This window comes from Staurois parvus, unplaced genomic scaffold, assembly GCF_062004578.1.
Source record: "Staurois parvus isolate SC_StPar_1 unplaced genomic scaffold, SC_StPar_1.0 ptg000147l, whole genome shotgun sequence".
NCBI lineage: Eukaryota > Metazoa > Chordata > Amphibia > Anura > Ranidae > Staurois > Staurois parvus.
In genome coordinates, this window is record NW_028317943.1 from 11,338,718 (window position 1) to 11,915,433 (window position 576,716).

Sequence of the window (576,716 nt, forward strand, 5' to 3'; positions counted from 1 at the left end):
CCCATCACAAACAAATACATATGCCTCACACCTTTCCATGTCTGCCTATGAGTTGTGTATTTGTTTGTGGGGGTTGCTATGATACAGTAAATACATTTGGGTGTTTTGTCTATTATAGATTGTCTGTTATTTACCATATTCCAAGACAGCACAAGCAAGTTGATCCTGAGGAACCAATCTGTATGCAAAATATTCCGATCCACCAAGACTTCAATGATTTGTACTATAGAATGGACTTGTTTACTTCATTGGATATGTTTTTTATTGCATTACATTTTAATGTATTAATAAAATTGTATGTGTTTTTATTGGATATTGTTTTCTTGGTACATTTTAACCACTTGCCTACTGGACATTTAAACCCCAGGCCAATTTTCAGCTTTCAGTGTGGTTGCACTTTGAATCAAAATTGCGAGCATGCAACATTGCACCCATATTAAATTTTTATAATTTTTTTCACACAAATAGAGCTTTATTTTTCTGGTATTTAATCACCACTTGGTGTTTTATTTTTTGCACTATAAACAAAAGAAGAGCAAAAAACAGTTTTCCTTTGTTTCTATTATACAATTTAGCAAACAGGTAATTTTTCCTCTTCACTGATGTGAGTTGATGAGGCTGCACTGATAGGCAGCATTGATGGGCACTGATAGGCAACACTGATGGGCACTGATGAGGTGGCATAGATAGGCAGCACTGATGGGCACTGATAGGCTGCACTGATGAGGTGGCACTGGTGGGCATTGATGAGGAGGCACTGATGATGCTGCACTGATATGCAGCAATGATAGTCACCGATAGGAGTCACTGATGGGTGACACTGCTGGGCGGCGCTGACTGACAGCACTGACTAGCAGCACTGACTGATGGCACTGATTGGCAGCACTTATGGGCTGCACTGATGTACACAACTGCTGGGCAGCAGTGAGGGGTGGCACTGCTGGGCACTGATGGGTGGCACTGATGGGCCCTTTTGGGAGGCACTGCTGGGTACTGATGTGCACTGGTGGGAGGTACTGCTGGGCACTGGTGGGTGGCACTGCAGGGCACTGATCATCAGTGCTGATCTGCTTAGTGACAGCTGCCGGCTATCGGCAGTACTTTCCGCATGCTGTGACAGCATGAGGAAAGTGCTGCCGATAACCTGCAACTGTATTTACTCCATTATCTGCTGTGTCATTGGACACAGGTGATCATGTGTTAAAAGGCAGCTGTGATTGGCCTTTTACCTCATCACTTGATCAGCTGTGTCCGTAGGACACAGCAATCACAAAGATCGCTGGGGGCATGCGGGAGGGCGCGTTCTGGGAGGACATCATATGACGCCCTCCCAGAACTGGATAACCGCGTTGTAGCTGTCATTCGACTATAGCACGGTTACCAAGTGGTTAATATCCCCACATTCCAACCATCCAATGGGGAGGATGGAAATTCTTCTTTTCTTATAAAAATTGTTGTGAATCTGGGGAAGGTGCCTTCTCTCTATCTACAGATGGTTTCCAATCAATTTGCGTAGTATCATAAAGTATAGAAACTAACTATTCCTACACAGACTGTCAGCTTCCTGAACTGCTCCAACAACATTGACAAAGGGTTCCAGGGGACCCATGCTCTTACAGTGAGGGACCTGGTATATTCTAAAGCCCCTAAAATTTTCATCAGCATTTAGAACCTTTCAAATCCACTATACAGCAAACTCAAACCTCATCCCTATTGTATATAAAATACTTTTTGTAGCACAATATAAAGGCTTTTCTCTCCTTTAATTGTCCTTCCAAATAGAGTATGTTGCCTTTTTGTCAAGTGGACTGACAATAAACAAGTGGAATGCGATGAATGTTACATTCACAAAGCATTTAATATTTACAGGTATTGCTTATGCCAAGAAAGAAACAGCACTATAAATAGAGGATTTTAATTCTGCCCAAGCACAACAATAAAACATAATTGGTCTTATTTTACTTATTTTACCCCATAATTTGTCTTTTTTAACAGGTATTCCACAAGTGTCTCCTATTTGCTGTGCGGCCTAAAGGTAGGACTACACAGGTGATTACATTTCCTTTCTATTTAGAGAATTAACCAAATAATGACAAATCTCTCCTTAGCAGTGCATTGATTTCAGTGTGCTGTAAGGTGGTGACTGCCAACAAGTGGTTAAATCTCTCATTAACAAAGAGATTTAATCACCCATGTAGCCCTAGGGTAAATAGTGAGCATTAAACACAAGAAGCGTTTAATCTGTAGAGGCATTGCTTTTGCCAAAAATGAATAATGAGCAAAAAAAAACACATGCTTCTTGCTCAGTACAAAACGATAAGTATAATTTTTTTACAAGTATTTCATCATTGGATTTGCTTTTTAATTTCTGCTAAACTGTAGTGTACACAGCTTTCTCTTTGTGCAGCCCAGAGAGTAGATTTTAAATTAAAAAGGCCTCAAATCTCAGCAGGCACGGTGTTTGCCAAAAAAGGAGTTATGCACCAAAAAAAAAGCCAAAAAAAAAATACACACACACAGAGAGACCTTTGTTCTGGCACAGTACAGCAACATGGTAGTAGAGGATATTTTATTGTTGTTGTGTTGTTTACTAGTGTTTTGCAAGTTTTACTTTTCAGCAATTCCACAAAAATGCCTGTTGATCTGACTAGAAGTTCCGTGTACTTGTAATCTCCTGTGCACAAAACTGAAAACTTAAACAACACTATCAGCTTTCCCAGCTATCTGATATTTGAATTACATATAATTCCAGAATACATCCTTCCAATTGTGATGAAGATAAGAAGAGGGGGTGGTGTATTTAGTCAAAATCAAGAGAGCAAAATAGGGTGACAATACTTTTCCTCTGTAGATTAAGTACAGTAAGTGAACAATGTCATCATATGACAGAAAGTGCTTTATTGTCAGAATGGGCAGGTGAAAACAAAGGGATAAAAGCCTAAAAACAGAAAACTAACTACTTTAGAAAACTTAAACTTCAACTCCCATTTTACATGCTAGTTTCAAGCACGACTCATTAGGTATTAAGCAGAGATGGGCTCAGATATGTGTGGACATCAGACACCAGTCCGAACCCGCCTAAGTTATACTGCCAGGAAGTTGTCACTGTGGAGAGCCAATTATAAGCATTGGCAATGGCATTTCACAATTTAAATTTAATTAACACTTTTTTGCTAGGCAGCCTGACAAGTGGACATGAAATACATGAAGCATGTACTCTGTACAGGTAATCCTTTTACCAACAATGGCTACCATCAAAACACGTCTTTTTCTTAACCAGCAACAAATCTTTTTCTTTTTTTATTTCTTTAAGTACATGCACAATTGTTCACTAAAGACCTATATAAGCTTTAATAGGTTAATCTAATGTCAAAAGTCATTTTCAATATTTTAAAATCTGTAATTTTATTAAGGACCTTGTTGAGGCATTCCCTGTAATGGAATGAAAACTCTGTCTCGCAATTGTTCTTCTGAATTGTCACTCGCTCACACAGGCTGCCAATGGAAACTGTAAGTGGCTGCTTTAACAGATACTATGCAGGCATGATTTACTATTGTCAAAATCAGGGAAACTCACCATCAGAAATGCCATGCCTTAGATAGGAATTGGTAGCTAAGAGGCAACAGGAGAGCTGCTGCACTGATATGAAGCAAAATAAGAAAATAAGTATTTTATTTTAAAATAATTGAAGGTTTTGCATAGACAGCGATTTAGCATACTAAATGATACATGGTAATTTAGCAAACTACAGTATATGCTTGTCATCCATTTAGGACTGCCATCTACTTTAGTCTACAGGTAGAGAAGTCTACTCTAGGTGATTGTATTTTAATGTGATTAAGAGATAGTAAAAGAGTTATGAAGTAATCTCATAGCATGGCATCAGCAAGTTAACCGCTTCCCTACTGTCCTATAGCAAAACTACTGCTACAGGGCAGCAGGGCTGCACAAAATCATGTATAGATACGTGATTTTACATTTCCAGGTAGGGGGCGCACGCGTGCTGCTCTACCCATACCACTATTAGCAGCTGCAGATGTCGATCACTAGGTCCTGGCCGAAGATTCCCCTGCCGACACCCGGCGATCGCCGAGTATCACTGACAGGGGAGAGACCTGTGTGTAAACAACACAAGTCTCTTGCCTGCCAGCAGTAACAGAGTGCCATGTATTTCTCTGCACAGCAGAGAAATACACAGCAGTATGCTTCCCTAGTAAAGCACACACAGCACACACAGTAAAACAGCACACAGTTAACCCTTTGATCAACCTAGATGTTAACCCCTTCCTGCCCAGTGTCATTAGTACAGTGTCAGTGTTTTTTTTACTAGCCCTGATCACTGTATTCATGTCATTGGGATGTCAATGGCAGTTAGTCAGTTCTCCCACTGACAGAATGCCTGCTGCAGTCCCACTATAAGTTGCTGACCACCACCATTATATATAAAGAATTGTTTTTAAAAATTCCAGTATATGTACCGCCATTTGTAGACGCTCTAACTTTCACATATACCAATTAATTTACATGTATTGGGATTTTTTTTTATAGCAAAGACATGTAGCAGAATACATTTTGGCCTAAATTTATGAAGAAATTAGATTTTTTACTGGATATCTTTTATAGCAAAAAGTCCAAAATATTGGTTTTTTTTTAAATTGTCGGTAGTTTTTTGTTTATAGTGCAAAACATAAAAAACCACACAGGTGATCAAATACCACCGAAATAAAGCTCCATTTGTGACAGAAAAAGGACATACATTTCATTTATGTACAGCTTTGCATGACCGCAAAATTGTCAGTTAAAATAACACAGTGGCCTGGTCAGGAAAGGGGTAAATCCTCTGGAGGGCAAGTGGTTAAAGATGACCTCCAACCCCATTATTTTAGGTTTGTATAGTATTAGGTTTAATATATAGTTTTAGGTTTATATAGTAAGAGGTGGAGAATTTGCTCCAGTAATAAATGTAAAGATAAATATAAAGCTGTGTGACAGAGCCGCATTTCATAGGAGTAACAGGAACAGAGCTAAAAAAATGGCCACGCTATCCTCTGGAAAAAACCTTACCACTTCGCCAGCAGCTTATTTTTGCAAGTAAAGAAATGGGTGAAACGTGACAAAATGTTCTTATTCTTCCCACTGTAATTAAATGTGTTTTGGTTTGTCTGTTTCCTCATTGGAGAAATTTGAAATCACTTCTTGTCCAGATAGAAACACAACAGGGACACAAACAGCAGTATAACCCTGATAAAGATTATTGTGTTTCCCGATTCAACCCAAAACAAAGATTCCTACTGTATGTAGATATAGCAGGTCAGATTAAATATATCTCTAAATAACTCAGGAGATACAGTTTAGACAATTGCTGTCACTTGCTTTAAGGCAAAAAAAAGAAAAAAATAATATTTCACACATGTTGTGATCCAAGAAAGATGATAATATAAAAATGGCAACATTACTTTAGGTTATAGCTAGAGCCTCTGCAATAGAATGAGGGTGGGGATTTGGAATGAAGAAACATGGAAATACATTTTAGAGAAGCCTGAGAATGAGAAAAAGCAGAAAATGCAAAAATGAAAATATAGTTACTGTATATATCAGGGGTCTGTCTAGTATTGTGTATATTTGAAGAGTAAGAATCATAAGCTGCAACAAAGTGTTTTCTAGCTGTGAAACATATTAGAAATGTACAGAGAAAATAAGGTGGCGTGCAAGGCACCAAAGTTCAAACAATCAAATGCTAAATTGCACTGATCTCCTAAGAACTAAATGTTACAGATACCTCAAAACTTTGCATTGAGGCTAACTGGGGTCAGATATTAACCTTGTATAATTAATTTGTCCATCTTTACATCAGGTCTTGGCTGACTACCCAGAAACACTCACTTCAGCCCCTGGACCTAGAGAGATTAGACTAATGCTCTTACCACAGTCATGAGACTCTACTCTCCATCTATCCAGAAGCCTATTCACTTGCCATTCATATTCTGTGGGGCATGAGAGTAAACCTTAACACCAGAAGGAAACTATACTTGCACAAACAGAACTACAGCTCTGTGTAGATAATGGCTTAAGCGTGTAATGAACCTGAAACCCAAGCAAGATCAGGGGACAGGGGAGTTATTTTTTTTAGTAAAAAATAGTAGACATGAAAAAGCATTTATTGAAAGCATGACATGTATTTTAATTTAAAGCTAAAATTAACTTGACTAGAGAATACATTTCCTTCTATGCTTTTGTAAAAATCTTGTCACCAAAAACACCATTTCTCTCAAAATAATGCACAGCCATATGGAAACATTGAACATACTAAGTTAATACTCTAGGCTGTTTTACCTTAGTACAATATCTATGCTTAGAAACATCAATATATGCTTCTGAGGATAGACTATAAAAAAAATACACATGAAATTTACATCTAACAACCTTCAGTATTAAATAATGTAATGTACAATAAGTTTAGGTCATTAACTTAATCTTGTGTTAGTCTAAAAAAAGAAAATGGTGATGTCAATTTGATATCAAGACTACATCAAATGCTTGCAGCAGGGGTATCAGTGATGGCTTTTTGACTGATTTTCAAAAATACAGCTGTGTCAGTCTGGTTAAAATACTATTGCATTTGCAAATTGTGATTGCACTTCAAACTAATTTTTGTTGATCTATATGGCGACTATATTTAACATCACATCAAACATTTAAACAAAATAAATAAAAAGTAGGTGTTCAACTAAAGCAGAGGTTGGAATTGAAGCAGTTGCTCAGGGTACAGGGTAAATAAAACAAGAATATAGAATCATAGTGAGTAAAAGATAAAGTAACCGAAGGTCACTAAATTGGTGCATATGTCTAATAACTGAATTGTCCTTTATAACTTTAATATGTTAACCACAATTGACACTATTATTAATGATCTAACATTCAATAGGAACATGTCATGATTATAACAATGGATAAATCTTAGCTACAATAGGATGGTATCAAGTCCCACTGATTTGGGTGGGTGTTAAATGCCAATTTCAAATTCTAAAATATTCCACAGCATTGTTTCTGTGCCTTCATAGCACACAGTTAATTTTTTGTTCAAATGGTGCTGTTCAGTAGACATGTATGTACAGTAAAACCATGTCACTAACAAGTACCATGCTCATTGCTATCAGGACTACATTTCCTAAAAACACTGAAGTCATAAGTTCCCAAGAAGGCTGTAGGGTAGACGTGTATGCAGTTTTGTAGACTCCACAGCTGCTTTGAAAGAGGAGAAATAGGTATAAGATTCAACTGGTGTCATATATAGGGGCAGGAACAGGTATGAGGCATGTCTAGGGTCTCTCCAGTTTGTGCACAGGATGTCTGTTTTGGCATTGTTTGCAATCTACAACACAGAGAAGGCTGGCACTCATAATTTCAGTTAGCATACTTTGAATGTTGAGGGGTAGGATGCACCTCACAATAAAGATTTTTTGGGGATAGGGGGTATCCTTTTATTCAAAACAACTTATAGCTCATGTTCTGGGTAACAGACCAATAATAATACTGCAGGCATGTTTAGTATCAGTTAGATTTTCATGTTTGTCTGTAGCTGTGCTTTAAAACATACTCTGGGCCCAGGTTGCTATAGCTGCATTCCCACAGAAGGAGCCAAAAAAGAACAAGATAATCAATGTGCTAAAACAAGTTTTTTAGACTATTATTTATATTTTAGATACTGTTACAATATACTAAAGTTCTAAATTTCAAGTCAGTGTGCTTTAAAGTAATGGCACCCTAAACACAGCAAAAATGTAACCCACACTTCTGTATTTGCACAACTCTACAACCAGTATCCTTACACAACTCTAGAGCTGCTCTGAAAAAGTTTTGAATAGTAAATTCAACAAGATGTAGTTCAGTTAAATAGAATGATTGTGTCTGCATTGGTCCATTAGCATCCCAGATGGCTGGAGCTTTTTGCAGCTCTGTTCCTTACCAAAACCTTAAAAAATACTATTTTCTATGTTTTGCTTTTTTCTCTTTTTACAACAGAAATCCAGTTTACAAATATCTGAAAGAATATGTAATCTAAGGTCAGAAATGTACAAACAACTTTAAATCTTGGCTAGTCATATTTTCACATACTGACTACAGATTTTTTCATATATTCAATGAATGTATACTGGTACAACTTTTATTTTGTTTAACAGGTATCAAAATCCATCATTTATACTCCATTAATGTTGAAAATTTAGCTATCTTCCTTTACTATTCCATCACTTTTATTCCCTGGATGATTAAGGCTTTTAGATTTAATGCATAATGTTGCTTTTAAAGAACCAATAAAAACAAAATTATAAAATAATAAATATACATTAGTGTAGTCAGACACTAAATATCATTGCTTGTAGTTTGAGATTTGAAAACATTTGTTATATACAGTAAACTAAAGATATATAGATTCAGTCATCCACACATTTTTAAATTCCAAACTTTGAAATCTTTAAATGCTGTCAATAACTCAATCCACGTTTAGAAATATCAGGGCCATAAATACCCATTATCACAAGTTTAAATGATTTCTAGAGGATGTAAAGATTGTACAAAGAAAAAATAGTTAATTAAAGGGAGTTTCGCTCTAGGGAAAAGTTGTGTGATTAAGAAATGGAAAGGTTTTAGAAGGTCAACTATTGTCATTGGTCCTTCAACAGATCTATCATCAAGGGTGGCCTTCCCTTTATAACCAATTTATGCAAGTGGTTACTTTTTGGTAACCATTTCATCAAAGGACTAACAGAAACAATGCATTTTTTAGATCTCCTCTAACTAATCAGTTTCACCAAAAAGACCAAAAAGATTGGAAATTATTGATTAATTTATCACCATCTAAGTTTGAAGCATACTGTATACATGATTAATCAATCCTTTCAGTTTGATTATTGTAATATGTGAGCATGGTGATTAAGAAATATTCAAGCCAAATTTATTTACTTATTTAAAACAAATATATTATGTTAAGTAATATTTCTGTTTGATCATATTAGTAATTGTAATAAAGAGAATAGATTTTGACATTTGGCTTGTTTAAATAATGATTTGGAATTTAAATATTATTAAAATATTCTTTTGATGTGGACATAAAATTATTGACAGTCACAAGTAAAAATAAGTATAATTCTTAAAGTTTGTGTCCTATTGAACAAATACTTGATATCTGACTACCAATATGTTAATAGTCAACAGATTACAAAATGTGTTGGATCAGTCTTCAAGTTGCAAATACGAGATTATCTGAAATAAAATATGGATAAGGTTTCCACGTCTTGCTTTGCGTTCACGCTGAACTAGTCATGCACTTGGCAGTTTGAATGCCCACTGCACAGTCTATAATTTCACAAAAGGGATTTGGTGGTAATTGTGCTCTCATTGTTTTGTATATAACAAAGTTCTGATAGTTCTATTGTTAAGAAATTCTTGCATCTTACAAGGTTTACAAATTGTGTTCCATCATAGATCCCAGGTTTGAATTCCTTATATTTTGTCCAGCTACCGTGTCACCTGTAGAGACAAAGAAAATATATATTAAAACGCTCTTATTTACTTTTAAGAAAATTATCAAAAACACATTACAATAACAGACCAAAGGGAACATTTTGCTGAAATTGTCAAATTTCCAAAGAAATGAATTAAAAAGGTTGGAGTAAAAATGGCATTAATCAGTAATCAGTGAGTAATATTAAATTCCACCTTCCTGGAAGCAACTAGATTCTGTCAGTCAAATTAATAAGAGCAAACAGAAGAGGAAATCATGATGGCTCATTACAGAGGTATGTAGGATAGTATAGAAAGAAAAATCAGCATAAAGGAGATACAAAGAATCAAAACGCATTGCTGATAGAAAAGTGAAAAATAAAAATAGAAAAAAGGAGGCCAAAAAAATTATCAGTTCTTCTAAAGCACTGAAAGAGGAGGAAATGGCTAAATCAGTTAAGGAGGAAAAAAACATTTTTAGGTTTAGGTAGGTAGATCAGTGACATGAAGAAAAGATACTATGAGTTCACAACAGTGAAAACTGGGTACAGTACAATACTTATGAAGGCCTGGGTGTGGCAAACCATTTCATTACTTTTGTTCAGTCTTAGAAGTAAATTACCTTAACAATAACAAATTAGAGGATCATATTGGTTCTAGTGGTTAAGATCCATTTTCTGGGTTTGTAGAGGCAAAGGTAGCAGATGAAGTGGCTCACCTAGAGCTTAAAAAAATCAATAAGTCCTGATGGTATTTATCCCAGAGTTCTAAGAGAACCTTGAAGTATATTTGTTGAACTATTAACTGATATTTTTAATCAATCTCTTTTAACAAGAGAAATTCCTCATGACTGACAGCTAATTTTGTACCTATCCACAAGACAAGTAACAAGGAATAAGGTCAATGACTTTAACATTTGTAGTATTAACATTATAGTAAAAAAAGTTTCAATGATTGTTTTATATAAACAAAATTAGCAAGGCAGCAATGTAAATCAAATACTCATGAGTACTAAGGAATCATCAAATGTGATTATAAACACACAAATAAAGTGCAAATGTGAAAAAAAAATAACGTGCATATCTATAAGGTGCGTATATAGTTCATTAAATCATGGATCCTGAAAAATTAAGTGCATAAAAAACACAATTCATCACAATAAATGTAAACTCAGTCCATCCATATGTGAATGTGCTTCTGGAAGCACTACCCACTCCAGAGTGTATGAAAAGTGATTACTCCATACATGTAATGTGCTTCCTAGAAAGTCAGAATCCATCACCAAGTGCACCCTGCTGTCAGATGCCTCTTACCAGATGTGCCATCAAATTATAAATGGTCAAGTTCGCTTTATACAGTTCAATCCACAAATATCCACTGGCTCGGCAAGAAGCACTCCACAATGGGATCCCATTAGCAGCGGGAAAAAAAAATGTACACTTCCATGGTGAAGTATGTATAAAAAAAAGGCTTCACATCATTTATTTAAACTTCCAAAAGGATTTCCATACAATGCTCATAACCTCGCGATATTCAAGGTAAGCGAAAAAAAAAAGAGAGAAAATGAAACAAGAAGATATAAAATAGCAGGTCGATAGCTTGCAAAGTAAAAATGGTGATTACAAGTGACCTGGTGCGTGATGATGTCACGTGCAGGCCACTCCCAATGCTTTTAATCAGAATGATATCTTCGGGGGACAGGCTGACATTTGATGATTCACTAGTATTCAGAAGTATTTGGTGTGCATTAGCGCTGCTTTTAAAATTTTATGTATGTTAATGACTGGTATCACAGTTATACAATTGGCTGCTTAGTATTTTATTAGTGGTGACATAGCGTGGGTTTATTTTATTTCAATGATCGTTTTGCCTGTATAGCTTAAAAACTGGGCATATTCTAGCACCTTGGGTGCACAGGTGGTGTGTACAGCCCACAGCTAGCAACCCTCTCACAATCAATTACAGGCTAAAATGTTTTTGACAGGGCTGCTGACAGAGGATCATATGTTCTACCTGTTCCTTCCAGACATGAAATATTTAGATTGTATAATATATGAGTATAAGCACCTGGGCTTTAAAACATACAACTTGCTGGACCCCAAGAAGCGTAGCTTTACTTAGGGAGATCATGTTAGACTAATCAGAATATATTTTATCAAAAATGTTTTGGACCAAGGTGGTGCCGTGGCCTATCTTGATTTAAAAATGTTTTTAAAATTTTATGAATAGCAAGAATATCATTAAAATTTGTATCACGTATCAGGGGTCATGTGCATCAATAAAGATAACAGTGTGGACAACTGTCTTATAGCACAAGGGTATTCTGCAATTTTTTGTACATAATGACTTGACAAAAGGCAGACCAGCAGAGATCATTAATGCACTAGTAGTGTAGTTTATTTGGATATCCAATGCTACATTTTTTACCATTAGTGTAAGGAAGGATAAAGGAAAAGAGAAGGATTGGTAGGGATTCTGTTGGGTGAAGCTGTTGGGAACACCAATGTGGAGAGAATAGTGAATAGGGAACTGGAACTTTTACATTACCGCTCTTGTGTGCCCTGCAGTCTCCTAGTTTGCATGCTACCTTTGTGCATAAAACGAAATATGTTGAAAAAATTTAATAAAGGGGCAGACTTGCTGGACTACTCAGTTTTTTTTGACCATCACTTTTCTATGTTTTTTGTGTGTATTGCCAGGGCAAGATTTAGACAAAGTGGAAACGCTTATGAAATCATACTGTACTGCCAGCACAATATTAGAGCACAAATAAATTTGGTGCCGTATTACCAGAGGTCAAGAAGTTTAATATAACCAATGCCACAGTGGTGCCATATTTTAAAGAGGCAAGATCATGTCTTATTGCTAGAGTAAAGTGGTGGCTTACTACCATATTGATTTGATGCTATCAGACTCATGCTGTTCCAACTTTATTACTGCTAAATATCATAGTTTAGTACCATTCCCGAAAAAGAATCTCCAAAATCTAAAACTATCTGGAAACAGCTGGTTAGCATTAAAGTGACCCAAGGCCTCCAAAACATTACTGACTGTGATAGATGTATAAAACTGTCTGTGGTTAGCTTTTAATAGGAGCTGATGTACCCTACTACATGTGCCATAGACAGATCCTTTCAGTGGTTCTAGATGTCAGTAGCCATTCCATTCCTCTGATAGACAGGGTATGTAATGCATGTGCTCATTCTTCCTGGATTCTCTTTGGCTGTTGCCAGTTTACTTTGATTAGCTGTTAGCTATTAATCAGAAGTTAAAAGAGCTTGTTAGAAGAATACAGTAGAGAGGCTGCCATTTACTTTTTTTACAGCTGTCCAACAAAGAGAACGAGAGGTTGAGTAGACTTTAGGGGTGGTATCTTTAATATATTTGGGAACTTGGACAACAAAGTTACTGTCTCTAGTAAATGTTTCTTTGGTAAACTGCTATTAAACCTTTTTATACACCATGGCACATCTTTCACTGGTTGGTTGCAAGTGATTGCTTGGGGGACATCACAGAGTTTGCAAAGCAACATGGGAAAGTTTTATTCAAACAAATTTCAAAAAAAGCAACACTGCATGACAAGTCTAAAGGCTAATTTTAACAAAAGTGCTCCAAAGGCTTAACTGATCACTACTTAGTGAAACCAATTTACGAATTGAGTATTTGACTTCTCTTTCTCTGAAACCCATTCATTTTTCTTATTATTGTTTCCCTTGTATGCTCCAAAAAGCTTTTCCGATAAGTGTCCATGCTTATATTGTTTAGAGATCGTAATATAAATCTTAAAACTTGTAATAGCCTACTGGGCATTGAGCCATTAGTACGGGCATATTAACACTATTGCACTGCATGAGAGCAAGCATTTCAAGCAATAACTCAAGATATGCTGCGTGTTAATGTGTATTGTGTTAAGGCAGCACCTTCATTTAAATAGGCTGAATAATGTACCAAAAAGGTACATGCAGCATCCTTGGCAGTGCACTGTTTGTTTGCATGGTGCTTTGGGGTGCAATTCAGAAAGTGTGTTACTGCAGCGAGATAGTATGAATGGACACAAAAAACGAATTATTTACATTTGGGAAATAAAACTAGAGGATGTTTCATAAAGATAAAGGTAAAATCACTCCAAACTTCACTTAAAGATTAAGATGACAAATTCTTTAAAAATAGGCATTCCTTTAAATTTTACAACATTCATTAGAAAAACAGGTGTTTTAAAAATACATTATTTCAGTGACCCTGTAGAAGGCATTTCATAAAAAAAAAAAAAAAACTATACTCACAATAGAGAAAAAAAAAATCTCTTGGGATGTAGTGATTACCCAATTATATAATTGCAGAACAATCATGTCAGGCATCTCTCAAAGGAACAAACCTACAGATGTTTTTATGTTCAGCATTGTATTTACACAATAAGATGTTTTTCAAAAGCCATTTACATTTTACTTTCTTATTTTTGAGAGTTTAACATACCAATATATGTATTAAAGTTTTCAATTTTAGAATTTTTTTTTGTGTGCCGCATTGCTAATATCTTTTTAAGGTTGATTTTCAACTAGCACTTTTAGTTTTGAATAGAGTGAGCAGCAAAGAAAGAATCTGCTTGGGTTTGATTCGTTAAGGGTTTAGTGATTAAACTTTCCAAACCTGAACTTAGAGGTGAATTCCATTAAATTCTATAGAGGGGAAATCTTGTTAAATTATTTTCATTTTAAGGTTAAAGACAAACTATTATGGAAAGCTAGGCACTGCCATTGGGCACATGTTTCAATGCAAAAAAAAAAAAAAAATTTAAAAAATACCATACAGCAAGTCTGTTTATGTGGCTTTGGGGCAATATAAAAAAAAAAAACACAATAACTGAATAAAGATTTGGGGTGCCTTAAAGCTGTACATGGTTTTACAAAACAGGCTCAGTGTCAATTTGACTTAGGAATTTATTTTCACACAGCAGCAGCCCCCCAGCTTGGCTTTTTCCAGGTAGTTTTAGCAATCCTATATGCTTTCATCAAGCAGTGATAGGCATGCTTTGGCCAGCTGTTCACTGGGTCAGTTGTTCACTGTGGCTGTTCTCAGTGATGCAAAACTGTTCTGCTGTCTTTGTTTCTATCAAGGCCTTGTTAGGAATTAAGGTGGCATGGATAGGCAGCACTGATGGGCACTGATAGGCTGAACTGATGAGGTGGCACTGATGAGGCGGCACTGCTGGGCATTGATGAGGAGGCACTGATGATGCTGCATTGATATGCGTCAATGATGGGCACTGATAGGCGGGACTGATGAGCGACACTGACTGGCGGCGCTGACTGATGCCACTGACATACAGCACTGACTGATGGCACTAACTGGCAGTACTGCTGGGTGGCACTACTTGGCACTGCTGGGCGCAACTACTGGGCAGCACTGATTGGTGGCACTGCTGGGCACTTATCAGGACACTGATAATCAGTGCCCTAATAATCAATGCTGATCTGCTCTGTGACAGCTGCCTATTATCGGATGTACTTTCCTCACGATAAGACAATGTGAGGAAAGTGCTGCTGATAACTGATAACTGTATTTACTCAGTGATCTGCTGTGTTACTGGACACAGCTGATGATGTGGTAAAAGGCTGCTGTGATTGGCCTTTTACCTCATCATGTGATCAGCTGTGTGCATAGGACACAGAGATCACGGAGATTGCCAAGTGCACGCCGCTGGGGGCACGTGGCAGGGTGTGTTCTGGGAGGACGTCGTATGACGCCCTCCCAGAACTGGACAACTGCACTGTAGCCATCATTCGGCTATAGCATGGTTGGCAAGTTTAAGCACTATTCTTGCATTTTTTGTTTCTTTAAACTATGCAGCAGTATGTTGTGAACAAAAGGGAGCTCTAGGAACAGATGACCAGTAAAAAGTTAATCTTGCACTATGAAGACCTAAAATATAAAAAAGCCCTATCAACATAAAATTAAAAAACTCAGCATTCCGCCTCTGAAACAAAGCCCACTTTTTAAAGTGTATCTGTTAGCCATTGCTTCAATCACCCTGCCCAGTTATAATAACTTCATCCCTTACAGAGACACCCTAACATATCTATATTCAAAAAATATTTTTAATTTAGCTTTGTATAGATTGAGGAAGGATTAAAACTCTGCTCAGTGTTAACTGCACTCAGAGGCTACATTGGAGAGATTCCAGACCTGGTGTCTGGTAAAAAGGTTGTTCACAAGACAGGAAATGAGGGAAATCTTTCTAACAGCAACACATAATTTATGCTAAGGAGGGGAATGCTAGACCCTCTGTCAGCTTATTATTGTTGAGTAAGTTAAGAACTGCAGCAATACACAACTCACAACATTCCAGTCCAAATACATATTTATTCCAATAATAAAGTATTTGTAAATCCAATACGTTTATGGAGGTTGTACTCCTGCCGCTTCATCAAGGCTGACATACAACTTTAAGAAAAACATTTTATATTATATATAAATATTTGTAGAGAGAGTAAAAAAAACTTAAGAATCAGATACTAATTAGGACTACATAAATTTAAAGTAATGAATATACCAAGATATGAAAACACAAATGAGGGTAATACGATTCTGGTAATAACAATCTGGGTTATTTTAAATCAATAATAATCATATTAATAACAAAATTGATTATTATGTGGTGTTAAAAAAGTGTCAATAATAATATAATAAATTGTACACAATATGTATAATGAGGGGAAATCTCTCTTACAGAGTTTAAGGTACAGTAAAACTGAACAAGGGTTCTAAGTTTTTCCATTTTATCTAGAGCTAAAAATAAAGTATTTGGTTTACATATATTTTAAAGGGAAGTCTTGCAGCAAAAAAGCAATTTACCTAAATAAAAACCTTATCAACATAAAATAAAAAGCAATCTCAGGTAATATAAACATGCTTAGAAAGCACTACAGAGACACTGTTACACTGGGACAAAGTGAGAGTTAAGAGCAACTACAGATGAAGCACAGAATTAATACTCAGACAATGGACAATTGTGTCATATTCCTACTAATTTCAGATAAAAGCTTCTAATTCTAATCCTGTATGTACCGGTATATTACAACCTTAGCAGACATTCTGATTAATGCTGCTAGACATGATAGAAATTAAAGGGTCTATTAATAAAAAAAATGCCATGCAAATGTTTCATGCATTTGCTTAGCTGTCATGAATAATCCCATATTTTGCCTAATACATTTATTTTCTTTGGGTTGCTGCTCTGTCTAGTGGCCAATATGTTGTATTTTCCTGAAATACCTCAAATCTGGAAAATTCTGTACGATGGTCACTAGATGGATCTGATAATAGGAAATAAATTTTCTCAAAATACAGGATTATTCATGACAGCTGAGTGAATGCTTGTGACATTTTCACAGCAACTTTTATTTTATAGAGTTTTTTCTCTACACTGAAATTTGGTATAATCTGGAAAATTATGAGCATTTCAGCAAAACGTTGTCATCTCAGCTAAATGCTATGGCATCAGTAGGTATATTTGGCATGATAGTCGTTTGTTTCTCACATGTTTAATGACTGTCCATGTGTTGCCCATTTGTTTCCCAAGTATCATAGCAGTTATCATGTTTTGCCCATGAATTGCCACATTTACCATTTGTTACCTGTGCATTATAATGGCTGGCCATTTGTTGTCTACCGATGGTCACAAATGCTCATTTGTTGTCTGCCGATTGTCACAAATGCCCATTTGTTGTTTGCATACTATCAATATTGCCCATATATTGCCTGTGTATTGTTACAATTGCCCTTTTGTTATTTGTGTATTGTCATGACTGCCTGTTTGGTACCCATGTATTATCAGTATTGCCTGTTTATTGCTCATGTACTTTTAATATTTCCTGTTTCTTTTGTGTGCTGCTATAACCCTTCAATTCACATAATTTACTAATTGGTTACAAGGGATAGCTTTGGGGGATGTTACATGGTCTGCAATGCAACATAGGAACATTTTCTTAAGCGTAGATAGTTTTTGTTCAAGCAATCAAATTTCTCCTTTTGTAGCACCACATGACAGAATTAGAGGCTAATTTACAGTATAGTTGAAAAAGCAGCAAAGGTGAAATTGACAATTTCACAGAAAAGTCAGTATAGAAAAAAAAAAGCTGCTCATCCTTAATGTCAGCATATCTTGGGAAAAATGTTATAAGGCCAGGTTAAATTATCATGGTTGTTTGCTTCTATTCTCTCCAGAACAAGCTGTCATCCGAGGTGTCTGGTTAGTGTATAGACATGTATACAAACATGCACATCTGTGCTCTAATCTATAATTAAAAAAAAACATGTTGAAGATGAGACCATGTATACATATTTACCACCACTTTACCTATAATACCAATGCATGGGTTTAAAGCACAAACAAAAGAGCATATGAAAAGGTGTAACAAAGGTAGTCGATGGTAAGAAACGGGAAAAACATGGACAGAAGAAAGGACACTGGGTCCTAGCCAGAGGGAAAAATAAGATGAGGAACACATTCCCTTACCATACATAGAGAGAAAGCACAAGGATAATATATTCTAAAAGGTGGAATAACCCTATTAATTGGGTTTTAAAACTTTACAATGTTGTTTACATTTTAAGAAGTTTGCTTATCCATACAGTTTAGAATTGTATGTACATTTTGGGATACTATTTTATTAGTCACATTTTAAATATTTTTTGAACATCACTGACACCCATTATTAGAGATGAGCGAATCGAACATGACGAAGTGGAATTCGTTTCGAAGATTTGGAAAAATGTGATTCGCGACGAATCAGAAGATTAGCAAACTTCGGATGCACGAATCGAATTTTCCCAAAAATGGCGGCGACATGTGTGGCGACAGGAGAAAATGGACAGAGAAGATGGGGCGGGGATCTCTGGGAAGGCGCGCAGACAAGGCACGCTGACCCATAATGCATTCATGAGTCATGAATCATGACATGTGATCGCATTAGCCAATCAGCAGCCAGCCAGCCAGCACTGTGTAATGGTGGAGCTATAAATCGCGGCCATCTTCGAATTCTCCATTAGCCTCCGGTCATTCAAGAGAGACAGACCTCTGTGTATTGAGGGACAGAGTTAGGGCCACAGAGACTTTAGGGCCACAGAATCGTTACTCAGGGCCACAGAATCGTTACTCAGGGACACAGAATCGTTACTCAGGGACACAGAATCGTTACTCAGGGACACAGAATTGTTACTCAGGGACACAGAATCGTTACTCAGGGACACAGAATCGTTACTCAGGGACACAGAATCGTTACTTATTGTACGTTCAAAGAGTTAAATCCATTTAGACGCCGGCTGGCGGTAATATTTTTTGGGTGATTAGTGCATTCCAGTGACACAAACGTACAGTTTCCAGCCAACGGCAAGCTGCAATTGACCAATTGTGTACAATAAACTGACTTTCTGCTTCACAACCACTATTGTACGTTCAAAGAGTTAGATCCATTTACACGCTGGCTGGCGGTAATATTTTTTGGGTGATTAGTGCATTCCAGTGACATAAACGTACAGTTTCCAGCCAACGGCAAGCTGCAATTGACCGATTGTGCAAAATAAACTGACTTTCTGCTTCACAACCACTATTGTATGTTCAAAGAGTTAAATCCATTTAGATGCCGGCTGGCGGTAATATTTTTTGGGTGATTAGTGCATTCCAGTGACACAAACGTACAGTTTCCAGCCAACGGCAAGCTGCAATTGACCGATTGTGTACAATAAACTGACTTTCTGCTTCACAACCACTATTGTACGTTCAAAGAGTTAGATCCATTTACACGCCGGGTGGCGGTAATATTTTTTGGGTGATTAGTGCATTCCAGTGACACAAACGTACAGTTTCCAGCCAACGGCAAGCTGCAATTGAACGATTGTGTACAATAAACTGACTTTCTGCTTCACAACCACTATTGTACGTTCAAAGAGTTAGATCCATTTACACGCCGGGTGGCGGTAATATTTTTTGGGTGATTAGTGCATTCCAGTGACATAAACGTACAGTTTCCAGCCAACGGCAAGCTGCAATTGACCGATTGTGCTAAATAAACTGACTTTCTGCTTCACAACCACTATTGTACGTTCAAAGAGTTAGATCCATTTACACGCCGGGTGGCGGTAATATTTTTTGGGTGATTAGTGCATTCCAGTGACACAAACGTACAGTTTCCAGCCAACGGCAAGCTGCAATTGAACGATTGTGCAAAATAAACTGACTTTCTGCTTCACAACCACTATTGTACGTTCAAAGAGTTAGATCCATTTACACGCCGGGTGGCGGTAATATTTTTTGGGTGATTAGTGCATTCCAGTGACACAAACGTACAGTTTCCAGCCAACGGCAAGCTGCAATTGACCGATTGTGTACAATAAACTGACTTTCTGCTTCACAACCACTATTCTACGTTCAAAGAGTTAGATCCATTTACACGCCGGGTGGCGGTAATATTTTTTGGGTGATTAGTGCATTCCAGTGACATAAACGTACAGTTTCCAGCCAACGGCAAGCTGCAATTGACCGATTGTGCTAAATAAACTGACTTTCTGCTTCACAACCACTATTGTACGTTCAAAGAGTTAAATCCATTTAGACGCCGGCTGGCGGTAATATTTTTTGGGTGATTAGTGCATTCCAGTGACACAAACGTACAGTTTCCAGCCAACGGCAAGCTGCAATTGACCGATTGTGTACAATAAACTGACTTTCTGCTTCACAACCACTATTGTACGTTCAAAGAGTTAGATCCATTTACACGCCGGGTGGCGGTAATATTTTTTGGGTGATTAGTGCATTCCAGTGACATAAACGTACAGTTTCCAGCCAACGGCAAGCTGCAATTGACCGATTGTGCAAAATAAACTGACTTTCTGCTTCACAACCACTATTGTATGTTCAAAGAGTTAAATCCATTTAGACGCCGGCTGGCGGTAATATTTTTTGGGTGATTAGTGCATTCCAGTGACACAAACGTACAGTTTCCAGCCAACGGCAAGCTGCAATTGACCGATTGTGTACAATAAACTGACTTTCTGCTTCACAACCACTATTGTACGTTCAAAGAGTTAGATCCATTTACACGCCGGGTGGCGGTAATATTTTTTGGGTGATTAGTGCATTCCAGTGACATAAACGTACGGTTTCCAGCCAACGGCAAGCTGCAATTGACCGATTGTGCAAAATAAACTGACTTTCTGCTTCACAACCACTATTGTACGTTCAAAGAGTTAAATCCATTTAGACGCCGGCTGGCGGTAATATTTTTTGGGTGATTAGTGCATTCCAGTGACACAAACGTACAGTTTCCAGCCAACGGCAAGCTGCAATTGACCGATTGTGTACAATAAACTGACTTTCTGCTTCACAACCACTATTCTACGTTCAAAGAGTTAGATCCATTTACACGCCGGGTGGCGGTAATATTTTTTGGGTGATTAGTGCATTCCAGTGACATAAACGTACAGTTTCCAGCCAATGGCAAGCTGCAATTGACCGATTGTGCAAAATAAACTGACTTTCTGCTTCACAACCACTATTGTACGTTCAAAGAGTTAAATCCATTTAGACGCCGGCTGGCGGTAATATTTTTTGGGTGATTAGTGCATTCCAGTGACACAAACGTACAGTTTCCAGCCAACGGCAAGCTGCAATTGACCAATTGTGTACAATAAACTGACTTTCTGCTTCACAACCACTATTCTACGTTCAAAGAGTTAGATCCATTTACACGCCGGGTGGCGGTAATATTTTTTGGGTGATTAGTGCATTCCAGTGACATAAACGTACAGTTTCCAGCCAACGGCAAGCTGCAATTGACCGATTGTGCTAAATAAACTGACTTTCTGCTTCACAACCACTATTGTACATTCAAAGAGTTAAATCCATATACACGCCGGGTGGCGGTAATATTTTTTGGGTGATTAGTGCATTCCAGTGACATAAACGTACAGTTTCCAGCCAACGGCAAGCTGCAATTGACCGATTGTGCTAAATAAACTGACTTTCTGCTTCACAACCACTATTGTACGTTCAAAGAGTTAAATCCATATACACGCCGGGTGGCGGTAATATTTTTTGGGTGATTAGTGCATTCCAGTGACACAAACGTACAGTTTCCAGCCAGCGGCAAGCTGCAATTGACCGATTGTGTACAATAAACTGACTTTCTGCTTCACAACCACTATTGTACATTCAAAGAGTTAAATCCACTTACACGCCGGGTGGCGGTAATATTTTTTGGGTGATTAGTGCATTCCAGTGACATAAACGTACAGTTTCCAGCCAACGGCAAGCTGCAATTGACCGATTGTGCTAAATAAACTGACTTTCTGCTTCACAACCACTATTGTACGTTCAAAGAGTTAAATCCGGTTTTATTTTTGGGGTGCTTATTGAATTAAAGAGTATGTCAGACAACACGCAGAGGAGTGGCAGAGGAGGCAATTTTTCAGGAGCGAGCAGACGTGGCAGCAGAGGAAGGGGTCGAGGCAGCACTAGTCGCAGCCAGAGGCCAGTGCTCCCGGTGTCATCCAGCGGTCGTGTCTCCACCGACAACCCTGCCGTCATCGATTGGTTGACTCGGTCGTCTTCCTCTTCCCAGGTCACCTCTGACACCTACAGCCAACGGTCGGTGGGTACGTCAGACACAACCGTTAGTTGGCATGGCCCGGGAGCAAGCCCACTGAAATCACATGTCCTCGACCTGCCCCTGTCCTTTGCTGTTCCCTCACCAAGCGAAGTATCGCATGCTGTGGGCTCAGCCCCACTGTACAGTGAGGAAGAGCTAACAGAGGGCGGTCAGGAACGGGGGGAGACATCCGCCTCTTCAGCAGCCAGGCGAAGAAGTACTGGCGAGGAGAGTGGCTCGGTAGCCGGTCTAGAGACAGGTCTGTCTCCTGACCCACACGCAGCCGAGGGGGCTAGTAGTGACGCGGAGACCCTAATTGATGATGATGAGGCTGATCGCACTTGGCAGCCTCGTCGTCATCAGGCTATTGCTTCCGCATCATCAGGAGAAGAGGGTGCCAGCTTGCCAGCGAGCAAAACAGTCGGTGGGTTCCTCAGGAGTCAGCAGGGTCGCAGCAGTGTCAGTGGAGGCAAACGGCCACGGAGTAGAGCACCAGCTCCACTGCAGCCTACCACCACGGCCAGTAGTGGTGCCGGTGTGCACGGAGGAAGTAGCAGTCAGCCAGTGAGGAGTAGCGGGGGCAAAGTTTCCTACTCGGCGGTGTGGCAATTTTTCGTCAAGCCGCCCGAGGAAGTAAACATAGCCGTATGTCGAATATGTGGCCAGAAAGTCAAGCGTGGCCAGGGGGCCCATGTTGGGACTACAGCGTTGTGTCAGCATATGCAGCGTCGCCATTCGGTGGCCTGGGAAAACCGTGATAAAGATACGGCGGTTCTGCCTGCCCCAGCCCCCGCTCCATCACCCGCTCCGTTACTTGCTCCGTCACCCGACGTCAATCGCCCTCTATCAGCCAGTCAAGGCTCCAACACCTCTGCTGAGGGGAGTTGTCACTCGTTGGCATCTTCCGCTCGTTCAGATGCTCCTTCTCCTGCTACTCCTCTTCACGGATTCCGTCAGCAGTCTTTCTTGGAATCCGTTTCCAAGAGACAACAGTTTGCGAGCACGCACCCGACGGTGCAGAAGCTGAACGTCCTCCTGTCCAAGTTGCTGGTGCTGCAGTCCCTCCCTTTCCAAGTGGTGGACTCAGCACCTTTCCGAGAAATGATGGCTTGTGCCGAGCCGCGGTGGAGAGTGCCAAGCCGGCATTTCTTCGCCAAAAAGGCAGTGCCAGCCCTGCATTCACATGTAGAAGAGATGGTGGGCCAGTCTTTGAGCATGTCGGTCTCTGCCAAAGTGCACGGCAGCGCCGACGTGTGGAGCTGTAACTACGGTCAGGGACCGTACATGTCATTTACGGCCCACTGGGTGAACGTGGTGCCGGCACAGCCGCACCAGCAACTTGGACAGGTCACGCCGCTTTTGCCTCCACGTTTGCACGTCCTTGGTCCAGCAAAGATGTCCGCCTCTACCACCTCTTCTTCCGCCGTGTCCTCAGCCGCCACCCCCGTGCCAAGTCCCATTACCCGACCGGCATATCACATGTGCAGGGCGCAACGGTGTCACGCTGTGCTGCACCTGGTATGCCTTGGCGAACGTAGTCACACAGGGGAGGAACTTCTCAGTGTAATGAACAGAGAAATCGACAGATGGCTGTCTCCGCGCAAACTGAAAATCGGAACCATGTTGACCGACAACGGAAAGAACATGGTGTCTGCTCTGCGTCAAGGAAGGTTGTGCCATGCGCCATGCATGGCTCACGTGTTCAATCTGGTTGTCAAGCGGTTCCTAAAATCCACCATCCCACTGCAAGACATCCTTAAAATGTCACGTAAACTTTGCATGCATTTCAGCCATTCCTACACCGCAAAGCACACCCTCCTTGAGCTGCAGCGGCAGAACGGAATTCCACAGCATCGCCTGATCTGCGACGTTGCAACAAGGTGGAATTCAACCCTACATATGTTAGACCGCCTTTACGAACAGCGAAAGGCCATCACCGATTTCCTGATGTCACAAGCGGATAAAGGTACTCCCCTGTGTAACTTAGATGTCAGCCATTGGCAGCTCATGCGTGACACCTGCCGCTTGCTCAGGCCCTTTGAGGAGGCCACGCTATTCGTGAGTCGGCAGGACTATGGGATGAACGACGTCATTCCTCTGTTGCACGTCCTGGAACAAATGCTGTTAACAATGGCTGGTCAGGGTGCGGTAGACGTGGCGCACAGATCTCAACGCCACATGACCCCTGTGGGGGCAGGACAGGAAGAAGAGGAGGAGGTAGAGGAGGACATTGGTGCTCAGAAATTATTGAGTGAAATGGGTGGTTTTTCCACTCAGCGGACAGGAGTGGAGGAGCAGGAGCATCTGGTAGAGGAGGAGGAGGAGACAGAGGACCCAAACGCACCGTGGCAGTATTTCTGTGGAGATGGAGGCAGGGAGTCCCTCGCATTCCTTGGCATAAATGGCCCATAGCATGCTCGGTTGCTTGCGTAGCGACAGCCGAATAATACCCATCAGACAGAGGGATGACTTTTGGCTGTCCACCTTCCGCTTTTTAACCGAGGCCTGTGTTTGGCTTCCGAATACTGCTGCATCCACCGCCACCCTGCGCCATGTGTCTCTGTCGTCTGCTCACGCTGCTGACGGCTTCCGCTTTTTAACCGAGGCCTGTGTTTGGCTTCCGAATACTGCTGCCTCCACCGCCACCCTGCGCCATGTGCCACTTTCAGGTCTCCTTACACTGTTGGTGGGTTCCATTTTGTGATAGGGTGCTGTATGGCCTTCCATTGCTGCTGCCTCCACCGCCACCCTGCGCCATGTGCCTCTGTCGTCTGCTCACGCTGCTGACGGCTTCCGCTTTTTAACCGAGGCCTGTGTTTGGCTTCCGAATACTGCTGCATCCACCGCCACCCTGCGCCATGTGTCTCTGTCGTCTGCTCACGCTGCTGACGGCTTCCGCTTTTTAACCGAGGCCTGTGTTTGGCTTCCGAATACTGCTGCATCCACCGCCACCCTGCGCCATGTGTCTCTGTCGTCTGCTCACGCTGCTGACGGCTTTCGCTTTTTAACCGAGGCCTGTGTTTGGCTTCCGAATACTGCTGCCTCCACCGCCACCCTGCGCCATGTGCCACTTTCAGGTCTCCTTACACTGTTGGTGGGTTCCATTTTGTGATAGGGTGCTGTATGGCCTTCCATTGCTGCTGCCTCCACCGCCACCCTGCGCCATGTGCCTCTGTCGTCTGCTCACGCTGCTGACGGCTTCCGCTTTTTAACCGAGGCCTGTGTTTGGTTTCCGAATACTGCTGCATCCACCGCCACCCTGCGCCATGTGTCTCTGTCGTCTGCTCACGCTGCTGACAGCTTCCGCTTTTTAACCGAGGCCTGTGTTGGCTTCCGAATACTGCTGCCTCCACCGCCACCCTGCGCCATGTGCCACTTTCAGGTCTCCTTACACTGTTGGTGGGTTCCATTTTGTGATAGGGTGCTGTATGGCCTTCCATTGCTGCTGCCTCCACCGCCACTCTGCGCCATGTGCCTCTGTCGTCTGCTCACGCTGCTGACGGCTTCCGCTTTTTAACCGAGGCCTGTGTTTGGCTTCCGAATACTGCTGCATCCACCGCCACCCTGCGCCATGTGTCTCTGTCGTCTGCTCACGCTGCTGACGGCTTCCGCTTTTTAACCTAGGCCTGTGTATGGCCTTCAATTGAAGCTGCTTCTGCTCCGCCACTCTGCCATTGGACTCTTGATAGTCGTCTCCCCACGCTGCTGCTGGGGGGACTTTTTAACATAGACCATATAAATGCTGCGCTACATTCAAAAATAAAAGTGAATGTGGAATCCAATGACATAAATCAATAAAGTGACAATAAAAAACCATATAAATGCTGCGCTATATTCAAACTAATTAAAGTGAATGTGGAATTAAATAACTTAAATAAAACAATAGCAATAATAATAAATATAATAAAAAATTGTGCTTAGTGATAACACAAAAATAATGGCAAGACACAAACTAAAATCAATACGCATGTGCATAAAAATGCACATACATATATTACACGTGCAAAATGTGAAGTGAGGTCAATCTAAATAATACACACAAAACTCAAAATCCAATAATGGAATATTAAGGTGAAAAAAGTCCAATAATGGAATATTAAAGGTGAAGAAATTTTGGTTTTGGTAAACTGTGTTTCCAATATGCTGTAAGGTGACCACAGGTGAAACAAAACGTGCAGGTATCTGGGTGTAGATAACTTGTGAATCCAACCACCTTCTGGATTAGCCTCTCACCTCATCACTTCGACCCTTGCGGGTCACAGAGCAGTATGGATCTCTCTCACAGATCCTCCAGGCACCACAGCACTCCAAAACCACTTCTCAGGATACAATATTCCCACTCAGCTCTTCTCCAAGTGTAGATGAAATATCACTTTCCCAGAATAAAACAAATGGATCCTCCCATAGTGTAGTAAGTTTATTATACCATAGGAACATCACATGTATAATAAAAAAGCACTCACGTAGCAGCCAGTCCACATTAAACCCTCATGCTCTCAAATGAGGATATGTGTATGTAAGTTGGGTGTACAGCTGAGTCCACAGGTGTACCAAGATGGCCGCCACGCCGGAAATACGTCACCGCGCTACGCCGACGCGTTACGTCACAATGTCACGTGACTTCATCAGGGCCTTCAATTTTAGCTGCTTACGCTCCGCCACTCTGCCATGGGCCCCTGTACCGCCTCCTCATGCTGCTGCCAGGCCCATAATCTGCCATGGGTCCCCGTACCGACTCCTCATGCTGCTGCCAGGCCCGTAATCTGTCATGGGCCCCTGTACCGCCTCCTCATGCTGCTGCCAGGTCCAGAGTGTGTCATGGGTCCCTTTACGGCCTCCCATTGCTGCTGTCTCCATCGCCACACTCTGACATGTGCCACTTTCAGGTCTCCTCACACTGCTGGTGGGTTCCATTTTGTCATAGGGTGCTGTATGGCCTCCCATTGCTGCTGCCTCCACCGCCACACTGTGGCTCCACACTCTGGTTTTGGCCCCGTGACTTCCCAAATGAGTGAAGTGTGTGGTGATTCTAAGATCGACGGCACTCATCTGCATGTCATACTGACTGACAGTATTATTTCTCTTCCCCAGCAGACTCCAAGGGCATTTAAATTAAAGGTACAGTGTTCTGCACTAATATAAAGGCTCTCTGAAGCCTAGAAACACCCTTTTTATAAGTTAAATTTGCAGCGAATATATTCGCCTCGAATCGAATTTATTCCGCGAATTCGGCGAATCAGCCGAATCGAATTTTTGAATAATTCGCTCATCTCTACCCATTATGCAAATTTAAAAATATCCTGTATAATGAAGCTGTGAATTTTCAAGAAGTAACACTGCAGTATGTTCACATTTCATTATCATAAGCCAGACAGGTGCAAAATATCTCTTGACTTGTGACTGCTCGGAAATTTGATATCCTGTCCATACTAACTATAAAAAAGAATCTGAATTTGTTACTGAAGTAAGTTCAACTCCGTTTTGCATGATTTTTTTCTCTCTGTTCAAGTTGCTAAGAACAGCCCTACACAGTTTAAGATATATTCAATTGGTTTAATGTTATTCCATTTCTTTATTCCTTATTTGTTACTAAAACCAGAACACACTTTCATCATCATTATGGAAACAACAGCCACTGGTGTGCAATCAGAGTTCCCCTGAGGCACAACCGGCTGTTGAAATTATGATGTATTTTAAAGTCAGTATGGTTGGGAATTGAAGAATTCTCAGCAGTGGAAGGCGTAAGTCTACTGAGTCATTTCAGTTAAGTTAAGGTTCATATATAACTTCTGTAAAGGAGCGGTTTTCTTCCACAGTAGAAACAAAATGAGCAAATAAAAAATGTATTTACTAATTTTGTCTCAGTGATTTTAATTTGCCATTCCTCTGATCAACACTTCAGAACATATGTTATTTTTATTGATGTCAAATAATAAATTTGTGTTGAAGATCCATTAACATATATCATTATAACATGTAAAAGTGTGTAAAAAATTGTTGAAAAAAAGTTAATATTCTACCAATATAAAATGCTAGATTTAACCAGTTAAAGACCTTGTGTAAATTAAGTAAGCACTGTAAAAAACATATACCCTCAGCCCCTCCTCCCTACACATACACACACACTCTTTGCCCACTGTTGCTATAGTCCTAGTGTGTATTGTAGCAATGTTCACTGCATCCCCTCTTAATAAGGGATGTAACAATTTTTCATTCAGAAATCAAATAAAACAACATAAATTTGTTGTATTTTATTTTTTGTAGTCCTTCTACACTGATTAAAAGTTTTGTACCATTTGTATGCAAACACATTTTATATTTTCATTCCATGTCATTTGCATTTTTGTAGCATCACATTAAATACAAGACACAAAATGTAAAAAAAAACAGCATTCATTTCTAAATAATATTTCCATCTTTTGTACCAGATATGGAATTGTAATGTTATTATTTATGAGATCCAGCATAACATTTTACTTTATCTACAGTAACATTGGTTGTTTTAAAACTATCAGTCAAATTACAAACAAAAATTTTTTTTTCTTTAACTCATTTTTAATTAAAATGCACATAAAATTAAATAATTTGTGGTTGACAGCACCAATTTACACTATATTGCCAAAAGCATTGGGAGTATCAGGAGCTCAGTGAATAAAAGCTTGGTACCTTGCCACCTGTGCAATAAGCCCATCCAAGACTTTTCCTAGGTGCTAGATATTCCACAGTCATCTGTTAGTGGTATTAAAACAAAGTGGAAGCAACTGTGAACAACAGCAACTTATCCACAAAGTGGTAGGCCACGTAAAATAACGGAGCAGGGTCAGCTGATGCTGAAGTGCACAGCATGCAAAAATCGCCAACTGTTTGCACAATCAATAGCTAAAGACCTTCAAACTTCATGTGACCTTCAGCTTAGCACAACAGTGCATAGAGAGCTTCATGGAATGGGTTTCCATGGCCAAGCAGCTGCATCCCAGCCTTAAATCACCAAGTGCAATGCAAAGCATTGGATGTGGTGTAAAGCATGCCACCATAGACATGTCTGGGTTTGGCAGTTGCCAGGAGAATGGTACTTGGCTGACTGCATTGTGCCAAGTGTAATGTTTAGTGGAGGGGGGATTATGTTGTGGGGTTGTTTTTCATGGGTTGGGCTTGGCCCTTTGTTCCAATGAAGGGAACTCTTAAGGTGTCATCATACCAAGACATTTTGGACAATTCCATGCTCCCAACTTTGTGGGAACAGTTCGGGATGACCCTTCCTGTTCCAACATTACTGCACACCAGTGCACAAAGCAAGGTCCATAAAGACATGGATGAGCAAGTTTATGGTGGAGGAACTTGAGTGGCCTGCACAGAGTTCTGGCCTCAACCCGAAAGAACACCTTTGGGATGAATTAGAGTGGAGACTGCAAGTCAGGCCTTCTCATCATCTGACATCAGTGCCTGACCTCACAAATGCGCTTCTGGAAGAATGGTCAAACATTCCCGTAGACACACTCCTAAACCTTGTGGACAGCCTTCCCAGAAGAGTGGAAGCTGTTATAGCTGCAAAGGGTGGACCAACTCAATGGACTAAGACTGGGTTGCCATTAAAGTTCATCTGCATGTAAAGGCAGGTGTCTCAATACTTTTGGCAATATAGCGTAGATACCAAACATGTCAAGCCTTAAAATTGCATGTACCTGTGAAATCACACAAATGTTATGGTACCCAAAATTCTCATAGATGACAATTTAAAAGCCTTCACAACTTATCAATTTAGAATTAACTCTTAAGACATCAACATACCAAGACATTTTGGACAATTTCATGCTCCCAACTTTGTGGGAACAGTTTGGGGATTGCCCCTTCCTGTTCCAACATGACTTTGCACCTGTGCACAAAGCAAGGTCCATGTTAAATAGTAATTCTAAATTTATAATTCGGCACTTATAGGACTTATATTATATTTATGGAAAGCTTGCAAAATATTAGTTTTTTATGATTAATCATAATATTAAAATGTGTGGTTGACCTTGAACAAGTGATAGTGTTGAATTCTTCAGTTATAGCTGAGCCAGAAAAATGTCAGAGTATTCGGAGTTAAGTTAACTAGCTAGAAGCTGAGTATTTAGGGTATTTCTGTAGATGGGCATATCTGGTTAGAAGATCTATGGTGTAGGGTATCCTGGGAGTCAGAAGTGAACCAAAATAGAATTCATATGAAATAGTATATTTTAGTAGTATCTGTGTGTATTTAACCACTTGCCCTCTAGAGGATTTACCCCCCTTAATGACCAGGCCTCTTTTTGCTACTTGGCGCTGCACTAATTCAACTGATAATTGCGTGGTCATGCAATGCTGTACCCAAACAAAATTTATGTCCTTTTTTGTGGTAAAAAGAAAAATTCTTCTACTGATTCAATATGCCTCTCAGCAAATAGTTTGGGGTGTCTACTTTCCAAAAAAGGGTCGTTTTAGGGGGTGGGGCATTTTATGCCCAGCATTAGAAGTTTATGCCACACGTCACTCACTCTTCTGAAGATCTCTTCTGAAGACTGAGCCTTTTCTGACACTTTTTGTTCACATGAAAAAAAACAGTATTTTTTGCTAGGAAATTAATTTAAACCCCACACTTTATATATGTTTTAAAGCAAACACCCTAGTGAATAAAATGGTGGGTTCTGCAATTTTTTATGTCACATAGTACTCGCGCAGTGATTTTTCAAACGCAATTTAAAAAAAAAATGCACTCTTTTTTACTTTTAATGCACAAAAACACAAAATATTGGCCAATTATTTGATAAAATATAAAATATGAGGGTATGCCAAGTAAATAGATACCAAATATGACATGCTTTAAAACTGCGCATGCCCCGTGCAATGGCAACAAACTGCATACGTTTTTAATATCCATAGGCAACGTTTTAAAAGCATTTACAAGCTACCATTTTAGATTTAAAGAGGGGGTCTAGTGTTAGAATTACTGCCCTTGATCTGACATTCGTGGCAATACCTCACATGCATGGTGCAACCGCTGTTTCCATACTGGCACAGGGTCAACGCTCACGAACGCAGATGCGCGCATGCACGGAGGGGGGGGGGGCAAGGGTACCTTTTTTTAAAGTTATTTTGATTTTTTCTTTTTTATTTCTTTTTAAACTGTCCCCTTTATTTATTTTTTTATCACTTTTAATGCTATCACAGGGAATGCAAATATCCCCTATAACTTCTATGGGCATTGCCATATATTCTTTTTTGAGAAATCTGGGTTCTATCATACTCTAGATATCTCCTCTGCCCTTACATTATCTAATCAAACCAAAAAGGTGTGATCAGATGCTTTCCCAATTTACAAATGGCGCTGTTTATATCCTGTGAAACTAAAGTGATAAAATGCTCGTAGCTTCTGATTTCTTAGGCTATAGAGATGATTGGCATCATTTTGGTCTCTAATCAGCTCTATGGTCAGCTGGCAGAAACACCGGCTGCATTCTCAGGTTGCCCTGATGGCACGGGACTGCCCGAGAAGGCCGTGGAAGGCAGTGGGGGAGGGGGCATCGTCTCCAGCTGCTTGTAAAAGCAATCCTGCAGCTAATTAGTCACTAGGATTGCTTTTACATGAAAGCCGATCACCGGCTGAAAAAACTATACCAGGATGATGCCTGCAGCTGTAGGCATCATCCTCGTATAACCATTCAAAGTCCAGTGATGTACCAGTACCTCGATTTATGAATTTAATTTGTTCTGCAGGACATTTCATATAGCGAAAAATTCGTAAAAAGAAACACTGTTTCCCATAGGAATGCATTGAAAACCATTTAATCCGTTCCGAAGGTCAGAAAAACAGTAAACGCTACTAAAATACTGCATGAGTTATTTTATTAACTCAGCCGGTATTTTAGTAGTGACAACCATGTGTTAATGTTTCAGCTGTCAGCAGGGTTCCCCACTGACAGCTGAATGTAAAAGATTTGCTGGCAATTAAAAAACATTTTTTTCATTCAGCAGTCACTTTCCCCATCCAGCCAAAAGAGAGAAAATTTCCTTTAGTTTATTTCCTCAAGTTAAAAGAAACAATGTTTCCTTTCAGTTTCTTAAAAGATACAGAGTATCCTTTAGCTCCGGGGAAACTGACAGCTAATGTTGTGAGCTATAGTGCAAAAAAAAACAGCAATTGCATTTAAAAATCAGCACTGACATTCACTTAATATTGTGAAAAAAAAATTGTAAAAAATTCGTAAACCAAGGCATTATTTTCAATGGATTTTCATTTGTAAACCGAAAATTACGTTAACAGAGGCATTCGTAAACCGAGGTATTACTGTATATGCTATGTTCTTTTTTTGTTTGTATGCAGCCTTTGGACTGAATGAAAAAAAGAGAAGAAATCTCTGCCAGAAAAAGTGTGTGGTATGCCCACCATTAGAATATACCGCCCTGCATCCACCCACTTCTAATGGTGGGCACACATTGGGTCACACTTTGTCACATGCGCCAGTTCCAAGATTGAACAAATGTCTAAATAGGGGCACACTTGAATAAAAATTGTCCACGTATAAGTGGTACCCCATAAGGAAAAAGGATGACACCAAGTCCCAAACTATCTTGCCACTGCTCCCCATGTAGTCTGGGCATCTGGGGGGCTCCATCTTTTCCCTCGTAAATCTGAAACTTATAAGTATAGCCTGTTGCCCTCTCACAGGTCTTCTATATCTTGACCCCATATCTGGCAGGCTTGTTGGGGAGAAATTTTTGAATGCAAGGCAGCCAGAAAAATTAATGAGGGACTCATCAACACAGATGTTTTGCTGGGGAGTATAGACATCTGCAAATTTTTGGTTAAGGTGATTTACGAGGGGCTGAATTTTGTGTAGCTGGTCAAATTCAGGGTCACCCCGAGGATGACAGAGTGTATTGTTGCTGAAATGCATAAAACACATTATACTCTCATATCTTTGCCTGACCATGGCAGCAGAGAACACTGGCATATACAACCACAATTCATTTTTTTAGTAATGCCCATGTTGAGGGTTAGGCCCCAAAAAAATATAAATTCGGAAACCGGAATGAGTTTTCATGCGAATGGTCTGGCAAAGTTTGAATTTGTGTTGGCGGCGATAAATTGTTGTACCTATAAAATGCTTTGATCCACAATGAATGCATACAGATCTTCCATGAAAAACAGCTCCAAAAAATCAAGGGGAGGAGTTAAATTTGCTATTTCCACCTGAATTCCGGGTTGGGCAGTGAATGGGGGAAGTACGGGTGCTGCAGAATTTGTGGACTGCCAATCGGGATTTGCAAGCACATCCGGAAGGATACTAGGGGCTCTATGGGCCTGTGTGCGAATTCTTTGTGGCTGCGGAACAATACTTGTGCTCGCCACTGCACCAGCTTGTACTACACTTATGGTACTCACCACGTCACCAAGTCATGCTGCAGTGCTGGTATTATTAATATTATACAGGATTTATACAGCGCCAACAGTTTGCTCAGCGCTTTACAATATAACGGGAGACAATACAGCAACGATACAATTAAATATAAGAGGGTTAGGAGGGCCCTGCTCCTTGGAGCTTACAATCTAAGAGGTATGTGAAAGGCCAGGATGTACTAGGCCACTAGTGCTTGCCAGTTCCCCAAAAGGTAGTGCGGCACTAGTACTGGCACTATGCTGCATATGAGAGTCATCAAAATTTACCGGCAAGTGCTAAGAGAGATCAGGCCTGATTCTGCGAACACTGCGGTTTTGTGTGCAATGTATGAAGTGACAGTGACCTACTGACACTGCACTTGCTGGGGGAGAAGGGGGGGTAAGCGTAGGGGGTAAACGCATGTGCTGGCAGGTGCCGGGGCTGATCCCAATGTGATCCCTAATGGGAATGCTGGTATAGTGCTGATCTGATCAAAGATATTGATCCGTTCAGACACTATACTAGCAATGGAGGTTTATTGTGTATGAGCGTGTTTTCTGGCAATCAAGGGGTTAAATGTGATTACTGGTGTACTGACAGGCAATCTGACGCCATCTGGGAGGGGCATGAAAACCACAGGAGCGCGAATCACATATATATTTGTGATTTTGCACACCTGTGCCGCCCTGTAGCAGTATTTCTGTTCTAAGCAGTTTGTGTTACGGCACTGTGTTATTTTAACTGACAATTGTGCTGTCATGCAACACTGCACCAAAATGAAATTTACATCCTTTTTCCCCACAAATTGGGCTTTCTTTTGGTGGTATTTGATTGCCTGTGCATTTTTTATTAGTTGCGCTATTAAAAAAAAAGACCGACAATTTTGAGGAAAAAAAACAATATTTTGGACTTTTTGCTATAAAACATATCCAGTAAAAAAAATAAAAAATCAAATTTCATCATAAATTTATGCCAAAATGTATTCTGCGACTTGTCTTTGCTAAAAAAAAATCCCAATACGTGTAAATTAATTGGTTTACGTGAAAGTTATAGCATTTACAAATGGCTGTATAGATACTGGATTTTTTTTTTTTTACTAATAATAGTGGCGATCAGCAACTTATGGTGGCAATCAGCGATTCATGATGGTGATCAGCGACTTATGGCGGGACTGCGGCAGACATTCTGACACTGGGGGGGAGCTGATTTGTGGTCACTGGCATCCCCACTACCTGGGACAAGACTGCACCCAGACCCAGCATTGAAGTATCCATTTGCACCAAGAACTCATTCTGAAAGTCTGGAGCTATGAAGAGGTCACAGCACTTTAAACAGCAAGAAGCAAATTTCAGTGACACACACATGCAATTTATTTACAAAGAATATGGGGTTGATTTACTAAAGGAAAATAAGCTGTTCACTTTGCATGAGAAGTTGCACAATGCAAGGGAAATTTCCCCAGAGCTTGGTTAATTTGGTAAAATGTCAATAAAAAAAAAATGCTCAATCACATGCAAGGAAAATGAAAAGACAGCATTTTGCTTACACCTGTTTGGATAATGGAAGTCAGCAAAACTTCACCTTCAGGCCTGGAGCAATAAATTGCTTCTCAGGGACCTAACCCTCTCTCCAAAACAAAGTCCACACAGGCTGTCTCACCAAATATTAGCGGTCTTTCAACACAGGAAATTTAGTGATCCCTAGTCAGACATTCGCAGGAAATTGTTCCAGTCCAGATAGGTGGACCTTCTTCATCTGGGTTTGTTACCTAATCAGCCAACCCAACAACTTTGGTTCCCTCACTAAATGAAAAAAAAAATATTCTGTAAACTGCCTGACTCTTAACTTAAACTGTCCGACTCTCAGGGATCTCTTGATACCAAGCCAAGGTCAGGTAGACCAAGCAAGATTACAGCCACAACTGTCACAAGAATTGCTCAGAATAGAAAGAAAATCCCACAGGTAGCCTCAGGAGAAAAACAGGCTGCTCTGAAAAAAAGATGGGGTGTTTTTTTTTTTGTTTTTTTTTTTAAGGAGCACAATACGACAGTACTTGCAGTTACAATATGCCCGACAACACCTTGACATGCCTTACCACGCAATTGCACAGTAAAGGTTTCTTTCTGGCAATTTGACCATGCAGCTAATTTTCATTCAGGTATTGTCCACACAGGTGAGGTTCTGCAACCCAATTTACTCTCTCCCAGGCTGTGGTATGGTGCTTCACCATGCCAGACTAGCAGTCTCCATCTGCTTCCCACTAGATACTTGTGAACAAATGTCGGCAACAAGGTGAAAAGTAAAATGTTCCATAGCATGACCCTCTCTAATGCGTTGCAGTCCAGAAAATACCTTATTCATAGCCTATATTGTTGTATTGTGCTCCTTGAAAAAAAAAACACTGTCTTTTTCAAGCCTATATTTCTCCTGAGGTTACCTGTGAGTTTTCCCTTGTATCGCAAACAATTTTTCTGGCAGTTTTGGCTGCAATCTTTCTTGGCCTACCTTCCCTTAATAAGTGATTGAACAGTGCTAACTGACATATTCAGGGCTTTGGATATCTTTTTATATCATTTTCCATCTTTATAAAGTTCCATTACTTTGTTATGCAGGTCTTTTGATAGTTCTTTTCTGCTCCCCATCGCTCAGTATCTAGACTGCTCAGTGCATCCACATGAGAGCTAACAAACTCACTTACTATGTGTACACAGAACTAATTGCAATTTAAAAAGTCACAGATGTAGGAAATTAACCATTTAATTGCCATTTTAACCTGTGCGTGTCACCTTGTATGTCTGTTCCAAGGCCAACATTCTAAGGTATGTAAACTGTTGATCAGGGCTATTTGGGTGATTTCTGTTATTATGATTTAAAAAGCAGCCATTATGTGATAATAAATGGCTTCATATGATCACTATCTCTAAATCTATCTATCTATCTATCTATCTATCTATCTATCTATCTATCCATTCAGTCGTATCCAACCCTTGGCGATTGCATGGACCATCACTCGTAAGCGACTTTTTCCATGAATTCTCTTCACAATTATTTTACACAGTAGGACGCCAGGTCTTTCCCCAGATCCCTAAATAAAAGACAGTTTTTTGGCATGATCAGTCATATTTTCAATATAAATGCCAAAATTTCACGATTTCTGTCAGGGTGTGCAAACCTTTGAGCACAATTTTAATACACAATACAATTCAAGGTGGAGGGTACAGACTGCAAAATGGTTTAGATCAACAATTATTTAGGTTCACAAATATATAACATATAATACATTAATGTACACCACAGTGTGTTGCAACTTCTTATTGATCAATACAGATTTACACATTAAACTGGACTGCACATTTCTAACAAAGAATGCCATTACCTCACTGCATAGCCAAATACTTAACAACTAAGAAATCATAATACAATGCATAATACTGGAATAGTTAGATAAGCAAAAAACAAATTGTCTGCAAAGACCAGCAAGAACATAAAAAAATGAGCTATGATAGATAATGAAACTAGTTCCAATGATGCATTGCTGCAATCTATGCCCTGATAAATTACTAATGTATAGACTCCCAAACAATGCCCATATAATGAGAGCTAAGTGATATTCTATTGATTGTAATCTTCATTTTGTAAATGTTACCTTCGTTGACCTCACTATAGCAGCTCTACTTAGGAAAGTATATGGGGGTATAAAAAGGAGCTATATTTATTTCAAAACCTAGTCAGTTCTGATATCCCTGAATGGAAATAATGTTAGGGCTGTACAGGCAGTTATATTCTCATTTTAAGCACATTGAAATAACCCCCTAACAAAGGATAAAAATGAACTTAAAGGTGCATTAATGAAGAACTGTAAAATCAGTTGTCCAGCAATTTGTGATTGTTAGAGATTATATGATTATGATACACAACCTATTTAAAATTTTCTACAGTAACCTTTAAGCACACGTGTCAAACACAAGGGGTGTGTTTGACACCCTGCTTTAGCATATCGAGTTTAGGAAAAAAAGAATCAAATTTATGTCAGTTTAGCTAGATGGTCAATTTTGAAACCACAAAATAAAAGTGTTGGAACAATTGGATCCATATTCTATTATCTTCATATTATAACAAGCTGTTATAATGCAAGGCTTCTTTAATTCAATCAACACACCTATATATGTCCTACAACTTACCTTTGTTGTTTTCACTTTATTACCTGAGGCACAACTCCATCCCTTTTGATCAGGTAGAACTTTACATTCTTCTCCTTCGAGACATGGTTGCATCTGACACCACCATTTCAATTCCACAATAGATGCTGAAAATCGCAAACAATATAATATTTATTGTAAGATATAAGTATACATTAGTTTCATCATACTTTTACAGGTGAGTAAATATTGCAAAATGCATACTGTTGAATGGCCATTAAAATAGGTCAACTGTGGGTGAGTGAGTTCTGCAGAATGAGACACACATATCTACCTGTTTATAGGGCATAGCAGTGAAGGCTTAATTTTTAAACTGCCACAATTCCATGAGCTGTGGTTACATGGGGTAAATCGGTTTATTTTTAGAGATTAATTTACTAAGCTAAATATCTTTTAGCACAAAGGCTGTACCCTACAGATTCGATTACAAGTTTGAATCTTTGAACTGCTTATTGGATAAGTTTATCGCCAGTAAGTAGAAATAGTCTACAGGTGTCACTCTCTTGTTACATAAACCATTTGGGTAGATATCAGTGGTGTGTCTCTAAAGACAATTTTCACGGTGCTTTACTATAATGTTGTATTTTATGTTTAGCCTGTAAATGAACATCAGAGGGCCAACCTCAGTAAAAGTGATAATAAATTATAGGTGGAGTAATATTGGCCTTTTATATTACTTTGGGACACTAATGAGGAGATCCCCATACTACAATTCTATGTCAGTTGAAAAGGAGGCTTGCACACCGCTGGTATCATCCACAAGAAACCTTATTGGATACCGCTCAGCAGGGCTTTTTTTCTCAGAGAAGAGGTGCAGGAATACTCCCCTTCCGAACCCCCCCCCCCCCCGTGTCCCCACCCCAATTCACCTCCGAGCACTGTTCGTTGGTTCCACTACCAACCTCACAGTACTGCCCCTTTTAGAGAATACAGAACCAAGTATAATTTTTTATATTACTTTGGGACACTAATGAGGAGATCACCATATCACGGTTTGGATTGTATTCTAACTTATCTTGGTGTGTCACTCCTCCTAGATATCCTATTCTATAGTTGTAATATGCAAAATGTGAGACTTGTGAAACTGCCTGGCAGGCTACCACACCTGAGGACTGTCAAGTCTTAACAATGGAGATCTGAGGGACATAATTGCTAGGTGCTTTCAACTTCAAAATATGGAAATTTAGCCTTCTCAAATTATTTAATAACTTACATCTGTAATAGGTAAAGCAGTTTTAAACCCAAAATAAAATAATTATTATATTGAAGCTCACCAATGCTTACATTTAATGACTGTATTAGTTTCCTCTTTTGGCTTTCTTTCTTCTATTATCTGGTGATCCAGCCAGTAAATCTGTTGCTTTTCAAAAGCACAAGCTTTTCAACAGCATTTATCAGCTTACATGGATGAAACCATCCATTTACCATTGGCAGTGGTAATTAAAATGATCATCTTTTATTTATAAATGCAAAACCTTTATCCCTAAAGGAAACAAATGTTTTTTGTAACTGATTAAAATGTAAACTGAAGTTTGGATTCAATTTGTTATTTATATTCAACTCTCCAATCCCCCCTAGACTGACAATGCTGCTGTCTGCTGTGTCCTGTGCTCATTCCTCCAAAGTGGTGTCTCACTAGTACAGGAGGTGTGTTGCTGGCCAGATCACCAGTTGAAAACAGAGGGGGGGGGGGGAGGCCAAAGAAAATAAAACAGATGCAACCACTACATCTAATGTTTGGTAAGCTGAAAATTGAATACATTTTTGGTTTTGGGTTTAATACCAATTTAAAACAAAAAGGGGAGAATGACACCAGGTAGCTATATTGTGTAGTAAGTTAGTTTTAATGAAAATACCAGTAAGAACAAAGCTATTGCACTCACAAGTGTAAGTGTGTGAGGGTATATCTCTCAGAGTCAGCAACCAAAGCATAAAAAGATGTATTGGATGGAAGGGCTAGATGAAACAAGCTCCTCTGCATGGAGAGCCACCAAAGCTTCTAAGCTGCCGGGAGCCACTGGAAAAGAAGTCGGTGGAGCTTTTGTGATCCCTTCAGGCTGACAAAGGAAGTGTGCTGTTTTCTGAAACACCTACCCAACATCCTGTGCAATCACATGGAGCTCAAACGTTTGTGGTTGTGCAGGGTAACACTCATCTCCAGTGATCACAGCAGCTCCAGTGGCTTCTGTTCCAGCGGCTCCCTGCTGCTTTGGTGGCTGTCCATTCAGAGGAGTTTGGTTCTTCTAGCCCTTCTAATCAAACCATCCATCTACACTCTGGACACTGACACTGAGAGATATGCCCTGACACACTTATACTTGTGAGTGCAATACTGTAGTTTTGTTTTTACTGGTATTTTCAATTAAACTACCATAAGTTGCTACACTACAATATATGGCTACCTAGCATTATTCACTCCTTTTGTTTTAACTATTATAGATGTTGGTTCTCCATGTCTGAGTTTGAAGAGGTAGCCTTGATTTAGCCAGTGCTAGAGTCTATGTTTAATCATCAGCTACATTTTCGGAATTTGTCTGAGGCTAGACTCTCACTTTTGCAAGCTTGAGGGGCGCATTTGCATGGGCATGGTAGCCCATTCATTTGAATGGTCTGCTGTGCCTGCATTTCATGCAGGAAAAAGATTTCTGCATCATTTTAAATGCACCAATCATATGGTACTTTTTCCTGCAGTTTCCACACTCACAAACATGCCGCCTTTTTAGATGTGTGAGGGTGCTCTTAAGAATGAATTGCATCTGTATGGATTTTTAAAGGGAAGCGCTTTTTGGCTGCAGGTAGTTGTGGGTTCAGGAATTGCTTCAATTCCAGCTCCCGCAACCACTCATTTCTATTTACTATTTTTACCTTTTGTTTTAATTTAATCTACTTGGTTACATTTTTTCAGTTTGTGAGTGGAGATTTGACATCACCCATTTATATAACTTAATAGGAAGTCATCTATTTTTGGTGTTCATTCCATTTTTTAATTCAACCCTTTCCTTCTACTTATTGATATTGTTGGGTTGTGGCTGTGTACCATGGGCAGTCTCTTTTTGTTTTCTATTTAATAAACTTGACTGACATACCATCAACACAGGAAGGAGTAGCTCTTGTTGTTCCTGCTACTTGTCCTGGGAAACATGAGCACTTTACTGTTTGTGACCTTTCTTCTATTTTGTTCTTATTGCAGCATCTGTGGAGAGCCACAACTTCACATGTTCCAGTTCTGACATGCTGGGCTGAAGAAATAAATTATGAAATGTTTACAATACTGACAGCATTGATGATGAAATAACATTCACAACTTTAAATTCATCAAAATTCATTTATTTAGAAAGAAATGAATGAAAATGTAGTTTTTGAAGACACAAGGAAACAAGTCCTGAGAGGCCACCAATGGAATGTTAGTGAAATTGTGAGGATATAGCAAAACTGCTTCTGGCGCACGGGACAAATTGAGTATATAAAATATTGAGTCCTGCTAATTAAGTGAAAATAATGAATACATACATATATATAATAAACTCACCATGTGCATGTGTAATAATAGATGATCAATCAAAAGATAAAAATACTCTTTCATAAATATGCATCAATGTGTCCAATTACTATAAAGTCCACATGATGAAAGAAAATGTTCACTCTCGTGCTAAATCCAAAATGCAAGCAAAGGTGAGTCAATATTCCACCACCACAGCTCATTGAAGTTCATGTTCCAAAGCCACCAGCACCAAAGTACAAATGTAGGCTACCAACAGTACATGATCCTCTAACTAAAGAGAAGTCGAACAAAGCTTATGGGATAAAGAATATGTCAGAGCCACATCACTCCTGCTGGTATTCCTCAATAGCAGCAGTGGTCCTCATAAATATCCTCCTCCCACCACCATCCACAGTTTTAGTGCTACATTAAGTCCTCAGGAATACAGTAGATTAATCATTCGAGTTCCTGGATGTTTTCCCTTTTAATCCAAGAGTATTTTTTTCTTTAGGAGATGTCACTGTTTCACACATTATACAGTTTAGCATTTGTAGCTTTCCCTAACGCATTATACATATTTTTTTTCCAAGATAGATAAGGCTTTCGTTTGTGTATACATATATTTTTTTATTTCATGTTTTTGTTTTTTTTAAATTAGAAAAAAATAGATTTTCTTGTCATGTTTCTCAACTCAACATTTACGTAATTTTCACACATGCAGATATTTAATTCTAAATATATCATCAAAGTCTGCCAATTAAAACTATATCATATAAGTGTAAATTTAATTTACTGTAGAAGAATAGTAAGGCTCAAAATGAACATATGTGATTTACTTTTTAAAATGCTTTATTCCCATTTTGATACTACATTGCTAGGCAAGCCAGGACAAAACAGTGCCTTGTGTAAACTGTTAGCACATCATTAAGATAAGATCAGGTCAGGATGGCAAGGGTACAAATTACTATGACAGCAGGTGACTTTTTCAAAGGGTTGCTAAAAATCCAAATGACATTGCATTCATTTCTGTATGCATTTTAAGCTAGTTAAAAGTAAACACAAATGTTATCAAGATCATTGAACATAATTATTAGGACCTTGGGGAATCCAGGAAAGGATTTTTTCATATATATATATATATATATATTTATTTTGTTATTATTATTAATTTATATTTGTGTGTGTGTGTGTTTTTCACAATAGCTGCCTGACTCACAACTTTGCTGCAGTTAAAATCCCACCACCCATTCTCCTGTTTATAATAACATATTTCCAGTGAAGGAGTGGTATTTTTTGTGTGCTTCTGCCACACCTTACTCTAGTCACCAACTCATTACCTCTGCCCTTGCTGAGAACATTGCAGCTGACAAACCCCTTCCCCCTTGCAAGCAATAACATCCCTCATATGCTGAACCACTGGGGAGCACAGAGGCAAACATTCATTTGCTTTTAGCCAAAATAGTGATTGTGGCATAGCTGCTCTATTTTCCCGAAGCGATCCACAGTAACCAAGATAACAACATGCCCTTTTGCAGGAGGAAGGTCTACAATGAAATTTAGAGCCAGGTGTGTCCATGGACTCTTAGGAGTTGCAAGGGAAGACGTAAACTGGAGGGAGGACATGGAACAGGCAAAAGACCTTAACATATGAATGGGCATCCATTCAGAGGGCAGACTACCAAAGACTGCCAGAGACCAGAGAAAGAATTTCAGTGATATCTGGGTGTCCAGCCAACTTGGAGTAATGAGCTTCTGAAAGGACCTAGAGCTTGGTAAGTGCAATGGTACAAACAACTTTACCACAGGTAGGTATCTTGGAGCATGAGACATTGCTTCAGATATAGAAACCAACAGATCAGGGGGAAGTACGGCTGAGACCTGAGCAGGAGGCAGAATGCTGTGGTGTTCTGAATAATCCTTGAGGTTCAAAACGGGAGAAAACATCTGGCTTAAAATGTTTTGTTCCTGAGTGCTAGGTGAGGATAAAATAGTGGATAAAAAGAGGGACCACCAAGGGACCACTAAGGCATTTAGATGACTTGATGTATTCCAGGTTCTTGTGATCAGTGTAGACTACAAATGGATGAAGTGCCCACTTCAGCCAATTATACCTTTACCCCAAAAGGCCCACTTGGAGGTCAAGAGTTGGCAGTTCTCTATATTGTAATTTAACTCCACACTAGATAACTTTTTGGAAAGGTAGGCACACACCCCCTAGGAAGAATGGTTCCAAGCTAGAGGTCAATAGTAGGGTAATGTACCAGGAAGTCGTTAACAGAATCCGCCATCCCTATCCTCAAAGCTGGGTTGCTCCATTCAGTGTTAGGTGCACAACATTGGAACTCCAAACAGTAGTGTTCCATTGAACACCTCCCTTGCTTCAGGAATCAGGCTTATCATAAGAGAGGCCAATGGCTTTGAAAAAACCATCTACAATATATTAGTTAGTGAAGGAGTATATGCAGATAAACTGAGTCTAGGACTGGGGGATCACATGTAGCAGGGAAATAATTATCCATACTCACAGGACTGAACCTGTAGAGTGAGACCTAAGCTGGAAGAACAGCTTACAACTATAGATTATTCTGGAGAAAAAAAAAGCAGGTTAATTTTACCAGAAAAAAAACAATCTGGCATAATGACTTTAATTTGGTCAGGCAAGGCAGGTGGAGAGCAGGTGCAGGGGTAACTTCTGAACTTGGCATATCAGCTTGCAAAGTTCTTTAGTAATAAATGGGCCTGCACAGGATCCAACATACGATATTAAATCCTCCTGAACTTCTATTAAATAAATCATGACCTCAAAGTAAGCTGCTAACACCAAAACCTATACCTAATAGGTGTATGTCAGGGCTCCAGGGTGTGACCAGAGGTATGTGAACTGACGCAGGGAAATGCAGGCTTCAGATATGTTATAACAATATAATTTATTAACACTAACAATACATAAACGCAGTGCAATACTAAAACATAACACAGTGCAAACGAACCAAACCAAACCACCCACAGATAACAATCCATACAATGCAAGCGTCGTCAGGCAGGCCGGGTCAATAACAATTGGGCAGGCAGGAACAGGAGGAGCAGGCAGAGAGTAGTCAGGTCACGAGCCGGGTACAGCAACTAACGGGCAGGTAGGTACAGGGGGTCAGGCAGAGAATAGTCGGGGTCACAAGCCAGGGATCAAACACGAGAAGTCAGCAGAGGTCCGGATCAGGCAGGGTTAGCAACGAATCAGTCAGAGAGGGCCAGGGACAGGAACAGGAACAGGAACAGGGATGCAGGTAACAAGATACAGGGGCCCAGGAAAAACACACACCAAGGCCCAGACTACAGGTCTGGCCATCCCTTAAATACACCTGCATAATCAGCTTCAGGTGTTTGGCTGGCTGCAGGGTTGAGTCTCTGATTGCTGAGAGCACCCGCTGGCCAGCCCTGGTACTGCAGCCCACAAGGCAGGTGAGTCCCACCATTACTGGCAAGTCCATTCTTGACAGTGTATGTGCAAAATCTGAAATAATAAGTGTATCGCTAATCTAAATATCACATAACAAGCATTTTATTTTCATATTTATTGTTGTGTGATATTTAGATTAGCGCTACACTTACTATTTCAGATTTTGCATAGGATCCAACATGATTCTGAGGTCAGGGAAGGTGGCAGATAAGCACAGTCCAGTAAACAGTTCAAGGTCAAGTCAGGCAGCAGTGTGAAAGATTAGTCAGTAAACAGAGCAGGGGGTCAGCAACAAGGAATCTAATGTCAGGTCAGGTAGAGGAGCAGACAGGGAGGCAGGAAGCAATAAAACTATCACAAATCCACAGAAAAGCAAACACTGAAGAGCGGGGGAGGGCAACCGGAGTTGACTGCTGCCTTGAAACGGGGATGCTTGCCCAGGGAACCAATCAGAATGGACAGTGTGTCAGGCCAGAAGAGGAGAGTGGCCACTGGTTGCAAAGGAGTGGCAGGCGCAACTCTACTATCTGTATTAACTTAGTACTATTTCATGCTAATGTTTCGTTATTGAAAATTATTCAATCAACATTCATTTATTCATGTCTATCAATTTATAATAATCTAGTGATATTTCTTTTATGTTTTTACTGAAATTTGGACAATAATCATTTTTAGTGCAGTTACCTTAAAAAGAAGTACACAATGATTATTTTTTTCAAGTTCATGTGGAACAGTTCACAGGTATGTACTGTATGTGGGGGGGGGGGGGCAGTATCCAAAGCAGTTGGTGAGATAAATCTCTGTTCTGGGTATGAGAAACAGCATAATACTTTAAAAAGTAAATTTACATACTTATTATCTAACCATATACAAATGCCATGTGTAGTGAATAATTTAAATTTGGCATCTCTGCAGTCAACATATTTTTTTATAAATAAATGCAGTAATATTGACAATTTTGCAGTAATACTAAAAGGTGTAAAACTAGCCCATTTTTATCCATTTGTCAGTATTTATATAAACAGTGTATCAATTAAAACTATGTAATGAACAATGTAAAATTATATAGGTATGCAAACAAGAGTTATTGTCAAATTAACCAATATAAACTGAATTTGCAGTGGGCTGGGGCTCTAGGCTTCAATGACATACTGTATGTTCATTAATTGCTTTCTCGCCGCCCTATAGCAGAAATACTGTGCGCAAAATCACATATATATACACTTGATTTTGCATTTCCAAATAGGGGGTGTGCGCGAGCCCTACCTGCGCCGCTATTCATGGCCTCGGCTGTCAATCACTGGGTACCAAGTATTACTGACCTGGGGGAGAGAACTGTATATAAACAATGCAGTGCTTTCCCCTGTCAGCTCCTGCACACTGCTTTGTATGGCTCTGCATAGCAGAGCCATACAAAACAGTGTGCTTACAGTTGAAAGCACACACACAGCTAACTGTGAAACAGCACACAGTTAACCCTTTGAATGCCCCACATGTTAACCCCTTCCTGCCCAGTGCCATTGATACAGTTTCAGTGCTTTTTACTAGTACTGATCACTGTATTGGCACCACTGGCAATGTCTAACACCAAGTCAGTTCCCCCCAGTGTCAGAATTCCTACCGCAGTCCCGCTATAAGTCGCTGATAGCCGCCATTACGAATAAAAAATCCAGTATCTGTACCACCATTTGTAAATGCTACACCATTCATGTAAACCAATTAATTTACACGTATTGGGATTTTTTTTTTTTTTAGCAAAGATATGTAGGCCTAAATTTATGACGAAATTTGTTTTTTTGTTTAATAGCAAAAAGTCAAAAATTGTTTTTTTTCTCAAAACTGTCAGTCTTTTTCTTTTATAGCGCAGAAAATAAAAACGCACGGGCGATCAATTACCACCGAAAGAAAGCTCTATTCGTGGGAAAAAAAGGATGTAAATTTAATTTGGGTGCAGCATTGCATGACCACGCAATTCTCAGCTAAAGTGATTCAGCGCCGTAACGCAAAAAATGGCCTGGTCAGGAAGGGGGATAAATCCTCTGAAGGGCAAGTGGTTAAAGGGTATAAGCAGCTATTATAAAGTAGAGATGTAAAATATCAAACAATTTACACGATGGGCATCCACAATCCACTTTATAGATGCTGGACATTTTTATATGTTTATATTTTTATATGTTAAAAGCATGATTTTTTGCTAAACAGTGATTCAGTAATGGAAAGTTAGCATAGGTCATGTGAACAGCAACACACATTTATTATCAAGTTTTATGCTTAATCTGTAGCTGTATTTGATAATGCAAATCTTATATTTCTAAAGTGAACAAACTATTAGCTTTAGAGGATTGATCTATGTGCTCAGGAATGATTGGTTTACGGACTAGCATTTATTACTAAAGAAACATATGCCGCAAAGCTTTGGTATTCTCATGTTTGACATTTATGAACAACAGCACTTTCAATAATTTATTAATACTCTAATTTGTACTTGCAGAACAGCATAGCAAGAGAGTCCAAATCAACAGATTTTGAAGGCTAATAAATTTCAGGTTTCGTACATGCCCCATAACAAGTACAGTTTTCCAGTTAACTCAATTGTAGGATTATAAACCTGATTAAAGTGGTGTATACATTTACTAGCACATACAGTATAACATATCAAAAACAAGCTTTTTGTATACTTAGGTTTATATAATAAATATTTAAATAATATATAAGTCCCTAATTACTGTGGATTACTCATTTGTAAAGTTTGAGGTAACTTTCCAAGAAGAGAGAATCAGCCCAATCCCCAAGTACTAAAACTATAACATGTGAATACATGATTGGAATGAGAGAGTATTGAGCATCCTTAGGATCTATTAAATATTAGTAGAACAAATATGAGGGAAATCTTTAAAGATTTTTTTTTCTTTTGATAAAGCAGACAAGCATTAAAACCCTTACAAAGTTATTTTTGTGCTGTCTGTGTTCTGCCGGGAAGATTTCCCTTCACTTCTTGTTTTGAAAAGGCAGGGAAAATTTAAAGCAAGGAAAATTGATAGTTGTCACCAAAACATTTGCTATCTTAAAATTCTTGCATTCTGTCTTGGTGACTATGGTAACCATTCAGAGGTTGCAACTGGTCTTTGCTACCACTACATAGCTGAAGGAAGTCAGGCATTTGCAATTTTTAGGCTGGAAATACAAACGATGATGGAAACCTCATAGGCACGAAGAAACTGTTGGGCAGGTTTAGTTTTGCAGAGGAGGATAGAGACAAGGAGAGGCTTTCAATATGCTTTTCCAAAAGACCTAACTTACTCTGCTGAAAATGTAAGTGTGCTATATTTAGCGGTTTACTTTAACAAGGTAGAGGGCGCACTTGAGTCACATCCTTAAAAGGCTGGCACACTGGACAGAAGCCTGAGCAACATTTGTCCATATGTTGCCAAGTCCCCATGTTTTTCAAAACCCTCCTGTCAAGGATACCAAGCGCTGGTATCCTGTGAAACAGGCATGACCAGAAATGTGTGGACTTGCACAGGAAACACCAGGCATAAGTATGGTATAGATCATGTGATTTATCAAGGATAAAGTAAATAAAACAATATAAACACGCATCCAATATACCAGAACGCCATGAACCAGAACCAGGGAAACTAAAGAGTGAAGTGCTAACATTGAACAACTACCTAAACTAACTAAATAATTATATACAGGCAGTAGGCTATAACTGAGCAGTGTAGTCAGTGTCAGAACCAGAGTCAAGCACAGGAGATCAGCCAGAGGGAGTAGGGAGCAAGCCATGATAGGGAGAGAGTACTTGGGAACAGTAACAAGCATGTAGGTGGAGGATCAGGAACAGGACTAGGACCAGCAGCAGCAGAGTACAAGGTACACAAATCAGGGGCACATGGGCAGAACACAAAGGCAAGGGGAAGTAGCACAGGAAGGGCTAAAAATCCTCCCAGCAACCATCCTCAGGTGATGACTAATTAGTAAGAGCTACTAGCTACTAAGAGACACCCACTGGTGGACACCGGAACTACAACTTACAGGTCTCAGAGCCACAGTGCCACCAGCAGGTGAACCAATTCCTGACACCTCAACTCCAAGCTGCTCTATCTGATATTGGCAGCAAGCACTGTTCCTGGCATGGTCTACCTGTTGATGCTGACTGCAGGCACTATTCCTGTTATGTGCAACTTGTTGCTTTTGGCCGCAGGCACTGTTACTGGTATGCTCAATTTGCCAGGCTCTGCTCCTTTGAGCCTCTGTAGCTGGGCACAACCACCAAGAGTAAGCTCTATTTGCCAAACTCTGCTCCTTAGAGACTTTTTAGCTGGGCACAACTTTCCTCCTATTCTTGATTTTCCAAACTCTGCTCCTCTGAACCTCTGAAGCGGAGCACAGCTACTCCTCACACTCTGTTCCACAAACTCTGCTCACAGAACCCTTGCAGCTTGTGGCCTGGCCACCTCTGCCAATGGTTCAGTTGTATCTTTCTGCTACATCTGCAAGTATTTGGGAAGCTGACTTATGGGTGGGACTCCAAATTCCCACATTAAGGGGGACTGGTGAATACAGACTATGCTCCTCGGTGAACCCAGTCATAGTCAGGGTATGAGTCGATTCACTTTGGCACTCCTGTTCCCTCAGTTCATGTCTATAACCATAATGCTTGCAAAATATCTTCATACCCACTTTCCCAAAAGGTTGCCTGTATTTAAAATATATATATACTGTAGATATTACTAGTGGCCATCAATAATATTGCTATTCCAGTTTACAAGATGCTTGGATAGATTTTTAATTTCCTGCAGATATCTGTAAATGATACACTATTGGCAAAAGGTATGAATTTCTATGAGTGTTAGATGGACAATGTTCCTGGAGCCTGGAAAATACTTCCAGAAAAACTCCAGAAAGTGCATGGGTGAAGTAGGTATTTTATCCTATCCAGTGGTTTACAAGTGCTCAGGGAAAGTCAGGTTGTTGGATGTGCTATAATATTGGATTACCTTGCAGCTTCCTGTGGCTGATTGTGCACCTACTCTGACTTGCATGGCATATCAAGTGATAGAACACCAAGCCGGCTTGAAGTATGGTCCTATCGTGGCCTTAAATATGTCTACCATATTGAAAATAAAGATCTTAATGCAGCAGACCATAGCAGATCAGAGTGATGTTATACACACTTTCAAGGTGCTCCGCTGGCTAAACTGTATCTTGTTTCAAATATCTAACTCCTGAAGAATTTACTAAGCTGGGGTAGGTGACAAAAACACAATGGCTTACACTGCCAGAGATCACTTTTCCACTGATTGTTCTCTTGTACTGGTAGTCCTGAAACTTAAAATCTGCCCTAAAGAGAGTATGCTGTCTATGTAAGCATACACATCCTGTGATATCAATTAGCTGTCAACTATTAGTGGCATAAGTTATTGAAATGAAAAAAACAGTTTTATTTGGAGCAAGCAATTATTTTGTTTTTTTACAAAGTCCTTTTTGTATTTCAATGGTTTTTATTAATTTATAAACATTTCAAGAAAACGTGAGCAAGAAGACACGCCTACGCAGGGGTTATCATTTGCACATAAAAAGTAGAAAAACCAACACCAACAGAGCAAAAGGTGCGCCCACGCAGGGGCTGTCAATGGCACATAGAGCACAAAAATAGTGATATAACACTGACCATAGCTCAAAGGCAGCTATCCACCACCTCACAAAAAAACAAACAAAAATAGAAAGGAAAAGGAATAGAAAAGGAAGCAGAAAACAAGACCAGAAGCAGGGATCCGGGAACTCCAATACTGAACAACATTACAACCCCAGACTAGCCAGGGGGAGTGTGGGAAAAGCATATGTCAACCACGGCTTTCATGTTTTCAAAAATTTCCGTTCAGAGTCATTGCAGATACTCAACATCTGTTCATTGAGTATCAGAGTGGTCATACGGTCCCTCACCCCTTGAAGAGGGGCAACAAAATCTTTTTTAATGCCCCCCCTCATTTTTCCATCAGTGCAGGGATTCCTCACCTAAAATGTTTTTTAGTTCTACTTACTCCAGAACCCCCACCCTGTACAGAAACTGTTGAGATTAACAAAATAAATAAAAAGATAAACAACATCAGACAATACTGACATTTAACTTCTACAGGGAAAAACTTTCCTGGCAACCAGGTAGGTCTCAGTGAACAAAATGGTTTGTTCCTAATCATTGTCCCTGCTGTATAATTAACCTATTTTAGACATAATCAAAGCTATCAAGCAAGGCTCATGTTGGCATAATATGTTCCTAGTATCACTAACGGAGTTAATGACTGGGATTTTCAGGGAACCATAACAAGTATTTTTGTACACATTGCTAGATAAAGCATCACATGTCAGCTTTTTCTGAAAATTACACAGTTGAGCCATCTGTATATATAATCATGTGCCCATTGCCTTACAGAATAAGACAAAATGCATTTTTACACATGACAGGTTGTAACTGTATCATTCAGAGTTTTAAATGGAATACAATCATATATATAACTGGATATACATGGAATCCGTCGGGATACCAAGAAGGGAGCTGCAATAGCTAGTTTGATTTAAAAGGGCATGTTCGTGGGGTGTCATCTTCACTTTTGTTTTACCCACCCTAGGTTCACACAAATTCAATTTGCAGAAACACACTACAGTCCATTTAACACGGTTTCCTATGGATCTAGTTCACATCAATGCGTTTTGAGCTGTTGCGTTTTTGATTTTTTTAATTGCTTTTTTTTTTTCTTTGCTAATAGGAAAGTATGACAGTTCTGCCAGTCCCCCACTGTATTTCCACTGTCTGCATTGGTTTTATCTTGGTTCGGCTGCACTCCAAACAAGTGGATTGTTTGGAGTGCAGCCGATCGGACGTCCTTTGTTTTCATTTATGACAGTTCTGTTCATGTAGTATGACTTTGATGCAACTTTGATGTTACTTGAGTGCCAGACAGTGGAACAAACCGTCATATTTTCCTATTAGCCAAAAAAAGCATGCATCAAAAATGTGTGTTCAAAAATACAAAACACACCACAAAATACTCCAGGAAATCGTATCAACCTGCATGGATGTGAACCCAGCCTTACTGTTCCTGATCTGGAACAAGTGCTTTTGTCCTGACATCTAAGGCTTCTTTCACATGAGCGGTTGTTCTGCCGCTTGTAAATGCATGCTAGTTTATTTTGCAATTCCAACACTCCTGGCACAGAGATCACTTGCATTTGTACATTGTGTTTATCTGCGATTACATGCGGCTGCATTTAGCTGCGGTAGTAAATTCTTGCCTTTTCTATAGCAGCTGTTTACTTATTTTCTCTTTGTACTGCGATTAACTGCATTTGTGTACAGATAGCTGCAGTACATCGCTCCTGGATGCTGTCAACTTTGTTTTTGCTGGATGCTGTCAACTTTGTTTTTGCTAAATGCATAAAACCGTATCTTATGAAAACGTTGCTAAACGCAATTTGTGAATGGAGCCATAGGGATGCATTGTCTTCATTTAGCTGTGGTAAATAAGTTCCTCTAACCACAGCTAAAAGCTGAAAGGCTGTGTGAAAGGAGCCTAATACCCCATGCTAGCTCAGTGACTAAGGAAGGAATGACACAAATATGGCCTGGCGGGCTAGTTTTAAAGGAAACCTACCATAAGAGAAACATGGAGTTGTCATTGCTGACTGTCCTACTCAAATAAGGAATACTGGCTCTACTCTGACTTTCAAAATCAACATACTTGTTCTGGGTCAGTTTTGGCCAGTACTTGACTATTTTCTGTTTACATATTGTTATTTATTGCAAGTGTAGTAGTTACAGGAAATATGATATTCCACTACCAGAATTCAAAAATGTTCAAGGTTTCATCAAAATTTTCTATACATATGCAATATTTGCCCCATAATCTGTGACGCTGCACAGTAATTTCCAGCTCTTCTTTTGTGATTGGTGATGGTGTTTGTGGCCAAGCTAGTGCTGGGACAAGGTTATTCAGTGCCCAGGATGAAGGAAGCAAACTGAGCCCCCTTCCCAGGAGGAAGGCAGGAGGGGATGGCTCCAATAGTGGCACATACAGCAAAATATATGTAATGTTTGTGGCATGCTCTGAAAGAGTGCCAATAGCTATGGTACACTGCAAAAAACCTAAGAGATTAAAATCATTGCACAAGTATTGGGCTAACAGTAGTGAAGGAAAAAAATTCCCCTGTGCCTGTGGGTGTCACTGGAAGGAAAAAAAAATCCCTGCATCAGTTTTGTTTCTAAGAGGAAAAGTGGAACTATCACTGTCGGTGGGGAAAAGATGTTGGTCTGAGGAAGACTGATTGGTATCTACAGTATGTCAATGGGATGAAGGAAGGGAAGGGAGCTGGGTGCATGGAATTAAAGGGATCTAGGGGGCTCTAAGAAAGGAAAGGAGGCTGAAGGGATGGTATGGGCTCATTCAAATGCGTGGCTATCATTGCTGCACTCTTCAAAGGCAGTGGTGGTGAGGAGACTATATGTTGCCTTCTTTCCACCTGTTTTGACCCTATACATGTGAACCCACCTCATCGCAACTGTGTGCATTGTATGTGGCTGCAGGAAAGGTTACAAAGAAGCTCTATACATTTGAATGATTCTCATTTGGCAACGGTACCACCCACCGAATATGAATTGTTGCTTAATTTTTGATGCAGCCGTGAACCAAAACATCACAACCACAGCTTTTGTACAGAATAAAATTATCCCTCCTGTACTGCCTGCTGAACCCAACCTATTTTAGTAAATGGAGCCATGCTGCAATGTGATTGTGGTGTGGTTGTGCAGGAATTTAATGATTTAAAACAGTTGGTGAGGAGGTTTTAAAATGCCTTCTCACTGCCCATCAAATGACCTCTGAAAAGGGATCTACCATGGATTGCTCTTCAGAGTACTACTGCAAGTGTAAAACGAGCCCTGAAGGAGGGAAGAGCCTAAGGGGCTCTGTGGAAAGGGGAGGGGGGACTGTGAAGAGGAGAGGTCTAGGGCTGAGATGCCCATCTCCACGTATTCTCAGTTCATACTTCAGTGTTGGTGCTGCATCCGCTGGGAATGAAGGCAGCTTTTCCTTCTTCCCATCTCAGGTCATGTGATATGTCAGAGTAGACAGGAAGATGGGTAGTCTGCCCTTGGCTTGCTTTTGGGTCTCCACTGTCAATGTTCCTTGCATTCAAAAATCCTTAAAAAAAGAACTTGTTGATGAAAGAACAAATGAAAGAAACCACAATGCAGAGAGTGTCAGGTAAAGGGTAGACTGACACTGCAGGGAGATTTAACCAGATTAAGACCAAGTGCTCTGAGTCTCTGTTTCCCGCAATAATTCTATTTTCTGAAAAGAGATTTAAGAAACAGGGAAACATCAGCATATCTGGGGAAATCTCAAAGTCTGTGAGCCAAATATTGGGGTGGGGTGATGGATGGGAAAGGGGAAGGTCTAATGGCTGAAATGGTAGAAAATAATAAGGGGCACACGTACAGTAAGTCTTTTTATCCAAATATGAAGCTAACAGTGCTGACAGGCCTGCAGAGAATTAAATAATAGTAAGATGGTCCTCTAAAGAAATAGCACTGATTTTACAATACAGAGGAAAAGAAGGGGCCTTTCTGATGGTACCTGGACTACAATCAAGTATTAGAATTTGTGGCCAACAAATGGGAAATCTTGACAATGTCCCCAGCATTCACCTTTACAGATCTTAGTGTCCCTAGCAGTGACCAGTATAGATCTCCCTTTCCCTAGTAGTAACCAATTCAGATCTTAGTTTTCCCAGCAGTTACCAGTACAGATATCAGTATCCCCAGCAGTAACCACTACAGAACTCAGTGTCCCCAGTGGCGACCACAACTGGTCTCATTTTTCTCAGCAGTCACTAGTTCAGATTCCAGCTCGCCAGCACTCATCTGGCTGTTTTACCTAGGGTAAAGTTCATAAACCAACCTTGCGCCTTTCCCCACACAGAGTGCAGGACAGAGGAGCACCGGGGAAACCTCGTCTGGTGGAGAATGGACACCGAATAGTGTCCTCTGAGGTACCAATGCATTTTAAATGGCTGTGAGATTATCTCTCAATGCATTTCACAGCATGGAGTTTCATCAGAAGAGCAGGGCTCTGGAATACATGGTAGGATTGTAGTCTTAAAAGGCACAAATTGGACACAATGGTTCCTGTAACATATACATGCTGTGTTTAATTGGAATTTGGTAAGGTGCATGACCTGAGGGATGAGGAGTTTGGAGTGCACAAGGTGAAGGCACACATTCGGGGTGATCACATTCACATACAGAGTGCGAGTATAGTATAATGAGCACTGATTTTATTTATAATAACAATATCACACTATTAAGTGTTTTCTGTTTTGGAAGAGTTTATTTGGAAGGAAGATATGAAGTGAAGAGTGATGGAAGGATATATATATATAAATGCAAGAAGAATTTGGATAGAGGATATCACACTCTATGCGATTTGTATATTTTTTGCATGGTGAGAGAGAGACACGTTGGAATTATATTGAAGACTTTGGAAGACCTATATAAAGAGATAGAAGGGCTTGATCAACTTCATCCTTTGGCAAGAGTATAAGGGGAAGAGAGCATCGTGTACATGGAATGTGTCCCAGGGCTGTGAAGTTTACATATTGTGGCCATTCGTTTTGCGCTGGATATTTAAAGTATGCAGCCTTTCCTCACACAGCCTGAAATCTGGAGATCAGTGCTTCCTATCTAGGCCCAAGTCTTGAGACCGGGTAAATTGTTTCACCTCACCAAGAAAAAAAATGGGGGGGGTGTCAGGTGCATAGTCCCTATGCCTTCTCCTGCCCCACCCAATGACCCAGTAGCAGAGCAGTACAGCTTGAAATTGTATGATGGAGCTGGAGGGAACTCTGAGCCATGTTTCACTCTCAGTGGAATGAAGGGGCAGGCTGAGCCTGAGGAAGCACCTGGGAGCCTGAAGACCAAATTCTCTAGCCCAAAATAAAAAAATTCCCTAGGCAGGAACATCAGGCCTTTGAAGAAATAATTTATTGCCCATGTTCTAGGAAAACTAGATTTTTTAAATAAATCTTTATGTCCAGCCTAAATTATTGCATTTATGTGAAGAAAAAGCATAAGCCCATTTATTGTATCAGGTATACAGTGCTGTACCAGGGAAAACATCACTACATCTAACACATAATCCTTCAGTATGCTCCAAGGTTAAAGGATAAGTTCACCTTTGGAACATGTTACATATTCACCCATTTTTAGGGTGGAACATGTAACATGTTCCCATAGCTGAGCCCGCCTCCCTTTGACAGATAGTACAGGGAAACTTATCCCCATACTATCTGTCAGATTTTTAAAACAGAGCGGTCATGTGGGGCTCCACCCACAAGGCTGCGTCATTCATTCACAGACGTCCGTGAATGAACTGCAAGTGCCGACAGCCTTAGTGGCTGTGGGCTTGTAGTTTTCAATGAACTACCACAGCGCTGTTCATTCATTGAAGCTTCCTGTCAGAATATCTGCTTGCTCTTACATCCTGTATGGCAAGCAGATATTTTGACAGGTCTGCAGGAGACCTGCATGGCATCAGTGATCTACTGATGGCTGGTGCAATGTTTTCCAGGCTCCTTTGGCCAAAAATAATAAATGCACATTGTTTTACCTGTAAAAAAAAGTGCATTTATTGTTTTTGTCCAAAAGGTGAACTTATCCGTTACGTTAGCTGTAACCCATGGGTAACATGTTTACTCATGGGCAAAAAAGACAGATGATTGTACTGCCTTCTGATATTTCAAAATCCTATAAAAAATATCAATCTCATTCTGTTTTTTCATTACAACTATTGTTGGGTTCACTATGTACCTGTTGAACGAATTGTACACAAATATCTCTGAATTTTTCTATATAATTTTATACATTCCCCAGAATTTTCAAACAAAAGCAAGACACCGTTTAGTGCAGATATAGCACCAACATGTTTCCAAGCGCTGAAGATTATACTATCCTTAGTCTTTTATGCAACTCTACTTATACCCTTATAGCTAGTTCAGACTAGTAGGTGATAAGTTATTCTTAACAAGCCTGATATCCTTACAGACATACAGTAGCTCATTACAACACATTCATCTATCATTAAGTATTCTATGAATATGCCTCTTAAAACTTGGTTTCGTCACTAAATTAGCTCAGGATTCAGTAATGATTTCCAGTGTCAGTATTTAATTACAATCCTTAAAAGTCCTCGGAACACATTGTATTGTAGACAATCATATGTGTCCTTGCACTATTATTTCATCATTTAATAAAAATTTGTACCTCCTTTCACAATGGGCACTGTGGCCAATGTCTTTTGCACATGTTACCTTTATTGTCAGATTGTGATTCTAAACACTGAAGTATATATATTTTTGGAGACACAATTTTTTCACCCAAGTTTCTTCTTTTATGAGACAAATGTATAAAGTAAGTTTTAGAAATACATTTACATACATTTTTGCTAATTCTTTTAAAGTTTGGAATCTTTAAAGTTTGGTGAAAAGGCTAAAGGTTTTTTGGACAAAATTACAGAAAAAAGTAATCCTTGATGAGTTCCCACATCAATTTCACACTTTTTGTTTATTAAACACACCTGCACAGGGGACATTGGGCATATTAAAAGGGCAATTAAGTTTTCGGTGCAATATAAAAAGAGATTCCTGAAGACCTCAGTAGAAGACATCAGACAGAAGAACATAACACTATCAACAACTATTTAAAGATTTGAATCTATTAAAAAAAAGGATTTACTTAAAATAGACAAACCACAGCAATGTGGCCTCCAAAAACTCGCTTTGCAGGTACACAAATACCTTGGACCTACTATGAATGAAAGAGAGGAAGAAAAGGGAAATGTAAAAGAATACTACCCTCCCATGGCTACAGCAAAACAAATAATAGACAGGGAAATAATCTCTTCACTATTTTTTTTAAATAATATTAAAAAAAATAAAACACAATTACTGTGCTCTAACATTAAAGCTGGGGCCTAGCCAGTCAAAGGGGTTTGATCCCATCAAATCAAACATTTCTTGAAAACTATTTTTTTTTTGTCAAAAGTGCTTCAGTGAATATTATATCCCTCTTTATCAAAGCTGACTTTTGGCTTTGAAAAATGTACTTAAGCTGAATTTGGACAAGTATATTATAATTATGCCCTGCCCTGCTTTTCTCCTGCAGAGTTTCAAAGAGTCATAAGTTCCTTTCCATGCCATAAATACGCTTTTGATAGAATATTTGAAAGAATTAAAGGCATACTTATACTTCTACCCTTACTCCTACTTTTGTGCACAATTTAACCTCTTTGCATTCTCTGGTTCCTTTAGCAAGGCCAAGGAAATGGCACTGGTAATTTTCATCACATTACCAAAGCCTGAGAGGACCTTTCTGCACCTGGCAATTTCAAATTGATATCTCTACTAAAACAGATTTAAAGGTATACATGAAGGTCTTGTCTTTTAGGTTACTCCCAAGTCTGAGCATGACTGTTCAGGCTAGATTTGTCAGAAGCAGACAAGTTGCAGATGGAACAAGATAAAAATTCTATTCTAATCCTATTCTAATCAGGTTTTCAAATCCCCAAAGAATGCCTGCTCTGCTTTTACCATTTGATGCAAAGAAAGCATTCAACACAGTACACTGGGTGGGGGAAGCAATCAAGTTGAATGACAAAATTATTTCATAACAGCAGAACAAGGCAAATGCTTAATCTTATTGGACCTGTAGAGTTCCAGCAAATATCTCTCTTCTCTTAACTTTAAATGCAGAGAGTGTGTTCAACAGACTACACTGGGGGTAGAAGCAATCAGGATGAATAATACAAATAAAGGAATAGAAGAACAATAGACCAAATACCACAGACATCTGTGGTATGACTCAAAAGACTGGCTTCTTTGTTTACAGTGTAAAAGAGTCACTGCATGTAATTTTGTGACTTGTGAATTTCAAGTCTTAAATATGAAAAGTAAACCTCAATACTTCTTCCATCTGGGTTTCCCTATTACCTTATGATTTCCTTATGACTGGACAAATAGCTAAAATGTTTAGGTGTTTTGATAGTCACCCCATTCTTTATCACAGATTTCAGTAAACCCTAAAGATTTCTCAAAATTCAGTTCATTTTGGGCAGGCAATATTGCTTTCTAAAAAAAAGCTTATGTTACTTAAATTTCTCTACCTATACAGAGTTTTCTACCCTTAATTCTTTTATCATGCAAATACGTTCATTCGGAAATTTGCCTAGTCTCTTTCTATAATCCATTAAAAATTGTGGGAATAGGAAAGAAGTACTGTAAATAAAATATCTTAGAACTTATAGTCATTAAAAAGTTAAGTTGTACTTTCATTGTAGCAATTGTACAAAATGCAGCATTCGTTTGAGTCCTGAAGAAGGTTGTCTTATAAACACCCAAAATTTATTGGCTGTATTTTTTTTTAATTTAAAACAGAAGTATGGGATTCACAGAAAAAAAAACTCACCTAGGTGGATGTCCACTGCCAGTTCTGCACGGAGAACTGAATAATCAAACGCCTCTGATCGCTCAGTTCGCAGGTCCATTCTGAGCAGAGGGCAGTGGCTGTCAGTTACCGACTCTGCTATGCCCCTCCAGCACTCACTGGAGTGCCGGGCTGTGGTAGGGGTGGGAACCATTGGCTCCGGCTCTCAGCAGCTCCCTGTGAGGCTGAGCCAGCTGTCAATCCAGACTTCTGGGTGGATCCCTACCATATGGTTGGGATCTTTTCAGAGCCTGGGCCGGCTTTGTGACGTCAGCCAACAGAGGGCTTTAGCCCACTTTTGGCTGAAAACCGGTAATGGGAGTGCATAACTAAATGCACTTCTGTGATCTATAGGAAAAGCATAGCTAAAATAGCTTTTGGCTATACTTCTCCTTTAAAACACAAAAAGTCCTACAATGCAAAATCAAATACACAGCAACTGTGACTGTACCCAATCCTACAAAAAAAAGGAAATATAATAAATAATAATATAATAATCCATTAAATTGCTCTAATTCTTTTTTTCCTTAATTTAAAACCCCCTCTCCAAATGATAGCGCTCCAGCACACCATGTGCAAGCCTCAGAAATGCTAATGCAAGCATGAATGCTTTTCAAAAGCAGGCGCTATAAAATATTGGAAAATCTCTTTCAAAATACAAGCCTGGTTTTGACGAGCACTGAGCTCCCCTCTATATCACTAGAATTAGCTGGGAATGTGTATTGGTAAAGGAGTGGAATCCTTACAGTTCTTTTGATTGTAAATATGAAAAGCTTAAGTGGACCATTTCCACACTTTTATTTCAATTGCAATGCACCCCGAGAGTTCTATGAGATGAATAAAATATGAACTTTGATAAAAAATCAACTGTACTGGGAACATACGATATTTGAAAAACCTTAAAAAAAAATCTCCAACTAAAGCAAATCCCAAACTTGACACATTTTTTTAGTATCCTCAACTACAAAGTTACCACCTCTATCTTAATATGGGGTTACCAGGTAGTACAACGTATATTTCCAGTACATAGACAGCTATCAAAGCCAGGACAAATGTTATTTTATATATTTTGTAAAATGATTGCATTCACAAAAGTTTATAGCAATTTGTATTGGGCTAAACATCTTTTATGATGTAATTAATAATATAAATTACAATATAGCCATATAAATTGCCATATTAAAAATAAGAATACATAATATTTTATAAGCTACATTTTAATGCAATGTTTACTTTGTGCTGATGGTACTGCTGAAAAAAAATAAAATTAAAACAGTTATTACCAGTTTGTTATATTAATGAAGTTGATACAGATAAACTATACTAAAAAATATAGCTTCTTTTAAATATTTTAAACAGTCATGTTGTTTTTATTAAGCGTTATCTATATATTTCATATAAATCTGTCAAAAACATGAGCATTGACAAAACAAAGTATAAGTGTATCTTATGTTTATTTTACATTATTATTGAATGAGGAATCTTATCTTTTCAGACCTTCCTAATTGGATTAACTGCCTATCTGACCACTATTTTACATATAGCACTAGCATCTATCGTGAAATATTCCCCATAAACATACTAAAGTGTGGGGTCTTGTGAGCTACTATAGTGTATGTAAAAGTGCTAATAAATCAATTCCCCCTGATGAAGTCACGTGACCCAGTGACGTAACGCGTAGGGGAGGGGCTCTGACGTCACGACGCTTAAAGCAACATACAGCAAGTATTCAGCAATATTGAAAAACCTTACTGTGGATTCAAATTTTAACTTTTAATGTGGTTTTAACTTGTAATACATGTGAGTGCACTGCTTTATTTGAATAAATTAACTTTTAGAGAGGCACTATATCTTTAATTACATTTCATGGCCAATACACCTATGGACAAAAATCCCTAAGGAAGGAAGGAGACCCCCTAGTGGGAAGAGATACTCCCATCCATCCATTCGGCTCCAGGAAAATCCATAAGGAAGCGAGGGGACCCCCTGCTGGGAAAAGGGAACACTCTGTCCATCCATCCTTCCATCCCAGGGAAAGCGGCATAATCCTATCCATTTATCACTAAGTCCAAATAAAGGGACACAAGCTTTTTATGACCTCACTTAAAGGTTTGGTCATATACACCAGGTGAGAGTACAATCGGTGAAGATGCACAATATATTTTTTAAGCTTGATGAACTGCATGGTTATTATTTCGCACCACAGCCAAAGAAGAAGTATCAAAGGCACGGACTCATTAAGGACAAGATTGTAGTAGCAATATACAGTAATTGTAGTGATATTGTTACATATGCTTTTGATGCAGGACTTTTATTGATTTTTTTAACACTTATTCACTCATAATCTTTGCAACTGTTAGTGGAGCGCTACACTATTTTTGATTTTATTCCCCAGAAGCATGTTACTGAGAGAGAAAAAAGCTGCTACTGACCGTCTTATAAAACTTTTGCCGTTTGCCATTTTAAAACGTTTGCCTGGTAGTGTCTTCAAGATATGCCTCTAGCTTTGCATGCTTGTTCCAAGTTACTCAGAAATTATTGAAGCGATTGGAAAAGTAACACAGCATATGTGAATCTAGGCAATCAGCGCAGTATGTATCATAAACAAGTGAATACAAACAAAACAAAAAACTATAATGCCGCTAAACATCAATAGTGCTCTTTACCACGCCATATACTTTGAGATATATTGATATATTACTCAAAAATGCAAAATAATAAAAGTGAAAATGAAACGTTCACAACAAAGTGTGAATAGTCCTTCACCAGTAGATCAAATTCTTTAATAATCGTTTAAAACAAAGTGCATCTCTATATAAATAATTATAAGTGAGTAATATTGCGCTACATCATTTTTCTATATATCTAAAAGTAACAGAGCATAGTTATAATTTTAAAAAGTTCAGCAACAGCAGCCAGTATATATTTCCTTTAGGTTTCCTATGAAAGTATATTCATGCTCAAATTTTCAGCATATTCCGCATGCCTAACTGTGTTCAGTGTTCATTCCCACTTCAGCTCAGGTAGGTTTTGCCCCCTTCATGACGAAGCCATTTTTTGCTATTCAGCACTGCGCTACTTTAATTGGCAATTGCACGGGCATGCAACTCTAAACCCAAAAGATATTTATATAATTTTTTTTAACACAAATAGAGCTATATTTTGCCAGTATTTGTTCACCACTGGGTTTTTTATTTTTTGCATTATAAATTAAAAAAGACCAAACTTTTTTAAACATAGACTACCGATCCCCAATAGGACTTTAAAGGTATTCATAAAAGCATACATACGGCTTAAAATACAACATATCACAAAGAGAATATAAAGAAGCTGTCATAAATAGCATCATATAAATTGGGGATCGGCAACCCATCGATCACGGTCTACCTGTCAATCGTGGGCAGGTGACAGGTAGGCCACGCACAGGTCCCTCTTCTCTCTTTCCACCAGCCTCCTCTACTGCTGCTGTCATTCTCGGTGCACAGCAGAGCATGGAAGACAGCACAGCTAAGGACGGAGAGCAGGACCCACAGGTGATTGGTTGCTAGGGTGGTCCTAGCAACCAATTACCAGCTTGGTAATATGAAAAGTTCCTTTGGCCAGCTCCCGCCCTCTGTCCTGAGCTGCATGCTCTGCTGTGCACTGAGAATGACAGCAGCAGCGAAGGAGGCTGGGGGAAAGGGCATTGCTGGGGGGGGGCAGAGGTCACTGCTATGGGGAAAGGGGGGCAGAAGACATTGCTGGGGGGGAGCCAGAGGTAATTGCAATAAGGAAAGGGAGCCAGAGGACACAACTAAGGGGATATGGACTCTGGCTAGGACATCCCTTAATCATTTTCTGGTGAAACCTTTCCTTTGTTGATTTGGATGTATGCTTTGGGTCATTGTCATGCTGAAAGATGAAGTTTCTCTCCATGTTCAGCTTTCTAGCAGAAACCTGAAGGTTTTGTGCCAATATTGACTGGTATTTGGAACATTTTATAATTCCCTCTACCTTGACTAAGGCCCCAGTTCCAGCTGAAGAAAAACATCCCCAAAGCATGATGTTGCCACCACCATGCTTCACTGTGGGTATGGTGTTCTTTTGGTGATGTGCAGTGTTGTTTTTGTGCCAAACAGATCTTTTGGAATTATGGCCAAAAAGTTCAACCTTGGTTTCATCAGACCAGAACACATTTTCCCACATGCTTTTTGGAGACTTCAGATGTGTTTTTGCAAAATTTAGCCGGGCTTGGATGTTTTTCTTCATAAGAAAAAGCTCCCATCTTGCCACTCTACCCCATAGCTCAGACATATGAAGAATACAGGAGATTGTTGTCACATGTACCACACAGCCAGTACTTTCCAGATATTCCTGCAGCTCTTTTAATGTTGCTGTAGGCCTCTTGGCAGTCTCCAAGACCAGTTTTTTTTCATCTTTTCATCAATTTTGGAGGGATGACCAGTTCTTGGTAATGTCACTGTTGCGCCATATTTTCTCCACCTGATAACTGTCTTCACTGTGTTCCATGGTATATCTAATGCCTTAATTCTTTTGTACCCTTCTCCTAACTGATACCTTTTAACAATGAGATCCTTCTGATTCTTTGGAAGCTTACTGTGGACTATGGCTTTTGCTGTAGGATGCGACTAAGAAAATGTCAGGAAAGACCTACTGAAACAGCTGAACTTTATTTTGGGTTCATCAGAGGCACTTTAAATGATGGCAGGTGTGTATTGACTCCTATTTAACATGATTTTGAATGAGATTGCTTAATTCTGAACACAGCTACATCCCTATTATAAAAGGGTGTGCACACTTATGCAACCACATTATTTTAGTTTATGTTTACTTCCCTCCCAAAAAGGATTTCAGTTTGTTTTTCAATTGAGCTTATAGGTCACATTAAAGGTGGAAAAAGTTCTGAAATGATTTATCTTTGTCTCATTTTTTACATCACAGAAACCTAACATTTTAACAGGGGTGTGTAGACTTTTTATATTAACTGTATGTTGTATAGATTTAGTATAATGTTTTTTTAATTATGTTATAGAGACATGAAATCCTTAATACCTCTGAGGAAAAAGCTGCATATCTCTGAAACTCATCGGCTGTTAGGAGACTCAATTTATACGATGCTATTTATGACAGCTTCTTTATATTCTTTTTGTGGCATTTGTATTTGTCTTTATTAACTTTGTATTGTAAGCCTATGTATGCTTTTAATCCAGATTTTGCAAATGACCCACAAACGTTTTCTTGTTGGGATATGAATGCCTTTAAAGTCCCAATGGGGGATCAGTAGTCTATTTTCTTCATGGAGTAAGGATGTGGCATTGATTGGAGCTCACCGATGACTGATTATTAAAAACATTTTTAAAAATACAATATTTTTTACTTTCTGCTATAAAACATATCCAATATAAAATTAAAAAAATCAAAATTGGTTATAAATTTTGGCCAATATGTAATCTGCTACATGTCTTTGGTAAAATAAAATCCCATTAAGTGTATATTGATTGGTTTCCATGAAAGTTATAGCATCTACAAAGTATGGTATATACTGGATTTTTTTTTCTTTTTAATACTACTAATGGTGCTGGTCAGTGACTCATCATGGGACTGCAATAGTGTGGTAGGCAATCTGACATTACCTGACACTGGGGGGTGAACTGAATAACTGCCACTTACGTCACCAGTAACTCTAATATAGTGATCAGTGATATTACTATACACTGTCACTGTACTAATGACACTGGCTGTGAAGGAGTCATCATCTTGGGAGATCAAGGGGTCAAATGTGTGCTTAACAATGTGTAATACTTGTAATGTGTGTTGATTTTACAATCAGATCTCTTTCTTATGAAAAACAAATAGATTGTTCCCTCTGTACAAAGTCCTGTGTTGATTATCAACACAAGGCCCTGGGCTGTGATTGGACACAGCCAATCAGCAAATCCAGGCCATGAATCATTGACCGGGATGTGCTGATAGACTACCGCTGTTAGTTAAAACCTTTTTTTTGTTGTTGTTTTGTGAATCCACTTCAAAGTTTCATACTTGCCAGTAACATCACTTCCTGTTGCAGGCTGACAATGCTAAGCCACTGCCTCACAATTAGTCTGCCAGTTAGGTTTTCAAAATTTTCAGCTGAAAAAGTGGCAGGCTGGCCAATAAATTTTTTAACAGATTCACTAAAAAATTAAAAAAAAAGTCTAACTATAGTGAAAGTCCATTCATACCAGATCCTAAACATACAGAAAAATAAATCTTGGGTTTACATACACAATAAATAGAATGACATTGAGTTTCTCCCCATTATTATGTATATCCCTATTTCTGAAATACAATTACAAAATAAAGGGGATTTAACAAGACCACTACCCTTTTTGCAATGACCGGAATGGTTGAAGATGGCTTTCCCATCTACTAGTATAAGGTGTAATCAGAATATTTCTCTTGATATTTTATACTGATACTAGTGCACAAAAAAAAACTAAAATAAATCCCCTAGATACAGTAAGAAGACATTCAAAGAAGTGTGAAAAAGAGCAAAATTATAATAATCAAAACATTTTAAAATTACTAGTCATTCTATGCTCCTATCGAGTCTGTGAGCAGCTTGGAGACTGACAGGTGGGGAAAGCATATCCAGGACTGTCTGGCCTACACATGTGGGTCATCAAGGAAGACTTTGAGAGAGTTGGAAGATTCTGAAGGGACAGAGGTACTCATCAAAATAGACAAGTTTTGTTGAGCTAAGCACGTAGCATACTGTATGTGAGCAGCCAACAGTTGCAGTCTGGTGACTGAAGGAAGCAGAGATGCTGATGCTGATGCTGAGACTGGGGCAGTTGTGTCCTACAGAGGAAGAGACAAAGCTGTGTGACAAAATAGCCAGAAGTCTGAGATACATTGGGGTTTATTTACTAGACCTGGAGAGTGCAAAGTCAGGCTCACTTTTGCATAGAAACCAATCAGCTTCTAACCTCAGCTTGTTCAATTAAGCTTTGGGAATGAAACCTGGAAGCTGATTGGTTTCTATGCAGAAGTGAGCCTGACTCTGCACTCTCCAGGTTTAGTAAATAAACCCCATTGTGTCTGTTGTTTAACAACCCTTGCATTGGCAAAACATTGTGTTAATTTTACATTTTTATGAATGAAAATGGGCAAAAAAGCCCTAAAAGGAATTCTGTTGAGCGGACTGAGTCCCTGGAAAGCTCTCCATAAATCTCACTTGAGGTGATTGTAGCCGTATTAGTGCACTTGCAACAGAAACAATTGAGTACTGACGTGATACTTTTTTTATTTGTACTAACATACAATTTTGAGGACAAGCTTTCGGGATATGTCCCCTTCTTCAAGGTCCAGGCAGTGCTACTCAGGTACACTGATTAGGCTGCACTGATGGCTGTGGTCACAGGTATGTTGATAGGTTGCACTAATGCATGCACTGACAGGGACACTGTTGGCTGCACTGGCAGGTACACCAATGGCTGCACTGATGGGCTTCACTGACAGGTCCACTGATGGACTGCACTGATGGGCTTCACTGACAGGTCCACTGATGAGCTGCACTGATGGGCTTCACTGACAGGTCCACTGATGGGCTGCACTGATGGGCTTCACTGACAGGTCCACTGATGGGCTTCACTGACAGGTCCACTGTGGGCTGCACTGACAGGTCCACTGATGGGCAGCACTGACAGGTCCATTGATATACTGCACTGACAGGTCCACTGATGGCTGCACTGATGGGATGCAATGACAGATCCACTGATGAGCTTCAATGACATGTCCACTAATGGCTACACTGACATGTTCACTAATGGCTACACTGACATGTTCACTAACGGCTACACTGCCATGTTCACTAATGGCTACACTGACATGTTCACTGATGGCTGCACTGATAGATCCACTGATGGCTGCACTGGCAGATGCACTGATGGGTTGATTTAACACATGCACTGATGGCACTGACAGGTACTCTTTATTAGGGCAGTGTGGTGCACAGTAGTAAGGGAGTTAACTGGTAACTCACTGTTCCCGGGCTCTCCTCCTCACACAGGATCTGTGTGTGAGGAGGAGAAGCCAGCAACAGAGAGCTACCACTGTTTGTTTATATTTATGTTCAGCTGATACCTGATAAAGAGCCACTTTCATTGGCTCTTTACCCTGAGCAGGGAAGCACTGTGTCTGAATGACATAGCTCCAAAGTGACCGCCATGCTGCACACCCCCGGGGGCGCACACAAGCGGCGCAATGAGCAGGACGTCATAGGACTTCCACTCAGAGGGATGAGCGGCCCGACTGGCCATCAATTTGCTATAAGCCAGGCGGGAATGTGGTAAAGAACAAGGGAAAGGAATGATCTTATATTAACTGTTAACTTCTCATGACTGTGGCTATTTTTATTGCACTTTAGATGGTTACTAGCAAGTCAATAACAAAAAAATCTAACCCCCACTTTATCTTGTCACGTGCTCTTAGAGGTATATTTATAAACCAGCACATCTGACATTCACGAAACTTTCACTGCAGGTGAATTTTTATGGTGCATATGTTTTAAATGACAGTGAATGTTTGGTAAAAGACACTTTGTAAATATGCCCCTATTAGAGTTCCCTTCTATTATACAAATCATCACCTCACACCAACCTTTCTAAGGTCCACGGATGGCTGCACTGATGGGATGCAATGACAGATCCACTGATGAGCTTCAATGACAGGTCCACTAATGGCTGCACTGACATGTCCACTGATGGCTGCACTGATACTGTACAGTTTTCTGTAAATGTGGCCTCACTTTCCTGAGGGAGCCTAAGAGCAGAAAGATCTTGCCTGACAATACTGCTTCTCACCAGCCTGCATACGCACAGTGTGAAGCACAAGGCGATAAACCTCTGGTCTCTCCTTGTAACTGGAGTAGCTGTCTAATTTTGTTTTTTAGGGTGTCCGGGCAAACCATAAGACCCCCAGCATCTGGTTACTGCACACTGCCAATCAATATTTCTGCTGTACATAGAATAACTTCCTTGCAGCAGCAGATTTATACAGAACATGTAAATACAGAAACCATTAAATATTAACTGCACATTTGCATTAAAATGACAAGAGGGCAAAACAAATAATAACCACCCCAGTTTTAAGTATGAATGGCATATACTGTTTATTTTCAGGTTAAAATGCACAATTAGAAATGATGTTACTGCAGAACTAACTGCAACCTTAAAACTTAAAGCAAACACGAGGCAATAATTTCATGATCCACATACTGTATGTTTAGACAGTTCCAGTTCCCTACTATCCTTCCAATGTCCCCCACCCCCACGTGTATTTCAGAATTTTTCAGGCTGATCACATGACACACAGAGTCATTTTCCTCTTCTATTGCTCTGGGCGGTCCTCAATGGTGTAGAGATCAGTGCTTACATAATGATATCAGCACTGGTCTCTGTATCATTGTACTGTGAATACTCTAGGAGGAACAAAGAATCGTTGCCTCCATGAGAGCAACTGAACTTAAAAACTGCTACATTCCTGTCTGGGCATGGCAGTGAGTGTCACAGACATTTCTTAGGTGTCAGTATTGCTACCGCTAATCTGTTATTTGCTATAGCAATTTTGTTCATTCTGCTCTTGCTTCAGAAACTGTCACTGCTAAAACAAATAGTGGTGGCTACCTTTTAGCATGTTTAAAGGGCTAGGGGAGTTAAACTGGTTCTGCAGCTCAACTCAGTGAGGATACAAGGGCTAATCTACCAGCAACATGGGCTAATCTACCAGCAACAGTCCACAACATGAGCATGGCAGCACTAGACTGATTGTATAACCAACATTGATTAACCTCAGCTGCATAAACCATTGTAATGGATAATGGCTATGCATCTTTTGGTGTACCTGCAGTTACTCAAGTGCTAGGTTGAAAAAAAGAGGCTATAGAAAGCCAGGTGAAGTGATAAGAGGGTGCAGAATGCCAGGCTAGGGCGAAAAGAGCATGAGACTTTGAGAGAGGCTGCAGAGCTCAGGACAGAGAGCGAAGCTGCACAGCAGCAAGAAGTGGGGATAACTAAGCACTAGCAATAAAGACAAGATCAGTCTCTTTTCCCATGAGCACAAGAAAACACTTTTGACTGTGATGATAATGTGGTCTGATGAGCTCAAGACTGTGTGGAAGGAATATGGAAGTTGTATTGAACACAGTGCCAGGCTTATTTTTTCAAAATACACACATTAATGACAAAATGGTCAGATGTAAAACTTATGTCTGTGGTGGACAGTCAGAGATGGTGAGTCTCTTAAAATAACCCCTGAATGGAATATAGTTCAGCTTTAGACATATTGACATAAAGCAGAGAAGGTGACAACCGTCACACAGACCAGTTTAAAGCACAATTGGCAGAAACCATCCCCATGCTAGAATCAAAGCTTAGATGTTCTTAACCCTCATTAGAGTCTTTAAAAACTGCTAATGGTGTTATGACATAAATGCTCTGTTGCAAAACATTCTAGGATACATATCTGTCCAACTGAGAGCAGTGACTTGTAATAACAAACTGATTAACTGTACAGAGTTAAGATTCATGCAAGTTCGATAATTCTTGCTAAAATGGAGTTATAGTCAGAAACAGTGAGTACACTGATGTATGAGAAGATGCCAATCACTTAGGCACCAAACATGCCCATGCTAAAATGTTCAGCAAATGAATGAATCACATTAGGCCTCCTAAGTGATATATTTTGATCATGTTTGGTCTCTATAAAATAATTTTTTCTTTCTGTTAAATAAAATATCAGCTGTCAAATTGTAAGACCTGTTCATCTTGAAATATTCATATAATAATAAAGGCTGACATTCAGGATGTCTGCTTAGCATTATAAAACACCTCAACACTCCTTCAGCATACCCCAGAGATCATTTGATTGGTTATGCTTATTCTGTAAACACCCTTTTCAGGGTTGCAGTTGCAGGTTACAGTTAACCTATTCTAGTGATCAGTCCCCTGAAGAGTAGACTGTCATCCTGTGAGTTGGAAAATCCCTGCATAGGGTGAGACTAAGAGTGCAAATCAACCAAACTATACTTGGACCTTAAAGTGTTACTAAACCCAGGACCCTGCATTCAATATATCTGGTCTCCCACAGTACACACTATATGGGAATGCAATTATTGTAGTAAATATAAACTGCCGAATACCTTTTCTCATCAGCAATATATTTCAGTCTTGTGCCTTCTATCAGTGTCCAGCTGAACAGTGGTCAAAGCTTGTAGGAGGAATTTTCATTCTGCTCTGTCCTATGAGGCTGTATAACCCCTGACCCTCTTTCTGGACAGTGATGATTGGTCCTGTGCTGATTACATGTACACTCTCAAAGAAAAACAATTCTCTAGAAATACACACTAAACTGAGCATATGCAGAGTGACTCCTAGAGCTCCTTTTTACACAATGTGGAGGATTAACCGCTTAGGTTCCACAGTGAGTATAACAAGCATGCCTTACTGCATATACAGACTGATTTTACTGTTCTGTTCAAAAAACATAATTACAGGTTTTATTTTGAAAATGCAATTTAACAGTAGAGCTTTAAACAACTAAAGATCTTTGGCAGCAGTTTTCAATAAATATTGTTGGGCTTTACATTTGTCTTCATGCAGCTTTCACATCTTCCCAACCTAAAATATTTACCATCTTAATAAAAGCTGTCCAAGTGTGACCTACTTTTTTGGTGAATTCCTCCAGTTGTCAGTTTTCCCCAGATGGTTCCAATAAATATTATCATAAGAATTGTCCCCTTTGTTGCCTTCTGCAGATATCTTTTATTCATTCTGTTACAATAATGAAATGTTACTTTAGCAGTTATCAAATCTACAACATTAACAGTCAAGTTAAACATTAGGGTATTACTGATACCTATAAATACTGCACAATCATAATAGATCCATAATAATGCAACACATAAGCATTTAATTTTTTTTTTAATTACTAATTGTACTTGAGTCATACAATGTATTATCAGGAACACAAAAGTTTCTGCCACTATGTATTTAAATGGTAATGAAACCACAGAATCTTGAGGAACCCATGTAAAAAAAGCAGTGAACACATAAACTTTATGTAGATAGTGTTCAGATGACTAATGAACCCAGAACCCTGCCAAAAGAGTTGTAATTCAAATGACTCACATTCTCTGGCACAGTACATTACAGGGTCACCTTCTTTTTTCCAGCCTTGTTATTGAATAATAAATGGATATCACCAAACTACATTCCTCCTCTTAAGTAGTTCTCTCTAGTACCCTACTCACCACTTAGGATAAGTAACCCGATCAGTCATACAAGAAAAAAAAATTGTATCATGCAATAGTCACACAATTCAATTTTTCCACGCTCAAATCAAATGGCACAGACATTTAGTGTAAGTTCATTTTTTTATGTAAAGCCAAAACATTATTTATTTTGGAAAATGTGGGGAAGGATTAGAACCCTTGAAAGGACTCTCTGCTCTCTGGGGCTCCCTTTGAGATTTTCCCTATCTTGCTTTATTAGTGACAGTGGCTTCATCATACTTTACAAATATGTTTAATGTGTATTTATTTTACAGTTATTATTTTATTGGAAACCTGTCAAGAAAGTAACATGTTGGCTTCCACTGCTGATCTTTCCTCCTGAAACTTCTAGTCCCTTGGCTTTCATGCAGGTCCAATTGCTTTGAAAAGCTGACCAGAAGAATTATTCACCCAGTGCATTTAGAACTCTTGACTGCATGCATGTGACATGACGGGAAGACAAACAGCATTTTAAGAACATGGCCAGCAATGGAAATCTACATATATTCCTGATGATAGGTGTTCTTTAACAGTGATACTATTGCAGTAAATTTTTTGCAGGCATATTCAAAAAAAGATTTATCAGAGTTTCCAGGATAAACATTATTCAAGCAACCAAGCATTGTATGGAAAGTGACTTCAATTATTTTAGTTATTATCTTGAATGTATTCCAGTAATTATCTGTGAAACACATTTTGAGCAACTTACTGTACATGGAAAATTAATCGGATTTTACTGGGTCTGCATTTGTGACAGAAGTAATTAACAAGTTGATTCACTGGAATAATAATCCATCCATATTACTTAACTTTTGGATAATCCTTGAAATTTTTAAATACATATGTCAGAATGATGTTGTAAGGGTTTACTGGAGTATTTCAGGATGCCTTTATAGCATTTAATACAAAGATAAATCTGTAAAGCCTATTTGGTAAATCTTTAGCAGAATATGTAGTATATAAATGTAGACATTGTGAATGCTGCCAACTACAATTTGTTTAATCCACCCCCTGAAACTATTTCTTTACAGCCTTATTTTACCCACATTTAAAGAAAAAAAACATTGTTAAAGCCTAAGGTTGAATTGAAATTTAAAAAAAATGCAACTTCAGCATTCAAATTGCTATTTAAATGTTTTATTCTATATTAAAGAATCAATCCACTCAAAACAAATATTTAGTGTGTGTGAAGGGAGGCCAGTAGTCCATCCCTTGCCATGGAGCCTTCCGAGGTTTTGCATTGATAGCTATAAATTTTATTAGGAAAATGCAAAAGAAATGAATTAGAAATTGGGCAGTGCATCTCTCTCATGAGACTGTAATTGTAATTTAGTGCCATTGATGACCTGATTCACAGATAGAACTTTTCTTATGGCAACTCATACAGCCATTATGTGTGTGAGCATTCAACCAGAACTCCCTGAAATATGGTAACTTAGGATCTAGGATCATCTAAAGTCATAAAAGTTTAACCTAAGATTCAAACATTTCTATCAGAAAATTATATGAATCTTAGGTGAAAGTTGTTTGAGCCTTGGGTGAAGACATTGATAAGACCCCTTTATCTGTGTGTATAACAGAATATTGGCTAATATGACAGACAAAGTGGTAAATGAGAGTTTTTTTGTCTCCAAGAAAGTGGAAAAAGGCAGTTCAAGGAAGCCTGGTGAAGAAAATAGGTTTGTCTTCCTTTAAAATTGTAAAATTCCTCTGTTAGGTCCGAAGTTCCACCTGTGGAAGAAATTGGGTGTTTCTGTAGCCTGGCCACTCTGGTCCACAAATCCACCTGCCAGGATACCTGGCTAGTTATAAAATGGCAGGGAGCCTCAGAGGAAGGGGGCTGTACAAAGCATTATTAAAAACTTTGTGGAAAGAGAACACACAGACTGTTTTCAGATAGGTTTCTCTCACTTTCAACAAATTATGATTTAATGGAATCAATACACTCATCATCACATATTTGTCTTCACACCGTTTTTCTCTAAGGATCTGTTAAAACCCAGCAAAAAGCTCTGCGCTCCCTGTTTTTCAATTTTATTCTTCCCAGATGGCTCCAGGGAAAGTCCTTTTCCTCTATATCTCTTCTCTGTGTAGTGCTCACCCCCCCCCCTTATTTGTCCTGGGATCTCTCCCCAAGCTAGTGCAATGGCAGCCAGGCACACCACAGCACTCACCTTTCTGGCTCAATGAACAGTCTAAGGGCATCTTTTAATGCTTTATTGCAAGTTGAACTGAGATAGGGTGCAGGTAGCTCTGGGATACTCTGGTTACAAAGTAAAATAATCAGAGGACACTCTTCACCTTGTCAGACCACTTAGTACAGTCCCTCTAGTAATAGCTAAGGAAATGAGTAGCACTAAGACACCATAAGGAATGTTCCAATCCAAGCAAGTACTGACACTGATACACAGAGGGATAATAGAAGCCAACAGTCACTAAGTTGTACATTCAGGACCTTTCTCCCATGAACTTCCCAGACCAGATCCTCAGTAAAATTCCTTCATGAGCTCCAGCTGTCTTCAGGCAATAGTGTAGCTGGGACCTCAATGAGCTACTGTAAGAACGTTTAGCTGCATTGCCCAGCAGCCCTTCAGGCTGGGACATTGTCTTCCTGGACAACTACCCCAGCTGCCCCAGCTTCAAACTAATTTTGCACTCCCCAGCCACATACTGGGCATCCTCTCCCAGGGATGGGCTGAAACCACATAAATATAGGACAGCTCAAAACAATCTCACACTGCTCCACTGACTACAGGGGAGCCAAAAAAAAAGAAATTTACCTGACCTTTCTAGCAACCTATCTAGGAAGGTGCTACACTCATAAACTGAGATGTTACCTATAGTGGGACAGGAAGGTAGAGGAAGTCCTGTGATCAGTTTAGGTTCTAACCTTTCTCTACTCTAAAAGTGATATTATTCTACTGGTCTACTGCTATTATTTGTATTTCCAGATAGATTGCCAGATGTTATTACATGTTTCCCCAGTAAAATTCTGAATTGTTACAGTGTGCAGTATGTCTGATGTACCCCTATATAGTGCTGCATTTATTGCTGTTGTAAAAATATATAGGATAATAATAAAAATATAGTTTCTGATTTCTTCCTTTCCCTTAAAACTGTTATAATAGAAAAATGGACATATAGCACAAAAAATTAGTTACAAGCACATGTTCTCTTTTACCAATAAACACTTATAAAAATATTTTTTTATTTTGCCAACAACCACTTTTTAGGACCAATCACTTAAGTTGATAGCACAAAGTAATAATCAAAAATAAGATTTTTTGTGTTATTAATGCAGATAAAAGGAACAAAGACTTGTGCTGGTGTACTTTCACATCTTCTGATTTACTACTCCTGCTTAAAAAGCCATTGACAGCAATGAATAGCTCACATTTCCAATAAAGAATAGAGAATGTTTTAACCATCTCAAGTGCACATCTCAGGGATCTGCAAGAAAACTGTACCATGCTAAATGCGACTCTGCGGTGAAACAGTGATTTCCCAAGAGCACTCTCGTGAAGGATATATTTCAACAAAGTGCTTGTTTCCCAATAGGAGAGGAAATGTGTTTTGATCCTGTTCTGACTGATGCACAACCCAAATCTTGCAAATCTTGATCAACAGAAAAAGAAGCAGGGAAAGCATTATAAAATTGAAGCCAAGTAGAACCTAACCTTTCACTCTAGGCATGAGTATGAAGTCTGTGACAATATCATAGGTATTTTCCTTTAGTCTGTTGCAGTGTAAATTCACTTAAAGATATTGACCTTATGTTTAAGTGTTCTCCCTCTGGTGTAATTGAGTATTTAAATAAATATTTGGAAATCTAAAAGTAGAAATACGTTTGATTACAGATATTATGAGATGTGAAATATCAAACAAGCCTTTAACCCCTGAATTATATATACAAATGATTGTGAAATGGACACAAAATGCTTACACATCTTAAAAAACTGCTGAAAAATGTGGGCATAGGGAATCCATAACTGTTAGGGGGATGAGGAAAACGGAAAATTGAATGACAGATACATACCATAATTTTCCTTTACTGACGGGCTCCATGTCAGCACAGCTGGGTAAGGGCCCCACCCCTCCCATGCTTCCAGGACCCAGCCTAAATTTGAGCCCACCCGCAGCCTCAGTGTTCTGTAACTAGTCCTACCAAGCTGGGTGGGAATTGAGCTGACATGGAGCCTGTCAGGAAAGGAAAATTATGGTATGTATCTGTCATTCAATTTTCCTTTTTCCTGACAGCTCCATGTCAGCACAGCTGGGAACTAACTAGCCACACAGAGGAGGGATAATGCTACACATTCTTCAATTCTGGCTAAAAAGCAGAAGCCAGGATGCCTCTTGCCAAACTCAACTGTCATTAAGACTGCTCCTATACAGTAATGATTCATGAGCATATACAGTATATTTACCTCCACGTAGCTGCCTTGCAGATAGTGTCTGGGCACACTCAGCCTGCTGCCGCTCACAAAGTTGAGACCCTTTGGGTGGACAGTGAAGTGATGCCCCCTGGTACAGCCAACCCTTTCAACTTGGCCAAGGAGATGAGCTTCGCCAACCAGGAGGCAATAATCTTGTTGGAAGCCATAAAATCATTACAAGCTCCACCTGCAATGATAAGTGCTTTGACTTCCTGATGAAAGATGTCACCTTGATGTTACAGCTTAAAGCTTGACCCACATCTAAAGGGGCTAACCTCTTGGGTACTTCCCAAAAGGGATATAGGAAGGACAGCTTTCCATGTGGTATGGACTATGAAGGCCACTTTGGCACAATCTTGAGCATCGCATGAGTACCACCCTATCCAGGATGAACGTAAGAAAGGGTTCTTTAAACCCCAGGGTCGCTAATACGGACACTCTTCTGGCTGATGTAATTGCCACCAGGAAAGCAGTTTTCTGCGAGAGGTAACACAAGTGGCCATTTTGATAGAAGGCATCTGATGCAAACAAGTCCAACACCAATGGGAGATCCCACTTCACAAACAATCCCTTAGGTAGGTTTCAACCAAGTTGCAGCTTGAAGGATAGTATAACTGTGTGTTGGATGCCCATTGTATGCCTGGGAAGGCAGAGATAGCTGAAATGTAGTCCCATAGAGTACTTGTGCATAAACCTAAATCAAGCCACGCCTACAGAAACTTCAAAATGTGACAGATTGTGAAGAGCCCAGTGTAAAACCTTGATCAGCAGCAATCCTGTTTATGTCATATTCCACTATAAGTACTGTTAGTGCTGTTCTTCTTTGCTTTCATAAGAGTATTCACAACCTTTACAGAGCCCCCAAGATCTATTAGCCTCTGCCTCTCAAGACCCAAGCCATGAGGTTGAGCCTGTCAGGTGTTGGATGAATGTGACTTTGGAGAATCAGATGAATGTGACTTTGGAAAATCCAATCTTACCGTCAGAGAGTGGATCCTTGGCACTCATAAGGAGGGGGGCAGAGGGTACCAAGCCCCCTTCGGCCAATTATGGGATCACCACCAAAACTATCACCTTCCCCTGCACCAGCCTCCACAGGAAGTTGAGAATCAGAGGGAGAGGCAGAAAGACATAAGCTGTCCTGGAAATCCACTCTGTGATCAGCACCTCCACCCTCTGGACCCTCTGGACTCTGGAATAGAAAGAAACATGTTGTTGACTGAGGATGTGAACAGGTCTACCTCGGGAAGAGATTACCAAGCCTGTTAGTTCTCAAAAGATTTGCAGCAGTCTGGGCCATTCATTGTCATCCAGGATTATCCTGGACAAATTGTTTGCCTAAAGATTCCTCCAAGAGAGCACATAGGCAGCAGGTAGCTGCAGCGTATTGACTTGGGCCTTCTTCAGAAGGGAGACACTAAGTGCCCCCTTGTTTTGCTGTCTAACTTCACCAGGACAGGTCCACCCTGGATGATATCACCGAAGGCTTGGAGAGCCTGAAATTAATTTATTAATTCCTTCTTTGCTGGTGTCTTACTGCACCACCAGCCACTAGGTCATCAGATGGGAATGACATAGCAGAAGATTCTGATTCTCCAACTACAAGTTTTGGCTCGCTTCCATACAGGGTGTAATCCATATCTTCTGACATAAGCCCTCTGACTGCTACCAGTCCAGAAACCCAACTTGATAGGGGGTGTGAGTTCAACTGACTCTACATGACCTGCTGGATCTGAGACATGAAGGATGAAAGATCTCCCAGATATGTCCTGAAATGCTTGCCTTGAGTGACTATGTGTCCGTCACCAAAGCTGTACCTATGTCCAAAGAGGAACCACCAAGTGCCCATAAGAACTGTATGGATGGTACAAATCCCAAAATAACAGAAAGCATCTTGACATGAAGCTCTTCACTGACTTCTTGGATTATGTACTGGCTTTTTCTTTGACTCCCAGACAAAAATGCAGAAGCTACCCTCCCTGGAGTGAACGTGGAAATGGACTCTTGAACGTCAGTCTCCTTAAGCTCAACATCTTGAAGCAGGAAGCCAAACTGGCCACTATTAATTCAGACTTCACCTTCCAAGATCAAGAACAATGCAGTTATTGAGTACGTCCTTGAAGGCCACAGCATCTTCTAATGGTAAAGTCATGTATCTGACCAACCCCATAAGGGACACACTGACCAAAGGGGTGATTAAAAAACCTTGACATCCTGCTGTGACAACATGCTCCAATCTTGTACAACAGGCACTTGATTCAGTCACTATAAAGGAATTGTCAAGCACTCCTCTGGAGGCACTTGAAATACTTCCACAGCTTTGCTTCTATTTAAACTTGAGGTGATTGTAGCCGTATTAGTGCATTTGCGACAGAAACAATTGAGTACTGTCTGTGGTAGTCTTTTTATTTGCACTAACATACAATTTTGAGGACAAGCTTTCGGGGTATGTCCCCTTCTTCAAAGTCCAAGCAGTACTATACAAATCACAAAGTTTCAGCAGAATATTAGAAGGGTTGAAAAAAAAAAAGAGGCTAGAGATAAGATACAGCAAAAGCGAGGGGGGGAGGGGGGAATACTACACTCACACAGAGGGAGTAAAGCTTGAGCTGATAGCCATAAAACTGTTGGATAATGAGTGAGGAATCCCATGTCCAAATTAAGGCCGTTATCTCTTGTATCAAATAGAATTATCATTCTTAGTTCAAAAGTTTTTCTTTCCTGAATGGATTTGAAATTTCATTTAAGAACTAAAATATTGAGGTCTCCCATTGTGTGGCTTGGTTGTGCGAAATGGTGTCCTATAGGTGTGCAGAGGTCATTTTCTTTATGTTCCTTGATGGTATAACTGTGCAAATTCATCCTTGTTTGCAACTTCTGTCCTGTTTCGCCAACATAAGATCCTTTGCTGCATTTTCTGCACTGGATAAGGTACACAACATTACTGGAGGTGCAGCTGTATGATCCGGAAATATTGAAGATCCCATTTCAGTGTCTGACACTTTTTGATGGATTGATTTGGTTGCACAGTTTGCAGCATTTTCTATTGCAGGGTGTGCTTCCATTATTTGTGACATCTTGATCAGAAGGAAGTTTCCTACTGATTAGTTTATTTCTGAGGTTGGGGGGTTGTCTGAAGGCCAGTATTGGGGGTTGTTGGAATATTTCTTTCAGAGTTCCATCCTCTGTTATAATGGGTTGTAAATCTTTGATTATTTTTCTTATCCCTTCTAGTGATGGGTTGTATGTGGTTACTAGAGGTACACGGTTGTTTGTTTTTTTCTCCTTGTACTGAAGCAGGTTTTCTCTTTGGGTTCTCAAGGCTGTGTTTATGCCGCTGTTGCAAAGTAGTTGTGTGTAAGTATGAATTCAATGAGCTGTGTAACATCCTCAGCAGTGTATTTGTGGTTTGGTGAGGATGATAAGGATCTGTGACATGCAGCTAATCTATCCTTGTGAGGGATATTACTATACAGGGATACTACATCCATAGTCACTAGAAGTGTATTAGATGGTAATTGCTGTATGTTGTTGATCTTGTTCAGAAAGTCAGTTGTGTCTTGCAGGAAACTAGCAGTATTCATGACTAACGGTTTTATAATTTTTTCTACAAAGCCTGAGATTTGTTTGGTGAGTGTATTCATACCTGTTATGATGGGTCTGCCTGGATTTCCTGGCTTGTGGACTTTGGGCAGCATGTAGAAGTCCCAGATTTCTGGATGATCCGGAATCGCATTTATAAGTTCTGAATGTAGGTGGGCTGGAAGTATTTTAATGAGACCTTTTAATTGCTTTGTAAAGTCCTGGGTCGGATCATAATCCAGTTTTTTATAGTAGATGGCATTTTCCAGCTGCCTCTGACCTTCTTGTATGTATTTGTTTGTAGCCATCACAACAACTGCTCCCCGTTTATCCGCTGGTTTGATGGTGACGGCCTGATTATTGCGCAAATCGTGTATAGCCCTTCACTCTAGTGGTAAAAGATTGTACAGAATTTTCTTTTGCTGGGTAGATATCAGGGATGTAGCTTGCAATCTGAAGCTATCAATATAGGTGTCCAGTTTGGGGTTGTGTCCTTGTGGAGGTGTGAATCACCTGTTCTTTTTCTTTGTGTAGCACTCCATTGTCCTAGGATTCCTTTCATTATTGTGGAAATATTCTTTGAGCCTTAGTCTCCTGAAGAAATCCTCCATATCTGACAATAATTGTAAATGATCCAATTTGGTGGTTGGGCAGAATGTAAGGCCTTTGGAAAGGATGGTTAATTCTGGTTCAGAAAGTTTATGATTTGACAAGTTGATGATTCCAAGTTCCTCTGTTATATCCACATTTTTAGTCAGGTCAGCAATTATACAAGGGATACCTTGGGATTCCGGATTAGATTCCAAGTCACTGATAGTAGGAGGTATAGATGTTGGGTTGCTTTTATGTTTAGGTTGTATCCAAAAGGTCTGCTCTTGGTGCAGCTTCTGAAGTTTTTTTTGTGTCGCATTCATGGCAAGTTTTTGTGTTTGTCTTTGTAAAGTTTCCAATTCATTCTTGATTTGGTTAATGTTGGTAGGGTCCATTGATGTTAGGGTTTTAAACAAAGACTGCTTTTGTATCCGAATAGTTACCCTTTTTCCATACAGTTTGTGAATGGGGTGATTCCTTAATCTCTGGTGCGTCTGCAAAGTCCTTCTGCATAAGGAGAGTTGATTGTATTTACGCAAGGATTTTTAATCTGGAGGCCTTGTGGTATGAGATTCCTCTTTTTGCATCTTGAGAGAAAGAAAATATCACTGTTGATCTGTGTTTCCTTTGTGATTAGGTTGGTTAACTGCTTCTTTATGCAGCTATATGCAGTATCATCCATTTTACTTGAGGTGATTGTAGCCATATTAGTGCATTTGCGAGAGAAACAATTGAGTACTGTCCGTGATACTTTTTTTTTGCACTTTAAGGGAAAACCTACTTCAGTACAAAGAGAAAAAAACAAACAACCGTGTACCTCTAGTAACCACATACAACCCAGCACTAGAAGGAATAAGAAAAATAAAGATTTACAACCCATCATAACAGAGGATGGAACTCTGAAAGAAATATTCCAACAACCCCCAATACTGGCCTTCAGACAACCCCCCAACCTCAGAAATAAACTAATCAGTAGGAAACTTCCTTTTGATCAAGATGTCACAAATAATGGAAGCAAACCCTGCAATAGAAAATGCTGCAAACTGTGCAACCAAATCAATCCATCAAAAAGTGTCAGACACTGAAAAGGGATCTTCAATATTTCCGGATCATACAGCTGCACCTCCAGTAATGTTGTGTACCTTATCCAGTGCAGAAAATGCAGCAAAGGATCTTATGTTGGCGAAACAGGACAGAAGTTGCAAACAAGGATGAATTTACACAGACATACCATCAAGGAACATAAAGAAGATGACCTCTGCACACCTGTAGGACACTATTTCGCACAACCAGGCCACACAATGGGAGACCTCAATATTTTAGTTCTTAAATGAAATTTCAAATCTATTCAGGAAAGAAAAACTTTTGAACTAAGAATGATAATTCTATTTGACACAAGAGATAATGGCCTGAATTTGGACATGGGATTCCTCACTCATTATCCAACAGTTTTATGACTATTAGCTTAGCTCAATCTTTACTCCCTCTGTGTGAGTGTAGTATCCCCCCTCCCCCCTCCCTCGCTTTTGCTGCATCTTATCTCTAGCCTTTTTTTTTTGGACTTTGAAGAAGGGGACATATCCCGAAAGCTTGTCCTCAAAATTGTATGTTAGTGCAAATAAAAAAAATATAAAAAAAAGTATCACGGACAGTACTCAATTGTTTCTGTCTTCTATTTAAACGAATTTCATCAACCTTACAAAAGGAGGAATCAACAACCTGGACAAAGATCCAGGTCCTCATCTTCTTGTTCAGAAGGAACTGATGGATTGATTGGCTTGAGAAGGCTCTGAGACCAGTTATAATGGCCCTAAAAGGAAGACTGGACATTGCCAGAATAGATGGCCCTTGCAGAAGGTGAATTCAGCAATTCCTTTAGAGTGGATTGACCACATGCTTAAGTAATTGTGACAACTTGGTCACCATCATCTTAATCACTGTCTACTTAAAGCAAGAATCATGCAGTCGTGTTCGTCCACATGTTCTTTGGATGAATCTGGCAAGTGTTGATTTGACTGAGAAGGTTCTGAGACTGCTGATTAGGAGAATATATGACCCCTTCACAAGGTGAGTGGAAACAACTCCTTTGGAAGATATTGATCACATAGTCAAAAAATTTGATAAATTGTTGGTGTCAACTTCGTTATCCCTGGTTTCTTGAATCAGCAGGGCTCATATAGCCATGCTCACCTGAATCTTCTTTTGGAAGATTCTAAGGAGGATTGTTTGCCTGGAAGGCTAGGAGACTGCTCATTGATAGAACAGATAACCCTTACAGTGTGGGTGGAAACATTCCTTCAGGACCAGTTAACACTACATGAGTTTCAGTTGCTTGTTCTCTGCATCCAAAATGCACAGAAAGTAGGTTATATGGTTGACAATGTCATAGTTCACATCAGTGCTTGCAGTTCCAGTGCATTCTGGTTGCAGAAAAAAAACAAAATTAGAACATGCTGCATTTTTTCTGCACAGAACGCATCAAAAACACACCGGAACTCACCATCAACGTACTACAATGCATATGCCCCTATTTAAATTGAAGAAAAAAAGGGGAAACAATGAACTGGAATGCATAAAAAATCTACTTCAACATGTCAAAAATGCATCAAAAATGCATAAAAAACATGTATGCGGAAATGCATCCAGAACGCATCTGGACTGCGTTGTATACTGTGAACCAGCCCTTAGAGCATATTAGCCTCATGTGACAACCTGTTAGGTGTCATCTTTATCCTTGGTTGTTAAAACAAAGCAGTATTCATGCAGTAATATATAATAAAACCACACCTAGCTAAGTGTAATCACCCACAGACCCAATGCATAAATACCTCCCCCTAGAGGATACAAATGTAGGTACAGGCAATAGTTACATAGCCATAGTCAGTCCGGCCGAAAAAAGACAAAAGTCCATCCAGTTCAACCATATAAAAAAAAAAAAAAAACTATAATCCGACACCCACAATCGATTCAGAGGAAGGAAAAAAAAAACCCAGCAAAGCACAATCCAACCAGCATCTGCTGGGAAAAAAATTCCTTCCTGATCCCCCGAGAGGCAATCGGATATTCCCTGGATCAACTTTACCTATAAATGTTAGTATCCAGTTATATTCTGTGTATTTAAGAAAGAATCCAGGCCTTTTTTGAAGCAATCCACTGAGCTGGCCAGAACCAACTCCTGAGGGAGTCTATTCCACATTTTCACAGCTCTCACTGTGAAGAAACCTTTCCGTGTTTGGAGATTAAATTTCTTTTCCTCCAGACGTAAAGAGTGCCCCCTTGTCCTCTGTGATGACCTCAGGGTGAATAGCTCTACACCGAGTTCACTATATGAACCACTGATGTATTTATACATGGTGATCAAATCCCCCCTTAATCTCCTTTTCTCAAGAAAGAATAAATTCAGTTCCTCTAATCTTTCCTCATAGCTGAGCTCCTCCGTGCCTCTTATCAGTTTAGTTGCCCCTCTCTGTACTTTCTCCAGTTCCCCAATGTTCTTTTTGTGAATTGGTGCCCAAAAATGAACTGCATATTCCAGATGAGGTCTTACTAATGATTTGTACAGGGGTAATATGATATCTCTCTCTCTGGAGTCTATACCTCTTTTAATACAAGAGAGGATTTTGCTCGCTTTAGAAACTGTAGCTTGACATTGCATGCCATTATTAGGCTTGTGATCTACCAGAACCCCCAGATCCTTCTCCACCATTGATTCCCCCAGTTGTACCCCCTTGTATGTATGATGCATGAATATTGTTACCCCCAAGTGCATAACCTTACATTTATCAACATTAACCCTCATTTGCCACATAGTTGCCCAATTAAACAGTGCATTGAGGTCGGCTTGTAAGTTGGAGACATCCTGTAAGGACGTTATTCTACTGCACAGCTTGGTGTCATCTGCAAAGACTGAAATGGGATATTCAATCTCAGACCCTATATCGTTTATAAATATATTAAAAAGTAAGGGTCCCAACACTGAACCCTGGGGTACACCACTGATGACCCCAGACCATTCAGAGTATGAATCATTAACCACTACTCTCTGAATATGGTCTATTAGCCAATTTTTTATCCATTTACATATGGATTTTTCCAAGCCCGTAGACTTTACCTTACAAATTAGCCGTGTGTGAGGAACTGTGTCAAATGCTTTTGCAAAATCCAAGTATACCATGTCCACCTCCACCCCTCTGTCCAAGGTTTTGCTTACCCCCTCATAAAAAGAGATCAGATTTGTTTGACAACTTCTGTCCTTCATGAATCCAAGCTGTCTGTTGCTTAAAAATTTTTTTCCAGCAAGAACTCATCTATGTGGTCTTTTATTAAACTCTCCGGGATCTTCCCAACTATAGAAGTTAAACTAACAGGTCTGTAATTACTAGGTAAAGATTTTGACCCCTTTTTAACTATTGGCACCACATTGGCCTTACGCCAATCCAGTGGTACTATGCCAGTCATTAAAGAGTCCCTAAAAATTAGAAACAATGGCTTTGAAATGACAGAGCTCAATTCTTTAAGGACCCGTGGGTGTATGCCACCCTGTCCAGGTGCTTTATTCACCTTTATTCTGTCTAAATATTTTTGGATCATATCAATTGTGAGCCAATGTGGATCATCTGGAGCTGTGTCAATACCTTGGCTATTATGGACAAGAGCTCCCCCATGTTCCTTTGCATATACAGAGCTGAAGAAGGTATTAAATAAATTTGCCTTCTCTTTGTCCCCAGTCATCCACTCTAGATTACTTTGTAAAGGGCCTACATGCTCGGACCGAACCTTTTTACTATTAATATATTTGAAGAATTTTTTGGAGTTGGTCCTGCTATCTTTTGCAATCTGTCGTTTGTTTTAAATTTTTGCAGCCTTTATATCCTTTTTGCATATTCTGTTATATTCTTTGTAATGTTTAAACGATGATAGTGTTCCTTCATTTTTATATTGAATAAAAGCTCTTTTCTTATTATCTATAGCCTTTTTAACTTTGGCCATAAGCCACATAGGTTTGATTTTTAGCCTTTTAAACTTGTTGCCCATGGGAATATATTTTGCAGTGTGCTCACATACAGTCTTTTTGAAGAACTCCCATTTCTGTGATGCTTTCATCAATGCCAATATTCCCTCCCAGTCTAAGTCTTGGAGAGCAACTCTCAGCCTTTGAAAATTACCTCTCTTGAAATTGAGTGTTTTTATTTTTCTCGTATGTGCTTGCTGTTTACAGCTAACAATAAATGAAATCATGTTATGGTCACTGCTACCCAGATGTTCTTATACATGGACATTCGTAATAAGCTCTGCATGGTTTGAGATTACCAGGTCCAGCAGAGCATCATTCCTAGTAGGGGCCTCTATGAACTGTACCATAAAAATGTCCTGTAGTAGGTTCAAAAAGGTTTGCCCTTTAACTGTTCCTGCAGTACCATTACTCCAGTCAATTTCCTGGTAGTTAAACTCTACCATTATTATCACTGTCCCAGCCCTTGCAGCCCTTTCGATCTGTGTAAGGAGCTGAGTTTCCACTTCCTCATTAACACTAAGAGGCTTATAACAAACTCCAATTATTACCTTTGTAGTACGCACCCTCATGTGCAGTTCCACCCATAATACTTCAGCCTCATCACACTCTCCATCAACTAGATACTCATTCACACTCGCTCTGAGATCACTTTTCACATAGAGACAGATACCAGATATAAGAGAACATAGCCAGGAATATTAATGACCCAGTCATGTGAAGAATGCCAAGATTCAGCAATACCAATTAAATCATAGCTCTCTTCATGCAACAAAGCTTCCAACTCATCTATTTTGCTTGGCAGACTTCTGGCATTGGTGAACAAACACTTTAATTGATTGACACCTTGTTCACACGTATTTTGTGTATTTTTAATTTTCATACAAATAGTACCAATTCCACTGGTTGTTTGTAACATGGGAACCTTCTTATCTGCCATATCCTTCCCCCCATCTTTCCCCATTCCACCCACCAATAAGTACTGACCCCTGTCTGATCTGTCTACCCCGTTATAATCAAATTCTCCCTCCCCCCTCAATCCTAGTTTAAATAGGCAGGCCATCTCTAGCATATAGGTTGCACCCCAATGAAAAGTCAGCCCAGTGCTCTAGAAACTCAAATCCTTCCCTCTTACACCAGGTCTTCAGCCATGCATTGAGTTTTCTATTCTCCCCCTGTCTTTCCTGAGTTGTGCATGGCACAGGTAATATTTCAGAGAATATCACCTTTGAGGTCCTTCCCTTTAACTTGCAGCCTAGTTCTTTAAATTGATTCTTAACCATCTCCTGCCCGCCATATAGTAGTATGACAGACGCAAGGCGGTTCTTTCATTCTGGGAGGACATCATATGACGTCCTCCCATTCTAACTGCGCATGTGCGGCTCCTGGAGCGCGCAGCATGGCGATCGGCGGTGCTCTGTGTCCCTCGGACACAGCGGATCACCGATCCATGGAAAGAGCTGAAGATGTTGGCTCGGTCATGTGATCAGCTGTGTCCAATCACAGCTGATCACATGTAAACAGGGAAATGCTGGTTATCGGCATTTCTCTCCTCATGAGCTGTCATGCTGACAGCTTGTGAGGAGTGGAGAGCAGGTAATCGGCATTCCTTGAAGGGGACATGTACACAGATCATCAGAGCACTGATGATCAGTGTGCCCTGATGATCTGTGTAGCCCCAGCAGCACCACCTGTCCGTGTCCATCAGTGCCAGCTCTCAGTGCTCATCCATTCCACCTGCCAGTGCCCATCAGTGCCACATCAGTGCCACATCAATGCCACATATCAGTGCCCATCTGAGCTGCCTTTCAGTGTCACCCATCAGTGCCAGTCAGTGCCACCTATCAATGCCAGTCAGTGCCACCTATCAGTGCTGCCAATCAGTGCCACCTATCAGTGCCAGTCAGTGCTGTCTATCAGTGCCGCCTAACAGTGCCAGTCAGCGCCACCTTACAGTGCCAGTCAGTGCTGCCTATCAGTTCCAGTTAGTGCCACCTATCAGTGCCGCCATATATGAGTGCTGCCTTTCAGTGCCCATCAGTGATGCCTGTCAATGCCCATCAGTGCCACCTACCAGCGCCTCCTCATCAGTGCCCATCAGTGCCACCTATCAGTGTCCTTCAGTGCAGCCTATCAGTGCCCATCAGTGCAGCCTCATTAGCGCACATCAGTGAAGGAGAAAAATCACTTATTTACAAAATTTTATAACAAAAACTAAGAACAAAACTTTTTTTTTTTCTAAATTTTCAGTGGTTTTTGGTTTGTTTAAGAAAAAATAAATAACCCAGAGGTGATTAAATACCCCCAAAATAAAGCTCTATCTGTCACAAAAAAATTATAAAAATGTCATATGGGTACAGTGTTGCATGACCGCGCAATTGTCATTCAAAGTGCAACAGCGCTGAAAGCTGGAAATTGGCCTGGGCAGGAAGGGGGTATAAGTGCCCTGTAGGCTAGCGGTTAAGGAGCCTCCACCTTCCATGTATTCTGTCATTGGTTCCAACATGAACCAAGACAGCTGAGTCATGCCCAGCCCCTCCCAGTAATTTATCAACCCGGTCCACCACATGCCGAACCCTGGCACCAGGGAGACAGCAAACCATTCGGTTGAGGCGATCTTGGCGACAAATTATTCTATCAGTCCTTCTGATCATAGAATCCCCTACTACCACCAGCTGTCTAGGCCTTCCTGCACTACCCTCACCATCCCTCCCAGATGATCTGCCCTCCCGGCTGTTAGGGATAGCAGTGACATCCAGGGCTGCCACCCCTGAGCTTGCCACCCCCACATCTTCACTCAACTTGGCAAATCTGTTTGGATGCTCAAACCCAGGACCGGCCTTCCTTTTCTGTGAACCCCTATCACTCCCTCTTGTTACAGTAACCCATCTTCCTACCTGATAATCCTGAATAGCCCGTCTGCCCTCATCAATCCCACATCAATCCCATTAGCTACCTGCTCAGACAGCAGAAGACCCCTTTCAAGGTTGATAGCTCTGCCCAGTGTTGCAGCTTTCCCCTCCAGACCTCTAACACAAGATTCCAGAAGGTCAAGCCCCTTACATCTGTCGTAGCAGTATCCATCCTGGAGCTGTTGCTCCATTGCTGCATACATGCGGCACACTGTGCACTGCACAAAACCCTCAATCCTGCTAGCACTCATATCCCAGTTACAATATTAACAGGAAAGATCAGTTGTCACTTACAGGTTAGTAGACTCCTGTTATAATCTCCTGTTTTCAACTCCGCTCAAAGGTCCAGCAAGCAAAATACAGGCAAGCTCAAAAATGAGCAAGCTCAGAGTGAGCTCTACAGCAAGTTATATAGGACCTGGACAAGGAAAGGTCACTACTGTATATAAACAAATTAGTCAGTGTCCAACCAAAATAAATAATGAGTCCTTCCAAAGTTCTCTGTATACCCTGATAAAGTCTTCTTTAAATCCACCAGTTCTTGGTGATCCTTAAAATCTCCAAAATTCCTCAGAGCAATACGTCTTCTTCTACCCTCAGTACCAGATTGACAGGTACTGTAAGCTTTAACTCAGAATGGATTTCTGTCCAGGTTACAGTACCAAACTCCAAAATCAGCGATGTAAGTACCCAAAATAAAAGTAAAGGTTCATCATGCAGAAGCTCTTTAAAATTGTACAAGACTTTAATAAAAGCACTTACATAATATGCAGAGTTAATGCAGCAGTGAAGATAGCCTTTGCAGAGTAAATGCAGCAGCAAAATTGGCCTTATAGCTTATTATTCTCAATGGGAAGTCCAGACCTCATCCAAAATGGCTGCTACGATACTTTCGGTAACATCTGACATCACTTCCTAGGACTAAGTCTGAACCGCACCTATATGACCACTCTAATAGCGGACAATAGGGTGAGACTTGGCATCCAATTTGCAAGTCACAGGGCATGCAAATCGCATGCCAAGTCACACCCCATGTGATCGGGGTGTTAAGCAGCTGAAAGAAAAACTCCAATAATTTAATGAAGTAGAAAACAGCTTGCTTAGTAACAAACCCTACAGGGCTAATCACTGCTAGAGGGATGCCGATACTTCAGCTTCCAACCATAGCCCTGAAGTCCCCAGGTGGTTAATGAACCAAACTTTGCCCTGCCAGAGAACAGGACATGATGAAAATGTTGTTAAGAAAAGCAACAAAAAGGTAGAAATCTACAATAATATTCTGCAATGTACACAAACCATCCAAGGGAACTGTTGACATCATAAAGACCTTCTCTCTTTTTTTTTTTAGAAACTGGAGACCACAAACAAATATTAAATGGATGTCCTATACTCCAACAGGCAATGCTGGCTACAGTAGTCATCCACAGGCAACTCCTCTACCTTCTCTAGGAATGCTGGTCTTTAGAGGGGGTTGGCATAATGGCCCAATAGTAAAGCAAACATGAGAAGCTACCAACAGGTAATGCCATGTGTGACCAGACTAAGTATGACTTTGTACACCTTTTATGCAGAGTCCTATCTGTAGAGGAGCTCAAGGTATGCACAGGGGCTGCAGGGAGCAAGGCACAACAATACTCAGCAATGCAGCATTCATTTGGATACAAAGCATTTTTACATTTAGCTCACCCAACCTCTTCCCGACTGTAAACACTGGCACTGCGCAGATGTACATGCCTACAAGAGACTCTGCTTACACTGCTGCCCACTTCACATGGACCCAGCGGACCCCAGACAAGGCTGTTAGCCATGATAAAAGCCACCCCGTGGACCAGCAGTGGGGCTCCCTGGATTATGGGTCATTTAGCCGGTACACCAGGGATCACATCCAGCTGAAACCCACATGCATGGACGGACAGCCAGCCCTTTAGACCGGCCATACAGAGGAGCACACCTAGGTCCTGCACATGGGAAGAAAAAAGAGGACCGCTGAGGCTGCAGGTGGGCTCAAATTTATGAGTTAGGTCCTGGAAGCATGGGGGGCATGGCCCTAACCCAGCTGGGGTGGGGCCCATACCCAGCTGTGCTGACATGGATCTGTCAGGGAATATGTTTTGTAATGCTGAAGATGATAATGATTAGAGATGAGCGAATCGAACCAGGCGAAGTGGAATTCGATTCGAATTTCAGGAATATTAGCCTACTTCGGGTGCGCGAATCGGATTTTTCCCGATCAGCCGGCAAAAGTGTCCCTGCAGAGAGCTCCGCTATTTCTGACAGTTCTCTGACAGTTCCTTCACATGTACAGCGGTTGAAACATTGTATCTATTTGTTTCCATTTAGGATACAGATGTTTTTATTCGGAAACAGATACAATGTTTCAACCGCTGTAAATGTGAAAGTCAGAGAACTGTCAGAAATAGAGGAACTCTGCAGATACACTTTTTGCCGGTTTGGAATTATTCTTATTTTCATCCTACTTCTTCTTCTTCTTCTTCTTCCTCTTCATCCTCATCCTCAGAAGAAGAAGAAGAGGATGAGGATGAAGAAGAAGAAGAAGTAGGATGAAAATAAGAAGAATTCCAAGCCGGCAAAAAGTGTATCTGCAGAGCTCCTCTAAGTGTATCTGCAGAATAGAGGAGCTCTGCAGATACACTTTTTGCCGGCTTGGAATTCTTCTTATTTTCATCCTACTTCTTCTTCTTCTTCCTCATCCTCATCCTCATCCTCTTCTTCTTCTTCTGAGGATGAGGATGAAGAAGAAGAAGAAGAAGTAGGATGAAAATAAGAAGAATTCCAAGCCGGCAAAAAGTGTATCTGCAGAGCTCCTCTATTCTGCAGATACACTTAGAGGAGCTCTGCAGATACACTTTTTGCCGGCTTGGAATTCTTCTTATTTTCATCCTACTTCTTCTTCTTCTTCTTCTTCTTCCTCTTCATCCTCATCCTCTTCTTCTTCTTCTGAGGATGAGGATGAAGAAGAAGAAGAAGAAGAAGTAGGATGAAAATAAGAAGAATTCCAAGCCGGCAAAAAGTGTATCTGCAGAGCTCCTCTAAGTGTATCTGCAGAATAGAGGAGCTCTGCAGATACACTTTTTGCCGGCTTGGAATTCTTCTTATTTTCATCCTACTTCTTCTTCTTCTTCCTCTTCATCCTCATCCTCTTCTTCTTCTTCTGAGGATGAGGATGAAGAAGAAGAAGAAGAAGAAGAAGAAGTAGGATGAAAATAAGAAGAATTCCAAGCCGGCAAAAAGTGTATCTGCAGAGCTCCTCTATTCTGCAGATACACTTAGAGGAGCTCTGCAGATACACTTTTTGCCGGCTTGGAATTCTTCTTATTTTCTATTTCAATGGTTTTTATTACATTTTTAAACAGTATAAACAGAGGCAGTAAAACACGCCCACGCAGGGGCTATCAATTGCACAGATAAACAAAATGCCAAATAAAAAAAAAGGGGAAAAACAATGCTCTAATGCCAACAGGGCAAAAGGTACGCCCACGCAGGGGCTATCAAAGGCACATAAGTTACAAAACATTAATGTAACTGATTATAACAACTAAATGCAGCTGTCCTAGTCACACCAAAAACAGAGAGAGAGAGAAAAAGGAAAAGAAAGAAAAAAAAAAAAAAAAAAAAAAAAAAAGGGGGGGGGGGCAAAGAGCAGGGATTCAAGAGCGCCAACACCGAACGCCATTACATCCCCAGACTAGCCGGGGAGAGTGAGGGAAGGGCATATTGCAACCACGGCTCCCATATTTTCAAAAATTTACGTTGGGAGTCATTGCGGATACTCGACATCTGTTCGTTGAGCATCATAGTGGTCATACGATCCCGCACCCCCTGAAGAGGGACAAACGGACTCCTCCAGGCCTGAGCAATTGTTCTAGTGGCGGATAAAAACAGATAGGAAGCCAACTTCTGCTGGTGAGCCAAGAGGCCCGGTATGGGGCAATGAAGCAAAGCATACCGAACATCCCGGCGTATGGAGAGATGGAACAAAGTGAAAAGGAGGCCAAATACACGAGACCAAAAACGAAACAGTCTCGGGCATGACCACCAGATATGCAATACATCACCACGATGACCACAACCCCGAAAACATCGATCACTACAGGCAGGGTTAGCCCGGGCCAACCGAGCCGGAACCCAGTACCAACAAAACAAAACCTTATAGGCTGCCTCCAGTGTGGTCGTATTAAATGAGCATTTAGCTATGAGTGACCAGGCCTTATTCCAGTCCTCCGGATCCACAGCCACTCCCAGGTCGCGCTCCCACTGAACAACATATGAAAGAGAAGTATGCGATGAGCGTCTGTTCAGAGCTGCATAAAGAAGGGATATAAGGCCCGGAGCGCCCGGACGCTGTTGGCAAAGCTGTTCAAAGGCAGATTTCTGGTACGGGAATGCAGAAGTACCCCGCAGCGAGAGCAGCCAGTGTCGCAATTGAAGATATCGAAAAAATTCCGCTGGGGGGATATTCCGGGATTCCCGAAGAGAGTTCCAGGTGGGAAAGGACCGAAAAATCAAAAAGTGTCGCACCTGCGAAAAACCATTAGTCACCCACCAAGAAAACGCCCCTGGGTGATCCAAACCCGGCGGGAAAAGAGGGTTGTTAATAATAGGTAGCAAAGGCAGAAAAGGTGACATCAGACCACCAGAATAACGTACCGAGTCCCAAACTTGTAGGCCATGAAGTAACATCGGACTCAGTGCCATAGGGCGCAGGGCAGGGGGAAGCCATAGAAGCGTCGACAGTGCGATAGGGGCACAATTAGGTAGTTCCAACAGGACCCAGAGGGGGACGTCGGAAGAGGCGTGCAACATAGACAGCGAGGCAATCTGGCTCGCTTGATAATACTTAGTCACATTAGGCACCCCAAGACCACCCTGAAGTCTATGGGCAAAAAGCGTACTTTTGGATACTCTGGGGTGCTTATAGATAAAACGCATTAACTTCGCCTGAAGCAACCTAAGAAAATGAGGGGGAACCCGCACCGGGAGTGTGCGAAAATAATACAACAATTTCGGCAAGATGGTCATTTTCACCGAATTAACCCGTCCTATCCAAGACAGGTGCGGAAATTGCCAAGAATGCATAAGAGAGGATAGAGAGCTAAGCAATGGATAATAATTTGCAGCAAACAAGGAGTCATAAGTGGGGGTCAAGCGAATGCCTAAGTATTCAAGAGAAGAGGAAGCCCATTTGTAAGGGAAGTGGGATTGTAGGCGCGAAATCAAATCCGAAGCCAAAGTAATATTGAGGGCTATAGTCTTATCCAAGTTGATACGGAGACCCGAAATCAAGGAGAAGCGCTCAAGAACCTGTTGCAAATTAGGAAGCGTCAGAATTCTTCTTATTTTCATCCTACTTCTTCTTCTTCTTCTTCTTCCTCTTCATCCTCATCCTCTTCTTCTTCTTCTGAGGATGAGGATGAAGAAGAAGAAGAAGAAGAAGTAGGATGAAAATAAGAAGAATTCCAAGCCGGCAAAAAGTGTATCTGCAGAGCTCCTCTATTCTGCAGATACACTTAGAGGAGCTCTGCAGATACACTTTTTGCCGGCTTGGAATTCTTCTTATTTTCATCCTCAGAAGAAGAAGAAGAGGATGAGGATGAAGAAGAAGAAGAAGAAGAAGAAGTAGGATGAAAATAAGAAGAATTCCAAGCCGGCAAAAAGTGTATCTGCAGAGCTCCGCTAAGTGTATCTGCAGAGCTCCGCTATTTCTGACAGTTCTGTGACATTCCCTCCATACAGCGGTTGAAACATTGTATCTATTTGTTTCCATTTATGGAAACAAATAGATACAATGTTTCAACCGCTGTATGGAGTGAATGTCACAGAACTGTCAGAAATAGCCTATTTCTGACAGTTCTGTGACATTCCCTCCATACAGCGGTTGAAACCGCTGTATGGAGTGAATGTCACAGAACTGTCAGAAATAGGCTATTTCTGACAGTTCTGTGACATTCCCTCCATACAGCGGTTGAAACTCCTTCTTCTCATCCTTCTCCTTCTCCTTCTTCTCATCCTTCTCCATCTTCTCATCCTTCTCCTTCTCCTTCTCATCCTTCTCCTTCTTCTCATCCTTCTCCTTCTTCTCATCCTTCTTCTCATCCTTCTCCTTCTTCTCATCCTTCTTCTCATCCTTCTCCTTCTTCTCATCCTTCTCCTTCTTCTCATCCTTCTTCTTCTTCTCATCCTTCTTCTTCTCATCCTTCTCCTTCTTCTCATCCTTCTCCTTCTTCTCATCCTTCTTCTCATCCTTCTCCTTCTTCTCATCCTTCTTCTCATCCTTCTCCTTCTTCTCATCCTTCTCCTTCTTCTCATCCTTCTCCTTCTCCTTCTTCTCATCCTTCTCCTTCTTCTCATCCTTCTCCTTCTTCTCATCCTTCTCCTTCTCCTTCTTCTCATCCTTCTCCTTCTCCTTCTTCTCATCCTTCTCCTTCTCCTTCTTCTCATCCTTCTCCTTCTTCTCATCCTTCTCCTTCTTCTCATCCTTCTCCTTCTCCTTCTTCTCATCCTTCTCCTTCTCCATCTTCTCATCCTTCTCCTTCTCCTTCTTCTCATCCTTCTCCTTCTCCTTCTTCTCATCCTTCTCCTTCTTCTCATCCTTCTCCTTCTCCTTCTTCTCATCCTTCTCCTTCTTCTCATCCTTCTCCTTCTTCTCATCCTTCTCCTTCTCCTTGTCCTTCCTCATCTCCAAGGGCATTTAAATTAAAGGTACAGTGTTCTGCACTAATTTAAAGGCTCTCTGAAGCCTAGAAACCCTTTTAATAAGTTAAATTCGTAGCGAATTAATTCGCATCGAATCGAATTTCTTCCTCAAATTCGGCGAATCAGCCGAATCGAATTTTTGAATAATTCGCTCATCTCTAATAATGATCATAATGACTAATTATTTGCATTTTGAGCACTTGGTGTTTCTAATAAGGTATATTAATGGACACGCCATAAAGTGAACCTGTCAGTTCAACATTTGCATTGCATTGCTGTGCACTTGTAAACTTCTCTATAGAGCTCCAGAGAAAGCCCTAAACATGACTTGCCCCCACACTAATAACAACATCACTTCAAAGTCGTACCGCAGACATTTAATTCATTTTTCCATCAATGCATTGCTCACTACAACAACTTGTAGGTGCATGTATTGTGGGGCACTGTGTAAAGATTGCCTGAGATCTGACTTGAGTCTTAAGTTAGTTGGGTTGATTAATTTAAATCAAATGGGCCATTCACATGGATAGGGAAATTTCACTTTCAAGAGAATTTTTCCTTAGCTTAGTGAATGCGAGGAAATTCACTTTGCGGAGATACCCAATTCCATTTGAGAAAAATAAAAAAGTGTTTTTGCGTGCACATGATTGGATGATGGCTGGCAGCAAAGTTTCACCTCATTCAGTAAGCTGAGGGAAAATTCCCTTGCAAAATAATCGTCCTATTTGCCTTAAGTAAATCCAAGTAATCTGGAATGGAATATTCACTAGCAAAAAGTATAGTGTATAGAGGAATTCCATGGGGCACATATACAGCCTGCGTTAAAAACATTTTTTCCATCTGTTTCAACATATGAATACATTTCTCTATAGACTTACAGTATATTCCGCTAAAAACAAACAGACATCCCTTTTTTGAAAATTCAGCATGAATCTAATAGTGTGTTTCAATACATACCTCTGAGAGTGTCAATCTCTCAAGTGCGTAAAACCATTATTGAATACAGGAATGGATTCACAAAACTTTGCTATAATGCTATTGTATTAATTGGATTTAACTCATGATTTTCATGCTGGATTTCCATTAAAGGATTGTGTTTATATTTGTAAAATAAGTTCTCATTGCTTGGTTTCTTGATGAAAAATACATGGATGATGATGTTAAGAATACCCTAACAAGGGTTAATATACAGATATGAAGTAGGTCATTGGGGTGAAGCCCACTAAGCAAAGACTAAGGACATTCCACATATTATCATGCGTGACTATAATTATGTTTTACAAAATGTAACATGCTCACAAACTTACCTCCTTCATTCAAAATCCAGATTCCCCCCAGGCACACAGGAAATGCTTTAAACATCTGGAAAACAAATGATAAATTTATTGTTAGGAGGTAAAGCACACAAGGGTAAGGTTACTTGCTAATATATTTATTGTTTACAGTTTTACTATTGTCAGTAATATCCAGCACTAATTTGAACTCTTTTGCTCCTTCTTCCAACTATCATGTTCTCCCAGTGGCTGCGTGGGTTTCCTCCGGGTACTCCAGTTTCCTGCCACATTCCAAATACATACCAGTAGGTTAATTGGCTCCTGTCAAATCTGGCTGTAGTACGTGTATGTACGAATGAGGGCCGGGACTGATGGGAATGTACAATATACACAGTATATATTACTGTAGTAAATAAAATACATAATAAATACAAGAAGCCAGCTGTGCGGATGGTAACTTATAACATAAAAATAATAGTGCATAACTTAACCACTTGCCTACTGGGCACTTTTACCCCTGTCCTGCTCAGGCCAGTTTTCAGCTTTCAGTGCTGTCCCACTTTGAATGACAACACTGTACCCATATTAAATTTTTATCATTTTTTCACATAAATAGAACTTTCTTTTGGTGGTAATTAATCACCACTGGGTGTTTTATTTTTTGTTAAACAAACAAAATAAGAGTCAATTTTGAAAAAAAAAATAAAGTTTTTCTTTGTTTCTTTTGATTGTTTTATGTGCTTTGATGAGGCTGCACTGATAGGCAGCACTGATGGGCACTGATAGGCTACACTGATGAGATGGCACTGGTGGGCACTGATGAGGAGGCACTGATGAGGCTGCACTGATAAGCTACACTGATGGGCACTGATAGGTGGCAATGATGAGTACTAATAGGCAACACTGAAGGACACTGACTGATGGCATTAACTGGTTGCACTGACTGGTGACACAGATGAGCACAGATTGGCAGCACTTCTGGGCACAGATTGGCAGCACTGCTGGGCACATTTGGGGCTGCACTAATAATCAGGGCACTGATAATTAGTGCCCTGACTATCAGTGTGAATGTCTCCTTTCACAGTTGCCGGTTATTGGCAGTACTTTCTTACACTGTGACAGCATGAGGAAAGTACTGCTGATAACAGGCAAGTGTATTTATATGTTGATCAGCTGTGATTGGACACAGCTGATCACCTGGTAAAAGGCCACTGTAATTTACCCTTTATCGTGTCATGTGATCAGCTGTGTCCAAAGGAGACAGCGATCACAGAGAGAACTGGGTGCACGGCCTCCCGGAACTGGATGACCATGCTGTAGCTGTCATTCGGCTATAGCGCGGACAAGTAGTGGTTAAAGTGGTTGTAAACCCTCACCTCACATATATTCAGTGAAGTGAATAGCCTCAGATGCTACACAGAGATTAAACAAATACATAAGTTAGACCTGTTTATCTGCAGTCGTCTCTCTTCTACATCCCTTCAAAAGTGCTGAATTTGATAAAAATCCTTCTGCATCTGTCAGTAGCACAGAGGAGGGTGCAGGGAGCTGCAGTTAGAGCTCTTGTACAGTATGTGAGAGCTGATTGGAGGAAAGGGACACATCCCCCTTCACACACAGCACAGGAACAAAGGAAAGATGCAGAGTTATATTGTGAGAAGTAGACAAGCTTTGTGCTGAGCTCTCCTCCCTGTCACCGTTTTATCTCAACGTGATAACAGAGGAACGAAGCACCAGAGAGAAATGACACTCAGAGCTTTGGAGAGAGACAAGTAAACACTACGGATATACAGAGGTTAGACAAAAAATGGAAACATTACATGATTTGCAGGTGTGAAAGTCATCACATGTTTTGTGTTGAAAGCGGAAGTGATGTAACATTCTTTTGCTTCCACTGTGTGATGAGACACCTAGCTAACAGGTGGGAAGCCTCACTTTCATCATTCACTGCAAGCGCTGCTAGTAATATGAAGTCATGCCAGAGCTTACTGAGCTTCAAAGAGGGAAAATTGTTGGTACCCACTTGGCTGGTGCCTCTGTGACTGAAGTTTCCAATTTATTTATTTTGTGAGGTACAGTATCAAAGCTTATGTCGGCATATACAGTTTCCAGGAAAACATCTGATAAGCATAAGTGCAGTCGACATGGTGAACTGACAGGAAGAGGCTAAAAGGAAATTTTGCAGAATTGTGACCTAGAATATGAAAACAACTACTGCAAAAGTGACTGCAGAACTCAATTTCAGTCCCGTGAGATCCTTACAGTACCATCTTTTACTCTTGCTGTTGGACTAGGAGAGAGACCATGGCAAGTACTGCTTCTATCAATCACAGCTAGTGATCCAATTAGGAGAAGGTGTGGGGTGGAGCTGAGCCCCGCTCTGTGTGAATGGTCAATGTCCATTCACAGGAATGTGACTCGGGAGCAAGCTTACTTGAGGCTTGCTATTGGGGGCACTCAGCAGGAGGGAGGAGCCAAGATCACTGGTGGAGGGGCAAAAATAAAATGATCAGGGCTGCTCTGTGCAAAACCATTGTACAAAGCAGATATGTAAAACATGTTTATTTGTGTTGTTTTTGTTTGTTTTTTTCATTACAACTTTTAGAATCACTTTAATTTTACTGCTGATAGCAGCAATGAGAAGTTTGTTTCTGGGAACTGGGATTCTTCTGGGTACTTAACAGTCTCAGTTGCAGGGGGGGTCTTTTTAGTAGTTGGTTTATCTGTAGGGGTTGTGTGCTGCCTCAGCTGGCACTTAGTGCACCAACTGCAAATGTAGCTCCTACCTGTCCAATAAAACCAGCGTTGCATGGAGTGAGAACCACTGTGCTACTACACATAAATGAGGGATTTTGAATTAAACTAGGAATTAGCTTACATTTACAAGCTTCTTGTGATCCTAACGTACAAGTGTGTTTTGGTTTTCAAGCATTTTTGCATTAAAGCATAGATGGGCCCTGTTTTAAAGGGAAACAGTTGTGAAATAAATGCCTATTTTATCATTGAAAAATGCAATCTGCTTGTATTGTGATGACGAAACTCCAGCTTTGGATACAGCATATGTGTTCAGGGTGAATTACTTTCTATATACAGTAATGACATGACAGCCAGGTAACTAGAGTTTTCAAAATGGAAGTAGAATTGGCAGCATATATTTCATGAAATGTTGCCTGTGTCTTGCTATGGTACTTTGTAAGTGTCTAACCCAGAACCATCATGGAGAAAATCCACGATGTCAGAAATCCTGATCTTCATACTTGTTTTAGTAGCGCAGAAATTATAAAAGCCACAGGGTCACAGTCGGGTGACAGTATCAGAAGGAAAGGTTAGCATTGGCAGTTAAATCAAGCCCAACCTTTTTATTTTTGTATACAGTGGGTAGGGGTTAAACATTCTGTCTGAGAAACTCAGAAGACACCCAGTTTTAAAAGTCCTTTCCCAACAGCTCACGCAAGTCTCCAAATTTCTAGGAAATGCTCTGCATCTGCCAGAGACTTTGGAGACCGTATATGTAGTCTCCACTAGAAAGGAGGTGATGTCACCAGAGAGAAGAGGAAATGGGTGAAGCATATCTCTTCAAAAGCAGGCAAGGGGGTGCCGTAAGCCGTGACTAGTGACAAGGGATTTGCAGTGACAGGGGGTGACAGTGATAGGGAACTGTGCAGCAAAAGGAAGGTGTGCAATGACAGAGGGAATGCAGTTCTAGAAGGGTGTGCAGTAAGAGGGGATGTGTAGTGAAAGAAGAATGTGCAGTGGCAGAGGGTGCAAGGTGTTGCCCAATATCACCTTGCAAATTATGTTTCCAGGCTGACATCTCCTACTTCTCTACAGCCAGAGAGTCCATTCTGCTACAATCAGCTTACCAAATAATCCACCAAAATCCATGTGGCAAGAAAACCTCATCTAAGACATAGCAACAGACCAAGTGGAAGTATTTTTTACATATGCTTGTCCTGGGTCATTGGCTCACTACAGTACATAGTAAAGCAAGCATAAAGGTGACAGCTCTGGAGGTTACACCTTAAAGAACATGTAAATTACATCAGCTTTACAGCTGCATTATTGCTATGAATGTACACAAAATATACTGCTAAAAAATTAAAGGAACACTCTAAAAACACATCAAATCTCAATGGGGAAAAATATTATGCTAGATATCTATACTGATATGGACTGGGTAATGTGTTAGGAATGTAGGGATACCCCATCATTTGATGGAAATGAAAATGATCAACCTACAGAGGACTGAATTCAAAGACACCCCCAAAATCAAAGTGAAAAAATAATGCAGCAGGCTAGTCTACTCAAAATGGTACTGAGTAGTTTGTATGGCCAGCACATGCTTGTATCAATTCCTTCATCCTCCAGGAACTGCCTCCATACTCTCACCACGTGAGGCCAGGCATTGTAGTGCACCAGGAGGAACCCAGGACCCACTTCACCAGTGTAGGGTCTGACAATGGGTCCAAGGATTTCATCCCAATACCCAATGGCAGTTAGGGTGCCATTGTCTACCCTGTAGAGGTCTGTGTGTTCCTCCATGAATATGGCTCCCCATACTATCACTGACCCACCACCAAAACAGTCACGCTGAACGATGTTACAGGTAGCATAACATTCTCCATAGTTTCTCTAGACCCTTTCACATCTGTCACATGCGCTCAGGGTGAACCTGTTCTCATCTGTGAAAAGCACAGGGTGCCAGTGGCGGACCTGCCAATTCTGGTGTTCAATGGCAAATGTCAATCGAGCTCTATGGTGCCAGGCAGTGAGCACAGGGCCCACTAGAGGACATCGGGCCCTCAGGCCACCTTCATGAAGTCTGTTTCTGATTGTTTGGTTAGAGATATTCACATCAGTGGCCTGCTGGAGGTAATTTTGTAGGGCTCTGGCAGTGCTCATCCTGTTCCTCCTTGCACAAAAGAGCAGATACCGGTCCTGCTGATGGGTTAAGGACCTTCTACGACCCTGTTCAGCTCTCCTAGAGTCTCCTGGAATCTCCTTCATGCTCTTGAGACTGTGCTGGGAGACACAGCAACCCTTCTGGCACTGGCATGTATTGATGTGCCATCCTGGAGGAGTTGGACTGCCTGTGCAACCTCTGTAGGGTCCAGGTATCGTCTCATGCTACCTGTAGTGACACTGACCCTAGCCAAATGCAAAACCAGTGAAAAATAGTGAGAAAAGATGAGTAGGGAAAAAATGTCAGTGGCCTCCACCTGTAAAACCATTCCTGTTTTGGGGGTCATCTCATTGTTTCCCATATAGTGCACCCGTTGTTAATTTGAAACTTAACTGACAAGATCAATATCCTAGGAGTTTAATGGACATAATGCTATACTCCAATTAAAAAGTATTAATTTAACTTTTTTTGAGCAGTGTATATATATATATATATATATATATATATATATATATATACCATATTATTATTATACAGGATTTATATAGCGCCAATAGTTTGCTCATCGCTTTACATTATAATGGGAGACAATACACGAGACAGTACAGTAACAATACGATTCAATACATGAGGGGTTCGAGGGCCCTGCTCCTTGGTTCTTACAATCTAGGAGGGAGGGGATAATGGTACAGGAGGAAACAACTGTGGGGGATGAAGTGGTAGGAAGAGTGGAGGAGTTCAGTAATTAGCTGAGGGCGGGGTAGGCTTCCCTGAAGAGATCGGTTTTCAGGGTGCGCCTAAAGGTGAGGAGAGTAGGTGATAGTCTGATGGATTGGGGGTAGGGAGTTCCAGAGGATGGGGGAAGCCCTGGAGAAGTCCTGGAGGCGGGCATGGGAGGAGGAGACCAGGGAACTAGAGAGTAGGAGGTCTTGTAAGGAGCGCATAGTACATTTTGGGTGGTATTTGGATATCAGATCGGTGATGTAGTTTGGGGCAGTATTATGAACAGAATTTGTACGTCAATGTTAGCATATTGACAAAAGTATTGGGACACCCCTCCAAATCATTGGATTCACATGTTACAATCACCTCCATGGCCACAGGTGTAAAAATCAAGCACCTAGGCATGCAGAGTGCTTCTTCAAACATTTGTGAAAGAATAGGTCACTCTCAAGAGCTCAGTGAATTCAAGTATGGTACTGTAATAAGTTGCCACCTGTGCAATAAGTCCATCCGTGAAATTTCCTTGCTACTAAATATTCCACAGTCAACTGTTAGTGGTATTATTACAAAGTGAAGGTGACTGGGAACAACAGCAACTCAGCCACGAAGTGGTAGGCCACGTAAAATGACAGAGTGGGGTCAGCGCATCCTGAAGTGCACAGGTGTACACAGAAGTCGCCATCTGTCTGCACAGTCAATAGCTAAAGACCTCCAAACTATGTGTGGCCTTCAGATTGGCGCAACAACAGTGCGTAGAGACTTTTATGGAATGGGTTTCCATGGCCGAGCAGCTGCATCCAAGCCTTACTTCACCAAGTGCAATGCAAAGCATCAGATGCAGTGGTATAAAGCACGCTGCCACTGGACACTAGAGCAGTGGAGACATGTTCTCTGGGGTGATGAATCACGCTTATCTGTCTGGCAATCTGATGGACTTGTCTGGGTTTTTAAGGTTGCCAGGAGAACAGTACTTGCATTGTGCCAAGTGTAAAGTTTGGTGGAGGGGGGATTATGGTGTGGGCTTGTTTTTCAGGGGTTGGGCTTGGTTCCAGTGAAGGGAACGCTTAAGGAGTCAGCATACCAAGACATTTTGAACAATTTTATGCTCATAACTTTGTGGGAACAGTTTGAGGATGGCCCATTCTTGTTCCAACATGACTGTGCACCAGTGCACAAAACAAGGTCCATAAAGACATGGATGAGCAAGTTTGGAGTGGAGGAACTTGACTGGCTTGCATAAAGTCCTGACCTCAACCTAATAGAACACCTTTGGGATGAATTGGAGCAGAGACTGCAAGCCAGGTCTTCTCGTCTGACATCAGTGCCTGACCTCACAAATGCACTTCTGGAAGAATGGCCAAACATTCCCATAGACTCACTCCTAAACCTTGTGGACAGCCTTCCCTGAAGAGTTGAAGCTGTTATCGCTACAAAGGGTGGGCCAACTCAATATTGAACCCTACAGACTAAGACTGGGATGCCATTAAGTTCATGTGCGAATAAAGGCAGACATTCCAATACTTTTAGCAATATAGTGTATATATATATATATATATATACATATATATATATATATTGGTATCAAAAGATTTCGAGACTAGTTTTGAAACAAGCAAACAGATGGCAGCACAAGGCTCAGAACATCAACCTTCATAAGTCAGTGTGCCAAAAGACATAGTCCTGTCTACATCAGGAGCTGTGCAACTGGTGCTATTCTGACTACGTGCATTACCATGTCTGCTTTTTCATCATGGACAGCAAGTTAGAACAAAGTGCAAACATCAAATTCTGCATGAAACGGCAAATCTGCCACAGAGACATTTGACATGGTTAGGCAAGTTCACAGCGATGCTGCAATTCAAGGAGGAGCCGCTCCTGTGTATATAATTTGAAAATTTTTTGTAGCGTTAGTTTAGTAGGACCCGAGTAGGGATTTCTTTCTTTATTTATTTTTAATATCGCTTTAAAGAAGATGTAAACCTATACTGAATGTAGATAGCAAAATGCTATGCATCTTGGATAATTTGGGATGGGGAGGAAAGGATCGGTATTGCAGCCTTTTTTCATTTTCTACCTGGCCTCATTCTCTACAGTGACAACAGGCTGCATGTGTTCTTTTCACAGGGCATATTCCCTAATTGTTGCTAGCTGCATTTGTTTTTTTACAAACATTCCCTGTTCATGTATACTACAGTGATAACAGGCTGCATGTGTATTGTCACAGGGAAAGTTTCCAGTTGTTTTTGGATGAAGTTGTTTTTTTACAGGCCTTTTTAAAATGATGATAACCAGGTACATGTAGACCCCGAGCTATGAACAAGATAGGTTCTGTAGGTTGATAAGTTGAATGTGTATGTAAGTTAGAACAGGTAAATTTTTTACGAGTAACTCCAGTCTAAAAATATTTTTTTTTATAGCATAGGGAAGGGTTAACACCCTTGTAATGTTTGTTTTGCTGTCTGTGATCCTGTTCTGAAGATTTCACCTCAGTTTCTGTCCCTGTGACAGCACCTCTTCTGCTGCTGGTCAAGTTGACACAAATAAAATCTTGGGCCCCTGGAGCCCGAAGCCCCTTGGGGCTCCTCAGGAGGTGTTAGGGGATTTTTTTCTGTCAGTGTTGGCAGGTGTTGTGGGGGGCAGTGTGTCTGTTCCAAGCTGTCAGTGTTCATAGTTAGTCTGGCTGAAAAAAGACAAAAGTCCATCCAGTTCAACCATTAAAAAAAAGTTATAATCCTATACCCACAGTTGATCCAGAGGAAGGCAGAAAAAAAAACAAGCAAAGCATAATACAATTTGCTCCTGCAGGGAAAAAAATTGCTTCCTGATCCTCCAAGAGGCAATCGGATATTCCCTGGATCAACTTTACCTATGAATGTTAGTATCCAGTTATATTCTGTGTATCTAAGAAAGGCCTTTTTTAAAGCAATCCACTGAGCTGGCCAGAACCAACTCTTGAGGGAGTCTATTCCACATTCTCACAGCTCTCACTGTGAAGAAACCTTTCCATGTTTGGAGATTAAATTTCTTTTCCCACGAGTGGACATCCCAGGGTGGTAAGGTATGAAGAATCTATGGTAGGTGACAAACACTGAGTGACCTAACTGAGCATAGAGATGTCTTATCTCAATTACAGCAGTCTTGTCCTGGCTATCAGGCAGTGCTGTCCTCATCCTTCTGCCTCACTCAGTGTGACAGGCAGCTAAGCTCACTGTCCTGGCCGTTGCCAGCTATACAGCACCACAGTACCATACCTCCCCTTCCCGTGCTGCTCTCAGAAATGCAGCATGCTAATATGACAGCAGGGAGCCTCCATTCATAAATACAAGTCATTTGTAACTCGAATGTTCGTAACTTGGGGACTGCCTGTATAATGCATTGGCAATGTACATCTACACAAATCCTTTGAGAGAATGTGTGACAGTGTGATTTACAGGCACACTCTTTTTTGACATTTCTGTGCCTATTAGCCCCTAAATTTCCAGAATGTAGTATCACATTGCCCTTCATAGATTTCAGCGGGGGTTGATTCTAAGTTCTGGCAGTTCTTGACAACTTCACACAGGATACTATGAATCCCCTGCGAAAAGAACCAGAACCAAGATAGATTTGCTCATCCCTAATGAAAACTAACAAATGGCTTTTTACCCATATTTTATGAGGGGAAAGTACAACCTGGGATTATAATTCACATAGTAAAATATACTGCATTCTCCCCAATCATGCAGAAGCTGAGAATTGTGTGAAAGACTCATTAGAATTCCCTCTTTCTGCTTGAGAAACAGAATAATTCATTTTTACTCATACATTTTGTAATATTTAAAGTAAGTGCTACATTTGGAGTAACAAGAATTTCTAGCAGAATGTCATCTATTTATCATCTAAATGCATATTGTACAACCTGATTTCATGTTATGTTATGATGAATAAACATAATATATTCAAAAATAATTAAGCATTATGTGTGAACCCATAGTAATAAAAACACTAATTATCAAAATTAGTGTGTTGCATCCATTATATACTGTATATTCAATCATGACATAAAAAGGATACCGAGCAAGATATTAGCAATTTACCAGAATGGGTAATCGGTTAAAGGGTTAGACACAGAATAACTATAACTTGCAGTTAACTAAACATTGCAAAGTTAGAAACAATAATGCAAAGCAGGTCTAGGATGGCAAAAAAAACATGCACTGCAGAACAACAAAAGCTGCACAAAGATGGACACTTTACAGTGATGTCTCTGTGACTCAGTCAGGGTAATCAGTTGCTGTATAGTATAAGACTCCATAACAACAAAAAGTCATGGGAAGAATCACTATGTCAGTTAAAGAGTTCAGAACACAGCTACTTGCATTTAACCCTATAGATAGCATCCTTTTCAGTAAGGTCTAGGGTAAGTTCCGCTCAGGTGAACAGCTAGAGGGATCCAAAGATAAGATGCCACCCCACTAGAAGTATAGTACTTTGGTAGCAGAAAGGGGATCCCTACAGTAGTTGGGTCTTTTAGAGAAATGGTGAAATATTATGCTCTTGTCCAGCTTCCAGCCAGTTCTGACAGTGGAGGGCCTCTCATCTGGCTGCAGATCCCTTGCTCAGCCACCTCTGCCTCATCAGGTATGGCCTCTCTGTTTTGCTGACGGCAGGATGCAGAGGAAATTATCTTCCCTGGACATGTCCAGGAATCCAGTGAGTTGTGAGAAAAAGAGTAGACATGTGCGATTCATTTCATTACGAATCAAAATTCAGATGAAATATTCATTATTTGGAGATTCAGAAGTACACGAATCTCTGAACCGCAATAGTGACATATTTTAATGAATCTGAAAGAAAAATGAAACAATGAATTCATTCTTATTCATTTGTTTCATTCGGATGACATGATGTGATAGTTTGGGCCTTATGTTAATGTTTGAAGCATCTGAATAAACGCAACAACGTAACGAATTAACAGAATTGATTTGGATCCATTTAGTTTTTATGTTGCATTACCATTTTTCATTATTAATAAAAAAATGTACTACAGGTGAAATGAAAATATATTGCAATAAATACAGTAAGGTATAAAAGTGAAATAAAATATAATGATGATTCCTGCTTAATGTGTTTGGTTAGATGGAGGTAGATTAATCAGAATCTCCGGATCATGATATTACGAATGAATCTGAAATTAATTTCATTCCATTAGTTATGTTATGATTCTTAGGTTCTGATGGATCCAACTCCATCCAACCCAAGCAGAAGGCATAAGTAATCTCCTGAAATAACGAATTAACAGGTTAAAACAAACATAGTCAATCTTTCTAAATAATTTCCAAAATACGAATTACTTCAGAACAATGAATATACAAAACGAATCTGAATATATGAAACTAATTCAAACATATAAAACTAATTCCAGAAGTGAATCATTCTAACAAAATGAATATGACCAAACAAAAAACTTAAAGCGTTACTAAACGCAGGACCCTGCATCCACTATATCTATTCTCCCACAGTACACAGTACATGGAAATGCAATTATTTTAGTAAATATAAACTGCTAAATATATTTTCTCATCAGCAGTATATAGCAGTCTTGTGACTTCTATCAGTGTCCAGCAGAGCACTGGTTAAAGCTTGTAGGCTGAGTTTTCATTCTCCCCTGATTGTCCTATGAGGCTACAGGACCCCTGACCCTCTGTCTGGACAGCGCTGCTTGGCCCTGCGATGATCACATGCACTCTCCCAAGAAAAATAAAACTTCTCTAGCAATACACCCCAAACTGAGCATGTGCAGCTTGCTCCCAAGATCTGTTCTCTCAGCAGATAGATTGGGGACTGTGGAAGAAGGGGAGGGTCAGATAAGTCAGAATCAAACATCCTTGTTATACAATGCAGATGATTAACCCCTTAGGTTTCACAGAGAGTATAACAAGCATGCTTTACTGCATATACAGACTGATTTTATGGTTGTGGGTTTAGGAACACTTTATTGGACAAATACAAAACAAATGTTTCCATTGTGCGTATCTCTACAAAAGAGTTAAAGGGTCCTACACCTGAAACTAAGCATAGTGAGTAAATGGGCACTCTGCTACAGTAATACGGAGCAACCAGTCACTGTTACTGTATATTGTACATTCACATCAGTCCCTAACCCTCAAGGATCATACAATCTAAGGTCCCTAACTCACATTCGTGCATACTAGAGCCAATTTAGCCAATTTAGGCAGGAGGCAATTAACCGACCAGCATGTCTTTGAAGTGTGGACAGAAACTGAAGTACCTGAAGGAAATCCACACAGGCACAGGGAGAACATGCAGAGTCCAGGCAGGTGGTGCCATGGCTGGGATTAAAACAAATGACCCAAGTGCTGCTAGATGGAAGTGCTAGCCACTTAGCCATTGTGCTGCCCAATCATATAATCATATATAATTCTATTATAGAAAGAGCTTGATTTTCATTTATTCTGATTGGTTTCATAACTGTGTATCTCAGCTGCTTGTCATCCAAGATGACCAATCACAAAACTGAGTGAAGAATTTCTCTCAAGGCACAGTAAACATAATAGATCAGAAAGACAATGCATCTGTGTCAAGTGGAAGAAAACAAATCATATAGCTGCTTAGAGGAACTCATAAGATGTGACACATTCAAGATGGCAGCTGAAAAAAATGTACAAATAAAATGTGAACTCTAGAAATGTTGCTGGAAGGCATGTCATTTGTTGTTACTTTTTAGTCTACGAAGGTAGGAAACATACATCAACAGTGAGATTCTTATGACAAAGTTCAGAAGTCAATTTTAACAGTGGGAAAGGAATTAAGCAAACTTTTGGAAGAATACAGGAAGAAGTGCTTTGAGTGAATTTATTTGATACAATACTCTTTTTAAAACTCAAATATGGTATTTCTGTGCATACTGTATGTAATGGGGATGAGAAAAGGTTTATTGAGAATGTAATGTGTATCTTAGCTTTTTTAATTCCATCCTCATTGTGCCTCATGTGTCTCATCCTGTGTGATACTAAGACACTCAGTTGACTGAGATAGGAGGGGCAAAACACGACAGTTGGCATAGGGGGCAGAAAGTATACATCTAGCTCTGGTCATTTATTGTTATTAACCACTTGCTCTCCAGAGGATTTACCCCACCCCCCTTCCTGACAAGGCCATTTTTTGTGATACAGCGCTGCGTTACTTAACCACTTGCCTACCAGGCACTTATACCCCCTTATTTACCAGGCCAATTTTCAGCTTTCAGCGCTGCCGCACTTTGATTGACAATTGCGCGGTCATGCAACATTGTACCCATATGAAATTTTGATAGTTTTTTTCTCACAAATAGAGCTTTCTTTTGGTGGTATTTAATCGCCACTGGGCGCTTTACATTTTGCGCTATAAATTAAAAAAGTGCAAAACATTTGATAAAAAAAAAAATGTTTCTTTGTTTCTATTATAAAATTTTTCAAACAGGTATTTTTTCTCCTTCACTGATGTGCGTTGATGAGGCAGCACTGATGGGCACTGATAGGCGGCACTGATGGGCACTGATAGGCAGCACTAAAGGGCACTGATAGGCAGTACTAATGAGGTGGCACGGATAGGCGGCACTGATAGACAGCACTAATGAGGTGTCACGGATAGGCGGCACTAATATGCAGCACTGATAGGCGGCACTGATAGGTGACACTGATGATGGGTACTGATAGACGGCACTGACTGGCATCACTGCTGGGCACTGACTGGTGGCACTGACTGGCACAACCCCTGGGCACTGACTGGTGGCACTGACTGGCAGCACTGCTGGGCTGCACTGGTGGGTGGCACTGGTGGGCAGCACTGGTGGGTGGGCACAGGTGGGTGGCACTGGTGGGCACAGGTGGGTGGCACTGCTGGGCACAGGTAGGTGGCACTTCTGGGCACAGGTGTGTGACACTGCAGAGTGGCACAGGTGGGTGCACTGCTGGGCACAGGTGGGTGATCTGCTGGGCACAGGTGGGCGGAGCTAGTGGGCGCACTGCTGGGTACAGGTGGGCGGAACTTGCGGGTGGCATTGCTGGGCACCGATCATCAGGGCACTGATCATCAGTGCCCTGATGATCGGTGCCGATCCCCGCTCTGACAACTGCCGGTTCTCGGCAGTACTTTCCTCACGATCTGACAGCGTGAGGAAAGTGCAGCCGAGAACCGGCACTTGCATTTCCCTGTGATCAGCGTGTCATTGGACACCGCTGATCACGTGGTAAAAGGCCGGTATGATTGGCCTTTTACCACATCACGTGATCAGCTGTGTCCGTAGGACACAGCGATCACGGAGATCGCCGGGTGCGCGCCCCAGGAGCGCGTTCTGGGAGGACGTCATATGACGTCCACTCAGAACTGGCCGGCCGCAGTTTAGCCGTCATTCGGCTATCTGTGGTCGGCAACTAGTTAAACTGACAATTGCGCCATCATGCAATGCTGTACATAAATTACATTTATGCCCTTTTTTGCCACAAATAGAGCTTTCTTTCATTGGTATTTGATCACCTCTGCAATTTTTACTTTTTATGCTATAAACCAAAAAATACTGACAATTTAAAAAAAACAAACTATATTTTTGACTTTTTGCTATAAAACATATCCAATAAAAAAAGTAAAAAGCAAATTTCATCATAAATTTAGGCCAAAATGTATTCTGCTACATGTCTTTGCTTAAAAAAATCCCAATACGTGTAAATTAATTGGTTTACGTAAAAGTTATAGCGTCTACAAATGGCGGTATATATACTGGAATTTTTTTTTATACTAGTAATGGTGGCAATCAGCAACCTATAGTGGGACTGCGGGACTGCGACTGGCATTGTGACACTGGGTGGAAACTGACTAACTGACACTGACATCCTCAGTGACACTAATACAGTGATCAGTGTTAATAAAAAGCACTGACAGTGTACTAATAACACTAGGCAGGAAGGGGTTAACTTTTGGGCGATCACAGGGTTAACTGTGTGTGCTGTGTGTGTGTGTGTGTTTTACTGTGTAAGCTGTTTTACTACAGAGATGTGCTGCTTTGTATTTCTCTGCTGTGCAGCATGTCCTTGCTGGCAGGAGAGAGACCTGTGTTGTTTACTCACAGGTCTCTCCCCTGTCAGTTCTCACAGTGAGAGCTGTGAAAATGTAGAATAGACTCCCTCAAGAGTTGGTTCTGGCCAGCTCAGTGGATTGCTTCAAAAAAGGCCTGGTTTGTTTCTTGGATACAGAGAATATAACTGGATACTAACATTTTAGGTAAAGTTGATCCAGGGAATATTCGATTGCCTCTCAGGGATCAGGAAGGAACTTTTTCCCCTGCTAGAGCAAATTGGATCATGCTTTACTGGGTTTTTTTTGCCTTCCTCTGGATCAACTGTGGGTATAGGATTATAACCTTTTTTTTTTTTTATGGTTGAACTGGAGGGATTTTTGTCTTTCTGCAGCCAGACTAACTATGTAACTATGTAACAGCGATCACCGGGTGCCAGCGGGGAATCTCCAGCCGGGACCCAGTGATTGACTTCCCTAGCCACCAATGGTAATGTGGGTAGGGCGGTGTGCATGTGCTCCCTACCTGGAAATGCACATCACGTGTATAAATATATATATATATATATATATATATATATATTTATATATGTGTGTGATTTTGCACAGCCCTGCCACCCTGTAGCAGTACTTTTACTATAGGGCGGTGGGCAAGCAGCTAAACTGCATGTGGCACCCTGCATCTTTGGACCAAAACAGTTTACTAAATTGCTCATTCATTTGCCAAGTTGCTTACAAGGAAGACTGGAAGCAAAGTTGATAATTTTTTAAATAATTTTCATTCTGCTGAAAACTGCAATATTATCCAAAACTCATACTGATCATTTGAGTGCCTCTGGCATTTGCAAAACTGCTAAAAGAGTAGAGTGACAGGGTGAATTACGTCTCCACTAAGCCCATATGTTGCAGCATGTTTATCCTCTGTTTTTTTGAGGTAAGAATAAGTTCAAAAAGATTGGGAATGGGAAGGTAACAGGGTCTAGGCAATCTGAGTGCTGGACAGTGCAAAGAATACAAAATAGGAGCTTGGCAATAATATAGTACCCTGACACTCTGAGGACAGGACTGAGGAGAAAAGTAACATAAAACAGGAATACAAGATCACACACAAAAGCACACAACTATATAATTAAGCTATCTAGGTATTGTCCCTGCACCTTGCAATGAATTGCTAAGTGTCCCACGTGTTGTAAATCTTGTCTGTTTGAAATAAGCCCCAAACGCTTTTCACAGTAAGACAGTGGTCATAAATTCCCCAACACGATTTAAAGGAATAAGGACCAATCAGGGCCCAGGAAAGAAAAGAGGAGCAAATTCAATCACATCATGTAGTCAGCAGGACTAAGGAAGGACAGAAAGAACAAGAGGAAACAGAAACCTTAACACAGGGATCTGAGCTCACCACCAGCTGAGCACCTGAAGGCTGACCACATTACAAATGAAGGAAAAGGCCACTGTTGGCCAACCAGCAAGGCAAAACTACAACTGGGTTTCTGACATAGGGTCTTCAGTGCAATGGGAGAGAAAGTCTATGGGAAAAAAAAGCATTTTTGGCCATCCTTCTCCTGACTTGCCCACATGGAAGATATAAAAAATATTCTTCCCAAATGTATTTTTATTACAAAATATATGAAAAATATTTTTAAAATACATTTCAAATATACTGTATGCCTTTAAAAAGAAAACTCTACATTTTTGGAATGCATTTACAAATATATGTAAAAATATATGTTAAAATTACTTTTTTATATGTTAAAAAAAATCTGAAGAATATATTTTAAAAAAGTATCTTTTTAAAAAATATATATATTTTTAAATATATTCTTCAGATTCTTAACATATAAAAAAGTAATTTTAACATATATTTTTACATATATTTGTAAATGCATTCCAAAAATGTAGATTTGTATTTTTAAAGACATACAGTATATTTGAAATGTATTTTTAAAAATATTTTTCATATATTTTGTAATAAAAATGCCTTTCAACATGCAGTATATATATATATATATATATATATATATATACTGTGTGTGTGTATATATATATATATATATATATATATATATATATTGAAATATATCAAATATAGCCAAATTTGTAACATTTCAAATATATGGCAGTATATTTGGGAAGAATATTTTTCAATTATATATTTCTTCCATATGGGTGGTCACAGGAGCACACCTAATTTTGCTCTCGTGTGACACAGAATCAGCTGATAGTGAGCTATTGCCATTTTCCAGCTGATGTGGCAGACCATTCCAGGCTGTCAGGGCTCCCGGGGTATGACCAGAGGTATGTGAACTGACGCAGGGAAACGCAGGCTTCAGATAAGTTATAAACAATATAATTTATTAAAGACTAACAATACAAACATAAACGCAGTGCAATACTAAAACATAACACAGTGCAAACGAACCAAACCAAACCACCCACAGATAACAGTACATACAATGCAAGCGTCGTCAGGCAGGCCGGGTCAATAACAAGCGGGCAGGTAGGTACAGGGGGTCAGTCAGAGAATGGTCGGGGTCACAAGCCAGGGATAAAACAGGAGAAGTCAGCAGAGGTCCGGATCAGGCAGGGTCAGCAACGAATCAGACAGGGACAGGAACAGGAATGCAGGAACAGGATACAGGGCCCAGGAAAAACGCACACCAAGGCAGAGACTGCAGGTCTGGCCATCCCTTAAATACACCTGCATGATCAGCTTCAGGTGTTCGGCTGGCTGCAGGGTTGAGTCTCTGATTGCTGGGAGCACCCGCTGGCCAGCCCTGGTACTACAGCCCACAAGGCAGGTGAGTCCCACCATTACTGGCAAGTCCATTCCTGACAGTACCCCCCCCCTCAAGGAGCGGCCTCAGGACGCTCCAAACAGTCCTAGCTGGGCAAAATGTTCCACCGCCCGGGTCTGGTAACTGGCGGGATATCAAAGACTGGCACATCAGGCAGGACTCCGGGCAGCGGCACACCGGGCAGGACTCCGGGCAGAGGCACATCGGGCAGGACTCCGGGCAGCGGCACATCGGGCAGGACTCCGGGCAGAGGCACATCGGGCAGAGGCACATCGAGCTGGACTCCGGGCAGCGGCACACCGGGCAGGACCCCGGGCAGCGGCACACCGGGCAGGACCCCGGGCAGCGGCACATCGGGCAGGACTCCGGGCAGCGGCACATCGGGCAGAGGCACATCGAGCTGGACTCTGGGCAGAGGCACATCGGGCTAGACTCCGGGCAGAGGCACATCGGGCAGGACTCCGGGCAGTGGCACATCGAGCAGGACTCCGGGCAGAGGCACATCGGGCAGGACTCTGGGCAGAGGCACATCGGGCAGGACTCTGAGCAGCGGCAAATCGGGCAGGACTCCGGACAGCGGCACATCGGGCAGGACTCCGGGCAGCGGCACATCGGGCAGGACTCCGGGCAGCGGCACATCGGGCAGGACTCCGGGCAGAGGCACTTCGAGCTGGACTCCGGGCAGAGGCACATCGAGCTGGACACCGGATCACCAGGCGGAGCAGCAGGCACCAGGCCACCAGGCGGAGCAGCAGGCACCGGGCCACCAGGCGGAGCAGCAGGCACCGGGCCCCCAGGCGGAGCGGAGGGCGCCGGGCCCCCAGGCGGGGCGACAAGCGCCGGGCCCCCAGGCGGAGCCGCAGGCGCCGGGACCCCAGGAGGGGCGGCGGGCGCCGGGACCCCAGGAGGAGCGGCGGGCGCCAGGCCCCAGGCGGAGCGGCAGGCGCCGGGCCCCCAGGCAGAGCACCGGGCTCCGGGCCCCCAGGCGGAGCAGCGGGCGCCGGGCCCCCAGGCGGCGCGCGATGGGTGCCGGGCCCCCAGGCGGAGCGGCGGGCACCGGGTCATCAGACACGACAACGGGCATCGGGTCACCAGGCATCAGGTCATTTGGCTCGCCAGCGGGCACCACATCATCTGGCAAGGCAGTGGGCACCGAGTCACCAGGCACGATAGTGGGTTCCGAGTCAACTGGCATGACCACGGGCACTAGGTCAGACATTGGATCGTCTGGCTCGACAGCGGGCATCGGGTCACCAGGCATCAGGTCATTTGGCTCGACAACGGGCATCGGGTCACCAGGCATGACAGCGGGCACTGGGTCATCAGGCATGGGATTGTCTGGCTCGACAGCGGGCATCGGGTCACCAGGTATGACAGCGGGCACTGGGTCACCAGGCATCAGGTCATTTGGCTCACCAGCGGGCACCGCGTCATCTGGCAAGGCAGTGGGCACCAAGTCACCAGGCACGACAGTGGGCTCCGAGTCAACTGGCATGACCGCGGACACTGGGTCAGACATTGGATCGTCTGGCCCGACAGCGGGCATCGGGTCACCAGGCATGACAGCGGGCACTGGGTCATTAGGCATTGGATCGTCTGGCTCGACAGCGGGCATCGGGTCACCAGGCATGACAGCGGGTACTGGGTCATCAGGTACCGGATCGTCTGGATCGACAGCGGGCATCGAGTCAACTGGCCTAATGGAATCATCAGGCTGGATCAGTTCATCAGGCTGGGTAGAAACATCATGCTGGGTAGAGGCATCAGGCTGAATGGAGGCATCAGGCTGAATGGAGGCATCAGGCTGGGTAGAGGCATCAGGCTGGGTAGAGGCATCAGGCTGGGTAGAGACATCAGGCTGGGTAGAGGCATCAGGCTGGGTGGAGGCATCAGGCTAGGTGGAGGCATCAGGCTGGGTGGAGGCATCAGGCTGGGTGGAGGCATCAGGCTGGGTAGAGGCATCAGGCTGAATTGTGGGCGCTGAGGCACCAGGCTGCACCACGGAAGGCAGGTTCTCAGATGGGAGGCTGACCGGTTTGGATACTGGCAGGATGGTATTGGTTGGAAAGAACTTTTCCTGGTTTTAGTTACCGGAGCACCGTAAGTAAGTGCAGGTTTGTAAACAAATGGAGCAGCTGGAGACAGAGAAGAGCTGGAGGATGGAACAGGGGAGGGAACAGTTGCTACAGAGGGCTTCTTTACAGGGTTAAAGGCAGGATAGGTGCAGCGAGTGGGAACAGGGTACCGACATGCGGTAGATAGCAGGGTATACTGGGCTGTAACTGGAGGTGCTGTTGGGAATGCAGGAATAGAGCTTTGAAGAAATAGATTAGAAGTAGCACTGGGTTTTTGCAAGCTGACTGAGGCTGGGTGCAACAAGTCTGACCATGTCTGCAGTATGGGTTGAACAAAGCTCAGCTTACACAAAGCCTGTCTGACCAAAGACTGCACTGCGTTTATACAATCTCTTAGTACCTGTTGTGAACATGCAGAATAATGCTCCAGAAAGTAATCCACATCATCCTCTAATAACCATACCAGGGACTCTACCTGGTCGGTACTAAATGGGGGCAAAAATTCATCCCTGCATTCGGGGGTACCAGATGAAACCAACTCAGCACAAACCTGAATCAATGTCTACACCTCAGAGAACTCTGTGCCCTGATCTACTAGGCAATGAGCGATCCGTATACATTCTAGCAGTTCATCCCTGGGATACACCTTCAGAGTTTGATAAGCATACTCTCTGTCATCAAACACTAGCAGAGATAAATACACAACCTCATCAAGATCCATCCTTCCCAGCAACAGGCCAAGATGGCTTCCCTGTGCAGCCACTTCTGGTCAGGATTGGCCTTGGTGTAATGTCAGGGCTCCCGGGGTATAACCAGAGGTATGTGAACTGACGCAGGGAAACGCAGGCTTCAGATAAGTTATAAACAATATAATTTATTAAAGACTAACAATACAAACATAAACGCAGTGCAATACTAAAACATAACACAGTGCAAACGAACCAAACCAAACCACCCACAGATAACAGTACATACAATGCAAGCGTCATCAGGCAGGCCGGGTCAATAACAATCGGGCAGGTAGGTACAGGGGGTCAGGCAGAGAATGGTCGGGGTCACAAGCCAGGGATAAAACAGGAGAAGTCAGCGGAGGTCCGGATCAGGCAGGGTCAGCAACGAATCAGACAGGGACAGGAACAGGAACAGGAATGCAGGAACAGGAAAAACACACACCAAGGCAGAGACTGCAGGTCTGGCCATCCCTTAAATACACCTGCATGATCAGCTTCAGGTGTTTGGCTGGCTGCAGGGTTGAGTCTCTGATTGCTGGGAGCACCCGCTGGCCAGCCCTGGTACTGCAGCCCACAAGGCAGGTGAGTCCCACCATTACTGGCAAGTCCATTCCTGACACAGGCTCTAGATGCAGGCTCTGGAAGGGTCCTGACAATATAGACAGGATACACCCAGCTGCCTGATTGACAGTTGGCTCCACCTTTCAGCATGAAGCTGAAAGCCGGAGACAACTGTACCTGCCCTCTTCCCAGCCCAGTATCAACTCAACTCTGGAGGAACAGAGCAGATATCAGTGACTGACATCACATGATCACCAGTGAAGTGATCACTTGGTTCTCAGGCCCAGAGCCAACCTGGGACAGCTGCAGCTTCACTCTGATGTTGCAGCATGGAGGTGACTATGTGTATGTGTGGTTTTTTTTTTGTTAACCCCAAATCCCAGGAAGAAGAAATTGAAAAAACAAAGAAGCAGTTAGCAAACATTTACAGATGAGTAAAAAAAAGACTGATCTACATTTATTTCCTAGTGTATCACATATTATCTAAGACTGTTATCATGTTCAATGTTTGTATATTCAACCATTATGGTATCCTACTAGTGGAGAGTAAAAACCAAAACAAAAGAGTAAGCTTCATGCTTTTGGTTCCCTGCATGCAGGTCCATGCCACCTTGTGTTTCATTCTCTGTTTGATTACTGTATATAAACCCTTGTTTGTATTTGTATTGCGCCAAAATGTTAATCACTGAGGAATACCTTGGCACCATTGAATGGAAAAAAAATAATATTAATAAGAAGCAAGTGAAGAAATGTGTAATATTATCAACCCATAATGTAATGTCAACAAATAATGTAGTTTTAAAACAATATATTGATTTTATATATGAAAAATGTTGACAATTTTAAAAAAGCACCAGTCATTTGTGCTTGATGAATAGTTTGCTCTTTTAATTGTTAATATTTTGGCTATTAATATTATTTAAGCTTTAAAAAAAAGGAACCTTATAACTTTAATCTGTTTTATATTTTAATCATGTATGTATATTGATTACATGATAAAAAAAAGATCTAACTTCATATATATTTCTAATGTTCCAATGTTAATTGCATATGTGATAAAAGTATGGTAAAGTGTACATGTAACATCTACAGGTATTGCTTACCCCTCTAAGAGACCAGAGCGCACCATCCAAAAAGGTGCCTTTAACTGCTTTTCTCTTCAGAAGGAACAGAATTACATTTGTTTAGGAATTATTTGGGGTCAGCATCCATCTAATTTCTGACACAATCATGCAAATCCTGCTGCCTGTGCATTGGCTGTGTTCACAAATGTCTTTTAGGCTACTTTCACACTGATCCGCTGCAAAAACACAGGAAAAACGCATAGGCATTTTTACTGCTTTTTCTGAGTATTTTTAAAGGACACATCATTTAAAAACTGCACAAAAAACGCTTCCCAGAGGTGGTTTTTAGGTGCTTTTCAGGTGCATTGTAGGCCTTTTTCACGCATTTTTCATTTATTTCAGTGGGTTGGGGGCTTTTTTTAGCTCCCCAAACATGCCCCAAAGATGCTTCAAGCAGGAGTTTTTACACCGCACCGCAAGTGCAATGCCTCAGTGTGAAACTTAACTTAACTGAAATTCCAGTGATACAATACCCCCAGACCGCTATAATACTACTTCCACCCTGGAAGCTTTAGATCTTAATAGTAGTCATTACCAGTCACTGTGAAATATAAGTACACTGTGAAATATAAGTACAAAAATATATAAATGTCTAACTCTAAGTCCCCAAGAAAAATATTATTTTCAAAATGTCTCATACACCCTGATGGCATCTGCTTTTAATCCACCAGTTCTTAATGTTCCACCAATTTTCAATGTTCCTCAAACCAATGTGTCCTCTTCCTCTCTTAGTACCTCAAAATAAATAAACTATACATAGTGCATTATCCTTATAACGCAAATCCTGGTGGTACGTAAGCCTCAAAGTGTTCAAAAACAAGTGCACCCAGTGATCATATACACATTCAGTGCCTGTAATTCCTACTCTTACCCAGAGTAGGTAGAAACTTGCTTATGTGATCAGCGATCCTACATACATTGTGAATCAGTGCCACACAAAACATCAATTAGTGATCATACAGTGCATTATCAAATAGTGTAACACCTGTCAACCCAAATACCTTACCAGATTTACAGGTAGTGCAGGCTTAACCAGTGACTTATGCTCCATGATCCTATTAACAATAAGTGGTCCACAATCCTTCATACACTGTGAATCAGTGACACGCCAAACATCAATTAGTGATCATACGGTGCAATCTCTAAATAGTGTGACTGCTGTCAACCCATGTACCTTACCAGATTGACAGGTAGTGCAGGCTTAACTCGGGCAGGTTTCATGCTCCAGAATATTTGTTATCAATCCACTGAAAAAGTCATGAAGATGAAATGCATCAGAAAGTGATGTCAGACGTTGCCGGAAGTGTCGCGGTGGCCATTTTGGATGAGGTCCGGACTGACTATAGGAAACAGTGAGCTCAAAGGATATTTTTACTGCTGCATTTATTTCATTTACTCTGCAAGTTGTGTAAGCACTTTTAATAAAGTTTTAGCAAAGTGTTAAGGTTTTACACAATGACTCTTCACTTTCATTCTGGGTACATAACATCGCTGATTTCGTACAAAAAATAATGGAAACCTCTTGCGCTCAGGGGTGGACTGACCATTTGGAAACTCGGGCACTGCCCGAGGGCCCGGGGTCAGTAGGGGGCCCATGAGATGCATATACTAAGATAATTATTTAAGAGGTTATTGGATAAATTAGCGTGTCACCCAATGTATGGTCTCCATTCAGTAGCCAAAAGAGGCATACAAAAAAAGAGGGTTGTGAAAAGAGATTCACAGAAAAGCGGCTACATAATGAACAGAACGTGACACTCAGGAAATAATTTCCAAAAATTATGCTTTATTACACATATATAGATATGACATATGGGCATTTGCCCTGGTTTACCATCACCTCAGTATGAGACAATACACACAGACCTAAAACCATTTAAAATGACACCAGAACCGGTCTAAATGTGTGTGTACAGCAGGGAAAATGGCTACATGAGTCTAGTGTCCCTGTAGCACAAACACATAGGTGAACACTTCCCTAGGGAGGTGTATCCAAAAATTATGCCATGGGCATACCAAAATAGAGGATATAAGGGATTAAGCAGTAGCCATTATGGCAAATCCCTATCAAGGAATCCAAAAATTATGCTATAATGTGTATATCACATGTATGCAATAGAGCAAGCACAATATGCGTCAAAAAGGAGAGTAGCAGGCCTCAGGCCTGTATGAAGAAAGACATAAATGTCAAATATATTATACAATACATTCCTGTGCCGGCACAAGTGGTTGGGGCCCATTCATCTGTAATATAGATAGCTGTTTCCTAAAGCTCTTAGATGGGAATATGCCCCATTTATTTCCAGGATGGAGGAAAAGATGCATACAGCAGCATACTGCTTGAAATGGTTTCTTCACCACCATTGAAGAAACCATTTCAAGCAGTATGCTGCTGTATGCATCTTTTCCTCCATCCTGGAAATAAATGGGGCATATTCCCATCTAAGAGCTTTAGGAAACAGCTATCTATATTACAGATGAATGGGCCCCAACCACTTGTGCCGGCACAGGAATGTATTGTATAATATATTTGACATTTATGTCTTTCTTCATACAGGCCTGAGGCCTGCTACTCTCCTTTTTGACGCATATTGTGCTTGCTCTATTGCATACATGTGATATACACATTATAGCATAATTTTTGGATTCCTTGATAGGGATTTGCCATAATGGCTACTGCTTAATCCCTTATATCCTCTATTTTGGTATGCCCATGGCATAATATTTGGATACACCTCCCTAGGGAAGTGTTCACCTATGTGTTTGTGCTACAGGGACACTAGACTCATGTAGCCATTTTCCCTGCTGTACACACACATTTAGACCGGTTCTGGTGTCATTTTAAATGGTTTTAGGTCTGTGTGTATTGTCTCATACTGAGGTGATGGTAAACCCCTGGTACCTTTTTCATAAGCTTTTTTGAGTTTGGGCAAGGACACAGGGGCCCCATGATCCCCTATTGCCCGGGGGCCCCATGAGTTGTCAGTTGGCCCCTGCTTGCGCTACTATGTAAACAATAGCATGAAACAAGGGGGCTGCTAGCACCCAACCCAACCATATACCAAATGGATAAGGAAGACAATAATAGATGTATTGATGCAGCGCTACCCTTGATAAACCTATATAAGACTACGTAAACATAATATTAAAGAACACTTGTAAAGTGACAAATCATAACAAATATATCTGGTGAATAAAATTAGATCGTAACGTGAAATGATCCTTAAGAGGATCTAAAGGTGAAAAACGCATGACCGCAACAATGAAAATCAGTGAAACTGAAAAAAGTCCAATTGAGACTAACAATATGTGAAGAAAAAATTATATACAGTGAATCCCTATAAATGGGATCAAGATTCTCCCAAGAAAATGGTGATCAACAGGCTATAATTCAGCCAAAATATATGTTGAAAAAAGTGACATCTGTGAATCCGAGAATGCGGGACAAATTTTCACAAAGTGACAAGTGCTGTGATAAATCAACAATATTGTATGTGAACAAAAAAAGAATTAAATGCAAATACGCATAATTGATGTGAAATCAAAAAACTATGAAAATAACCATAAGTCCAAAGAGAGAAAAAAAAATGTTCAAAGGTGTGTAAACACCAAAAAAAAATATTTTGACTCTTCAGACGTCTTTGGAAACGTGCAGGTGATAAAGTGGATAAGCAACCAATAGGAAATAATCCATAAGCAGTTGAATTGCCCCCTCACCTCCTTGCAGCGACCCAGGGCCAAAATGCTTGTTGAAATACCAAAAGGACCTTCCAATTTCAGATTCTCCTATCAGGATGATATCCCTTCATAGGTATATGGAAAGAAGCAGCAGGTCCCCTCCAGAGATGATAGAATCAGATACAGCCAGCTTCCATTAAGATAAAGACATAAAAGAGATCTCCCATAGTGTAAAACCTTTCAATTTCAATAATGAACACAGAAAGCCAATTGCCCACTCACTTTGAAATAAAACAAACAAGCTGTAAAAAACCTCATGCTATGGGTGTACTTGCATGGGTTATGGGTGCAGCAAGATTGCATCCACGCCGGAAATACGTCACCACGTCCCACGCATTATGTCCTGTTACCACGTGACTTCATCAGGGTCTGATTTTGGAGCACTGATAACAAAGATCCTGGAGCATGAACCCTGTCTTGAGTTAATCCTGCACTACTTGTCCATCTGGTAAGGTACATGGGTTGACAGGAGTCACACTATTTAGAGATTGCATCGTATGATCACTAATTGATGTTTGGCGTGTCACTGATTCACAGTGTATGAAGGATTGTGGATCACTTATTGTTAATAGGATCCTGGAGCATAAGACCCTGGTCTGAGTTAAGCCTGCACTACCTGTCAATCTGGTAAGGTATTTGGGTTGACAGGTGTTACACTATTTGATAATGCACCATATGATCACAAATTGATGTTTTGTGTGACACTGATTTACAGTGTATGTAGGATCACTGATCACATACGCAAGTTTCTACCTACTCTGGGTAAGAGTAGGATTTACAGTCACTGGATGTATATATGATCACTGGGGGCACTTGTTTTTGAACACTTTGAGGCTTACGTACCACCAGTATTTGCGTTATAAGGATAATGCACTATGTATAGTTTATTTATTTTGAGGTACTAACAGTGGAAGAGGACACATTGGTTTGAAGAATATTGAAAATTGGTGGAACATTAAGAACTGGTGGATTAAAAGAAGATACCATCAGGGTGTATGAGACATTTTGAAAATAATATTTTTCTTAGAATTGGACATTTATGTATTTTTGTAATTATATTTCATGGTGACCGGTAGTGTTTAAAATTAATACATAGATATACATCCACATACATAGGGAAGCAGTTTTCTTGATCTTTTCAGTCGCTTTTTTTAACGCAAAAATGCTTCAGAAACGCCTCAGTGTGAACGTAGCCTTACACATCAGCATCCTGCTGCAGCTTCTGATCTTTTGACTTGCTACAACGTTACAATGTTGCAGCCAGATCACTGAAGTGGTGCCATAAAAGAAACATTCTCAATTTATATAATGTTTCACAAATATAATTTTTTACTACAGATGGGTAGACTAGGACTAGAATTATGGAGGTTATATGGCTCTCAATGTCTTTGCCCCTTCCATAATATATACTTTGCACTCCCCTTAGAGACAAGTAAAATAAGCAGATCAGCAGATTGTAAATCCTAGAACGGACAACTTTTATTTACAATAAAATGATGCTACTACTCACTAAAGACTTGTACGGGGGTCTGTCTAAGTGAGTATATAACAATCATACAATACATTTATATATGTTTTTATATTTTTAGGTTGTTTAACTCACTAAATGCATTTATAAATCAAAGAATGTCATTCTTATTCAGTTAAACTGTTGAGTTATGTTTTATCTAACATGTGAACTCTTATTGCGATTAGAAGAAACAACAAAAGCTCTCCATGCTCCAGTGACTTGATTCGGCTTCCCTACCTGGATAAATTGAAATTACCTCGTGTTACTCATGCTAATCCACAGCAGGTGTTTCAGATTTCAGAAATAGCGCTGATCAAAGACTGCCTGAATATAAATCATTAAAAAAAAGCACAAAAGCAGAGCTACACAGGATAGCTTATAACTCTTTTTTTGTACATAAATATTACTAGTTTCACAACATAGCCATTCAAGACACCTACAACATAAACAGCATTGGAAAATATATTCTACTGCTGCCTGTGATGACATTTTGTAGAAATAGTACAGCGGTTTTCTTTCAGTGACTCAGAGATCTGCTGGATCAGTATAACAATCAGGTAACTAACATTTTCAAAAGGAGAGGTCAACAGTGGAAGTTTATATTTTTTTCTTAGCACAAGATAAATTGTGTTTAGGCAGCCCATTATTTTGAACGGACCATCTACAGTATAAATATACTGTAAATATCTTTGGACAGCACAGCATACTGCATTCACATCTGTGTATTATGGTACCGTGATGGGCAAATGCATTGCTTTACATTGTATGAGTGCTGGAGTGCTATTTGGAATGAAGACACAGTTGTTTTTGTTTACATGTTTCCCCTGGCAATGAAAAAAGGATATAATGTACCCTTTTCTCCCTTTAAGAGGAGAAGCAAACACAAGGATGGGCTGTATAGTGACTGATCACTGTAATAGCCAATCAGATGTTATCACAGCAATCAGGTGATTGGCAAACAGGCCTCTTGGTTCCCAATCAGTAGTATGGAACCTGAGGGACTCAGTAAAGCTAGGTTCACATCTGTGCGGGTGGAAAACTCATGCAGCCACACCACCCGCACAGAGGAATGCGGACCCACGGGCGGGTGCCCGCACTGCAAAACACAACCGTACTGGGAACCGAGGTTCCCGTGCAGACTGCATTTTCAGAAGAAGTGCAGTGACTTCTTCCCTGCGTGTCATGGGGCACGGGAGTCCATTCAAATGAATGGGCTATCGTGCCCACGCAAAACGCGGCCCACATGGTCACATATATGTTAACCAGGGCTGAGAGTCCGGTCCTTGTGCTGGGAGAGTGCTATGCAGCACGCTGCCAGCACAAACATACCGTAGGTATGTACTGAAATGTTTTGGAATTGCACTGTTTCCTTTATATTGTAAAGCGCTGCACAAACTGTTGGTGCTATATCAGGGGTGGACTGACAACTCATGGGGCCCCCGGGCAATAGGGGATCATGGGGCCCCTGTTTCCTTGCCCAAACTCAAAAAAGCCTATGAAAAAGGTACCAGGGGCATCTCATGGGGCCCCCTGATGACCCCGGGCCCTCGGGCAGTGCCCGAGTTTCCAAATGGTCAGTCCGCCCCTGTGCTATATAAATCCTATATAATAACAAAAATAAATATATTATGTTAAAACTACATTACTTGTTAACGGGTTTATAAATATTATGCATTTCTTCAATTGCTCCCTATTAATATTATTCATTCAGAATGGCACTCGCACACATCCCATCCCGCAGCGCAGGTACGAGAACCACATGAAAACGCATGGTCAAAAAGACCATGTGATTTCAGTGCAGATGCATTTTGAAAAAGGTGTATGTACGTTTTCCTTGTGTGAAATGCAGGCACAGCAGCCCATTCAAATCAACTGGCTGCTGTGCCCATGCAAACAGGGGCCACACAGGCCCTCACTACATGATTTCTATCCATATGCATGTATAAGTTAACACAAGTACTTGCATATACATGAGTACAGCAGCTTTCAACCATTGCCATCTGTAGGTAGCTTTACCTGTGGGCAGGCAGCATTTAGAAGTAGTTGGTAGACTTGTGTCAAAATCTGAAACAAAATGTTTAGCCATCTATGATATGACATTGATAGAAAGAAAAAAGCTATGACATGACATTGGGACAGGAAAGGCATGCTGTAGAAACATCTAGCACTGGCTTACCTTGGAATAAACATTATTTACTGGTCAAAGTTTTCCAACATGAAAAGTGGTGAAAATCAAAAGAGAAAAATTGGTGGAACAATTTATGAAATAAAACTGCCAATATGGTAAAAATAAGATTTTGTCTAGAACAACATTAACATTAAAAAGAAACTGGCAGAATGAATAATACCCATGGAAATATGCTAGATTTGCAAATTAATCTTTTCATTAATGGTAAAGCTCTGTCAGGTTATGTGTTTTTACTTTCCTAATCTAAATTGGCTTTAAAATAGTCATTTTATAAATCAGCATTTAGAAGCTACATTTTATATAAATTTGAAACATGATTCTAAAGCTCTCCTAACTCATTATTGTTAAACAGCCTTTTTTTATGTTTTTGTTTTTGCTATCAAGTTGTGCTTGTAACAGTGAGACTGATTTACTTAAGGATTTGAGAATGTTCATGCAATAAATTGTGTGAAGATTCTCTTCAGTTATCCAAACTAGACATGTGCAATTCATTTTGTTACTTATCAAAATTCAGATAAAATTTTCATTATTCAAAGATTCAGATGAATTTCCTAATCACAATAGTAACAAATTTTAGTGAATCCAAAATAAATTATAACGAAAACAACTAATTAATTCCTATTCATTTGTTTAATTTGGATGACATGATGTGGTAGCTTGAGCCTTTTGTTAATCTTTGAAGCATCTGAAACATTGTAACAACATAATGAATGATCCAAATTGATCGGATGAGAAAGGAACGGTAATTTTTGACTCTTGGATCATCCGATTATTTTTGCAATAATATTTTTCATTATTATAAAAAATGCACTACATATGAAATGGAAACATATTGCAAAAAACACAGTAAGTTTTAAAAGTGAAATACAATTATTTCCTTTTTCTACTTATTTGGGTTGGATGGAGGTGGATCCATCAGAATCTCCAAATCATAACATAACCGATTAATCTGAAATTAATTTTGTTCCATTTGTTACTTTCGGATGCACAAGACTCAAGTCAATAATGCCCAATCAGCTCATTCCATTTCTCTTTGTAGGCTGGACTAGCATGGGCATGATTCAGCATGCAAAATTAATTTCCTGAACTAACGAATTAACACGTTAAAAGGAAGATTGGCTCTAATCTTCCTAAATAACTTCCAAAAATATGAATCAATTCGGAACAACAAATATACGACACAAATCTGAATATACAAAACAAATTCTAAAAATAAATCATTATAACATAACAAATAAAATGAAGCTAAATGATTTACTTAACAAATAAATCTAAAACTAAACAAATTTTCAGTGCACATCTATTATCCAAACACGTGTAAAGAAAATCCTTTACTTATTTCATGTGCAGGTGATTAGATAATTGAAGTAAATATTTAAAAAAATTATTGTGTGAATATTCTCAAATCTTTTAGTAAATCAGCCTCAGTCTGTCCAACTGAAGCTCATTCCACACCTGTTTTAAGCTCAATAGCTGTCAACCAGAAAGCATCTAAGATGTACAGTAAGTGCCATACCGCATGTCAGATTCATTTGAAATGCTTTTATCTCTTATTTCAAAGAAAACTGACAATTCTTTGTTAAAAAAGAAAACTTTTAACTTTTTAACATTTTAAATTGCATCATTTTCTTAAACACATTTTGGTTTACTAAATCGGGGCATTATTCACAATCCACTGTAAAGTACCTTTTTGTTGAGATTGTTCTGGTTTACATGTACAGAAGTTCATCTGAGCACATCATACATTGTATTAGGTATAATACACTGGTCAATATAGAGGTGTAATAATTTTAAGATGCAGCTATTACAGGCAGTTGTTATATTCTACGCCACCCTATAGCAGAAATACTGCTACAGGACGGCAAGGGTGCGCAAAATCAAGTAGATATATACACGTGATTTTGCAGTCCCGAGTAGGGGGCTCACGCGCCGCTGTTCGTGGCCTTGGCTGTTAACCCCCGGTGATTCCCCGCCAGCACCCAGAGATCTCTGAGGAATTTCAACAAGGGAGAGACCTGTATGTAAACAATACAGATCTCTCCCGTCAGCTCTAACACACTGTTTTGTATGGCTCTGCTATGCAAAGCCATACAAAGCAGTGTGCTTATAGTGAAACACACACATAGTAAAACAGCACACAGGTAACCCTTTGATCACCCCACATGTTAACCCCTTCCTGCCCACTGCCATTAGTACAGTGTCAGTGCTTTTTATTAGCACTGATCACTGTGCTGGTGTCTCCGGGAATGTCAATGACACCAAGTCAGTTCCCCCCAGTGTCAGAATGCCCATTGCAGTCCTGCTATAAGTCACTGATCACCGCCATTACTAGTTAAAAAAAAAAATAAAAAAATTCCAGTATATATACTGCCATTTGTAAACGCTATAACTTTCATGTAAACCAATTCATTTACACATATTGGGATTTATGTTAGCAAAGACATGTAACAGAATACATTTTGGACTAAATTTATGATGAAATTTGATTTGTTAAATGTTTTTACTGGACATGTTTAACAGCAAAAAGTCAAAAATACTGTTTTTTTTTCAAAATTGTTGGTCTGTTTTTGTTTATAGCTCAAAAAATGTAAAACACAGTGGTGATCAAATACCACCAAAAGAAAGCTCTATTTGTGAGGAAAAAAGTACGTAAATTTCATTTGGGTGCAGCGTTGCATGACCGCAGAATTGTCAGTTAAAATAACGCAGTGCCATATCGCAAAAAATGGCCTGGTCAGGAAGGGGGGTAAATCTTCTGGAGGGCAAGTGGTTAATCTGTTATTATGATACTCTAATAATAAGCAGGTTGACAAAGATGTTGGACAACCAGTGCATTCTTCACTTAAAGATAGGACTCATTATGCTGGTGTGTAATTTTTAACATTACCCTTTTTGTTCATATTTTCTTTGTCCACTGTCATATTAAGTGCTTTTGCTATATGACAGCTTTTAAACTTTATTCTTCATTTAGGTTCCCCCATGATGGCATAGTTACATAGTTAGTCTGGCTGAAAAAAGACAAAAGTCCATCCAGTTCAACCATTAAAAAAAAAAAAGTTATAATCCTACACCCACAGTCAGGGGCGGACTGACAACTCATGGGGCCCCCCGGGCAATAGGGAATCATGGGGCCCCTCTGTCCTTGCCCACACTCAAAAATAGCCTACAAAAGGTACCAGGGGCATTTCATGGGGCCCCCTACTGACCCCAGGCCCTCAGGCAGTGCCCGAGTGCTCGAATGGTCAGTCCGCCCCTGCCCACAGTTGATCCAGAGGAAGGCAAAAAACCTACATACATACATGTAATATGTAATACCAGTCTTTTACCCATTAACTGCCTAATTCAAAACATACAGTGTAAAAATTATCATTATGTACAGGAATTAGCAAATGCAGTTTAGTGATGTATCCTTGTTTTACTGCACGCAGCCTAATGGATATCACTTTGAATAATAAGAGTTGTCAATAATAACTGGATACTGATAGCTTAGAACTCCCACCTTTCTTTTGTGAACTACTAGTACAATATGTTGTCATCAATTGTTTTGATTCTCCAGGCCTCCTTTCTCTTCTTTTTATAGTCTAGGACATGTCTATATGACATACAATATATTTTTACTCCATGTTGCACCTTAGATTTATGATTATATGGGCTTTTCTGTGAAAGCTATGGTCTCCAGGTGTTCATTTCAATTGGCACTTAGGTACAGTAGCCTGTTAACTTTAGTTGCTACTACGGTTTGACTACTGTTATGCTGTCTGCTTGTTTTATCTTTTACATTTTTCTTGTCTACAACTTTCACACGCATAAAGATTACCATACACACCCCTACTAATTTAAATTTGCAAAATATAGACACTTTTGCCTTCATCTTACATATTTTATTGTCTGGGTGTGGCTTGGTGCGCATAGTAGCTAATCAGAAGCCTGGTGACTCCCTTAACCTCTTGCCGACCGCGCATAGCCGAATGACGGCTTCACCGCGGCCGGCCAGTTCTGAGTGGACGTCATATGACGTCCTCCCAGAATGCGCTCTCCTGCGCGCCCCAGGGGGCGCGCACCCGGCGATCTCCGTGATCGCTGTGTCCTACGGACACAGCTGATCACGTGATGTGGTGAAAGGCCGATCCCACCGGCCTTTTACCACGTGATCAGCGGTGTCCAATGACACGCTGATCACAGGGAAATGCAAGTGCCGGTTCTCGGCTGCACTTTCCTCACGCTGTCAGATCGTGAGGAAAGTACTGCCGAGAACCGGCAGTTGTCAGAGCGGGGATCGGCACCGATCATCAGGGCACTGATGATCAGTGCCCTGATGATCGGTGCCCAGCAGTGACACCCGCAAGTTCCGCCCAGCAGTGCGCCCACTAGCCCCGCCCACCCGTTCCCAGCAGTGCCCCCACCTGTGCCCAGCAGTGCCCCCACCTGTGCCCAGCAGTGCACCCACCTGTGCCACTCTGCAGTGCCACCTACCTGTGCCCAGAAGTGCCACCTACATGTGCCCAGCAGTGCCACCCACCTGTGCCCACCCACCTGTGCCCACCAGTGCCACCCACCTGTGCCCACCAGTGCCACCCACCTGTGCCCACCCACCAGTGCTGCCCACCAGTGCCACCCACCAGTGCAGCCCAGCAGTGCTGCCAGTCAGTGCCACCAGTCAGTGCCCAGGGGTTGTGCCAGTCAGTGCCGCCAGTCAGTGCCCAGAAGTGATGCCAGTCAGTGCCGTCTATCAGTACCCATCATCAGTGTCACCTATCAGTGCCGCCTATCAGTGCTGCATATCAGTGCCGCCTATCCGTGACCCCTAATTAGTGCTGTCTATCAGTGCCGCCTATCCGTGCCACCTCATTAGTACTGCCTATCAGTGCCCTTTAGTGCTGCCTATCAGTGCCCATCAGTGCCGCCTATCAGTGCCCATCAGTGCCGCCTCATCAACGCAAATCAGTGAAGGAGAAAAAATACCTGTTTGAAAAATTTTATAAAAGATACAAATAAACTTTTTTTTTTTTTCAAATTTTTTGCACATTTTATTAATTTATAGCGCAAAAAGTAAAGCGCCCAGTGGCGATTAAATATCACCAAAAGAAAGCTCTATTTGTGAGAAAAAAATGATCAAAATTTCATATGGGTACAATGTTGCATGACCGCGCAATTGTCAATCAAAGTGCGGCAGCGCTGAAAGCTGAAAATTGGCCTGGTAAGGAAGGGGGTATAAGTGCCCGGTAGGCAAGTGGTTAAAATAGTCTAGACCACAATCCTAACTGGAATACAGAAATACTTTACCCTCAACTCAAATACCATTTCTTCACAAGTTGGACTAAGGGAGACGTACAAGTTAGTAAGTAGACTAAATAAAAATGAAGAACTATAGGAATCCCATAGGAAACTGTCACACGACAGCTGCTTGCCCAGTCAGCTGCAGGCCATGAGATTTCCCACTTTACAACTGCACACAGCAAAGTGGATAGGATTCTGGTGACATCAATTACCTAATATGGCCACATGGCCATATTGGGTCAATAATGTCACCAACATTCCTGCCCCTTTGTTACACGAGGAACAGAGATTTTCACAGCCACAGCTGATTGGGCCAGCAGCCTGCCATCACATGATACTTTCCCACAGGTTCAGGCTGAACTGAGTTTGACCTGGACCTTGGTCCATCCCTACACTAAAACTTATCACCACTGAAAGATTTGCAAATGATGTGAAAGCTTCAAAAACAGTCCTTAGCACTAAGGAGTTCATTTAAAAAGCAATGGTATGGCTTTACCATGGCCATTAAAATTAATGGGAATGGGAAAAAACAGAACAGCCAGGTCACATGATCTGTCAATGCCATGTGACCACGTTCTCTTCCAATCACATAGTCCTCTCTGCTGTATTAAGCTAAAAATACAACAATCTCAACACTTTAGCTTGCATTTATGAATTGGGGTAGATAAGTTGATTTGGATACTACACGTATTCAAGAAGAAAAGGTTTAAGGTGCACCCAAATATAGCATAATGCTAGAGAAGCTGACATGGATACAAAAGCGCCTGTTTAGCAGTTTCTGTCTTTATTTTTAGATTGCAGGAATATTTATTTCCATTAAGATTAAGAATACTCTTTCGGCATATTTTAGGCATTTTAGGATGTTAAGAACTCATTAATTATGTATTTCGATTTAGACTGGGAAATCAGGATTCCATAAGGTGCGCTAAACTTAACTAAGTATCTTTGGGTTACAGTGACCTTTAGCCACAGAATGTACCTTAAAGTGTTACTAAAGCCACAACAGTAAAATCAGTCTGTATATGCTGTAAAGCAAGCTTGTTATGCTTACTGTGGAATCTAAGGGGTTAATCCTCTGCATTGTGTAAAAAGGCTGTTTGATCCTGACTTCTCTGATCCTCCTCTTATTCCACAGCCCCCAGTCCTTCTGCCAATGTACAGAGCAGCAGTTTGCACAGAGGGTCAGGGGTTATGCAGCCTCATAATACAGTAAGAAGAGAGTGAAAACTCCTCCTACAAGATTAACCAGTGCTCGGCTGGACACTGATAGAAATCAGAAGACTGCTATATACTGCTGATGGGAAAAGGTGTTTAGCAGTTTATATTTACTAAAATAACTGCATTATCATGTTGTGTGGAATACTGGATATACAATTTTAGTTTTTTTTCAGGTATTTACCAAAACATATACAAGCTATAGTTATATATTAGATATGGGCTGAAAGTACACACTCTCAGGTTTAGTTTGAAATTATGTACATCCAATTTGGAGGAAGGGTTTAGGAATTACAGCTCTTAAGACTGGGTTTCCTCCTTTCTGATGCTTTGGTAGGCTCTAACTGCAGCTGTCTTTGGTTGTTCTTTAAATAAATTAGTCCAAAAGAGAATCTTCCCTCTTTTAACAAATAATCTACCTATATATAAAACAGCAAGACTTTCCCCATATAATTATATACGTGAACTAACACAAAATCATAAAAGTCCAGTGTCTCAATAATCAAAAACAAATCATAAAAGTCCAGTGTCTCGATAATCAAAAAATGGTAGAACTAAAAAAGATATATTTCTTGCAGTGTGGATTGTGTTCAATGATTTTTGTGAAAAACCTCAAAAATAAAGAAACTCACAATAGTGCATTACCATAACATAATCAAAGAGAGAAAAAAAAAAAAAAAAATAAAAAATATATATATATATATATATATATATATATATACAGTTGCAAGAAAAAGTATGTGAACCCCTTGGAATTACGTGGAGTTTTGCATGAATTGGGCATACAATGTGCTCTGAACGTCATCTAAGTCACAACAATAGAAGAACACAGTCTGCTAAACATAATACTACACAAACATTAGATGTTGTCATGGTATAATTGCACATAACATTCACAGTGCAAGGAGGAAAAAGTATGTGAACCTTTGGACTTAATAACTGGTTGACCCTCCTTTGGCAGCAATAACCTCAACCAAACGTTTCCTGTAGTTGCAGATCAGACCTGCACAACGATCTGGAGTAATTTTGGACCACTCCTCTTCACAAAACTGTTTCAGTGTAGCAATATTCTTGGGATGTCTGGTGTGAATCGCTCTCTTAAGGTCATGCCACAACATTTCAATCGGGTTGAGGTCAGGACTCTGACTGGGCCACTCCAGAAGGCGTATTCTGTGCTTTTGCAGCCATTGTTTTGTTGAATTACTTGTATGCTTTTGGTCATTGTCCTGTTGCATCACCCATCCTCTGCGGAGCTTCAGTTGGCGGACAGATGGCCGTACGTTTTCCTGCAAAATGTCTTGATAATCTCTGGAATTCATTTTCCCATCAATGACAACAATCCGTCCAGGTCCTGAGGCAGCAAAGCAGCCCCAAACCATGATGCTCCCTCCGCCATGTTTTACGGTGGGGATGAGGTTTTGATGTTGGTGTGCTGTGCCTTTTTTTCTCCACACATAGTGTTGTGTGTTCTTCCCAAACAACTCAATCTTGGTTTCATCTGTCCACAGTATATTTTGCCAGTAGTGCTGTGGAACATCCAGGTGCTCTTTTACAAACTTCAAACGTGCTGCAATATTCTTTTTGGACAGCAATGGCTTCCTCCGTGGTGTCCTCCCATGTACTCCATTCTTGTTTAATGTTTTCCTTCTTGTAGATGTGTCAACAAAAATGTTAGCATGTGCCAGAGATTTCTGTAGGTCTTTAGCTGACACTCTGGGATTCTTCTTTACCTCATGCAGCATTCTGCGCTGTGCTCTTGCAGTCATTTTTACAGGACGACAACACCTAGGGAGAGTAGCAACAGTGCTAAACTTTCTCCATTTGTAGACAGTCTGTCTTACCGTGGACACATGAACATCAAGGCTTTTGGAGATACTTTTGTAACCCTTTCCAGCTTCATGCAAGTCAACAATTCTTGATCGTAGGTCTTCTGAGAGCTCTTTTCTGCGAGGCATGGTTCACATCAGACAGTGCTTCTTGAAACCAGTAAACCCAAAACAGGTGTGTGTTTTTTAAGGGCAGGACAGCTGTCAGCAACACATCCAATATCATCACACTGATTGGAGTCAAGGTTGGCTCACTCCTGGCTCCAATTAGCTCTGGGAGAAGTCATTAAGCTAGGGCCTCACATACTTTTTCCTCCCTGCACTGTGAATGTTTACATGTTATGTGCAATTAAACCATGGCAACATCTAATGTTGTGTAGTATAATGTTCAGCAGACTGTGTTCTTCTATTGTTGTGACTTAGATGATGTTCAGAGCACATTTTATGCCCAATTCATGCAAAACTCCACGTAATCCCAAGGGGTTCACATACTTTTTCTTGCAACTTTATATATATATATACACCTATATATACACATACATGCACACACAAATGTGTATCATAAAATTGTGCAACACTAAGTGATATAAAATAGTGAAACACTTGTGAAAAACCTTCCAAAAAGATAATATAACACTCGTGCTCAAAAATTATGGAATCCTAAAGTGATCCACTCAGTGAGACTCCTACCCACACGTGACACTTCTAGTGAGTAAGGCAAATATACCCTTACCAACAGTAGAAAAAACCCACGCCTTTATAGTACAATTTGTAGAAATCCTCCAAAGGAACTTTCTCCTCCTCTCCTCCTTCACTTATTGTTAGGGTAATGTTGTAATGCCATCCACATTCACAGGTCTATGATCATGGATTTACCAGGCTCCAGTATAATGGAAATTAACCATGACGTACCTCCATGTATATTCAGAGTAGTAACATTTTAATGAATCTGCTTACATTTAAAGTTAAAAATTTGCGATTTGGAACAAAACCCCACTTTGTGGGGATTACCAGGCAGTTCCCACAGTTTCCCAGGCAGTTCACACACGAGGTATCCAGCGATTCCCCAACAAAGATGGCCGCTGTAACACTTCCGGTTCCTGCTCCTTGCGTATGACGTCACTTCCTCTTGACGCGTTTCGTCACATCCGGGACTTAATCATAAGAGAGAGAGACGTCCTGACACCTGGCCGCAATAAATACCGCTCCTCAATTGACTGACGATACTCCGATCGCCATATTGGAACAGGGAAACATCGCCCTTACTAAACCGCACAGCCGACTAACAGGAAATAAACTTCTTATGCAATCAAAAATGGGACCATACACAGTGGGACCACATTCAGTATAGCAGCTATATCCAATAATCCAAATCAAGAAGATTACATTAATGTATATCTTAACTAACAAATCATGATTTAAAACATTAATAAAAACAGATGTCTGCCAGGATATACATAAAGTAGGGGATATTAAATAAAATAATGTTTTTATTAATGTTTTAAATTAATAGTCTAGATACAGTTTATTATATGAGATGTTTGCCAGGATATACATAAAGTAGGGGATATTAAATAAAATAATGTTTTTATTAATGTTTTAAATTAATAGTTGTATTCAATGTGAAATCATGATTTGTTAGTTAAGATATACATTAATGTAATCTTCTTGATTTGGATTATTGGATATAGCTGCTATACTGAATGTGGTCCCACTGTGTATGGACCCATTTTTGATTGCATAAGAAGTTTATTTCCTGTTAGTCGGCTGTGCGGTTTAGTAAGGGCGATGTTTCCCTGTTCCAATATGGCGATCGGAGTATCGTCAGTCAATTGAGGAGCGGTATTTATTGCGGCCAGGTGTCAGGACGTCTCTCTCTCTTATGATTAAGTCCCGGATGTGACGAAACGCGTCAAGAGGAAGTGACGTCATACGCAAGGAGCAGGAACCGGAAGTGTTACAGCGGCCATCTTTGTTGGGGAATCGCTGGATACCTCGTGTGTGAACTGCCTGGGAAACTGTGGGAACTGCCTGGTAATCCCCACAAAGTGGGGTTTTGTTCCAAATCGCAAATTTTTAACTTTAAATGTAAGCAGATTCATTAAAATGTTACTACTCTGAATATACATGGAGGTACGTCATGGTTAATTTCCATTATACTGGAGCCTGGTAAATCCATGATCATAGACCTGTGAATGTGGATGGCATTACAACATTACCCTAACAATAAGTGAAGGAGGAGAGGAGGAGAAAGTTCCTTTGGAGGATTTCTACAAATTGTACTATAAAGGCGTGGGTTTTTTCTACTGTTGGTAAGGGTATATTTGCCTTACTCACTAGAAGTGTCACGTGTGGGTAGGAGTCTCACTGAGTGGATCACTTTAGGATTCCATAATTTTTGAGCACGAGTGTTATATTATCTTTTTGGAAGGTTTTTCACAAGTGTTTCACTATTTTATATCACTTAGTGTTGCACAATTTTATGATACACATTTGTGTGTGCATGTATGTGTATATATAGGTGTATATATATATATATATATTTTTTTATTTTTTTTTCTCTCTTTGATTATGTTATGGTAATGCACTATTGTGAGTTTCTTTATTTTTGAGGTTTTTCACAAAAATCATTGAACACAATCAACACTGCAAGAAATATATCTTTTTTAGTTCTACCATTTTTTGATTATCGAGACACTGGACTTTTATGATTTGTTTTTGATTATTGAGACACTGGACTTTTATGATTTTGTGTTAGTTCACGTATATAATTATATGGGGAAAGTCTTGCTGTTTTATATATAGGTAGATTATTTGTTAAAAGAGGGAAGATTCTCTTTTGGACTAATTTATTTGATTTTAAGCTTTCAGGGGTTGAAAGTTTTTTCCAATTTGGAATTAGTGTGGGTTTAAGGGCTCTTTGATTTGATATCATATTCACATTGTATTTATTCGGTTGTTCTTTGTTTGTGGGTCTTTCTGCCTAGTTTTGGGGGGTCATGCACTAAGTGAGGATGAGAATATTAGAAGAGCCAAGTATATGTTGTCTATAGGACAAAATGAACCATGAATATAAACATAATAAAAAATAGAACAATTGTACTAAAGCCTAGATATAATCTCTTCAATCAGACTATCCTTCTAACAAGGAATAATAATGGAGGGAGAATCAAGGATGTATTATAGCCAAATGGAAAAGATGACATCACAAAAGTCCCCCTTATAGCAGAGCCCAACCAGGGATGTACTATAGATGTATAAAATGATTGTAAGCACAGCAATTAGTGCAATATACACTGATAGGCTTGAAACGATGTATGCATGTTAATGACAGTTCAAATGGTAAGGCTTGAACTGTCATTAATAGAGATGAGCGAATCGAACTTGGCGAAGTGGAATTCGTTTCGAATATTAGGAAAAATTCGATTCGCACCGAATCCGAATTTTAGCAAACTTCGGATGCACGAATCGAATTTTCCCCGATCAGCCGGCAAAAAGTGTCACTGCAGAGAGCTCCGCTATTTCTGACAGTTCTCTGACAGTTCCTTCACATTTACAGCGGTTGAAACATTGTATCTATTTGTTTCCATTTAGGATACAGATGTTTTTATTCGGAAACAAATAGATACAATGTTTCAACCGCTGTAAATGTGAAGGAACTGTCAGAGAACTGTCAGAAATAGCGGAGCTCTCTGCAGATACACTTTTTGCTGTACTGGAATTCTTCTTCTTTTCATTCTTCTTCTTCTTTTCATTCTTCTTCTTCTTCTTTTCATTCTTCTTCTTCTTTTCATTCTTCTTTTCATTCTTCTTCTTCTTTTCATTCTTCTTCTTCTTCTTTTCATTCTTCTTTTCATTCTTCTTCTTTTCATTCTTCTTCTTCTTCTTTTCATTCTTCTTTTCATTCTTCTTTTCATTCTTCTTCTCATTCGTCTTTTCATTCTTCTTCTTTTCATTCTTCTTCTTCTTCTTTTCATTCTTCTTCTTCTTCTTTTCATTCTTTTTTTTCATTCTTCTTCTTCTTCTTCTTTTCATTCTTCTTCTTCTTCTTTTCATTCTTCTTCTTCTTCTTTTCATTCTTCTTTTCATTCTTCTTCTCATTCTTCTTTTCATTCTTCTTCTTCTTCTTCTTTTCATTCTACTTCTTCTTCTTTTCATTCTTCTTTTCATTCTTCTTCTTCTTTTCAATCTTCTTCTTCTTCTTTTCATTCTTCTTTTCATTCTTCTTCTTCTTCTTTTCATTCTTCTTCTTCTTCTTTTCATTCTTCTTTTCATTCTTCTCATTCTTCTTTTCATTCTTCTTTTCATTCTTCTTCTCATTCTTCTTTTCATTCTTCTTCTTCTTCTTCTTTTCATTCTTCTTCTTCTTCTTTTCATTCTTCTTTTCATTCTTCTTCTTCTTCTTTTCATTCTTCTTCTTCTTCTTCTTCTTTTCATTCTTCTTTTCATTCTTCTTCTTCTTCTTTTCATTCTTCTTCTTCTTCTTTTCATTCTTCTTTTCATTCTTCTTCTTCTTCTTTTCATTCTTCTTCTTCTTCTTCTTTTCATTCTTCTTTTCATTCTTCTTCTTCTTCTTTTCATTCTTCTTTTCATTCTTCTCATTCTTCTTTTCATTCTTCTTTTCATTCTTCTTCTCATTCTTCTTTTCATTCTTCTTCTTCTTCTTTTCATTCTTCTCATTCTTCTTTTCATTCTTCTTTTCATTCTTCTTCTCATTCTTCTTTTCATTCTTCTTCTTCTTCTTTTCATTCTTCTTCTTTTCATTCTTCTTTTCATTCTTCTTCTTCTTCTTTTCATTCTTCTTCTTCTTCTTTTCATTCTTCTTCTTCTTCTTCTTCTTCGTCGTGCCCTGTGACTGCCCAAATGAGTGAAGTGTGCGGTGATTCTAAGATCGACGGCACTCATCTGCATGTCATACTGACTGACAGTATTATTTCTCTTCCCCAGCAGACTCCAAGGGCATTTAAATTAAAGGTACAGTGTTCTGCACTAATATAAAGGCTCTCTGAAGCCTAGAAACCCTTTTAATAAGTTAAATTCGCAGCGAATAAATTCGCATCGAATCGAATTTCTCCCGCAAATTCGGCGAATCAGCCGAATCGAATTTTTGAATAATTCGCTCATCTCTAGTCATTAACATGCATGCATTATGTCATTCTGGGACAACCAGTTAGCAGCAATGGCTATTATTCTACCATTGTCAATAATTGTGGGATGGCATTCCCTCTACATGTTGGGGTAGGATGTGGTGAGACCTTCAAGCTTCACACTATTTACTATATGGCTTTATTATGGGCTATTAATTGTGAATACCATTACCATCTGATCAAGTCAGCTGGAAGCACATGACTACTACATCGTTTCAAGCCTATCAGTGTATATTGCACTAATTGCTGTGCTTACAATCATTTTACACATCTATAGTACATCCCTGGTTGGGCTCTGCTATAAGGGGGACTTTTGTGATGTCACCTTTTCCATTTGGCTATCTACGGAAGAGCTCATAATAATTATAACATTACTATCATAAGTGGACATTGGTACCTGTCTATTTATTATCCTATAAAGGAAGGATCCTGCTCATGCATATTATTTCTGCTTCTATGGGACAATTATATTATACATCCTTGATTCTCCCTCCGTTATTATTCCTTGTTAGAAGGATAGTCTGATTGAGGAGATTATATCTAGGCTTTAGTACAATTGTTCTATTTTTTATTATGTTTATATTCATGGTTCATTTTGTCCTATAGACAACATATACTTGGCTCTTCTTATATTCTCATCCTCACTTAGTGCATGACCCCCCATGGCACAGTACTTTCACATAGGTGCCGGGACTTCTATACGCGTGGCGTCACCTTGGATGATCACGTCATCTCCATCCTTCACTTTTTCCTGTTGGTCTTGGTGAGGTCTATAATCTCATGGTTTTATATGGTTGCTTAATAATTCTGCAATAAATGTTTGAACTGTTTTTCATGCAAGCCACAGTTTGTCCTCATTGGGACCCCTTGACCTTAGGGATCTCTTTCTTTTGGTCTCCCTTTTCTTTCCTATATATGGACCTAACTGTAGTGAATGCCAGAACCTGGGTTTAGTAACACATTAAGCAATACTAGATGTTACAAACATAGGGAAAGAAGAAGAAGAACAAGAGTTCAAGCGTTAGATTAAAATATGCTAAAAGATATTAGCATTCTGTTTAATAGCTAATAGTTGAATATTTATAATATCTTTCTCAGAATTCCTTGAAAAATGTAGGCCACAGTGTAGAATAATATTGCACGGTCAACTTTACACAAATGAAAGGCTTCTTTGCAAAATCCTGCTAACGGATAAGGATTTGAAGTGAGAGTATTCCAATGTGCCAGTTTTTAGCAACTTCTCCAGTTGAATGTATAGGAAAAAAAGCCATAACATCTTGATTTCAGCAACTATGATTAACTACTGTAACAGTGAACTAATAACCAACAATAATAACTAAGTCCAGATCAGCCTGTAATTATTGATAATAGCTAATCCCTGGCAAATTCGCAGTATGGGACAAGAAGAAGTAGATTTTAACTGGATTGTTGTAAGTAACAAGGAATTTCGTGATAAAATCACTTTAAAAAACTAAGGTCTATCAGATCCTGTATAATATTTATATGTATTAAACATACATAAGTACACAGCAAGCATTTAATCAGCATCTTTTTATCCAGCTTTTTCATCAAGTTTCATTACTCTTCGCAAAGCTCCAATACCAAAGTTTGACATTAGTAACAGGGCAACTAATGTTATTTTAAACGTTCCAAACAGCTATTCTGACAACAATTATTGTCTATCTTTCAAACTTACGAAAACCTGTCTGGAGCTACATTATGAATGTAACATTAAGAAAGCAGTGAGCTGAAAACACAATAATGTGAAATATGTAAATGATTTAGGAAATGCATTTCCCCACAATTGATGTGGATGCTTTAAAATGGGTTTTATTTATTGTGTAAATTACTGTCACCATAGTTGTATGATTTTATAATGAAGGATTATAATACAGCATGGTGTTTCCAACAATGTCCTTGAAAACAAATGCATTTAAAAATGTCCTTTTATACCAGTGAGTGTAATTTGACTTATGTAAAGAAAATGGAAATATTTCTAATCTGCAGTTTATTTACATAGTGCTATTTGTTTTTTAAAGGGACAAACCCCAGTTATTTACATTACCTTTAAGTTGAAAAACTACTGTCAGTAATTTACTTCCTATTTTCTTGCCTCCTTGGTTTCATCAGTAGTAGGTCTCCTTTGCATTTTTGCATACACTTACTCCATTCTTTATTTAATAGGATGTTTCAAGATTAATCAACATAGTTAATATTTTGGTTTGTTATTAGGATCAAAAAATATATATTAAAAAGCAATGGGTTGATTTACTAAGAAAGTAGAGCATGTTTGCAGGGATATATTAAAAACACTTCAGAATTTTTGCTCACATTTGATTAGATGATTTAAGTCAGAACAGCTTTATTGTATTCACTAAAGGAAGTAACTAGTTAACAACCTATACTAATTTAGTAAATCAACCTCACTGACTTAATCTGTCACCAACAAAGCAGTTGTTTTCATTAACCATCATAGAATTTGTGAACACCATGCCCTACACTTAGTGGTCAACTTCAAGCATGTTAAAACACTGATAATACAAACATTTACTGGCTGCAATTGATTTAGCAATAAGTAATCTTCTTTTTTATTTTCAAATATTTTTATTGAAAAGGTTTTTAACTTCAATACAGATATACAACAATAAAAATGTCAGGTACACATATACAGATTGAAAACATGAGAGGGGTAGGAAGGGGTTGCCAGTCCCCACCAAGCGGCCGGGGAACTTAATATCGTAGTCATATTTACATGAGAGGTATGCCCATTATTATGTGAACCATGTTGGAGTATATGGGTCTTAAGTGTGGATATAAAGTTAAGTGGGGAGTAGAAAGAGAAAGGGAGAGAGGGGAGGAGGGGGGGGGGGTAAGGCACCATTATTCTTATCTTAGAGGTATGTGTCCTATAAAAGTTAAAGTTAGTAATCAGGTAATTGAACAGGCGGAATGGTTTAACCATCGAGACCATTGTAATGTAAATTTATGGTACGTGGAATTTCGAATGGCCGTTCTTCGTTCCATCTCACACTGCAGGTTAAGGTCAGTCACCAGGCGTGACAGCAGGGGAGAGGACGAGGATCGCCAGAGTTTGGTGATGTTGATCTTAGCCGCCGCTAGGATGTGTAAGATAATAGTGCGTGAGCTTGTAGGGAATTTGTCTATATTTATATGAAGGAGGGCTAGGGCAGGATTTGGAGCCACAGGTATGTCTGTAATTGAGGAGATCAATTGGAAAACTTTATTCCAGTAAGATTTGAGAGATTTGCATGCCCAAAGCACATGGATGAGTGAGCCAGTTTCCCCACAATGTCTCCAGCACGCCTGTGATTGCTGGGGGTAATATATAGATAATTTAACGGGAGTTAGATACCATTGGTGGAGGATTTTCAGGTATGATTCCCAATGGGTACTACATTTTGACGCTTTATAAGTAATGTTGAAAATCGTTTCCCAGGGGTGTGGGCTTGTCGGGAGTAATAAGGTCTTTTCCCAATTAATCACGGATGAAGTAGATGTTGTGAATTGCGCTACTGTTAGAAGTGTATAAAAAGTAGATATTCCTTTCTTCGGATATATGGACCTATTTAGGAATTGATGTGCAGTAGCCGGGATTTCTATTTTGAGTGGTATGTTTGTTTTACAAAGAGAGTGGATTATTCGCATATGGGTGAATTGGTCTTTATCAGGGAGATGAAATTTCTTTTGGAGAGTCTGAAATGAGTCTGGGTTTTGGGTGCTGAAAAGGTCTTGGATATATTGTATACCAAGCATTTTCCATGAGACCAAGTTCAAGTGTGGGGATACGAAATGTAAGGATGAAAGCGGAGTAAGGATGTGAAGATTGTCCTTGTGAGAGCAAGTAAAGGTCAAAAAGTCGTGCCAAGCTAACAAAGAGGCTTGCACGCATGGGTGTGTATGTAAAGGCTTATGCCACTTTACACAAGGCAAAAATAAGGCGTCTGTCAGTGAGCATGGTGTGTGCATGGAAGCCTCCATGACAGTCCAAGTTTTATCTGGAGACGGGTGCCACCAGAAGAAAAGCTGGTCTAACAGTACGGCTTGATAGTACGATTTTATATGCGGGAGACCTGCTCCACCTCTGGTAGGTGGACGTATTAAGAGGTTTGTGGTGCATCTAGGGCGTTTGGAGTTCCATATGAAATTATTCAGGATTTTTTGGAGTTTGGAAAAGAAGGTGGAGGGGGCTGGAATAGGTAGAGTGCGAAAAATATATAGTATTTTGGGCAGTATGCACATTTTTTTTTTATAGTTGCTATTCTGCCTAGTATTGAAAGGGTATTTGTGCGAAAGCTTTTGAGCTCTTGTGGGATTGTGTCAAGTAATGGTTTGAAGTTAGTTGCATAGAGTTGGCTGAGTTTGGCAGTTAGCTTGATCCCCAAATAGGGTATGTTATATTTTTCCCATTTAAAAGGGAACCGTTTAGTAAGTAGTTTCTGGGTTGCAGTGGGTGTATAGAGGTTTAGAATAGAAGATTTGGGTTAGTTGAGTTTATAGTATGAGACTGCTGCGTAAGCATGGATATGTGTGCGAATTGCTGTAAGCGATTTGTTGGGGTTTGTAATCATTAGGATAATGTCATCCGCAAAGAGGCTAATTTTATGTTCGCTCTTGAGAAAATTGACTCCAGTGAAATTTGGATCGTTTCTGAGATTGGATGCTAGTGGTTCAATAAGTAACGCAAAAATTATGGGCGAAAGAGGGCAACCTTGTCTGGTGCCATTCGATATTGGGAAAGGTTGTGAAAGCGTGCCATTTGTAAGTACTCTAGCAGAAGGTTTGGAGTATAGGGAAAGAATCGCTGACAGTAACCAGTCTGTTATTCCGTATTTCTGTAGTGTATGTGTCATAAATTGCCAATGGATTCGATCAAATGCCTTTTCCGCGTCAAGCGAAAGTAGGAGTGATGGTTGTTTGTCAGATTCAAGGTGGTGAAGTAGTGATAGAATTCGTCGAGTCGCGTCGGGAGCCTGTCTCCCAGGGATGAATCCCACTTGGTCAGGGTGGATTAACGTAGGAAAGTATGGAAGTAATCGTTGAGCTATTATCTTGGCATATATTTTTAGGTCTGTATTAAGTAAAGAGATCGGTCTGTAATTCTGAACTAACTGGGGGTCTTTTCCTGGTTTCGGGATAGTGGTAATTATGGATTGTAGCATATCAGGTGGAAATTCTCCATTAGAAGCCACATGGTTATAAAGGGCGGAGAGATGTGTCTTAAGGTTGGGTGCGAACGATTTGTAATATTCATTAGTAAAACCGTCGTTTCCTGGTGATTTGTTCACGGGTAGACCGTTTATAATTTTCTCAATCTCTGCGGGTGAAATCGGTACAGAGAGGGAGTCTAATTGGGAAGCGGAGAGTCGAGGAAGAGCTGTGTGACTTAGAAAATTTGTGATGGAGGGATTCGTTGGTTGTATCGTATCTGGGTCATCCTTTATGTTATATAAAGTTTGGTAGTAGCATGCAAATGCGTTAGCTATGTCTTGTGGGTTCGATATTGGGGTTCTCGATTCTGGATGTTGGACTATGGAGATTTTATTTTTAAGTCTTTTTTGTTTGATGGTTTTGGCGAGAAGGGAGTTTGTTTTATTGCCAAGTGCATAGAATTGTGTTTTTGTTTTTTGAAGGTTCGTGTCATAGGAGTGTAGTAAAATGGCACGTAATTTATTTCTATCTCTATTTAGGGCCGCGGATGAGGAAGGATTCGGATTCTGTTTGTTAATTTCTTCATTTGCATGTATAGAAGCCTAATCTTCTTTTTTAAACATATTATTTTAGTAGCCAGGAAAATTTCTTACAATAATAAACAGGGGAATTGAAATCTTTATAAGGGCATAATGAAGTTCTGGCACCAGGCTTGCTCTCAACAGTACAACAGATCTTGCCTTCTTAATTCTCTGCTATCCACCAAACTTCACCCAGAAATGGCAGCATAATGTAATGCCTCTAATCAGAGAAAGTCATAGTGCCATTAAAGTATAACTTTTCACAAAGTAATTAAAATGGGCGGACAGGATCTTGAATGCAGAAGAAACATGTCTTGCCTTTTCTGCATTAAAACGACATACCTGCCTGTCCTTGTACAATGAGCTGAGCATGTGCAGCTCCCTGTACAAATTCAGCAATGTGGAATCTGACTGAACTCCCTTGCATGAGCAGGAGAGATGTCATCTTCACCTGGCCAATGACAGCGAATGGGGATGGAGACCCAGAAGTCAGCCACCTTAAGATGTCAGCGGCTGATCGGGCAGGTCGGAGATGCCGCATCGCTGGAGCTGAGGTGAGTATAGTTTGGCTTCAAATCTCTAATCGGAGGTAATATAAAAGCATCATTGTGAACAATCTATCTCGGTTGTAGTAATTACAGAATAATGTCAACCTGGGAAAATAAAATGATATATATATTTGTTGTTAAAAAAGCTGCATTTGCTGGGAACATTATTAGCATCAGTTGTATCTGGTATCAATAGCTATATGTGTAAATGATGCCTATATTATATTTTATAATTGGAAGCGCACATTTTTATATGTTAACCATATGTTTTGTATCACAGGTCTTTTTCAGTGTTTAGCCACACTTCAGTTATAATCCACTGAAATCATATTCCTATAAAATCTGTACTACTGACACTACTGAGAATTCACTTCAACATGTTACAAAGGTTCATCAGTACCATGTCTGGATGCTACATTCACTCAGTTGGTGGGGAAAGATCCAGACCAAATACAGGATATTCTTTTTCAAGATCCCAGTGCAAATCAAAACTTGCTCTACTCAAAGAATGGAAATTTGTCTTGTGAGTTTTGGAAATCTTTAACTGTTCCCGCAGATCGTACGTATATATGAGGCCTCTCAGCGGGTGGGCTTTACCGGCAAGAGGCTGCATATATGCGGCCCTATGTAAACAGTTTTCTGTGCTGAGAGCATATGTCCTGCACACTCCCAGCACAGTTACCGGCGGGTCCCTGAAAGCTTCCATGCCTACTTGCCATTGGGAGATTTCTGATCTTGTGACCGCTGTAGTTAACAATCCCATGATCAGAATGCCTGCCTCCGCCTCCCAGAAATCAAGGGCTGGGAGGTGGCGGTGGGAAGGGGTTAAATTGACTTTTGGCAAGTTATCCAAAGTGTGTTACCAAGGACATAGCAACAAAATGTCATTGCACCAATCCTCATTGAAAACCAAACAAGGAAAGAAAGATGTGGGCAACAAAAAATTGCAGATTTTGATACTTTAACTGTACATGGGAAAGTGTATAAAAACTGTTCTAGGAAGAAGCTATCTTACGATACCCCCCAATGCATTTCATGTACCTCACTGCATAGTAGAGGTACTTGTATATTTTTAATTTTGGGAATCTAAAACTTTGTTCAGAATAAAGGTGCCTATTCTTAGGTAGGGAGGAGCAAATCTGCCTAGGTTTGATTTGCAGGGTGTTAGTCAAATTCTGTCAAAAATCTATGAAACCCAAACTTAGCAGCATATCCCATTAAAGTCTAAGGGGAACAACTCTTGATACAACATTCTGGTCATTCTTAAGCCAAGTAGGCAAGCTTCTGTAAAACAAAAAAAGGGCATGCTGAGCTTGGCACTGCCATAGGAAACATTAAACAAAAAAAAAAAAAAAATATATATATATATATATATATACTGTATATATATATGTACACATACAAGATGTCTTAAATAAGTTTCCACACTTTTGTATATATACACTATATTGCCAAAAGTATTAGGACACCCCTCCAAATCATTGGATTCAGGTGTTCCAACCACCTCCATGGCCACAGGTGTATAAAAGTACATAGGCATGAAGACTCCTTCTACAAACATTTGCAAAAGAATGGGTTGCTCTCAGGAGCTCAGTGAAGTCATGTATGGTACCATGATAGGTTGCCACCTGTGCAATAAGTCCATCCGTCAAATTTGCTACGGAATATTCCACAGTCAACTGTTAGTGGGATTATACCAAAATTGAAGTAACTGGGAACAACATCAGTGGTAGGTCACAAAAAATGACAGAGCAGAGTCAGTGCATGCTGAAGAGCACAGTGTGACGATCGCGCATCAGACCCCTGACCTTCTCACCAAACTCGTGACCGAAGGACAAGCCAATATGACACTGCGATGTCACGTGCATAATAATGCCATACCCAGCTGCACTCTGCACAACAATTTTCCAGCTAATGGGACCACAATCTATGTACCGGCAGCCTGAATGCGATTGTTACGGGTCAGGTTAATTTCGCAATTAACCCTTCACACTGCCACCACCTCCATTTTGTACAGAGAAAGAGGAAACTCAGCAATACACTAGGATTATTGGTTAATCTTCGGTATACCGATATTTCCACAGACAGGTTATACAGAGGGTTAAACACTCATAGTAGCACTCTTCAGTGGCAGGGATTCGTAAGTCACACTAAAGAGCTATAGAAACAGTTCAACACTTTCAGAAAGTAAGATTTATTACTAAAAGGTCAAAAGGGTGCAGTCGAAATATTTACAGAAAAAATATGTAACCTATATATATATATATATATATATATAAACATACAGAGCACAACAGCACAGCAAACAGATAACAGAAAGAAGTTTAGGTAAATAAGTACTTGCCGAAAGCTGCCTGGGGTTAAGCAGTTTCAAGTCTGATGAGCTCAAAAGGATGCTTTCTGTGTCTCGACTGCTAGTTTCGTTGGTTCATCGCAGGAGACTCTGCTTCTCTCACTCTGCAAGATGTTAAACGCAGGAGATCTCTCGTACTCTCTCTACACACCAAACATAACAGCTTATTCCACCCAAAGTCAATGGGGTGTCTCTTACAACAGAACCCAATGGGCAGAGGATTGTTAGGCAGGGGGCTCAGCATCATACACTGATTGTATTCCTGAGGAAGGGGGAATGAGGGGATAACATTAAGGATTCTTAACAAAATAAGGATCGTGTCTGCCTCTGGTGGGCATGATTGTTACAGCTCCCCCCTCAGGTTGTTGCATAGTAGTTTAAGAGAAATACCAAAATGCAGTTTGGAGCAAAATGGAGAACCGCGCCTCTCCCTGTGTGCATGATTGTTACACGCAGTGCGCAGAAGTTGCCAACTGTCTGCAGAGTCAATAGCTAAAGACCTCCAAACTTCGTGTGGCCTTCAGATTGGCACAACTGTAGTGACAAATCACTCATTTCTGTCTGGAAATCCAATGGATGTGTCTTGGTTTGGCGGTTGCCAGGAGAACGATACTTGCATGACTGTATTGTGCCAAGTGTAAAGTTTGGTGGAGGGAGGATTATGGTGTGGGGTTGTTTTTCAGGGGTTGGGCTTGGCTCCTTAGTTCCAGTGAAGGGAACTCTTAAGGTGTCAGCATACCAAGAAATTTTGGACAATTTCATGCTCCCAACTTTATGGGAACAGTTTGGGGATGCCCCCTTCCTGTTCCAACATGACTGTGCACCAGTGCATAAAGCAAGGTCTATAAAAATATGGATTAGTGAGTTTGGGGTGGAAGAACTTGACTGGCCTGCACAGAGTCCTGACCTCAACCTGATAGAACACCTTTGAGATGCATTAAAGTGGAGACTGCGAGCCAGGCCTTCTCATCCGACATCAGTGCCTGGCCTCATAAATGCGCTCCTGGAAGAATAGTCAAACATTCCCATAGACACACTCCTAAACCTTGTGGACAGCCTTCCCAGAAGAGTTGAAGCTGTTATAGCTGCAAAGTGTTCTCCTGCTCAGTATTGAACCCTACGGACTAAGCCAGCTGTTATTCACAAGTATACCTTACAAAAAGTGATGGACTTCACTGCAAAGCAGCTGCAAGGTTGATGCCTTAGGGTATCTTAAGGTTGTCTCTTTTCCTGGCACTTTGAAAGATAGTTTTCTGACTTAAAACAAACTGTAAAAGAAAGTTTATAGGATACACTACATTGAAATTTAAATTGTAGAGAACAAACCTGTCTTGTTTGTGTCTGCACAGTTTGGACTAATAAGCTTGGATGCATCTTGCTGCTTTTCTTAAGTGTATCTGGGAAAATACAATTTTAATTTTTGTATAACAAAAAAAAACTAGCTGTCTAGTGTCTATGCTCTCTTCTCTCTTCAATCTGTTCAAAAAACACCTGTCTTGTTTGTGTTTCCACATTTTAGCCTGTTCTACCTAGCCACGTTTATTTAATATTCTGATGATGACCAATTTTTTTCCTAAACAATATATATGGCAATTTTTTTTGTAATAGGTAAATGTGGCTATGGAAGGGGGGTTGTGTTGCATCAAGGGTATGTGGTGTTTTGGATGCACAGCACTTTTAATTTTTTTTTTAAAGGATACGTTGAGATGCTGTGAAAAAGGCAGCAACAACTGATCCAATCAATCCAAGCTTAAGATCATAATCCAAATGATACCCAGATTTAAATAAAATCCAAATTAATAAAAAAAAAAGTAGCTGACAAATGAACAGCTAGCTATCAATCAGTTATAAGGACAGATATTGGTTGATAGGGCTCATTCAAATGGCAGAGTACTGTCATCCGCCATGTAGAGGCTGTCCATTTGGATCTTTACTCCTGCCCCATGTCAACTTTGATATGTGAATGTGCCTGTGCCAGTGTTAGGTGTACATCCACTTCCATGGGCTGCCTGCAGCTTCAAGAGACAGCACACGTATTTGCCAGTGGCTCCGCACGGAGCACAGTACTAATCTGCCATATAAATGAGCACTTAAAAGGATTTGGGGGTGTACAGATCAGTGCACACAGACAGAACACATATGAAAATGCACCCAGCACTGCAATTTAAAGAACTAAATCATAGTTTGCAGATGTAAACCCAACTACTACAATCGCATACATGCTTCAAAATGGTAAAGTTGTGGAAAGTCTATTTTTATTTTAATCACTAGCTTTCATTATACTAGCAGCTGGTGTTTGGGAAATTTGTGTTACTAACACTCCGCCCTGTCTTCTGCCTGTAAATTACATGTTCTCCCAAAGGAAACAATAGGATGCTATGCTAATGCACATTGCCCAGGTACATTCCACTGTTGTCACCATTTCAAAAAAGACCTTGGAAAAAAAAACAGTTGCAGACAGCAACACTTATGGAATATGTCCTGTGAAAAAACACACACAGCCTGTTATCACTGCAGGACATCAGCAGCATTGTTAGGGGGGCCTGGCCAGTGACCTCATCACTTTAACAGGGGGGCCCGGCCAGCAGCAGCTTCCAACCTCATAATGTAGTCCACATGTGCATAAATAATGTAAACATTTATTGTTCCCCTGTGGCTCCCAAGTAATACATCATATTCCCTGTGCTCCTTGCTGTGAAGGCCAGTTATAGACTGGGGCAGTGGCCATTTTTTGTACTAATAAATCATATTCTCTGGGCTGGGGGGCAGCCCATCAGTTCATCCAGAGGGGCCCGGGAGACTGTAAGATAGAAATACTTTTTTTCTTTTTCAGCACAGGCGGATTCACACAGCAGCCAGTGTGATATTTCCTCATAAATGACCAGCTCACACTCCCTGCTGATGGCGGAGTGATATAATCTTCTTCCCTGCCTTCTGAGAAGAGGGCAGGCTCTGGCTGAGAGGAAATCATCAGCATGGCAGGACTGTGGCAGGCTCAGGGCAGACTGAGAGCTATTAGGAGCAGGGGGAGGTCTTATTTCAGAGGGTGGCTGCACACAGTGAGTGACAGGAATATCTGGGTAGAATCCTCACTGTGTGTTCTCATCAGCCGGTGCTGTATGGCTCTGTCACAGTGTTACATAGATGTTGGGGGATGACTTTGTTAAATTCTGACTGTACTGTGTGTAACAGATTAGACTGTAAGTAATACAGTACAACCAGAAGTTACCAAAGTCATCCCCCAACATCTATGTAACACTGTGACAGAGCCATACAGCGCCTGCTGATGAGAACACACAGTAACCTGCTGATTTACACTCAGGCCAGTGCAAGGATTTGTGTCTACAGTACACTGAAGCATATTTGAGACTCCTCTCCCCCACATCCATTCAGCACAACCCCCCCCCCACACACACACACTATCTTACTGCCAATGTGACAGGAGAGGGATATCTGCTGCCCCCTACTGGCCCGCTGTGCCCCACCTGTCCCACTGCTTGCTTCCTGTCCTGCTGTGCCCCTCCTGTCCCGCTGTGCCCCACTGACCCTTCCTGTCCCGCTGCCCCCTTCCTGTCCCACTGTCCCCCACCTGTCCCCCCTCCTGTCCCATTGTGTCCCACCTGTCCCACTGCCCCCTTCCTGTCCCGCTGCTGCCTTTCTGTCCTGCTTTGCCCCTCCTGTCGCACTGTGCCCCACTGCCCCTTCCTATCCCACTGCCCCCTTCCTGTCCTGCTGTGCCCCACTTGTCCCCCCTCCTGTCCCATTGTGCCCCACCTATCCCACTGCCCCCTTCCTGTTCCGCTGTGCCCCACCTTTCCCACTTCCCTCCACCTGTCCCCCCTCCTGTCCCGCTGTGCCCCACCTGTCCCCCCTCCTGTCCCACTGTGCCCCACCTGTCTTGCTGCCCCCTTCCTGTCCTGCTGTGCCCCACCTGTCCCACTGCCCCCCACCAGTTCCCCCTCCTGTCCTGCTGTGCCCCACCTGTCCCACTGCCCCCACCTGTTCCACCTCCTGTCCCACTGTGCCCCACTTGTCCCACTTACCCCCACCTGTCCCGCTGCCCCTTTCCTGTCCCGCTGTGCCCCACCTGTCCCCCCTCCTGCCCCTCTGTGCCCCATCTACTGGTGGGAGCAGCATGGAAGATTAAGTTTGCCTGCTGGGGGGGGGGGGCATAAGACTAGTATTGCAGAAAATCTGAATCCCCAGCAAGTGGCTGGGGATTCAGACTTTACTGCCCCCCCACACCAAGTGCCCTAAGGCAGCTGCCTAAGTTGCATTATGCTGGCCCTGGCCTTTGATATTTGTATGCTTATTTCATATTATTATATAACACTTGAAAATAAAGCTGCATTTTGTTTTGAATCGGGACCAGGGGTTTAGTTGAGGGTGGAGTCAAAGGGGGCCCCATCAGTTTGGCTGTACAAGGCCCCATGATTTCTAACAGTGGCCCTGCACACATATATTCTGTGACAGGAAAAAAGATCCTTTACTGTCAAAAACTGACATTATCAACACAAAAGCTATACTATCCATGCCTTGTTTCTTTTTTAAATCTAATGATTTTTTTGCATCTTTATGAGATCACTATTCACAGTGAATAATATAAAGATTGACAGGAATTACTCATGGTTCGAGTAAAATATATAATGTGATTTACTGTCATCAGACTTAAAATGAAATTCGTTAAATACTCTTATTATATTGAGGTGAGAAAATCAGGAATTAAAATTAACACATTTGAGTAATAATGTTCAGACAGCAAATGTTGTTTTGCTACAGTTTGCCCACATATAAATGTGCTATGAAGAGACTTACTGTATTTATGCCTGAAAAATCTGTAACTTTCTGCTATTAACTAGTTTTCTAGTTAATAGCAGAGTTTTACTTTGACAAAGATTTGTACATGAAGGCTAATGACTTATAACATATACGGGCAGCACAGTGGCTAAATGGTTAGCACTTCCATCCAGCAGTACTAAGGTCATTGGTTCAAATCCCAACCATGGCACCACCTGCCTGGAGTTTGCATGTTCTCCCTGTGCCTGCATGGGTTTCCTCCAGGTGCTCCAGTTAACTTTCACACTCTGAAGACATGCTGGCAGGTTAATTGGATCCTGTCTAAATTGGCCCTAGTATGTATGAATGGAAGTTAGGGACCTTAGATTGCACACCCCTTGAAAGTTAAGCGACTGATGTGAATGTACAATATATATATGAAGCACTGTGTAAATTGACAGTGCTATATAAGTACCTGTAATAATAATATACTGTATCATCAAGTGGCTTGTTCTCTTAAACTATTGAGAGTTTATTCTTATGTAATTGCTAAAATGTTTTCTGTCAATTAAAACTGTAATTAGGATCTCTTAATCTGCTTTGAAAGTCCAATAATTGCAAGATTTTCAGTGCTGTACAGGTAATCAGAAATGTTTATGATACATAAGATACCGGTTATGAGATACGTGCCTAAATGTCTGGTTTGGTAGGCATTCAGAAACTGTAGGACAGATTTACAGTTACATTGTGGTAAAGCTTATTCAGCTTGGTTGGAGATTTTCAGCTGATTCTGTTGTGTACTGATTGTCAGTACAGAGATAATAGTATTTTTTTTTTGTCTGCAGCACATGCATTCTCTTAGGATATGAACTTGAATGGCTATATGAATATTGTAGGGGGGAAACAGGTCTTTTGATGGTTATTCAAAGTCTAAGTGCCAACATGTACTGCCAACCTAAGTATATCAACAGCAAACTACACCACATTCAGGTACTTAATATCTGTGTTTTTTTTTGGTCACGTCTTTATGTGTGTACAGTAGAAATGCCAGTGGATTTGCTGTTCCCTGTATACCATCTGTACTAATAAACCATTACCCATCTGTGCAGCATGAGTTATCCGTGAAGTCACCGCCAAGCTGTCCTTGTTGCCTGGCATAAATAGTACAATAAAGTAAACTACATTGCTAGATTCATGTTTATAGATTCCTAGAAACTGCTTTTATCAACATAAAGTAAAAGCACAGCAACACAGTTCATAGTCATATAATATTAATAAATGTGGTGTATCTAAAAAATATTAGTTCTGACATCTATTTTAAATTTTTTCCCTAAACACATAAAACAAAACACATTTTATGCAAGCTATATTTTCTTGAAAATATGTTCAGAAATATTTTACAACAGAGCATTTGTAAAACATACTGTACATAAGTTCACATGATGTATGACTGCGTAACAAAACAACAAAGGTAGAAATGAGAAAAAAAGGAAGAGATGGGAAAGTTGTATAGCTAGTCAATATGAGACATGGCAATATAATAAAGCAAGTATGAAGAACATCGTATTAGTCAGTAAGGGTATATACCAATATGTTGCTTTATTTATTGGACATGTGTCTTGAAGAAAAGGAATGAGTAAGCCAATCAATATCCATTCTGCTGCCATTTCACTCTACCAATATATACATGTCCTGTTAATCAGCAAATCAGCAAATGTATATTGGGGAGGTGAGGTTGGCTAAGGCTGGAGGGCCTGTGAGGCAAACTTGTCTACTTCTGGCTACCAGGCTAGTCTGCAAACCCAACACAGTAAAGGTTAACAGTCAAGAGATAATACAGTATGTGACCTTTCTCTCCAACTTCTATTAAAAATGTACACCTTTCCAGGGAAGTTCATGTCCAAGTAGCAAGCTAACCCAGGACATCAGTTTACAAAGAAAAAAACTGACCCTTTCCAAAGCAGTTCAAAGCAACCTAGAGCACCAACAGTGCAAAGTATCCTTATGTACAGTGCCATACACTCTTTCACATTAGTAAACTCTGCCTAAAAGCAAAGACTATTGGTTTGTATATACACTGCTCTGTAAAACATGTTCAATCTGGATAAAATCGATTCGCAACAATGCACTTCTCTTATCCCTACTGTCTAACCTAACAGGAGCCACATTACCCTCCCCAATCCTTCACCCAGTACATATAAAAAATGGCAGCTTGTTCCTTTGTGTGTTGTTTATATGCAGGAGGTGTTCTCATACACTTCACCCCTACTGCTTGGCTGCTGAAGGTGGAAATTGCTTCCAAGATGGTGCACTAGGAATGATAGGGAGGCCCATCAATATTACAGCAAACCCATGACACATGACAATAAAATTACCCAAATGGTAAGAGCATGGGAAACTCATCTGCAAGCATCCCCCTTGAGTAAAGCAACTTAAATATGCCGCTATTTCTGACTTGATAGTCATCTCTTTTGCCATGAGTATGATAGCGGTATTTACAATTTCTGTAAGAGTGCAGTCTCTGAGTGCTACTTTGTGCTGTTCGCACTCTCTTTTATGATTCACTTTGTGTGGACAAGAAAGTTGTGTGATCACAGATAAGGCAGAACTATAACCATGGAACATAGCAGCAGTCCTCCCTCACTCAGTTTAAAGGTGCCATTTTGATGTTGATTCAAGGGTATCAATAATGTTGTTATTATTATTAAGTTACAGGTGTGATTTTGTATTCTCTTTCCATAGGCAAATCTATTATAGATATACTTTGCTCTACAATTATTCAAACACATAATTTGAAACATCTAGATGTTTCAGTTTTTATATGTGCGTATTGAAGCTTTAGCCATGTGTAGCACTAATATTGTTATTATTATTATTATTATTATACAGCATTTATATAGCGCCAACAGTTTGTGGAGCGCTTTACAATATAAAGGGAGACAATACAGCAACAATACAGTTCAATACAAGATGGTTAGGAGGGCCCTGCTCCTTGGAGCTTACAATCTAAGAGGGAGGGCTGGTGGTACAAAAGGTAATAAGTGTGGGGGATGGACTGGTAGGAGGAATAGAAGATTCTGTTATTAGCTGAAGGCAGGATAGGCTTCCCTGAAGAGATAGGTTTTCAGAGATCGCCTAAAAGTAGGCAGAGTAGGCGATAGTCTGATAGATTGGGGTAGAGAGTTCCAGAGGATGGGGGAGGCTCTGAAGAAGTCCGGGAGACGAGTATGGGAGGAGGAGGCAAGGAGCTAGATAGCAGGAGGTCATGCGAGGAGCGGAGAGGACGGTTTGGGTGATATTTTGAAACAAGACTGGTGATGTAATTGGGGGGAAAGTTATAAATTTGTTTTATATGTTATTGTTAATGTTTTGAATTTTATCCGTTGGGCAGTGGGAAGCCAGTGGGGGGATTGGCAGAGAGGGATGGCAGATATGGAATGGTTAGTAAAGTGGATGAGTCTGGCAGCAGCATTCATGATAGACTAAAGAGGGGATAGCCTGCGATGAGGTAGGCCATTGAGGAGGGGGTTACAATAGTCAAGGGGAGAGATAATCAGGAAGTGAATAAGTTGCTTAGTAGTTTCAGAGGTTAAGAACGGGCATATCTTGGAGATGTTGCGAAGGTGAAGTCTACAAGATTTGGACAGTGATTGGATTTGGGGCTGAAAGGACAGATGGGAGTCTAGGATTACACCTAGTACCCTGGCATGAGGGGAGGGACTGATGGTTATATTATTGATCATGATGGAGAAGTCAGAGTAGGGGGCATGGGCTGGAGGGAATAGTATGAGCTCAGTTTTTGAAAGATTGAGTTTGAGGAAGTGGAGTGACATCCATGCCGATATGTCACTTAGTAGGTTAGTAATGCGAGAGGAGACTGAAGGGGTGAGGTGAGGGGTAGAAAGATAGATTTCTGTGTCATCAGCATAGAGATGGTACTTAAAGCCATGGGAGTTTATCAAGTGACCAAGAGAGCAGGTGTAGATGGAGAAGAGAAGGGGTCCAAGGAAAGAACCTTGAGGGACCCCTACAGAAACAGGAAGTGGAGAGGAGGAGACAGAGTTATAGGTAACGCTGAAGGAGCGCTGCGATAGACAGGAGGAGAACCACAGAGTCTCAGAGGCCAAGAGAGTGTTATGTGAATGCAATTTTTTCTCTATGCATACAAAGATTGTCACTATTATGTTTACAAACTTTTACTAAAAAGAAAATGAGATACAAAATATGTTTTAATTTCAATGTACAGCAAATATATCATATAAGAACCATAAAGGCTCAACACACAATAGTAGAAAGCTGCTGTATAAGTGTACGAGATATTTATATATCAACAATAAACAACATTAAAAAAAATACCAAGAGGCACTTTTATGGTACAGAGAGGACTGTAGTCATACCAATTTATCAAAAGTATAGTGACATCTTAAAAAAAATAATCATCATGATATAAATGAAATACCAGAAAATACTATACTAGATCCAAACATGACAGCAGATGTGGGTAGGCAATTAAAAAACCATGGATCCCATGTAGCATCAAACCAAGGTTTAGAGTTCTGAATAGTGTGAAATATTTATTCCATGAACATAGTGGCATCCTTTCGAGAAACAATTTGTCGGAAAAGGATATTCATAGATTTCCAATGAAATGTAATGACCCATTGCATAGCCATGCATAGGGTGTGTACCAGTCTCTCCAAAGATCATGAAAGATCAGAAATAGAGTAAAACAATAGGCATTGAGCCTGTGTTAAAGTAATTTGTTTCCCCACTAACTTAGGGCTAAGGTTGAAGAGCTCTTACCAAACGGGGTCTATTTTTTGCATTCCTAAAAGGTACTGTATGTAAATACGAGCTTGCCTGATGACAGCCCTGAAAACATTGTGGTGGGATCTGGGGGTAAATGGGGGTACAGTACTGCATATTATTTTTAACTATGGAATTCAGTGTTTAGCACTGTGGCTTAATGGCTAGCACTTCTGCCTGGCAGTACTAGCATAGTTGGTTCAAATCCCAACCATTGCATCTGTGTAGAGTTTGCATGTTCTCCCTGTGCCTGCATGGGTTTCCTTCCACACTCCAAAGACATGCTGGTAGGTTAATTGGATCCTGTCTCAATTGGCCCTAGTATGTGTATGCATGTTTGTAAGTTAGGGACTTTAGATTGTATGCCCCTTGAGGGTTAGGGACTGATGTGAATGTACAGTATACAGTATGTGTAAAGCACTGCATAGATTGACGGTGCTATATAAGTACCTGTAATAAATACTCAAAACAGTCATCACCAGTTTTCCTCTATCAGTATTACAATGGTAATGTGACCTTTGATGGATAGAAAATGTAGGTAACAATGGTAGCAGAGACATCCAACTGAAAACAAGGGTATTTCTGCAGGACTGACCCAGTGTTTTCAGCTTTTGTTTTCCTGAGCTCAGGACTAATTTAGAAGAATCAAAGCTGCTGACAGATAGTCAAAGGGCATGACAGGAGTCATACCCAAAATTAAAGAAGTAGACATCAATGAACTACTTCACTTAGAGTGGTTAGACTTATATACACACACATTGACACTTTGAATCAACAACTTTCAGGGCAGGTTGACATTGTAGGGAAGGACTTGGGAGAGCACAGCAATTATGGTGAACCTGGCTTACCTTGTAGTCAGCTAACAGTTCTACAGTACAGTAGGGACTGATTTCACCTTAATGGGGAAGGTGCAGCCTTTAGGAGCTTTTAAACTAAATTCTGGGGGGGGGGGGGGAGGCTTAAAGGTGTGTGGAATAAGGGGGGGGGGTGCAATACTAGATAGCAGGGAGAGTATATTACCTAAATCCGATGCAGGAAGTATTGCAAATACATACTGCAACTTAAAAACAAGCAATATTAAAATGCTAGACACTGATACAAAATGAAAAGGTATGTAGCCCAATATTAGGAGTCTAGAAAATAAAGTGTAAGTAAGTTTGAGGTAGGTTACAGAAAATAAGTGTTCGGGTACCACAGAAACTTTGAATTTCAGGAAGGCCAACTTCACTAACCTGTGCATCTTAATGGTCTATACTGGAACCACATATTCTCAGAAGAGAAATCGGAATGTTCTACAGCAGTATTAACCCCAAAAGCAAACATTTATTATAATGGATCTTACCAATGCTTAGATGTGTTGGTTGCATTACTTTTCTTTTTTAGCCTTTCTTTTATATTTACCTGGTGATCTAGCCAGTTAGTCTGTTGTTTTCAAATGAACAACCTGTTCTGCAGATGTAGCAGTTAGAGGATTGAGACAAAGCATTTACCACTGACAGGGGTGCTTACAATGATAACATTTTCTTTGTTTATAACCTTTGCCAAAGTTTCCAAAAGGAACAAAACTGTTGCTGTGACTGCTTATAAAGTGTTAACTGGAGTATGGCTTCAGTTTGTTATTGGATCTAAATCCGTTAGTGCGTCTAACTCTAGCCCACACTGACAAGGCTGCTTTCCAAGGTTATCACATCAAAAACTAATCCCCATAGAAGTATAGTGGTTACTTTTGAAGACAAAACATAGGGACTGGTATAGAAAGTTAATATGGTTTATTTGAATATAAATCCTTAATCAAAAATTTTTCATGTCACGTGAAAAAAAAATGTTTGTTTTTTAAATTACCAGTGTAAGCGACAAGCATTGGCTAGCTTAAAACATATATGGACATACATATAATACAGGCAAACAGACAAGACAATACATAAACAGATAATCAAAATGATTATGTCCAGACGCCATGATATAACCATACAAAGAATGTGCTGTGGCTAATGTCACATGTAACCATTAATAGAAAGGTAAATAATTTCAAATGTATGGGTATTGGGGGTATATGGTGGCCTCTATTCCAATAATAGGTCCATTAGATGAACAACAGATAATAGTGAATGATAGCAAGGACCTAGATGGTAATAATTGATTCAAGAGAGATGGATAAATAAATCACAAGTTTTGTTGTAATGTTGCAGTCCTTTCCATCCACAAATAATAGCCTCCTTGCCAGGGCAAGATGTGTAAATATACAGTCCACAGAAAGTGAAATAATGGTATAGTAGCCAAAACAGGATGAATAGTGTCCAATCCTTCTCCTTACCCCCGTGTTTACCACAGAGGTACTGCATAATGGATAGTGGCGGCCTCCCGATACATCTAAGGACTGTGGGACATGCTACAAACTACACAGTATGGACGGTAGAGCATTGAGGAGCAGTCTTACTGGAATAACTGCATACACAAGCTGGAGATGCATGGAACTGCACTCTGGAATGGTGGATAGGTAAGCCAGATTTATACTCGGTCATAGACGCTTTACATCTATGAGTTTCCCATTCCACTAAGCTACATAAGCCAGCTTTGCTTGTCTACATCTTGTTCTCTGCTCTGACCACTACCGCTATGCATGAATTGCTTTGCTTTCTAAGCCATTGCCCTGCATGTCCCTAATTTATTCCTGCTGTGTCTTAAACTGCTGCTTCATTAGTATTCAGGAGAAGGATTGAATGACATTCATTCTGTTTTGGCTGCTATACCATTATTTCACTTTATGTGGACTGTATATTTACACATCTTGCCCTGGCGAGGAGGCTAATATTGATGGATGGAAAGGACTGCAACATTACAACATAACCTGTGTTTTATTTATCCATCTCTCTTGAATCAATTATTACCATCTGGGTCCTTGCTATTATTCACTATTATCCATTGTTCATCTAATGGACCTAATTTTGGAATAAAGGCCACCATATACCCCCTATACCCACACATTTGAAATTATTTACCTTTTTGCAAATGGTTACATGTGGCATTAGCCACGGCACATTCCTTTGTATGGTTTTATCATTGCGTCCGGACATAATCATTTTGATTATCTGTTTATGTTTTGTCTTGACTGTTTGCCTGTAATATTTGTATGTCCATATATGTTTTAAGCTAGCCAATGCTTGTCACTTACACTGGTATTTTTTTTTTAAGTTTTTTAACGTGATATGAAAAATGTTTGATGAATGATTTATATCCAAATAAACCATAATAACTTTCTATACCAGTCCCTACATTTTGTCTTCAAAAGTAACCACTTTACCCCTTATATGGGGATTAGTTTTTGCTGTGATAGGCTTCATGGGTTATGAAGACAGCATCTAACTTAGGTGAAGGTTTACTGGGTTTACAAGCTTTAATTACCCTCTTATTGAGTTTTTGTTATTTGCTTTCCAAGGTTGTCTATGTTGTTCTTTATCCAGAGTGGGGGGCACTCTAATACAGGAGGTAAGCTGCAATATATTACATTTTTGGTTTTGGGTTTACTACCGCTTTAAGGATGTATTAAAAACTAAGTAATATAACACAACAAAAGTTAAAATGATGTGGCTAAACCCAAAACCAAAATATTAAAATGCTAATAAAAAAAAACTATCCTTTAAAAAAATACAAAACAGAAGTGAAATATTTGACATTTGATAGTTACAAGGAATACAATAAGAGATGCAAGAGAGCAATTAGGTAAGCTAAAACAGACTATGAAAAATACTGTGTTGCCCTCTTTTGGGGGCTATGAAAATGACTGTCCCCAACCAGGATATTGGGTTAAACTTGTAGGTAAATACGAGAACTAGAACCTTTGTTGTGTGGAAGAGTAGGTTTGATAATAAAGTTGGCTGTACCTCCACCCAGAGCATGGCCTCTGTGAACAGGGAAATTATTCAGTGACCCATTCAGAGTAAATAGGAGCAGAGGAACTACCGCAGACAACATATAACATTAACAATAAGTATATAGATGCACACCAATATGAAGATAGTGTGATCGTTATACAATAATTAATTATAGATTATTATTACTACATACATCCAATTTACAAAAAGGTATTATCAGCTAGGGACCCAAAAATAGTCTTGGTGGAACTGTGAAACACATATAGCCAGGTATATACTAAAGTTATTAATAAAGATACCTCCAGATGAATGTGGCAGCAATGTTCAGTTGCAGGGGCCCCTGAGGATTATTGTGATGCGCCATCTGTCTTGCCGTGTGTCAAAGACCTTAAGACAAGATCAGTGATGATCAGGAGATCCTCCAACCATTCTCCCACCAGCCTGGAAAGCAGCTTCTAACCAGCAGAAACCGTGGTCTGATACTGGAACTTAGAGTCTGTCTATCTACTCTGCATCTTAGTCCCTAGGGAATAATCTGCCATGCAACCAGACCTCTAACTATCTAATAGGCCAACAGAGTCCTAACTGGCACAGTGCATGTGACAAAACTTCTGTCACCAGTCTTTAAATACAGTATATACTATGGGCAACAATAGTAAACTATCAAGCATAGAAACACTTGCCTAATCACCCCTGCTTCTGGCCTGGATTCATAGCAGTTCCTTCCTAGTAGGACATGTGGTCTCATACTCTCGCTCTTTCTTTACTTCCTCCCTTTGGGCTTTCTAACCCAGCGCCACAGAGACAAGTGATTTATATAAACCTCTATGACATTATCAGCACAGCCACTTACAAATACAGGCAAAAGAGGACAGCAGATCCTTACAACGGTATATTCCTGAAGAAAATAAGACAAACCCCCATGAATTCTACAATTCTATTAATAGTAAGTGGGACACAACAGAGCATGTCAGCCCCAGGAAGGAAGTATGAGCAATTGATCACAATTGCAAAAAAAAAAACAATAGGGAAAGGGAAAACATGCTAAATGCAATCTTTTTTAATGGTTCAGACATACAAAAAAGGAGGGTTTTAAAGAATTAAGAAGTGCTTCTCCTGATAAAAAGGAAGTACCATTGTGGTTGTCAGAAATAGTGGTCCAAAACAGACAGAAAAGCTAAATGTAAATTAATCACCAGGACCTGATGGCATATACCCACAAGTCCTCATTGAGCTTTGCTTTGTGATAGCCAGGGTGCTCTTCCTGATTTTTAGATGACTAGATACTTCATTGACTGTAATGATACTATGGATTGGCATAGAGCAAATATGGCGCAAAAAGTGCTTGAGGGAAAGCTAGGGGATTCTATAGAAGAATTTGTCCAAAATAAATTGTATTGCTGGTAACAGCCAACATCGATTTTTCAAGGGCTGCTCTTGTCAAACCAATCTGTAGCAATTTTATGAGGAAGTGAGCAGTAGCTTAGTAGAGGTAAGGTAGTAGTTGTACTTTATGTTGAGTTTGCAAAGGCATTTGGCACTGTGTCCATAAATGCTTAATTTACAAACTGGGGTCAATAGATGTGGAGGCAGTTAGTTGGTAGAAACCTGACTTCTGGACGGGTGCAGGGAGTAGTGGTTAATAATTCAGTGGTTAGTGGTGTCAGATGGGAGTATTGACAATGAAAAAAAATTCTAGATGACTTCATTAATGGACATATGCAGACGTATCTGTATGTTCTTTAGGGGCCTCAAACTGACACACAGTCACACACACATATGTTGAACTGGGTGGACCTGTGTCTTTTTCCAACCTGATCTACCATGTAACTATTATATATAACATCTGAATGAAACAACTACAAGAATCCCAGAAAAAGGAAAGAAGAAACCTGTTAAAAAAGAAAGATTGTAACAGTATTGTTTTTATTTTAGGAAATTTGTCTGCGTAGCATACAGTAGATATGCCAGAAACCATAATAACTAAAAATAGTAATCACAAGACTGGTTCCACATTTAAAAACCCTGGATACATAAACAGAAACAATATTTTTATTACCCAAATGCTATATTTTGTGGACCCAAAGGGAACATTACCCATATCATCATTATAAACTGCAGCAAACCGTGCCATGACTTCCAGTGGAGGCTATGTTCTTTTATAACAGTAGGCTACATTCACTAAAGCAGATCGCATGCGGTTTTTAGGTGTCTGGACACATTTTCCCTAAATATCGCATGTGATCTGGAAATTGTCAATTCACTATGCTGTGTTGGGGTATTTACCCAAAACGCTCAAAACGCTTAGTAAATACTGCATGAAAAGGGGTTAAAATCAATTCAAAACAGGAAATAAATAATTAAATGCATTCGGTAATTAAGCAATGGTACAGGCATGCTGTATTTAAGGAATGCAAAAATATAACAGCCAATTCTGAGTAGTTTTGGATCAGTTCTCTCAAAAGTAATGCATAGAAACCTAAATATGGAAATAAGGAAATTATTGGCATCAATTTGCCTAAAGTATAACTAAAGAAAAAACATTATTTTAGTTTTAAATAGAGTGAAGGTGGATTAGAGCACCTGTCAGGTTTTAATTATTGTATGTGCCCCTGTTAGGGAGATTCAACCCCTCTGTTTGTCCTGTTTACCATTATCATTGAAAGTGAAAGTAAAAGAATATCCCATTTCCAAAACAAATTAAGGGAATCCCTTACAGTCCCCCAGGTCACTGGAACTAGTTTCCTCATTGAAAAAAATTCCCCTCTATTACTTTTCTGGGGACAACCCAAAATGTGGGATTTTCTTTTAATTTCACTTTCAATGATAATGGTAAGCAGGACAAATAGACAGGGTGATTCTCCCTATTAGGGACAGACAGCATTGAAAACCTAATAGGTGTGCTAATACATCTCCACCCTATCCAAAGCTAAAAAAAGAAGCTTTTACTTTAGTTATACTTTAAAGTGTTACTAAACCCACAACAGTATAATCAGTCTGTATATGCAGTAAAGCATGCTTGTTATACTCCCTGTGGAACCTAAGTGTAAAAATACTGTTTGATCCTGACTTCTCTGATCCTCTCCTTCTTCAACATATCATGTGAAGACACTCTGCACATGTTCAGTTTGGTGTGTATTGCTAGATAGGTTTTTTTTTTCTTGGGAGAGTGCATGTGACCAGCACAGGGCCAATCAGCACTGTCCAGACAGAGGTCAGGGGATTTCCATCCTCCTACAGCAGAAACAAAAATCCTCCCACAAGCTTTAACCAGTGCTCTGCTGGACACTGATAGAAGTCACACGACTGCTCTAACTGCTGATGAGAAAAGATATTTAGCAGTTTATATTTACCAAAATAATTGCACTTCCATGTTCTGTGTACTGTGGGAGACCAGATATAGTGAATGCAGGGTCCTGGGTTTAGTAACACTTTAAGTAAATACAAAATATTTTTATAAATGTCAAATGCTGAATGAAAATAGTATAAAAAAATCACACACATACAGTATATAAACATATGTGTTTGATTTGTGATTTTCATTCAATATTTGACATTTATAAAGAAATGTTGTATTTATCTAATTTCGCTTAGTTGTTTTGATACATCACATGTATTCTGTGAAATTAGCTTCCCTTTGGTGTTCCAGTCACATTTTTTTTTTCTTGTATCAATACATACTGTATAATGCAGAGACTGCACAGACTTAGTGAGTTTACATATTTCTATGGTTTCAACCATTTTACCTCTTTATTAGCAACAAAAACTCACAGCAGTTCTAATTCTTCTCTACTGTATCTATCCCAATGGATATTGCACGAGATAAAATACTGCATGGTTTCATAAGATAAATACCGCATATTTCACAAAAATACCTCATGTGGTATTTTAGAAGTGCTTTTTAGTGAATACCAAGAAACATTTTGAAAAATGCTAAATGGTATTTTACCGCATTTCTTAAAGTGGTACATACCACTTGGTGAATGGAACCCAGTATGTTTTATAGTTATGTAATTGAAAGATGTTCACCTTTCAAAATTCATGTGATTTTGTGTGTATACTGAAATGCTAATGCAAAGCAATGACAAAGACTACAATATCAGCTCATGACTTGAGGTATTTTGGAACCACTCAGAAGAGACCATTACCAGGTTACTGCCAAAGTGACAGAGCCATTACAAACATGCTCATATCATACCATAGCAAACATGCCACTGGTGCCTACAGTGAAAAAGTTACACAACTATTACAATGATAATTGATCATAGTTGTTGTAAAAAACAGCTACAAATACGTCACAGAAAGTCCAATTTTTGCTTATGTTCATAACATAGACTTTTCCCATAACACATTAGTGAGTAATTTAAAAATGCAAGGAAAATAAGGAAATTAATGAAAAACCATTACTGATTTCTGAACTAATGAATATGAGCAGTTGACTATGCCATGGTCTAACTAATGCATTAATCTGTTAGCCATGGCGCTAAAGCTAACTTCCATACTACAGGGTGCACAAATTGCAAGGACACCTGCAGGTAGCAAAGATGTGGCCACTCACATAATGTTAATGGTCTTCTAAGACAACGTTAAGGCTATGCAAATCCTTACTGAATAAAGCTGTGTGTGATGAGCTTTGATCATCATGATTCTGCTCTCTGCTCTCTGTTTGATATATGGTATAATTCGGAGGTAGCATCTCCTGCCTTCTTCAATTTTTAATGCCTATCTAAAGCAGATTAAAAAAAATGACCTGGGGGTACTATTTAATCATTGGATACTGGTCTGTAATCATCAAGGTTGTTGTGATCCTATTCTTTTATAGAATATAAATTAATCAGTACCCAACTGCTATTTGCATTTTTATAAAATTGTATTCAAACTAAAACATATATATATATATATATATATACACACATATTTTTATATATATATATATATATATATATATATATAAATATATATATAAAATGTCAGAATTATCTACAAAAATAAGCTGCATTGAATGAATACTTACTGTATTGTAAAGATTATTAAGTGTTTTTCATATACTTTACAGAAAGGTTATTTTAATCATCTTAGCAATCATTCTGCATGTGAACCAAAGGCAATACATTTATGACAACATAAAATAATCTACCACATAATGTAAATTTAATATAATCGCAATCAAATGAGTAAATGTATCATGTAACTTTCTTAGAGTAATTACAGTTTGTAGTGCCTTTTTTTCTCTCTATATAAAAACTAACATACTGATAATATTAATAATATTATTATTTATAATGCTTACATATTAGGTGTCTCCTATTGTGTATAATAGAGTATATAGGTAAGAAAAACATTATCATTCTTTTCTCCCAGCTTTAAATGTTGTAATGCCAGAAGAATGATTAGGGCACCAACTATATAGTACAGCTTTATATCTTTAACACCTGTAACCTTCCTACATTATAGGAGGGTATTAAAAAAGGAAAGTTGTTTTTGTGTAACCCACTGAAATTGTGTTTGGTTGATATGGTATAAGTTCTTTTTCAATAATTATATTATATTTCCTACATATAACTGGGTTTTAGAAGTAAACACAAAAGTTCCCTTTGGCATAATAAAAAAAATATTGTATGAGTAGGTCACCCTTATATCTCCACTCACAATTGGGTAATTAAAAAATGTCAAAATCACCTCAAATAAACAATTATTATAGCATTTCCAATGTGTAATTTTGCCCAGATAGCTGTCACGTTAAGAGACGGTAAAATCAGTAGCTGCAAGCACACTAAGGGCACTTCATAGTGAGTACATGATAAGCAGTCTTGTCTCCTGTGATTTGTTTATAGTCAGCTTCCAGTTTGGTCACAGTCCCATATTCAGAACCCATTTAGCAAACTTAAAAAATCTGAATTTTATGAGTTATAACAACCCTAAATAATATTTTTGTTGGTAATAGTAACTAAACAACATTAAAGGATAAGTCCACCCATTTTTAGGGTGGAACATGTAACATGCTCCAGCATCTGCAGTTTCTCCCCCAGATAGCCCCCTACTTGGAACAACGGGTGGAAGATTTCCCTGCACCCACTGTCACCTTTTTGAAAACAGCACGGACGTGCGGGGCTCTGTCCACACGGCCACGTCATTCACTCAGTTTCTTTTGAATATATAGACTACAAGTACCATCAGCCATTGTAGCTGCTGGCTTTTAGTTCTTAATGAACTACAAGGGTTCTTGTGCTCACTATGGCAGTTCATTGAACTTCCTGCTCTCAGGGATGCAGGCAGACAGCTATCCTGAGAGTCTGCAGAAGCCTGAGATAGTACCCGCTCCTTGCAGGCGCCTTAGAAAAATTAAAGAAATAAATCCACATTTTTTTTCCCTTAACCTGCAAAAAATGTACATTTATTATTTTTTTTCCAAAAAGATGAACTTCAAATTCCTTTCGAACTTTAAAATCCTTTAAACCATGTTTTTGTTAAGTGCCATACCAGCTATGTAAGAAGAGGGGACACAGTTGCTACCTAGGCTCCTTCAGGAACCTGGAATAATTAACACTAACTTTCCGATCTCCTTTTACCAAGGCTGGCTTAGTCTGAAGATGAAAACAGAAGCTAATCTATACCCCTGATAACGGACAGCAGAACATCACATGGTCCAAACAGTAAAATATGCTATAAACATTGAAGTAGTTTTTGCTGTGGCTTGGGCATATTGAAAGAGAATGCTAAGATGAATGTGTCTCTGAATAGGGTTAAATGACTCCAGACCACTTGCATTCAGAATCCCACCTGTAACTGGCTGCATGTTTTGCAATCTGAAATATACTAGTATTACAAAAATGAAGGCAATAAAAGAAGAGGCCTATGTCTCTAGCTACAACACAAGTATTTTTGGCCCAGCACATAGATACACATATGGACATTTTAATAAAGCAACAGCATGACCTAATCCTGGCTATATCACTACTTTTTAGAGGAAAAAAACAGCTGTGTGCTGTACGATTGTGCACACTACTTTTGTTGCTTCACACTGTGGGGTTGATTTACTAAAGGAGAATAGACTGTGCACTTTACAAAGTGTAGTTGCATTCTGAAAGTGCAATTGCTCCAGAGCTTACTAAATGAGCAGAAGCTCTCCTGACTTCCATCATCCAATCATGTCCAAGCAAAAATGCTGTTGTTTTTGTTTTTATTATTCTCCTTGCAAGTGATTGGGTATTCTTTGCAAAGTGAACCGTTACCTCATTTAGTAAGCACTGGAGCAGCTGGTCTTGCAGAGTGCAAGTGTACTTTGCAAAGTGCACAGTCTATTTGCCTTTAGTAAATCAACCCCTGTGGCTTGCATTTTACGATTAACTCATAAAACAGTTGCAGGGTAGAGTAAACATTTCAGTGTCCTGTGGTAAGTGAATAGTTGTGACTACTCACCATTTTAGCAACGTGCTTAGTGAAGAGTTCACTTTTCTGCCCAATACTTTCTGGAAAAATGAATGCTGCTGACAACATCTAGTGGCCTTAACACTGTGGCACATATTTATTTGAATATCATCCCTATAAAATGTAGTTTTAAAAATATTAACTTAAAACAAAAGCAATGCATTCCCAGAGGACCCAAGTTTTCTAAAGTCAGAGTATAGCAGTAGTCATCTCCTATTGGGAAGGCTGTCTCTCACTGAAACCACAGATGGAACCCACCAGAGGAAGTGGGAGCTGAGAGTCTGATCTGATTTATTCAATTTTGTGTAATTTGTGTATACTCTGTAAACAATGACTGTTTCACAACAAAGAGCTAAAAGATACAGAACAACCTGTTGAAAAGGAGCTTGAAAAGACACGGGAGAGATTTACTAAAACTGGAGCACTCAGGATCAGGTGTATCTGTGTATGGTAGCCAATCAACTTTTAACTTCGACTTTTTCAATTAAGCTTTGGCAATAAAACTTGGAAGCTGACTGGTTTCTATGCCAAGCTGCACCAGATTGTGCACTCTCCAGTTTTAGTCAATCAACCCCAATGGGCTATTTGTATTCAAAGCTCCTAATCCAGTCAGCCTCCACCCTATCCGCCTAAAGTGGAAGTACCTATAGGTGCCTGCAGATAGCAGCAGCCTCCAAAACCTTGCTGTTTATATCTAAATATGGCTGTTTATAGCTAAATATATGTTCTAACAGGCACATTTCTGACACTTCCAGGTAGTGTCAGAGCTGGTCACTACCTCACACCTCCACACATTCCTATTGGCCCACTATTATGGGTTTACTTACTGGCAAACAGGAAATGCAGCAAGCAACTGGCACTACCATGAAGTGCTGGAGCTTTGACTGTCAGAATACCCCAATATTCATCACTAACTGCAGGTCTTTGAAGGTTATGTCAGTTATGTGCAGAAACATCTAAGTGCCTCTAGGCACTTTATGCCTGCAGCAGATTTTTTTCCCTGGCAGATTATCTTTAAACCTACACCTGCAGGTTCATAATTAGAATATGAATATTTAATATTCAGCATTTCATATTTACTTGGCCAAAATAAGAAAACCTTTTTTTTAACTTTTAGTCCTGGCCTTGAACAAAGAAAGAAAGTGTACAAAACAATGATACATAGCCTTTATTTACATGGGGTGTATCAATGCATACCCCATGCAAGGGCAATGTTTGCACAGGTGTTCCGTGAATCCCTATGAAGGCACCCCCATTGATGTCAATTGGTTAGTTGGAGCTAGGACCCATGCTGGACTGTCAGTTTTAGGTAGTTCCACTGGTGAGTAGAGGGGTTTAACTCCCTTTGGAGTTGGCTCAACTTGTACATTCTTTACTCTCATTAAATGACTGTTATCCTCCCATCGAATGTGGTATTACTCTGGACACCGGGCATTCCCCTCTCCCTATTTAATTATTGTTGTCAATTGGAATACAGCAGCCACATGGACAAGGTTGCTGCTCCCAGTGTGGCATCTGTGTGCACAACCCTGAACACGGACATTGTGAAATACGTAAACACATCCCTCACAAGGGATATGCATTTCTACATCCTGTGAATGAGGCTCAACAGTTTTTGTAATTAAAGTTTAATGCACTACAAATATAGGAGATGCCATTAACTTAATCTCATTCTACTAAAAGATTCACATGCAGCAGAACACTTTTCTAGTAATAGTAAAACATCTATCCTGCCAACAAATAGGATGATCATAATGGGGATAATAACAATTTTTATTATTTTTACTATACAGGATTTATATAGCAGCAACAGTTTGCACAGTGCTTTACAACATGATGATAATACAGTATGTTCAAGACAGGGAACTGGAGAACTGGTGCACAGAATTTTGCTGCCTGCTAAAACCTTTATTGAAACATGACCCTGTGTTATTAATTATGACTTCTTGCCAAGCAAACCTCTAGCTCTGACACAAGATATTGACTTAAACCTACAGTGACTGTCACTTCTCAATGCCGACAATGTTTCTGACTGCAGCAAAACATTATAGCTTTTCAATACATAACAGATATGTTTGTTCTTGCTGCATTCCAATCAATACAATGAATAAAATCTGGTATGCAAAATTTTTAATAAAAATCAGCAAATTGTCAACCAGTGAAAAGAAAAAGTTAATCTGTCTCCTAAATAGTTATACATGTCTCTGCTTGTTAAAGCTGAATTCCAGGAATTATCTGTATTGCCTACTTACATTTCTTTAGTTTGGTACAATGTACAGTAAATATGTATATAACATACTTATTGGGCCGTTGAGGAAGTTAAAAATCCCTTTAGTAATCAGGGATACTACAGTGATAGCCATAATCTTCTGGCTCCAAATCGGGTTCTGTGCAAGCGGCTTTTCCTCTGTCCTCTGATCACGTGGGGTCACTGGCTCCACACTGCTGCCATTCATAAAATTTGTTGTATTTTTGTGTGATTTCAGATTGGATGAGGTGAATGTCATGATGTCACCACTGGTGCATTACACAGCAACCATGAGAGCTGGTTGATTTTTTCCTTTCATCAATCTTGGCTTTAAAGTTAGTGCGGGTCTTTATAAAGAAGCTAAGACTTCATGTAGGCACAAAGAGGTTTATGCACTTCCATAATGCCAGCAGTTGTCTTTGGCTTGATATTTGTCTATGCAAATACTTCAGATATTTTATGTAACCATTAGATAAATTGTTATCATAGGAAATATAGTAACTACAAAAAATTAGTAGAGTCACTTACAGTTTGGCATTGAATGTGGAAATATACAGGACAGTCCACCACCAGAAAGCCAAAAAGATCATCATGCACAGCCTCCTTAGCAAAACAGTATGTAGCGGAGTGCTCATTTACTCACCATGCTCAGATACAGGCACGGGACCTTTTCCCACAACTCCCTGGAGTCTTCAACTTTCTCAGAGAAGATCTGTTCCTCCGTTTCCCTCCCTCAGAAATTCATAGAGGCCACAGCTAGTGAGGTAGAGGTTGCTAGACAAGTATTCTGCAGACTCTGCAACCCAATGAGAGGTCCTCCACTATCATAACTAGTGTGCGGGAAGCCAAGCAAGAGTCTAACATCAGAAATTCCATAGTAGTTCTAGTAGTTCCTAGCAACTTAGTGGAAACCTTAAATGCTTTGGGTGTATATCCATTGCTGTGTTCATGGACTATGAATTTCTTAACAAACAGACCATAAACAGTCAGAATAGGAGATGAGGTATCTAATACTATTATTCTGCATAAAGGGGTACCACAGGAATATGTGTTGACTCCTGCCCTGATTACATTGTTTACACATGACTCTACTCCCATACATGCATCAAACACTATAGTGAAGTTTGCTGATGACACTACTTTAGTTGGATTCATACGAGAAAATGGCGAGACAGTTTATAGGCAGGGAATTCAACTTTTGGTTGAGTGGTGTACAAAAAACTATTTAATACTTAATACTGCAAAAACTAAAGAAATAATAATGGATTATAGGGGATCTAAAAAGACCAGTCATTGCCCGTTAAATATAGGTGGTGAGGAGGTGGAAAGGGTGGATACCAAAATTTTGTGGAGTACTTACTAGGAAGGAGTTGTCATGGTCTCGAAATACTAGTTTTCTACTGAAAATAAGTGAAACATAGATTGTTTTTCCTTAGGAGATTTAAACAACCAGGAGCCAAAAGGCTTCTATCACTGTAGCTTTAAAATCATTCTTCTCCACTGTGTTGTAGTATGGTAAGCCAGCTGCAGGGCAGAAGATAAGTGCCTGTCGGATCCCATCCCAGTGGATCAAAAGTACGGAGCTAACAAATTTGGACACAGCATATGACAGCCAATTAAAAAGTGGGCAAAAGTTATTAGTAGAGATCCAAACCATCCGGGTATTTGTGTATTTGTCCGGTAGCCATCAGTGAAAAGATATAGGACACTCAAAATGCACACTATTCGCTTAAAGTATAGTTTTTTTCCCTAGGGCTGTATTGTTCATAACCCCACCAGGTATAGATTTTCAGGAATTTTTATGTGAAATTTTACTTTTTAAAAAATGTTTTATATTTTGTTACATTTAAGAACAGATATGTGGATATGTGCTAGTAGTATGTATGTGTGGTTGTGTGGATAATTTTTTTTCTTTTAAATTGATGTTGTAAAGAGTACCTTGATAGATCTTGTTGTATGTATACAATGACAACAAAGTAATATCTTATCTAATACCATGCAGCTCCACCAAAAGACCTAGATACCCTCAATTTTTTCTACAGGCATGAGGGCAAAAGGAACATTCTCTCCAGTGCTGTCATAGACAGAAATAAAAAACTGAAAGAAGTTTTAACTCTTCACCATGCTATCCAAAACTAGAATTTAAAAAAGCATTTATTAAAACAAGCCCTGTAAAAAATACACTAGGTAAGAAGGTTTCACAATGGCAGGGTAAACACATTATCTACTACCAAAATATTTATAAACACAATAAGGTGAATAGAGATTTTGTTTTTTTTATTAACTGGTTATTAGCCCTGTCTAAATGCACTAAGTGAATGTGAGTAGAACAACCTGCCAATCAGTTAAACAAATGTTACTGAATGGTAAAAGAGCTTTCATCTAACAAAATAACTTACCTATGAAGCTTGGGCTCTAGCTAATCACTGGACAGTGGAATAAATATAGGCAGAGTCTCTCTGTTCCATGCTGCAAACCTGTCCTCTGGCTTTAAGGGGACTCTCTGCCAGAGCTACACTTTTAAATGTTAATTTTACAACTTTTAGTACAATTGTTCTTTAATTAATCCTCTCATCTTTGATTCCAGCCTGCCTGCTAAAATGTTACCTTCCTCCCAATTTCAGCCATTGATGGACATATCATGTACAGTATGTAGCCTGTGCAAGCACACAGGGGCTTCAAAGTCTTGGACTATTAGGCCTCATTCACAGTTGAGCATTTTTCAGCTTGAAGCTCAATGCTCAGAAACGCTGAACAAGGTTCAAAATCCTATTCATTTCAATGGCCTCTGTTCTCATTTGAGCGTTTTGTCACCTGTAGCAAAACGCCTCAATGCACATAATTATCAGCACACCAAGGTTTTTCAAACGTTGTCCAAAAGCTTTTATTGCAGAAAGATCACATCACAAAAGAACAAGTGCAATGTTTCAGAGCTGTGTAGAAACCCTTCATTAGGCATGTGACAAAGGGGTCCTGGGTGGTTCCAAAACTTTGCAGTTGTCCTTTTGCGATGTGATCTTTCTGCGTTAATAGCTTTTGGACTACATTTGAAGATCCTTGGTGTGCTGGCGAATATGTGCATTTATCAGTGATGTTTCCAGTATCCAGTTGGTAGTCGATGCAGCACCAACTACTGATGAGCCCTGTATCCAGAAATGTATGTGATAGGAATATAGGCAAGACTGTAGAAAAACAAAAAAGTACATGTGCTACTTTTCAGGCAGATTTGAGCATTTTTGTCCCCATAGATTTGAATGGAACAGCAAGAAATTAGAGCTTTTGAGTGTTTTTTCAAGTGTTTTTTTTTCAGGCATTTTCATCTCAAACAGCTCCCCTCACTTTTTCTAGCACCACTCCACATCTTATAAACAAACATCTTGTGATCAAAATGCAGGAAAGTCTGCTTCTGGAAGCTGAGACATTCATTGCTCTCATTCATGACCACCCCTGCATCTATGATCCCAGGGATCCCCATTATAAGATCCAGGCAAGAACCACCAGAGCCTGGAAGGAAGTGGAATGAAACTTGCTGCCCCGGTGGAACAGCTACATTGCTCCCCAGGTCAAGGAGAAAAGTAAAGAACTTCTGTGTACCTTAGCCATGTGCTTGATTCTGGTTTTCCTGTTGTATGTGCCTAGGACACATCTACACAGATTTCTATTGGCCACAGCAAAAACGCCTACAATATTTGCAAATCTGCTGAAACAAAATGCTTAAAAACTCCTGAAAAAAACTCTTGAAAAAACACCTGAAAATGCTCAGCTCAGTATGAATGTAGTCTTAGGCTACATTCATGCCTAAGCATCACATTTTCAAACGTTTTTTCAAGTGTTTTATTCAAGCATTTTTTTGAGCAGAATTGAAACCTTTTTCAGCTTTTGTCGGGCATTTTTCAACTAAAAGGTATGGAGTGCTATTGAAAAAGAGAATTGAGAGCTGCTGCTTGAGCAGAAAATATGCGACATAAGGCTTGAAAATATTTAATGTTGCGCTTTTCAGGTGTTTAATTTGAAGTCTATAGGGACAAAAAAAGCTGAATTCTGCCCGAAAAGTAGCTACTTTGAGCGACAGGCTTTTTGCTATAAGTGAAAGGAGGCTCAGATGCGAACAAGCGCTAATGAAAGCAATTGGTTTTTGCTTGTTGATCATTTTTGATCTTCAAGCTACAAGCTACAAAACGCTGAATGGGATATACCTTTGAGGTAGGGGCTGCCTCTACCTGTAATGGGTCCCAGAATCTCAGTGACCAAATGAATGAAAGTACCCTGGCTGTGTTCCAGGTCTGTAGGTGGTACTTGATGGTAACTCATAGCTCCAGCACAAAGGGTATATTAGGCATTTACAGGGGAGTTCATGTCTCACAAAAAGTAACCATTGACCACCAATAAATGGAGGCCCTTTCCCACTGACAACAATGAATAGGTGTCCTTCACCCAATGTCACCAATATAATAGGGCCTTCTCCCACTGAACAGCAAAGACACTTCACTAAACATTATTGCAACATGGTCCTTTCCCTTGGACACCAACGTAATGAAGGCATTTACACCAGCCACTTGGGAGAATTTCAGGTTTGCTGCTTCCATGGGTTCATGATAAATCCTGCACATGCTGAGAATCTGCTATTCTGGGGCAACCCAGGCCAGGAAATTGTGATTTGAATTCATGGGAAGAGTGGGTCTCAGACTCCCAGACTTGGAGGTGGTTTTGAAGCTCCAGATAAAAGGTGGTGCCTGCTTGGCATGAACATGGTACCAGCCATCAGGGTAAGATGTGCTGCCTGGCTAATGCATGTGCATGTAGGCATAGGCGTGCACATTTCTACAACCCCTGGCAAAAGTATAGAATCACCACTCTTTGAAAACGATCATTCAATTGTTTAATTGTATAGAGCAAAAAATAATCACAGACATGCCTCAAAACTATTTTCATTTGACATTCCAACCTTCTGGCTTTAACCACTTGCCTACCAGGCACTTATACCCCCTTATTTACCAGGCCAATTTTCAGCTTTCAGCGCTGCCGCACTTTGATTGACAATTGCGCGGTCATGCAACATTGTACCCATATGAAATTTTGATCATTTTTTTCTCACAAATAGAGCTTTCTTTTGGTGCTATTTAATCACCACTGGGCGCTTTACTTTTTGCGCTATAAATAAAAAAAGTGCAAAAAATTTGAAAAAAAAAAGTTTCTTTGTTTCTATTATAAAATTTTTCAAACAGGTATTTTTTCTCCTTCACTGATGTGCGTTGATGAGGCAGCACTGATGGGCACTGATAGGCGGCACTGATGGGCACTGATAGGCAGCACTAAAGGGCACTGATAGGCAGTACTAATGAGGTGGCACGAATAGGCGGCACTGATAGACAGCACAAATGAAGTGTCACGGATAGGCGGCACTAATACGCAGCACTGATAGGCGGCACTGATAGGTGGCACTGATGATGGGTACTGATAGACGGCACTGACTGGCATCACTGCTGGGCACTGACTGGCGGCACTGACTGGCACAACCCCTGGGCACTGACTGGTGGCACTGACTGGCAGCACTGCTGGGCTGCACTGGTGGGTGGCACTGGTGGGCAGCACTGGTGGGTGGGCACAGGTGGGTGGCACTGGTGGGCACAGGTGGGTGGGCACAGGTGGTTGGCACTGCTGGGCACAGGTAGGTGGCACTTCTGGGCACAGGTAGGTGGCACTGCAGAGTGGCACAGGTGGGTGCACTGCTGGGCACAGGTGGGTGCACTGCTGGGTGATCTGCTGGGCACAGGTGGGCGGAGCTAGTGGGCGCACTGCTGGGCAAGGTGGGCGGAACTTGCGGGTGGCACTGCTGGGCACCGATCATCAGGGCACTGATCATCAGTGCCCTGATGATCGGTGCCGATCCCCGCTCTGACAACTGCCGGTTCTCGGCAGTACATTCCTCACGATCTGACAGCGTGAGGAAAGTGCAGCCGAGAACCGGCACTTGCATTTCCCTGTGATCAGCGTGTCATTGGACACCGCTGATCACGTGGTAAAAGGCCGCTGTGATTGGCCTTTTACCACATCACGTGATCAGCTGTGTCCGTAGGACACAGCGATCACGGAGATCGCCGGGTGCGCGTTCTGGGAGGACGTCATATGACGTTCACTCAGAACTGGCCGGCCACAGTGCAGCCGTCATTCGGCTATCTGCGGTCGGCAGCTAGTTAAGAAACACTTAAAAAAATAAAAAAGAAAGAAAACTTAGTCCGTTGCAACTGCTTTTGCAGATCAAGCAGAGGAAAAAGGAAAAAAAATATGGAATCACTCAATTCTGAGGAAAATATTATAGAATCATGAAAAAAACCACTACAGTACACCACTAGCATTTTGTTTCACCATCTTTGGCTTTTATGACAGCTTGAATTCTCTGAGGCATGGATTTAACTATTGACAAACAGTATTCTTCATCAATCTGGCTCCAACTTTCCATGTATTCAAATAGATGTAGTACACCAGCGCAGTCAGTTCCAGGTTTTGCGTGAAGAAAAAAATGGCAGAACATGTTGCATTATGCTCATGATGGGATCCATAGTGAATACAACCAGATAAGATAGGTAATCTCAACACATACTGCTCTCTCTGCTTCTGCTCTCTCTATTCCTCTCAAAATGTCTGAAATAGTTAATTTGTTACTATTTTTCAGTGCATTCTGGGCATTTGGGAAGGTCTCCTGAGGTTATCTTTTAAAAACACTTCTAAACACAAACTGACATTTTTTAACCTACGTTTTCCAGCAGTCAATTTCCATCATTCAGAAGAGTTTTCCAAACACCCCGTGTACATGAGCCCTAATAGAAGTTGGCAAGGAATACTTGAAATTTAATGTGGAAACTAATTTGTGATTTTACATTTTGACCATAGATACACCTTAATCAATTTTTTCCACAGTTTGTACCCTACATGTAAAGGAAACCCTGCACTTAAATAAATCATTATTTAAAATCATCATGTCCATACCATGTCTGTACTTCTCTTTCAAACCATTGACTTTATATAAAAAAGGCATTTTTTGAATTCCAGTTCTTGCAGACTAAAATATTCTGACTTCAGTTTGCAAGCTTATATTGAATAAGACTGAAAATCAATAATATACATGTATCTATAACCTTACAAAAACATATAATTAATATTGTTTTTACGTTTATTGCACTGCTTAGTTCATTATATTCTAGCATATTCAGTAAAGCTGCACAAAGCAAAATGATTAGGCGAAGTGTGCAGTAACTTTTAGCACCCAATCATGACTATGAACCTGAATACGGAATTATAGGAATATGAACATATTCCTAACAAGCAGCAGAAGAGCTTGAAAACAAGCTAACCGTGACCCTTCTAGCTGCTTATAATGTGGAGTTTTTGTTTCTCAAAGGTCACAAAATAAAACTCTTAAAGAGGCTCTAAAGCCTAAAGTTTTTTCTTAACTTAATGCATTCTCTGTATTAAGGCAAATACCTTCAGTGTGCAGCTCTGCGACTAGACCCCCCCCCCCCCCCATAGTTACCTGAGCCCAATCTCAATCCAGAGCTCTCTCCCCCCTTCATAGTCTCATAGGCCACTGGCTCCAGCAGCTGTCAATCACAGCCAGGGAGCAGGACGGGGTCTGAGTCATGCTCTGTGTGTCTATGGACAAGCATAGCCAGCTTGGGAGCAAGCCCACATGTGTGCCCCCATAGCAAGCGGCTTGCTATTAGGGCACTCTGTGGAGGAGCATTGCCTAGTTACTTTATACAGCAGTTTAACTGCACTTTACATAGAAGGCAGTGGTAAGGATTCCCCTAAAGCACCTTATCAACAATGAAGTACTTACTAGGGAAAGGTAAGGGGTGCACTCTGTTCTAGGTACAGAAATCTGCATACAAAGAAACAGAGAGCTGACACTTTAATCATGCTTACCTTAAAGAAGAGTATCATTAAAATAGTCAGAGAATCCACTGATTACAACTGCACTTTTTATCCACCACTCATCTTGATTCTGCTTGTCCACCTGCTCACCTCTGTATCCCTCCTCCACCATTGCTCACCTATGCAGCAGTCATTCACCTCTGCAGCCCTACACACCTACACCACAATCAAACACCTCTCCACTCCCTGCAAGCCTCCTCCACCACCAAACACCTCTCCACTCCTTGCATGCTCCATCCTCCGCCATTGAGCACCTCTGCTCCCCCCTCCACCAATTACCTCTGCAACCTTACACTGCTCACATTCTTCCAATTGATGGCTCCAATACCTGATATGTGCAGCTCTGCATGGACTCTCTGCCTCTTGCTTCATTACAGCATTATGTGGAAGACCTGTAAATAATTGGAGGAAGCAAGGGTGAGCATCAGCAGCAACCTATGCCTAAGAGGTCTGCCATCCATAGTTAATCCTGGTGCACAAGGGTCAAATATCATCCAGTATCGTCTGGTTCAACAGAAACCTGACGACATTTGGCCCATGTGTACAGCAGCCTGTTCGACAGGAATGACTTATGTAGAATGTGCATCGTAGAAAAAACATCTGCTGATTGACATCCTGGGCAGTCCCCCTGTCAGAACACAGTAGCTCAGCAGGGAGATCGCTGTACTAATATTACATAGGTAGTATAGCGATTTCCTCCCAAGCTTCTTAGTTTTTTTCCATTCAGACTGCTGGGCTGAACGAAAAAAAAAACTCATAGTGTGTATCAGGCATTAAAGAATCAATGGCTTCAAAACACCTGCTGTGTGTTTACATTAGTGAGCTGGCAAAATGCCAGGTTTTTACAGGAATTTAAATTAACTAGGAAAAAAAATTTAATTTCAGTAAAAGTTTTCCACAGTACTTACTGCTTTGTTTTAAAGTGATTTTACAGCTTGTTCAGGCTATGTAAATACTTAAGATGTGTGAAAGTCACATATCTACAAAAAGCAAAACACTAAAATGCGTGTACAGAGTTAAACTTCCAGAATGTTTAGATCTGTAAAAATATTATGCTGAAATAAAACATTCTATCAGAATGCGAACAGTAAACCTGTTGACTCTTGCTCCCTTTCGCTTTCTTCTTTGCAGAAAGGCCTATTTTTTGCTTGAAGGAAATATAACCTGGCTGCAGCAAAGGAACCAGATTTGTAATCATAGTGTTCTACTGTATGTGCGGAGCTTGCTGTAGGCAACAGCAGTCATTGAGAAGTGTAATTCCCAGAGGTGGAATGAGAAAGAGTTTTTTTTTAAATTGCTTTCTTTACTTCAAGAATCCAAATGTCAAGGTGGTAACCTTGTGATTTCTAGTGTAGATCTGACCCTAAGGCCTAAACCCTTCCACAGACCTTTACTTTTTAAATGTAACATCTACTATATATGCAATGCCCTTGACATGCTGTAGAACATAATATGTGCAGTGCAATGCATAGAAGTCTAGAAGAATTATATATACAGTAAATGTTATGCTGAAAAAAATATTTATATTTTTTTCCTAATTTTTTCCCCTTTTTTCTTACTGTGAAATTTTGCAGCATTTGGGTTTCAAATGACCCAGAAGCCACAAGCTGGGTAAGGTTCCACTACAAAAGTATGTATACCGATACCAGGGCCATGTTCACACTGGACACATTGCCATGCTTCTTTTTTTTCAACAGCAGTAAAATAGAGACAAAGGAAAATACCAAAATATCAAAACTGGAGAAGCCAGAATCTGGAGCAGCTGCATAGGACAACCAATCAATTTCTAGCTTTCATTTTCAAAGCTTAACTGAACAAGATGGAGATAGAGGCTAATTGGTTGCTATGCACGGCTGCTCCGAATTGTATTTGCTACAGTTTTGATCAATTATCCACACTATTTTTACAGGGAACTGTTCATACTAATGCATTGAATTAGCAGTATGTTAAAAAAATTTACGTTGTGTTTTGAATGCCTTGACCTGCATTTTGACATTCAAATCAATTGAATATACATCTTAAATAGAACATTTATTAACCCAATGTTCATTAAATCATGCATTTCTGGTATTAATCCAGGCTAAAAAAAGTGCCCTAGAACACCAATCATCGGTTGCCACCAACTTTCATATACTCAAACAACTGCTTAGGATGACTGCTGAGTTTGTAGCCTGAGGTTCTGCACCAGAGTCAAAAGGCTATTAGCTGCTTTGTAGATTATTGTTTTTCACAGGTTATGACCAGGCAGTATATATGACTATAGGCTGAATTAGGGTACAGTTTCATGCCAATGAGTTTCCAATCAGGCAGGTGTTTCCCATTTGCCAGTTCCTCCCTAACTGAAACTCCTAGCTCCAAAATCACCCAAGCTTCGTGGTGTACCTCTTTTAATACATGCATACACAATTCAGTTGGCCCTTCGGAGTAAAAAAAATTCAGCACATAAATGGACAAATGAGAGGTGTGTGTTTCAGTCACTACCTAACATTTACCTGTCCTCTAATGTTTATAGCCACTTAAAGCAACTCTGTCGCTGTGTCCTGTAGAGGTGTAGGAGATGGCGGAAGGAGCCACGGTATGTGGCGATGGACCAGGAGATCAAAACCACCAGATGTGTTTCTGGAGAAGACAGGTTAGCAATAAATGTCTTCTCTTCAGGGTAAAAATGTTTTATTGTCTTTATTTGAGCAGCAGATCTCTTTTAGCAGCAGAGCTACCTATGTTTATTAATACTCCACTTTGACAAAACATTGAATACATACTGGCCTGAAGTGGTCCACTAAAAATAACAACAATATCCAGCACACTTTGTATGCCTCTGACAATAGGAAAATTAAGCAATTGCTTAGAAGACAATGTCCCTTCCAATTAAATTCCAGTATGATTGTGGAAAAACACTTTTGAAAAATTAAATCTTAAATATGTCATTTTATTTTTTTGTATATTATTATTTTTGGTGGCTGATTCTAACAAGAAATTTTCTCAGCTGTGGGTATCTAGCAATTAGTAAACGTTTTTGTCACACTCTTCTTTCCTACTGTGGAACACAATTGGAATTGGCAGGAATTCTATACTTTCATGCTTTTAAATAGACTAATTATTTTATCCATTTGAGCCACTTCCCTTGATGGCTGAAATTAAATTATAGATGTAACCAGTGTACCAATTTAATAAACTTTGTAAGCGACTCACAGGTGCTAATCTCAACAGTATGAGCAGAACAGCTTCATATACTGAGAATTATTTGGAACATATTACCACATTCTCTCTTGTATATTTACCAGCACATAAAATCAAATTTCTTCCTATTGGGATAATGCAATTTTTAAATGTCATAACACAAGAACAAAATTATGAGCACAATGACATTTTATTTTTGTGATTTTATTTACAACAAGCTGAGTTGTTTGAAAACATATTAAAGAGGCAGGCAGTATGCACAAAAGTGGAATGATTCTTAAAGTGTAACTAAAGAACAAAGAGCAAAATAATGCTGCTTCCTTAGATAAGGTGGCTACATTAACATTATTTTTCAGGCATTTTTTCCTTTATTTTTATCTGGTGATAATGCCAATAACAGGGTTCCTTCCTTAGCGTGACGCTTGCTCACTGTACTGCATCTGTACTCCCCTACATCCCACTGGACACTATTGTTCCCCTGTAATCCATCAGAAAAGGATTGTTCTACCCCATCCCAATGTGGATACTATTGTTCTCCCCACCCCTGGCTGGGCACTATTCTTCTCCCCTTTCCCAGCTGGGCACTATTGTACACCCATCATCTGCTCAGCCTAACATTTCCCTCCCCCTCTGCTAAGTACCAAGAACCCCCACCCACCCCAACATCATCATTACCCCCCACCCACCCGAGCATCATCATTACCAACTCACTCCGCCACTAAGCACCAATGCCCCCCCCCCACCATGCAGTAATGACACAAATCCATTCCACCCCCACTGACCACTACATCCGGGCATTCGTTCTGCCACAGACACTAACACCGGTCATTATTTTCTTCCCTCTGGCTGTTGCCTCTTGACCAACAACACTAGGTATTTTTTCTTCCTCTGACCACCAATACTAAGCATTTTTCCTCCCACTGATCCAAGGGGATTTTTTTCCAGGGTCACTGACTTCAGGGCAAAATAAGGGCCCTAAAATACATAGACCCCACTGCTGGACTCTGTACACTATGGTATACATTGTTGCTGACTGCTACACTCTATATGCTGTGTTGGATATGTCAAAAGTAGTTGTTTTCTCATTGCTGTGTAGTCTACAACTAATGTTGTTGAACTAATGAGTTCTTCCTTAGGGTAGACTCAGAAAAAGTGTTAGATCCTTAGATCTAAGATTTATTTCTTAAGGTTTGTGTAATTAGACTTTCACTCATAGTACAGTAATACAGTATTTTGTGGGTACAGGGATTGCAGACTATATACAGTAGAAAAGAAAAAACCTCAGCGCCCAGGACTCTCCTATTAAACACACAATTCCCCGTGAGATGCTGCTGTACACAGGTGCAAAAACAAAAAAAACTTATATCAGTAAATACCAGCGCAAACCCACATAATAAATTGCATTACCCAACCAATTAAACAAACTTAAAAACCGTGACACAAAACCACTTTTGTGCTAGTACAATAAAAAAACAATAAAATATATATAAATAAATATATAAATAATTTTTAAATTCATAAGTCCAGTGACAAAAAATCCCAAAAAATTAACAGTCCCGTGACAAAATAGGTCAAATTGTAATTATATTGTAATTTTCATTGGATTCTTCCGTGCCTTTGATCCCTTCACCATCCACCAGTGCAAAAAACCAACATTAACCGCACTCAGCAGATATTAGTGAGTCACACGCCTTTCAGGAATATTAAGGGCTCCTGGACCCCCTTTACTTTTTATGAGACCTCCAAATACTGCTTCCTCTTGTATATGGGTACCTCTTCTGGTTACTCCTCTCACTGAATCCCCCAAGGAAAATCAGGAAGAAGAAAAGACCATAGCGTGATACCGTAGTGGTTTCTCATCAAAATAATCTCTCCAGACCACTCACATTTTACCGGGATATAACCCGCATTTTATTTGAAACATCAACGATTTTCTTTAAAAAACGATCCACTTTCCAAGTTCAGCGACTTTTGCATAAAAGACCCCACAGCCTAGTATACAGCAGGATGGCAGACCTCAGATGCAGACTCATCCACTATGCTAAGATGGCCCCTTGGAACGCACCGCTCGGCGTGCGTTCCACTCACTGGAAATGACGTCAGACGCCGGAACAGGCAACCGGAAGTACATACAGTGTATACAATTGGTAGGCTTAGACACTATTTAACCATGCTCCTTTAAGCCATGGTCAATATTCAGCAAAAAAAGGCAATTTTGTTTAATCAAAATAAAAAGATGCTATACTTACCTGCTTTGTGCAATACCAGTGGTCTCTTACCATCTCTTCTGGGGTCCCCCACCAGCACTGTCCGTTCCTCCTCCTCTCTGAGTGCAACCTCAAGCAAGCTGTTTCTAGAGGGGCACCGATGTGGGTGCGCTCCCGAGCAGGGCTGTGTACGTCCATAGCACAGCAAGGCCACACACCCACTCCCTCCTCAAAAGGATATGACTAACAGCAGGAGAAGCCTATGGCTCCTGCAGCTCTTAGAGTCTCCTGTGAGACGAAGAAGAGGGAGATGTGGTGCTGCAGAGGAGACAGCACTGGATCAGAGGAGTAGTCAGGTAAGTGTTCAGGGATAAGGGAATGGGGAACAGTTAGTGGGGTGTTTTTATCTTAATGCAGGGAATGTAATAAGGTAAAAAAACAATTAGACTTATATCCATTTTAAATAGCAACTTTGGAAGGCATGTCCTAGGCTGCTAAATGGCTATAGAACACCTCTGTTTTTCCCCAACACTTCCCCAAGAATTGTGACTAAGCAATTCTGGGACCACTATAGGAAAGGAGTGATACACTTTGAGGTTGACAGACAAACTGCCAAGAAGTCAAGAACAAAGCACTATTGCATAGTTGTTAGAATGGAAATCTTGTTAGCCCAGGAATGAAAGATACCATTGAATAAATAAATGTCAGTGTGCTACTTTTATGATACCCTGACATTTTGCCAATATTCTAGACAACAACAATATATTTTCCTTTAAAATACACAACAGTCCAATATCTAAATGTGTAATAAAAATAAAATTTCTAAATAAATTGTTTTTATATTGTTTCTAGCTGGGCATGTTACTCAGCAATAGCCTGGTAAGTGGCATAGGAATAGAGGTTGCAGAAAAGTAGTTACACCCTACCGCCTTGAGGGTTGTGATTAAAATATAACTTTTTATAACATTTTTATTGCTATTTTCTCATATTTACCAAGTTAATAGAAATATTTCTGCCTCCCACTAGTAATAGCTAATTAAAGAGAACTTGTAAATTATACAAAAAGCAAGTAAATTTCCTTCCTTCTGCCTGTGCCACCAGAACACCACTATATTCAGTAGAAATTTTCTTTTGTAGTCTGCAGAAAAAATAAACTTATGGGAGTGTTGATCACCTGGTTCTCATTGGTTATTCCTGCTGACCTCCACTCATTACAGGATACAGCAATGGCCTGGAGGTCAGCAGAAGAAAGGTCAGCCAAAGGATTGGTATTTCTGATTATCTGGTCCTGGTCAGGCCAGGAGCTAGATAGCAGGAAAACAGTTCAGATGTGCTGATTGTGCAAATAGTTAAGTAAATAACAGCACATACCATGAGCAGAAATGTAGGCAGAGCAGGCTGGCTGGTAATTGTGGTGCACCACAGCAGATGTAGGTGGAACATCAATGAGACTATGTGTAGCAGGTCAGGATGGCTAAGTTGGAATGGCGAGGCTGGTAACACAGGAGAGTCAAGCAGAAGTATAGTCTAGACCAGCCTTTCTCAACCAGGCTTACCAGGCACCCTGGGATGCCATCAGGCTTCTTCAGGGGGGCCTTGGCGAAATGCCCAAAATTGTATAAAAGCCAGCAGGTGGATCAGTCCTGCCTTTTAGTACACAAAGCCACAGGTTTTCATTGTGCACTTTTATGACCTAGCTGTCAGCATCCTAACAACCAATGACATCATCAGTTGTTAAGGAGAACGTCGGGTGCATGCACATCATCCTTGTTTGGCTCTCCCCTACCCCTCTTTGTCAGCACTGGGGTAACATTAGCAGAGTGAGGGAGAGAAGATGAGAGAGACATTGGAATACTGGTCGGTACCAGTGTGCAAAGGTGTATTTGCCTTGGAAGAATAAATCACCTCTAATGTTAGGTGTACTGGAAGTGTGTAGAATAGTTTTTTACATTTTAGATTTTGGTGCCTTGAGATTATGCAGAATTTTAAAGGGTGCCTGGAGATTGAAAATAATTTTAAAGAGTGCCTTGACTGAAAAAAGGTTGAGAAACACTCGTCTAGGCAAGCTGGGTCACATATGTGTTGGTCAAAGTTTAAACAGTACCAATACAGCTGCAAGGACAGAGCAGGATCAGAACAAGCTGGGATATACACGGTATACACAAAGCAGATATCAGCTGGGTCGAGCAAGAGCACAAAAGATAGAATTTTCTATCACCAGCACTGGTGGGGTGTTGAGAAAGGTGTTTTAAAGGTAAGCAGTATTGAGCTGGCCAGTTACCATTGCTTCTCAGCCAAGGATAGTCTCAGGTGAATTTTACTCAGTCTTAAAGGGACAGCCTGAATCCTAGTAATGACATTTACACAGCTTTGCCATTCAGTACAGCCCTGTCTGGCAGGAACAGAGAACTCAATTTTCTGTTCTTCAGTTAGTCTGCAAATGGGCAAACATGTTTATTACTATGAAGATATAGGTGAAGTGTGTAAAATGCATCTTTGTAACACACATTTCTTTATTAAAATCTAATGTAAGATTGATTATATTGGTATTAAAAGTCTCTATATACCCATTTAGCAGCTGTAATAACCAGATCCTATTGCTCTGGGTTAGAGTACCAGGGAGTGTACTGGGCTGATGAATAAAAGAAAGGCTCTACTGCCAATAATGGCTTAATACACTGCATTTAGGTCATAGAACTACAACTTGAGTACTTCAAGATCTGAATATTCCAGCTGATAGTTAAGAATATAGAAACTTCCATACCACTAACCAACCTTTCCTATGCCCCTTAACATTATGGATGTTTTGGAGCATGGCAACTTTGAAATTATATTTTGGGTGCAATCATTTTGACACTAGGGGGTTGATTTACTAAAGCTGGAGAGTACAAACTCTGGTACAGCTCTGCATAAAAACCAATCAGCTTCCAGTTTTTATTTTGTCAAAGCTTAATTGAACAAACTGAAATTTGAAGCTGGTTGGCTACCATGCACAGCTGCACTAGATTTTTCACTCTCCAATTTTAATAAATCATCCCCAAGGCACTTTAAATGCAATACAACCTTAACCTTAAAACTCTGTATCACACCCAAAACAGTACATCCGTTTAGGACGCTATAAACCTGGTGCACAACATTTGGGCCTAGGATTTCCATGACGTGGACAAACATTAATTTAACACTAATCAACCATATCCCCCCAACTATCACCCAACACTCATCCTATGTATAACACTCAACCTGTCACAACAGCTATCTGCCCTACCCCACTCTGTCCCTAAACAGTTTCCTGGCCCCAGTAATAGTGAAAGTGGCACTGATGAGAGCTCATTCAGAGGGGTGATTAAGCCCATCCTCCATGCAGAGCTGCTGGAAGATTGCATGTGCATCCACCTTGGAGCTGTGTGAAAACAGCCCATAGAAGTAGATGCACACACAGTGCTGGAACGCACATAATTGCATGTGAAAGTATAACATGCAGACAGGAGCTTTACAGGCTTTAACAAAACCTGTACCACAAGTTGGACTAAATCAAAACCAAGTTAAAAAATATTTAGTTACAACAAAATGATTTATAGTTAAAAAAAATTAATTATGTTTCTGTTTTTTTAGGTTTTTCTTTTACTTTTCTACATTTTAACTAACCACTTGCCTACCAGGCACTTTCACCCCCTTCCTGCCCAGGCCAATTTTCAGCTTTCAGTGCTGTCACACTTTGAATGAGTATTGCGTGGTCATGCAATATTGTACACATATGAAATTTGTATCTTTTTTTGTGACATATAGAGCTTTCTTTTGGTGGTATTTATTCACCACTGAGTTTTTATGTTTTGCTAAACAAACATAAAAAGACCAAAAAGTTTGAAAAAAAATTTTTTCTTCTTAGTTTCTATTATAAAATTTTGCAAACAGGTAAATTTTCTCCTTCACTGATGTGGGCTGATGAGGCTGCACTGATGGGTACTGATATGCAGCACTAATGGGCACTGATAGGCTGCACTGATGGGTACTGATGAGGCGGCACTGATGAGGCTGTACTGATAGGCAGCACTGATGGGCACTAATAGGCTACACTGATGGGCAATGATGAGGTGACACTGATGAGGCTGCACTGATATGCAGCACTGATGGGCACTGATAGGTGGCACTGATGGGCACCAACAGGTGGCACTGGTAGGCACTGATAGGTGGCACTGAAGGTCACCAATTGGTGCACTGATGGTCACTGACTGGAGGCACTGATAGACACTGACTGGTGGCACTGATGAACATTCACTAGCGCCACTAATGGACACTGACTGGCGGCACTGATGATCACTGAATGGCAGCACTGATAATCACTGACTGGTGACATTAGACACTGACTGGAGGCACTGATGGACACTGTTGGGAAAGCACTGATGGACACTGTTGAGGCTGGGGGCTGTACTGGACCAATTACTGGCTCTTCTCTTTCCTCATGCTGTGACAGCGTGAGGAAAGTGCAGCTGATAACCAGCAAATTTATTTACATTGTGATCAGAACATAGGACAAAGCTGATCAGTGGTAAAAGGGAGCTGTGATTAGCCCTTTACAATGTCATGTGATCAGCTGTGTCCGATGGACAAAGTGATCACAGAGCTCCCCCAGGTGTGTGCCCCATGGGCCACATGACTGTCATTCGGCTATAGCCCGGTCATCATGGGGCAAAGGAAAGGATGGTATTCTTACACCCAAGCAAGAATTGTGAATCTAATTAACACAAATCCCCACTATCTGTCCCTAAACACTTTCCTGGCTCTGTGTCAACAACACCAGAGCTGTCTCCAGCTCTAACTCCAGCAGCCAAAGCTCACCCATACTCATGAAGACCCTGGTGAACCCTGGCCAGAGTATTTATATAGACCCCCACTTCCCAGGATGCCCCACATCTATGGTCACACCTCAATACTACTCTGTGGGCCTCTAGTGACTACATAGGGTACTACACTGCCTCCCCACTACAAGGGATTCCTAAATCTACTTTCCAGACCCACTATAGTGACAGCCAGTGGCTATACTGGGTAACTACACCAGCAATCCTGTGCCCATACCCTACACCCCTTGATGTAACCCTTAATACTAAGAACCTATGCACCTGGGGAAAAACACATGCAGTTAAAACCTTGTCTCATGATCTCATGATGTTATTTCTGCAAAGGGGTCATGTGGGGTTTAGAAATTGCTGACATGAGATAAAGGACTGGACAGCAAAAAAAGTGGTAAAAATTCAATCCTATACCATTTTTAAAAAATATATGTGTGAAAAGAAAATTCAACGAGATGCTCCTTGCTTTATTTTTGTTTTTCATCCTGCAGGGTTGTATTATTAAATAATACAAAGATCTCTGAGACAATACATTTGAAATTGTAACTCCTTCCCTTGCCATCCAGCTGAGTAGCAGTCTTTGAGTTCATACATCATTTAATAATCTGATCAAGTTCTTTGTGTTTTCCCCAAGGATTTCTAATTATGCCACTTTCAGTACTACTACATCAGCACACAGTACGCTTATATATCCTGCTGCGTAGATGAATGCCTTTTAAATAAATATGACAAATATATATATATATATCATCAGAAACAATTGCTTTTTATTTTTCTAGGCACAGCTAAATCTGCTTTACAGACAGATGTATACATTTACGTATATAGCCCTTAGTACTTTGAAAGGAAACCTATCATCATAGAACCAAGGCTTGTAGACTGAACCCCTTGCTACAAAATGTGAGTCACACGAGAACAATTATGCAAACAAGGACTACTGACTCACACATTCTGATCTCCATCAATCTGATATGGCCTGGCACATGGCTCTGAGTTATTGACTCAAAAACGTTTGAATGCAGTGCAGCAAAATAAGAGTCAGGCAACTGACATTTTCAGAAGGAGGTCAGCAATGGCTGTCCCTTTGTTGTGCTATCCAATATATTATATGTGCTACAGTGCTCAGCTGTATATACTTGTTGGGGCACCATTTCTGCCAGAGAATCATTGGCAGGATATGACCACCTAAAGTAGCCACAGACTCTTCCACCTTGAAAGATGACATCTTTAAAGCCAGGGTACTTAACAAGGAACCACTGCATTTGTTGAGGGCCAGGCAAGATATGTGTATGAATTTACCCTTCCAAAGTGTGGTCAAAAGGTTAGTGCAGCTGTCACACATGATCTTGCCTGGCTGGAGATAACAATTCCTAAAACAAATCATCAGTATGAAAATGATCAGTTAATATGTATCTGAATATTGCAACTCTCAACCTTTTATGTGTTTAGAAAAATGATTTCAATGGCCAATAATTTGCCTGGAGTAAGTAAATTCATTTTGTCTACCATTGTAACCCCCCCTCCCCGCACACACACACACACACACACACACACACACACACACTTTAATTGGGGTACACCTGATCTAAGGTTACAAATTTTACTCAAAACTTTTTTTTTATTCATGATGGACAGCAGCTTTCCTACTGGGGAATTTAGATCGCCAATTTCTATGATGTCGATGTGATCATATATTCTATGCCACAAATTATGTTTTGTCTCTTCTACATAGTAGCAATTGCATCCAAAGGGCAGCATATAAAAAAGTCATTTTGTTGACAGTTTAAAATGCTTAGGGATCAGTTGTTCATCATTGGAAAGATTAATTAAATTCTCATCCCAGATATACTGACAATAAATACAATGCCTTTTACACCACCTACATTTCTATGCATATTGGTTAAATGGCTGTATACCAACTTTCCTTTGATATAGGTGGCCCTCATGTATATATTATTTCCGTGGTTGGCTTGATTAGCTTTGTCACTTGAGTATCTGCTCCCAGAATATTTCAGTATTTACCTATACTATTTCTGATTTGCCTGTGCTGTTGAGTATATCACGATACATTTTATTGTTTGAATATTGGTTGCTGATTTTTTTTCTTAACCACTTGCCCTCCAGAAGATTTGCCCCCCCCCCCCTTCCCCACCAGGCCATATTTTCCAATACAACGCTGTGTTATTTTAACTGTCAGTTGCGCGGTCATGCAATGTTGTACATAAATAAAATGTATGTAATTTTTTTCACACAAATAGAGCTTTCTTTTGGTGGTATTTGATCACCTCTGCATTTTTTTTTTTTGCCCTATAAACAAAAAAGACCAACAATTTTTGAAAAAAAAAAACTTTTTTTGACTTTTTACTATAAAACAAAATAAAATGTCTTCATAATTTAGGCCAAAATGTATTCTGCTACATCTTTGCTAAACAAAAATCCCAATACGTGTAAATTAATTGGTTTACGTGAAAGTTATACCATCTACAAATGGCGGTATATATACTGGAATATTTATTTATTTATTACTAGTAATGGCGGTGATCAGTGACTTAAAGCAGGACTGCGGGACTGCGGCAGGCATTCTGACACTGGGTGGGAACTAACTGCCACTGACATCCCTAGTGACACTAATACAGTGATAAGTGCTAATAAAAAGAACTGACACTGTACTAACGACACTGGGCAGAAAGAGGTTAACATCTGGGGCGATCAAAGGGTTAACAGTGTGCTGTGTTGTGTTTTTGATAATGTGCTGTGTGTGTTTTACTATGTAAACATGCTGCTTTGTATTGCTCTGCTATGTCAGCTCCGCCAAGGGTCACCAAGTCCTGGCCGAGAATCTGCGGCCGGGACCCAGTGATTTACATACCACGCCCCCTACCCGGAAATGCAAATCACACATATACACATCCCTACCATCCTGTGCTTCTTATAGGGCAGTCAGGAAGCAGTTAAAGAGCAAAGAAACTCTTGATATCAGTTTTTTTCTGATATATTCTTTTGAGCATCAGATTACTATACCCCCAACCCTCAATCTTTGTCTTTGAGTGCATCAGCTTTTTCTGAAAAACTGCATGTCTTAGCAATATGATATCAATTTAATTAATGGAACCTGGTGTGCACTCGCACAAATCATGTTTCCAGCTGTAGAATTCCTGTATTAGGTGCTTGGTAATGTACTATCATTATTAACCATAATGGAGATATCTAAAAAGGAAATCTCCTTTTGGCTCATAGTAAACATGAAATTGAAATTGTTAATTTTTAGATTTTAATTAAGCTTTTCAGCAGGGGTCAATCGCCATCCCATACTAACAAAATATCTTCTACGTACCTGTGCCAGAAAAGAATATACTCTAACATAAGCACAAAGACAAAGATTCCTGTGAAAATTATTGATGTTACCATCCCCCCAGGTACAAGTTGGCATTAAACACAGGACATAGTATTCGTCCAATACAAATGTATTATGTTTCAAAAAATTTTATTTATACATTATATATATATATTATTATTATTATACAGTATTTATGTAGAACTGAAAGTTTGCTCAGCGCTGTACAGAGTAGTGAGGGACAGTACATGAGACAATACAGTAACAAAACAGTATACAAGGGGTTCGAGGGCCCTGCTCTTTCGAGCTTACAATCTAGGACATAGTGTGTGTGTGTATATATATATATATATATATATATATATATACACTATGTTGCTAAAAGTTTTGGGACACCCCTCCAAATCATTGGATTTAGGTGTTCCAATAACCTCCATGGCCACAGGTGTATAAAATCAAGCACCTACAGTAGGCATGCAGACTGCTTCTACAAACATTTGTGAAAGCATTGGTCACTCTCAGGAGCTCAGGGAATTCAAGCGTGGTACCATGATAGGTTCCTGCTATCCGTGAAATTTCCTTGCTAGTAAATTTTCAACGGTCAACTGTTAATAGTATTATAACAAAGTCGAAGAAAATGGGAGCAACAGCAACTCAGCCACAAAGTAGTAGGTCACAAAAAATGACAGAGCTGGGTCAGCGCATGATGAAGCGCAGTGTGCTGAAGTCACCAACTGTCTGCAGAGTCAATAGCTAAAGACCTACAAACTTCATGTGGCCTTCAGATTGGCACAACAACAGTGTGTAGAAAGCTTCATGGAATGGGTTTCCATGGCCGAGCAGCTGCATCCAAACCTTACATTACCAGGTGCAATGAAAAGCACTGGATGCAGTGGTGTAAAGCATGCTGCCACTGGACTCTAGAGCAGTGGAGACGTGTTCTCTCGAGTGATGAATCACGTTTCTCTGTCTGGCAATCTGATGGCCATGTCTGGGTTTGGCGGTTGCCAGGAGAACGGTATATGTCTGACTGCACTGTGCCAAGTTTGGTGGAGGGGGGATTATGGTGTGGGGATGTTCTTCAGGGGTTGGGCTTGGCCCCTTAGTTCCAGTGAAAGGAACTCTTAAGGCATCAGCATACCAAGACATTTTGGACTTTTTCATGCTCCCAAATTTGTGGGAACAGTTTGGGGATGGCCCCTTCCTGTTCCAACATGACTGCACATCAGTGCACAAAGCAAGGTTCATAAAGACATTGATGAGCGAGTTTAGGGTGAAGGAACTTGATTGGCCTGCAACCCGACAGAAGACCTTTGGGATGAATTAGAGCGGAGACTGTGAGCCAAGCCTTCTTGTTCGACATCAGAGCCTGACCTCACCAATGCGCTTCTGGAAGAATAGTCAATTATTCCCATAGACACGCTCCTAAGCCTTGTGGACAGCCTTTGCAGAAGAGTTGAAGCTGTTCTAGTTATATTGTCTCATGAGGACTCATTCAAAGGGGTTATTAAGCCCATGCTTCATGCAGAGCTGCTTGCATATTGCATGTACATCCACCTTGGAGCTGTGTGCAGGTAGCCCATAGAAGTAGATGCACATGCAGTGCTGCAACGGAGACAATCACATATCTGACATGAAGGCAGTAGATGTACAGCCTTTAACAAAACCCATGCCACAAGTTGGACTAAAACAAAACCATGTTAAAAAATATTTAGTTACAACTGAAATGATTTATAGTAAAAAAAAAAAAAAAAGTACCGTACTTGTGTTTCTGTTATTTTAGATTTTTCTTTTACTTTTCTACATCTTAATTAAAGCAAAGGATGAGATTATTATGCCCAAGTAAAAATTGTGAATTTAATTAACAAAACTGTCAGTCACATCATGCTACAAATGATTACATCTTGGCAGGTTGAAAATACTAAGAAGGAAAACAAAAATCATTCAGTGTGATCACATAATTTTCTGCATTAAATTGTCCTTTTTATATCTAACAGCCCTCTAAAAGTTGTGATTTTTTAATATATATGTATATATATATATATATATATTATGTGATAGGAAGTATATTTGAGAAATTCTCTGCAAGTATCTTATATCAAAAACGTATTCAATCCAAAGCTAAACATTAGTTCTGACTATGAAGGGTTAAATTAATTTTGTTTCTGTTATTTCGGACTGGTAAAGGAGTTTTAAAGGCATTGTTTTAAATTAAAATAATAAACATGTTATACTCACCTGCTCTGTGCAATTGTATTGCACAGAGCAGCACGAACCTCCTCTTCTGGGGTCCTCCTCTGGCGATCTTGGTCCCTCTCAGGGGCGGACTGACAACTCATGGGGCCCCCGGGCAATAGGGGATCATGGGGCCCCTGTGTCCTTGCCCAAACTCAAAAACCCTATGAAAAAGTACCAGGGGCATCTCATGGGACCCCCTATTGACCCCGGGCCCTCGGGCAGTGCCCGAGTTTCCAAATGGTCAGTCCACCCCTGGTCCCTCTTCTTCTGTGTCTGTTCCCATAGCAAGTGCTTGCTATGAGAGCAGATGTGCAGACTTGCTCCTGGGCCAGGCTGTATGCATCCACTGACATACACAGCATGGCTCAGCCCTGCCTATCTCTCTCTGCTCATAGGATTTGACCCTCAGGCAAGCTTGTGAGAGCGGGGAGAAGACTGGATTGATACAGGACTCAGATAAGTAATTGGGGTGGGGGGGGACACAGCAAAAGGCAAAACATTTTTTACTTTAATGCAGGGAATGGATATCAGATTTGTGTACAAATGTTTGAGATTTTGTCTTATAAGAAAGGTTTTGGCTTCTTTTGGTTGAATAACTGTATAACTGTGAGTTATACCCAGTGCCTGTGGACCTTTTTGTGGTAGATTCTCAACTCTAGTAAATTAGATCATTATAAGTACAATACTGATTATTTATAGAGCACATTGGTATGGATAAAGGCAACTAGTTTCACCACTTGCCCTCCAAAGGATTTACCCCCCTTCCTGACCAGGCCATTTTTTGCATTATGGCGGTGCGTTACTTTAACTGACAATTGCGTGGTCATGCAATGCTGCACCCAAAAGAAAAGTATGCCCTTTTTTTTCCTACAAATAGAGCTTTGTTTCGGTGGTATTTGAAGGCCTGTGTGGTATTTGATCTCCTGGTATAAAAAAAATACCAATTTTGAGAAAAAAATATTTTTTATTATTTTTTTGCTATTAAAACATATCCAGTAAAAAATTAAAAAAATTAAATACTGTGATTTTTAAATTTTTACTAGTAAGGGCAGTAATCAGTGACTTATAGCAGGACTGCGGCTGACATTCTGACACTGGGGGGAACTGACTTGGTGTCACTGACATCCCCAGTGACACCAATTCAATGATCAGTGCTAATAAAAAGTACTGACACTGTACTAATGGCACTGGGTAAGAGGGGGTTAACATGTGGGCTGATCAAAGTGTTAACTGTGTGTTGTTTTACTGTGGGCTGTGTTAGTGCTTTCAACTGCAAGCACATTGCTTTGCATGGTTCTACTATGCAGAGCCATTCAACGCAGTGTGCAGAAGCTGACAGGGGAGAGAACTGTATTATTTACATACAGTTCTCTCCCTCCATCGGTAATACTCAGCAATCACCGGGTGCCAGCGAGTAATCACCGACCGGGACCCGGTGATTGACAGCCGAGGCCGCGATTGCGTGATTTTGCGCACCCCTGACGCAGTATATCTGCTATAGGGTAGTGGGAAAGAGGGTAAGCATAAGACTGCAGTGGTGCAGTGGTCACTTATTATCTAGAGGTGATTATATTAGCTATGGTTACTTTCTTACTCTTTACATACACCACTTATATAAGCAGTGGTGTATGTGTAGTGGAAGGCTCGTGGAATGACAAGCCAAGAAGGTACTTGATAGTGCAGTATTTTATTTTGAGAATATATGTATATTAAGAAATGTACTCACATCTGGCCAAAATAAAGCAAAACACAGAAATCCAAAGATGGCCACCAGCCTTCCTGACGGCCTCGATGGCGTGACGTATACAGCTAAGCTCCTCCCAAAGTATTTCGTGCCCAAGCACATCTTCAAAGGGGCTTCCACGAGCATTCCAGGGTGGATTCCACTACATGCTTTGAGGGTCCCTGTCCATTGGTCATGTACATGTGAGCTGTCCTTGGAGAGTGTGCGTAGGATTCGCTAATCTACTTGTATGCTGACGTGTGCCAGATGATAGCCTTGGTCCTGTCCGCATCCAGATGACCTTGACGGGTTACACCATTTACACAAATGCGCAAAAAGATTGCGCTTCTGGTTAGTGCAGTCACCTTACCATTCTGTAAACACTCAAATCACGGAATTCACAGAATTTGATTATCACTTCAGTGGACTTCATATCCACCACCATAGTCACATGACTATAGTATGTTTATTATTGGACAGTGTTTACATTATTTACGTCACATTTGGACGATTCACGTGATTTCACCTTTACACCTGTTGGCGCCTGCACATTATTTCACTTGCATAATTTTAGCACTGCATCCCTGTTTTATCAGACCTGGATGAATCAGATGTGAGCAGACAGGGTGATTGGTACAGCTGGAGGGGGTAATTACTGGAATTGATCCTCTTTATTGCTCTCCCTGAAGCTGCTGAAAGCTGGCTTCTTTCCTCTCCTTCTCGCTGGCTTTCAGCTGTTGTAGAGAGAGCCATACAGGGGATTGGTTACAATAATTGCCCCTTTGGTGTACCTATCACCCTCCCTGTACACCATACGTTTTCCCCTGCTGCCCAGGCTCCCCTGTGTACCCCCACAGTGCTGTCTTCTTTGCTCCTCTCCTTTCCATTGGTAGCTGCAAGCACACAATAGGATCTTTTAGGATGGAAAGTGGGAGGCGAGTCAGGTAAATATGTCACATTTACCAGCCCCTTCCTTTCCTGAATGAACACAATGAGTGATCATTACCGATCATTTACTGTGTTCATTCATAACTGAAGCATAGTAAACTGTTTTTGTTTTGGGAGGGGGCTGTCAGGTTGGCTGTACGGGGCCATGTGGTTTCTAACAGCAGCCTTGCTGGTGACTGGTTGTCTGTCCCTTGTCTGCCTTTTTTTAGGCACAGCTTCTAGAGTTCCATTCCTCTTTAAAGTAAATTTTACAACCTGAATCTAGCAGTGCTCATTACCTTACTATAATGCTAGCAGTTCCAGGGGGTTGATTCACTAAAGCAAACAGTCTGTTGACTCTGTAAGGGAAGTTGCACTTTGCAAGGGAATGTGTCCCAAAGCTTTGTGAATGTAGTAAAATATCCTTTTGCAAAGAATAGCCAATCATGCAGAAGAAAAATGAAAAAATCAGCACTTTTTCTTGCACACGATTGGATAATGAAAGCCAGCAGAGCTTCACCTCATTCATTAAGATCTAGGGCTAATTGCCTTACAAAGTTCAGCTACCCTTGCAAAGTGAACAACATTTAGTAAATAAACCCCCTTGTGTGAAATGATGGGGAGTCTGTCGTTGTGCTGTAACAGTGTCCTTACCCTCTACCCTATGGTTTTCAGTACCTTTTTCCAGTGCTGATCCTTGTGTCAAGAGTTGGTCATAGTGTTTGGTAGAGGTCAGTTCTAATCAAACTTTGTGTTCAGTGGTGCTTCCTGCAGCCAGTGGTGTTGCTTTATCTAGTGGTGGTTCTGCATATCTTTTCAAAGAATATGTATTATAATTCTAACAGTATAATAAAATAAGGTACGGTGCTAAACATACATATTAGGTGAACAATATTCTTACTGTGAAAGAAATGTAAAAACCTAAAATTGATATAAATTCCAAAGTCCAAAGTCAAGAACAAAAAACAAAAAACAAAAGTCCCACACCAGTTTATAGATAAAAAAATGGTACATAGTTTGAGTTAGTCGGTATTATACTAATTTTTTTGTAATTTATGTGCCATTGATAGCCCCTGCGTGGGCGTACCTTTTGCTCTGTTGGTGTTAGAGCACTGTTTTTTTTTAATTTTCTTTTTTATGTGCAATTGAAAGCCCCTGCATGGGCGTGTTCTGTTGATCCTGCCTTAAACTGTTTATAAATTAATAAAAACACTGAAATACAAAAAAAAAGGTGTATAATCTTCTGGTGCCAAATAATTTGCTCCATGCAGACCCTTTTTGCTCCACTACCATAAGACAATATATTACACTCACCAACCATCCATGACCTCTTAATTAAAAGAAGGTCTAATGCACTTTGTGTCCCCAAGAGTTTGGAACATCAGTGTATATCATCTCAATGGTCTCCCAATTTACTCCATAGCCAAGGTTAGCAAGAATCAGGAGAAATGTTTCATAATATAGTAGGTTTATTAAAAAAATTAATGAAATCAACCAAATATGCACTCACATTAGTTGGTGATAAATCCTCAGCACTAATACACTCAGCTCAGGATGCTAGCACCGCTTGACAGGGAAGTCGGCGTCCAGCCACATCTGGGTCTGGGGATGTCACTTCTGCTTCTGGTTTGTGGAAAGCATGCCGACTTCCCTGTCAAGGGGTGCTAGCATCCTGAGCTGAGTGTATTAGTGCCAAGGATTAGACACCAAGTAACGTGAGTGCATATTTGGTTTAGCACCATACCTTATTTTCCACTCCAAGGGGCAGCTAACATTTTTCGTATTACTTTTATTTTTGTATGGCACACTAAATGGAGTAATTATTTATATTATATTGTATAGAACAGGGGTCTCCCAACTATGGCCCTCCAGCTGTTGAAGTCCTACAAATCCCATCATGCCTCTGCCTCTGGGAGTCTTGACTGTGGCAGTCTTGCAAGGCCTCATGGGACTTGCAGTTCCTAAACACCTGGAGGGCCATAGTTTGGAGACCCCTGGTATAGAAGACAAACTGTTTGTGTAAGGCGGTATATATCACTTTTTTGCATGTAAAGAGAAGGCGCTTAGTTTCTCATTAAAAAAGTCTGACAATATTGTAAGTGCTTATAAACAATATGTTGCATTATGTAATATAATAATAGGCAAATTAAAATGTCATGTTATGGGTAACATCATTTAAAAAAAAGGTAGTTGCTAGTTTAAATAAGGGTAAATGAGCAAGTGTGGAAAAAAGTATAACAATACTATAGGGTCATAAAAACCTACCTTTCTATTTCCAACATTGTGGGTTTTTCTTCTTAGTATCTACACTGATTTATGCACTAAAATCAGTTATAGTTTTTTTTCTGTCTTCCAAACAAATAATTTACTATGTATATAATTTATGTATTTGGTAATAAATAACAAAGCCTCTTTCTTTTCTATATTGTGTTATGAGTATGCAAGTGGATGTACAGATGCAAAGCAGTCCTTTATTCCTTGGCTCAACATCTAATCTATCATACCCAGAAGAGCTATTAAAGGATGTAAGTAGTATTTACTGTGAAATATGCTTCCTAAAACATACTGTCTGGTTGTATCCATGTTTTTTGTAGCTGTTTGCAAGCCTATCATATATGCATCAAGCCAACAGATGTTACTAAATTTTGCTGTAGATCTTAGCATGAGTGCTTTTAAAACTCCATGTGTGAAACATTGACTCTCCATGGTTTCAGTGTTAATTATGTTCAGCAGAAGTTTTTCTAGTAAACAAGAATGGCATTTTGCAGTGTCCCCAGATCTCTCTCTCTCTCTCTTTTTTTTTTGTTAAGCTTGTCCCAATTCCCAAACAGTATGTTGTTATCATCCTATTGTTAAATTATATTCTTATGCTAAGATTTTGGAGAAAAAAATGGCCAGTAATCTAATAAGCAACAATGCCTATAATGCTATGCAGTTGCTGTTTTAATTTCATGGCTTTTCAGATTTTAAAGGGGTTAATTTAGCAAAGTCAAACAGACTGTGCACTTTGTAAGTGTAGCTGGACTCATTTTCCCCAGAGCTTAGTGAATGTAGCGAAGCTCTACTCCATCATCCAGTCACGTGCAAGTATAAATGCTGTTTTATTCTCTTTTCCTTGCACATTATTCAGTATTCTTTACAATGTTTCAATACATTCATTAACCTCTAGAGAAAATGAGTGCAACTGTAAGTGCACGGTCTATTTGCCTTTGTTAAATCAACCCATTTGTAGCTCTTACGGAGTAATAGGCTTTGAATAGATGGGCAGTGACAACAAGTTTGCATTGCAGGAAAATCTAAAAACTCACAAACACATGGGTGATGTTCCCAAATATGGAAAATAACCATATTTTGTTACAATACAAAGTGGTTAGAAGCAGTGAGCAAATCCTTTTAATTTACTTCTGACAACCCTTTTAAAAATAGACAGGTCAGATTTATTTTACTTTAGCATTTAATTTTCCATTGTCTAAATGACTTATTGAACATGGCATATTGTAAGGATATGACAGCCAGATTAACACTGCAAAGCCATCACCATTAATTTTTCCATACTGCAGTGAGGTATGCACAGCAGGATATTCAGATTATGCTAAGCATAAATGAATGGGAAAATAATTCACTTTTTCTCTTTCAAGATGAAATTAACAATGTAACATAATAGAAGTCTTAAATCAGCATAAGATCAGAACAACAGTGAAACTGTATGTCTAGGATAAAAGAAAATGTTTGCTACAACCTTGCAGCAAAAACATGATAAAATGCAACATGTTACATTTTGGAAAAGATATTAATTGCTTTTCTTATATTAAGTAAGCCTTAAAGCAATAGCAGCACAGCCAAAATATGATTAATGTATTTCATTCCTGGTGCAATAGATTGCATTCCATGGTGCATTTATTATTGAACAGACAGTAATTGATTAATGGCTTATAAGTATTCAATGAAGATGTGCCTTATTTACTAAGCTTATGTGCATACACCAAAGCATCAATCATGAGCAAACAGGTGGTATCCTCTCAGTATTCAATATGCACCCAGGAAGCACAATGGCAGCTTATTGATAAGTTTGGTTTGCTATGAAGTCTAGACTTCAGTGTTTAACCATACACTCTGATTAAACTTTGGTATAAAAATGTAATTTTCTCTAAGAGCCCATTTGTACCAGTACTCAGTCTTTTCATATTAGCTAATTATTACATTGTCAGAATAATCTAAACCAGATTAGAGCCAGTTAAACAAGAAAATGTTCTTTTTTATAGCAGTGCCCCTAGCATCTTTTTAACCCCTTGCCCTCCAGAGGATTTAACCCCCCTTCCTGACCAGGCCATTTTTTGCAATACGACTCTGCGTTACTTTAACTGACAATTGTGCAGTCATGCAGTGCTGTGCATAAATGAAATATGTCCTCAGGGGTGGACTGACAACTCATGGGGCCCCCGGGCAATAGGGGATCATGGGGCTCCTGTGTCCTTGCCCAAACTCAAAAAAGCCTATGATAAAGGTACCAGGGGCATCTCATGGGGCCCCCTACTGACCCCGGGTCCTCGGGCAGTGCCCGAGTTTCCAAATTGTCAGTCCGCAGCTGTATGTCCTTTTTTTCCCACAAATAGAGCTTGTTTTCGGTGGTATTTGATCGCCTGTGCATTTTTTATTTTGTGCGCTATAAACAAAAAAAGACTGAGAATTTTGAACAAAAAACAATATTTTTGACTTTTTGCTATTAAATATGTCCAATAAAAAAAATTAAAAAGTCAAACTTTGTCATAAATTTAGGCCAAAATGTATTCTGCTACATGCCTTTGCTAAGAAAATCCCAATACGTGTAAATTAATTGGTTTCCATATAAGTATATATACTGGATTTTTGTTTTTTTACACTAGTAATTGTGGCGATCAGCAACTTATTGCAGGACTGCGGTGGGCATTTTGTCTCTGGGGGGGAACTGACTAACAGCCATTGACATCCCCAGTGACACTAATACAGTGATCAGTGCTAATAAAAAGCACTGACACTGTACTAATGACACTGGGCAGGAAGGGGTTAACATCTGGGGTGATCAAAGGGTTAACTGTGTGTTGTGTGTGTTTTACTAAGTGTGTTGTGTGTGTTTTACTAGGCAAACAAGCTGCTTTGTGCTGCTCTGCTGTTCTGAGCAATACAAAGCAGCTTGTTCATGCTGACAGGGGAGAGATCTGTATTGTTTTCATACAGATCTCTCCTCTGTCAGCTTTGCCAATGATTGCCAAGTCCCAGCCAATAATCGGCAGCTGGGACCCAGTGATTGACATGCCAAGGAGCCAATAGCGGCGCGGGTAGGGAGCGTGCACGTGCTTGCACCCTCTACCTGGAAATACAAAATCATGTATATAAGTGATTTTGTGCATCCCTGCCACCCTGTAGCAGGTACAGTATATAGGGCAGTCAGGAAGCAGTTAATACATGTTCTTAATAGAGGAAAGGAACTATCCAGTAAAAATGAAAGCTAAACCTTTAAATTCATGCAGGAAGGATTGTTTAACTTCTCCTTACTTCAGTTATTCATCCAGGCATCGCTGTAGTTCACCCCACTTCTTTTGGTTGTAATTTGAAGATATATGCTCCCCTGCTTCTGATGAAGGAAAGCTATTCCTAAACACAATTACTGCAGGCTAATTTCTGTCTGCCACATACAGAAAGGGTGATAAAAGAGGCAGAATAGGGCATTACTCACATGGGCATACTTATGCATACATCGTGTGAAGGGATCTTTTTTCCAGCACCAGATGCAACGGTGTCCCTGCATCTCCATGCAGGTAGTTCCATTCATATCTAATGGGACGCAGTGATGGAAACATGCAGCCGCATTTGCACTTCTGTCAAACAAGGACAAGAGGTTGTAGCCATGTAGCTGCTGTGTCCCACTAAACATAAATGGCACTGTCTGCACGCAGATGCCTGGAACATCCCATGCAGGTAAAGAAAGCCCTTTGCATGGATGTACGCATAGGTACACCTGTATGAATGAGACCTAAAGATGTTTTTCACACTCACCATTCAGATTTGAACCTGCCTGCCAAGTTTATACAGCACAGACTTCAGTAAGAGTTTTCTGGGTTCCGTCAGCAGTGGATTGCACAAAATTTGGATTAAGGTAAACTGAGTGATCTTGCAATGTTTGCTAGACAGCACAGTTGTTATTCTCATGCCTTGCAAAAATTGCAATGTTGACATATGTTAGTAAAACCGTACATATCATCACAACTACTTTGTACATCTAAGTTAATTATACCTTGTTTTTTTCAGGACTTTCATTTGGTGGTAAATGGTAATGAATATCTTCTGATTTTATTTGTATTATCAAAGGAAAAGTGGCCCAAAATAGTAAAAAATAAAAATCATTATTTTACATTTAGCTGTGTGTTTCTTGTTACTACCATAACCTACCACCAAGGAACAACCCAAAATAAACTTTCCAGCTCTTGACGATCACAGTGATACCATATATGTGTATGTTATTTGTTGTTTGTACCTGTAGTACAGCCCAGAAACAATAGTGCGCATTTAGTTTTTTTAGATGCAAGTGGAGTTCACTGGATTAGTCAACTACAGTCATTTCCAGCTTCCAGAGGGATTCCACGGATATAGTATATGCCAGGGGCGGACTGACCATTTGGAAACTCGGGCACTGCCCGAGGGCCCGGGGTCAGTAAGGGGCCCCATGAGATGCCCCTGGTACCTTTCATAGTCTTTTTTGGGTATGGTTTGAGTGTGGGCAAGGGGCCCCATGTTCCCCTATTGCCCAGGGGCCCCATGAGTTGTCAGTCCGGCCCTGGTTTATGCATAATTAGATGATCCTGTGTTCACAATGCATCAGGGCAGCTGCTTGGCCACGGGACTCAAAAGTAAGTAGAGATCACTGGAGTAGCGGCATCTACTACTGTGACTTCCAGCTCTCGGGACATAGACCAGATATTTATATACATAGTTACATTAGTCCAAGCTGAACCAGTGTAACTATGTATAGAATGCCATACCTGGAATTCTTCTTTAAGCAGTTATTTTATATGAAAGCCTAAATAGTTGAAAGCTTTTCTTTCTGTATAATTAACTGTTTCCCTTTAAATTCCTCCTAAAATCAACCATATCATTGACAGTTACGTAAATGGATACTGCACTGCATTACATTAAGGTTTAATCTTCTGAAATAAATGATGCTGTCACAGACATAGATTACATACACAAAGGCATGACCTTGCTGCACCTAGGCAAAATCCCAACCTTAGCCTTCAAGTTTAGTATTTTGCCCAGGACAAAGGTGTGGAAAGGGACTAAAGCACAAATGAGCTACAGCCTGCTTTTTATTTTTGCATCACAAAGCAAAAAGAAAAGTTTGTGCATTTAAGCTGAACCCCAGTCTAAATCTTCAGTCTACAGACTCATCTCTCTACTGAAAAGCATTACTCTAATTTCACTGCAAGCTGTGAGTTTCTCACAGTATGCATTATAAGCTTCAGCAAGTCAGCAAGAGTCCACCTAATTACCTGGCTGGAGGACATCTAGAATAATCTTGTCCTTTTCTACCCAGCCTTAATGTCTTTTACTTGCCTCTTTGATACATTGTATTTAATTCTTTCAATCATGGAGGCTCAGCATTACCTATAGTCTTTACCTAAGGCGGTCTGCATGCAAATACTGCCACCCTTTTGACACTCACTCCTCCAGGCCAATATCTGCATTCTTCCAAAGAGTCAACCCACTGCTTGCATCAGGGCTGAGTCTTCTTCAAAAGAGTGAGGCACCTTAATGGCCTCTACCATCAGCCTTGATCAACCTGCATTACATGGAGAAGCACAGTTTGTATGTAGAAGCACAAAAATTCATAATACTCATTAAATCTTTTTTTTATGGCTCAAGTCTTTTTCTGAAAAGTACAATTAAAATGATTTAGATACAGGAATTGCTGTTTTCTCATGTGACTTATTTTATCTTCTCTGAAAATGAAAACTATTTATTCAGTTCAAGAATTTGAATCAGATTATCAATCTGCAAGGCCAAACAAGCCATCTTGGCTTCAAACAGCAAGTTCAGTAAAAAATAAGGAAAATGAATTTACCAAAGGCTAAACTAAACAGACTGTAAATATTCCTTTTACTATTGTATTTGAAAAGTAAAATGAAAAAAAAAAAAGATAATTGTATTAATACACATATGTACCCCAAGATGACTGAGCCAAATATGAAACAGGAGGCAGGGTGATGTGATGTTTTGGGGAAGCTTTGTACAGCACCCTGCTGGCCATTCCCACCAGCCATGATCCACCTGCATTGCACAGAGAAGTAAAGTGACCCAGTGATGGCATCACTGCATCTAAAATAAGACATGTAATCAAAACAGAAAGGCTTTATTTTAAAAAAAATCATTTGCATGTTGATGAGGGAGGAAAGGTAAGATTTCCATAGTTCTGAGCTCATGGATATTAGATCTGCCTTTTGGTATTTGAATACATGATCCTTAACATTCTGTTGTTCTAAAACAATGTTTTAGCTCTCTCTAGATTCACACTGTAGACACAAGGGGGAGAGTTATTTACTAAAACTGGAGAGTGCAATATCTGGTGCAGCTCTGCATAGAAACCAATCAGCTTCCAGGTTTTATTGCCTAAGCTTAATTGAACAAGCTGAAGTTAGAAGCTGATTGGCTACCATGAACAGCTTCACCAGATTCTTTGTGCTCCAGTTTTAGTACATCTCTCCAGGGGCGGACTGACAAAGCTCATGGGGCAATAGGGGATCATGGGGCCCCTGTGTCCTTGCCCAAACTCAAAAAAGCCTATGAAAAAGGTACCAGGGGCATCTCATGGGGCCACCTACTGACCCTGGGCCCTCGGGCAGTGCCCGATTTTCCAAATGGTCAGTCTGCCCCTGACAGGAGCTGATTTACTAAAACTGGAGTATGAAAAATCTGGTGCAGCTCTGCATTGAAACCAATGAGCTTCGAGGATTTTTTGTCAAAGCTTAACTGAACAAGCTGAAGTTAAAAGCTGATTGGCTATCACGCAGAGTTGCATGAGATTTTGAACACTCCAGTTTTAGCAAATCAACCCCACAGAGAAGTAGAAAGGGTAAAAGCAGGCATGAATTTAAATGGCATAACACTGAAATTTAATACAGAAGACAGTTTAATTAACTTATTTTTCAATGACTAATTATTGCATTAGTATACTAAATGTGAGAGTTCTTTTAATATATATCTGTTGATGTTAGTACCCATTTCTATGCTAAGAAAAATTCCCAATTGGAAATGTTCCTGCAAATCTTTTTCTCTCCCTAAAGATAATGTTACTGCCATTCATATCAGGAAATCTAGACATGGGCATTTCCATGTATATTTTATCATTATCAGTCTTTTACAAAAGCTGTGTTTAGTAGGTTTCAGCAGACAATGTATATTTTATGATGTAGCTCTGTACGGCATTCAAACAGTTCTGTTAATGTTTTATGACCTCATATTTAACCTATTGCACCCTGCTAACCAAACAGTTTGGGTGTAAGGATAATTTTAACAACCTTATTAATAAATTATGATAGTTAATGAACAGCAGGAACATTTAGAAGCATAAAAATTCATAATACACATTAAATCTTTTTTAATATGGCATATGTTCTTTTCTGAAAAGTACAATTAAAATGATTTAGAGATAAGCATTGCTGCTATCTCATGTGACTTATTTTATCTTCTCTGAAAAAGAGAGTTATTTTGAGTTCAAAAGATTGCTTATCAAAGGTCTGCCAGGCCAGATTAGCCATTTTATCTTCAAACAGCAATTTAAGAAAAAATCAAGGAAAATTAATGGAAATTAATTTACTAAAGGCAACAATAAACAGACTGCATATATTACATGTAATTGAAAAGTGTAAAAAATAAAAAAGATAATTGTATTAATATACTTATGTACCCCAAGACACCTGGGCTACCTACGGGTATATGTAGCAGAAGCAGATCTGAAGAAGAAAAAGGCCCACTGCTAGGTAAGTATATTTTTGATGATTGTTCCTGGGTGATGCTTGGCAATCTGAATTTCCTCAGTTAACTTAAACACATATGTCTGTAAAATAAGAAAGCAAGACAGAAAAGGTTCCCAGCTGGTTTGCTAACATCTGAACACAGTTAAATGTCACCTTAACCAAACAATCAGGCCCTTAGATGATTGCTTTTTCACCTGACAAGCAGGCTGACAATTCAGTGCAGGGTAAGAAACCTATTACTGTCTATAAGGCAGAACAGTGCACATCTGAATTTCTTATTTTGTGTCAACTTCATTTGTGTCTTCTTTTGTGTGTGAGATCAAAGAGAATCCTCTCAGGTGAGTTCCAGTGGCTCTCTTATTCATCAATGGACACCCTGCTTCACTAATGGTCCATCATATACAGCAAACCTGGAGTTCTAATCATGTTTAGTGGTTGGGTGCCAGCCTTCCCACTTTTCCAAAAGCATTAGTGACCAAAGAGTTCAACCAATTTCTGACAGAGCTGCTTTGATATTTATATATATATATATATATATATATATATATATATATATACTGCTCACAAAATTTAAGGAACACTTTGAAAACACAATGGATCTCAAAGGAGAAATATATTCTGATATATATTCTGAAAAATATATATACTGATATGGACTGGGTAATGTGTTAGGAACGTGAGGATGCCCCATCATTTAATGGAAATTAAAAATATCAACCTACAGGGGATTGAATTCAAAGACACCCTAAAAATCAAAATGAAGAAATGATGCAGCAGGCTAGTCCATTTTGCTGAAATTTCATTGCAGCAACTCAAAATGGTACTCAGTAGTTTGTATGGCCCCCACATGCTTGTATGAATACAAAGAAACAAACAGAGGGCGCACAGGCCTAGTGCATTACCTATGAAAATTGATTTATTGCATAAAAAGTAATATACTCACAAAGGGATAAAAATCAAAGGCACATCATAAGAAGTAAAGCATGGTCCAATCTCCCTAGATGGTGTCTTCAAGGGGACTATTAGACCTCCAAACACTGACGCGTTTCGAGGCTTTGCCTCTTCCTCAGAGCCAGTGCTTGTATGCATGCCTGACAACGTTGGGGCATGCTCCTAATGAGAAGACAGATAGTGTCCTGGGGTATTTCGACCCGATCCAGGGGCGGACTGACCATTTGGAAACTCGGGCACTGCCCGAGGGCCCAGGGTCAGTAGGAGGCCCCATGAGATGCCCCTGGTACCTTTTTCATAGGCTTTTTTGAGTTTGGGCAAGGACACAGGGGCCCCATAATCCCCTATTGCCCAGGGGCCCCATGAGTTGTCAGTCCGCCCCTGCCCAGATCTTTACCAGGGCATCAATGAGCCTCTGGACAGTCTGAGGTGCAACCTGGCAGTGTCGGATGGACCAAAACATGATATCCCTGAGGTGATCTATTGGATTTAAGTCAGGTGAGTGGGGGGGGACATTCAATGGTATCAATTCCTTCATACTTCAGAACCTGCCTGCATACTCTTGCCACATGAGGCCAGGAATTGCTGTGCACCAGGAGGAACCCAGGATCCACTGCACCAGCGTAAGGTCTGACAATGGGTCCAAGGATTTCATCCCGATACCTAATGGCAGTTAGGGTGCCATTGTCTAGCCTGTAGAGGTCTGTTCATCCCTCCATGGATATGCCTCCCCAGACCATCACTGACCCACCACCAAAATTATCAAGCTGAACGATGTTACAGGCAGCATAACGTTCTCCACAGCTTCTCCAGACCCTTTCACATCTGTCACAGTGCACAGGGTGAACCTACTTTCATCTGTGAAAAGCACAGTGCACCAGTGGTGGACCTGCCAATTCTGGTGTTCAATGGCAAATGCCAATCGAGCTCTATGATGCCAGGCAGTGAGCACAGGGCCCACTAGAGGATGTCAGGCCATTCTCATGAAGTCTGTTTCTGATTGTATGGTCAGACATTCACACCAGTGGCCTGCTGGAGGTCATTTGTTAGGGCTCTGGCAGTGCTCATTCTATTCCTCCTTGCACAAAGGAGCAGATACCGGTCCTGCTGTTTCGGACCTTATACTACCCTGTCCAGCTCTCCTAGAGTTACTGCCTGTCTCCTGGAATCTCCTCCATGCTCTTGAGACTGTGCTGGGAGACTCAGCAAACCTTCTGGCAATGGCACATATTGATGTGCCATCCTGGAGGAGCTGGACTTCCTGTGCAACCTCTGTAGGGTCCAGGTATCGCCTCATGCTATCAGTAGTGACACTGACCCTAGCCAAATGCAAAACTAGTGAAAAACATTCTGAAAAGATTAGTAGTTATTATATTGCAGCTTACCAATTGTTAGATGGCCACCTTAATTTTCTTTTTAAGGCTTTCTTTCTTTTTCTATTTTCATCTGGTGATCCAGCCAGAACATGTTGTCTTCCATATGTATCAGTTACAAACAATTTAACACTGTCAGGGGTGCTTACAATGATCAGATTTTATTTATTTATGTAAAACCTTTTGTCCCAAAAGGAAAAAAAACTGTTTACTGTAACTGATTATAAAGTGCGTGCTTGAGTTTGGCTTCAATTTTTTAGTGTATTTAAATCTGCTAGTAAATGTAACACTACCCCCCCCCAGACTGACAATGATGTCTGATGTGCCCCCTGTGCTCATTCATCCAGTTTGGGGACACTCTAAAACAGGAGGTGTGTTACTGTCCAGATCACGAAGTGAAGATAGAGGAAAAAAAGCCTGAAAAAACCCAATGCAGCCAATGCACTATACACTATATTAAATTTTGGTTTTGAGTTTAATACTCCTTTAATTTATCAGAGGCAGTCTTCTGTTTATACGAGGTTTGCTTTAAAACCCACCACTGTGTGAGAGGAGCAGGCAATGTTCAAGAAAGCACTATAAGTAAAGGCAAGTTAATCCCAACTTTAAAAAAAATAATGGACAATAATCTTACTTCCATAAAGCTGAAATCTGGGCAGATATAAAAAGACACACATTGATACAGCTCTGCATTAAGTGTATGTACTTAACTTGACTTGGCATCAGCCTCCTGAAGTCCCTGTACAGCAGAGCTCGGAAATGGAGAAGAAGGCACAATAAAAAGGTTCTTGAAATAACCAGAAATCAACAACAAATCTATCTGGCTATCCCAGTAGGAAACTAAAAACTGTAATTCCCCAGAATAAAAATTACAATACCAACCAATAACAGTCAATCATCTGTTCCAATCAGGGGCATATTTGCTGTGAGGCAAACAAGGCATTTGCCTTGGGCGGCATTTTTCCAGGGGGTGGCGCCTCCCCCAGGCAGAAGAGCCAAGACAGATGGTGGAGGCAAAGAAAGGCAGGAGGGAGATCATAGATCAGGAACACAGGAGAACCAGGCACCGGGGAGGAGGTCAGACCAGAGCCAGTCACCCCATGCACCCCCCCCCCCCCCGGATCGGAGGTCAGAGGATTCACATCTACTGAGCAGTAGGACCACTCAGAACAGCCACAAAGGGCTCTCCCAGGAGCCAGTATCCTCCTCTTGGTTGCTGTCCAGGACTCTGGAACTGGTGATACTGGTGATACTAGCTCAGCTGTCTCCCCTTCCCTCACTGTCCTCACTGACTCACTCACAGAGAGCACATAAGACATGGGACACTGACTCTGCTAATCATGGGGCTCTGACTTCAGCCATAGGGGGATCTGAATCTGATAATTGAGGGCTCTGACTCTGGGAATGGGGGGGGGGCAATGACACAGACAAGGGAGCTCTTTGCTGGACTGGAGGTGACTAGGACAGAGGGTGAACTCTCACTACCTTCAGAAGTATAATGAGCTGGGTACTATTGAGGAGTACAGGAGGTATAGGGGGTGTAGTGTTATTTATGAGTATAGGGGGTATACTGTTATTTAGGAGTACAGGGGGTATAGGGGGTCTAGTGTTATCTAGGAGTACAGGGGGTATAGTGGATCTAGTGCTATCTAGGAGTACAGGGGGTATAGGGGATCTAGAGTTATCTAGGAGTACAGGGGGTATAGGGGGTCTAGTGTTATCTAGGAGTACAGGGGTACAGGTGGTCTAGTATTATCTAGGAGTACAGGGGGTATAGGGGGTCCAGTGTTATCTAGGAGTACAGGGGGTATAGGAGGTCTAGTGTTATCTAGGAGTACAGAGGGTACAGGTGGTCTAGTATTATCTAGGAGTGCAGGAGGTATAGGGGGTGTAGTGTTATCTAAGAGTACAGGGGGTACAGGGGGTCTTGTATTGTCTAGGAGTACAGGGGGTATAGGGGGTCTAGTGTTATCTAGGAGTACAGGGGGTATAGGGGGTCTAGTGTTATTTAGGAGTACAGGGGGTATAAGGGGCAGGGGCAGACTGACCATTTGGAAACTCGGGCACTGCCCGAGGGCCCGGGGTCAGTAGGGGGCCCCATGAGATGCCCCTGGTACCTTTTTCATAGGCTTTTTGAGTTTGGGCAAGGACACAGGGGCCCCATGATCCCATATTGCCTGGGGACCCCATGAGTTGTCAGTCCGCCCCTGATAAGGGGTCTAGTATTATTTAGGAGTACAGTAGGTATGGGGGGTCTTGTGTTATCTAGGAGTATAGGGGGGTCTAGAGTTATCGAGGAGTACATGTGTATAGGGGTCTAGTGTTATCTAGGAACACAGGGGTTCTTGTGTTATCTAGGAGTACAGGGGGTTTAGGGAGTCTAGTGTTATTTGGGACTACAGGGGGTATAGGGGGTCTAGTGTTATTTAGGAGTACACGGGTATAGGGGGTTTAGTGTTATCTAGGAGTACAGGGGGTATAGGGGGGTCTACTGTTATCTAGGAGTACAGCAGATATAGGGGTGTCTAGTGTTATCTAGAAGTACAGGGTGTATAGGGAGATCTAGTGTTATCTAGGAGTACAGTGGGAATGGGGGGTCTACTGTACAGGAGGGGGTCTAGGAGTACAGGGGGTATAGGGGGTCTAGTGTTATCTAGGAGTACAGGGGGTAAGAGGGGGTCTAGTGTTATCTAGGAGTACAGGGGGTATAGGGGGTCTAGTGTTATCTAGAAGTACAGGGTGTAGAGGGAGATCTAGTGTTATCTAGGAGTACAGGGGGCATAGGGAATGTGGTGTTATCTAGGAGAACAGGGGGTATAGAGGGGTCTGGTGTTATCTAGGAGTTCAGGGGGTATAGGGGTCTAGTGTTATCTACAGCTGTAGCCTAAAGAGGACGCAGAGTTTACAGATGAAAGTGTGAACCTTAAACAGGAAGGGGTGGGACAAATTAAGATGGTGGGAAACTCAATTTTTGTGTTGTCCAGGGCAGCACAAAACCAAAATACACCACTGGTTCCAATCCATACAACCTAAAGCTGTTCTTCAGGTTTCCTTTAACTTTAGTTTGTTTGGACCAAGCTGGTCCAAATTAATTATCTATTTCACTTACAGTGTCTGGGAGCACTGTATAAACTGTATATAGCCTCAGCTACATACAGTATACACCAGTGTGCCCCAACAGTAGGACAAAACCTTCTCGTCCCACTGTGCTCGTTGTAGTCCCACTGTGCTCCAGTAGTGGGAAGAGACATTCCTGTCCAACTCCTGAAACAAAATTGAGTTAGGCTGCAAGCTGCTCAGCCATTCAGAAGAAGCTTTGCATCCTATGAATGATCCAGAGAAGTGAGCTGCTGATGAAAAAAAATTCCACCTCAGCCAATCAGAGGAAGCTTTGAATTCATTGATAGAATGCAAGGTTTCCTATGAATGACTAAGCAAATGGCTCAGCCTCACCCATTCTGTGCAGAATTTTCCCTGAATGTCATGTGGGTAGGGCCACTCGTCCTGCCTGTAGGAGTACCTTTCACCATGCACACACTCATCAATACCTGGGACCAGCCAGGGTCTACGTTCATGTGAGAATCAAACATTATGGTGGCTCCCCGACATAGAGATGAATTGTGTCACTGTATGCAATAATAAAAGTATAGAGTTCCTCTGAAAAGTGCTGTCCTGTGTCCCTACATACCATAGTTTGAAGTATATTGCATTTAGGAGGGACACTGCTGAGCCTGTGCCCTCTCCACCAGTCCAGAATACCTCTGCCCCCTTCTGCCAGTGACAGAACTGGGTCCCACCATGCACCCAGAGTGGGCCTCATGTTTCCCTTGCTGATGCTTCCACTTCCCTACCAAGTGGCCAGGCTATGGATCTCCGTAATGCTGGCTCGGTTCTGGTTGTTACAGGAAACCAATAACTGGGGAGGGAGGCAGACCACTGACCCTCTTGCTTCACGAATGGATGCAATGTTCCTTGCACTAGTTCTTGGTTACCTGTGGCAACTACATTACTCCTGCTTGTCTTGCTGAGTAGACCTTATGTAGTGGCTTTGCTGCATACCCTACATGTGATTAACCCACCCTTGTTCTTTCATATGCAAGAAACCATTATGTATGTCCAACTCTAACTAACCAAAGCAGGCTGCCCAGGCTCATACCATTCCAGAGAGCAAAGTCCATTCAGCAATAATCCAGTGATTGAAAGTTCCTAGTCCAGGGAGAACCCTAGTTGGGTGGCCCAGAAGAGAGCCACATGCTCCAGTAGGAATACCTGTTGCAGCAGATCTTCCTCTGTAGCTCCCATGTGGAAGTGAGAGAGCTCTGAGTCCTGCCCTGATATTGAGGTGGCTTACGGCAGGGCAGAACTCAGAAAGACTAGGAAAATATTCTAGACACAGTTAATTCCTTCCCATCCTGGGCATCCTGTAATTGTCTGCATAACTACACAGTGAAATGAATACAACAGCAGAAATACATTAAATGACACCCCACAAGCACCTGCTTACAGGCTGGGCGTAGGTTGGGAAAGTCTCGTACTGCTGTTGAAACACAGTGCTGTATACTGTATGTAGCTAAGGATACATAGAGGCATATACAGCTCTCCCACCCGCTGCAACTATTAATGAAGTAAACAGTCCATTTGAACCAGCTTGATCCAAACAAACTGTTTAAGGTTAAATGAACTCTAAAACCACCCAACAAATCTGTGCTCAGTGTTGTGCCGCTAGACTGCGGATCTCACTATACCACAATACAAGAAATAAATAAACAAAGAAAACAAAAAATGGTGCACTGTCTCTTTAAATCAGATACTAAAGTGCAAAATGTGCTTAATATCATAAACCAACCAATGATGAATAAAACATAAATTAATGAATAATTCATTCAAATTAAAGTGTTAAATGCATTAATGTATAAATAAAGTGCTCTTGTGACCACAATTGAATGTGCAATCTTAATATACAAATTTATAAATGTCCATATTAAGTACCAAAAAGTCCACCAAAAGCCATCCCCCTGTTGATTTGAAGATTGCTAAGGGTTACACCTCTGAATGATCACCACCACGAACAGACAGTGCTTACCAGACAGTTAACCTCCACATTGTAAGAGCTTAACTCCATATAGTTCTCTAATAATCCTTATGCACAGCAATCAATGACAGTTAAGGATGGTCCCAAAAGACACATCTTCTCTCCACCATTTCCACCATGGGGAAACCATCAATGGCACTCCAAAATAAAAAAAAACATTTACACCATGGCCTACTTTCTGATACAGTGTGCTTTTTATTATAGTATGCAGTACTCACAAACATCACAATATGCAGGCATATAATCCAACATCAACCGCATAGCAGCGGCATGTGTAGTGACATCACAAACTGAACTCCGCCTGGTTTTCGTGGCAACTAACGTCATCACCAAGGGGTGGATGAGAGAAGGCAGGATCAAACAGCCTTTTTATACAATGCAGAGGATTAACCTCTTAGGTTCCACAGTGAGTATAACAAGCATCCTTTACTGCCAAAACAGACATATTATGGGTTTAGTGACACTTTAAATGTATTATTATTATCATTATTATACAGGATTTATATAGTGACAACAGTTTGTGCAGCACTTTACAATATAACACAGTACAATTACAATACAGTTCAGTACAGAAGGAATAGGAGGGCCCTGCTCATGGAGCTTGCAATCTAAAGGTAGGGGAGGTGATGCAGAAGGTGATAGTTACGGGATGATCTGGTGGAGGTGATTCAAGTACAGTTCTTAGGTGTAGGTGGGTTAGGCTTCCCTCAATAAGTGGGTTTTCAAGGATCGCCTAAAGGCAGACAGGGTGCAAGTTGACCGTATTATTAGCTTTAAATACAAATAACACACTGGGGTTGATTTACTAAAAACGTAGAGTGAAAAATTTGGTGCAGCACTGCACAGAAACCAATCAGTGTAGAGGTTTTTTTTTTGTCAAAGCATAATTGAGCAGCTGATTGGCTACCATGCACAGCTGCAGAGGTAGCTCTAGGCTTTGTAAGGCAAAACTTAGACATGAGACCCTACTCACGTCCATAACGTTGTCCTCTAGAGTATCCCTCCTTGTAGGCCGAACACTGAGGCTCCATGCACACTGGGCAGTTTAATAACACTGGTAACGTTAGCTGTGTAAAGTCACGTTAAAAATGTGAATTTTGCAGCATTTTTTAGCGTTTTTGCATTAGTGTTTATTGGCGTTTTGCCACATTTTTTGTGTTTTTTTGCGTTTGCGGTTTTTAGCATGTGTTTTGCCACATTTCTCAGCGTTAGAGCATTTTTACAGCTAAAAAAACTCCTCTAGAAACCCACTAGTTCTGGGGGTTTTTTCCAGCCAAAAAATGCCCCAGCCAAAAACGCTGATTACAGTCTATGTGTGCATGGATACATAGGATAACATGCTGGGGAGTTTACTGGCTGTAGAAAAAACATCAAAAGCCAAACACAGCAGCTGTAAAAATGTCTAGTGTGCAAAAGGACTTATAATACTGTCCTGTGGATGGGAGGGGTGACATGTGCGGACGCATCATCACTCCTCATTGACTGGCTGGCAAAGCTCCAGAAGGGTTACATGAGAGGTGAGTGTGACAGGGCTCTAAACACTATCTGAGCACAGCAGCTGGCAAAATTGGGGAACCCCTGAAATAATGTTCACATTTACAACTCATGGAACATTGGTATGATCAGCGAGCTGATGATAATAACAGTTATTTTTAGAAATAGCATTAAATAAAGGAATAAATAAATATTAGTAGTGTGAAATGTAGCGCTGCTGGCAGGAAATTGTGAATAATGAAAGCATAAAACATCAATCCATCAAATGCTAAACAACCATAGTAAATAAACTCATGAAAAAGTGCTTGATAATAAAATATAAGTAAATATATAAAAAAATAAATATATAAATTTAATTCAATTCCAGAAATTGCGTAATCTGACACCATATAATATAGATCTGTGCTTCATGTGAATTACATACATTATAGTGCCACCTCAGTGCTCTCAGAACTCTCACTTCCAATCCTACTGCGTGTTTATTAAAATATCTCCATTTTTGGTCACTATCTCCTCCAACCACTAGGGACTGTCCACTCCTCCTCTCCTTTAGTAGATGTTAGGGTAGCTTTAAGGATTCCACTGTTTAGGATGGTAATAGTTACCTCAGAGCTCAGGTTCAGCAGCTGAACAAGTTGTCCAAGGACAGATCACGTAATTTCTGGAATTGAATGAACTTTACATATTTATTTATATTTTTTATATATTAACTTATATTTTATAACCAAGTACTTTGTTATAAGTTTATTTACTATGGTTGTTTAGCATTTGAAGGATAGATGTTTTATGCTTTCATTATTCACAATTTCCTGCCAGCAGCGCTACATTACTCGCTACTAATATTTATATTGCATTGTGGGAACAATTGATGTTAGCAGCAGCACACGTAGTGGCAGTCACCAATAAACATGTATATTTTATTTTTAGCACATAGTAGGCACAGGAGGTTTTTATTTCACTGTACTAAATTAATAAATAAACCTACCTTTTTAATGTGAAACTTGTGTTTTCTTTCTCTGCAGAGATGCTCCATTCTGGGTCAAACTTGGGATAAACAGTGTGTGGGGGCAGCAGCCGGTCAGGATACAGGGGCTCAGGAGGGCACACTACATGAGGGGAAGCAGGGCACATTACATAGAAGTAGGGCACGTTACGTGGGAACAGGGCACATTACATGGAAGCAGGGCACATTACATGGAAACAGGGCACATTACGTGGGATCAGGGCACATTACAAAAGAGCAGGGCACATTACTTGGAGGCAGGGCACATTACAAGGGGAAAATGCACATTATGTAGAAACAGGGCACATTACATGAGGGCAAAGCAGATTTTGTGGGGGCAGGGCACATTCTGTGGGAACAGGGCACATTACACAAGAACAGAGCAGATTACGTGGAAACAGGGCACATTACATGAGGGCAAGGAACATCATTATGTGGGAGCAGGGCACATTACATGAGACAGGGCACATTACATGAGACAGGGCACATTACACGGGACAGAGCACATGGCACATTACATGGGACAAAGCACAGGGCACATTACATGGAACAGAGCACAGGGTACACTACATGGGACAGGGCACATTACATGGGACAGGGAACAGAGCACATTACATGGGACAGGGCACAATACATGGGACAGAGCACATTACATGAGTCAGGGCACAGAGCACATTACATGAGACAGGCACAGAGCACATTAAATGGGTCAGGGCACATTACATCGGATCGGACACAAGGCACATTAGATGGGACAGGACACATTCAATGAGACACAGCACATTACATGGGACAGGGCACATTACATATAACAGGGCACTTTGTATGCAACAGACTGTTGGGCACAGTGTGGGCGACATAGCTGGGCACGCTATTGTACCGGCTTCCTTCTTCTTCTACGTAGCTTCAGAGGCAGCTTTCAACAGTCCTCCAGTGATGCGCTGTTCCCTGCTGGCCCCTCCTCCTATCCCTTCCATCCCAGATGATGTCAAATACAATCTCCCGGGATGGACAGGAGAGGAGAAGAGACTGGCGGGGAACAGTGCATTACAGCCAACAATATGCCAGCCGCTTCCCTGCACGTGTCCATGCAATCTACCTGTCAGTTGCCTGCGAATGACAAGTAGATTGCCGCAGAACCCCAGTTAAGAAACACTGCTATAGAAAAATTAGGTGGCTGCGAGGCCCCAGTGACCGTGAGGCCTTAGGCAACCGACTAATTTAAAACACAAAAACCTGCTCTTAGATATAACCACGCTACAAATACAAAAAAAAAAACAAGTAAATCAGAAAAGCAGCTTGCACACAAAAGGCAGTATTGCAAAAGTGAACAAAAGAATTGTATTGCATAGAAATGTCAGAAGTAAAAATCCATATAAGTCCTCAAGTGAATATAACAAGTTGCAGGAGAAGATTCTGATGTCATATGCCGTTACCATACATCCGAAAAAATTTGCCACTTACCAGACCGTATAACACCGGTCAATATGCACAGTGTGATAAGGAATCAGTATGGCAGGTATTCTTTAAAGATCTCCAAAACTTAAAAAACTTTCATCCGATATTCAGATAAGGAGTAAAGAACAAAGGCAACTCATAGTGCAGTAATTCAATAAAGTTTTGGCAGATTTATTAGAAGATCCACGTACATTAAGAATTTAAAATAACCAGCATTGAATAGGAATTGTTTCAAACCAAAAATATGGCCGCCATCCCTCCAGAACGTGGTGACGTCACACGCCGAAGCTCCACCCAATGCATTTCATCAGGAAGATGTCGTCAGGGGCATGGCCAGCGGGATGCACCACCACCTATATATAGGACATGGAGGGATGCATTCCACAAAGTGGAAGGCATACCCGAAACAGGAAGGAAGAGTGGAAGGGACCGCAAAAGGGGCCTGCCCACACCTTAAGGCATAATACAGTGGTGGACATTAGACTAGTGAACATACAAAAAGGGGGAATATAAAAATAATGAATAACAAACTAAATTACTATAGTTTATTAGGGAGAATTATAGGTAAGGCTAATAAAAGCAATAAAACCAAGGTCTGATTTATAAAAAACTTAACAGACGTACAGAAGTGACATCACCGCTGGAGGGACAGGGCCATATTGTGGTAGAAGAACAAACTACAAAACAATTATACAAAACATGAAAACATCATAAGCAGAAAAAATATATAAATAGATAAAAAAAAAATTGTAAAAAATTAAAAAACAAAATCATCTTTTGTTAACCACTTCCAGACCGGACACTTTTACCCCCTTCCTGACCAGGGCAATTTTCAGCCTTAAGCGCTACACACTTTGAATGACAATTGCGCTGTCATGCCACACTGTACTCAAATGAATTTTTTACCATTTTTTTGAGACAGATAAAGCTTTATTTTGGTGGTATTTATTCACTGCTGGGATTTTTATTTTTTTTGCTATGTAAATGATAAAGTCCAAACATTTTGAAAAAAAGTGTTTTTTTTTTAAATTTTGCAAATAAATAATATTTCATCATAAATCTTGGCCAAAATTTATTCCATTATCTTTTTAGTAAAAACAAAAAATCCAAATTAGTTTATAACCAAAAAATTATAATTTTTAAATATTTTTTTTTACATTTTTATTTTTTTATATTATTATTTTTTATTTATTTATTTTTTTCTACATACTGTCACCCTAGCAGTACAGTGTCACCATGGTACTACTTGTGGGGGGTGATGAAGATTTTTTTTTTTACACTGATTGCTTTTACACCCATATAGGATGTAAAAGCAATCATTTCTCTTTCTCTCTGTCTACATTCTTGCAGTCATTAAGAAATACAGAGTGAGCTGTGATTGGTCACAGCTTGTCACATGGTACAAGGCTGTTGTGAATAGCCTTGTACCATGTGACCTCTGTGATCATTCACAGAATTCACACGTAGTAAGCAATGATGTCAGAAGTGACATCTTGCTTGCTACTTTGCATGTGATCACTGATTGGCCAATCAGTGATCACATGATCGGGACCTCGTACAGAGGTCCCGTCCGACGATCGGTGTTTCACTGTGTCCGGAGGACACAGTGGGCACCGGAACGCGGTGCTGCGCGCTCCCAGGGAGCGTGCACAAGCAGGGTGCGGGGAGGCCGTTTATAAACGGCCACCCGACCCTGCACTGCCACCGTCCGGCCGTTTATATACAACGGCCGGTTGGGAAGTGGTTTTTAATGAACGCAATAACGCCCCACTCTATGTTGAGGCCAAAAGGGACATAGGTCTTAAGGGAAAAAATCCACAAGGTCTCCAATCTGGAGATTTTGTGCCTAACATTGCTACCTCTCCAATTAGCAACAAATTTATCAAAAGTAAGGTGCCATCCGGAATTTTATTGTGGTGTAATGCATAATTCTTTGAAAGACTATGGTTAGGAAAACCCCTACGAATATTTCTGATATGTTCGTCCAGCCTAGTACGTAACATGCGCACCGTCCTGCCCAAATATTGTAACCCGCAAGGACACCATATTAAATACACAACATTCTTAGTGGAACATGTGATAAAGTGCCCTATATCATAAGTTCTAGAGGCACAAGTCGATTGAAAGGTAGTAAGTCTTCTAGACCACCTAATTTGCCTAATTAAAGAGCTGCCTCTGCACAGCTGCGCCAAATTTTCACTTTCCAGTTTTAGTAAATCAACCCCATTGACAACAAACTCTAGCTAACACTTTATAGTCAGTTACAGCAAACTGTTTTTTTTTCCTTTTGGGATAAAGGTTTTACATGAATAAATAAAAGCTGATCATTTTAATCACCCCTGCCAGTGGTAAATGGATGGTCTCATGCATGTAAGCTGATTCTCTCTGCTGGAGAGCTTGGCTTCTGAAAAACAGCAGAGTTGCTGGCTGAATCATCAGATGAAAACAGAAGAAGGAACGCCAAAAAAAGGAAACCAATTAATAAATTAAACACAAAAACAGTGAAAGTTAGATAAAAAAGGCAAACGTAAAATTATAATACATGCCCTCACTGCTTCATCAGCAGCCCTTGTTGTTTCCCTGCCTAGTCCAATAGATGTTTACAGTTGATGAAACTTAGGCAGACCAAATATTATGCAATTTGCTTTTCTTGCACTACTGGTTGAAGGAAAGAAAATTGCTCAATTTCCCCATAAACACATTCAGTGTTGATGGGGGAATCCCTCCCATGGCGCTATTGTGTTCTGCTGGTGGGGAGCCTTCCTTGCTGACAGAACACAATAATTAGTGTTGCTAGCTATAGTCAGCAGCACTAATCATTCAGGAAAATTCTGATAGGCTGGTTGTACATAAGTTGTTCAATAGATTGACTTGGTTACAACTACGGTGCCCATACATGGATCAAAATTTGGCCAGTTTCTGCTGAACTGGCATATTTTCAATCCATGTAACTGGCAAAAAAAAAACCTAAAATGCCAGTATGCCAAAATGAAAGTACTGTATATTTTTTTTTATTGTATTCATACATCTTTCCTAATGTGTATTCAAGTCCAAAGTAGAAAGTTTGTGATAAGTCAAAGGCAAGCGTTTCTCTAATTTAAAAAAAAAAAATACCCCCTATAGAAGCCCACAGTGCTGTTTGAAAAGGTTGTGCAGGTGAATTGTTGTCAAAGTGAATTTTAGCAAGATCATTCATCTCTAGTCAATAGCCTTTAGATGGATTTTCTGCTATGTTTACTGTATATAGTACAAAGAAGTACAATTTAAATCAATGCAACCCAACCAGAGCAAATGCCTGTAACTAAAGGAGTCTAACTTGCATGCAATATAAAGACTCTAAAATGTGCTTATTTACTTGTCAAGAATTGTACTTAAAGAACATCTGACTACTGCTCTATGTGTTAAAACTGCATTGTACATTCCGAAATATGTAGATTGAATTGTACATAAATCTTGACACGTTCAATCATCATCACAGTACCTCATCATAAAAAAATCAATGAGATTGTAAATATTGATTGGACAAGTTGTAACATTTTATATTCAATCTAAACAGATATAGAATTCAATAAAGTCTTAGCAACACTTTTCCGGCAGAATGGTCCTTTAAAATGGCCTTCAGAAATCCCTGCTGCCCATTTTGGTAGCTTTATCGTCACATGCAGCAGATTCAGGTAGTACTGAATAGCACCACGTTCACAAAGTACAGCTATTACTGCACCAAATTAAAAAAAAAAAATTCTCCAGTTCATAGATATAAAAACTAGAGGTAACTAAAACCAACTCTACGTTGGCATTCAGAGAAAGGCAGAGTGCATGTGTCTGTACACTGCTGTATAGCTTATTTGCCACCATTGCCCCCTCCCTTCCTCATCTGTCACTGGTTATTAAAGCAATACTAAAGGTTATTATTTTTTGGAAAATAACAAACATGTCTATACTTACCTGCTGTGTGCAGTGGTTTTGCACAGAGCAGCCTGGATCCTCCTCTTCTTGGGTCCCCCGCAGGCTCTCCTGGCTCCTCCTTTCTGACGGATAGCAAACGTTTTTTATAGTACCGCATACTCATTCACATGGGGGGGACATGATATGGGGACTTTGGTAAAGGTGGCTTCCAGATTCTGATAAGCCCCCCCACCCGCAGACCCCCACAACCAATGGCCAGGGTTGTGAGGAGGAGGCCCTTGTCCCCAACAACATGGGGACAACGTGCTTTGGGGGGAGCCCTCCTGCCCCAAAGCACCCCCCCATGTTGAGGGCATGTGCCCTGGTATGATTCAGGAGGAGGGGGAGCTCGCTCATTGCTGGCCGCTTGCTCACTGACCTGCCAGGCTGCATGCTTGGACAAGGGCCTGGTATTGATTTTGGGGGGACCCCCACACCATTTTTTTTCTAAATTTTGGCATGAGAGATCCCCTCAAAATGGGAGGGGGACTTCATGCCATTTTTAAAAAGAACGAACAGCAAGCTGCAAGAATTATGTCAAATAGTGAATGAACTATATAGGACTGTTCTTTACCACCAACATGGACAAATTGCAGAGCTTCTAGGTATTTGCTTGGCTGTATGCAATAAAAGAGTAACTTGGGTGTGTAATCTGGGACTAAGCTCAGATCACCCATAAAAATTGTCATAGACAGAGCGATTTTCTTTTCTGCACCCACGGTTTGCAGGAAAGAAAATCTCTTGAGCCCCTCATCTACACAGTGTTGATGGAGGACTACCTCCCACAGAGCCAGTTTGATTACTGCTAGCGGTTATAATAGCCACTAGCAATAATCTCATGTACAATTGGACAGACTGATTGCACCCAAGTTGATCGATTGATCAATTTGGATACATAAAGCCTGCCCATACATTAATCGAAATCTCTGCAGATTCCTGCTGAACCTGCCGAGATTTGAACCGCTTATGGCTGGCTTAACCTTCACTTCCTGCCGTGGAGAAACAATCAGAAGTGAGTGGAACTTTATGCAAAGTGAGGGGAATGTCCATCCTAGATTTCACCAAAACATTTATCCTCATTTGAAGACTTCCCCTAATCTCTTACTTTCTTGATAGCGCTAAGACTTTTTTTTTCCACTGCAGTGAGGTGAATTTCTTCAGCAGGGACAAATTCTACAACAGACCAATCTGAAACTAAAAATTAAAAGTTTTACCCTTACACACAGTTAAAGAGTCTTCTTCTACAGGTTGATTTTTAAAAATGTATTTCTAAGCAACAAAGTCACTTAACTCACAATAATTCACCAGAGTCCAGGCTTCATTTTTTCCAGTATGCATTTGAAAAGGAAAAGGAAATTAGCAACAATGAGAAGCTGCATTTATATATCTCTAGTGACAAATAAGCAACATAAGCCTGCTACAACATGACAGTACAGTTGGTTATGCAGTGGCTATTTTACCTGATATTCCTTACAAATACAAGTAATACAAGTAACTATAATGCAGAACTCTTGTCTGTGCATATGCTAAATCATAGCATATTCTGATTGCACTAAAGAAATTAGTCACAGATTATATTTATTCACCAGAGTCACATTTCAAATGACTGTCAATTAATTGTATTTTTCCTTCTTATTTTCAAATGGCTTGCTGAATCATATGTGACACAGTCAAATTTGGAAGGCGGCAGAAAGAAATCAAACCTCTACCAATTCAAACTTTAAAATATAATTTAATACCTTGTCCAGTTCAGATAAAGAAAGCATCAGTCACTTGGATGAGACCCATTAAACATGTCACCTGCACTATTTCACTCCAGTCCTCAGAGGGATTGTGATTTGGAATATATATTTATGATTTATAAAATTCTCCACCTTCTCTAAGTGTATTTGGCAGTTACAGAAAAATAATATTCTGCTTTGAATAACTTTAATTCAAGCAAAATATAAATATGAGGTCTTGGTTCTTACAATTTAAATAACTTTCTTTTCTTTTCAAACTATATCTTCTTTTTAAATATTTACAAAACTTCTCTTTAAAATGGAGAAAAATTATCTTTTTGACCTGCAGTGATCTTAACCTTTGTGTGTGTTATGATCTTGGACCAATCACCATTTACCATGGCATGAAATTAGATAAATAACATGTAATTTAAAAATGTGAAAGTAGTTTAATGAGCATAAGCTTACTAATACATAAAACTGTTTTTTTATCAGTACATGGGATGGACAAATTAACACATACAATATAGGAGAGATAAACTGAGTACACATCAGCACCATTCCCTGTATCATCCAGTACCACCCACTACCATAAGAAATCCGATGAGCCACAAGACATCGAAAAAAGGTAAGTAAAAACATTTCTGCATGTATAGGTACCGAGAGTCCACAAAGCAGTTTTGGTTTGAAACTGGCCACAACAAGCTTTATTGCACATCCATTGTTGGGTTAAGTAGGTTGCCTACAGCACAGAATTATACAGTGTAAACATAGCCTTTCCACCTATAACTACACGATAAAACTATTTTTTTTTACCCAGGAAATGGACCTTATGCCCTTCGCAGAACAATGGGGTTGATTTATTAAAGGAAAATATTCTTTTTACGTTGCAGGGGAATTTTTATTTTGCAAGACAATTTTCCCTTAGCTTAGTAAATGAGGTGAAGCTCTGCTGACTTCCATCATCCAATCAACATAGTTTGTTTTGTGATTGGGTAAGTGAAATTTCACCACATTTACTAAGCTAAGGGAAAACGCCCATGCAAAGTGGCTCCCCCAACACAACATTGTAAAGGCATCTTCCTTCCCTGAGCAATCACAGCAGTGGCCTATCTGCCCCAGATTTACACCAATGTTTCAAATAAATACCCATGCAATTTTAAGTAATACTGTTTTTCCAGTGCTCCTCTACAGATATACATAAACTATATATAAAAAGTGAATAAAAGAGAAGATGAAGAAATGATAGTGGAAGCAAAGAAAACAAATGTAATACAGAACATTAGGGTGTTTACAATGTACTAAAATATATCTTTAGATTGTAAGCTCCACGAGCAGGGCCCTCCTATTCCTTCTGTACTGAAATGTATTGTAATTGTACTGTCTCCCTTATATTGTAAAGCGCTGCGCAAACTGTTGGCGCTATATAAATCCTGTATAATAATAATAAAATATAACTACATTTGTCTTCAGCACCACATATTTTGGATCATTTACTGTGGATAATGCATATCTTGCCTTTGCAACCTTCCCAATGTATCCCACAGTTGTTGCTCCCATTTTTCATATCATCTTTAAGACATTGGCTAGAATTAATCTATTCAAAATCAATCAACTAACCGTAATTTTTAGAAAATGAACTGAGCAATTTTGACTTCCTCCTTTCATGGCACAAACACAGCCCACACCTTTACCTGTGCATTTTCATAAGTCCACAGTAAAAACAAATGTCTGGGAATGGAAGACTGGCCCATTCACTTCATTATTTCCTTTCCTGTTGTTAGTGTTGTGGTGGTGGTGACCAATGGAGCACCTGCCATGAATTTACCTGAGCAGAAACGTCTGCCTGGAAGTGTGCAGAGGTTTCATCATAGATCCCATTCTATTCATGCCTAATATCAGGCATAGCATTGAATCTCAGGAGAAATAGAGCTTTAAAAGTTTGAAAAGCAAATTTGTTAAAGACTTTAAAATGAACTAATAAAACAATTATGTGAACTGAAGAGGATAATGCTTACTATTTCTATTGACTTGTGAGTTACCAGCCTGCTTTCTCGAATTTCATACTAATAAACTTGGGACAGATCATTAATTAGTGATGAACAATGCTTGAAAGTACTACCTAATATTTTGCTAAAAGCTTGTGTATCAGTACTGCTTGGACCAAGAAGGGGAAGAACTTGTCCTACAAGTTTAGATGTTAGTGCAAGTGAAAAAAGAAAAAATCATGGACAGTACTCAGTTGTTTCTGTAATAGGCAATGTACATCATTCATTTACATTTCATTTAAATACCCGAATGTTATTGCCAGTATTTTCTTTTAACAGTGTAACTTATTGTTATATTTTCAGTTTAAAATCCTCATTGGAGACCCAAAAGAAAATTGTTTAAATTACAAAAAATACCCTGTGGATTTTTTCATACCACTTATTTTCCATGCTCTGAAAGATCAAAAATATATTAATTTAACCGCAATCTTCTTTAAGCACCTCCCGCCCGCCATATAGTAATATGATGGGAGCAAGGTGGTTCTCTCGTTCTGGGAGGACACAGCGGATCACCGATCATGGAAAGAGCCGAAGATATCGGCTCGGTCATGTGATCAGCTGTGTCCAATCACAGCTGATCACATGTAAACAGGGAAATGCCGGTTATCGGCATTTCTCTCCTCTCGAGCTGTCACGCTGACAGCTCGTGAGGAGAGGAGAGCCGGTAATCGGCTTTCCGCGAGGGGACATGTACACAGATCATCAGGGCACTGGTGATCAGTGTGCCCTGATGATCAGTGTAGCCCCAGCAGTGCCACCTGTCATTGTCCATCAGTGCCTTATGCCAGTGCTCATCAGTGCCACATCAGTGCCACATATCAGTGCCTACCAGTGCACATCAATGCCACATAGTGCCCATCTGAGCTGCCTTTCAGTGTCACCCATCAGTGCCAGTCAGTGCCACCTATCAATGCCAATCAGTGCCACCTATCAGTGCTGCCAATCAGTGCCACCTATCGGTGCCAGTCAGTGCCGCCTATCAGTGCCAGTCAGTGCCACCTATCAGTGCCGCCTATCAGTGCCATATATCAGTGCTGCCTTTCAGTGCCCATCAGTGATGCCTGTCAATGCCCATTAGTGCCACCTACCAGTGCCTCCTCATCAGTGCCCATCAGTGCCACCTATCAGTGTCCATCTGTGCAGCCTCATTAGCGCACATCAGTGAAGGAGAAAAATCACTTATTTACAAAATTTTATAACAAAAACTAAGAAAAAAATTTTTTAAAAAAAATTTTCAGTGGTTTTTGGTTTGTTTAAGAAAAAATAAAAAACTCAGAGGTGATTAAATACCACCAAAATAAAGCTCTATCTGTCACACAAAAAATGATAAAAATGTCATATGGGTACAGTGTTGCATGACCGCGCAATTGTCATTCAAAGTGTGACAGCGTTGAAAGCTGGAAATTGGCCTGGGCAGGAAGGGGGTATAAGTGCTCTGTAGGCTAGTGGTTAAAGTTGATTGAACATTTCCAGCATATCTAACCAATTTTATTTTTTCTTAGATCAAAGAAATGTTTCAAATATCTATCTATCTATCTATCTATCTATCTATCTATCTATCTACCTATCTATTTATCACCCGTTCTCTCATTAAACATTTCTCACAAGCTCACTACCTTGTGGTTATAATAGGCTTCTTGTTCATTCCCCACCTCCATAATGTAGTCTACAAAATATGCCTTGTCTTGGCTCATACATAAACTCCTGCAACCTCTGGCTGTTTTGGCCTTCAATTTTTTTTTTTTTATAATTTAAATATTTATTCATTTTTCAAGTAAACAATACACATTTCCATAATGTAAAATATAACATAACAGAATCTCATAAAACACTAATTTCGTATCATTTTCTCCCCTCAACTCCCTTCCTTTTAACCCTCCCACCTCCCTCCCAGCTTCAATATACCCCTGACATCTATCTGATCGACTTGTATCTCACATCCTCTGGATACCGAGGTTTGGAAAAGAAAAAGACAGAGAGAAAGGCTAATTACTATGATTTCTCCTTTTCCTTATCCTTTCCCCTTTTCCCTTCCTTTCTTCTTGTCCTCTCTTTCCCTTTTCTTTACGCTTACTTACTCAGTACCTTCCTTTACCTTTACTTTTACTGTTTTGGCCTTCAATTAATAACTTATTTAACATGTTAAACAGCTTCTCAAAAAATAAAAAAAATATATTAATAGCAACCCAATATTAGGAATTACACTAACATTTGCCACATCCTTGGCTATAATAACCAGCAGCGTTAATGTAAATTGATATGTGTCAGCTTATCACTGTATAGCTGCATTTTATACGGCTCCATAAGTATAGGCATCCAAATATAGTTAATATAATAAAGCAAGTGCACAATATTAAAAGCTTTTCAAAAGTTGAATCCATTGGAGGTTCATAGATTGTATTCCACAGGAGTTTAGCTGTTCATATTGTGCCACATATGACATATGAGATAAATAGCATAAAGGGTGTGAACATATGGTGTTGTAGATTTTAGCTTAGTGATTAAAGAAAAAGGCACATGCTTGCTCAACTGTCGCCTCAGGTAACAAAGCATGTGTTTATGAGAATAACACCATATGTAGTCTTCAAGTTTATCCTGGGAAAGTGGAGCAATTTAACAAGCCTTTGAGCTAGGTTTAATACAAGCTGCTGTGCTCACCAATCCCCAGTACTCCTATTGCCTATAAACTTCAAGATTTTCTAAAACTTTTAGATATTCATTCTAAAAAGAAGATCCAAACGTACAGTAAATAATCTTGTCAAAGTTTATTCATGTTTAAAAACCTTGTTAGTATGCATAGGTTTTAACAATATATGTACATGGAGGCAACCAAATCTGATGACCCTCTTATCTCGCTCATAAAGTCGGTCAGAATGAAACATTAAGCTGGCCATAGATGGATAAAATCTCAGCTTATTCAGCAGGGACTGGCTGAGATTCCATCCATCTATGGGCCAACTGGTTCGACCCAAGTCGCTTCCTCTATAGACTTGCTTAAAGCGGAGTTCCACCTGTTTTTGTGTTTATTAAAAGTCAGCAGCTACAGAAACTGTAGCTACTGTCTTTTAATAGACACACACTTACCTGTCCCTGGGTCCAGTGATGTGCTCACCTACACCGTCCCTTCTCTCCCTGGTGCCGGCATCACAACTGTGGGCACCAGGCTCCGACAGCTTTCAGCTTTACAGCCGGGTGCCCGCTGCACATGTGTGAGTCGCGCTGTGCATCCTGTAGTATTTTGGGACCTTTGAAGGTTCCCAGGAGACCGCAGGAGGAAGGAGGGGGCCATGTCAAACTGAGCCAGATGTGGGAGTCAAAACCAGGTACCCATTCCTTCCCAAAAGGTGCCAAATATGGCAGTGGAGGGGGGGGGGGAGGCAAACAAGCAGATCTTCCACTTTTGGGTGGAACTCCACTTTAAGTTGAAATTGATACATTAGGTTTTTCCTTTTCTCAGACAAAATGATCATGTTATTTGGTAGTGCTGACATGTGCCCTGTTATTTTCTAATAACAGGGAGATGAATCAATCAGTCTTGAAGGAATCAACTGTTTTTAAAGTTCAGATTTGTTGACCAGTGACACAGCATTCAGTTTACAGTAGTATCTACACATACTATTTTGTAATTAGTTATTATATTTACTATAAATTAGCAGTCATTGTTTTCTGCAAGAGACAAAAACTAAAGCTTCTTTTCTTTGCAACTCAGGCAAGAGTAGTCTACAAACAGAATTTAGCAGCATCTTCAACCCCTTTGCCTTGGTTTACTACTACCAGACATCTACTGTATATAGAACTTGAGGTCAAATTCCAGGTATCCCAGGTAGGTTTACTGCACTGGGAGTTTCACTTTGGATCAGTTGTGCCTGCATGTATCACTTGGGTGCATTGTTTCTTATTGATTATAATAAGGGAAAAATGCTCCATGTAGAACACATTTTGGCAGATTCACTGAATTGGAATGACTTATCTCAGGATCTTTAGGCTCCATTCACACTTGTACAACTCCAAAGTTGCACAACTTTGGAGTACAACTTTGGTACAATTTTGATGCAACTTTGATGCAACTTTGGATGAGTGCGACTTCTGTCCCTCTGCAAAGTTGAACCCACAGTTGCACTACTGTTGCATGTAAAGCATTCAGGTACGACTTTCATGCAACTTTTAAGGGTTAACATTGAAGTCTATGGCCCTCAAGTGGCAAGAAAGTCGGACCACAGTAGTGCATGAACTACTTTGCAGTCACACACGACAAGTCTCACAAGTGTAAATGGGATCTTAGAAAAAACTGGATAACAGCTGTATTAACTTTACCAAGATACTTGCAATGCATATAGTTGATCATAAGGCTAAACTTCAGGCAAACATCTATACATCCACAATTGAAGTACATACTGTATATACAACATTCTTAAAAATGTAATGACTAGTACTGGCTTCATTCAGTTCATTTTTTCACCAGTTGTTTCCGATGGTTAAAGTAGCTAAAGGCAAAACATTTTTGTTTTGGATAGAGTGGAGAGGAATTAAACACCTTTCAGGTTTTTATTGCTGTCTTTGCCCCCATTGGAGAGATCCTATATGTCTGTTTAGCATTATCACCAAAAGTGAAAGTGAAATCCCAAATTGTGGGCTGTCACCAGAACAGGAATAGAGGGGATATCTTCCAATGAGAACAATAGTTCTGGTGACAACCAGGAATTCTTTCACTGTCTTCTCACTTCCTGTTTTGGCTATGGGACAGAAAGTGGGGACACAGATGGCAAAAAAAGACTGACAGGGGTTAACACCCTTCCTTACTCCATCCAAAATTAAAATAATTGTGCCTTTACTTCTGCTTTAAGTTACAAAGTTGTATGTCCCTTACTTACTATGTGCCATTGTTTACAGTTGCTTGTCTATACTGTATTGAGCTGCAAAAATAAAGAATAAAAAAAATAGATGAGAGCTGTTTACCTGCCAAAGGATTTGTGTTTCTGTCCATCCAGTGCTGAGCAATACATAACACACAGCACAGTCAAACTGGTTGCCTAACTAGTCTCTTTGCCTCAGAGCACTGCCCTTCCTCTCTCAGGCTAGGTTCACACTAGTGCGGGTGGTTGCTGCTGCAGGACCGCACCTGTTCCTGCAGTCACAGCCACCCAGACAGGAAAACATGCTGCCGCTCAGAATATGCGTGGGGATACCAGTAATCCTAATGGTACCCCCATGCATGGGGGAACCACACTGAACTTTGCGTTTTATGAAAAGGTGCAGGGACCTTTTCCCCTCATTTTCAGTGGATACAGCAATCAATTCAAATGAATGGACTGTTGTGCATGAGCAACGTCGCAGCCACAGAGAAGCTGCATATATGTGAACCAGGACTTAGCCTGATTTGTGCAGTAAAGATGTGAGGGGCATTTCTATTGCAATCAAGATAAAACCATTCCATCCAATACGGTTAACCTTTTTTTTTTTAATGAACACATAACAACACTGTTTTCTATGCCTGGCTAAGGTCCAACTTTAGAAAGAATCATAAGCACTTTCACTCCTCCCTGTAGCAGTTTTACTGCTACAGGGTGGTATTGCTGTGTAAAATTGCATAAATAAACGTCATTTTGCACTGCCGCCACACGAGGGTGTGTGTGAACTGCCGGAGGAGACTTTATCTGTGAACTGTCACAGCACAAAATGATCTGCAAGCCCCAAGCAAGCAGTTGCTCGTCGGCACCTGCAGATCGTCACTCAAGAAGGAAGAACATGTTTACATAGCCATAGCATTGTTGTGACAGTGGAAAGTCATGAATCATTTTTCTCTGTAGAGCTGAGAACATGATTTATCACTTCTCAGTGAAAGCACCACCTAGTGCACACCAAGCACATAGCTAGACACACACTTAACCCTTTGATCACTCTAGATCAGTGGTTCTTAACCTGGGTTCGATCGAACCTCAGGGGTTCAGTGAGTCAGTCTCGCGGGTTCGGCAGAGGTGAAGACCCACACCCGACTCATATGATTCGTGCAGTAAATATTCATTATTATGTTTTTGTTTTTGTGTGAAAATCATGTTTTAATGGTTTTGTTCTTTGTTCTTAACGGTTTTGTTCATTTTGTGCACCTATGTATAAATATATACCTATGTTTTGAATTTTAAAAATCATATTTTATTTTTCCAATTAAGAAGGGTTCGGTGAATGCGCATATGAAACTGGTGGGGTTCAGTACCTCCAACAAGGTTAAGAACCACTGCTCTAGATGCTAACCCCTTCCCAGCAAGTATCTTTAGTACAGTGCCAGTGCATATTTTTAGCACTGATCACTGTATTAGTGTCACTGGTTCCCACAAAGTTTCAGTTAGTGTCAGTTAGTGTAAAAGCGTCCGCCGCAATATCGCAGTCCCGCTATAAGTCGCTGATCGCCACAATTACTAGTATAAAAAATAAAAATAATTACAGTGTATGTACCAGAGTTTGTAGACACTATAACTTTTGCACAAACTAATCAATATACACTTATTGGGATTTTTTACCAAACATATGTAGCAGAATACATTTTGGTGTAAATTTTTTAAGAAATGTAATTTGTACAATTTTTTGTATGTTTTAGGTCCCATGTACACGGGACACGTCTAAATAATGGAAACTGACTGCTGGAAAATGTAGGTTATAAAACGTCTGTTTAGCTGTGTTTGCATAATGCGTTTATATGCGTTTATGTGCGTTTTTCATTTATAAGCGTTTTTTAAAGATAAGCACAGGAGAACCTCCCAAATGCCCAGAATGCACTGAAAAGTGGTAAATTATTAACTATTTCAGACTGTTTCAGAGGAATACAAAGAGTAGAAGCAGAGAGAGAAGTATGTGTTGAGATTAGCTAGGTGCGAGTTGCTCATTAACATTTCTTTTGTTTCCAAGGGTGGGAAGGTGTCTGCTGGAGTGAGTCATAAAGGTCACCTGGCAGGGAGTCTTCATGAGGAATTTAAGGTGTAAATGGTCCTTAACATATCTTCTGTTTCCTAGGGTGGGAGAGGTCTGAGGTGTGAATTGGTCATTGCAATGTGTGACAAGCTTGGTAGGAACATGCTGTGTTCAGTGTTTTGTCCATTTGAGTACCTTGAAAACACTTTGTATGCAGGCTCTGGACAGCATCGGGAATTAGAAGAGTTAAAAAAAAATGCAAACGCGTATAAACATGATTTGCTGCGTTTTCCCGCATTTACAAGCATTTTGCATTTGAAACGCTGATAAAATTGACTGCTGAACGCAAGTTTTATGCATTCAAAAAAAACAACTGTAAACTTAAATGCCTGTAAACAACTGTAAACGAAGATGTGTACATGGCAGGGGCGGACTGACCATTTGGAAACTCGGGCAATGCCCGAGGACCTGGAGTCAGTAGGGGGCCCCATGAGATGCCCCTGGTACCTTTTTCATAGGCTTTTTTGAGTTTGGGCAAGGACACAGGGGCCCCATGATCCCCAAATGCCCGGGGGCCCCATGAGTTGTCAGTCCGCCCCTGGTACATGGACACATAGGAAAACATTAGGGTGAGTTCAGGGGTTGCTGAAAAAAACGCTGAACAGCTCCTAAACGTGAGTTTATCAGCTGCAGTGTACATGAGCCCTTATAGTAGAAAATAAAAAATACTCTTTGTTTGTTTTTATAGTTGTTGGTCTTTTTTTGTTTATATCACAAAAAGTACAAACAGCAGAAGTGATCAAATATCACCAAAAGAAACTCTATTTGTGGGTAAAAAGGGCATACATTTAATTTGGGTACAGCATTGCATGACCATGCATTCGTCATTCAAAGTAATACAGTGCCGTATCACAAAAAAGGGGCTTGTCAGGAAGGGGGGTAAATCTTCTGGAGGGCAAGTGGTTAATAATGTTTGGTAATGTTTTATTCTATGGCTAAGACATGCATATGGCCTCTCTGCTGAATTTACTGCAGTGCTGATATTCTTCTGATCAGGGAGCATGCGATGGAATATGAACCATAGCCTCATCATGGACAGAATGCACTCCACAGTCATTGCCAATGTGATTCATGTGAGTGCCAATAATTAAAGACCTGATATTACAGTCACAGCCAGTGCACTTTTGTAATTAATGTGATATCTATTTATGAATCTTTAACAGACTTTGCCATAAGCAAAAATAAGACACAACTGCTTTGCAGAAGGCATGAAAGGTAGTTTTTTCATTCACAGTGGATGAGCAAATAATATGTTTATGTGTCATATTTCTAAAAAAAAAAGGCTAGAAAAAAAAACTAAAATGTATTTTAAACAGGAATAGTTGAATTATTTTGATTTGTGAGCAGCAATCTGCTTTCAGACAGTAGCCCATGGGCTATTAAGTAAGCACAAGAGAAGAACGCTGAAGACATATTTTCAAGGGAACGTAACATACTGCATATGGCATTAGCGCAGGACTAGACAGAGACTTGTTTTAGGTTTAAAAATATAACATTTTCCAAAACCTGATGGATTGAGGAAGACAATTTCACACACATCAACAATTTTTTGCCAAATATTCCCATAACTGACATAAAATGCAGTGATGTAGAGATCTTACTGTGCTTGTGAAGGGCAACACAAAGCATTAGAGGACACTGAAATCTGGTGATTAACAAAACATTGTCTTGAAATAATACCTTCTGGATATTATTCTGCAGCTCCTCATCTACTGTAAAAGTGCAATTAATGGGCAACAGTGTTGCAAACCCATTAAAAGTCTCATACTTAGTTACAATGACACATCAAATCAATATAAAATACAGAGCTTGATCTGGATATGTCCTTGGGCACAGCTTCTGAGCAGAGAAACTTGCCATTAACTCAAGCAATATAAGAATTCTCAATGGTAATGGTCTATATGTATTAATATTTGTATTTATTTCCATTGTTTATAACTGTAATAAATTAAAATACTAAATGACTTTACTGTTTCTTTTAAAAAAAAAGTGGCAGGATAAAAGATAAATCAGGGTGTACTCAAGACAAATTTGTGATTAAACTGAGATGCATTGACAGAGATGGATACAGTATGTGCAGGCTACCTACTCAGTGCAAGGCAATGTAGACTATTTTCAGTGTGTGTGTGTGTGTGTGTGTGTGTGTTTAGCAGGGAGAGTTTAATAAACAGGTATTGGTTTGATATCTGTAAATAATTCTATGTGAGTTTATATTTTAAAAACCTTGTTCCTATGTGAAATGTAAAATCATATGTGAGGCATGCATATTTGCCTATTAAAAATACAGACTCTGCTTTCTGTTTGTAGTGCTACACTGTGGGCGTGCTATACTGGTTCTTCTTCAAATGCAAGTTGATGGATCTGCTGATTGCTGACCAACTACAAAAAAAAGTTTTGGCTATATGTCAGTCTCCCCCTGCGCAGAGATTTCCCAGCTTGTGGCTGAACAACCCAAGCACTAGCAGACTGAAAATGGTCACCTCTGGGGCAGGGCAATTGAACAGTTAACACTTTACACACCATATGTTTTACCTGAAAAAAATTCTGTTGAAAGTTGACTTTTAAAAATGTCTGTATCACTTTCTGAAATGCTGAGATAGGAACATAACAGAATTTATACTATGGTAAGTTCTCCAGAGAAGTTTTTTTTAATTTCTAGTTAAAGCATTCAGAGATTCAGTTTAGTGATTTTGAAATATCATTTTAAAGAATGAGAAAAGAAAATCAGTGCAATTAAGAGTTACAGAAAATATATTATAATACAGACATAGGAAACAGTAAAAATAAAATTATTTAAGAGTAAAAAAAAAATGATACAACTGGTCTTCATCACAGGGCAGAATTTGGATTACTTGAAAATCTGATTTTGGAAGTCATTGGTCCTTATGAATCACTGTATTCTTTTAGAAGGAACTTCATTTTGTTTTTTGTTTTGTTTTCTTTGTTTCTTTAAATCAGCAGCTACATACTGTATATTTGTAAAAAGAGAAAAAACCTCAGCGCCCAGGATTCTCTTATTCCACACACTATTCCTCGTGAGATGCTGCTGTACACAGGTGCAAGACCAAAAAACTTATATCAACTTATACCAGCGCAAAACCCACAAAACAATAAAATACCCAACCCATAAATAATAGTTACTAAATATCACAAACTTAAAATACACTGTGACACAAAAATATTAATTAAAATATTAATGAAATAAAAAAATATATATAATTTAAAAAATAATAAGTCCAGTGACAAAATCCAAAAAAACAGTCCCGTGAAAAAATTAATTATGTTATATTTTCATTGGATTCTTCCGTGTCAGTGATGCCTCCACCATCCACCAGTGCAAAAACCAACATTAACCGCACTCACCAGATAATGGTGAGTCAAACGCCTTTCAGGGATATTAAGGGCTCCTGGACCCCCTTTACTTTGTATATGACCTCCAAATATTGCCTCCTCTAGGATATGGACACCTCCTCTGGTTACTCCTCTCACTGAATCCCCCAGAGAAAATCAGGAAGAACGCCCTGTGGGTGGGGCGAACCGCGTTAACGTATTTCCGGCTGCCTGTCCCGGCATCTGACGTCATTTCCGGTGAGTGGAACGCACGCCGAGCGGTGCGTTCCAAGGGGCCATCTTTGCATAGTGGATGAGTCTGCATCTGAGGTCTGTTATCCTGCTGTATACCTGGTTGTGGGGTCTCTATACAGAAATCGCTTTATATGAAAGAAAGATCATTTTTATGAAAGAAAGATCGTTTTGCTTCAATAAAATGCGGGTTAATATCTGCTAAAATGTGAGTGGTCTGGAAAAATTCTTTTGAGATTGGAAATCACTACGGTATCACACTATGGTCTTTTCTTCTTCCTGATTTTCTCTGGGGGATTCGGTGAGAGGAGTAACCAGAGGAGGTGTCCATATCCTAGAGGAGGCAATATTTGGAGGTCATATACAAAGTAAAGGGGGTCCATGAGCCCTTAACATCCCTGAAAGGCAATTGACTAACCATTATCTGGTGAGTGCGGTTAATTTTGGTTTTTGCACTGGTGGATGGTGGCGGTATCACTGACACGGAAGAATCCAATGAAAATATAACATAATTAATTTTTTCACGGGATTGTTTTTTTGGATTTTGTCACTAGACTTATTATTTTTTAAATTATATATATTTTTTTATTTCATTACTATTTTAATTAATATTTTTGTGTCACAGTGTATTTTAACCCCTTGACGCCGACGTAACACAAATATGCGGCCTCACGGACCTGGGCTTTTTTCCGTGGGGCCGCATATTTGCGTACCTGTCTTGGTGCTGGGAGCGCGCCGCTCGGCGCGCTCCCAGCACCAAGACCGCGGTGTCACTGAGAGCCCCGGGTCCCGTTCTAACGATTGGGACCCGGGACTCCCGATTCCGGGTCACGTGATCGCTGTGATAGCCTCTGATTGGCTATCACAGTGATCAATCACTGTGCAGCCCGGCCCCCTTGTTTTCTCTCTCTCTATGAATGGAGAAGAGAGATACGTTGTATCTCTCGAACTCCTGACAGAGAGATAAAAAAAAAGTTTGTAAAAAAAAAAAAAAAAGATAAATAAATATTAAAAAATAAAAGAAAAAATAAAGAAAAATACCTAGATCAAGGTTTGATCTAGTTCAGTACCAGGGTTAGTGTTTGGGTCAAGGTCAGGGTCAGGGTCAGAGGTCAGGGTCAAGGGCAAAGGTCAGGGTCAAAGGTCAGGATTTTAAAAAAAATTGGTGTCAGTTAGTGTTAATGTCAATGTCAGTGTGTTTTATGTAAAAAAAAAATAAAAAAAAAGACAAAAACAAAATGCGCACTGTTGTTTCTGGACTGTACTATGGGTACAAACAACAAATAACATACACATATATGGTATCGCTGCGATCGTCAAGAACTGGAGAATGTATTTTGGGTTGTTCTTTGGTGGTAGGTTAAGGTCGTAACAAGAAACACACAGTTAAATTTAAAAAAATGATTTTTTTTACTATTTTGGCCCAGTTTTCCTTTAATAATAAAAAAAAAAATTAGGAGCTATCCATGACCATTTACCACCAAATGAAAGCCCAATTTGTCCTGAAAAAAACAAGGTATAATCCACCTGGATGTACAAAGTAGTTGTGACGATATGTACGGTTTTACTAACATGTCAACGTTGCAGAATTGTGCTTAGGCATTTAGATTTGTTTTACCCTTAGGCGTGAAGGGGTTAAGCTTGTGATATTTAGTAACATACTGTATATTGTAGCTGCTGACTTTTAAAAATCATGTAATTACCAGTAACTGGGGCTGAGCTCTGTCTTCCCATAGCTGGTTCTCCTTACTGCTGTGGTTTCCCAACGCCACCATCCTGAATATGGGAGCTGACTGTGGCTTGATGAGGAACCACAGCCAGCTCCACACTGCTTGTGTGGCACATTGTGAATGGTTCTACAACCTCCTAGAACATATGATGTGTCCCAGGGGACTGTGGCAAGGGGGGAGGTGGGGCAAGGGACATCACCTAGATTAGGACTGTAGAAGTGAGAGTAGGTACCAATAAAATTTGGTGCTCACTCCCTCCTCCCAAAAAAAACTTGTAACAGGCTGAGGGGAGCGAGTGAACCAGTGCAACTTCACATTTTTTATTGAAGTTCCCCTTTACTAGTTCCGATGGCAAAACAAGAGCTTGCAGCTGCTACTGCAACAGCTTTCTCTTGACCCTGGAGATGGTCTTGCAGAACTACCTCCACCCAATCAAAAGGTCTGAGGGGTGTATTGTAGATGTGCTGTAGTTTTTTTTTATGCCCAGAGAAACCATCCTTAAAGCCAACTAATGATGGTTTCTGTGACAGACTCCAGACACCCCAACTGGGTATTTCTGCCAAGAAGCTGCTTACCAAGCTCTGGAACATGGGATAAGTGACTATAGCTGTAGCTACCCCAGAGAACAAGACAACACTAGTTTTTGAAGTAAACAAGAAGAACTGATTTATTAGAGAAACAAGCTTCATTTATAAAGAAAACCGTCAGATAAGAGCTAATCACATTGTCATAGACAAGGCCGACCGCAGACAGTCTGGCATCCTTATAGGAATACATTATACATAGGAAACCATATGTTACAGTGATAGTTCTTTTGGGGTGATTCCGAGGGAGCGGTGGCAACCCTGGGATACCATTTGATAGAACTGGACCCCCAGATGACATGACCCAAAACGTGACATGTTCCGTGCACAGGGCTGGAGTGAGAGCTGGTTAACGGTACCTGGATGCCGTCCATAGAATAACCAGGCAACAGTTCCATAGCAGTGGTTACCAAACCCCAGTGGGATGTAACAGTGGAATTACAAGGTTCCCAAGCAAGCTCCCTCTCAGTAACCACCCCTGCCCATATTTCACCAAAAGGAGAACATAGTCTGAAAAAAAGAGTGATGTGTCACAACAATGGCCCTGTTCTCCTGTAGCCCCAAGTCTGTGACAGTTACATCCATAGAAAAAGAGATTTCACGAATATGACAGGTCATTGTTGTGTCCTTCTCTTTTGAGCTCTAAAGTGTCTTATTAGCTTTTGGACATTGTAATATAGGTATGTTTGATGTTTAACTGAGTGAAATCTTCTACATTAGTGAAACTACTTCTTAGAAAGGTAATTCCATTACTGTAGGAGTTATGAAATGTAACTGAAGCTTACGTTTCTGGAATTCAGTTGTGGGTCAACATAGGCAATTTCCTCAGTCATACAGACTTATTACTTAAACTGTACTCCCTTAAATATCCTTCATCCACGATACCTATAGCATTAAATAGTCTATCTACAGCACGCCTCTTAATTGTTAGAAAATCTGCATTGGTCCCTAACATAACAGAGGTTAAACAGCATTTAGATGTAATATTTGAATATGAGCGAATGATGGCATATAGAGGCGGATCAGCTGATTACTTTCACCAAAGATGGCATTTTTGGAAGCACTTTATGCCTTCCACTGGGTAACTTTAACGTGGTCTACAATTTCATTGTATGTTGTTTATCATTCAATGTGCTCTTGATGTCGTTCAGGATTGCCAGATTGTGTGCTGGACTGATACCCATATGTACACTATCTTTCTTTCTTTTTTCCTTTTTTCTCTTATTCTCTTGTTGGAAATTTATTGAAATCTCAATAAAGCATATGTGAAATAAACTGTACTCCTGACCATTTACAACAAAGCCTCATCAGAAATCCTTTGAAGGCCCTGGCTAGTGAAGGTTTTTCAAAATGATATACAGTATAATTGGCCAAATAATCAGACAAGGAGTAACTGGAACTTGCAGTTTATTAAACAGGTGCAAAGTTAAAAGCAATAATGAAAAACAGGTCCAGAATAGCAAAGAGCATGCAAACAGAAATGAGAGGAAATCTCTACAAAGTGTGGGAATCCCTGGTTGTCAAAAGGATCACTAGAGTTAGTTTTCTTATTGGAAGATGTCTCGCCTATTCCTTTTGCATGACAACCCAAAATGTGTGCTTTTCTTTTACTTTTGATGATATCAGCAAACAGGAAATATAGGGCGAATCTCCCTAACAGGGGCACAGCCAACAATAAAAACCTGACAGGTGTTCTAATCATTCTCCATTCTGTCCAAAACTTAAAAGCAGAGCTCCACCCAAAAGGCAAAGTTCCGCTTTAAAGACTGGTCCCCCGCTCCCCATTAAGGATTGGCACCTTTGGGGGGTGGGAGGGAGTGGGTACCTGAATTTGACAGGTACCTGCTCCCACTTCTTCTCCGATCGCCTAGGTGATCGGAAGTGGAAGGTGTCCTCCCTTCCTCCCTCCCTGTAGTCTTCTGGGACATGTGACATGTCCCAGAAGACTACAGGACCATTCAGGAAGCGCAGCACTACTCGCACATGCGCAGTAAGTACCCGGCTGTGAAACCACGAGCTGTCATAGCCGGGTGCCCACACTGAAGATGCCAGCACCCAGGGAGAGAAGACGGCTGGTAAAACGGGCTGCAGGGGACACACCGCGGGACCGAGGGACAGGTGAGTGTGTGTTTTTTTAAAAGTCAGCAGCTATAGTTTTTGTAGCTGCTGACTTTTATTTTTTGACAGCATGAGTGGAACTCCACTGTAAAAAAGAATTGCCTTTAGTTATACTTTATTCATTTATAATGTGTGTTCTTGCACTCCATGCAAGTGTGGATGCATCTAACACAACAATCCAGAAAATTAGGATATATATGTAAGAAAATATCAAACTGTGAAATGAAATAACACAATATTGATGACTAATCTCGTTTATAGGAATTAATTTGCAAATCTGGCATTTTTTTGCCTCGTATCAAATATGCTTTAGCTGTAAAGGGTAATTTGATGATTGAAGTGTGACTGCAATATTGAATTCCCATTGTCTTTATGACATTGCAGCTCATTAACACAGAAATTGATAGCAAAATATCCATACATGGAAAAACTGATGTTCAATGAATAATATATCACTAAAGCAGTGTTTTCCTAAGCTGGATAGAAGTTTCCAAAGGCAGTTCATAATACTACTACAGATTGTTACTTGACATTCGATCAGGAGACTCCTCCTAAATCTATCTCTGAACTTTTATGCACAACACACATGCTTCCTTGATGTTTAAAATAACATAATTCCCCACATGCATTAACATTCCAGCTGCCACCAGTACAGCTTTCATTCCGAACAGGATTGCAAGCCATTAAGAAATGTATTGACAGTCTGTAGATGACTATTAAGTGTGAATAAAAAAAACAAAACATTAAAATGCGTTTTTCTTTAGTTTTATATCAAGTCACACTGTTCTTGTGACCTGTTAATGCAATGCAGATTATAAAACACATTTGATTTTTTTTGAGTGTCTAGCAGCCAACTGTATGAATGCTGTCTAAACGATTTTTTGGAAACTGGCAATTCCAAATATGTTGGATTTCTGAGTGGCACCTTCGTCCAGCCCCTACTTCATTACAGGATGCAGTAGCACCATAGCAGTCAGTAAAAGTATCTAGTGAGCATAGTTATGGACCCGAAATCCATCTTTCCCAAAAGTGTCTGTTTCTTAAAATTGTTTTGGCAGTCAATTTTCTTCATTACAATGGAGATTGGTGGCAGTGGGAGGGATGAGTATTTGCTATCTTATTTGTCAGAGATCATTTAGTTTAGAATAAGTTTAGACTACTGTTTTCAAATCACGCTTTAAAGCAGTATGGTGCACACAACAAATTGTTCTTCATTTCTGATATCTACAATTTTGCATAATAGCAGCCATTTTAGGTTTAGAAACCTTAACAAAAGGTTAATAGCTCTTGCATTACAAAGTTAAGGGAAGCTTTGGCTGCACTGTAATTTTTCCTTTATTGAAAAATAAAATGTTTATCATAAAGACAGTGAGGAGTTTAGAATCAAACAGACAGCAAGAGAGGTCAAGATGTTGATACCTTTAGGCGAGTACCATTAAACAGAGAGGATTTCCTTCTCAGGGGTTACAGCAGAACAAATTTAAATTTCAGGCTCCTGGCCAGCTCTTTTACAGCCTTTTCACCTTACATACATTTGCATACATTTCTCCCCTGAAGAGGAACGTTCTGTTCAGTTAAAGCCACCTGTGGCTTCTTTATCCTGATATAGAGTGGTTCCAGTAAGACTGCCTTCACAATCTTTGGCCAGGTCTCAGAATCCAAAATAGACAGTATTCAGAGGCTTTTAGTAAAATAAACTAAAAGCACCACCGCCAGATTGACATGGGGCTGATTGTCCTAAAGGATAACTAAACCCAAGAATAAAACTGTAAATGCTTACAAGTCCTTAGATGTGGTGATTGTATAAGATTTCAGGCTAAGAACATTTTCAGCAAATACAGAAAACACCTGTTGACCTTGCCAGAAATGCAATGTCTTTGTTCCCTCAATGCCTCATTTCAGGGGTCTCCAAACGTTTTATACAAAGGGCCAGTTTACTGTCCCTCAGACTTTAGGAGGGCTGCACTGTGGCCAATGAGAGTAAAGATTGACCCAGCATCAGTAGGAGATGAGAGTGGTGGTTATTTACTAAATCTGGAGAGTGCAAGCAGCTTGCTATGGGGCACCCGCTGCTCCATGTGTCCATTCTCACATGAAGCCGTGGCTCTGCCCCACCCCTTCTCTCTTCTCATTGGCTCAATGGCTGTGATGGACAACAGTGGGAGCCAATAGCTCCCGCTTCTGTCTCAGCCAATGAGGAGAAGGTGTCCCGGTACAGCCAAGCTTCCAGTGCACATCACTACATTGAGATGGGGCTTAAGTGAGTATTAGGGGGGCTGGGGGTGATGCTGCAGACAGAAGGTTTTTTTACCTTCATGCATAGAATGCTTGAAGGTAAAAAACCTTGAGCCTTTATAACAACTTTAATGTTTGAAATCAGGTGAATACTGTTTAAGCCTCTGCCAACAAGAAACACAACAATGGTTACATAGCTGTACACCCTCATATCGGGCTTTTACTCTTTCCAGAACTGTGTCATCACCTGTAACAAAACAATTCTGATTTCCTAGGAAGTTACATTATAAAATTAAAGCTGTATATGGTATGGAGGTTGGCTAGATCAGATGGTATTTTTAGTGACGTCAAAGCCAACCCAACTGTGTTTTAAAGGCTTGTCTGCCAACTTTAACTTAAATGAATCAAAGCAAAGTTCATTAACATACGGTAGATTTCCCATTCAGGGGCTTTAGGTTCACAAAGCAAGAACACGAAACAGAAAATGCTAGCCCACATGGGTACTCTTTAGCAGCTCCACTGCTGTTAGTATTGGTCTTCTAGACCACAGGTTCTTCAGACTCCCTCAGTCTTCTTGTCACAGCACATTGCTATTTGGGCCTACTCCTGGCCTCCTGATAGGGTTTGGCCAGCACTCCGGGTTCTCAAACACTCCATGAGAACTCAAACTTCGTCAAGCCCCCATGGACTTGTTGGTCACCTCAGCTTTCCCAGTCTTTCCGGACCTGCATAGTTGCCCTGACTTTCCCAGTCCTATAGGCCAGAAGTCCCCCAACATGGGGTCTCATCTCCTAAGCAAGTCACTGCTCCTGGCTGAAACACACTGCTATCTTCACATACAGGCTGTGTATCTGAATGGCAGCAACCCTGCATGCCTGTGCATAAACACAAGCTGCAGGCATTTAGCAAAGTCAGGACACAGGCTTAAAACTTCAATCCCACCCAAGACACTTTGGCACCATCAAACTCCAGACCCCGATCTGGGATTACAAAACCCGGAGAAGAATTACAACACAATTACAACATGCCAGAGCTTCTCAAATTGCAAATTTGAATTTCCTAATCTCACACTGTGTTAGATGTAGTAGCAGATTTAAATACAGTAATAAACTGAAGCTGATCTCCAGCTAATACTTTATAATCAGTTACAGCAAACATTTTTTTTCATTTTGGGTTGAAGGTTTTACATAAATAAATAAAAGTTGATCATTTTAAGCACCTCTGTCAGTGGTAAATGGTTCATCTCATTCTTGCAAGTGCAAGCGGGCTTTTCTGTTGAAAAACAACAGACTTACTGGCTGGATCACCAGATGAAAATAGAAGAAAGAAAGCCATAAAAAGGAAACTAATACAGCCATCACATCTAAAAATTGGTAAGCTCAGGGGTGGACTGATCATTTGGAAACTCGGGCACTGCCGAGGGCCCGGGGTCAGTAGGGGGCTCCATGTGATGCCCTGGTACCTTTTTCATAGGCTTTTTTGAGTTTGGGCAAGGACACAGGGGCCTCATGATCCCCTATTGCCCTGGGGCCCCATGAGTTGTCAGTCTGCTCCTGGGTAAGCTGCAATATAATAAATGTTTGCTTTCTGGTTTAATACTGTTTTAAATTCTTCAGGATACACACAAACAAATTATAGCAATTTAACAAATCAGAATATACTTTTTTTTAATATGAAAAACAATATTCTGAAAAGAGATGAGCTTAATTTTTTCAAAACAGTGAAATTATTCTTATAAATCTAATTCCCACATTAAGCCATAACAACTTCTATAAAGGGCACCAAATATGAAATATTATAGATGATAGATTTCATTTACAAATTTGTAAAACTCTAACAAAAGTAGTGAAAATGATTCCAAACAAAAGAGGTTAAAATTACAAATTTTACAGCACAACAAATGCTATGAAAAATGTTCAAAGCGCCAAATGGCTAATTACTGCCATTTTATCCCCTGAACACATTTCTATGTTAATCAGTTAAAAGAGAACTTTTCCATTTAGATGCAAATATAAACAACCATTAATCATCAAACTGTTTTGATGCAAATGATTCTGCAACAATCTAACACATAAGAGAGAACAGGCAATCAAGAGATTTCGTGGCAGCAGCTGGGAAACACTTTATTCTTACTTTTTGATCAGAGCAAGTTTCATGCGGAGTGCTACCTAACAGTCACAGATTTCTGATCAATAGTAGTGATGCCCCTGTGCTGAAGCTGTCACCAACCCCTGTTTAAATTTGTTTTTAGAGTATAGTGAAAACATACATTTGAACCAAAACACTAAATGCCTATAATTAAGACACAGCTGCAAAATATTTCTGAAAAGAGGAAATAAAGTAGTAAAAGAAGTACTTCTTTAATGGCATACACATGACAGGTACACATGCCGAGAAAAAAAAAGCTGACAATTTAGTATTGTACATAAATTGATGGGAAATGGCAGCAGAGGGAGAAATGGCAACTGACCAGACATTTTTGTATATGTCTGGAATACTTGACTGAGCGTAAATCAAAACAAAAAGAAAATAACCCATCCTTGATAACCCAGTTGATTATAATTATATGATATGAAAGTCAACCTGATCTGGCTTTCAGAGTATTTGGCAACAGAAAAGTGATATTATTCTATAATAACATGTATCCTTACACAACAGAAGGAAGAGCCAAGCTACTTGCATTTCAATTCTTGGAACATGGGTAGGTACATCATTTATAAGAATGTGACTGAGCCAATGCTGGTGTGAATAAAATGGGATACTGGGCCTCTCAAATGCTTTACTTGTCAAATTCAACTGATAACATAATTACCGACTGCCATATATGCACATCTAATCACAAGAACTAACTTGAACAAGGCCCAAGAACAAAAATTTACTATTTTTTATATTGCAATTTACCTGCCTTTACATGTGGTGGGTGAATTATTTAAAGTAGAAGTCCCGGCTAGAACTACTGTAAATAAATCACAAACCCCAGCGCACAAAAAATAAATCTAAATAAAGGTAATGGTATGCTGCTGTGCAACAGTGTAAAACACCAATTAATAAGGAAAAATTATAAACAGCGCAAAACACAAACATCTTCACCATAAATTGACATACAACAATATCTAAAGTGTTCATAAATAAATATATAAATAGTCCGTCTTCCCAAAAGTGTATAATAAATACAAAAAATAAATCTTCTCCCAAAGAAATTGTGCTTCCACTATCCACCAGTGAAAAATCAACATAAACCGCACTCACCAGATATAGGTGAGTATTGCCCCTTTTAGGATTTTAGGGATCCTATGCTACCCTATAAGTTCTCCAGGATTCTTTTTCCACCTTAACTGTTATGATGCTCTCCTCCAACTCACTCCTTCAGGAGCTCCCCAACAGTGCAAGAAAAAGAGATACCATAGTGTAATACTGCCAGTAACATTCAATAAAGATAAGTAATACCAGGCCACTCACATGTTCAAGGAAAGTTAAAAGCATTTGTTTATTAGCCTCAATGGCTCACACATATCTTCATAACCATAGTAGTAGCAGGAACCTCACAGACTTGCGTTTTTTCAGAGGATGTACAGTGTATTCCACCTTCAAGATAGCCGCTTGGAGCGCACCCCTCGGCGTGCGTTCCACTCACCGGAAGTGACATGGAAGCACAATTTCTTTGGGAGAAGATTTATTTGTTGTATTTATGATACACTTTTGGGAAGACGGACTATTTATATATTTATTTATGAACACTTTAGATATTGTTGTATGTCAATTTATGGTAAAGAGGTTTGTGTTTTGTGCTGTTTATTTTTTTTCCTTAGAACTACTGTAACTATGCTTAAAACATCTCCAACACACCTTCTAGTTCCTACAGTAACTACCCTGTAAAAGGAAGATGTATATAGGTCACATGATCTCCCCAGCAGCAGGTTTCAGGGGAGAGGAGAGAGAAAGACATGGAGGCTCCTATCACTGACCTTTCCTGAAAATGTTAGTTGCCTTGCTGGTAGTATTTCCTTTAACACAAACCCCTAGCTGCCAAAGTGATGACAAACTCATTAGCAGAAATTGACTATAACCGGACATGTCAAAAATATGCAGGAGTTCTACATGTGCTAGGTTCCACCATTTCCCACACCTAGGTCCCAGGACTTTTATGGCTGTTGAAAACAACTGAAATACAACTTCACAAATAAAAAGAAAAGTTATAAGTAGACACATTCCTCCCCCCAAAGGGGGGAGGTGGGGAGGGGGTACAGTTAACACATCATTCCCTCCTGCCTGCAATCATAGTCCTCTGTGTCTCCTTCCACATCACTTTCTGGTCATTGACAAGTTCCTTTTCTATTATTTTTCCCACTGGTACACATCATCTAGCACTCATCTCTCTCCCAGAAAATATTACCAATTTCTAGCTTACATAGTGGCGCAGAAAGTCTTTCCCCCTAAGAGAAAGAGGGGACTTTCCTCACACATGGACTACTCCTCAATCAGCCCCTAAAACTCTTCCTATTAGGGCCTTAAATACCACCTGCGAAATGATGAAGGATCCATAAAAGGGACCAACACCCCATTACAAGCTTATACCCTTTCTTTTTGCATGATCTGTTCTAATGAGATGGTCCACTTCACTGGATGATAGGTTTATAGATAAATATTGCCTGACTGAGCCATAATGAATATTTTTGTGCAATTAAACACTCAGAGGCCAAAGACCATTTAGTCTTAGCTAATCTAGCCGTAAATCAATAGACACGGTAGGAGATAGTCAGACATATTGAGGTAAGGAGTTCCAGAGAATGGGAGAGAGGCTCTGCAGAGGTCCTGAAGGTGAGTTTTGGAGGAAGGGATAAGGGAGGTAGAGAGCAGGAGGTCTTGGGATGAGCAAAGAGAATAGTGTGGTTGTTGGGTTGTTGTTTTGAGACAAGGTTGGTGATGTAGCTGGGGTGTGGATGGTTTTGTAGGTTAATGTTAGTATTTTAATTATTTTTTTGTTGGGTAAGCAGAAGCCAATGGAGGGATTGACAGAGAGGGGTAGCAGGCACTGAATGGTTGGTAAGGTGGATGAGTCTGTTAGCAGCATATGCAATAATCGAGATAAACGATAACCAGGGAGTGAATTAATAACTTTGTGGTGTTGATTAGGAAGAATCATATTTTGAAAATGTAACAGAGGTTGAGGCATCAAGATTTGGGGAGTGAATGGATGTGGGGCCAAAGAAGAGTTCAGAATCCAGGATTACACCTAGAACTCTGGTATGTGGAAAGGGTTAGTTGTATCATTGATCTTGACGAAAAAGTCAGGGGAGGGAGTATGGGTCAGAAAATATTAAGAGCTCAGTTATGGATAGGTTGGGTTTGAAGAAGAGTTGTGACATGTACACTGATATGTCCATTAATAAATTAGTGATTAGACTAGTGAGTTCCTAGGATTGAACCATGGGGGACCCCAACAGAAAAAGTAGAGAAGCAGGTAAAGTTGTAACTGACACTGAAGGTGCTGTGGGATAGGTAAGAAAAGGACCAACAAAGAGCAAAGTCATGAAGGCCAAGAGAATGAAATTGTTTTGAGGACAATCAACTGTAAGGGCAGCAGAGAGGTCCAAGAGTAAAAGTACAGAGTAACCATTTGCTGACCGTCCGTGGATGGACAGCAGCTGCAGGCAGAGCACTGTACTGGTACGTCACTCTGGCTGTACTAACACAGGCCACACACCCCGTGCACGCACTCGTCCGCTGTGTGCAGCAGAATGCAGATCCCAGTAATTGGCTATGCGATCGCATGATCACAAAGTTAGTGAAGTTGTTATGAATCAATCTGATTCATAACAGCTTTGCTCCTCTTCCTGGTGAGCTGTGATTGGCCCACAGCTCTCACATGGTGCATGGGCCAATCACAGCACCCTGTACCATGTGATTAGCTGTAGCCAATCACAGATCACTAGTATTTTCAACTGTCATGAACTTAACTCATTCATGATAGGTCAAAGCAAACTTTGCATTGCAGGAACAATAATCTTTAATGCTCCTGCAGTGCAAATTTTATTTTTAAAAAATGGTATGCTATGATAACATTGAAGTATTCTGATGAAAATATTTTTTTAGATAATAAAAAAAAGAAAAATAATGTTAGAAAAAATAGAACATTAAAATATTGAGAATTTTAAAAAAAGAATTTTAAGGTTTTTTTTAACTACTTGCCAACTGCTTGCCCGCAATGAGCAGTCGAGCGATGACTCTGGGCAAAGTGACGTACTCTTATGTTGCTTTCTATTTCCAGGTGTGTAAAAGCACACATTTTACACACATATGTTAGATTAGCACATTTAACCCTTTAAACGCCCCTATTAACCCTTTGATCACTCCTTTCACGGAACCAGTGCTATTAGTACAGTGTCAGTATATAGAATTTTTCACTGATCACTGTATTGCTGCCACTAGCGACATCAGATAGCATCAGGGTCAGTTAATGCCTCTCCCAGCCAGGGTCAGCAGGCTTTAGATTGTTAGACTGCCCACACACAATCGCACTCACGCTATAGGTCGCTGATCACCGCCATTTCTATTATAGTGTTTGTATCGATCAATATATTGATCACAAACAGAAGTATACTAGTGCTCCCTTAGTATAGTGCCCCAAAAATGCAGTGTTAGCAGGATCAGCCCTGTTCGCTGCCAGCACTAGCATTTAGCTTCTCATGGAAGATTTGTATCAATTGATTGTGGGATAAAAGAAATTTATACACACAACAATATATTGCTGCCCACCTCAATTATTGCCAGACAATTCGCCTGGAAAAATATCACAGTTTCAGAATGTTAAATTTTTTTGGGCCTAACCCTCAACATGGACATTACAAAAAACAAGGAATTGCAGTCATATTGGTCCACAGACCACATTCATCATATGCCCAGGGTCTCTGCTGTTACATATATGCCCAACAAGGACCAGCAAAGCACTGGAACGTTGCTGTATTTTCAGTGGTTATACCAGGATGACGCCTGCAGCTACAGGTATCATACTGGTATTGTTTTTTTCAGCTAGGGGTCAGCTTTCATGTAAAAGCAATCTTATTGGCTAATTAGCTGCTGGATCGCTTTTACAAGCAGTGTGAATGGTCACTCTCCCCCCCACCACGTTCCATGGTTTTTTCCTTCTCTCCTGTTCCACCGGGGAGTCCAAGAGTGCAGCCGGAGGTTCTGCCATTTTACCATAGAGCTGATTGGATACCAGATCATCTCTATGGTCTAAGAAACCAGAAGCAGTGCTATTTTTAAATTGGAAAAGCATCTGATATAAGCATATAATAGACTCCAGATTTCTCAAAAAAGAGGGCCTGTCACTGCCTATTGCTATCACAGTGATATTTACATTGCCTGTGATAAAAATAAAATTAATTAAAAATTAAATTAAAGGGACAGTGTAATAATAGAAAAATGCAAAATAAATAATAAAATAAACAGGACTGCCCCCCCCCCCTCGGTGCTTGCATGCAAAGGTGAACACAATCATCAGTCCTGTGTCGGTATATAAACAGAGATTGCACCATGCATCTGAGCTATCACTGCGAATGTCAGATCAAGGACAGTAATTCTAGCTGTAGACCTCCTGTGTAAATCTAAAGAGGTAACCTGTAAAGGCTTTTAAAGCTTCGCTTTTGCATATTAAAAATTTACTTAGTTTGTCGCCAGTGTGAAATTTTAAATCATGTCATGTTTGGTATATATTTACTCGGTGTCACATCATCTTTTATATATTATCAAACAGTTGAGCAATATATTGTGTTTTTGTGCATTAAAATTCAAAAAAGTGTATTTTTCCAAAAAATTTGCATTTGAAAAATCGCTGTACAAATACTGTGTGACATAAAAAATTGCAGCACCCATTGTTTTATTCTCTAGGGCCTCTGCTTTAAAAAAAATATATAATGTTTGGGGGTTCAAAGTAATTTTCTAGCAAAAAACTGTTTTTTATTTAAACAAAAAGAAAAGACTTGGTCTTCAAGTGGTTGGAAGAGTGAGTGATATGTGACATAAGCTTCTAATGTTGGCCTTGAAATGCCAGGATAGTAGAAGCACCCCTCCCAAATGATCCCCTTTTGGAAAGCAGACACTCCGATGTATTTCCTAAGGGGCATGGTGAGTATTTTGCAGTTCTTATTTATTACCACAAGTTTTTGGAAAATGAAGAAAGAAAACGAAAATGTATTTTTTCTGTTTCAAAACTCTGTGACAAAAAATTGTATCTGAAAAATACTCACCGTGCCTGTTATCAAATTCCTTGGGGTGTCTACTTTCCAAAAAGGGGTCATTTGGGGGAGGGGGTGTTTGTACTATCTTGGCATTTTAGGGTCTCCAAAACTGTGATAGGTAGTGAGCAAGTGACATGAGGAAATATGTCCTTTGAAAGCCTGAAGATGGTCATTGGAGTTTGGGGGCCTGTATGTGGCTAGGCTGCCAAAAATCTCTCACATGTGGTATCCCCATACTCGAGAGAAGTAGCAGTATGTTTTTTGGGGTGTTATTCTATATATACCCATGACATGTGTGAGCAATATATCATTTAAGTGACAACTTTGTGTAAAAATAAAAATAGTCATTTCCAAAAATTTGCAGCAAAAAATTAAATCTTGGACTCAACATGCCTCTCAGCAAATTCCTTGTGGTGTCTACTTTCCAAAAAGGGGTCATTGGGTTTCAACTGCCTTGGCATTTTAGCACCTCGAGAAATGTGATAGGCAGTCAGAAAGTAAAAGCTGCATAAATTCCAGTATATATACCATAGTTTGTAGACACTATAACTTTCACACAAACCAATTAATATACATGTATTAGGATTTTTTTTTTTACCAAAGACATGTAAAAAGAATACATTTTGGCCTAAATTTATGACTAAATTTGAGTTTGTTGAATGTTTTTTATAACAGAAAGTAGAAAATATAATTTTTTTCCAAAATTTCAGTCTTTTTTTGTTTATATTACAAAAAATAAAAAACCCAGTGGTGAACAAATGCCACCAAAAGAAAGCTATATTTGCGTGAAAAAATAACATCAATTCTGCTTGGGTACAGTGTTGCATGACCATGCAATTACCAGTTGGTGCAGTGCCAAATAGCAAAAAAATGGCCTGGTCAGGAAGGGGGAAAACCTTCTGGGGCTGAAGTGGGTAATGAAAATTGGTTTTAGCAGTTAATAAGTCATTAGTGAGTTTAGGAGAGCAATTTCTGTGTTGAGGGCAAAATTCAGGCTGAAAGGGGAAGGGAAGATTAGATATCAGTAAGGTGGTAGCTCAAGCAGTTGTAGACTAGGCATTCTAGGAGTTTAGAGGTAAACGGGAGCAAGGAAATGGTTCTTAGGTTGCTAAGACTGCTGGGATCTTTTGAGGGCTTTTTAAATATGGGGGCAATCAGTGCATGTTTTAGAGGATTAAGGAAGACACCAATAGAGAGACTGAAGTGAGTGTCAAGGTCCTACCTTTTCCCTGAGGTTATGTTACTCCATGTGCTGGCGTCCATCTTGGATTCTGCTGTGCATGGTGGGAATCTTTTTATGCCTTCAGGTCTCTGAGGTCCATCCCCCAGAGGGGCGTGGCTGATGACATATAAGCCTGTGGCCCGCACATGCTCTTTGCACTTGTGTCTTGTGTCTTGGTGTTGCTATTACTCTGTTCTGACTCTCGTGACTCTCCTGGTATCTGATTCGGCTTGTGACTTGACTATTCTTTGTATTCTCCTTTGATCTGACCCTCTGTTGCTGAACCCGGCTCGTGACCTGTGATTCTCGTCTGCTGTCCTGTACTGTTTTGTCCTGTTGTTGTTGACCCCGGCCTGTCTGACTACTCTTTTGTCTCTTCCACCAGCTACACGCCATTGGCGGCGGCCATTACCGCAGCTGAGGTGTCTCGGGGGCCGCAACCTGGTTCCTGGCTGCGTCAAGTCCATCCCCACCATCAGGGGCCCTGGTGAAGGGCAGCCTGGGACTTAGACTCCGCGCCCTGAGGGACTTCGGTCTGTGGGTGGTGGTTGTCGTCAGCCAGTGCGTTACATTGTTAGGCCTGCCTGTCCGTTCCTCGGCTCCTGCCCTGACAGTGAGTTAGAGAGTGTAGGATAGAGCAAGAGAGTGACCAAAGTATTTGTGAGGGAACAGTGTTTGGGGGAAGGTGGTTAGGTGGGCATTAGAAAAAAAAGTGTAGTAATCTCCTCTATGGTAACAGGGTTAACAGAGGGCAGTATTGTGTGTGAAGGCAGACATGGCATGTTAGGTGGGGAAAATATCTGTCCAGTGGAGATCTCATCATGCATTGCATCAATCTTATTTTTTAAGTGATTGGCGATCTTCTGGGTAGTGAGTTAGTGGGTGGAGGTAGTGGAGGATGACGTAGAGTTAAACAGGAACCATGTGAGAGGGTGATAATGGGACTGATAAAAAAGGGCTGTTTGGCATAGTTCCTTATCCATTATAAATGTAAGACACATATTCAGAAATTTTGTGAAATGCAATGGAATTGATAAAGGATAAAGGAGTTTGTAGCAAAATAAAACGTTAATTAGCATTTTGTTGAAATAACTGAATTACACTTTTAGCATAGAAATAGAAAGTAAATCAGAATATTAACATTAAAACACTCTTCAGTTCAATTACAGAAACATTATCCTGTAATTTCCTGCACAACTAAGACTATGAGGGATATGTACTCTGAACCAATACTGTGCTTTCAATCTAACATGTTTTCAGGCACTGGGAGTGAGAGAAGGATGAATGTATGCACAGTACCCAAGTAGAGGGATACGCAACATAGTGCTCATCTATAGTCCAATAAGCAGGCACCTGACCAGAGGAACAATAAGTCCCTAAACTAATTATAAGATCTTTTCTGTGTTCATATTTTTTTTGTAAGATTATTCTTTGCATAAACTATAACTTGACTCACATGCTGTTTTTATATTCAACAAACACTGTGTTTGTGTACATAAAACGAAAAACCATTATTTAACTTAATTAGCCTAATTAGGGGTTATTGCTTGCTGCAAGGGTTACAGCAATGTAAGCTTCACTATGTAAGCTAAAATAGTTAACAACTGAAAGACATATCTGTTACAGATATTGAGCAGCCAACGAAATTTGGAAAACAATGCACATAAACTGAGTCAATAGCATCATTCTTACAATAAATGGATACAAAATCTGTTAATATTAACATTACATCAAATTATTATTATTATTATACAGTATTTATATAGCGCCAACAGTTTGCTCAGCGCTGTACATTATAATGGGAGACAGTACACAGTAACAATACAATACAAAAGAGACTTATACGGTTAAAATGCTAGATAAAAACCTGATGCTAGTTGTTTTTGGTGTCAAAAACCTTTTACCATTTCTACAGTTCTACAGTTACTGTATTTAGGTTGACAATAGACACAAATTCAGCCTCTCCAATATACTTTATAATTATATTTTTCAGGAGTAGTATTAGAAGTATGAACATGTGGCCTGAGCTGCAAATGTTAGAGACAGTTAAGAAAAAACATATGCCTTTAATCTTCTCTTCTCTCAGCAGCACTTCAGCATGCTGCCACAGTCAGTGTGAGCTATTTAGCAGTGAGCTGCTAAACATAAATTAGTAACATATATACATTTGAAACCAGTCAGGAGCTGAAATCTACTCTTGTATATCTGCTTCTGACACTGGTTTACTCATTCATAGCAAGGACATATGAGTACTCTTTTTAACTTTTAATGAATGAAGGTAAGCAGCACTAAAGTGAGTTTCTGACTCAATTACAATTTAAAGTACAATTTAAGGACGTTTTACGGGAGCAGGAGAAATGAATTGCTTATGAGCGCTGCCTACATTCTTTATCAGATAGAAATAATAAGCTGCTCACTGGACAGTATACATAAAATAGAGTATAGGAGCAAATAACATGATCAATTATGGAAGGAGCAGTCTATGTAAAGGAGTCCAAAAGACACTGATGAAATCCATCCAGGAAAGGAAATAGAAACACAGGCGCAAAGAGTGCCAGCAACTCAGGGCAAGTCTCTCGCTAGGAGCAGAAGCAGTCTCCAAGGTACATGCAGACAAAAGAGAAAACAGACTGGCCTCTAAGTGCAGACCGTTAGATGTTTATTATGAAAAAAAAAAAGAAGGTGAACAGGGATTACTACCCACACTGTTGCTGTTGCTTCTGCTCGTCTAGATCCCAGCTGTGTGTGAAAGAGAACCAAAAGAGAGGGCTGGAGCGCTTTTGGAGCACTCGTTGGGAACAATGGCATCATAGGGCTTATTTGGCCCCCTGTCTGGATCCCGGAAGCGGCTGTGTGTGAAGGAGAGCCAGAAAAGAGGGGTGGAGTGCTCGTGGAGTGCAGCGCCAGGTGTGATGATGTCACTGGGCATACCGCACATGATTGGATATTCAAAAGGAACACATGTTTAACTTATTCATTAATATTACCTAGCTAAGTGTATAGCCACTGCACATTTAGTAAATCAACTCCAATGCGTTTACATCATTAGAATTTACCAGCATGTTCAAAAATGCCATGTTACAGGCCCCCTAACCTGTTACAGGTCCCCTAAACTGAGGTTAGTTAGAAATGGTGGTGAGGCAGGGCAATATTATAATTGGGGAGGGCTTCAATTATCCAGATATTGGGTGGACAAACAGAACTGCTCAGTCATCTAGAGCTTGTCATTTCTTAGATGTCTTGAAGGACAATTTCATGTTTCAATCGGTGGAACACCCAACTAGAAAATACTGCTCTGCTAGCCCTACTAATTACAAACAACACAGTTCTGATTTCAGATGTGGAAGTAAGGGATAACTTAGGAAACAGTGATCACAGAATAATTACGTTCAATGTAAATAAAAGGAAAAGGATACACGAGGGTAGAATAAGCACATTAAAGTTTAAGAGAGACATCTTAAATTGGCTGCACACCATACTACTGCATGGCATTGAATGGGATCAAACTCTAGAAACAAAGAGCACTGAGGAAAAATGGGAGTGCTTCAAGGACATATTAATTAATTACATTAGCCTGTGCATTCCAATGAGCAACAAATATAAAATAACTGAAGTTACACATGGGTAAATAAAAATGTAAAAAAGCATAACAAGAAAAAACTGTCCTTCTAAAAACTTATACAGCAGAGGCATTCCAACACTACATTCCAACACTACAAAGAATGCTATAAGAAATGTAAGAGCACAATGGGGGTAGCTGAAATAGACCATGAGAGACAGATAGTGGAGTAGAGTAAAACAAAAATCCCAAAATTTTTTTAAAACTTATTAATAGAAAAAGGCAAGGACAGAACATGTTGGCCCCATAAAGGATAATCAGAGGAAGTTGGTTACAAATGACAAGGGGAAGGTAACTGTATTAAATATATTCTGATCCTCAAATTTTACAAATGAAAAGGAGAGGTACAATAAACGCAGTGGATATAAAAAGTCTACGCACCCTTTGTTAAAATATAAGGTTTCTGTGATGTACAAAATGAGACAAAGATAAATAATTTCAGAACTTTTTCCACCTTTAATGTAACTTATAAACTGTACAACTCAATTAAACAACAAACTGAAATCTTTTAGGTGGAGGGAAGTAAAAATAAAAAACTAAAATAATATGGTTGCATAAGTGTGCACACCCTTAAACTAATACTTTGTTGAAGCGCCTTTTGATTTTATTACAGCACTAAGTCTTTTTGGGTATGAGTCTATCAGCATGCCACATCTTCCTTGCAAAAACACTCCAAGTCTGTCAGATTGTGAGGGCATCTCCTGAGCACAGCCCTCTTCAGATCACCCCACAGATTTTTGATGGGATTCAGCTCTGGGATCTGGCTGGGCCATTCCAAAACTTTCATCTTCTTATGGTGAAGCCATTCCTTTGTTGATTTGGATGTATGCTTTGGGTCATTGTCATGCTGAAAGATGAAGTTCCTCTTCATGTTCAGTTTTCTATCAGAAGCCTGAAGGTTTTGTGCCAATATTGACTAGTATTTGGAACTGTTCATAGTTCCCTCTACCTTGACTAAGGCCCCAGTTCCAGCTGAAGAAAAAAAGCCCCAAAGCATGATGCTGTCACCACCATGCTTCACTGTGGGTATGGTGGTCTTTTGGTAATGTGCAGTGTTGTTTTTGCGCCAAACATATCTTCTGGAATTATGGCCAAAAGGTTCAACCTTGGTTTCATCAGACCATAACACATTTTCCCACATGCTTTTGGGAGACTTCAGATGTGTTTTTGCAAAATTGAGCAAAATTTAACCAGGCTTGGATGTTTTTCTTTGTAATAAAAGTCTTCCATCTTGCCACCCCATAGCCCAGACATATGAAGAATATGGGAACTTGTTGTCACATGTACCACACAGCTAGTACTTTCCAGATATTGATGCAGTGCCTTTAATGTTGCTGTAGGCCTCTTAGCAGCCTTCCAGACCAGTTTTCTTCTCGTCTTTTCATAAATTTTGGAGGGACGTCCAGTTCCAGGCAATGTCACTGTTGCACCATATTTTCTCCACTTGATGACTGTCTTCACTGTGTTCCATGGTATATCTAATGTCTTGGAAATTCTTTTGTACCCTTCTCCTGACTGATATCTTTTAACAATGAGATCCCTCTGATGCTTTGGAATCTCTCTGCGGATTAAAAGTGCTGTAGGATGCAACAAAGAAAATGTCAAGAAAGACCTACTAGAACAGCTGAACTTTATTTAGGGTTAATCAGAGGCACTTTAAATGATGGCAGGTGTGTACTGGCTCCAATTTAAAATGATTTTGAATGTGATTGCTTAATTCTGAACACAGCTACATCCCCAGTTATAAGAGGGTGTGAACACTTATGCAACCACTTTTTTAGTTTTTTATGTTTACTTCCCTTTTTTCAATTGAGTTATACAGTTTATAGGTAACATTAAAGGTGGAAAAGGTTCTGAAATGATTTATCTTTGTCTAATTTTTTTACATCACAGAAACCTGACATTTTAGCAGGGGTGTGTAGACTTTTATATCCACTGTAGGACTGTATTGATAGTAACACAACATGGATTGTACCCCTGTGGCTAATAGAAGACTTGAAATACTTAAGGTGAATAAATCACCAGATCACCAGAACCAAATGGCTTGCACCCAAGAGTCCTCAAAGAACTTAGCCATGTAATTGCCAGACTGTTATGCCAAATCTTTAAGGACAGCTTAGTGACTGGAATGGTACCAGCTGATTGGCAAAAAGCTAATAGGGTACCAATATTCAAAAAAGGGGCAAGATATTTACCTGGAAACTACAGACAAGTCAGTCTAACATTAATAGTATGTAAACTGCTGGAGAAGATGATATCCAAGAATTTGCTGATGAAAATAGTAGCAGTAACCAGCATAAATTTATGAAAGATTGTACTTACCAGACCACCAAAGGAATATTCTATGAGAAGGTAAGTTGTAATCTGTATAGAGGAAAGCCTGTGGATGTGGTGTATCTGGGTTTCACCAAAGTACTCAACAGAGTTCCCCATAAACACTTAATTTACAAATTGAAGTCTGTAGGCATTGATGATAGTGTATGTACCTGGATAGAAAATAGTTACATGAGCATGTCCAGAGTGTGGTGATAAATAACATATCTTCTGGTCTGGAGTTGTAAGTGGGGTACCCCAAGGCACTGTCCTGGGACCAATTTCTGTTTAATTTGTACATAAATGATATAAAGGTTGGTATAAATAGTTCAATCTCAGTTTTTGTTGGTGATACAAAAGCTAAGCAAGGCAAAAACGTCATAACAAGATATGAAAAAGATATAGAAAATGACATTTAATATTGAAAAATGTGAAGCAATGCAACTGAGGACTACAAATGTAAATGCAAGTTACTTGATAGGGGAAAAACCTTTGGGCGAATCCAGGATGGAAAAGGATCTGGGGGTCATAGTAGATGACAGACTCAGAAATAGCATGTAATGCCAAGCTGCAGCAAGTGAGGCCAACATAATATTAGCATGCATTAAAAAGGGTATTTACTCAAGAGAAGCTATGATTCCACCACTGTATAAAACTCTGGTTTGAACATATGCCATTCAGTTCTGGTCACCAGTCCTCAGGAAGGATGGGATGAAACTGGAGAGTCCAGAGAAGGGCAGCAAACCTGAGAAGGGGACTGAAGAACCACAGTTATGAGGAGCAACTAAAAACATTAAACATATTCTCCCTGGTGAAGAGAAGCTTAAGAGGATATATGATAGCAATTTACAAATATCTAAATGGCGATTCTAGCATAGGGAGAAAACTATTCAATCTCAGGTCAATTAACCACTTGCCTACCGGGCACTTATACCCCCTTCTTTGCCAGGCCAATTTTCAGCTTTCAGCGCTGTCGCACTTTGACAATTGTGCGGTCATGCAAGATTGTACCCATATGAAATTTTTATCATTTTTTTCTCACAAATAAAGCTTTCTTTTGGTGGTATTTAATCGCTGCTGGGCACTTTACTTTTTGTGCTATAAACAAAAAAAGTGCAAAACATTTTTTTAAAAAAGTTTCTTTGTTTCTATTATAACATTTTTCAAACAGGTAATTTTTCTCCTTCACTGATATGCGTTGCTGAGGCAGCACTGATGGGCACTGATAGGCAGGACTGATGGGCACTGATAGGCAGCACTGATAGGCAGCACTGATAGGGCAGCACTAATGAGGTGTCAAGGATTGGCAGCACTGATAGGTGACACTGATAGACAGCACTGATAAGTGGCACTGACTGGCATCACTGCTGGGCACTGACTGGCGGCACGCACTGCTAGGCATTGACTGGTGCAACTGCTGGGCACTGACTGGCACAACCGCTGGGCACTGACTGGCAGCACTGCTGGGCTGCACTGATGGGCACTTGTGGGTGGCACTGGTGGGCACAGGTGGGTGGCACTGCTGGGAACAGGTGGGTGGCACTGGTGGGCACAGGTGGGTGGCACTGCTGGGCACAGGTGGGTGGCACTTCTGGGCACAGGTGTGTGGCACTGCTGGTTGGCACAGGTGGGTGCACTGCTGGGCAAAGGTGGGCGCACTGCTGGGCACAGGTGGGTGCACTGCTGGGCACAGGTGGGCACACTGCTGGGCGGAACTGGTGGGGTGCACTGCTGTGAACCGATCATCAGGGCACTGATCATTAGTGCCCTGATGATCGGTGCCGATCCCAGCTCTGACAACTGCTGGTTCTCAGCAGTACTTTCCTCACACTCTGACAGCGTGAGGAAAGTGCAACCGACAACCGGCAATTTCATTTCCTGGTGATCAGCTCGTCATTGGACACGGCTGATCACGTAGTAAAAGGCGCTGTGATTGGCCTTTTACCACATCACGTGATCATCTGTGTCCGTAGGACACAGCGATCCCCCAGGGGCACGCAGGAGAGAGCGTTCTGGGAGGACATCATATGACACCCTCCCAGAACTCGCCAGCCGCAGTGTAGCCGTCATTCAGCTATCTGTGGTTGGCAAGTAGTTAAGAAGACACTCATCCACTCAATGAAGTTGGACAATAAGTGGTTTAATCTTAAACTGTATAGGTGTTCTTTACTGTTAAAGTTGTAAGGATATGCAACTCCCTTATACAGTTGGTGGTGTCAACGAGCAGTGTCGGTATTTTCAAAAAACCTTTAGATGGGCATCACAATATACAGAGCCATGGTAAATGGTAGTGACAAAATCACATACACACACTAACACAGGTTGAACTGGATGGACTGGTGTCTTTATTCAGCCTTTCCAACTATGTAACTATGTAACATTAACATACTGAAAACTAGAAGAGATGTGCCATGATTTACAAAAAGCAAGTAGGCTGTTCATTTTGCAAGGGAAGCTGCACAATGTAAGGGAATTTGCCCTAGAGCTTAGTGAATGGAAAGTTTAATTTTGCAAAAATGAGCAAGGAAAAAAAACAGCAATTTTGCTTGCACATTATTGAATGATGGAAGTCAGCACAGATTCACCTCATTCACTAAGCTCTGGAGAAAATTTCCTTTCAAAGTGCAACTTCCTCCTGCAAAACGAACAGCCTAATTACCTTTAGTAAATCAACCCCAAAGTCATAAAGTGTGGTAGCCAAGCCCTGAATTGCAGGGCTCATACTATAAAATGATACATATAAAATGATCACAAGCAGGTAAAGCAGTAAAGAAAAATGGCCATAAAAATGATGACTGAGAAACCACTGAAATGCAATATGTAGCTACTCCTACCCATACGTTTTCTAAACTGCTATAAAAAAGCACATGCGTAAAATAAATAATACATCTATAACACACAAGGGATTAGAAATAATGCTGTTTGAAGAGCAATGAGAAAGAGGAAACTAACTCATATTCACAATCATATTCCACTTGCAGTCAGAACAAGGAAAAATTATTGCTGGCTGGTTACTAAAGCAGAATCAGCAGGTTAAACTATGGAGCTGTAAATAATAAGATTTAGTCAGTTTCGGTAAGTTTTACAATAATAACTCAAAATATATACACTAAAGAAAAAGTAGAGTTTGTTTTACATGAATACAACTCTGAAATCCAAATTAATTTTCAATAAATACATCCTTGAAAGGCAGAGTCTATTTTTTTACAACATCTTTATTACAGTTGATGATTATTTTGATAATAAAGGCAGAAGTGACTAGTGCTGTCATTGTTGTTATGTCTCTAAGTCATTCCCTGTCTGTTTTCTTTATATACCAAACCCTCATTCTGCATTCTATGTTGCAATAAATGAGTGTGCTTCTAATGCTTGATCAAACGACCATACCTAAATATCAATAACAGAGGCAGAAAATTGTTTTATGTGCTCACTAAATACTAGAATAGAATGATACCTGCAAAAAGGAGTAGTTGCAGTATAAATGAAAATGATAATTGTTAAAATAAATTAAACATTTTTCCTTCGTTCACTCAAACCAGTTAAGAATAAGGCATTATCTCAATAACAGGCAATGGAAAGTCATCCCAGAAATACAAAACATGCATACTTCCCCACTGAACCACTGGCAGGCTTTACACATTAGACACATTGGGGTTGATTTACTAAAGCAGGAGAGTGGAAAATCTGGTGCAGCTGTGCATGGTATCCAATCAGCATCTAACTTCAGCTTGTTCAATAAAGCTTTAAAAAAAAAAATGGAAGCTAATTGGTTTCTATTCAGAGCTGCACCGGATTTTGCACTCTCAAGTTTTAGATAAATTAACCCCATTCTGTATACTATAAAACCACACCCAATTCCTACAGCACCTATCACCCTTTAAGAAATATTGCTCAGACAACTCAGCACTCTGACATACACTACCAATCTTATGTAACTTTGTGATTGGTTTTTGCAAAGCCTTTGTTCTTCCCTTTCTACTGAAATGGGAACACCATCTGAAACAAACCTTAACTCAGTATTAATGGGACCATGTTCTATTATTTGCTCTTAAGCCTTCTATTTCCAGCAGATACCAAGAGGTAGGACAATCCTTAAAAGGTGCCATAGGGTGCCTATGCTCCTCCACAAAATGTTTCCTTTACTCCCAACATTATGTTGGATATACCAACAGGAAGTTAGAAAACTGTTGCACATATTTTGGAAATGTCATTAATTATGGCCTTTGGAAGAAAATTCAAAGACTAAAGCTAAACTTACATCTGTTTCCTTGAGTGACTGTACATAAGCATGTCTACTACATCTTACTACAATCCTGAAAAGTCAATATAAGAAAACCCTCTTAATTCACTTCAAAAATGCAGCTAGAAATTGCATCCCCCACAAATGGAGTGTTGACCCTCAGACAGTTGGACAGTGGATCTCTGTTGTTAATAAGATGAAATGTATTGAAGAATGAACTACAATGCAGAAAGAAAGGAAGAGAAGTTTCAATAAACATGGTATTACTGGCATGACTTTCAATGTACCCAGGATTACCATCTCTCACGGTATGGGAGCCTGCCAATTATTAATCCCCTTATTAATGCCTTGTATCACATGCCCTCAGTGTCCTGCTCTGTATTGTTCCAATTGTCCCCTGTGTCACTAGGCCAAATGGCCATATCAAATTACTCTGGGCCCCCTCCCTCCTGGCCAGCTGGCTGGGAGCTCTCTGCACACCTCCCAACCTGCTTTTCATCTATGCAGACAGCATCCCTGCCCCCCCAGGATGTCCCTGTCACCAGCCTGATTCTCCCTGGGGTCTAGTGTTCCCTTCCCCCTCCCGGTTGCCAAGGCGACCGGAGAGCGTCCTGCAGCAGTTTAAGAGGTGGATGCTGGGAGCTCCTATTCATTCTGTTGTGTAGTCTGCAAGGGATCTCAAGCTCCGGCGAGACCCTTGTGAATAGACTCTGCAAGCCTACCCCAGCCTCACAGAGACCCCACAGGAGGGAAGAGACAACCAGAGAAAGCTTGCCTACGATTGCGAGAGACCCCACAGAAGGGGGAGAGACTACCACAGCCCGTCTACCAGAGCCAGAGGCCACCCGCCTGATCCAGACTCCACAGGTACCTGCGTTCTGCTTCTACCCCTGGGAGACCAGGCACCCTGTTGGATCCGTGAGTACCTGCTTCCCCACTGTGTTACCTGGACTGTTGCGGTGGTGACTCCTCGCACCCCTCTCCTGTGTTGGACTACCCCTGTTACAGAGACACCCCCTTGGCTCTCCTAGTGGACTATAAGTGGGTGGGGCCCCCTCGTTACCCTTTAGTGGCAAATCCGCCCTCTCTGCCACCCAACGTATTGAAGGACTGCCGTCTGTTTGTCTCAATAAAGCTTTGTGCGTCTGCCATCCACTCTGTGTGTTCTGTCCTGCCTTTCCTCCGTCACACCATCCTATGCATCTGCCCAGGTGGCTTAGACCTCTAAATTGTGTATGTATTAACCCTGGCTTCTTGGTCTTTTTTGGAATAAAATAGGTTTTGGGAATGGCCACAGTTCTCAACCCCCCCCCCCCCCTTCACCTTTTTTTTCTCTTCTCTATCTCTTTAGCCCTTCCCCTTCCAAATCCCCTCTCTATTCTGTATTCTGTACTTTTCCTACCTCTACTGTATGTGTGGCGCACTCACTTCAGTCTAATTCTAAAAATTGCCACACATGCCCACCCTGGTGGTATAAATTTACTTTATTTATTTTTATCTGTTTCTTCTGAAACATTTCCACCTAAATAATATACTCTTTCAGTTGTGATATATAATACTGAACATGTCATTAGGATTTGTTTTGTGTACTGTGTTTATTACGACCCTATACATACATATCAGGTGCCCTGCCTTGTTGACTGAAATGTATTGTGTTATATGAGGAAGGACAAAATAAAAAAACATTTTTTTCTTAGCTGAGAAACAAAAATACCTGGATGAAGTGTACAGTAAACCTTGCAGAATTTAAAAACTATATGAAAAACCATATGAATATTTACCTGGTGCATGAAAAATTGACAAGCATTTTAAAAGAGAAGTAGGGCCAAATTTCTATAGCAGGGGTCCGGTCAGCAAAATTTCCTTCCAGCAGAAGTCCGAACCTTGTTAGCGATATAACACATCACAGTCCCCCTGTACATAATGATCTTTAGCGTACCTTTCACACTGTACTCCCTTCTACATCACAGTCCCCTCTTTAAAGAAGTCCCACAGTGTCATCTTTTCCCTTCACATCACAGCTCCCCTTTAACAAAACACAGTGTCTCCTAACACAACACAGCACCCCTTAACACAACACAGCACCCCTAATACAACACAGCTTCCCTAACACAACACAGTGCCCTTTAACATAACACACCAGCCCTTGGCATAACACAGCACCCATAACACAACACAGTGCCCCTAACAACACAGCAAATATATAGCAAAGACGGGATATCTCTTTGACTGGACAGGGATGTCTCTTTGCTGGATGGGGATGTCCCTTCTTGGACTGGGCCTTCTCTTTGCTGGATTGGGATGTCTCTCTGCTGGACCCAACTGGTAAAAGAGACAGTCCAGTCCAGCAAAGATATATCGCAGTCCAGCAAAGAGACAGCCCACCCAGCAAAGAGACAGCCCATCCAACAAAGAGACAGCTCATCGAGCAAAAATACAGTTCATCCAGCAAAGAGAGAGCCCATCCAGCAAAGAGACAGCCCGTCCAGCAAAGAGACAGCCCAGTCCAGCAAAGAGATAGCCCGCCCAGCAAAGAGACAGCCCATCCAGCAAAGAGACAGCCCATCCAGCAAAGAGACAGCCCATCCAGCAAAGAGACAGCCTATCCAGCAGAGACAGCTCATCCAGCAAAGAGACAGCCCATCCAGCAAAGAGACAGCCATCCAGCAAAGAGACAGGCCATCCAGCAAAGAGACAGCCAGTCCAGCAGAGACAGCCCCATTCACAGCCGCTACAGACCTGTCACAGTGTGCCGGTGGGTGAAGAGGAAAGGCCGCCCTTGTCCCTTCAGTGCAGCAGCAGGCCGAGGAGGTGTCCCTGTGCAGGGGTGGACTGACAACTCATGGGGCCCCCAGGCAATAGGGGATCATGGGGCCCCTGTGTCCTTGCCCAAACTCAAAAATGCCTATGAAAAAGGTACCAGGGGCATCTCATGGGGCCCCCTACTGACCCCGGGCCCTCAGGCAGTGCCCGAGTTTCCAAATGGTCAGTCCGCCCCTGTCCCTGTGTCAGCGTCGCTTCCTGTTTCTCACTGAAGTCATCACTTCCGCTCCTCCTGTCGGCCCTGCTTTAGCCATATCTGCACAGTGGGAGGTGAGCGGTGGCTGCGGTCTGTATCAGCCTCATCCAGACCGCGGTCGCCGCTTGCCTCCTGCTGTGTGGCCTGGTCATTTTAAGCCTGACGGCCCCAAGGGAGGGCACCCGGAGGTGGTGTGGCTGCCGTCCAGACGGGACTGGTCTCGGTCCAGTTCCGGACCACGATCCGCCATTTAGTGACCACTGCTCTAGAGTTATGTCCTAATGACACCTACCAATCCTACTCTGCTATTAATAAATACACAGGTATCTTGTTCCACCTACAAGTATTATTATTATCATACAGTATTTATATAGCGCCAAAGGGTTTGCTCAGCGCTGTACAATAGCAAGGGGGACAGAACATGAGACAAGACAGAAACAATAAAATACACTAGGGGTTCGAGGGCCCTGCTCTTTCGAGCTTACAATCTAGGAGGGAGGGGAAAGTGGTACAGGAGGAAATGGCTGTGGGGGATGGAGTGGTGGGAGGAGTGGAGGAGGTCAGTTGTTAGGTGAGGGTGGGGTAGGCTTCCCTGAAGAGGTGGGTTTTCAGGGTGAGCCTGAAGGTGAGGAGGGTAGGTGACAGTCGGATGGATTGGGGTAGGGAGTTCCAGAGGATGGGGTAAGTCCTGGAGAAATCCTGCAATCGGGCTTGGGAGGAGGAGACCAGGGAGCTAGAGAGTAGGAGGTCCTGTGAGGAGCGAAGGGCATGGGTAGGGTAGTATTTGGGTATCAGGTCGGTTAGGTAGTTTGGGGCGGTGTTGTGAATGGCTTTGTAGGTCAGAGTTAGCAGTTTGAATTTGATGCGCTGGGCAATCGGGAGCCAGTGAAGGGATTGGCAGAGGGGGGTGGCAGATGTGGAGCAGTTGGTGAGGTGGATGAGTGTAGCCGCTGAGTTCAGGATAGACTGGAGTGGGGATAGCGTTTGTTTGGGTAGGCCAGTGAGAAGGGAGTTGCAGTACTCCAGGCGTGAGATGAGGGAGTGTACAAGTTGTTTAGTAGTGTCTGGGGTGAGGAATGTACGTATCTTGGAGATGTTGCGGAGGTGGAGCCTGCATAATCTTGATAGTAATTGGACGTGAGGTAGGAAAGAAAGGTTTGAGTGCAGGGTGACACCCAGGACTTTGGCATGTGGGATGGGAGTGATGGTGGCGTTGTTAGTAGTGATGGAGAGGATGGGGGGGCGCGGGGTGGGGGGAAGACCAGCAGCTCAGTTTTGGACAGGTTTAATTTGAGGAAATGGAGCCACATCCAGTCTGATATGTCGTTCAGGAGGTATGCGATGCGGGCGGAGAGTGAGGGGGTGAGGTGGGGGGTGGAGAGGTAAATTTGTGTGTCGTCAGCATAGAGGTGGTAATTGAAGCCGTGGGAGTGTATTAGTTTGCCAAGGGAGGTGTAGATGGAGAAGAGGAGGGGTCCAAGGACAGAGCCTTGGGGGACTCCAACAGAGAGGGGGAGAGAGGGGGAGGTGGCAATGTTATAGGTGACGCTGAAGGAGCGTTGGGATAGGTAGGAGGAGAACCAGGAGAGAGCAGCGTCCCTGATGCCAAGGGAGTGCAGTTTAGTAAGGAGGAGAGGGTGGTCGACTGTGTTAAAGGCCGCGGAGAGGTCAAGGAGCAAGAGGACAGAGTAATGGCCATTAGCTTTGGCGGTTAGCAGGTCGTTGGTGATTTTAAGTAGGGCGGTTTCGGTGGAGTGTAGGGGATGGATGAAAGACTGTAGAGGATCAAGGAGGATGTTACCAGTGAGGTGGGCGCTTAGGCAATTGTAGGCCAGGTGCTCAAGGAGCTTGGAAGTGAATTGTAGCAGGGAGATGGGTCTAAGGTTGTTCGGGTCAGTGGGGTCAAGGGAGGGTTTTTTGAGTATGGGGGTGATGTGCGCGTGCTTTAGAGGGGAGGGGAAAGTGCCAGTGGAGAGGGAGAGATTGAAGATGTGGGTGAGGGTGCGAATGATGGACTGGAGGAGCTGTGAGGGGATAGGGTCCAGGGGGCAGGTGGTGAGGCGGGCTTCAGTGAAGACCTTAGAGACCTCCTCAGGGGTAGCTGGGCTGAAGGAGCAGAGCATTGGGGAGGTGATAGTGTGCGGGGCGTTAGGCATAGTGGGGGGTAGTGCGGCTATGAGGTCGGAGGAGGGGAGGGTTGAGGGGTTGATGGAGGGTGGAGGGCTGGGTGGAGAGGTAGAATGTGAGTTGACAATGTCCTTACGGATTACGTCAATCTTGTTTTGGAAATGATTGGCAATCTCGTGGGCAGTGAGTGAGGTGCTGAGTGGAGGTGGGGGGGGGGGAGAGAGCAGGGATTTGAAAGTGGAGAAGAGCCGGCGAGGACAGGTAGAGAGGGTGCTGATAAGGGTTATGAAATAGGCTTGCTTGGCGGCATGGAGGGAGGTGGTGTAGGTGAGGAAGGCGGCTTTGTAGAGGGAGAACGTGCGAGGGGATCTGGTTTTGCGCCATAAGTGCTCCAGCGCGTGACTGCGTCGTTGAGACATTTCATATGGTCGTTTTGCCAGGGTTGAAGCGGTCGGGGTCTGGTGTGACACGTGGTTAGGGGTGCCAGGAAGTCGACAGTGAGTCGTTGTACACAGTAGTGGCCAGGTCAGGGCATAACAGAGGGAGGATACTGTCATACAGACGGTCAGGAGATGGGTCGGGCTCAGATTGCAGAGGTTGCGAGTGATGGTTAGACGCTTTGGGGAGGGAGTTAAGGGAGGGAGAGATGGAGAATGTGAGGAGGTGGTGGTCAGAGAGGGGGAAGGGGGTGTTAGTGAAGTCGTGGGGGGTGCAGAGGTGGGAGAAAACGAGGTCCAGGGTGTTTCCATTGGTGTGGGTGGAGGACTGTTTGTGCTGTGTGAGCGCGAAGGAGGAGGTTAGGAGGAGGAGTTGGGAAGTAGCCGGGCTGTTGGTGTGGATGGGGATGTTAAAGTCCCCTAGGATGATGGTCGGTAGCTCGGAGGAGAGGAAGAAGGGAAGCCAGGTGGCAAAGTCGTCTAGAAAGAGGGATGCAGAACCAGGAGGCCGATAGATTACCGCAATCCTCAGGGGGGTGGGAGAGAAGAGCTGGATGCAGTGGGCCTCGAAGGAGGAGAAGGATAGGGAGGGGCGGTTAGGGAGGACCTGGAAGGTGCTCAGCGGTGGCAGGAGCATACTGACCCACCACCTCTGCGGCCGCTCGGTCTGGGTGAGTGGGTCCAGATGAGGCCTCCATAGGAGAGTGCTGCAGGGGAGGTGGAGTCAGTGGCTTGGATTCAGGTTTTAGAGACCGCTAGGAGGTTGAGGGAGTGGGAGACAAAGAGGTCGTGGTTGGCGGTGAGCTTGTTGCAAACCGAGCAGGCGTTCAGGAGTGCAACCGAGAGAGGAGGGGAGATGTCTCCAGTGGTTAGGAGAAGGAGAAGGGTGAGGAAGGTGGCATGGGAACAGGATGCGCAGGACCGTGTGGGTCTCTTGGTGGTAGCGTGTGGGTCGGCGGGGGAGTGGAGTATCAGGAGGAGGTGGTGAGAGCCGTAGAGGGGAGAAGGAAGAAGTGAGGGTGCAATGTAGAGCTGTTTTGGGGGAGTAGGGGGGTAGAGGGAGGCAAGTTTGGGAATGGAGGAGAGGAGAACGAGGAGTGCAGGTGGCATGCTAGGGTGAGCGGAGTGCTTGTCCGGTCGGGGAGGAGGGAGGTTTCAGTCAGGACGTGAGGATGGGGAGAGTCCGTTATGCCATGTCGGAGTTCATCAGTGTCCAATCGTAGGAGGGGAGTGGGAGTGGTGGGCGGCTGGGTCCGCAGCTGGCTGGTTGTAGTCTGTGGGTGCTGTCAGCTGGCGTCCGTGGGTGTTGTGGCACGGCGTCGGTGGGTACAGTGTTTCGGCGACTGGACGAGCCGTGGGGCGCGGTGTTTAGAGGTGTTGTAGGCCCGGCGTCAGGGGGGGTCGTGAGGCGTTGTGGGTTCGGCGTCAGAAGGTGATGAGGGCCCGACGTTGGGAGGTGTTGAGGGCCCGGCGTCGGGAGGTGTTGAGGGCCCGGCGTCAGGAGGAGCTGAAGGCCCAGCGTCAGGAGGTGCTGAGGGCCCGGCGTCAGGAGGTGCTGAAGGCCCGGCGCCAGGGGGAGCTGAAGGCCCGGTGTAAGGGGGTGCTGTGTGCCCGGCGTCAGGAGGTGTTAGAGGCCCGGCGTCAGGAGGTGCTAGAGGCCCAGCATCAGGAGGTGCTAGAGGCCCGGCGGCAGGAGGTGGTGTAGGCCGACGTCTGAAGGTGGAGTGGGCCGATGTTGTGAATGAATCATACAAAAAAGGTGGGACTTTAACTGTGCCTGCAACACATTTATGCATAAAAATTCATAAGCCAGTACTTCATGTGGTAATGTTCTTCCTGATGTAGCCTGTATGGAGAAACACATACAGTTCCTTCACTTGAAGTCATCAATTGAAGTTCATTTATACATAGTTAATTACTTATCAAACATATGTAGAACATTTATTACAGTCATGGCCGAAATTGTTGGCACCCTTGCTATTTCTCCAGGAAATCATGTATTTCTCACGAAACGTATTGCATTAACACATGTTTTGCTATACACATGTTTATTCCCTTTGTGTGTATTGGGACAAAACAAAAAAAGGGAGGAAAGAAAGCAAATTCGACATAATGTCACACAAACCTCCAAAAATGGGCTGGACAAAAGTATTGGCACCCTTTCACAACTGCGGATAAATAAGAATGTTACAAGCATGTGATGCTCCTGTAAACTCACCTGGGGCAAGTAACAGGTGTGGGCAATATAGAAATCACACCTGAAAGCAGATAAAAAGGAGAGACGTTCACTTAACCTTTGCATTGTGTGTCTGTCTGTGCCACACTAAGCATGGACAACAGAAAGAGGAGACGAGAACTGTCTGAGGACCTGAGAACCAAAATTGTGGCAAAATATCAACAATCTCAAGGTTACAAGTCCATCTCCAGAGAACTAGATTTGCCTTTGTCCACAGTGCGCAACATTATCAAGAAGTTTGCAACCCATGGCACTGTAGCTAATCTCCCTGGTCGTGGACGGATGAGGAAAATTGATGAAAGATTGCAACGCAGAATAGTCCGGATGGTGGATAAGCAGCCCCAAACATGTTCCAAAGACATTCAAGCTGTCCTGCAGGCTCAGGGAGCATCAGTGTCAGCGCGAACTATCCGTCGACATTTAAATGAAATGAAACGCTATGGCAGGAGACCCAGGAGGACCCCACTGCTGACACAGAGACATAAAAAAGCAAGACTACAGTTTGCCAAAATGTACTTGAGTAAGCCAAAAGCCTTCTGGGAAAACGTCTTGTGGACAGATGAGACCAAGATAGAGCTTTTCGGTAAAGCACATCATTCTACTGTTTACCGAAAACGGAATGAGGCCTACAAAGAACAAAACACAGTACCTACGGTAAAATATGGTGGAGGTTCAATGATGTTTTGGGGTTGTTTTGCTGCCTCTGGCACTGGGTGCCTTGACTGTGTGCAAGGCATCATGAAATCTGAGGATTACCAAAGGATTTTGGGTCGCACTGTAGGGCCCAGTGTCAGAAAGCTGGGTTTGCGTCCAAGATCCTGGGTCTTCCAGCAGGACAATGACCCCAAACATACGTCAAAAAGCACTCAGAAATGGATGGCAAAGAAGCGCTGGAGAGTTCTGAAGTGGCCAGCAATGAGCCCAGATCTAAATCCCATTGAACACCTGTGGAGAGATCTTAAAATTGCTGTTGGGAAAAGGTGTCCTTCCAATAAGAGAGACCTGGAGCTGTTTGCAAAGGAAGAGTGGTCCAAAATTCCGGGTGAGAGGTGTCAGAAGCTTATTGATGGTTATAGGAAGCGACTGATTTCAGTTATGTTTTCCAAAGGGTGTGCAACCAAATATTAAGTTAAGGGTGCCAATACTTTTGTCCAGCCCATTTTTGGGGTTTTGTGTGACATTATGTCATATTTGCTTTTCTGCCTCTGTTTTATATTTGTTCCAATACATACAAAGGGAATAAACATGTGTATAGCAAAACATGTGTTAATGCAATACCTTTTTTGTGTGAAATACTTGATTTTCAGGAAAAATATCAAGGGTGCCAACAATTTCGGCCATGACTGTATTTCAATGGAATGGTCTTATTGTTTATTGAATTTGAGAGATGGGCTATGACTATTGTGTGCAATACTCCCTTCACATTCTGAAATGCTTTTAAATCAGAACTAAACCCTCTAATCCTTTATTTCCAAAGAAGCTGCCATCTTAGCTTCTGTTTGATCTGCAGTTGCTATGGTGCTGCACATACGATCAGCTATGAAACCAGCCATTTGATGGCTTGATAGTTCAGTTAAGAATACAAGAAATTGTGGTATTAATCATTTATAGTATGCCTTGTCTGTGTTTTGGGTTTAGAAACAATTTAATTGCTTGGTTGTAACTTTATTTTTCAAGATTTTTTTAACTTTATTAGTATCACATAGTGGGCTGACAAGGGGATCCATGGAAATGATCACGCGGCTGTACAGCAGCTTGATCACTTCCATCTGAAAGTCAACAGTCATCTTATGAAACTAACTTGCATCTGTAGCATCCTGGAGTGTGTTTAAATCCCCCATTGCTGTGAAGGCAAGCACTACATGGCTGTGGCAGTGAAAGGATTAAGGACTTGTCACACTTGTGTTCCTATCCAGTGACATAATCTCTAAAAAATCAAATGTAAAATATCCCCTGCTTCCAAAGCGAGGCTCCCTGGCAAGATGTGAGGGGTGTCTTTCCCTTGCTACCAAAATGCTGCAGAATGTCACTCGCCAGAAACAGAGTGGCACCCTGCTCATACAGTCATCAAGGGAGTAACAGCACGGACAGAGGTTAGTATTTCTCTGCCCTCTATAGCGAGTTGTTTCATGTTTATATTTTAGTAACAATTTTTGCTAAGAGGAGCAACTTCTGCTGTTAAAGAAAGGATGTGGTTTATAAGAAGAGTTATCTTTCAATTGTAAAGGTCACTAAAAAAGAGAAAGAAGATAGATTTATGTTTTCTGAACAACAAAGAACTTTCTGCAGATGTTGCATTTTACAGGTTGAAAAATGTCACTGCCTAGTTGTGTAAGTTTCTTCAGGTTTTTTTTGTCAGTTCAAGAAAAACAGTGGTATCTTCCATTATAATAGCCTCTTGTGGTATCTTCCATAATAGTCTTGTGACTCGCTTACAGCACATTTAAAAAGGAAAATCCTATCTTACAATGATTCATAAATGATGGCAGTTAACACTACTTATATATGCCAGAAAGGTATTTCATTTGATGGCATCATTATAAATTTGTGCTTTTCATATTTAATATCACACCATGCTCATTTTGCCCACATATGCAAGTTTCAGGCAGCTTCTATCATTTTAGCCAGTTATGACCATCAGAAATGATCAAATAAGTCAAGGCAGTTTGCAGCCAAAAACGTTGATTGTTTCAGAGTTGCAATAGGAGCTATTAGAAATACAGTATTAGTGCCATTATCCATTTAGATATTTCTGCACTTAAAGTGATTGTAAAGGCAGATTTTTTTTTTATTAACAAACATGTCATACTTACCTGCTCTGTGCAATGGTTTTGCACAAAGCAGCCCTGATCCTCCTCTTCTCGGGTTCCCCACTGGCATTCCTGACCCCTCCCTCCTGCCAAGTGTTCCCACAGCAAGCATCTTGCTATGGGACACCCAAGCAGGCTTGCTCCCAGGCCGCTGCTCTGTGTGTCCATTCACACAGCTTGCCCCTGCTCTCTTCTCATTGGCTCACTGTCTGTGATTGAAGAGGAGCCAGTGAGGAGAGAGAGACCTGGGACAGCCAAGGCTGGATCAAGATGGGGATCAGTTAAGTATTGGGGGGCTGGGGGGCTGCTGCACACAGAAGGTTTTTTACCTTCATGAATAGAAATAAAATTGAGACTTTACAACCACTTTGAATAAGGAAATGGACTGATCATTGTAATTGATCTGATGTCTAAGACAAACATTTACTACAACATAAACAGTAAATTTTATGAATCAATAATTTGTTATCAATGTACAATGTTTATTAAATAAATAAATGTAATCACATAAGGACCAGTCAGTTGGTCTAGACCAGTGTTTCTCAATTCCAGTCCTCATGGACCCCCAACAGGTCATGTTTTCAGGATTTACATTATTTTGCACAGGTGATTTGATCAGTTTCACTGCCTTAGTAATTACCACAGCTGTTTCATCTGAGGGAAATCCTGAAAACATGACCTGTTGGGGTCCATGAGGACTGGAGTTGAGAAACACTGGTCTAGACAGATAAGAATTTTCAAGCACATCTAATACCTTTTATTGCTAATTTAATCTTCCAAAATTAATCAAAATCTATTTAAACAACATTGAAAAACAATTTGGAATTCCTAGATTTAATCAACATCAAAACATTGCATTAAATGATCAAATCAACATGTCTATGGACAGCATAAGAAACCTTAAGTCTTTCAAAAGGCTTCTTAATCAGCAATTAATACAGATCCCATCAGAAATTGAGCAATGTTTTTTATCTATATTTCCAGTTTGCCTAGCTACTTTGCTTGCATTCAGCAAAATAAAATAGGGAAGTGTGTTGCAGTATTTCATAGGATTTTCCCAGAAAAAAAAAACAGCATTTCTTTTTGTCTTTCTTTTTGTATTTGACATGAAAGAACATTTGTAAAACAATTTTGTACAATAAAAACAGGTTTTCAGATGTAGTTAATGCAAACACAGCAAGGTGTTCCATAACCGAGCCCTGCATCTACCTTATGGGAAATGAACAGATCAGCAGGAGATGAATGATTGGTCAAGGACTAGAGACAGAAACAATTTAGGGAAAACAACAGATATTGCACCTTGGGTGACAGAAAAATATTCATTAAAATACAGACAACGTATGTTGTTATATAAATATGTATGCGTTCTTGCTTCTTAAATTGCAGTTCTAGACAAATGAAAAAACCTTCAGAATTCAACATGACAAAAGCTTACATGCTACTTACTCTACAGTGGTTTTGATATGCCTGTTGATCGTCTACATAATTCATTTACATGGCAAAAGCTAATTATGAAATAAAAATACACATTGGGGAGGTGTCATGTATGTAAAAAAAATTCTAGTTCTCTTTAGTTAACTCCCTATCCACTTTCTTCCATCTTCTTTAATTTAGGTTCATAACGATGTGTTTAAAATTGCCGAGAAAGGACACAAATTGTCATTTTTGCCCACTAGAGGGAAAAGCTACACTTAATGTGTGGCATAATTGCTGCTTTGGGGGTCCTTATGGCCCTGACAATCACTCACATATAGAACAAATTTGTGGCTATTGCTAGATGGTGAGTCATGCAGTAATGAAATATGAAATATAGCTTCCCCTGCATTTCATCCAAAGTGAATGGTGCATATACGTAGCAAGTACCCGGTCTTCACCACCGGTAGGAGAAACCTTTGAACATGGATGATGAAGATTCCAATGTACATAATGCTCTTCCTTCCTTTTCTAGGGGGAAAGTCTTGACTTATGCACTAGTACCTAGTTACATTGTTGTCAGGAAATTCACTTGCAGTGATTCGGGAAACTCACTTAAAGTGATTCTGAAGGCTTATTTTTTCTTTTTTTTTTCTTAAAAATAACAAACATGTCTATACTTACCTGCTGTGTGCAGTGGTTTTGCACAGAACAACCCCAATCCTCCTCTTCTTAGGTCCCTGCTGGCGCTCCTGGCCCCTCCCTCCTGTCGGGTGCCCCAACAGCAAGCAGCTTGCTATGGGGGCACCCGAGCATGCACACTCCCCAATCGCTGCTCTGTAAGTCCATTCACAAACGAAGCCGTGGTTCAGCCCCACCCCTTCTCTCTTCTTATTGGCTCACTGGCTGTGATTGACAATCTCAGCCAATGAGGAGAGGGAGTCCCGAGACTCCAGTGCACATCGCTGGACTGAGAAGGGGGCTTAGGTGAGTATTGGGGGGGGGGAGACTGGGGAGGATGCTGCATAGAGAAGGTTTTTTACCTTCATGCATAGAGTGCAAGAAGGTAAAAAACATCAAGCCTTTACAACCACTTTAAGGATCTCATCAGATCTCAGCAGGTACACAAAATATTTACTATGATATACTGCATGCATTTAAAGTCTGGTCCTGTAAATGTATATTAAACTATTGAGGGAATTTGGGGATCTTCTTTAATAGTCACCTGGTGTAACAATAAAAATATTTATTTGTTTTATAACTTTAGGTCATGTCCTAAGCAGACCACATACTTGTCTTTTTTGTATGAATCCTTAAATTCCAGTCTCGATTGTAAGCTATCATGGACCCTCTCCTTATGGACATAATCTCTGGATACAATTGAAATCTACAGATGGGAACCCTGATTTTTGTACTACAAGGCATCCTTATGTGAATGCAATACTTAACACAGTTAAGACAATGTAATTCGGCTCTTGGCTGAATGACATTGCTCCATCTATGAAAAAAGATAATTCTGTAGTGCGATAATATTGTTCTCCTGAATCACTGAACAACTATAATTTTGTGATTAAATGCAAGTATATGAAATTACAGTTGGAATATATTGTTGTACCCATACAGGAACATACCAGCATGTCAAATTGTGAGGCTTTAAAACTAAATTTCAGGTAAATACAACAATGATCTCTTAATCCGGTTATGTATTCATCAAAAATCATTTATAAATACTGATAGTAGGAATGCTTCATATCTCTCCATACTTATTTTCTGTCTTCATTTTCTTTAACTACTTAAAGTCCAATTCCAAGCTCAAATGTTTTGCCCATGTCGACCTCTGGAGGACATTGAAGCTGTGACTTCTTGGGCTTATTAGCCAAGTATTGTTTTTACATAATGTGTTTGGAAGATGCATTTCAATAAATATGTTTAATGTACAATATGAGGTTGTCCGCTTAATGTACCAGTAAAGTCCCATTAGGTATTGTTTCTTTTTGTAAGGCTAAAATGTTTATTATTTAAAATTTCTACCATGTGGAAAAAAGAAGCAGTCAGATAATGGGGGTACACCTAATGCTTGTTTCTGACAAGGTTTATTGGTAAACTAGTTTAAACTGTTTATTTACATGAGAGATGCCCAAACACCTAGCCAACTGTTTTTTGTTTATTTTTATTTTTTATTTAAATATTTATTGATTTTCCAAATAATTACACATTTCCATCATATTCACATTACATATACATAACTATTTCCTATTACCTTTCTTTTTTTTCCCTCTAAAACAATTCCCTCCTCCCCCCACCCACCCCTCTTTCCCCTCCTCCCTCCCATCCCTCCCCCCCCCCCCCCCCCCGACCACCCACTCTGCATTCTCTCCACAACCTCTCGACTTAAGCAAGAAAAACCTACCCGTCAACTCATTCTATATCATCCTATATTTCACTTTTTCACGTTTACTCCAGATTTTTCCCATTTTTCCCATTTCGTATATTATATCCCCATCTTATCTTCCTGCATATGGTAGAGCTTTTCCAACTTTCTCATCTGGTTCACTCTATCTATCCAGTCTTCTTCTTTCGGTACTTCTACTTTCCTCCAAAACGTAGGGATCAGACCTTTTGCTGCGTTTAGATAGTACCCTAAACCTGATTTCTTATATTTGCTGACTGATAACTCTGTGCTATGTAGCAAACAGACCTCTGGGTCTAACCCGATGTCAGTCTCAGTTATGATCCCAATTAAATGTACTATTGTTTTCCAGAATACTTGAATTTTTGGACATTCCCACCAAATGTGATACACTGTACCCAGTTCTCCACACCCCCGCCAACACCATGGTGATTTTTCCCCACTTATCTTATGCTCAACACTCGGTGTAATGTGCCATCTTGTCAAACATTTATAATTTATTTCCACTTCTCTTATGCTTACATTCTCGTTAATAAATCTATTTATTTTCTTCTGTTTGTCCTCATCTAAAACCACTCCCATATCTCTTTCCCATTTTGCTATGTGAATTGGCTTTGTGTTTGTGTCTAATTCAGTGAGGATCCTATATATTTTAGCAGTGCCGTGTTTCCCATCCCCCTATGATTCCAACAACCTTTCAAACAAATTCCATTCCTTTTTCGTTCTCAGGGGCTTTGGGAGGTTTAAAATAAAACATTTTAATTGGTGATAGCGCCACTCATCTATCCTAGTAAAAATCTCTCCCTTTTCCTTTTCCAAATCCTTGAATGATCTCTATTTCCCCTCCCCATTAAATCTCTCAATTGGACATCTTCCTTTTTAAACCATTTACCTGTTATCTCCTCTCTGCCTGGGGGAAAAAATTCTGTGTTTCTTAATGGCATTAATATTGAATTAAAATACCACTTCATATATTTGTGTAAATTATCCCACACCCTTAATACATTTAAGGTAAATACGCTTAAATCCTCTTTTAATCCTCTATATTGTGCTGGTAACCATATAATTTTACTTAAATTAGTTCCACTAAGTGCATTTTCAATTTTTACCCAACTTTTCCCCTCTAGATTAAATGTCCAATCAAAAATTCTCCCTAAAATTACTGCTTTGTAATATCTCTTAATATCTGGAACTCCCAATCCACCCTTTTCTTTATTTCTACTTAATAGTTCATAAGACAATCTCGGTTTTTTTATTCCTCCATATGTATCTTGTTATCATTCCTTTTATTACCTTAAAAAAAGCTTCTGGAAGTTTAATTGGGATCATTTGAAATCTATATAAGATTTTAGGTACAATTATAATTTTTACCAGGTTTATGCGTCCTATCCATGACAGGATTCCTCTTTTTAATATTTTTAATTCCTCCTTGATTTCGTTTAATAATGAAATATAGTTTAATTTATACAGATATTTATATGAAGCAGTGAGTCTTACTCTTAGATATTTTATATCTCTTTCTTTCCAGATAAAGGGGAATTCTTTTTGTATTTTCTCTTTTTCACTTCTTGGAATATTTATATTTAAAATCTCAGTTTTTGTTGGATTAATTTTTAAATTTGATAGTTCCCCATATTCCTTCAATAACTTCATTAAATTTGGAAGCGTTATCCTGGGGTTTCCCACATAAAACAACAAATCATCTGCAAAGGCAGCCACTTTGTGTTCAATGGTTTCTATCTGAATTCCCTTTACATCTCTATTCTTCCTTATTGTAGACAACAAGGGTTCCAATGACATAACATACAACAAGGGGGACAATGGGCAGCCCTGTCTTGTTCCATTTGACATCCCAATAGGTACTTTCCCCATTTACTATAATAATAGCGGAGGGCTCCCTATATAACTTTGTTATCCATTCCCTCATTCTAACTCCCATCCCCAGGGCTTCTAATGTGTCCATCATGAAACCCCAATCAACTCTATCAAAGGCTTTTTCAGCATCTATCGAAAGCACCAGTGTTTTCCCTTTTCTACTTTTCTGGATGAGCATCAGGGATCTCAGCCCGTTGTCCCTACCCTCCCTCCCCGGCACAAAGCCCACCTGATCCCCATGTATCCATTCGGGCATAAACTCTTTCAGCCTATTTGCTAAGACCTTTGCATATAACTTGGTGTGTGAGTTCAATAATGAAATTGGTCTATAGCTAGAACACTGAGAAGCATCTTTTCCTTTCTTGTGGAGCAACACCACATGAGCCTGTAGTGATTCTCTCCTCATGTCCATCTCTCCTCCCAGAGCGTTCATATATCTCTCTAACTTGGGGATTAATAATTCACTAAATTTTTTTATAGTATCTCACTGTGTAGCCGTCTGGACCTGGACTTTTCCCCGTCTCTGTATTTTTTAATGCTGCTTTTATTTCTTTTTGTGTAATTTCTGCATCTAAAGATTTTAATTGTGCTTCTTTTAATTTGTAGACCCACATTTTTTAGATATATCCTTCTTTTTTCCCTGTTTTCAGTTTCAGTATTGTTTACAGAATCATAGGGACTGATGTTATACAACTTTCTATAATATTCCATAAACACTTTAGCAATCTCCTTATTTGAGTGAACTATTTCTCCCTTGGAGCTTTTTATTTTTTCAATATAATTCCTATTTTTCTTTTTCCTTAGGGCTCTCATTAAATATTTTCCTGGTCTATCTACCCATCTATACCTCTCACTTAACACTTTATTATAGACTCTCCTTCTCTCCTCCTCCATTAAAGTCTCTAGTTCTTCTTTCTTTTTTGTTATTTTCTGCTTTATTTCTTTTGCTATACTATTTTTGTGTATCTGTTCCAGGTCAAATATTTCATTTAAGAGTCTGCTAATTTTCTCTCTTCTTTCTCTTTTCTTTCTTGCCCTAATCGCGATCAAGATACCTCTTATATATACCTTATGAGACTCCCACACTGTAGCTATCGACACCTCCTCAGTCTCATTCTCTTTGAAAAATCTCTCAATTTCTTCCCCAATCTTCTGGGCAGTATCTTTCTCCAGGAGAAGTGTCTCATTCAACCTCCAACCTATACCACCTGTCTTCCCCCTTCCCCATCCCATATTCAACATAACAGGGGCATGATCCGAAAAAGACATTGCTCCTATTTCTACTTTAACCAAAAACTCTATAAGTCGATGATCTATCAATATATAATCCAACCTCGAATACATCTCATGTGCATTTTAGAAGAAAGTATAGTCTCTATCCTTCATATGCATAATTCTCCATGTATCCACCAATTGGAACTCATGGATCACTTTCTTTAGTAATCTCAGAGATATACCCCCCTCTCTCTGCACAGAAGAGGTTGCATCCTTTTGTGGGTCCATAGAAAAATTAAAATCTCCAGCCAGTATCAAACAACGCTTTTTAAAGTCCATCAATTTTTTTAGCACACTTCAAGTATATCTCCGGCTTCTTGTTTGGGCAATATATATTAGCTACTGTACACTCCACCTCCTGCAATTTACCTTTCAAAAACAGATATCTCCCCTCTGGGTCTACTTTTCTATCCTCCAGCTCAAACCTTATATTTTTTGCAAACCCCATTGCCACCCCTTTTGCTCTCCTAATCGGGGAATCTGCATAATACCATGTTGGATAATGTCTAGATTTTAACTTGACCTTTGATTCTATCTCAAAATGTGTCTCTTGCAAAAAAACCACTGATGATGCTCTATAATGTAGCTTTTTAAATAGCCTAAATCTTTTCCCAGGACAATTCAACCCATTTACATTATAAGTAATAACTTGTAACTCTTCCATCCTTCTTAAATCTTTCTTCTTCTTCTCCCTCCCCTCTCCTCTTTTTTCCTTACTGTAGTACCTCCCTCAATCCTGCAGAGTGTTAACCCTAATCCCCTTCCCCCTCCCCCCACCTCTTCCACCCCCCCCACGCCTCCCCCCCAACTCCCCCCACCCATCCCCCTCACCTCTTCCCACTTTTAGGCTTCTAATATGCCTATTAATCATTTGTTGGCCTAATCGCCACTTTTGATTTAATACTCAGGGTTAAACTCCGCCCATAGGCAGCTCCTCCTCCCTCCCACCTCCCCTGCACCCTCTATCTATTCAATTAACTCTCTAAAGTTCCACAAAACCCCTTGAAGAAGAACTCTGGAGGATCACTATAAGGTAGTAAATCTATCTTATCTATACCACTACAAATCCACGGACCTCTAGAAACAAACATCAGGAAGAAATACTATAAGAAAGGGGAAGGAGAAGAGTGGAAAAAAAAAATTCCCTTTTTTTCCACCTCCTCCCTCTACCTTCTCCCTCTAACAGACTTCCAGTCCTCTTGTCTCTTCTATTTCTCTATCTTCTTCTTTCCATCCAGCAATCTCCATTCTTTGCAACTCAAGTCTTTCACAGAAGTCTCTCAAGTCCTCCAGAAATCTCAAATAAGCTGTTACTCCATTTTTCCAACCAATCAGGCACGCTGGAGTCCCCCATCTATAAGACACGTTCTTTTTTCTTATCTGCTCTATCAGAGGTTTCAGGGTTCTCTTTCTCCACAAAGTCTCTGGTGTAAGGTCTGCAAAAATCTGAATGTCCATTTCTCCATATTTAATTATTGTTTTCCCTTTGATCTTCCTCCAAATATCTTCTTTATCCCCATACTTATGAAATTGAACAATTACGTCTCTCGATTTTTCCTTCCCGGATAGCGCTTTTCTATTCTCAAGACACCGTCCATTTTAATCAATTCTAATTCAAGCCTGTCCATTATGGAGTTTAAAATTTTACATATTAATTCTTGCAATGCTTCTCCTTTTGTAATTTCTGGTACTCCTCTCATCCTAAGATTGTTCCTCCTGTCCCTATTTTCTTGCACCTCTAATTTCTACAACAATTTTTTCTGGGTTTTCCCCATATTCTTTATCTTCTTTTCTAGTTCAGAAATGTTTTGGGCCTGATGTTTAATTTTTTTCTTTCATTACTTCCACTCTCATTAGCACCTGCTCCAAATCATTTCGGATAGTTGCCATTTGATTCTTTATTGTTTTCTCTAAGTCCTTAAACATTTCTGCCATCTCTTTTTTATTCGGTACTTGTAATTCACTTTCAATTTCTCTCAACTCCATATTTCCTGTTATTAACATTCAAGCCCATCGATAATCTAGGACTATTTTCTTGACTGACATCTCCTTCACCTTTTCCATTTATACCTTGAAGCCTTTCTGGGGTCACATTTCCTTGAGACGTATATTTTTTAATTGTACCCGCTTGGGACCCTTTAAGCCCACTTCCTTTAGTACTTTTATTCTTCATGTCTTCTGTGGGCCTTAGTCTCCTCTATGGTCTCATATATAATAGATGTTGCAATTATATGGTAGGGGCCCAACTTTGCCTAACCAATTGTCCAGTTACTCTCCTTATTAGGTTGCTTAATCTTCTTCTTTTTACCACTGCTTCAAAACCCCTGGGAATCCCCTCTTCTCTCCTTCATCCTTTGCTTTTATAAACAACACCATGAAACACTTAAAAAGTATTAAGCTCCAGCAGCACTCACTCACCTGCCTCTCTCCTCCTTTTCTGCAAAGCGGCTCCGGGTTGCAGACATCAGACTCCTTTCATCAGATCAATCTCCAGGGGGATTCCACAGGGTTGCTTCAATTCTATTTCCCTGGTTCTTCCCCAATAGGGGTCTATCCGTGGTTCACAGGAATGCCAGGGCGTACGTCCTCTCTCTGGTCCGGGTGACAAGCCAGGGAATACACTGAGGAGCCGACAGTCCCTCTCCTCTCCTCTCGGGATGCTGGCCAGCTTCCTCCCTTCCCAGCGCTCCTTTGTGGCTGGCCACGTGGTCACGCCACTCTCCTGTCTCCTGGCAACCCGGCTCTCTGACTCGCCAAGCTCCGGGTGGACCGGTCTCCACCTACAGCTCCCAGGCCTCTGCGTCCCCGGGTCCTCCGCTCAGCCACCGAGGCCACTGTAGCGAAGGCAGGTCTCACCCCGGCATACACCAGCATAGTAGCTTAGTGTGAGAGTTACTAGTGTTCTGATACTCTCCAGTGATCCACAGAAAATACAGAAGTTGAGTTATATTCCTAGGATTATTGAAAAAAAAAAGCATAAATTTGTCTCTTATGCTATGAAACCAAATAACTTAGCAGGGTGGCTATGGGGTTTATGTTATACATATTTTGGCGAGTAAACAGGCTATCACGTATCTCAACTATTTATTTAGCTTTTGGAGATTTTGCTGGCTGCAGATGTCCCTTGTTTCAACATATATACTAGTAAGTTCCAAAGCTTTTTTAGTCTTGGATAGAGTAGGGAAGAGAAATAGAGGGCTACCAAGTGAAGCTTACCCTATGAATGTCTAAACAGCATAAACCCAAGAGAGGTTGAATTCTTTCCCACTCTATTAAAACTTAAAAGAAAAAAGGTTTTTGCTGGGGTTGCACTTTACTGGGCTGACAATTTCTAAAAATCGAGATCCGCAGCTAAGCAATGTGACTTTTTATTGCATTCTTAGGTTGGTTTATAAAATGAGTATATGATGAATGTTTTGTAACATATTAAGATTATTTAAAGCAGGATCAATGTCATGGGCAGCACAGTGGCTAAATGGTGAGCACTTCTGCCTGGCAGTACTCGGGTCGTTGGTTTGAATCCCAGCCACGGCACCACCTACCTGGAGTTTGCATGTTGTTCTTGTGCCTGCATGAGTTTCCTCTGGGTACTCTGGTTTCCTCCCACACTCCAAAGACATGCTGGTAGGTTAATTGGATCCTTTCTAAATTGTCCTTAGTATGTGAATGTAAGTTAGGGACCTTGCATTGTACATCCCTTGAGGGTTAGGGACTGATGTGAATGTACAATATATATGTAAAGAGCTGCATAAATTGACAGTGCTATATAAGTACCTGTAATAAATAAATCAATTGACTATTTTCTGAACTATTGCATTCAAGGCATGTTGCCTGTGCTGTCAACCAAACTGTCATGCTATCAAGTGGCTAGTTTCATGACTGATCATATGTGCAGCACTATGATAACTGCAGATCAAACAGAGGCTCAAATGGTAATGTCATTGGCTGGAAAAGATTGATAATAATCGTAACTTATAGTAATCAATATAAGAAATCATTTGTCATTGTTGTGACTACCCTTAACTGAGAATAGGTGTAATCCAATGCTATGGATGCTATAGATTGCAATGGGTTACTGCACATTGCATGTTTTAACCTGGAATGTTTCTGGAATTATGATAAGGTATTACCAGGATAGATAGATAGATAGATAGATAGATAGATAGATAGATAGATAGATGGATAGATGGATAGATAGATAAACAGACATATAGATAGATAAATAGATTTAATTTAGCAGAACAACATTTAAAAATGGAGTAATACTCTTCTGAGATATTACATTTAATAAGACAATACCACAGCATCCATTGTTCCAGTGTTATGCGTTATTATGACAACAGGTTAATTGCTGACTGTATTATTGTGCATATTAGCAGATTAAATTAAATTATTTACAATCTAAATTAAATGATGCAAAGTTTATTATAAATTATGACTACTATGAAAACCTGATTTGCCTCCAATCACATAACAGGAGGACAGAAATGTTACTTTTCTTTCTCTCCCCACAGATCTTACTACAGCAGTAACTGTTCTTTAATAATGAATATGCAATTTACAACAATAATGATAACTTTACTTACAACAGTATTCTATTTGTAATACTTTATTATTATTATTATTATTATTATTATTATTATTGCTGTTGTTATTAATAATGGTTGTATGCACTCTGTGTAAATCTGCATAATATATTGTTGCATTATAAATAGAGGATTAAAATAATGTTAGAAATAATTATCATTATATTTTTTTATTATTATTGTTATTTTTTTCACACGTACTTAATCTTTCTTATTCATTTGGCCCAGTCTGAGACACAGAAAGAGAATGCATTGCTAAGATCATACAACTGTTCTTTTATGTTTTAATAATACAGATTTTCTAAGCTCCTACAGTGAGGGACGTTTATAAATATCCTATGGGTTACAAAATGAACAGCTCTCTGCTTGATATTAGTTTTATTTTATGTATGTGTTTTTTTCCTGAAGTGCATGATATTTTGTAATGTGCTTCTGTAGCCTTTCGTTATTTTATATGTTAAGCAGACGGGAGCTCAAGGTTTGGCTCACCCCCAAAACTGGAGTTTTTTCTCGCTCAATGGGAGCCAATATTATATATAGTAGCAGTATTTCTACTGCTCCTACCTATCTTCCTTTCTGTCAATGGTTGCTAAGAAAGCAGCAGGCATTCGCCATTATCTTTAGCAACCAGTAACGTCACCTGGTCCTATTCATTTATTGGCCAAGAATCCCCAACCATGTAAACTAAGGGGCAGGGAAAGCACTGATGGCACTGATCAAATATGGCCACATGGCCATATTTGGTTAATAACATTATTGCATTATCCAGAAAACCTTCCCCATTGTTTACTTTTAGCTGGGAGGCCCTGGAGATGTAATTTGGCAGTGAGCAGCAGGAGGGATTGTTTCAGTGGTCAGCTGGATTTCTTTTCTTTTGGGGGTGGTGGGCATCATTCATCATGACTAATGTGAATCTGCATGCACCACTCAGTGATGTACATTTTGAGACATTTTATGGCATTTTAAATTTTTAATAAAGGACTTATCAAAAAGTGGGAGGTAATTATATACTGTTTACTTTGTTTTGTTTTTTCCGAATGAGTAGCAGGCTGGTATATGGAGGATCCGTTATCTTAAAGGTGGTTCCAGATTCCAATAAGCTCCCCCAACCGCAGGCCTAGCCAGGGATGTGGGAAAGAAGCTCATGCTTCCCATGTTGGGAATATGTGACCTAGCATAGTTCATGAGTATAGTTCATGACCTGACATAGTTCATAGTTCACACTGACGTCTGAAAGTGCCCCAAACCTATCTCAAACCAAAGCCAGGTACATTCGGCTCGCCCCTAATGTTAAGTAATATGCAGGATTGTGTATTTTAGTCAAATTTGGAAATGTCTTTTTTGAACAATATCATAGGTATTGGATACAATGTTTCCATAGCCATTGACCTCGAAAAAGTATAGAGATAAGGAATTCTGACACTTTTCTGACACTTTTTTGCTGAAAACTTTTTTGGAGTTTGTGACTCAAAACGTTATGATGCCAAACAGGCTGCCAGGCTAGCAATGTAAGCTCCTATGATTACGTCATGATAGGGGCACTTTAAGTTCATTGAAAATAAAGAATTTAACAGAATCCCATTTTAAGCAAATGGCAATGGGTAAGTGGTCCATGTTCTTCTCTCAAGAAATCCAACTTTACCCTCACTGGGGTGTTACTCCTTGACAGGTACATTTCCTCTAGGCAATTGTTTTTCTTAAATGATGGGTCACCACATAACAGTGTAGCAAACCCAGCTCAGTTTGTCCAAGTGCATTATCAGAGACAAGTAATATAGCCTGCTTTATATTTTAAATCATATACTATTGCAAACTGAGACAAAGCCTAAAAACAATGCGGTTAATAAATAACTGCGAGAGTTAATTTCTGTGGGATGAAACTGTAATAAATATAACCACGCACAACAACACCCCTTTCAAACCCTGTGAAAGAATATGTAACCCTCCCGGCCTCCACTCTACCTGCATGGTGGTTGCGGACAGCATCACCTGAGTAGGCAGGTCAACCTACACCTACCTACACACTTACTAATAACCTACAAAATAACAGTGCATAAACATGACTTAAATAAGTAACATAACAAGCGCTGCCTAGTTGACTAGCCAGAGCTTGTTATGTTTATTTATTTAGTTCTTAAAGGTTTAGAGCCTTATTAGAGCAGCAGCCAGTCACACCTATTATTCATTATTATTACTTATCACTTTAATTGGTTTGGTAAAAATATATTTAGAGGCACCAATAGGTCCTAGCATGAGTATATAGCATCATTTTCATAAATATGACTAACCTGTATATCAAAATGTCACTAAAGCTTTCATTCTTGGAAACACATACACATTGCGCATGTTTCCTACTCTCTTCCTTTATAAAATTATGCTAAATACTAAATTACAGATGCACTGCGAACAATAATGTGTGTATAGTATTTAAATAAATATATTAACTAATCATAGATCAGTGCTTGAGATGTGCTATACTATGATATAATACATTTCCAAATCATTTCAACTAGTAGTGGCAACATTAAACTTGACCAGTGAAATGAGCTCTCCAGAGTATAATACAGTTATGAAATAGTCTTACTTCTGATTAATAGTTGACTATAAAACATTATAGCTTTTTACTGAAGCCAGACTGAACAATAAAGTGGCAGAGAAGTTAATTACATTTTCATGAATTGGTCTATTTCCCTTCAATTCTTTGTTTTTATGTAATTGAAGAACTTGCGGCTAATGCTTGCAGTGTGTGATTTGTCTTTGCAAATGGTATTCATAGATCATAAGGAGCCAATGTGCTGACACAAGAGTGATAGAATCACATTGTATTTCACTCCTTCAGCTCCCAGTATTTAACAAAGACTCTAATGCTTCAGGGCTCAATAAGCTCTTCCTTCCTCTTGTATTCTAATGAAGAAACAGCTGCACAATAATGCGATTCAATGAGCCATTGCTAATAAAGTACTGTGCAAACAAAGACAATCATACAGAATGTTGTGCTTATACAGTTGATGTCACTCGAAATAAGAACATTTGCTTCCATAGTTTACAGCATCAAGACTTGTGCCTTCGATCGGCAGTCAGCCATTGTGTTTACATGACTCTGACATCTGTTTACCAGTCGACACATCGCACATGTCATAGAAAATATTCCAAAGACAACAGCTAATGATTGATTCTCTAAGGATTTATTTAATGATGTTAAATTTAAAGGAACCTGTAGCCAAGCAAATGTCAAAAATCAAATCTGTGGCAAAGGTTAAAGAATAATTCCAGGCATTGGTATGTTATACATTGGTCCAGCTTGTAATTATATATAAGACATACCTAGCTGATATGTATTAAAGATAGTTATTAAGAGGTTGTCAAATGAATTATCATGTCACCCAATATTGGTCTCCATTCAGTAGCCAAAAGAGGCATTCAAAAAAGGGGGTTTGTGAAAAGAAATTCACAGAAAAAGCGGCTACATTATGAACAGAACGTGACACTCAGAAAAATTTCCAAAAATTATGCTTTATTACACATATATAAATATGACATATGGGCATTTGCCCTGGTTTACCATCACCTCAGTATGAGACAATACACACAGACCTAAAACCATATAAAATGACACCAAGACCGGTCTAAATGCATGTGCAACAGAAAAAATGACTGCAGGAGTCTAATGTCCCTGTAGCACAGACACATAGGTGAACACTTCCCAAAAGAGGTGTATCCAAAAATTATACCATAGGCATACCATAATATTGAATTTTATAAATAGAACAATACCATTATGGTGAATCCCAATCAGGGAATCCAAAAATTGTACTATGGATATAAGTATCACATGTATGCAATGCAGCAAGCACAATATGCGTCAAAAAGAGAACAACAAGCCACAGGCCTGTATGGAGGGAGACATAAATGTCAAATATATGATACAATACATTCCTGTGCCGGCACAAGTGGTTGGGGCCCATTCATCTGTAATATAAACAGCTGTATCCTAGAGCTCTTGAATGAAAATATGCCCCATTTATTCCCAGGGTGGAAGAAAGGATGCAAAAAGCAGCACTCTGCTTGAAATGGTATCTTCACCACTATATGTGGACTACACACCACCTTTCGTAGGGAAAACAGGACATATCCCAAAAGATCTTCTGCCTGTTGAGATATATGTGGTATATCCTGTATCCTATACAAAGCACCATGATGTCCCCATCCTGTAGTGAGACAAATGATATGTGGGAAGTCACTGACAGAGTTTACACTCAATAAGATGTATAGGTCATATAGATCACAGAGGACCATATATCTAATGTCCTGTAACAGTCCACTCACCACCTGTGCTGTGGGTATTAGGAATGAAAGAGATGTCCTTCATGGGTACTGCCATACACGGCCACAGAGGCCTAGGAACCACCGCTGACATCCGCCGATATACCGCGGGTTCCAGCCCCTTCTTGGCGCTTGTGCTGCTCACACTTGCCTCATGGCATGTGAAGATGGCTTCCTCCTTATGGGTCAGCGTGCGTTCCACCTAATGCGCATGACCGGAAGTGACGTATCTGACGTATGACGTCAACGCGTTTCGCCGATGGGCGTATCTCACTCAGCTTCGTCAGGACCAATGAAACAACTGCATTTCAATTTCCTATTTATAGTGGGTAAAGACCCACCCATTTATGCAAAAAAGCTAACCTGCAATTGTTCCTAATGGAAGAAAAAAAGGGGGGGGCTAAATACTTAGCACAGCTGCTGGTCTTTGTTAAATATAATTAAAAAGACAGACGGCTGGAGACAACAGAGAGGGGAGAGGCTTAGCAATTTTAACAATGCATATATTGATCAAAAGATCATGAATTAAATATACCAGTCAATTAACGCTTTTATCACATTTTAACCAGAAGATGGCGATATAAATCAGAGAATCAACAATTCTATTCATTGAATCAGGTTTTTTAGGAGACAATATAAATTACCAAAAAGCACCACAAGATGGCAATATAACCTGAGAGTTCTCATAAGGGTCATTACAACAAAAATACCCCAATTCTCAGGCGACCATCCTATGGTGTGGTTATTATTCAGAAAAAGGAGGTACTAAGGGACAATTAACCAGACAATCAATCCTTTTACATTTTTTAGAGCTATATAGAAGCTCATACCATAAGATCATCCATATTTTTGTTAATATTCCCAATATATATAGGTTTATTTTGGGGTTATTTAATCTAAAGTCCAACCCTTTATAAAGACAGAAAAATGCCATAAATTGCCCACCGCATGGCAATAGACAGGTATATAGTCCTATAGACCTATTTTTCCAAAAACACTTGGAGGTCACATTCCACATTTAACCCCTTAGGGTACAGTGTATCAAGTTTATATATCCAATGTTTCTCCTTTTTAAGCAGTTCTCTGTCAAAATCACCTCTCCTTTGTGGGAAGTGCAGTGCATAGAAACCTTTTACTTTTGTACCGTCCAGTTTACCTCCATGATATTTGGCGTAATGTTGGGCAAGATTACTGTCAGGGTCATTTGATCTAATATCTCTAAGATGTTCACCTATTCGTACTTTAAGTTGTCTTTTAGTCTTACCAACATACATCTTTTTACAGGGACAGGTTAAGATATATAATACTCTCACTGTGGAACAGTTTATGAGACTCTGAATCTTATAATGAGTGTTATTTCCTGAGTCATAAAAGGAATCCGTACGATCCACATATTTGCAGATTTGACATTTTCCACATTTAAACATCCCCTTGGTACGTGATTTTAACCATGTTGTTTGTTTTAATGGTTGATAATCTGAGTGAATAAGGAGGTCACCAAGATTTGGTGCTCTTCTTGCTACCATCTGGGGACGCTCACCTACAATCTTACTCAACCTAGGGCATTGAGTTAGAATCTTCCAATGTTTTTCTAATATCAATTTTACATCTTGCCATTGGGCTCCAAATTGGGTTATCATTCTAACAGGTTGATCACTCGGTTTAGCCTTTACATCCTTTTTAGGAGATAATAAGTCCTCGCGGTCAGTTTGATATGCCCGTCTCCGAGCATTTCTAATTTGGGAGTGGGAATATCCCCTTTCTCTAAATCTTCTATAGAGGTCCTGAGCCTCCATTCTAAAGTCATTGATGTTTGAGCAATTTCTCCGACATCTCAAAAACTGTCCCACTGGAATCCCTGAAATCAGTGAACGTGGATGATAGCTTCTTGCCTCTAGTAGGGTGTTGGCAGCAGTAGGTTTTCTATATGTCTTTGTAAGGAGTCTTCCATTCTCAAGTCTAATCTCCAGATCCAGAAAAGAAATACATCTTTCATCAAATATATATGTGAGTCCAATGTTGAAGGAGTTCTGATTTAACTCTCTCAAAAATAGTTTTAATTCCTCAGATGTTCCTCGCCACACAAGGAACACATCATCTATATATCTTAACCAGATCTGGACATTAGCAAGAAATCTTGATGATCTAAAGACAACCTGCTCCTCCCAAAACCCCAAGTGGAGACATGCGTAGGCCGGAGCCCACGGTGCTCCCATACTAGTACCTCTAGTTTGTTGATAAAAGGTATTGTTAAATTGAAAAAAGTTATGTTTTAATGCAAACTCCAATAACTCACTAATAAATTCATTCTGTCCTCCCAAAGTAGGATATGTTTTATCAAGAAAATAGGAGACTGATCTCACACCACATTCATGTGGGATAGAGGTGTAAAGTGATTCTACATCTATTCCCACTAGAATGGAGTTATCATTAATGACCATGTTTTCAATCTTAGCCAACACGTCTTTAGTGTCCCTTACATAGGAGGGGAGATTAGGAACCATATCTTTAAGGAACAAATCTATATATTTCCCTGTTTTATCTAGGGGACCATTAATGGCTGAAACAATAGGTCTACCTGGAGGATTTTCTTGATTTTTATGTATTTTAGGGATAATGTAAAAAGTAGGGTGATTAAATTCTTCAGTTCTCAGATAGTCATATTCTTTTTTAGTTAACAAACCCACTTCTTTTCCTAGTATTAAGATGGAATTTAGTTTTTTTACCACCATATGGACTCCTTACAAAGACATATAGAAAACCTACTGCTGCCAACACCCTACTAGAGGCAAGAAGCTATCATCCACGTTCACTGATTTCAGGGATTCCAGTGGGACAGTTTTTGAGATGTCGGAGAAATTGCTCAAACATCAATGACTTTAGAATGGAGGCTCAGGACCTCTATAGAAGATTTAGAGAAAGGGGATATTCCCACTCCCAAATTAGAAATGCTCGGAGACGGGCATATCAAACTGACCGCGAGGACTTATTATCTCCTAAAAAGGATGTAAAGGCTAAACCGAGTGATCAACCTGTTAGAATGATAACCCAATTTGGAGCCCAATGGCAAGATGTAAAATTGATATTAGAAAAACATTGGAAGATTCTAACTCAATGCCCTAGGTTGAGTAAGATTGTAGGTGAGCGTCCCCAGATGGTAGCAAGAAGAGCACCAAATCTTGGTGACCTCCTTATTCACTCAGATTATCAACCATTAAAACAAACAACATGGTTAAAATCACGTACCAAGGGGATGTTTAAATGTGGAAAATGTCAAATCTGCAAATATGTGGATCGTACGGATTCCTTTTATGACTCAGGAAATAACACTCATTATAAGATTCAGAGTCTCATAAACTGTTCCACAGTGAGAGTATTATATATCTTAACCTGTCCCTGTAAAAAGATGTATGTTGGTAAGACTAAAAGACAACTTAAAGTACGAATAGGTGAACATCTTAGAGATATTAGATCAAATGACCCTGACAGTAATCTTGCCCAACATTACGCCAAATATCATGGAGGTAAACTGGACGGTACAAAAGTAAAAGGTTTCTATGCACTGCACTTCCCACAAAGGAGAGGTGATTTTGACAGAGAACTGCTTAAAAAGGAGAAACATTGGATATATAAACTTGATACACTGTACCCTAAGGGGTTAAATGTGGAATGTGACCTCCAAGTGTTTTTGGAAAAATAGGTCTATAGGACTATATACCTGTCTATTGCCATGCGGTGGGCAATTTATGGCATTTTTCTGTCTTTATAAAGGGTTGGACTTTAGATTAAATAACCCCAAAATAAACCTATATATATTGGGAATATTAACAAAAATATGGATGATCTTATGGTATGAGCTTCTATATAGCTCTAAAAAATGTAAAAGGATTGATTGTCTGGTTAATTGTCCCTTAGTACCTCCTTTTTCTGAATAATAACCACACCATAGGATGGTCGCCTGAGAATTGGGGTATTTTTGTTGTAATGACCCTTATGAGAACTCTCAGGTTATATTGCCATCTTGTGGTGCTTTTTGGTAATTTATATTGTCTCCTAAAAAACCTGATTCAATGAATAGAATTGTTGATTCTCTGATTTATATCGCCATCTTCTGGTTAAAATGTGATAAAAGCGTTAATTGACTGGTATATTTAATTCATGATCTTTTGATCAATATATGCATTGTTAAAATTGCTAAGCCTCTCCCCTCTCTGTTGTCTCCAGCCGTCTGTCTTTTTAATTATATTTAACAAAGACCAGCAGCTGTGCTAAGTATTTAGCCCCCCCTTTTTTTCTTCCATTAGGAACAATTGCAGGTTAGCTTTTTTGCATAAATGGGTGGGTCTTTACCCACTATAAATAGGAAATTGAAATGCAGTTGTTTCATTGGTCCTGACGAAGCTGAGTGAGATACGCCCATCGGCGAAACGCGTTGACGTCATACGTCAGATACGTCACTTCCGGTCATGCGCATTAGGTGGAACGCACGCTGACCCATAAGGAGGAAGCCATCTTCACATGCCATGAGGCAAGTGTGAGCAGCACAAGCGCCAAGAAGGGGCTGGAACCCGCGGTATATCGGCGGATGTCAGCGGTGGTTCCTAGGCCTCTGTGGCCGTGTATGGCAGTACCCATGAAGGACATCTCTTTCATTCCTAATACCCACAGCACAGGTGGTGAGTGGACTGTTACAGGACATTAGATATATGGTCCTCTGTGATCTATATGACCTATACATCTTATTGAGTGTAAACTCTGTCAGTGACTTCCCACATATCATTTGTCTCACTACAGGATGGGGACATCATGGTGCTTTGTATAGGATACAGGATATACCACATATATCTCAACAGGCAGAAGATCTTTTGGGATATGTCCTGTTTTCCCTACGAAAGGTGGTGTGTAGTCCACATATAGTGGTGAAGATACCATTTCAAGCAGAGTGCTGCTTTTTGCATCCTTTCTTCCACCCTGGGAATAAATGGGGCATATTTTCATTCAAGAGCTCTAGGATACAGCTGTTTATATTACAGATGAATGGGCCCCAACCACTTGTGCCGGCACAGGAATGTATTGTATCATATATTTGACATTTATGTCTCCCTCCATACAGGCCTGTGGCTTGTTGTTCTCTTTTTGACGCATATTGTGCTTGCTGCATTGCATACATGTGATACTTATATCCATAGTACAATTTTTGGATTCCCTGATTGGGATTCACCATAATGGTATTGTTCTATTTATAAAATTCAATATTATGGTATGCCTATGGTATAATTTTTGGATACACCTCTTTTGGGAAGTGTTCACCTATGTGTCTGTGCTACAGGGACATTAGACTCCTGCAGTCATTTTTTCTGTTGCACATGCATTTAGACCGGTCTTGGTGTCATTTTATATGGTTTTAGGTCTGTGTGTATTGTCTCATACTGAGGTGATGGTAAACCAGGGCAAATGCCCATATGTCATATTTATATATGTGTAATAAAGCATAATTTTTGGAAATTTTTCTGAGTGTCACGTTCTGTTCATAATGTAGCCGCTTTTTCTGTGAATTTCTTTTCACAAACCCCCTTTTTTGAATGCCTCTTTTGGCTACTGAATGGAGACCAATATTGGGTGACATGATAATTCATTTGACAACCTCTTAATAACTATCTTTAATACATGCGTCCTTTGGGTTCTTATGGACCTGTTCTTATAGAGGTTATTTGACTTTGGTAATTTGGTTTGCCATCACCCCAGTTTATGAGTGTTTTATTTATTAGACGGTTGGAGCACATTGAGTGGAGAGGCTTGTATTCATGGCATTTATACCGGGAGAGGAGGTAGAGTTGGAAATGCATCGAGCCTTTGTAGCAGAAGGCCCAAATCTATCCACTGAAGATGAGGATATTAAGATTAAGTTCAGGGAACATAAAAAGCTTGTTATTAAACGCCTTAATCGGAAATGGGATGTATGCTTCTTGGAAGCTTATATTAGACAGAGTATTATCCCACGTGGTTTGAGAAGTAAGGTAGTTCCAGCTGAACATCTACATAATGAAAGGTTTTTGGAGAAATGGAAAGTGCTGTGTATAGAACATGGGATTAATGGTATGAAACTCATTGTCGAGGAGGAAAAATTACAACTTGAAGAATTGGATCAGGCTATTAGTAAAAGTGCATTAGATTTAGATCCCTTCAAAAATCAGGAGAACTTTGAAAAATATAATGAACAACTGAAAAAGGAAGTTGAAAAAGTACAAAAAAACCTTAGAACTACTAAACAAACTAAATTTAGACGTGATCTAAAAGATTGGGAAACAGGTGAGATATTTGATCTCACTACAAAAAGAAGTAGAAGTCGATCTAAACGAAGAGTATTTCGTTCACATTCTAGATCAATGGGAGAAACCATGTCCAGTGAAAGTGATTCTGAAAATCTTGGAAAATCTGTCTCTTTTTTAGACCAACAAAATGGAGAACCTCCTCATATCCATCAAACACAGATGGGAAGAGGATCCAAAAAGAAAGTAGAGGAATCCTTAAAAAACAAACATCAGGAGGACAAGGGCAGAACAAGAAGCCAAAGGAGGTAGTAGAAGAGAATATCCATGACAATAAGGTAATCAATTTGGCTAATTTTCCACTCAGAAGGGAACATATTTCTTTATTGAACAAAGGTATGTCCTTCTCACCAGTGACCCCCATGGACGAGTTCGAGGTATTTAAAGATGTTAACTTATTTCTAAGAAAAGTTTTCTTGAGAATGATACATGGTAATCCCACTATTTTGGAGGATATGGCCTCTGACCCGTCCACTGAGGACCGCAAGATGCTAGATATGTTGATATCTCTCATAGAGGAAAATGAGGATGGTGATGAAAGTGTAATAGACCTGGACAATTCCAATAATATAATTAGGAAGGTTGATCTGAATATTAGATCGACAAAAATGCCGAAAATTCGCTCCAATATGAGGATCTCGACATTTCTAGATTTTGTTGCTGATGACCTTAAAAATCTTGAGTGGAAAATGCCAATTGGTGATAATCTTACTAAAAAAGAAAGAAAAGCTCTTAAAGAACTAAAAGAGACCAAAGACATTGTTATTAAGAGAAGTGATAAAGGGGGTAATGTAGTGATTTTGAATGAACAAAACTATGTCAGGGAGGTGAAGCGCTTATTGAGTGATTCATCCACATATAGGAAAGTGACTGCAAATCCTTTCCATATGGTGGTAAAAAAACTAAATTCCATCTTAATACTAGGAAAAGAAGTGGGTTTGTTAACTAAAAAAGAATATGACTATCTGAGAACTGAAGAATTTAATCACCCTACTTTTTACATTATCCCTAAAATACATAAAAATCAAGAAAATCCTCCAGGTAGACCTATTGTTTCAGCCATTAATGGTCCCCTAGATAAAACAGGGAAATATATAGATTTGTTCCTTAAAGATATGGTTCCTAATCTCCCCTCCTATGTAAGGGACACTAAAGACGTGTTGGCTAAGATTGAAAACATGGTCATTAATGATAACTCCATTCTAGTGGGAATAGATGTAGAATCACTTTACACCTCTATCCCACATGAATGTGGTGTGAGATCAGTCTCCTATTTTCTTGATAAAACATATCCTACTTTGGGAGGACAGAATGAATTTATTAGTGAGTTATTGGAGTTTGCATTAAAACATAACTTTTTTCAATTTAACAATACCTTTTATCAACAAACTAGAGGTACTAGTATGGGAGCACCGTGGGCTCCGGCCTACGCATGTCTCCACTTGGGGTTTTGGGAGGAGCAGGTTGTCTTTAGATCATCAAGATTTCTTGCTAATGTCCAGATCTGGTTAAGATATATAGATGATGTGTTCCTTGTGTGGCGAGGAACATCTGAGGAATTAAAACTATTTTTGAGAGAGTTAAATCAGAACTCCTTCAACATTGGACTCACATATATATTTGATGAAAGATGTATTTCTTTTCTGGATCTGGAGATTAGACTTGAGAATGGAAGACTCCTTACAAAGACATATAGAAAACCTACTGCTGCCAACACCCTACTAGAGGCAAGAAGCTATCATCCACGTTCACTGATTTCAGGGATTCCAGTGGGACAGTTTTTGAGATGTCAGAGAAATTGCTCAAACATCAATGACTTTAGAATGGAGGCTCAGGACCTCTATAGAAGATTTAGAGAAAGGGGATATTCCCACTCCCAAATTAGAAATGCTCGGAGACGGGCATATCAAACTGACCGCGAGGACTTATTATCTCCTAAAAAGGATGTAAAGGCTAAACCGAGTGATCAACCTGTTAGAATGATAACCCAATTTGGAGCCCAATGGCAAGATGTAAAATTGATATTAGAAAAACATTGGAAGATTCTAACTCAATGCCCTAGGTTGAGTAAGATTGTAGGTGAGCGTCCCCAGATGGTAGCAAGAAGAGCACCAAATCTTGGTGACCTCCTTATTCACTCAGATTATCAACCATTAAAACAAACAACATGGTTAAAATCACGTACCAAGGGGATGTTTAAATGTGGAAAATGTCAAATCTGCAAATATGTGGATCGTACGGATTCCTTTTATGACTCAGGAAATAACACTCATTATAAGATTCAGAGTCTCATAAACTGTTCCACAGTGAGAGTATTATATATCTTAACCTGTCCCTGTAAAAAGATGTATGTTGGTAAGACTAAAAGACAACTTAAAGTACGAATAGGTGAACATCTTAGAGATATTAGATCAAATGACCCTGACAGTAATCTTGCCCAACATTACGCCAAATATCATGGAGGTAAACTGGACGGTACAAAAGTAAAAGGTTTCTATGCACTGCACTTCCCACAAAGGAGAGGTGATTTTGACAGAGAACTGCTTAAAAAGGAGAAACATTGGATATATAAACTTGATACACTGTACCCTAAGGGGTTAAATGTGGAATGTGACCTCCAAGTGTTTTTGGAAAAATAGGTCTATAGGACTATATACCTGTCTATTGCCATGCGGTGGGCAATTTATGGCATTTTTCTGTCTTTATAAAGGGTTGGACTTTAGATTAAATAACCCCAAAATAAACCTATATATATTGGGAATACTAACAAAAATATGGATGATCTTATGGTATGAGCTTCTATATAGCTCTAAAAAATGTAAAAGGATTGATTGTCTGGTTAATTGTCCCTTAGTACCTCCTTTTTCTGAATAATAACCACACCATAGGATGGTCGCCTGAGAATTGGGGTATTTTTGTTGTAATGACCCTTATGAGAACTCTCAGGTTATATTGCCATCTTGTGGTGCTTTTTGGTAATTTATATTGTCTCCTAAAAAACCTGATTCAATGAATAGAATTGTTGATTCTCTGATTTATATCGCCATCTTCTGGTTAAAATGTGATAAAAGCGTTAATTGACTGGTATATTTAATTCATGATCTTTTGATCAATATATGCATTGTTAAAATTGCTAAGCCTCTCCCCTCTCTGTTGTCTCCAGCCGTCTGTCTTTTTAATTATATTTAACAAAGACCAGCAGCTGTGCTAAGTATTTAGCCCCCCCTTTTTTTCTTCCATTAGGAACAATTGCAGGTTAGCTTTTTTGCATAAATGGGTGGGTCTTTACCCACTATAAATAGGAAATTGAAATGCAGTTGTTTCATTGGTCCTGACGAAGCTGAGTGAGATACGCCCATCGGCGAAACGCGTTGACGTCATACGTCAGATACGTCACTTCCGGTCATGCGCATTAGGTGGAACGCACGCTGACCCATAAGGAGGAAGCCATCTTCACATGCCATGAGGCAAGTGTGAGCAGCACAAGCGCCAAGAAGGGGCTGGAACCCGCGGTATATCGGCGGATGTCAGCGGTGGTTCCTAGGCCTCTGTGGCCGTGTATGGCAGTACCCATGAAGGACATCTCTTTCATTCCTAATACCCACAGCACAGGTGGTGAGTGGACTGTTACAGGACATTAGATATATGGTCCTCTGTGATCTATATGACCTATACATCTTATTGAGTGTAAACTCTGTCAGTGACTTCCCACATATCATTTGTCTCACTACAGGATGGGGACATCATGGTGCTTTGTATAGGATACAGGATATACCACATATATCTCAACAGGCAGAAGATCTTTTGGGATATGTCCTGTTTTCCCTACGAAAGGTGGTGTGTAGTCCACATATAGTGGTGAAGATACCATTTCATGCAGAGTGCTGCTTTTTGCATCCTTTCTTCCACCCTGGGAATAAATGGGGCATATTTTCATTCAAGAGCTCTAGGATACAGCTGTTTATATTACAGATGAATGGGCCCCAACCACTTGTGCCGGCACAGGAATGTATTGTATCATATATTTGACATTTATGTCTCCCTCCATACAGGCCTGTGGCTTGTTGTTCTCTTTTTGACGCATATTGTGCTTGCTGCATTGCATACATGTGATACTTATATCCATAGTACAATTTTTGGATTCCCTGATTGGGATTCACCATAATGGTATTGTTCTATTTATAAAATTCAATATTATGGTATGCCTATGGTATAATTTTTGGATACACCTCTTTTGGGAAGCGTTCACCTATGTGTCTGTGCTACAGGGACATTAGACTCCTGCAGTCATTTTTTCTGTTGCACATGCATTTAGACCGGTCTTGGTGTCATTTTATATGGTTTTAGGTCTGTGTGTATTGTCTCATACTGAGGTGATGGTAAACCAGGGCAAATGCCCATATGTCATATTTATATATGTGTAATAAAGCATAATTTTTGGAAATTTTTCTGAGTGTCACGTTCTGTTCATAATGTAGCCGCTTTTTCTGTGAATTTCTTTTCACAAACCCCCTTTTTTGAATACCTAGCTGATATCCCTGGAAGCTGGACATCACTGAAGTTGACACTACTCCAGAGATCTCCACTTGTTTTTGAGTCTCACCCTGAGCGGCTACCCTGCTGCACTGTAAACAACTTGGCTGCTCGGCACAAATGCCATTCAGAGAATGAATGTAAAACCATCTTGAAATGAGAATGTCAATCCACTACCACTCTAACTTCAAAGTAGCTCTATGATGACTATAACACCACTAAGGTATTAAAGTGCAGAAAGTGCAAATAAACGTCCATATAAAGAGTCCATACAGAGTCTATAGAGATGCAAAAATACTATAAACACATCTACCCCGAATTTCTGTGAAACACCACTGAAAGTGAGACACTTCCCTATCCAGGAAGAAACTCCCCGGAACAGATTAATTCTCATGACTGGCACAAAGTGCTTGCATATATTCACAAATCCCTGGGATAAATTGCAATTGCATCACTCCTCCATCTGGTTCTATATGTATAGAATATACTTGAGCTGTGGACCACCAGGTACCTGGCAGAATTGGAGTGAGTCTAATTTACTACTATAATACAGAAAAAAAAACAAAGGCATCAGTTCACAACTTGCAATGCATATAGTCAGAAATGTTCCTTTATACTCATGAATGATTTTATACCCTATCTAGGCTAGAGCTATAACATTTAGTAATTCTGTTGTTAATCATCAATTAACAACTCAGCTGTATCAACCCCAAGATCCACCCAGAATAATGTGAAAATTATATCTAATTTCATTAAAAAAGGAATCCATATCAGAAATTAATTTTGGCCACTTAAAGTTAGTTTACTCTCTTCGTGGCTGGCAGATTGATGACCACTGGTCCTGCTTCTCCTTTCAAGATCTAAATGCCAGTTCAGCTTCAAAAGAGAGTTTAACCACTTGCCTACCAGGCACTTTCAGCCCCTTCCTGCACAGGCCACTTTTCAGCTTTCAGTGTTGTCGCACTTTGAATGACTATTGCGTGGTCATGCAACATAGGACATATAGGACACATAGGACATTTTTATCATATTTTTGAGACATATAGAGTTTTCTTTTGGTAATATTGTTAGCTAGGAAAACGAAAAAAAACCCCAAAATGTTGAAAGTTTCTGTTATAAATGTTAGTTTGTGTTATAAATTTTGCAAACAGGTAATTTTTCTCCTTCACTGATGTGCGCTGATGAGGCTGCACTGATGGCTACTGATGAGGCAGCACTGATGAAGCTGCACTGATAGGCAGCACTGATGGGCACTGATAGGCTGCACTGATGGGCACTGACGAGGAGGCACTGTTGAGGCTGCACTGATATGTGGCACTGATGGGCAGCACTGATGCGCACTGATAGGCACCAACAGGCGGCACGCACGGACAGGCACCGATAGGTGGCACTGACTGGCGGCACTGATGATCACTGACTGGCGGCATTGATGGACACTGATGGCAGCACTGATGGACACAAGCAGCACTGATGGACACTGACTGGCAGCACTGATGGACACTGTTGGGGCTGAGGGCTGCACTTGACTGTCTCTGATTTTTAAATACATTTGCCGATTATGACTGTGACAGCATGAGGAAAGTGCAGTCGATAACCAGCAACTGTATTACATAGTGATCAACTGTGTCATTGGACACAGCTGATCACATGGTAAAAGGGCACTGTGGTTGGCCCTTTACCATGTCATGTAATCAGTGATCACAGAGCAGGCCATGTATGCACCCCAGGGGCTGTGCGGGAGGCGTGGTTCTGGAGGAAGTCATATGACGCCCTCCCAGAACTTGACGACCGCACTGTACCTATCATTCGGCTATAGCCCGGTCGTCAAGTGGTTGATACAATTTTTAGCTGTTAATAAAGAATATGATATAGTCTCTAGGAAGTCCTTAATCACTGCCCACTTAGCCAATGGAGTGTTTTGGCTAAGGAACCTGACTATACTGACAGGAATTATCACTACAATTGGAATTTTCACTAGAACTGCTACTGAACCTTCAATTGGCTAATGGTGGCTCCATTTTTGACAAACTTATTCTAGTATATGGCTATGCTCACATTTTTAGTACTTTTCTAGTAAGATATGAACATATTCTCCAGTTTTAGCTAAAAGCTTCACTGGGTTTTTCAGAGCACATTTCAGTGAAATATTTAATGCTAGAAAAAGGAAAAACTGCCTTTGTTTAAATGCTAATAAAGTCTCCAACCCTCATGCTACTTAAATGAAGATTTTCCCTCCACTGAGCTGGCCTAAAAGAAGTAATTTATATGGTCTAGTCAGACTGAACGGGAAATGCTTGGTTTGGATGCATACATAAGGGAAGGAGGGGAAAAAAAGAAAAAAGTTTTAGAAACTGGAGAGAGAAGCAATACATTATTTGTTCAGGGTAAGATCAGGAAAGACCCCTCAATAATAAAGTACCTGTACTTAAAGGGTCAGCAGCAGTCATATAAAGCATCAACTGACTGAAACCGCGCATATGCCATAAAACTTTCTACTGACAGTAGAAGTCAGTAGTCCTGTTAATAAAGTCCTGTTAAAGTCAGTAACCTTCATTCAGTGGGCAGACAGATATATTGTGCTGTATACCTTAGCATAGGGTATTTCTTTTATGTGTAAGTGAGTGTGATAAATTACTGTTTTAGTTTTTGAATGTTTATCCCTTTATTGTAGCTTTTGCAGACAGGACATTTTTGCCTGTTGCCTTAAAAGTTACTGTAGAACTTTAATTTAAAAATGCTATAGCACCACATCTAGACAGTCCCAAAACTGTAAGGCACAGGAATGGAATGGAGTACTTGTGACATATGCCATACAACATAATTATTAGCTAAAATCTCTTCACCTTCTTTGCAATTGCTCTTATGATTTTGTTTAAGGGCTTTTTTTAATCTGAATAAATGTATCTGTGGAAGCAAAACAGTCTACCAGAATAGACCGCATTCCAGTGCGAACCTAGACTAACTGTAATAATAATGTGTATAGAACATTTATTTTTGGTAAAACTTTCTTAAACTTCATTCAGCGGCCATTTTATTAGATATACAATTCTGTTAACACAAATAGCCGAACAATTTACTGTGAGGCTTTAGCTCAATGGATAAGACCTGGAGACGTGGTCAATAGGTTCAGTTGTTGTTTGCTCTACTTTTTGAATATGGAAGAGGCATGATTCAAATGATTACTGCAGAATAACGATTTATACCAGTTTCTTAAAGTGATACTAAACAGAGAAGTGTTAATTGCTATAATTCATTCACATGAATCATATTCATATACAGTATATCATGCCACTGTTTTTTTTTTAATTCTCTAAATACCTTATCTCTGCGGTGCTGTTGTGTGGTCACACGATTTCCCCCTGCTCTTTGGTATCTGCAGGGAACGATCTTTGGGAGGGGCTTCTATTACTATGCTGACATATGCTCTCTAAAGTGTGAGTCAGTTTCTTGTCAGCTGTGATTGGTGCTATGTCAGTCACATGATTAAAAAAAAAGTTTCAAAAAAGCAACTCAAATTTCATTATAAATATCAGAAAACTATTTTGTAGCTTCCTATAAATCTTTATTGAACATTGGATGGATTGTATTTTATGTGCATTAACATAGGGTAGGCAGAGTCAAAGATTATTGACACTAAATTTCATTTTGTTCAGATGGCATATGCATCCAAGGCTCTTTTTTCTTTACAGGTATTAGTATATACATTTGATATATTTAATAATGATTTATATTAAAACTAAGCTTTTTTGGGAGTTTCTTAGTGAATTTAATCAATCAGCATAGCATACTATATCCCATCCCCAGTGTTTAGCAATAGGACGACATGGAGGAGGAGAGAGGGAGGGAGGAGAGTGTAATTTACAACTGTGTAGATGCCCACGTGTATGACTCTATAGTCATGGGGAATGCATAGATAAGAAAAAGGAGGACATGAAGAGTTTAGAAGGCAACTGAAATTGGAGCATGCTCAGTAGAGGACACCAGCTGGTCTACACAATCTCAGCCTGCAGTGGAGATACAGAGAAGACGGGAGGGACAGTTGAGGGCAGGATCAACCAGGTACAGTATATTTCACTCTACACAAAACAAATGTTTTAGTGGCTTTGTGAGTATGTGCACTCAGTTATATAATATGTAATGAGAGTTTTTCATAGTCTGGGTTTAATGACACTTGAAACAAGGGTCCTCAAGCAATGAACAATGTCTGCCTCTCAGATATGTGACACCAATGATCTTTTAAGCTCTCTGTGAGGGAGGGCATTTTTCTAATTTTTTACAAATATAAGGGGTTTAACAGGATGGGTAATCAGCTGAATCAGTGGCATAACTAGAATCTTCAGAGCCCTGGTGTAAGAAACCATGAAGGGCCCCCCTGATCCCTGGCCAGAACCCTTCCCTCTTGGGCCGGGGGCCCTTCTCACTGATTCTCCATTGCAGGGCCCTTTATTACCTTTCACGTGTTCTGCAGTAGGTCCCCTTCCTGCTGTCTTGGGGCCCCCTGCCATGGCAGAACACCAGGGGTCAATGGCTAGTGCGACCTTTGCAGCCCTGGTAGTCCTGCCAATGGTGTAGTTTTTTTATTTTTCTTATTTTATTTTTTCATTAATTTTTACTTTTTTTTGTTACAATTTTATTTTTTATTATTTTTTACAATATTTTAGCAGTCCCTTTAGGGGCTTTGGTGAGATATCAGGGGTTTAAACAGACTTCTGATGTTTTGCCTTTGATACAGAGAAAGGAGATTGAGGACACAGCTCTCAATCTTTATCTCTGCAGCCTCAGCTGTACAGAATGAATAGAAAGGAAGAGCTCCAAACAGAGTTTCCCGGTCATTCACAAACTGAAGCATAGTAAACACAGTTTACTATACTTCATTTATGAATGAACAGTTAGTAATCGATACCATGGGGTAATAGTGACCCATGCGACCCTTGTAGTTACGCCCCTTGGCTGACTGATCCCACAGAGAGTAACTGTAACTTACAGTTTACTAAAGAGGTGCAAAGTTAGAATCAATAATGCAAAACAGGATCATAATAGAAAACAGCACCTACACACTACAGAATAGAACTAAACAGGTAATGAAAGTTGAACAAATATGGGCTCTTCACAGGAATGTCTCTGTGGCTCAATAAGGGTAATAAGTGGCTGCATAGCATAGTCTCTATAGGGCTCTATAGCATCAGAGATTTTAGCTGGGAATCACTACTTCAGTAAAACAGTTCAAAGCACAGAGAGCTACATGTAAATGTTATCATAAACAGCATTACTCTCAGTGAATTCCAGGGTAGCTCTGGTAACATAGGTGAACATCTGGAGGCATTTCAGGCCTTAGAACATGAGGGGTGGGGCACCTAAGAGGAATAAAGTACTCTGGTAGCAATTAGAGAGATGCTCCCCACCATAGCTGGGTCTTCCACAGATGCTATTAGGATCTGGCCCATCTAACTGAACGCTGGTTCTGATAATGGAGGACCACTCACCTGGATGTAGATCACTTCCCCAACTATCTTTGTTTCATCAGGTGTGATCAGAGCTGCTGAGAGAAGGAAACAGAGAAACTTATCTTCCCGGGGAGTTGTGTGATAAGGAGGTAAAAAGGTCTGTACTTACATCGGAGCATGGTGAACAAATGGGCACTACACTACAGGGGAATTCTTCCCAATGACCGCTAATGTGAGGGTCAACTTCCCACTGACCACTAGTGTAAGGTGGTCCTTCTCACACTGACCACCAATAAGAGGGGCATTTTACCCACTGACTTTATTTTCGGTTTATTGCAATTATTTGTCTCGAATAGCTACTATTGCTAAAAAGAATTTTTAATGTATAATAGTACACTTGAAATGAACTCTGGACCTTTTATCTGCTCATTGTAATTGGGATAATGAGGGAATAACACACACTTGGCCATGGAACAGCTGAGAAGCCAATTGTCCCATTACTTTTGGTCCCTTAACAAGTGGGAGGCACATATGCAAACTGTTGTAATTCCTACACTGTTCACCTAATTTGGATGTAAATACCCTCAAATTAAAGCTGACAGTCTGCAGTTAAAGCACATCTTGTTCATTTCATTTCAAATCCATTGTGGTGGTGTATAGAGCCAAAAATGTTAGAATTGTGTCGATGTCCCAATATTTATGGACCTGACTGTATATAATGACAGTATACTGTATACTATATATTATACTATATATGCCATTATTAATCTTGTGATCTACCAGAACTCCCAGATCCTTTTCCACCATTGATTCCCCCAGTTGTACCCCCCCCCCCCCCCCAGTATGTATTATGTATGCATATTCTTAGCCCCAAAGTGCATAACCTTACATTTATCAACATTAAAATGCATTTGCAACATAGTTACCCAGTTAAACTGTAAAATGAGGCCGGCTTGTAAATTGGAGACATCCTGTATGGACGGTATTCCACTGCACAGCTTGGTGTCCTCTGCAAAGACTGAAACAGTATTTTTGGTCCTAGACCTAGATTGTTTATAATTATATTAAAAAGTAAGGGTCCTAACACTGAACCTTGGGATACACCACTAAAAACCCTAGACCATTCAGAGTATGAATCATTAACCACTAATCTCTGAATATGATCTTTTAGCCAGTTTTTTATCCATTTACATACAGATTTTTTTCAAGCCTGTAGACTTTATCTTACACATTAGCCGTGTGTGTGGGGAACTGTGTCAAACGCTTTTGCAAAATCCAAGTATACCATGTCCATCACCACCCCTCTGTCTAACGTTTTGCAGAAAAGAAATCATATTTGTTTGACAACTTCTGTCTTTCATGAATCCATGCTGTCTGTTGCGTAAAATATTTTTTTCCAGCAAGAACTCATCTATGTGGTCTTTTATTAGGCTATCCAGTATCTTCCCAACCAAGTTAAAATAACAGGTCTATAATTACTTAGTAAAGATTTTGATCCCTTTTTAAATATAGGCACCACATTGGCCTTGCACCAATCCAGTGGTACTATGCCAGTCAATAAAAATTCCCAAAAATTAGAAACAATGGCTTTGAAATGTAAAAAAACAAAACCTCAGCGCTCAGGACTTCCTATTTACCATACAAATCCCCGTGAGATGCTGCTGTGCACAGGTACAAAAGACCAAAAACTTTTAACAATGAAAACCAGCGCAAACCCACATGATCAATTACATTACTCAGTTTAAAAAAACATTAATGTGCTAATAAAGATATATATAATAAATTATATATAAAATATATTGATATAAAAACATATATAAAAATTTAAAATTATAAGTCCAGTGACAAAAACGCAAAGTGACAAAAAATCAAAAAAACCCCAGAAAATATATATATATAAATATAATTACAGTCCCGTGACAAAATTAAATCAAATTAAATTGTAATATATTTTCCATTTGATTCTTCCGTGTTACTGATCCCTTCACCATCCACCAGTGCAGAAATCAACATTAACCGCACTCACCAGATAATGGTGAGTCACACGCCTTTCAGGATTGTTAAGGGCTCCTGGACCCCCTTTACTTTGTCTGGGACCTCCAAGTGCTCTTTCCTCTTATGTCTAGGTACCTCTTCTGCTTACTCCTCTCACCGAATCCCCCAAAGGAAAATCAGGAAGAAGAAAAGACCATAGCGTGATACCGCAGTAACTTCTCCTCAAATTAATCTCTCCAGACCACTCACATTCTTTTGCGGGATATAGCCCACTTTTTATTCAAAACAACAGCGATTCTCTTCAGAAATGGTCCACTTTTCATGTACACCGATTATACAAGGACCTCACAGTTTAGTGTGCAGCAGGATGGCAGACCTCAGCTACAGACTCTTCTACTTAGGCTAAGATGGCCCCTTGGAACGCACCGCTCGGCGTGCGCTCCACTCACCGGAAATGACGTCAGATGACGGACCAGGCAACCGGAAGTGCGTCAACGCGTTTCGCCCCACCCACAGGGCGTTATCAAGACGCTCATTACCACTTCCCAGCCGCTTATAAAGCTTTGGGAGGTCCCTCCCACTAATTCCTCTGGCACAAAAACCTGGATACAAGCATGTCAATCACCGCCATCCATCTGCACACCCATGTGGGGTCCCCTTACATCAGAAACCATTACAAGAAATATATTACTTAAAGAATACATTACTTCAAAAACATACTTTACTTAAAAAACATTCTTTAGATAAAAAATATAAATAATAATACTTTTAATCCTAAGTCTTCAACCCCACACACAAGGGAGAGGACCAATAAAAATAAATGCAAATAAAAATAAAAAATAAAAATAAAAATAAAAATAAATATAAATAAAAATAAAAATAAAAATAAAAATAAAAATAAAAATAAAAAATAAAAATAAAAATAAAATTAAAATAAAAATAAAAATAAAAATAAAATAAAAAATAATAAAAATAAAAATAAATAAAAATAAAAATAAAATAAATATAAATAAAAAATAAAAAATAAAATAAAAAATAAATAAACATTAAATAATAAAAACTAAATTAAAAGAAATAAAGTAACCTAATTAAAATAAAAATAAAAACCTAATCATGAACACGCACTACGGACCTATAACTGGATATTACCAATTCGACAAGAAACAGTTTATATCAATATCTATTATTATTATTATTATTATTCAGTATTTATAAAGCGCCAATAGTTCGCTCAGCGCTGTACATTACAAAGGGGGACAGAACATGTGACAGAACAATACCAATACAATGCAAAACATGAGGGGATTGAGGGCCCTGCTCTTTCAAGCTTACAATCTAGGAGGGAGGGGATGGTGGCACAGGAGGAGATAGCTGTGGGGGATGGAGTGGTAGGAAGAGTGGAGGAGGTCGGCAAGTTAGCAGGGGGCGGGGTAGGCTTCCCTGAAGAGATGGGTTTTCAGGGTGCGCCTAAAGGAGAGGAGAGTAGGTGATAATCTGATGGGTTGGGGCAGGGAGTTCCAGAGGATGGGTGACACCCTGGAGAAGTCCTGGAGGCGGGCATGGGAGGAGGAGACCAGGGAACTAGAGAGAAGGAGGTCTTGTGAGGAGCGGAGTGTGCGTGCTGGGCGGTACTTGGATATTAGGTCAGTGATGTAGTTCGGGGCAGTATGGTGGACAGCTTTGTACGTCAGTGTTAGGATTTTGAATTTGATCCGTTGCGCAATCGGAAGCCAGTGGAGGGATTGGCAGAGGGGGGTGGCGGAAACGGAGCGGTTGGAAAGGTGAATGAGTCTGGCAGCCGTATTCAGGATGGACTGAAGCGGGGATAGCCAGCGGCGAGGCAGGCCAGTGAGGAGGGAGTTGCAGTAGTCGAGTCGCGATATGATGAGGGAGTGGATGAGCTGTTTAGTGGTTTCTGGAGTTAGGAACGTGCGGATTTTGGCGATGTTGCGGAGGTGGAGTCTGCATGAGTTTGTTAAAGAGTGGACTTGGGGCTGGAAGGATAGGTTGGAGTCCAAAATGACACCAAGTACTCTGGCCTGCGGGGCGGGTTTGATGGTGGCGTTGTTGGACATGATGGAGAAGTCAATGGGGGGTGGTGTCCGGGCTGGAGGGAAGACAAGAAACTCGGTTTTGGAGAGGTTCAGTTTAAGGAAGTGGAGCGACATCCAGTCTGATATGTCGCTCAACAGGTGTGTGATTCGGGCGGAGACCGAGGGGGTGAGGTGGGGGGTTGAGAGATAGATTTGTGTGTCGTCGGCATAGAGGTGGTAGTTGAAGCCGTGAGAGTGTATGAGTTGGCCAAGGGAGGAGGTGTAGATGGAGAAGAGAAGGGGCCCGAGGACAGAGCCTTGGGGGACCCCAACAGAGAGGGGGAGTGAGAGGGAGGTGGTGGCATTATAGGTAACGCTGAAAGAGCGTTGTGACAGGTAGGATGAGAGCCAGGAGAGAGCAGAATCTCTGAGGCCGAGGGAGTGTAGTTTTTTGAGGAGGAGGGGGTGGTCGACTGTGTCAAAGGCCGCAGAGAGGTCAAGGAGTAGGAGCACTGAATAGTGGCCATTAGCTTTGGCGGTTAGCAGGTCGTTGGAGAGTTTGAGTAAGGCAGTTTCGGTGGAGTGTAGGGGACGGAAGCCGGACTGTAGGGGATCGAGGAGGTTGTTGTCGTTGAGGTGAGAGCATAGGCGGGCGTAGACTAGGCGCTCGAGGAGTTTAGATGTAAATGGGAGCAGGGAGATGGGTCTGAGGTTGTTCGGGTCATTGGGGTCCAGGGAGGGCTTTTTAAGTATGGGGGTGATGTGTGCATGTTTCAGAGGGGAAGGGAAAGTGCCGGAGGAGAGGGAGAGATTGAAGATGTGGGTGAGGGAGCGTAGGATGGAGGGGGAGGGAGGTTGTAGGAGTTGTGTGGGGATAGGGTCAAGGGGGCAGGTGGTGAGGCGGGCATCAGAGAGGATCTTGGAGACTTCTTCGATGGTAGTAAGGTCAAAGGTGCGGAGTGTTGGGGGAGCTTCAGTATGAGGAATGTAGGGTGGGGTGGGAGAGGAGGTCAGAGCAGTGGTGGGGCCGTGGGAGAGGGGTGTAGAGGGGGTAGCTGAGTGAGGGGGAAGGGGGTTGGAGGGAGTTTGAGCAGTGACGAAGTCCCTGTGGGTTATGTCGAGGGGGAGGGGGGATGAGGGGGTAGCTGTGTGAGAGGGGACGGGTTGAGAAGGCGTGTGAGTTGCGGCAATGTCCTTGCGAATTGTGTCAATCTTGTTTTTGAAGTGATTGGCAATCTCAAGGGCAGTGAGTGAGGTGCTGGGTGGAGGTGGGGGTGGCGAGAGTAGAGAGTTGAAGGTGGAGAAGAGTCGGCGAGGATTGGAGGAGAGGGCCTTGATGAGGGTCAGGAAGTAGGCTTGTTTGGCAGTATGGAGGAAGGAGGTGTAGGTGTGGAAGGCAGATTTGTATCGGGTGAAGGCTTGTTGGGATTTGGTTTTGCGCCATAGTCGCTCCAGGGCACGACTGTGTCGTTTGAGGGTTCTACATTCTACATATCTACATTCAACCCATTAGGATGCAATGTACCCATTTGATAAATCCACTTCGTTTCATTTTGGGACACATTTATTAGCATATTACCTCCCCTCCATGGGGCTTCTACTCTATCTATCCCACAAAATTTCAACGATGCCGGATCTCTATTATGATATCTTCTAAAATGATATGATAAACTATGATGTTTAAATCCCTTCTTTTTATCCCCTTTCAGGGTTCTACAAACCAATCAGGGTTTGTAGAACCCTGAAAGGGGATAAAAAGAAGCAAATAAAGGTTTTTCAATCCTGTTATAATGGAGGATCCCATAAGATCAATAAATTCATATCATGTGATAGTACGCATGTGACCTATCTGCTGGAGTGTCCTTGCAAGCTCCAGTATATAGGGAGAACAACTAGGAAACTTGCCACCAGATTGGGAGAACATATTAGGAATATAAAGAAGGGATTTAAACATCATAGTTTATCATATCATTTTAGAAGATATCATAATAGAGATCCGGCATCGTTGAAATTTTGTGGGATAGATAGAGTAGAAGCCCCATGGAGGGGAGGTAATATGCTAATAAATGTGTCCCAAAATGAAACGAAGTGGATTTATCAAATGGGTACATTGCATCCTAATGGGTTGAATGTAGATATTGATATAAACTGTTTCTTGTCGAATTGGTAATATCCAGTTATAGGTCCGTAGTGCGTGTTCATGATTAGGTTTTTATTTTTATTTTAATTAGGTTACTTTATTTCTTTTAATTTAGTTTTTATTATTTAATGTTTATTTATTTTTTATTTTATTTTTTATTTTTTATTTATATTTATTTTATTTTTATTTTTATTTATTTTTATTTTTATTATTTTTTATTTTATTTTTATTTTTATTTTAATTTTATTTTTATTTTTATTTTTATTTTTTATTTTTATTTTTATTTTTATTTTTATATTTATATTTATTTTTATTTTTATTTATATTTATTTTTATTTTTATTTTTATTTTTTATTTTTATTTGCATTTATTTTTATTGGTCCTCTCCCTTGTGTGTGGGGTTGAAGACTTAGGATTAAAAGTATTATTATTTATATTTTTTATCTAAAGAATGTTTTTTAAGTAAAGTATGTTTTTGAAGTAATGTATTCTTTAAGTAATATATTTCTTGTAATGGTTTCTGATGTAAGGGGACCCCACATGGGTGTGCAGATGGATGGCGGTGATTGACATGCTTGTATCCAGGTTTTTGTGCCAGAGGAATTAGTGGGAGGGACCTCCCAAAGCTTTATAAGCGGCTGGGAAGTGGTAATGAGCGTCTTGATAACGCCCTGTGGGTGGGGCGAAACGCGTTGACGCACTTCCGGTTGCCTGGTCCGTCGTCTGACGTCATTTCCGGTGAGTGGAGCGCACGCCGAGCGGTGCGTTCCAAGGGGCCATCTTAGCCTAAGTAGAAGAGTCTGTAGCTGAGGTCTGCCATCCTGCTGCACACTAAACTGTGAGGTCCTTGTATAATCGGTGTACATGAAAAGTGGACCATTTCTGAAGAGAATCGCTGTTGTTTTGAATAAAAAGTGGGCTATATCCCGCAAAAGAATGTGAGTGGTCTGGAGAGATTAATTTGAGGAGAAGTTACTGCGGTATCACGCTATGGTCTTTTCTTCTTCCTGATTTTCCTTTGGGGGATTCGGTGAGAGGAGTAAGCAGAAGAGGTACCTAGACATAAGAGGAAAGAGCACTTGGAGGTCCCAGACAAAGTAAAGGGGGTCCAGGAGCCCTTAACAATCCTGAAAGGCGTGTGACTCACCATTATCTGGTGAGTGCGGTTAATGTTGATTTCTGCACTGGTGGATGGTGAAGGGATCAGTAACACGGAAGAATCAAATGGAAAATATATTACAATTTAATTTGATTTAATTTTGTCACGGGGCTGTAATTATATTTATATATATATATTTTCTGGGGTTTTTTTGATTTTTTGTCACTTTGCTTTTTTGTCACTGGACTTATAATTTTAAATTTTTATATATGTTTTTATATCAATATATTTTATATATAATTTATTATATATATCTTTATTAGCACATTAATGTTTTTTTAAACTGAGTAATGTAATTGATCATGTGGGTTTGCGCTGGTTTTCATTGTTAAAAATGGCTTTGAAATGACAGAGCTCAATTCTTTAAGGACCCGTGGGTGTATGCTATCCGGTCCAGGTGCTTTATTCATCTTTATTCTGTCTAAATATGTCTGGATCATATCAGTTGTGAGCCAATGTGGATCATAAGGAGCTGTGTCAATACCTTGCCCATTATGGACAAGAGCTCCCCCATGCTCCTTTGTATACACAAAGCTGAAGAAAAAAATTTGCCTTCTCTTTGTCCCCAGTCACCCACTGTAGATTATTTTGTAAAGGGTCTACATGCTCAGACCTGACCTTTTTACAATTAATATATTAGAATAATTTTGGGGGGTTTGTTCTACTATCTTTTGCAATCTGCTGTTCGTTTTCAATTTTTGCGGCCTTGATTTCCTTTTTACATATTTTTACTTTATACTCTTTGTAAGGTTTAAACGATTATAGCGTTCCTTCATTTTTATATTTAATAAAAGCTCTTTTCTTATTATTTATAGCTTTTTTAACTTTGGCTGTAAGTTTGATTTTTAGCCTTTAAACTTGTTGTCCATGGGAATATATTTTGTAGATTATTCACATACAGTCTTTTTTAAGAACTCCCATTTCTGTGTTGTGTTCATCGATGCCAATATTCCCACCCAGTCCAAGTCTTGCAGAGCAGCTCTCTGCCTTGGAAAATTAGCTCTCTTAAAGTTGAGCATTTTTATTTTTCCCGTGTGTGTTTGTTGTTTACAGCTAACAATAAATGAAATCATTTTATGGTCACTGCTATCCAGATGTTCTTTTATATGGATATTAGTAAAAAGCTCTGCATGGTTTGAGATTACCAGGTCCAGCAGAGCATCATTCCTAGTTATGAACTGTACTATAAAATTGTCATGTAGAAGATTTATACATTTTTGCCTTTTAACTGTTCCTGCGGTGCCATTACTCCAGTTAATTTACAGGCAGTTAAACTCCCCCATTATTATCACTGTCCCAGCCCTTGCTGCCCTTTCGATCTGTGCAAGGAGCTTAGTCTCCACCTCCTCATTAACACAGGGTGGCCCATGACAAACTCCAACCTTTGTAGTATGCACCCCCGTGTGTAGTTCCACCCATAATTCTTCAGCCTCATCACACTCTCCATCAACTAGGTCATCTTTCACACTCACTCTGAGATCACTTCTCACATAGAGACAGACACCACCACCTTTACTTTTAACCCTGTCTCTCTGAAAGAGAACATAGCCAAGAATATTAATAACCCAGTCTTGTGAAGAATGAAGCCAAGATTCAGCAATACCAATTAAATCATAGTTCTCTTCATGCACCAAAGCTTCCAACTCACCTATTTTACTTGGCAGACTTCTGGCATTGGTGAACAAATACTTTAATTCATTGACACCTTTTGCACATGTATTTTGCATATTTTTTATTTTTGTACACATGGTACCAATTCCAATGGTTGTTTGTAACATGGGAACCTTCTTTTCACCTGCCATAGCCCTCCCCCCATCTTTCCCCATTCCACCCACCAATAAGGACTGGCCCCTGTCTAATCTGTCTACCCCAATATAATCTAATTCTCCCTCCCCCCTCGATCCTATTTTAAATACTCCTCCAGCCACCCCATAAACCTTTTTCCAGCACAGCAGACCCCCCTCCATTTAGGTGCAAATAGCATATAGGTTGCACCCCAATGAAAAGTCAGCCCAGTGCTCTAGAAACCCAAATCCTTTAGCCATGCATTGAATTCTCTAATCTCCCTGAGTTGCACATGGCACAGGTAATATTTCAGAGAATATTTATTATTTATTTATTTATTTCAGGTACTTATATAGTGCCGTCAATTTGCGCAGCACTTTACACGTATATATTGTACATTCACATCAGTCCCTAACCCTCAAGGGGTGGACAATCTAAAGTCCCTAACTTACATTCATACACATATTAGGGCCAATTTTTAGACAGGATCCAATTAACCTACCAGCAGGTCTTTGGAGTGTGGGAGGAAACCAGAGTACCCGGAGGAAACCCACACAGGCAGAACATGCAAACTCTAGGCAGGAGGTGCCGTGGCTGGGATTCGAACCAGCAACCCTAGTACTGCCAGGTGCAAGTGCTAACCATTTAGCCACTGTGCTGCCCAGCCACTGTCACCTTGATGGTCCTTCCCTTCAACTTGCAGTCTAGTTCTTTAAGTTGATTCTTAAAGAGCCTCCGTCTTCCATGTATTCTGTCATTGGTTCAAACATGGACCAAGACAGCTGGGTCATGCCCAGCCCATCCCAATAATTTATCAACCCAGTCCACCACATGCCGAACCCTGGCATCAGGGAGACATCAAACCATTCGGTTCAGGTGAATCAGTCCTTATGATTATAGAATCCCCTATTAGCACCAACTGTCTAGGACTTCCTGCTACACTCACCATCCCTCCCAGATGGTCTGCCCTCCCGGCTGTTAGGGATATCAGTGACATCCAGGGCTGCCACCCCTGAGCTTGCCACCCCCACATCTTCACCCAACTTGGCAAATTTGTTTGGGTGCTAAAACCCAGGGCCAGACTGCAATGGTGGGAATTTTGCCATTGGAATCAATGAAACCTACTGTCCATGCTTTTTTGATGCAGAAAAAAATACTCTGAACTGCATGTATTGTGAACCAGCTCTAAAGCAATTTAAAGGGTCACCTATGTACATATTTAGGTACTGTATTTTGTCGTCATTTCATGAGCCTCCAAAATTATAATTTTTGACATGTTTGGTATCTATTTACTCAGCACAACATCATATTCTATATTTCACAAAAAAAAATGGTTATTACATTGGGATTGTGTGCACTAAAATGCATTTAATTTGTATTTGATCGTGCAAAGTAAAAAATTTCAACAATCACCAATTTGTTCTTCAGGGCTTCTTTTAGAAATATATAATGTTTGGGGGTTCTGAGTAATTTTCTAGAAACAAATGCTGATTTTAACATGTATGTGAGAATGTCAAAATGTATGTGAAAATGTCAGCATGTGGTTAAAGAGACAGTGTAAATAAAATAATACATCTGAATAAAATAAATAAAAAAATAAAAAAATAATTTTAAGCACCCCCTGCCACCCATATACATACTGTATGTAAACAGTAATCGCACCACACATGTATCACCACGAACATTCCAGTGAAAGCAATAATTAATAATAACTTTAAACTGGCGACCATCTAAAGGTTTTTAAAGTGTCCTCTATGGATAATTTAATGTGCCATGGTTTGCCTCCATTCGGTTGGCATACACAATTTTGAAGCAAGACATGTTAGGTATCTACTCAGTGTAACAGCATATGCATATGTGATGAGGTTGATGATAGACCAGCAACAGGCATGTTCAGAGGTCAGCACGCAGAGAGACAACCAAAACCAGCCAGGTGGTAAGATCACAGAAGCACAGGTTAAGGTATGCAGTAAAAAATGTATTTCAAAGAACATTTCTGCAGAACGTGGCAGAGTGGTCATGCCCTAACTACAGGTTCACTTTAATGTAACTCTTTCTTGCATACAAAAGACACACTCCTTGGAAGCAGAACCATAAAAAATCTTCTCTGACATTAGCTGAATCTTGTTAAGGGTTAGGTTTGTAAGCCTTATCAAAGCTGTGCCATCCCTCCCCTCTAAGTCCACACTGCACGGCCAAACTATTCGCTAGGTGCATAACTGCATATGCATTCCGCCATTACCTTGCCAGGTGTATACACATGCCTATGTCCTGTCACTGAATATTTAGGGTTTACATACATAGGGCTGTGAGTTTATATATGAATGTGGCCCTACATAACCCAATGGAATTTGGCACAGTGCTACCTTTGTGAATATAAATAAATACGTTTTTCAATGAACCCTTTGCATATTACATATATTTGTAACATATGTTTATAGTGCTAGTTTTCACTAGACACTTCAGAGCCAGGGAGCCTAGTGACGTATTGTATGGAATATAAAGTTGGCCTCTTTGGCACAGAAGGGATTAAAAAGAGCAAAGGAAATTGCTCATAATTGAAAACAGGATCATTATTGTAATAGCTACTGCAATTAAATATGGGGGATAAACAATCTGGATACACCAAGCAGACGTTTTTTACATAATATATGCACAATGTAATTAATCTACATTTCTAATCATATCACTGAGAGTAGAAACTAGTGGCAAGGGTGTACTGGTAAACTGCTGTATATGATATGTAGATAATTAGCTATTCAATTACTATGCAAGGTTGTTATAAAGTTGTATTGATTCAAATATTCAAGTATGCACACACACCAAATGTATGGCAATAAAACAGTATATATATAGGTTTTGTTTACCAGTCTGACCTTTAGCATTAAGCATGATTTTTGTGACTCCATTGAAAAAAAAAAGCTTATATCTAAAAACAGCAGGAAAGAATTATCAAAGGCACGTGTCATTTACTCTACTGATATCTATACATCCCACATCCCATACACTGGCTTATTATTAATTCCAAATACAACGCAAAATAATATATATACTTTGCACGATCAAATAATATATATATATATATATATATATATATATATATATATATATTAGCTATTCTATTCTATTCAATTCTATTACTATGCAAGGTTGTTATAAAGTTGTATTGATTCAAATATTCAAGTATGCACACACACCAAATGTATGGCAATAACACATGTATATATATATATAGGTTTTGTTTATCAGTGTGACCTTTAGCATTAAGCATGATTTTTGCGACTCCATTGAAAAAAAGCTTATTTCTAAAAACTGCGAGAAAGAATTATCAAAGGCGCATATCATTTACTCTACTGATATCTACACATCCCATACATACACTGGCTTATTAATTAATTCCAAATACAATGCAAGATTTTATATATATATATATATATATATATATATATATATATAAAATTCAATTCAGCAAGAACAAGCAATGCAAATATTTTTAAACCACTGGCTTTGGGCTTGTATCGATGGCATCTATCTTGCACTACAGAGTGGTAACACAAAAAGTGCTCCAGATCCTTGATTACCTACAAAAAGTAATGAAAAGGACTGGTGCACCATACCTATACCAGGATGAGTAGCTGAAATCCTGAGCAGAAAGGATGTGTTCCATTTTAATGCTTAATTTTCAATTTAAATGAAAATATAAATGTAGGTTCATCATGTAATAGATCACCACTTAGTATTAAAAATGTTTCAATATATTTTGAAATAATATCTCAAACTGTCTTTGCACTAGGCTCCTGTAATGCCGACACATTAACATTCAGACAATAAGAGGGCAGAACGCAGAACTATAACCACTGTAAGAGCAAGGGCAGCCTTGTAATCAGGCTTTATTGCAACACATGCTGCAATGAGTTTAATAAATGGAACTTGCTGATTAGAAGAGAGGAAACTGAAATGACCTCACCAATGAACTGCTTGTAAGTTAGGTGCTGCACTGGATGGAATGGTTGGGGTTAATTGTATTTCCCAGGTTTTTTGCTTGGCTGGCCTTTTGGGTCCGACCCACTTGCCCTGTGTATAAAAAAAAAGGTGACAATGGTCCAGAGCTGGGAGCCCTGAGGGTGCATGTAAAGTAAGAGAGCTCCCTGGAGTCCTACTTCCATCATGTAGAGGGACCACTGGAACCTGTGGTCTTCCCCAAAGAAGCCAGCTGCTGGATTCTACCAAGACCTATGGACTTATCCGCTGATGGACTCTACCTTACAGGTATGCCAGGCAACTTGTGAGTTAGGGTTTAGGGATATAGGGAAGTATTGTTCTTGTGCATGTGGACTGTGTCACATTTTGCATTTTTGCTAAGTGTTGAAACTTTGCCTTTTGTCTGGTCTGTTATTAACCGCCTTCCGCCCACTATATAAGGAAATGACAGACGGGCAGCGTTCTCTCATTCTTGGAGGACATCATATGACGTCCTCCCACTCTAACTGTGAATGCTCGCCCTCGGGGCGTGCGGTATGGTGATCAGTGGTGCGGATCACCGATCAGAGTAAAAAGCCAATGACATCGGCTCTGTCATGTGATCAGCTGTGTCCAATCACAGCTGATCGCATGTAAACAAGGAAATGCTGGTTATCGGTAGTCCTCTCCTCACGCTGACAGTGTATGAGGAGAGAAGAGCCAGTAATCATCATTCCTCAGAGGGGACATCAACACTGATCATCAACACTGATCATGTAGCCCCATCAGTGCCACCTGCCAGTGCCCATCAATGCCACCTGTCAGTGCCCATCAATGTCACATACCAGTGTCCATCAGTGCACATCAATGCCACATATCAGTGCCTAGCAGTGTACATAAATGCCACATATCATTGCCCATCAGAGCTGTCTTTCAGTGCCAACTATCAGTGCAAGTCAGTGCCGCCAATCAGTTATAGTCAGTGCTGCCTATCAGTGCAAGTCACTGCTGCCTATCAGTGCCCATCATTGCCGCCTATAAGTGCCTGTCAGTGCCTCCTAACAGTTCCAATCAGTGCCACCTATCAGTGCCATATATGAGTGCTGCCTTTCAGTGTCCATCAGTGATGCCTGTCAATGCCCATCTGTGCCACCTACCAGTGCCTCCTCATCAGTGCTGCCTATCAGTGCCCATCAGTGCGATCTATCAGTGCCCATCACTGCAGCATCATTAGCGTACATCAGTGAAGGATAAAATTACTTATTTCCAAAATTTTATACCAGAAACTAAGAAAAAAATGTTTTTTTCAAAATTTTCAGTCTTTTTTAGTTTGTTTAGCAAAAAATAAAAAACCCAATGGTGATTAAATACTGCCAAAAGAAAGCTCTATCTGTCTAAAAAAAATGATAGAAATTGTGTTTGGGTACAGTGTTGCATGACCGGGCAATTGTCATTCAAAGTGTGACAGCGCTAAAAGCTGAAAATTGGCCTGGGCAGGAAGGGGGTAAAAGTGCCCAGTAGGCAAGTGGTTAAAGAAGTGTAATGCAAGTAACTGGAACCACACCAAGTCTCCCGCTTGGTCAATATCACATTGGGGTATGAAAACAGCAAGTGGCTACCATGGGTAATGGAAACCAACAGCCAGTACAAAGCAGCCTGTCCTTAAGCGTGTACCCGTGTGAGGTGGGATAGCCTCTAGTAGTGAGGGAGATGTTGTCTGCACTCCTTCCACAGTGGTCTCTCTCCCATAGCAGGAGCAGATCAGCCCTGCCGAGGCCCCCAGTTTGCATAGAGTTATGGTAAGTCAAGAGTTTAGTCAAGTGCAAGCAGGGAGCCCTCACTGGGTGCACGGCAGGGTTCCATATCTCTACTGAGAGTCAGGAAGTGGAGAATGCTGGATGGGTGGAAGTGGACACAGGCTCAGCATGTCCCTCCTAAATGCAAATTACAGGGAAGGTGTACATTGACACAGGGACTTGAGAGCTAACCCATTCATCTTTAAAAGCAGAGGCTCACCTTAGAGTTGAGAATTCTCTGATGGCAGCCTCAGCCCTGTCCCTGGGCATTGATGGAAATGGCACAGATAAAGCTACCCCATGTGTAAGAGAAAGTGACCCTGTTACAGGTGCCTAGTGTAGCCCAGAAAAAACCACCCCAGGGGCAGTCCCATTATATAACCCAGACTTGGTGCCCAACGAGTTAATGGGGAACATGGAGAAAAGCTCCATCATCACCTGCCCCCGCCGACATGCTGTTCCTTCAATCCAATCACAGTACTTACTAAGCTCTGTTGCTTTGACTGCAGTCTAGAAAGGTAATATCAGGACATGGCTATGTTGATCTGGTGGGTGTTTCAGGATTACAAAAATAGCTGAATAATCTTCCAAACTTTTTGCCAGGTAAGACAGTTTTAAAAAGTCTAAAAATTGTCAATTCATAAGAAGAACAAAATCCACTCTGTGATATGTTTCATGTATGTGTGTATGAACACCATTAGCTGTTGCAGACAATGACAGTACAATTGTATCCAGCAATGACCTCTTTCACATCCACATAAAATGTGATTGCAAAGCTTTACAAATCTGGTAATGTTTTCTTCCTTTCAGTGCAAGTCATTTTGTAGCTCATAATATTAAAAAAAAAAAACGAGTTCACATAAGATGATAAGGTAAATTGTGTTCTGGCTGGAGCTCAACATCTTGAGCAGACAGCTATGTACAAAATGTATGAGTGCTGAGCCTTTTTTAGCACCTTGATTATGCCCTGTTATTCAAGCTCATGCAGAATAAAGTGCATACTGCTTGTTTCACAAAGTAATGATTTTTATACTTGTTCTTTCCACTTTATATACAAGGTCTCACTGGAAATACACCTGTACCAGCTCTGGAAACAAAATAAACTAAGCTACTGATTTTCCTGTAGTTAATGGGCTATAATTATCATTTGTAACACTTTTCAGTCTGGTAAGTTCCAACTTATGCTGTGTCAGTGCCTACCTTGCACACCCCTTTTAATTAGCACCTGCTTGGCCCGTTGTGAAATGCATTCAATAACATTCTGTAATCCAGCCGTTCTCATTCTTGTATGCAGATGAAACTTCCATTCTAAGGCAAAAATTTGAAGGCATTACATAGATGTTACTTTATTGCGCCCCCCTTCCCAAACCAAGCATATAAAATGTTCATCATTGCATATGCCGACCTAGGGCTGACAACCTTTTTTTTTTTTTCTTAGGGAGAAACAAGAATGAATGATTCACTGAGCCTCAACCAATCAGGAAAAATGCAGTTAGTCTTAGTGGGGATTTAATTGAACATCTCTCACAATCTATGGTACTTGGAGAGTGAAGTGTCAGAGATGTATTTCACATATACACTATGGATTGGATTTACTAAAGACAAATAAATTGTGCACTTTTGCAAATAGACTGTGCACTCATTTTCCCCAGTGCTTAGTAAATGTGGTGAAGCTCTGCAGATTTCCATCACCCGATCATGTGTTAGTAACAATGATGTTTTTTTTTTTAATTTTCCTTAGTATTCCTTACAAATTGAAGCTTTATTTATTTATTTATTTTGCATTTTTTTTATTTAAGAATTATGGAGTAATGCAAAGTAAGGAAATCATTGAAGAAACATTTACAGCAATACAATAGTGATATACAAACTAATATATAAATAATTAAAAATAAAAATAAAAAATGCAATAATTTCATATCACCTTGCAGAGCAGAGTGCTCATGTAAGTTTTACTGCTTAGGGCTCATGTGCACTGCAGCCCCTAAACTGACGTTCAGGAGCTGTTCAGCGTTTTTTTCAGCAGTCCCTGAATTCTCCCCAATGTTTTCCTACGTGTCCATTTACACATAGTCGTTTACAATTGTTTACAGGCAGTTGAGTTTACAGTCGGTTTTTTTAACGTACCAAACCTGCGTTCAGGAGTATATTTTACTGGCGTTTTAAGCACCAAATGCTTGCAAATGCTTGCAAACACTTATAAATGTGGTTAACTGCTTTTATAAGCGTTTGCATTTAGAAGTGTTTTTTAACTGTTCCATGTCCAGATGCTGTCCAGAGCATTTTTTCACCATCAGAAATGCATGCAAAGCGTTTTCCATGTATTCAAATGGTTCTAGTACACCAGCACAGTCAGTTCCAGGTTTCGCGTGAAGGAAAAAATGGTAGAACGTGCTGCATTATGCTCATGATGGGATCCATAGTGAATACAACCAGAAAAGACAGCTAATCTCAAGACATACTGCTCTCTCTATTCCTCTTAAAATGTCTGAAATAGTTAATTATTTACTATTATTCAGTGCATTCTGGGCATTTAGGAAGGTCTCCTGAGGTTATCTTTAACCATTAGCCGCCCGGCCAATGGCCGTTTGGCGGCTTCAAATGTGCCTTTGCACTCCGGGTGCACGCCGAGTACCGGCTCCCGTTGCTGGTACCATGTGACCTGCTGTGACCAATCACAGCAGGTCACATGACAGTTGTATACAATGGATGGCTTCATTCATGATGCCATCCATTGTATACTAGTGCCTAGCTGTGAATGGTCACAGCTAATCACATGCACATGTCATGTGATTAGCTGTGACCAAATCACAGCTAAGCACAAAAAAAAAAGAAAAAAAAAAAAAAGCTGAATGAATCGATTTCATTCAGGTAAATGCTTGCTTATAGCAAAGTAATTCTTTGCTATAAGCAAATTGTGTAAAAAAAAAAAATACTGATCACTTCCCCAAAGTAGTACAATGTTACTATGGTAACATTGTACTACTTTGGTCATAGTAAAATATGAAAAAAAATCTTAAAAAAAATAAAAAAAAAGTAATAAAAAATTAAATATAATAAAAAAATTAAAAAAAATTTAAAAAAAATAATTTTTTTTTTCATACTGTCACCAGTCAGTGTCCCTGTTCACAGCCATGCCAGTTATATGATGACGCTGTACTGCACTGGTGACAGTATGTAAAAAAAAAAAATAGTGAAAATAATTTTTTTAATTTTTTTCATTTTCCGAAAAAGTATGACAAAAAAATACAACTTCAAAAAACTCGCCATGCCTCTTATGAAGTACGTCGGACTGTCTACTCTGCAAAAAGGGGTCATTTGGGGGATATCTGTACTGTTCTGACATTCTTGGACTTCAAGAAATTAGATTGGCTGTCAGTACTTCAGGATTGATCAATTTTCAGATCTATACCATAGTTTGTGAACTCTATAACTTTCCTACAAACTAAAAAATACATCCTAATTTGGGTTATTTTCACCAAAGACATATAGCAGAATACATCTCGGCCTAAATTTATAAAGAACAATTATTTATTTGTAAACTTTTATAACAGAAACAAAGAAAAATGTGTTTTTTTTCAAAATTTTTGGTCTTTTTTTGTTAATTTAGCAAAAAATAAAAACCCCAACGGTGATTAAATACCACCAAAAGAAAGCTCTAGTTGTGTGAAGAAAATGACAAAATTTTAGTTTGGGTACAGTGTTGTATGACCGCGCAATTGTCATTCAAAGTGTGAGAGCGCTGAAACCTGAAAAATGGCCTGGGCAGGAAGGTGTAAAATTGCACCCTATTGAAACGGTTAAAAAACGCTTGTAAAGCAAATGCTCATAAATGCGCGCAAACACGGCTAAACTGACATTTTTTTTTACCTACGTTTTCCAGCAGTCACTTTTCATCATTCAGAAGAGTTTTCCAAATGCCTCGTGTACATGAGCCCTTAGAATTATGCCTCTTGCAATCCCATTTACAGTAGCACTTGACTAGGAGATAGAGAGGCAGCACTAAGTGCCAATCAGATTCTACTAAATGAGCAAGTGCTTGCAAGAAACATGCTGGCAGGAGGAAAGAACACAAAGGGGGAGATTTACCAAAACTGGAGCACACAGAATCTGGTGCAGCTGTGTATAGTAACCAATCAGCTTCTAACTTCAGCTTGTTTATTTAAGCTTTGACAATAAAACCTGGAAGCTGATTGGTTTCCATGCAGAGCTGCACCATATTCTGTATGCACCAGTTTTAGTAAATCTCTCCCAGAGTTCACCTCAGTAGTCTTCTTTTGCTACTTCACCGACAGGGAGGTGACCTAACCTTACAATCATCTTACAATAATTAACATGACAAACATTTTTACTTACAAATACTGTTTTTTCCACTTCCTGATTTGGTAAGGCACTGGTGTTGTAGCCTGGGCCTCACAGATGCATACTGGGAAGGCTACATCCCCAGATTTATATGCCCATATTGAAAATGGCCATTCTGAAAAGAATGGTGAGGAAAAGGCAAGAGGCAATTGTCGCTAAGTATCTGTTTGTAGATTGCCATTACTAAACATTTCTAAAGGTGCCTTTGTTATAATTTTTATGATAAGGGTAAAGTTCCTTCTTCAATAGTATGTAAACCCAATTTTTCATAATCCTGCTGTACTTCATGCTCCTTGTACTTGTATGAAAAGGTATCCTGTTCTCTTTGTATTGCTTCATTGTGTAAAATGTCTGGTGTTCCTGTAAGATACATGTGCTCCTACTATGGAGGCTTTGGAAATTTTAGTTAGGTCCACAGTATACAGAGGACCCTTGACATTGGACTGTGGCTTACGCATGTATTTGCAAATGTGTGCAAACAAAACAATCTGTTAGACAGGGCCAAATTGGTTGTTTTGCAGGCTGGCTGGGAGATCTTTGTTTGCGATGTTCCTGTAAGTCCCTCTGCTTTGCTATTAAAAACTGACTACACTAGGCAGGAGGACACATCGTGGTCAGTTCTCTAGCTATGCTGAGAAATCAGTATACTCTCCTCCAATGATCAGACTTGTCCTGACACACACCCCTCCCTGCACAAAAGTTCACTGAGATCAGTGTGCTGATGTTTCTACTCCCCTAGCTCTTATGCAGCTGTGATCACTTAAACAAATCCTAAAAAGGGGGAAAATGTTTTTAATGTTTTATTGTATATTTACAATGCCTTTTTTTTTAAATTTCAACTGAATGGGTTGTTTTAAAAGGTGAAGGTTTACATATACTTTAAGTCAAATTCAGATGTTTGCACTACACTATAGTATAGCTATACTGCAGCTATATATCTGCATTCATTTGGAGGTTTTATATCTGCTTAGAGTTCTGGTTTAAATATTTGGCTGCCACAAATCTAATTTTGCTTTAGGCCATATTGATATGTATGGCCACATTGAGATGTATGAAATATTTCTATTACTCGTGCAACCAAAGGCTGACACTTCCAAAAGAGGTTATTAATTTACCCTTTTTTTGCCGCCAACATAACTATTATGTTGGCAGCAGAGGCCTTGCATGTATAAAGACTCTTACCCGCTAAAAGTTTGTTTACATTTTATCAGCTCTCTTATGAATTAAGTAGAAAAAAAAAGAAAAACAATCTTTAAAAAATAAAGGTTAATAAAAATAAATAAAATAATAACATTTTTAACAACCCCACCCCCATGTACGCACACATACAGTACATGTGCATATACACACATAAAAATAAAAAACACTGCCATCTAGCATGCAAGAATAGAAAAATGACAACTGAGCCACACATTTTAGGTATCACGGGGTACACCAGAGTGAGAGTAACAATTCTAAAACAAACATTCACTGTTATCTCTAACTTAATAGACTGTTAAGGCTTATAAAGCATGGGCTATGGGCAACTTTGAGTACTGTAGCTTCTCTCCATTTCACACGTGTTAAATTTTGAGACTTACGGTATATACTATATACTTATATACTATATACAGTTTTTGGTATCTATTTGATTGACGCAGCCCTATCTTTGATAAGTTACAAACAATATGGGTATTGTATTATATTTGTGCTCACAAAAATATATTTAGGTATATTTTTTACTGAAAATATAGATTTGATAAACAACGCAGTTGCAACTGACACAATTTTCTACTCCAGGGTCTCTGCTTACATAAATAATATAATTGTGTGGGGTTTTAAAGTGGAACTTTACTTTACCAATCAATATTGACTATTTTGAATCCTTATGCTGCTAGCTTTAGTATATAGGAAAGTATACCATATTTACTTGTTTTAAGCTGTTTCTTGCATTTATTTAGTCACTGCCTAGTTTTCATGCCTAGGCAAATGATGTCATACATCCCAGGAGTCTTCAGGAGGGGAGGAGGGGCTTTCTCAGCTATGCACACCCTCACACATGTATGCCTGAGCTAAGGGCAGATAGATTCCAGGAAGTAATTGCTACATGAAACATCTGTTCTTACTCAAGAACTGACCACAGCCAGAAATGCTAGGGGGGTATTTTTCTAAGTGATTTCTCTGCAAAATAAAGCATGGAGACACGTATGGATGGGTGAGTTTGCTTTGAATATTAAAAATTAATTACAAAGTGATTTGTGTTTGTGGTGTTCAGATACGCTGTAGTTCTGATTAAGTAATCTTCAGGCCAAAAATGTGCATTTTTACAAGTGTGCACAAAATAAAAAAAATGGCTCCAGCAGCAAAAGGGCTAAACCATATGTTTCCTGATTAATATAGTCCACATTCAACAATACAAGTAAACTGGTCTACATCTTTGGCTTGGCTTTATGTATAGTATATTAGCACCAGCTTTGCATTCAAGCTCTACAATAGTAATGGTTTACCATAAAGTAGAACTATAGACAAAACCTTTTTCTTTTTCATTTTGAATCTGTGCCCCATTGGGGAGATTTACCTTCACTCTGTGTCTTATAACCAAAACAGGAAATGAGAGGAAAACCCTGCAAATTAAGGGAATCCCTTTACCCCCCACCCCCCTCCTCCCCAGGTCACCAGAATTAGTGTCTCTATTGGAAGAGTCCCTATTTGTCCTCTATTTCTTTTCTGGGGACAACCCAAAATTGTGGATTTTCTTTTACATTTACTTTCAATGATAATGATGTTGAGTTATTCCAATAACACCCCAAGGGTCTGCCACAGACGTTTTTTCTATTCTGCTAGATCAGAATCACTCCCACGAGTGTCCCAAGACACAAGACACAGGCAGGTATTGTATCACTCAATATCAAAATTTAATTTGGCCTGTTAGATATTTCTCTAAGGTAAACATAATGAGGAGGCTGTGCTGTATCCAATCACAGGTCAACAATTACATACATAGTGAGGATGCAACTAAATGATAATACACTCCCATTTCTTAGAAATCACGTTTTTTTTTTCAGTAACCCAAAACTAGAAAGTTTCTGTACAGTTCAAATAGATACTATACCTAGAAACTAATGTTAACATGAAATTCATTGTATCCCTTCAAATGGAAAACAGGACAAATAGAAAGGATGAATCTCCCTAACGGGGAATCAGACAGCAGTAAAGACCTGACAAGTGTTCTAATATATTACCATTCTGTCCAAAACTAATAAAAATAAAAAAAATGTTTTGCCTTTAGTTATATTTTAAAACTAAATTCCTGTGTACATATAAAATGATTTGTTTCTTGCGTCAGTCGAAAACAAATGTCTTGTATCATTCCAAAAAGGATTATTCAGTAAGCAAGAAAAGAAAGTGCAACTAATAAGAAATTGTCTCCTAGTCCTATGACTTTGATAAAGTGAAATCTCATTATTTGCCATGGGTTACTGCACTTTGCACTTCAGCTTTGCTCTTTGCACTGCCTTATTGAATAAGTGTATAAATGTTTATTTCCAGCTTGATAGAGTTGATAAAGAGAGCTAGATAACAATTATCATTTTGTCAATAGTAATTTAGTGCTGGGAGAAGATCTCCCAGTCTGGAATGTGAAGGGGATTTTACAGCCATAATTAGGATTTTTTTCCACTTTAAGCAGAAGATTATCTGGAGATTACAATTTATGTTCAGTGCAAAGTCAAATTCATAATGAAACCCAATTTCTTCCGCCAGTGTATTGACTTTGCTTTGACACAGCTTCTGTGTTCTAGCTAATCTAAGGCATAAAGAATGCCAATCCAAATTATTTTCCTGTCCCTGCATTGCAGAACAAGCTAGAATGATATGAACAGAAGGAACCAATTTTGAATTTTTTTTTTTTCATCAATGTGACTTATATTATGGGTGTGATTTACTTTATTCTGTCCACATGCTACCAAGATTGTACTAGTAATATAACTGATTTGAGCATTTTTCTCATTAAAAATACACTCCAGTTTAAAAAAAATGCATTTTGGGAACACAGTCTACCTGCACAGGATTTCCTTTTTTTATCCAGGCCTAGCTATAGTGCATCAGTCCACCCATCTCTCTTTCGGCAGTAGCCTTTTGATCTGACAACCAATCCTTTTTTTTAAAATGCAGGATGGGTACTCCCATACATAACAGCTGTAGGCTGCTTGCTTTCTATGACTTAGAAAAAGAAAAATGTATCAAATGTCCCTACAATTTTCAGCAGAGCCACCTCAACGCCAGTCAGATTCAAATCTGCCATGGAATTGGAATCCAACTGGTAATACATCAAGAAGAAGAAGATGAAATTAAAGAAGAGCTATGTGAAATTTGGTCGCAATGTAGTGCTGAGAGTTTAGATTAAAGCTGAACTCCAAGAATTATCTGTATTGCATACTTACACTGGTCCAACTTGGCACATTGTAAGTATGCCATATCTCATACCTAATGGGCCAGCTGAAAATCGCTGTAGTAGTCAGTGCTACTACTGAGATAGACCTGTTCTTCTGAGTCCTGTTTGGATTTTGTGTGAGCGGCTTGCTTCTCTGCACAATGACCAGAGGGGATTGCTTGCTCAGGACTACCGCCATTTGCAGACCACTTTGTATTTTTTTTTAATGATTTGCTTTGCTTGGACCAAGTGGGGATTGTGATGTCACCACCCTTCCTCTCCACAACAACAAGAGAATTACTTGTAGTCCTTGAAAACAACAACTATAAATCATTCTCTAATTGGATGAGGTGGAGAGGAAGGGTGGTGACATCACAATCCCCACTTGGTCCAGTGTGTAGAGGGGAATCTGTTCACACTGTAAGACCTGAAGGATCGCAGCTATCAATGTAGTAGTGTCTATTACCACAGTGATTTTTAGCTATCTATGTGGCCCATCAGGTATGAGATAGGTATACTTACAGTATGCCAAGCTAAACTAGTGTAAATATGCAATACAGATATTTCCTGGAGTTCAGCTTTATAGACAATAAAGTGGACTTTATCACTTTTGTATAGTTGCAGTGCTTGCTGCTAAGCATGGTTGAAAAACTAGTCAGACCTTGTGCAGAGGCTTATGGCACCGCTCCAAGCCAGGAAGCAAAGGGAGAATCACCTGCAGACTGAGGAAGTGGGAGCAGCAACCACAAGTCGTTCCAGACACCGTGTGAAATATGGGGATGAACACCACTCAAACCTGTCCCTGGAGTCTGGTGTAGATGGGATGACCTCAACCGCCACTCTGGCCACACCCTCTGATGTATTTCACTCCACCCATGGGTGCTGGATCCCAGAGGCCTGTGATCCAGCCCCGGTGGGCAGGGTGAAATGTGTCAAAGGGCATGGCAAGAATGGCGGCTGAGACCATTGCATCTACACTAGACTCCAGGGACAGGTTTGAGCAGCGTTCATCCCCATATTTCACACAGTGGTTCAAAAATTAGTTACAATAAGTGCTCTAATTTGAAAAATATTTGCTATACTGGTCACCAAGATTTATCACTATGTAGGTAAATCAGCCCATCCAAACAGGTTATATTTCATTTATGGGTGGGCACCAGGGTTGAGTTCCCCATAGTCTTTTTTTCTGATATCTCCCAAGCTCTACCCAACCCTTGCCATGTAACTCCTATTGTTTTCTGTAATGTAATATACATGAAAGAGCAAACAAGGAAGACACCTACTAGTGGACATAGTAGGTGGATAGAGATTTGATTTTAGGTGATGTCTCTTCCAGAGTCCCACAAGATGTGAAGGTGATAGGTGATAGGTACTAATCTTTAAAAAGCATTTGCAGTTTCTACAAAAAAGGGGAGAACCCTTCCACTGTTTGTAGCATTAAATGCAATATTACAATATTACACTGAAAAGCCACAGTGAGTATAAGCACTAGGCAATTTCTACAGCAACAAGTTGGTCTCCCATATTACAATAAAACAGGAGAGATATTAATGCATGTGTGCAGAAACTGTTCTGTGTACCCACCATTTATGTTTGTAACCTACTACATTTTTTTTTTAGTCTAAGGCAAAGTAAAAGGATTGCGTCATTGTCTTTCCTGCATATTTTCAAAGTACAGAATCCCTAAAGGACAAAAACATTCCATTATGCTGAAATGTCTCTGCAACTTATTTAGCTCCTATTTTTAAGTGATAACCCATATACTATCAATTTATCAAATTTCTTATAGAAATCATTTTGCACACAAAGCTTATACACTTGATTACTACAAAGACCTAAACAGTTGAAAGAGGGATCTGTGTGGGGGCAAACATGAGTTAGCAAGGACTTACACCATTTGTAGCTCCACCCCCAAAGCATAAGGGGTGATTTAATAAAGGGTGTATTTTTATGCTAACCCATAAAACCTGTGTTAACATGAAAAAATATGATCTGTCAGGTTCACTGGAAACATCTATTATTTAAAACATCTCTGAAATGATTAGAAGGTTAAAAAGAACATAGGTTTGCCTGGGGCATAAAAATGACCCCATTAGTAATGTACCCTCAAGGCATGGTTTGCTATCTGAATGTGCTAAAACTATTTATTTAGTTTGTAAAGTTTGCTCTGATTGATTAAAAACTTTAAAATATAATAAAATACAAATAAAAATCACACCATAAGCCAACAGTTTCATAAACAACAATGCATAATACGAAAGTCATAAATCATGAACCATTATGCATACTGTACCTATCTTTGACCAAGGCACAAATCAATATAGACCTGGACAATAGACAAGGCTAAATAGTAATGTTCCATCAACAGATGTACTCTTAGAGCATAGATTGCCATAAATCTTGAAGCCCACAGGAAAATACACACACACAAACAACTAACAGCCTTTACCATTCCCATGAGATATTGAATCGTGAGGTCAGAAATAGAGATTTTATGAAATCACAAAGCCAAACAGGAGTTTTAGAAAATATCTGGTATTTCGAGCAAAGCAAACACAGGTTATCACTTTTGGGAATGGTGCCAAAGTCAGCCTATTTCTTAATTAATTTCTGTCCCCTGAACTCCATCTGCTTGGCTGTCACATCCTGCAGGAGGTCGATGCTGTTGCAGAATTCATTGTCTAAACGATCTCTCCTTACCATCCAAGCCTGATAGCAGCTAAAACAAGCTCCAACAATCAGATCTGCCAAACAAGTGCACCAATCTAAAGTAAAACCTTCCATAAATGCATTCTTTCAACCTCACAGCAATTGCCGCAAGAGTTTAATTGCACTGACACCTTGCTAGCAACATCAGCTCATGCACTTTTGACTTGCCTGGGGTTAAATGCCCTTACATGAAGTTCGAGGCTAAAGAGCTTACACTTGACAAAGGGTAAGTGCCTAAGCCCTTGGCTGGCTAATAAGACTGACCTACAGTACCTGCTTTCATGTAGATGGATGAGACACCTCGTTTACTGTCCAGGGTGCTGAAAGCTGCCTTATCTCCGCAGCATACTTTAATTCCAAGATCTTGTACCATCCATCTGCAGGCTATTTAATATTCTGTAAAATGTTTAGAGGATCACAGGCAGCTCTAGGATTAAGACTGGCAATGCTCCTTCTGTTTTCAGTGCTTTCTTGCAAGTACTGCACCTTATCCAGCCCCAAAATGCCTTTCACACACGTGCAATTCAAAGGACATCCAAGCACTTAGAGCAGTAATGTCATTATTGTTCTGTTCAACCTTCTAGTTGTTTGTGCTTCTTTTCTCCTGGGGTGGGGGGGTGGGGAGGGGGCATTAAATGGGAGCATCCACCTGCAGCAATGCACACTGTAATCCCAGCGCTGGTACAAAGGTGTGCACAAGGTCCATGCAATCCTCCAAAAGCACAGTGACAGCTGCAAGTTACCTTTAGCACTTTCTCCAAAGTGCAGTCCTTCTCAAATCCATTGATGTCTTTCTAGTTTCCTAAGCTTTGCCTGTCAGGAAGACTTTCAACTGCTGTGCCCCTCTTGAACAATTGTGGGTGGAACAGCATGTCTAGGAGTTGGCTCAATACTGCAGACCGATCCAGCACATACAGATGAAGGGGGTGGGGGGGAGGTGAGTCAGCTTTAAAAACGAATACAAAAATGGCATCTGACTTAATCACTTGGCAGCACACTATGGATTCATTGAGCTCCAACAAATGAACTAGCAGAAACTGAGAAATCTACCAGCACAGCAATTATGGGTGAGAAAATGATTTCTAAATGCTAGTACTCTCCTGTTATGAACTGTGGAGAAGTGGGTGGATGTGGCTGTTTTCAAAGTAATTGAGTAATGCTAAATCTTTGTCTAGCCATCATTTTCACATTATGTTGCTGCACACTTCAACAAACCAGAATTTTCATCTGCAATTTATTAAACAGGCATGCAAAAGAATGGGTGGAATAATACTGCTTCCATTATCACGTACAATGTCTCCCTCCAGTGGATGTGTTTGAAATGTAGCTTTTCCTTGCTGTGTTTCTATGAAAATAATAGTTATTATTAGTAGTAGTAGTAGTAGTAGTAGTAGTAGTATTATACAGGATTTATATAGCGCCAACAGTTTGCTCAGCCCTTTACAATATAACGGGAGGCAATACAGCAACAATACAGTTCAATACAAGAGGGTTAGGGGGGCCCTGCTCCTTGGAGCTTACACTCTAAGAGATATAGTTGTTGTTATTATTATTATTATTATTATAATACAGGATTTATATAGCACCAAACGCTTTACAATATAAAGGGAGACAATACAGCAACAATACTGTTCAATACAAGACGGTTAGGAGGGCCCTGCTCCTTGGAGCTTACAATCTAAGAGATATAATTATTATTATTATTATACAAGATTTATATAGCACCAACAGTTTACTCTTTACAACATAAGGGCAGACAGTACAATTAAAATACAAATGAATACAGCTAGGTTCACATCTATGCAATTTGCGTTTGATCAGTTTTTGCAGCATGTTTTGTAGTGCGTTTTGCGCTTTTGCAGAAGCATTTTTGACACAATTTTGGTGCGTTTTTTAAGCGTTTTGTGGTTGTTGTTTTTCTTATTGCTAGGCAGATTTAAAACTCAACATGCAAATCACATCAAACACAGCAAAAACACACTACATGCTTTTCTGCAGCTTTTCCATTGAAGTCTATAGAACCAAAAACACAACTTTTTGCCTTGAAAAAAGTCCCTGACCCTTTCGAAAAAACACACCGGGTGAAAACGCAGAGATGTAGACGTGTCCCATAGGAAATCATGTTAAATGGACTGTAGTGCATTTCTGCAAAACGCAAAATGCTGCGGAAAACGCTTAAGTGTGAACCTAGGGTCAGAGGGCCCTGATCGTTAGAGCTTACGATCTAATTTTTACATTTTACACCCCCGTCACATCAGGTGGGACTTGGCATGCGATTTGCTTGCCATGCAACTTGCAAATCATATGCCAATTTGCACCCTATTGTCCGCAATTACAGCAGTCAAAACAGTGTGGTTCTGATTTGGTCGGAGCCGTACCAATTTCTAGTACATGTACTACTTTTGGTGCGATTTTCATAGATATCTGTGTCAGATGTCTTGCAAATCACACCTGAAATCGGCATCTCACTCGAATTTGAAATTGTGCGACTTCACTGTAAGTTGCACGATTTCAAAGTCGGGCTTGATGTGACCGGAGGGTTAACCACTTGAGCTCCTGAAGGTTTTACCCCCTTCATGACCGGGCCGTTTTTTCCTATTTAGCACTGTGCTACGTTACCTTTTATATGCACGGTTAGACTACGATTGACACTAGCTTTCATTTAGTTCAGATGACATCTGCATCCAAGGCTTTTTTTTTTTCTTTACATGTATTAGCAATTACATTTGATATATTTAATAATGATTTATATTCACTCCCTTCCAGCGCAGGCCAATTTTCAGCTTTCAGCATTGTTGCACTTTGAATGGCAATTGCGCAGTCATGCAATACTGTATCCAAATGGATTTTGGGGGGCAGCACAGTGGCTAAATGGTTAGCACATATGTCTGGCAGTACTAGGGTCATTGGTTCAAATCCCAACCAGAGAACCACCTGCCTGGAGATTGCATGCCCCTCCCCCCGGGCACCCCAGCCTCCTCCTACACTTCAAAGACATGCTGGTAGGTTAATTGGATCCTGCCTAAATTGGCCCTAGTATGTGCATGTATGAATGTAAGTTAGGGACCTTAGATTGTAGACCCCTTGAAAGTTAGAGACAGATGTGAATGTACAATATACCGTATTTTTCGCACCATAAGACGCACTTTTTTCCCCCCCAAAAAGGGGGGAAAATGTCAGTGCGTCTTATGGAGCGAATATAAAGCGGCCGGTCCGGTATTTTTGCACCACCATGTCAGAATACCGGGCCGGCCGCTCAGCTGTTGTCTCCTGCAGGGCCTTACCTGTTCCTCGCTCCAGCGCTGCACAGTCTTCCCGCGCTGGCTTCTGTGACAGCCGGGTGCCCACTGCGCATGTGCTGCGCTTTGTGAATGATCCGGTGTCTTCTGGGACACATGAAGGGTCCCAGAAGGCGCCGGGCCATTCACAAAGCGAAGTGCTTCTCGCACCTGCGCAGTGGGCACCCGGCTGTCACAGAAGCCGGCCCGGGAAGAAGAGGAAAGGCAACTCCGCGGAAGTGGGAGCGGGTACCTGTCAAATTCAGGTAACCGCTCCCCCTCCCTTCCCAAAGGTCAGCAGTCTCTGGTCATCCCCTGCACTGTCTGCAGTCTCTGGTCATTCCCTGTACTGTCTGCAGTCTCTGGACATTCCCTGTACTGTCTGCAGTCTCTGGTCATTCCCTGCACTGTCCGCAGTCTCTGGTCATTCAATGCACTGTGTCCGCAGTCTCTGGTCATTCCCTGCACTGTCCGCAGTCACTGGTCATTCCCTGCACTGTGTCCGCAGTCTCTGGTCATCCCCTGCACTGTCTGCAGTCTCTGGTCATTCCCTGCACTGTCCGCAGTCTCTGGTCATTCCCTGCACTGTGTCCGCAGTCTCTGGTCATTCCCTGCACTGTCCGCAGTCTCTGGTCATTCCCTGCACTGTCCGCAGTCTCTGGTCATTCCCTGTACTGTGTCCGCAGTCTCTGGTCATCTCCTGCACTGTGTCCGCAGTCTCTGGTCATCCCCTGTACTGTGTCCGCAGTCTCTGGTCATCTCCTGCACTGTGTCCGCAGTCTCTGGTCATTCCCTGTACTGCGTCCGCAGTCTCTGGTCATCTGCACTGTGTCCGCAGTCTCTGGTCATCTCCTGTACTATGTCCGCAGTCTCTGGTCATCTCCTGCACTGTGTCCGCAGTCTCTGGTCATCTCCTGCACTGTTTCTGCAGTCTCTGGTCATCTCCTGTACTGTGTCCGCAGTCTCTGGTCATCTCCTGTACTGTGTCCGCAGTCTCTGGTCATCTCCTGTACTGTTTCTGCAGTCTCTGGTCATCTCCTGTACTGTGTCCGCAGTCTCTGGTCATCTCCTGTACTGTGTCTGCAGTCTCTGGTCATCTCCTGCACTATTTCTGCAGTCTCTGGTCATCTACTGTACTGTGTCCGCAGTCTCTGGTCATCTCCTGTACTGTGTCCGCAGTCTCTGGTCATCCCTGTACTGTGTCCGCAGTCTCTGGTCATCTCCTGTACTGTGTCCGCAGTCTCTGGTCATCCCCTGTACTGTGTCTGCAGTCCATTGGTTCAGAATATTTTTTTTTCTTGTTTTTCACCTCTAAAACCTAGGTGCGTCTTATGGTCAGGTGCGTCTTATGGAGCGAAAAATACGGTATATGTAAAGCACTGCATAAATTAACATCACTATATAAGTACCTGCAATAAAAATTAATAAACACATTAAAAATAAAACTTCACAGAAACAGATCTTTCTTTTGCTGGTATTTGATCACCTGTTTTTTTTTTTTGCAATAAAAATGAAAAAAGACTAAAAAAACAGTATTTTTTATTTTCTGCTATAAAACATATCCAATAAAAAAACCTACTTTCTTCATAAATGTTGACCAAAATGTATTCTGCTACATGTGATTGGTTTGAGTGAAAGTTATAATGTCTACAAACTATGGGATATACGTATATTGAAATTTTTATTTGTTTATTTTTAACTGCTAATAGAGGTGATCAGTGACTTATAGTGGGAATGCGATAGTGTGGCGGGAAATCTGACACTAACTGATGCTGAGGGGAACTGACTAACTGCCACTGACATCTCCAGTGACACTAATACAGTGATGAGTGGTAATACTATACAGTACACTGTCACTATACTGACACTGGCTGAGAAGGGATTAATATCTAGAGTGATCAAGGTGTCAAATATGGGCTGCTTTTTGCTTATATGAGAGCACCTTTATCACACAGAAGTTCTTTGGCATTTTATTTGGTTGAATCATTTATTTATGAATTTGTGGACTTTCCATTTATATACAGTATAGCACTATACAGTATGTAGTAGGAAGTTTTCTGAATTCTATTTATTTACTCATTTAATATGTATTATTCATGTTTTGGGGTTGTTCCATTTGCATGTATGCACATTAATTAGTTATACATGAACTTGTTCACTTTTTATCACTTTTTTTGGCACTGCAGCACATTTATTTGCTTTGTTTAAGGGCTCCCATATGCCCTATGTATGCAACTGAGTAAAAGTCACAGATGCAACAGTGCTAGCACTGTTGTATCTGTGACGTTTACCTTGGTGTCCAATAAAGAAGATTTACAAGCCCAAGGACAAGTGCCTGTATTTACTTTTCACTTGCGAATCAGTGGCTTTGCTGTGAACAAGGCAGCCAATCAGCAGCTTATATAGGCTTAGAAGTGTATAAAAGGAGTCTAATAGCTCCATTATGGACACTGCCACAATGTCAGCTGCAGGAGAGGACTGCTGCCAACCTTTCTAATCACAGGAGACCCCATAGTAGTGACATTATATGTCACTAAGACCCCCAGGGTCCCTCTAGTGGTATTTTTTTATTAGTGTAATAAAGTTTAAACAATTCATGGAGGGAGGGGCATGATCCTTAAAATAGTTAAAAAGATTTTCGATAAATAAATATCAAAAACGGGGTCCAGGGACCCTTTATTGATTAATATTATTGTTTATTTAAACTTTCACAGAGTAGAGCACAGAGCTCATAAATCACTGCTGTCCTGGCTTAGAATTCAGTTACACAGGGAAGGTGGGAGAGAAGTCGGCAGCAGTGGGCAGGACAGTTTTTGTGTGTGTGTGTGAGCCCACAATCTGGGTTTGCCCTTAATTCATGCAGCCTGCCTTACTGTACCATACTTGGCCATATGTCAAGTATGGTACAGTAAGGCAGGTACCTTACAATGGGGGCATTGGTACAATGGTACATTGTAAGGGGTACCTTACAATGGGGGCAGCAACCCTCCCCTGTGTAAAGCACCTTTTTCCCAATTTTGAGAGACAAAGACTTCTTTCTCACCTCTGTGTGCCCCAAAATAGGAGTGGGGTAATAGTGAAATGGGTGGGGGGACTTATACTGGAATCACCAATTCAGACAGGAATGATGTCAGCCAGTATTCCCAGTAGTAATTTATGCATAATTTAAAGTGGTTTTTAACCTCTGACACGAAATATGAGCAAGGCATATCCTTCTATAGTGTGTACTTGTCTCAATCCAGAGCACTAAGTGTCATTTCTTTCTGCTGCCTTGTTCCTCTGCTATCAGTATGAATCACTTCTGACAAGTTTTCCTGACACCAAGAGAAAAATGATGACGGGGAGGGCAAAGCCTGTGGTTAACAGCCTCAGCTTTGTTCCTGTGTGCTGTGTGAAGGGAGTGTGTCCCTTCCCTCCAATCAGCTCTCAGAGCTCTCCTCACTGAGTGTAAGTTTAGTGCCTGCCCCCTGATTTTCTGAGCAGAGAGATCCTGTGTAAATTCTGCACTTTGAATGGATGTAAGGGACAGATGGCTGTAGAAAAACAGGCGCAACTTATGTAGATGATTTGTGTCATCTCTGTGTATCACCTGAGGACAGACACTTCACTGCTAAATGGCAGATTCCTGTCTACATTAAATGAAAGTGGTTGTAAACCCTTCCATATACCCAGTGAAGTGTGGTGCGTACAGATCGTCAAGTGACAGGTCATTGTGACTTACATAGATCACTTTGCTGAATGCTTGATTGAAGGATTCATCACTGAATGCCAAGACTCTTGTTACATTTACTCTGGGACATCAATAAACTTTATTTTAAAATATGGTATGTGTTTTTTTTACCTTTAACTCTTTAAGGGAATGGGTAAGGGGTACTAATGTACTACTGTACTCATTCCCCTGGGAAGGGACAGATATCTAGTCAACTCCTTATTGTAAAGGGGGATTTTAGATTTCACCATAGGCTCCCCCATTTTACTACAAAAACTCTGAGGAAGGGAGTTCAGCTCCTGAAACGCGTGAGCTTTTTCAGCCAGATGGTTCCAGGAAGGGACCTGGATATCCCATACCAAAGCATTTTCATATTAGCCCACCATGCAAATTTGTTTGTGAGTATCCATTTGTTATCATTTTATATTAATACATTTTGTACCATGGTAATGCACAAGGATTGTGTACCCTCTTTGAAGATTCCTGATTTGAAGATTCCCCGATCTGCTGGGGGCTGCACTTAAGTGAGTGGCACACACCGTGGAACATGTGGAGCATCCTGATTTGAGCACTGATGTGATTTTTGTTTTTATCCCCCATTTTACTATTGTACCCACCTCTTTTTTGTGGCACAAGGAGGAGAAGAGTCCCTTTTCCTTTAATTAATTAAGGGAACCCTGTGCAGTTGTTTTATTATTACATACCCCCCACAGCCCACATGGGTGCTTTCTATGTCATTTTGGTGAATATACATTGCCAATTATAGACCAGCAATGAACTGGTTTGTAATTTGAAAATAAATAGATCCATGCTGACTTTAAAAATGTAAATAGACCCGTGCTGACAAATTCAGCGCACTTGCATATCGAAGATGTTCAATTGTAACTTTTCAGAACTGAATCTACAATGTTTGGGACAAATTTAGCATTTTTCAAAATGCAAGCAGCAGCCCTAACTAGAATGTGCTTGTAATATTTGTATATAGGTAATACAGGCATGGTCAGAGACTTGAACCAGGCACTTTTGTACCTTAAGGACTTGCAATGCATTAAGGGCCCATTTACACTATCACACTGCAGTAATGGTGCTCGTTACTGCAATTCTCAGCAATACACATTACAAGAGTTTATTCTGAATGGTCAGGGTTTCTGTTAGAAAACAGTGCCCCACACAGCTTACCTGCCAGGCCTCTCCCCCAAAATTATTAAAATAATATTTTTCACCAAAAACAAAGGCTCCTGTTCATTCATAAACTGAAGCATAGTAAACACAGTTTATTACGTTGCAGTTCTGAATGCCAACAGTGAGACCTCACTCACTGCGTTCATTCACTGAAGGAAGGGGCCAGTAAATTAAATATTTATGGGCCCCTTCCCTGCTCTCTATCCTAAACATCCCCCTTTATGCCCACAGCAGAGGGTAGTCGGCAGCGCTGGGGGGGGCAAACAGGGGAGCACAAAGCAGGGGGAATCAGATGTGGGCAGAACGAAGGAGGGGGATTGTTGCAGCAGGGGGGAGGGGGCAATTACAGGAACAATGCCCTGTATGTCTGATCCCTGTAGTAGATGAAAGCTGCAGAGAGAGCCTGCAAGAAACCAGCTTTCAGCTGCTGCAGAGAGCCTCACAGGTTATCGTTCCCGTAAATGCTCCCTGCCACACCAATCATCCTCCCTGTCCTGCATCGTTCTTTTAATTGCTCCCCGCTACAGTGGTACCACATTGTTCGTGGCCTTGTGAAAGGCACCCCATCATACTTTGCCAACAGACATGCATTGCAGTGTAAAAATTATCATCTGTGTTGCTGTTGGAGAGTTCCCCTAACTTGCAGTCTGGCAAAACCTTACCAGCAGGACAGCAAATGTGGGTAGAATTCTTCAACTGAGCCCCAAGTAATAGTAACAAGCTGACAGTGGTCCTAAGCCTTCCCTCAGTTTTTCCTGTAAATACTCTTAACCACTTGCCCTCCAGAGGATTTACCCCCCTTCCTGACCAGGGCTATTTTTTGTGATACGGCGCGGCGTTACTTTAACCACTTGGCAACCGCACTATTGCCGAATAACGGCTACAACACAATTGTCCAGTTCTGGGAAGGCGTCATATGACGTCCTCCCAGAACGTGCCCTCCTGCACATCCCCAGCAGCATGGACTTGGCTTTCTCCGTGATTGCTGTCTCCAAAGGACACAGCTGGTCATGTTATGTGGTAAAAGGCCAATCACAGCAGCCTTTATCACGTGATCAGCTGTGTCCAATGACACAGCAGATCACCTGTGCCCATCAGTGCCTAGCAGTGCCACCTACCTGTGCCCAGCAGTGCCACCCACCATAACCCGCAATGCCCCCCACCATTCCCCCCATCAGTGCCCATCAGTGCTGCCAGTCAGTGCCGTCAGTCAGTGCCACCCATCATTGCCCATCAGTGCTGCCCATCAGTGCCACCTATCAGTGCCCATCATTGCTGCATATCAGTGCAGCGTCATCAGTGCAAGCTCATCAGTGCCGCCTATCAGTGCTGCCTACCAATGCTCCCTATCCGTGCCACCTCATCAGTGCCGCCTATCAGTGCCCATCAGTGCCGTCTATCAGTGCCCATCAGTGCCCATCACTGCTGCCTGTCAGTGCAGCCTCATCAATGCACATCAGTGAAGGAGAAAAATTACCTGTTTGCAAAATTTTATAATGGAAACAAAGAAAAACTTTTTTTTTTTCAAAATTTTTGCTAATTTTTTTGTTTATAGCGCAAAAAATAAAACACCCAGTGGTGATTAAATACCACCAAAAGAAAGCTCTATTTGTGTGAAAAAAATTATAAAAATTTCATATGGGTACAGTGTTGCATGACCACGCAATTGTCATTCAAAGTGCAACAGCTCTGAAAGCTGAAAATTGGCCTGGGCAGGAAGGGTGTAAAAGTGCCTGGTAGGCAAGTAGTTAACGGACAATTGCGCGGTCATGCAACGCTGTACATAAATTAAATTTATGTAATTCTCCCCACAAATAGAGCTTTCTTTTGGTGGTATTTGATCATCTCTGTGTTTTTTATTTTTTGTCTAAAAAAAAAGACCGACAATTTTGAAAAAAAAAAACAATATTTTTGACTTTTTGCTATAAAACATATCCAATAAAATAATTAAAAATAAAAATATTCTTCATAAATTTAGGCCAAAATGTATTCTGCTAGCTAAAAAATCCCAATACGTGTAAACTAATTGGTTTACATGAAAGTTATAGTGTCTAAAAATGGCGGTATATATACTGGAGTTTTTACTTATTTATTTTGTATACTAGTAATGATGGCAATCAGAGAATCTCTGGCCAGGACCCAGTGATTGACATCCACTGCAACCAATGGCAGCACGAGCAGGGTGGCGCGTGCGACCCCCCCCAGAACTGCGAAATCACGTATATATACGTGATTTTGTGCAGAGTGGCCACCCTGTAGCAGTATACCTGCTATAGGGTGGTAGGCAAGTGGTTAAAGATGTTAATCAATCATTTTATTTGAGTACACTCACTGGGATGTACAGTATGTATGGAAAATGTAATGTGTGTACAGAAAACCTATAGTATTGCATACAATACAGACTCACATTTTCTGACCTACCCTGTAAATCTCACAATTGCAATCTAAATGCTTGTGGTGAGTAACATTTAACTTTGATAAATGAAGTCTAATGATAAAAAATTATATAAAACTTGTACAGTACTGTCCCTGGGTTGCAATATGTAATTTTTCCATTTTGTTTAGGTTCCCTTTAGCCCTGCTTTTTTTCTTCAAATATTGTAAACAAGCCTTTGAGAGAAAAGTATGAAAAATCACTTTGCAAGGTGGGGATTTTTATGATTTCCCACAGTAAGTATAGGTCATAGCAACCGAAGAAAACTATATGAGTAGTTCTTATAGCACATCAGAGGATCAAATCACTAAAAATGAATGATCATTAAAAGCCAATAGGAGCTAAAAATATCATTCAGAGGAAAGAGAATAACTATTTTTATGGCAAGTAAATATGTTATAATTTAGTGAACTGATCCTCAGAAGCTTTTCAACCTGCATTATAGAAATTGCAGCTACGCTCTTATGATAGATACATTTTCTCTGCTATCTACATGGCAGGTTCTCACTAGAGATAAACCGATCATACCTGAGTTGTATTCACAGAACATAAGTAAAGTTCAGTTGCTGAACCCAAACCCCAGTGAAATCAATGGGGGTAATGACCAGGGGCAGACTGACCATTCGAGCACTCTGGCACTGCCCAAGGGCCCGGGGTCAGTAGGGGGCCCCATGAAATGCCCCTGGTACCTTTTTTATAGGCTTTTTTGGGTGTGCTTTGAGTCTGGGCAAGAACACAGGGACCCCATTATCCCCTATTGCCCGGGGGCCCCATGAGTTGTCAGTCCGCCCCTGTTAATGACCATTTTCTGGGCTAATAGGCAACAGATTGTCAAATAAATGGCATGGGGAGCTGGACTCTGCCTGACCTGAAGAGTCTAGTATGAATTTTGGTGTTGGGGGGAAGGTGACAGCTGAATGGGCTGGGCGGGTGTGGGCAGGACTTACTGAGCCCAAGAGGTGATTGGGAGAGAGCGCTCAATAGTGCCCCCAGAGGCCTTAACACAAAGTTAAGGCAGTGCTGGCATTAAGGCAGCACTCCAACTTAAAACTGATGCTTCTCCCTAGAAACATAATTAACTCCTTGTAATCCCTGGCCTAACTTCTGTAACATTTCACATTGTTCACTATGGACATTTGTTCCTCATTACATTCTGTACTCTATGGATAACAGTTCTTTAATACCTTTGTACAGGATTGTTGTTAGAAAACATGGGGCCCCGTACAGCATACCTAAAATATCAAAACAATATTTTCACTGAAATACACTAAAAGTATTATTAGCGGACACAAAAATAACACAACTTGCAGAATTCCTGCTAAATCTAAAAGATAAAACTGTATTGAGTTAATAAATAATGCCCTGTGTGTATATGAAGTCTTGGGGCTCACATAGGTTTCGTGACCTGTGCAGTGTGAATGAGAGTTTTTTAAATGTGGCTAATGCTGTGTGCTGGCAGCCTTTTTTTACGCTATGGGGATGCAGCAGCCGTATGAACACAGACATTTCACTTTTAAGACAGAGAAAGGAACTGAGAACACAGAATCTTCAATTTCTTTTTCTGCAGCCACAGCTGCACAGCAGATAAACAGGTGACAAAGGTTCTTGCTCATTCATATGCTGAAGCACAGTAAACACAGTTTACTATGCTTCAGTTATGAGTGAACACAGTGAGACCTCACTGTGATCATTCACTATGGGAAGGGGCCAGTAAATTACATATTTACAGGCTATATTGAATAGGACCCTAACCAGAAAAAACTAGTGGGGCTTTAGAGGTACCAAACCATATCAAAAAGCATAAATTATACAAAAATGTAATGACAGTTTATAAAATTGAACACCTTTTATTAGGTTAAAAAGAATCACCAATAGGCGGAGCATGATCATCAAACATATACATGGAAAGTCATAAAATACAATTGAAGAGACCTGATCACAGTAAATGTTACTGATGTCCTAGATGCAAAAAGGGCGTCACGGGCATCAGCTACATACAACCAACAGCTAAAGCCTCATGACATCAAGGCTAGGCTGTGGACAGAGATAAACATAATGGTACATGGCTAACAGTTTGGAAACATATAGTGAAATGGTTGGTATAGAACACCTAAGCAGATAGTATCATAAGTGTTAATAAGCATATAAACGTAGCTTCCACTTAGAACCATGAGTAGGTACTTTGTTTCAAAATTCAAATGCGTTTCACGGGACAGAGCCCACTTCTTCAGGGAAAACAAAACATAAATTCCAGATGATGATACCAACACCTTCCCAGGTGGCTCATACAAAATATAGTCAATCTAGTTTTTCCTGGTTAGGGTCCTATTCAACATAATCCATATTAGGGGTGTGGTACCAGTAAAACTGTGTCTACAAGGATATGGAGAGTTATTTTTTCTCCATCTCCCACTCCCTATACATTTAATACATATTTATGGGCCCCTTCCCCGCTCTCAATCCTGAACATCCCTCTTTGTGCCCCCAGCAGCTGGCAGGGGAGGGAAGCCAGCAGTGCTGGGGGGGGGAAAGGGCACACAGGGGGGCACAGAATAGGGAGAATCAAATGTGGCTTAACAGGGAGGGGCATTGGTGTGACGGGAGGCAATTACAGGAACAATACCCTTTGTGTCGCATCCCTGCAGCAGCTGAATGCTAGGGTGAGGGAGAAACCAGCTTTCAGTTGCTGGGGAGAGCTGCATAAAGCATCATTCCTGTAATTGTTCCCCACCACATTGATCATCCTCCCTGTCCTATCCACATCCAATTCCCCCTGCTGCTTGGGCCCCCTTGTGTGCTCAGGCCCCATACAGGAGGACCAGTGGTGCTCCCTAATTGGTGGCTCTGCCTTTGTAATTCTTCATTCTATATTGTACAGCAATTTTGAGCCAATACCGTTGATCTTGTACTGGACTCCACCAGCCCAGTAACCCTTCACCTCACTCCCAGTGACCTTGCTTCATATACAGTATTACACTTGAATACTCGAAAGTTTGACTCTTGTACATTGCAAATCACCATGCTTACTTATGATGCCTCACTCCATCTTCCATGACCTCTAGGCTGTGTTCCTAGGATGCCCCGTGCTGCGATATTGGACACAATATTGGGGTTCCAGTTACTAGGGAAGAATGCTAAGCATGCAAGCTCTGTTATTACCAGGGCCCTCTGTCACCTCCACCAACTCACACCACTTCCTGACTGGTTGGCTGCTAAACTAGTAGTTTAGGCGTTAGTAACAGCAACATTGCCTTCTCATAGCTTCACTGCATGTCATTGGACATTTATATTGCATCTTCTCTAACTTGTCTTGTCCCCTAATAAGCCCCGTTCTTTGATACACCATACATGCCTTCACCCCTCTAAGATTGTCCTGAAGAGACTTCAGTCCAGGTCAAGCTAAATAATAATAAACATTCTTTACTGAAGTTGAAATGATAAAAATTAACAGTTCCACAAAGATATCTTCAATGCATATTCCTGTACATATTCTTCTAAGTGCCCCTTTATATAGTCACCTGGCGCCCCTGATTGCCCATTGAGGTAGTCATACCTTAACTAGGTGGGAAAGTCCTTAGAGTCCTTTGGTCAAGCTCGAGTACATACCCCCTGGAATCCTGACAGGGCTCTCACAAGGGGTAGTTGAAAGCAGTGGATCACATCCTTAGCAGCATATCCTTAGTTGGGGAGACCTCCCCGAACCAAACCTTAAGACGTCTTACTAACTAAGGCATCCCCGAGAGGTGGTTCCCTCCCTTTTTCCCTTTTTGTGTTTTCCCCAGCAGAGGGCGGTACTTCCCCAAAAATCCTGGGAAAACCTGGCCAGCAGAGTTAACCCTTACCTCCCAAGGAGTACCACCTCAGCAGGGCAAACACAAATACACAGTACAATATTATAACACAGAATCTAACCATAAACATCTGACAACAACTGAAAAACAGTGGAACATTTTAATAAACCATAAACATTTGACATCCACCTGCTTGCATGGGGATGAGTCATAGCTGTTAGGATGCTAGTGGCTGCCGGCTTCCTAAGACCACCCCTAGGGGCAGCTGTCACATTTAACAGCAATAGTAATAATACAGGTCTTTTCACATTATGGTTTGCTTGGCATATACGCATTTTATTCTTTGCTTAGAAATTGTGGTGCTTGTCAGATCAGTTATTTTTTGTAGGCTTTTTATATTTTGAGGTAGAATGTTTGCATGCAGATTCCTGAGGGTATCCTATTTAAACAGAAGGAACAAAAGCAAAATTAATTGGATGTTCAGCGCACCCTGCAAACTAGAACTTGAAAATTAGTGTATGGTGTAACAGACAAGTTCAGGGATTGTGTCTGCTATGCCTGCATACTTTGAAATAATCCTGGAAAGCAAACAATTTTTCACTGATTATGTTAAAATGGAATTCCAGCTTAAACCTAACTTGCCTTAAAACTGTCTCCTCCCCCCTCCTAAAAACCTATGTCGACTAACCTGTGTAAAAACAATGCATATACTGTACGTACCTATTTCTAGCCCACCCGGGTCCAGTCATAGGTGAGTTGACTCCACTGTGTTAGTCAGCTGACAACAGATGGGCAGTAGGAGCCTATGGGTGACATCACCACTCCCAGGCATTCTCAGCCATTGTCAAGCACTCTTTCCTGCAGCCGCCAAAGGCTGACAGGGGATCACATGACCAGACTTAAGTGGGCTGAAAATAGGTATGTATATGCTTCTTTTTTACACAGGTTAGTTAGCATAGGTGTTGGAAGGAGGTAGGGATAATTTGTATGACTAGCTTTAAGTATAGGTGTAAGCTGGAATTCCATTTTAATTTCCTTTTAATAAAATTGACTTTTTTTTTTTTGTAAATAGTGATGAGCAAACCCATTCAAATGAAAGTTTAGTTCACTGGATGTTCAGCAAACACTTGAAAAAACCTGCAAAACCCTGAACATTGCAAATTTTTTTTACAGACAATTTGCATGCTTTTGGTGAAAAAGAGCATGGGTAGCTAAACACTGTAATGGGTGTATGCAAAAAAAAGAAATATTTGTATATATTGTTCAGCAAGGATCAGTTTTGTAATGCAGAACAACATTAAACATATACAAATCCTTTAAATAACATACTTGGAGGATGAATTAACCCTTTTGTTGCCATGTCTTGCTCTCATGTTTAACCTTATGTGACCAGACTATTTTGGCAATTTTTCACTTTTTTTTTTTTTTTTGCTTACAGCTTTCAGAGTTTGCAAAATACCCCCAATCATACATTTTCTAAAAGCACAGGACCATAGAATAAAAATGTGGTGCTAATGGTTTTGTATACCGTGTAATCAGTGCACAAAAGTTTATTAAAACGATATTTCAATAAAAATACACTAAAACCATTATTAGCACACAAACACAGCATAGCCTGCAAAATTTCTACTGAATCTGAGAGATAAAACTGTATTGGTTTAGTAAATAATAAATAGTGGTACATTTTAAATTGTGCCTTTATGTGAAAATAACAGTGAAAATCAAAGGTACGCAAAACCGTAAATTAGCAATGCAATGTGCACAACCCATACCAGTGTAAACATTATGTGCACTATAATATGTGCCTACTGGTGTGAATAGATGCTTAGGGTGTTGGTGAACTGCATTGCACCAACACATATAACATGCATTACAATGTAATATATTCTAAAACTATAACTTACATTACAGATGTTTGCCTCTGTGTTTCTTCTAAAGAAGCAGGCCAGCTGGCCTGAGAAATATGTTGAGAAATTGCTCCATCAACTGAAGTGATAGAATACATGGGCTGAAAGAAATATATTTTGATTCTCTGCAGCTGTTTGCGAACCAGGGTTGATGGTTAGGAAATGTACATCAAAGGATATCGGATGTAGGTGCATGGAATATACAGTATGTATGTAATGGAACTTCAATAATATTTATACATTGCTTTCATGGTTTTTTTTATATTAGACAAAATTAAGACAAGTGGGTTTTATTGAGGTTATGAGTAAGTTGAGTACCTAAAAAGTATCAAAAAGATTTTTAAATATGTTTTTGTTCTTGTTCTCATTAACACTTGGACAAAGGCATGTAGCCTGAAAATGGTTGGGACTGGGGGTGCATGCTTGTCCTGGTCTGCCTAAGTAATTTCCTGGGTGAGGGTCTGGTATGGATTTTTGGGGGGTATCACACATTTTTTTCTTGATTTTTAAGTGGGTTTCATCCCTAAAATCCAAACAAGACCTGAATGGCCTGGTATGAATTAGGGGAGAATCCCATACCTTATTTTTGTGTGTGTGTGCAGGTCCCCTATTAACATTAAGGGCCAGTTCACACCACAATTTCTGTGTTCCAGATACTTTTGCACATGTGCATATGTGGTGCTTTTTTGATGCATTCTGGTGTGTTTTTTCCTCTTTTTCCTCTTTTTTCCTTATCTCAGTTCAGAACATTTTTTTTGTCTTCCAGTGCATTTCGGTGTATTAGAACTGTTTTATAACATTCAGCTCCCATTGACTTGGGGTTTGAATTCTGCAACCAAATTTTAAGTCATGTTCACCAAACAGAACCCCGGTATGATCGGCTCATCACTCTTTAGGAGCTGGACCTGTATGCTTGCTGCCCATCAGTTCCTTGCATAAGGGTCTGGTATGGACACAACAACCCATGGACAAGCCAACCCATGCCATGACAATTCTCTCCCGCCAATACTTTCTCTCCACAGATGACAGCTCCCTGATGGCTTCCTAATTTCATCAAACCCTGCAAGGATGCTGGCTGTCATAATTAACCAAATATAGTCAATGACATTCCCATTGATCCCCGCCAACTTGTTTACAATGTGAAAGAAGTCAGCGAACGGGAAGCTGTCATTTAGTGGCAGTATTGATGCCACCACTAACTGACTGACTTCTGGTTGCTGCAGCCAGGAATTTTGGACGGGCAGACTAGCTGGCTAAATCTGGCCATATTGTTCACCCATTCTACAAACTTCGAACAACCTGGGTTTGGGTTGAAGTCATGGTCAACCAAAATCTGAAGATTATCTTTAGTTCTGACATGTTTATAACAGTTCACTTAAAACGCTTTGGCAACAAGTTTAGTGTATACCTATGCAGCAAAAGCCATGGTTTTCAGTGTTCTTCCTGTAGTTGTTTCTTTAGAGGAAAGACATTCTAACAGTGGTGCATTAGGAAATTACAAATGACAGAGGGAAAGAAAATATGAATGTTAAAAAAGTGCAAAGGATATGTAAAAGTAGAAAAGATACATAAAACTAATATATACCAAAAACATTTAATTAGCTGTATGTTATTTTCCTGGTAATTGCAACAATCACTTTTTTAGGTTTCTGGTCATTCTATCACCACCTGTTACCATGCCATCCCACATACTGTCTCCTTCCATCACCATTGTGCTGTGTATTTTGTCTTTAAAATGGAACTTTGCCCAAAAGGAGAAGTTCGACTCTTCCTTCATCCTCCCCCCCTCTTCGTTCACATTTGCCTCTTTTTTTTTAGGGGGGGGGCAGGTACCTGTTTTGACAGGTACTAGTTCTCCCACTTCCAATCGGATCTTATCTACAATCCAAGGGGAATTTGGTCCCCCTCCCTCCCTCGCAGCCTTTTGGGATATGTCACAGGTCCCAGAAGACTGTGGGACCATTCAGATAGCACAGCATGGCTCGTGAATGCGCAGTGGGCAGCCAGCTGTGAAGCTACAAACAGTCACAGCTGGCTGCCCACAGTTAGTATACCAGTGCCAGGAACCAAAGCCCGTTGAAGAAACCGGCCAGGCGAGGACAGCTCTGGATCCTGGGATAGGTGAGTATCCTATTATTAAAATCAGCAGCTACAGTTTTTGTAGCTTCTGGCTTTTAATTTTTCTAGCAATGAGTGAAGAACCACTTTATTATGTTGGCGTGTGTGACATCTTCATTTCTGGATGTGGCCTATTTGGAAATGGCCAATTAACACCGACTTCTTTTTAGAGCTCTCATTCAACAAGTCACTAGGACTCGGAACCAAGTTGACGGCACTTAAAAAATAAAAAAAATCATCACTGGCAAACACAGCACGCTTCTCATTTGCCACATAAGCTAATGGTGCAGGTCTACAAAGGGTAAGACAAGGTGGGTACGTAGGTGTGGTAGACTGAAGGGAAGGGGAAGAAGACCAGGAGCTTTTGACTTTTGGGTGCACTAAAGTGCTGAGCAAAGGAGAATACACACTGGAGATTGCCACACTACTGGCATGCAAGATTTGCTGTGGATATAGTAATGCTGTATGCATTTCTGGGGAGTTCTTTTTATGAAGTACCACCTCCCACTTCCTCTCTGATACAGTTTCTGAGCACTCATAGAGCAGCATTTCATCTTACCACTTGTCCCCAATCCCTAAGAGAAAGTTAAGGTGTTGCAATGCCCCAGCAAAATTTGGAATCAGGCCAAGAAGTGATGTCATCCGGCACAACACACCTAGAAGTAACTGTGTACAACCTGAAAAGGAGCAGGAAGAGACTGTTAAGTATGTAATATGGATCCGGTACCCAAGAACTGCTAATAAACCATGAGCATACACCTTAGTGCTAGGCAAAGCACTTTTTATTGTGAGTAGATTGTATGGATTTTATGATTAATAAAGTGTTTTAAGGTTTTACACTATGGCAGTTTTCCTCTATTCCCTTTATTATGTGGCATGAGTACATGTGGCGGAAATATAAATAAAAGGAGAGTGAAGTACCTTACCCTTGAAAGTGGATGGTGGAAAGTGGATGATGACAAAAAGATCCTGTAATAAAGCTCAGTATGACTTACCTATAGCAGGTGGTCATATTTATCTGATGACTTCTCTGTGTTGGTGGTGGAGGATCACTGAGATCACAATGTATGGAACTAATTGCAAGGACACTTTACTGAGGTCAAAGGGCTGAAAACCGCAGCAAATAGTGACACAAGATCACTTGCACATGTGGACACTTTAATTTGGTGAGAATTGTTTTCACAGTTATTATATAATCACTTATATATATATTTTTTGAATATTTTTTTGAGTATTGTATGTAGTACTGTATATTTATTGGTGATAGTTTGGAGTCCATGTATGGCACTTTGATTACAGCTGCTGCAGCGTGTTTTATTGTTAGTTTTTGTTTTAATCCCAGAGCTTGCATATAATATTACAGAAAATTTGGAATCCACTTCCTCATAGATGAAAATGTAAAACAGAATACAAAACCACATAAGAACTTCTTGCACAGGCATCAAACCGCTAAACAGACATAATTTGCTCCACTTAAAGTATTATTAAATCCACAACAGTAAAATCAGTCTGTATATGCAGTAAAGCATGCTTGTTATACTCACTGTGGAACCTAGGGGGTAAATCCACTGCATTGTGTAAAAAGGCCATTTGGTCCTGTCTTCTCTCTCCATCCTCTTATTCAAATGTCCACCTGATAAGACAGACTGAACCCTTAGCCACATGCACAGGCTCAGTTTGGTGTATATTGTTAGAGGTTTTTTTTTATCTTGGGAGAGTGCATGTGATCAGCATGGAGCCAATCAGCACTGTCCAGACAGAGGTCAGGTGTTTTGCATCCTTCTAGAGCAGAAAGAAAACTCCTCCTACAAGCTTTAACCAGTGCTCTGCTGAAGTCACAAGACTGCTCTAGCTGCTGTATTTAGCAGTTTCCTGGGTTTAGTAACACTTTAAGGTGTGTGTTCACCAGCAAAATAGAAAATGCACTTACTCCCCAAATTAGCAGTTTAGGATGTGATTATTTTGCATGTATGCTGATCTCTTTTTGTTTTGTTTTTTTTTTCATAGGAATGAATATGGTGTATGAGAAGATTTCTTAAGATAGATTTTGGAAACACTTTGGGCTAGGATCACAGCTGAGCGAGTCTGGGAAGGCATGTAATTGCAAGCTTTCCCTCACCCACAGAACAAAACACTCTTATGCTTAGGAGATGCACAGGGGTACCATTATTCCTAATGGTACCCTTATGCACTGGGAACTGCACTATGCATTTTCCCTGTGCCCATCTTTTCAGAAAAGGTGCAGGGATATTTTCCCTGCAGTTTCATGAGGCATAGCAGTCCATTCAAATGAATGGGCTGCTGAGCCCAAGCAAGCACAGCTGCTGGAAACTGCATAGATGTGAACAGGGGCAGACTGACAACTCATGGGGCCCCCGGGCAATAGGGGATCATGGGGCCCCTGTGTCCTTGCCCAAACTCAAAAAAGCCTATGAAAAAGGTACCAGGGGCATCTCAAGGGGCCCCCAGTGCCCGAGTTTCCAAATGGTCAGTGAACCGGATGTGAACCGGGGTTAAGTCATTATCCAGTCTGTGGAATGTCAAACCATAGAATATTTGTGTGGAGTTTAAAAATATGAGAACCCTGCAAACAAATGTAAAACATGACAGCCTAACTTTGTCAAAAGTAAGGCCTCATGCACACAGAACATTAAAAAAAAACTTTCCTAGAAGCCTTCTTCCTGGCAGCAGCATTTTTGCTGAAAAAACACCTGACGCTTATAAAAGTATCTAACGCTTTTACAAGTATTTAAGCACATTTACAAGCATCATGCGCTTGGGCGTAAATTAATGTAATTGGCCAGAATAATCATTTCTTTGTAACACGTGTTTAGGCACGTTTACACGTGCCAAGTATTTTTTCTGCCAAAACGCTGCTGCTCCTGGATGCACTGGCCCTGAGTTTTTTCCCGCCTGTAAATGCTCCTGCTACTAAAAGTGCCTAAAAGTCTATGTGTGCATGGACACATAGGATAACATGGAGGTCCAACTGGAAAACTCCTTACGCCCCTAAAAGTGGCTGCAAAAATGTCCTGTGTGCATGAGGCCTAATAATGAATGACTGAGCAAGTTATATATGTACAAAAAGTGTGAAGTCCCAGCTAGAGACTTGAACATTTCATAGTTGTAATGCTTTGACCTGCTGCAATTCACAGTTAACCGGGAAACATTGCTCAGTACTATAAGCAACATCAACAAATACAATTCTCAAGATACGTAAACTCCTATAATTTAATCATATGGAAATGGATATAGTAGAATGTGCACACAGACATTAGACTGTCATTTGTAAATAAAAGTTTCTTAACCAATTGCCCTCCTAAGGATTTACCCCCCTTCCTGACCAGGCCTTTTTTTGCTATTCGGCACTGCACTGTTTCAACTGGTAATTGCGCGGTCATGCAATGCTGCACCCAAATGAAATTTATGTCCTTTTTTCACAGAAATAGAGATTTCTTTCAGTGGTATTTGATCACCTGTGCGTTTTTACTTTTTGTGCTATAAACAAAAAAAAACCTAAAATTAAAAAAAAACAAAACAATAATTTATACTTTCAGCTATAAAAAATATATAGTAAACTCAAAGTTAGTCATTAATTTAAGCCAAAATGTATTCTGCTACATGTCTTTGGTAAAAAAAAATCCCAATAAGTGTATATTGATTGCTTTGTGTGGAAGTTATAGTGTCTACAAACTATGGTGTAGATACTGCAATTTACACCATTTTTTGCTATACAGCACTGTGCTAGTTTAACTGACAATTGTGCGATCATGCAATACTGTACATATATGAAATCTGATCACCTCTGGGTTTTTTTTGTTTGTGCTGTAAACAAAAAAAGACCGAAAATGTTAACAAAAATGATATTTTCTCATTTCTGTCATAAAAAAAATCGAAAAAAACTCAAATTTCATCATAAATTTAGGCCAAAATGTATTTTGATACACGTCTTTGGTAAAAAAAAAATCCCAATAACTGCATATTAATTGGTTTGTGTGAAAGTTATAGCATCTACAAACTATGGTATAGATAAGGGAATTTACACAGCTTTTACTTTCTGACTGCCTATCACATTTCTTGAGGTGCTAAAATACCAGGACAGTACAAACACCCAAAATGACCCCTTTTTGGAAAGTAGACACCCTAAGCTATCTGCTGAGAGGCATATTGAGTCCGTGGAAGATTTTTTGTTTTCCACAAGTTTTTGAAACATGAGAAAAACATTTTTTTACACAAAGTTGTCACTTAAGCGATATATTGCTCACACAAGCCATGGGTGTATGTGGAATTACATTCTGCTACTTCTACCGAGTATGGGGATACCACATGTGTGAGACTTTTTGGGAGCCTAACCACATACAGGAGCCTGAAATCCAATGACCACTTTGAAAGCCTGAAGGTGCATAACTTCCTCATTTCACTTCCTCACTACCTATCACAGTTTCGGAGACCCTGAAATGCCAAGATAGCACCAAACCCCCCCCCCCCCCCAAATGACCCCTTTTTGGAAAGTAGACACCTCAAGGAGTTTAGGAAGAGGCATGGTGAGTATTTTGCAGATCTCTTTTTCTTGCAAGGTTTTGAAATATAAAAAAAGAAAAGAAAAATATGTTTTTGTTTTCTTTCTTCAATTTCCAAAAACTTGTGGTAACAAACGAGATCTGCAAAATACTCACCATACTTCTTATCAAATTCCTTGGAGTGTCTACTTTCCAAAAATTGGTAATTTGGGTTTTTTGTGGTGCTATCCTGGCATATCAGGGCCTCTGAAACTGTGATAGGTAGTCAGGAAGTGTAAGGAGGAAATAAAACCCTTTAAAAGCCTGAAGGTGCTTATTGGATTTTGGGGACCTGTACTTGGCTAGACTGCCAAAACGTCTCTCACATGTGGTATCCCCATACTCGGGAGAAGTAGCAGAATGTATTTTGTGAGTAATTCCACATATACCCATGGCATGTGTGAGCAGTAAGTCATTTAAGTGACAATTTTGTGTAAAAAAGAAATTTATTTTTTTATTGTCATTTTCCAAAAACCTGTGGTAAACAAATAAAATCTTCTATTTAGTCAACATGCCTCTCAGCAAATAGTTTGGGGTGTCTACTTTCCAAAAAGGGGTAATTTTGGGGGGTGGGGGCATTTTATGCCTAGTATTAGAAGTTTATGCCACACATCACTCACTCTTTTAACCACCTGAAGACCAAGCCTTTTCTGACACTTTTTGTTGACATGAAAAAAAATCAGTATTTTTTGCTAGGAAATTACTTTAAACCCCCAAGTATTATATATATAACGTAGTATAAAGTGCAGCGATGAGCAAATAATTAATACATATAAAGATGAACAGTCAAGTGCAACATATATAAAACTTTCAGTAATTAAATATAAATACGAAATGACAATGAAAATGAGTGGAACAATCAAGTACACCATATAAGAGCTTTAGACGAGAAAAAAGGAACTAGTAATTCAAGTGAGGTATTGATATTCATATAATAACAAGGCAAATTAGCCACATATATAAATATCAGATAATCATTACCAAAAAAGGTGAGAAAATAAAAATTAATAAACTGGTGAAGTCCATAAACTAAATTATATATTAAAATAGATTAGTGTCCATAGGTGCAGGTTAATCCGTAGGTACAAGACAAGGGAAGGGATCCACCACCTCTGTCAGATGAAAACTCACCAGAAAGCTACTGGTTAATAGCATGTATGCATATCACATCTGTAGATCGAGAGGCAGCCAGGGATTCTAATGCGAACTGAAAGAAGGATAGGGCCCTTCCCTAGGGAAAATAGCTCACCACAGGAGCCCATAATTGGTATAGAGTGTAGTGTAGTATTTTTTATTTGAGCAAGGTAAAACATCCACGTGGAATCAAACATGTGAAAAGGTATAAAGGAAATACCAAGAAGATGTGCATGCGCACGAAATGCGTCGGGTGGAACCACACTTGACTTTTGGATTGCTTTTACATATTTTGATTTTTTTTATTATTTTTACACTGTCCCTTTCTTTTTTTTTTTTTTCATCACTTTTAATGCTATCATAGGGAATGCAAATATCCTCTATAACAGCGGTTCTCAACCTGGGGGTCGCGACCCCTTTGGGGGTCGAACGACCATTTCACAGGGGTCGCCTAAGACCAACGGAAAACACATATTTCCGATGGTCTTAGGAACCGAGACACCGCTCCTGTCTCAGGCGATCTGTGGGCGGGATGATATGCTGCCCCTGTAACCTGGCCACACCTCCGGGATCACTCAACAGCTCCGCCTCCTCTCCGCTGATTGGCCACCGGAACTGTAGCTCAGGAGAGGCACACAGGCAGCCAATCACCGGCGAGGAGGTGGAGCTTGGAGAGGAGGAGCCGAGCGGCAGCGCGCGGAGATCGAAGAAGATCGAGGGAGCTGCAGGAGCGAGTGAAGAGAGAGGCCAGAGAAGGAAGACAGCTGACAGGTAAGTGCAAATTTTGCTGCTGCAGCCATGTATGCAGGCTGTAGATGGGAGAGGGAGAGAGCGAGGTTGGGGGTCGCCACAACATGAGGAACTGTATTAAGGGGTCGCGGCATTAGAAAGGTTGAGAACCACTGCTCTATAACATCATTGGGCATTAACATATATTCTTTTTTGAGAAATCTGGGGTCTATCAGCCTCTAGATATCTCCGCTGCCCTTACATTATCTAATCTCACTAAGATCGGTGTGATCAGATGCTTTCCCAATTTACAAATGGCGCTGTTTATATCCTGCGAAACTGAAGTGATGAAATGCTCGTAGCTTCCGATTTCTTAGACTATAGAGATGATTGGTGCCATTCCGGTCTCCAATCAGCTCTATGGTCAGCTGGCAGAAACACTGGCTGCATTCTCAGGTTCCCCTGATGGAACGGGACTGCCCGAGAAGGCCGTGGAAGGCAGCAGGGAAGGGGGGACTTCTTCTCCAGCTGCTTGTAAAAGTAATCCTGCAGCTAATTAGCCACTAGGATTGCTTTTACATGAAAGCCCATTTCCGGCTAAAAAAAATGATACCAGGATGATGACTGCAGCTGCAGGCATCATCCTGGTATACCCACTCAAAGTCCAGTGATGTAGCAGTATGTTGCTGGTCCTTGTTTGGTATATATGCTATGTTCTTTTTTTTTATGCAGCCTGTGGACTGAATGAAAAAAAGAGAAGAAATCTCTGCCCAAAAAAGTGTGTGATATGCCCACCATTAGAATATACCGCCCTGCATCCACCCACTTCTAATGATGAGCACACACATGCTATTTTTTTGTCTTCAGCCCTAACAGATTCCTGTATTCACATCGGTATATGTGGATAAAGAAATGTCTGGCAAAATTTGTTTTTTTAATAAATACCGAAGCATAAGGGCCATCCACCCACTGGCCATCTCAGGCCCCCATGCTTCAGCATATATGCTCTTTTTTTAACTGTGGATGAAAAATCTCATCCAACAGAGCTGCACACACCTACTTATATATATTCTGAGAGCAAGACCCTGTTGCTGTCAGCATAAACAAGTTGGTGCTGCAACTGAATGGCATTCCTGCAAAGAAAAAAGCAATGGTTAACAATAAAACAGTAAAATCGTAACAGTAGAACAGTAACTCGACAACAAAAAAAAACAACTATTTTAATTTTTTTTATACTTGTACCTTCTATTTTTTATGGGGTTTTTTTACTTTTTTTTTTTTTTTACTTGAACTTAAACAGACTGTAGGGTCTCTCTAAATGCGAAATTGCCAGTTTCCTGACTACCTAGCATCTTTCGAGACCCTATGCAAATATGTGCTCTGAACTATGCCATGATGTACCCTATGCGAATACTTCACTAGTGTGTGGTAGTGACAGAAGCAGTCCTTGAGGCAGAAACCAGGTTGGCCAGGACAGGAGGGACAAAAAAAAGCGGGTGTTGGGGGTTTGGGCCACAGCACCTTCTGTATACAAAAGGGCCGTGTGATGATCTTTTCCTTGAATTTTAGGAAGGACCCACTTCGTCCAGTTGCTTTGTAAAGCACAAAAGCATTATATAGAGCTAGTTGAAATAAATAAACAGACAGTTTTTTGTACCAGCATCAGGCTTTTCAGGAAACAAAGTATGGCTTCATCATCTGGTCGTTGAAGTCCACCCCTCCCATTTTAAGGTTACTGTATAGTCGTGGACACAGAGACAGCTGCTGTACTAATGACACTGGTGACAGGGCAGTGAAGGGGTTAACTGAGGGGCAATCAAGGGGTTAAATGTGACCTGTAAGTGTTCTGTGTGCAAGTGTGCTGTTTAACTCACTGTGTGTCTTCTTTCTTCTCTCTCTGGAACAGAATGTCATCTGATTTAGGCCGAACATCACTGGCTTAAATCGGATGATTGATCCCTTGGGGATCAAATCATGGCACCTGTGGGTCGGCGGGGCACGCGTGCCCCCCTGGCCCGCATACACCGTAGGAGTGCAAATCAGGTATATATACGTGATTTTGCATACCCGTGCCACCCTGTAACAGTATTTCTGCTATAGGACGGCTAATGTTTTTTCTACATCTACAGTATACACAAATAGTTTGCCTTTAATTTCCATTTTAAACTGAATGGGTTGTTTTACAAGGTGTGGGTTTACATATTCTTTAAAGCTGGTCTTTAAAAGATAAAGGTTCCCGAGCACTGGTGGGTGGTATATTGAGGCCAGTATATCTGACAATTATGAAATGAAAGTCTATTCTGTTTTGGACCCATAGAAAATGCTGTAGCATATCTCAAATGGCATCCTGCTGTTCAAGCTTTCAGGATATCAGACCAGCTATTGCACACAATGCAGCCCAATCCTGTAGGGAAAAAAAACAAAAAAAACATTCCTAGCAAAGATCACAATGTTAGCCCCAGCTATGGTAATCATATTTGGAAATGTTTACCTTTAAGAAAATCTGCACAGTGAGAAATACAGAGGTTGCCATTGGTGATCTGCCTCTGAAAATATGGCTGCCTAAAGTAATATTAAACCCTCAGCTCTTCAAGCGCTTTCAGCAGCTGATTTAATCACTTACTGAGTTTGCAACTTCTTGGGAAGCGGGAAGCTTGGGAAGTGAAAGCTAAGACAAAATCATAACAGCCAGCAATGAAAGCATAGGAATACATGTGGAACTGCACATTGTGCATACTGTATTATTGTGTCCACTACTATTACATTTCTCTCCATATTTGGTTGGGTTTGCTATTGGGATGACAATGCCAGAATGGAAAATTAGATAAAATATTGCAACCAAAAACAAAATAAAATAAAATCCTGTTTTCTCTGGTTATAAGTTGATGATTGTTTGGAAATGTACAACCTGATGATTCTCAATGATATTAAAGCTATTCTCCAAAAGTTACCTGACACAACTCTAATTTAGAATGGACAATTAATTGTTTGGTCATTTTTATTGCAGTAGCTTTTAAAAGTTACATTTAAACTGCAAAGGAGTATTAAGCCTCAAAGATGGCAAGATCAGTGCAGTATTTTTTTCTGTAGTTGCGTAACATTCTGCTATGTAATGCTCTGTCATATTTCCGAAACCAGCTATTAGGAATTTACATGAATGAATAAATAAGTGCAGTGCTCCCTCCACCTATACTTAAACTGTCATTCTCTAATCATCTATCAATAAGTGCCAGTGATTAATATGCAAATTAATATAAATAATATGTTGCACAAAAATAATTGCACTGTGCACAAAATATCACCTCAAAGGTCCATCCGACCAGATGAGAGCATTACCAAGAGCAGGTGGTGTGGATTTGGAGAGAGCACTAACAAGAGTTTGTCCACACAGCACTGGAATGTTGGATTTTTGTACACTGTTTGCACTTATTGGACCATTTGGACATATGTCCACAATTATGTCTCACAAAATTTGTGATATTTTATTTATATTAATTAACATATTCATGTCAATAGAATTAATTCACATAATAATCACTGGAAGACTGATTATGTATGTGTGCATATTTATATTGATTTATGTTTTTTATGGCACTTGTCGATACATGAATAGCACTACCCCCTTAGGAGTTACTGAGTTTTGGGTCACCCTTATAGTTGTGAACAGCCAGGCAACACCCACTTTCCTCCTACACACTTGCACACTGGAGATAGTAACCAATCCTTAGGCTTGTTTTTGTAGTTTTATTAAGGGGTCTTGAACTTAGATGGGGTTGAGGAATGCTTGGGAATGCCCAGAAACTTTGAACTGCGAGGAAACTTAACAACTATGTACAAGTAGACAGTATTTAAACAGAATAAAGGTGTATAAAGCACCTGGACTGGATGGCATACACCCATGGGTCCTTAAAGGATTGAGCTCTGTCATTTCAAATCCACTGTTTATAATTTTCAGGGACTCTTTAATGACTGGCATAGTACCACTGGATTGGCGTAAGGCCAATGTAGTGCCTATATTTAAAAAGGGATCAAAATATTTACCAAGTAATTATAGACCTGTTAGTTTAACTTGTATAGTTGAAAAGATACTGGAGAGCTGAATAAAAGACAACTTAGATGAGTTCTTGCTTGAAAAAAAATATTTTAAGCAACAGACAGCATGGATTCATGAAAGGCAGAAGTTGTCAAACTAATCTGATTTCTTTTTATGAGGAGGTGAGCAAAACCTTGGACAGAGGGGTGGCTGTGGACAATTGGATTTTGCAAAAGCGTTTGACACAGTTCCTCACACACGGCTAATGTGTAAGGAAAAGTCTACAGGCTTGAAAAAATTAGTATTTAAATAGAAAACTGGCTAAAAGTTCGTATTCAGAGAGTAGTGGTAATGATTCATACTCTGAATGGTCTAGGGTTGTCAGTGGTGTACCCCAAGGTTCAATGTTGGGACCCTTACTTTCTAATATATTTATAAACAATATAGGGTCTGGGATTAAAAATTCCATCTCAGTCTTTTCAGATGACACCAAGCTGTGCAGTGGAAAAACATCCTTACAGGATGTCTCCAACTTACAAGCCGACCTCAATGTACTGTTAATTGGGCAAATGAGGTTTAATGTTGATAAATGTAGTTATGCACTTGGGGGCTAAGAATATGTATGCATCATACATACTAGGGGGAGTACAACTGGGGGAATCAATGGTGGAGAAGGATCTGGGAGTTCTGGTAGATCATAAGCTTAATAATGGCATGCAAGTTCAGTTTTGGGCACCAGTTCACAAAAAGAACATTGGGGAACTGGAGAAAGTGTAGAGAAGGGCAACCAAACTGATAAGAGACATGGAGGAGCTCAGTTATGAGGAGAGATTAGAGAAACTGAATTTATTCTCTCTTAAGAAGAGGAGATTAAGGGGGGATATACATGTATAAATACATCAGTGGTTCATATAGTGAACTCGGTGTAGAGTTATTCACCCTGAGGTCATCACAGAGGACAAGGGAGCACTCTTTACATCTGGAGGAAAAGAAATTTAATCTCCAAATACGAAAAGGTTTCTTCACAGTAAGAGCTGTGAAAATGTGGAATAGACTCCCTCAAGAGCTGGTCATGGCCGGCTCAGTAGATTGCTTTAAAAAAGGCCTGGATTCTTTCCTAGATGCACATAATATAACTGGATACTTTTATAAGTAAAGTTGATCCAGAGAATATCCGACTGCCTCTCAGGAGATCAGGAAGAAATTTTTTCCCCTGTAGGAGAAAATTGGACCATGCTTTGAGGGGTTTTTTTTGCCTTCCTCTGGATCAACTGTGCGTATAGGATTAGAACTTTTTTCTTTTTTTATGGTTAAACTAGATGGAAGTTTGTATTTTTCAGCCAGACTAACTATGTAAGTATATGTACAAGAAATAAAAATGTGTCTCTTCTCTGAGAGCATTCCAGTTGTCTGGTGTACCTCCTCAGACCCCAGGTGACACCTTCTCTTCACCACAGAGGGTATTTCATGGGCAAGGGGATCCAGAAGCTACCAAAGTCAAACAGTCCTGGCTGAGGAGCTGGTTGGGTTCTCCACCTGGCTGCCCTCTCCCCTTATCCAGTTCAGGGGGTGTAAGGTTACTCACACTATCTTTCCTGATAGCTTTGTGAGTTGGTGGCTGCCTTCTTGCCTTCCCTGCTGCTCAGGCTGTCCCTCTTGGTAGATGGTGGTGCAGTGGAGGTCCCCTTTTCAAGCACCTGCCTGTAGGTAAGCCCTTTCCCTGGGTCCACTCTCAGGCCTCACACTCCACCTCTCAATCCATCTTCCACCCGACACTGACGGACCACGTCCTGCTGATTGAGCCATGTTACTTTGAACTGTATTGCAGTGGGTTACATATTATTATGTACCACCCTTTATTCACAGTGAATGTACTCAACAGTCCCATTTAGAACTACTTTTTGTGTGTGTCAGCAACAATTTCTGTTACTGTTTAGATGCTGGGCCCTCCTTGCAGATTTATTTTGTGGAGGAGGGGTTTGTTTTTTTTATTCTTTTTTACTTTTTATATATTTTTTTAGGTTTGATTTACCAAGGGATTTTGGAAGCTTAACAATTTACTTTATGAATATTCACAATCCAATCATGCATAGAATTAATAAGTAAATGGGAATTTTCTTTTCACGTGATTGGACTGGATAATTAAAGTGAATATTCACACAATTTATAGTGTGAATATTCTCAACTCCTTTGGTAAATCAACCTATTTTGTTACATGACCTGCAGATCTCCAAAGCAACTAATTACAATATATTGACATTATTACATTATAACTAGTTACAGTAAACCTATAAGTTAGAAAAAAAGTTTTCTTCCTTCTAACAAAATTCTTCTAAAACTGTTGGATTGTAATCACATTTTAAGAGTCTAGTTTTCATGCTTTGAAATTCTTTATCAAATGTGCCCAGCTTAGTGCAATTTCATCTAGATCCTATAAGCTGGAAATGGGGAATTGTGCTAATAACATGATGAGAACGACGGTTATCAGCATGTAAAATTGCATTCCTGGCTCTAGTTTTTTTAACTATTTCTAAAAAATTTTTAGTCTATCCCACCTTTATAGATATTTTACCTTATGTATCAAAAACATAATTTTAATATTATAAAAAAAGTCACAATGCAATGGTGCTGATTTACTAAATGAGATAGAATCTTCAAACAATACATTGTGTAAATATAAACTTAAATTATTCAGTCATGTAAAAAGATATTCTGGATTTTGTTCTTTCAAAAAATTGTTTTTAATTTAAAATCATATGTAAAATGTTATTGAACTGGTTAATCAAAGAAAAATTCCAACTTATACAAATGAACTTTAAAACACAGGAAATGCTTAAACTACCATAGTGAAAATGTCTGTATATTGTATTGGACATATATAAACAAAGGTAATAATTTGAAATTGTGAATAGTGTGAAAGAGAAACCTTGAGATTATAACAGGTTAGGTATTAATGTGACACTTTTGGCATTCAGATAGTTAACTTTTGAAGACAAAGAAATTCCTAAATTTGCTTGTGGAGACCCATACCCATTTGACCACATAAGATTATGTCTCTCATTGTTTGCTTATATGGTCAAAGTGGTATGGGTACATTTCTTATACATGCCCACATGGAAACAGTTCTCCACATTTTCTTATTAAGCAATAACCACCTGAAGAAGCTGCTGTATTTTTGGGCCCTCCTAGCCTTTCTACTAGTGATTTGCCCTGCAGCTGCACCCAGGGGCGGACTGACCATTTGGAAACTCGGCACTGCCTGAGGGCCCGGGGTCAGTAGGGAGCCCCATGAGATGCCCCTGGTACCTTTTTCATAGGCTTTTTTGAGTTTAGGCAAGGACACAGGGGCCCCATGATCCCCTATTGCCCAGGGGCCCCATGAGTTGTCAGTCCGCCCCTGGCTGCACCAAGACAACCACTGACCCACCAACGGTGACAGACAGCCTCCTCTCCATTAATCTTCTTGCTATTTAATTTGATTAGTTGTCCAGGGTAGAGTGGGGTGGAAGTACAGGATACCCAAAAACCACAATAGTTGCATCTTTAACCTCTGCTAAAGGTTTATTAGGCCAAACAGAAAGCTACCTTAAGTATCTTTAGCCCCACTCACAGGCTAGTTGTGGACCTTTAAGCGGAGACTAGGAATAGGTAATTCTGGAACTTTAAGTAGGGACTGGCAATTACCTAAGCAGGACTCTTAGAACTCTCCTTTAGCAGGCCTGAGAAGTATGAATCTCTGGAGCTACACCCTCCCCTGGCAGCAGGCCTAAGAAGCAAACCTCTGAACTCACCTCCCATTCTCACTCCCAGACAGCAGGCTTGAGTGGTAAAAGATATTCCAGCAATAGACTCAACACAAAAGCTTGGATCTCTAGACTCACATTTTCTCTAGGCAAAACCCTTTTAGAAGGGCTCCCCAAATATTTATTCTCTTCCCCAGCCCACATCACTAGCATAAAACCCTAGATGATTAGCCAAGGAAGCATAAAGATTTATAACCATTTCCATTGTATCTTCTCATTCTATTGGAGAACTCTCCCAAATAGCAGGTAAAAGAAAACAATATCATGAGCTTATGGGAAACCCAAGAAGCCCATGCAATGTAAACAGAGCTCATTCCACTTAAAACCTAGCTGCCAACACTAAATTAAAACATTGCAGCTTAAGGCATGGTCCCTACAATTATATCTGATCCGACAGGTATGGCTTATTACATTCCTTATATTTGATTAAACAATTATGACTCTTTGCATTTCTTATATATGGTCAACCAAGTAAGTCTCTCTGCATTTCCTATACTGTATATGGTCAAATGGGTAAGGTTCTTAACATTTCTAATATATTGTCAAAAATATTTGGCTTTCCACATATCTTATATTTCATCAAATAGGTATAGGTCACACACTTTTTAAAGTAGAAGTGTAGGCAAGTTCTCCTGTTGATCACAGGAGTGCACTTAGTTCTGCACTTAAGTAACATAGATTCAGCAGGTAGTGGCCTAAAGCCCGCTGTGACCTGATATCACAGAGAGGGTCCAGGCTCTGCAGGAATCCTGATAATAATGTTGAGATCCTCTCAGAATTGTGATTGACAGCTGGTTCAGCCCATCAGCGTGCAGCTAAGAGCCTGAGCCAGGTGTTCTACCCACAGCCCCGTGATCCAGTGAGCACTGGAAGGGCAGAGCTGAGAGCAGTGAAAATCATTGCTCTGTGCTCAGAGCAGATCTGAGAACTGAGCGATCAGCAGTCTTTGATCGCTCAGTTATTGGTGTAGCACTGGCAGGGGACAGATGCAGCATTAGATGGCTGTAACCACCTGGGTGAGTATGTATGTTTATTTTGTTTAAATTATGCACTTCTCCTTAAATATGGTCAAACAGGTACAGCTGTACTCATTTCTTTTTTTTTATTCTTTATTTATAGGTATGCAGCAATTATGTCGTAGACTTCACAAACTTACAGCATAGATTTCTTATTCAACCAGTGACATGGTACAGGAGAAAAGTTCAGGAGGCGAGTAATCTCCAATCAGTAAAATGATAACTGATTGTTAACTGAATCCAAGAACATTTCAGTATGAACCAGTATGCCAAAAGGAAACAATAGAGCCCTCCTGAACAGTATATCGGGGTCCACAGCAAGAAACTGTGAGAGGCTCACTCGCTCCCAAAAGGGATTGGCGGTCATGGAGGGAAGATGAGTGCAGGGGGTCCAGAAAATGTTTTTTTTTATATATATATATATATATATTGTATAGTAGGGTAAGAAGAAAAGAAAAAGAAGGGACGAAATAGAGGGGGGGGGGGAAAGGGGAGTATTTATATGAGGGAGGTACAGGAAAGGAAAAGGCGGTCATCACCGTGGGGACAGTAGCAACCCATACCATTTAGGCACAACTTGCTACCTATGGGGCACAGAAGTTATGAGTATTAGAGGAACTCATCGGAGAAACAAAACAGGTCCCAATAAAACCATCTGGTCAGATTTGCCCGGAGAACGGAAGTCAGGTTTTTCATTTGCTCAATATCATCCACTCTTGCAAGACATTGGGCCACCATTGGAGCTGACTGTTGTTTTCAGGGATACAGGCCCACGCTGCATTAAGGAGGTGCTTGAGAAGAGATTTATAATACCGTTTTCTAGATAAAGAGGTCAAATAAGTAGAATTGCGGCTGGAGCATCCTGCAGAGAATTATCTTTGAATTTGTCGTTAAGTTGAAGTACTGCTTGCCAAAAGGGTCGCAGCTTGGGGCAGTTCCAGAAAATGTGCAGGATTGTACCCGTGTGCCGGCCACAGTGCCAGCATCTGTCAAATTGCTGTTGGAACAATTTGGCCAGAACCGATGGGGTCCTGTACCAACGTGTAAGTATTTTATAAGTAGTCTCTTGATATTTGCTGCAAATGGAAGATTTATGTGCAAAGAAAAGTATACGTTTCTTGTGGGAAGTGGAAAAAGTGACTCGTAAGTCTCTCTCTCACTTCTCAAGATAAGGTGAATCCAATGTGGCATAAAGAGCCAGCAAGGCTTTATACGAAATAGAAAGGGAATGATGAATCAGTCCCTCGCCTAAGCAGAGCTTCTCAAAAGAATATTAATTCTGAGTGAAGAGCGTGGGCCAAGGCAAAGATTCAAAAAGTGGGAGATCTGAAGAGCCCTCCAGGGGGCTAGTCTGAGAGGAGCCTGGCCAGACAGTAAGTTGGTGGACAGAATCCAGTGATGAGATCGGAGCCATTGGGAGGTATGCAGGAGCCCTTGTGGAGACTGTTATATGTAGATAGAATTAGTAATGCCAGAGGTGAACCTCGGGTAGCCCACTATTGGGGTCATTGGGGAAGGAAAGCTTTGCAGCAAAGATAGCAGAAAGAATCTATTCATTTTGGCAAGCGTGGGTCCAAGAAGAGGATGCATAGTTAAGTGAGTGGCATGTTTCTGCTCCCAGGGTAAACCAGGAAGTGGCGCACGAGCCGCCTACTGCTCTAAAGTGATCCAAAGTTTTTGGTCTTTATGCCTACACCAGTCAACCACTTTGGTCAAGTGAACAGCAGTATAACGTAAGGCTGGGTCAGAGAAGTCCATTCCACCCTCACGTATTGGCCTCAGCATTAGAGTCCTGCCAAGGCAGGGATGTTTACCATGCCAGATAAATTTAATGAGGGAACCATACGGAAAAAGCAGCCCCATCAAATTCAAGTGCCCCCACATGCTAGGCCCTGCGCAAAATCTCCTCTTTGAGGGTATATGAATGAAGACAGCAGAGAACATCTCTGGGTCTATCCAAGGTGGATGGTCTGGGACCTAAGGAAATATGAACCCTGTTGATGATAATGTCAGAGTCCAACTGACGGTCCAAGTAATGGTTGAATATAGCTATCACCGTAGAGTGAAGCAGGGAGACACAACTGCTGTTGAGGCTTCAAATAGCGCTCCATGGTAGAGGCAGCAGTCGGGAGACCACGCTCAGGCTTTCTCCTAATCTAATGTGATGGAAAGCACCAAGAATGAGGGGTAATTCTGTCTCTGCAGAGCTGTAGGGGAGTTCATGACTGGGAGCTCGAGAAGGAAGCTACTTTACTCTGCCATGCCAAGACCAGGCCTCCAGCTCTACACATTTCAATACATGGTCAAGTGGGTACCAGTACAGCTCTTCTAATTTCGATTTACATGGTTAATTGGGTATAGCTCTCTTCTTTATATGTTGTCATATGTTCTCAGTCTTAGTATCAGTGCTGCAGCCATCTAAATGAGTATAAAAATTTGTTTTTCCCCATATGTCTCTTTTAAAGGAAATCTATGGTCACAGCACATACTTTCATTTTATAACTTCAGCATTGCAATACAATACAAACAATAATTACTTTTGACAATCACATTTAAGCTTACTTGAACAATCTCCTATCATGTTGTGAGTGCTGCCTATCTGTTGGTCACAACTTCCTGGATTCAATTCTCCTCTGCCATTTACTGCAATGTTTATTATTAATTACAGGTACTACTATAGCGCCATCAATTTACGCAGTGCTTTACATACATATATATATATATATATATATATATATATATATACTGTTCATACGTACACATGGTAGGGCCAATTTAGACAGAAACCAATTAACCTACCAGCATGTCTTTGGAGTGTGAGAGGAAACCCATGCAGACACAGGGAGAACATGCATTCTCCAGGCAGATAGCGCTGTGGTTGGGATTCAACCCGATAACCCTAGTGCTGTTAAGCAGAAGTGCTAGCCACTGTGCTGCCCCATTTCTGAGGACTACATATTCCAAGGTGCCTTGCTGCCTGCAAGCTATGATTCCTGTGCTGACTTCACCTCCTGAAACTCCTCCTCTCAGCACTTCTGTAGTTCAGAAGGCAGACTCTGTAAAATGTGTGACACAGCAGTGCCTACTCACAGTATAGTGAGCATGTATCATAAAGTTCAGGGAATTCAATATGTGGGGACCTTCACAATGTAATTTTTCAAACATCAAGATGATTCCGATTAATCTGAGTAGGATTGCAATGATTGGAAATCCAATGTGGAAATTAATATATGATTTAAATTTTGACCATAGATATACATTAACCATTTCAAATGCAGGCGAAATCAAAACCTTTGTAACCAGACCAGTTTGAGAATTTTTGGAATGTGCTGGCCTAACTCGTTAACCGCTTTGCATACCAAAATTACTTTTAAATCTTTTTCGGCCCACACGAGGCCTTCATTTGGTATTACAAAAAAAAGATTATCCTGAATAAATGTTTTGTAATATGCAGAGAAATGGTCAAAAAAAGTTTTAGGCAGTTTTAGATTTCTTACTGAATACCATGTTGTACTTTGTAAAATTAATATCATTCAAATGTTTTAATTTTCTTTGTACAGGGACCCAAAAAGTGTGCAAATTTTGTTATACAATAGTTGGACCACCATGAATAGGTTAATGTAAAATAAGAGACTGTGTACACTTAAGAAACATATCCCAAACATACCCTATAACCATAAATACTGGCGTAGTGGGCATTTCGAGATTATATATATATATATATATATATATATATACACACACACACACTTGCTGTAAACAGTATATACAGTATTTCTGTTTGAGCATGTATCCAAAAGTTTGATGGGGTGGGGGAATGCAAGGCAAAGAAGTGGGTTAAGAAGCATTATATGATCAACCTCTGTGTAGTCATGAGAAGTCAGTAAGTATCCCTGTGTGCAGGTGCATAGCGGCAGTTATTTAACACTGCGTTCAGCTTTATTTGTATTTAAAATTCAGTTGGATGTTTGAGCTGCAGCTGAGAGATTGCCTTCTCTTTGAGTTGTCCTTAGAGATAAATAACCATCCCCTTTGGTGTTATGTAGCATCTTACGGGCCCCTTAGACTGCATGTTGCAGGAATGCACAGAGAAATGCGCTTCCAGCTTGTGGTGCAATTGATTGTTGATGGCACCCCAAACACAGGCAGCAAACATATGATTGCCTGTTCAGGAAAATGCACAGCAAACGCACTAAAATGCACGGTAAAAAATGCACAATGCTCAGTGCTCAAGAGGTTACAGGAGTTTCTTTGGCTATTGCCATGCAAAGGGCAGCTTATTCAAGTGAATGGGCTGCCATATGTGGGGTGCATGAAAATGTGCAGAAAACATATGTTCATGTGACATGCACATATAAATAAGGCCTTAATGCTTTCTAAGGGTTCATGTACACTGCAGCTGATAAACTCACATTTAGGAGCTGGTCAGCGTTTTTTTCAGCAGCCCCTGAACTCACCCTAATGTTTTCCTATGTGTCCATGTACACATCTTCGTTTACAGTAGTTTACAGACAGTTGAGTTTACAGTCATTTTTTTTAACGCAACAAACTTGCGTTCAGATGTCGATTTTATCAGCGTTTCAAAAGCAAAACGTTTGTAAACGTATCTAAACGCGGCAACTTGTGTTTGTAAGCATTTGCGTTTGACATTTTTTTTAACTCTTCCAGTTCCCAATGCTGTCCAGAGCCTTTTTTCATCATGAAAAATGCATGCAAAGAGTTTTCAAGGTGATGGACAAAACACTTAACACAGGATGTTCCTACCAACTTGTCACACATTGTAATGACCAATTCACACCTCAGACCTCTCCCACCCTTGGAAACAAAAGAAATGTTAATGAGCAACTCACACCTAATTATCTCAACACATACTGCTATCACTGCTTCTACTGTGTGTATTTCTCTGAAACAGTCTGAAATAGTTAATAATTTACTACTTTTCAGTGCATTTTGGGCATTTGGGAGGTTCTCCTGTGCCTATCTTTAAAAAACGCTTCTAAATGCAAACGCGCATAAACGCGTTATGCAAAAACGGCTAAACAGACGTTTTTTAACCTACATTTTCCAGCAGTCAGTTTCCATCGTTCAGAAACGTCCCGTGTACATGTCTTTACTAAAACCAACCAATGTGTCCCCTTCTCCTACCTCTCTAGCCATTCCCTTCCCTACTGGTTGGTGGAAAAACACAAAATCGAGAAGGTGCGTCTAAAAGTGGCATACAGTGCTCAAATTCAGCTGATTCGGCTGCATAACTGTCCCTGTTCAACAAAAGTCAATTGTTTGATCAAATAATATCAAAGGGTCAAGCTGGAAAACTTGCCTATATCAGTGGCTTCAAGAGTTGATTATCAGTGGGTCAGAAATTGATATAACAGAATAATGGAAGGTGCTTACCTCCTAAAATGGGCAGGAAAACAAAGTATTGTGTGCCACGGCAGGTAGGCTTATATCATTTTATTTCATATGGTAAGGCCCCTTGCACTCTGCATCTGAAAAAGCTCAGTTCAGCGTGATTTTTTACAATGTACCTTTGCACACACGTACGTAATTAAGCGTTGCGTATTCCTCAGCAAAAAAAAAACTAGGAAAATCTGGATTTTTGGTCAGTAATTCAAGCTGTCTGTGTGCAAATACGAGCATATGCGTGAAAATATGCGCATATGAGCATAAATATGAATCAATTTTCCCTAAGAATACATTGTGCATGCAAATATGCGCACATATGCGTATAAATAAAACAAAGCGTCTGAAATTACATTCAGAAACAGTAGATGCTCAAACTTCAGTACCATGTGCAAAAGGCCTAAAGGTGAAGATGATTGTCAACCTTCTCCCAAAAGACCTTCAATAAATAAGGGATGGATTGCTGTCTGAATGGGTGAAAATGGCCTCAAGTGTAGCCATTACAACACTGAAAACAGACTCACATGAAAAGGTTCACATGGTTAAAATGCAGGATGAGTAAGCCCTGGCAACAAAGCTATGTAAAATGTGTTTCTGCACAATGGAAGTATTAGAGAGATCAGTCAAGATCACAACAGTTTGATTAAAACTTCAATTTAGTAGAAAGAGCAGTAAAAACGTGGAGAACAATTATTCAAAGACAACATTATTATGGATTCTAGAAAGATTTAAACTGGGTATCCTTTAACTCCCAACTAACCTTCTACTCTTGATTACATACATTTATATAAATATAATCCGCACAAGATTTCAAATAAGTAATGCTGAACACAAAAGGTTATTCCAAAAGGGGGATAGAAAAGTAAAGTACACCCTTTGCCTGAGCCCTAGCCTCAAATCATTATACCTTTTTTTCTTAGCGTGTTATTGTCTCACCTGATACAGCTTCAAGTCTTATGTCTAGCAAATTGTTCCTCACAAGGCACATATGTGAATTGCCATTGCTTCCGCATATGATTAAGAGCTCATTCATATAGGCACTCAGCTGCCTGCAGGTAGCCCATATTATTGTATGGACATGCATAGGCTGTATGGACTCACCCACACAGTCGACTTTGACAGTTACAGAGGGTTTGGTGCATGGCCCTGGATAAACTGGCTCTATGACGGGGTCCATGCACCTGTAGCACTACTCCCTTAGGTGTTTCTTAAATTTTGGGTCCCCCTATAGTCCTGCTAAGCCAGGCAACACACATTTCCACACTGACTTGCATTCAGGAGTCAGTAACCAGTCCTTGAACTTGTTTTTGGATTTTTTGGGGGGGATTTCAACTTGGACAGGGTAAAGGGTGTACAAGATGCCCAAAGGAACTGAGAAACCGAGGACAACTTCCTAAACTATATACAGTGGTTACAGCAAATAGTCTCTTTTGGAGAGCTAGCCATCATCTCCTGTAGTACCATCCCAGACCTTAGATAAATCCTCTTCTTTACCCAGCTGTCTGGAGGAATCCCTGAGCAGGGCATCCGGTGTTTACCACATAAATAGTGAAACAGTCCTGGGTGGCAGGCTATTCCAACTTCCCACTTCCCCTTTCTGGCCCAGGGGGTGCAGGTCTACTCACTCAGTCCTTCTCCTGTGCAGTTGATGGGTTGGTGGCTGCTACCAGACCTTCTAGCTGGGCCGCTCTTTCCCTGCTACACAGGTGGTCCTTGCTCTGGGTGTCAGTGAAGGTGCGAGCTTTCCTGCTTACAAACTTCACTATCTGTAGGTGAGCCTCTCTTAATTTGGGCCCCCTCCCAGGCTCCTCTCTTAAGCTTCACTCCATCTCTAGCTTCATTCCACTCTCTCCTACCTCCTCCTCCTGCTGAGCAGGCTCTGTCACTTTTAAAGGTTGTCCTGGTCCCTTGCTAAGTCTCCTGTTGGGGATTGACCACAATCCTTCAAAAGTGCAGAACAGCCACTCCTCAGATCCACCCACTGCTTCTAGACCTTTCTCCAAAGTTCTAGGGTAGGAGGAAATTCCAGAGGGCTGGTCTGCAGAGCTTCTCAGCTCTGACCATATGTGATCCCTGCTACCTATCACACCCAGGCTGCTACTCAGCCCTCTTTGCTAACAATTGGAGACTAACTGTCAGGAATGGATTCACAACTGGTGGTGGGACTCACCTGCCGTGTGGGCTGCAGTACCAGGGCTGGCCAGCGGGTGCTCTCAGCAACCAGAAGCTCACTCCTGCAGTCAGCCATCACCTGAGGCTGATTGCAGGAGGTGTATTTAAGGAATGGCCAGACCTGCAGTCAGTGCCTTGGTGTATTGTTTCCCATGAGCCCCTGTACCTGGTATCCTGTGTTACTGCCTATCTGCTGACCCTGATTTGATCCTGACCTCTGCTGACCATCTCCTGTTTAACCCCTGGCTTGCCTGACCATCCTTCTGCCTGATCCTCTGTACCGCGCTGCCCGTGAGTTACTGAACCCGGCTTGTGACCCTGACTATTCTCTGCCTGCTCCTCCGGTACCTCGCTGCTCGCATGTTGCTGACCTGGCCTGCCTGACTACGCCTGACGCTACCCAGACGATCCATCCATCCCGCACAGATCTGTCCCTGTTACCAGGTCTGCCAGCCTCTTCACGTCAGGCTCCTTTCCCCGCACACCTCTGATGACGCTCTTTACCATTGCCGGACGTACTCAGGGGACGCGACCTGGTCTCAGTCTGCTCCAAGTCCATCCCCACCATCAGGGGCCCTTTTGGATAAGCAGATTGGGACTTAGACCCCGCGTCCTGTACAGTACCTAACGGCCTGCCTGACCATTCCACCTCTCAAGCCCTGACTACGCCTGTGTTCCCACACATTTCTGGTCATACCTGGATCCCTAACACTAACTCCCCCTAGCTGACTAGGAGGGTGCTACACACCCTCCCATGTGTATCTGTCAGACTTTACCCTACAAGCTTCCCTTTATTTCCCAGAATGCACTGAAATGTGAGTTCCCAGAACACACTGAGCCACAGAGAAGTTTGAGGCTTGTGAAGCAGTGGGGGAGACAACTGTTCAGCAAGTCTATAGGCATGATAATTTGTGATATGATCGGTTATTTAGACATTTTTTTTGTTTTGCTAAGAAGGATTATGAAAGAGAATGAGAGAGGAAAACAATGTTTATATTTGGCATACCTATTCTCATCACAGAAGATGTTAGAGGGTTTTTTGTGCTGTACTATCAGAAACTATGCCTGTATCCAGAGAAGTTCTATAACACAACATGCATGACAAATGCAGCATTTGACTGCTTACATGACATTGTGAGACCCAGTATAAACAAGCAAGGATGGAGGAAAAGTGTGTCTCCTGCTACAGTGAGTCTGCAAATATACTGTATGCACACCGATCAACCATGACCACCCACCATAATCTGCCAAAGCATGGACTCCACTAGACTTTTGAAGGTATGCTGTGGTATCTAGTACCAAGCCATCAGTAGCAGATCCTTTAAGTCCTGTAAGTTGCAAGGTTGGGCCACCATGGGTTGGGACCTGTTTTTCCAGCACATACCAGAGATGCTTGATTGGACTGAAGTCTGGAGAATCTGGTGGCCAAAACAACACCTCAAACTCATTGATGTGTTCCTCAAACCATTCTTGAATTCATCAGAGCAGGCCACCTTTTTCCATTTCCAGTTTTAATGCTCAAGCATCCCTTGTAGGAGCTTTTGTCTGTAGACATGGGTCAGCATGCGCACTCTGACTGGTCTGCGGCTACACAGCCCTCTATGCAACAAAGTGTGATGCACTGTGTGTTCTGACAACTTTTTATCAGAACCAGCATTTTTCAGCAGTTTGATCCACAGTAGATCTTCCATTGGATCAGACTACACAGGGCTGCCTTCTCTCCCCATGTGTATCAATAAGCCTTGGCCACCCATGACCCTGTCACCAGTTTTCCTTCCTTTGACCCCTTTTGGCATTTAACATCCTACAAGAGATGCAGTTTTGAAGTTGTTCTGACCCAGTCATCTAGCTCAGCCTTTCTCAACCAGGGTGCCCAGGCACCCTGGGGTGCCTTGAGGTTTCTTCAGAGGTGCCTTGGCAAAATGTCTAAAAATTGCCCTAAACTTGTATAAAAGCCAGCAGGTGGAACAAGCCTGCCTTTTAGTTACACAAAGCCACAGGTTTTCATTGCACACCATTACGACCTTCTAGCCGCAGGCGTCCTGACAACCAATGACATAATCAGTTGATAAAGAGGATGTCAGCTTCCTGCACAGCATCCTAGTTTGACCCTCCCCTGCCCCTCTGTTTCAGTGCTGGGGTCACATTAGCTCAGTGATGGAGAAAAACTGAGGGAGAAGAGAAACACTAGTATACTACTCAGTACCAGTGTGTATTTGCTTTGGAAGAATAAATCACCTCTAATGTTGGGTGTCCTACATGCGTGGATGTTGCTATGTTATATAAAACTATTAGAATAGTTTTTCACATTTTAGAATGGGGTGCCTGAAGACTGTCCATAATTTTAAAGGGTGCCCCTGGACTGTCCATAATTTTAAAGTGTGCCTTGACTGAAAAAAGGTTGAGAAACACTGGTCTAGCTATTACAATTTGGCCCTTGTCAAAGTCACTCAATTGCTTACGTTTGCCTTTTTTTCTGCTTTTAAAACATTAACTTCAGGGACAACATATTTACTTGCTGTGTAATATATCCTATCCACTTTCAGGAGCCGTTGTAACAAAATGATAATGGCATTCACTTGCCTGTCAGTGATCATAATGTTATGGCGGATCAGTTTATTAATGTAGGGGTTTAAATAGAAATCACATGGCCCTATAGCAAAATATTTTTAGGGGCCCTTTCTCAGACAGAAAAAAACGCCATCTAACAGCTTTCTAATTACTACAGTCATGTGGCATGTCTTTTAAGTAATGAAATATGCTAGGCAGCAGGAGGCGCATCCATTCTAGCAAGGAAGAGCTGACTGCATCCTAGTACTGTATTTTGTGCAACTGCATCCAAATTTGAAGAATGGTGGAGATTAATTTTCCTGTTATGGCATAAGAAACTTGTGTTGGTATCACATTATACAGATGGATCTGTTTTGTTGTGTCTGCATATGTCATTATGCTGAGGCAGAAGTCCCAGTAGCAGCCACAGTGCCAGATAGACACAGTGGCTCAGATATATTACAGTGGACCTTCGACTAGGTTCCTCAGGACCTGGCAGTGGTACATTAGTGCCCTTTCCTGTTGCACCTCCCCCACTCCGCTTTCTGGAAGACATTACTTCAGATAGTGCAAACCTGTGCACCTCCACTAGTAAACACAGATCTCAAGATACAGCTTTGCAAGTAGTGTACTGGAGTAAAAACCCTCAGTGCAAATGCTGCTTTATGAGCCACCTAGGGTGGCTCCTGACTAACTGGTCCACACTTCACCCTCAGGGGAGTGCTTACGTGCCCCAACAGAATAGCACGCTCTGTGTCCAGGCCACAGGAAATTCCCCAGCAGCAGCATCAGCACCAACCCACGTATGTCCTGGCCTCCAGATAAACAAATATGGCCGACTTCCGTTTCCGGCCACTACTGCCCATGCGCATACTCTGGCTGTACTCCCTCTAGTGACCGAAAACAGAAGAGCAAGCACATCCTGGGGACAATTGTGAGCACTCCCCCTGGTGGAATCTCACAGTCATAGCACCTCTCCTTTTGCCTCCAATTTAAAGCTTTTTTTGTTTCTCTTTACAGAGAGAAAAAAAAGGAGATATCTTACCAGTCCCGCTGCAAGTCCCTGACTTCCATCAGGTACCAACATTCACCCATCACAGCGAGCATTGTCTTACAGACCTTCAAGGACCCCATGTTGAGGGGCCACTGCCTTGGACCCACATAGCACCCCACTGGAAGCGCCTTGGTCAGATTTGAAACTGCACAGCATTCCATCTGCGCAGGGTCCAGTGCTGTAAGGCGGCAAAACCTCAAGGATTCTTCTCCTTATCCAGTGAGGCTCGGGTACCATCAACTTTGGCTCAAAGCTTTCCAAATGGATCCAATTAAAGTCCCTGATTCTCTAATGGAACCATTCTGGACTTGCAGGTATGCTCCAAGAGCACAGCAATACTTTCAGTGACCATTCACCTTACAGACACTGGCAAACAAACAGAAGTACTTCCCATATAGGAGGGATTATATAGGGGAGGACCTCCTCTCTGATTGGTTGGCCAGTGTGGATTCACCTATATGTGGCCTGTAACCCACATAGTCATAAATAGCCTGCTCTGTGTCCCGTTATGTGTGATAAAGAAAGAGTATTTTCCTACTGCCTACGTGGTGGACACTTTATTATTTGAACACTGTTTTTTTGTCATCACACCATATTTGTTGTATATTTGTGAATATTTTCTTTATGTACTGTAGTATTGTATTATGTGAATGGTAAGTTGTGTGCTTTCAGTGTATATTGTGCATAATGGAGAATTTTACTGTTAAAGATGCAGCTTGATGTGGAAAACGCTATATCAGTGTTGGCATGCCATGCACTGCACAATTTTGTGAATGGTGAAGATCACACTCTTTCGGATGAAGACATTGGGGTTGACTTACTAAAACTGGAGAGTGCAAAATCTGGTGCAGCTGTGCATGGTAGCCAATCAGCTTCAAACTTCAGCTTGTTCAATTAAGCTTTCACAAAAAAAAAACCTGGAAGCTAATTGGTTTCTGTGCAGAGCTGCACCAGATTTTTCAATCTCCAGTTTTTGTAAATCAATCCCATTGCTTCCATTAAAGTGCTCCAAAATGTTAATTTCAATGTTCTTAGGTCAATAAATCAGTCACTTGCTATCAGAAATCTTTTTTCAAATAGAGTTGTTACATGGCAATTTGGTTACATTGTACATGCTCTTTTGCAAATACAGTGGGGATCGAACGTTTGGGCACCCCAGCTAAAAATTTGTATTAATGTGCATAAAAAAGCCAAGGAAAGATGGAAAAATCTCCAAAAGGCATCAAATTACAGATTAGACATTCTTATAATATGTCAACAAAAGTTAGATTTTATTTCCATCATTTACACTTTCAAAATAACAGAAAACAAAAAAATGGCGTCTGCAAAAGTTTGGGCACCCTGCAGAATTTATAGCATGCACTGCCCCCTTTGCAAAGCTGAGACCTGCCAGTGTCATGGATTGTTCTCAATCATCGTCTGGGAAGACCAGGTGATGTCAATCTCAAAGGTTTTAAATGCCCAGACTCATCTGACCTTGCCCCAACAATCAGCACCATGGGTTCTTCTAAGCAGTTGTCTAGAAAACTGAAACTGAAAATAGTTGACGCTCACAAAGCTGGAGAAGGCTATAAGAAGATAGCAAAGCGTTTTCAGATGTCAATATCCTCTGTTCGGAATGTAATTAAGAAATGGCAGTCATCAGGAACAGTGGAAGTTAAAGCAAGATCTGGAAGACCAAGAAAAAATATCAGACAGAACAGCTCGCAGGATTGTGAGAAAAACAATTCAAAATCCACGTTTGACTGCACGTTCCCTCCAGAAAGATCTGGCAGACACTGGAGTTGTGGTACACTATTCCACTATAAAGAGATACTTGTACAAAGATGGTCTTCATGGAAGAGTCATCAGAAGAAAACCTCTTCTACGTCCTCACCACAAAAATCATCGTTTGAACTTTGCAAATGAACATATAGACAAGCCTGATGCATTTTGGAAACAAGTTCTGTGGACCGATGAGGTTAAAATTGAACTTTTTGGCCAGAATGAGCAAAGGTACGTTTGGAGAAGAAGGGGCACAGAATTTAATGAAAAGAACCTCTGTCCAACTGTTAAGCATGGGGTTGGATCAATCATGCTTTGGGGTTGTGTTGCAGCCAGTGGCACAGGGAACATCTCACGAGTAGAAGGAAAAATGGATTCAATAAAATTTCAGCAAATTTTGTATGGTAACTTGATGCCATCTGTGAAAAAGCTGAAGTTAAAGAGAGGATGGCTTCTACAAATGGATAATGATGCTAAACACACCTCGAAATCCACGGGGGATTACATCAAGAGGCGTAAACTGAAGGTTTTGCCATGGCCTTCACAATCTCCTGACCTTAACATAATTGAAAATCTATGGTTAGACCTTAAAAGAGCAGTGCGTGACAGACAGCCCAGAAATCTCAAAGAACTGGAAGACTTTTGTAAGGAAGAATGGGCAAAGATACCTCAAACAAGAATTGAAAGACTCTTGGCTGGCTACAAAAAGCGTTTACAAGCTGTGATACTTGCCAAAGGGGGCAGTACAAGATATTAACTCTGCAGGGTGCCCAAACTTTTGCAGACGCCATTTTTTTGTTTTCTGTTATTTTGAAAGTGTAAATGATGGAAATAAAATCTAACTTTTGTTGACATATTATAAGAATGTCTAATCTGTAATTTGATGCCTTTTGGAGATTTTTCCATCTTTCCTTGGCTTCTTTATGCACATTAATACAAATGTTTAGCTGGGGCGCCCAAACTTTCGATCCCCACTGTATATACTGTAACTGCTTTGCCTAATCTGTAATAAAAATGTAGCTTTATGGGCAAATTGTTATTTTTTTTCTCGAGTCAAGGCAAAGCTAAGTACTATGTAAGGACTGCTTACATGTGACAAATATTTTACATGTGCCATAGGGTTGATTCTTCTATTTCATTGCATAATCTAGATACATGGGCACACTTGACACTTGAAATGTCCAGCATCAATCCTGTTGGAGCCATTCTTGTTAGTTCTGTGATGTCAAAAACCACAGATACATGCTGGCAGAGAATAGTGAATCTGAGTCTACATCCTTGAAACCAGGAAACTGTAAAGTTGTACATTCGATGAAAAAATATGTTTTTATACTGAAAATACTCATAGGTAGATATTGCTGAGAAAAATGAATAGGGTGTGGACTGTCATAAGGTAAGAGTAACTTAAGATGAGAATGACTGTGGAGGAGGTAGATTGGGTGCTTTTGGGTCCAGGCTGTGAACTCTTACTGTGCTCACTGACTACCTGCTGTAGTCTGAAAGGACCGATGGCTGAAAGACATTTTGTGAGGAAAGAGAACCTGTGATTCTGAAGTTCTGAACATCATTCAGTTTTAATCTCTGTAAGCATGGGTAAGCTGCTGTAAAAAAGATGACTGCATCTCTCCCAATACTCATGTCCTTGGGGTCCATTTTCCCATTCCCTAATCTGCTCAAGCAGAACCATTACTTGGCACTTGGCACTTACTGACCTCTTCCTCTTTGATGGCATGGGTGTAGCTAGGTATGGATTCTATAAACAAGCAAGGATAAATAATAAAAATAAATGAATTCATAAATATAAACATAAGTCCAGCCACCATAACAGTGATAGTCCAATATCAACTTAATGTCAATCTTGAAAACAAACACCCATGTGCAAATCCGACACCAGATGAAATAAATACAGTCACCAGAGCTATATGCTGATTATATTATAAACCAGCATGATAGCATTTTGCTCTGGGAGCAATGATCTGCAGGATATCCCAGTAAAGGAACAGCAACCAATAGTGATCCAATCAGCACATATGGAACAGCTAAGCAGCAAATGATCTTCCAATAACATGGGCAAAGCTCGAGGAATAAGAAGAGATATGATGGTGCAGTACGTTTAAAACCAGTAAAATTTTATTAATAAAGTATTGCACTCACAAAGAAGGTGTCTAGCTGACACCAGCAATGACAGCCTCTAAAATGCCACATCCACAATGGAAAAACCAAGGGACGAACCTCCTGCACTGCGATCAACACAGCCGACAGCTGGGAGGAACGTTCCAACATCACGTCCACTAGGCCAGGCCCAACGTGTTTCGTCACTTGACGTCTTCACTCCACTCCGCCCCTTGAAGACGTCAAGTGACGAAATAAATTGGGCCTGGCCTACTGGACGTGACGTTGGAACGTTCCTCCCAGCTGTCGGCTGTGTTGATCGCAGTGCAGGTGGTTCGACCCTTGGTTTTTCCCTTGTGGATGTGGCATTTTAGAGGCTGTCATTGCTGGTGTCGGCTAGACACCTTCTTTGTGAGTGCAATACTTTGTGAATAATTAGAGCACTTTTTATTTGTACACCATTTTACCTTTTTTGGTTAGAGGTGCTGCTTATTATTTGATTTATTTTGCATTTTCTGTGGAGCTTCTTATATCTGTTACATGGATTCTATAAAGTGTGAATTACAAATACATAAAATATTTTATGAACAGTGATTTTATGAACAGGCCCTTAAATGCTCTTCCTTGAAAATACTTAGTTAAAAAAGCCACTATAATTTCATAGTTTAGTGAAGACTGTATTGTTACATGTAATGCAATAAAAGAATGAGGGGAAGTGCATAAGTGTCTGACATGATAGGACTACATTTGTTCTGGAAATAAATTTTATGCTTAAAGTCCAACTCTGGGCAAATACAAAATTATCCATTGGAGTAGGGCTGTGCTTGTTTACATCTAGGGAAAAAAATAAAAGTAGATTTTTGTGCTTGTGGTTACACAGTATTTAAACACCCAGCGGGGATTAGCCCCCTGAAAATGATGATCCTGAATGTTGTATAAAATCTCCATTATCCATTAAAATAAAAAATCACTTTGGTATCCGCTCTTCAAAAGGTTGAGCAACCCTGCTTAAAGAAATTATAAACATTTCACAACAAAGAGTCAATGTTTGATCACCAATGCTTTAAGGAGTCAAGAGATACATTTCTAATGTTGGCAATGTGGGCAGAGTCACATCAAAATTATGAATTTGATAAAATTTCTATCATGTTAGTTATTTTTTCAATTGAACAGGGCAGGCAAATGAAAATCCCAAGCTATGCAGTGCAAGCAATGGTTCCTATTATCAGGCTGGGTGTCCTGACCAATGTGTCCCTGCTTTAGTGGAACACAAAAGTGGAACACAGAAGTATAAATCCTTTGGCAGGTATAAGACCAAACTCGTGTATGATTTTAAACTTTGTATATAGCTGCTTGCTAGATTTAAAAGTATAGAGATTTTGGAAGTATTTTCCTTTTTTTATTATTGTCAGAACCAAACAAATATTGTTAAGATTTTTTTTAAATGTTGAACTACCAAAGCCCTTAAAGTAGCCAAAATTAAAACCATATTATGATACAAATGAGTACAAGGATCCCTACTTTTTGCAGAAAACACGGCAGTGTACAGGTGATGTACTATATGTTTTTAAGACAGAGCCTCCTCCCACTACTGAAAAAGGAGGCACTACCTGCATAATGTACATCAGCTGTACATTGCTATGTTATCTACAAAAATAAATATGGATCCTTGAATACTTTTAGGGTTTAAGTTAAAAATGCCAGAACCTCAGGCAGAAAAAACAGCAGAAAAAATACTCATAGTAGCTGGTATTGAGCATGCATTTAGAAGAGTTTACTGGCATTTGCTGTTTTTTTCAAGAGCATTTGCCTGTGCTCATTTTTCAATGTACACTTGAAAACATTCCTAAATACCATGTTTATGCGTGTTTATTAGCAATTTTTTCTGCCTGAAAACTCCTCTCAAAAATGTACTTGATTTTTTTTTCTGCCTATAAACACTCCTCTGCAAATGTCTCTAAACACCCTAATGTGCAGAGTTGCTTCTACAGGCTGAAGAAAAAATGTGAAACACCCATAGAAGCAGCATTTTTTATGCCCACTGTGCATGGACCCAAAAATTGCATTTTGAGCTCCTTGGTTCTAATTTTCCCACAAGTGTTCAGCCTTTTTGCAGAAAGGGGAATTTGTTCTTTTTAAGAAAGCTCTTGAAGGTATCAGTATGCCCAATAATGGGGGACAATAATGGGAGAACATGTGAACATTTCCCTTCTTCTTACAACCCACTGTCTGAGCAGCCAATCACCAGTCCCCATCACTGTCACATGGTTCATTAATATTGTGCAAGCTCAGCTCCAGAAGGCTTACATGGGACCTATTGCTCTGGACTCTGAAAGGTGAACAGGACACTGGGGAAGTGTGGGGATGTATCAGTGTGACTCTTGTGAAGAAGGAATGATCTATCAAAAGAACTGCATTTTCCCATCAAACTGACCTGGATTCAGCATGTACATGAAGTGTCATCACACTTAATGTGCACCAACGTGTTCCAGGTAAGTAGCTTACCAATACTGGCCACAGATGGCTCGAGTTTTGGCTAATTCCTGCTGAATTGACTGAAGTTGGAGCCACAGTTGGCCCTGAAAGCACCACCAAACTTGACAAAAGACAAATTAAATGAGTCAGATGGAAAATGAATAGCTGAATACTGACTGTCCTATCAGTAGACTCACTTTTCAAGCAGCTACTTGAGTACAATAGTGAGCAGTGGATATTCCCCCGTTTTCTTGTGGAGCCGGCAAGCTGAATAATTGAAACATAGTCACATATGGCTAGCTTAAAGCCCAACTTCAAGCATCTAAAAATGTTTCCCTTGCAGTGAGGCTGCACCCAAATTGCAAGGGTTAATAGCTCATTTTGTCAAGGGAAGAGGAGAAATAACTTTACTTACCTGATCCTCCGCTCCCCTGCCAGAGAGCACTCCCCCACACACCAGCAGTGAACTGTCCCTTGACGTCAACACAACCAGTGCAAGGCTATGGATCCTGCTTTGGTCTTGAAAAAGTTAGGATCCAAGACCACTAGAGCGTGGGTGAGGAGAGGCTGCTGGATCCATCTAGCTGAGGGAGGGAACAGAATTGCGTAATTAAATCTTTTTTGTTCCCCTAGACCTAAACAAGCTATTAACCCTTGCAGTGCGGGCACATCCCCACTTGCAGCTATACACACTGATGTGAAATCATTTTATAGTGATATTTTAACATGTTGCCGCCCAGCCTATAGCGGATTTACAGCCGGGCAGTCCTCTTCTTCCTGTGACTGGGAGTCATATGACGTCCTGTGCATCGCCCCCCCCCCGGGGGCACGCAGTGCGGCCGTTCCTTTCAGGCTGTGTCCCTTGGACACAACGCTTCCCCGCTGGAGGTAAAGAGCCAATGAAATTGGCTTTTTACCATGTGATCGGCCGACCATAAGTGTAAACACACAGTGACCACTCACTATTACTATCTTATCCTCCTCACACACCAATCTTGTGTGAGGAGGAGAACCTAAGAACAGTGAGTTTTTCAAACCCTTTCACTACTGTGCACCACTAGTGACAACTGGGGGTTTCCTCCCACTTCCTGTTTTGGCTATGGGACAGGAAGTGAAGGGAAATCTCCCTAATGGGGCACACATGGCCAAACAAAAAGATTGGGGTTAAAACCCTCCCTTACCTGTCCAAAATGAAATGTTTTCCTCTACTTTAACCACCCACATGGAAGAAAAATATATTTGAAATATAGTTTTTAAATATTCTTCCCAAAAATATTGACATATATTTGAAATACTACCATTTTGGCCATATTCAATATACATATACAGTCATGGCCGAAATTGTTGGCACCCTTGATATTTCTCCAGGAAATCATGTATTTCTCACGAAACGTATTGCATTAACACATGTTTTGCTATACACATGTTTATTCCCTTTGTGTGTATTGGGACAAAACAAAAAAAGGGAGGAAAGAAAGCAAATTCGACATAATGTCACACAAACCTCCAAAAATGGGCTGGACAAAAGTATTGGCACCCTTTCACAACTGCGGATAAATAAGAATGTTACAAGCATGTGATGCTCCTGTAAACTCACCTGGGGCAAGTAACAGGTGTGGGCAATATAGAAATCACACCTGAAAGCAGATAAAAAGGAGAGACGTTCACTTAACCTTTGCATTGTGTGTCTGTCTGTGCCACACTAAGCATGGACAACAGAAAGAGGAGACGAGAACTGTCTGAGGACCTGAGAACCAAAATTGTGGCAAAATATCAACAATCTCAAGGTTACAAGTCCATCTCCAGAGAACTAGATTTGCCTTTGTCCACAGTGCGCAACATTATCAAGAAGTTTGCAACCCATGGCACTGTAGCTAATCTCCCTGGTCGTGGACGGATGAGGAAAATTGATGAAAGATTGCAACGCAGAATAGTCCGGATGGTGGATAAGCAGCCCCAAACATGTTCCAAAGACATTCAAGCTGTCCTGCAGGCTCAGGGAGCATCAGTGTCAGCGCGAACTATCCGTCGACATTTAAATGAAATGAAACGCTATGGCAGGAGACCCAGGAGGACCCCACTGCTGACACAGAGACATAAAAAAGCAAGACTACAGTTTGCCAAAATGTACTTGAGTAAGCCAAAAGCCTTCTGGGAAAACGTCTTGTGGACAGATGAGACCAAGATAGAGCTTTTCGGTAAAGCACATCATTCTACTGTTTACCGAAAACGGAATGAGGCCTACAAAGAACAAAACACAGTACCTACGGTAAAATATGGTGGAGGTTCAATGATGTTTTGGGGTTGTTTTGCTGCCTCTGGCACTGGGTGCCTTGACTGTGTGCAAGGCATCATGAAATCTGAGGATTACCAAAGGATTTTGGGTCGCACTGTAGGGCCCAGTGTCAGAAAGCTGGGTTTGCGTCCAAGATCCTGGGTCTTCCAGCAGGACAATGACCCCAAACATACGTCAAAAAGCACTCAGAAATGGATGGCAAAGAAGCGCTGGAGAGTTCTGAAGTGGCCAGCAATGAGCCCAGATCTAAATCCCATTGAACACCTGTGGAGAGATCTTAAAATTGCTGTTGGGAAAAGGTGTCCTTCCAATAAGAGAGACCTGGAGCTGTTTGCAAAGGAAGAGTGGTCCAAAATTCCGGGTGAGAGGTGTCAGAAGCTTATTGATGGTTATAGGAAGCGACTGATTTCAGTTATGTTTTCCAAAGGGTGTGCAACCAAATATTAAGTTAAGGGTGCCAATACTTTTGTCCAGCCCATTTTTGGGGTTTTGTGTGACATTATGTCATATTTGCTTTTCTGCCTCTGTTTTATATTTGTTCCAATACATACAAAGGGAATAAACATGTGTATAGCAAAACATGTGTTAATGCAATACCTTTTTTGTGTGAAATACTTGATTTTCAGGAAAAATATCAAGGGTGCCAACAATTTCGGCCATGACTGTATATATATATATATATATATATATATATATATTTAACATATACAAAAAGTCATTTTAAAATATATTTTTACATATATTTGTAAATGCATTCCAAAAATGTAGATTTGTATTTTTAAAGACATTCAGTATATTTGAAAAGGATTGTTAAAACTATTTTTCATATATTTTGTAATAAAATCGCATTTCAACATACAGTATATACAGTTGTGTTCAAAATAATAGCAGTGTGTTGAAAAAAAGTGAATAAAGCTCAAAATCCTTCTAATAGCTTTTATTTCCATACACACAAATGCATTGGGAACACTACACATTCTATTCCAAATCAAAACATGAAGAAAAATATATCAAATTTGTGTTGTTCCTCTAAAAAAATTGAAGAAAAGTGAATATTAGACTGTTCAAAAAAATAGCAGTGTTTGTATTCTTCTTTACAAACTCAAACATTCACTATATAAACTGAAAAATGTTTGAAGATTTTGCTTTCCTTTGAATCACTTAATGAATATTTAGTTGTATAAGCACTGTTTCTGAGAACTGCTGTACATCTGTGTTGCATGGAGTCAACCAACTTCTGGCACCTGTGAACAGGTATTCCAGCCCAGGATGATTGGACAGTTCTTCAGTTCTTCTCTATTTCTTGGTTTTGCCTCAGAAACTGCATTTTTGATGTCACCCCACAAGTTTTCTATTGGATTAAGATCCGGGGATTGGGCTGGCCACTCCATAACGTCAATCTTGTTGGTCTGGAACCAAGATGTTGCACGTTTACTGGTGTGTTTGGGGTCGTTGTCTTGTTGGAACACCCATTTCAATGGCATTTCCTCTTCAGCATAAGGCAGCATGACCTCTTCAAGTATTCTGATGTATTCAAACTGATCCATGATCCCTGGTATGCGATAAATAGGCCCAACACCGTAGTATGAGAAACATCCCCATATCATGATGCTTGCGCAACCATGCTTCACTGTCTTCACAGTGTACTGTGGCTTGAATTCAGTGTTTGGGGGTCGTCTGACAAACTGTCTCCGGCCACTAGACCCAAAAAGAACAATCTTACTTTCATCAGTCAACAAAATGTTGCGCCATTTCTCTTTAGGCCACTTAATGTGCTCTTTGGCAAATTGTAACCTCTTCAGCAATGTCTTTTTTTCAACAGTGGGACTTTGCGGGGGCTTCTTGCAGATAGCTTGGCTTCACATAGGCGTCTTCTAATTGTAACAGTACTCACAGGGAACTTTAGACCTTCTTTGATCTTCCTGGAGCTGATTGTTGGCTGAGTCCTTGCCATTTTGGCTATTCTTCTATCCATTCGAATGGTAGTTTTTTGCTTTCTTCCACATCTTTCAGGTTTTGGTTGCCATTTTAAAGTATTTGCGATCATTTTAGCTGAGCAGCCTATCATTTTCTACACTTCTTTATATGTTTTCCCCTCTCCAATCAACTTTTTAATCAAGGTTCGCTGTTCTTCTGAACAATGTCTGGAACGACCCATTTTCCTCCAGAATTTCAGAGAGAAATGCACTGTAACCAGCATGTACAACATTTGCTGCCTTCCTTCCTTAAATAAGGGCAATAATTGCCACCTGTTTTCCAAAGAATGAATGACCTCACTAATAGAACTCCACACTGCTATTATTTTGAACATGCCCCTTTCAATTAGTGATTCAATTACACAGAATCAGCAGCATGCATGTCATGACTGTTGGGTCTGTTGGATTTCTATTACTCTACTACACCTGCTAGTAAATTATTTGCCATGTTGTAGAAATATCATTTCTACCAAAAACAGTGATTGATCAGGTTAGTGATGTCTGACTGCCATTATTTTGAACACAACTGTGTATGGATATATATATATATATATATATATATATATATAAATCTATTTTGAAATATATTGAATATGGCCAAAATTGTAGTATTTCAAATATATGTCAATATATTTGGGAAGAATATTTTTAAAATATATTTCAAATATATTTTTCTTCCATTTGGGCACTTCCGTTGCAGCGACGTACCTGTACAACTGCAGGTATCACCCCAGCACCATTTTTTAGAGCTTGCAGTCAGTTGTCTTGAACAAGCAATCTGAGCAGCTACTAGCTGCTCGACTGCTTGTACAAGGAGCCGGAGGGTACCCGGGAGTTCTGAGTGCAAGTCCACCCGCTGGCCGGACAGCCGAACAAAGCCAGAATCAGCTTTGACTGGCTCTCCTTTATTGTAAACCGGAAGCAATGACCTGACATCACTTCAAATTCACTTGGAAACTTTTGGTGCCATTTTTAAAAATCTGAAAGCATTCAAAAACATCAAGATTGGTGTTTTGAATGCTTTCAAGTGCAAAAGAAGGATTAGGGGTCTCATAGACCCCAGATCTCTCCATAAAAATACCTGTAACAGCAATAAAAGTGATCAAAAAAATTTAAAGTGAAAGTGTAAAAATAAAAAAATGAATAATTAAAACAAAAAATTAAAGAGCCCCCCCGTGCTCATGAGCAAAAGTGAGTGCACGCGTCTGTCTCGTGTGCACGCAAACAGCGATTGTCCCACACATGTGAGGTATCGCCACAATTGTCAGATCATGGGCAGTAATTCTAGCACTAGAACTCCTCTGTAAATCTAAAGAGGATACCTGTAAAGGCTTTTAAAATGGTTGTAGCCTTTGCACGGGCAACTGTAATTGTAATGCATGACATGTTTTGTATCTATTTACTTGGTGTACCATCATCTTTTATATCTTGCAAAAAAAATGGGTTATATATGGTATTTTTTTGCAATAAATTTCAAAAAGTGGAGCTCCACCCAAAAGGGCAAGTTCCGCTTCAAGTACTGGTTCCCTGCTACCTGTGAGGAGTTGGTACCTTTGGGGAGTAAGGGGGGTAACCAATTTTGTCAGGTACCTGTTCCCACTTTCGCTGAAATTGCCTAGGTGATTGGAAGAGGAAGTTGTCCTCCCTCCCTGTAGTCTTGAGACCATTCACAAGGCGCAGCATGACTTGTGCATGCATGGTGGGCACCTGGTTGTGAAGCCGCAAGCTGGCACAGCTGAGTGCTCACACTTAACCACTCGCCTACCGGGCACTTTTTCCCTCTTCCTGCCCAGGTCAATTTTCAGCTTTCAGTGCTGTTGCAATTTGAATGACAATTATGTGGTCATGCAACACTGTATCCAAACTACATTATTACAATTTTTTTGACAAATAGAGCTTTCTTTTGGTGGTATTTGTGTACCACTGGGGTTTTTATTTTTTGCTAAACAAAAAAAGACCAAACATTTTGAAAAAAAAAGTTTTAATTAGTTTCTGTTAAAAAGTTTTGTAAACAAGTGATTTTTCTCCTTCACCAATGTGCGCTGATGAGGCTGCACTGAAGAGGAGGCACTGATGAGGCTGATATGTGGTACTGATGGGCATTGATAGGCGGCACTGACAGGTATCACTGAGAAGGCACTGATGAGGCTGCATTGATATATGGCACTGATGGGCATTGACAGGTGGTACTGATGGCCAGCACAGGTGGGCACTGAAAGCCAGCACAGGTGGGCACTACTGGCCACACTGATGGGACTACACTGATCATCAGGGCACTAATGATCAGTGTAGATGTCCCCCTGACAAATGCAGTTTACAGCCTCTCCTCTGCCATGGATGCCCTTGCCAGAACTAGCCAATCGTGCTATTGCCATCTTCTGGCTATACCACAGTCGGGAAGTGGTTAAGATGCTGGCACCGAGGACCAAGGATAGCCGGAGAACCTGGCTGCTGTGAGCACATTGCTGGATGGTGGGACAGGTGAGTGCCTGTTTTTTTGAAAGTCAGCAGCTACAGTTTTTGTATTTTGTGTAGTTTTGACTGGAGCTCCCCTTTAAGTAGTGAAGGAGGGCTCTAGATGGCAGCCCTGGAGTGTGCAGGGACAGCTCCTCTGCTACTACCAGGCAGGATAATACAGTGACAGCCGACAGCCAGCCTGATCCCTCACATGCAGCTGCCTGTCCGGTGCAGTCCTCCCCCGGCACCGGTCTCCGGTGCTCCCCGGGCACACACACACAGCTCGGGTCCCGTTACTTCCCAGCAGTGACGTCACTCCCAGGATGCAGCGCGCAGCTGTCAGTGCAGGAAGATGGCGGAGGGCGGAGTGGTTGATCTGGAGACTCAGAGAGCAGAAGTGTCAGGGCTGCTGAAGACCCCGCTGCGGAGGGGGGACACCTGGTGAGTGCGGCCCGGGCGGGGAGAGGGCTCCGGGAGGGGGACGGTTCTCCGATGGAGGCAGACATAGTGTCGGCTGCAGTGACTGGGAGCCTGTGGTGTCACAGGGAACATCTGTATCATGTCCCGGCACCGCTCAGCCCGGCACAGGGGTCACCTGCTCATTGTCAGTCATGGGTGAGTGTGTGCCGGCCCGGGGCCTGTCTGCTGCCCTTCACTCAGTACAGGGGCCTGCCAGGCTAGAGAGCTCCATGTGCCTGTCTACACAGCTGGGTGATGGGGGGAGCATGGCATCAACAACCTGTCTGCTGCTGACACTCAACTCCATAGATCAGCACACAGTAACTGTCTAATGCGCTCAGGAAAAAAATGTTTTTACCTAGCGCAACTCGCCAAACTGCATGTCGCAGCACCTGAAAACACTCTACGGCGCATAGACTCCAATGAAGTGTCATTTTGTGACATGTCAATAAAGTTAAAAAAGGTAAACCATACCAAGAACACAAAGTACCACCTGTACACAACAGACTTCTGGCTGCTTCACACCAGGAAGAGGCAATGCAGTTTGAGACCATTCACTTTGATTGGGCTCAAATCGCACTGCAGCGCACCAAACGTAGCACATGCACTACTTTTGCAAACACACTGCAAGCGGATCGCATGATATTTCTTTACCATGCAATCTGACGCATGCAAACGCACTTCATTTGTGACCTGCATTTGGGGTGTTGTTAACATTGACACCTACTGCAGATTGCAGCTGCAGTGCGTTTTGAATGTGGTGCAGGAAACACGCATTGAAGACAAGATTATCACTCCGCGTTCTGGTGTGAATGGGGCATTACTTGAATAAAAACCACACACACACACATATGTATATATCTGGTGTGAATGGGGCATTACTTAAATAAAAACCATATATATATATATATATATCTATCTGGTGAGAATGGGAATGGGGCATTACTTAAATAAAAACCATATATATATATATATATATATATCTGGTGTGAATGGGGCATTACATAAATAAAAACTATATATAGTGTGTGAATGGGGCCTTACCTAAAAAAACCCCCATATATATATATATATATATATATATATATATCTGGTGTGTGAATAGGGCCTTACTTAAATAAAACACACATATAAATATATATATATATATATATATATATATATATATACACATACACACTCCAAACAGGTGTGGTGAGCAGCACAACAGGTGTAGATTGACTGCAAAGCAATCAGACCATCCCACCAGTGATATAGAGAAAAAAAAATTAAATCAGGGATTGCTGCACTTAAAATGTATTGAAAGTCAGTAAACATTTACAAAAGTTACAAAAATTGCATATTTTGTTCCAAAATGCAGCAGTTTCTGGCAAAGGCTTTAACACCCTTCCTCAGGCTGGAACATAGCTGAAATGACATTCACAATTAGGGTTGCCACCTCATCCCTTTAACCGGAACACATATTAATGACACAGGTTCTGTGGCTGATTAAGGAGCTAATTAAACTCACTTAGTGCCTTATCTGCAATAAATTGGCCTCAGAACCTGTGTGATTAATATCTGTAAAGTGTATTTATATACATCACAAATAGATCATACCAAGCAGGAAACAATTAGATAATTATTCTACTTCAAGAACACATGGTATGACATTTTTCAATTATTTCAGAGAGGAAGCTCCAGTGTCTGGGGATAAAAAAAAATAAGTCAGCAGCTCCAAAACTGTAGCTGCTGACTTTTAAAAAAAGGAACTGATACTCACTTGTCCCTTAGATCCAGCGGTGTGCTCGCTGCAGCCGGGTTCACCAGCCGTTCTCTGTCCCTGGCGCCAGCATTTTAAGTGTGAACACCCGGCTCTGACAGCTTGTGGCTTCACAGCTGGGTGCCCACTGTGCATGTGTGAGCAGCGCTGCACATTGTGAATGGTCCTGTAGTCTTCTGGAACCTGTCACATGTCCAAGAAGACTGCTGGGGGGGGGGGGGGGTACTCGTCCTCCACTCTCCAAAGGTGCCAATCTTTAATGGGGTGGCAAGTCCTTAAAGCAGAACTTACCCTTTTGTGGGGAGCTCCACTTTAAAGTGGTTTTAAGGATCAACATTTTTTTTTTACCTTCTTGCATTCTATGCATGAAGGTAAAAAAAAACCTGAGAACAGCACCCACCCAGCCCCATCTAATACTCACCTAAGCCCCCTCTCAATCCAGCGATGTACACTAGCGTCACAGATATCCCGGGGCTCCGGAGCCATTGGAAACAATGGGATTTTACTTGTTGAGCATTGAGCTCAAAACGCTCAGGTGTGAACAGGGTCTAACTGACATTCATTCTTTACTACCAATGAAGAGAAACAGCCCACAGAAAACCTGTTATAAAACCTATCCAAAATATGGACAAAGAAACAGAAGAAAATATGCTTCTAAAGAAATAAACAATAATAAACACAGTTAGAAACTATGGGATTAAGCCTGGGTTCACACTGATGCGGTGTGGAATTTGCAGCAGTTTCTGTGAGAATTCTGCACTGCATCACAAACGCACCCCGTTCATGCGAACCGCTGCGGGTGTGTATGTTAACACCCCAAAATCGGTCCGCAAAACATGGTGCGATGTGCACAATCGAATTGCATAGGTGTGAATGCCCATGGGATCCGATTCTAGTGCGGACCAAAAAAAAGGGTGCTTCACCTCTATGATGTGGTGCGATTTGGGCCATACAAAATGTATGGCTCAAATCGCAACGCACAGAATTCGCATGTGATTTGCACAGGAATGTGGTGCGGTTCCTGGGCGAATCATATGCGATATGCCGCACCGCACAGGTGTGAACCCAGGCTAATCTGGTGCTTTTTAACCCCTTCTTTTCACTTCTCATGTCGTATACACAAGTAAATGCAGATCACACAAGAATTATTATACCCCCTTACCCTAAAACAAACACAGATAAATCCAATATTTCGCTTATAAAAAAGTATATATGCGATAAAATTGCAGCTCAACTGCCTTCATTCACTGCCCACACACCCATGTGGACAAGCCCTAAAGGGTAGCTTTCATTGTAGTACCCATGATCTCTATTCAGGTGCTGTCTCCTGCAGACTCTCTCTGAGTCCAGCGCCAGTCCACATTATGGGGGCCAAACATATTCTGGAAACTACTCACATCCTGTGCCTCTCTGTCCAGCCACAGTTGCTAGAAATCTCTGGATCCCATCACTTTGCCACACTGTTCACATATGAAAGTTGAGAATGCTGCAGGGAATGGCGTCATGCCAGCCTCTTCAGATTACAAGACCTGCATACTACCAGAGAAGGAAGAGAAGAAAGCAGACTCAAAACTATATAAAAAATTGTGTATATGAAATAATTTATTATTTTTACATATGTATGTCAATGAGGAGTTGGGCTTTGAAGTGTGTGTAAACCCAAGAACAAAATTTAAATATATAACAGCTCACCTGTCCGCAGCAGTGGTGACTAAATTTGTTTTCTAATGTAGTCACAGCGGATCATGCTATGACATTTACTGACCTAGGGTGACAACAGCCTCAGATTCTACATCTGTGTAGGACCTGTGTTGTCACCCTAGACTGCTTTCTCCCAATTTGGACTACAGGCTGACATGCTGTGACCTGCACATTCCCTTGAAGCCATAGGCTAACCCTAAAGCTGGCCATACAGTTTGTGACTTTTGTCTAGTTCCTGAAGAACCTGTCCAAAATTCACTTTGCGAGTTGCCCTGTTGGCTCCCATCCTGCCTAATATCCTTTGATTGAAAAATTGAAGCAACTGGACAGAAAATTGTTGGCCTACCAGTGGATACATCCACTCAGATGGAATCACTGATCAGTTATTCTGACAGCTGCTGCTGGCCCATCTGGGGGATTTGGCCATCTGCACTATATTGCATGGATGGAGGAATCTTTTTTTTTTTTTTTTTTTTTTTTTTCCCCACCTAGCAAAATCGCTAATCACTCAACAGGTCTACATAGTACACTTTGGTTTCCATTATAATTTATTTCCTTTCATTAACGTCACAGAAACCACAGAATGCTCTTGGAAATAGCTGTGATTGTATCCTAAACAATGATTAATACAACACCTCTCACTTCATTCCACAGGACAATGGGACAAGTGGGGATATATAGGTGTTGTGTAGGAGTCTCCTTTTGTACTGAAAGGCAATAAATAGCAAAGTGCACACTTTAAAGAGTAGCTTCAGACCCCCAAAAAATATGTCCTTTTTTTCCCCACAAATGGAGCTTTCTTTCGGTGGTATTTGATCGCCTTTGTGTTGTTGTTTTTTTATTTGTTGCGCTGTGAGCAAAAAAATTAAAGACAATTTTGAAAAAGAAACAATATTTTTGACTTTCTGCTATAAAACATATCCAGTAAAAAAAATTTTAAAAATCAAGTTTCATCATTAATTTAGGCCAAAATGTATTCTGCTACATGTCTTTGCTAAAAACAAAAATCCCAATACCTGTAAATTAATTGGTTTACATGAAAGTTATGGCGTCTACAAATGGTGGTATATATACTGGTATTTATTTTTTAATACTAGTAATAGCAGCAATCAGCAACTTATAGCGGGACTGCCACGGGCATTCTGACAGTGGGGGGGGGGACTAACTGCCACTGACAACCCCATTAACACTAATACAGTGATCAGTGCTAATAAAAAGCACTGTAGTAATGACACTGGGCAGGAAGGAGTTTACATCTGGGGCGATCAATGGGTTAACTGTGTGCTGTTTTACTATTTTGTCTGTGTGTGCTTTACTGTGTGAGCACACTGCTTTGTATTGCGCTGCTATGTAGAGCAATACAAAGCAGCGTGCTGGTGCTGACAGGGGAGAGATCTGTATTGTTTACATAGAGACCTCTCCCCTGTCAGTGTTCCTCGCCGATTGCTGGGTGCCGGCTGGGAATCTCTGACCAGGATCCGATGATCGACAGCTGTAGCCACCAATGGCGGTGCGGGTAGGGCTGTGCCCCCTACCCTGAGATACAAAATCATGTATATATACATGATTTTGTGCAGCTCTGCCTCCCGGTAGCAGTACTTCTGCTATAGGGCGGTGAGGAAGTGGTTAAAATCCAGTAATACACTGTCTTACCCTGCTCTGCATATCCTCAGTTGCTCTTCATTTTTAGGTATTGTGCCGAATTTGTAGAGGCCGATCTGCTGACAGCCTGAAATTGGAACTTTACTCATAACAGTTGATAAAAATAATGTTCCTTAGCATGGAACATACATTCCACATTAATAATTATGCAACCAAAATTAGTGTGCTGTAATTTGCCTCTAGCATTGTTCCTGTTTTTTCTTGCTGGTGGCTGCCATTTTGTTGAAGCCCAGCAGCAGTTAAAGCAGAACTAAACCCTCCTAATTTTTTCAGCCAAGGAAGCTGCCATCTGTTTGATTCTGCAACTGACATGATGCACATATAATCAGCTATACGTCCTCATACACACTTGACGTTTTTACAGTTGCTGTTTTTGGCTTTTGATAGTTTTTTTTCTACAGCTAGTAAACCCCCCAGCATGTTATTCTATGTGTCCATGCACACTTAGGCCCCATGTACACGGGACGTTTTCATTTCTGAACGATGGAAACTAACTGCTGGAAAACGTAGGTTAAAAAACGTCTGTTTAGCCGCGTTTGCTTAACGTATTTATGCGCGCTTGTGTTTAGAAGCGTTTTTTAAAGATTAGCACAGGAGAACCTCCCAAATGCCCAGAATGTACTGAAAAGTGGTAAATTAACTATTTCAGACTGTTTCAGAGAAATACAGAGAGTAGAAGCAGAGACAGCAGTATGTGTTGAGATTAGGTGTGAGTTGCTCATTAACATTTCTTTTTTTTCCAAGGGTGGGAAGGTGTCTGCTGGAGTGAGTCATTAAGGTCACCTGGCAGGGGGTCTTCATGAGGAATTTGATGTGTGAATGGTTATTAACATATCTTTTGTTTCCAAGGGTGGGAGAGGTCTGAGGTGTGAATTGGTCATTGCAATGTGTGCCAAGCTTGGTAGGAGCATCCTGTGTTAAGTGTTTTGTCCATCTGAGCACCTTGAACACTCCTTGCATGCATTTTTCAGGCTCTGGACAGCATTGGGAACTGGAAGAATTAAAAAATGTAAAACGCAAACGCTCATGAATGCGATTTGCTGCATTTAGCCGCGTTTACAAGTGTTTTGCATTTGAAACGCTGATAAAATCGACGTCTGAACACGTTTGTTGCGTTAAAAAAACGACTGTAAACTCAACTGCATGTAAACGACTCTAAATGAAGAGGTGTACATGGACACATAGGAAAACATTAGGGTGAGTTCAGGGGCTGCTGAAAAAAATGCTGAACAGCTCCTAAATGTGCGTTTAGCAGCTGCAGTGTACATGAGCCCTTAGACTGTAATCAACTTTTTTTGGCTGGGACATTTTTTGGGTGGAAAAAAACCCAGGACTAGTGGGTTTCTAGTGGAGTTTTTTTAGCTGTAAAAATGCTCAAACGCTGCAAAACGTGGTAAAACGCTGCAAACCAGTGTTTTTGGACCTTTTTTTCTTGTAAAAGAAACCGCTAAAAAACGCAAACGTGGGAAAACACTGCTAAACGTTAATGCAAAAACACAAAAAAAAGTTGAAAACTCTTGTTTTCAACGTGACTTTACACAGCTAACGTTAGCAGCGTTATCACAACGTCCCGTGTGCATGAGGACTAACACCAGTCATTTGATGGTTTGACAGTTTGGTTGAGAAGACAAGCAAATGTGACAGCTTACCTGTTAGTTTCGCTTTAATCTTTAATCTGTCAACAGATGAGCCTCTATGAATTCGGCAGAGTGCCTAAAAGTGGTGAGCATGTGCAGAGCAGGGTGAAACAGTGTATTATTAGGTTTGAAGCAGTATAGATACTTCTTTTTAATGTTTTACATAGCTATACCTGCAAAAGGGACCAGCCTGAAGTGATCTGGCAGGCCTTCATTTTTTAACTAGGGTACTATGCTTTAAAGTGGAACTAAATCCGCTTATTCTTTTCAGCTAAGGAAGCTACCATCTTATCCTCTGTTTAATCTACAACTTCCATGGTGCTGCACATGTGATCAGTTACGACTCCAGCTTTTTGATGGTTTGACAGTTTGGTTGAGGACACAAGCAAATGCGACAGTTGGCAGTCCTAGAATTCCAGGAATGTAAATGTTTTTTGAAACTTAACCTCCCTGGAGGTATTCCCCAGTGTAGCTCGGGGTAAAGTTTCAGCACCACAAGCGGTAACCCCGAACTACACTTGGGAATACCCTGCAGCATTGCTCCAGGATCTCTTCTTCACTTACCTTGTCCTGCACTTCCGCGATATCCCCCCTGCAGTGTCCCCTGCAATGTCTTCCAGCCGATGCCGGCATCTGTCTCCCGGGTTCCGTTCCCTGCGACGTCAGGACATATGGGGACGGAACTGGCGAGAAAATTGTATAAGTGACATTCATTAATTTCACTAACATCTCATAGTAAAACATTACTGTATCAAACCTTTGTCCTGTGCCCTGCCTGCATTTTTACTGTTCTTTCAGCCTGGAAACTGAGAAACGTCCATGGCGTCCAAAAAGCGTCCCTTTAGGTCAAAAGCGGTTTTAGACCAGCTGGAGAACAGCGATAGTAAATCAGAACCACTTGCAGAATTGAGTGATAATGATTCGTGGGGAAATTCGTCATCAGACACTGAAAACGATTCTGCGACTTTGCTCAGTGATGTGCGAACTTGACGCTATATTTCAAATTTCAGTGTTTTTAGTTTGATTATATTATTGAATTAAATTTAGTATTATTTTATTATTTTTTACGATTATTAAATTATATTTTGTGATTTTGTGTTTCAAATTTTAACATACCCGGGATGTTTACTAGACTCTTGTTCGGACAGATTTCAGTGAGTTATTCCTAAAAATTACAGACCTACAATAAAAAAAATACATATTTCCCTGCAAAAAAAAATTACCGCTTTGAGCACAGAAATATGGACATAATCAGACCGTTAGGGAGGTTAAATCTATGGGTTTAGTTCCATTTTATGATTTACTGCTGCTCAGGAGCTCTGGGCTTCAACAAAATGGCAGCCTCCAGCAAGAAGAAACATGAACAATGCTGGAGGCAATTTACAGCACACACTAATTTTAGTAGCATCATTATTAATGTGGAATATCAATGTATGTTCCTTGCTAAAGAGCATTATTTTTTTATCAAGTTGTTGTGGGTAAAGTTCTGCTTTAGGAATTGATTGTACAATCCTCCAGCAATTGTATGATGGAAGGGAATTCCTAATTGGATAGAAATTGAATACACTGTTTAAGCAGACTCTCATACTACTTATCAATGAGTAGGGCCCTATTCACAGATGCGAATGGGGCCGTTAGAGATTACATGTGAGAGACCCAACAGGGGTTTCTGGCGATTAGCTGTGGGTGCATGTCCCACTGAAAGCAATGGGAGGCTGACAGGTCCTGCAGCTAATCTCAATTGCTCATATGTAATCACTCAAGCAGCAATTACCTGCGAATGATCGGCCCTGGGTGTAGACAGTCTATTTGCAGGTAAACATCAATTGAGTGATTACATGCGAGTGGCCGTCATTAGCTGCGGAAGCTGTCAGTCTCACATTGCCTTTAGTGGGGCTTCCATTTGCAGCTATTTGCCAGGAACTCCTGCAGGGACTCCCATATGTAATTGCTAATGGCCCCATTCATGAACGTAAATGGTGCCAAGGGGTAATAGAGACTGCTTTACCCTCTTACAAACTCAGAGAAGTTGTGTTTTAGAGTAAAGCAACAATAGTTCTGCTGGGCAGCAATGGCTAATTTTTGCCATGGTTGGGGAAATAATTTCTGATAGAACAAAGGTGGTAGGATCATGTATATGGGTGAAAATATTTTCTTTCATTTTTGTTCAATCATTTCTGAACTGTGTCGCTTCCAGTGCTGGCTATGTTGTAGATATTACAAACCATGCTAAAGAAGCATCTTAGTGGGCAGCATGTGCAGAGGGTTTTACAAGGGCCGTGGGTAAGGGGGTGCCAGCAGGGGGGCACACACACCTGGGTGAATCAGATGGGCAGGGACGGTGATTGTAACAGCGGGGTGGGGGCGGGGGCAATTACTGGAACCGATCCCCTGTATGGCCCTCTATGTAGCAGCTGAAAGCTGACTTCTCAGCTCCTTCCTGCTGGCTTTCAGTTGTTGCAGAGACAGCGCTTCAGAATGGTGGCAGCGTCTGGTAAATATGGCACATTTACCAGCCCCTTCCTTTCCTGAATGAACACAACGAGTTATTGGAATCAATCACTCACTGTGTTCATTCATAACTGAAGAATTTTTTGGGGGAGGGTGCCAACACTCGAAGATTATTTCGGCCCCCCCAGACTGAAGAGAGCAAACATCAGTGGTGCAGGTGGTGTCAGGTTGACTATATGGGGCCCTGTGGTTTCTAACAGCAGCCCTGGGTTTCACAACGGGTAGTATGTGAAGAGGAGTACGGAGGGTATGCCAATGAGGTGTATTTGCAGAGAGGCATGTAGGGGAAATGTGCAAAGGAGGAGCACAGAGGTTATGATGGTAGGCAAGGTGTGTAGGGCAGGAGTGATAGGGTACAACAGCGAGGAAAATCGCACAGGGACATGGGAGCAATTTCATTAAGGGTGTAACACTGAATGGGTGAAAGAAGGCTCCATAACTTTTTTTTTTATATACAGTACATCATATAGGAATGATAGCTCTGAGTACTGAGGGAGGGCATTTTGCTACTGCCATAGATAATGGGAAGTCAGATGTGTATGCTGGGGCAGGATATAAAGAGAGACAAATGAGGCCCCCTTCACACTGGCAGTTATGTGCATACATTAGGTTCCAGCAGAGATAATTATCATTCTTGTGGTTGGTTGACAGGTGTATGCTAACAGCAGAAGCCACATACAAAGTAATGACAGGCTGAGAAGAGCCATCGCTGTTTGCCTGTATCGACATGTATGCGATTACCTGTGGTTAAGGAAGGATGCGTTCAGGCTTGGACATCTGTCCCTGACCACAGGTAACTGCTGGAGAACTGTGGATGTCATTAGCTGTAAGAAAGGCAGTTTTTCAACTCTATTTTTTGCATTGCTAATTAAGTCTGCTGTAAGGCATGTTTTTTCAAAATTTAAAGTGGTATTTTACGCTGGTTTTTTTTAGTTTAACATGCTGAGCACAATAAAATAAACATTTGTTAGTAAACTCCATATTACAAATCTCACCCCAGCATTTGCAGTTTACAACTTTCAATGCTGCTGCTCTCTCAGTGCTGCTTACCTGAACGTGAAATGTGCAGTCTGGAATCAGTATTTTAACTTTGAGAAGGGAGAAGCACCTTGGTGTGTGTGTGTACACAATTCTAGTACCAACAGCAGCCAAGAAATTGCATTTTCAATATAATGCCAGCACTCCTGGCCTCCATACCATGTTTCTTCATGACAGATTTCATTTAACAGATCACTGTTTATACAGCAGTACTTCTGGTGTGGACTGTTTTCAATGAGCTAACCCGGTCAAGTGCAAGGGCAGATATGTTATCGTTGCTTCAGAACAATGGTTTCCATATATATCCTAAGTCTAGTTTTAGAAACGTTTCTTCTTTGGAGGCAGGCATGTCACTTTGCTTTGATCGTCTAATTCTATTGTATACAAGTTTATACAGAATATTTGCAACTTCCCAATGCATTATTTGAATTAAGACAAAGAGTGTACCTTCTTACATTTTTATTGTCTTCAAACCACCATCAAACACTAGCATAAAATAAATGGTCTACAGAGGTCAGGACTTACCAAAAGTGGTCCAAGGAAGAAAAACTGGTGACAGTGTAATGGGTGGCCAAGACTCCTTGATGCATATAGGGAGCGAAGGTTGGCACGTGTAGTTTGATCCAGTACAAGAGCTATTGTTGCTCAAATTACTGAAAACGTTAATGCTGGTTCTGATAGAAAGGTGTCAGGACATACAGTGCATCACAATTTTATATGGGGCTGCGTATCTGCAGACTTTTCAGGGTGCCCATGCTGACCTGTCTCCACAACCATAAATGCCTACAATGGCCACATGCGTACGGAATAAGGTGGCCTGATAAATTTGATGAATTTAAGAATGGTTTAAGGAACACAATGAGTTTAAAGTGTTGAATTGGCCTCCAAAGTTTCCAGATCTCAATCAAATTAAGCATCGGAAAAAAGCAAGTCCAATCCATGGAGACCTCCCCTCCCAACTTGCACGGAGTGGTTGTAAACCCTCTCATATGCCAGTAAAGTGACTGGCCTCTGGTGATACACAGCGATGAAACAAATCCTCCTACATAAGTTGTACCTGTTTATCTCCGCTTCTCTAAATCCAATCAAAATTTAATTTTATAAAGTTTGTCTGAGAGTTCAGAATAAAAGGGGACAGGGGGCTGAAATTACACAATACAGATCTCGGTGAGGTGAACTGTGAGAGGTGATTGGAGGGAAGAGACACGCAAACTTCACACAGGAACAGAGCTGAGGCTGCATGCTGAAGATCCTTCCCATCACCATTTTTCTCATTGTGTCAGAAGTGACTCATGCTGATGGCAAAAGAATGAGGCAGCAGACAGAAATGGCACTTAGTTCTCTGGATTGAGACAAGTGCACACTATAGAGGGATTTGCTTTGTTCATATTTCATTTCTGACTTTTACAACCACTCTAAAATATTTTATAAGTCTTGTCTGAGAGTTCAGAAAAAAGGCGGAGAGCTGAAATTACACACTACCAAGCTTATTGGGGAGAGCACTGGAAGCCGATGGGAGGGAAGGGATACTCGCTCTCCACACAGCTCACAGGAACAGAGCTGAGGCTGTTAATCAGCTAGAGGTCCCTCCGCTGTCACCATATTTTTCTTGGTGTCAGGAAAATGTGTCAGAAGTGACTCATGCTGATAGCAGATGAATGAAGCAGCAGATAGAAATGAAATGTAGTGCTCTTAATTAAGACAAATACACACTATAGAGGGATATGCTTTGTTCATATTTCATTTCTGACTTGTACAAGCACTCTAAAACATCTGCAAATGACGGCTTGGTGCCAGATATCACAGCATACCTTCAGAGGTCTAGTGGCATCCATGCCTTAATGGGTTATGGTGGGTGGTCATAATGTTATTTTTAACAATGAAAACCAGCGCAAACCCACATGATCAATTACATTAATCAGTTTAAAAAAACATTAATGAGCTAATAAAGTAAATTATATATAAAATATATTGATATAAAAATATATATAAAAATTTAAAATTATAAGTCCAGTGACAAAAAAGCAAAGTGACAAAAAATCAAAAAAAACCCCAGAAAATATATATATATATATAATTACAGTCCCGTGACAAAATTAAATCAAATTAAATTATAATATATTTTCCATTTGATTCTTCCGTGTTACTGATCCCTTCACCATCCACCAGTGCAGAAATCAACATTAACCGCACTCACCAGATAATGGTGAGTCACACGCCTTTCAGGATTGTTAAGGGCTCCTGGACCCCCTTTACTTTGTCTGAGACCTCCAAGTGCTGTTTCCTCTTATGTCTAGGTACCTCTTCTGCTTACTCCTCTCACCGAATCCCCCAAAGGAAAATCAGGAAGAAGAAAAGACCATAGCGTGATACCGCAGTAACTTCTCCTCAAATTAATCTCTCCAGACCACTCACATTCTTTTGCGGGATATAGCCCACTTTTTATTCAAAACAACAGCGATTCTCTTCAAGAATGATCCACTTTTCATGTACACCGATTATACAAGGACCTCACAGTTTAGTGTGCAGCAGGATGGCAGACCTCAGCTACAGACTGTGAGGTCCTTGTATAATCGGTGTACATGAAAAGTGGATCATTCTTGAAGAGAATCGCTGTTGTTTTGAATAAAAAGTGGGCTATATCCCGCAAAAGAATGTGAGTGGTCTGGAGAGATTAATTTGAGGAGAAGTTACTGCGGTATCACGCTATGGTCTTTTCTTCTTCCTGATTTTCCTTTGGGGGATTCGGTGAGAGGAGTAAGCAGAAGAGGTACCTAGACATAAGAGGAAACAGCACTTGGAGGTCTCAGACAAAGTAAAGGGGGTCCAGGAGCCCTTAACAATCCTGAAAGGCGTGTGACTCACCATTATCTGGTGAGTGCGGTTAATGTTGATTTCTGCACTGGTGGATGGTGAAGGGATCAGTAACACGGAAGAATCAAATGGAAAATATATTATAATTTAATTTGATTTAATTTTGTCACGGGACTGTAATTATATATATATATATATATATTTTCTGGGTTTTTTTTTGATTTTTTGTCACTTTGCTTTTTTGTCACTGGACTTATAATTTTAAATTTTTATATATATTTTTATATCAATATATTTTATATATAATTTACTTTATTAGCTCATTAATGTTTTTTTAAACTGATTAATGTAATTGATCATGTGGGTTTGCGCTGGTTTTCATTGTTAAAAGTTTTTGGTCCTTTGTACCTGTGCACAGCAGCATCTCACGGGGATTTGTATGGTAAATAGGAAGTCCTGAGCGCTGAGGTTTTGTTTTTTTACATATTGGTCATAATGTTATGGCTGATCAGTGAATATAAAAACATGGACATAAAATATTTTACAGGTCAAGGGGGCACATATAACAGTTTAAAACGATGTTGCCTGGAGGTTCTCTTTAAAGAATGAGCACTTTTTTCTGCTCCCCCTCCACTAACCTAACAGAACCTGCCCCCTCCACAAATGCACAGTCACTGAGATCCGACACCTGCAGCCTTCTGTGTTTGTTTACATCCAGTGTGGAAAGTCTTCTTTCTTTGGAATCCATAGGATCTATTGCAATTTTGTATTGTTGGTACTTGTTATAAACAATCATACCTAATCATCTGTGTTTGAAGTAGTCAGTGTTTCATCCTCCTGGTAAAGATTCATAACATGTGAGGTGAAAATAGATGTATGTCATTAAATGGTAAACGTTCATTGTTTGAAACAATTTATCAAAACATTGACACGGCCTGCACTGATGTGATCCATAGACTGCAGAGCTTGTGCTCTGACCATGAATTTATTTAGCTAGAAACTCCATGTGGTGACGAAGCTTTGAATTCATGTTTCAGTCCCGTGGAGACTTCAAGGGATAGGGTCTGTCTGGAAGGCTACATTTCAATGTTAAGCTGTAATAGCTAGGAAAAACTGAAAATATGCTGCAAGAGTCCTTCATCCTAGATCAAAAGGTTGATGCTTTATTAATGTTTTACCAATGCAGCATGTAAACTCATTATTTTGTTTTTCTCATTTCCGTGTAATATGTTGCTGAACTTTTCATACAGAACACTGAAGCAGTCATGTCATTACTTGCAATGCATCTTATAATCCACATGTATAAACTCTGTACCTTGGCATTGCAGGGAAGCAGATATAACCATTGCTTCATCATTTGTTATTATTCAGACAAGGGTTGAGGTTTCAGCATTTTTTTGTTTTTATTTATTTTTATGACTTTTTTTATGACTTTTTTTTTTTTTCCCTATGAACAGAATGTAGGAAAGCTGTCCACATTCCCCACCAAACCCCACATTACCCCTTGGAAACCCATTCTAATCAGTTTTTTAACTGGATTTCTGGCACAATTCACAGGTATTTTGTATTAGCAGTGTTTTTAGGGGACCAAACAAGGGACAATGTGCATGTATTGCAGCGAGTTTCTGCATTTTTTTTTTCTAATTTGGTCTGCCATGCACATTAAGATATGGAAATGTTGTTCACGCATACATAAAGACGGTGTTGTAAGTGGTTGTAAAACTCAGACATGAAATATGAACAAAGCATATCCCTCTCTAGTGTGTACTTGTCTTAATTAAGAGCACTAAGTGTCATTTCTATCTGCTGCTTCGTTCCTCTGCTATCAGCATGAGTCACTTCTGACAAGTTTTCCTGACAGCAAGAAAAAAATGACAGCGGAGGGACCTCCAGCTGATTGACAGTCTCTCTGTTCCTGTGAGCTGTGTGGAGAGCAGGTGTCCCTTCCCTCCAATCGGCTTTCAGTGCTCTCCTCAATAAACTTGGTAGTGTGTAATTTCAGCTCTCCGCCTCCTTTTTTCTGAACTCTTAGGGCTCATGTACACGGGGCTTTTGGAAAACTCTTCTGAACGGTGGAAACTGACTGCTGGAAAACATAGGTTAAAAAACGTCAGTTTAGATGTGTTTGCATACCGCATTTATGTACGTTTGCGTTTAGAACCGTTTTTAAAAGATAACCTCAGGAGACCTTCCCAAATGCCCAGAATGCACTGAAAAGTAGTAAAAAATTAACCATTTCAGACATTTTGAGAGGAATAGAGAGAGCAGACACAGAGAGATCAGTATGTGTTGAGATTAGCTGTCTTTTCTGGTTGTATTCAATATGGATCCCATCATGAGCATAATGCAACATGTTCTACCATTTTTCGTTGGTGTGCTAGGTCCATTTGAATACATGGAAAATGCTTTGCATGCATTTCTGATGATGAAAAAAGGCTCTGGACAGCATCTGGATATGGAACAGTTAAAAAAACGCTTCTAAACACAAACGCTTATAAACGCGGTTAACCACGTTTACACGTGTTTACAAGTGTTTGGCTTTGAAACGCCGGTAAAATCTATTCCTGAACGCAAGTTTAGTGTGTTCAAAAAAAGACTGTATACTCAACTGCCTGTAAATGACTATGAGTACATGGACACATAGGAAAACATTAGGGAGAGTTCAGGGGCTGCTGAAAAAAATCGCAGAACAGCTCCTGAATGTCAGTTTAGGGGCTGCAGTGCACATGAGCCCTTAGGCAAGATTTATAAATTCAGCACTTTGAACAGAAGTAGAGAAGTGAAGACTGTAGACATACAGGTACAACTTATGTAGTAGGATTTGTTTCATCTCTGTGTATCACCTGAGGTCAGTCACTGCACTAGATATACGTAGGGGTTTACAACCACTTTAATGTTTTTGATCGAACACACTGCAGTTATTGCTAAAATGTATTTATTTATTTATTCCAGGTACTTGTATAGTGCCCTCAATTTTTACACAGCACTTTACACATATATTGTACATTCACATCAGTCCCTAACCCTCAAGGGGTGTACAATCTAAGGTCCCTAACTCACATTCATACATATACATACTAGGGACAATTTAGACAGGAGCCAATTCCCCTACCAGCATGTCTTTGGAGATGATTTTAAAATTGTTTTCCCCTAAAAGTAAACCTGTATACACAGAGGGAACCATCTTGTGTTGCTTAAACAAAAATTAATCTTCAGCTGCAACTGAAAATTAATACAATGAATATATTTCTATATTTATTTCCAGTAAGTACGGAGTAAACACTGTCTATATTCTCTCTTTAAAAGAGGAAGGTGCCCAGTTCACAGAAAGGATGGCCACTAATATTCCATGACACATAAATGAGGTCTTGGCAGGGATTCTATAGTACACAGCAGTTCTAAGAGCCAGAATTACATTTGAATCATCAAAATTATACCAACAGACTTGCAGTCAATAAATAAAGGATTGAGTTATTTTTGTAAATCTATTCCATTTCAGAAGGTTGCTAGAACACTAACACAGTGTAAAGAACACGTAGCAACCAAGTAGATGGCAGCTTTCAGATGTTCCTAGATTCATGAAAGATGCATTTTGTTTTGTTGCTCTGGGTTACCACCTTGTACTTATCTGACTTTCTGAGTCAGGTGTATGTGTCCACTGGGAAGTGTTGTCAGTAATTGGGTTGTTCTATTTCAGGAAGGATGCTTTTCTGCTTTATAACTCTAAGGAAACACTACTGTGTGGAGTCGCAGAAAATGCATTGCTTTCCTGATGAGTTTATTGTGAAGGTGCTTTTTCTGTAGATCAGAGGTCACTAAACTATGGTCTGTGGGCCACATTCTGCCCGCTACAAGATTCTGCTGTAAGAGTTCAATCTGAATGGGACCCCGATGTAAGGAGGGACTCTGATGGGCTCAGGTTTATTTGGAATTTCTTTGCTTTGTTTTATTGAAATTTATTTTTTTGCTGTTTTAAATCAGTAGTCTCCAAACTGTGGCCTGAGGGCCGGATGCAGCCCTTTGCTAGCTTTTTTATCCAGCCCTTTTCCTCCCATTGATATGAAGCACTGTTTCTCCTGCTGAAACAATAATAATGGGGCACTATTCCTCCTACTAGTATCATTGGTAGGGCGCTGTTCCTCTCACTGACACCAACAATGTGGCACTGTTTCTTCCACTGTTACCAATGATGGGGCACTATTCCTTCTACTAGTATCAATGGTAGGGCGCTATTCCTCTCACTGACACCAACAATGTGGCACTGTTTCTTCCACTATTACCAATGATGGGGCACTATTCCTCCTACTAGTATCAATGATAGGGTGCTATTCCTCTCACTGACACCAACAATGTGGCACTTTTTCTTCCACTGATACCAATGATGGGGCACTATTCCTCCTACTAGTATCAATGATAGGGCGCTATTCCTCTCAGTGACACCAACAATGTGGCACTGTTTCTTCCACTGATACCGATGATGGGGCACTATTCCTCCTACTAGTATCATTGGTAGGGCGCTATTCCTCTCTCTGACACCTACAGTGTGGCACTGTTTCTTCCACTGATACCGAAGATGGTGCACTATTCCTCCTACTAGTATCAATGGTGGGTGCTATTCCTCTCTCTGACACCAACAATGTGGCACTGTTTCTTCCACTGGTACCAACGATGGGGCACTATTCCTTCTACTAGTATCAATGATAGGGCGCTATTCTTCCCACTGACCCCAACAATGTGGCACTGTTTCTTCCACTGATACCGATGATGGGGCACTATTCCTCCTACTAGTATCAATGATAGGGTGCTATTCCTCTCTCTGACACCAACAATGTGGCACTGTTTTTTCCACTGATACCAATGATGGGGCACTATTCCTCTTACTAGTATCAATGATAGGGTGCTATTCCTCTCACTGACACCAACAATGTGGCACTGTTTCTTCCACTGATACCAATGATGGGGCACTATTCCTCCTACTAGTATCAATGATAGGGTGCTATTCCTCTCACTGACACCAACAATGTGGCACTGTTTCTTCCACTGATACCAATGATGGGGCACTATTCCTCCTACTAGTATCAATGATAGGGTGCTATTCCTCTCACTGACACCAACAATGTGGCACTGTTTCTTCCACTGATACCAATGATGGGGCACTATTCCTCCTACTAGTATCAATGATAGGGTGCTATTTCTCTCACTTGACACTAACAATGTGGCACTGTTTCTTCCACTATTACCAATGATGGGGCACTATTCCTCATACTAGTATCAATTATAGGGCACTATTCCTCTCACTGGCACCAACAATGTGGCACGGTTTCTTCCACTGATACCAATGATGGGGCACTATTGCTCCCAATAATGGGGCACTACTCCTCCTCCCATTGAGCACCAACCCTGAGGTCATGTTTTTTCTCACTGATACTGAGCTCAGGACATTTTCTCGCCCACTGGCCACAATCTGCCCCCCCCCCCAAAGTCTGAAGGTCAGTAAACTGGCCCTTTGTTTGAAAAGTTTGGAGACTTCTGTTCTAAATCAACATTTGCTGATTACAGAAAAAATAGAAAAACTTAATTTCAATTTGATTCATTCATTTATAAATCTGAATATTTTTTATCAGCCCATGAATATTTGTAGCATATACACAGTGTTGGCCCTGTTACTGAAAAGTTTAGATAATAGAAAAGAGCAATGGTACTGTTTGGGTCCCTTTTTGTTTTTCAAAGGGTGCTTTGTGAAGAAAATACCAATCTTCTTTTATAACATTCTTCCTTATCACGCAGTGTATTTATTTGAAACCAGTTCAAACAGGGATCCCTTTGCTTGTAAATCCTCTTGTGACATGTGTTTTTAGAGGAACATGAACTTTCTAGGTAAAGGCATAGGTGCCCACTGGGAAGTGTTTGTAATTGGCATGTTCTTCCTTAGGGAGGTCATTTTACCTTGGTGTGTTTATTAAAAAGACAATGCTTTCCTCTTATTATATGAAATTATAGAGACTGCCTCCAGAAAAAAAACATGACTATTAGACTAAGGGGTTTTATATAGTATACTTTGTAATACAGTATTTAAATTGTTACTAAAGCTATAACAGTAAAATCAGTCTGTATATGCAGTAAAGCATGCTTGTTATACTCACTGTGGAACCTAATGGGTTACTCTTCTGCATTGTGTAAAAACGCTGTATGATCCTGACTTCTCTGATCCTCCCCTTCTTCCAGTGTCCCCCTCTAATCTCCTGATAAGACCTATGTTTGGAGTCACAATGCACATGCTCTGCTTGGTGTGTATTGCTAGAGAGGTGTTTTTTTTTTTTTCTTGAGTGAGTGCATGTGATCAGCACAAGACCAATCAGCACTGTCCAGACAGAGGTCAGGGGTTCTGCATCCTCCTAGAGCAAAATGGAAACTCCTCCTACAAGCTTTAGTCAGTACCTGGCTGGACACTGATAGAAGTCACAAGCCTGCTCTAACTGCTGATGTGAAAAGGTATTTAGCAGTTTATATACTCAAATAATTGCACTTCCATGTTGTGTGTACCATAGGAGACTAGATATAGTGAATGCAGTGTCCTGGGTTTAGTAACACTTTAATGTATATCTAAAGCCAGAACTAGTAGTCACTGGGACATAGTGATGGGAAATCCAAATTTAAAAGCTGTCACCAGAACAGGAGGGATAGCAGTTCCAGGATTTCCCTTCACTTTCCTCTTTTCCACATGGTTCTAGATATACTATACATATTCTCATATTGTTCTTAGGATCCAGTATGCTGACTATGTTTAATGTAATTTTGTTTGTCTCTATTCAGGTACTTGATTGACAGTCGCTGGTTCAAACAGTGGAAGAAATATGTGGGTTTTGACAGCTGGGACAAGTATCAGATGGGAGATCAGAATGTGTATCCAGGTCCCATTGATAACTCTGGACTCCTCAAAGGTCATTCTCTAATATTTTTGAGTTTGTGGTGAAAACATTGTACCGTGTAAAGGTAGTTACATTCTTTTTGCATGCCTGTCATTTGGAAAATAAAGATTTAAAACAAACCTGTACTTTCCCATGTACAGCAAAGCAACAGGTTTGCTGTAATGATGCTCTCCCCAGCAGCATACTTGCCCTTTTATTGGTCCCTTACCAACCCATTCAGCTACAAAGAGCGATTAAAAGACGCTCTTCCCGAGTTTGCGCAAGTCTGAGGACTGTCTCCCTGCCCCCACATGACAGAGCTGGACCAATCACATATTGATAGAAGTGAGTCAAATGCTTCTCCAAATCTTGAAGTACTGGGTATTTTTGCGCCCCTAGTGGCTGAAGGAAGCAGTAGAGGAGGAAAGGCAAGTATGTGCTGCAGAACTCCATTCAACTAATTATGGGTTTTCTACAACAGGTTCACTGGAGCTTTTTTGGGGGTTTTATAGAAAAGAAAGTGAGAACTTACGCAATCAAGATTTTCAAACTTATTATTGTAAAAATACTTATACAATAAACTATGTATATCGTATCTTCAATACTGAGATCAGGGCAAAATCGATTTTAGCATTTAGCTGTCGCACCACAATAATCCAGGGGCTCATATTTAAGCAAAGCACTGTAGTTAACCATCTAATGGGTGGTATTGCATCCCTATATGTTAATACAGCTCAAAATCAATATCAGATAAGGAGGCGGTCACCCATTTTAAAGTGTTGCTAATATTTGAACCTGTAGTGTACCTGTGTTTATGGAATGTGGCAAACACTGTTTTAGTGGAAAGTGATCTCAGGCTAAGTTTATACTTCATTTTTACTTTGCAGGCATCTGTCAGAATTATCCCCAGCAGGCAGTGGTGCCATGCACTAGTACAACACACTATTTCATGGTTTTTCTTGTTTATTTGTTTTTTAAGGAAAACTTCAATCTTTTCAGTTTGTCTAAATGTTTACATGATTGTGATTAACTTCGTGTAAGGCCCCTTTCACAGGGGAGGACTCTGTCCACTGATCCCCTGCTGATCTGAGCAGAGCTGGCGGATGACAGGTCTGTGCTCACTCAGTTTATGCAGTGCAGCCACGGATAGAGCCCGCTCTGCTCTGTGGGTGGCCGGTTGTAAACAGTCCATTTACACCTGACTGCCCTCCGATCCGACTGGCCTAGACAATGGATGACGGGTCCCCTTCTGTTTTTTTGGGGAGAAACAGATCAGAGGTAGGCAGGTGTAAACCAGCACAAATCCATTTTTACCCATGGGTCCATGGGGGTGAATGTATGGACTGTCCCATCAAGTCTGCCTGAAAAACTAACAGACCTCATTGGACCCTTTGCGTGAAAGGGGCCTAACTCTTGCATTAAATGTTTGTTTTGTAAAGCCTGTTTTTGTGTATAGTTTGTAAATATACCAAGGGTGTAGATATATATATTTTTTTCTTTCCTAGTGTGTTCTGCCTTTGTCGCCCTGAGGGAAATAATGAGACAAATTGTTGGAGTGGCAAAATTACAGCGGGAGGGGCCTAAAACTTAAGCCTAGTTGTTGGGTACATGGCTACAATCTTTGTACCCAAAAAATACACTTGTGAAAATCTGTGTCTATGGACAAAATCAGGGGGGAAAAAAGCACTTTAAGGGAGGTTGTGATGAATGATAACTGGGGATAAGCTTTATTTGTTATACACGCATGAAATGTTTTCTAAAGAATTCCATTAACTACTCAGACTTGATTTTTATATAATGTATTATTTTCTATAACTTGGATCTGTTAGGACCCATTCATACCATTGTGTTACGAACTGGGCTACAAAGCCATAGGGAAAATAGTTCTATAATAATCTATAAATTAATTTGTTCATTTATTATTTGTGGAATACCTGCAGCAGCCAGGGAGCAACAAGGTGGCAGAGTCTGAAGACATGAGTCACCGGAAGGGTACGTATAGATGCTCTTCTTTAATAAGGCATTCTTGGATTTAAAGTGACCATGTGATGACAAGGTGAACTGGGCCTCTTTTTTTAAAGTATTTTGCCATGAGTAGCCACTCAACCTGGGACAGGCACTGTTATTTCACATACCACTGGTTGAGAACCTATACAGAAGTTCTTAGCAGCTGTTATTCTATGTACTCACATTCTATGTAATGTCTTTGCTTTTAAAGATTCCAGTTGTTAGTCTCAATTTTTAAATGCTGACAGTCTCTTTCGCAGATACTGACACACAGTCTCTTAAGGAGCATCTTATTGATGAGCTTGATTACATTCTGTTGCCTACCGAAGGGTGGAACAAGCTTGTTAGCTGGTATACGCTGATGGAAAATCAAGAACCCATAGCTCGCAAGGTACTTTATGTTCTTTGTACATTGTTTCATTGTGTGGCTTTTTGGTTACATTTATAAAAGCAAATGCAAAGGTGTATGCTAGATAAAAAGCTTGCTTTTGTCTGCTAAATGTCACCATAAAAATTATTTATCAGATGCTAGTTTCCACTATTAAGATTTTCATTTTTGTGCACAATTAGTTTTCAAACCCCTGTTGTGTGTGTGTGTGTGTGTGTGTGTGTGTGTGTATGTATGTATATATGTATGTATGTGTGTATATATATATATATATATATATATATATATATATATATATATATATATATATATAAAATCTCTTTTTTCAGGAAAAAGAAATAAAAAAAGTAGGGGTGTGATATATATATTTTGGTCTGCATTTGGAATGTGCACCTGGACCATGGATGTCAAATTGGAAGCAGCAGCTGTGTCCGTGTGGCCTCTTTGACCCAATTTACAGTTGTGTCCAAAATTATTCAACCCCCACTGAAATTGAGTGTTTTGGCCAGTTTGACATTGCTTTTGATCATTCAGTCATCTTGCTTACATTTACATTAAAGAGGCACTTGTAGGTCAGACAAATATAACATAACAGTTATAATGAAATAACCACAAATGTCTTTTCTGTGCTCACAGCATTATCAGTTTTATTCAACCCCCAAGTGACATTCAATCTTAGTACTTAGTACAGCATCCTTTTACAGTTATAACAGCTTTTAAACGTGAAGCATAGCTTGACACAAGTGTCTTGCAGCGATCTACGGGTATCTTCGCCCATTCTTCATGGGCAAAGGCCTCCAGTTCAGTCACATTCTTAGGCTTGCGCACTGCAACTGCTTTCTTTAAGTCCCACCAGAGGTTCTCAATCGGATTTAAGTCTGGTGACTGCGATGGCCACTCCAAAATGTTCCAGCCTTTCCTCTGCAACCATGCTCTAGTGGACTTGGAGGTATGCTTGGGATCATTGTCCTGTTGAAAGGTCCAACGTCTCCCAAGCCTCAGGTGTGTGACGGACTGCATCACGTTTCCATCCAATATCTCCTGGTACTGAAGAGAATTCATGGTACCTTGCACACGCTGAAGCTTCCCTGTACCTGCAGAAGCAAAACAGCCCCAAAGCATGATTGACCCTCCACCATGCTTCACAGTAGGCAAGGTGTTCTTTTCATCATAGGCCTTGTTCTTCCTCCTCCAAACATAGCGTTGATCCATGGGCCCAAACAGTTCTAATTTTGTTTCATCAGTCCACAGAACACTATCCCACAACTTTTGTGGTTTGTCCACATGGCTTTTGGCATACTGCAGTCGACTCTTCTTATTCTTTGGAGACAGCAAGGGGGTACGCCTGGGAGTTCTGGCACGGAGGCCTTCATTACGCAGTGTGCGTCTTATTGTCTGGGCTGAAACTTCTGTACCCACATCTGACAAATCTTTTCTCAGTTCCTCAGCAGTCACACAGGGACTTCTCTCCACTCTACGCTTCAGGTAGCGCACAGCAGTCGAAGTCAGCATCTTCTTTCTGCCACGACCAGGTAGCGTTTCAACAGTGCCCTTTGCCTTGAATTTGCGAATGATGCTTCCTAAGGTGTCTCTTGGTATGTTTAACATCTTTGCAATCTTCTTATAGCCATTGCCCTTCCTGTGAAGAGAAATCACCTCTTCTCTTGTCTTCCTGGACCATTCTCTTGCCTTCACCATGTTTGTAACCACACCAGTAAATGTCTAGAAGGAGCTGAGTATCACAGTCATTTTAAAGCTGCCTAATTGGTGCTTATTATGCTTGATTGCTGCTCGGTGACATCCACAGGTGTTTTCAATACCTGATGGAAAGCACCTGTATGAACCTCTGTTCTTCAGAGTGGTAGTCTTTAAGGGGTTGAATAATTGTGGCAATGAAGAAACCACATAAGAACCATTTACTACTGTATTACATAAACAATTGATGTCATTTTAGTTGCATTTGGGTAGTTACAACGTCCTTGTAGGATTTGATTCTGAATACAATTCCAAATGTACACTATAGTCCCTAAACCCCTTTACAGCATTGGGGGTTGAATAATTTTGGACACAACTGTACATGAATGAGACTACCTGCACGGGGATGCACAGAATACCTCTGCATCCCTGTGCGGGTAAACGCAGCCCTTGCATGGGCATATGTTTTAGTGCACTTGTGTGAACAAAGCCCATATATATAATATTTCACCTGTGGACAAATTTGTTGGTACCCTTTTCCAAAAAATAAAAGAACCCACGCTTTTTTCAAAACTAACTTGAAACTCACAAACGTGATTTGCATTCATTAAAGTCTGATAAAAATAAGACCATTCTTTTGATTTTTGATTCAGCAGAATATTTTGGATAATAAAACAAATGGCATTGACAAATATATGATGGGATTCTTTAGAGGCAGTCCCTGCAAACAAGCAATTACTGAAGCTCTCAATGAGACTTCTGCTCCTGCATATAGGAAGTTTGGCCTACTCTTCTTGAGCCAAGTGCCTCTGCTGTCTCAGGTTTGAATAGGGTCTTATCCAGGCTGCTCATTAACGCTCTTTCCATAGATGCTCAATCAGATTCAGATCAGGGCTCATTGAACACTAATTCAGAATAGTTAAATTCTTGGGTACTTTTAGCTGGTTGTTTTTGGGTCATTGTTCTTTTGGTAGACCCAAGACCCCTGAGTGAGATGGATCTTTCTTACACTGGGCAGTACGTTTCTTTCCAGAATTCTATGTGCCCTGCACAAATCCAGGGCAGCACATGCCAGATGCAGTAAAGTAAGTACAGTGTTCTTTTTTTATTAAAGCTTAATTTTTTCCTCTGTGAACCTGTAGCTGATGTGACCAGCCAAAAACCTCTAGTATGGTCTCATCTGTCGAACGCACGTACTCCCAGAAGTGTCTTGTCAGTATGTATTTTAACAAATTCCAGTCTGGTTTTTTATGCATACCATTCACGCTGTATTTCTGTTCAATCTGGAGTTGATTTTCTTCTTCCGGGCTAGGTTGGCTATACTCCCATGGACCTTAAACCTCACTATTGTAGAATATATTTGTAGAACAAGCAATAATTTGTTCACACTTTCTGTGCTTTACTCTATGACATACCAATAGCATGCAGGTATACATGAGACCATTGCTTTAAATTTCATCATTTTTTTTAAGAGGAATGAAGCATTTTTTCAGTGAGTTTAATTGTACCAACAAATTTGTCCACAGCTGTGTATACATTTATTTTCATACAGTTACAATACTAAAGTGAACTAGGTGGAAAACTGAAATGGAAAATAAAGTAGCAGGCAGCATTAGTGTTGCCTTGAGATCTACCAAACTAGCTGTACAGATATGTATTAGCACGACCCCAAGTGGTATTGCCCAGGCCGGCTTATAGGTTGCTCTGGCATCAACCATTGTACTTTGGGGAAAAGGCAGAAGCCATGTCTAAACTCCTTTGGCAAAGGACTTTAAGTGGCACTTTTAAAATTCACAGCAAGATGTATCTTGGGACAGCATATACCATCAGCTACTTGCCACTGCAGGTTTTAAAATTTTAGTTATACTTCTTCAGCTCTTTGCATTAATATTTATTTTAGTGTGTTTTTTGCTTGAAAATTCAAAACAGTTGTGCAGATATTGTGAGACATAAAAAAATTGCAGCTACTATCTTTTTATTCTACTTGGCCTCAGCTTTCGGAAAAGAAACATTTTAAAGTGGTTGTAAACCTCAAACATGAAATATAAACAAAGCCTATCCCTCTGTGTACTTCTCTCAATCTGGAGCATGAAGTGTATTTTCTCTCTGCTGCCTCGTTCCTCTGCTGTCAGCATGAGTCATTTCTGACCAGTTTTCCTCATATCAAGAGAAAATGGTGACGGGAGGGACTTCCAGCAGATTGACAGCCTCAACTTTGTTGCTTTGTGCTGTGTGAATGATGGTGTGTCCTTTCCTTCCAATCAAATCTCAGAGCTCTCCTCACTGATGTAACATCTTCTATCCTCCTTCTGCTTCTCAGAGCTGAGAGATCCTGTGTAAATGTTACACTTTGAATGGATGTAGAGGACAGATGGCTGTACATAAACAGGTGTAACTTATGTAGGATGATTAGTTTCATCTCTGTGTATAACCTGAGGCCAGTCACTTCACTGGGTATATGTAAGGGTTTACAACCACTTTAAATAATTTTATAGCCAGAAATGCTAATTTTAACTTACATATAGGAAATGAATGAAAAAAATGTTCCAGAAGGGATGTAGTTAAAACATGTATTTGAATATGTACTTATAGTCAATAATAAAAAAAAACCTATATTCCCAATTTCTAATTTTAAAGGTAAACTCCAGGCATAGATTAAAAAAAAAAAGAAAAAAAGAAGATCCCTGTGTTTAGTGTACCAAAGCAATATTAAGGCATCAGCACTCATCCAAATACAAGATATAAAATGTACAAATACAGAAATGTACACTCTGCCTTTAAATTTAAAAGTGTATCGTGCCAAGCAGGAATAACCATATCATAACATAAAACTCATATTCATAAGTGAAAACTGAGGATCCTTTCTCTGACATCTGTGTAGAAGATATGTGTTGGTTGAGACCTGGTACATGACGTCATCACGCACACCAGTGTGAGTTGCGGCTGTGCTTTGTTTTTGTTTCTTGTTTTGTGCTGATCTGTCATCTCTTTATGAGAGTGGCTTTTTACAATAAATTGAAACTTTGGTTTAATATACCACACTATAGGATTTGTTCTATTGTTCCTTTTATGTTTGTTGTGAGGTCCAATTAGGAGCGCTTCATAACCAGGATACTGCAGTTTGTTATAGCTGCGTGATAGCCAAGCACAGTTGATATTATTTTGAGGTATTTGCAGTAGGGAGCTTCTAAGCACTGGTGGGATGTTGGTGGAGTGCACCTCTGTTTGCTGTTCTAGCACCATATTATCGTCACAAGATTTTTTAAGAGATTGGATTACAAGATCTGCTTATTTAATGGGGCTTTCACTTATTTTGTTTTGTACACTGAATTTCACTGTTTTCAATTATGAATATGATTGGAAAAAAATTGGTTTGTTGCATTCCACCCACTTCCAGGCTGTCATCATTTTTCATTTCACAAAATGATTTTAAAAACTCCAAATGCATACATTAAACATGTGACAGTCTGCATCCCAATTCTTCTCTTCCCGTCTGTAGTGTGGAACAGTCATTTTTAGCATCCTGGTGATATGAACACAGCCCTTTGGCTGTGTAAAAAACAGTCCAGGGGTCCTGCACTGTTGCAGGGCTACTTTCATGACTTACAACACTAGAGGTACTATGGATGCTCACTTAGCACCTGATTCATGTATTTCTGAGTTTACCAATAGTGTCCTTTTTTTTCAGCTTTAAATTTAATTTATTATCTTCATTTATATAATACTAACAATTTCCAAAGCTCTTTCACACAGAACATAAAACCATGCCCATCAATTGCTACCCTTGAAGGCAGTAACAGATTAGCATTTCCACAACAGTCATACTAGCCCTCTAGGACCACTTAACATGCTAGTATGTTTTTGATTATGGAGGGAGACTGGGCACAAAAGGAAAAAATAGACTCTATGATAACCCCTCTGGCGAGAACTGATCTTTCATCCCAGCACTGCGATGCAAACTGCTAAGCCCCCATTTTGAATAGATTTACAGATCTAAAGGTTCCTGTATACAGGCCTTATTCTTGTTACTGATGTCTATTCTTTTTTTTTTTTCTTTTTTTTTTTTTTGCAGGTAGTTGAACAGGGTATGTTTGTGAAGCACTGCAAAGTAGAAGTTTACTTAACTGAACTTAAATTGTGCGAGAATGGCAATATGAACAATGTGGTAACGAGGCGATTTAGTAAGGCAGACACAATAGGTAAGTTTTTGCAGGTCAGTCAGTTTTTTTTTTTCTGGATAAAAACTAGGCAAAGAGTGGGCAATCCAAGATGAGAAACAATGGAAAATGTCATATCACTGAATGTGACATTTTTGTAGGAACATCATTAACGATAGTGATCTGTCGCAAATTAATGTGCCTACTAGCAATAGATAAAATGATCCTATCTTTTACAATTATTGCAGAGTGTTTGATCTGTCTTTCTGCACTAACTGTAAGTAAGCAACAAAAAAGGGACATACAATACTTTACTATGATTTCATGCTATTGTGAGTTTTATCTTTAATTCAACAAACATATTTTTTTTCCAAAAAAAGTTCATAATGCATGAACTTACCCAGGATTTTTGTGGTGTATTAAATGTCAGGTTTTTTTCTATTTGTTTTTGTTTTTTTTTAATTTTTAGACATGATTGAAAAGGAGATGAGAAGAATATTCAGTATTCCAGATGACAAAGAGACCAGACTGTGGAACAAATACATGAGCAATACATTTGAACCTCTAAATAAACCTGAAAGCACTATACAGGATGCTGGCTTGTATCAAGGACAGGTATAACACAGTGCATTTGATATGATTTTTGGTGGCTAAGGCATGGTGCTAAAATAAGACCTGTGTCAACCATGAGCTCCAAATATTTTCTTCATAGTTCTGGGAGATATTCATTAAGAAATATATAAAACGTTTAAATTACACAAATTATTTGGCACAATTATCAATATTTAAATTAAAAAACTGTATAGACCTACACTATATTGCCAAAAGTATTACACTCACATGAATTTTAATGGCATCCCAGTTTTAGTCCGTAGGGTTCAATAATGAGTTGGCCCACCCTTTGCAGGTATAACAGCTTCAACTCTTCTGGGAAGGCTGTCCACAAGGTTTAGGAGTGTGTCTATGGGAATGTTTGACCATTCTTCCAGAAGCACATTTGTGCGCATAATGTCAGACAAGAAGGCCTTGCTCGCAGTCTCCACTCTAGTTCATCCCAAAGGTGTTCTATCTGGTTGAGGTCAGGACTCTGTGCAGACCAGTCAAGTTTCTCCACCCCAAACTCACTCATCCATGTCTTAATGGACCTTGCTTTGTGCTCTGGTGTGCAGTCATGTTGGAACAGGAAGGGGCCATCCCCAAACTGTTCCCACAAAGTTGGGAGCATGAAATAGTCCAAAATGCCTTCGTATGCTAACGCCTTAAGAGTTCCCTTCACTGGAACTAAGGGGCCAAGCCCAACCCCTGAAAAACAACCCCACACCATAATCCCCCCTCTACCAAACTTTACACTTGGAACAATGCAGTCAGGCAAGTACCGTTCTCCTGGCAACCGAGAAACCCAGACATGTCCATCAGATTGCCAGACAGAGAATCATGATTCATCACTCCAGAGAACACGTCTCCACTGTTCTAGAGTCCAGTGGCGGCATGCTTTACACCACTCCATCCGACGCTTTGCATTGCACTTGGTGATATAAAGCTTGCATGCAGCTGCTCGGCCATGGAAACCCATTCCATGAAGCTCTCTACGCACTGTTGTTGTGCTAATCTGAAGGCCACATGACGTTTAGAGGTCTTTAGCTATTGCCTGCAGACAGTTAGCGATTGCTGCGAACTGTGCACTTCAGCATGTTCTGACCCTGCTCATTTTACGTCATTTCACGTGGCCTACCACTTCGTGGCTGAGTTGTTGTTGTTCCCAGTTGCTTCCACTTTGTTATAATGCCACTAACAGTTGACTGTGGAATATTTAGTAGCAAGGAAATTTCACAGATGGACTTACTGTACAGGTGACAACCTATCACGGTGCCACACTTGAATTCACTGAGCTCCTGAGAGCGACCCATTCTTTTACAAATGTTTATAGAAACAGTCTGCATACCTAGGTGCTTGATTTTATACACCTGTGTCCGTTGAGGTGTTTGGAACACCTAAATCCAATGATTTGGAGGTTTCCCAATACTTTTGGCAATATAGTGTATATTTCAAAGTGCTCAGTTGTACAAAAAAAAAAAAGATGGTGGTGCGTTTTGCTTGTTTTAAATAGTTTGTATGGTTTCTGATTTTTAAAACGTGTGTGTGTGTGTGTATATATATATATATATATATATATATATATATATATATATATATATATATATATATATATATAGAGCAAAAACTTTTGTTTTCTTTCTTTTCCATTTCGGGGGGAGTAGGGAAGACTTATGCAGGCCATACATGGCTCGAATTCTGAACGAATTTTCTTTAGAAAATCATACATTTTGTGCATTTTGTAATCTGATGTTGCCACCATTGGTTTTGAATTCGATCAACCAAGCCTTAAATTTCACCTCATGTTGCTACAGAAAAGAATTTTCGTGGCGATGAATTTTCTTTTCTTTCCAGGTCACAGCTCATGCTCATTTCTTTTTCAATTACATTTCTTGTACGATTCTCCCATCATTGATTAGAGATTTGTTTTGTTTTTCAAAAAATTTCTAATGTGCCCGATCACTCAAATTCGATGGTCGCTCGAATATCGGCCGTTGTGGGCAACTAATGGTGCGAAATTTGAACAAAAAATCGTAGAAAAGATTTTCGAAAGAAAATTCTTTAGGAATTCGACCCATGTATGGCCAGCTTTAAAGTGTTACTAAACCCACAACAGTAAATTCAGTCTGTAAATGCAGTAAAGCATGCTTGTTATACTCACTGTGGAACCTAAGGGGTTAATCCTCTGCATTGTGTAAAAACGATGTTTGATTCTGTCTTCTCTGATTCTCCTCTTCTTCTACTGTCCCCCATCCATCTGCAGACAAAACAGAGCCTTGGGGGCAAGCTTCACATGCTCAGTTTGGTGTGTATTGCTAGAGAGGTTGTTTTGTTGTTTTTTTTTTTTCTTGGGAGAGTGCATGTGATCAGTACAGGGCCAATCAGTGCTGTCCAGATAAAGGGTCAGGGGTTCTGTAGCCTCATTGGACAATCGGATAATGAAACTCCTCCTTCAAGCTTTAACTAGTGCTATGCTGGACCCTGATAGAGTAGTCACAAGACTGCTCTAAACTGCTGATGAGAAAAGGTATTTAGCAGTTTATATTTACTAAAATAATTGCATTCCCATGTTCTGTGTACCGTAGGAGACCAAATATAGTGAATGCAGGGTCCTGCGTTTACTAACACTTTAAAACCCCTCTCTGTTTTTTTGTTTAGTTTTGTTTTTAAGCTGTCTGTCCTTTTAGGCTGATTTCTATCCTGGATACGCAGTAGAAAGCGAGTGAAAATTTCTAAAACTTTATAAGTGAGAGATTCCTCTTAAAGAGTATCACTGAAACAGGCGCCCCCATTGGAAGATTTCCCCATACCTCTTGTTCTGTTGAAAACTGTCACGAATCCCCCACACGCCACGCCCACAGCGACTAGCTAACCGAGGCGCACACATGCGGCCGTGACTTGGGGTAAGAAGGAATAAAGGGGACTTAACTTTGAATATATAAAACCTTATATAACCTTATATAAGATCAGCCGTGATACCCTTTCACAGCCCGCACTACCTTTGGCCACCACCAGATGGAGACTCTACTCCAATCCAGCTGGTCGACCACACACTGGCAGATACAAATCTTATATACAATCTGATGCACTGATTAGAGTTGAGGACCAGCTTAGTAATTACACACCCTTCTAAGGTCCCTCCAGCTACCTACAGCTTGAACCCCGGTGTTAATTTCCCTTCCACTGTCCACACACCCCCTGCACCAGACACACCACAAAAGGTAGCCTGCCACCACCCAACAGTTTATCCGCAGAACGGTCTGCTGGGACACCCCACACACACAGATCTCCGTCTGGCCAATCTATTACCTTTTAAAATCTGCACGCAATCTGCCACACACAGTGCAATTGCATACAGATTGGCAATGAGCTTGACCGAGCGTTTAAAGGCACTAAAATACAATACAATTTAATCTAATCCAATCTAATCTCTCCAATCTAATCCAATCTAATCTCTCCGAAGATATGAGCACATGCTTAAATACACAGAAGTTACTAATTAATTTTAAGCTTTAATTTCCTGAAAGTGGGCAGTGCATAAAATATGTACAAAATATAAAAAGTTACAGAAATACAGAAAATACAAGAAGGCACACAAATGACTATTCACTATAAAATAAAATGGGAATAAAACAGAATAAAACAGAATAAAACTTTTACCAAGATCTATCCTGCGACTGGAGCATGTCAGAGCGTCAGCAACCCGTCAGTCAAATCGAACTGGCTCCATACGAATCACAAATGTCCCAATGCCCGGGTACTCCTTTTATGGGGATATTGACCATGGGGGGCTGCTTCTGTACCTGCCCACAGGATGTTCTGGATGCTAAACTGCCCAAGTTCAATCGGACTAAGACCGGCTTGAAACACCAAGTCAGGGATTGGATTTCTGACACCAGCACATCAGTCCGATCGCGACAGTACCAAACACCATTTGACTGTTGCAATCCAGCGCCACCTAACCATTCCCTGCATTTTCCTGGCGTTGTAACTAAGCCACAAATATGGTTTTTATATGCAGATGTAGCCTACAGAGTGCCCAAATAGAAGGGAGCATGTTCATCTCTCTGCAACTAATATTTTAGCTTTTATGAGAGATTAAACATACCCCTTTTGATGGATGGATATACCTTTATCTCCCTGCTGTCATGAAGCCGGAATGTCTGGAGCCACTTCCTTTAAACTGGTTTCACCAGAAGGTGACAACCTTATTAACACAAAGGTGTCACATCCCCGAAGCCAGGCTTTTCAGCCTAATTGATGCCAATTGATGACCACTGTCTGAGTACCTCATTTCCCTGATGACAAGGACTGAATACATCCTTAATGACAATGGAATGTCCCTACAGAATATACATCCTTCATGACAATGGAATGTCCCTACAGAATATCCATCCCTAATGACAATGGAATGTCCCTACAGTTACGATTACATATTGCTACTGATCACATGTTATCTACGCAAATCTACATTTATGTCAAATGCACGTTACATCATGTCACCTGTACGTTACAAAAACTCTAAATTTTGATTTTTCTGTCTTGGTGACAATAGTCTCTAAGTCAAATAGAGAGGGTGAATCTACTTGGTGGGGACACAAACAGCAAAAAAACCTGCCGGGTTTTAATTCATCTGTGCTCTATCCAAAACTAAAAGAGTAAAAAATGTTTAGGCATCAGTATTCACCCTCACCCCCCCCCCCCCCCCCCTTTTACTTACCTGAGCTCTCATTTGATCCAGCTCTGTGCATGTCTGCAGATCCTCTCTCCCATCAATTCCGGGTCTCGCAAGCTTTGCTGGGGCATCGGGAGCCATTGTCAGCCAAAGCCAGTGATGAGGGGGCGGGCAGAGGTCATTGGACGTAGACAGCAGGGCTTGGGGGGGTGAGCTTGCACATGTGCCCCCATAGGAAAATGGACAGAGAGGAGGAGCCAGGAGCACCGGCAGAGGACACGAGAGAAGGTTAGGGGCTGCTCTGTGCAATTCTATTCTATCTAAAAACAAAATTCAGTTTACAACCACTTTCAATCGCACACTAGGCAGAAACATGACAGATAGGAATCCTAGCTTATTTGCAAATAAGATATGCAAATATTGCTAAGTATATGGCAAAAACCTAAAAAATGTGCAGCCTAGCAGATCTATGTGATGTTTATTTGAAAAATATTTCAGAAACATTTTATGGCAGCTGCAACTGGAAAAATCTTTGAAGAGAAGTCAACGCAATGAATTGTATTTTTCTGTCCTTTTGAATGTATTTTGTGAAGAACAAAGAATTTTCTTCAGTATAGAAAAACATCTTCATATAACCTCTAAGCCCAGCAGCATTTTTTCCATAGACTTGTAATTCCATTGATCTACTTTTAAATTGCTTTTCTTCCTGAGACAGCAATGGATGTAGCTTTTTTTCGTGTGATATTGTGATGTTCTTTATGTTATGAGATTAGTTTAATTGTTCTTTCATATTGTATGTTTTATCTACTTTTTTATCATTGCTATTACACAGATGCTGGTAATAGAACAGAAAAATCCAGATGGACAGTGGCCAAGAGGTTCTATGCCGAAGTAAGTTTGTGTGTGTATGGGTTTTTTTTTTTTTTTTTTTTTAATAGTTGAGTTGGGAATTAAGCTTCTAATGCAATTTTGTGTCCAATTTAACTAATGGCCATTATGTATAAAAATAACTGGATGGACACGTGCTAAAGACTGTTGGAATCATTAGGGTATAGGTTCTGTTTAAAGCCGGTAGTGTTAGGCCAGTCTGAGAGATCCCAAAATGCAGTGACCTATTTTATATTAAAAATATATTGTGTGCTACCAACAGGTATACTGCAATAAATACTACTGTATAAACACTCTGTTTCAGCGTGCCACTGTAGACTGTATATATAATAAGATTTTTATATTGACATTGTATTGCATCTTAAAATATAAATGCAATTTTTATTTTATTTTTTTTTTTTGTAGATAAAAACTGCCCCGATTTAATTAGTTTGAGGCAACAAAACAGACACATTAAATAGTGTGTAAGAGAGAGCCTTGGTTAAGAACTAGCTGTTTTGCAGTATCTGGGGCTTTTACGAACACATAGAGGTTCTGTTCTCATTTACACCCACTCACCCCTAGCATAGGGAAGTATGGTCAGTTGTCTGTACATTTTTAATAGAACAACATAAATCTTTTGGGACATTTTATATGAAACTTTTTGAGTTTGAAACATTGTTGGACCAAAAGGTGGTCAACTTTGGGTATGTCCACATAGGCCGCTGACTCTGAAGCACCTGTTACTGTAAGTTGGGATAGCATAAGCTATTTGAGCTAGTACGCAATACCACTCAAAGAGAACCTTGTATGCTATTTCCAGAATGGCTGTATTAAAGTGTTACTAAACCTAGGTCCCTGCATTCACTCTAAATGGTCTCCCATAGTACACAGAGCTTGGAAATGCAATTATTTTAGTAAATATAAACTGCTACCTTTTCTCATCAGTAGTTAGAGCAGTCTTGTGACTTCTATCAGTGTTCAACAGAGCACTGGTTAAATCTTGTAGGAGGTGTTTTCTCTAGGAGGATGTAGAACCCCTGACCTCAGTCTGGTAAGTGCTGATTGGCCCTGTGCTGATCACATGCACCCTCCAGAGAAAAACAAAAAAACTTCTCTAGCAATACACAGCAAACTGAGCATGTGCAGTGTTTCCACACAATATGTCTTATCAGGAGATAATAGGGAGACACTGGAAGAAGGGGAGGATCAGAGAAGTCAGGATAAAACAATGTTTTTACACAATGCAGAGGATTAACCCCCTAGGTTCCACAGGGAGTATAACAAGCATGCTTTACTGCATATACAGACTGATTTTACTGTTGTGGGTTTAGTAACACGTTAAAGGAGCATTTCACTATTCTAGACCAGATTTTACTCCACTCCTCAAGATCCAGAGTCAATAAAATGATGCTTCCTTTCTCATCCTGGGTTTCAAGCCTATCTTGTACATGGCAATCCCTACTATCAGGGAGAAAGAGGTGGCAGTGGTTCCAGGTTAGCCTTTGTGATTTGAAGTGCACATGCACAAAGGGCAGATGATGATCATTCAATAAATGGTCCCGTGTAGCAGTAAATAAAGCTGGCCATAGTTCAGCAGGGAACAGCTGAAAGTCAAACTATCTATGGGCATGCTGATTGTACCTAAGCTGATCCATGGATTGACTTGGGTACAGCCAGCATGTCGGATATTTGCATGCGATTATTGCCAGTGGCTATAGCTGCTAGCAGTAATCATTGTGTTCTCCTGGCAGGGATGGCTCCTTGCTGGGAAAACACAGTATCTCTGCAGGAGGAATTCCCCCATCAACTCTGTGCATGAAAGAAAATCTCATCATCTATGGCCTGCCTTATGGTAACTGTACTTTGACAGTGCTTCACTTCCTAGATTTAGTTATACAATATGCTTTACACTCTGCCAAGGAATAGCTTGGAATCAACAATGAAAGTAGTACGCAAAGCAAATGGCTTTTGTCCTCATGATCAAATCCTGTCATCATCAGTGCAATGAAAGGCAATGGAGTTTTTTGTATTTTAATATGTTTTATTACACACTGAACAAGCAAAAAGGACTGGCTTATAAAAGGTGTCACTAATTTTAGAAAAAAATAGAACCCCCCCCCAAACTCAGACTGTTTTTATGACATGTACAAGAGTTTGTGGTAATCGTGTAATTGCATAAAATCATGTTGTGATTCTCCTATACTGTGACAAAACCCACAATGGAACATCGAGTAACTCTAGAGAGTTTTTGCTGTAGTGTTTTTCAAAGCGTACACTGTCTATTTTTAGTGGAAATCCATAGTAATCCCCTTATCAGCCACTTTAAATGGACAGTGTTATGTCATAGCTCTGACTGTACACCAGGCAATATAAGAATTCACCATTTGTGTGTTTTTCCTGCTTTTCATTTCACATTTTAATTCAGTAAATGCACAGGTAATATAGTTTGCCATAATAGTTAATTATGTAGAATATTATGTGACATGCACAGACAAGAACAGGAAAATTGGCTTTTCATCCTGTAATTACTGTACAAACATTTTGCCTTTCTTATTTCAAAGGCATTGTGTTGAGCTTATTTTTGGACTAGATTAGACATTGTTTGGTAGTTTTAAAGTGGAATTCTAGTCTGTACCATTCTTCTTTTCTTTTTTTTTTTATGAAAACGATATATGTTACTAAATCATGCTATAATGAGCTATGAGAAATTACACACCATTTTTATTGTTATCTGCAGTTTTGGTGAGAACCTTACTGATGTACAGAATGGCTTTTCTGACCCTATAACAGTTACTATCAGTGATTATTGTTCTATGAGAGATCACATGGAATAAATAAAATTTACAGAATATTGTTCACATTATTCTACAAAACTACTATCTAAGCTGTTGGGCTAAATAATTCTTCTCTAAGCACCCTGTGAGCAGGGTAGAATTGCGGAAGAAGCAGTTAACTGTTAAATTTCACTTTCCTTTCTGTTTCAGAAACCATCCATAAAGTATAGGCATAAACACAGCTAGTGTGGTCGTACTTTGACCAAGTAGAGGGAAGTAGATGCAAATTTGAAATCTGCTTATTCCATACTTATTTACTTAGGTTTCAAATTCTCTCTGTTCACATATGTGTACCTCACTAGGTTTGTTTAATTTGCCCAATTGTTCGATTGTAGAAGGTTTTGAAGATTAGTAGGGGCTATGCATTTTTTGCAAGCTTGCAATCTGCTCCAGTTGGATACAGGGTAAATAAACAAACAGAGTGCTAACACAGCATAATCTTCCATTGTATAAATACTAATAAATATAGAAAGAATGCCTTGGATCATGAATAAAATCATTATTAAAGTGGTTCTAAAGACTAAACATTTTTCTTACCTTAATACATTCCTTGCATTAAGGTAAAACATTTTTAGGTGGCAGTATGCCCAAATATTCTCCCTGCTCAAATCCCATGATTCTTATCTGAGCTCACACTTGATTCAGTGCTGTGCCCATCTGTAGCAGCTCTCTCCTTTCTCCCCACTTACAGACCTGTCTGAGAGCAGCAGCCATTGGCTCCCATCATTGCTGTCAGTCAAATCCTATAACGAGGGAGCAGGGGTTGAGGCCAAGACATGCTGTTTGTGTCTGTTGATGCAGGTAGCACAGCTCAGGATCAAACTTTGTAGGTATGCCATGATAGGACACAGATGGTGGCACACCAAGAAGAGGAGGAGCCATTAGCACCAGTGGGGGAACCAGGGTAGACGAGGTAAGGAGTTGCTCTGTGCACTTCCATTTCACAGAGCAGGTAAGTATAACCCTGTTTGTTATTTAAAAAAAAATTACAAAAGAGAGTTTACAATCACTTTTAATGCGTGAATTTTATATATGGAATAATTGTTAGTCATGAGTTAAAAACATTATTTATTGCATACTGAATAAACTTATAGGTTTGTGTATGAACTGGGAAACCAAGAGTGGGAGGAGGAAAGCAGGAAAGAGAGAATGGTTCCAGTCAACATTCAAACTAATGGAGAGCTTCTCTGCAATCTGCTCTAATCGGACACAATGTAGAAAAACAAACTTACAGAATATTGACACTGCATCCTATTCCACTATGTGGTTCCTAAAAAATACCGAATTAATTACTTGAATCGTGAATAAAATTAATGCGTGATTTTTCTATATGGAATAAATTATATTAATCATGAATTAAAATCATTAATAAATGCATACCGAATGAACATCTAAAAAAAAAAATCATATGTAAAATTAATTGTGTAACAAACTTTATATCAATATATAAAAATATGAAATGTATCGAAAAATTGGCAGTAAATTAAAACACACACACGCTGACTGAAATTCATCTTTCGGGACAGAGAAAAAACTATTGTGTTTACTTTGAAAAGAAATCTAGTAACCAACACAAAAACACTATATTAAAAATTTTAAAAAAGACACACGGAGTAGCTGCATAATTTCTATTTCAGTCCCTATTATTGTATCAGAAGGTAAAGGTTCTAGTTCACTTATATAATAGTATGTATTTTTAGCTCCTTATTTAACCTCTTGGGAGCTATCGTATGGAGTGTGAATATTCAATTTTTGTCACAATTTTGGAATTCTCCAAAAAGAATCCATTTTAGGTACTGTTTCACCAGTCCTTTTAAACCCTCTGTGGATTTTTTTTACTTCAGTATAAAGTGTCTGGACACACTAAAATCTATCATCTTGCTCAATGAGACTCTGGTGTTCACTAAGCTGTTTATGTGCTATCTTAAAAGTACAACTGACATATAAAAGGCCACACAGGCACGTGAGGCAGTAAATGACAAAATCAGAAGAACAAATATAACATTCTTTTAAATAGTATACCTTTCCTTTAGTATTAGAAGCATTTTTGCTTGCTGGACAAAGGGGGCACATGGAGCAAGGTTTTTTTCTTATATTGATACATTGCTATTATATTACCGAAATAATTCAGGGTATTATCCACAGCCTTCTTGGTATTGGCTTTTTGGATCTTACTGGGAGCTATTTTATTCCTAATTCTAGGGGCCCTTCTGTAAACAAACTTTGGTTTATCTGGGATAAAAGTACCATTTTTGTTGATCAGACCTCTAAACTTGGGCCATATAGTCCTTGTCCCTTGTGAAATTTTTTCTTAATCTATGAAATTGATTCTTGGGTATACTGCCTTCTCAAATAGAGTGGTGTCAACTCTTGGCATAGAGATTTGAGTTGCCAGCTGACAACTTTAAAGTGATTCTTAGTACTTATTTGGGAATCTAAATTACCAAGTTCCTGGTGCAAGCATTTCAGAGTTCCATACATATGTAAAAAAAAGGCCCTGTTTGCTTGTAGTTTGGTACATATGATGCGGACCCCTCCTATTGTTGAAGGCAACATTTCCAGCAACCAGGACCTCTCTCATATAGGCTTCAGGGGTGGGAAAACTCACAGGGCCAGTGAGGGGACCAGTGCCCAAGAAAACAATAAGCAAGAAAAAATGCCTGATCCCAGGGCAGAAAATGAACTTGGCTCAGAGAGGAAACTGTGTCTTTGATCTTATACACTGCAGAATGGCTTAGGAAGAGATTTTTGCAATAAAGACTGAGGAGTAATGTAATTGAAGCACAGTGCTTTATCTAAATTTCATTTTTGTCTGGAGTTGGGCTTTTAGGGATGTTTATGACAGTGTCTAAAACCTCATGCTATGTTTCACCTGAAGTATGGCTTAGACTTTCTTTTTTCATTCTAGTATTTCATTGAGACTTTTATTTGTTTAAGCTAAGAAAATAATAAAATACTGTAGATATACAATATACTTTGGAGGGGAAAGCTTTCAGTAGAGAGATTACTACTGGGGACACTTCATATACAAGGCCCTTGGTTAGCATCTGAGCATAAAGTAGAATTCTGGTCAACCTAGACGATCACATGTGATTTGGGTTGTCTATACCAGTAAGACAGGACTTTCTGTTTAAAGTGTTCATTTTTACTAGAAACCTGCCTATGCAGATAAGGGGTGTCTGTGGATAATAACAAACTGTGTGTCTCTGACTAAAGTTCAGTAAATGCCCTTGCTATAGGTGTAGGCCATTTATGTACCTCATGAAACCTGGCTGGAATACTCCCAGGACTTTGCTAGGACATTAAGTGAGGCCTATGCATTACTGCTCACCTCCACCATCACAGCAGTGAGATTTTTTTTGGAATCAAAGCCCCTCACATGCTGTTTCTCTCCCCTGATGCAGTAGCTCTGAAGTCAGCATCTGAGAGCTTACTCCTGTGATGGTGGGGGTGAGCAGTAATGACTAGGCCTCACCTAGCAATGCCCTGGGAGTTTTCCATTCAGGCTTCAGGAGGTTTGTAAATGACCTACAACTATAGAAAGTTGTTTTTTTTTGTTTTTGTTTTTTTTTTATATGGACACCCCTTATCTGCATAGGTAGCTTTTTGGTAAAGGTGAACTATCCCTTTAAGTACCCACGGAACATTTTGTAAATGCCCGTTGACCTTACCAAGAGAACCTTGAAAAGCACTTTGATAGAATGACAATTCTTCCTTCTCTAGCTACTTAGATGTTGGTGTCCATGATAACCATTGAATAGCTCCACCCTTCCAGCACTGTCTAGCAGGGTGAGGAATAAAATGGGTGAATTAAATTTATGACATTTAGCATGCCAGCCTGCCTTGAAAATCGCTGCTTATTTTGAGAGAAAGGGATTATAGGCTTCAGGTGAACTTTAACCAGTCGTGTACCTCATGCATGCTATGTTCTTGCTGCCACTCCCCTGCCTCTTTAAATGGCAAGTCAAAGCTGCAATAATGACAGCTGGGGCTTGCATTTTAAATACAGCAGCCAAATCTAGCCCCTGATGATCTTCTGATTTGTGTTTGCAAACGCTGTTCAGTAGCATGATTCAGAGATACTAAATAACATTGCTGAGATTTTGTATTTACACTGTTTAATTTATTTACAGATCTAAAAGGTGAGCTTTGATCTGCATATGATGTCAGTTAAACCAATTTAACAAATAAAAAGTATATGTATATATACAGTGGGGATCGAAAGTTTGGGCACCCCAGCTAAAAATTTGTATTAATGAGCATAAAGAAGCCAAGGAAAGATGAAAAATTCTCCAAAAGGCATCAAATTACAGATTAGACATTCTTATAATATGTCAACAAAAGTTAGATTTTATTTCCATCATTTACACTTTCAAACTAACAGAAAACAAAAAAATGGCAGCTGCAAAAGTTTGGGCACCCTGCAGAATTTATAGCATGCACTGCCCCCTTTGCAAAGCTGAGACCTGCCAGTGTCATGGATTGTTCTCAATCATCGTCTGGGATGATGTCAATCTCAAATCTTTAAATGCCCAGACTCATCTGACCTTGCCCCAACAATCAGCACCATGGGTTCTTCTAAGCAGTTGTCTAGAAAACTGAAACTGAAAATAGTTGACGCTCGCAAAGCTGGAGAAGGCTATAAGAAGATAGCAAAGTGTTTTCAGATGTCAATATCCTCTGTTCGGAATGTAATTAGGAAATGCAGTCATCAGGAACAGTGGAAGTTAAAGCAAGATCTGGAAGACCAAGAAAAATATCAGACAGAACAGCTCGCAGGATTGTGAGAAAAACAATTCAAAACCCACGTTTGACTGCACGATCCCTCCAGAAAGATCTGGCAGACACTGGAGTTGTGGTACACTATTCCACTATAAAGAGATACTTGTACAAATATGGTCTTCATGGAAGAGTCATCAGAAGAAAACCTCTTCTACGTCCTCACCACCAAAATCATCGTTTGAAATTTGCAAATGAACATATAGACAAGCCTGATGCATTTTGGAAACAAGTTCTGTGGACCGATGAGGTTAAAATTGAACTTTTTGGCCAGAATGAGCAAAGGTACGTTTGGAGAAGAAGGGGCACAGAATTTAATGAAAAGAACCTCTGTCCAACTGTTAAGCATGGGGTTGGATCAATCATGCTTTGGGGTTGTGTTGCAGCCAGTGGCACAGGGATCATCTCACGAGTAGAAGGAAAAATGGATTCAATAAAATTTCAGCAAATTTTGGATGGTAACTTGATGCCATCTGTGAAAAAGCTGAAGTTAAAGAGAGAATGGCTTCTAGAAATGGATAATGATCCTAAACACACCTCAAAATCCACGGGGGATTACATCAAGAGGCGTAAACTGAAGGTTTTGCCATGGCCTTCACAATCTCCTGACCTCAACATAATTGAAAATCTATGGATAGACCTTAAAAGAGCAGTGCGTGACAGACAGCCCAGAAATCTCAAAGAACTGGAAGACTTTTGTAAGGAAGAATGGGCAAAGATACCTCAAACAAGAATTGAAAGACTCTTGGCTGGCTACAAAAAGCGTTTACAAGCTGTGATACTTGCCAAAGGGGGCAGTACAAGATATTAACTCTGCAGGGTGCCCAAACTTTTGTAGATGCTATTTTTTTGTTTTCTGTTATTTTGAAAGTGTAAATGATGGAAATAAAATCTAACTTTTGTTGACATATTATAAGAATGTCTAATCTGTAATTTGATGCCTTTTGGAGATTTTTCCATCTCTCCTTGACTTCTTTATGCACATTAATACAAATTTTTAGCTGGGGTGCCCAAACTTTCGATCCCCACTGTGTGTGTGTGTGTGTGTATGTATGTATGTATGTATGTATGTATATATATATATATATATATATATATATATATATATATATATATATATATATATATATATATATATATATATATATATATATATATTAGACTTTGTTAATTTTTTTCCCCTTTATTAACCTGAAACGCAAAGTTCTTCTATGACAGTCTAAACCAATACTAAATCAATTCACTATGTGATGCAGAAACCTAATAAATTAAACAATGAAAACTTACTTTGCCAGTCCAGATTTTTCTTTGCAGACACTGCAGCTCACAGTGGGAGGGTTTCAACAACAGGCAGTGCTGTTAACCACTTCCCGACCGGCCGTTGCATATAAACGGCCGGACGGTGGCACTGCAGGGTCGGGTGGCCATTTATAAACGGCCTCCCCGCACCCTGCTTGTGCGCGCTCCTTGGGAGCGATCCGGTGCCCGCTGTGTCCTCCGGACACAGTGAAACACCGATCGTCGGACGGGACCTCTGTACGAGGTCCCGATCATGTGATCACTGATTGGCCAATCAGTGATCACATGCAAAGTAGTAAGCAAGATGTCACTTGTGACATCATTGCTTACTACGTGTGAAATCTGTGAATGATCACAGAGGTCACATGGTACAAGGCTATTCACAACAGCCTTTTACCATGTGACAAGCTGTGACCAATCACAGCTCACTCAGTACTTCTCAATGAGAAGAAAGAGAGAAAGAGAAATGATTGCTTTTACATCCTATATGGGTGTAAAAGCAATCAGTGTAAAAAAAAAAAAAAATCTTCATCACCCCCCACAAGTAGTACAGTGTCACCATGGTGACACTGTACTGCTAGGGTGCCAGTATGTAAAAAAAAATTAAAATAAAAAATAATATAAAAAAATAAAATAAAAATGTAAAAAAAAATGTTTAAAAATTATACTTTTTGGTTATAAACTAATTTGGATTTTTTTTTTTACTAAAAAGATAACGGAATAAATTTTGGCTAAGATTTATGATGAAATATTATTTATTTGCAAAATTTTATAAAAAAAACACTTTTTTTCAAAATTTTTTGACATTTTCATTTACATAGCAAAAAAAATAAAAATCCCAGCGGTGAATAAATACCACCAAAATAAAGCTTTATCTGTCTCAAAAAAATGGTAAAAAATTCATTTGGGTACAGTGTTGCATGACTGCGCAATTGTCATTCAAAGTGTGATAGCGTTGAAAGCTGCAAATTGCCCTGGTCAGGAAGGGGGTAAAAGTGTCCGGTCTAGAAGTGGTTAATCCTGAAAACATTGGGCAGGACTAGGTGTGGCCAGCGCTTATTGACAAGGTGCAGGTTTGTAAATCAGCAGTGATGATACTGATTGTCATCCCCTGCAACATTTTTTCATCCTGTAATGCAAGCACGCACAATCTACATGAGTGGCAACTCTGCTCTGAACTTAGGAGCAGTGCAGCATTGTTTCCACAAAATAAAAGGATTGTGGATGAGGAGGATTGTGCTGGCAGACTCAACAAGTATTTGTGGGACTTTGCAGGGGAACTAGGAGAAAACTGTAAATGTAGATAAGCTTCAGCACATATACACTATATTGCCAAATATATTGGGACAACTGCCTTTACACGCACATGAACTTGAACTTTATTGGCACCCCAGTCTTTTTTGGCCCACCCTTTGCAGCTATAACAGCTTCAACTCTTCAGGGAAGGCTGTCCACAAGGTTTAGGAGCGTGTCTATGGGAATGTTTGACCATTCTTCCAGAAACGCATTTGTGAGGTCAGGCACTAATGTCAAACGAGAAGGTCTGGCACGCAGTCTCTTCTCTAATTCATCCCAAAGGTGTTCTGTTGGGTTGAGGTCAGGACTCTGTGCAGTCCAGTCATGTTCCTTCACCCCAAACTCGCTCATCCATGTCTTTACAGACCTTGCTTTGTGCACTGGTGTGCAGTCATTTTGGAACTGGAAGGGGCCATCCCCAAACTTTTTTTCACAAAGTTGGGAGCATGAAATTGTCCAAAATGTCTTGGTATGCTGACGCCTTAAGAGTTCCCTTCACTGGAACTAAGGGGCCAAGCCCAACCCCACACCTTAATCCCCCCTCCACTCAACTTTACACTTGGCAGTGCCGTCAGGTAGTACCATTCTCCTGGCAACCGCCAAACCAAGACACATCCATCGGATTGCCAGACAGAGAAGCCTGATTTATCACTCCATTGAACACGTCTCCACTGCTCTAGAGTCCAGTGGCAGCGTGCTTTACACCACTGCATCCGACGCTTTGCATTGCACTTGGTGATGTAAGTCCTGGATACAGCTGCTCGGCCATGGAAACCCATTCCATGAACCTCTCTATGCACTGTTGTGCTAATCTGAAAGTCACACGAAGTTTGGAGGTCTTTAGCTATTGACCCTACAGACAGTTGGTGTCTTTTGTGCACTGTGGCTGAGTTGCTGTTGTTTCCAGTTACTTCCACTTTGTTACAGTGCCACTAACAGTTGACCGTGGAATATTTAGTAGCAAGGAAATTTCACGGATGGACTTATTGCACAGGCGGCAACCTTATATGGTACCACGCTTGAATTCACTGAGCTCCTGAGAGTGACCCATTCTTTCACAAATGTTCGTAGACGCAGTCTGCATGCCTAGGTACTTGATTTCATACATCTGTGGCCATAGAGGTGATTGGAACACATGATTTGGAGGGGTGTTGCAATACTTTTAGCAATATAGTGTATTTTTTTTTAAAGGGGGCTGTGGTTCTGCTTTAACCCTGTTCAGTCCCAATTAACTCATTTTCTCGTTAGCCATTAGTTTTGAATTTCTAAGAGAGACTATGTCACACGCATTATTTGTTTCAAGTTTACTTGGTTTTGATATGGCTTGCACACATTAGAAGCACTTTTTTGCACAAGAAGTAATGTTTGCATAGACATTGCACAAAAATATGTTTATTCTGTTCATTGAGTTAGACTGTTTTTTTATTTCACATTTGACTTTTCTAATAAATATTTTGGTCCATGTGTAAATAGATTGAGGGATATATTGTTACAGTGTATATAGGGCTTGGACTCAAAAATGGAAACACTGCAGGATTTGCAGGTGTGAAAGTGTTGACCTGTTTTACATTGAAACCAGAAGCGATTTAACATTCTTTTGCTTCTGCTGTGCGATGAGACAACTAGCTTAACGGGTGCGAAGCCTCACTTTTGTCATTCACTGCGTGTTGCTAGTAATATGGGGTTGTGTTAGAGCTTGCTGAGCTTCAAAGAGGGCAAATTGTTGGTGCCCGCTTACCTGGTGCCTCTGTGACTAAAGTTGGCAATTTGTTTGCTGTGTTCCGAAGTACATAATTAAAGGTTATAACGGCATATACAGTTTTGTCTGATAAGCATAAGCGAGGTCGACTTGCTCAACTGACCGAAAGAAACAAAAGGACATTGCACAGGAATAGGAAAACCGCTGCGGAGCTCAAATCTCAGTCCCGCAAACACTGAGATTGAGCTCTGCAGTGAATTTTGCTTTAGTTTTTCTCTTATCAGCATCAGCTACATACAGTATACAGTGCTGTGTTCTTAAAGAAGGATGGACACTTCCTGGAACAAAATCGAGTCAGGCTGAGCAGCATTCAACTAAAGACTCATGTTTGACAGTACATAAGTATTAAACCCAATTACTATGTCATGAACATACCTCCTATATTAAACAAGAAAGACTTCCTTTATCCAACCCACCTCTTCCCATGAGACAACAGCTCACAATGTTAGTGTTTCAGCAACAGGGGCAAGTTGCCTCCAGCATTGCTCCTTTTTCTTCTTGCTGTTGGCCATCATTTTGTTAAAGCACAGAGCAGTCACTCTGTTATTGGAGAATCTTCTCCTCTTCTTGGTCTCAAAATGTATGTCACTTTCTGTAATATGTACATTTCCAGCCTTGATTGTATGTGTTGGCTCAGTTAGAGAGGAAGGGTGACAGACGTTTTACAGTGCTGAAGTTCATAGGCTGGATGAGGGAGAAAGGAGAGAGAATCAAAGAGATAAGACACTATCCTTATAGGTTTTTTTTGTTTTTTTTTTATAGTTCTGTTACCTCTCCTGCTTTTCTTTTCTCCCTCCCTAATCTGTGTTTCCTCAGCTCAGTCTGTGTCATTTGTGTTGCTTTCTTCTCCCTTCAGCAAAAGTAAATCATAAAGCTGCCAGCTGATCAGCCTCTAGTGGCTCTGATTTTAGGCATAGTGCCAAGAATAGAGTGCAACTGAGGATGCGGTTGTGCTAGTTACAAATTATTATTTTCACTATAATTATTGTCTAAGCTTTGGATTATTTTTCCAGACTTTATAGGAAGCCAGCATTTTTTTTTCTAATTGCTCATTTTCATATTTTGAAGGTCCACAGGTGTTTCAAATTTTTCAACATTACCAAAGGTTTCTATTCCACCTCTGTCAAATAATTATTACAACTTCAGCAGCAGAAAGTAAGAAATGTGTGTATATTAACCAAGTGCTATCCACTGAGTTGGTTTTTTGTCTCATTAACTTTGGACTTTGGCTGTTTTTTTGTGCTGGCATTCTTGCAAGTTTAGTTTTTTTGTTGTCAAATCCAGATTTACGTTTCATGCTAAATCCTTTTGTAGTAAGCATATATTTGTGTGCAAGCAATTCATTTCACACAAACTGCAAGTAACTCTTATTAACTCTTGCCGAAGTAGAAAGCGGTATGGATGGGGCATGATGATGGTAAATATTGATGCTGGCTCATCCTTCTTACTAATTTGCATGTTCTATGCTTACAATATAGTTTGCTTCACAAACTAAACAGTAAGTGTTTGCTGTCTGTTTCTCTTTATATATTATTTATCAACAATTGATACCTATGTTGTGCATGTATATAATTAGCTATTCAACTTTTAAGCTGACCATACACTGATTGAATTTTTCCCAGTTTCTGATAAACTGGCTGAATTTCGCTTTGAAGATGGCACTGCTGGCACCACCTCACACAACATGCTTCAATGGCGAAATTGAAGAAGCAAAACAGAAAATTGTCGGCCCAGCAGTGGCTGCATCCAAATCAGGTCGCTGTAGGGATATTCTGACAGACACTGGTGCTAGCTCGCAGGAAAGATTTGTCCATCTGCACGGTATAGCTTGGGTGGAGAAATCTGTTTAGTTTAAGCCTGCAGGCTGTACAAAACAATGCATATGTGTTTAGCTAGCCTTAGGTTTGTTAAAAAAAAAAAAGTGATTTTTTAAAAATGATTTACAGCTGCTGATGTGCAACAGTACTTGGAAAGACCCTGCAGCACATTGTATGTCTAAAACATAATGACTGATCGGCTTAAAGTGGAACACTACCTAGGGCTATTTGTAAAGGGGTGCTATTAAAAAAAAAACAAAAAAAAAAACCCATTGTGGAGTTCCATCTGTTCATTTGGAAGTTCCCCCACCACTCCTGGCATGGCTGTCTGAACTCTAATTTTTCAGGCAGTATTTTGTCATTACCTACTGAAGTGATGTTTTCTGCTTGGCTTCTTCAATTTTTTTTTTTTTTTCAGTGGAAGAATATCTGGTAGAACGTAGCTAACAGGGTTACCCACTAAGTGAATTTTGGGTGGTTAATCAGGAACTCGATGAAAACCTTTTATTTTTAATACCAAAAAACAGATTATAAAAAAAAAAAAAAAAAGATTAGTGAGTGTGCACAGGTTTTCCACTTCCATGAAACATTTAAAAGCACTAAAAAGCAACACTGAACAGGAAAGAGATGTCTGGTATGAAATGGGTGAATTAGGAAGTTAAAGTATATGTGAACCCTCTCCTGTCTAGTGTGGTCAGTTTTTACACAAAGGAAGCAATACAAAGAAAACAGGTTACCTTTTCATACAAGTACACGGTACAGCAGGCACATACCATAAAAATGAAATGTTGGGGTAACATATTCTTTAATATGAGATATATGACAGATGCTGTAAAGGAGAACCACTTTCTAAATTTGTAATCATGTATTTACATTTTATCGGGTTTCTATAATAAACTGTAACGTGGCCAGTGATTACATTGCCAGGGTAAGTTGGTGATACCAAGAAACAGCCACCCAATGGCGATCCACGTACACTCCTCCCACAACACCCTATTGTTCAAAGTGATCTGCAGCCTGAGAGTCTAATAGAAGAAGTTTGAATTGGAAGTTCAAACCTCAACTTTCCTGGGTATTAGGGCTACAAGAGCATTCTAGAGGCTGTTGTAAGATATGTTCCATTATATAAAGGTGTCTGTATTTAATTTGTGGTGACAGTTTGGGGCTGTAAAAAAATTAAGGGTTTATTAAAAGGGACTTTCATAAGAAATCTGTGGTGGCTACCATTGCAGCCCCTCTTCTGAAACTGCTAGTTCCCTGGTTTTAATACCTTGCGTAACAGACATGTTTACACTAGCAGAGAGCTGATTTTTTTATCTGCTTAAGGGCACAAAGAAGACAATGTTTTTCTATGTGCCGCATTCACACTTCCCCACAGCTGTCATCTGTGGTGCAGAAACCTGCAACACAGTGTCCCAAAACACAGCAGGAGAAATCTGACAGTTGGGGATGATCGTGGGGGGAGGGGGGTCAATTACAAAAACTAATCTCTCTGTATGGATGTATGTGCAGCACTGAAAGCTAATTATTTTCCTCGCCCGCCCGCCGCTTTCAGCTGCTTCATGGAGAGTCATACAGGGAGATCGGTTCTTGTAATTGCCCCCTCCTCCACACCAACCCAACTTTCAGATTTCCCCTCCTCTCTAGGCCCCCCCTATGTGCTGCCCTGGCACCCCCTCGTCTGCCCCCCCCTTCCACCAGTGCGTTTCCAGCTTCCCTCCTCTCTTTACTGACGGTTGCTGCATGGGCTCTATTTCGAATGGAAATAGATGTCTGAATGAACAGTCTAAGTGATCAACATCCATCTCTCACTATTTTTATTCATAACTGAAACATAGTAATTTGTCTTTTAATTCATCTGCAGTGCAGCTGAGGCTACAGAGAAAGGGACTGGGGAAAAGTCCCTTTCTGTATCTCAAATGTGAGACTTCAGGGGTCTTTTTTAAACCCCATATATTATACAGTGTGAATTAGCGGTTGGTTTGTGTGACTGGAGCCACCTATTACACTATGGGAACATAGCAGCTGTGTGAATCCAGCCATAGGTCCTAATTTGACAGGTGTGCCTGTTCCACACACCTGTCAGATTAGGACTTGTGCCTGTGTTCATATAGTTGATGTATCCCCATAGCTTAACCCCTTGATGCCGACGGCACACAAATATGCGGCCTCACAGAACTGGGCTTTTTTCCGTGGGGCCGCATAGTTGCGTACCTGTCTTTGTGCTGGGAGCGCGCTCCCAGCACAGAGACCGCGGTGTCACTGAGAGCCCCGGGTCCCGTTCTAACGATCGGGACCCGGGACTCCCGATTCCGGGTCACGTGATCGCTGTGATAGCCTATGATTGGCTATCACAGTGATCAGTCACTGTGCAGCCTGGCCCCCTTGTTTTTTCTCTCTCTATGAATGGAGAAGAGAGATACGTTATATCTCTCTAACTCCTGACATAGTGAGAGAAAAAAATGTTTGTAAGAAAAAAAGATAAATAAATATCAAAAAATAAAGACAAATACCTAGATCAAGGTTTGATCTAGTTCAGTGCCAGGGTTAGTGTTTGGGTCAAAGGTCAGGGTCAAATGTCAGGATTTAAAAAAAATTGATATCAGTGTCAGTTAGCGTTAATGTCAGTGTCAGTGTGTCTTAGGTAGAAAAAAAAAGACAAAAACAAAATGCGTACTATTGTTTCTGGGCTTCACTACGGGTACAAACAACAAATAACATACACATAAATGGTATCGCTGCGATCGTCAAGAGCTGGAGAATTTATTTTGGGTTGTTCTATGGAGGTAGGTTATGGTCGTAACAAGAAACACACAGCTAAATAAAAATAAATATTTTTTTTTTACTATTTTGGGACAGGTTTCCTTTGGTAATAAAAAAAATTAGGAGATATCTATTACCATTTACCACCAAATGAAAGCCCAATTTGTCCTGAAAAAACAAGGTATAATCCACCTGGATGTACAAAGTAGTTGTGATGATATGTACGGTTTTACTAACACATGTCAACGTTGCAGAATTGTGCTTAGGCATTTAGATTTGTTTTACCCTTAGACGTGAAGGAGTTAACATAGGTTCCTGCACACACCTCCAGCCACATAGAAGCCACATTGAAAAAAATAAATCTGGTTCACACTGTACAGGCCACAGCACCCATGTAAATGAGCCCCAAGCCTCATTCATATACATAGCTTTATTATTAACTCAATACAGTTTTATCCTTTAAGTTTAGAAGGAATTTGTTATGTATATAAGTTATGTTGTGTTTGTGTCCAGTATTAATGATTTTATTGTATATTTTTTGTGAATAGAAAATAATGACACAAGATAAAGAAAACTCAAAGTACAAAAAAGCAGCTAAACGCAATATGAGTTCAAAAAAAGTGCATTAAAAAATACAGGTAAATGCAAGTGCTTCCACAGGAGTTTTTGCCTGTATTTTTTTATTCGCACAAATGTGAACCAGCCCTTAGAAAACATGGAAGCCAAGACTTCAGCATGACAACCAGGAAACCAACATTCTTAAAGGTGAGGTTGTCAGTGGCAGCCCCTCTACCTTTCTCACAACAGAATCATATTAACAATACCAGATCTGTTCATAAATAACAGTTGGTACCACAATAAAACAATGTTATTTTATTCAGTTCTATCTGCTTCTTTAACTCCTTCCTGCCAGCCGCCTATATATAAGCAGCCTCTCAGCAGGTGGGCCTTAACGCCGAGACGCTGCGTAGATGTGCACCCAAAGAAAAACTGAATTGTGCTGAGAGTGATCTCTACTTGCGATTGGGCGCTTTCTGATCATGTGAGTGCCGTGACAGCCAATCACGATGGTCACATGATCACAAACCTTGCCCCGACATTTGAAACCCCTTAAAGGGCCAGGGTGCTAAGGGGTTAGAGACACATGCCTTACAGCTCAAGATAACGTCAATATGTTTTTTGAGCAGAAGCTCTTTGCATATGTCATCACATCTCTTTCTAGGACCACAAAATTAATGATAGAAATATAGAGACAGGGTTGTGGCTTCAGATTGGGCTTATTAACTTACTAGCACATTCTGTTCATCTGACAAATGAATGTCTTCTCTGAAACCAAGAAGTCATTTTAATCATTATGTATCTTGATATTTTTGCAAATTTTAAAATATTGTGAAAGAAAAAAATATATGCAGAAAAAGGAGTGTTCAGCCTGGGTTACTGGGCAAAGTTGAGTATTTCTGATTTATCATTAATAAACGGTTCTTTATTCATCATACTTCAGTAATAAGAATTTATACAAAAAGTAGACTTGTTTGCCACATATATAGGTATATTCTCTGCTTAACAGGATGATGCATGAAAAACAAGTTTTAGGAGGTTTGTCATAGTAGATTAAAAAACAAAAGAGGAAAAAAAAATCCTAAAAATGCTATGCTGGTATTATATCACATCTAAAGCATCCAACATTGTCTGCACTTTGATCTTAATCCTGAGGCTATAAGCATATCATTACTTTGGCATATCATTCATATGTGTGAAAGAACAGGGAGGAGCGGGAGGGAGGCTCGAGCCTTGTAGATTTTTTTTTTTTTTGTCAGGGCATGTTCTGCAAAATATTAATTCAGTCAGCATGCTTGAACTCCTTTCACAGAATGTAGAATCAAATCTTCAGTGGTATGTACTAGGATATAACCTACAGCTTGGGCCCCTTAGCTGTTACTAAGAGCACTTCGTTGCACCATGTTCTATATGGAGGGACCGGATTAAACCTGAACTCCAGGCAAATGGCTCAGTATACAGATGAAATACATACAAAGGAGTTGTTTTACCTGCCAGGGGATTTGTGTTCTTGTCCACCCAAGTCTTGAGATTTACACAGCTCTGCCATACAGCACATCTCTGTCTAACTAGATAGGAAAACTGTTTTTTTTTTTTTTTTCTCTGCTGCAGTTCAGTGTCATTTACAGGTCTTGTTCTCCTGTGCCCCCCACTCTGACTCAACATTAAGAGAAGCTGCAATTGGGCATAAAGCTGCATTACTACAGTCAAGGCCAAAAAATATTGGCACCCCTGCATTTCTGTCAGATAATGCACCACTTAACCCAGAAAATTGGTGCATTTACAAATATTTAGGCATTTCTCATATGTTTTTCTTTTGTTTGTATTGGTACGACACAAAAAAGTAGAGAAACAAAAAGCCAGTTCTGACACATTCCTTGCAAAGTCCAAAAATGGACTTGACAAAATTATTAGCACCCTCAATGTAATATTTGGTAGTACACCCCTTGGGAAAAAAAAAACTGAAATCAATTGCTTCCTGTAAGTATCAATGAGTTTCTTACACCTCTCTACTGGAATTTTGGACCACTCTCTTCTTTTGGCCAGCTTCTCCAGGTCTCTCAGATTGCAAGCATTCCTTTTCCCCACTGCTGTTTTGAGATCTCTCCACGTGTGCTATGGGATTGAGATCTGGACTCTCTGCTGGGCAGTTCAGTAATCACCAGCTCTTTGTCTGAAACCATTTCTGGGTTCTGACGGCAGCAAAACTTTCTGACGCTGGGCCCTATGTTGCACCCCAGAATTCTTTGGTAGTCTTCGGATTTCCTAATGCCATGCACACAGTCAAGACATACAGTGCCTGAAGCCGCAAAGTAACTCCAAAACATCAGTGAACCTCCACCATGTTTGACTGTAGGGACTGTATTCCTTTCTTTAAAGGCCTCATTGCTTTTTCTGAAAACGGTAGAATGATGGAGTTTACCAAAAAACTGTAATTTTGTTTAGTCTGTCCACAGCACATTCTCTCAAAAGGATTTTGGCTTCCTCAGGTAAGTTTTGGCAAACTCCAATCTGGCTTTTTTAGGTTTCTGTGTCAACAGCAGGGTCCTTCTGGGTCTCCTACCATAGCGCCCCTTTTCACTCAGATTGCAATGTATAGTGTAAGCTGACACAGTTGTACCCTGTGCCTGAAGGTCATCTTGAATTTATCTGGAAGTTGATTGAGGTTCTTCATCCACCATTCTGACAATTCTTAGTTGCAATCTTTGATCAAGTTTTTCCTCTTTCATCCATGTCCAGGGAGATTAGATACAGTGCCATGGGCTTTCAACTTCTTGACAATGTTGCACACAGTGGACACAGGAACATTAAGATCTCTGGAGATGGACTTGTAACCTTGAGATTGTCCATGCTTTTCCACAATTTTAGTTCTTAAATCCTCAGACAATTCTTTGCTGCTTTTTCTTTTCTCCATGCTCCATGTGGCACACTGTTTCATATTTGCCTTGAAGCAAACATTGCAATATGGGTACAGCCTTGAACAGCTGCGTTTCTACATTTAGGTGGGTGGTCGGGAGCAATAAAACCACAGCTCAACTACCTGCTTTTACGAGCCCCCCTCCCTGTGAATAAGCCCTAAATTATGCTTTCCTGGTAACCGTTTAATACCTGCTTCCCTGAATCTTTGCTTTCTAGATATATGCGTGTTTTAAGAGCTTTTTGGCAAATAGCATGCAAATGATCTATAAAGTGTTTCCACGGTTTATCCTAAATGAGCACATTTATGGATTATTCAATGGCCTCACTTGCTTTCAGTCTGAGAACATAGGATCACAGTGTCCTTATGAAAACACTGGAAATAGATTTTTCCTTTTATCAAAATGGACTTAATTAGCTGTAAGTGAAGGACTGAATTTGAATACTAAAGCTGGCCATACACTAATATAGTGGGTATAGAAAAGAATCACCCCTTTTAAAACAATCCCATTTTTTTTTTATTTGAAGCCTGAAATGAAGACAAAGTTTTTGTTTCATCTAGCACCAACATGTAAGAAAAAAATAACAAAAAAATCAAAAACCAGAATCACTGAGTTAGAAACCTTTTGCTTTATTTACAGCCTTTAGTCTGTTGGGATATGTCTCTAATAGCTTTGCACATCCAGACTTTGCAATATTTGCCCACTCTTCTTTGCAGATCTGCTCAGGTTCAGATAAATTTGATGGTAACCATTTGAGGACTGCAGTCTTCAAGCCATTCTACAGATTTTCAATGGGTTTTAAGTCCGGGCTCTGACTAGGCCATGGAATGACCTATATTGTGGTCATTTTTGCTGTGTGCTTTGGGTCATTGTCATGTTGGAAGGTAAACCTTCTTCCCATTGACAACTTTCTGGCAGAGGGCAGCAGATGTTCCTCAAGAATTTTATGGTATTTTGCCCCATCCATTTTTCCTTCCATCCTCACAAGTGCTCCAGTCCCTGCTGCAGAGAAACGCACCCATAACAGGATATTACAGTTGTGCTCAAAAGTTTGCATACCTTGGAAGAAATTATTAAATTTTGACATTGATATTGAAAATATGACTGATCATGCCAAAAAATTATCTTTTATTGAAGGATGATGATCATATGAAGCCATTTATTATCAAATAGTTGTTTGGCTCCTTTTTAAATCATAATGATAACAGAAATCACCCAAATGGCTATGATCAAAAGTTTACATACCCTGGAATGTTTGGCCTTGGTACAGACACACAAGGTGACACACACGGGTTAAAATGCCAATTAGAGGTTAATGTCCCACATCTGTGGCTTTTTAAATTGCAATTAGTGTCAGTGTATAAATAGTCAATGAGTTTGTTAGCTCTTACGTGGACACACTGACTAGGCTAGATACTGAGCCATGGGGATCAGAAAAGAACTGTCAAATGTCCTGTGTAACAAAGTAATACAGATGGAAAAGGACATAAAAAGAGGGATGTTGGGTGGAAGGTGTTACAGTGTAGGTCCAGCTTAATCCTGGTCAACTTGGAGCTCAAACAGCAAACATTCATTGCTTGTATTGGTTATTTTTTTTCTCTTTACAGGGTCATTTCCCCTACTTTAACATTAAGGCACATTTAAAGCCCCTACTGCTTCAACCTGCTTTTTGTTATGTGTTTTTGATGCTTCGATGCTGCTTTTTTGAGGTTTTGATGAAGTTTGGCAAATGCGCTGTTTTGATTTTCTTTTTGTTTGAAAGGGGCCCAGTAGAACCCCCACTAAGTAGTACTCCCTGGCAGCAGGTCCCCAGCTCATTAGTACCCCTGTTCAGCAGATCCCTAGTTCATTGGTACCCTCACTCAGCAAATCCCCTGCTCAGTAGTACCCCTAGCTCTATTGATGCCCCACTTAGTAGTACGCCCAGCTGTGCTGATCCCCTGCTCGGTAGCAACCCCCCAACTCTGATGATCCTCTAGTTTGCTGATTCTTCTCTGTCCAGGCACCACCAACCTCCCGCTATATTGCTCCCACACTGCGTAGCTCGTGTGACATTACTGGTTTCACCTGCTCCGGACCCCGGCTCTTCTGGTCATCTGCCTCTCAGTCCTCTCTCTCTGGTCCCCATACACCTTTCGCTATAGCATTCCCACATTGCGTACCACATGTGCCGTTTTCTAGTTGCTCCGTTTTGGACCCCGCTCATCTTCCTGCTGCTCCACACTGCACAGCAGATGTGACAACTGCTTCAAACACCTCCAGAATATATACACATGAACCAGAAGTAACTGCTGATGACAGTTTTCTGGTTTGCTTGTTGGATTTCAGCACACCCTGGGATATCTCATACCTGCAATACCTCCAAAACAAAGCAAAACTAACACTGAAAAAAGCCGCTCAGAAGCTGCCGGTGCTGTTGGCGAGCTTTGTCATAGACTTTTATGGAGGCTTTGCAGACCATTTAAAGCACCGAGAAAACGATATGGGGTATAACTTTTTGAAGCAAAGCAAACGCAACATGTAAACAAGTCTGTAAGCGTATGATTTCATTTAATGACAGGTGTTTTGATTGGCATTTAGAGCGCTTTAAAAAAGCAAATCCAATGCCACATTTTGAAGCAAGTGTAAACAAGCCCTAATGGCTCTTTTTATGACAAATAATATATGTTGTATGTTGTACAATAAGTCAGTAAACCAACGACCGCTGTTTTATTGTGTGTACCAGCTGTCAAACACTTAGAGGCAGCAGCAAAGGTGTGGAGGAAAATGTATTCATCCATGGAGCTGCTGAGATTGTTCTTTGCTTTAAATATTTGAAAATGCGCATCTCTGGTAACCCCACCTGGGGCATCAATATAGCCAGCAAAGTGTAGTTGGTCTATCAGCACCTTTACTTTGAGGAGACAAGTGTGCTGTCCTTGATCCTCATTTCATTTTATATGTGTGCGGTGAAGAGTGTCCCCACTTCTTGTAATACTGTTTGGTACAGTAATTGCTCTGCTGTGGATAAACAGGCACTGTTTCTCCCCCTCCCTTCAGGTCGAAGGCTATGCAGCACCAGCCTGGTGGAGCTAGAACCATCAGGCTGAAGAATGCTTTTTTCCTGATTCTTTGAGATTGACAAATTACCCTGAATTATTGCTGTTCTATATTATATATTTCTTTTCTCAGAATTTCTGCAATTTAAAATGATTCTAAGCATAAATTGTTTTTTTTCTTTTAAATAACAAACATGTCATAAGTACCTGCTCTGTTATAGTTTTGCACACAGCAGCCCTGATCCTCCTATTCTCAGGTCCTCCCGTCGGCGCTCCTGGCTACTCCCTCCCCCCCGCTGAGCTTGCTATATGGACATTCATGCGGGCTCGCTCCGGAGCCTCGCTGTCTGCGTCTGTTGCCACAGCCCTGCTCCCTTGTCTCTAGCTGTGATTGACAACAGCAGGAGCCAATGGCTCCCACTGCTGTGTTTGAGTCGGTGAGGAGGGAGAGAGCAAAGAAAGACGCTGCATTGCTGGATTGAGGTCAGGATCAGGTAAGTATAAGGGGGGCTGGGGGAGATGCATGCAGAAGAGAATGCATTAAAGTAAAAAAAAAAACTGACTTTTTAGAACTACTTCAAGGCTGATAATACTGCACTTTATGATTAGTAATAATTTCAATATTAGTTTATGTATTCATATTTCTGTATTTTTCTTTACATTTTTATTTGATTTTATCATTGGTAACCTGGACCTGAGTACCTTATTTTATTTCTCTCATGTATAACATGTTTTTGGAATGACAATAAAAAATATCCTTTTCCTTAGTACAGTGGTAATCAATCAGAAATCAACTTTTAGCTATTATTTTATTCTAAATTGTTGTAAACTAAATTGTACTTGATTGCAATACGTTTTCTCAGTACTATAGGTCATAAATGTTATAATATAGACTAGAATGTCAAGGTTTTAACTTTGATCCCATGCTTTGTATATGTGGTTTGTATATGCTGTCAGGAATAACTGGTTTTGTTGCCACTGTGATCATTTTCTGTTTTTTTTCCAGTGTTAAAAATTCAAACTATTGTCTGCCTTCATATGCTGCTTACAAAAACTATGATTACTCAGAGCCAGGAAGACATAATGAGCAACCGGGACTATGTGGCTTAAGTAACCTGGGAAACACTTGTTTTATGAATTCTGCCATTCAGGTAAAAACAGGAGTTTAATCTTTCATGATGTTCTTATATATACATGTGCATACAGTTACAATCTAGTGCTATACCAGTTTCACACTGCTTCATTACAGTGAAGGTTTGTAATTCTCATAATTACAATTCATACAAATGTGTAAGTTGTTTTCATGGACATACTGAGGTTTTCAGAATTTTTTTAATTGTATCCTTTTTTTTTTTTTTTTAGTGTTTGAGCAATACACCGCCACTAACTGAATACTTCCTTAATGATAAGTATCAAGAAGAACTGAACCTGGATAACCCTTTAGGAATGAGAGGAGAAATAGCCAAGTCCTATGCCGAGCTCATCAAACAAATGTGGTCAGGGAAATACAGCTATGTAACTCCAAGAGCATTTAAGGTTAGAAATGCTTTTATTTACTAAACTGCCTTTTATTTTGTAAACCTCTATCTGATCTTATCTTTGTGAATAGTATGCAATGCTTTTATACAGGGTGCTTTAAATCTGGAGATATCCAGATAAAAGGACATTGCAGAATTTGAAAAATGTCAAAGGCTGGAAATACAGTGGGGAAAATAATTATTTGATCCCCTGCAGATTCTGTAAGTTTGAAAAGAAATTAAGGGTCTATAATTTTTATCATAGGTGTATTTTAAATGATAGAGACAGAATATCAACCAAAAATCCAGAAAAAACACATGATACAAATGTTATAAATTGAGTTGCAGTTCAGTGAGCAAAATAAGTATTTGATCCCTAAGCAAAACATGACTTGGTACTTGGTGGCAAGCACAGAGGTAAGACTTTTCTTGTTAGTTGGTTATCAGGTTTGCACACATCTCAGGAGGGATTTTGATCCACTCTTCTTTACAGATCTTCTCTAAATCCTTATAGCAGAATTCCACTCAAAAGTGGAAGCTCCGCTTATTTGCCTCCTCCCCCCTCCACTGCTCTATTTGGCACCTTTTGGGGGAGGGGGGAGTGGGTACCTGGTTTTGACAGGTACCCACTCCCACTTCCGGCTCAGTTTGCTGCGGTGAAGTGTGCCGGAAGTCGGCCCCCTCTTCCCTCCTGAAGTCTCTTGGGAACTTTCACAGGTCCCAGGAGAATGCTAGACCAATTAGGAAGCGCAGCTCGACTCGCGCATGAGCAGTGGGCACCAGGCTGTGAAGCTGCAAGCTGTCATAGCCTGGTGCCCACAGTTGAGATGCCAGCACCGTGGAGGAAAGAAGGGCAGAAGGGACCGCGTGGGTGAGAACATCGCTGGACTCTGAGACGGGTAAGTGTGTGTTTTTGTAGCTGCTGACTTTTAATAAATACAAAAACGGCTGGAACTTCACTTTAAGTGTTCCTGGTTGTTTCTTGGGAGCTCAACGTTTCAGCTCCCTCTATAAATTTTATGTAGGATTAAGATCTGGTGATTGGCTAGGCCACTCCATTGGCTCGTCAATGCAGCAAAGTCGACCTGTACCTTTAGCAGAGAAAAAACCCCAAAGTATAATGTTTCCACCTCCATGCTTGACTGTAGGGTTATAATCAGCATTTTTTTCCTCCAAACACGGCGAGTCGAGTTAATGCCAAAGAGCTCAATTTTGGTCTCATCTGACCACAACACTTTCACCCAATCCTTCTCTGAATCATTTAGATGTCCATTGGCAAACTTCAGACTGGCCTGTACATGTGCCTTCTTGAGGAGTAGGATGTTGCGGGCGCTGCTGGATTTCAATCCATGGCGGTGTTTTGTGTTACCAATGGTTTGTTTGGTGACTGTAGTCCCAACTGCCTTGAGATCATTCACAAGCTCCACTTGTGTAGTTCTGGACGTTTCCCTCACTTTTCTCATGATCATCTCTACCCCAGGAGATGAAATCTTGCATAGAGCTCCAGACCGAGGGCGATTGATTATTTTTTATTTCTTCCATTTGCGAATAATCACTGCAGCAGTTGTCTCCTCACTAAGATTCTTGCTGATGGTCTTGTAGCTCATTCCAGCCTTGTGCAGGTCTACAGTCTTGTCCCTGATGTTCTTTGACAGCTCTTTGGTCTTGCCCATGGTAGTGAGGTTTGAATGGAAGAAAGAGATTCTGTAGACAGGTGTCTTTTATACACATAACGAGTTGTCGTTAGGAGCACCTTCTTAAGTTGACAGGACAAATCTGTGTGCACATGAGCACATAGCCAGTCTGTAGGAGCCAGAATTATTGTTGTTTGGTAGGGGGTCAAATACTTATTTTACTCACTGAACTTCAACTCTGTTTATAATATTTGTATCATGTGTCAGGATTTTTGGATGATACTCTGTCATTTAAAATACACCTGTGAAAAAAATTATAGACCCTTCATTTCTTTGTAAGTGGGCAAACTTACAAAATCTGCAGGGGATCACATAATTTTTCCCACTGTAGTAGGTTAACTGAGGATATGGAGAGGTGAGGCATCTTGTAAATGATTGAACCTTTCAAGAATGACTGCACTTTATTTTAAGCTGGCCATATGTAGGTCAGTTTTTTTTTTTCGGTTAACCAGTGGGTTGAATGAAAAAAAACAGACCCAATTCAGCACTTCAGCACTTAGCCTGCAATGCTGATCCAGTGGCTACATTCTGATGGGGCAGTTGCACAGAAGTTAGTAAATCGACTTCTGCTCAACCACCGGTACCGAGGACTGCCTGGACCTTGAAGAAGGGGACATACCCCGAAAGCTTGTCCTCAAAATTGTATGTTAGTGCAAATAAAAAAAGTATCACGTCAGTACTAAATTGTTTCTGTCGCAAGTGCACTAATACAGCTACAATCACCGCACTCAATATAGAAAATTCTGGATAGAAGATAACCTATAATCTGAGGCAGGAGGAGCAAAATACCACAAGAGAGGAGGGCAAAGTGTAGCCCCAATTTACACTAGAACGCAATGTGGGAAACCCACGATCCGTGTACGTTTCCTTCACCACTCTCAAACTGCATTGCCCTTGTGAAACTGCCACAGGTGTCAGTGCAATATTAACGACTTCCTGTCCCATAGTCAAAACAGGAAGTGAGAGGGAAGCCCTGGTTGTCATCTGAAATAGTGTCACCATTGTAACATTTCACCCTATTACTCTTTTGGGAACAACACACAATTTGGGATTTCATTTACTTTCAGTGATAATTGTAAACAGGACAAATAGAGAGGGTGACAGACTGCAATTAAAGAAAAAAAATCTGACAGGTGTTCTAATCCCTCTCCGCTCTATTCAAAACTAAAGAAAAGTTTATCAATTATACCTACAGTATTTGTTACAATGTGCACTACAAGCTTTGCAGTGAGTCAGAACCTTCCTCATTTCCAGATTGGAGGATATACAGTATCATCTAGCATTTGTATCCCTAGCCTGACTGTCCCTGGCTTACTTCCTTTTTTGATTCATTAAACTTCATTTCATGTTGTCCGAGCATCAAATTTTGGCATTTCCTATGGTGGTCTGCATCAAAAAGCAGTCTGCCTAGGAACACCCACTCCTTCAGACTGACATTCACCCATCAAGGGTTATACTTGCATAACTCCTCCCAAGAGCCAACCCACCACTAGGAACTGTTGAGTATAGTACTCTGGCAGGGTGCTGCGATGTTTTCAGGAGGCTGTGTACGGCATAATGCCAGTCCCTCCCATTTGCCTTGATCTGCCTGCATTGTATCCATCTGTACTATCTCAATGCATGTATGACTGCTAGCTGACACTGCTGTGCTATATGGTAAATGTCTGTGAGCAATATCCATCTGTACTATCTCCTATGTCATGTATGACTGCTAATTGACGCTGCTGTGCTATATGGTAATCTATACTGCTTTCAAAATCCACCTCTAACTGAAGCTGATTCATTACAGTTAATGTTTTTATTGGTAATTTTTGCTTCTTCCAAAATCTTTAGCTCTGTCCATATTACTGTGATGTTTATTTTGCTCTTATTTTCTAACCCAAATTTATGAGCTGATCCTAATCTTTACAACTCTGCCCTTCTGCTCTCTTGTTGTCTGTTGTAGTCCTCCTTTGGTGTGAAAAGTTTGCCCTGCTAGCCATGTGTCTCTCCTATGCATTCCTAATTGATTAATTGACAACTCAGTATAAATTTAGGCCTTCCTTAGGGGAGGCACAGCCAGGGGTAGCATTGGCAACTATTATCATGGATAAAGTATTAATCTTGGATCAAGTATTGAGCATTGCACTTCGGCTCTGCACTGCAGCAAAAGCACAAAGCGAAAAGCTGCAGCAGACAACTCCAAATACTAAACAGACTACAGGTGACCTGTTTTCCCATCCAGCTTTTTCATCTCTTACCCAGTCTGCTTCTACATCTCACCACTCTGTAACATGCACTCCCTACTCCTCCTTCTCACGGTTGTATCCTCTCTCTTCAAACTCTTTCTTGCACCCCTCTTCTCCACCCCACAGCTTATATATATAACCCACACTCCTGTCTTCACCTTATTACTACACTCTTCAACTCCTGCTAATTCTGAACCCACATACTAATAAAACCTCCAGGACACTGGGACCTGTCCCTCCATATAAATCATACTCCCATGTTACCTCTCTCACCCTTCTGCTTCTCCTAACATCTGGAGACATTTTCCCAGATGCTGGGCTGCCATATTTTTCTTTGACCTTTTGGAATGCCTGCTCTGTCTGTAATAAACTCACCTCTGTCCATGACTTTTTTATCACAAACTCCTTTAACCTACGTGCAATTATGGAAACCTGGCTTCACGAATCTGACTTTCCCTCGTCTGCCGCCCTCTCCCATGGTGGTCTGCTCTGGACTCACTCTCCCAGACTTCGTGAACAGAAAGCAGGTGGAGTTGGAATCCTCCTATCCCCTCAAAGCACTTTTCATGTCCTCCATTCACCTCCCTCTCTGTCCCTCTCCTCATTTGAAGTTCACTGTATTCATCTATTCGCTCAGGTTTCTTTAAGTATTGCTGTGATCTATCGGCCTCCTGGACCAGTATCAAGCTTCCTTGATGACTTCTCTGCCTGGCTACCTTACTTTCTCTCTTCTGACATTCCAACAATAATTTTTGGTGACTTCAATATCCCTGTTAATCTTAACACTCCTGCTACTTCTAAACTTCTGAGCCTAACAACTTCTCTTTACCTAAAACAATGGACACATGCTTCTACTCACTCTAATGGTAACTGCCTCGACCTTGTATTCTCCTACCTATGCACTCCTTGCAACCTCACCAACTTTCCTTTTCCTCTCTCTGATCACTCCCTTATTAGCTTTACTCTCTCCTCTTTGTCTTCCAACTACCGAACAGTTACCCAGAGAAACCTTTGCTGTCTTAACCCTTCTCTTCTTTTTTCTGCAACAGATTGCATCTATGACAAAATCTCAGCCCTGTCCTGCCTCAACCTAGCCACTTCTGTCTATAACAGTTCACCTGCACAATCAATATTTCCCTTGTTTAACCCAGCTACTATAGTGGAAGTTAGTAAACTTTTTTCTAAAGCCCACTTAACCACCTGTCCCCTGGACCCCATTCCCTCACAAACACAGTCACCTTCTGGCTCTGTGCATCACTGTCACAAGTTAGCTTGCAATTTCTTGTTTGTGTATTCTTACCTCCTTGCTGTAGTGCTGTTCCTGATTCCTTTCACATCTGTTCTCACCTATGGGCATCGTCTGCCATTCTCTGGGTTTTATTTTCTTCCCTTCCATCACTTCCTGGCCCGCTTCCTAGTTTGCTTGTCTATATAAGACATGCTCAGTCTAGCCCACTTTGCCTGAGCAACTTCTTAGTTCTCTGAGCTCCTGTCTGTTGCTACTCTTGTATCCTGTATCTGACTACCCGTGTACCGACACTGGCTTTGTCTACTGACTGTGCTTGATTTCCACCTTTCCTGACCTCAGCTTGTCTATCGGTTTCCCTGTTGTCTCCTGCCATTACACTCTGCTCACGTGAGTGGTCTCCGCATCAGCAGCTGGGCGTACCTGGGGGACGTGATCTGGTTCTAGCTTGCTGCAAGTCCTTCCCCACCATCAAGGGCTCTGGTGAAGAAGCAAGCTGGGGCTTAGACTCCGCGCCCTGGGGAACCCTGAGTTGGCGGTCTACAAGGGCTCACTACCACAGGTTCATGACACACTCTAACTCATGTCTTCAATCTCTTTCTTTCTGCTGGCATCTTCCCCAACTCTCTAAAACATGCGCTAGTCATCCTCATACTTAAAAAGGCCTCACTGGACCCCACCAATCCTAATCTCCTTACTCCCTTTTGCCTCCAAACTCCTTGAACGTCTAGTCTAAAACCAGCTGAGCTGCCACCTCGTTGAGAATAAACTTCTTGATTCCCTTCAGTCTGGGTTTTGCCCACAACACTCCACAGAAACTGCTGTCCTAAAACTCACAAACGACTTGCTAACCGCTAAAACCAATGGTCTCTATTCCGTACTCTTACTCTTGGACCTCTCCGCTGCCTTTGACACAGTTGACCACCCCCTCCTCCTCAAAAAGCTCTTATTTATTTGGCCTCCGTGACTGTACTCTCTGTTGGTTCGAATCTTACGTATCTCACCGCACCTTTAGTGTCAGTTACAACTCTACTTCCTCCTCTCCTACCCCTCTTACTGTCGGGGTCCCCCAAGGTTCTGTCCTTGGACCTCTCCTATTCTTGATCTACACTTCTTTCTTGGGTCAACTGATAGCTTCCCATGGTTTCCAATACCATTTCTATGCTGATGACACACAAATCTATCTCTCTACTCCTCAGCTCACCCCATCGGTTTCCTCACGTATCACCGATTTACTAACAGACACATCAGACTGGATGTCACACCACATCCTGGAACTCGGTCTAGCCAAAATTGAGCTCATAATATTTCCTCCCCCACATGCCTCTTCCCCTGATTTCTCGGTCAAGATCAATAGCACAACTATCAACCCATCCCCGCATGCCAGGATGCTAGGGGTAACCCTGGATTCTGAAATATCCTTTCAGGCCCACATCCAATCCCTGTCCAAATCATGCCACCTCAACCTTCGCAACATCTCCAGAATACACTCCTTTTTAACCAATGATACCTTTTAAAGCTTCTAATTCACTCCCTGGTTATCTCTCGCCTCGACAACTGCACCTCCCTCCTCATTGGCTTACCTTTACATAGGCTATCCCTCCTCCAGTCCATTATGAATGCTGCTGCCAGGCTCATCCACCTTACCAACCATTCAGTGTCTTTTACCCCTCTTTGCCAATCCCTGCACTGGCTTCTATGCACCCAATGAATAAAATTCAAAATAATAACTTACAAAGCAATCCACAACTCTGCCCCCAGCTACGTCACCAACCTGGTCTCAAAATATCAACCAAACTGCCCTCTTCCTTCCTCCCAAGACCTTCTGCTCTCTTGTTCCCATGTAACCTCTTCCCATGCTTGCCTCCAGGACTTCTTCCGAGCTTCTCCCATCCTATGAAACTCCCTACCCCAGTCTGTCAGACTATCTCCTAATCTATCCACCTCTAGACGATCCCTGAAATCCCTACTCTTTAAAGAAGCCTAACCGGCTTCTAACTAGTAAACTGTTTTTTATTTTCCTTCATCAGCCCATCCCCCACAGCTATTACCTTTTGTATCGCTGAACCCTTCCTCTTACATTGTAAGCTCTAATGAGCATGGCCTTCTGTTTCCTTTTTTACCAAATTGTATTTTAACTGTAATGTCTACCTTCATTTTGTAAAGCGCTGCACAAACTGTTGGCACTAAATAAATCCTGTATTATAATAATAATAATTGCATCAAGAAGTGCAGAGGCTTGGTAATGACATCATTGGGTCTAAAATATTTTGTATAAAAAAGGAAAAGGTTTTGTTTAAAGATATCGTTAGCATTTTGATGGGCAGAGAGAAGAACCAGGGAGGGCAAAATATAACCAAAATAAGGTTTAAGGGAAATCTACACGAACATAAGAAGCACATTTTGTAAAGTCTTCATTTGCATAAGATCTTCAAGAGTGGCCAGTGCAATTAAGATCGAAGCAGACACCTTCAGTGTTCTATAATAAAGTACAATATGAATTTGTGTTTTAGAATATCGGCACTTTGCTGTTAACGTCTAGTATCATTCAAACTTGCAACGTAAGTTGACATTTGTTCTACTGGCTTTTGTGAATTATGTTTGTGCTCTGTACTTCTAATAAAAGCAAACTAATTTTTTTTTTTTTTTATTTTTGCTTTACTTTTTTGTAGACTCAGGTAGGCCGCTTTGCACCTCAGTTTTCTGGTTATCAGCAGCAGGATTGCCAAGAACTACTTGCTTTCTTATTAGATGGCTTACATGAAGATTTAAATCGAATTAGAAAGAAGCCTTACATCCAACTTAAGGATGCAGAAGGGAGGCCAGACGAGGTACTTGTCATGTCTGAATTCTTGTGTAGATCCTGTCTTATTAATAGTGGCAGTGCTTTCTAGGCATTCTAGATAAAGTCTGCTCTTGTGTGTGATAGTAACAGTTCAAGTGTCACTATTCTAAACGTGATGATTCACATGAAGACATATGAATAGTCATGTTGTATTTATATTTGTTTCATATTGCAGGTGGTGGCTGAAGAAGCCTGGGAGAACCACATAAAGCGCAATGATTCAATTATAGTTGATATATTTCACGGGTTATTTAAGTCCACCCTTGTATGTCCTGAATGTTCAAAAATTTCTGTAACTTTTGATCCTTTTTGTTACCTAACACTTCCGCTACCAATGAAGAAAGAGCGTACCCTGGAAGTATATCTTGTTCGACTGGATCCCCTTTCTAAGCCTATGCAGGTAGGATTAATGAAATGAAGCACCAAACTATATTTAAAAATAAACTTTAGATGGCATTAAATGATTGAGCTTGCACTGCATGCACAAACAGATCTGGCACACACATTTCTATAAAGTGCCAGACTTAAGAATTCCACAGAAAACAGTAGAAGTGGTCATACTGTGGATGAAAGTCATCTTGTGAGTGGATTTTCAATCCTTCCTGTGCGAAATCCCAGAATGTGAATCAGTTTTGTTCTATCAATAAAAGTACTTGTACACATTAAATGATGTGTACCCTGTGTGTAAGGGAGATAAGTGTTTGATGAAAAACTATGATATGATATGGTATGATTACAATAATGTAACAATTGAGATGAGTTGCTACTAGAAGTGTACCTTCCCATCTCCCATGCATAGACTTGTGAGATGTGAACATTTGGTCTTGCTTAGCATTCATTATTATTAATCGAACCACTGGACCTAGGTTTCTGAGGGCTGTTAGATTGCATTTACATGTCTGACCACACCTTTAAGCTGGCCATAAATGGATCGAAGTTCAGCAGGGACCAGCTGAATTGTGATCCATTGATGGCTGTTCCCACTAGAGAGAGGAGTTTATGTAACAATTGGATCCTCTTGAATGGAAATGTTGGAAAATACGAATAGGGCATTCAACCAGTTCAGCACTGATCAGTGTATTCTGACAGTAGAGGAGTCCCGCCATCAGAATTAAAAGGTGTAGCTGGGAGAAATCCTTCATCCAAATTGATGGTGTGAATGAGGAATCCGTTTGTTTTTGATCAATATATGGCCATTTTCACTAGAGAGAAGTCGATCCAATAATCAGGTACTCTCGAACGGGAATGTTGGAAAGTTTGCATTCGATCAGTGCATGCAGCCAGTTGGCTGCAGCGTTGATCAGTGTATTCTGACAGCGCAATGGGGAAAATTCGTTGATCCAACTTGATTGTGTGGATGAGGGAATCCATTAATTTTTTTTTACATTTCTTTTGATCAGCCGACTGGATCATCAAAAAAAAAAAAGAAAAAGAAATGATCTATGGCCAGCTATCAGCAGACCAGGTTTAAAATTTACCTTTTCTGCAGCAGTGATCAGAGTAAAGCTATACTTACAACTCTGGATAAGAGGTGTAGTGTGTTTTAGATGCAGTCCATGTTATTGTGATCATTTAATGGTCACTATGGAAAGTCCTGGTCACAAATTCTCAACACGTGCCTGCTTAATAAAACAGAAAAACCCTAATGAAAGTACCCCCTCCAGGCATAGAATTTATATATGAAGAAACCTATGTGCCAAGGTACATTTTTGGACCATTCCGATTGGTGTCATAGATTGTTTTCCTGAGTTTGTGGACATAAATAATTATACTTTGTTTTGGACTTTACCCATGTTTTATTTGAAATCCAAGTGACTGCAGACTGTGAAGCTGGCACCTATCAGTGCCTGCATGTTCTTTCAGGTACCATAAAAGATAAAACCTTGGGCTCTGTTGTATACTTCTCAAATAAGCGCCCTCACTAATGCTTGCCAGGCTCTGCTACATGCACCTATGCTGATACTAAACATTCTGATGGGAGGAAAGTGCAGTGTGAGATCTCATCAGTGTGATGCTGCTTCTTCTTTGTCCAGTCATTGGATTATGGCCCCTTTCAGGCGCTGTGGACTCCATTTTGATCAGCAGGGTATCTGTCCACTGTACCCCTAGAGAGCAGAGCAGACGGATGACAGGTTCTATGTCCACTCAGTTTCTGCACAGACAGAGCCCGCTCTGCTGTATGGGCAGTCGGGAGTAAACATAAATGGGCTCCGCTGTTTACATCCAACTGCCTTTTAATCCGATCCACCTAGATGGAGGGGGACGGATCACCTTACATTTTTTTTTTTTTTTTTTTGCACATTGGATTGGATGTAGGTAGGTGTAAATGGACACAAGTCTTAAAAACTGATTGACCTAATTGAACCATTTGTGTGAAAGGGGCCCATGGGTATGTTCTTGACCAGACCATGCTGCTAGTACAGTGGAGGTTGATGGTCTGACTCTGGTGAATGGCAACAGTGCATGGATCACAAAATTGGTTGTACGGAATTAGAAATCCTTTATTAGGTACACCAGATCCCATTTTTCAACTGGATATTCAGCCCCTTGCATAGAATTTAGCTTTAAGGAAGCTTAAAGAGAGCTCCTAAAATTACCTTTAAAACAGAACTCTCCAGAGAGTAACATTGGAGCCTCAGTTGCTACATTTTTGAAAGTGCAAGGTCGAAGACTGTCCTATGTATCCATCCTTCGCTACTTAGTGAGCCCTTATGTTGTTACATCTAAAGGCTGTTACACCGAAAATGGATATTGACATTTTTGGTAGATACTGGAAAGTTAAATCACCAAGTGACATCTCTCTGCAGTAGTGAAATTTGCTGTTCTAGTTTCCAGGCCTGCACACCAGCCACAGTCAATATTACGGGGTCCCACTGTCCCTGTTGAATGTATAATTTACATTATATGATGCAAAACACAATGAAAGGGATGGGAACAGAGCTGAGAATAGCAGTAATGAGAGCTCCCTTTTTTATTCCTCAAGAGATATAAGAAACCAGTTCTCTGCAACAGGTTGTGCAGTATTGATTAGCAACAGAAAACAAAGAGCACTCCATAAGAAGCTTAGTGATTTTCTATTACAGAAGAACAGATTTTTCTGACTAAAGATTGATATAGTATTAGAGGTCTTTTTAAATAGAAAAAAACCTCTAGCTGTTTCTTGTGCTTTACCTTGGATATCTGGCATATAAATGTATTTTTATTGTTTCAGTATAAAGTAGTTGTTCCAAAGATTGGCAACATTATGGACCTTTGTACAGCTCTTTCATCGCTTTCAGATGTGCCTCCAGAAAAGGTATGTATGGTTGCCAGTATATGTTTCCCTGAACTTTATGCTTCTTAGGCTAATTATATAATTTTATTTTTCCTCTTTCTGCAGATGGTAGTCACAGATATTTACAACCATAGGTTTCACAGGATATTTGCTATGGATGAAAACTTAAGTAGTATAATGGAACGTGATGACATATATGTGTAAGTTCAGTAGTACTGTAAGTGTCTGAAATATGTGACTTATTATCAGATGATTCTAGATCTGGTTAACAAAAAGACCCTTATGTTGTCATTGTACCATGTCATAGCTACAAAAATGGCTACTAGAGGGAGTATGTCTCTTTATGCTGACTATATACAGCCACAAACTTTACTAATGCAAATGCAGTCATCTTCTTGCATGATGATTAAATACTGTGCATGCCCAGTGAATTCACTGTACTATCGGCACTACCCCAGTGGACGTTTTCTACATGCTGACAAATTTGGGTGAGACAATAAGTTCCCAAGAATAGCCAAGAATTTTTAGTTATAGATAATTATTGAACTCCTACATAGCCAGATATGCAATGGGGTTGATTTACTAAAGGCAAATAGACTGTGCACTTTACAAGTCCAGTTGCAGTCATTCTCCCCAGAACTAGTGAATGTGCAAAGCTTCACTTTGTAAAGAATACCCAGTCAGGTGCAAGGGAGAAAAAAATAAAAAACATTTTTGCACATGATTGGATGATAGAACTTTTGGAGATCTTCATCTCCATTTGCCTTTAGTAAATCAACTCCGAGTCATTGCAAACAGTGACTAAATCTGTTCCATTGCTTATAGCTATTGAGTCATGTGTAGAGACATTGATTTAGATTGAGTACACCTTAGAGACTGAAATTTTAGCCAGGGATAGAGAAATCTTAGTTGACTTGGTATGGTCACTTCAAAGTATATTTTTGTAAAGAAAAATGTATGGTTTGCCAGTTCCCCTCTTATCTATTACACCTTCGCACAGATCTCCTATGTGGTGCAAACCCGTTCCCCATTTCCTGGACCACCTCCACATCAAGCAGTATTTTTGATCCATTTTTGTTAGGCAGGCAACTATGCTGCAGTGCACAAGCACAATCACAAGTTCTATATAAAGATAAATGGGAGAGCCGAGACATTTTTAATTATATTATTATTATATAGGATTTATATAGCGCCAACAGTTTGCTCAGCGCTTTACAGTATAAAGGGAGACAATACAGCAATGATACAGTTCAATACAAGAGGGTTAGAGGGGCCCTGCTCCTTGGAGCTTATCTTAAGAGATATGACCTTATGTTTAGTAATATAATGTTCTTTTTTTTTTTTTCTTTTTTCTTTTTTTTTTAAAGAATCACACACAAGTACTTTTTTTTTTTGTCTTGCCAGGTTTTGCTTAATTCAGTCAACGAATATCACAGGTCCTTAACAAAGAACTTTTTGGTTTATGATTCAAAATCCAGGCTATTTTGAAGTAATGGTAACAATAGTGTTCCTGAGTATTCTAGTATTATGTCTGCAGTTTTCTAGAAACTGCTTAAGTATAAAACGAATTTACAATACCATTGTTATAATGGATGTTTAGATAGATTTGGCTAACAAACTAAAGCCACTTTCCAGCCTTGATTGTACGTCTTGGTTCAAATAGAGAGGAAGGCAGACAGAAGCTTTACAGTGCTGAAATTCACAGATCTGCCAGGAGGGAAAAGGGATAGAAGACACTGTCCTTGCAAGTTTAACTCTTTTGTATCTCCCTGGCTGCAAAGTTTGTCCTGTCACCTCCTGTCCCTTCTGCTTTTCTTTTCCCTCTCCCTAATTTTTGTTCCCTAAGCACAGTCTGTGTCATTGCTGTTGCTTTCTCCCCCTTTCAGCAACAGTAAATCTTAAAGCTGTCAGCTGATCGACCTCTAATGGCTTTGATTTTAGGCACAGTGCCTAGAATAGAGTGCAACTGAACATGAGCAGATCAGGGTGAGAAAGTGTATAACTGGATTTTAAACAGTATAGGCATTTATTTTGAATGTTTTACATAGCTATGCCTGCAAAAGGGGCCAGCCTGAAGTGATCTATCAGGACATCATTTTTTTTTTTTACTAAAGTTCCACGTTAAAGTAGGTTTAAAAATAGCAGACTTACTGGCTGGATCAACAGGTGAAAATAACAGGAAAAAAAGCCTACAAAGGAAAACTAACTTTGTGATTGGGGCTAAAACCTAGATCATTTGTAACATAACAGAACATTTGAATGCAGAGAGAGTAATGCTGATTATCTCAGATGTGCCTCATATTAACTTAATACTCTGCTTCTTCAATAGAACAAAATATTCACTTACTTATGGTTGGTGTAGATTCTTTCATATTCTTATTTGCCTTTACATGATATAGATGTGTAAATATGTTCCTGTTCATGCCTGATTTTAATCAGTATTTTGTTCATTAGATTTGAAACATCTATAACCAGGTCAGAAGATACAGAGCAAGTCATAATTCCTATATATTTACGTGAGAAATTTCGCCATACCAGTTACAGTCATCACCATGGCTCTACGTTGTTTGGTCAGCCCTTCCTTATGACTGTGCCTAGGAACATTACTGAAGATAAACTGTATAATCTACTGTTAACAAGGATGTGGTATGTATTTTCTTGTTTCAGTAGTTTTTATTGGTTTTATCAAAGGATAAGGTTTACAGGGTAGGTACAAACAAGTATAACAGCCACATCTGGCTGAACTGTGGCCGATCATCAAAGGTTACAAATGGGTTTCAAGAAACAATAAACAGTCTGAGGTAAACATTATCTAGGTAAGCACATGACAAAACTAGGTCCCCTATGAGACTTGGGGACATCAAGTACTCTACTGTTGTGACCTTCCAAAAAATAAAGATTTTTGTCAAAACAGGTCATATAGTATATTCAATTACGGCCTGTATGGCTCTGTGGAGTCCCATCAACCCCCTCCCTCTTCTCATAGTAGGGAGGGAAGGAGATCCAACAGTGCCATTAGTTATCTTGTTCTTCAATAAACTGAGAAAATAGGGTCGGGGGGAGGGGAGAAAAGTAGAAGTGAAGGTGTGCACCCTCTCTTCGTTATCCCTCCATCGCTGTCAATGAGGGTTGGAGAGATATTTTATCCAGGGATCCCAAGTTTTCTCGAAGTAGGCCATCTGATCATGTGGTATATATTTTCATGAAAAATGTCTGGCTTTGTGAATTTTCACTCTTAGCTCTGAAGTCAGAGCTCTGACATGACAGAGCTGGGTTTTTAAAGCTGAGAATCCCAGGTAGGTGGATTCTAGGCTGATGAAGAAGGTGATGAAAGTGAAATTCAAGGCTATAACTAAACTTAAAATTGTGCCCATCCCCCTTTTAACTCCTATTCTAACTACTCTGTGGAAGGAAGAAGCTTATAGATATCTACTCTGAGCACTGTGGTCACATGATCTCCCCAGTCACTGGCTTCAGGGGAGAAGCGCAGACAGCATATGGAATGTCTGGGCGTTGACATCACCCATAGGCTTACTATGGGGCTTCTGTTGTTGGCTGTCCCTCCTTTCCACTGAAGTCAATCATGTGATCTAACCAGAGCACTCTGAGAATAAGTATGAGCATCTATCTTCTACAGGGTAGTTGGAATAGGATTTGGAAGGGGGTTCGCTATAACGAACTGAGCCGGAAGTTCACCCCTTCCCCCCGCAGCCCTCTGGGACATTTAACAGGTCCCAGAGGACTTTGGTCCATTCACAAAGTGCAGCGCAATTCGCTCATGCGCAGTAGGAAAGCAATCTCCAACTTCCTTTTTGGGCAGTAAATCGGGATCATCACCTCTGTCCAGTGAGTAGGGAGGTGACCAACGAAACAGTAATACTAGACAAGAAATTAGCAGTGGACATTTATTATTATTATTATACAGGATTTATACTGTATAGCGCCAACAATTAGTTCAGCGCTTTACAATATAAGCGAGACAGTGCAATTACAATACATTTCGGTACAGAAGGAATATGAGGGCCCTGCTCATGGAGCTTACAACCTATAGGCTAGCAAAGGTTGTATAAAAAGAATAGTTGCCAATAAATGCTAAATTTTTGACTGTAATAAGTTTAACAATGTATTTATCTGTTTGATTGGACTTCAACTTTAGTAAGCTGGTAGCACTTGATTTTACACACTGCAGAATGTTTAGATATAGAAGGTAGAAAGTAACCCTAGTCTTAAATGAGTTAAATAATAGTATATCTTTATTTTATTCCTGAGTAATCTTGGTTTTTTTCCCCCTCTCTGTTTTTGCAGCCGATATGTAAAAATCACCAGTGATGGTGAAGAAAATGATGCCCCCCTGCACTGCAATAAAGAACATACTGTTAATGGAAATGGTCCAAACGGAGTCCATGAAGAGGGCTCCCCAAGTAAGATTTGTTTAATAAGTGGTGCTAGGTGTATTATTGCTTTGGCTGGCCCAAAACATAAATATTTGTTTCTGCTTTTAAATATGTCAATTATGTTTTATAAAAATTTAATTTCTGGTATGAAATGCCTGCTTTAACTATAGTTAGCCAGAAAAACATCCTCCATGTTCCTTTTTGCAATTCTAGAGCCACTCTGTTGCCTTAACTGCACTTGGAAGTGCCACCCTGCTGCTCACTATGGTTTCTGGGCTCTACCATTCCCCTGGGAGTCCTGGACATCAGTAACTAGGTTCAGGGTTGAGAATGGGATGTGCTCAGAAACATCCATTCACCAATCTCCTCTGTGACTTATAAGTCAGGCAGCAACAAGCATTTAGTCACTTTTGTCTCTTCCGGCAGGGGCAGGGAAAGCAGCTAATCAAATATAATCTGTCCTTGATTAGCTGCAGGGGAGGCATTATACATTTAAAAGACCCCTAGGGGTTTATTTACTAAAGATGGAGAGTCCAAAATCAGACTTCCTTCTGCATAGAAACCAATCAGCTTCCAGGTTTCATTGCCAAAGCTTCATTGAACAAGCTGAGGTTAGAAGCTGATTGGTTTCTATGCAGAAGGGAGTCTGATTTTGGACTCTCCAGCTTTAGTAAATAAACCCCCTACTGTCTTCATATAGAGGACCTGTCACCTGGCCATTCTATCACTTAGGGAGCTTGTTAGGCCCCTTGTCAGATCAATAAAGTTAAATGAAACAAGTGTTAAAAAAATGTAAGTCATTATAAAATGTTAAAAAAATATAAAGCAACCCAACTTCTCTGTGCCACATGTAAATGCAAATGCTCAAGTAGGGCATGCATGTGTATGTACACAGCAATTGTGCAACACATCTAACATATTGCCACTGTCTAGGGGCATCATTCATGGTTAACTAATAAGTTGTAAATGCTTTTTTCTTTTTCTTTTTTTTTTTTTCCTAATAAATTTCACCAATAGACAGTTTTGGGTAGCTTTGTCTTTCACCATTTTTAGGGTTTGACATGGCTGGTATCTATTTATCTGGCACAACCTCATCTTTTATATTTTACAAAAATAGTAGATATTACAATGTGTTTGTATTAAAATTCATTTTATTGTAATCCCGAGTGGAGCAATTGCCCCAGAATAGTCACCTTTGGGTATCTGCTGGTACCCACTGATATAAAGGTTATTGCATCAGGTAACCGTCTTAAATGTAGATGTATATTTACACCTCCTTTTTGCTTCTGGTGCAAAACATATAATTCCTGTTGTGACTCAGTATTGCTTCTGTGTATCACTCTTTCTATTGCCCTTTCTTCTCTCTGATTCACAGTGATCTTGCTAATTCTGTATACTGATGCATGTAAAGAGCCATCATTGATGTCATCGTAATAACACTCTGTGTATTTTTTTAAGGTGAAATGGAAACCGATGAACCAGATGATGAGTCTAGCCAAGATCAAGAGCTTCCTTCAGAGAACGAGAACAGCCAGTCAGAAGATTCTGTTGGAGGTGATAATGACTCAGAAAATGGATTGTGCACTGAAGAAACCTGCAAAGGACAATCACTCACAGGGCAGAAAAAACGCTTGTTTACATTCCAGTTCACTAATTTAGGCAATGCTGATATCAGCTATATCAAGGATGACACTCGGTACATTCGATTTGATGATAGACAGCTCAGGCTAGATGGTAAGTCAAACATTTTCATGTGCACTTCTGGCCAGCGTCTCTTGCACTGTAATATCAGTTTTGGAATTCTATATTGCTTCCTCTACTTACTTTAACCCCCCCCCCCTTTTGTTATTCAACAGGCATCCTTTTTTTTAATGTACATGTTTTTCAGCCATATAAATACATTTTTCGTAACAGTTCTGTTTGTATCCAGTTAGTAAACAACTGGCCTTGGAACGTTTTGTAAAGTGGAACATTTCTTGAAATTATCACCAGCTTTTAATTTACTAATTTTTGTTTAACAGTCCTCTTAAAAGCCATGAATAACATTAATACGAGAAAGATTTTTTTTTTCTTTTGATGTTATGGTATTTACTTTCATTAAAAATCTAAAAGCATTTATTTTGTTTACTATAAAGTGTGGAAGGGTTACAACCCTTGTCAATACCCCTGTATTGCGGTCTTTGTTGCCGCTGTGGAAATGAACTGTCTTTATTTTTCCTTGTGACTGTTGTCAGACCAAAAGTGATTGGAAATTTAACATGGGAACATCCTGGTCGGGTGACAGCTGTTTGAGGAGGGAACTCACATCACTTTGAAGAAACCTTTCCACTCAATTCCTGTTGTGTTTCTGAGACAAAAAGTGAAAATAAATTTCCCTAACTTGAGGCAAACAGCAGCTTGACGGGTTCAGACCTTTCACTACCCTATCCAAAATCTAAAACTGTAAATCCAGTTTTGTTAGAAATACATTTTAACACTTGCTTTGTAACACAGCAAGCTGCACCTCATTCAGTTAAAGGAGAAGTACGGTCAAAGCTTTTTTTGGCTGTAATTCTCCTATGGATCACAGGAATACAATTCACTCTGCACTCCTCTGACCCGTTTTCCTCTGATAGCGGGCTGAAGCCCTCTGTCGGTTGATGTCACAGAGCTGGTCCAGGGTCTGAAAAGATCCACCCAGAAGCCTGAACTGGCAGTTGGCTCAGCCTCTCAGCAAGCCGCTGGGAAACTGAGCCAGCCAGTCCCTCCCCTCCTCAGCACAGCGCTGAAGTGGTCGCTGGAGGGGCAGAGCAGAGAGCCAGTGAGTGTCCTCAGCTCTTTGCAGCCTGAAGATTGATAACTGAGCAATCAGCAGTGTTTGATTGCTCAGTTATTGGTATTAGACCCTGCGGGGGACAGATGCAGCATCAGACCGATTCTGCATCCACCTACTGTAGGTTAGTATAATTTTTTTTCCTCGTTAATCCATAGTTCTCTTTTAAGTGTCTTTCATTGGAACTGTCAGTGCTGACCAATAGTAGTAGCCAATTATGTCCAAATTTTCATTCTGCAATTCTTATATTTTGTAAGTTTTAATCTAATTGCTATGATTTTAAAAAAGGTAGTTTTAATGAGACCTTTTGGTAAATGAGACCCACTGCTGTTTGTGTTATCTAGAGGTAGAGGCTGGACAGAAACGTACCACATTGTTATTCAGTGAAATGCCAACAAATGTTTGCTTTGAGTGGGGACACTATCTCACTCAGCTGGCAATTTAAAAAAAAAAATCACCATTGTGTGGAATGAATTCAGTCAGAAACTTTTACTTCTTAGTCACGTGAACATAGGTGACATTACAGGTATATTACCATGATGTAGAATTTGGAAGACCTGGGCATAGAGCTGAAACTAGAAGTGGTAATTCAAAGTTTGGTGCCATAATCTTTTTCTTTTTCAATATCCCTGATGCTGCACAGTTTGACTTTGGTGGAAATGTTATTTGTAGGCAATGCTAACGAGAATGTTACCACAGGATGCGTGGCCCTTATTATTTATTCTCGTTATGAGTACAAAAGGTATACCATGCTGAATGGCTCAATACACACTTCTGTATTCACTGAAAATGGTAAAGCATCAACTCAAATATTGCCTCCATTCATTTTCATTTCTTTAATTTCTTTACCTGATCCCCTATCCCAATAGGAAAGCACTAAGCAGTGTGGGAGGAACACCTCCCAAGTAAGTCAGGATCTGGATGCCCTTCTGTATCTACTACTTTTGTGAGCATAGCTTTAATCTTTTTGCTGCAAGGCCATCCGCTCCACTTTAATATCATGTAGTTAGATTTTTGCTATTTAAATAAATCAACTTGAAGCAGTGCTCACACTAAATGCTAAAGTATCCAAGACACTCTTGATTTAAATAATACTAATGTGGCAACTTATGTGCACTGAGAGAGTAAAAACAAACATCTACACAGGTCACTGGCTTCAGAATCTCTTGATGCTGTGACCTGAAGTCTCACATAGTACATGTATGCATCGGCTCACATTCATGGAATGATGAATATAAAACTGGAACGAGTGCACTCATAAACAGAGTCTTTGTGAGCAGCAGTAATAAACGCCTGATACCACTGAAAAAGAAACAAGCTGAGTGCTTCTCCTAATGTTCCTTTTTTGGCGGTATCAGTTGCACTCTGTGCAGAGGCGTCCTGTTTATTTAAAAACTGAAGATGTTGTGAACAGTGTTTACTATGTTGCAGTTATGAGTGTATCTAGGAATGATTGATACAAATCACTCACTGTGTTCATTTTGGAAAACATAGACATTGTTTGGTAAGTACGAGAGACCTGTTTACTGAATCCCCCCACCCCATCTCCCAACCATTCTAAAATCTTCCCTTGTGTCCGCAACCACTGACAGTAAGCTGGGAGCGAAAGCAGTAGAAGACAGAGCACTGGAGGGAGAACCGTCGGGGGTTCATCAGCGTGGCGGGGGATGCCAGAGAGGATTGGAGCACACAGGGAGGTGGAGGAGAAAAGGCAGGAGATGGGGCACAGCTTGTAGCCACACAGGCTGCAGGGAAAACGGCAGCAATATGGATAGCGGACAGCAATAGTATTGGGGGTAGGTGGGATTGTCGCATTTTTAGTGAATAGCATTGATCATCAGCAAGTCAGCCACTGATGAAAGCAGTTTATTTCAGCAGCTCACTAAAATGACCATGAGCTTATAGTAGAAGGTGAAATGTAGCTAATGAAGGCCATACTGACCTGGCCAGCTGTAAGTATTTCTAGGCCACCATATGCCCTACATTAGTGGCAGCGTAAAGGGTAATGCTGTTATTTGTTATGCTCTTAATATATTATTTCATTGTAGTGTGACACCCATGTTTCTCTTTATCTTCTGTACACGCATAACCCTATAGAAAAAACTGTAACTTAAAACTTGCTTTTCTAGAAAGCTCATATCTTGCTTTGGACTGGGATCCAAAAATGAAGAAAAAATACTTTGATGAAAATGCTGCAGAGGTAAGCAGTCACCTTGCATTCCTTTTTTTTTAATCAGGGTAGACAGCAGACATTAGAAATAATTTTTAATCTAGTTTAACAGCCTTGTAACTGAAACAATTCAGAAACAAATAATGAAACTTTCCAAATTAAAACATGTATTGTGTTAAAAATAAATACATTAATAAAACATAGTTGATGCATATCCACATGTTTTAAAGTGAGTTTGTGCAAATACAGGTTCACTTTAAAGAACTCCCCCCCCCCCCCCCCAGCAGGATATGCTTACCTTTACCTTTTTCTTTGTTCCCTGTGGCTAAATGGAGCCACAGGTGAGCAAACGAGACAGCCATTTGTAGGCTCAATTTGGCACAAAGATGATTTTATCTTTGCTGCAACAGGATAGTGCTGGGCTAAGCACCAGTGCTTTTACATGGAGTCAGTCACATGTCATGTTCCTCCATACCCGGAAGTTGTAGTTCTTTCCAGTCATTTTCCAAGACAGATGCTTGAGAGATGATTGGTTTCACCTTCACCAGGAAACACAAGCAGAAATTTTAACCGTTAGAGGAAGGGTATCTGCTGGAATTTTTTAGCCTCTGCCCACCCTGAAAATTTTTTTCTGATACAACTGGTAAAACAAAGGTGCTCCATTTGAACTTTTCAGCAACAGAGATAAATAGAGCCAGTGCCATCAGAACAGTTCCTTCAACCTTTTTCCCCACGTATTTGTGGTTCAGAAGCAGTTGAGGATATATTGCAAGATTATAAATTTAAGGATGCTTGACCACTATCTACCCTCCTGAAAGTTTAGGATAGAAAGTATCTATTTGGTGAGAAAAAACCTTATAGAAAAATGTGTAATTTGGAGTTCAGACAGTAGATGGCATTCAACATTGGCAATTCCAAGCTTTGCTTATTGGTCTCTCTGTGGCATCCAGAATATTTGTATCAAGGTATGAGCCGAATGATGTTTCTGTTTACAGAGGATTTCGATCCTTCTCTAGATGACATCCTTCTGTACACTCAGACCCAAAATATTTTATTACTCAGACTCCACAAAGTACTGGAAACTCTACAGACTCTGTGGTGAAGAGTAAACTTGAAGGAATCCTTTTGTCTTCCTAGAACAGAATATTTATGAATACCTAATGAAAGACTGTCACAAAAGATATTTTTACACCTGGAGAAGGTAGACACATTCAGGAAATAAGGGCATGTTGTCTAGTATCCATCAGGCAGATCATGAGGCTTCAAGGACTATTGACTGTCTCTATTCCAGAAGTCATCTGGACACAGATACACTCCAGAGGACTATTTTTTTTTTTTTTTCAGGTACTTCTATAGCGCCGTCAATTTACGCAGCGCTTTACATACATATATTGTACATTCACATCAGTCCCTAACCCTCAAGGGGCATACAATCTAAGGTCCCTAACTCACATTCATACATATACATACTAGGGACAATTTAGACAGGATCCAATTAACCTACCAGCATGTCTTTGGAGTGTGGGAGGAAACTGGAGTACCTGGAGGAAACCCACACAGTCACAGGGAGAACATGCAAACTCCAGGCAGGTGGTGCCAGGGTTGGGATTCGAACCAGCGACCCTAGTACTGCCAGTCAGAAGTGCTAACCATTTAGCCACTGTGCTGCCCTGGACTACAAAGCTTCTTTTGGTCAAAATTAGGTCAAAACCCAGATTCTCTGGAATCTTGGTCCTTCTCCTTCAGCAGCATGTCTAGACATGGCCTGGTGAATAGATATAATTAACGTTTCAACTGGGTCACTTTGGATATACAGTCACAGCAGATGTCAAAAACTGGGGTTGGGAGGCTAATACTCCCTCTAATCAGGTTCAGAGAATATGAGAGGTGACTATGGTGGAAATTGTGTCCCACTACAGGAATCTGACAACCTTAAGAAAAGTCCTTCTTGCTTCAAAAGAAACTTGTCAGGCATCAGCATGTACCTTTACTCTCAGAAAACAGTACCACAGTCTTACATCAGTCACCAAAGTGCTACCAGATCACCAGAATTTTTGGAGTTAGCATGAAACATTTTGACCGGGGTCCCTAGATACAGTAAGGGATTTTCTCAGCTGATAGACCTTCCGGCAGACAAAATGGGAGCTCAGCCAAGTAGTATTTCTTCAATAGTTTAGAAATAGGGAATGCCCAGATTGGACTTCTTATGTCTAGGAGAAACGGGAAAGTTGAGCTGTTTTTTTCAGAGCCAAAAGAAGGAATCTCTGGGAGTAGATGCTTTTTCTTCCCTTTTGACTCTTCTAGCGTACGCTTTTTCTCTTTTTTCCATTGATTGTCCAAAAGATGGAGCTATTCAAGGGCATGCTGATCCTTGTAGCCCTTTGGTGGTGCAGGAGGACCTTATTTACAGTTGCAAGAAAAAGTATGTGAACCCCTTGGGATTACGTGGAGTTTTGCATAAATTGGGCATAAAATGTGCTCTGAACGTCATCTAAGTCACAACAATAGAAGAACACAGTCTGCTGAACATAATACTACACAAACATTAGATGTGGCCATGGTTTAATTGCACATAACATGTAAACATTCACAGTGCAGGGAGGAAAAAGTATGTGAACCTTTGGACTTAATAACTGGTTGACCCTCCTTTGGCAGCAATAACCTCAACCAAACGTTTCCTGTAGTTGCAGATCAGACCTGCACAACGATCTGGACTAATTTTGGACCACTCCTCTTCACAAAACTGTTTCAGTGTAGCAATATTCTTGGGATGTCTGGTGTGAATCGCTCTCTTAAGGTTATGCCACAGCATTTCAATCGGGTTGAGGTCAGGACTCTAACTGGGCCACTCCAGAAGGCGTATTCTGTGCTGTTGCAGCCTTTGTTTTGTTGAATTACTTGTATGCTTTGGGTCATTGTCCTGTTGCATCACCCATCCTCTGCGGAGCTTCAGTTGGCGGACAGATGGTCGTACGTTTTCCTGCAAAATGTCTTTATAAACTCTGGAATGAATTTTCCCATCAATGACAACAATCCGTCCAGGCCCTGAGGCAGCAAAGCAGCCCCAAACCATTAAGCTCCCTCCGCCATGTTTTATAGTGGGGATGAGGTTTTGATGTTGGTGTGCTGTGCCTTTTTTTCTCCACACATAGTGTTGTGTGTTCTTCCCAAACAACTCAATCTTGGTTTCATCTGTCCACAGTATATTTTGCCAGTAGTGCTGTGGAACATCCAGGTGCTCTTTTGCAAACTTCAATATTCTTTTTGGACAGCAATGGCTTCCTCCGTGGTGTCCTCCCATGTACTCCATTCTTGTTTAATGTTTTCCTTATTGTAGATGTGTCAACAAAAATGTTAGCATGTGCCAGAGATTTCTGTAGGTCTTTAGCTGACACTCTGGGATTCTTCTTTACCTCATGCAGCATTCTGCGCTGTGCTGTTGCAGTCATTTTTACAGGACGACCACGCCTAGGGAGAGTAGCAACAGTGCAAAACTTTCTCCATTTGTAGACAGTCTGTCCTACCGTGGACACATGAACAACAAGGCTTTTGGAGATACTTTTGAAACCCTTTCCAGCTTCATGCAAGTCAACAATTCTTGGTCGTAGGTCTTCTGAGAGCTCTTTTCTGCGAGGCATGGTTCACATCAGACAGTGCTTCTTGAAACCAGGAAACCCAAAACAGGTGTGTGTTTTTTAAGGGCAGGACAGCTGTCAGCAACACATCCAATATCATCACACTGATTGGAGTCAAGGTTGGCTCACTCCTGGCTCCAATTAGCTCTGAGAGAAGTCATCAAGCTAGGGCCTCACATACTTTTTCCTCCCTGCACTGTGAATGTTTACATGTTATGTCCAATTAAGCCATGGCAACATCTAATGTTTGTGTAGTATTATGTTCAGCAGACTGTGTTCTTCTATTGTTGTGACTTAGATGATGTTCAGAGCACATTTTATGCCCAATTTATGCAAAACTCCACATAATCCCAAGGGGTTCACGTACTTTTTCTTGCAACTGTAGCTAGTCCTCAAATTATGTCTCTGACATTACCCTCCCAATCCCCATTTCTTTCACATGATGACCTAACTCTTGAAAGGGACATCTTAAGTGTCTGAGAATGCTAAGAAAGGTAGATCAAATCTGTAGAGCACAGTATAGTCAAAACACTTTTATGAGACATTACAGAGTGGAGGTGCTATCCCAACAAAATTTGAGGTTTGCTTATACAGTGCTCAGTATAAATGAGTATACCACTTTTGAAAAGTAAGATTTTAATCAATATCTCAAGGAACACAAGAACAATTTCCAAAATTTTTACAAAACTGAGTTTTATAGAACATATGTTTTCTTTATTACACGAAAGTAAGGTTAATAATATAACTTGGATTACAAAATCTTCAGATTTACTCAAATTAGTTGATGCAAAAATGAATACACCCCACAAAAAAAACTACTACATCTAGTATTTTGTATGACCTCCATGATTTGTAAGGACAGCACCAAGCCTTCTAGGCATGGAATGAACAAATAGGCAACATATTGCAACATCTATCTTTTTCCATTCTTCAAGAACGACCTCTTTTAGAGCCTGAATGCTGGATGGAGACTGATGCTTAACTTGTCTCTTCAGAATTCCAGGAGAAATACTCTAGGAGACATACTTAGCCACTGAATCTGTTTCACCCTGTTCTTCTACAGAAATACAACAGTGGCCTTAGATGTGTGTTTTGGATCATTGTCATGTTGGAAAAGTGCATGACGACCAAGGGCACAGAGTGATGATAGCATCTTCTCTTTCAACATAGAGCAGTACATCTGTGAATTCATGATTGCATCAATAAAAGGCAGCTCCCCGACACCAGCAACACTCATGCAGAAGGACACAGCCACCACCATGCTTCACTGTAGGCACCATGCATTTTTCTTTGTACTTTGTACACCTTTGTGATTCCATACAGTTTTGAAGCTATCAGTTCCAAAAACATTTATCTTGGTCTCATCACTCCAGAGTACAGAGTCCCAGTAGTCTATACTTTTTCAACATGGGCCCTGGCAAATTCTAGCCGGGCTTTTTGTGCATGGACTTTAGGAGAGGCTTCCTTCTTTGTTCCACACACATGTTCTTCTATGTTCCACACACATGCATGCCATTCCTCTGCAGTGTACGCCATATTGTGTCATGGGAAACAATCACCCTAGTTTGGCTTTCTACTTCTTTAGCTAACTGCAGTAAACTTGCATGGCAATTTTCTTCAACCCTTCTCATCAGAAGACACTCCAAGGTGTTAACTTCCGTGGATGGCCTCAATGTCTCTGTGAGACAGTTGCGGTTCCATCTTTGTTAAATTTTTGTATCACTTTTGCTACTGTATTCTGATTGATAAGAAAAGCTTTGCTGATCTTCTTGTAGCCTTCACCTTTCTTGTGTAAAGAAATTACTTTCTTTCTCAGGTCTTGTGACATTTCTCTTCCATGTGGTGCCATTGCTGACAGCATAAAATGAGAAGGGGTTTTTGTTTAAGTAATGCCCTGTTATAATCAACTGTCTGCTGGACACCTGTTTAACCCTTTCGCTGCCTGGTCCATACGCTGCATGGGCCTGACAGCGGGCAGTTTTATACACAATCCAGTGGCTGTAGCCATCGGGATTGTGTATAAAACTGATAGGCAGATTCCTGCCTGTCAGGTGGAAGTAGTCAGATGGCTTTGCTGCCACCGATCTCTTTCACAGCTCCCCCGTTCAGGTACCACCCCACCCCCCAGTTTGTGTGCACCCGCCATGTAACCGGGCTCCGCTTGCCCATCTGCAGGCCCGGAGAGAGCCATGTTGGGTGGAGGGGAGAGAGGAGAGCAAGCGAGTGTCTGCTCCCCTTCTATGGGTGGCCTGGTCATGGCTGACACTTTGCTTGCTATAGAATAGCTGAAGAAAGGTGTATTGCAATGCAGTTTGCATTGCAATACATCTAATGGAGCCCAGGTGAGACATGCAGAGTCTTTCAGACCCTGCATGTCTCAATAAAGAGAATCTGTCATCAAAAATCATCACATAGGGGACTCTGTGTCCCGTATGTGATGGAAAAAAAATAAGTTAAGTTTAAAAAAAAAAATTACTCCCAAGCACATAACGCCCCCCCAAATTTTTTTTTGAGGCCTCCCCACCCCTGCATATATGCACATACGAACATAAACGCACAGGTCAGGGTACCTACACATGAAAATGTTGATTGTGATACACATGTTACATATTGCCGCATGTGCCAGAGGTAGAGCAATAATGCTAGTTGGGTATCTATTTACTCGGCGAAACCTTGTATTTTATATTCTATCAACCATTTGGGTAAATCATTGCATTTGTTTGCCCTAAAATTCACTTTAGTGCGATTTTTACTAAAATTTTGGGTTTCCTAGACCTTTGCAAAAATATCGTCTGACATTTAATAATTGGAACTACCACTATTTTATTCTCTATGGTGTCTGCTTTCAGAAAAAAATATAATGTTTGGGGGGTTTTGTGTAATCTTCAGGCCTAAAATGATTTGTTTTAAACGTGTGCAAAAAAAAAAACGCAAAAATGGCTCTGGCAGTGAAAGGGTTAATGAATAATTAGACTCACTTGTAGTTGAATTCTTGTTAATTAGGATTTTGTTGTCTAAAATTCTATCTTTGTTCCTAAGACTTTCATTGGGGTGTTTTCATTTTTGCAACATGGTCTTGAATGAATTTGTTAGGAAAAATACTTTGTGTGTGCAAATGAACAAATCTTGTTTGTAATCAATGGCCCGTATTTGGAGTATTTTGTAGTATAGTGTCCCATAGAAAATGTTCATTCTGAATGGAAAGTAAAGGTCTTCTAAAAAATCTGTCGGGGTGTACTCATTTATGCTTAGCACTGTACAGGCTTTTTTTCTCACTTAGCTGTCCTGGAAAATGACTGGGAACATTTCTAGTTAGACTTACCAGTAATGGTATTTCTAAGAATCTTCCAGGACAGTGTTTCTATTTTCCATCCTTTGGACAGTATCATGTCTGGTTCTTTGTTTGTAAAGTTCTCCTATGCACTAGGAGGCATTAGTCTACTCTAAATTTACTGTGGGACAAGGGGCGTGGAAGGGGTTTTTAAAGTCTCTGCTTGTGTTCCCTGTTGAAGATGGAACCAGTCATTTCTCACATAGCTGTCCTAGGAGATTCCTAGAATTACTGTTACAGTTAAGTCTGAGAATATACTCCGTTGTTCCTAGACTAAATGGTTAGGTGGGGGAGCGATGGAAAGGTATCTCCTGCTGCTTGGGCACAGCGGGTGTGTGTATGTGTGTGCGTGTGTGTGTGTGTGTGTACACTTTTTTTTTAAACCTGTCCTGAAAACAAATACAGTGGTACCTCGGTTAACGTAATTTTCGATTTACGAATGAAAATAATGCCTCAGTTTGAGTTTTTTACTAATACGAAGTGTATGTCGGTGCTGATTTTTAAATGCAATTGCTGGCTTTTTCTTCTTTTTTTTTCTCCACTATAGCTCACAAGATTAGCTGTCACTTTCCCTGGAGTTACAGGAAACTTTGTTTCTCTTAAACTAAAAGGAAACATTGTTTCTTTTAACTTGGGGAAATAAACTAAAAAAAACTTTCTCTTTTTTTAGCTGGGGGAAAGTGACAGCTGAATTTCTGAGCTATAGTGAAGGGAAATTACATTTAAAAACCAGCTCCATAATAAATAACAAAACAGCATGGGGGTCTCCCCTCCCATCCAAACCAAACCCTTTGGGTCTGGCATGGATTTTGAGGGTAACTCCCACACCAAAATTAAAAAAAAAAATGGTGTGGGAATCACCCCCTCCCATCCATACCAGACCCTTATCCGAGCATGCAGCCCGGAAGGTCAGGAAACAATACCAGGCCACATGCCCTCAACATGGGGGGTGCTTTGGGCCCAGTGGTTGTGGGGGGTCTGCGGGCAGGGGGCTTATCAGAATCTGGAAAAGACACAACACGGTCTTCGACAAGTCCTTTATTAAAAGAAAAAACTAAAAGAATGTCCCCCGCAGTAGATCCAACGTCAATCACGATGCCCGCCGCCGACCCGGAAAAATAAAAAGGTTCCATTCCCGACAATGGCTGCCAGCCCTCTGCCTGCTCCGGTGGTTTGACAGTTCTTAAATTGGTAAGGGGCAGGGCCACTCAGGGACATCACGCATGTGACCCCAACCCATGTGACATCAATGATGTCACATGGGGTGGGGTCACTCAGGTGATGTCTGGGTGGCCCTACCCCTTACCTATTGTCAAACCACCGGAGCAGGCAGAGGGCTGGCAGCCATCGTCGAGAACGGAACCTTTTTTTTTTTTTTCTTTCTTTCTTTCTTTTCGGGTCAGCGGCGGGCATCGTGATTTACGTTGGATCTACTGCAGGGGACATTCTTTTACTTTTATCTTTTAAAAAAAAGGACTTGTCAAAGACCATGTCCTGTCTTTTTTTCACCCTACACTTTTTGTTTTTTTGTGAATGAGTATCGGGACCATGTACCTCATACTCATTCACATTGGGGAGGCGGTATCCGGGGGCCCCCTTATTAAAGGGGGCTTCCAGATTCTGATAAGTCCCCCTTCCTGCAGACCCCCAAAACCACCAGCCAGGGTTGTGGGGAAGAGGCCCTTGTCCCCATCAACATGGGGACAAGGTGCTTTGGAGGAGGGGGTGAGCCCCCCCCCATGTTGAGGGCATGTGGCCTGGTATGGTTCGAGAGGGGGGGGGCGCTAGCTCATCCCCCCAACTTTCCTGACCTTCCAGGCTACATGCTCGGATAAGGGTCTGGTATGGATTTTGGGGGGACCCCCACGCCATTTTTTTTAATTTTGGTGTGGGGGTTCCCCTTAAAATCCCTACCAGACCCGAAGGGCTTGGTATGGATGGGAGGAGGAACCCCACGTCGTTTTTTAAATTTTTTTTTAATTGCTGGCAATGCTTTTACATTCAGCTGTCAGTGGGGAACCGCGCTGACAGCTGAAACATTAACACATGGTTGTCACTACTAAAATACCGCAAGACTTAATAAAATAACTAATGCAGTATTTTAGTAGCGTTTACTTTTTTTTTACCTCCGGAACAGATTAATGGGTTTTCAATGCATTCCTATGGGAAAAGGTGTTTCGGTTTACAAATTTTTCACTATACAGAAAGTCCTGCAGTACGAATTAAATTCGTAAACAGAGGTATTACTGTACAACCCCAATTCCAAAAAAAAGTTGGGATGTTGTGTAGAATCTACATAAAAACAGAATGCAATGATTTGCAAATCTCAAAAACCCATATTATAGTCACAATAGAAAACAAATCAAATGTTTAAATTAAATAGTACCATTTTAAGGAAAAAAAATAATAATTTTGAAATTGATGGCAGCAACACTTATCAAAAAAGTTAGGACAAGGCCATGTTTACCATTGTGTAGTACCTCTTCTTTTAACAACACTCTGTGAATGTCTGTGAACCAAGGATATCAGTTGCTGGAGCGTTGAGAGAGAAATGTTGTCCCATTCCTGCCTGATACAGGATTCTAAATGCTGAACAGACCTGGTCATCTTTGTTGTATTTTTTGTTTCAAGGTGTGCCAAATATTTTCAGTTAATGAAAGGTCTGGACTGCAGGCAGGCCAGTAAACACACAGACTCTTCTATTATGAAGCTATGCTGTTGTCATAGATGTAGTTTGTGGTTTAGCATTGTGCCCTTTGAAACAAGCAAAGCCTTCCCTGAAAAAGGCGTCTGGATGGGAGCATATGCTGCTTTAAATCCTGGATATATCTTTCAGCATTGATGGTGCCTTTCCAGATGTGCAAGCTGCCCGTTCCACATGCACTAATGCACCCCCATACCATTAGAGATGCAGGACTTTGAAATGAGCGCTGATAAGCCGGAAGGTCCCTGTCCTGTTTAGTCTGGAGGATGCGATGCCCATGGTGCCAAAAATTTATTTGTCTCACCACAGAACAGTTTTCCACTTTGCAACAGCTCATTTTAAATGCTTTAGCCCAGAGAAGATGGGCATTTCTGGATTATGTTCAGTTATAGCTTCTTCTTTGCATTATGGAGCTTTAGCTTGTTTTTTTTGGATGGCACTGTAGATGATGATATATTTAAAGTCTTTGCAATTTTACATTGAAGAACATTATTCTGAAATTGTTCCACAATTTTTAGAATCAGCTTTTCACAGATTGGTGAATCTCAGCCCATCTTTACTTCTGAGAAACTCTGACTCTCTAAGATGCACTTTTTATGTCAAGTCATGTTACTGACCTGTTGTCAATCAACCTAATTAGTTGCAAACTGTTCTTCCAGCTCCTCCTTGTTAGTTCCACTTACTTTGACCACTTTTTTGTTTTTGCCCTCCCAACTTTATTGAGATGTGTTTCTGCCATCAATTTCAAATTTACCTTATTTTTTTCCTAAAATGGTAAAGTTTCTGAGTTTAAACATATGTTTTCTTTTTTTCTATTGTGAATAAAATATTGGTTTGTGAGACTTGCAAATCTTTGCATTCTGTTTTTATGTAGATTTTACACAGAGTCCCAACTTTTTTGGAATTGGAGTTGTATATTTAGTATTATGTCCAACTTTGCTAAGCATTTCTTTACATTTTTTAGGACTTTGAAAAACACGAAAGTGTGGATTTCACCCCTCAAAAAAAGTCCTTCATGAAATTAAAAGACTGCATTGAGCTTTTTACAACTAAGGAAAAACTAGGTGCAGAAGATCCATGGTATGTTTTAGAATTTTTCTATAAACATCATAATTTTGAAAATTGTCAGAATGATGTTAAGCAAACTGAAAGTCTGTGGTGTCTGATATGGATTTCTAAAAGCATAAATGTTAAAAGGCATTTCCAGTTTAATTGTATGTTTGATGTGTTATAAATTAAAACAAATTGGTGCATTATGTGAAGTAAAACATTTCTTTAAAAGTGAGCATGTCAGCAACTGTACATGTCCATTTTGTATCACAATGTACAGCAGCAGTTTATTAAAACAAAAAAAAGTAGCTTTTATTATTAGAGGTGTTCTGTAAGCTGGAAGCACTGCTTCAGGCTTCTCTCCTCTATTGATCAGACTGTATGTTGCCGATTTGTAGAGAGACTGCGGCTGGAAGCTGATCTGTGTAAGACATCTGTAAAACAGCTAAGAACTGCACAGGCACCAGAATTTTGTCATCTCAGAATCTTATTCCAAGTAGTAGTTTTTGACCCTAGGTGATGCCTGATCTAATCTACTAGGTTCACTTTATATATGTTCTTGACTTCCTGCATAAGAAAAAATACATTAAAAAACCCATGCATGCACTATTTCTTTCCTGACTGTGTATAACTGTATTACAGTCGGGTAAGGTGATTCTAGCAGGCATTAGATCTGCTAGGATGCAGGGAAGTGAAAGAAGCACACCTCACTTTCCATCCCCATCACTGTGCATCCCTTTGCACCAACTTTAGCTCCTTATCACAGTATATCCCTCCACACCGACCTCATCTCACTAACGCAGCAATCCCTCTGCAGCCACTTCGCCCCCTTGGCAGCACGTTCCACCGCAAACATCTCACTGCCCCATCGCAGTGAATCTCACTACAGCCACCTCCCCTCCTTATCAGAGCACATCCCTCTCAAGCACTGCGTTCATATGTAATTGTGATTGCACACGTGAAGTATCGGAGGGAAAGCAATCATTTTAACTCTAGACCTTCTGAGCAACTCTAATGTGGTAACCTGTAAAGAGTTTTAAAGTGTTGCATATAGATAATTTAATGTATTGTAGTTGCCACTCCACAAGCTTGTGCAATTTTAAAGCGTGACATGTTTAATATCTATTTACTCCGCATAATATAATCTTCTATATTTTGCTGAAAAAAATGGATATTGTATTTATGTTCACTAAAATTTAGGGCTGAAACAACAAATCAACATAATCGATTCTGAAAATAGCTGTCAACTATTTTCATAATCGATTAGTTGGTCAGACGATTAGTTGGCCTGCATACAGAATGCTTTATTTGTTTACATATCAGAAAATACAGTGCAGCACACATACAGCTCAGTACAGCATTCATACATGTAAATATACATAGTGCAGCACACATACAGTTTAGTACACTGTTCATACATGTCTGCAAGTGCCCAAGAGCTTGTGAATGTGTGAAGAGCTGTCCCTCCTGGGACATGTAGTCCTGGGCAGGAGTAGAAAGTGATTTTAAAGGCAGAGTGTTTTTTTTGCCTTGCTATAGGGGCACTCTATACTATACTTTGCAGCTTGCTATAGGGGCACTCTGAAGGCAGGAGTCTGAGACATCTGTTGGGGACCCCAGAAGCGGAGAATCAGGGCTGCTCTGTGCAAAACCATTACAGAGCAGGTAAGTATGACGTGTGTTGTTTAAAAAAACAATGTTTACAATCACTTTAAGGGCTGTCTGCAGGTAAGATCAGCATCTGATAGACTGGAGGTAATATAAGGCATTGCAATTACATTTAAAGTAAAAGTTTACCAGTATTGTGCATTATATTGAAAATGTTTTGCCAATGCAAAAAAGTCTCAGCATATACAGTGAGGAACAGAAGTATTTGAACACCCTGCCATTTTGCAAGTTCTCCCACTTAGAAATCATGGAGGGGTCTTAAATTCACATTGTAGGTGCATTCCCACTCTGAGAGACAGAATTAAAAAAGAAAATTCAGGAAATCACATTGTATGATTTTTAAAGAATTTATTTGTCTTGCAATGCTGAACATAAGTATTTGAACACCTAAGAAACAGCAAGAATTCTGGCTCTCAAAGACCTGTTACTGTGCCTTTAAAAAGTCCACCTCTACTCCACTCATTAATCTAACTTAGTAGCACTTGTCTGAGCTCTTTAAAGACACCTGTCCACCCCACAGTCAGTCAGACGCCAACTACTACCATGGGCAAGAACAAAAGACACCAGAGACAAAATTGTGGCCCTCCACAAGGCTGGAAAGGGCTACGGGGCAATTGCCAAGTAGCTTGATGAAAATAGATCAACTGTTGGAGCAATTGTTAGAAAATGGAAGAGGCTAAAGAGGACTGTCAGTCTCCCTCGGACTGGGGCTCCATGCAAGATCTCACCTTGTGGGGTATCACTGATGAGAAGAAAGGTGAGGAATCAGCCCAGAACTACAAGGGAGGAGCTGGCCAATGACATGAAGAGAGCTGGGGCCACAGTTTTAAAGGTCACTACGCCGTCATGGTTTCAAATCATGCACTGCTCAAGTCATCACATGTCCAGGCCCGTCTGAAGTTTGCCAATGACCATCTGGATTATTCAGAGGAGGCATGGGAGAAAGTCATGTGGTCAGACGAGACCAAAGTAGAACTTTTTGGTCTAAACTTCACTCGTCGTGTTTGTTGGAAAAAGGATGAGTTGCATCCCAAGAACACCATCCCTACTGTGAAGCATGGGGGTGGTAACATCATGCTTTGGGGGTGCTTTTCTGCAAAGGGGACAGGACGACTGCACTGTATTAAGGAGAGGATGAATGGGGCCATTTATTGTGAGATTTTGAGCAACAACCTCCTTCCCTCAGTCAGAGCATTGAAGATGGGTTGTGGCTAGGTCTTCCAACATGACAACGACCCGAAGCACACTGCCAGAATAAACAAGGAGTGGCTCCGTAAGGAGCATATCAAGGTTCTGGAGTGGCCTAGCCAGTCTCCAGACCTAAATCCAATAGAACATCTTTGGAGGGAGCTGAAACTCCGTGTTGCTCAGTGACAGCCCCAAAATCTGACAGATCTGGAGGAGATCTGTGTGGAGGAGTGGGCCAAAATCCCTGTTGCAGTGTGTGCAAACCTGGTCAAGAACTACAGGAAACATTTGACTTCTGTAATTGCAAACAAAGGCTTCTGTACCCAATATTAACACTGATTTTCTCGGGTGTTCAAATACTTATGTTCAGCAGTGCAAGACAAATAAATTCTTTAAAAATCATACAATGTGATTTCCTGAATTTTTTTTTAAATTCTGTCTCTCAGAGTGGGAATGCACCTACAATGTGAATTTCAGACCCCTCCATGATTTCTAAGTGGGAGAACTTGCAAAATCGCAGGGTGCTCAAATACTTCTGTATTGTATGTATGTATATATATATATATATATATATATATATATATATATATATAAATTACTTTCACTGTGTTATTACTTTCCCTGTATAAATTAACCCCTTATTGTAGTGAATATCTGCTGTTTTTGTACTATAAAGGCCTTTCTTTTTTTTTTTTTTTTTTACCCTATAATGACAGCATGCTGCTACTAATTGTCTTATGCTGGCCATACATGTATAAATTTTTGGATGAGAATATTCGTATGAAAATTCTTTGTACGTTCATTGAATGGATGAATGGCATTTCATGTGTTTTTTTAAATTCAATTTTAAAATGAACGTAATTTCTGAACGAAAATCACATACACTCTTCAAAAATGAATTCAATCAAGAAAAGTTTTCTGTTCTGCTCTTTCAAATTTTCCCATCATTGTTTTAAAAAACAAACGTCAATTTGAACCCACTAATGATTAGAAAATTGAACAAACATTCTTACAATGAAAATTTTTGAAGGAAAAATTTGTTTGTGTACAGCTAGGATAAGTGACAGCGGCAAAGGTAACTTGCAGTAATATTATTATTATACAGGATTTAGCTAGAGAGTAGGAGGTCTTGGGAGGAACGAAGACTACGATTGGGTCAGTATTTAAAGATTAGGTTAGTGATGTAGCTGAGGGCTGAGTTGTGGATGGCTTTCTAAGTAGTTGTTAGTATTTTGAATTTAAATCGTTGGGTGAGCGGAAGCCAGTGGAGGGATTGGCAGAGAGGAGTGGCAGACACTGAACGGTTGGTAAGCTGGATGAGCCTGGCAGCAGCATTTATGATGGACTGAAGGGGGGCTAGCCTATGTAAAGGTAATCCCAGGAGGAGAGAGTTGCAGTAGTCGAGGCGAGAGCAGGGAGCTTTGTTGGTGTCATTTGTTAGGAAGGGGCATGTTTTAGAGATGTTGCGGAGGCTCAGGCGGCAAGATTTGGACAGTGATTGGACATGGGGCCAAAGGATACATCAAAGTCCAGGATTACTCCTAGAACCTTGGCATGCAGGGATGGGCAGATAGTTGTGTCATTGATCTTGACAGAAAAATCAGGGGAAGAGCCACGTGAGGGAGGAAAAATTATGAGCTCAGTTTAGGATAGATTCAGTTTGAGGAAGTTGTGTGACATCCAGGCTAATAAGTCTGTTAGTAAATTAGTGATACGGGAGGAGACTGAAGGAGTGAAAGGGGTAGAGAGATAAATTTGGGAGTCATCAGCGTAGAGATGGTATTGGAAGTTGTGGGAGCTCACCCAGGGATTCAGTGTAGGTCAAGAATAGGAAAGGTCCAAGAACAGAACCTTGAGGGACCCCGACAGAGAAAGGAAGAGGAGAGGAGGAAGTAGAATTGTAAGTAACGCAAAAGCTGCGGTTGGATAAGTAAGGTGAGAACCATCAAAGAGTACAATCAAGGAGACCAAGGATGTGGAGTTTTTTGTGGAGGAGGGGGTGGTCAGCTGTGTCAAAGGCAGCAGAGGTGTCCAGGAGTAGGAGTACAGAATAGTGTCCATTGGATTAAGCCATTAACAGATTGATTGTGAGTTTTTAGAAGAGCTGTTTCTGTGGAGTGTTGAGGGTGAAAACCAGACTGAAGGAGATCAAGAAGGTTATTCTTGGTGAGGTGGTCGCTCAGTCAGATGTAGACCAGACGTTCAAGGAGTTTGGATGAAAAAGGTTGTAGGTTGTTAAGATTGGTGGGGTCTATTGAGGTATGGGGGTGACTAGCGCATGTTATGGAAAGTTGGGAAAGATGCCAGAAGAAAGGGAGAGATTGAATATGTGAGTTAGAGAGTGTAGTATAGAGCCAGAGGGCAAACGTAGCATGTGTGAGGCAATAGAGTCCAGGGGGCAGGTGGTTAGGTGGATGTTAGAAAAATGTTTAGCAGCCTCATCTATAGTAGTGCAGTTGAATGAGGGAAGTAATGATTGTAGCTGTGGACATGGAGTGTTAAGTGTAGAAGATATCTGTACAGCGGAGATCTCCTCACAAATTGTATCAACCTTATGTTTGTAGTGTTTGGTAATCTCCTGGGAAGTGATTGAGTTAGTGGGTAGAGGCAGGGGAGGACAAAGTAGAGTTAAAGGTAGAGAAGAGTTCTCGGGGATGGGATGATAAGTTGTTAATGAGTGATAAAATAGGTCTTCTTGGCAGTGAGGGACCCCTCTCTTCTTTATACATCCATAAACACAAACCTCAGATCAGCACAGCTCTTGCAGTTCAATGTTCCTTCTCCGGGCTCCTCCTCCTCTGTTCTTGAGAACATCAGAGCTGAGGAGGAGGTGGCTTCAGTGAATTCTTCTGTAAGGTGTACAGGGCTGCAGGCAGTCAGCAGTGTGAGATTCTGCCTGCCACAGAGGGGGCGATCGCCATGTGTGAAACCCCTCAAGAGATGCAGGGCAGGTGTCCTGGGTGCCCACGCTAGTGAGTACTGTTGAGCAAGTCACCGAAGCTCAATGCCGAAACTTGTTCTGGCACTGTGCTCTCTACAATCCAACACAGAAAGCCTAAGCTAGCTTATGCTGGAGGAGCCCCCAGGCACCCACCCCCCACGATGACGGAACACCAGAGCTGCGACCTTTGCAACCCTGGTAGTTCCGTCACAGAAGCCTGCCTTCTGGGATGTCCTCTTCTAATGGCATGTGCCCATAATAGAACGCATTTCTGGGGGGATCCCCGTGCCTCAGCCTAACTGAAAACCTATCCGTGGTCTGGTTTAAACTAACATCAGAGACTACACAACTGTTAGTTGATTAGCGATCCTACTCACCTGATATGAGTGGGCAGGATTGCTGCTAACAAGTAGCAACATAATAGAAGTATATGGCAGAAAGAGAGGTCAAAAACAAAAGCTAAAACTTACTACAATCAAATATTACTTCTTATAGATGGCGCCGCTTGCCATATATAGGGTGCTAACCCCAAAAGAAATGAAAAAAAGGGGGGAAGCAGCTGTGTTCTCTCTGGAAACCCAAACCAATATAACTAAATAAATAAAGCAAAAAAGGTGCTAAATCAAACAACCACTAAAAAAGTTTTATATATATAAAAAGTCCACATATTCTAATTAATATAACAAATTATAAAACTTATAACATTGATGTGGCAATTTGTGCAAAAGAAAGAGATATAGAGATATAGATAGATAGATAGATATAGATATAGATATATATATATAGACAGATAGATAGATATAGATAGATAGATAGATATAGATATAGAGATAGAGATAGATAGATAGATAGGTAGATATATAGATAGATATAGATATATATAGAGAGAGAGAGAGATTTTTATATATATATATATTTTTATATATACATAGATAGATATAGATATATATCAGTGTTGTTTTGATTTAGCACTTTTTTTGCACTTTAGCATTTTCTTCATGCTATATAAGCTTGGTATATTGAGTAAAGTATACTATCAGGGTGTTAGGGAGCGCTGTATGTAAATAATAAAATATTTAAAAATACATATACAGTGTGTATGTATATATATGTGTATGTATGTGTATATATATATATATATATATATATATATATATATATATATATACACACACACAGGTCCATATATATTTGGACACAGGCTCAGTTTTAGTTTTTTTTTAGGTATTTACCAAAACATATTCAAGCTATAGTTATATAATAGATATGGACAAAGTGCACACTCTCAGATTTAATTTGGGGGTATGTACATCCAAATTGAAGGACAAATTTAGGAATTACAGCTCTTAAGAGTAGCCATCCCCCCTTTTTCAAGGCACCAAAAGTAATTGGGCAATTGAATCAAAAGTTGTTTCATGGCCAGCACCTGGCTACTCCTTCGTTATTTCTTCACCAGTTAAGCAGGTAAAAGGTCTGGAGTTGATTCTAAGTGTGGTATTTGCATTTGGAATCTATGGCTGTGAACCTACATCATGCGTTCAAAGGAGCTGTCCATGCAAGTGAAACAGGCCATTGTAAGGCTTCAAAAAACTAAGCAAATCCATCAGAGAGATAGCAGCAACATTAGAAGTGGCCAAATCAATAGTTTGGTACATTCTGAGGAAAGAAGAACTGGTGAGCTCAGCAACATAAAATGGCATGGACATCCATGGAAGACAACAGTGGTGGATGATCCCAGGATCCTTGTTTATGGTAAAGAAAAACCCATTCACAACATCCAGACAAGTCAAGGACACTCTCCAGGAGGTGGACGTATTATTGTTCAAGTCTACAATCAAGAGAAAACTTCACAAGAGCAAATACAGAGGGTTCACCACAAGGTGCAAAGCATTCATAAGCCTGAAGAAAAGAAAAACCAGATTACACTTTGCCAAAAAACATCTAAAAAATCCTGACCAGTTCTGGAAAAGCATTCTTTGGACGGATGAAACAAAGATTAATCTGTACCAGAATGATGGGAAGAAAAATGTGTGGAGAAGGCTTGGAACAGCTCATGATCCAAAGCACACAACGTCATCTGTAAAACATGGTGGAGGCAGTGTGATGGCAAGGGCATGCATGGCTTCCAGTGGCACTCAGTCATTGTTGTTTATTGATGATGTGCCAAAAGACAAACAGCTGGATGAATTCTGAAGTGTTTAGAGATATACTGTCAGCCCAGATTCAGCCAAATGTGTCAAAGTTGATTTGACGGCGGTTCACAGTACAGATGGACAGTGATCCAAAACACACTGCAAAAGCAACCCAGGAGCTTTTGAAAGAAAAGAAGTGGAATATTCTACAATGGCCAAAAAAAATCACCTGATTGCCATTGAGCATGCATTTCATTTGCTGAGGGCAAAACTAAAGGCAGAAAGACCCACAAAGAACAACTGAAGACAGCTGCAGTTAGAGCCTGGCAAAGTATCAGAAAGGAGGAAACCCAGTCTTTGGTAATGTCCATGGGTTCCAGACTTCAGGCATTCATTGCCAGTAAAGGATTCTCAACAATATATTAAAAATTAACATTTTATTTATGATTATATTCATTTGTCCAATTGCATTTGAGCCCCTGAAAATGGAGGGACTGTGTATAAAAATGGTTGCAGTTCATAAAAATTTGTACTTGATATTTACATGTTCAACCCCTTGAATTAAAGCTGGAAGTCTGCACTTCAGATTAATTTGGATTGTTTAGTTTTAATTTATTCTGGTGGCGTACAGAGCCAAAAGTATGAAAATTGTGTCTGTGTCCAAATATATATGGACCTAACTGTGTGTGTGTATACACACACTAAATTGCCTAAATTATTGGGACACCAGCCTTTACACACACATGAAATTTAATGGCATCCCAGTCTTAGTCCATAGGGTTCAATATTGAGTTGGCCCACCCTTTGCAGCTATAACGGCTTAAACTCTTCTGGGTAGGCTGTCCACAAGGTTTAGGTGTGTCTATGGAAATGTTTGACCATTCTTCCAGAAGTGCATTTGTGAGGTCAGGCACTGATGTCGGATGAGAAGGCTTGGCTTGCAGTCTCCTCTCTTATTCATCCAAAAGGTGTTCTATTGGGTTGGGATCAGCACTCTGTGCAGGCCAATCAAGTTCCTTCACCCCAAACTCACTCATCCATGTCTTTATGGACCTTGCTTTGTACACTGGTGCGCAGTCATGTTGAAACAGGAAGGGGCCATTCTCAAACTGTTCCCACAAAGTTGGGGGCATGAAATTGTCCAAAATGTCTTGGTATTCTAATGCCTTAAGAGTTCTATTCACTCAAACTAAGGGCCAAGCCCAACCCTTGAAAAACCCCACACCACAATCCCCCTTTCACCAAATTTTACTCTTGCCACAATGCAGTCAGGTAAATACCGTTCTCCTGGCAATTACCAAACCCAGACATGTCCATCAGATTGCCAAATAGCCAGATTGCAATTTTTTTTTCCTTTTTTTTATCACTTTTTTTCCTATCATAGGGAATGCAAATATCCCTTGTGATAGAAATAAGCAGTAACAGTGACCCCAGATCTCTCCATAAAGAGGGTCTAAGATCCCACATCTCTCCTCTACAATGTAAAGCATTAGATAAAAAAAAAACACATTGGTCTAGTGCTTGTTAACATGGCGCCGGAACCAGAAGTGATGTAATGATGTTGCTTCGGTCCTTCAAGGGCATAGAGATAAGTGGAGGCCATCTTTCCTGCACTGATCTCTATGCACAGCTTCGGGATTGTTGGATGGGTTGTTGATTAAAGCTGAGAACCACCGGGCGAGGGAGGGGCTATTTTTGGCACCTGTATCAGTGCCTATTTTCATATTGGCCAAAGGCTGATAGGGGTATTTTCTGCTGAAACAATTTGACTGCCGAAATTTTGGTGCATCCCTAATATATATACATACACGAGGGGCGTTCAAGTCAAACTGGGACTTTTAAATTTTACAGATATAAAAAAAAGAATGCTAGCATGGCGGTACTGCACGCAGTGGTATTTGGCAAGTGTGTCCCATTACTGAAAGGCGTCTCACATGTCGCGGCCCAGTCAAGAGACAATCAAGATGGCAGACAACAGTGTTATGTTTCTTGTGAACAAAGGCGTAAAACCCATTGATATCTACAGAAGACTTCAAAAACAGTAAGGTGATGAGACACTCAGCCGCAGTAAAACATTTGAATGGGACAAACATTTCAAAGATGGCCATACGTCTGTCAGTGACGACTCCAGCTGTGGTGGTTCCCAGTCCACAGCAGTCATTCCTGTGAACATTCAACGCTTGGCACGCATGATCTTGGATAATCAATGCATAACGTGTCATGAAACTGCACAGGAAACTAATCTTTCCCAAATCGTCCTTCAGGACAGCACCTGGAGAGACAGCGTAGCTCCAACCCTTTTCCCAGCAAACATTGTGGTCTTCATCTTTAAAAGTAGGACACTTCTGCTATGGCTTCAGTTGTAGGGTTTCCTCTGCCATGGTGGAAGGATTTATGCATACCTTTTTTCACAGTTTTTTGTCCCTTTGGGCCATCCCAGCACCTCTTCTGACTGGTGGGCGGTGCTCCAGAGTCCTTTCCTTCTACCCAGCCAGGTGTGGGCTTCGGCCGACTGTGTATTACAGCCTCTAGATTCGTGGGAGCGGGTGGAGGACCGCTACAAATGTAGCGTGTTCAGGAATTCTGTTCTCGGCGAGTCCCAGTGGTGGGTGACGTCACATCTAGAAGGGGTGGATTTTTGGTTGGACGCAGAGTGGCTTCTGCCTCTGGCAGCTGGAGTGCAGGAGGAAGGGGTGAGCTCCTGCTGGTGTACATTTCCAGTTCTTGCAGCGACGAGGAGACCGGGAAAATTTAAAAAGGAACAGCCTGTGGATTGCCGCTTTGCTGTCTGCATCATGAAGACGGTGGAACCAGCGGTAGTGGTGGGAGCAGGAGCCACGAGCACCAGCCAGGCCCAGGTAGGCAGGGGCATGGGCTCCTGTTGTTTTATATATTTTTATATATATATATATATATATATATATATATATATATATATATATATATATATATATATATATATATATTATATATATATTTAAAGGTACCTTGAGGTTTTTTTTCCCTGCTTGCTTTTTTTTTTCCCCTGTGGATGTTTTTTGAAGGGGAAGGAGCCAGCACTACACTCCCAAGGTTACTTCTCTAGGGAGTGTAGAATGATGGCTGGGATATGGACTAGACCAGTGGATGGGTGGTGTATGAGACAGTCTCTTTCGCTATAATGTTATTTATGGCTTTTTTGCCTGTCTTTTTTTTTTTCTTATCTTGACAGGCTAAAGCCATAGAAAAAAAGCAGACTCTCTCCTCCACCCAAGAGGAAATGTCCCTCCTGTAAAGCCACCCTGCAGTATTCCTGGTCCAAGCTATTGTGTAAAGCTTGTGTAGCTGACTTGGTTAAGCAGGTATCTTCTTCACAGTGCAGTGAGCTTCTCCTCTTTAAAAGAGCTGGCGGGAACGTCTCAATCCTTTCGTTCTTTTTTGGACAAATATCCTGAGCAGCAATCCGGTAGTCAGTATGCTAGGCCATTCAGTCCTCTGCTGTCCACCTCAGCTTACAGGGAGGTCAGCGACTTGGAGAAAAAGAGAGAGGATATACCTAACTGTCTGGGCTCGGATCAAGAGGAGAAAGAGGAGGATAGAAGGTCTTCTAGATACAAGTTGTCCCTAGAAGATGTGGATGATTTGTTAAAAACGATTCATGATACCTTGGACATTCAAATGGATAAGGTCTAGTTATCATTACATGATAAGATGTGCCAAGGCCTTGCTGAAGTAAAACGGCAAGTTTTTCCGGTACACAAGGTTCTTTCTGAGGCTGCTAAGAAAGAATGGAAAGACCCAGAGAGGGCTCCTTTTTTCTCTAAATCACTGAAAAGAAGATTCCCTTTTTAAGAGGATGAATCTAGGGTCTGGAACAAGAAGCCGAGATTAGATGCAGCTTTTTCTCAAGTCTCTAGGCATACAGATCTGGCATTTGTCTTTTTATCCATGGCATCTTTTAAAATGCCCATGTCCTCAGATTCCCTGTTTAAAGAAGGAATAGGACTTGACTCTAACTAATCTCAAGACAGCTATGGCTTCAACGGTCGTAGCCAGAAATCTTGAACACTGGCTGGAACAGTTGAGAGAACATATTAAAGTGTTACTAAACCCCGAATCCTGCATCCTCCATATCTGGTCTCCCACAGTACACAGAACGTGAAAATGCAATTATTTTAGTAAATATAAACTGCTAAATATCTTTTTTCATCAGAAGTTAGAGCAGTCTTGTAACTTCTATCTGTATCCAGCCCACCACTAGCTAAAGCATGTAGGAGGAGTTTTCTTTCTGCTCTAGGAGGATGCAAATCCCCTGACCTTTGTCTGGGCAGTGCTGATTGGCCCTGTGCTGATCACGTGCACTCTCACAAGAAAAAAAAAAACCCTCTCTAGCAATACACACCAAACTGAGCATGTGCATGCCTCCAGTTCAGTCTGGAGATAAGAAGTGGTCGCTTGAAAAAGGGAAGGAACAGAGAAGAAAGGATCAAAAGCCTTTTTATACAATGCAGAGGACTGACCCCTTCGGTTCCACAGTGAGTATAACAAGTATGCTTTACTGCATATACAGGCTGATTTTACTGCTGTGCATTTTGTAACACTTTAAGGGTGTGAGGAACTATTGGAAACTTTTCCAATTCTTTTTAAAGCAGTTGGGGTATATTGCAGATACTTCTGCTGAATTTTTTAGAATGTCAGCCAGATCTTCAGCCTTAGTAAATTCAGATCGGCTTGCTTTGTGGTTAAAGACCTGGTCTGGGGATTCAGCTTCAAAAGTGAAACTTTACTGTATTCTTTTTTCAGGGGATCTTTTATTTAGTCCAGTTCTGAATACGGTATTAGATCGATCGAGGAAGACTTAATTTTTTCTTTTTGTTCAGAACATCATAGCCAAAGGCTACAAGCTAGAATTTTTGGGGGTTCCACCTAACTGATTTTTTTTGTCGCCCAGCTGTCCAAATTTCAAGGAAAATCCCTGGCAATGATGCCTCCGTTACAGGAACTGATACAACAGGAGGTGTTATTCCCGGTTCCTAAGGTACAGGAGGGACTGGGACTATATTCTCATGTTCTGGTCAAAAAACCATCAGGAAAATGTTGGTTAATTCTGAACCTGAAGTTACTGAACAAGTCTATCTGTTACAAGAAGTTTTGCATAGATACGATATTTTCAGTAAGAAGGCTTCTTACTATGGGGTGCTTCATGGCATCTATAGACCTAAGAGATGCATATTTGCACATTCCTATCTCAAAAATCTCGCAGAAGTTTCTGAGGCTGGCTGTTAAATTGGGGGACACAACATCCCATCTCCAAAGCCCTTCCTTTTGGGCTGTCCTTGGCTCCAAGAATCTTCATGAAAGTTTTGGTGGAAGCCTTGGCTCCCCTAAGGATGCAGGGAATATCGATTGTTCCATACCTGGATGATCTGCTGTTACATGCAGATTCCAGGGAACAACTAAGGAACAACCTGCAAACAACAGAGGATCACCTGGAAAGTTTAGGGTGGCTTTTGGACTGAGAAAAATCGATTTTGGTCCCTGCCCATGTGATAAGGTTTCTGGGGTACACGATCAACTCAGTGCAGGGAAGAAAAATTCATCCAGAGGAAAAGATAAGAGGTGAGGATTCAGGAAGCTGTAAAACTGTTGCAGACAAACATAGCAATTCCAGTTTGGACAGCCATGTCAGCCTTACAGCCTCTATCCTGGCAGTTCAATGGGCCTGTCTCCATTTGAGGGATCTCCAACAGAACATCTTACAGAAACTGAAGTCTTTGGGAATCTCTGGAAAAACCCATCAGGGTCTCCTCTTGATTCAAAAAGAAGTTATGGTGGTGGCGAATTCAGACAAATCTCATTAAAGGCTTACTGTGGACTTTCCCAGTTACAAAAAGACTGATGACTGATGCAAGCGCTTGAGGCTGGGGAGCTCATATCGGGGATCAGGTTGCCAAGGATCCTTGTCAAAGCAGGAAGCCAGGAAGTCTTCCAACTGGAGGGAAACAAAAGTTGTCCAGTTAGGTCTTCTATCCTTCCAAGAGATCATCAGGGGCCATCATGCTCAAGTTCTGTCAGACAATGCTACAACAGTTTTCATAATCAACAATAAAAGTGCAGCACAATAATAAATAATAGATATTTGCAGATAAAAATATGAATAAAAGTCCATACAGTTCTTAAATAGACGAAGATGACCAGTAATGTCAATCCGATAAATATGGACCACCCATACAAAGTAGGAAGTGTAAAAGATCATGAATCATCCAGTGGACTCATTCTTGTGGAAAGGATGATAGATCCCATCACCCAGAAGAGCACTCTAAGCCTCTCACCTTATAAAGATGACCCCTGAACTAACAGGTAGGTCATATAGCGCTTTCCCATAAGGGTAACAGACTTCCACAATCACCGATAGCGGATCGTCTGATAAGTAGTATGACCAGATGGGAGCAAATAACAGAACAAATAGTGCTCTCTGCTATATATATCAAAATTTTAATAAAACAAACTCACTCACAATCATAGCACTTGCATCCAGTTTGCAAGGATCAGTGCCCATGTATAATCAACGTCCACAATATAGCAACGAGATGGCTGCAGGTGACGTCAGTGGGCGTGACTCCTCCTCCCTGGATGCAAGTGCTATTATTGTGAGTGAGTTTCTGTTTTATCAAAATTTTGACAAATCTATCATATTGACATCTTTCTGTGCCGAAGCTTTCAAGGAATTAGTTAAACACAGGGATAGGTCTATAAATGTAGCAGGGAAGTATGTCGAAAAAAAAATGCAGGTTCCACTCCTTGGAACAAGAGAACACACACATGATGATGAATGATGATGATGATGCATGATGAATTAAATATAGAATAAATTCATAAGGCATACAAAATTATCATAAGTTAGAAGATGACCAAGATTCTTATACATTGGATGTTAACAGCACTGATAGTACTACTTATGGTTTCAAAAACGCTGCTACTAATAGTGGTAAAAATGACAATGACGATGGTAAACAATAATATTATTAATAGATACAGGTAAAAATTATGATATTGACAATAATCATAATATGGCTATTCTTCTGACTACGGTGTAAAATCCATATTGTGAACGGGTGAGGTGAAAAAATTCACCATCAGGACATTGACCCAACATAGATTCAGTATACAATAGTATTCTATGCCCAGACAGAAGATAGAAGACTAATTGTATAAAATAAAATGAAAGAAAATAAAGCACAAGTTGTATCTGTATGTGTGTACTCAATGTTGTCCTGGTAAAAGAATGTGACAAATCACATAGGCTAACCAATCTGGAAGTGAGTGTATATGTATGTATGTGTGTGTATATGTGTGTGTATATATATATATATATATATATATATATATGTGTATATATATATACAGTATATATACACAGTATATTTGAAACAAGTGGTGCGAAGTGGAGAATGGTGCCAAAATAGGGCTCATAGACTCTAAACCATTAGTAATTCAATGTGCCATGAGGACAATATCTATAAAGCAGTGGTTCTCAACCTTTCTAATGTCGCAACCCCTTAATACAGTTCCTCATGTTGTGGTGACCCCCAACCATAACATTATTTTCGTTGCTACTTCATAACTGTAATTTTGCAGTGGGAGGACTAGCGCCCCATCACTGATGTCAGTGGGATGAATAGTGTCCCATTGTTGGTATCAGTGGGAGGAATAGCGCCCCATCATTGGTGTCAGTGGGAGGAATAGTGTCCCATCATTGGTGTCAGTGGGAGGAATAGTGTCCCATCATTGGTGTCAGTGGGGGGAATAGTGTCCCATCATTGGTATCAGTGGGGGGAATAGTGCCCCATCATTGGTATCAGTGGGGGGAATAGTGCCCCATCATTGGTATCGGTGGGAGGAATCGTGCCCCATCATTGGTATCAGTGGAAGGAATAGTGCCCCATCATTGGTATCAGTGGGAGGAATAATGCCCCATCATTGGTATCAGTGGGAGGAATAGTGCCCCGTCATTGGTATCAGTGGGAGGAATAGTGCCCCATCATTGGTATCAGTGGGAGGAATAGTGCCCCATCATTGGTATCAGTGGGAGGAATAGTGCCCCATCATTGGCATCAGTGGGAGGAATAGTGCCCCATCATTGGTATCAGTGGGAGGAATAGTGCCCCATCATTGGCGTCAGTGGGAGGAAAAGTGCCCCATCATTAGTATCAGTGGGAGGAATAGTGCCCCATCATTGGTATCAGTGGGAGGAATAGTGCCCCATCATTGGTATCAGTGGGAGGAATAGTGCCCCATCATTGGCATCAGTGGGAGGAATAGTGCCCCATCATTGGCATCAGTGGGAGGAATAGTGCCCCATCATTGGCATCAGTGGGAGGAATAGTGCCCCATCATTGGTATCAGTGGGAGGAATAGTGCCCCATCATTGGTATCAGTGGGAGGAATAGTGTCCCATCATTGGTATCAGTGGGGGGAATAGTGCCCCATCATTGGCATCAGTGGGAGGAATAGTGTCCCATCATTGGCATCAGTGGGAGGAATAGTGTCCCATCATTGGCATCAGTGGGAGGAATAGTGCCCCATCATTGGCATCAGTGGGAGGAATAGTGCCCCATCATTGGCATCAGTGGGAGGAATAGTGCCCCATCATTGGCATCAGTGGGAGGAATAGTGCCCCATCATTGGCATCAGTGGGAGGAATAGTGCCCCATCATTGGTATCAGTGGGAGGAATAGTGCCCCATCATTGGTATCAGTGGGGGGAATAGTGCCCCATCATTGGTATCAGTGGGGGGAATAGTGCCCCATCATTGGCATCACTGGGAGAAATAGTGTCCCATCATTGGCATCAGTGGGAGGAATAGTGTCCCATCATTGGCATCAGTGGGAGGAATAGTGCCCCATCATTGGCATCAGTGGAAGGAATAGTGCCCCATCATTGGTATCAGTGGGAGGAATAGTGCCCCATCATTGGTATCAGTGGGAGGAATAGTGTCCCATCATTGGTATCAGTGGGGGGAATAGTGCCCCATCATTGGCATCAGTGGGAGGAATAGTGTCCCATCATTGGCATCAGTGGGAGGAATAGTGCCCCATCATTGGCATCAGTGGGAGGAATAGTGCCCCATCATTGGCATCAGTGGAAGGAATAGTGCCCCATCATTGGTGTCAGTGGGAGGAATAGTGCCCCATCATTGGTGTCAGTGGGAGGAATAGTGCTCCATCATTGGTTTCAGTGGGAGGAATAGTGCCCCATCATTGGTGTCAGTGGGAGGAATTGTGTACAATCATTGGCGTCAGTGGGAGGAATAGTGCCCAATCATTGGTGTCAGTGGGAGGAATTGTGTACAATCATTGCCGTCAGTGGGAGGAATAGTGCCCAATCATTGGCGTCAGTGGGAGGAATAGTGCCCCATCATTGGCATCAGTGGAAGGAATAGTGCCCCATCATTGGTGTCAGTTGGAGGAATAGTGCCCCATCATTGGTATCAGTGGGAGGAATAGTGTCCATCATTGGTTTCAGTGGGAGGAATAGTGCCCCATCATTGGTGTCAGTGGGAGGAATTGTGTACAATCATTGGCATCAGTGGGAGGAATAGTGCCCCATCATTGGTGTCAGTGGGAGGAATAGTGCCCCATCATTGGCATCAGTGGAAGGAATAGTGCCCCATCATTGGTGTCAGTTGGAGGAATAGTGCCCCATCATTGGTATCAGTGGGAGGAATAGTGTCCATCATTGGTTTCAGTGGGAGGAATAGAGCCCCATCATTGGCGTCAGTGGGAGGAATAGTGTACAATCATTGGCATCAGTGGGAGGAATAGTGCCCCATCATTGGTGTCAGTGGGAGGAATAGTGCCCCATTGTGGGTGTCAGTGGGAGGAATAGTGCCCCATTGTGGGTGTCAGTGGGAGGAATAGTGCCCCATTGTGGGTGCCAGGGGGAGGAATAGTGCCCCATCGTGGGTGTCATTGGGAGGAATAGTGCCCCATCGTTGGTGTCAGTGGGAGGAATAGTGCCCCATCGTTGGTGTCAGTGGGGGGAGGAATAGTGCCCCATCGTTGGTGTCAGTGGGGGGAGGAATAGTGCCCCATCGTTGGTGTCAGTGGGGGGAGGAATAGTGCCCCATCGTTGGTGTCAGTGAGGGGAGGAATAGTGCCCCATCGTTGGTGTCAGTGGGGGGAGGAATAGTGCCTCATTGTTGGTGTCAGTGAGGGGAGGAATAGTGCCCCATCGTTGGTGTCAGTGGGGGGAGGAATAGTGCCTCATCCTTGGTGTCAGTGGGGGGAGGAATAGTGCCCCATCGTTGGTGTCAGTGAGGGGAGGAATAGTGCCCCATCTTTGTTGTCAGTGAGGGGAGGAATAGTGCTCCATCGTTGGTGTCAGTGGGGGGAGGAATAGTGCCCCATCGTTGGTGTCAGTGAGGGGAGGAATAGTGCCTCATCGTTGGTGTCAGTGAGGGGAGGAATAGTGCCTCATCGTTGGTGTCAGTGGGGGGAGGAATAGTGCCTCATCGTTGGTGTCAGTGAGGGGAGGAATAGTGTCTCATCGTTGGTGTCAGTGGGGGGAGGAATAGTGCCCCATCGTTGGTATTAGTGACACAAATGATGGGGCACTATCCCTCCCACTGACACCAATGATACTTACCTTGCTGACTCCTGCTCCAGCCTGGGCTCGCTCTCTCCCTCTCCCATCTACAGCCAGCATACCTGGCTGCAGCAGCAAAATTTGCACTTACCTGTCAGCTGTCTTCCTTCTCTGGCCTCTCTCTTCACTCGCTCCTGCAGCTCCCTCGATCTTCTTTGATCTCCGCGCGCTGCCGCTCGGCTCCTCCTCTCCAAGCTCCACCTCCTCGCCGGTGATTGGCCGCCTGTGTGCCTCTCCTGAGCTACAGTTCCGGTGGCCAATCAGCGGCGAGGAGGCGGTGACAGGGGCAGCATATCCCGCCCACACATCACCGGAGACAGGAGCGGTGTCTCGGTTCCTAAGACCATCGGAAATATGTGTTTTCCGATGGTCTTAGGCGACCCCTGGGAAATGATCGTTCGACCCCCAAAGGGGTCGCGACCCCCAGGTTGAGAACCGCTGCTATAAAGTAACCCTATTTTTTTGCCCTGGTCTCTTTTTGGTGGTTAATTTTTTGCTTAAAGCGGAACTCCACTGCATCTGAGCACCACAAACAAAAAACACAATTTAACTCTTCTTATTAATCAAAGCAAACTCCCCCATCCATCCATATCTCCATGCTATATTTTGCTGAGAAATTGCTTTGAAAGCTAGCATTTCTGGCCATGGCCATCTTGAGCAAGGGCAGAGGATTAATTTAGCATTTACTTCCTGAACTCGATCTGCCTTTAACTTAGGCATGAAGACAGGAAGGTGTGCTTAGTGGAGAAACCCCTCTTCCCCTCCTAAAGACTCCTGGGATGTATGACATCATTTGCCTAGGCCTGGAAACCAGGAAGTAACTGAAGAAATGTAAGAAAAAAAGATTATTAATGCTAGCAGCATAAGGATTAATAATGGTCCATGTTGATTGAGAGAGTGAAGTTCTGTTTTATAATGTAAAGACATACTTGGTTACTCAAAACCACACCATATTTGAAGAGCTGGTGAACTCCTCATTAGCTTGATGATCCCTCTTGTTTCTATGGGTTTTTAGGTTATTTTACGGTCAAAAATCCTTTTCTTTTTTCTTTTTTTTTTTTTTACAATAGGTACTATAATTGGACACAAATACAATATCTCCAGTGTTTTGTTTAAACTGTGCTTGTAACATAAACATGATAACATTACATAGTGTTTGTGAATTCAATGTTATCTTGATCTGTTTTTATTAGGTATTGTCCGCACTGCAAAGAACATCAGCAAGCAACCAAAAAATTAGATCTGTGGTCATTGCCTCCAGTTTTAGTGGTGCATTTGAAACGCTTCTCTTATAGCAGATATATGAGGGATAAGTTGGATACACTTGTTGATTTTCCTGTAAGGTATGTAAACAATAAATGTTTTTTTTTTTATCACTATACCAGGAGTACTTAATTAAAATTCACAGGTCCGGTCAGTAAAATTTTCTTCAAACGAAGGTCCGAGTGTCATGTTGTTGCTATGACTCAGATCTTTCACATCACAGCCTCCTGTGCACATCACCGTCCCCCCACCACTACCACCACCTTTAAGGCCCAAACATCCTGTCCCTTATGGTGAAATGCAGGGTTCTACTGTGTGGGCACCTGTTAGTATAAGGTCCAGAAACCTTACCTTTTATTGGTTTATGTGAAAGTTATAGCGTTTTACAAAAGGCGGTATATATACTGGGATTTTTTTTTTCTTTTTTAAACTAGTAATGGCGGCGATCAGCAATTTATTGTGGGACGGCGCGGACATTCTGACACTGGGGGAACTGACTTGGTGTCACTGACATCCCCGGTGACGTCGGTACAGTGATCAGTGCTAATAAAAAGCACTGACACTGTACTAATGGCACGGGGCAGGAAAGGTTTAACATGAGGGGCGATCAAAGGGTTAACTGTGTGATGTTTTACTGTGTGCTGTGTTAGTGCTTTAAACTGAAAGCACACTGCTTTGTATGGCTGTGCTATGCAGAGCCATACAAAGCAGTGTGCAGGAGCCAACAGGGGAGAGAACTGTATTGTTTACATACAGTTCTCTCCCTCCATCGGTAATGCTCGGTGATCGAGTACCGGCGTGTAATCACCAGCCGTGACCTGGTGATTGACAGCCGAGGCTGCAAATAGAGACCCGGGTGGGGCACGCCCCCTATCCGGAAATGCAAAATCACATATATATACATATTTTGCGTACCCCTGCCGCCCTGTAGCAGTATATCTGCTATAGGGAGGTGTAAAATTGGTTAAGCCAGCCATACATAGCTCGCAAGTTGGCCGGTTCAGCCGGGACCAACCTAATTTTGATCCATGTATGGGCAGTGTTTTTGTACTGAAGTCAATCTAATGACTTCTGTATAACCACCCTATCATATTTTCCCCACTTTATCAGTGTCACAGGCTATAGCCTGCATCGCTGATCATTGTATTCTGATGGTGGGAAAATCTTCCTGCTGTCAAAATACAGTAGCTCAGAGGGAGGATTCACCCATGTACACAACTGAAAGGAAAAAATACTGAATCATCTATGGGCTGCCTAACTCTAGTTACTATAGGTAAGAGTTTACAGCCAAATCAGCTTGTGAAGAAAATCAAATGGGTCATTATACAAAAGATATAGTTGAAATGTCAACAAGTAAAATTGTTTGGTTTGCCACTGTACTATTTCTCTCTGGTGACAATTCCTGTCAGTTTGTTCTCGGTTTATACAAATATTCAAGTTTTAATTGTTGGTGCCAATTTGGTGCGATCGCTTCTCCTGTGCATTGTGCATAATATACAGTAAATGAGCAATCCAACAAAAAGTGTGAATCTTGAAATTCAAGCTCAGAAGATCTTGCTGACAGCTTTCAAGTAATAATACTGTTTAAGTGTCCACCAAAAACTCAAATATTATATTTGGGTGGCCTGACCTTTAAAGGAGTTCTTTGGTCATAGCATACACTTTCATTTTTTAACATCTGCATTTTGATAATTATTTTTGACTATCCAATATAAGCTTAATTAAAAAAATCTCCTTTCCTGTTGTAAGTGCGCCCTGTCGGTTAGCCACCTATTTCTACAACTTCCTGGATTTTTGTATCTTTTCCACTGCTGTTTACTTTACATTTCTAATGACTAAACATCCAATGGTACTTTACTGCCATATATTTAACCTCTGCACGCTGACGGTACGCAAATATGCAGCCTCTCGGTGGCTGGGCCTTTACACCGAGCGGCCGCATATTTGCGTACCATTTGTAAACAAATGTGGTGAGAGTGCGCGCCATGCTTGCTCCCAGCACATGTGTCAGTGTCCCACGGAAAGGTTCCCAATCTCTCCATGCGATCGGACCTTTCCAGTCATGTGACAGCCAATCACGGTGCTCACATGACCCTAAACCCTGCCCCGCCTCCCGCCTTCAGAAACCCCTTAAAGGGCTGGGAGGCGACAGCGTAACAGGGTTAAAGTGAATATATGATTTACATTTTGACCATATATATGCTTTAAATGTGAATCTTTTTATGTATATACAAATTGTTACATCTGAATGTATGAAACGTTGCATGTTAAAAAAAAAAAAAAAGAAAGAAATTTGATCAAAGCTGTGGAAACTGCAGTTCAGCGTTTATACATGCAAAATAGGAAGAAAGAGACTAATGGGGAGATACAGTGTTAAAGAATGATACAGAGGAAAAAGATTTGAGGGAGAGACTGTGTGTTCCTAATATGTACAGTCTGGAGGACATAACTAAAATCTTTTCATACGTTAAAGGTGTGGAGAGCAGTATTTTCAATATGAAACTAAGATCACGAACACAGAGACATGGCCCCAGTAGGCGAAAAGTTCAAAACTAAACCTTAGAAAGCATTATTTTACCAAGAGAGTAGTTGGTGCTTGGAACAGACTGCATGTAAATTTCACAAGCCGACTGTCGACTTTCATATGTGATGGCTCGCTGTACAACTATAAACTGTAAACATATGGCCTGCAAGAGCTTTGAGAACATTGCCTATGGACAATTGTCACCAGAAAATTTACATTAGGCAACATTAGTTTCAACACTTTGGGGTTTATTAAGAAAGGTGTACTGCCCATAATGACATGTCAAATTTCATCTGTTCTCCCAGAAACAAGGTAAAATTGTAGGTGAAACCAAAAATTGTATGGCCAGAGAAAGGTGGACAGCTACAGGAGTGAATGTCAAACCGAGGGATCAGCAACCTCGGACATAGTCTACTGTACAGGTTACTTTCCCCTAGAAAACCTTTTGCCTTCTATGCATGCAGTTATTCAGCATTATATAGTATTTTATTATTCTATATATTTTTCACATTTATTATATTTATTTTTTTCTCAACAGCGATTTGGACATGTCTAAATTCCTTATTAATCCAAATGCAGGACCTTGTCGTTACAATTTGATTGCTGTATCAAACCATTATGGCGGAATGGGAGGTGGACATTGTAAGTTGCAGATTTTTGTTTTTACTACAGTCCTAATTCTTCTGTTTTAGTGTGGTGCATTTTAGACCTGTGTTACAAACATTACCAATTATATCTATTGAATACGTAAAAGGCAAAATTTTCTTAAAGCAATGCAGCATAGCTTAGCAAATAGGGTGCCTTCAGGTTTCTTCAGGGTTCCTTGACAAAATGCCTGCAAATTGCCCAAAAATGATATACAAGCCAGATGGTGGATCGAGCCAGCATTTTAGTTACACAAAGTCACAGGTTTTCTTTGTTAACCATTACAACCTTCTAGCCATTGGCGTACTAACAACCAATGATGAGGAGGACTCCATGCCCCTGCACCCCTTCTTTGTTTGCCCCTTTCCATCAGCACTGGGGTCACATTAGCTGAGTGTGGGAGAGAAACTGAGAGAGAAGAGAAACATTGGAATACTAGTCTGTACCAGTGAGGAAAGGTGTATTTGCTTTGAAACAATTACCTCCAGTGTTGGGTGTCCTACCTGTGTGGATATTGCTACCCTATGTAAAACTATTAGTTTAGATTTTTAAATTTTAGAATGAGGTGCCTCGAGGTGCATCATTTTAAAGGGTGCCTTTATTGAAAAAAAGGTTGAGAAACACTGGCCATACAGTGTGTACAGAAGGAAATGAATACCTTAATGTAATCTAACACATTCATTCTCACAGTCACTCACACCCTGGGGATATTGGAGAAAAGGGAGTTGTGTTAATATTAAAGTGCTAAAAATGCTAAAGCAAAACTTGGTTTTGTTTCTCATCCATTAGGGGACACAGGAAGTGTGTAACCTTTGGGTTCTTCATGTATGCCTCCTTTTTTGCTAGTGTCATTAGTGGATGGACATCTTTTCCTTGGCCTTTTTTGCTAGCACTTTCATAGATATCCTGTGCAGTCTTACTCAGCCTGGCTTATCAAGTACCTCATCCGGATCCCACTTGACTGGTTGTTGCCTGGATAGCTTGGAAGTGACCTTAAGACACTGGGTCCCATAAACGGCACTTTCCAGACTCTTTTCTAGTGAAAGTTAGTTCAAGTGCACGTTCTAGGTTCAGAATTGCTGGGATTGCCTCAGCACTTGCCCTTTCTCTAAAGACTTACTTACTGAATCTATCGGCTGGGCTGAGCATTAGGAGCTACCTCATTTGCATCGCATTTGCTTTTACTCCTCGTTTCCACCATTTTTTGCCACAGAAGGGGTTAACACTGGGCTTGAGTGCCGGAGTTATCCACTGGGTGGAGTGTCATGCTCTCCACAATCTATTTCCCACCACACAGCAAGGTGGAAGCATCTCCATGCTGCTGCTCTTGCTTGCAGAGAGACAAAGGAGTTTCCATCTGTTCCTGCTGCCTGCCTACAATGACTTTAGTCCCTTCATTCATTCAACCCTCAGCTGCAACCAGCTGTCCAATTTTGTAAATAACGTTATCCTATATGTTGCCTTACGGTCATGAGTCTGACTTTAGGCTTGAGGGGGACAGTCCTACTCTACCAGGTACCCCCAGCTTACTTGCTACTGATGGCTCCAGGGCAGCTTGAAGCACACAAACTGATTGTGCTGACATCTTCAGCCTCGAATCATGTTACCTTCTGCTTTTGGAGTCTTATCCATCCCCAGTCTCCTTGTCAAACCATGTCTGATTGGTCAAATTCCCTTAATCATTTAAAAGAGATCTAACAACTGCTGCGGTTGATCCCTTTCTGAACACAGAACAAATGGCTGTAACTTCAGTTGTGACAGTTTGCTGGAAGCCTCTTGTCCCATTTACTGCATGTTTCTCCTGTTGGTACATTTGCATAGGGTACTTTGACTAAAGTGCTACACTCCAGACCAATAGGAACAACATCTCTTTAGACCAGCTCTTGATGTATTTTAGGGGACAAGGGACAGGGTAGTGTTGAGACCTTGTACTTCCTTCTTGCCCAAGGTATTCTCTGACTTTCACCTTACCAGAACATATTTTCTCCATCCCTCTGTTTGGCAACATTTAACCAAAAGGAAATTTCCCTCTATTGTCTAAATGTGCTTCAGGCTATTAGGATCTATCTCTCAGTCACTGCTTCTTTCACAAAGACCGAGGCCCCTTTTACCGGATGGACCCCAAAAGAGTACATGGTTTTCATTTTCCACCATCTCTAGGCAGACCATCATTCAAGCCCATGGTCTCAAGGATTGTATTCCCCCCTTTCCTGACAAGGTTAACTCTGCTAGATCCATGAATGCTGCTTTGGCTTTCAGCCACAGGCAGTCGTCTCTCATAAATGCAAGGCTGTCGCCTAGTCTTCTATTCACACATTCTACCAGCCGGATATTTTGGCCTCATCTGTTGGCAGCTTCAGGTGTAAGGTCCTTTAGGCAGTTCTTTTAGCTGCAGGCAGTACACTAATACATGGTCTCCTAGTTTTTTTTTCTACCTGGGGCTGTTATAGTTGGGTTACTGTGTTGTTTACCCCTTAGTTAGATTGCTTTTGATATCCCAAAGGTTAGACTTGTGTCCCAAGATGAACAAGAAAGAAAATAGGATTTTTGTACTCTCCTTAAAATCCTTTCCTGCAAGCCCAAGCCCCACTGCTTTGTGTTTATGATCATATTCTCAGTACTGGTTTTCTACAGAACCAGAGCATGCTGGGAGTGGGAGGGGGAATTCTGCACTGTCCTATAGTTTTTGGGGTTTTTTTGCCAGTGTCTAATCCTCCTGTAGTCAGCATTAAAAGCCCAAGGTTCTTCATGTGTCCCTCAATGAATTCCAACAAATATATTTTACAGTAAGTACAAAAATACACTTTTTTGTTTTTGATTAGAGTAGCATAAGATATAAACCCTTTTCAGGGCTTTATTGCTCTATGTGTCCCCACTGGGGTAATTACCCCTCACTTTTTCATGGTGACCACTGTCATTGACAGAAAGAGGGGCAGCATTTCATATGGGGAGCACTTGTTCTGGTGACAACTATCTAAGACGGAATTTTCCTCTTTTTGGCGAAAATCCAATTCACTTTCTGTTGTGTATCCAAAATGGGACACATAGCAAGAAAGGACCCGATGATTTTTTTTTTTTTTTAATAAGTTGTTATTGTATTAACAGTAAGTACAGAGCCATTAAGACATAATGTATGCATGTGTGGCTTCACAGGTAAAGCCGATATCCTCTAATTGATTCAAGATGTTCATAATAGTCTGATAAGAGAACAGTATATAATCCAGAGGCTCTCTTATACTTTTAACATAGAATTGTAGAAAATAGACACTGAAAGTAGAGAATAGGATGGGGAAAGAGGTAGAAAAGAGAAGACGGGAGTAAGAGGTAGGGAGGAGCACTATAAGAGCTGTGAAGGTACTATCTTGATAGCAAATGAGGAGAGACCCATTACCCATGCCATGCTATATCCATACTGATTAAAACGTTTTGACTTTAGATGCATTTGAAAGATTACTGACAAAATGTAATCCAGTTAAGCCAGTAAGACCCCATGATTCCCAGAGTATTTTATTTGGGTAACATTTATGTAGAACATTTAAAATGTTTCCATATAAATGTTCCTGAAATCCATTGACAACAACATCCTTGTAATCCATAATACAATTTCAGTAATTACATTGCTTTTTGCTGTATGCATTGATTTGTGCTAGCCACAGACTAGACTGTGACCTATTCACGTTATTAATATTTTTAAGCAGGTACCACAACAACATTTTATACTTGTGTTCCATTGTGAAAGGATCACAGGGTCCTCACAAGTAAAGGAAACCAGCTAAGGCTAACATGAACTAAATGTTAGAGATATTTCAGAGTAAGAACATTTTTAAGCTGGCCATAGGCACCAGAGAATGGATTGGTGTGCATGCGCAATCTGTCCATCTCTGCAGGTGCACCTTCTAACAGAAGCTATCTGGCTGCACTAGGTGTTCCTGTTAGGCAATGAAGCAGGAAGACAAGGTACAGGGTGCAGACAGTCCCGACATCCAAGCTGAAAAATAGTAATCAAGAAAGGTCAGCTAACTTGTTTGATTGCCTAACTCCTGCAGAACTGTCATACGGGATTGCCTGAGAGTACTCAAACATTAGACATCTCCTTAATTCAAGTGACAACCAATTAGAAGATAGTTTAGATCAGGGTTTCTCTACCAGAGTTCCATCAGAGGTTGCCAGGGGTTCCTTGAGCAGTGAGCAATTTCTGCCTCTCAGATAAGTTCACACGGACACCATTTCTCTTTTTACCTACCTGTCAGGGGGTAATTCGTCCCAATGACCAAGGAGATATAAGGAGTATTACTCTCACTGACCATCACACTGATGTATCGTTAGTTGTAGGTCTAGTAATTGTTACAAGGGGTTCCCTGATACTGAAACATTATTTCAAGGGTTCCTCTGTGTTGAAAAGGTTGAGCAAGGCTGGTCTAAATATGTTACTGAAAACGGCAGACAGCAAGGAATCTGTATTCAAGCAGGACACCCCTGTCCCCTAGGGAGGTCACAGTAGGCACAGTTATTTCAAGCAGTGCCCAGTTTAAGACTACTACTGTTTGTTGTAATCAGTCTTAGATATACAGTCTTAGATATACAGGAAGATTATTGCTGTCTAGCAGATTTCAGCTTTACTACTTGCCCATTATGATCAGAAAATAGGATCTGGGTTTTTTTTTTTTTTTAATATTGTCCTTTTTATTTTTTAGACACAGCTTTTGCAAAAAATAAAGATGATGGAAAATGGTATTATTTTGATGACAGCAGTGTTTCAACTGCATCGGAAGACCAGATAGTGGTAAGTGTATGTGCATTCCTCTAGTGATTGATGGTCTCTTTTAGCAGTAAATTGTTTGTAATTTATGCCACATCTAGCTTTCTTATTTTTTTCTTTTTTTTTTGATGAAATGAGATCTGAGAATCACCAAAAGTACACAATTCCCAGTCCTCCTGAACCCCCCTCTTCCAAGCATCTCACCTTGAAAAGACAGCTGCAGTTTGTTTACAGCTGTGAGCTGCAATTCCCTCTAGCATTTGTTGTGCCTGTGTAGTGAGCAGTCCAAGACTAGTATAGAGCAACCTCTTAACATTTAAAGTCTCAGGAGCTGTAAACAAAGCTGCGTCTCAGAGATGTCCATGGCTGTCTTCCTGAACAGCTGAGTCAGAAGGTTATAGTAGAAAATGGCTAGGGGGGTGGTTTTGTGTACATTTTTGCGACAGCACATTTGTCTTTTTATTGTAAATGAATATATGAATCTAATGCTTGATATAACTTTTTATAATCAAATGGTGTCTGTAGCACAAACACTAGTTATACAACATCTAAATTAGTATATAGGCATTTAGGGACCACTGTAATGCTTTTACTATTCTGTTGACGTGTAGGTCTTATTTGGGCTACTAGGTGGCCACTGCTTCTGGGGCCATTGTTTCTGTCTCTGTGCTGGCAGATTGTTGTCTTTGTCTGAGCAGCTAGTCAGTGCCTTTTTTTTTTTTTGTAACAGACCTTTACTACACCATAATTCTTGTCCAGCCAGTACCTGTAGGAAAATCCAAATTCTTAGGTAGGTATTCCAGCAAGGGGGACAGAAGAAATACCTAAAGGTTAATTTATATTTTAGGTCTACAATGATAATTGCATATTCATGCTAATATTAGCTGGATTATGCAATTATATTTATGTGTGCAGATCTCCAGAAGATATACTGTACTGCTTTTATTTTTTATTCACCAATTAGTTTTCCTTGAAGTAAATGTGATGATGGGTTTGTATACAAAGTCCCTTTTCACTGACTGAGTAAGTCACTTGTAGGATCCTGCCTGTATACACAATGGTCACTGGAAAAAAACACAAACATTTTGTCTTTGGATCATGCTACCATATCCTTCTTCGGTTAAATTGTACATAGCCACCGTTAAAGCAGACCTGTGAGGATTTTAATTTGAAAAAACTGACCTGTTTACATTGGTTCTTCCTGGAGTACCAGGTAGTCAAGCACCTGGCTCTAACCAGCCATTGAAGCCACCTTCAGTAGTAAACACATAGGACTCAGGAGGGGCAAAGCTAAGTGCCAACGTCTTAGATAAAGTTGATACTTACAGTTGTGTCCAAAATTATTCAACCCCCACTGAAATTGAGTGTTTTGGCCAGTTTGACATTGCTTTTGATCATTCAGTCATCTTGCTTACATTTACATTAAAGAGGCACTTGTAGGTCAGACAAATATAACATAACAGTTATAATGAAATAACCACAAATGTCTTTTCTGTGCTCACAGCATTATCAGTTTTATTCAACCCCCAAGTGACATTCAATCTTAGTACTTAGTACAGCATCCTTTTACAGTTATAACAGCTTTTAAACGTGAAGCATAGCTTGACACAAGTGTCTTGCAGCGATCTACGGGTATCTTCGCCCATTCTTCATGGGCAAAGGCCTCCAGTTCAGTCACATTCTTAGGCTTGCGCACTGCAACTGCTTTCTTTAAGTCCCACCAGAGGTTCTCAATCGGATTTAAGTCTGGTGACTGCGATGGCCACTCCAAAATGTTCCAGCCTTTCCTCTGCAACCATGCTCTAGTGGACTTGGAGGTATGCTTGGGATCATTGTCCTGTTGAAAGGTCCAACGTCTCCCAAGCCTCAGGTGTGTGACGGACTGCATCACGTTTCCATCCAATATCTCCTGGTACTGAAGAGAATTCATGGTACCTTGCACACGCTGAAGCTTCCCTGTACCTGCAGAAGCAAAACAGCCCCAAAGCATGATTGACCCTCCACCATGCTTCACAGTAGGCAAGGTGTTCTTTTCATCATAGGCCTTGTTCTTCCTCCTCCAAACATAGCGTTGATCCATGGGCCCAAACAGTTCTAATTTTGTTTCATCAGTCCACAGAACACTATCCCACAACTTTTGTGGTTTGTCCACATGGCTTTTGGCATACTGCAGTCGACTCTTCTTATTCTTTGGAGACAGCAAGGGGGTACGCCTGGGAGTTCTGGCACGGAGGCCTTCATTACGCAGTGTGCGTCTTATTGTCTGGGCTGAAACTTCTGTACCCACATCTGACAAATCTTTTCTCAGTTCCTCAGCAGTCACACGGGGACTTCTCTCCACTCTACGCTTCAGGTAGCGCACAGCAGTCGAAGTCAGCATCTTCTTTCTGCCACGACCAGGTAGCGTTTCAACAGTGCCCTTTGCCTTGAATTTGCGAATGATGCTTCCTAAGGTGTCTCTTGGTATGTTTAACATCTTTGCAATCTTCTTATAGCCATTGCCCTTCCTGTGAAGAGAAATCACCTCTTCTCTTGTCTTCCTGGACCATTCTCTTGCCTTCACCATGTTTGTAACCACACCAGTAAATGTCTAGAAGGAGCTGAGTATCACAGTCATTTTAAAGCTGCCTAATTGGTGCTTATTATGCTTGATTGCTGCTCGGTGACATCCACAGGTGTTTTCAATACCTGATGGAAAGCACCTGTATGAACCTCTGTTCTTCAGAGTGGTAGTCTTTAAGGGGTTGAATAATTGTGGCAATGAAGAAACCACATAAGAACCATTTACTACTGTATTACATAAACAATTGATGTCATTTTAGTTGCATTTGGGTAGTTACAACGTCCTTGTAGGATTTGATTCTGAATACAATTCCAAATGTACACTATAGTCCCTAAACCCCTTTACAGCATTGGGGGTTGAATAATTTTGGACACAACTGTACATGTTGGCACTGTCTGGGTTTTGAGGCTTCAGGAATACTATGGTAGGTAAGATGCCTGCAGGTACATAAACGATGCTTGCTGTGATGTGTAATGGACTTTACAGTTACATATACATGGTATTGATGGTGCTGCAAATATCACCCAGGGCTTGTGACTCTTTACTGTGTTGAAATTTCCAAACTTTTTAATACCGCTTTAAGCCCTGGTTCACAGTGGTGTGACTTCAGGTGCAACATGCAGTTTATAAATCGCACCTGAAATCACATCTAGTGTTTTTCTATGGCACTGTCTTAATCATTGCAATGTGAAGTAGCACAATTTTAAAAATAGTTTCTGCACTACTTTATTCTAATTTCATTGCAACTTGCATTGACTTCTGTTAAATGAAGTCACAAGCCGCAGTGAAAACAGAGGTAAAAATCTCACTCTAGTGAAGTAGCATGATGAATGAATGCAAAAGTCGCATTCAGTGTGTACCAGGGCTAAAAACTAGTAAGGAAGCATGTTGGTTTTGCTTTAGATTTAATAATTGTGGACATTTCACATAGTGGCTGTTTCTATCTGCCGTGGCTATTTGATGAATGTGGACTATTCAACTCGGCACTGGACAAGTGCCACATAACAATGATATGAGATGGGACACTTAGAGGCAGGGGCGGACTGACCATTTAGAAACTCGGGCACTGCCCGAGGGCCCGGGGTCAGTAGGGGCCCCATGAGATGCCCCTGGTACCTTCTTCATAGGCTTTTTTCAGTTTGGGCAAGGACACAGGGGCCCCATGATCCCCTATTGCCCGGGGGCCCCATGAGTTGTCAGTCCACCCCTGCTCAGAGGTAAAGGGTTCATTCACCTTACAAAAAAAACACAGCCTAAGCAGGTAAGGGGTGTCTGTAGATAAAAACAAACTGTGCAGCTTTGACTAAAGTTAAATTATGTCCTTGCTATAGATGTGGGTCATTTATGCACCTCTTGAAGCCTGGCAAAAAAAAAAACTCCTTGAGATGGCTTCATTCCATCCTGCCTTGTTACTACAACATTGCTAAGACACTCCCAGCCAATTCAAACCCATCACAATTGCAGTAGCTCTGAGCTCAACAATGCAGCAACAGAAGAGATAGTGGACCACACATGTGCAGGGGTTTGAGAGCTCACTTCTGTGATGTTGGGGATGAGTAGTAATAGCTTTCAGCATCTTAGCAGCACTGCAGCATGGATGATGCCATCTCTGGGAGTTTTTCAGCTCGGCTTCAGGAGGTACATGGCCTACACCTGTAATAAGGTCATTATCCAATATAAGTCAAAGTTGCACAGTTTGTTTTTATCTACATTGTCCAACATGTTTAGGAACTAGTACAACAGTCACAGTAGCAATAGAACCTTATAAATCGTTTCACCCCAACCAGCACACAGGAACGCACCAGGAGTGGTGTAAACAGAAGCTGAATCCAAAAGTCCAGTTCAAAAAGCACTTGTGGGTACCCCTGTAAATTGCAGTTTCACAATAGTTAGGAGTAATAAAGCTGTAGTGCACCCAGGGGCAATCCATTATGCTCCCCAATCCGTAGATCCAATCCATCCTGCGGGGATCATCGGCATGCAGCCTATATGGGGTGACACCTGATCCGCTCCATGAAAAGGTAAGTTGTAAAGAAAGCCGACGATCCCCGCAGGATGGATCGGATCCATCCTTCGGGGATCGTCGGCTTTCTTTACAACTTACCTTTTCGTGGAGCGGGTCCAGTGTCACCCCGTGCGGTAGGTGTCACTTGGTGCGGTGCGCACCCCCGCACCTGCATCGGGACGCCACTGCTTGCACCACAATTAGTCCTTTAAAAGCACATAGGGATTTTATTATAAAATTGTAATCTCCAAATTGTCATACATACGATGACTGTAATCTTATGTGATCAGAAATGACCGGTCTCAAACATCATCCAAAATAATCCAAAGGTAAATGGCTTACTTGTCCTAAAGTGACAGTGTCATGCCTGTGTTGTGGTGACCAGGAATCCGTAGTTGTGACATAGTATAGGATAGATCAAAATTGTTGTTAGATGTGACCGCTTATGTGTCCCCAAGCTATGGGAGAGCTATGATGCAGGAAGTGCAGGCACTGCGATCGCTTCAGGTTCCATTAGGACTTGAAGACTCAAAACAGCATACTTCTGGTCACCGGAAGTGATGCAGCAGATGTGACGTCATCGGGGCTGGAAACTACACCTTACTGGAACGCCAGCCTTGTTGCTGCAGATGTGAGATTAGACTGTTGTGTTTCGGGCATGGCCCTTTTTCAAATCATGTTTTTATCTACAGGCAGTTTTTTAGTAGGTGAACTAAACCCTTTATATGATTTTTTTTTTTTAAACAGTAAAAATTTTTTATAAAATATATTTTAAAGTACATTGTACCATAAAATGCCAAAAGTGGTACCACAATTCAATTACTGTACAAAAGCTCAATCTATATAAAAATGCATAATCTGCATAAACCTTACATAAATCACAAATCGGAGACAAAAAGGAGGAAACAAAGTGCTGGTATATATCATCACGGGTACATGAGAAAAAAAAGGAGGGGTGGCGAGGGAGAAGGGAGGGGATCAAGCAAAATCCAATCATGCAGTCCCAATTTGATCATATTTGGCTGGGCAACCTCTACTCATACAAGTCAATTGGTAAAGGGTAGGTGCAGATCTAACAGCTGATCACCAATCAGTGTAAGAGAGTGGGGTAGAGAGCTTCTGTTTGAGGAGGATTTCCTTCCTGGCATAGTAGAATGTGTAGAATAACAGTAGTTTTGTATGGTTCAAAATAGAGAGACCTAACAGAACTAAAGGATCTGGGGTTAAGGATACCTTCAGTGCTTTAGTCAATCTGGATGTGACTTGTTTCCAATAATAAAAAAAAACTTAGGGCAGCTCCACACCACGTGATAAAGAGTGCTGTTGGTATTTTGACATTGCAGAGTGGGGAGAGAGAGTAGGATAGATGTGACACTGCCTCTGGGGGTATAATATAACCTATGTAAAAACTTTAAGGGCTAGTTGACACTAGATGCAGTCCAGTGCAGTTTTGTTTCTGCATCAAAAATACATGCACAGTGTTTTCCACGTATTCCAATGGCCCTAGTTCACACCAGTGCAGTCAGTTCCAGGTGCAGAAAAAAAAAGTAGAACATGCTGCATTCTTTCTGCACAGAACCATACTGGAACACCGCAAACTGAATCAAAACTGCACTGGAACTGCATGTGGTGTGAACTGTAAGCAAAAATGTATCCAGAAAGCATCCGAAGTGCATTTTTGTGGCGTGAAATGGCTCTAAGTGATGATTAGCTGTCACTTTGCTTTGCAACATAGTCAGAGCGCTGATGGGAACTACACTTCATCATGTTCGCTTATAGTTCTTTTTATATCTTATACTTCTACTTTAACCACTTGACCCCGGGCCAATTCTGACACTTCTCACATACATATAAAAATCTGCATTTTTTTTTTTTTGGCTAGAAAATTACTTAGACCCCCCCAAACAGTATATAGTTTTTGAAAACACAGACCCTGGAGATTAAAATGGTGGTATTTATGTCAAATGATATTTGCACAGCAATTTTTAATATGCAAATTTTTAGGAAGAAAAAATACACTTTAATGAATTTTAGAGCACACAAGCACAACAGAATACCCTTTTTTAAATGTAAAATACAATGTTACATAGTCGCATAGTTAGTGTGGCTGAAAAAAGACAAAAGTCCATCCAGTTCAACCATTAAAAAAAAATAAAAGTTATAATCCTACACCCACACTAGTAAATACCAAATATTCAACACTATAAAATAGTGGATTGGTGACAAACTACAATAACTAAAAATCTCCGTAGACGACACTTTACGTTTAGAGTTACACAGGAGGTCTGGTGCTAGAATTAATGCTCTCACTCTGACCTTCGCCATGATACCTCATATGCATGCGGGACTTATGTATGCATTTGTGTGGGGGGGAAGGACACTTTAAAGTGGTTGTAAAACTTTACCTAAAGCCAGTGAAGTGACTGGCCTCAGGTGATACAGAAAGATGAAAAAATCCTCCTACGTAGGTTGTAGTTGTTTATCTACAGCCATCTCTTCTTTACATCCGTCCAAGTGCCAAATTTATATCGCTTGCCTGAACACCCAGAAAGCAGGGGGTGGGGGAGCTGAAGTTACACTCTGAAGAGGTCTGTGAGTTCTGATTGGAAGGAAGGCCCCCCCTCCTCACAGAGCTGAGGCTGTCAATCTGCTGAAGGTCCCTCCCCATCACCTCTTTTCTCTTGGTGTCAGAAAAACTTGTCAGAAGTGATTCATGCTGATAGCAGAGGAACAAGGCAACAGAGAGGAATGACACTTAGGAGTAGATTTACTAAAACTAGTGCACTCAGAATGTGGTGCAGCGGTGCATGATAGCCAATCAGCTTCTAAATTCAGCTTGTTAAGCTAAGTTTTGCGATAAAACCTGGAAGCTGATTGGTTTCTATGCAGAGTTGCATCAGATTTTGCAGTCTCCAGTTTTGGTAAATAACCCCCCCCCCAGTGCTCTGAACTCAGACAAGTACACACTATAGAGGAATATGTTTTGTTCATAATTCAATTTACAACCACTTTAAGTTTTTTTCTTTAATTTTTTTTTTTTTTTTTTTGTAACAGGTTCCCGCCCGGCCTACAGCCAGATGGCGGCCTGCAAAACCCCTTGTCCCTCCCGGTGGACGCCATACGGCATCCTTTCGGCATGCACAGTTTGCATGCCCGCAGAGGCGCGCAGTGGCGCGATCTGTCACCGGACGTGTACCTCGGACAGGGCCGATGACGGATCTGAGTACCGGCCCCGTTGCCGCTACCATGTGACCTACTGTGACCAATCACAGCAGGTCACATGACAGTTGTATACAATGGATGGCTTCATTCATGCCATCCATTGTATACTAGTGTGTCTAGCTGTGAATGGTCACAGCGATCACATGCACAAGCTGGGCCAATCACAGCCTAGCTGTGTCATATGATTAGCCTTGGCCAAATCACAGCTAAGCACAAAAAAAGAAAAAAAACCCTGAATGAATCGGTCATTCAGGTAAATGCTTGCTTATAGCAAAGTAATTCTTTGCTATAAGCAAATTTGTGTAAAAAAAAAAAAAATACTGATCACTTCCCCAAAGTAGTACAATGTTACTATGGTAACATTGTACTACTTTGGTCATAGTGAAATATGAAAACAAATCTTAAAAAAAAGAAAAATGTATTAAAAAATTAAAATAATTATAATTTTTTTTTTTCATACTGTCACCAGTCAGTTTCCATGATCACCGCCATGCCAGTTATATGATGACGCTGTACTGCACTGGTGACAGTATATAAAAAAAAAATTGTGAAAATATTTTTTTTTATTTTTTCATTTTTCGAAAAATTATGAAAAAAAAATACACCTTCAAAAAACTCGCCATGCCTCTTATGAAGTACGTTGGACTGTCTACTCTGCAAAAAGGGGTCATTTGGGGGATATCTGTACTGTTCTGACATTCTTGGCCCTCAAGAAATTAGATCGGCTGTCAGTACTTCAGGATTGATCAATATTCAGATCTATACCATAGTTTATGAACTCTATAACATTCCTACAAACTAAAAAATACATCCTAATTTGGGTTATTTTCACCAAAGACATGTAGTAGAACATATCTTGGCCTAAATTTATGAAGAACAATTATTTATTTGCAAACTTTTATAACCAAAACAAAGAAAAAGGTGTGGGGTTTTTTTTCAAAATTTTCGGTCTTTTTTTGTTAATTTAGGAAAAAATAAAAACCCCAGTGGTGATTAAATACCACCAAAAGAAAGCTCAAGTTGTGTGAAGAAAATTATAAAATTTTAGTTTGGGTACAGTGTTGTATGACCGCGCAATTGTCATTCAAAGTGTGAGAGCGCCAAAACCTGAAAAATGGCCTTCACAGGAAAGGGGGTAAAAGTGCCCTCTTTGGAAGTGGTTAAACAACATCCCTTGTGACGGCTTGTAAACAGCAAACCGAAAAATGGATCTGACGAAATCCTCATTGCTTCTGGATTCTTATATCACAAAGGGGGTGGCATGGAACATTTCTACAGGAAAGCCCATCGCCAACTGAAAAGTTTGGTACTAGGATCATGGATGCAGCTGCATCTGTGATCCCAGTAGGCCAATTCAAGCCAAGAACGTATGTGTACATCCTAAGGGGTTGAAGTGGTTGATGTTATTTCAAGCAATAGTTCTGTAATACAGTCATGCTTTTTGTTTTGTTTTTTTACACACAGAAGACAGCTTTGAAAAATGAATACTATTTGTATAAAGATCAGCGGTATTAATTAGATGTACAGTTCTTTATTTTTTGCAGATTGTCAATTTTCTGGGATTTGGAAAACAGCTTTGTACCAAGGTTCTCCCTAATGTACACATGCTCTGCTTTTTTATTTTCACAGTCCAAAGCAGCCTATGTACTCTTCTATCAGCGGCAAGACACCATCAGCGGGACAGGCTTCTTTCCTCTGGACAGAGAAGTAAAGCAAAGTGCTTCAGCTGCTGCTGGGATTCCAGTAGAGAGCGACGAGGAGTCAAATGAAAATGAAAATGACATAGAGAATGAAAACTGTATGCATACCAATTAAAAATAGGCCTGTGATCACATACATAGGAATAGAAATCACCAATAATAATCCTGAGATATCTGCCAAAAATATCATTTTTTTTTCTTTTCTAATAAAAAAGGGGAATTTCAGCTGGCAGAATGTAAACTGTTTGTCTATCTGTTCTATTTATTGTATAGTGTTCCTTAAAAGGGCAATGCAGTGAAAACCGTGACTGATGAGTCTATTCAATTTAGACTTTTATTTGCAAGCTAAGTTTTTTTTTTTTCTGCTCGTTTTTGGTTCTTTATGCTGTTAACTTAAATCCTCAGCAGTTCAGGTGTCTATATCTTACTGGTATTGAAAGATGAAAAGTCAGGATATAGGACTCTTAAAAAAAAAAAAAAAAAAAAAAAAACCTGCTGAGCCTCTGAGGATAAAACCGTAATAGATACTGTGTGATCAGTTGCTCAGTTTTTTCCAAACTCTAATGATCAGCAACTTATGACAGAAAATATGCTTGAACCACTCCATAATCAATGCAAACCACTTAACATCTGAATCATTTAACTGAGGGAAATAACAAAGGTGTTTTAGCCTTTTAATATACAGTTTTCAATTTTTGAAATCTCTCTTGGTTTACTTGATGCTGTGTAATGGATTTGATTTTTCATAATGTTGTGTCAAAAATAAGTTTTGATTGAATGTATATTTACCTTGTCACTTGTAGGATTCCTGTTCTGTTTGCTGAAAACTGGTGCATTCTTATGATCCTCTCTAAGTCAAGCGTTTGACTTTGTATTGTAAAAGTTATCCCCTTCAAAATATTTTAGCTGGGAGCTTTGAGCACCCTAGTTACACTGTACATGTAATAAAGACAACAATTCTATAATGGCACCCAGTGCCTGTGACAATGACTGTGGACTAATCTTAGCTATCGGATGTTATTTTTATTTCCATTTGCATTTTTAAAATGTTTGACTTTATTCAAGGTAGGTCTGTGAAATTTCGTGTGCTCCCTTTAAAAGTCACCATGGCCTTATAACTCATCTCAAAGGGGTAAATTGTTCTAAAACTAGGAAAAGTGACATTTGCATGTTCAGTTATCAGAACCTGTACTGTGTATATTGCATACAAGCCTTGGATTTCATGTTGGCTAACTGCATTCAAGGGTCCAGGATGCCAAAAAAGAGAAAGAAAAATAACAAAAAAAAAATCAAACATTGAACATTTTGTAAAATGGATTATTTGCTGCTTTACCTGTGATCTTGTTGAAGAATGTATTGTTGATTTGTATACTGCCTATGACAGGAACTCTGTACATTTTGGGACGCGCTTTACATATCTACTACCTGAGGAATTTCTTTACTGTCCCAGCAGAGGAAAAAGAAAAAGAATAAAAAAATAGTATAGCGTTCTTCATTTGAACCAATGTAATAAAAATACAATAGGTTTTAAATTGTGTATTGTAAATAAAAGTTCACTCTGTGAGTGCACATTTTGGTAAATTATTTTATTTATACATTAGCATTACAATATAAATGCATATCACCAGGAGAAATGAGGGTATGGCTTTGCTTTCTGTCTTGGTATTAAGGCTGATGTGATGTATCCTGGTATTTTAAAGCTGCTTTTTTTTTTTGTTCATTTTGTTTTTGTTTTGTTTTTTTTTGTTTTGTTTTTTTCTTTTCTTTTCTTTTTTTTTTATTGTCAAATGTTTACCTTCTGCATGACGGAGGTAACAGGTTTGTCTGCACTTTAAGTTCACTTGAGTTTACATTTAAAATGTGCATGATTAATTTATTTATAAAAATTTAAATAAAGTTGTTGAAGGCCTTATGTAGTGTGTGGTCTGTCTTTTGCTAATAAAGACTAAAACTGGCTGTATGTAGCTGCTCTGTTCAATACATTGTCGATTTGATCTATAAATTTGGATTGAGTACTTAAAGCAGAACTCCAGCATTTCGACTCCCATCCCCACGAAGCCCCTCTGAGTTTTTGTCTGCAATCATAGCTGCCAGTTTGGTGAAATCATGTAGTTTACTCCTCTGCTCAAGGCAGCGGATGGACATCCTTCCAGGGCTGAGCACATCTCAGTCAAGGAGTATTGTGAGTGAGGCCTGTGTGATGTGTGCCATGGGGAATGTGTATAAAACAAGCTGAGTTCACAGGAAATGGGAAAAAAAAGGACCCGACACTGGCCCGAAGAGGACCGTTCTGTAGTTTATCTAGAGGGTAAGTATTGATCGGCAATATCAATTTTTAATACAGGATTCTTGGAATTCTACTTTAAATTGATAATAAAAGTTAATTTTTTTTAAAAAAAAAAAAGCTTGTGGTTGCGTGTTTTGCACAAGATTAAAAGAAATCATATTAGGCCTTAAAATTACACAAAACCCCCGAACATTATATATTTTTTGAAATCAGAGACCCTAGAGAATAAAATAGTGGTAGTTCCAATTTTTTATGTTGCATGATATTATCGCAAAATTTCAGTAAAACAGTTAATATTAGGGCACAATTAGGGCAATAAAAAGCAATAAATACCCTATTTTTTTGTAAAATATAAAAGATGAGGTTGCAGCGAGTAAATAGATATCCAACCTTAAATTTGTGCGCAAATGGCGATGAACTTCAGTACCCTATATTTTCTTTTTTTGTTTACAAACGATTTTATTGTACAAGAGTAGACAGTAGAACAACAGCACACTTTAAAAGTGATATTGTCAGCAAAAACAAGGCACTTTTGAAAAGTACAATACATAAACGTATATGAACATAACAAAGAAGATAAGAAAAAAAAGAGGAAGTTACAAGTGCATGAAGTACGTAAACGACAAAATAGGTTAGGTGATACACCTGTCAATAGTACATGGCAGCCAACTTTTACTGGGGATGTTATTAAGCATGTAATAAGTGTCTGCAATCTCTCCATGACTCCCATTTTTTATCGTATAAGTGCATCTTATCCAGTAGGGTATAATGAATGCGTTCCATAAGCATTACAGTGTCAATTCTGTGTAAAACGGAGTCTAAGGGTACAACATTGGACCTCCAATGTAGGGCAATAGACCATAAAGTGGCAATACATAATGTGTGTATCAATCTCAGATTGGCATCAGAGACCCCTGGGATATGGGCCGCCAATAAACAGGTCTGCATGGACAATCGTATCGGGGCGCCCGACAATAAGGCAACGACCTCAGAAATCCTACGCCAGATCAAAGATATGGTCGGGCAATCCCAAAATATATGAACCAAAGTACCCGTGCAGTCACAGCCCCGAAAACATAGAGGGGACGTTTGTGGAAACAGTACATGTAGTCTTGACGGGGTATAATACCATCTGGTTAGAACTTTAAGGGCCGTCTCACGAACCGAAAGAGATCTAGAGCTCTTACATATATTATCCACCAGTACCCTATATTTTCAATAGGTGATGCTTGGGTGTAACTTTAATTTTTTAGAATTAAAAAAAAAAATCAAAAACTTTTTTTTACTTAATTTTTTTTTTCATCACATAGGGGACAAATGTCCCCTATGTGATGATAATGCACATCGCACTGCATTACATTTTTTCCGGCCTCAATTGCCGGGAATCTCTCAACGGGGAACCGGAAGTGACATCATAACGTCAGGACAATAAGGGGAGGGAAGCAGATGTGTCTGCTCTCCTTCCTCCCCCCAAGCCGCTGGCGGTGAGCTGGTCCCAGGACCACAGATGGGCAAACGGAGCCCGGCAGACAGTGGGTGGGGGGAGCTTCACAAGGGGAGGGCGGAGAGGCTTGCACTGTGTGGAAGCATTTGGGCGGCAGCTCTGCTGCCTGAATGCTTCCACCTGACAGGTGAATATAGTCTTGGTCCGCAGTGAGCTTCCAAAGCATCAGAGGGATCTCATTGTTAAACAGTATCAGTCAAGAGAATGGCACAAAAGAATTTCCAAGGCATTAGCTATACCATGGAACACAGTGAAGACAGTCATCAAGTGGAGAAAATATGGCGCAACAGCGACATTACCAAGAACTGGATGTCCCTCCAAAATTGATGAAAAGACGAGAAGAAAACTGGTCTGGGAGGTTGCCAAGAGTCCAACAGCAACATTAAAGGAGCTGCAGGAATATCTGGCAAATACTGGCTGTATGGTACATGTGACAACAATATCCCGTATTTTTCATATGTCTGGGCTATGGGGTAGAGTGGCAAGACGGAAGCCTTTTCTTATGAAATTTTGCAAAAACACATCTGAAGTCTCCCAAAAGCCTGTGCAAAAATGTGTTATGGTCTGATGAAACTATGGCTGAACTTTTTGGCCGTAATTACAAAAGATCTGTTTGGGGCAAAAACAACACTGCATGTCACCAAAAGAACACCATACCCAAAGTGAAGCTTGGTGGTGGTGGTGGCAGCATCACGCTTTGGGGCTTTTTTTTCTTCAGCTGGAACTGGGGCCTTATTCAAGGTAGAGGGAATTATGAACAATTCCAAATACCAGTCAATATTGGCACAAAACCTTCAGACTTCTGCTAGAAAACTGAACATGAAGAGGAACTTCATATTTCAGCATGACAACGACCCAAAGCATACATCCAAATCAACAAAGGAATGACTTCACCAGAAGAAGATGAGAGTTTTGGAATGGCCCAGTCAGACCCCAGACCTAAATCCGATTGAAAATCTGTGGGGTGATCTGCAGAGGGCTGTGCACAGAAGATGCCCTTGCAATCTGACAGATTTGAAGTGTTTTTGCAAAGAAGATTGCCAAGTCAAGATGTGCCATGCTGATAGACTCATACCCAAAAATACTGAGTGCTGGAATAAAATCAAAAGGTGCTTCAACAAAGTATTAGTTTAAGGGTGTGCACACCTATGCATCCATATTATTTTAGTTTTTTATTTTTACTTCCCTCTACCTAAAAGATATCAGTTTGCTTGTTCAACTGAGTTGTACAGTTTATAGGTTACATTAAAGGTGAAAAAAGTTCTGAAATTATTTCTTTGTCTCATTTTTTTACATCACAGAAACCTGACATTTTATCAGGGATGTATAGACTTTTTACAGTTGTGCTCAAAAGTTTGCATACCCTGGCAGAAATTGTGAAATTTGGCATTGATATTGAAAATATGACTGATCATGCCACAAAAATGCTCTTTTATTGAAGGATGATGATCATATGAAGCCACTTATCAAATAGTTGTTTGGCTCCTTTTTAAATCATAATGATAACAGAAATCACCCAAATGGACATGATCAAAAGTTTACATACCCTTGAATGTTTGCCCTTGGTACAGACACACAAGATGACACACGGGTTAAAATGCCAACGGCAACCCAAGAAAAGAAGTGGAATATTCTGCAATGGCTGAGTCAATCACCTGATCTCAACCCAATTGAGCATGCATATCACTTGCTGAAGGCAAAACTAAAGGCAGAAAGACCCATGAGCCGCTTCTCCTCCTCCTCTAGCCTGCGGCTTCCAGCTGCTTCATTGAAAGACATACAGGAGATCGCTTGTCACTGCCCCCACCGCCGCCCCTCCCACACACCTCTAGTCCTAACGCTGCTCGCCCCCACCTTATTTCCTCTCACCCAATGTGAGCGGGCGAGTGTAAATTTTGTGGGCTGACATATATATATATATATATATATATATATATAAACATATATACACACACACACAGGTCCATATATATTTGGACACAGGCACAATTTTCATATTTTGGCTCTGTATGCCACCAAAATAAATTAAAACGAAATGGTCCAAATGAATTTGAAGTGCACACTTTCAGCTTTAATTCAAGGGGTTAAACATAAATATAAAGTACACATTTGCAACCATTTTTATACACAGTGCCTCCATTTTCAATGGCTCAAATGTAGTTGGACAAATAAATATAATCATAAATAAAATTTTCATTTTTAATATTTTGTTGAGAATCCTTTTCTGGCAATGACTGCCTGAAGTCTGGAACCCATGGACATTACCAAAGACTGTTCTGATGCTTTGCCAGGCTCTAACTACAGCTGTCTTAAGTTGTTCTTTGTGGGTCTTTCTGCCTTTAGTTTTGCCTTCAGCAAGTGAAATGTATGGTCAATTGGGTTGAGATCAGGTGATTGACTCGGCCATTGCAGAATATTCCACTTCTTTTCCTTCAAAAGCTCCTGGGCTGCTTTTGCAGTGTGTTTGGATCACTGTCCATCTGTACTGTGAAGTGCCATCCAATCAACTTTGCTGCATTTGGCTGAATCTGGGCTGACAGTATATCTCTAAACACTGCAGAATTCATCCGGCTTCTTCTGTCACATCATAAACACCAATGACCCAGTGCCACTGGAAGCCATGCATGCCCATGCCATCACACTGCCTCCACCATGTTTTACAGATGACATTGTGTGCTTTGGATCATGGGCTGTTCCAAGCCTTCTGTATACTTTTTTCTTCCAGTCATTCTGGTACAGATTAATCTTAGTGTCATCTGTCCAAAGAATGCTTTTCCAGAACTGGTCTGGCTTTTTTAGATTTTTTTTTCAGTCTAATCTAGCTTTTCTGTTCTTCAGGCTTATGAATGGTTTGCACCTTGTGGTGAACCTTCTGTATTTGCTGTCGTGAAGTCTTCTTTTGATTGATATGCCCACCTCTTGGAGAGTGTCCTTCACTTGTCTGGATGTTGTGAATATGTTTTCTTTACCATAGAGGGGATCCTGCAATCATCCACCACTGTTGTCTTCTGTAGAAGTCCATGCCTTTTTATATTGCTGAGCTCACCAGTGCATCATTCTTTCCTCAGAATGTACAAACTGTTGATTTGGCCACTCCAAATGTTGCTGCTATCTCTCTGATGGATTTGTTTTGTTTCTGAAGCCTTACAATGGCCTGTTTCACTTGCCTGGACAGCTCCTTTGAACGAATGAAGTAGGTTCACAGCAATAGATTCCAAACATAAATACCAGACTTAGAGTCAACTCTAGACCTTTTACATGCTTAATGGATGAAGAAATAATGGAGTAGCCCACACTTGGCCATGAAAGAGCTTTTGATTCAATTGTCCATTTACTTTTGGTCCCTTGAAAAAGGGGTGATGGCTACTCTTAAGAGCTGTAATTCCTAAACCCTTTGTCCAAATTGGATGTACATACCCTCAAATTAAACCTGAGAGTGTGCATTTTCAGCCTATACCCATTATATATCTATAGCTTGAATATGTTTTGGTAAATACCTGAAAAAATCTAAAATTGTGCCTATGTCCAAATATATATGGACCTAACTGTACATACATATTAGGGAAAATTGTACTCCTTACCGTAATTTTCCTTTCTTGTATCCTCCCCATGTCAGCCTACCACACGTCAGCTCCGCCCTCTGACCCCTCCAGGACAACCTCTTTCCTAGCCCATAAGAATGGCTGTCTCCCCTCACTCAGCATTCAGCATATCACTCCTCACGACGGAGACTGGGTGGGAATCCCCATCTGCCAAGGGGAGGAGCCAGGAAAGGAAAATTATGGTAAGTAAGGAATACAATTTTCCCTATTCTTGGACCTCCCCATGTCAGCCTACCAAGGGATGTACCAAGCAATGCTGAAAGGAACAAAGGGAGGGGAAGACAAAAGACACAAACTGAATGCTGCATTTAAACCTCTATTACTGACAGCTGCTGCAATGATTGTAGATCCAAAAAAGACTGCACCGATGGAAAAGCCATACTCATGTGGTGGCAAAAAAATGCATTTGCTGTGCTCCAGCTTGCTGCCCAGCAAACCACCTTTGCTGACACTTTAGCCTGTGCTGCCCATGAGATTGAGATGCTTCTCGTTGAAATAGCTCTCACATCCAAAGGTGGTGGCAAGCCTAGGACTTTGTAGGTCTTGACAATCCACAAAGACATGACCTTGGGTAGTACCAAGAAGCCCTTCCTTGGACCTTGAGCAAAGGTATAAAGACTATCTTGTTCATGGATGTCCTCTGTGCATTTCAGATATACTGAAAGTGAATGAACCAGATCTAACTTCTTCACTTATCCTCTGACCCATCTTCCAAAAAAGGTGAAAGTACGGACTCCCAACTTATATGGAATGAAGTTGAAACTTTTTGGAAGAAATTTGGGACCTGTCTTGGAGGATCCAGCAGTATGGCTCACTAGCTAAAAAGGCACACATGTCAGATACTCTCCTTGTAGTAGCAATTGCCATCAGGAAATATGTCCTCAGAGCAAAATAGAATAAGGAACACAAAGTTATCAGTAGAAATGGTGGTGCCAGCAAGGCATTCAAGCCAAGGTAAAAATTCCCACTAGTGATCTAATCTTCAATGCTGCCTTCAGAAAATGAATGACCAAAGGGTTAAAGGTCCATCTTTTACTTGCCATGGTTGAGAGGACTGAAACTCGAATTTGCAACTAATTAGAAGCAAGGCTGCTTTTAAACCGTTTTGCAGGAATTTAAGAACATTAGATACCGAGGGAATTGAAGCATTCCAATTTTTGCCAGACGAGAGCCCCAAAAAAGGCTTTCCATACCCGATGCAAGGTCAAAATAGTTTGACTTTTTCCTAGCTTGCAACAAGGTGTCAACTACGCCCTTAGACAGCTCCAGATGTCTTAGAAACCACCTCTCAAATTCCAAGCCATTCATTTCACTCTCGTGGGGTTCGGATGGATTACCCCGTTCTGAACTAGGAGATCCAAGCAAACTGGGAGTGGACTTGGTTGTTCTAGCCTCATCCTCTATACAAGGGGAAACCAAGGCCACCTCGGCCAAAAGGGCAGGGCTATTATTGCCCCCACTTCGCGTTGTATCTTCAGGTGAACCCTTAGAATTAGAGAGATTGGAGGAAAATTGTGCACTAGGCAAAACCTCCACGGCCTGGAAAGGACCCAAGGCTTGCGGGTTCCAAATTAGGAAACGTAGAGGGAAGCTAGAAGTTCATTGCTGACACCATCTGATCCACGTCTGGTTTCGCTTAGCCTTTTTCCTCAAGAATTTCTAATTGAGGCCCCATTCGCTGTGATTTACCAAACTCCTACTCTGGTCTGCCACAATGTTCTCCATTGCTGGGAGGTATGAAGCAGGAGTAAATTCCTTTCTGTTCAAAGGAAGATTTGACAGGCTATTCTCAGGAGAGGCAAACTTCTGGTGCCCCCTTGGCAGGCCAAGTAAGTCACTGTAGTTCCGATTTTCTGAAAGCACCTACACTGCTTTTCCGTGTAACAGACACCGGAATGCTAGCCAAGTGAATCAGGAAGCTACTAACTCTAGCAGATAGGAACTCTGCATAGTCCACCTCTCCCAACAACCTTGAATCTGGTGACCAAAGCTGTGGGCTCCCCCAATTCACCAGCCTGGTTCTGGAGGTTCGAGAGGGACACTGCCCTTCCAATTGCACCGTCCACCAGGTTAATAAATGGCGCTGGTATGAGGATCTTCTGGTTCAATACTTGATGATCCTACTGGTGAAGGAAACTGAATTGAAACTTCCTTTTTCAGCATCTGACCTAAGAAACAACTAGGGTGGTGGATAACAGAAGGCCCAGATACTGCATGCACGTCTTGCCAATAAGCAAGGCCTGCTCATTACTTCCCTCATCCGAGTCTGGATTTTTTGGACTTTCTTGGGGGGGAAGATATTGCAGGACCTGCGTTGGTTGCAGTTGACTCTTTCGATGGTTGATTATCCACTCAAAGCATTTAAGCGTGTTACAGGTTAGAGATACGTGATCCATCAGAAGATTCCTTGACATCGCCAACAGAAGGATGTCATCAAGGTAATAAAATAAGACCCCTGAGTCTCAGAACAACTATGATGGCTGACAGCAGTCTTGTGAAGGTTCTGGGAGTGTTGCAAACCCCAAATGACAAATAATGAACTGGAAAAGTGCCCCTTGTGCGGCAAACCTGAGAAAGTGATAATGAGCTAGAACTATGGGGGCATTTAGATAGGCGCCTATCAAATTCACTGTGGCCATCTAGTCTCTGACTTTTACTACTGAAATGATGGTCTGCAAGGAATCCATCTTGAAAGGAGTGGCCTTTATAGAAGAATTCAGATATTCCAGGTCTAGAACTGGTCTGAAGGCGCCTGAGGGCTTGATTACCAGAACCAAAGAGGAATAGGATTGATAGAATTGAGTATATCAATAAGATGGAGGAGTTGTGTTATATTGAGGAGGATAAAGTGGAAGTGTTTAGAGAAAATTGGAGAGGGTGGTGTGATTTTAAAACATCGGGAAAATATGTTAAAATGAGGGGTGACTTAGTAATTGAGATGGAAAACTGAATTGATTAAACAGATAAATAGAAATAGGTTGGTATACAGAAAGGGAAAGAGAATTTAAGATAGGAATGGACATGGGGGGGAGGAAAAAGGGGTGTATTTGATGTGATATTATTGTTATTTGTACTGTCTCTTTCTCTAAAGAAAATTTATAAAATATATGATTAAAAAAAAAAGGTCTTGCCAAAAAAGAGTTTCCCATCAAATAGGATTGAGCAAAGCCTGTTTTTAGAGGCAAATTTGTTTATAACTCTAGTGCTAACCCCCCCAGGAGCTGCTGGATAGGATGGGAGCTCTGTGTTTTTCCTCTCAAGAGCCTCAGCCCCTCTGACACACCTGGTTGAGAGTACAAGCATACAATATCACAGGAAATCACTGAATAGTAATACTCAGTACCCAATAGTAGTGTTATATAACAGAAAACAGGCACAAACCCAGGTAGTAAAGGCACAGCTTATTATATTATCAACCAGGAGGGTTGGTATAGATGCTGTCTAGGTATGGAATAAGTGCGGTATAGAGTGCAGTATGGGTGTGGTAGGGATTGGGTGCACTGTGTGTTCTGCTTTCAGTAGCTCAATCAGTGTAGAACTTCAGCTGATAGGCCTGTCACCAGTTCCCAGAATGCTGCTGTAGACGATCTTCGTAGAAGGCCCCCCCCCCCCTTGGTCTTGCCCTGAAAGTCTGGTGATCAGCATTGGGAAGCAGAGGGTGAGTGGATGCTCCAGTCTCGCAGTGGCGTAGGATCTGTATTGTGGGCAGTACTTCACTGTCCCCGGGTGTGCTTGCTCTCAGTCTCTGGGGGTGATGCCTGTAGTTGTCAGCTTTGCATTGTCTCATGGGAGCTGTATGCCCAGCTCTGGCAGGAAAGGAAACTTTTACACAAGCATGGCTGCAGCAGAGGCTTTTACTGCAGAACATAGAACAGATAGTGTTAGGCTGCTATCCATCCATTAGGTGAACTGAGTATGTGGACTGTTAGAGACTCTGAAGAGAAGTGTGGAGGATTGTAGGAAGTATAGTTTCTACAGACTGAACTGGTTTTATATTATAAGAGGGAAAGACTTCAGTTCCCAGCAGCACTGGGTTGAAGAGAAGGAAGAGTATTGTAACATTTTTGAGGAGGGGACTGCTGAATCTGAGGAAAGAGGGACACTGTAGCAGCCATTCTGGAATGTCAGAGAATAACCTGGATGCTGGTTGAGTATGCTGCCTGATCGAGGAGCCGAACACTGAGGACACTGAACAGGATATACTTTGCCAGTTGACAGAAGGAGATCTCCTGCTGACACAGAGTGCTGAGAGGCCACTGGACAACCGTGATGAAACAGGGACAGAGTGATCTGCAAGAAATACAGTGGTATTGCCTGCATCAGTTCTTAAAGGGATAGGGCTCCACCATAACAGTTGGGCCCAATTGAGTTGGCCAGCAGAATAAATATGGTATATTACTGACTGCTGAACTGTGATTGTGGTATATACCAATCAGCCTGTCAGGAAAGGCATACCAGCAGACAAGATGGCTCTTCAGAATGGCATCATGTGCATAGGCACAGGCTAATTCGTGTTCCTTTGTATGCACTTAGGAAATGTACACGTGCTCTCACGCGCGTGCATATTTGTGTGCATGCACATCTGTTCATGTGTGCGCAGTTCTTGCTCTCATTGGCACCAAGCAGGTTATTTAATCTGAGCCTGTGCTATGCTTTAGTGCTGTCTTGTCTATAGGGTTCCCATGCATACCTGCAACATGTTACCCCACATCTGGCTACTGTTATCGACTCAGCTTGTCTCGACTACTCCTTAACTCCAGTGGCACTGACCCTGGTCTGCCTCTGACCTTGCTTCTGCCTGTGTCCCTTGCTGCTGTTTCACTGATCTGTTACCGACTTGGCTTGTATTCGAACTTCGCTCCTTCCTACGCATCTGCACTGGATCCCTCTGCCTGTGTATGGACCTGGTTTGTTTGACTCTGCCTCCATCCCCATCACTGCTGGACAGCCTGCTGTGAGCTTCTGCCTATTCCACTGATGCATGCTCACTGCTTGCTGCCAAACAGTGCCTGTCTACTGTTGCTATTGCCAGCCTGTTCCTGTCTCCTGCTCACTGGTGTCCATCCAGCACCCCTGCTCCACTGTGATCTACTGATGGTCTTCACCTGCTTGATCCAGAGAGTCCGTCCAGTCCTACTGCTAGCAAGACCAATAGGCACTCATGCCACTCTGCACTCCTATGCCACATGTCTGCTCTAACAGAGGTGTAAGAGAGGCCTTCCTCATCATGTCAGGCTCTTCTACCAGGTATGTGACACAGCCATAACATTATGACCACCCACCATAACCCATCAAGGCATGGAATCCACTAGACCTCTGAAGGTATGCTGTGGGATCTGGCACCAAGCCATCAGTGGCAGATCCTTTAGGTTCTGTAAGTTGCGAGGTGAGGCCTTCATGGATCAGAGTTTTTTCCAGTACATCCCACAGATGTTTGATTTGACTGAGATCTGAAGAATCTAGATGTCAAGTCAAAACCTTGAACTTGTATTCCTCAAACCGTTCTTGAATTCATCCGAACATGCCACTTTATTCCATTGCTCCGTTGTCCAGTTCTGATGCTCCTTGTAGGCACTTTTAGCTGTGGGCATGGGTCAGAAAGGACACCCTGACTGGTCTGTGGCTACCCAGCCCCATATGGAACAAACTGCAATGCAATGTGTGTTGTGAAACCTCCTTTCTATGGCAAGCAGCATGAACTTTTTCAGCAATTTTAGTTTTAGTAGCTTTTCCTATTGGATTGGACCACACGGGCCACCATTCGCTCCCCACATGCATCAATGAGCCTCAGCCACCCATGACCCTGTTTTCCTTCCTTGGATCACTTTTGGTAGGTCCTGATCACTGGGGAAGAGATGGTATCAGAATGCACTATGGGAAGAACCAAAGTGTGCAGAGGCAGTGTAATCCTCTGGGCAATGTTCTGTTGAGAAACCTTGGGGCCTGCCTTTAATCTGAATGTTATTTAGACAAATACCACATACCTAAACATTGTTGCTGACCAAGTACAACCCTTCATGGAAATGGTATTCCCCTGATGGCAGTGGCCTCTTTCAGAAGAATAATATGCCCTGCCACACTACAAAAATGGTTCAGGAATGGTTTGAGGAACACAACGAGTGCAAATTCTCCAGATCTCAATCAAGTCTGATCCAGCTTTCTACTTATAGGACTTAAAGGATCTGCTGCTGACAGCTTGGTGCCAGATACCGCAACATACTTTCACAACTCACAGGAACAGAGCTGAGGCTGTCAATCTGCTGGCGGTCCTTCCCGTCACCATTTTTTTCTTGGTGTCAGGAAAATTTGTCAGAAGTGATTCATGCTGATAGCAGAGGAACGAAGCAGCAGACAGAAATGACACTTAGTGCTCTGGATAGAGACAAGAAAATACTATAGAGGGATGTGCTTTGTTCATATTTAATGTTTGAGGTTTACAGCCGGTTTAACTTCTGGTTAGATAACGACAAAGTCCTCTATCACCTAATCCCCAAAGGGGAAGCACACCAGAAACCCCTCAGTTGTCCTCTCCTCTCTGTGGCACCTGGCAGACTCTCCAACCCAAGCTCCTCCAACTAAATAAAAAGGGCACAGACACAATCACTCCACTCAAGCTCCTAACTACTCTACTACAAGTGGCTAACCCCAGGGTTAATAATAACCATTTATTGTTGGGGTTAGGCTAGCTATAGGTGCCACTTTTTTTTTTTATCAATTAGCGGGCTGATCGGAAAAAAAATAACAGATTCACCTATCCACACTAATGAGGTGGATGGAGGACTCTTCCCCGCTGTGCTACTGTATTCTGACAGCAGTGGAGTCCTGCTGTCAGAACACACTGATCAGTGGCTGCAGCTGCTGATCCACAAAAATTTTCCAATATTCCTATTCGATCATTAGATTGACTTTGGTCAAACAGGAAAGGCCATGGATGGAATTAAATTAGACTAGACCCTGCTGAACCAGCTGAATTTTAATCCACGGGAAGCACAGTGGCTACACAGTTAGCACTTCCACCTAGCAGCACCAGGGTTGTCAGTTTGATTCGCAACCAAGGCACAACTTGCCTGGAGTTTTCATATTCTTCCTGTGCCTGTGTGGGTTTCCTCCCACATTCCAAAGACATGCAGGTAGGTAAATTGGCCCCAGTATGTGTATGTATGAATGTACGTTAGGGGCCTTAGGTTGTAAGATCCTGGTGGGCAGGGACTGATGTGAATGTGTAATAAATATGTAAAGCGCTGCGTAAATTGATGGCGCTATATACTGTAAGTACCTGTAATAAATAAAATCAGCTTGTTAGGTTAATAATGTGAGATCCAAATGCTAAGACCCTAACAGCATATTTAAATTCAAGTCATGGTGTTGATGCTAATTTTGGCTGATCAGGGTTTTGCTTTTCCAGTTTTTCTGCATCTATCATGGATAGACAGAAACTCTGCAGCATGAAACTGAAAGGTGCTCATTTTCTCAACAAAGAAAATGCTAAATAAATAATGACACATACACAGTTTACAGAATAGACACACTGTCCTCAGGCATCTGGTAAACACATGGGAGACATGTATCACACAAAGTAGCAACAAAATGGGTACAGATTAGACTTCTCAGTTCACAAAGTCTATGTGACAGATTTATACTTAAAGCGGAGCTCCACCCAAAAGGGGAAGTTCTGCTTGAAGCCTTTGTCCCCCGCTTCCCATTAAGGATTGGCACCTTTGGGGAGCAGATACCCGAATTTGACAGATACCCGCTCCCACTTCTGCTGCGTTCACCTAGGCAATGAGAAGCGGACGTTGTCCTCCCCCCTCACTCCCCGTAGTCTTCTGGGACACATCGCAGGTCCCAGAAGACTACAGGGCCATTCACAAAGCGCAGCGCTTTTCGCGCATGTGCAGTGGGCACCCGGCTGTGAAGTCGCAAGCTGTCACAGCCGGGTGCCCACACTGAAGATGCCGACACCAGGGAGAGAAGATGGCCGGTGAAACCAGCGGTGGTGAGGACACCGCTTGACCAAGGGACAGGTAAGTGTATTTTAAAAGTCAGCAGCTACAGTTTTTGTAGCTGCTTTTTTTTTTTCTAGGTGGAACTCTGCTTTAACTGACTTCATGGGAATTTATTTTGTATACATCGACAAAATATTTATCTGTATCTTATTTTTATCTAATAAGCTGGAGTTCATATTAAAAGAAAACGCCGATTTACGCTAGCTATGGATACGTAAAGACAGCATCCACACTGAGCATGAAGTGAGTCAAATCTAAAATTGAAGACATTTTGCAGTAAAACAAAACCTTTGTTTCAAGCAGTTTTAATAGCTATGTCCCTTCACTAAACTCTTTTTGTTTTGTGTTCAGCCGATCTCTGGTTTCATTAGTGTCCTGGAAGTGAACAGTTAGTTCCAGTAGTTCCATTAGTGTCCCAATTGGATATGATCAGTCCAAATAGTGCCACTAGTGTCCCAACATTGTACAATTGGTCTGAATACCTTTATTACTACCCTAATAGTTTATAGTTAAACTGAAAGGAAAGTTAAAACCTAACTAAGCTTACATCTACTTCCAAAGCCATTCTAAGCCTATTCTATATAGTCTGTAAAAGGAACAATGCCTATAGTTACCTATACTGTAATTGTTCCAGTTACATGATCTCTTCAGCAACGGTTTCATGAAGAGGAGAAATTGCTTACAACAGCTGTAAAGCCTGAGCGATGACATCACCCATAGGTCTGTGGGTACGGTGCAGCATGGTGTAGCAAAGAATACACTCAGAGGCTGTGATGGATGAGAACAGTATATTCAGAGAGTTCCAACAGTGTACAATCAGGCCTGGCAGGTAGGCACAGCCAACTGGAGCCACTTACAAACAGTAGCAGAGGATCACGGTCTTGAAATGATGACGATAGCTTCTGCAGCAAGGAGCGGGAACGCGGCATGGCTGATCCACACCCAAACGGGAGGCTTCCTAAGTGGAGATACCGTAGTCCCTGCACTTTCCCTACTCCTCAGGAACCGTTCCCTACAGCTAACCACTGTCCCTGCCAGGCGGAGAACCTGTCCCTACACTAGCCACTTGCACAAAGCATGCCAAACCCTGGAGCCAAAGTCTTAAATAGACAATGCCCTGACCCAAGATGGCCACCGAGGTCACGTGGGGTGCCAGCATCCAATTGGACAGCTGTTCCCTTAGTGATCACAGGAAATTGTAGAGGAACCAAGCTCCTTACAGTGAAAATCACAGCATGTTGTAGGAAACTACTATCTATTATATTGATGATGGCCTTTTTCTTAGAGAAACTGACGCTCATCTTATAAACAGGCATGCATGTATATATTTTTTTGAGGTGTGGGAGTAATTTATGGATACTTTGCCAACTTCAACTATGCAAAGCTATGCTTTGACTTTCTGGTATACCCTTAGAATGCTTCCCAATTCTGATTTGGTTACTCAAAATTTGTGTTACATTTTTCTTCACTAAAGGGCTGCATTCAACAAAAGGCATTTATTGTTTACTTTTTCATTATTTTTTACTAATTATGTCAAAGCATATTGGCCTATGATGGTTGATTTAAAGGTCAATGAATGTGGTAAAGCTGCACTTCAGGCAAGCAGTTAAATGCAGAGATAAAATACATATAAGGGAGCTTTATCTATGCCGAAGAATTTCTATTTCTGGCAGGGCAGGAGACATGATTTTCTTCTTCTGCAGTAAAGTAACTTTTACTGGTCTTGGCCATCCCTTGGCCTATGACTGGACAGTGAATGGAGAAGCAGCAGTCTGAAGAGCTCTCCTCTCTATCACTCTGCTCTTCTCTCCTATCAATATGTTGATTGCTAGCACAAAAGCACTTCAGTGCAACTGATTTAACTCCTTGCACCTCTTCTCCCTTTCCCTACCTATATGCAGAGCCTGAAACGATGAGGATGATGCACAGTCCCTGAGCAGCCCTGGAAGTTGAAATAGGGTCTGCAGGGGCAATGGAAAGGCACAAATGCAAGGGTGCAGACATAGTAGGCTGGAACTTGAGAGCAAGGGTATCAGATGAGCAGGGGTACAAGCCTGGTCTAATAACAGATGAGCAGGAAGGCACTAAATCATAGGCAGTATTAAAGTCAGAAACAAGCAGAGGTCAGCAACATGCGAGCAGTGAAGTACCAATTTGATGGGCAGAATCTTGGTCAGAACTACAGGCCGAGGTTGGTAACAGAGATATACAGCGAACATAAGCAGACAAGGGTAATCCAAATGCAGATCAGGTGGAAGCTGGGTTAGTAACAGTATGAGAATGAGTATCAGGATAAGGAACACAGGAGGAACAATGAAGGCCACTCAGCAAGGATATTGTCAGAGCTCAGGTTTAAATTGCACGCTTGGTGGCAGTGGACCTGGTCGCATGTTCATGCATGCGCATGCCCATATGTATTCGCAACATTCCATGCGATGTTAGGCTTCTATGCCTGCAAACATACAGTATGTGCATTAGCCTGATGGCTGGCACAATGTTCCTGTCATCTGCTATATAGTGGATTGCAAGAAGCAATTCTGTTAGTGGGTTGATCAGCAGTTTTAACCCTGTAGCTGCCACTTTTGTATGGCATAAGTTGGTAGCAGCAGGGGGTTTTACACATAATGTGTTTAAATCTGACAAGCTGTCTCTAAAGTGTCAGATGGAAGCAATTGGGAGGCTGTACACACAACCCTTGAACACTCATCTTCACAAGGCCCTGTCATGTTTCCCAAACTCTGCGCTCCCAGCAGCAGACCCAGGATTGGCATGGCGGGTGCCACTGAGTAGAGGGAAACATCCCATTGCTGATCTCCCCTACCTAGTAAGAATCCAGAAGCAATGTGTAAAATGTCATCTCCAGTTTCTGCCCTTACTTTCCCTGACCACTGTGGCCAGGGAAGTAGCTAATGGAGTGCAATCTGCTCCATTTTGAACCCCCATATTCACGCACCTACAAATGTGAACACATGCATCAAGGGCACCTACACACAAAAACATCAATTGCAATACACATACTACATATTAAAAGAAATAATTCTACGCTCGTTGTTCATGGTGAACTCTAAGCTGATGACCTTTAGATGTTTTTAAAGCATCACCTTTGGAAAATTTAGGATACCAAAATGTGCCCCAGTTGAAGGGCACATACAATTTTATGGCTTGATATGTTGGGTATCTATTTAGTTGGCTCAGCCTCATCCTTTATGTAGTTGGGTGTCAATGGCTACAGTACTGGGTCCCCCACCGCTGCTGCATTTGAGATGGACATAGCGGCAGCAGGTGGACTATGTGTGAAGACACTTTTCCTCCTCCCCCCTTCTTCCCACTCCTTGACAGCACCTCCTCGCCAATCCACTGAGGAGGTGGGCAAAACTGTTGTTTTGCACCCTGGGAGATGCAGTTTTAAATCAAGGAGAGCAGCACTGGGCGAGGAACAGGAACCACAGACCCCAAGAGGCAAGAACACTGAGGAGAGGCGGTGGACCATTCTATCGCTCTGCCTGGGAAAGTTCAGGACTTTTGGCGTCGGGGATGAGAGCGAGACAGAGGACCTCTGTGGCAGAACATTTGGTCCATTAGGGACCCAGCCTCAGGGAAACCTGTACCTAAGGCTAGGGATGCACCGATGCCTGTTTTTTAAGGGTGAATACGAGTGCTGATACTACCATGTCTCCTAAATTAGCCTGAATGATGAAGGCTGCTGAAGGAGGCATGGTTTGGCCTCTGAAATGCATTACAATTGGCGCACAGCGTCCAGGTCTTTGACAGCTCCACGGACAGTTCTCCTGGGTCCCCCACAGTGGCTTTCTGGCGGCTTGTCTGGATCCATGTCCAGGCTCTGACTGCACTCCTGCTATCACAGTGGTTTTGGCTCTGTTTGGACTCTCATGTTGGCTCCTGATCATCTGTCTTCATGTCTCACTCACAAGATGTTTGTAAATGCATATTATTAACGTTTTAAAAAGATTTTATGCAATAAAAACTCCACTGCAATATTGGTGGCTTGGCGCCTGTCTTTCTATCCCCTTCCTCCCTCCACTGCACCGCTCCAGTGTGAACCCAGGCTGAAGTCACTATGACAAGCCTGTGTTCACACAGGAGTGGTGTGGGAAACCGAATGTTATTCGGACAAGAGTTGCACTGCATTCCTGTTCAAATCACGACTGCGATTCTTTGCAATGTGATTTGGGCCTATTCATTTTGTATGGGCTCAAATCACACCCCAAGTATTGGTAATTGGTATCAAAGCCTTTGCACAAGTACAAATACTCATGAAAATGCTTAGTGTCAGCACCGATACTGGTATTAGTGCAACCCTACCTAAAGCCACTGCAGCCTAGTTCCGAGTACCATCTGCAGCACCTACGGTGTTGCCACAGTAGTGGCTGGGATATCGTTCACCACCACTTGCACTGCTGATCACTGGAGACACAGGGAGAGAGACTGAAGGGGCCCCTTATGCTGTGCACATCATCAGCTGTATCCTGGGACGGAGAGAGGCCTATCGGCCCATGAGTGTTGCTGATTGCGGAACTGTGTTACTGAAAGAATGATGAAAATTACACTTAGCATTGCGTCACCTTAGACTGCTTTCACACCTCTAAAAGTACTAGTTCAAACCTGTTACTACGCTGAACTATCTCTGTTTAGCAGCATCTATGATTCAGTTAGAGGAAAGACTACTCCATAAATACTACTGCATCCTCTTTATAGAAAAAAAAATAGTTGGGACAACTTTTATTAACTGGCCCCAAAGATAGCTGGGAGAACACCTAAAGACTGCAGCCAACTTATTCTACTACAGGCCTGTTTGCCTTGGCTCTTTAATTCTTAATACAGTTTTTTTTCCTGTTCAGCAGTTTTTGAGTTTACCAGACCTTTCTAGGTTGGGCATTAGCCACTATTAGCGCATGTTGACAGATTCGTTTTCACTCATCTAGAAAGCAGGTGATATCTTATGGTGACTGTTTTGTGTCAACTAATTTGTATACTTAAATTATTGCTTTTTGCCACTATTAACTTGATCTTTTATTGTTTAACACCCTTAAAGCCTACTGCAAATAAATTTCCTTTTCTTACAACCCTGGGTGTAAGTGTGTTCTTGAAACAATGTTGTTGCTGGCATTCACTACTGATTTCCTTGCAATATTATGGGTTTGAGCACTCAGCCAGGTGTGTTAGAAGAGCTGAGGAGTTTGAGAAAGTTGAGGCCAGAAATGGGATCCATTTGAACAAGCATCTCCTTCGGAAGCAGCTTTATATTTTACCAAGAAATTTGGTAAATTACTGTGTTGTTGTGCCTAAAATTAACTTTATTTATTTTCTACTGAAATTCTGCAATTGATAAACCATTTTGCTAATATTGTATGATATACAAAATTGGGATTACCACTATTTTATTCACCAGCGTCTCTGCTTTCAGAAAATATTGAATTTTTAAGGTGTTTGCTGGCAGTGAAAGGGTTAAAATACATGAGACCGGAAGATTCATCTGCAGTGAATGTTTGGTGTATGTCAGATTTACTGCTTTATAAGTATGCCAATGGAGTAATAAGAGGGGGCGGGGTGTGTAGTCTGCACAAGGTGCAGACTCACTGGGGGCACTGCATTGTCAGGCAGCAACAGCACCCCCGGTGGGTGCACCCCTGCTGCTTCAGTGACAGTGGGAGCTCAGAGTGAAAGGAAGTCTCCTTGCCTGCTCCACCCATCATTCTCCTTCCCTGCTGCAGACTTTTCCTCACGCTGAGCTCCAGCTGTATATGATCATCTAAGGAATAAGTTCCAGGTGGGTGGTGTATGTACTGAGGGTTCTGTACATGGGTGGAGCAAAAGTGGCCATGAGGGATGTCTTTGCTGAGAGTTATGTACCTGGAGAGGTGTGTGGGGGCTCTGTACTGAGAGTTCTGTACCTGGGGGGGTGCCTGTACTAGTGGTTCTCTAACCTGGGGGTGGTTAGGGGGTGTCTGTACTGAGGGTTCTGTACCTGGATGGGTGTCTGTACTGTGAACTGATGGTTCTGTACCTGGAAGGGTGGGGGGGGGTTGTATTGGGAAGAGAGGCAAGAGTTTGTACTGAGAGGGAGGGGTATCTGTACTAGGAAGAAAGGGTATCTATATTGAGGGTCAGTCTGTACTGAGGGATTTGTTCTGGAGGGAATTTCTGTACTAAGTGGTTTGTACTGGGGGAGGTCAGTCTGAGCTGGGGGTGACAGCCTGTACTGTGGGATCTATGCTGGGGGGGAGTCGGTACTGAAAGGTTTGTGCTGGGAGAAGTCTGTATTGAGGGGATTGTGCTGAGTCTTTTCTAAGAGGTTTGTGCTGGGGGGCTCTATTGAGGGGGTTTGTCTTGGGGAGTGGGTGGGGTAGTATTACTTGTGCCAGGGGGGAGCTGTCTGTACTGAGAGGTCTTCGGGGATCGGTCTGTGCTGAAAAGTCTGCTGAGGGAGTTGGTCTATGCTGATAGGTTTGTGCTGGGGGGATCTGTACTAAAAGATTTTGCTAGGGGGGTGTGGGGTGGTATAGTTTGCACTAAGGGGTTCGTGCCGGGGGGGGGGCTTCTGTACCAAAGTGTCTGTGCTGGTATGGGTCTGTCTGTTTGGGGGAGGGGGGATTCTATAATGGAGGATCTGTGCTGGAGGGATTGGCTTGTGCTGGGGGGTCAGTCTGTGCTGAAGAGTTTGTGCTGGGGGGTCTGTATAAGGAGTCTGTGCTGGGGAAGGTGGTCTGCAATGAGGGGTCTGTGCTTTGGGGTCTGTACTGAGGGTGCTCTGCTGGGGGGGGTCTCATATACACCCATTTGTTTTTTTTTAAACAAAGAAATTTATAAAAATAAATTTTGGCCTGAATTTACGAAGAAAAAATATTTATTTGCAAAGTTTTATAACAGAAACTAGGAAATGTTTTGATTTAAAAAAAAATTACCTTTATGTAAAAAAAAAAAGCACACACACCGGGTCACAATATAATAGCCTTATCTATCACGTTTATAGGGTTGGCACCTACCCCCTACTCTTGGAGACTTAATGACTCTATGCTCACTGATATTAACTCTCGCCAAGAGGTGGTTACTTCTATTCAAGAATATTTTCAATCTAATTCTACTCCTGATATATCTCCAGCCACACTTTGGGTAGCACATAAGGCGGTCCTACGCGGCCGCCTTATCTCCTTGGCTTCTTCCAGAAATAGAAAATGATGGCAGAAAATTCTACAACTTGCCCGAGAATTAGAAGCACATCACAGAAGTCACATTGGGAACCCATCTCTCCTCAATAAACAGCTATTATCTTAAAAGCGTTTAGAATTGAATACTCTACTTTCTCAAAAGACCGAAAAAGCTCTTCGCTGGTCGAAGGCCTCGTTTTTATTACACAGCAACTCAGCATCCACTATGTTTGCAAGGACGTTGAATCACTCTTTGTGCCCCCCACATATCTATAAGTTACACACTAACTCTGCTGCTGTATCGTCTCTTCCTCAAGAAGTTATGGGTATTTTTGAAAATTTTTATTCCAATCTATTAGCTTCTCCACAGTCAAATTCTGTTCCACCACCCAACTCATGGCTGGATTCTATACCCCTCCCTGCTCTCTCACTTTCTCAATTAGCCTCTCTTAATGCCCCTTGTACTTTAGAGGAAATAACCCGTGCGATTAACGCGCTCAAAAGCTCCACTGCACCGGGTCCTGACGGATATACTGCTCATTATTATAAACACTTTGCCTCTACGTTGGCTCCCTATCTGATAACTTTATTTAATGATGTTTTGCAGGTAAGTAAGTTTCCTGAGGAGATGCTGCTGGCTAATACGTCTTTACTGCCCAAACCACAGAAAGACCACCATTTACCACAAAACTATAGGCCAATTTCAGCAATGAATAATGATCTGAAAATATTTAGCCGCATTTTGGCAGACAGATTGGCCCCTGTCATCTCCTCTTTGGTCTCTCCAGACCAATCAGGTTTTACCCCGGACAGATTTATCACTGATAATATTCGCCTTACTTTAAACGTTATTCAAGATGCCAATTTGCATTCTAAAGAGGTTTTGTTGCTAAGTCTGGACATTAATAAGGCCTTTGATAGTGTTCGTTGGCCTTACTTGGTTACATTGCTGCAGATAATGGGCTTCAATGATGAGTTTTTGTCTGGTATACACGTCCTATATGACTCTCCGAAAACAAGAATAAGGCTTCTCGGCTGTAATTCTTACTTTTTTACATTGGGTAGAGGTACCCGTCAAGGTTGTCCTCTCTCACCCCTATTGTTTGCGCTGGTGTTGGAACCCTTGGCAATTGCAATCAGATCACACTCAGATATCTCTGGTTATCCATTATTAGTCTCACATTTCAAAATATGCATGTATGCTGATGATGTAATGCTTTTCCTCACTAACCTGTTAACTTCATTGCCTAATTTATGCACGGTATTGAATGACTTTGCTAAAGTGTCAGGTCTTACTGTTAATTTTACCAAATCGGTGATTATGCCTGTTAATATTCCTGATTCCCTAAGTGCATCTCTCTGTAGCTCTTTTTCCATTTCTCACTCCTAGATACTCAGATACATTTGCTGCTAATTACCCACCATGTGTGTCGCGCCTTTCTACTCTGTTGAAGATTTGGCATGGTTACCCCATTTCCTTTCTGGGTAGAGTCACTACTTTATCTATTTAGAGCACTTCCAGTCCCGGTTTCGAAAACATTTCTGGATCACTTTCAGCGGGTTATTAATAATTTTATCTGGTGTAATAAACGTCCACGCTTTACCTCATCTGTTCTGTACCGCTCACAACGGACGGGAGGTCTAGGTCTACCCAATTTTTGGCTATATTACCTCTCAGCCCGTTTTGCACAATTATCACAATGGGCGACTGTAAATTCTCAGATCCCATGGATTAGATTTGAATCTCAGTCTATACGCCCATTTTATTTACAGAGTATTTTGTGGTCCAAAATCCCCCCTCGATTGTTCACTTTTCACAATTCTATAGTTACCCATTCATTGACACTTTGGTCCAAATATACACTTAAATTAAATCTGGTCTCTTCGGTTCCTCCGGGTGTTTCGTTTTTTGGTAATCCAAATTTTATTACGGCATTTTCTTCCCCTCAAAAATTTCGTTGGTGGTATGATAGATCTCTTATTAGATTATCTGATTTTCAAAGGGGAGGATCTTATATTACTTTTGATATGCTGCGAGTACTTTTTGAGGTTCCGCTTTGCGAGTACCACCGTTATCGACAAATTAGGCATTTTTTTCAGTCACATTTTGGTCTCATACCCTCCTCTCCGATCTCATTTTTTGAACGTATTAGCCGTAACTCTCCTAGGGGTAGGGGTCTTATCTCAGATCTTTATCATCAATTTTTGAGCAGCTTCTCTCCCACACCCCCTTTATATAGACAAAGGTGGAAGGAGGATAGTGGTATCATTTTCACGGATGAGGAATGGGACTCTATGGTGGATAACATATGTAAGAGTTTGAGATCCCTTTCTGTCCGTGAGACTGCCCTCAAGGTATTAACCAGATGGTATTATACCCCGTCAAGACTACATGTATTGTACCCACAAACGTCCCCTTTATGTTTCCGGGGCTGTGGCCTTACAGGTACATTAGTTCACATGTTTTGGGCTTGCCCAACTATATCCTTGGTTTGGCGTAGGATATCGGATGTAGCTGCTTCCTTGGTGGGCTCCCCGGTATGTCTGACTATACAGTCCTGTTTATTGGGAGCTCTTATCCCGGGGGCCACTGATGCTGTTATGAGATTGATACATACCATTTGTATTGCCACTTTATGGGCTATTGCCCTACATTGGAAATCCACCACGGTACCCTTGACCTCTGTTTTACATAGAGTTGACGCTGTGATGCTCATGGAGCGTATTCATTATACTTTGCTGGACAAGATGTTTGATAAAAAAATGGGAATTATGGAAGGTTCATAGACATTCATTACATGACTAAAAAACATCCTGTTTGAAGGTTATTTGGCATATGCTATTGACAGATGTGTCTTTCGACCCACTGTATCCTTTACGTTATTCATGTACTTGAAATCTTTTCTCTTTCTTTTTCCTCCCTATCCATCTTTTTTACGTATATGTACTCTTTTGAAATGTACTTTTCAAATGTGCCTTGTTACCAATGTACGCATTACTTGTAACTCTACTGTTGTTTTAAAGTCTACCCTTGAACAATAAAACCGTTTGTAAACCAAAAAAAAGCACACACACACTGATGATTAAATACCATGAATGAATTAATTTGGGTACAGTTTTGCATCACTGAGTAATTATCATTCAAAGTGTGACAGCGCTGAAATCTGAAAACTGGTCTGGGCAGATATGTTTTACTCCCAAGCAGTCTGGTCTTGCAGTGGTTAAAGGATCAGCACATCCAAAACACGCATTTTTGTTTTTGGAGAAGAAATCACTTCATTTAAAAACATCCTAAAACTGCAGTGCAAAATCTAGAAAAATAAAATTTACTTTTAAATGTAATCAAATGTAATAAAAACAAAATAATAATAATAAATAAAATTAAAAGATGAAAAATAATAAAAGCAATTTTATAAAAAGTAATTAAATTGAAACTAAAATGTGTAAACCCAAGAGCAGGCACCAAAAGGTACAGATCTCTTGTTGCACCTGTGAAGACACATATTGAATCGTATTGAATACATGCTACAGGGTGAGAACTTGCTTTCAAGTTATATTGCCGTCTGTGCCCCCTTTGGAGAGATTTCCCTTCACTTCCTATTTTGTCACATATCAATAAAGTATGCTCTTTGTGTGGAGTGGGGTACAGTTAGAAGCTCTGTCCTCAATTAAGGGACACTTCCTCTCATTTCCAAAAGAAAGTAGGAATAATTGGTGTTTGTATATCTCTTATCTCTTTGGAGTTCCACTTTAAAGTACACCTCTGATGAGAGAAAACGTGGGGTGTCATTTCAAACCCTGGTCTAATAATGCTAGTTGCCTGGCTGTTGTAATAACCACTTATTTTATTTAGGTCTACTACCCATTGATAAAGGATGATGCTCACACACACAAATATAAACATTTACAGCAGTACCAAACTGAGAGAATCCACGTTCAGTCTTTTTGGTGCACTATATTATTTGTATTAATGAGAACAGCTTACCAGTATCAGGCATAACATTTTTTGGCACTAGAATAAGACAATGCAAGAGTTGTAGTCTGTCAGTTGTACAGAAAGCCAGGGATGGGTCCTGGGTTGGAAATATATTTACTCATTATTTGGGTTGTGGTCCCTTAAAGGGAAAGTACTCAGGGGTTCTCACCCATGCAGGGTGTGTGGTTCCTGGGTAGTCCAGTCGGAGAGGAGAAGACTGATTTTCAGTACTTTCTGGATTGGTAAGTGTTCATTTAGAATTCACCAGGAATTCCGAAGCTCAAAGAGATTTTTGGGTGGGAAAGAGCCTCCAAACCCTAATTACAGGGACTCTGGTCCTAATGGAGTTAACCCACCTGAAAGGAAGGCTTGAAAGGCAGCAGGAAGGAATCAGCACCTGTCAGTGAGGCAGATCACAGTTCTGGTCCTATAGCTTGTATTACTAAAGAACGGCTTACGCTGAGGGATGGTGGTATATGATATACCCCAGTGGTATTGTTTCTACTGGTTGAGAATGCTTCATGCTTCTGTTCTGGACACTGGACAGCACCCCACACTACAGGGGTTCTCCCTATACAATCCCTTCTCATTAGGGACCTTTCCCTACGCTAATTTTCCTAGCCAACAGATACCTGTCCCTGACCTCCCACTCGCTCCAGGCGCACCCAAATGACATGGGTCATCCAATATATATAAGGTCCCTTGCCAAGATGGCTGCCTGAAATCTCGAGCGATTTCAGTGTGCAATCAGACATCTGTCCTCCTTGAGAAGACTGATGGCGTTTGTAAGGGGACAACTCCCTTAAAGTCAATAGTAACTATTTTGAATCCTTATGCTGATTGCATTAATAAATAGATAGGAAGGTAGATTATATTTACACATTTTAACCTTTTTTCTCCTAATACATTTTTTCAGTTGTTTCCTGGTTTCTGGCCTAGACCAAAATGATGTCATTCATCCCAGGAGTCTTCATGGGCATTTTTGTTTTTTCATCTTTAGGAGGGGAGGAGGGGCTTTCTCAGCTAAGCACACCCTACTGCCTGCATGCCTGAGCAAAGGACAGATGGATTCTAGGAAATAAATGCTGTATGATTCATCCACCTTTACTCAAGATGGCTACAGCTAGAAATGCTAGTGGGATTCAAGGTGATTTCTCAAGAAAATAAAGCATGGAGACATGGATGGATGGGTAAGTTTGTGGTGCTCTGATACAGTTTAGTTCCGCTTAAAGAAGAGTGATTAGGGGGTGGAAAAAAACACAGTTCAGCCACATGATTTTATCACCCTCACAACTGCAACCTAGCCTAATTATTTTATTGCTCTCTGTGCCTTCATGTCCCTGTACCCCCGATTAGGACTTTAACTACTAGGAAGTTCAAGGAGGTTGAGATAAAGCTATAGGTAAAAAATCATTTTACAGTAATTATAAGGAAAAAAAACACAAAAAACATTTACTGTTACAAATAAAATGTATTTCATTCATTATAATGATACATGTTTCTAAAACAAAATAGCTTCGGCTGATACAGTGAGGTATAAAAAAAATATTAATAGAAAGTTAGTGCTAAGTCAGTGCACCAGCAGTGTAGAGAGCTACAATGTACGGCAATGCATAGTAGTGCACTGACATGCATTATGTTACTAAAAAGGTCACGTGAAATTTTAGGCGTGTTAGGACTCGTTGGCTTCCAATTCATTTTGAACAGGCTGCTCTAATACAACGTACATTATCGTGAGACACACTGCACCACAAAAAGTAAATTGACCCTTTGTCTGTCCATATTTAGCCTAATACTTTGCTTTCCTATTATTGTTAGCTCCATTTAGTGGTCATAATGCACCATTTGCCTGATTGAGATATTCTAGGTAATTATCTATAGCCATCTTTCTCAACCTTTTTTTAACAAGGAGGAATCCTTGAAATAACTTTCTAGTCTCCGGAAACTCCTGTTAATAATTACTGTATCTAGAGCTCTCTGTACATTAGTGTGATGGTCATTAGCCTACAAGCCCTACAACTAACCCATACCTCTGTATCAGATGTCTGTTTGAAAGCTTTAGGGCTTGTGAATGACCTACCAGAGCACTCATCAGCACCCTCGCACTTTATTGAGAACTACAGGCAGTCTGCCGCCATGGCAGACAGAACTTGTAGTTCATTCATTCACATATCGCTCATGAATGACGTGGATGTGTGGGCAGAGTAAGCAAAATGGTAGTGTGACAAGAACACCCCTACCTGGAAAAAGAAGGTTACTAGGTGATCCACGCGGAGTAATATAAATTCAAAAATATTCCAAACAATACTTTATTTGATCACATAGATCATAAGGAGGTTAAACATGAGCACGGTGTACATATGAAAAAATAAATAAAATCATGTTAAAAAGCACTAGGCGTCTTCAGTTTCGGGTCATCTTAGCAAATAGAGTACCATAAGGCAGAGTTATATAGTGGTGATGTAGTTATCCTGGGTCTAAAAACTCAGGCCTGCATAGCCTGCTATACGCTATATACACAGTTTATGTGTTTGGAATCCATGTATTGTGACTACCTGGCTTCCCACCCCCACATGTATCTTGGAAAAGCATCAAGGACCTGATCTTATTTCAAGTCGACAGAAGTCTTCTTGATCTTCATTTATGGTAATATACCCACTTTATGTGTGTCCTGTTTTCAGGGTGACCTGATGCCCACGATTTTTATATGTATCATTATTTTTCTATATATATCCTCAGAATCATTTGGTACTGTGGACCCTGTTTCACTTGGGGTGGCTATCCAGGAAGTCCCTACTTTTGAGAAGTTGGCCTGTTAATTTCACTATTGAGAAGGTAATAGTAGTATCCATTGACTACTGTAGAGGGAGGTCTGGTGAACTTTGGATGTGTTTTGGTTTTTTGGTTTTCATACTTCTATATATATACTATGTATTTCTGTGTTCCAGCTGTTTCATACCAGGAGATACCTGACATATATTGGGAACACATCTGCTGAATACATGGTTCATTTGAATACTAGATGAAAACCCATGGAAACCCAGGATAACTACATCACCACTATATAACTCTGCCTTATGGTACTCTATTTGCTAAGATGACCCGAAACTGAAGACGCCTAGTGCTTTTTAACATGATTTTATTTATTTTTTCATATGTACACCGTGCTCATGTTTAACCTCCTTATGATCTATGTGATCAAATAAAGTATTGTTTGGAATATTTTTGAATTTATATTACTCCGCGTGGATCACCTAGTAACCTTCTTTTTCCAGGTAGGGGTGTTCTTGTCACACTACCATTTTGCTTAGTATGTACCTTTTGGGTTTATGGATCCACACTTATACAAGTGAGTCGGAGATAAGTCAATGACACCAGCTATATGTGTCATTCTGGGTGGCCTGTTTGTGTTTTATTGTTGTGATGTGTGGGCAGAGCCCTGCACAGCCATGCCATTTTTGAAAAGTGATAGCAGGTGCAGGAAGAGGAACCTTCACCTGCTTTCACTGGAGGGATAAGTTTACCTTTTGGAGCATGTTGCACCCTACACATGGGGGTAATGTGTAACATGCTCCAAAAGGTGAACTTATCTTTTCATGTAATTTCAAAAATAATTTTCACTATGTTTGGTGATCCTGCCATGAAAGTCCCTGTTCAGGCACTAATACATGGTGACAACATTCTGTCCTTGCCTCCAATTCTGCTCTTTCATGCATGGCCTTCCAAAGGAGACTTCAAGTCATCATTTCATCACACATTATGAAGACATGGTCTACTGTTGTCACCATCTAACAACCCACCCTGAGAAATGTCATGTAGACATTGGTAGGATGCTTGTAGAGAGGAAGTGACTGTAGTAGTTAACATAACAAAGAGTGAAGAAATGGGTTTTGATATACTTTTATTTTTAATGAAAATTCAAAAATGTAAAGCTGGCCAAAGCACCAGTAGAATTTTGGTCAAAAATTTCAGTTAGCAGAATTAATGGTTAGTGGGGTCAATTTGACACTTTCATTTTCAACTGTAGTGATAAGAAGAATCTCAAATGAATACAAATTCTAATTGTAGATCCAGCAGGTCTGGATGAAATTTTAAGGGCTTTTAAATGAAAGATGTTGACTCAATAATGAAAGAAAGAATGCTCCGATGAACAATTTTTCTGAATTTCTATATGAACGTTCAAGCGAAAATGTAACCAGGTTAACAGCCTAAGACTCATTTTTCAAAGTGCAATATTTAATAAGACCTCTGTGAGTCATTACTAAATGTGAAATGGCATATTTTGGCATTTTTGTTGGGCACGAACAGACCAATTTTTTCCAGACTATGTGCAGTTGTTTCAGACATATAACAAATAAATATGCAGCGCAATATAACTGAACACACATAGTATAAGACCTTAAATTACAGTAGTAAAACACACTGAATCACACTAAAATAGGTGCTGAGTCCCCGTATAGTGGGATAATTAAAGTGATAAGTGCAAATAGTCAACAGATGCGTGATGGAGGAAATCTGTGGCTCCTGTGATAGTGAAGATGGACAAACATTGCACTAACCAGATAGCACAACTTAATGCACATGGAGCATATAAGACTTACTCCTGGTACTCTGGATGTGTGATACTGCAAAGGATTGATGTCATCAGCGCTTTGAGAAACTGAACACGAAACGCGTTAGTGGGGTGCCCCTAACTACTGTGCATACACCGCAGGGCCGGTGGCCATATTGGATTTGGAATTTGATGGAAGTCATTTTTAACCTGCTTATACTGTTATTTTTGGAATAAAGACATACTACACCATTGGAGGCTTTATTCTTGGGCTCTTTATTCTCTGTGGCTTGGAATTGTGCATGACCCTCCCCCTGGTGGCTGTGACTGGCATTTCCGGAGGCTGGATGCTCTGCCTGGATGGATGACACCTAGTGGTTGTAGCGCTGATGACATCAATCCTTTGCAGTATCACACATCCAGAGTACCAGGAGTAGGTCTTATATTCTCCATGCGCATTAAGTCGCGCTATCTGGTTAGTGCAATATTTTATTTGTTATATGATTTATTGGGTTCTTGAGGTTACCAGTGTATGCTAGCGGCTAATTTATTACTCGCCCAGCGCTCCATTACCTATCTTTTATAGATGTTTCAGACAATTTGGCCATCATCGTTGCCTTGTACAGAGCTATCTTTGGAATACATGTCTTTGTGATTTTAGGCTATTTTTGCATTATACACCAGCGATTCTGGATGTGCATTTGGCCAGGAGGATTAGAGTAAGAAGTTGTGCGCTGTTGTTTTTATACAAAAAAAAATGTTTAGTGAATGTCACAGTCATGGCTTTATATACAGTATATGCCCCAATGATGAAGTCACATTTCATACAGAATGTACAAAGTAGCAATGTGATGTTAAGCCCATGTCACATTTGAGATTGATAAAATGTGCAAGGAGAAAGGAAAAAAGACTTTGGACAGTGGATTCAAAAGAAAACTATAACCAAAATGGACCCATATTTGCAACTGCTGATTACATTGCAATTGAAAAAAAAGATCAAATATACACTCATCGGCCACTTTATTAGGTACACCTTTTCAATTGCTTGACAACACAAATTGCTAGTCAGTCAATCAAATGGCAGCAACTCAATGCATTTAGGCATTTAGATGTGGTGAAGACGACTTGGTGTAGTTCAACAAAATTGGGAAGAAAGAGCATTTAAGTGACTTTGAACATGGCATGGTTATTTGTGGCAGACGGGCTGGTCTGAGTATTCCAAAAACTGCTGAATTGCTGGGATTTTCACGCACAACCATCTCTAGGGTTTACAGAGAATCACTGGCGAAAATATCCAGTGAGCAGCAGTTGTGTGGACGAAAATGTCTTGTTGATGTCAGAGGTCAGAGGAGAATGGGCAGACTGGTTTTAGATGATAAAAATGCAACAGTAACTCAAATAACCACTTGTTACAACCAAGGTATGCAGAATACCATATCTGAATGCACAACATGTCGAACCTTGAAGTAGATGGGCTACAGCAGCAGAAGACCACTCTGGGTAGCAAGGTGTACCTAATAAAGTGGTCGGTGAGCGTAGATATATTTGGTGATTATTTTCTTATTCCATTCTTCTAAACCCTGATGAAGGAGTAGGTTTGTTGCCCTCAGAAATGTGTATGTTTTTATGTCATGGCTAGCTTAAAACCCCAGCACTTGACAAAAGATTCCCAGAGCAAAATATACAGATATGAAACTGAGTTCCACCACTTTCATGCCTTACCATTGGTTCATAAATATAATGAGCAGCCTTACTGACTAACAGTAAGACTCAACATCAGAAGTAATAGTTGGTATAGGCATAAAAAGCTACAGAATATAATACTGATGCAACAAATTGATTATCTATAAAACAGGATTCATAATATTTTCTTATCTTTTGAAAGCTCTTCTATAGATAACCTTAAAGATAAAACTCCAAACTCCAGATAAAACGTTTTATTAAATTGATGGGTTAGATTCTCTACCAGGCTTTTATCTGCATCTGTGTTACTAAGATTCTCTCTCATGTCTATTTAAGAGATTGGAAATCATTCCAAAGGACCATAGGCAAATGAGAATGAGGAAGGGTTTAAAGTTCTAAGAATATTTTTTTATTGCAGTCAGTGCCATCTGGGCCAGGGAAAACTACTCCCCTCTTTTCTAGTACAGGCCTCACAAGGACAGGAAGTTATTAAAAATCTCCTCAATGTGTCCCAGAGAGAAATAAAAAGTTGATGGAAATTTTAACTCATTCTAACCAAAAATTAAAAAAAAAAGTTTTGATTTTATTAGTGGTTTTAGCTTTCTTTGCTATTTTCTGACTCAAAGTTAGTCTTAGGATGATTAATCCAGCATATAGTTCATGTTGACAGGTTTTCTTGTCAAAAGCTTAAATTGTCAGTCAAATGCATGCAACTGTGTTTGAATAGAAAATAAAAGGGTTGACAAGTAAAGGTTGGATTAAACCTGCTTTGCCTACAGTTCAAAAAGTTCATGCTTCATCTGAAAAAAACGCTGTGAAAATAAAAGCAGGTTGGATGCTCAAAAGGATTTTGCTCAGCTGCATTGAGGTGTATCCCAAAAGCACATCAAACTCATAAAAGCAAGGCCCATTGACAAGATCCCCTACAGTGGATGGAAAGGCCGAGATACAGTATTGGGATCCATTGCTCTATTGTGTTAATATATTGGATAGGGAAAAATACTGCAACAAAAGGTTTTTTGACATTTTGGAAGGAAAGTTCTCCATTAATAATTTCTCCAATATACTCACTCAATTTCCCAGAGGAGAAATGATGATATAGATGGCATTTACATTATTTGGGTAGGAGGAGGGGTACTTTGGGGATACTACACTCCCACCATTTGTGGTAAAAGTACCATCATATGTCACTGTAAATTAAACAAAAAAAAACATACATTAGATACAAAGTGCTGCATCATAGTTTTATGAGTTACATTTATTAGACTACAATTTCAGTCAACGAAATCCATTTTCACATATAAATTTTCAATACTTTGTTCTCAGGAAGTTAACCTGAGCTATCTGGGCAGCACAGTGGCTAAGTGGTTAGCGCTTCTGCCTAGTCGCACTAGTGTCATTCATTTGAATCCCAACCACAGCACTACCCATGTGGAGCTTGCATGCTTTCCCCATGCCTGCATAGGTTTTCTCCAGTTTCCTTCCACACTCCAGAGACATGCTTGTAGGTTAATTGGTGCCTGTCTAAAATGGGTCTAGTATGTGTATGTATGAATGTAAGTTAGGGACCTTAGATTGTATGCTCCTTCAGGATTAGGGACTGACGCTGCATAAATTGACGGCATTATATAAGTACCTGTAATAAATAAAATATTGCATTCATGTTGACGCTAACTTTTAGCAGGGTCTCTTTTTCCTTTCTCTTTTATCTTTTTCCACTTTCTATTCATGTAGACTGGCCTTTCTCAGCCAGGGTTCTTTAGAGCCCTTGGATACCGTCTGAGATTGCAAAGGTTCCTTTTATGTAGTATGAATTGGTAAATTGGCTACACTGACCACCCATACAAGGGGGCAGGATTCCCATGGCTACAAGTGTAAGGGGACTGACCACTAATGTTAGGGGACATGTAAAAAAAGTTTAGAAAGCCACTGCTTCAGCTGCAAATAGGTTGTAAGATAAACATCTTTGTATCTTCCCTATGCTCAGTCCCTTTTGCTTTTTTTCAGCAGCCAAAGCAAGCATTCGAACTGTAACTATGATCTCAAACTTTGAGTTGTGCTCAGGGAAAATGGGATTTAAACATAATACATTATAATAAAGTAAATTAAATGATTTTTTGTTTCTTTGGGCTCTCCAAGTGTTATCTCAGTGCTCCCTAGTCATTGTCACCCAAATTGTTCTATGAATTGAAAAGCTTAATACATAAACCTGTCCAGCAAAGTGTCTGCTGCACTGCTCGCTTAGAGGCCTGGCCCCTGTAGCGTCATACAAGCCTTTGATACCTGTTTTTGCCAATGGCTGTCATAGTGGCCCTCCACTTGAGTGATGAGAACCACATGGACATTATATATATAATGTGTGTGTGTATATATCAAGAACAAATTATGGAAAAAGACTGAGCTGCTAAGGCTACATTATTCTGGTCTATGGCTAACTACATGGCTTCTTGCGTAACTGGGAGCCTTCCACTTCATCAAACTTGTGACCTTCCACTTCATCAAACTTGTGACCTTCCACTTCATCAAACTTGCATATAAAAAGGTACCCTCACCCAATAGTTACATGCTTTTGCAAAATATTTTTAAATAATTGATATTCCCTGGTACAGTGTTGCTCTACAATAGAATACATACCGTATATTAATTCACCATATACACAGTCATGTGAAAAAGCAAATACAGTTCATGGAAATTGTTGACTTTTTCAATATGTTTGAACAGAGAAACATTAGATCTTCACTGAAACACTGACTACAGATAAATGTGATATACTGTACTTACACATATGACACACAAAACTTGACATAGTGTATTCATTCTCCTAATCTAATGAAAATGCAAATTTATCACATGGCAAAAGAAAGTACACTCCTACATTTACCACAACTTTAAATCATTAGAATAAATTGTTTCAGTTTAGGTGCCAGTGATTAGAATCTCCTTAGGGGGAAGTATGCAGATGGAACCTGTCTTATTTAAACCTCTGTTATCCAGTGTTTGTTGTTCGCTTTGATATTGATTAGTGTTGTGTCATTATGTGTTGTGAATGCCTATGAGCCTGGCAATGGTTCAAAAAAATGTCAACATTATTTGAAAGCAATCACTTCACTGTAAGGAAAATAATCCATAAGTAGCATAGATTTCACACAACTGCTAATTTATCAAGGACTAGGTGGCCAAGCAAATTCAGCCCAATAGCTGACCTTCCAATGCTAAAAGGAGTCCCCAAGAGCCCCAAAAATTATACCGCAGGATCCTCAGGTATATCTTGCAACAGTTAGTGTCAAGGTGCATGCACCTACAATAAGAAAGAGATTGCAACAATTTAAATTGTATGGGAGTTGTGCAGGGGTGGACTGACAACTCATGGGGCCCCTGTGTCCTTGCCCACACTCAAAGCACACCCAAAAAAGCCTATAAAAGGTACCAGGGGCATTTCATGGGGCCCTCTACTGACCCTGGGCCCTCGGGCAGTGCCCGAGTGCTCGAATGGTCAGTCCGCCCCTGAAGGTGTGTTAGGAAAAGGCCTTTGCTCTGCAAGAAGGACATTAGAACATGACTACAGTTTGCCTTTCAACATATAGCCAGGCTTTTTAGAACAATGTGCCAGTTGGCTGACAAATCAATGATAGAGCTGCTTGGCCACAGTTAACAGTACTTATGGTTGGTGTAAACTAAAGAGCATCATGCTTTTGCTTTGCTATCGGCCATGGGCAGCTTGCAGTCATTGAGTCAACTATAAATTCTGCATAATTGAAAAATGTCCTTGATGAAAACATGAAGCCATCTGTCTGAAAGTTGAAATGGAAATTAATTTTTCAAAGTCATAATGATCATAATCACACCAGGAAATCCACCAAGGAATGGCTCAAAGTGAAAAAGATTGGGATTCCTCCAAATTGTTGTAGAGCAATTTAAAATGGGTAATTCATGTAAGGAAGCAAACAAACATCTTGAAAACTGAAAACATATTCATGGAACATTTTCAATGATATGATGTGAGAGAGTGGTAGATAATGATGGGCCAAACACCCCCCTGTTCGGTTCGCGGATGAATATTTGAACCTACTGAAAGTTCGACCGTGAACTTCGAACAGGGACAATTTACTGAGCGTTATCTTCTGGTATCATCTGAGTATGCGGTAAAATACCGCTCAGCTACTAAAATACAGAATGAGTTATATTATGAAGTCATGTGGTATTTTAGTAGTGAAATACTCTTTAACAGCTTCCCCTCCACCCTATAGCAGAAGTACTGCTACACAGTGGCAGAGGTGCACAAAATCACATATATATATATATATATATATATATATATATATATATATGTGATTTTGCATTTCCAGGTAGGGGGCTCGTGTGAGCCGGATATGACTCGGTGGGGGGTCAATTACTGGAACCGTGGTGAGAAGAACAGCGTACCTTGATTAAAAAGTTGATTGGAGAGGGGAAAACATATAAAGAAGTGCAGAAAATGATAGGCTGCTCAGCTAAAATGATCGCAAATGCTTTAAAATGGCAACCAAAACCTGAAAGACGTAGAAGAAAGCGAAAAACTACCATTCAAATGGATAGAATAGCCAAAATGGCAAGGACTCAGCCAACAATCAGCTCCAGGAAGATCAAAGAAGGTGTAAAGTTACCTGTGCGTACTGTTACAATTAGAAGACGCCTATGTGAAGCCAAGCTATCTGCAAGAAGCCCCCGCAAAGTCCCCCTGTTGAAAAAAAGACGTGCTGAAGAGGTTACAATTTGCCAAAGAGCACATTGACTGGCCTAAAGAGAAATGGCACAACATTTTGCGGACTGATGAAAGTAAGATTGTTCTTTTTGGGTCTAGTGGCCGGAGACAGTTTGTCAGACGACCCCCAAACACTGAATTCAAGCCACAGTACACTGTAAAGTCAGTGAAGCATGGTTGCGCAAGCACCATAATATGGGATGTTTCTCATACTACGGTGTTGGGCCTATTTATCGCATACCAGGGATCATGGATCAGTTTGAATACATCAGAATACTTGAAGAGGTCATGCTGCCTTATGCTGAAGAGGAAATGCCCTTGAAATGGGTGTTCCAACAAGACAACGACCCCAAACACACCAGTAAACGTGCAACATCTTGGTTCCAGACCAACAAGATTGACGTTATGGAGTGGCCAGCCCAATCTCCGGATCTTAATCCAATAGAAAACTTGTGGGGTGACATCCAAAATGCAGTTTCTGAGGCAAAACCAAGAAATAGAGAAGAACTGTGGAATGTAGTCCAATCATCCTGGGCTGGAATACCTGTTCACAGGTGCCAGAAGTTGGTTGACTCCATGCAACACAGATGTACAGCTGTTCTCAGAAACAGTGCTTATAAATATTAATTGATTCAAAGGAAAGCAAAATCTTCAAACATTTTTCAGTTTATATAGTGAATGTTTGAGTTTGTAAAGAAGAATACAAACACTGCTATTTTTTTGAACAGTCTAATATTCACTTTTCTTCAATTTTTTTAGAGGAACAATACAAATTTGATATATTTTTCTTCATGTTTTGATTTGGAATAGAATGTGTAGTGTTCCCAATGCATTTGTGTGTATGGAAATAAAAGCTATTAGAAGGATTTTGAGCTTTATTAACTTTTTTCAACACACTGCTATTATTTTGAACACAACTGTACATAGGTCTATAATATACAAATATTAATGACAAGTTGAAGTCCTAGTTCTCCAGCCAACCGACACTGCCCTTGCACATTGCTTTAATAAGCAACTCTCATGTTCCCAGAACAGTTCAGTTGATTAGAGTACTGTGTAGGGAAAGTGTCAGACTACAAGACACCTAGGCACTCCTTGTGTGTGAAATTAGTGCTGTGACTTTCCAGTATTCTGTTAGCACAGGGTGTTGACAAAAAGTTCATCCCCTTAACCCCATTACGCCGGCCGCACACAAATGTGCGGCCTCCCGGCATCTGGACTTAGACGTAAGTAAGAAAAAACATATGTGTTGAGAGCACGCGCCCTGCACGCTCTCGGCACACATGTCCGGTACTCACGGAAAGGTCCCGGTCTGCTCTTTTGATTGGGACCTTTCCCGATCATGTGACCGCCGTGACGACATGTCACGGTAGTCACATGATCCCTAAACCATGCCCCACCCTCCCCGCCTCCCGAAATCTGAAACTCTTAAAGGACCGGGAGGCGCCGGCGGGAAGGTGTTAAAAAAGAGGGTATGCATACCTTTAAATGTTGGCATATCTCCTGATATGGTACTTTACTAAATATTCATCTTGATTTACTAATACTGGAGAGTGCAAAATCTGATGCAGGTCTGCATAGAAACCAGTCAGCTTCTAGGTTTTATTTTCAAAGTTTAACATGGAGCCGCTCTTCATCGAGCACCACAAACCAAAAATGCTATTACATTTATTTGTGATTTTCAAAGCAAAATTTATCCATGTCTCCATGCTTTATTTTACTGAGAAATCACTTTGAAAATTCCCCCTAGAATTTCTGGCTGTGTCCATCTTGAGTAAGGGTAGATGATTCATACAGAATTTACTTCCCGGAATCCATCTGCCCTTAGCTCAAGTATGCAGGCAGAAAGATATGCTCAGCTAAGAAACCTCTCCTCCCCTCCTGAAGACTCCTGGGATATATTACATCATTTGCTTAAGCCTGGAAACCAGGAAGTAACTGAAGAAATGTATAAAAAAAGATTAAAACAAGTAGATATGATATATTTTTCTATCTATTTACAATGCTAGCAGCATAAGGATTAAAAATAGTTAATGTTGATTAAGAGAGTGAAGTTACACTTTAATTGCTCAAGCTGAAGTTAGAAGCTGATTGGCTACCATGCATAGCTGCACCAGATTTTGCATTCTCCAGTTTTAGAAAATCAACCCCTTAGAAGTTCAGTTAGAGTCCAGGCTTTCTTCTTTGCTTATTAATAAAAACTTAGCAGGACTTCTAATTTTTCCCTTTGATCTCTTAAGCCAAAAAAGAAAGGTTTAGGTATACATACAGCTTGAAATGTGTATATATTTACAAAATGGTCCTGGCCACAAAAATTGTCATCTATTAGGATTTTAGAATTGCATGGCTACCTACCTAATCCATCAATAACTATGAAGACTGCATTATAGTATTTTGACTTTCCTGTGGTCCTTCACTGAATAGAAGTTATGATGATTTTTCGTGTATGACATATACTTGTTAATGAACATTGTGCAGATGCCCTATACATCTAAATACCTAGGGGATGCTCTGATTTACAGGTATATGTTTATTTAATTTATGCCTCATCTATATTTAATCCCTTTAGCTAGATTAATTACTAAGGATATGCCAAGATGTAAGAATCATATCTTTAATAATTTCTGAAATATTATGAACTATAGTTCTTTATTAATTATGAACCGATGGAAGGATCTAATGAGCTGTTATCCAATCTTACTATTAAATCGTGTATGGTCATCTGCATGTATGCAATTTTCTACAGTAGAAGTTATTTAAGATTGATCATCTTAATATATATTCATGGTCTGAGTTATTAGCAGGGTATGGTACTGGAATCCAGAGAAATTGTATGGCACTGTTTTCATGGGGTTAATTGGGTTAGCATTGTATTTATGTAAGAATATTTTTGAATCTTTTAAATGACATTTGTGTCATGGTCAGTGGTCAGGCTCGGACACCAGTAACTATAGCAGTTGAGAGGTTCCCACCAAACAGCAGGGTAAGTACACAAGCAGGATTCTCTGGTGGATGATGCTGGCTCACCTGAAATGCAGTGTCTAAGCACTAACTGGTATTCACCAGAGGTCCTGAAGGTGGAGATTGGTTTTGCTGCGTACTAATGCCAAGTCACGGTCCTCAAGGTTGTCCCACCAGGAGGGTGGGTGCTCAGTTAAGCCAGCCATACATGGATCAAAATTCATCCAGTTCAGCAGGGAGCAGCTGAATTTCGATCCATGTAAGGGCAGGCTAGTTGTACACAAATCAATCTTTCAATCGAGTTGTGTGCAACCAGTCTGTTGAAAAATTTCTCTCAATCAGTGATGCCAGCTATAGCCAGTGGTGCTGATCAGAGTATCGGGATGGTTAGGAAGTCTCCTCACTGCCAGAATACTATAGCGCAGAAGGAGGATTGCCCCATCCACACACTCGTTGGTCGAACAAAAAAAATAATTAATGTATGGGCTGTCTTAGTCTCCTAAAAAGGTGCAAACTCCCAGCTTCATATGATGGTGGCTGTGCCCTCTGCTTTCACATCCAAGACTCCTCTGCTGTGATGCAGTACATGGAATTTACATACCATGTTTATACCAAAATGGTCACTGAAATCTTGCGAAAGCTTGAAATCTAGGATGCCCAGGATGGAGGAATATTACCGGTAGTTCTTTGCTGGAATCCCCTTAGGAAAGTTCCTTCTGGCAAAGTGTTAGCTTTCTGTCTATATTCTGTTTTTCTGTTTGCAAAAATACATGTGTAAAGTATTGAAAGTGTTTCATTAACCGCCTCCCACCTGCCATATAAGGTAATGATGGGCGCAAGGCGGTTCTCTCGTTCTGGGAGGACGTCATATGACGTCCTCCCATTCTAACCATGCATGCGCGGCTCCGGGAGAGAGGAGAGCCGGTAATTGGCTTTACTCAGAGGGTTCATGTACACTGATCATCAGGGCACTGATGATCAGTGTGCCCTGATGATCAGTGTAGCCCCAGCAGTGCCACCTGTCAGTGGCCATCAGTGCCAGCTGTCATTGCTCATCAATGCCACCTGCCAGTGCCTATCAGTGCCACATCAATGCCACATATCAGTGACTACCAGTGCACATCAATGCCACATATCAGTGCCCATCTGAGCTGCCTTTCAGTGTTACCTATCAGTGCCAGTCAGTGCTACCTATCAGTGCTGCCAATCAGTGCGCATCAGTGCTGCCCATCAGTGCTGCCTAACAGTGCCACTTAACAGTGCCAGTCAGTGCCACCTAACAGTGCCAGTCAGTGCTGCCTATCAGTGCCACCTACCAGTGCCGCCTATCAGTTTCATATATGAGTGCTGCCTTTCAGTGCCCATCAATGATGCCTGTCAATGCCCATCAGTGCCACCTACCAGTGCCTCCTCATCAGTGCCCATCAGTGCCACCTATCAGTGTCCATCAGTGTAGCCTATCAGTGCCCATCACTGTAGCCTCATTAGCGCACATCAGTGAAGGAGAAAAATCACTTATTTATACAATTTCATAACAAAGACTAAGAAAAAACTTTTTTTTTTCAAAAATTTCAGTGGTTTTTGGTTTGTTTAAGAAAAAATAAAAAACCCAGAGGTGAATAATACCACCAAAAGAAAGCTCTATCTGTCACAAAAAAATTATAGAAATTTCATATGAGTACAGTGTTGCATGACCACGCAATTGTAATCCAAAGCGCGACAATGCTGAAAGCTGAAAATTGGCCTGGGCAGGAAGGGGGTATAAGTGCCCTGTAGGTGAGTGGTTAAAAAAAAAAAAGATCCTCTGTGCTAGGGTTTATGTGTGTCTGTGAGATTGTCACTTGTGGTTCAAGTAGCTAAGGAGTATTTTTGGGTACAGAAACCGTGGCAGATGCATATAGTATATGCAGTGATTATGTCTGAACTCTATTTAACCATTCCCCTTTAGGCTAGTGTAGCACTACCCTCTTCAGGGCCGATGTATTCATTTGCATCCCCCTAAGCTCTGCACGGCCAGGCAACACGCATCTTAAACACTTGCACATTCAGAGTCAGTAAACAGTCCTTGAGCTGTTTTTTTAGTTTTGTTTTTTTTTTAAGGACTTAACAACTTGGATGGGGGTCTAGTGGTAAATGGGATGATCAAGGTAGTAAACGCAAGAAAAAACTTCTTAACAACAATACTGTACAAGAAAAGTGGATCAAAAATAGCAACTGTCTCTGTTAAGGAGCACTGAAGTCCCCTTGGTGTACCTCCTCAGACCCCAGATGAATCCTCCTCTTCACCTAACTGCACTGAGGGTATCTCTGGCCAACGGATTCCAAGATCTGCCAGTTAAGTAGTCCCGGATAAGAACTAGTTGGGTATTGCACCTGACCACCCTCTCCCTTTATCTGGCCCAGGGCATGTAGAAGCACTCACACTGTCCTGTGCTGTTTGCTTGGTGGGTTGAAGCTGTTTTCAGACCTTTCGCTGGCCCCATATACTTTGACAGGTTGTGATCTCTACAAGACAGTGGGACAGTGGAGATCCTTCTGTCCATCAACCAGCCTGTAGTAAGCTCCCCTCCCTGGGGCCTCCTCCCAGGCTCCACACTTGTCAGGGCAGGAACGATGGAATGGGCAGGCAGGCCTATGGTACGGTCACGCTGCGACTGACGACAGCCACTACCCACAGACCAGAGTCCCTCAGGGCGCGGAGTCTAAGCCCCAGGCTACCCTTCACCAGGGCCCCTGATGGTGGGGATGGACTTGACGCAGCCTGAGACCAGGTCGCGGCCCCCGAGTGACCCCAGCTGCGATAACGACTGCCGCCAATGGCGTACAGCTGGTGGGAGCTAGATGGGATCACGAGTAGAGTAGTCAGACAAGCCGGGTCAATAACAATGGAGCAGACAGTACTAGACGGTAGGCAAAGAATACTCAGGTCACGGGCCGGGTTCAACAACGGGAGGTCAGATAAAGGGTTAACGCAGAGAGTAGTCTTGTCCAAGCCGAGTCGGTTACCAGGAGAGCAATGGGAACAACACAAGAGCTTGCAACGGGGCAACATACAGGACACAAGTGCAGAGCACACTTGCAGACAGCAGGTTTAAATGTGCTCAACCACATCCTTCTGAGGAGGAGCCGCAGAAGCCTGAAGGCATAAAGGTTCCCACCATGCTTTGCAGAAAACCAAGATGGAGGCCAGCTCATGGAGATGCACAAGCTCTGAAGAAAGGTAGGACCTTGACAGTACCTCCTCCTCAAGGGCCCCTCCCCCTCCGTGGCTCCACAAAAGGTTTCTGAGGAAATCGGGCATGAAAAGCGCGGAGGAGGGCAGGAGCATGAACATCCGCGGAAGGAACCCAGGAACGTTCCTCGGGACCATAACCACGCCAATGGACCAAAAACTGTACTCGACCGCGGACCAACCGAGAATCCAAGATGCGGCTCACCTCATACTCCTCATGACCGTCGACCCTGATAGGACGAGGACGAGGCAGAGAGGCAGTAAAGCGATTACAGATCAGAGGTTTCAACAGGGATACGTGGAAGACATTGGAGATGTGCATCCCAGGAGGAAGAGCAAGGGCATAGGCAACCGGGTTCACCCTGCGAAGAATGCGGAAAGGACCAACAAAACGGGGGGCCAGCTTTGGTGTGGGCACCCGAAGCTTGAGGTTGCGAGTGGACAACCACACCTGATCTCCGACCTGGTATGAGGGAGCGGGCAACCGTCTACGATCAGCCTGGAGCTTCTGGCGCTGTGCTGAGTCCTTCAAGGACCTCTGAATCTGCCCCCATGAGGAGCGCAGAGCAGCCAGGTGGTTATCCACAGCCGGAATGTCCTGTGGAGAGAACAACTCAGGCAATACAGCGGGTTGGAACCCATAGTTGGCCATGAAGGGGGACATCCCAGAGGAGGAGTTGACAGCCGAGTTCCTCGCAAACTCTGCCCATGGCAGGAGATCGGCCCAGTTGTCCTGATGATCCGATATATAGCAACGAAGGAATTGTTCCAGGGCCTGGTTGGAACGCTCCGCAGCCCCATTGGACTGAGGGTGGTAGGCCGAAGAGAAGGAAAGCTCGATACCCAACTGGGAGCAGAAGGCGCGCCAGAACCTGGACACAAACTGGCTCCCACGGTCCGAGACAATCACCTTGGGCAACCCGTGCAAGCGAAAGATCTCCTTGGCGAAAACCGTAGCCAGTTCCTGTGCAGTCGGCAATTTCTTGAATGGAACGCAATGGCACATCTTAGAAAAACGATCAATCACCATAAGAATGACCGTATGACCTTGAGACGCAGGAAGATCCACAATAAAATCCATTCCCAGGTGTGACCAGGGACGCTCCCCATTGGGAATGGGTTGCAGAAGGCCCAATGGAAGGTGCCGAGGAGATTTATTCTGGGCACAGACCGAACAAGCTGCTACATATGAGGCGATGTCAGAACGGAGAGATGGCCACCAGAATAACCGAGAAACGACCCAGGACAATTGGTTCCTACCAGGATGACCGGCAGTCTTGGCATTATGGTAGGTACGTAGCAAGCGGGTACGCAATCCCTCAGGTACAAAACATCTTCCAGCAGGTCTCTCAGAGGGAGCGTTAGTTTGAGCCGCCAAAATCTGCTCCCCAAGGGGAGAAGTCAGGTTGGTACGAATGGCAGCCAGGATCTGGTTTGGAGGAATGACCGAGGTCGGCTCAGTGTCCTCCCTGGACAGCTCAGAGTATTGCCGCGACAAGGCATCAGCCCTGACATTCTTGGAACCAGGCAAGTAAGAGACCACATAGTTAAAACGTGACAAAAACAGAGCCCACCTGGCCTGACGGGGTGTCAACCTCTTAGCCTCCGAGAGATATGTGAGGTTCTTGTGGTCAGTGAGAACTAGGACCGGGACCACAGAACCCTCAAGCAGGTGCCTCCATTCCTTGAGAGCCAGAATAATGGCCAACAACTCCCTGTCTCCAATCTGGTAGTTGCACTCTGCAGAGGAAAGCTTCTTGGAGTAGAACCCACAAGGAAGTAGGGGTCCCTCGGGTGACCGACGCTGGGACAAGAGGGCGCCTACTCCTGTCTCAGATGCATCAACCTCGAGAACAAAAGGCAACCCAGGATTGGGATGAGACAGAATTGGGGCCGAAGTGAAGGCGGCTTTCAGAGCCTTGAAAGCTGAGATGGCCTCGGGTGACCACTCGTGAGGGTTACTGCCCTTCTTGGTCAGATCTGAGAGAGGCTTTGCCAATGTGGAAAAGTTCCTGATAAACTTCCGATAATAGTTGGCAAATCCCAAAAAGCGCTGAATGGACCGAAGACCACTGGGACGAGGCCACTGCAGAACCGCTGAAACCTTCTCAGGGTCCATAGAAAAACCCATCGGGGAAATGATGTAGCCTAAAAAGGCAACCTGGGATTGGTGAAATTCACACTTCTCGAGCTTACAGAAAAGCTCGTTTTCACGTAACCGTTGCAGCACCCGCTTAACATCCTGGATATGAGACTCCATGGACGCAGAGTAAACCAGGATGTCGTCCAAGTAAACCACCACGCACTGCTGCAACAAGTCACGTAAGACATCGTTAATAAACTCCTGAAAGACCGCGGGTGCGTTACACAACCCAAAGGGCATAACCAGGTATTCATAGTGGCCGGTTCTGGTGTTGAACGCGGTCTTCCACTCATCGCCCTCCTTGATCCGTACAAGGTTGTAGGCAGCCCTAAGGTCGAGCTTAGTAAAGACCGTTGCTCCCTTGAGGCGGTCAAACAACTCGGTGATCAACGGAATAGGATAAGCATTTTTAATCGTGATCCGATTGAGACCCCTAAAATCAATGCAGGGTCTCAGCTCACCTCCCTTCTTTTTCACAAAAAAAAACCCAGCTCCTGCTGGAGACGTAGACTTGCGAATGTGCCCCCGGGAAAGCGCATCCGCAACGTATTCCTCCATGGCCTGATTCTCTGCCACCGAAAGAGGATACACCCTGCCACGCGGAGGAGTAGCACCAGTTTGTAAGGTTATGGCACAATCGTATGGACGATGAGGAGGCAGGGCACCGGCGCGCACCTTGTCAAACACGTCCAGGTACTCCCCATATTCAGTGGGCAGCACAGAGTCCGAGGAGGTGCACAGCACCTTAACCGGACCACGGATGCAACCAGCCCCACACCGTGGTGACCATGAGAGAATCTCGGCCGATCGCCAATCAAAGGTCGGATTGTGCCTCTGAAGCCAGGGATAGCCCAAAACCACGGAGTAGTGCGGGGAAGAAATTACCTGGAAACAGGCCAATTCCCTGTGAACAGCCCCAATAGCTACCTCCACCGGCAGCGTCTCGTGGGTAACCTGCGATGGCTGCAAGGGCCTGCCATCTATCGCCTCGAGAACCAATGGAGTCTCTCGAGCCTGCAGAGGAATGGAGTACTGGGCCACAAATGAACTGTCCATAAACAACCCGCCAGCCCCAGAGTCTACCAGCGCCTGGGCCGTCACCGAGCCTCCTGCCCAAGAGAGGACAACGGTGATAAGCGGTTTATCTTTACGGGAAACCGGGGACGAGGAAACTCCACCCAAGATCTGCCCCCGACAGGATCTCAGGTGCGGGCGTTTCCCGGACGGACCGGACAGGACTGCCGAAAATGCCCCCGAGTCCACAGTACAGGCAGCGACCCTCCCGACGCCGAGAGGCCCGCTCCCCCTCGGAAAGGCGAGCAAACCCCAGCTGCATGGGCTCACTACCAGACAAACCATCCCCAGGAGGCGTGGGAGGAGAGGGAGGCACGGGTGGGACAGAAAACGTAGGCGCCAAACGGTTAGGAGGCCTCCGCAGCCGCTCCTTAAATGAAGGCCTCTCTCTGAGCCTGGTGTCAATCAAGATTAGGAAGGAGATGAGTGCCTCTAACTCCACAGGCAGTTCTTTGGCTGCGATCTCGTCCTTCAACGCATCAGAGAGACCATGAGAGAAAGCAGCCACTAGAGCCTCATTGTTCCAACCCACCTCTGCCGCCAAAGTACGAAATTCGATGGCGTACTCGGCAACGGTTCGTGAACCCTGATGCATGGACATGAGCAATTTGGCAGCAGAAGCGGAGCGAGCGGGTACGTCGAATACCGTACGGAAGGAGGCAACGAAACGGGTAAACACGTGAATCACCGGGTCATTCCTCTCCCATAAGGGATTAGCCCAGGCCAAGGCCCTATCAGAGAGTAGCGAGATTAGGAAGCCCACTTTTGCCCTCTCAGTAGGGAAAGCGTGAGGTATTAATTCAAAGTAAATCCCCACTTGGTTAAGAAAACCACGACACTGACTCGGTTCCCCCCCAAAGCGCTGAGGAAGAGGGGCAGAACCAGTCCTACCTCTGGGTACCGCGGGTTCCGCAGCAGATGCAGAGGTAGGTGCAACAACCGGAGCAACAGTGGGAGAGTCCACCGGAGTAACAACTGACCTAATAGCCCCAGGGGTAAGGTGCGCTGTGCGTGCAAGCAGAGCCTGCAACGCCTGAGCGAACTGATCCAACAAGCGATCCTGTTGGTCGAGTCTGGCGAGTAACATAGGGATCGAAGGCGTACCTGCACCGTCAGGATTCATGGCACTTGTGTAATGTCAGGGCAGGAACGATGGAATGGGCAGGCAGGCCTATGGTACGGTCACGCTGCGACTGATGACAGCCACTACCCACAGACCAGAGTCCCTCAGGGCGCGGAGTCTAAGCCCCAGGCTACCCTTCACCAGGGCCCCTGATGGTGGGGATGGACTTGACGCAGCCTGAGACCAGGTCGCGGCCCCCGAGTGACCCCAGCTGCGATAACGACTGCCGCCAATGGCGTACAGCTGGTGGGAGCTAGATGGGATCACGAGTAGAGTAGTCAGACAAGCCGAGTCAATAACAATGGAGCAGACAGTACTAGACGGTAGGCAAAGAATACTCAGGTCACGGGCCGGGTTCAACAACGGGAGGTCAGATAAAGGGTTAACGCAGAGAGTAGTCTTGTCCAAGCTGAGTTGGTTACCAGGAGAGCAATGGGAACAACACAAGAGCTTGCAACGGGGCAACATACAGGACACAAGTGCAGAGCACACTTGCAGACAGCAGGTTTAAATGTGCTCAACCACACCCTTCTGAGGAGGAGCCGCAGAAGCCTGAAGGCATAAAGGTTCCCACCATGCTTTGCAGAAAACCAAGATGGAGGCCAGCTCATGGAGATGCACAAGCTCTGAAGAAAGGTAGGACCTTGACAACACTCCAGCCTTCCTCTCAATCCATCTTCCACCCAACTCTGCACTCTGCTCCCCAGACTCCTTCACATTTAAGGGTTGTCCTTGGTCAGCATGCCCGGCCTCCTGCCTTGAGGTCCCTCAAACATGCAGATCTGGGCCTTCTCCCCTCCCCTGCCCCTCTTCCAGAAAGTGCTCTGAGTTTCTGGAAGGGTTCCAGAAGCCCTGGCCTGTAGAGCCTCCCAGCCTGCCTGAGGTGAACTCCTGCCTCACTCCCAGGCTGATTTATCCCAAGCTACTACCCAGCCTCTGTCTAAAAACAAAACAAAACAAAACAGCAAGCCTAGCTACATAGAGGGCGCTACACTAGGTTTACACTGCTGCAATCTGATTTTGATCCAACTTTCAGTGTGATTATGTGATGCAACTTGAATGCTACTTTGATGCTACTTTGACGTGGTTTGCATATTCTATGGTGCCAAAATCATGCTGGAATCGCACTAACATAGTACAGTATTGAATTCCATTGCCATGCAATTTTGAGCAACTCAAGTTTCACTAGTGTAAATGGAGCCTTAAGCTTCCCCCAGTATTCAGTGCAATGTGGCTGTGTTCTACAGTTAGAAGCAGGGGCGGACTAACTATTTGGAAACTTGGGCACTGCCCGAGGGCCTGGGGTCAGTAGGGGGCCCCATGAGATGCCCCTGGTACCTTTTTCATAGGCTTTTTTTTTAGGCAAGGACACAGGGGCCCCATGATCCCCTATTGCTCAGGGGCCCCAGTCCGCCCCTGAGTTGTCAGTCCACCCCTGGTTAGAAGGTATAATTAGGGAGTATTTATTTTATTTATTACAGGTACTTATATAGCACCGGCAGTTTGCGCAGCGCTTTCACATCAGTCCCTGCCCTTAAGGAGCTTACAATCTAAGGTCCCTAACACACATTCACATGCTAGGGCCAATTTGGACAGGAGCCAATTAACCTACCAGCATGTCTTTGGAGTGTAGGAGGAAACCGGAGAAAACCTATGCAGGCACGGAAAGCATGCAAACTCAGGTCAGGCAGTGCCATGGTTTGGATGTGAACCAATGACCCTAGTGCTGCCTGGCGGAAGTGCTAACCACTTAGCCACTGTGCTGCTTATGTACAAGGAATGGGGCATTGTGTATAGTATATCCTGTGTGTAGGCTCAGATTGCAATAAGTAGAGGAATCAGCCACATGATCAGACAGAGGGTAGCTTTAACTTGAACTTTACTAAACAGGTGCAGAGTAGGAATAAAGGATAAGTTCAGCTTTGGGAACATGTTACACGTTCCACCCGTTTTTAGGGGGGGGGCATATAATATGTTCCCATATTGCAGACGCCCCCCGCCCTCTTACAGATAGTACAGGGAGAAATCTTCCCGTACTATCTGTCAAATTTGAAAACAGCTTGGCCGTGCTGGGCTCCGTCCACACAGCCTCATCATTCATTCACGGACTTACATGAATGAACTGGAAGTCCTGCCAACCTTAGTGGCTGTGGGCTTATAGTTTTCAATGAACTACCACAGCACTGTGGAGCCCCATGGTAGTTCACTGAAGCTTCCTGTCAGTATATCTGCTTGCTCGTACATCCCTATATGGTCCTTGTTTTCCTAAGGTGTCCCTTATTCTCAAGTTTGGAGGTATACTGTTAGTCACGAACTGACATGACTAGTTGATATGGACGAGGAACTGTGTTTGTTTTCTGCTTTGCTGCATAAATGTGCAGGACAAACCTGCTTGGACTGTTCCTGGATATCCCTTGTTCATATATAATTTACTACTGCCAATTCCAGTTGAGCCTCTCCCCCTTAACCACTTGTTGCCTACGTAATGCATATGTGCAGTTGCAAAGATGGTGGGCTTTAATGCCCACATGCCACATATATGCGTCCACGGGCAGCAGAATTTTGTGAGCTTTGAGCGCGCTGCCAGCACTGTGACCAAGCTATTAAAGACAGCTCTTGGTCCGCACTAATGATCAGGACCTTGATCCTTCCTGCCACTCGAGCTTACAGACTCCTGTACAGGGATGCCAAGAGCGGGGCGGGAAGGGGTAAACAAGGTATAAGAGAACAATATACATAGAAAGGGTACTGGATGGTATGTGTTAAATGTGGTCTGGGGGGCTAGAGTTGCTATGCTGAATAAGGTCTGGTGTGGTCTTAGCCTGTCTCTGACACCACTTCTTAATGTGTATATGCGTATCAAGACAACTATTGCAAGAGTCAGTTCAGATATATTATATACCAACAAATCAAATGTGTGCTAAGCATTGATGGTTTATATACATTTGACTCAAACAATGGATGTTCGTGTGTTCGCTGAACACACGAATATCTGGGTCGTTCAGTGGGCCGTTCACCCGCGCGCCCCACAATACAATGCGCTCTGGTGGCGCTTTGTAATTGGCCAAAGCATTGCACCTCACCACAGGTCAGGTGCAATGCTTTGGCCAATCACAGCTGAGTTCACAGGAAGAGCCATGATTGGCCAAAGTCTTGGTGACATTGGCCAATCATGGCTTACACAGCAGCCTTGTATAGTGTGTTAGTGGAGTTAGGTGAGGTTAGTTAGTGAGTGTAGTGCAGTGTTGTTCAGCAGTGGTGTGGTGACAGTGTGTTGTTTTTACAACACTTCTGCATCACTGCTGTACATTTGCTCTATTTTTTTACTGCTGTGAAAAAAAAATTGGCCCCATTTTCTATTATAAAAAAAAAAAATAATAATAAAAAATAATAATAAAACAGTTTATAGTGCACCAAGCACTCGTTTGCGCCCCCCTTTCCTGGCCTCCCAGACCTGTGCTTGGATCAAGGGGCTGGTAGGAATTTAGGGGGACCCCATGCTTTTTAACCCATTTTTGGGGGGTGGGGTTCCCCTTAAAAGTCCTACCAATCCTAAAGGGCTTGGTATGACTTTTAGGGGGAACCCCACGCACCTTAAAAAAAAAAAAATTACTGTGGGGTCCCTCCTAACCTTCCTACCAGACCTAAAGGGTCTGGTATAGATTGGGGGGCAGTCGCGATTTTTTGTTTTTTTTTTATAAAAATTTCATTTTTTTTTTTAAATGTCAGTCCTGCTTCAGCAGGCTCTATACATTGTGCAGATGTGCAACTTTGCAAGTAGTTTAACGGGACCCCCCAGGCATGATATTTAAACAAATTTTTAAATTTTTTTTTTACTTTAAGCAATAAAAAATGACTGCCCCTTTAAAAACGGTACTTTTTGAAATGTTTTTTTCACCATTCATGACCCTCAGGGCAGTATCCGAGTCCCCATAACCCTTTTATGGCCAATAACTTGTATATAAGCCTTCAAAATGGGCACTTTTGAATTTACAAGTTTGAGTCCCATAGACTTGCATTATGTTCAATGTTCACAGTAAAACTTTGTGTAGGTTCGAATGTTCTACCATGATCGAACATGGGGCTGTTTAGACCATCACTATTGCTAAGGATTTAAAGCTGACATTAGACAAAGCAGCTACATTGGTTACTGAAAAGCCACCAGAGGGCACTGCTATAATAGAATACTTTGGTCAAGGTAAAACAAAGCCTTTCCAACAGTGAGGGATGCTATAATACAATATAATGCACGGATATTACATGATTAGCGTGTTTACTAGCTTATTAACCATATTTCAAACAGCAGGAATGTGAACATAATACTTTACAGGATCACATTTCATTATTTCTGATTAACGTGATGGGCAACCATATTGTTTGTAGCGATCGTTTTAATTACTTAAAATGTATTTTGAGGTCCAGGGGATTATTTTATTAATAGACACTCATTACTCACGATACATACAGTTCATCAGTGATTTTTAACCAGTACCTGACTAGCCACATGTGGTTCCACATTACCTCCATGTGATCTTGCTGCTGTAAATCTCTATGCAATTCATCAGCACTTGTTTCCCTGAACCACTGCTGCACTATAAATATGAAGCCAAATAAAGGGTGCCTAAAACATATAATTTCATAAACATATTAATTATTATTATTATTCACAAAGTTTTTCTTAGGCTGGCCATACACGTGTAGATTTTCGGACGAGAATATTTGTAAGAAAAGTCGTACAAGTATTCTTATGGAGGAGGGGGGAGCGGGGGAATTGTAAGCAATTTGAGCTTATGGGGTGCAGGGTAATTAAAATTGAGGAGGGGGTTGCAGGGTATTTATAATTGTGTAGGGGAGGGTAATTATAATTGAAGGAGGGGCTGCATGGGAATCATAATTGTGGGGGATGGGTAAATATAATTGACGAGGGGGGGCAGGAGAATTATAATTGAAAGGGGGGCTGAAGGGGAATTATAATTAAAGGGGGGACTGAAGGAGAATAATAACTAAAGGAGGAGAGATTATAACTTGGGTGGTTTGCAGGAGAATTAAAATTGTACGGCGGGGGGGGGGGGGGGGGGCTCTGCAGAGGAATTATATGTAACAGAGGAAGAAATGTGAAGTGTTATAATGGAGGGGGTATTGTGGTGCAATTATGACAGGCAGGGGGAATGTGGGGTAATTATAATCCTGTGGGGGAGGAAATACAGGGTCATTTTGTGATGGGGACAGGGGGAAGTACCATGGGGTAATTATAGTAGTGGAGTGGGGGATTTGTGATGGGGGGTATGTAATTGTAACAGGGGAAGGAGGATTGTGGGGTAATTAGAACTATGAAGTGTGTTTTGGGTAGCAAAGTAATTCGATGTAATGTCTGGTAGTTATAATTAGGGAGGGGGGGTCCAAGGTATTTAAAATGGTGGAGGGGAGGCTGCAGAGTAATTATAATTGAGGTGGTTTTGCACGAATGTTATATGTAACAGGAGTATGTGTTAGGTAATTATAATGAGGGGGGGGGGTTGTGGGGCAATTATAAGAGGGGAATTATAAAATTATTGGGGACGAGGTGATACCATGTTTTACCGCACCAGGTGACACCAACCCTAGTGTTGATACTGTCTGGGGAAGTTTTTATTGTTCATAGCACCAGATCTCATTCAATAACAAGCTACCCCAGGTCATGTACAGGACATGTGCAATATCTTGTGTGTTGCATATGCCTAGGAAATCTGGCATGGTAAGACTTTATTCAATAACAAGTTGACTGAACTTGTACAGTGCATGCACCAGTACAGGAGCAACATCAGTGGTAGGCCAGCACAGAACAAGAAAAAAGAAGCCAGCTATCAATCACATTATCTTTTGGAAATAGCGATGTGGTATAGAGGAGTAAGAAGAGCAGCACATTAGCATGAATTTCCCTTCAGCTGTTCACCTGTGTTACTAGTAATAACCTGAACTTCATTTTGAGGGCCACTGTGTATGAGGGCCACTGTCCTGTCTAGTAAACTACAAGTTACAGGTAATCTCTGATTATTTAGCAAATTAGTCATTCTTTTAAAGTACTGCATCTACTTTGGAATAATGTATTAGTGAAATGGCTTACCTGGGGGCTATCATTTGCTGACACACTTAGGAAGCCAATGCACTCCATTTTTTGATTTTGCTAATTGGCGAAAGCCATTGCTTCACTATTGTTATTTTTGATAGTGGTTGCAGCTTGTCTAATGTCAAAATTCTTTATAAAAGTTCAGGGCTGCTAGGACTGGTTCCTTGTACAAAGCTTCTTCACTTGGCAGAATGCTGCTCCTGCCTAGGCATTCCAGCGTATGATGGTAGAGGCTTTTCTTTTTGTTAGATCTGTCAAGGGGTTGGCCAAGTTGACAAAGCTTGGGAAGAATCTCCTATAATATCCCACAATCCAGAGGTGATGGGACCATTTTTAGATATTTCCCCCTTATTCAGCTGTGGTTTGATAGCGACTCTGCCTACCACTTACCCAAAATTGCAGGCCTCCTCCACTGCAGACTCACTTATTTCAGAGTTCACTGTGAACCCCACCTTCAGTAGGGTATTCAGGGTTTAGTAGACTTCTGTTAGAAGGCTCTCCCAGTCCAAACTAAAATGATAATGTCAGCTAGGTAAGCCCCTGAACATGTTATTGGGTCTCAGGTCTTTTTTAATTGCTCTCTGAAAGGTGGCTGGGGCAACCCAAATGGCACTCTGGACATGTGAAACTACCCCTCTAGTGGAGCAAATGCCATTTTTTCCTTAGCCTCTTCGGAAAATGGGATCTGCCAGTAACCTTTTGTTAAATGGAGGGAGGTAATATATTGGGCTGGAACTGACCTTTCAATTAACTGTTCCATCTCAAGTATTTGATAGAAATCAAGCTTGGAGACTTTATTTAACTTTTTTATTTTCTGAAATCAGAACATTCCATTGTAGAATTACCAAGTTCCAGCTGGCTTGGGGACTAGCACTGTAGGGTTTGGCCATCTACTAAAGGACTCCTCAATGACCCCAATGTCCAACATATTTTCAATCTCTGCTAACACAATAAGTTAGCAGGCTTTAGTAATGCTGGATGTCAGGGACCACCGCGGCGCCTCCCCCGGCGCACGCGCACTAGCGGCGGTTCGCGCCAGGATACTAGCACCAGGTCCCGGCTGGCTGCGGCTGACAGGAATCCGCGCATGCGCAGTAGGAGCCAAGGGCGCATCCTGGGCGGCCAATGACAGCCAGGGGCGCGTCCTGGGCGGCCAATGACAGTGCAGGGCGCGATATTTAAAGATGCCCTGCACTGTCACAGATTGCCGCAAGGTCTGACCTGTATCCTGAGTTCCTGTGCCCTGTGATTATTGACCCGGATTGTTTGACCTCTCTGCCTGCTCCAGCTCTGACCCGGATTGTTTTGACTATGCTGCCTTCTCCTATCCTGACCCCCGGCTTGCTTGACTATTCTGCGGACTGACTACACTACTGACCCTGCGTGTGACCTCACAACTCTCTGCCTGCCGACTCTGTACCTCGCCGTTCCCCACGGTGACAACTGCCAGTTTACCCTGCCTGGTCCTGCCGGCCTCCTCACATCTGGCTCTCTTCTGGTGTACACACATCCCCGGAGGTTCCCTCTGCCACTGGTGGGATTGCTCGGAGGTCGTGACCTGGTCCTGGTTCTGCTCCAAGTCCATCCCCACCATCAGGGGCCCTGGTGAAAACGCAGACCGGGACTTAGTCTCCACGCTTCGGGTAATCCTGTCATGTGGGCTGCCAGAGGCACCACCTGGCGGATCCATAACACTGGATATCCCAGCTAACGGTAAGGTCTATGAGAATATCATGTTCAACGACATTAGATATGCCAGGCAAGTCTGAGAAGATGTCCACATTTTTCTTCATGAATTCCCAAGACTTTAGTCTTTGGAAAGGGTCAATGTTATTTTTACTTTACAGCGCTGTTCTTGTGAACATTTGGAACTCCTGTGATATAACCTGGATGTTGGTTTGCATAGTCAAGAACTGCTAAAATTTTGTATTTTGGTGTCTCTTAGCTGACTTATCTAAGGGGTCCACCAAGTCCATAATTATGTGTTCAAAGGGTACCTTAATAATAAAAAATAGGGTTATTTGATGTATTGGCAGGACTCACGGAAGTCCTTGATCTCCCGGTATACCCTGGACCAATAAAAACAGTTACAGGACCCTGGTGAGGATCAAGGTGGGGTCCATGAGAAAATTATGTCTGACTCAGGGGAGGAGGCCTCATCTTCTAGTTCCACAGGCAACACTAGTGGATCAGGCTCTTTAGCCTATATTTCTCCTGAATTGTGGCACTAGAGATTTCCTCATGTATTTCCTCCTTATTATTGGAGGCCTCAAGGAACATTGACTTTTATTCATATAAGCCCCAAAATACAGGGCAGTATCACTCCGTCAAAAGTTTATGCTCCAGCTCAACCTTTTGATGAGACATTCCTGACTGTTCTCCAGGTATCTGCTTTCTCCAAAAATTTCAGTTTGGAGAAAGATAAAAACACTCCCTTAATCAAGAAATGCAACAACTTCCCTTTCATTAATCACACGACACACTTGTTCTGGTTTACTACCTCAGTCAAGTCCAAGTCACTTTCCATAAACTTGTGATGTTTTGGGGACTGGGATCACCCAGTTGGTGAGTGTCCCATCAACAAATCTTGTGGTGTTCTCTATTACCCTACTGGTTTTTGGGAGATTTAGGTGGTAGGGTGCACTTTGAGGTGGCAGATATACTGCAGTCCTGCACTTATAGCTTACGGTCAGAATGCCCCTCCTTACTCTGAATGGTTCCCTAGCAGATAAAGGGTAAGAAGCCCTGTGTTCAATGTATTCTTGGACTCACAATAATTAGTCTGGCACTCTTCATACAATATTTTTTCTTCTATGAGTAAATGTGTACATGATGCAGATCTAAAAGTCAGTACAAATATCCTGAGGCATCAATGAAAAGTATGAAAAATTAAACAGCTTTGTTGTACACTGTTTTTTTTTTCTACTTGATATTGGTAATTTTCTTTTTAATTTTTAGCCTGAACCTAAAGCTGCATTCACACTTAAGCGACAAAACGCTCAAACTTAAAAAATAAATTGTTCTCTATGGTGCCTGTTCTCAATTGTTCTCTATGGTGCCTGTTTGCACGATCAGGTATGAACAGGCACCATAGAGAACAATAGATTTTTTAAGTTTGAACATTTTTGGACCTTGGAGCGTCAAGCTACAAATCGCTCAAGTGTGAATGCAGCTTTCGAGCATTTGCAGTTTGGTTTCTGCAAAACAATCACTTATGGCTGGAAGTGTTGCTTGCATATGTGAATATAGCCTGAACCAAAGAGTACATGTAGTTTGTAATATTATATAGGAAAAATGTCTCCTTGCTCAGCTGCCACAGGCTGGGCTCATTGGAGTACACACCTACTGTTTGGCTACTGTGCTGCAAACATGATCTATGACCTATTTATCTTGCTCAAGATAGAGGCGGTCAAACATCTGCAGTATGACATTGCATGTTTTACATTCATAAGTGCTGATCAAAATCAGAATTGAAGGCCATTATTCTATTACATGGAAATATTAATGTTTTTTTTACTGAAAAATATTGTGCTGATGCTTGAAGAGCTTTAGTAATGCTTAGACACATTTTGTCCTGGTCAGTATTTTCTCTAGCAAAGAGGGGTAGGCTTCAATATCCAGACACATCCACTTTCACTATTTTTTTTTCCCAAGACCAAGTGAAGAGACTCATCATCTCTAAGCTACTATTATTAATGAAACAAAGGAACGCTTCAGCGCAACAGTGCATCCTCTCCTGGACCTTAACTTTTTTTACTTAATGGGTAACATGGAAGGGTTAACTTTGACTTTAAATTCCTTTATTGCCCTCATGGGAGATTGCCATGTGTGATTGGTTGAGGCGTTGCTAGAGAAATATTTATTCATCAGCAGTTTAAAAATATAATGTTTTATTTTATATAGCAGAAAGAACTTTAAAAGTAATAAAGCAACAACATATACAGTTCATTCTGTCCAACAACAATGGTAAATTATTATTTTATAATTTCAGTTGTAGAAGAGTGTGCTGTTGAACATCTTTAATGTGAATATGTGTTGTACTTTAGAAGATTTTAAAGTTTGTATCTAGCCAAAAGCAAGGGCAGACTGACAACTTATGGGGCCCCCGGGCAAAAGGGGATGATGGGGCCCCTGTGTCCTTGCCCAAACTCAAAAAAGCCTATGAAAAGGTACCAGGGGCATCTCATGGGGCCCCCTACTGACCCTGGGCCCTCGGGCAGTGCCCGAGTTTCCAAATGGTCAGTCCGCCCCTGGAAAAGCCTTTTTGTTGTTTTGAATAGAACAGGGATACCACTATCAGATATTTGTTAATGCTGTCTGTTCTCTGCTGGGGAGATTTACATGCACTTT

General features: G+C 40.8%; 2 protein-coding genes across 6 annotated transcripts; one reads left to right on the top strand and one right to left on the bottom strand.

Moving 5' to 3' along the window:
- Positions 1-6,143: 6,143 nt before the first annotated feature.
- Positions 6,144-333,284, bottom strand: TAFA2 (TAFA chemokine like family member 2). Of its 2 annotated transcripts, none has more exons than XM_089674033.1 (6): positions 332,457-333,284; positions 96,076-96,130; positions 70,916-71,022; positions 40,828-40,980; positions 37,747-37,848; positions 6,144-9,529 (listed from the first exon to the last, which is right to left on the bottom strand). In XM_089674033.1, exons 3-6 carry the CDS (start codon positions 71,019-71,021, stop codon positions 9,462-9,464), a joined length of 429 nt encoding a protein of 142 aa, XP_089530159.1. In that variant the 5' UTR covers position 71,022; positions 96,076-96,130; positions 332,457-333,284; the 3' UTR covers positions 6,144-9,461. The 2 variants fall into 2 exon arrangements, with proteins under 2 accessions (XP_089530159.1, XP_089530160.1); XM_089674034.1 differs by having other exon boundaries at positions 37,724-37,848; positions 332,457-333,271.
- A 57,086-nt stretch (positions 333,285-390,370) lies between these two features.
- USP15 (ubiquitin specific peptidase 15) lies at positions 390,371-520,122 on the top strand. Of its 4 annotated transcripts, none has more exons than XM_089674035.1 (22): positions 390,371-390,576; positions 410,533-410,660; positions 412,883-413,025; positions 418,790-418,916; positions 419,344-419,489; positions 424,976-425,034; positions 438,049-438,135; positions 449,081-449,225; positions 449,437-449,610; positions 457,432-457,590; positions 457,780-458,004; positions 460,816-460,899; positions 460,984-461,078; positions 463,333-463,524; positions 465,184-465,299; positions 466,731-467,006; positions 470,214-470,284; positions 480,889-481,004; positions 500,723-500,872; positions 503,855-503,958; positions 508,656-508,744; positions 518,140-520,122. In XM_089674035.1, the coding sequence occupies exons 1-22, from the start codon at positions 390,488-390,490 to the stop codon at positions 518,323-518,325; spliced, it is 2,961 nt and encodes a 986-aa protein (XP_089530161.1). In that variant the 5' UTR covers positions 390,371-390,487; the 3' UTR covers positions 518,326-520,122. The 4 variants fall into 4 exon arrangements, with proteins under 4 accessions (XP_089530161.1, XP_089530162.1, XP_089530163.1 ...); XM_089674036.1 differs by having other exon boundaries at positions 390,373-390,576; positions 412,895-413,025; XM_089674037.1 differs by lacking the exon at positions 438,049-438,135 and having other exon boundaries at positions 390,374-390,576.
- The last annotated feature ends 56,594 nt before the right edge of the window (positions 520,123-576,716 follow it).

What these genes read in the sequence shown, in the direction of transcription:
- TAFA2 (XM_089674033.1), bottom strand. Translation starts at nt 71,021, where the DNA reads ATGAATAAAAGATATCTGCAGAAGGCAACAAAGGGGACAATTCTTATG. An exon ending in TGGAGGAATTCACCAAAAAA is followed by an intron (nt 40,981 to 70,915) that starts GTAGGTCACACT and finishes TTATTTCTTCAG; the next exon opens with CCCAGCATGTCAGAACTGGA. An exon ending in TACTCCTTCCTGTGTTGATG is followed by an intron (nt 37,849 to 40,827) that starts GTATGTCAGTCA and finishes TGCGATTTTCAG; the next exon opens with CATCTATTGTGGAATTGAAA.
- USP15 (XM_089674035.1), top strand. Translation starts at nt 390,488, where the DNA reads ATGGCGGAGGGCGGAGTGGTTGATCTGGAGACTCAGAGAGCAGAAGTG. An exon ending in CTGGCTTGTATCAAGGACAG is followed by an intron (nt 419,490 to 424,975) that starts GTATAACACAGT and finishes GCTATTACACAG; the next exon opens with ATGCTGGTAATAGAACAGAA. An exon ending in CCATGAAGAGGGCTCCCCAA is followed by an intron (nt 465,300 to 466,730) that starts GTAAGATTTGTT and finishes TATTTTTTTAAG; the next exon opens with GTGAAATGGAAACCGATGAA.